Genomic DNA, 576,716 nt, shown 5'->3' with positions numbered 1-576,716 from the left:
GCAGGTGCGGACATATCCTTATTAGCTAGAAAAGAAGGGTTTTTGTTTTAGTTAGTTAGCAAGGTATGAGGAGATGTTTCTTGGCAAGGAGAAACACAGTAACAAGCAAGGAGGCGAGTTCTCATGAAGGAGGAGAAGAATGGGCAAGTACGAATGAAGTAGCAACTTATTGATGTGGGAAAGGTTGTGCCAGTAAACAATTTGTGCTGAAATCATGGAAGATTACTGGAGGCGTACATGTGCCTTACACTAAGTGCAACTAATGTATTTTGCTTTTATGTAGCGAGGGTCAGAGAGACATCTTAGGATTTCATGAGGTATCTACCTCTGCTTCTGCTTTGAGTGGCTTCATGCAACTTGACCCTTGGTTGGAGCCTCTTCTACTAAAGACTCTGACAGCTGACACCTTTTAAATTTTTATTTTTATTCAATGCTATTTACTCTAGGGTTGCCCCATTTAAGAATCATATGATGCAATTTAATTAACAATTATTTTTCCTGAATGCTTGCATCATCGTCATCATCATCATCATTTCATCTTTATTTTGGTTCAAAGAGCCATAAAAGTACACAATATAAACATCTCAGTAAAATACATGACAGATAAAAAGGTACCCAATTTATTAAGGTACATCTCTGTAATAAATTAATATGATAAAAGATCTGTATACAAAAGTAGAGCACAAAATGTATCTCAACAGTACGGGGATTCCAGGTTAGCTGATACACGATTCATTGCAGAAAATATTTTAAAAGATAGAAACAAATTATGAGCATATTGCATCTGTTTCTGCTAAAACACACAAGAGTAGTTCCCTACTAAACAAAGTACAGTACTGCAAAAACCTCAGAAAAGGACTATAAATAGGCTCTGAAAGGGTCCGCGAAGCCGACCATAATGTCTAGCAGTATGTACTGGTTTAGGAATACTCTGGCGTTACCAACATAAATTGCCCAGTACATAAGTAAAAGTATTAAAAAATCAATCGGAGCAGCTGTTGTTTCAGTTAGGATCATCCAAAAGAAGCACATTAACATATATTAACATATAACACAGGATATAGATTGTTGGCAGTCATTCGCAGTTCATCTTTTATGCAGTGTCAATGGGACTGCGAAACAGTAAAACATAATGTGCTCTAAGAATGTTAATATTTCAATCCTCTCTTCCTTTGTATATGGATCATGTCAAGCAAAAATCTGCTGATGCCAAAATACAACTAATCGGGAGCTGTCTGTTTTCAAAATTCTTAGGGGCTCTGAAAATGTCCAAATCCTCAAATCCAGGCACATTGGTTTTATCCATTTCCTTCTTTTTTTCCCTTAAATATTTTTTATTAAAAGATTTTTTGTATAGTTTCTTTTTTGGTGTTACAGCACAATACACAGCAGAATACCTCACAATGTATACATGATATACCTTCTTTTACATTACAGTTACTGCCAAATAAAAACCCCACGTAGGGCGGGAATGCAAAAGAAGAAAGAGCAAAACAAAATAAACAACTCCGAGTAACCATCTGGTAGAGGGGGAGTGAAAATCATCCCTCCTATGGTATGCTATTCAAGCCCCCTTTCCACTGCTTAATGGGTCTCCAGATTTTCTTCCCAAGTATTCTACCCCTTCGACCTTTCCTTGCATAAATGGCATTTTTTAAGTTATAAGCAGCCAGCAACCTGGCTAGCCAAAGGTGAAGGGTAGGAGGCACTTTATCTAGCCAAGTCTTGGCCAAACAGATGCGCAACACCGCCATAGCCATAAATAGAAATTCTTCATGCTGGCCCCCTGCCTCTACATTAACCCCAAGGATGATCAAAGCCATTGAAAGGGTAATCTTAATCCCCAAAGAGGTATCAAGGAACTTCTCAACCGCCCTATGAAGTGTGTACAACTGCGGACAGGTAGCGAAGATGTGGATTATGTCTGCCTCAGTGGAGTCACAGCAAGGGCAAGTAATGCCTGACATGCCCCCACTGGGCTTTTCCCTGCAGGTGTGTAGTACAGGGAATATACCGTCTTTTTGTTTGTTTTGTTTATTGTCCTCATTGCCCAAGTATACCAGATCTTTGGGTCTCAGGTCCCGTCTGGAATGAATAGAAACCACCCAGTCATCTGAATACCGGACGGATCACTCTACGCCTTACTCACCCATCAGTAGCTATTTTGTTACGGCCACTGTGTGCCACCGTTAGAGTATTTGGCAATATGGTATAGAGGCCTAATCATCTGACTTTTATATAATAGATTCAACCCATTTCTAATATGGAATCAATCCAGAAATTATTACGCTTACTTTTAGTGAATCTGTCCAATGCATTTGTATGTTGTATAGAGGCCAACCATTCTATTTTACTTGGGGGTCTCACTTTCACCCAATTTTTACATATTTCCCTATGGGCAAGTAATATATGGAGGAAGATCAGTTTGTTTGTATTTTTTATCTGTGATGTGTAGTTAACAGGAACCCCCAAAAAGATCAACATTTTGCTTACCTGGAGCGTCTCTCCAAGTATAACAGAGATTGTATTACTCACTTTCAACAAAAAGTCCTGTATCATTGGACATTCATAAAACATATGGATATCATCACCTTTCACTTGACCACATTTAGGACATTTTGGCACAGCTCAATTCCCCAATTTGGATAATTTGTATGGCATCCAATAGACCCTGTGGAGACAAAAGAGGTGGTTCGGTCTTAAATTTGCGGGCCGTACTGTGGAGTATAAAATGTTGCAAGATACTTGCCATAATTCTTCAATCTGCTCCCCTGGCAAGCTCTTCTCCCACAGTTCTTTTGGCAGTTTAAAATCATCATCCCTCAATTCCACCAACAGCCAATATCCTTGTGCCACCTCTTTTTTCTGGTTTACTCAAGCCACCAGAAATTATTCCAGTTTGTTGTACTGTCCTGCTCAAGACCCTCAATACGACTCCAACTCAACATTTGGAGATATTTAAATCTTGATAATCGTCCATTCGTCAGTATTTGGGCCTCGGGAATATACCGTCTTGTAATGTTGTGCTTGTAGAGTGGCCGAGCAGAGTATGCTCTATCCCAGATCTAAGGAAACCCGAAACCCCTCCTGAGCGGTGCCTAATTTCTCTGCCCATTTTGCAGCATATTTCCAGAGGTCATCAGGCTTAACTGCAATAAGTTCTGCATAGAACCTATGTATTATACAGTTTCCACTGCCTTCAATAGTATCTAAAATGATATTATGGCCAAACCCTAGAGGTCCACCGTGCTTACTAGAAATAAAGCTCTGTACCTGCAGGTATTTAAAAAAGCTCCTGCTATCTATACCATACTTAGATTGTAATTCAGAGAACTGGAGCACTCCACTGGGGCCCCAAAGATCACCTATTTTCTGAATACCGTGCTACCCCCAGCCCATCATCACTGGGTCCCTGAATAATTCTCCTGGCAGGGAGACGTTTGTTAACATACGAGTATAGTTGTAAAACCTTCCAAGGCCAAACTTCTTTGAGAAAGCTGCCCAGATCTTATACGCCGCTTGTAGTGTCTTAAATTTTGTGCGTTTATAATAGCTGAAGTCTATACAGTTTAGAAAGCAATTCCCTGCTTCAAACCCCATTAGGATAGAATATAGGTTTGTATAACTGAGTCTGCCTCCCGGGCCCCCTACTCCTTCCCCTGCTCCTCCTATTAATCCCCGCATTATTGAAGTGCCGCTGCCCAGTAGTACATTCTGAAGTCTGGGGCCCCCAGCCCCCTCTCTCTCTGGGCAGGGTAATATAACGGTATGCTCTCCTTGTTTTGCCATGGGCCCAGATGAATCTATTCAGGATATATTCTAGTGTGCGGAACCTTTTGGGCTTGAAAAAAAGCGGAATAACCCTAAACAAATAAAGGAATTTAGGCAGTATAATCATCTTTATAAAGTTTGTACGGCCCACTAGTGACAGGTGAAGATTGTGTATCCTTTCAAGATCCGCTTTAACTTTAGTTATTAATGGCTCCATGTTCTGCTCTACTGAGCTGCATTGATCTGATGAGATCCTAATCCCTAAGTATATGCCTGATGATACCACCTTGTCCTCCTCGCAGTATGTGAGAGCGTTCTTGATTATCTGGGTTTTAGCCCTGTTGATCGCATACCCTGGAACTAACCCGACCCCCCGGACCTCTACCTCCACCTCCTTGATAGCATCAGTTGGTGCTGAGGTGATGATGGCAACGTCGTCTGCGTATGCAAAAGTTTTGTACTTCTCTCCATGCATAATGACAGGCGAGATCTTATTGTTGTATTCTAGCCTGCGTAGCAGTGGATCCATCTATAAAGCAAATAGCAAGGGAGAGGAGGGGCACCCATGCCTAGTCCCCCACTTGATCTGCAGCGGGTTGGTGAATCCTCTATTGATTTTCAATTGGGCCGACGGATCCTTATACAAAGCCGGTACAGCCCCTATATATCCTTCGCCTCTACCGCACCACCTCATAACCATCCACAGGTAGTCCCAGGAGACCATGTCAAATGCCTACTCTGCATCTAGTAGGAAGGTGTTGTGTGGTTTCCTTTCCTGGAATGAAACCATGCTGCGTGGGACTGACCAAGCTCTCGATCACCCTACCTAGCATCATAGCCAATATTTTTGAGAATATTTTCGCGTCAGCGTTCATGAGTGTAATAGGCCTGTAGGAGCCAGGGTCCAAATCGGGTTTGCCCTTTTTCAAGATAACTATTATATTGCCCCCTCCCCCCAAGAATTTGGTATCGATATCCCCTGTTGTGCTTGTACCATAGTAGCCTGAATATCCTGGCTTAAGACCCTGCAAAAAACTTTATAAAATACGGCCGGAATCTGATCTGGGCCTGCCGTTCTACCCGAGGGGAGATTTTCCAATGCAGTGGCTGTCTCCTGTAATGTTATAGGGAGATCCAAAACAGCCTTTTCCTCTTCAGGGAGAACCGGATGCAGAACACCTTTTAGATACTCCTGAATGGAAGCTGCTTCACTTGTCTGGGTTTGATCATAAAGTGTCACATAGAAGAGTCTAAAAATCTCCCTTATTTCTCCAGCGTCTGTAACTACAACTCCTTTGTCATCCGAGATCTTCTTTATTTCCCCTGCCGCCTATTTCTGTCTTGTGCAAATTGCATGGATGTGCCCTACTCTCTCACTAAGTTCATAACAACTCTCTCTTTTGATCAAGTAACTAGCAGCTGCTTTACTAGTAATACTCTCGCTTGCCTCTGCTTTGCCTAGTGTGATCCTAAGGAGGATATCCTCCAGGGGCGCCTTCCTTACTATAGCTGCATTCAGCTCCTCCTCTGTCTATGCCAACTTTCTTGTAATTCTTTCGATTCTGTCCTTTTCCTGCTTTTTTTTATGTAGTGTATAGCGTATTGTCTCACCTCGGACCCCAGCTTTAAAAGCGTCCCAGACAACCCCCGGGGAGGCACTATCTCTGTTTATCTCCCAGTACATACCAATCCACACCTTCATATGTTTAACATATTCCTCGTCTTGCAAAAGAGCCCTCTCAAACGTCCAGTTATTTTCTTGAATCACAACTTTTCCCAGTTTAAGCATGAGTATTAAAGGATTGCGGTCGGATACTATTCGAGGTTGTTTTTCTATCCGTGCTCTTGTGACTAGTGAATTTGAAACCAAGAAGTAGTCCAATCTTACAGAGATACTATGGGGTGCTGGGTAAAATGTGCTACGGGTGCCTACAGGGTTAAACCGGGCCCATAAGTCTGATAGTGAGTTATGATTTGCCAGGTTGACTATTGCTTGGCAAGTCCTCTTCTTGCGGCCGGTGTATACCTGCCCAGCCTCTGTGCCTAAACCAGTCAGCCTGTTTATATTAAGGTCACCACAGCATATAATAGGTTCTGACCATAAAGGAAGTTCGGAACCCAGAAACTCGAAAATGTCCGGGTCATCCTCTGTGGACCCATAGACTGATACTAGCGTGAATGTCTCGCCCTTAATACTACACTTGAGAAGTACCCACCTCCCCCACAGATCCTCCTTCTTCCTCTTAACTATAGTGACCCCCCTTTTGGCGTCTACGGCCACCCCTGAGTTTTAGTCCCCTGTTTTGTGCACGCCAGTACTGAAAACCCATCTGCTCCAGGAGATAGCTTTTAGTCCCCTCGATATGCGTCCCTTGCAGACATGCTATATCTAAACACATTGATCTTAGGAGCGCTGCCACTCGCTGCCCTTTATTGCCCTTGTTGAGGCCACAAACATTTATCGACGCAATTCTAATACACATTAGAATATGTCATATTGCTGTCCTGCCTTTCCCGTCCAAACTTTAAAAGAAATATATATGTGTGCTGTGCTGTGCTGTAGTGTGCTGTGAGTACCTCCAATGTAAATACCTTGCGCCCCCCTTGGACCCTCCTCTTCCCGACCCCCTACTCCTCCTGTACCACCCAATGACCGCCCCCCCAGGACCCCCACCTCTCTATCCATTTTCTTCTAATGACAGCATATTCTAGACAAGAAAATGGAATGTGTGCAATGTTTTCTTCAACATTATCAATATTGAAATAGTTGTCTGCTTTTTGTTATATAGGGTAAATCTCTTTATAGGATTTGGACTCATTTTGTTGGTTCTGTATTTCCATATGCTATTGCTGAGGTTGATTTATAGCAACCTCTTAATAAATCTATTATTAAATCTTACTAATCTCAGATTCAGTTGTCGAGTGGATTATTGTGTGACTAGATTGGTTCCACTGAATTGAAATTTAATTGTGATTGTTTCCTCCCTCTTACCTCTCGAGCACCTAAAAAGGCCATCTGGTTGAGTATAGATGTTTCGGTGGGCCCAACCAGTCAACAGTGGATGTACATCAATGTTGATAGGCTCTACAAGACTACTGCCTTTTGTGACCAGGAGAAGGGTCCAAGGTCTGCTAGTCTCCCTGCATGCTAAGGTGACATCAACCATGAGAATCAAGACCACTTGGCGTGGAGCAGAAGCATGTGTCTGCCACCCAAGACCAGAAGACCCTGTGAGGAGGAGGAGAGTGCTTGGAGGCAGATAGGTCCAGTAAGATATTCTGTGGACCCCTGAAGCAGAGTGTGATTTATAATCCTGAGGGGCTGTTTCATCAATTTGGCCATCTGCCTGGGTGTTTCCCAAGTCCAGAACCCTGTATGCCATGGGGGCCACCATGAAATTAAGTGTTTCTACACCAACAGTTCTGCCCCGAGCGTACAGAGCACCAACTTGAATGTCAAAGACCAAGTAACAGCCCAAAACCTTCTGTCGGGATCAGCGGAACTAACAGCATCACTGGAGGAGCTCCATGGATGCCCATCTAACTTGGCGACAGCGACAAAATCACAGCTCTACTCAGGCATATGCTCCAGTCAACCTTGACACTGGACTGCTGAACACTCCTGGGGTCTTCCAAATCGCAAATCTGGCAGGTAAGGGTAAGACTGGTTGCCAGGCCCCAGAGACCTGGAATAACGTGCTCTGACTGATAGCCCTTCAGCACTGGGACACCTTGACTTCTAAAAAGCTACTGTGGGACTTACAAGACTCATACTCACTACTAGTGGTAATCCTGACAGTTTTTTAACTGTGCTTTTTAAGTGAATTTCTTTATTGAGGCTAAATAAAGAACAACCATGTATTTTGGTCAAATTAATCCTGTACAGCGCTCCTATGTCTTTTAGCAAGGTTTTCGCTCACAATTACCAAATGCATCCAGACACACTTTACATACGATATAGACTATAGTTGAATTGCTGGGGTTGGTTTGCAAACAGTATAAGCACAACATGTTCTGTAGTGTGTTCTACAGGACATGAATGGTTTATGTTTCTTTACTACTGCATAAGGGGCATTACGAAGTTCTAGTCCCAAGGAAAACTACGACTTTCACTCACCCCAACAGCATACCTCTGTAGGCAGGCACTAGTCTCTAATTTGATGCAATGCTTTCCAAATGCATTCACTTCCATTTCGGAGTCATGGACCCCAATGTTAGAACATTCAAGAGCAATCTCCATGGCATGGTGCCTTTTTAAGTTTTAAAACTAAAAGTTTAGTATAGTAAATGAGTTACATCCCAAAAACACGGTTTACATCAAATATGTAATGGCGAGGGAGGAAAAAGGGGAGGGGAGGAGGCGTACATAGTTCATGCACATTATAGTTTGATGTGTGTACATAAAAGAAGTAATAATGAATACAGGTAAAATACATTATACAAAAAATAACAGTATGGGGCGTGGCTACTGCGCGGGACGGAATGGCCGCTTAGCGGTGGTGCTTCGCCGCACCCGGATACGCTTTCAGCTGCTGGCGTGCCTACCGTGCCGGTTTTCATTGGACCTTGGCAGCCTTCTGTTTCGGAACATGAGCAGATTCTGGTGAGCCCTTTTTCAACTCTGAGCGCATCGTAATTGTCGCGCTTTCTTCGTCTTTTCCTACAGCATTTTTCTGTCTCAGAGCGCCCGCCATCTTGGAATCGCGAGTCTCTTCAGAAAATGCACCACGCAGCGGCAGGAACTCAGCTGACACTCCGGAGCCTCTATTAACCCCCTAATGGTTTCCTGAACTACTTTTTAAAGTGACACACATAGATTTTCTTTAATTCTGGATACCATTTCTTCTGTTTTATGGCTATCCTGGATTCTGGCCTTGGGGTTTCTTTTTCCTTATACGTTTCCTGTCACCAGGCCTTCTCTGCTCATTTTCTCAAGTGAATAAGCACTGCTCACCTCAAGGATTATCTCCTTTATGTGAATTGTCATGGCTGCATCTCATATTTACCACCACAAGCTTCACATTTAACTTGGATTTTCTTAAAGAGGTATACCGGGGGCATGGCTATGACGACACACAAGATAGCTGCCTGGAGAGGTTCTCCTCCACACTGGACCCGATTAAGGCGCCTTACCAGCATTCACGCATCGAATATTGCACCGAATTTGCGGGACTCATCAATGGGAAGGTGACCAGCACCTGCCATGCTGCCTAACCTCCTCCAGGTCGATTTGTGCCTTATTGAATGACTGCCTATACCGCTACCTCCTGGTTTTTCCTCAGGAATCTTTCTGCTGTACACTTTCTCGCATGGTTTCCTATGTGTGCAGTGATAGCCAACTCAGCGTTTTGTGAACAAGTTTACTTTCTTGAAGTCTTCTTTCTACTGTTATGTACTTACCTTTTGGATTCGTATATGCATATTCACAGATTGACGTACAGCCTCTATTTCTGTGTTTATTACATTGTTCACAACTCTAAATTCAAGCATACGTTCAATATAAAGTAAGTCTATAGGTAAATTGCGCACACCGAAATTTGTCTTTGTACCTTCCACTAGTGTACAAACGACATCCTCCTCAGCCTCAAGTTCTCCTACTGCTGGAATTCAAATTACAGGAGTAACGCCTAACCGTTCTTCTTCAACACAGTCTGCATCTAACAAATCCTCTCCTCCTACTACCTCGACTAAGCACTTGAAACACTATCCTCCTTCTCTTGACAAGTCATCTTCTCCTATCTCTATGGAGTTTATTTTAGAGGAAATGTGTGCGCTACGTCCATTTGCAGAGGAGACTTGCATTCATATGCAACTTTTGAAGGAAAAATGGTCGACAATGGATAATAGACTCACCTCTGTGGAACAACAGGTTATGGAGATACAAACCAACTCTCAATGCATTTCTTCTTTGGAAAAGTCGGTCCTGACCCTTCAGCAACACATTGAGGATTTAAAAAACAGAAATAGGAGGAACAACCTTCGTATTTACGGTTTACCTGAATCCTTGGAGGGTGATGATCCTGTGACTTTTTTCACTTCTTTCCTTCCGAAATTACTGGATATGCCATCTACTACTTCTCTTAGTATCCAAAGAGCCCATAGACTTGGTCCACGCTCATCTGCTTCAAGAAAACCTTATGGAGTCATCAGTCTCTTTTTGAAATTTACAGATCTACTCTCAGTCCTTTCTGCAGCTAGATCTAAGCATCAAGTCTCCTGGCTTAGTCAGAGAGTGTTTCTTTCTCAAGATGTCTCCAATGCCACTGCGATGAGAAGAAAATAATTTCTGAGTCTTTGAGCTCCTTTGAGATATCTCTTGGCGCTTGATACAGCTTGTATCACCCTTGCACCTTCAAAGTCACCTATCAAAATAGAACATGGACTTTTCTAGATCCTGGAGAACTAAGAAATTAATTCATATTCATTCTAATAGTGGCATTGATACCTCTACTCGCTGATTGATTCGTCATTTATATTTGTTGTTTTTCTTGTTTCTTCCTGCAGAATTCCTGTTGGTGTTAAAATTTAACCCGAGAATATTTGTATCTATTGATATGCATGTTTGCTTGATGTATTCATTGTATTGATCTTTCCTAATGTTGTTTTCTTATTATTATTTGTATTCAGATGTTCCTGCATAGGTCCGTGCCCTTTGATCTCTCAACCCGTGTGGCTCCTATCCTTTGGTTTTTTATGTCCTGGGGCGGTTGGATTCCTACTCTTCGAGTGGTCCATCCTGTTGAGTGTCGCCATTACTCCACTTCCCTCTTGTTTGTCCACCTCAGGTATGTTCATTTCAGTCATCCTTTTGGATATGTACTGTCTCTTCTCTTACTTCATCTCTTTCTCCTTTGCAGTCTTCCTTTTCTTTTCTTTCCTTCACCCTTACTCTTCTTTTGATGTTGTTTGTAACATTTCTTTCTGTCAATTTCTTTTCTTCTCTTTTTGGATGTCTATTCATTATACAATTATTTGCATCTCTTGTTCTTATTCATATTACAATAGTTTATATTTAGAGTTGTTACATGGAATGTAAAAGGTTTTATTAATCCCATCTAACAACAAGAAGAATGGAGTTGCCATCCTAATTCATATAAAATTGAAATGTAAAGTTTTATCTCAAGAACATGATGCTGATAGTAGATGGATCTTGACTAAATTGCTTATTAATTCTGTACCTTTAACTGTTTTTAATGTCTACGGTCCCACATAGCCTGATTGTTCTTTTTGGCCTCTAATTACCAACAAATGTATTCAACATAGAGATGATTTGTTTGTCCTAGGTGGAGATTGTAACCAGATTGTTGACCCCTTCCTTGATCGCAAATCCGCAGTTCTTTTCATCCCCCACAAAACACATAAACAGTTTCTTAAAACTATTTTACAATCACGTTTCACTGACTCTTGGAGACCCTCACAACATGACACTTTGGATTATTCTTTCTTTTCTCCTACTCATACATATTTCTCTCATTTGGACTATATTTTAGTTTCTCAATCTCTGTCACAAACTCTATTATCCTATTCTATTGAGCCTATAGGTATTTCGGACCATGCCCCCATTGTAACATACCTTGACTTACTCCCTCCACACCCTAAGCCCTCTCGTTGCCATTTTAATAGTGCACTCCTTACTGACCCCAACTTCTCTTCTTCTTTTCGCTCTTTTGCTAATGATTTCTTTCTTTTTAATTCTAACCCTAGTACTCCTCCTCATATCCTTTGGGACTCCTTTAATGCTACTGCACGGGGATTCATCATCGATTTTGTCTCTAAGAAAAAGAAGCAATATCTTCAGAAGCGCAAACTTTCCCTGGCACATATCAAATCCTTGAAACACAGGTTTTATACTTCTTCCGAAAAATGTATGTCTCCAGATCTTTTGTGTGCAAAATTACAGTTTAACAAACTTACTACTGACAATGCATCCTTCATTCTCCTCCGTAGCAGTGCTCGTTATTATGGTGGTCGTAATAAGTCAGGAAAACTCTTAGCCGATTATCTTAAATCTCGTAAGGAACGCACTCTCATAGATTCTATTTATTATTCCGATAACACTCTCTTATATAAAGATAAAGAAACACTTGACCAATTTCAACTGTTTTATCAACAGCTTTATACTCCAGAGTCCCCTCCCACTCCCTCTCTTATTCAGAATCATTTTGAGAAATTGCCCAGCCCTTCTAATTCCCATCTTAATTTTCCAGATCTTGAACTTGACCTCTCATTACACGAACTATCTGTGGCTTTGACATCTCTTACGAAAGGTAAATCACCTGGTCCTGATGGTTTTCCTGTTGAATTTTATTTAACTCTTCTGCTACCCAGACTTTTTACACTCTCTCAATCATTATATTCCCGTCTCTTTCTTAATGTTTTGAATAAAACCTCATCCGTCGCAATTCCCCTAGCCGCTATTTCTGTTGATGCGGAAAAGGCTTTTGATAGAGTGGATTGGTCTTTTTTGTTTTCTTCTTCACGTTGGCATTGTTTTGGTCCCAGGGCGTGGCTTGAGGCTCGGCGACAATGGCCACACTGTAGTGCAGCTCTGCCCGCCACTTTAAGAAATCCTGAAGGTATCCTTCCCCAGCTTTACGAACTCAGTGCTTTGCAGATGGGACTGCACTCCTGATTAAAGGAGCTATCTAACAAGGTGTGGCTGAGTGGTGACTGAGCCGGAGATCGAATGGCTGCACAGAGCAAGACCGCGGGAGGACACTGGCTAATGGCGGCCCACGTCTGAAGATGGAGGTGACTGCACACACAGCTGGGAGCTCCCGGGTCTCCAGAAGCAAGATCGTCGGTGCGGAAAGCGGCGACAGGCAGTAGGACGCACTTGCAGCGCTGAGAACGGCGGAGGGCATACTTCAAAACGGCTTTGCGGCGACTGTGGTGGACATTGGAATGATTCCGCCGGGCACGTGAACTACAGCAGCGCCCGATTGCAAGCTGAGGAACAGGCCAACGTGCGCCACATTACCTGCAATCAGAGACACTGGAGCCTAAGCTGACGCTCTTTGTGATAGCGAGACACAGCTGGCACACGAGGCAGCACCGGAGACCATTGCCACGCATAAACAGCCCCGGCGCTCCTGGGGGACCTGTAAGTGGCGCATCTGACATAATTACAGGCGGTGTGTGGTGCGGGAGCAGGACGGGACTGCACAGTGCACTACAAAGCACCCTACAACTGTGAGACAGTTAACAACATTCACTGGTGGCCCTGAGGAACTGCCTTTGGAGATTACTGTGTCTCTCATCGCTCTGAAGACCGCATATGCAGAGTAAACATTGCAGCCGCCATTTTGTCTCACTGATGTAATAGCAGGGAGAGAGTCACCCCCCTCTGTGCGATCTCAGCAAAGTGACACCAAACTCGAGAGAGGCCCTATAAATTACGCAGAACAACCCACGGTTGGGACCCTGGCACTCTGGTTGCTGTAAATAACAATCCGGCGCCTCGTGCACAGCGCCGCTGCATACGCTGACTGGACATAGGACGCCATTTTGAACTACGCCGGATTTGGATCACAGGTCGCCTAATGTTAATGCCGCAGCCTGCTCTACAGGTATTGGGGGACATAACATTCTAGGGCAAGCTTAGCCGAATTTTGGGGACTGCTGCATCTGCACAACAGACCTGTGCCAGTAGCTGAGTGCTAAGTGCTGGACCTGGCGCAGAGATTTTTTACAGTGCCCATAGACGGCATAACCTACTGAGGACTGAGTCACGCATCTCTGTGGCCATGGGCAAGCCCGATAAGTTGCAGCCCAAGTTGACATGTGAACTGAGGAAAGGATCTAAGCCTGGCCAAACAGCAGCATCAGACTCGGAACTGGAAGCATCTGAAAGCCCTCCCACGGTCCTTGAGAAATCTCTGGCGGCCATTCAGGTGAGTTTACAGGCCATAGATGGTAAACTAGGATCACTGAAATAATATCGAGGGACAAAATATCGACTTGCCAAAATATCGTGGACAAAATATCGACAGTCAAAATATCGAGTTTGTATCTACAAACAGGTAAGTACAAAAATATCGAGTACAAAATATCGTTAACAATAATATAGATGTAAAAAATATCGACTTTATTAAAAACAGTGTTAAATTAAATTAATATTAAATTTTAATTACTAAAATATACTTAAAACTACTTAAATTAAATTATAATAATTAAATAATAAATGAAAATAATAAAAATAATTTTTTACGATCTTATTTGTTGACCCTGAACCCTAAAAATACCCCTTTACCCAAAAACCCAAAACTGACCCTGAACCCTAAAAATACCCCTTTACCCAAAAACCCAAAACTGACCCTGAACCCTAAAAATACCCCTTTACCCAAAAACTGAAAACTGACCCTGAACCCTAAAAATGCCCCTTTACCCAAAAACTGAAAACTGACCCTGAACCCTAAAAATACCCCTTTACCCAAGAACTGAAAACTGACCCTGAACCCTAAAAATACCCCTTTACCCATGAACTGAAAACTGACCCTGAACCCTAAAAATACCCCTTTACCCTAAAACTGAAAACTGACCCTGAACCCTAAAAATGCCCCTTTACCCAAAAACTGAAAACTGACCCTGAACCCCAAAAATACCCCTTTACCCTAAAACAGAAAACTGACCCTGAACCCTAAAAATGCTCCTTTACCCAAAATTTATCAATATTATTTAATTACCAATTAATTATTAATTAACAATAACAATAAAGTAAATATATTAGAACATTAGCTGTAATTATTTTAATAATTTATATTATTTTTTCCAAATTAATTACTTAAAAATAACACAAAATTATATATATTAAAAATGTACTCTAATTAATGTAATTAACTAATTACAATTAATAATTAACAATTAATTACTAATACAAAATATGTTCAAAATTATATTAATTAATTAACCAATTAATATTAATTAATTATCAATTAATTATTAATTAAAAATATTGACAAACATATATTAATTAATTAATTATTATTAAATTACTTCCCACCCTATTCCCCTATAAACCCACAACCCGCTACAGAATTACATTACGCAATTATTATAAAAACAAAATTCATTTAATAAAATATTTTATAACATTAATACACACTATTCACACATATTATTACATAAAAATACACTATAAAATATTATATATTATTAAAAATTCGATATTTTTGCTATCTATATTTTATACAGTCGATATTACTTCACTTACCTGAAAAACGATATTTTTGTAGTCGATATTATGTCCAGTCTATATTTAAAACTCGATATTATGTCCAGTCGATATTTTGGAGTCGATATTTTGTCTGTACACCGGTAAACTAGAAGCGCTGAACGACAGAATGGACTGATTTTCCAATAAACTTGACAAACAGGCGACGAGGATTGGAGAGGCCGAACAGTGCATATCGGATGCGGAGGAAGGGTTGCAACAGGTGGCAGAGAAAACCACAGACATCACCAAACTACTGGCAGTGATTCAGGCCAAAAATGAGGACATCGAAGCGCGCTCGCACCAGAATAATTTACGCATTTTGGGCCTACCAGAATCCACGAACGTGGGGCGCCTGGAGAAATACGTAGAAGGGATGCTCCGTGACATCTGTGGACAGGACGAACTCTCCCCACTATTTGCAATAGAACATGTGCACAGATCGCTTGCAGCGCACCATCCGTCTGGGGCACCCCCGAGACCCAAAATCGCGCGGCTGTTAAACTTTAGAGATTGTGACACAGTCTCTGTATCACCAGAATGATGGGCTCCATCACTTTCCAGGGTAATGCCCTATCCTTCTAACCGGATTTCACGGCGACCGTAAAGGCGGCTTGCAAGGAATTCCAGGCTGTAAAGAAGATCCTACAGCAAGAACAGATTCCCTATGCGATGCTGTATCCAGCGCGACTGCGAATCGGCACCATGGAACACGGCAAGATATTTACCAACCCCAAGCATGCGATGGACCATGCGTGAACGCTCTGGCGTAAGAAGCAGCACCCACCCACATCCCAGACATCAGACGTTGAGGACTGAACAGTAAGAGGGGTAAAGCGCGACCTTCGCATTGGTCCGTGTAGCCCTGCAAGTGAGGAGGGGATGGGATAGAAACGTTGTATATGCTATGCAGTTGCCATGGGTAGTCTCATCTGCTGTTCTAAACTGTAATATGTGCACGTCGCTGGGGGACACATTAACACTGAGGTGGCACCTTTCCTTGTTATAACTGGGAAGGGCTAGAGCCGTCGCGACCCCCAATGGGTGATCCCCGATGGGACTTGAGCTCACTGTTCTTGAAATTAATAAGGGAGTTACATGAGGGACATGGCTTTAGCGTGTTGGGAACGCTGAAGTGGGTGGGGGTAGGGCTGGGGATGTTTGTTTTTTATGTGCCAAGGTCATATTTTGAGAGGCTCACACTGATACATGATGACGTCAGCTGGAGGTACTCCCAGGATGGCAGAGCGGCTGGGAACCTTAGACTTTCTTATCTGATACATGGCTCGGATTACATATAACTGTGTCACATGGAATGTAAGGGGACGTAATGGGGGAAAAAAATCAGACAGGTACTGGCACAGCTCGATAGGCACCATGTGCACATTGCGCTACTGCAGGAAATGCATCTAACGGGGGCGTCACAGGGCAGAGTGGCAACCCAATGGGCGACATACCGACTGGCTTCATCATACTCCACCTACGCTAGGGGGGTTCTCATACTAGTGAAAAAAGGGGTGGCGTTCACTGCACTACACACTCACACGGAACAGGAAGGTCGATGGTGATGGGGAAGCTGGGTCAGGTATTGATCACAATTGTAAATGTATACGGCCCAGTCACAGATGACACGGCGACCTATTTAAATATGTTCACTGTATTGTGAGACTGGCCTGAAACTGAACTCCTTATAGGTGGGGACCTCAATACGTATCTTGATCCAACCGTTGATAAGTCAAACCCGCAGAGTCCACAATGGTAAAAGTTACTCAATGTGTGAGAGATGGCATGCTAGAATTTGAACTGCTTGACACTTGGCGGCATAGGAACGTGTTGATTTTAGAGGGGACACACATTACACCCGCAACAAAGGGCTGGTCCCACCTGGATTACTGGCTGCTGAGTGAGGGAACACATAACTGGGTCACAGATGTCGGAAACCTTCCCAGAACATTGTCAGATCACGATCCGGTGATTTTAACATTACATATCCCCTATAATCCACATAAACCGTTTACATGGCGGTTTCGCGCTGACTCACTCCTCAATCCTGTATATGCAGACACCATAAAATCCGCCCTAGTGCAATACTTTGAGAATAACGCGGGATCGGTGGACAGCCAGGAAATACTGTGGGAGGCATTTAAGGTCACAATTCGGGGCGCATGCATCAGCACCTCTGCCGGGATACTCTGGGACATACGGGGTCATCTCACCACCATTGAGGCTAAACTGTGGGAGCTGGAAACACAGTATGACCACAGCCCATCGACCGCCCTACTCACAGAGGTGAAGTACCTCTCCCGGAGACACACAGCCCCCCGTTACGGCGAAGGGGGAAGACCAGGGAGAACACTAGCGGGACGCTTACAGAGCAGGGGTTGTCAGACCCCAATCGACAACATCATAGGCGCAGACGGGCAGGCACACTACACTCCCAACGCCATAGTTGAGCAGTTCCGCAATTTTTATTCCACCCTTTACACCTCCGCCGGAAGGATGGATGAACCGGCGATGGATGCATATCTTGATGATATTGCTTGTGCGTGGCTGTCGGATGTGCACCGCAAATAACTTAGCCTCCCGATAGTTGTGGAGGATGTAACAGACGCAATTAAAGCACTACCAAACGGGAAGGCCCTTGGTCCGGATGGACTGACTGCGGAATTTTATAAGGCACATGCTGATATATTAGCTCCCCATCTCCTCCGGATGTACGCTGAGGCATATGAATCGGGTTATCTGCCTCCCACATTGCGCCAGGCAATGATTATTACCCTGTTGAAAAAAGACAAGCCCCCCTGATCATTGCGACTCTTACCGCCCTTTATCCCTTATCAATCTAGACGCCTAAATACTTGCAAAGATCCTCGCCACTAAGTTGCAGCCCCTCATGCCACTCCTTGTACTGCCCGACCAGGCCGGGTTAATTCCGGATCGCTCCACTTCCCTCAATTTGTGCACTATATTAGCCATGCTACATGTATTAAATCCTGATCTCCCTGCAGTCGCGGTCCTGTTGGATGCCGCGAAGGCATTTGATTCAATAGAATGGCAATACATTGTACACATACTCCGTAGAATGGGCTTTCCTTCGGTATTTCTGAGGTGGATTCAGATACTGTACACAGACCCCTCCGCGAGAGTCCGAGTGGGTGGAGACACATCCGAGCATTTTGAAGTGGGCAGAGGCACTCGCCAGGGATGCCCTCTAATTTTCGCCCTTGTCCTAGAGCCGCTGGCTTGTAAAATACGTCAGATACATTGGGCGGCGGCTCTGAATTTTAATAATCGTCCGGTAGGAATTTCGATGTATGCAGACGATATGGTCCTGTACGTGAGTGAGCCAAGCACACACCTCTCCCCCATTCTGCACGAATATGTTAAATTTGGCCTATTCTCCGGTTTACACATTAACTGGGATAAGTCTGTGATCATCCCCCTGACGGAAATAACCACCCCTCCAACAGTCGAATACCCATTGGTTTGGTCGGCAGACCCTGTTAAGTATTTAGGGGTGTGGATACATAGAGAGCCCAAGATTGTGATAACTGAAAATTATGGCGCTGCGTATGTGACATTGGTTGCGCAGATAGACAGATGGCAGTGTCTACCATTGTCACTAGCGGACCGTATCTCCATCATCAAAATGGTGGTATTACCGAAATTCTTGTATCTCTTTTGTAATATTCCGATACCGCTCACCCTCCATTTTTTTAAAACGCTCCAGACACAGCTCTTAAGACTCGTATGGGGCGCCAAGCAGCCTCGCATCAGCTGGAAAACGCTGTCATTAACGTACAACAGAGGGGAATTCAACGTGCCAGACTTTTATGTTTACTATCTGTGTTGTCAGGTACCCTTTGCATGCTATTGGTGTAAGCCACACAGTTCTGTTCCACATGTCGCGGTTGAAGACGGTGATGCCCACCCTATTCCTCTGCACGGCATACTGACGCACACATGCAGACATACCCCCAGGGTAGAGATCAACACACTAGATACCACGGTGCGGGCATGGCAGGCAATTGGTCGTCGGACGAACAAGCTCCCACTTTACGCCCCTGCACTACCCATTGAGGGGCATGCAGCACTGTCAGTTGTGGGGACCGGGGGTCTGTGCGGGCACTAAGGGAAGCTGGCATCACACACATGAGGGACCTATTCCTGGAGGGTACATACTTCACAGAATCCGACACTCCTCTTCCAATTTACTTGCTATAGGTTGCGGCGTTCAATGAAAGAACATTACACGAGTTTCCTAGAGGAACCAAAGACTCTGCCCGCTTTGCAAATGATCATAGTTGCCCCCACGAAGTGCAAACTGGTCACTAAATTATATAAGGCCGTACAAAAAGACACGCTGCGTGGCTCAGACCCCGGTCTGACCCGTTGGAATTTAGCTATGGACACTAATATAACAGAGGAGGAGTGGATGTGCTCGATAATGGGACATTTGTCGTCCAACAGTAACCTTCACATCATCCACATAAAGTTCTTGCATCAAGTTTATCACACTCCTCACAGGCTGTGGAAAATAGGGCTGAGAACGACTGCTATTTGCAAGAGGTGTGGAATGGGAGAGGCGGGCTTTGTCCATGTGGCGTGGGAATGCGCTCGAGTCTTTCAATACTGGGAGAAAGTGATAGCTCTCCTTGTGGCCATGACTGGGTTGTCTCTAGTCAACAGACCTGCCCTATGTCAGCTGGGATATGGTCAAAACCTGAAGGGGATCATTGGGAGATTTGTACAGCTGGCTCTGCTATTTGCAAAGAGGCGCGCCCTGTTTACATGGGACAGTAAACGATATCCAAAAGCAGACTGCTGTCTCAAGGACATGGTATACTGCAGAGACCAATTGAACGCTTATGCTGAAGAACTGCCACGTGCTTCACGCCCTAGAGACATATGGTCGCCATTATGTGAATACCTACTGACCCAGGCTGAAGTTGATTCAGATTGACTGTACGTACCCTGACTAACGTTTGTTGCAGGAGGAATAATTGTGCATGGTAAAAGAGGAAAAGTTGGGATGAGGTGTCTGGGAGGGAGGTAGCTTCCAGCGAGGCACATCGATTTGTAAGTTGATAGATATGATCATAATGATATGTATATCACAATATGCGATATTACTTTTGGCACTGTTTTCTGTTGGTTATTTCTCCAATATTTTGGGTATGGGATGCAAAGCAAGGCGTTGTACTACTGTAACAAGCTATGATGCATGCCTTTTATGTGATGACTTTATGCTCAATAAAACTTTTACAAATAAAAAAATACAAAAAATAATAGTTTTGGTCCCAAAATCATATCCCTTATATCTTTGTTATATTCCTCACCCAAAGCTTCAGTACTTGTGAACGGTCAACAATCCTCATCCTTTACCCTTCAGCGGGGGGTTTGTCAGGGCAGCCGCTTATCCCCACTTCTTTTTGTCCTAGCTCTTGAACCATTTCTAACTTCCATTCGTAACAATAATTCCACATCTGGCTTTCCCTATGGTAATAATCAATTGTAACTTTCAGCATACGCAGATGATATCCTCTTGTTTATCTCCAACACAGAAGTTTCTGTTTCCTCTTTATTATCTGAATTCAATGCATTTTCTCTAGTTACTGGATATAAAATTAATTCAGAAAAGACTGAAATTCTCCCTTTGACCAAGTATTGTCTTCCTCATCTCTTTTCTTCGACTGGCTTTGCTTGGAATAGTTCAACGACTAAATATCTTGGTATTTGTTTCTCCAATTCCATCTCTACTTCAATTAAATTAAATATGTCTGCAGTGTTGTCCCAAATTGATCAATTGTTCTCCTCCTGGATCCCTCTTTTACTTTCCTGGTGTGGTCGATTAGATTCCATTAAAATGATGATTACCCCTATTCTGATTTATATATTTTCTATGTTACCGGTTCATGTTCATAACATCTATTTCAAATTCATTGATTCCTCCCTCTCGCAATTTCTTTGGAAGAATAAAATGCCTAGAATTTCTCTTGCAGCCCTTTGTAAATCTAAGTCTAAAGGTGGAGGTAAATTTCTGAATTTCCCCCTCTACCATAAATCCTTCTCTCTCCGTCAGGCATCCCAATGGCTTTCATTAAATCCTTCCCCTTTCACACCTCTCTGGCTCCTCATCGAACAAACTTTATTGTTGCCCTTTTCTTTTGACAAAGTGCTGTGCCTCTCGTCCAAATCCCCTTATAATTAATTTCTCCTATTTAAATTTACTTCTTCTATTTTAAAGCCTTTGTTTCTTCAGTCTATCAACACGCTTGAATCATTCTTAAATACCCCCTTTTGGTATAACTCCAAGAGAGTTGAGGAGAGTGGAGGAGTGTGGAGGAGTGTGGCTCAATGGTTAGAGTGGTAGACCCTGAAGCAGAGTTCTGGCCTGGGACCAGGGTTCAATTCCCGCCTCGGCGGGTCTTGGGCTCAATTTCCTCGGACCTGAAAATTTTCGCCTCGGTGCCCATTCTAATCATGGGCCCCACGCTGAAACTCTGGGCAATAGCTTGCTTAACCTCCACACCGGCCCCAACAGCACTAGGATGCCTGGCTTCACCCTGGGGGTGCCCAGGAGTGGACACTTCACAGGGAAAGGCAGGAAGGGTTCCACAGCGGTATGAGTAATAGCGCCAGGAAACCGCTTGGTGGCAGTGCACTCTACAAATACCTTGACATTTACATTTACATTATAACTCACTTATACTTTTAAAAAATGGCCCTAATTATTGATCGTTATTAATACCTTGACTGCTACAGCAATTCCCCTCCTGTGCTGGAAATTGTATAATTCAATGGATCATGACGAGCTCAGCTTGTCATGAGCACACGACCAGTGTACTGCATGACGAGCTGAGCTCGTCATGAGCAGCGAAGGGGTTAATCTCTTCCTTCCTCAGTTTCATTTACATCTCAATCTTCTCCTCTTCTTGTAACTCTCTCTACTCTCCTAAAGCTTCTCTTATTTATAATTTGTTTTCCTCTCCTAACCCAGATCGTGCCAAAACCAAACTGGAACTTGCTTGGGCGGTGGATTTTGATTGTGCTTGGTCTGTTGCTGTCTGGAAAAAACTTTGGTCCAGGTCTTTAAAAATCTCTTGTTCTGCTTCTTTAACTCAATCTTTATTTTATCTATATCACAGGCTCTATCTTTCTCCTTTGGATTTATCCTGTTTCATACCTTCTTCTGACTCTAAATGTTGGACTTGTGGTCCTATAAACGCTGATCTTCTACATCTACTCTTCCTCTGCCCTGCTGTGTCTGCTTTTTGGGACAAAGTTTGGTCATACCTTTCCTGCATTTTCACAGTTTCTGTTAAATTCTCAATCACTATTCTTTTCTTTGGTAGCCTTTCTGATTCTTTAGATCTTTCTGCATTCACACGGCCTTTTCGATCTCATGCTGTCCATCACATTCCAACATATTTCTTCCAATTGGAAATCCCTTACAAGCATTTCCATACAGGGTTGGTGGAACACTGTGGGGTCGATTCAATTCGGGAAAAAAAGTCCTTATGATTTTCATCCGGAGCAATCGCCGTACGATTCGTACCCACCTGTCCAATTCGCGTAGTACGATCTGTATTCCGTCAATCCGTCCGAATCGTCGCGATCCGTACGTATTGCAAGGCTGAAACAGTGAACCGTACGACTTGTACACATGCCGTACGACCCGACGAGTACGATCCGGACCGGGGAATGAGGACGCGATTTGTAAGGTCTACGTCAGGTAAGGGTGATTCATACGGAAAAGCACACAATCACTTACACACCGTACGGTGCGTACACCCTATGATCGCAGGGGTACAGTGCGTAACCCTGCGATCATGGGGTGTACGCACCGTACCCCATGATCGCAGTGTGTACGCACCGTAGACACAGCGAACATGGGGTATGGTGCGTACACCCCGAGATCGCGGGGTACGGTGCGTGCACCCCGTGATCGCAGGGGTACGCACCGTACCCCTGCGATCATGGGGTGTATGCACCGTACCCGGGGGGGCCATTCCGTACCTGCTTCGGGGCGAACTCTGCTTTTACGGCTGTTTTCAGCTCCTGTAGTAAAAGGGTCGTACGGTGTGTACCCGACATGAATCGTACTTGCCGGGTCAGAAAAAGCAGCCGTGAACTGTACAGATGTCGCATACAGAGGGTTCCGAGGGAGATTCGTGCGGAGATTCGAGTTGTACGGTCTTTGTACGATTCGTACAGAGTCCTGCTCCTGGTACCAATTGTACTTTGTCGTACATACAGGGGACGTTGCAGGGTATGTTGCAGGGTACGATTTGTACGGGAAAAACGCTCTGAACGGCTATTCGGAGCATTTTTTCCTGATTCGGAATCGACCCCTGTGTGTCACTTTCATAGACTTGATGTTGCCTTTGCATCTTCCTGCAAACCAATACGTAACACTGATCTTTACTGGTTACTCCTACCACATACTTAGACCGACTACAGAAATCTATTCTTGTCAGATCAGAGAACTTTAAACCCCCTTGAAGGACTTGTACTCTCTCATTCCTATTTATTTATTTGTTATCTTTTGCAGACACATTTGTTATATCACTGTTTTATTCTGCATATTTTGTTAGGATTATTTGCACCATTTGCCTATTTGCCGTAATTCTCTTTCAGTATTCATATTTTACAACAATCATTTTCTCCCTTCCTTTCCCTCTCCCCCCTCTCCCCATATCCTCAAAATCCGTATAGAATGCTTTTTATTTTTTTCAATCATTGACATTAGCATTGTTCACTTTCAGAACACTCGTATGTATCTTTATTGTTTTTGCTGATGTTTTTTGCTTACCATGATTGTTCTTCAATAAAGATTTCAAACATTAAAAAAATAACAGTATAAAACATGGAAGGTCAAGGATGTTGAACAATTTCTTGAATATTAGGCGAAGGAGCCTTCAATTCTTTGGCAGATGTGAAGAAAAGATGTAACCGGACTCCATATGGCCTTTCGTTTAAGACAAGTGATAAAGGGTGCATATATGATATATCTAGTCTATGGTTGTGGCAAACTGCGTACCGTTATGCTTTAACTGATAATTGAGTAGTGTTTTCCAATGCTGTGTGATTTTCTGGAAAGGAACCACCAATAACATTCAATGGTACATCCGCCTAATCATTCAAAACTTTCCCCAGAAATATATTAGGAATAGAGAAAGGCACATTTGAACTATAGATGGAGTTAATTTGTTTTCAAACTTGTGACCAAAACTTAGAAATGGAGGGCCACATGAAAAGTAAATGTTTTTGGTCAGCATTCTGTGCTGAACATGTCCAGCAAGAGTATAAATTATCTGAATTGATTTTATGCAAGGATATTTTGGTAAGAAGTAGTCTATTAAAAAAATCAACATTTTGTGTGTGTTGTGTTTGCTGTTCAGGGTGATTTTCTGATTTTTATCCAAATCTGTTCCCGTATCAAGATGGAAAAAGTGACCATTAAGTATTCTTCCTATGATAATGATTATTCAGTATCTGTTTTAGCTCTATTTGTAGAAATGCATTGTAAGTATGAATACATGATGGAGGCTTTTGGATTGTGTGAAGAAGAACACCAGGAGTATTTTGCAAAAGCGGTGTAGAAATGAAGCTGGATTTAAAGGTTTGTATGCTTTAAGGCTAGTATCCTGTAAAAGTTTGAATCATTCAATCAATCAATCAGGGTTTTATATAGCGAGCTACTCAGCCGTGAAGGTCTCAAGGAGATGGGGGGGGGGACAGCTCCAGATCAGTAGAAGAGCCAGGGCTTGAGGTCCTTCCTTAACGTGTGCAGGGTCGGGGAGCATCTGATGTTCATAGGAAGCTCGTTCCAGGTCTTGGCTGCGATGTGGGAGACAGCTCTCCCACCTGTTTTGTTTCTGCAGATGTGGGGGACCTCTGCCAGGGCGAGGTCTGCAGATCGGAGGTTCCATTTGAGTGGGTGGAAGGATAATCTTTTGTTGCGATATTTGAGTCCGATGTTGTTGCGTGATTTGTAGGTGTGGGTGAGGAGTTTTTAGGTGACCCTCATCTCGACAGGGAGCCAGTGGAGGTTTCGTAGGTGTTGGGTCATGTGTTTGTGACTTTGTGTCCGAAGGATGAGTCTGGCTGCGGAGTCTGGATGGTTTGGAGTTTGTGTAGAAGGGTTCTGTTGATACCGGCGTATAAGGCGTTGCGGTAGTTCAGTCTGCTGGTTATAAGTGAGTGGGTGAGGGTTCTTCTACAGTCAGGTGGATCCATTTGAAAATCTTGTGCTGAAATAAGGAAGGAACTCCAAAAAGTGCCTGAACTTGTGAAAAAGAGCTAGGAGATTCCTGATGTAATTGTTGATTTACCCATATTAGCCCCCTCGTCCTTCAATATTTCCAATGTATCGGTCTATTGGTTAGTTGAATTAATTGATTGTACCAAATGGTGAATGATTGTACCAAATGGTGAATTGGAGAAAAGTCTGGATATCTTCAAGGGTGTAGACATTACAGTATCTAGTAATCTACAGATTTGTTTTTAAATTGGGGTGGAAAGCTTTTGAGGATTACATGTAAATGTTAGATATTCTTCAAAGAGACAGGTGATGAGAAGTACCACCCTAAATCAACCCATGATTGGCAATATTCCTTCGAGTATGTGATCCAGTGTGTATATTGCCTCAATAAAAATGCCTTATGATATTTTGAAAAGTCAGGAACATGTACTCCACCTTCGTTTTTTAGAGGTTTCAGCTTTAGTAAGGACATACAAAGACATTTATAACCCCATAAAAAAGAGAAGAGTATAAAGTAGATTTTTGTGTAGAACTTAGGAGGGTTGTGTAATGGAATATTAGAGAAGATATAGAGAATAATAAGTACCAACATCTTGTTGATCATGTCAAGACGAACCCACCATGAGAGATATAAGGGATGCCAGTGATTAGTCAATAAGGTTATTTAAATTATACAATTGTCAATATTTACAGAGATGGATGTTTTAAGAGATGAGTTGAATTAAAGGCCAAGATATTTAACTTGTTGAGGTTTCCAATTGATCCAACAGATCATTAGAGCTGACAGCTACATACAAAAACCGAAGAGTGATCTCATAACCAAATGGAACCTCAAACCCATTACAGGCCACCATAAATGTGGTACTTGTGTGGCCTGCAATAGTGTTGTAGAGGGAGATGAATTTTGCCATAATGGCATCAAATGGAGACACAGTTTGCATACAAACTGTAAGAGTAAAAATGTCATCTACGGGATTCTGTGCGCGTGCAATAGATTGTACATAGGTAAAACATGTCAACAGGTAAATGTCAGGATAACACAGCACCGCTCGAGACTAAAAAAAAAAGTGCAGAATGCCCCAATGGTGGAGCATTTTCTAGCTGCCAGCCACAGAGAAACAGATTTCAAATGGACGGTCCTGGCTGGAATGGATCCACAACATAGATCGCCTAATGTAGAGCAGGCACTTTTGCGCAAAGAGGCGTATCTGATACTCCGTTTTGATACCATCAATACGGGCCTCAATTCAATTAGTGAAATTTCTAGACTTTGAAATTGACTTAACGCCAAATTGACTTCAGGTCCCACAATGCACCATTTTTGGTTTTCAAAATAGCCCATCTGTGATTGGTCATATAACAGTGAGCCTCTCAGAGAGACTGTTGGAACTGTATGCCATTCACTCCATGTGATGGAATGAGGAAGTGGAACACGCTGACACACCAGCAGGTACGTGCTGTCATTAGACTGTAAAACGGAGGAATCAGGCTGCGATTTATCCATTAACTAAATAACCATTGCCCCGCGCGGTTGAAAACTTAAAAATGTTACCGCGCTGTCCTGAAATTGACAAACCAGCAAAGCATCAACGTGCGCGCTCCCATGAGACACATTGATTCAATCTGTTGTAAGCGCCCGGCTCCCCACAAGCCGCGCAACCCACGGACTAGCTAACAAATGCGTCTCTAAACAATTGGCGCTCGCCCTGTTTTTTCTGCAGATACATTCACGGATGCTTATGAAAAATTAAAAAGGGAACCGGCCCACTCCAGGACCCTCCCTGAACAAAGACGATTTGGAAACGACGGCTATATGCCCACCTCCAAAAATAAAATTGCAGCGTTCACCTGATTCCCTCCCGGTCACATATCCAGATAGGAAATAATTGGCAATTTTTTCCTTTACGTTGAGCTGGATAACATTTTCAAACAGAGCAGACACTGACACAAAATCTCGTGTCTTTTAGAAAGCGCACAGACTCGACAAATCCCTTTTTAGCGCTCTGGATGAACTGAACTTACCTCAAGTCCCCTGAGGTACGTTTCATTTTAAAAGTTGTACATATGAGAAGGTATGAGTGGGCTCAGGCGAGCAACTTATAATGAGTATCCACAATTGTTTGTGTTTTCACTAATAGGTTTAAGGAACAGGGGAAAGAATTCATTTGGCCCTGAAGAGAGTTTGTGAAGAAACCCTTCAAACTCGAAACGCGTAGGCGAACAGGATTACGTCCTAAGTTTGGAAATATGAACAAAATGTTTAGGAATCTATAGCCTAAAAAACATTTTTTCCGAGAGGTTATTTGTTTTTATGCAGATTCATTGAAAGACTGCTTTTTGGGCAATAATTGCTTTTTGATGGAATATATGTTTGCTTAATTGCGTATATTGATGTTATTGAAAAAATATCTTGACATCTTTCCCTCCCTTTTGAAATATTTTCACTTTGTTGCAAATTTTTCCTCACCAGTTATATGCTTTCATATTGTTTATGTCTGTGAATTCATGTTTTGTGTTGTTAAAGATTAGCTATCACGACTTTGTTGGCTATTACGTAAATGCCAGTGGTATTTCTCTGTACATGAAAAGTTTTTTTCAAAAAAAAAATAAAAAAATTGATGAATAAAACGGCGTAAATAATCGCCTTGATAAACATATTAAGTTTTGTTTATCTTTTCATCCAAAACTGAATGGTGTAAAATATACCGAAGTGTGGGTTCCTTCCTTTTTCACAAAGTATTTGGGCCCTTACCCCACTTCTGTCCACATGGGCCAAACTCCTTTTTGTTAGACATTTTTGTATTTTAAGCATTTCTCTTTATACTTCCTAGGTGATAACCCCAAATTAAGACATTACACCAATTCACATAATAAAATGCCATCTGCTATAAAAAAATTACCACGAACATATTGGAATAGCTGAGTATAAATGCCTATTATTTGCTCTGCTTTGTTTCAATGGGTGCTAACACCAAAAATGTATGCAGAAACACATGCTGTGCCTAAATTTACAGCAAAAAGACATATTTGCCTTTTGAGTAATTGTGTATAATTTCACGGAATTTTCATATAATTACCCAAAAGCAAATCATGCACATTTCAGAAACTCCTAGACAGTATCCCACACAGTTTGGTGATACTCCCCCCCCCCCACTCCGGTGGAGATGTAGCTGTGCCTAGAATTGGTATTATTATGTTTTCATTTAACGGGGTGCAGAGGAAGTTGAATTTTGGCGTAGTTGGGTGGGATGGAGCAAGAATCATAAACCATGCTCCATTTTGTTGTTTGGTAATCATGAAGAAAAGAAAATCATGTATGCTTATTTTGGTCTGAAAGTGCCCAGACATGCCAGGTCTACATCATGGTGCATCAAACATAAAGAGTGGAATGTGCAACATTTCCAACCTATTTTGTTTAAAAAAGACTCAATTCATATTACAAAAACTGATGCAACTACTTGCAAAGCAGAGAAAAATGTTTGATTTGAGCCTCACTTGTGTGACCGAGCCCAAAGCCCGCGACAGAAAAGGGCCCAAAATGTAACATGGATACTTCAAATTTTCCACTGAAAGCCCACAATTATTTAAGCTTAGGAATTTGTGTTCTAACTTAGCAGGCACTCAGGGAAAGATACCCAACCCATACATTTCTGGAAAGTAGAGAACAAGAGGAGTCCACACTGGTGTGACATGTGCGGCTCTTATCACCAGGTTTTCCTACCCAGAAGACCTTGGAAACCTCAAACTTTGGCTAAAATCACACATTGTTCTCAAATTCTTGTGGGGGAAACTGCTGGAATCTGTGTTCCCTCAAACAATATTGACTACACTTTTGACCTTTTAGGGACTGTATACAACTTTGTAGAAATTGCTAATCCTTCTAAGCAACGTTGATGCTATTTATCCATACAGGGAACCAGTACTTAGCAGCTATACTTTAGGCATCCATCAGGAAATATTACCTACCTGTTATCCATATGACTCTAAACTATTTTTATCAGATTTCTCCCTACAAAGTTTTCCCAGTCTTATCCTCAAGTTGATCAATACCATTCTCACGTTGAATTCTACATAATGCCCCTATCTATTTAGACATCCGCCGAGTTACATCACTCCCTATCTCACTAATAAAAAGGTTTTCCCTTCCCCCCAAAATACTACCAAATAGGTCAACACTAACCCCTAACTAGTCAAATACCTGTAAGGAATAGATAAGCACCATTCTTTTTCTTCTTTTTTCTTATGTTTAATTCTTGAATATTATTTTCATCACTCTCTTATGTATGCTTCTTTTTCAACATCCCTTTATAATGTAACATGAAATGACAACTGTTCGGCATTAATTCCACTAATGTGAATGTAATCATGCCTCACTGGTATCTTTCTGTATGTTAAACAAAATGAACCAATGTTATGCAGTATATCATGAAACCCTATCAAATTACTGGCCCAAATACTCTAGCAAACTGTACTTATCATTATAAACTGTTAAGCATAAAGACATACTTTTAAATATGGTTTATTTATTTTCAGTATCATGATGGAAGTGTCCTGAGGAAGACACCTTCAAAGTGTCGAAACGCGTAGACAGGAAACCATCCCTCCACTACATCACCTTACTGTATAAATAATGCATATCTGTTAATGGACCCGTTTTTATCATGTTTTATCAATATGTCAATGATTTAATTCATGACACTTTTTATGAAATCTATTAAAATGTACTTTTTATGCTAATTCAGTGTTTCATCATTAATCTCGCTCTGTTTGCCATTTGAATTGTGCCAGTCTTTATATTGCTTGCCTGGGTACGTTACTTTACATACACTATTTGCCCTGACCCAGGAACTTTATCCAAATCAGGGGGGTCCTTGTTTTTTCACATATTAACCTATTAAACCCATACATCTTTTATACATTTACTCATACCATTGACAGTTCTTGAAACAGGGAAGAGCAGAACCCCAGGAGGTGCATGCCAGAAGATAGTAATTTTAGCTAGAGATACTTGATCACCATGACAAAGGAAACAGAAAGGCACACATCGATTTGAAGTTTCAATGGATTGGTATGGGTTAATCTAATGTGAATCCAACCAGAGTGGAATCCTAAAAGTGAAAGAAGCCTAAGGGCACAACAAAAAGCATCAAAGGAGCAATAAAGAAAAGGCTGGCGTGAACTAGAAGCAAAAGAAAAAGAATTAGCAACATGCTCAGTAGCCAGTTTCCAGTGTAGGAAGTGAAGCTCTGGCTGCTTTTTTTGCAGAAAGTAAACCCAAGATTAATGCCATATTGGAATGGCTTATTTCAATCCATAGATTTGCTGGTGATAGCCATTATGTTTGTGAGGAAGGCTGTCTTTTCCACCTGCCCTGCAGTCCAGTTCAGCGACGGGCAGTGCTTACTTTGTAAAATAGTAAGTGCAGGTGCTAAACTTTTTGTAGGAGGCCACACCCACTTTCCCAGCTCCACCCACTTCTTATACTGGCTCCACCCACCTGCTATATTGGCTCCACATCCATCCTCAACTGGTACCTCTGAAGACATGCGAGGCAGACAGGCATGCATCCGAACAGAAGGAGGCGGTGGAAGGGACAGTAGATATATTACTTGGCCATTCACAAGGGATATAAATTAAATAGCCCTGGCCCTGTCAAGTAAGTGCCAATGCTTAGCACCGGAAACCAACTGCACAAATTAAGCACTGTTCAAAAATGCCAAAATGCCTGAAGTCTTTCTTTTTTATCTAAGTATACAGCTTGCACTCTCCATAAAGCACTGACCTGTGATCTCTTAATTCATAATGCAGTCATGTTATTCACACCCTCCCCTTTCCCTGCTAGGATCTCTGATACAGGTGCAAGTCAGTGCAAGCACTATATAAAAATATCCAAAGGCAATTAAATTAATAATAATGACCACTAGAAGGGCTGCAACCTCCTTTACCCAGTAAAGCAACGGCTGCCTGGTGTTTATTGTTGTTGGTGTTGCTTGGTCATTGTTATCGCGATTATTTGGGATGGTTGAACAATGAGACAAAGCGTTTTACTTTCAGGTCTGGTTGACTTGATGCTTATAGTAGACATTTGTAGGACAAAGAACTGTCCTTTGTCCTGCACGGCAGGCACTGTTGAAACCAGTGGTCTGGCGTTCTCCTGGATTATGTTCCCGATTTTCTTGATTTCGGGTGATGTAAAACGGGTTCTGTTTTATGATGCAACACCTTCCCCAAAACCCAAAAGGGTTTCACTACGTACTTGGAATTGTAAACACACGTTTAAACTCCAGCTAAAAACTGCATGGAAAGATTCGTATCAAAACACCTAAGGACCATCCATCCACATTTTCCCCTCAACTCTCTGTCCACAACTCTTTTCTGAACTCTCTCATCCCTCCACTTGTCCTCACCATTTCCATACTCCTCGCTGCCAGCACTCATCTCCTTCCTCTATGAGCCTCCCCTCCCTCTGTAGCTCCCCTTTCCCTCCAGTGACAACTCCCAGTTCCGCACCTTATGCCCCCTGTGCCCTATATAAAGGGATCCGGAGCCCGGCAGAACACACACACACACAGCACCCTGGCCCTCACGCCCAGTCTCGCCTCGACGCCAGCTGTGGCGAACCCTGATGCTAGCTGAGCGCACTGTGCACCGACCCCTGCGCCTGGCTGCCCTTGATTACCTGTTGAGATGTCCCCTTTATTACCAGCAGCATTTATGAATCCGTGGGGGGGAGGGGGGGGGGGGGGGGGAGCGGGTTGAAGGCACTAACCTGGAACTCATCACAATCCCCTGTTTTTGTAAATACCAAATTCCAGCATGCAGAAAAAGATTGTTTGGAAGTATGATGTAAGCCATTTCCAACAAATCTGAGAATTTCCAAATAACTATCACTCTGTTAGTACAAAAATAGTTCTAGAGCTTCCATGCCAGACTCAAGTGCTATACATGTATTCAGCCTGGTGAGATTCCATACCAAAGTCTGCAAATACATATTTACATATTGTGCCAAGTCCTCTATGGCTGAATCATTACCTTAAATAATGGGCCTCCCAGGTGGGGAAGAACCCATCATGTGCATTTTGGGAAATATATAAATACATAGATAACATAACGGCGACAATGAACCTTCAGGAAGGAGTATTCATAATCTGATGTTAAACCACATTCCTTCCACTGAGTGAGTTTAGCATTAATGGATGTGGTAATAGATGGCATAGTGTGTCAGTTTTTCTTAACAGCTTCCCTCCTGTAACAGCCTTGGGATTTCACCCATAAAGTCTGACTTATTCAAAGTGACAATCTTTCCATCTTTGTCCGTCTCACCTATGACATTGTTATCATTCTTCTGCAACACCCATCTCCATCTCTTGTATAGATATTCTATCTATGGTGACATTTACTCCCCTTAGAGTGAGGAATTAGGGGTGGGGGAAAGTCAAGTGATTTTACTTTGCAGAATTCAACAGAGTTACGTGGGAGGGGGGTCAGAGGCCGCACTCCTCCGCTCTCCTCGTTATGGGGGGCGATGTGTGTGTGTTTTGACGTTCTGTACCATACAACGTTAGTAAAGAAGGAGTGAAGATTACGCACCTTGTAGAGGTAACATTCAATAGCTATTGCATTACAAAAATGTTAGCATTTTAATTGGAAATATATTATACGAGGAGATGCAATAATAATATTGAAAATACTAGGAACGTCGCAAATACCCTGGTTTCTGTTTATTAGGCTCACAATGGTTAAGTAAAAACTATTCATTAGATCAGTTCAGAGATATTTGCTCACAGTTTACAACACAGAAAAGTACGATATCACAGCCAACATAGTCAGTCCGAAACCCTAGACAAGTTGCATTTATCAAACATACATCCATTTCAATTGCTTGATGTCGCAATTTAACATGACATCACAGCCGTTTAATTGTTCACGGTGGACATGCGTCTGGGGGGTGTCAATGAGTAATCGTAACATTTCAAACCTTTCTGTTAAGTCCTCTTTCACCATTTTATCAGGGAGACAGCCAGGGCTTCCTGGTGCCTGGCAGCAGTGACTGCTAATCTACCAGCAGATTTTGTCTTTAAGGGCCCGCCCAACCCAAGTAAGTGACAATGTTCACATCTCCTTTTTAAGTGTTTTCACCCCTAAAGAGTCGCTCAAGCGTCAAGCCCTCCCCGGGACACCCTCATCTCCAGGTCTGTTGTTGTGCAGCAAGATGTCTGTCAGTCTGCGCCAAGCTGCAGTGCCTCCCCCCATACAGCCGCACTGTCAGGAGCTGCGAAGGGGAGCTAGAGGGCGAGAAACCAAAGGGAACGGAAACAAAAAAACACAAGCACTGGCTAAATCCAATAGATTTGAGATTTCGCCTAACTTAAAAGTGCTTCACTTGCTTCTAATCTTACCGTTACTCAGGGTGGGCCGGGGGACACAGTCTACACACACTGCTGGCTCCACTGAAAACTGCCTTGTGCCTTTGCTTAGTAGGTACGAACGTTACTACAATTAATTTGGCGGCGGCGCCGGCGGCGGCCTTGTGGTGCTCCCCTGCAGTGATTATGCTGGGGCGTGGCAACTGGTGGAGGCAAAGTGAAAGAAATCTGCACGCGCTCCCGCCCAAGGCGCCCAAATACTTAGAATGTCCCGATTCTGAACTTCCGAGGCAGGCTGCCTGCTGGCTGCTGCAGGCAAGTGATTAAGAACTGGGAGTGAGTCGCAACAACACTAAACGCCACTGTGACTCACACTCGGCGGGATACATACGTGTAAAATACACTGTGCGGCTGCACCGAGTACAAAAAGGTACATTTTAAAAAATATTAATGTGGGCGTGCGCAGCAAATGCGTAGACCCGGCCCTGATAATTAAGTGCCGGTGCTAAGCACCGGAAAGCACTGGCACAAATTAAGCACTGGCGACGGGGCATAATATAGAATGGCCAAAATATCGACTCCAAAATTTCGATGGACAAAATATAGAATCCCTATCTACAAACAGGTAAGTACTACAATATCGACTCCAAAGTATAGATTGTTAAAAATCTTGGGGTAGATGTAACAAGAAAGCCTTTTGCGATTCTTTATGTGCGATGTTTTGCGATTCGCAAATATAGATTCGCAACACGCGATGTATATAGGTTTTTTCGAATAAATCTGCGATTTCTGAAAAATCGCAAATTATTCTGTGAATATTTTGCGATTTCTTAAATTGCGAAATTCGCAAATTAAGAAATCCCAAAAACGGGAATCAGCTAATGCATGAACAGGGTGATGACATCACAGTCAGGAGGTGTGGGTGATTACCTGCACCTGTTTGCCTGAGCCACACCCAGTGGCAGTTGGAAGACTGTTTGGGAGCTGAGCAGACCTGTTGTGCTTGTCATGGAGCCTGAAAACACACAGGAGGGATTGTCAGGAGAGAAGAGGAAGAGGAAGCACAAGTTCTCTGAAAAAGAAAAGGAGATTTTAATTGAGGAGATGGCTTGCAACCATGAGTTGCTGTTTGGAAAACAAGCACTGAAAGTGCCGGAGGCACGTAAGAGGAAAATTTGGTTGGACATCCAGCAGAAAGTAAATTCAGTTTGAGTGACAAGACGTACCATCGAGGAGTTGCACAAAAGATGGTATGATATGCGCCTCCGGTCCAAGGAAAAACTAGCAGCAAGATTGAAGGAGTCCAGCAAGACAGGAGGTGGAACATCTACTGCTGAGCAGCCAACTCCACATGAGGAGCTTGTTGAGGCCACTCTCTTGCCTGAGACTGTGAGTGGTGTTGCGCAGATTGACAGCTCTCAGCCTTCACAAACAGCAGAAGGTAAGATGCATGTTTGTTTGTAAGTGAAGTTGTGGGACATGCATGTGCTTTAAGTTAGTACAAGTACACAGTGGGATTTTCTTAAGATCAGGCACACTGAGTCACAGACAGTGAGCAATGCATTATGGGAGTTGTAGTTACATTTCAACATGTCAAAGGCCCGCTCAGGAGGAAGGAGATTTTCAGTCAACGTTTCCACCCTCTGGAATGCCCTCCCCCTTGGTTTACGCGCGGAACCATGTCTCCTGCGCTTCAGAAAACAACTTAAGACTTTCCTCTTCTGTTAATCTTCTCCAGTTCTGCTATTTCTGAGACTGGCTGGTGGCAAAAGCGCAGGGATGCTCTAGGGTAACCGAGCGCTATACAAAAACCGATTTAATAATAATAGTAATAATAATAATTGAAAAAAAGAATGACATTGAGCTTATTAAATGTAGATTGAAATACAGTACAAAATATGTTTTATCAAAGTAGGAACACTTTATTTAGCTCATAAAGTAATCCAGACAACAAACTCATATGTCTCTATCTACATCCACAGCACAGGAAGGACATTCCAGGGAGGAAAGTGATGGCAATCAACCACCTCTTCAAGAGGTTTGTGCTGTTGAAGACAGTATAAGTGATGACATTGAGTCTACTGCCATTGTCAGGAAAATACTTACACATGTGGCCCCTCTGCCTCCTTTTCAAGATGATGACATTGAAGCTGGTGGTGCGAGTGAGGGTGTACAGGAAACAGTTGTTCCTCCAGTAAATGTAGAGCAATCACAGGCACAGAGAAGGTCACGTGCATATACTATGGAAAGGTCAAGGAGCAGCAGAGTTGGACAAGACAACAATCCTAATTTATTTACAGGATTAGAACAGGACATGTTACATTTGCAGCGCCAACAGCACAAGGCCCTACGCTCTATAAACAGGCAGCTGTGCAAATTAAACAAGCATAATGCAGGCATGGGAGATGGGATGAGAGCAATGGATAGACTATGTTTGGCCCTTGAACGCACTGAGGAATCACGCAACAGGGCAGCTCACCGTACCCATGTCAGGATGCAAGGCTACACCAAAGCCATAAACAGATTGTGCACTCTGACTTCAAATTTTACAAGGTGTAGTATTACCATGCAGAGAGAGGTCACTGAGTGCACAAAGAGTGTAGCTAAAGGTTTAGAGAAAGTAACATCTGCTGTTGAACAACTCCAGACAGCAAACTCTGGTGCAAGTGCATATCTTGATTTTGTTACTACTCATTTACCCTTTTATTTTGCAATGAAAATGTAGCTATGCCTGTGCATTAACAGGTCATGTAGCACTACATTAGTAGCCTCAATGTTTGTGAATTAAAAACATTTAATACTGAAACCACTTACATGTTTGGGATTCATTGTCTTACCTAACAGTAATTGCGTGTTATCTCACTACGTCTCTGACGTCCAGCAGCAGCTCCTTCTCCTGCTGTAGCTCTTCTAGGTAGAGGTATTTCATCATCATCAGATGTATCTGAGTCACTCATTTCAATTTCAGTCCCTTTTCTCATGGCCATGTTATCTAGCATGGCACAGCTACTTACAATTTTACAGCACGTTGCAGGATTGTATTGTAAAGCACCACCACTTTTGTGAATGCGACGAAAACGGCTTTTCAAAATTCCAAAAGTCCTTTCAATGACACCACAGGTTGAACGGTGTGCCTTATTATATCTACTTTCATGTACATTTGATGGATTCAAATATGGTGTCTGAATGAAATCACGCACAGCATAGGCACTGTCACCTGCATGATGAGAAAGAAAGAATGAGTGTGTGTTTCCCATCAAAGGAAAATTGTTGTTAGTAAGAATGTGAAATAGTGGTACATTTACCTAGTAGATAACCCTCTCCAAACTGGCCAGCACTCAAACATCTATGTAGTCAACTATGCTGAAAGATATAGGAATCATGAGTGCTCCCTGGGTACTGAGCCACAATATCAGTGATAATGTACTTTGCATTGCACATCATTTGAATGTTGATGGAATGATAACATTTTATATTTCTGTACACATATGCCGTGGCAACTGGTGGAGTGATGGCAATATGGGTTCAATCTATGCAACCAATCACATGTGGAAAACGTGTGATTTGATAAAAATCGAGGTTAGTTTCTTGTATAGCGTGTTGGGTGTTGGAGAGGTAGATGTGATGTTGTAGCCTGTTCATCATTGGATCCAGAAAAACTTTTAAAAAGCATGACAGGGCACTCTGAGACACCCCTCCAACCTCTACAATGACCATTTGAAAAGAACCAGAAGCCAAAAGGTGCAGTGAGCACAATACCTGCACATGCATAGGAATTGATTGGGTCCTGGCTGTTTAATGTTCCAGAAAGTGTTTCAATTCAACAATGAGGTCCAAAATGGTGTGTGGGTCAAGTCTGTTTTTTTCAAAGATGTCCTCTTCTGTCTGCTGGAACAGCGTGATGCACAGTCTGAAGATTCTCTCCTGCCTCTGTCTCCTCTGTGCAAGGGCTCTCAAGTGCCGCCATTTTGGAAGTTAAAATTGCATTGTGGGTTTCTTTTTATACTTTCAAATTGGTTACCACCTGCATGTAGTTGGTGTTAATTGCGATTTCTTAATTTGCGAATTTCATGTTTTCGCAATTTGCGAATTTTTTATACATCTCTTTGCGATTTCTTATTTTGCGATTTCTTGTTTGTGAAATTTGCTAATGTTAAACCATGCCAAATAAGAAATCACAATGAAATTCGCAGATTTTGTACTTTCCAAAAATTAAGTAATCGCTAAAATAGTGATTAATTATTTTGCGATGCTATTTCTTACATACATCTCATATTCCTATTTTTTAGTCGCAAACGCTGTCTTTTTGCGATTCGCAGCGTTTGGGACAAAAAAATAGCTTGATACATCTACCCCCTAAAAATGATATAAGATTCATTAAATATTAAAAACAATTAAATAGGGGGGAGGAGCCAAGATGGCGACGGGAGCGGACGTGTAGTCCCTCGGCTCCTCGGTCCTTCGTCCCTCGCGACGATATCCTGAACTCTATCCTGCCTCTGTGTGCTAGCGAGAGGACGGCAAGCGAGCGCGGCACTGACTGGTGCTTCCCCCGATGTCCCTGCCTGCCTGGATCCCGATATATTACCGAGTGCTTGGCGGAGTCCGTCCCTACCCCCGTGACCGAGACCCAGGATGGGATGCAGATATGGCGGCCGCCGGAGCTACGAGGGGTTGCTGATGCAGAGCGAACCTGGCGTTCTGACTGGCGCTTCTGTTTGCTAATGTATGCGCCTACCCTCACCCCGTTAACTGTGTGCAGGCCGGCCGGGAGTCCTCGCGGAGGCCGCTCCTTTTGAGATCTACAGGTGAGGTGCGCGGCGCTACCCCTGTAATGGCGGACATCCGAACACCGTAGCCTCCCCATAAGCCTGCTACCGCTCCGGCTTGATCCACGTGAGCTATATCACTGATCGCCCACTGCTTGAAGATCTGCTCTGGGACGGCGACCTGAGTCCCTGTTGCTATGCGCTATTCCCCCAATGAGGCTGCTAAGAGGGCTGGACCGGCTGCGCTGACTACCAGCACCGCTTTGGATACGCACTGGACTGTTCTGTGGGGCCCCGGGCACTATACTGACTTTGGAGCCGTGCCTGAGCTCGTGGAGAAGATGAATCCCCCGGCCGCTCTCACTTACAACTCTATCCTCGGAGCACTATACAACCTGAGGACGGACATGCGTGAAGGCTTTCTGTCGCTGGGCAAGAGAATTGATGCCGTCACGCCCGGGGTGGATTTTACACCATTGGTCTTATTTCCTCGCCGGGATGCTCTGCCGGTACTGAGCCTAGACCGGGCTACAATGTTACCTCACGAGTGCCCTATACCTTGGCGCCTTGACAGTGCTGGCGCACGCGTTCTAATGCCTGCTTTTTCCATCAGCGTTACACTGTATCCATCTCTTTCGGAACTCGTAAACTCTGCCTTGACTTTACTACCGCTGGGAATAGCGCCGCAGGCGCAGAATCTGGTTGCTTTGATTGCTCACGCTCTGCTGGCCTTTCTTCAGACTTTTCTCATTTCGCTACACCGGTTGGCACCACTTCGGGACTTTTATGGATCTGGTCGGGAATGGACCCATCCATTTTGTCTTGTAACAACAGCTCCCTGCCAGGAGCGGCCATCTTGTTCCTTTGTTCTCCTAGTGGAGGTTGCCCCACGAGGGCTCCGGCGGGGGAGACATGAACGGTCTGGCCAGGGTTAGCGGACTGCACTTGGTAGATTATGCATTCCTGGCTAACGATATCTCGGACTGAAGCGTTCCTATAAAGTGTACAAATGTGTCTCTATATGATCTATATGACGCTCGTAGCTCACTGCTTTCGCTGATATACGTGTGGGGAAGTGACGGACTGGGTTTGATTGGCGGGTGGGGACTCGGGACGGGCCACCTACTCAGTGCGTCCTGTTGTGATACATGTGGTCTCTCCCTACTTTATTCAGTGCTGTATTGCTATTCCTCTTATTATGTATAGGGTAGTAGATGTGGTATGGCTGGGGTGTCCGGGAGACTTAGTACTTGGTGGGCTCCTCCCCTCCTTTTTCTTCTTTCTTGGGAGTTTCCCTTCTGTGGGTCACTTGGGGCGACAGGCACGTTAGTGGGGAGGGAGGGCCGTAGTCTCTTCAACGTGCAGGGTGGGGGGGTGGGGTCTTTATTTTTTCTTTCCCTTTTTCTGTTCCTATGGCCCTTTCTTCTCTTTCTATCTCTTATTTCTTTTTTCCTTCTTGTCTATCTTGGGTCAGATGGGGGGTTGGGTTTGGTTCTTTCCGGGGCGATTTTTGCGCTTTGCGTCTATGTCTTATTATACGGTTTATTGTTTCTCCGACCAAGATATTGATTTGAATGCATAGCCACTGAATAATTACATCTTTTGCTCTTACTTCCCTTCAATGCGATTGTTTGAGGGCGCTTTTCCTCCCACGAATTCTCCCATGTAATAATGTACTTATTATGTGTCATCGTATCCTTTTATTGCTGCTATACAATGATCCCTCTAATATCCTATTATACCGTGGACAACTTAGAATGTAACTCCTGAGGTGATATACTGACTGGGCGGGCGCTAATTGGGGCGACATGTATTTCTGCGCTTGTGTATCCTTACTGTAATGATTCACGTCAGTATTTTTATAATGATGGTTCATTTCTGGTTATCCCTTTCTGTGGTTCGCCCACCCAGCTACCCGACCTGACCTTAGGGCGATTCGTCAAAATTAGAAAATGAAACCTCTTTATCCTTTTCCTTTGGTCCCTCGCCAGTCCATTGTAGTGTCGTTATTTTTGTCATCTAATTTAGCACGAGGTACCTTGGAAGATTGTATATTGTCATGGCGGCCGGCCCGCAGTGGTTGTAGGCAGACGCTGTGTACTGTGGTTGCGATAAATAAAGGTTTTCAAAAAAAAAAAAAAAAAAAAAAACAATTAAATAAAACATACTTTAAAAAATGTAAAAAAAATCTTAAAATATAAAAATAATAATTGTATTGTAAATAGAAGTAGAGAATTTGTTGGATCGCGGAGGGGTAAAAATTACTATTCCCACTCCAGTGAGTGCAACAGTAGGAAAGCGTTGGATAGCGTAGGGGTAAAAATTATCATTCCCACTCCAGTGAGTGCAACAGTAGGGAAAGCGTTGGATAGGGTAGGGGTAGAAATTACTTTTCCCATTCCAAAGAGTGCAACAGTAGGGAAAGCTTGGGATAGCGGGGGGGTTAAAAATTACTATTCCCACTCCAGTGAGTGCAACCTTAGGGAAAGCGTTGGATAGCATAGGGGTCTAAATGACTATTCTCACTCCAGTGAGTGCAATAGTAGGGAAAGGATTGGATAGCGTAGGGGTAAAAATCACTACTCCCACTCCAGAGATGGCACAGTAGGGAAAGTAATGATTTAATATTAAAATTAAATTAAATTATCAATGCCAATAAAAACATGTTTTTAAAATAATCATCAATTAATTACCAATGAAATCATATTTTTAAAAATGAATTACTAATTATTAAAAATTAATTACCAATTAATAATTAATTATCAATAATTATCAATACATAAAAATAAAAATAATGTTTAACTTCATTACAATTAAATCACTTCCTACCCTATTCCCCTATAAACCCACAACCTGCTCCAAATAAATACAATTAACATAATTATCAATTAATCAATTAATAAAAATTATTTACCAATTAATACAAATTAATAACCAATTAAAAAGTAATTATCAATCAATTAATTGTCAAAACATATAAATACAAATTAATATTTAATGTACTATAAATAAATTACTTCCCACCCTATTCCCCTACAAACCCACAACCCGCTACAGAATTAAATTACGCATAAATAAAATTACATAACATTCATTACTTTAAACAAATTAAACACACATTACAAAATTCATACATAATTTTAATACATATACTACCATACATAACACTAAAAAAAATCTATCTTATGGAAATCGATAGTTTTAATTCGATATAATGGAATTCGATATTTTATACCCTAAATTCGATATTCTGGGCTGTCTATATTTTAGTAATTCGATATTCTGGGCTGTTTATATTTTGATTCGACATTTTGGGCAATCTATATTTTGGAATCGATATTTAGGGTGTTCACCCTGCTGTCCTCGGTCTACCAATCGCAATGAGATTTGGGATGCAACTGCCTCTAATTACCACTCCATTGACCATGCCACTGCTATCTACCCACATCATTTCACATCTTTCCTTATCCTATTGTTCAGCATTTTGTGTGGATGTGTTCCCTGAACCAGATTCCATTTGAGTCCTGGCATACTCACAAATTACTTTTTGCTTCCACATTCAGATACACTTAAAAAGGAATAAATGGATACAAAGTCTGAAATTATTCTGAGTCACAGATATGTAATCTGGGCACATTCCTTAACGTTGGTTTAGCTTGTCTGTGCGATTACTTGCAAGACTCTGGAATTTATTTCTCCTTGACTTTTGACTCCATCCCCACATTATCCATCAGGAAAATCACATCACAGTAATGTCTCCATCAGACTAACTACCATAGGCTTTCCAGCTGGCTTGGCAGTCTATATCACACGATCAAATGTACCCCCAAAGTTCATTGAAACAACTACCGTATTCATGCATGGCAAAAACTAAGTAAATATCATTGCATCCACCTTGTAACCTGCATGCCTGGATTGTATCACTCTTACCCTGTGAAGTTTTTTGTGCCCCTCCTGAGTTGTTCTTTGCTATATAAATACCAACACCACAGTAAAAATTTTAAGAACAAAATATAGTTTTTATGTTGCATTTTCTCAAGTAGCTAAGATGTAATTTATATCTGTTCCGTGTGTTTCATAGTGGTATACCTATTTAATTTGTTTTATTTTACAGACCCTCAATACTGCTGAGTGCATTAGGTTAAAGTCATTTTTATTAAATATGCCATTGTATAGAAGACCATCATGTGAATATCAACATTGAAAATAGCACAATGCTGCTGAACACAGTCTGACAAGAGACAACCTCTGAATAAATCACAGCTATTCAGACATTGCGAATATGAACATAATATCTGAACACATAAACACTATCATCCCAGGTTACGAACTCAGGGTAAAATGACGGGAAGGCAAAGCATCTAAAAAATAATTGTAATTTGGTTATCTTGAAAGGGAAACTGCCATTACAACGCAGCTGTTATCACAGTGGCTTTACCACACATGTGTTACAATGCATAGCCTGTACCACGCATTTTTGAACAATGCATATGCCTTTAACACGCATGCCTATGCAACAAATGAATGTTGGGAATGTATAAATGGTAAGGGCATATGCATTGTACTGGTGGTAAGGGCATATGCGTGGTGGTGAAGGCACAGGATTGGTAAAGGCTATCAGTGAGGAAATGGAGAGACCCCTCCACTTACTCTTTTCGACCTGTGCCGTACCCGAGAAGAGCTGCCTCCTCCTCGTGGTGAGGTAAGGGCGATTGGGCCTGGTGCGGGATGTAATATTTTAGGGCTTTAGACTGGGGTGTTCTGTGGAGGGGCTGGGGGCCAAGGGGAGGTCGTGCTGGGGTATGGCTTCAGAGGACCAGGGCAAGGGTCAGGCAAATCCTTTACCACGCATATGCCTTTAAGATACATGCCTTTACTATAAAATTAGTTTTAAAGGCATGCGTGGTAAAGGCATATTTGTTGTAAATAAAAATGAGTGGTAAAGGTTATGCATTGTAAAAGCATTCACGCTGTAACGCATGCGTGGAAAAGGTATGCGTTGCAACAGAATGAGTTGTTTTGTCACACAATAAATACACTGTAAAGGATAGGACAGCTGAGGACTACCCCACTACTTTTCTCTTGTTTGGGAGCATACTCACTCTTGGAAGAAAGCAATTCCATAGCTGCGGAGGGATTATCAAATATCCCAATTAAAAATTGCAGTTTCCCTGGAAACCGCAGGGAAGTCTGAAGCCCAATGGCAACCAAATCTTTTTTTTTTTACAGGTTATTACTCCTGCTATACATAAGGTTGACAAGGTGAGCTCTGCAAAGATTTGGATCTTGTCCCCATTTACCAAAGAGAACCTTGTCCTTACCGGTAATCTTCATTATTCTTGGGATGGTCCTTCTCACCATAGTTCTTATCTTTCAGCCATCCCACCTCCAACAGGGATCCCATACACTAGCAAGTGGGAAACTGGGAGCAAGCAAAATAAGCTAATAATAGGCCCTCCCATCGGACTCAATTCCTGTTAATAACCAAGCTGGTATGATTGTGACACAGGAAATGTGAGGGAGGGCGGGAACCAATTATGATGAGGAGGATCATCTTCTTGGTAAGACGATCACCTGTTAGTAGCGGATTAAATTAATTACCCCATATATTGCCCTTCTTGTAAAAGTTCTTACTTTTGAGGATGTACAGTAGCTAGTAAAGAAATCACAATTATGTGCTGCCCCAAAACACAATGGGCATCATTAAGATGGTGGACAGACTTTGTCCGCCCGCCATCCTGAAGTGAAAAGGGACCGCCCGCATTAAGTGCGGCGGTCCTGTGGGGGTGAGTAGGATACTCCCGCCACAATGGCAGGAGCATCCTGCATTTTTAACATTGCGGCAGGCGATGTTTTCAGCAGCACCCGCCTCAATGCAAAAAAAATGCATTTTGTGCATTTGCATGCACAAAGTGGCAGGCACCGCGCGGTGCCTGTCATGTTGTGCATGCATGTGCAGGGGGTACCATAAGTACCCTCCTGTCCCCCCCCCCCCAACATCCGGGAGGCCCCCAACTTCAAAATATGCATGCCTTTCCATGGCATCAACACCTCCACGGAAAGGCTGCCTCCCGTCTGCACCCTGATATGGATGGCGGTGTCTAGCAGACACGCCACCATATTAAACCCTTTTCGACCAGGCGGAAAAGCGGCTTATGGTCTTCCTGTCCGCTGCAGGGAAATGGGTGGTGAGCGGGGAAGGATGTAGGGCAAATCCACCCTACATCCTAATGGACCACCATGTATTTAACAATGACTTCATACTTCATTACAGACTTCAAACCTAAAGCACCAAATGTAACTGAATCATTAGAAAATAATTGTTTTCTAAAATGTGAAACAAAGGTATCAGGGTTATCCCATATCACCGCCCTACAAACCTCTTCCAGAGAGACTCCCCCTGTCTCATCACAACACACAGCCATGGTACAAGTTGATCTAGCTAGGATGTTGAATTTAACCTGCTCTCCCTATGAGATATAAGCTTGGCATATAACTTATTTTACCCACCCAAAGATCATAGCCATAAATGCGTTTTTGCCTCCATGGTCAGACCATAAGAGAAAAAATAGGGCTTGAGACTTCCTCAAATCCCTTGATTTCTCCACGTAGCAGTAAGACTCTTCCTACATTAAGCACTTAAGGAATGTTATATACAATTTATTTGAAAAACCAAGAGAATGATTTCCTGTGAAGCAGGAAAACTAGAGGAAACCTTAGGCTTAAATGATGGATCCAATATGAGTAGTACACTTTCAAGAAAGAACTTTAGATAGGGATAGGAAGTAACAAGGGATGTTAATTCTCCTAATCATCTAGCAGTCTTTATGGAAATTGAAAATGTCACGTTAGTTCAAAAACCTATTTTTGTTGGTCTTCTGCTGCTAGGGAAGGGTACCAATGAGGAATCGAGCTATCCATCCTAGAATTTTCAAGTCTAAATGATTTTAAGATTTGGTTGCCGAGGTAAAAATACATTACAAACCACCTGAAGGACACCAACATTATTTAACTGCTGCCCACTGGGTAGCTATGTGTTCCAGGACCGTTTGAATCCTCAGGGTTGGTTCCATGCTCAAATAGTATCCACCTCTAAACCGCCCCAAATCTGCTATCAATAATATGCAGACTAAAGGATGGTTAAGCGAGGGAAAGATGCATAAAGCCAGGAAGGAAAGGATGGGAACAGCGGGGAGGGAGACCTTAGAAGACACAAGAGGGGAGAAGAACAAACAATTACTAACCACTCCTGTATCCTTCTTCTACTCGATAACAAGGTATGTATATATCCACTACCACTAACCTGTAAAGAAAAATACATATGCATTCAACTGGGAGTTGTGTATAAGGTGTCTTCCTACTTCAGGAGGCTGTAACAACAATGAGGGATATCAGATATTGCTTCCTGTACATATTATTACCACCTCAACAATAGGTAATATCACACTACCTGGCTAGTATAGATGAACCCCTTCATTCATACACAACTCCTGTAAAGAAAAGAACAGCAAGTACGGCATGAAGGATTGTCTTAAATAATATGCATTCTGTGATTAATTGTATGTAACAACAGCATACTTTCCATTCGGCATATAATAATCCTGGAGTTACGGCACTCCGCAGCATGAAGGGTTTTATTATGCATTAGCAATGTTTCTTAAGCAATGATGAAACACAAATGCGAAGCCTTTTATATTTCCAAATCCTCAAAGGAAATATGAGACTCCAAGTACCAAGATCACCCTCTTAGCAACACTGGCCTCACAGGAACCAACAAAGAATATTGCTCCCACAACCAATGGAAGCGAGCTTAAACCCCAATGAAGTCTCAAATGAGTGTTAAGTTCCAGAACTGAATAATCCACCACAACAAAGAAAAAACGCCGTCTGTTACAATCACAAACGGACGAGACTCGAAGATCCAAAAGTACTCAGAGTTCGGTGCCGATGGCACCCTTACCAGCAGCCGCACACCAAATCCCAAACCTCCAAACGCCAGCAACACGGAATAATCGGCAGCGTCCTGCCCTGTCTCTGCGAAGTTATGAGCTGCGCTCATGTGACCCGGAAATGATCCGATCACGGCCGCGCATGGCGCTACTGCCTCTGGGAATTGTAGTTTTGTGGCGGGCTGTGCCCTCGTAATGCCTAGTGCCCCCTAACACTATGGTTGAAGGGGATAAACGTATAGAAAACCCTCCCTAACGAAATCAAGGATTGTAAAAGGGTCTCCAGAGACAGAATTGAGAGTGGATTTTTCACACCAAGAAGGAAAATTAGGCCAGTATTTAGCATAGGACTTAAGCATAGAGGCTTTCTTAGACAATCAAATGCCACATGCTATTTCCCTCGAACGGCCTAGATGTTGTAGTCCAACCCTCTCAATTTTCAGGTCATGAGTTTTCATTGACATAATTGCCTGTGAACTAAAACGGGACACTAAAGGGGCTTTCAGTGAAGTGGCAATGGAAGATGGGGATTAGCAGCCAACTGAGATAAGACAGTGGTCTTCTCGGCAAATAGGGAGCTATCTGAATTTCCACAGCATTCTTGCCTCAAATCCTCTGAAGTAGACTCGGCAGGAGGGGAAAAGAAGGGAAGGCATACAGGTGTTCCTGAAGCCAAGGAACTGTTAAGGCATTCCTACCCAATGTTTTCCTGCATGTCAACTGTGACCAGAGGAACAGAATGAGGAAGTTCACCTAGAAAGTCACATATCTAATGTCAGAAACTGAGATGTTAAACAATTAATGAGGGAGGCCTCTAGGTGACACTGCTTGCAGGTTGTCCCTCCCTGGCTCTCAAGTACACGAGATTTGTCTCCGCCCAGGCAAAGATTTTGTTAGCGAGCAAAACCAGAGTCAAAGGCCTGTTTCCTTCTTGTCAGTTTACATAGGACTTGGTGACTCCATTGTCTGTCCACACCACCACAGACTAATTTACCAGAGAGGAAGCAAAGGCTTGAAGGGTTCTTCTAATTACTGATACCTCTCACCAGTTTTAGGAATTCTGACTCTCTGCCAACAGCCATCTGCTCTGAGCCACCATGTCTCCTACTGTGGCTTACTAACCCATTGACTTGCATCTGTAGAAAGAATCTGAGGAAGTGACTGCCATGGAAATTCTCTTCTGAAAATTCTCCAGACATAACCATAACTGTAAGTTTTTGATTATGGAGTTGGAGACTTGAATCTAAGCTTGGCAATTCCCTAAAGTTGGGGACCAATGAGAAAGAAAAAAAGGCACAAGAGGTTTCAGATGATAACATCACCATGTTTCTGCAGTTGTGCATGAGGACATGACTGCTTAGATTTTTGCCACTGATGAGGTGAGTACAACTTCAACTAGAGCAACTCAAGGAGGAGATTCTGCAACTTCAAGCATCTGAACACTGGAAGGAAGGCTGTTGCTCTGACTGTGTACACTGGGGTTCCTAGGAAATGTGTTGGAAGGAGTTGGGATTGTTACTTGCTGAGAAGGGACAACAAGGATTCCAGAGTTGTAAAAACCAGCTTCACATGTTCCTCTTCCTAAGATAAAGAAGATGCAACAATTAGTCAGTTATATATGCCACTATTTTGGGTAATGTTTGAGCAATGTGTTTGGGTTGGGAAGTTTGAGGTTTCCAAGTGCAAAGGTAAAATCTTGATCAGGACTGTCCTGGTGTCCGCATCTGGCCTCTACTTCCAATGCGGTCGGCCTGAAAAATTGACTTCTCCATGGACCCTCACGTTCAAAGCTCACGGACTACCACTCTGAGTGAAAAGCAGCGATTTACAAACTTTTTTGTAAATTTTGTAGTGAAATGCAATGATTTTAGAAAACCTTCCAAAAAATCAGTTGAATACAATTTATTTAATTTGAATATTAGCATCCAGTTAAATATTACAGTGTGTATGGTATTAGATATAGGTTTACTATTAGTAAGGGGGTGAATATTCCATATTTATATAAAATAGTCCTACGGTACCTTCTTTTTATTTAATGGAAATAACTAAACCATTATAATAGCTAAGTGCAAGAAAGTCCTTGTTTTTGTATGGTCACCAACCTAATTTTCTCCACTCTGAAGTGCACTGGGCCCTGCTGGCCAGGGTCCAGTGCATGTTCTCTGACGCCTCAAAGTGTATGTGCACACGACAAACACCATACTTGGCATATTGAACCTACCTATAAATCCCTAGTACTTGGTACAAAGTTCACCCAGGGCTAGTAAGTTAAATGTTACTAGTGAACTAGAGCATTTCTTGTACCACTTCGGCAATGACAAAAAAAAACATAGCTCTAGGTCGGCCACTGCATCCTACTCAGGCAGCTTTTAACAGCCAAACTGACATGGTGAAAAAAAACGTTTGCCTTGTCAAAACCTTCCTATTTAATATTTTATAAGTCACCACTAGGAAAGGCCGTAGAAGCCCATAAAGCAGGTTGCCAAATATTTTTTTAAAAGACATGTTCGCTTTGTATTTGACATGTGCTGATGGTGGAAAATGTAAAGTTAGCATTTTCACTGTAGCAAGACTGACAGTCCCTTTGGCTAACTTAAAGTTACATTAGCCCATTCACAAAATGCTAAGTTCTATTTAAGGGCCTCCAAACATAGTACTCAAAAGTATCAAATTCATTGTTGCGTCCAACCTGACTGCTGATGTCAGAATTAGAGTAACGTTTAAAGCAAAGGTAACTTTAGAAAGTCAAACCTTTCTTGCCCCAAAGTTCTAGTAGCCAAATCTAATCAACTACAGCAGCTGTCGGGGGGCGCTAGAGGGCGCACTAGCTAATGGCCGCACTGTAGTGAGGCTCTGGCCGCCTGGTCAGCACTATCCTGCTTTTCTCCTGAATGCCTGCAGGGTTTTGCCTGAAAATCACAGCGAGTGTGAGCCTGCCTGCCCTGTGGCTCCAGGCCAAATTTGGGGACGATCCGACACTCGGAGCGGAACTTAGCCGACCAAGGACTCTGGTCGGGAAATACTGCGGAGGAGGGGCGGAGCGGGCGCCTGAGCACCGAGCCACGCGAGGCGGGGGCTGTCCACGAGGCAATTAGGCCTCAGGAACGGAGAGGCTTGCCCTGGCGGTGCGGGACCTGCCGGAGATCGGGGACCGGCGGTGGCGGTGAGTCTTCCCCCTCCCCTGACCGCGACTGCGAGTGGTGGTGCTGACCGGCTTTCCTGAGCCCTGCAGGGATTGTAGTTGGTGCCGAGGACTGCCGCCTGAGCTGAGAGGTGATTGTCTGGGACCCCGGCCTCTTACAGCGGATTGCCGGCGGGGCCCCTGTTCTATCTGAGAGATCACTGCTTCTGGAGTCTGGGAGCCGGGGAACTTCTGAAGACCACTAGGGGCCACAGGCTGTGGTCGGTTTACAAGAGCTGCTGCCCGGTGGTGGCGCGCTGGACCTTCCTTCCCCCTCCCCCTCCGCCACCCAGGGCTCCTCGAGTGCAGACCTTGCTCGCTCCTCTCCGGCACGTTGCTGCCCACTACCCACACAGAGTAGCCAGCTGGGGCCACAGTCCCTCTCGTGGGCGATATTGACTGGCTTTGGTCACTGAAGTTGGGACGCATTGAGAAGGGGGTGACGCTCTGCCGCTGCTGACCTGCTCCTTCAGTGGAAGGCATTGCCATTGGCGCGATCACTGCGCAGGGAGGCGCGAATGCACAAAGGATTGGCGAAGGGCAGTGAGCGCCATATTGATCGCCTCTCGCTGGGCGTCTCAGGCCCCTGCAGGCGTAGCACTATGGGGAAGAACGACAATAAACAACCCAAGCTCTCTTTTGAACCTGCCCCCCCCAAGAAGCAGCTACGTGGCGCAAATGGCGCTGGCGCGGCCCACGAACCATCGGGCAATGAGCCCCCCTCCACGTCCATGGCCCCTGAGATGCGAATAATGCTGGAGGAGATGAGGCAGGGCTTCGCCACAATAGTGGACAAGGTGGACCGCCTATCCTCCAGGATGGATGGGGTCGTGCAGAAACTGGAGGTCCATGAAGAACGTCTGACGGAAGCAGAGAGGCGTATTTCTGCCTCGGAGGATTCCTCGGCAACTCACGACGCGCGCCTCTCCAGAATGGACAATATCCTGCGGGTGATAGCGGCGAAGAACGAGGAGTTGGAGGCGAGGAGTAGGCGCAATAACATTCGCGTCACGGGGGTTCCGGAGTCCACCAATACTGGTCGCATGGAGGAATATGTAGAGAGAATCCTAGTTGCTGCAGTGGGCAGGGAGGCCTTCTCTGGTCAATTTATTGTCGAGAGAGCGCATCGATCTCTGGGTCCGGTGCCCAAGCCAGGGGCACAGCCGCGGCCTATCATCGCCCGCTTGCTTAACTACCGCGACCGCGACGCGGCACTACGAGCAGCTCGGATGAATCACAACTTGTCTTGCGATGGTGTGCCCTTTTCAGTGTATCCGGACTTTACGCCTCTGGTGCAGGACCAGCGGAAGAAGTTTATGGACGTAAAGAAAAAGTTAAGAGACATGCAGGTGGATTACGCACTCCTGTACCCGGCGCGCTTAAGGGTGACCCATCAGGGCAAACAATACTTTTTCATAAATCCGCAGCAGGTGGAAGACTACATCAAGAAACTCCGGGCTGCTAGGAGAGACAGACGTAATGCGGAAAATGGAGATGCGGACAGAGACCCAGAGGAGCAAGCTGCAGACTGAAAATGCCTCTTTGTTGCTAGATGGCTGACCTCCCGTTGTTGTGTTAACATTCGGTTTGGATCCTATGGCCTGTTTTAGCCCTTGTTGTCCTGTTCTGGGCTGAGAAACTGAATTGTGCTATCCTCACTGCTTGGACTGGCTGTGGAATGGCGGACAGGTCGTATGCTATACACCAGGGATGTAATTGGTATTGACATGTCCGGAAAACTGAGGATATTTGCGGTGGTGTGAGCAGCGACAGGGGCATGGACGGCTCGATTGCCTTGCCTGGCATCTTCTCCAATTGGGGAGGTTGCCGGGAGTGACGTTAATATGATGGACAGGCACTGACCTGCAGGGGTAATGTATACCAGGCACCACCCCCCCTTTCTCTGACTGTTCCCGTATGTCCTGTGCGGGGCGGGAGGGGAATGTAGGGGTGTATTGGTGTGTACCTCTGATGCCCCCAGAAGGGGATTCCCCACACAGTTTTTCTTTGTTTCTTGAATGCAGGGTTCGGGTTGGAGGGGGGGACTACGGTACTGGCAAGTTTGGGTTGCTTCAGTGGGAGGGGGGAGGACTTGGTGCGAGGGGGTTGGGGTGTTGCATATGGGGGGTAGGGAGGTGTTTGACTGTTGGGAGATGCGTTGTTGAGTCTGGTGGCAGGTTTGCGGGAGATATTCATGGCATGTATGTAGAGTGCGTTGATAGCGAGTGTGTAAGCATTACTGGATGGATGGGACGAATGGTCCGAACAGCAGAAAGATTTGGGTATGGTACGTTCAGATTGGGGGCTGGAGAACCGGCCGTAGGCTTTTTTCAGGAATACGATGATGAGCATGGGTGATGTCACATTGGGTAAGGTTTCGATAATGTCCTGGAATGTTCGAGGCCTTAACGACCCCAGGAAATGCAGAAATGTAATTGCATATTTGGATAGGCATCATGTGCAGATAGCGATGCTTCAGGAAACCCACCTGAACCCACGCAGTGCCACTAAGTTTGCAAGTAGATGGGCAACTGTGAGGGAGTTTTCCTCATATTCCACTTACTCGAGGGGTACTGTTATTCTGGTCCATAAAGCGTTGCATTTCCAAAAACTGGGTGCGAGGGTGGATGCTGAGGGGCGATATGTGATCCTGTGGGGCAGGCTGGGCACTGAGGTGATCATGCTTGTTAATTGTTACGCACCCAATATTGACACACCTGGTTTCTTCCTATCGTTGTGGGGGCATGTGCTGGGGATCGAGGCTACACACATAATCTGGGGGGGGGACTTCAACCTATCACTGAATCCTGGGGTAGATAGATCGGATGGTAGTGTACAGTACAACACGAAAGCTCGAGATACTCTTCATGGTATACTGACAGAGGCTGGCCTATTAGATAGCTGGAGGCACACACACCCAACATCCAGGGAAGGCACGCATTTCACGACGCATGCACGCTCATGGGCGAGGATTGACTACTGCTTTATCTCGCGAGGCCTGGCTGGGGGCGTTGCTCAAGTGAAACATCTACCTCGTACTTATTCAGACCACTGCCCTGTACTGGCTGTGTTGGAGATGCCTGGTTATGCCAGAGTGCGTCCGCCGTGGCGACTCTTCCCCTCTGCCCTACTTGACCCTGTCTTTAAACACGAACTTGGTGAGGAGATAGAAGCTTTCTTCCCTAGAAATAAGGGGTCAGTTGAGAAGGTGGAAACAATTTGGGAAGCCTTTAAAGTGACTGTCAGGGGCGTCACGATTTCTAAGAGCTGTGGTATACTCAGGGACATAGTGCGCACGTTGACTAAACTTGAATTAGAGCTTAAAGCGCTGGAGGCTGAGATGGTTAGGGATCCTCGCCCTGACTTGGCGGAGGAGTTCAGGGCCAAACTCTCGTCCTTTGAGGAGGAAGCTGCCAGAGAGGTGAAGTTCCGTGGCAAGTACTGGACGGCTAGGCGCTACTGTGAGGGTGACCGGCCGGGTAAGGTACTTGCGGCGCTCACGAGACACCAGCGCCATGCCACCCACATATTAGAAATCACTGATAGCGAGGGCAGGTCCTATCAGGATACTGAGGGCATACAGGACACCTTCCTACAGCACTACAGACGGTTATATTCCACACAACAGGAGGGCGAAGTGGAGCTCGGGAACTTCCTGGAAGACATAGCGCTTTGCTGGCTAAGTGACGGTGACAGGGCATTCCTGGGATGCCCTTTCGAACTGGACGAGATCAGAGAAGCGATCATGTCCCTCAGCAATGGTAAGGCTGCGGGGCTAGACGGCCTTCCCGCCGAATTCCACAAGTGCTACATAGAAATCATGGCGCCGGTGCTGAAGGAAGTCTTTGAAGAATCGCTTGAGGTGGGGATACTGCCGGGCTCGATGAGGGAGGTAGCGATAACCTCCCTTCTGAAACCAGGAAAGAATCCGCTTGATACCGACGCCTATAGACCCCTCTCGCTGTTAAATTGCGACGCAAAAATACTTGCTAAGGTGCTGGCGACTAGGCTGTCCCTGCTCATGCATACACTGGTACTTCCGGACCAGTCTGGGTTTGTCCCAGGTCGTGCCACATCGCATAACCTCCGTACCCTGTTTTCCCTTATACCCACCATAGCGCCTGAGCTACCGGTCGCTGCTGTGTTTCTGGACGCCACCAAAGCGTTCGATTCAGTGGAGTGGGGTTATCTCATGACTATCTTAGGCAGGATGGGGTTCCCTCGGATATTCATTGCTTGGGTGAAACTACTCTACACCTCCCCAGTCGCCAGGGTCATCATTAATGGGGTGTTATCTGCCCAAATGCCGATTATGAGAGGGACCAGACAGGGCTGTCCCCTGTCGCCCCTGCTTTTTGCCTTGGCAATTGAACCACTGGCATGCAGGATCCGGCAACTGCATAAGGCCAGCGCCTTCAACTGTAACCAACGGCAGATTGGGATCTCCCTTTATGCAGATGATGTTACACTGTATGTGCGACACCCACAACAGCACCTCAACCCACTTCTGAGAGAATTTATAGTGTTTGGTGGCATATCCGGAGTGCACATTAACTGGCAGAAGTCGCAGTTCTTCCCCCTCACGGCCTCAGTTACCCACTTTCCATTAGACTACCCCTTAGAATGGTGCGATTCGGACCTGCGATACTTGGGCATTGTGATATCGCTCCATAAAGAGGACACGATTCGGCTGAATTATGGAGTGGCTATCTCGCAATTGACTGACAATGGGACCCGCTGGTTGGCCCTTCCGCTTTCCATGGCAGGCAGAGCCTCCCTGATAAAAATGGTCGTCCTTCCGCGATTCCTATACCTATTCCAGAACATTCCCTACTATCCGGGCACCTATTTTTTCAAGAGGCTTCGGACTGAGCTACTTCGCCTCTTTTGGGGTGGCAAGCAGCCACGCCTTAGCTGGACTGTTCTGACACAGCCGTATGAAAGAGGCGGGTTCGATGTGCCTGATCTGGAAGTGTATTACCTCAGTGCTCAGGCGCAGCACGCCTATCACTGGGTTTGCCCCGCCCCCTTTATGCCGCAGGCAGCAGCCGAAGATTGGATAGTGCATCCACTCCCGCTCAGGGGCATGATTATGGGACTGACCAGTGATGTCGAGACACCTGCTACCACTGTCACCTGTACTATTGACTCTTGGAAGAGGGTGACTAAACTACTTGGAGCGCCCATGCTTTATTCCCCAGCGATCCCCCTTGCATACCACCCGAAGCTCTCGCTATTGCTGGAGAATGGGTTTCGTTCCATGTGCAAACGCGTGCACCTTACTACATGGGGTGACTTGTTCCAGGATGGGTTGTTCCGTACCAAAGATCAGATATTTCGGAACGGCCCCCCGACACCGATGGAGGTGTTTTATTATATTCGACTGCGTCAGGGTATGCGGGACATTCTACCTAGCTTCCCAGAGGAGCCGGGGACAGTCCTGCCATTGCATGTGATGCTGGTATCGGATGGCAGGCACTTGGTGTCAAAACTGTATGCTTCTATCCGGGGGCAGCGTCCACCGGCTCTGTCTAGAGCGTGGGTTGATTGGAACACTGAATTACCTGTCGAGCTCACAGACGAGCAGTGGAAGTATTGCTGCTCGGTCACGGCTAACATATCCTCCAGCTGTCGATTGAAAATCATTCATTACAAGTTTATACAGAGGTATTATTACACCCCAGTCAGGAAGCTACGTTTTCACCTATCGGAGGACGACAGGTGTGCACGCTGCCGTGCGGAAGGCGCGGGTTTCCTTCATTTGGCCTGGGAGTGTGGGGCGATACAGACATACTGGGCGCAGGTACATGCTGCGCTCCAGGTCATGATTGCTGGCCCTCTGCCTCTGGACCCGGTGGTGATGTTATTGGGGTATACCAAGGATGTACCCAAAGCGGACCGGAGGTTTGTTGATATCGCGATGCTGCTGGCTAAGAGAAGGATCGCTTGCAGGTGGGGGAGAGGCAGGGCGCCGAAGTTTAAGGAATGGCTGGACGACCTCACGTACTGCCAAGACCAACATGGCATCTATGCGGAATTGCTACCCGCCCGCTGCAGACCCAGTGATTTTTGGTCCCCTTTGCAGGTGTACTGGTTGTCCCAGGCGGCTCACAGTGACTTCTCTGGAGATGAAGGTCTGTTGACTGGCCCATGAGCGAGTGGATGTTGCGTAATACACTCACCATACTACATGTCACGTGGGGGGTGGGATCCTGGCCCCCCCTGCTTATACATTTGCTGTAGGTTTGATGCTGAGGTGACACTGGGTGCTCTGGGACACTTGCATGTCATGTGCTGCTACGTACAGAACACACCTTACTGACCCACCTGATGCCCGTTTACAGAGGTTCGACAGGGGGTAGACATACACAGTGGATCCTGAGACCGTACGTCGGTGGGGATGGCATTTGCATGCTTGAGTGCTGCGCACCCCCGTTATGACACATTGCACTCCTGTTGCCTATACACTGGACGCTTGCTGGGGGGACAGGTGAGGCTACCCTTACTCGACATACTTATGGCACAATGCTCCACACGGTGACGTCACTGGCTGACTGATATGGGATGGGATAGCTGTGGGACAGGGGGGATCAGTGGCACCCTCCATCCTTGATTGGCACTACACATGTATGTGAGGATACTGGCGGCTCCTTGTTCCTTATGTCCGTGATTGTGTAAGGGGTGTGCTCTACTTCGGATCTCCTCACACTGCAGATCACTGGGGAAAGTATCAATGACAAGCCTAAATGGGATGTACTAGCCCATGTACAATAACTGCTGTTCTGCTGAATGTACCATAACTATCATGCTTTATTGAAATGCTATTGCTGTACCTGTCATGTATCTTTGTTGACCGCAACTAATAAAGGTTTTAAAAAAAAAAAAAAAAACTACAGCAGCTGTCACCTGACACAGCCTGCTGCTTTCCTATGAGGAGGGGCGAAGCGCTCTCAGGAACTGGGAACAAATAGACTATTGGTGGGAGTAGGTGTGACCTCCTCCAGTTGGACGGCCAGAGGGCTATGGCCACAGAAAACCCACCTTGAAAGGATCTGTCACATCAGAGAAGCAAATGAAAGTGATGCCTTAGCTTTACCACTTGTTTGTGTAGGCAAATAAGCTGTCATCTTCTCCAGAGGGGGAACACCCATTGCAGAGTCAGTTTTCCCAGGGGGGGGGGGTTGGATAATTAAATTGGACATTCCTCAGGTGTGTGTCCATATCGCTGACCCAGGGAAAAGGGGCTCACCATTTTGGATTTGGGCTGAGAGATGCATTGTGGGATAGCTTAGTGACAATCCTACCTGAAATGATGTCAGTAGAATTGGTAAGTGAAGCCCATTGGCTGGGGAGTTCTCACCCCCCACAATCTTGAAATTGGTATAAAAGTCGCACCTCTTGCTTCCAGTCTCAGAATACTGCTGACAGAAGGACTGCAACTTCTCTAACTGTGGACCTAAGGAAGAAAGGCTACTCCGAGGAAGATTTCACCTGCTTCACCTCCGGAAAGGAAAGAGGACTTCAGAAAGAGAAGGGCTGTTCTTGCAGTCAACTTTCCCCACAGACTTGCAAATTGCAACCCTAAGGCAAAAGCTAATAGTTTTTGGGCACAGAGTCTGAGGCTCATAGACTACTGCTACACACTGGTTTGTGGGTAGCCTTGAATGCCATCAAAAACCTATGCTCTTCACCGGATTACTGGATTTCACATGTCCATCGATACTGAGCCAAACAGTCGCCTCAATCTGCAGAGGAGCCTGCCACACTCATTTTCAACAAGAATAAGAACCAGAAGGTTTCCAAGTGCAAAGGTAAAATCTTGACCAGGACTGTCCTGGAGTCCGCATCCGGCCTTTACTTCCAATGCGGTCGGCCTGAAAATGTGACTTCTCCATGGACCCTCACGTTCAAAGCTCACGGACTACCACTCAGAGTGAAAAGCAGCGATTTACAAACTTTTTTGTGAATTTTGTAGTGTAATGCAATGATTTTAGAAAACCTTCCAAAAAACAAACAGCCTGATTCATCATTCTCCCGTTTTGCGATCCCCTAATAGCGATTCATAGCGAATCGCTATTAAGGACTCGCAAAACGGGATTCATGTAGAAATTGCATAAATAAATGCGATTCCTACATAATCCTTATTTGCGATTAGCAAATTGCTAATCGCAAATAAGGAATAACTCGCCATTCATTCCTATGGGCCAATAGGCCCATAGGAATGAATGGGGAGTATCCCTTATTTGCGATTAGCAATTAGCTAATCGCAAATAAGATAGCGATTTGAAGGGTGCCAGGGGTGTCCAAAGGACACCCTGTAGCACCCCTCAAATGAAATTTTACACAGGTGTTGCACACACACATGTCCAAAGGACATGTGTGTGTGTAACATGCAACTCAGAAAAATGCATTTATAAGCATTTTTCTGAGTTTTCGCAATTTACCATGAGGTCTGACCTCGCAGTAAATTGCGGCCAGAAATTGCGAATTCGCAAAACAAAATTGGATGATGAATTGCATTTAAGGAATCTCAAATAGAGATTCCCTAAATGTAATTCCTCGCAAAATTGCGAGATCGCAATTAGCGATTTTTGCATTTGGGATGATGAATCCCAAATGCAAAAATCGCACTCGCAAAGGGCCAGATTCTCAGAATCTGGCCCTTTGCGAGACGATTTCGGCTTCATGAATAAGGCTGATAGCTCCAGTTCCCTTCATCAGATTTCTGTCATTTTTGTGTCTAGTAAAAGATAAATATATATATACATCTATTTATATAAATTGGGTGTGTTTTTTAATTTATTTTGTCGTGCTTCTTACTTATTGACTATTTTGGAACTGATAAATATTTTACACTTGCTTTCCTTTGATCTAAGCCTGACTTTTCTGTGTCATAGATTTCCAGGATGGAGCTAATGTTCAATTTAAAGAAACCTAACTGGACCTGACAAAAAATAGTGATATTATTACTTGGTGAGACCTCACAACCACCCCAACTCATAATCCACTTTATCATGCTAAGAGATAATGTAATGGCTTGGCTCAGGCACAATTCAATTACGTTTATTTTACATTAATTTCATATAATTAAATGGCAAACAAATGAAATAATGACTAAAAAGAAAAACTAATTCCATATTTTCCATCTCGCGGGGTAGAAACAGAGTTAGTACGGGATAGGTTTATGGTTGTAGTTTTGTTTATCTGCTCCAGATTTTTATGATATGGTAAAGGTCGAATTAAACAAATGATGTTGAGTTCATACTAATTTTAATGTTTCATATAGGCTGGCGAAATGAAGGAAGTGAAGAAGTGCTTAATTTGGGCCTGTAGTTGCAGTTAGTGGCATCAAACTAATTATTGAACATTGGACATTGACTCAGAGCCAAAGTATAAAGGGAGAAAATGAAGGCAGAAGGAGGAAGGAAAACACATGAATCTGTGACAAAGGGAGGAAACAAGGATCGAAAAAGACCGGGAGACAGGAAGTGTAGGGTGGTGGAAGGAAAACGCATAAGTTAATCAAGACTAACCGCAGCATTCAGTAACACAAGCAGCAGGTTTCTGAGGTAATCGTTGAGCCTCTGCACTTAATGTATTTGTATTTTTTTTAGGACTCAAGCACAGTACACAAGGTAAATGTGTAAATGTAATGGTAGAAGACGAAATGACAAGAGAAGTAATTCTATTTATCAGCTTAAGAGTTTTGCTATGCTTTGGAAGCGTATAAATTGTTTCATATTCTAATATTCAATTATGATGTATGCACTATGTATGAAATGGTAAATTTTTAAGAGTACAAATAGACGTCAGAAATGCACTTTATGAAATGTTTATTATCTCCTTGTGGCAAAGGTAATGCAGTGCAAATGAGTGTGGACACAGCACTCATACATGTGAGCACAATTCATGTATGACACATTCATGATAGGAGTGCATTGAATATATAGTGTTCACGTTCAATAATTACATTGGAAGTTAATATTATTTTGTACTCCCTATATAAAAGTCTTATTCTCATTTTCCTGTCACAGGCGATTTGTGATACTTCTATTAGCCTGTAATAAAGAAATGACATAGCCTCTCAAATGTAATAGTGTTGGTGTAGCCATGTATTATAAGGAATAAAGTACCCCCCTGCTGTACATTTTAAGGGTATTGCAAGTAAGCTCTGAATTCCCTGACCTTATAAAGAAACGGCATTTGGCCTTATTGCTCTATCTGGTCAAAGAACCCTTTGGTGGCTCTCAGCATCCTTATAATGCATAGCTCGGTGTGCTTTATCCCAAACATATCCAGGTCAATCATATCGACCTTCACAACTATTACATCTAGTACCAGCCAACCACTTCAACTTCATGGCAAGTACAGTATTATTTGTTTCACCTATACATCATCTACCCATGCCTATTATCTTCTGTTTACATCTATTATAAGAACCGGTGTCTCCCTTGCGATATATTGGTAAGACAATGCAGTGGACACAGTATTACTGAAATGTGAATAACGTGTGTTATATAGCGGGTCACACCTTGGGTCATTTTCCTTCTTTTTATTTGGGCCTATGGCACCCTTGACACACCGCTTAGGACATGGTAGCCTAGTGCACACCTCACAGCAGCCAATTGAATCATCCTGAACTGACATTGCAGTCAATAATAATAAACTTAATTTTGAAGGTTTTCTATGCTACAAAACACGTGTTGGCAAGTGACACGTATTCCTTTCAACGAGTTTGTTTCCTCTGTTTACTTATTTACATCTCATATTCATGAGGATTTATTAGTAGCTTATGTGTTTGCTTCCTGGAGGCGGATCTACAAATCTCCTAGGGATCTAATTTTAACTTTGAAAAGGGCCTGTGCAGATCTCCGGGGGCTGCTTAGACAGCGCAGTCTGATTTTGCCGGATGCGCTCAACACCTCTCATGCCCTGCAAGCAGCAAACTGGGATTACTGATGTATTTGAAATTAAAGAAATTCTTGAAAAGGGAAAGATGCTGTCGGCTATTCTTGATCCACTGTATTCAAACAGCTGTGATGTTTAGAACAAGTAACCCCAAGAACAAAGGGGTCACACAGTCTGCAACTGTCCTTTTGGCCCTGCAAGTCCTGTCTGAACTGACTGAGCTTGTTGGCTGCATCACATCCCAACTCCTCGTGAAATGGCGCCCATGGCAGGGTCACCCCACGCTGTAACAAATGGAGCTTGTGTATGATCCCAGGATGTCAGCTTCAACGACCAAGGGGCATATTATCAAGAACAGGCGATACAATTATCGCCGCATTATCGGCAGGAAACTGCTGCTAAAGCGGCGATAATGGGCTTGATAATATGCCCTTGTGAATTCCCACAGCAGCCCACGTTAACACCAGAACCTGCGCTGCTATGGAAATTCACAAGGACATATTATCAAGCCCATTATCGCCGCTTTAGCTGCAGTTTCCTGCCGATAAAGCGGCGATAATTTTATCGCCTGTTCTTGATAATATGCCCCCAGGTTTCATGTTTTTGTCCAGGTTGCTCTGTCACGTGGCTGCAGTACTGACAGGCACTCGTACTGCAGTCAGATAGAGAAGTTGTGCTTTTCCAAAGGTGTCAAAATCTTCGGCAAGCAATAGGGAAATATTCTGCTTTTTATCCGAAAGAGGGAATGTGTGACATATAGCACATTAGGCTAGTAGTGCTTATTTAGTGTGCGGTAATGCACATCGCAATTGTTCAATAATGTGCTTGGAGAAAGGCAGTGTGCTTAATTGCTAGGTGAATTTCTGGCAAAGCTATCCCTAATTCAAACACGGAGCCATTTGTCCGCACCTTGGGGTTCGTTGTTGAAGCGACAGTGGAATCCTATCCCCATTAAATGAACTTACATTGCTTTTATGCGTCTTTAGGGTGAGTAATGGGTGGTAAGAAAGAAGGAAGAAATGGTGCGTTGTTTCTGGGATGCTGCTTTGTTAGACATTGAAGTGTCAGGAATATCGAGGGTCCTTAATATCGTACACAGACTATCGAGGGACAAAATATCAAAAGATAGGTATGCACACATTTCTTACATTTAACTCCTCGTATATGTACTGTAAGAATTGGCCCTCTCTGCAGGGGCAACCCAAGATATTTTGCCTTCCTTCTCCTATTTTTTCTGAATTCATTTTTGCTGGTTTTAGGACTCTGTGCACTTTGCCACTGCTACATAGTGCAAAAGTGATTCTGTTCTCTTCTAAAAACATATTAGATTGGCTTATATCCAATTAGCATATTTAATTTACTTGTAAATCCCTAGTAAAGTACCACTCTGCTGGACTGCTGTCTTGCTGTGCTGATCTGCTTTCAGCTAACCTCTTGCCTGGGGAAGAAGAACTGGACCTGCAACCACATCTTAAACCCAGGATCCCAGAGTGACTCCAAGGGCTAGTCTGCTGGCCTCCTGATCTGACCCTTAAGGACATGAAAGGGGGTCTAATCAGCTTGTGGATCCAGCTGCGGCATGTTCCTGACCCCCAAGTGGAGCCTCCCAGGTCCTGTACCCTCGAGTGGCTCGCAGGCTCATAAACAAAAGCTTTAGGGCTCTTCGCAAGTGCAAAAAGGCCCATTGTCACTGAGATTGCACCGCTTGCACTGAGAATCAGCACAAGCAGCCTCTATCCAGTCTTTTCATACAGCAAGCATCAATTGCCCGCAGGGGGCGCTAACTTGTGGCACTAGTCTGCCTATATGCAAAGCCCTGCCTACCCCAGGCTCCATACATACCACTGCCCATGGCACTTTCCTTGCTCCCTGCGACCTCCTCCAAAGTGAGCGGGACTCTGCACAAAACCTGAGAAGCTAAAACATCAGCAGGACTTATCTAGGACTGTATCCAACTCATGTACTATTGTGATCTGCCTGAACTTTGGACTTTAATGTGGTCCAGTGCAACCAGATAGCCAAGGTTGGAACTTTGTCCTTCTAGATGCTATTTTAAACTTTATTCTTTAAACATTCATAACTTATTAAATAAATCTCTATTTTTCTAACCTGGTGTAGGAATATTTTTGTGTGGTGTTTTCTCTGTGTACTGTTTAAAGTTTCCGCGCTCTGCGGAGCTCCCTAAGTGCAGAAAACTCTGTTCAACTGTAAGTTGGCGAACGCAAGCTGCTGCTCGGACGAAATTTATACCCGAGTGGCAGGAAGATCAGCTACCCCGCTCATGATCGCCAATGGTAAGTTGGCGAGCATGCGCTGCCACTCGGGTAGAATTTCTGCTCAAGCAGCAGGAACTCTGCAGGGTTTTTTTGTCACTTCACGGTATAATTACGCCCAGGCTTAATTACAAACTCATCAATACCAAATACCATAATGTTAATATTCTACCCATTTGAAAATAATAATGCTAGAAAGCATTTGCCTACATTCCCTAATGCTACTCCAATGCGAGAAGCAGGCCCCATCATACGGAAAACACTATCCAGTGTTGTTCGAGACTCTTGAAAGTAACACATACACACACCTGCCCAACCTCTTCCCAGCACCGCACCTTGTCACCAGGGAGAACTCTGGTTACTATAGTGCAGTAGACATGCAGAACCTTGGCACACAGCTTTCTAAATGCCAGTACAAAACCGTGCAACTAGGCCCTGCCAGGGAAAACGTGGCACAATCAATGAGCTACCTCCTTAGATGGCACCACCAGTGTGGCAGTCGAGCTACATGCCCCTGATATAGGTCTTACCCCATGATACAGGACTTACAGCTAGCTCAATTCAGCCAATCATATATACACCGCTCTGCAGTATGTAAATGATGAGCACAGCGCCTTGACCATGCACAGCAATGTGAAATGCTCTAGGGTCTTAAGGCTAACATCCAGAGCAGCAGAAAACTGGGAGGGAGAAAAGCAAAAAGTAGAGGGAAAGCACCCTAGAAAGGGCCATTTACAACACACACACATGCACACACACACATGCATATTTATTTCAAGATACGTAAATGTGAAGTTAATAATGGTAAATCTATACCTCCTCTGCGTACACTTACTTTTCAATATTTCATTCCTCTATATTTCCCCAGGGCAGCGGCCAAGCTTGCAGGGCTTTAGTGCACAAGGGAAGGCTAGCAGAGTCCAGCCAAATTCATAAAAAAAATTGACATCTACTGCTCCCAACTCCTGTATGGGTATGGCAATTGAAGATCATAAATATCAAACATAAAATATTGTGTGGCCAAAATATTCACGGTAAGAATATTGAGGACAAGAATATTGTGGAGGTAAGTGTGTATATTTAAGCAAAGTTATGACAACTGCGTCTCCAGAGTAAATCACCCCCCCCCCCCGTTCCTGTAAAGGAAGCAGTTTGGAGAGTGTATCTGGAAGATCTCTATTCTGCCAATGTTGATTCAGTGTGGACGCATTCTCCTTCTGTTGCATCCTCTTCTTCTTCTCCAGTATATAGTTCTCCCTCTATGAATGAGATTGTGGGCATTATTAAGGGAATGAGATCTTCTGGGCAATGGGCCCAGCTGAAGTGTCTATTACTATAATTAAACAGGAGCCCTTGCTGTGTGATTCTAATCTTATGCCCCTGTTTGCCCATTAATATCAGCATGGCGTTACACCTCCATCCTCATCTGGAAGCATCTTAATCCAGTTGTATAAAAAAAGGTTGAAGACATCTCCCTGATAACTATCGCCAATGAGCACTACCGGATGTGGTAGGGAAAATATTTGCCAGAAGTATCCAGGAGCACCATACGGGTGGGTTGAAAAGGTAAGAATTCTCCCAATTGAACCAGTGGGTTTTAGAAATAAACAGTGTACACTTAATAACATATGTATGCTGAAACTCATAGCAGAAAAGTATACCTCAATCTGAGGGCTCAATGTTTATGTGGCATTCATAGATTTTTCTACAGCCTTTGACATGGTGGACTATTCGACACTATGGGCAAAACCAAAGAAGTTAGGGTTACCGGATATACTCCTGTCACTAATAATTGCCCTTCTCTCCTTCACATGGTGCCAGCTGTTATTGGGGAGGGAGACTTTCCACTATATTTTTTAAAACTAAAAATGACTTGAAACAGGTTCTCTGCAGGCCCCTTCAATTTTCTCATTGTTAGTCACATACATTTCTGACTGCGTTACATCCTACAAGGGAGATGCGCCCAAGATAGGTTCTCGTCCCTTCTCTTGCTTGGTATATGCACATGACATTGTGAACATGGACCTAATGGCCAAGGACCTTAACAGCAGGTTGTTGTCTTTACAATAGTATTCCATCCTGCATTATTTGAAGGTCAACATGTCAAAAAGCAAGGTAATGATTCTATAAAGTAGAAAGGCTGGGAAGACTAGCAAATTTGTTTGGGGCTTAAGTCAAGAGAAGCTGGAGACTGTAAAGTCATACCCATATTTAGGGAAAAATGTTACAGGTAATACATTGGAAAAACCCATATTTAATTTTGTTCCACTAAGGCCTTGTCGCATGCTAATGGGTTACATGCTTTTTATAATGCAATTGGATGAATCAGTTTACTCAGCTGTTAACTGCTTATAAGAATAACATTCCCTCTGACTCCATTATATGCATTAGAATCTAATGTGTCAAAACTGGAATTCTTCGAGAAAATAGAAGGGCAATTTCTATGCAAATTGTGTAATTTTTTAACTCTTCAGTTTCGACCCCTGCAATGAGGTTGTAATTTGGGTTGGTAAGTTCCTATGTGCAGGGGATTGCCATTGTGATTTAGTGGGTCTATTTATTGCCTCAGAAACAGCAATAAGGACTCCAAGAGGGGTTTCATGAATAGCAAAGTATTTGGCTCAGAGCAGGATAAATAATCCTTTTTTGGGGGATTTTCCCTTGGCCTGGAGCTATTTTCACATGCAGGAAGAAATTCTGTCTTCCCTCACTCCTACACAATTTAAAAGCCATTTAAAAGTCGCAACTAGCTTTGTTAGCTTTCAGAGATTCTATTCATTGTTTACTAAAGAAAAGGCTGGAGGCGAAAACTTCATCTTCCCGCCCTGAGGTAGCTCAGCAGTACCTGACCTGGAATTTGGAACATGGACTTCACAGATTGTGAAACTATTTTCAATGAATTTGTTTCTGCTAAATGAGCTAATGGTAAATTCGTCCTTCTCTGGAAATATGGGGAAAGAGTGTAATCTGTGTAATGGGGGATTCAGGATCTCAATCATGTGTTCTTTGTTTGTCCCACATTGTCTTTTCACCGCCGCCTCCTTTTTAGGCCAATGTTTCAAAAGAATCATATTAAATCAGTAGAGATGGCATGTGAATACCTCCTCCACCCAAAAAATTAATCATTGTTCACAAAAGTGTATATATTTTTTTTAAAGTTTATATGAATTTCTATTGATTTGGGTTTAGGATTGCTTCTATGATGATGCGATCATTTTCACAAATGTGTAAATATTTTAAGGCTATATGTATTTATTTTATATATACCCAGGTTGCTGCTATATAAATGAGAGTAGTTTAAACAAATATTTATATATATATATATATATATATATATATATATATATATATATATATATATATATATATATATATATATATATATATATATATATATATATATATATATATATATATATATATGTCTTCCTTTGCTATTTTGGAAATGTGTGTTTTATTATGGATGTTGTATTTATTGTTTTGTCTTTTTTATGTGGATCTCTTTTGAGTTCCAAATCATAAATACAGAATTGAATGTAGTTGAATACTAAGCTTAACTCCACATATATGTGCCATGGCAATATATAACTTCAGGGTGCATGGATGTGGAGTTAGGAATTGACAATCTCTACTTACCTGTTTGCACTTACCTTGTCAAAATTCTTGTCCTCAATATTTTTGCCACACATTATTTTTAGCCTTGATATTCTGTCAGAAAACCACTGATGCAAAAACAGGCTACGCAGCACCTCATACGAACTTCGCTTCATTGTGCAAATGTGTGTGCATGATTTCTTGCATAGGTTTTCTGCAGGAAATGTATACTTCCAGGACAAACTTTGGTTCTAGACAATTTCTATAACATTCCACATATTAGATGTGAATAGTGCCGCACACATTCAATGTGTGGAAGTTGGGGAGTAGGATATGCTTACTATGGTTACCCCCACTTGTTGCTGGTGTTTCACTGTTTCTCGACTTTAGTCTGGCTGGGGCCCTGCTAACCAGGACCCCAGCCTAGCTGCTGCCTCTCTAAATTGATTGCATGTACTTTAGGTACACTCCAGATTGGTTACTGGGTTACCCTTGTGAGTCCCTAGTATATGGTAACTTAGGTGCCATGGGCATAGGTTCCCCAGAGGCCTACCAGGGACTGAAGCATGTATTATGCCACCACTGGGAACACGTCCAAAATGGCACCACAGGTCGGTTACTGCAGCCTGGGTAAGGTGGTGCATGCACCCCTTACTAAGATATATATCGACCTTTAATCACTAATCACTGACACTTATACATCTATAAGTCACTTCTATGGCAGGCCTTATCAATCCTGAAGGCAGACTGCTTGGTTTTGTGTAAGAGGGTGCCCATGCATGAGCAGGACCCCTCTGCAGCTTTTGGAATCTATTCTCTGAGGCTGTTCTGTGATGTAGCCAGACCATATACTCTTAAGTGCATTATAACCTCGCGGTAAATGCTAACTTTGGAATGGCTGCATCGAAACATGTCGTGTTTGATGTCAAACACTTTGGAATCCTACCCCAACCCGTCCTGGTGGTGGAGGTAGAATTCCACCCTTCTAGAGGGAGAAGACATGTACACACTGGTCTGACCGGTATTAGTTTAAAAGAGCCCCAGCATCACAAAATGGATGCTGCCGCCACAGACACGAGTCTGACTTCCTGCTGCTGGATAAATCTCTGGCAGGGGAGGCCTGGACAATAGGTTTTTTGTCACAGGGAGGTGTAACCACCTTCCCAGACAGGCTTTAGTGTATTGGGGCTGGGTGGGTGCATTCAGTGAATGCTTTTGAGACAGTGCTAGGGGCACACTTGGTGTCCATGTGCACATCCCAGTTCAAAGAGATCTGAGAAGTGTGTGTTGTATCTATGCCTGGCACTCCGTTGGCTTATATTACAAGATGGCCGACCCATTCTGATGATTGTAGGCCTACACCTTGCTCTAGTCCTTTTTCTACCTTCTTTCCCGTAATGTGCATTGTGCAATTAGTCACATGATGACAAACAGCAGAGTCGAATGAATATAAATAATGGCGCGTTTTTACATTCGTTTTGCGTTGTTCTGCGGGTCTGAGCAAGAGATTGAGCTTGTTCGTTGTTTCTCAGGTAAGCGTGAATGGTGTCCTTCAGTTCAGTTAGATACGAGTCGTCTTTACGAACCCCTTTGCAATCGTCCCTAATGTTGGGTTCTCGGTGTTTGTTTATTTTTCCTTACTTGCAGTATGCGACGTATCATGGTTGCAAATCCTAACAGTTCTTAAAGTGAGGACAAGCATTGTATGTTGGCTACAGATTTATAATATTGGGCCCTGAAATAACTGAAGCGGCTCACAAATGTATACCGATAAGGGGAGCTTATCTTATTTCCACTTTCTGCCTTTTTAAGGCGGTATTGGCAATGCAGACTTAGCAATTTATTTAGTTTCTTATTTCAATGATAACAGTTGTGCAGGTTAAGAAACTAAGTCCATTAATTTAATGTTGTACCAGAAATTACAAATCTGGTTGTGATCCGGTGCTTATAAATCTCTAATCCGGAAAAGGGGAACACGTCTTTACATTATTTTGTTTTGCAATTCATTGCTGCTCTTTTTTGTTTAGTGTATTCACCAATATAAGTTAGTTGTTTTAGTTCTCAGTCCCCACATGCCCTTTAATTAATGTATATGTGGCGGTAAGATAAAACATTTTTTACGAGGCCCTTGGATTTAGGAGACCCATTCATCAGACCACTAATTGGAAATAAGGTCTTACAACTGTATATTTGTATGTTACTATTCTCTCGCACTGCTAATTCGCAATTCGACGTTATTCAGACAGACTTTGTTATATTGTACACACACTGTACTGATATTTACTTGTGGCTCACCTAATTGAAGTTGACCACGATTACGTTTTAGGCTGTGGTACATATTTTGGTGAGCGTTCATCATTATATGATGTTATAGCATGCCAAAGAATAATATGTCTAGATGTATGGCCCATTCATTTTTCTTTATTTGATTCTAATTAAATGCCGTCACACTAATGGGGTGTGGCCGTTTCTTGCATATTCTGGATGTTTTGTTGAATTCTCGCTTTGGCAATAGACTTTCTATTTGTACTCACTCTTCGTACTTATGGAGGGTGAGTATATATCTTGATGTATTTACTGGTTGGTATCTGTTATTATTTCAGATCTTCTTTTGTAATCCGTGTATTTAAGGATCTTGTATGAGAACTGAGCTTTACATGATATGATGAGATATGAAGTTACAATTATACTGGCAGATATGTTATTAATTGAAGGATTCCCCCTGACCCAAACAATCTCTTTTTCAATATGACCCGCTTCTATATCTATTTTTCTTACAATATGCTTGTCCTATGACTTACACCTTTGCTCCAATTAGTTCATAAGCATATTATATGTCTCTGAACTTCGATTTTATTTCAGGAATATGATAAATATATTTCTCTTTATGTGTTCATTCTTCCTCTACATGTGTTCTCATGTGTGCTATTGGTTCTATTTGCAGTAGATCTTTAACATCGGAGGTGCTCATGCTTATTCCTCACATGATCTAATTGTCCATGTTCAGACGTTCGTTTTCCCGCTTCATTGATTAACAGAGCAACAGATATTATACAACTCAAATTTTGGTGGGTTATCTCAATTACTAATATGGATGTTATTACAAGTCTTAGTTTTTAGTCATTTTACAGAGTATCAATTTTCTGTCTAAAATAACTGGATTTTGATATAGAGTGTAGATGAATGTTGATATTTGTCAAATTGTATATACTTTCTTACTGTGTTGTCTATTCTCCGTGATAAATAGTACATCTTGTTTTTTCTACCTAGGGATTTGTATATGTTGTATATATTATAATGTCATTCCATATTTCTTAAGGCAATATTTTTGTAAAGTACACATTGTGCTTGTTGTATTATGTTGTGTACATTTTTTATGTAAAAATGTAGAATAACTAGATTGGTAATTTTATCTTGTATTGTATATTTCCAGCCTTGATGAAGTCTCTGTGTGAGACGAAACACGTGTTGGCGATTTACGTGCTGGGAGATCTTTTAAAGAATTTATGAATATGAATAAAGAATGATTTGACGAAATCTGAAGAGGATTTTTTCTATAATTATTGTGGATTGTCTTTGATCCCTGTGTACTTATTCTCCCTATTATATTGCTCTAATGTTGTGTACAGTAGAGACATTTGTCTACTGAGGGTATATTACTTTAGCCAAGACTCAAATATTTTGACTGTAAGGTGTGCTGTAATTAGAGCCTCATTTCTATTTTTCTAGTTTGGTTGCACAGCAGTGTGTTCCTATAGCACCTCGAGGTAGTAGGTGCTTTGAGGCTCTGTAGCACCCAAATTTTATATGAATTTCCAATGAATCACGCTTTCAAATATTTTGTTTAGTATAAAATGATGTCTTATTGAATTGTGCGGACGTTTCCTTGAGAACACTACTGCCTAAATTTTTTGAGATTGCGGTTGCAGGGGCACTCAGCCCCTGCTCTAGTGTGAAACTGGACAAAGGGAAAGGTGTGTAACTACCCCCTCCCTAGTCCCTTCCATAGGTGGGTCCCCAGAGTATGTCCAACACCCTCTCTTAGTATAAGTATAGGACCCCAGTCCTTAGGTCTTCAGATTACACCTGGATGAAACTCTGCAACATATATCCTGGAACTTCAACATTCTATTTTGACTAGAAGACAGAAGAATCTCCCTTGGGGTCAAGGAGTGACTCCCCTGTTCAAACAGGCACCAAGAAGCATCTTGCCAGTCTGCATTTCCAAGGCTGCCACCGGACTCCAAAGCACCTACAACTCAGGCCACACAGCCTTACAGACTTCTCTGAGGCCAACACAAGATCTCTGCAAAACTGAGACCCGCAGCCCTCACGAGTGATGTGGACCAGGAACTCCTGGACATCATGCACATTTGCTAGTGCATCAACTTCCCAAGCTTTTTAGAACTTCTGCATTGGGCTACTTGTAGTCCAAGCCCTGAACACCGTCTGCACTGAAGATTGTGGGCCTACACTCCACGAGTGTTCCATGGGCCTGCTTCTAGCAGTTCTGCTTGAGGCCCCTTTGTGATCCCTGGTCTGTCGACTGGTGGGTCCCCACAAAGGTAACTCTTCTTTCCTTTGGGCTTTTCTCGTTGCTACAGTTATGCCCTGACTCCCCTCCAAATGGTGAGTCCTTTAGACCTTGCTGGTCTGCATCGAAGCCAATCTTTGCTTTCTGCTTGGGTTGCTGTTGCCAAGGCTGGTTGGGTCCCATCTGGATTCTGACACCACAGCACTCGACATCCTTTGTGAGACAACTCAAATCCAGCACCTGGTTGTCGTCGACACCTCCTGGTCCTCGTGGCTGAAGAGTCAAGCTTCACCTTCTAGACCTGTAAGCACCCGACATCGGTGGGCATCTGCTCATCGCCTTCCTGGTTACTGGCTAGTGACCCAGTTCAGTTCAATGAACTTTATTCGGTTAAAAAGCAAATAACAATAAAAGTAACAGACATAAAACAAAATACAATGATTACAGCAGTTACAATAATTACTTCTCATGATTAGTAGTACAGTGAGGTAGGTCGGTAGGGAGTCTAAGATATTTCAATTTGAATTTGTTTCCTAAGTTTAAAAACACTTTTTAAATAATTTAAAATCACAGTAACAGTTAAAATCGTGTCCATTTTCTGTACTTCTAAAAAAGCTGGGCGACATCTGGTTAAATTCATGTTTTTTCAAAAAGGGACTATGATTTTCCTACGTACAGCAGTATAAAATTTGCAGAAGAAAAGGATATGAATATCAGATTGTTGTGACGTACCATCACACAAACAGGTGGGCAAAATATGGTTCCATGAGTTCATGCATGGAAAAGACACTAGTCTAAAAAATATACAGAATCTAAAACGAGTTAAAAGAAAACGATCATAGTTAGTCATGGACAGGGATAAATATGGCTGTACAGTGTTAGTCTCACAGAGGGTAGGAAGGTGAGAGTGTACTGTAGATTTCAGAATTTCCACTCTCTTCCTCTTATCCAGCAGGTGGTCCAGGCAGATAGTTTTTAGTGTCTTCCTGGGAATAGTGTCCATTGAGGTTGGGTCCGAAAAATATGAATGTAGTCCAATCTCGGTCAGAAACTGCTTTACGTAACCCAGCCATTCCATTCTGTCCGCATGGTCCAAACTGAGGGTGTCACGTAGCAGGGCCCGGTTCATAACGCATTCGTTAGTAGTCCATACCCTGTGCCACAATAGGATAGGTTGAATTCTGATAATGTCCGTTATGTAAGGTTGGCCAAGTTCAGCGTGACAATTAAATGTGGCAGCACACTGTGGAACTGCTAGAACTCCCCTCAGAAATGTGTTCTCTACCAGCTGGATTTGATCAACATTTGCATATCCCCACAGACCTGAGCCATACATAGCCACAGACAAGCATGTAGCTTTATAGATGGTTAACATTTCTTTTATCGGCTTCCTGCCCAGTTTTCTAACAAAATTCTGTAAGGCCATGATCGTTTTCATAAATAAAAGAGTTCTAGCCTTAATAGCGCTTGTCCAGGAACCTGACTCATGGAATAAAATGCCCAAATAAGAAAAGGTTGGGGTGTTATCCAGCGGCACATTGTTTAAGAAAATACGCTTCATTAGTTTACCTGGTTTTAGGCCACAATTCATTGTGAAAGTCTTGCTACAGTTTACTAGTAGGTCCAGGTTCAACATAAATTTCTCAAAGCTAACTACTAGTTTTTGCAGAGCGCGAGGAGTGCGTGCCATGAGTACTGCGTCATCCGCATACATGAGTGCAGGGATTTCCCTCCTCCCCACCCTGGGCATATCCCTACACTCCTGCAGCAGGTGACGCTCCAGCCCATTAATATAAAGAAGGAATAAAAAAGGTGCCAATACGCAACCTTGCCGCACTCCGCGACCTACACTAAATTGTCTGGAGAATTCTCCTCCCCTGCCGTAACGAACAGAGGCTGTGGCTCCACTGTAGAGTTCCCTCAAAAAACAAATAATATTATTGTCCACTCCCAAACCTTTCATTATGTCCCACAATTTAGAGTGTGATACACAGTCGAACGCTGAAGAAAGGTCGACAAAAGTAAAATACAAGCGTTCAGATTTTATCCTTATATATTTATGCTGCAAAAGCATTAGGTTTAACCCTTGCTCAATTGTACCAATCCCTTTTTGGAAACCAAATTGCAAATCACTAATAATATCATTTTCCTCTGCCCAGCTTTGGAGTCTTGCCAACACAACGCGTCCTAAAATTTTTACTGAGGAATCAAGAAGGGAGATTGGTCTGTAACAGGCACAGCTGTTCCTATCCCCCTTCTTGTATATCGGGACAATGACTAAGGTGAACCACGATTCTTTCAGACCCAGTGAAAGAGCTGCATTAAAAAGTTGTACTAACATTGGCCCCCAGATTTCAGTATTAGCTTTAAATAGGTCTGCCGGAATCCCATCAGGTCCGGCAGCCTTACCGCATTTAGTAGATCCCAAGGCTAAAAGCACTTCATCAATTGTTGTAACCAGGTTGTAACTCTGTTGGGCATCCAGGCTGGAGTTAAGACCCCCACCATGGATGTCTTCCTGTGCCTTGTAAAGATTTGAAAAATGGTCTACCCATTTGTCTTCATCTATTGCAATCTCGATTCGCGCCGTGTGGGTTTCATAGGGGAAAGGGGTGTTAATTGCTTTCCAAAATGCAGCGGAATCTTTAGATTGCGAGGCCTCACAAAGGGAATCTAATGCCTCCTTATTCAACGTGGTTTTCCTTACTTTCAGGGCCTGAGTATATGTATTCCTACACTCTCTTATTTCATTTTTATCCCTAGGGTATCTGTGTACTGCCTGTTTTAGATTTTTCAAAGCCCGTGTACATGCAGTGTTAAACCAGCTCTTGGGCCCCTTGCCTTTGCGTTTTGCCTCCACCCTTAGGCTACTTTTTATGTTTGCAGCTATTGTTCCAAAGTGCTCAATAATTTGATCGTTAGTGGAGTTGTCACTTAGGCAAATCCTAAAACTATTTGAGCACACCTCCCAGCGTTTCTCGAAAAAGGTTGTGGGGATTACTTTACTCCATTTAAGTGTGTACCCGTTTTGTCTCCCAAGGACAACATCAACCGCTGTCTCTACTAGAGGCGCGGCCGTCGATGGGTCTGGGAACAAATCTGCTACCTTAAGAGATTGTGGAAGGTGGTCACTTATGGGTAATTGGATATTCGTAACCCCCAAGAGTCTATGATTGAGGTTACTGGAGGTAATAATAAAATCAATAGTTGTCGATAAGCCTCTACCAACAAAAGTCGGAACAAAGGGTGTGGGTTCTGGGGCAGATTCATTGGCGAAACCCAAATCAAACATGAATAATAATTCATTAAGTAAGTCCCCCATCAGGGTATGATCAAAATGTGTCAAGTGCATGTCTCTCTCTGTCATTAGGCCACATAGGCCCTGATTCCTTTTAGGACATAATGAACAATTAAAATCCCCCCCCATATGATTATCAGCTCCCTTTCATTTCTGTCTACCTCTAACTGAATTTCATCTTTAAGCTGCTTCATTACAACCAGAATATCATCTCTCGGGACATTGTTATAGAAATTAATAATTAACACCACAGCTCCTTTATAATTCCGTAAAGTTATAATTTGGAAATAACAGGAATTTAAATGGCAGTGAGCTTGTTTAATTTTGAGTTGATTTGAAACAAGCGTTGTCAACCCACCCTTAGCTCTTCCAAAATGACCTCCAACAGCTGGTGTAAAGAAGGTTCTATAGCCACTTACATGGATTGATTCCTGTATCCAAGTTTCTTGCAAGGCCACTATATCCTGACCGTTTATTACTGACTCCCAGGCTGGATTTGTGATTTTTTGCCTAAACCCTGCTATATTCCAAAACAACAGTGCACATAGATCATTCTCTTTCTGGGTCAGGCCTTCTCCTACCTGTTCCCCACCCCTGTTATTGATATCAACTATGGGGGATTGCATCTGTTCCAGGGTATTACTGTTACAGGGTAACAAACTGTCAATGTTAGGGGCCTTTTGGAAGATTGGCTGATCTTGGGGAAGGCCGCTCAAAATCTCAGTACTTTTAAGGGGAACTATCTCCTTAATAGAGGGGTGAAAAACTGGAGGAAGAAACTTATTCCCAACCAGAATTTCTTGAGATGTCTGAGCTTGTTGTCAATCTACCCCGTCCAGACCATTAAAAATCTGGAAACGATTTTGGATAGGTAGATTATACATGGATGGGTGGAACTTTCTGTTATTCCATGGTCTCCCTTGCAGGAGATTGGGCTCGGGATGTGGTGGGTATTGGCTATTTATAGGGGGGTATTGATAATCTGATACCTGGTATCTGGGATAGAGCTCCTCCGACCTTTGCATGTGAATATGGGGGTCCTGAGCATTTACATAAACAGGATAACCCATCAAAGGTGGTGGCCCCATTAAACCGGGCATATCCCATGGTCCCACTTTTCTAAAACCCCGCTGTCGGTGTGATGTTTTCTTAAATAGCTGCCTATTCCAACCCTGTTTGTTATAATCTTTTGATGGTGCATAGGGATAGAAATAGGATAAAAGATGTGTGGAGATGGCATCGCTGCTACTGGCATCGAACCAATCTCCAATGTGCCTCACGGCCCTATAATCCTTAAAATTGATGACTATTACATCACCCCTTCTATCCTTAGGTCTGACTCCCACCCAATGGGCACGCCTTACACTTAGGATTTCTCCATTGATGGATGCAGGCAGCGGTCTGTTGTCTCGGAGCCAGAATGTGACCTTGTTCCGTAAGGCAACGTGATCTTCCCATTTACCTGCAGGTAGTTCTGGGACCCCTGCCATTACAATGACGAAAGGGGCAGAATCTGGGGGTAAGTCTATAGTGTGGCTCGTTTTTTCTAAGGCAGTGGTTGGTGGATTCTTATTTCTCGGATTAGTTGTTAAAGGGTCTTTTCTACCTCCCTGATTTTGAGATCCCCCAGGTTTTTGAGTGAGAGGCATCTCTACAATGAAATCCATGGACACAGTGTGCCATGGGGCCGGAGGGATAGGTATGGGACGTAACAGTCCACTGCTTCGCTGGTGGGTGGCCTTCCCCTGGATACAGATAGGACACCTAGCTATGTATTCTTCAATGTCCTTTCGAAGGGTTTCCCACCAAAAATGTCTTAACGTGGTCTGGTACGTTTTCTGAACTCCCATATGTCCACTCAAAGCCGAGTCATGGGTCCATTGTAATGCTTGATTCCTTAACTCCTTCACAGGAAGGTAGAGTTTTTTCTCTCTGAAGAGTAAACCATCTTTCACGGTTCTTTGCAAAGGTTCTTTGGCTATCCAGGTCTGCATGTCCATGACCGCCGTCTTCTCCTCCACTTCTTTTAGGAATGCTGAAGGACATGTGATTGCCGCGGCTGAAGGCAAAAAGGTCGCCTTATTCAAAATGACAGGCGGATCTTCTGTCTCTGTGATATGTTCCTGCATAACAGATGCAGGTCTTGAAAGGGCATCTGCTTTCCCATTTTGGGGGCCAGGACGATATTTGATCACGAAGTCGTAATCTGAAAAGAACAAAGACCATCGTAGTTGTCTTGGGGTTAATGCCTTTGCACTTTTTAGGAAAAGGAGGTTCCGATGATCTGTGTACATTTCTACAGTGTGTCTGGCTCCTAACAAGTGGTGGCGCCATTCTTCGCATGCCCTCTTGATGGCCAGCAGTTCCTTGTCCGTAATACTGTAGTTGATTTCACTAGGAGTCATTTACCAAGAGAAATATGCCACAGGATGTAGTTGGCCAGTCTCGGGGTGTCTCTGTGATAATATTCCACCTAAGGCGTAGTACGAGGCATCGGTTTCCATTACAAAGGGCTGACTGGCATCGGGATGTCGAAGGATGGGGGCTGTTACAAAGCGGTGTTTCAGGTCTTGAAAGGCCTCGTCAGCTGCCTCCGTCCACCTGAAGGCCACTCCTTTCTTCAGCAGCTGGGTTAAAGGCTGTATAATACCCGAAAAGTTCTTAATGAATCGCCTGTAGAAATTTGCGAATCCCAGGAAACTCTGCAGGGACTTCACCGAAGAAGGAGGTTTCCATTGAAGTATGGCTTGTATTTTCTTTTGATCCATTTGTAGCCCCATAGGACCAATAACATACCCCAGGAATTCTACTTCGGTTGCATGGAAGAAACACTTCTCCAATTTCGCATATAACTCGTGCTGCTGCAATCGTTCCAACACTTCAGTTACATGTTGAACATGGTCTTCACGTGAGGCCGAATAAATCAAAATGTCGTCGATATAAACGATGCACGACACATCGAGTAAACCCCTCAGCACCTCATCCATAAAATATTGAAACGCCGCAGGGGCGTTACACAAGCCGAAGGGCATCACCTGATACTCATAGAGCCCATATTTTGTGCGAAACGCAGTTTTCCACTCATCCCCTCTGCGTACTCTCACTAAGTGATATGCTCCCCGCAGGTCCAATTTGGTAAATATTTTTGCATCCTTCAACTGGTCCAGAAGGACTGGAATGAGAGGTAGGGGATATCTGTTCTTTCTGGTAACTCTATTGAGAGCCCTGTAGTCGATGCAGGTTCGCAATCCCCCCTCCCTCTTCGGGATAAAAAACAGCGGCGAGGAAGCAGGGGATGTAGAAGGACGAATAAAACCTGACTGGAGCATTTTGTGCAGATACTGTTGAAGATAGGTGTTTTCTGCCTCAGTGAGGGCGTATATTCGGCTACAAGGGATATTGGCTCCTGGTTCTAGATCTATGACACAATCGTATTCTCTGTGTGGAGGTAGCTTGCTGGCTTCTTTTTCACTGAAGACATCCCGAAACTTCTGGTAAGCCACAGGGAGAGTTGTGATGGCGTTGACTTCCAAGCTTCTTCCTCCGCTAGCTAGGGCACTGGCAGGCGTTTCTGTGGTACTATCCTCGCACATGTGAAGAATGGAGCAATGCTCTGCACAATACAACGAACTGAGAGAAACGGTTCGATCTGCCCATTTCACAACAGGGTCATGTTTGGTCAGCCAGGGCATTCCTAAGATCATTTTGAACTGGGGAGCATCAATAATATCAAAAGAAATGAACTCATAATGGTTTTGTCCTATTTGCATGACCAACTGTCTCGTATGGTAGCATACCGGCCCTGATGTCAAATCGGATCCATCCACAGCCTTTACAGCTTCGGGGGTTTCTTTTTGGATGCGTGGTACCCCAATACTTGATGCATATTGTTGGTCAATAAAATTGCCCGTAGCTCCTGAATCCAGCATAGCGTGTACCATTACGGGCATCTTTTCTGGCCATTTAATGGTAACACACAGGTTCATGTGCGGTACAGAAGGTTGCATGGTGTTGGCCACGGCATGATAGACCTCTTTTTCTTGGTCTGGGCTCAAACAAGGGGTCTCTGGCTTGCTTGAGCATTCTCGTTTCCCGACAAGGAGAGAGGATAATCTACTGCAGGTACATTTCGTGTGTTTTTTGTCTTGGCTTTGCAGTCTTTGATGAAATGCCCCGGCTTACCACAATACATACAAAGTTTCTGATTGCGTCTCCGGGTTCTTTCTTCTGGACTTAAGGGGCCTCTTACCCCTCCTATTTGCATTGGTTCCGTTGTATCGGGAGTTGTGGCACCCTCTGTCACTGTTTTGGGTTTGGACAAAGGGAATCTCAATTCGTAGCGATGTTTGTCGCCTTTCCGTTCTTGCAATCGGTGATCCAACTGAACTGTGAGGTCAATGAGTTCCTCACATGAGGACGGCATATTTACTACCTGAGCCAGTACATCCTTTAATTCCCCTCTTAACCCTTGATAGAACAAGGAAACTCTTTTGGCCGGAGGCCAGTCAGTCTCGACAACAAGACGATTGAAGTTTGTTATATATGTTAACAAATCCTGTGACCCTTGTTTAAGGGTGATAAGCTCTCTGTCTAAGGATAGCATATGGGCCTTTCGGTCAAACAACTTGCGCATCTCTTCGCAAAACTCATCAAATTTAGCTAGTACTGGATCATTCCTATCAATAAGGGGGAACGACCAGGTGGCTGCGTTGCCGCCTAAGTAAGACAACATGAAGGCGGTCTTGGAATAGTCGTCAGGAAAGACAGCGGGTTTACACATGAAGTGTAATTTGCACTGCCCTAAAAAGGTACCAAATTTTTTAGGATCCCCTAAAAACCTCTCAGGGGGAGCTAGAGGTAACTGCACTGGTTGGATAACTTGTATGGTGGAAGGGCCTTGTGTCCCCTGAGCTAGGAGGGAAGAGGTTTGAGAGGGAGGCTGTAGGGTTGCGGGCCTAATATATGGGGAGCCTTTAGAACTGGAGGGGCTAGTTCTAGTTAAACTTGATAGTTCACCTCGTAACTGACTAACCTCGTTCCTCATTTCCTGATTCTCTCCTCTGAAGGTATCCACTTCCAGTCTCAATGCTGTTAGGGATTCCAACAGGGTAGTCAATACCGTATTGGTATCCATCGCTCAGGCCGTTTTGAATACTTGGGCTTGTCACTCTGTCACACTCCAGTACAGATTGACCCACCTGTAGTTCCAGACACGGCGGGAGCGAGGCAGATGATGGATTCACTCCTCCCTAGGGACGGTACTCCAGGTGAGTGATTCAGATAACACACCACCCAGACTACCTCACCCAGGGAAGGGGAAAAATGGAGAAATAAAATATAAAGGACTGGCAGCCAGAAATCATCTACAGCACAGAAGGACAATGGAACCCTCTCTTCAGGGCTAGGATCTGTGTACCTGCAGAAATACACAAGAAACACTGTAAGTATTCCCTCTTCCTTATTCCTGATCTAGACATATACTATCTGTGTAGTCAAAAACACTTACATAGAAAGGCTGCCACAAACACCCAATCATACCAGGTGTAGCAAAAATAAAGTAATAAAAATAGAACAAAAAATGTCTCATCAGCACTTCAAAGTTTGTGGATTAATTGTCTTAACAGAATGCCTTAAATAACGCAGAGGCATAAACCTCTCCACTGCTGGTGCTTCGAGAGAAGAGAAAATACCTTAATAGGTTCAGAGTCAGTTCTTACAGCAAGCACTAGCCTCCGTAACGTTCTTCACAGAATAATTCCGAAACTGCCTTACAGCAAGGTTGAGGCTTCAAGTAAATAACATAATTCAGGAACCGTTGATCCAGAGAAAAGTCACGGTTTCAATATGAACAAAAAATAAAGAAATCCGAAAGCGTGAGGATTGCTCTCAGCGCGACTCGCACAGCGCGAGTCTTCCAGCTCCAGGACTGAACAGGTCAAAGTTGAAAAATGCCGCGTACGGCGGCCGGCGTCTCCTCTGCCTCACAGCGGGGCTCGCACAACGCGAGTCTTCTTGCTCCAAGGCGGCAACAGGCACGAAGATGAGAGACACCGCGTCCCTTGCAGGCGTCACCGCTGCCTCACAGCGCAGCAGAAACCACGCGGATAAAAGCTGGAAACAAGGTCAGGGACACCGCCCTCCTAATGTTCTTTAGCGATCAAAGCTTGATACTAAATGCACAAGAATTCTCCCGATGGACTCGAAGAAGGCTAACACTCCAGGTGACAAGCCCCGAGTGTATAGGAAGTGAGGTAGTTATAGGTAAGTGAGGGGAAAACACAGGACAGACACAAACAAAGGACACACCACAGGCATTCTGGGACATGAAGTCCAGGTCCATCCTACCTAAACCGTGACAATGAGGCTGAGAGAATATTTATGAATGAAGTATGATATTCTGATTTCCTAAAGGGAGATTCTTTTTTAACATCGTATCATTTGTATGTCCTGTCCCTTTGGTGTGTCGGACTACTCTCTTTTCTACAAGAACCCCGACTGTCATAGATACAAGGCCTAATGTCTTCAGAACCGGTGGGACCACCAGGAACCACCCAAGGTAGTGACACAGGGGACCCACGGGGGACGCGTGCAGTGTCTAAACATAGCTGCAAATCACCATTAACTTCTATGGGGAAAGTGGCGGTTGGAAAATTACACATAAAGGACTCTAAGGAGAGGACTTGGTGCAAACCCCTTTAGAACTAGGAGGTCCTAGATTCAATACCCACGGGAACACCGGAGTATTCGATTTACCTCACCCAGGGAAGCTGGGTGCATATGTGTCTTTTCAAGTCGGGTTTTGTCGTCGATTGCAATGGAGAGCTGTTGCAAAGTGCTGCTGGCGTCCAAGTGGAAAGTGTCCAGTTGGATCCAAGCCTGGATCGGAGATGTGAAGAACCTGAAAGCAGAGGGGTCAGAGTCTGGGTCAGCAGAAGACCCCAGACATACCTTGCTGCCAGACCTCGGATTGTGGGGGCTGCCATATCGAGGAGGGACAGGTCCTTGTGTGCCGTGAACGCTCACCCCCCGCCGCCGCTTTTTACACCGTACTGCGGCCGCTGAGAAGGGGAGAGCGTGAAAGGGCACTACACTTCCCTGCAACCATCGCGGCCGGAAGCCGCACACCTGGGACACGCGCCAGGCGGCGCAGAAATTGACGCAGCACTCCCGGCAGAGCGGGGGTATCAGCAGAAGACCCCAGACATACCTTGCTGCCAGACCTCGGATTGTGGGGGTTGCCATATCGAGGAGGGACAGGTCCTTGTGTGCCGTGAACGCTCACCCCCCGCCGCCGCTTTTTACACCGTACTGCGGCCGCTGAGAAGGGGAGAGCGTGAAAGGGCACTACACTTCCCTGCAACCATCGCGGCCGGAAGCCGCACACCTGGGACACGCGCCAGGCGGCGCAGAAATTGACGCGGCACTCCCGGCAGAGCGGGGGTATCAGCAGAAGACCCCAGACATACCTTGCTGCCAGACCTCGGATTGTGGGGGCTGCCATATCGAGGAGGGACAGGTCCTTGTGTGCCGTGAACGCTCACCCCCCGCCGCCGCTTTTTACACCGTACTGCGGCCGCTGAGAAGGGGAGAGCGTGAAAGGGCACTACACTTCCCTGCAACCATCGCGACCGGAAGCCGCACACCTGGGACACGCGCCAGGCGGCGCAGAAATTGAAACGGCACTCCCGGCAGAGCGGGGGTATCAGCAGAAGACCCCAGACATACCTTGCTGCCAGACCTCGGATTGTGGGGGCTGCCATATCGAGGAGGGACAGGTCCTTGTGTGCCGTGAACGCTCACCCCCCGCCGCCGCTTTTTACACCGTACTGCGGCCGCTGAGAAGGGGAGAGCGTGAAAGGGCACTACACTTCCCTGCAACCATCGCGGCCGGAAGCCGCACACCTGGGACACGCGCCAGGCGGCGCAGAAATCATTAAAAACAAGATCCAAAAATACTGGCATCTAATTGCAGGAGACCCGGATTTGAAGAAGATTATAGGTGACGGACCAAAAATGAGCTATAAAAAACCTACGTCCTTGAAGGATCAATTGGTAAAGAGTCATTTCAAATCCAAAAAAACGGGGGGAACTAATAACTGGTAAACTAACCAACGAAATGGATTTCGAAAATGCAATGTTTGTAAAGCATGTAAAATTGGCCTAAACACAAACACATATGATGAACCGGACGGTAAAAAAACACTCATTGAAGGTCAAATCACCTGCTCCTCCACATATGTAGTCTATGTGATACAGTGTAAATGTGGTTCACGTTACATTGGAAGTACCATTTGTGCCCTGAAAAAACGGATTTTAGAACATATCCGAGCAGTAAAAAACAAAACCTGGCCTATGCGACAGCAAAACACATGATATCATGTCAAAAAGGAAACTGGAAATCAATGTCTTATTACGGCATACACATGGTCAACCTGGGAGAAAGAGGAGGAAACAGACTACGCAAATTAAGACAAATTGAATCCAAATTCATAATCAGATTAAAGACCAAGATGCCGAGAGGGATGAATTTTGATGAGGAGCTTTATGTACACTTGGAATAATGGGAAATAATGACTTAATGCATATGCAGACTGAGATTCGATCATTGCACTGTAGGGTACTATACCCCGATAAATGATGCATGTTTGATTATTGATAATTCGACACCTAGAATAATCCCTACAAGACTTACAACTTTTGTTACAACAGTTAAAGTCGATATATGCTGGGAAAACAATAATGTGAAATGAGAACTGTAATACAATACAAATGGGTACGACACCCAATATTTGAGAAAATGTCTACATATGCATACAATATGAGGCTGTAAAAATGCTCTATGCGCGTAAAGCAGAGCGTGTGTTTCAAAACCTGTAAATATTATAAGTATACGTTGCTATCTGCAATCTGCAAAAGTAATGAGAAATGTAACTTGACCACAAATCCCATAATGCACCATAATTGTTTAAAATGGGATAAATAGTGGACATAGAAAAAAGCTCACTTACCGTGAACAAAGCCTGTGATGGCTGAAACGCGTTGGTCCGAGCTGGAGAAATAAAGTATATGCTGTTTAAACTTATAAACGCTGAGTGCCGCATCCTTGGGGAGAAAATTGTTTTGGGCCCTGATCCGGCCCCTTTGCAGAGCACCCGCAGTTGAGCGCCCGGAACCTGAGGATCGCTTTGGTGGAGAAATATATATATATATATATATATTACCTACTGGCGGTCGCCAGTAGGTAGTTATAGTTAGGATTGTTTTCCATAGGAAATCCTCAACATTCTATTTGGAATAACTTTGGCCCTGGTGGATGAGTGTTTGCGAATTTCTCAAAGAAGATGGCTAGGTCCGCTGCGCTCCTTCCCTGAAAGTTTGGGGGGGATTGGTCAAGTGGGGGCTGAGATATAAGGGGGGTCCCAAAACGTGTTTTCTCCATGTTATTTTCCATAGGACCTTTAGACTCGGCTACAGTTCGAACGGGTGAATGAATTTATAAGAAATTTGCCAAAACTGTAGAGTCTTGTTCGCAGATTACGCTTTTTTTGGAATGATGTAAATCCATTCAGTAGTTGTTGAGAAAATTAAAGTTAAAGCCAATTATATATCTATAGGCGCGCACACGTGCGCGCACCCAAGCGGCTGCGCGTGAGCGGAATTTTTTTTGGCTGCGTGACGTCTGTTAACGTTCGATTCGAAGGAAATCAAGAAGTTTTGTCCGCCATTTTGTCACTGCGAGTAAATATATTGTTCATTTCAAAGCGTTGAAACATGGAAAGGGGAGAAGGTAGAGATTGTCTTGCTGCGTAGTTTTTCTCGGGGTGTGCAGTAAGGCCCTTAAACGCAAAAAGATATAATTTTTCCCCGAAAAAAAATACGGGGTGCGCGCACCCGGTCGCGCACACCTATTTACAAGAGTGTGAAATTGGAGGTAAATCAGAAGTTTGAGTGCTTAGATATAAGGTGGCTCTGAAAAGAGCCCTTGTGTTAATTGAGTGTTTTCTGCATTTATAAGTAAGTACCGATGCAGAGCCTGATGTTGCAGAGGAAGATTCTGTTTCCCTCATTCGTGAAATGAACACCGTCTCTCCTATAGACGTCTTGCATGTGGTATCGCAAGTTGTTGTGGTAAATAGAACCCATGCTATAATCTCTGAGGAACGCAGAAACAGATTTATTTACATGTCTCCTTGCTTTCTCAAATTGTGCACAATGTTGATTGGACCAATTCCATTTCTGTCTTTGGCATATATTGGAATATACCAAGGCTATTGAAACTATTGAATATCCATTTATTTGCATATACAGCTATACACACACTACCATCTTACTTCTAAGGAAACTTACACATACTTACTCTCTGAAACAATCCCTTATAGAAACACATATATAGTTAAAAAGGAACTCTTACAATCTCTCACTCTCACATATACTCACTTATATACATCAATATTCACATATACTAGATTAAAACATATGTAGTTATTGATAAAGACACTAGTGAGACAGTCATTCACTTAATAACACACACATATACACACTCATCCACCCATACAGTCTTGCACATATGTTGTTTTCAAAACATATACAAACAGAGAATCAGTCATTGATGCATCTATGTGCTAAGTCATACCCCCACCAAACCATACAGACACTGATACTGATACTAAAAACAACATCTAATAACCTATATACACACACATATAGGTACTCACAAACCCATGCAGCCACTTATACACAAAGTGAAACAGTAATACATATATTTTACACTTAACAAGCCAGTTAACCAATCAATTTTATTTTTTAAAACATCCATTAAGACACTTACTTAAACATTTATTCTTCCATCGAGCTTTAAATATACATATATAAAACATATTTATTTTTCAGAAAGACACACATTCACTGGATGGTGTCATGAGTGATGTCATGAGTAATGTCACTGACCATGTCATGAGTGATGTAATATGTGACGTCATCAGCAGTGCATTGCAGGCACGCAAGTTATAGTGAGTCCATCTAACTATAACGTGGAATTTCAATGGTTTTATGTCAGTAAAATTTCCAGCTAACTATAACTGGTGTGAAACCTTTGGTTTTTTCAGTGAATTTAATAGGTTTTTTAAATGCTAATTCCTAACTATAACTGGTGTGAAACCTATGGTTTTTTCAGTGAATTTCATAGGTTTTTTAAATGCTAATTCCTAACTATATATAGGGCCTCAAACCTATGTATTTTTTAGTGCATTTCCGAGATTATTTAATAGCAAATGTCTATAGCTAAGAAAGGTAAAAATAAATCCTATATTGTATATTAATATAATACTTTTTTTTTTAAAGTATATCCATATATATATATATATTTTTTTCACCCTGGAGTGCTCCCGGTGCGCTTATCGATGCGCTCACCGGTGAGCGCAATGTTACGCCATGCCCCGGGGCGCGTATCGGGGAGCGTCCCCTTAGCGCTATTGCCGCGAACGAAAACAACATCGTGACGTATCGCGTAGCCGCACCCGGAAGCACCCGAGCGCATACAATCGTGCAACGTAAGCGCCGCCGAGCGCGCACCGGGGTGCGCAGCGTAAGCGCGTCGGGTCATGTGATCTGAAAATAACACTTTTTATTGGTTCAGATCAGTTTTGGTTTCCAAATTATGAAAGCCCGGATCATGTGACCTGAAAATAACACTTTTCATTGGTTCAGAACAGTTTTGTTTTCCAAATGATCAAAGCCCCCACCTTTTTTCCTCATTCTCACTTTGTTATTTGAGTGAGGAAGACCTGCTTTTTCCTAACAGAGATGGCTACAGTCATATCAGCAGCTGGAGCATCTGCCCCACCACCACCACCATCAAAAAGACCACCAGAAGATCACATTGGTGGTCAAGAAGAAGAGCAGGAGGATGATGATGATGAGGAGCAACAGACAAGGGAGTACCTGCCAGAAGATAATCCTCCATACAAACCAAAAGAGCACTTCATATGGGAGTTTTTCAAAATATCAAGGGGATTCAAAAAAGTCAACGCTGCGAAGGTGACTTGTCTGATCCGTGGTGCTGAGCTGTCCAGGGGGAACCCTAACAAAAAATATTCCTTTGGGTATCATACTATGATTCGGCACATGATGCGTTTGCACCCTAACAACTATTCTTCAGCAGAGCTAAGGGACCTCTGCAGTAAGCTACCCCAATCAACATCCAGAGCCTCAACATCCAAAGAACCCACTCCATCGGGTCCAGAGGCAAGGGAGACAGTCCCAAATATACAAACAAAGTTAAAGGATTACAAAATTGTTTGTATATATTGCAACAAAACAATTTGTTACGGTCAGCAAAGCATCACACTAATTAATGTTGCTCTTGATAACCACAAATGCCCGAGGAAACCATAATTTTTCCTGATTTTTTTTGTGCTCCAGTTGAGCCATTTTCAATTCCCTGTTTTTTGTTTCTCCCCAAAGAAAATACAAAAAAAATATAAAACTGTTCAGAAAAGCCAAAAAAAGTTAAAAAAAAATCAAAAAACAATAAAAAAAATATAAAACAACAAAAAGAAGAAAAAAAAACAGTTCTTTTTAGAACTACCTCAAATTTATAAAAAAAAGGCTACATTTTTTTAAAAATCTGTCATTCTTTTTCCCCATGGTATGCTCCCCCTGCGTAAATCGGAAAAAAAAAATGTTTTGCCCCGCGGGGCCCTTTTATAGCCCCCACATCAAACCTAGGGGGTCAGGGGGGGGTCTACTCTGCCCCCTTATGGTCTTTTCCCCCTTTGTTTTTGCCACCTCTTGTGTCTCGATCATACCGAGACACAAGATGGCGGCCGCTCCGGACTGTTTGGAATGTTTACAAACACCAGAGAGCCAATCAGCTTTCCGCGCGCAAACTCGCGTAGTGTGCCCGGTGCGCTCCCCGGTGCGCGTACCGGGGCGCGCTTATAGATGTATATATTTTTTTGAACCTAAATTCCTCAAAATTCACTGGAGCACATATCTTGAGACATAGCAAAGGCACATCGGGCTACCAGTCCCTACAATTTTGCCAAGTTTGGTGGAAATCCATTCAGCCGTTTGGGCTAAAAGTGAGGTCGACCGCCCTATGGAAATTAACATGGGGAAAACATGTTTTGGGACCCCCTTTTATCTCGGCCCCCGCTTGATAAATCCCCCCAAACTTTCAGGGAAGGACCGGGGCGCCGGGAGGCAAATTTGAGGAAATTGTCAGGCAGATTCCTCAACCAGCGCCAAAGTTATTCACAATAGAATGTTGAGATTTTACATTGAAAATAATCCTAACTATAACTACCTACTATATATATATATATATATCTATATATATATATATATATGTACTTATAATATTAGTGAACATTTCTTTTTTTAAACATAGTTTGCAATTTTAAATGTCAATTTCATTTTTTAAAAGGCAATTAGATGGGTCTGGTGGCTCAGTGGACAAATGTGTCCACTGCAGGGCCCTGTGTTCAATTTCATGTCCCTAGGTTCAAATCCCAGCGGGTCCTTTCAGGCTTTCAACCTTCTGAGGTCAATAAAATGAGTACTGTTGGGTAACAATAAACATCGGTTAGTATTGAGGCACCTAAGAGTTATTGTGCGATCTACAAATACTTTAATAAACAAAAAGAATCCAACTGAAGGTCAGAGTGAAGTGTTCAACACTATGGTGTTGGAGCACTTAGTCTTTGATAAAATACCCCTCACACACCAAAAGGCCCCTTGGTGTCATGCTTCATCATTGGGGTCTTTGCACCCCTCTAACGGGAAGCTGTGTGCCCCATCCTGAAGAAGGAGCCCTGTCTCCGAAACATGTCGAAGCACACCTGAGATCCTGTCCATTAACACGACAGATCTGATCTCGCACTGCACTTCTTTTACTAGTACCAGCCGGAGTTAGGAATAAAAAAAATTTCGAGCATACTCACGAGCCAGGTACTTTTTATCCTTTCACCACGTCCCACCACTCACTTATAAATACACCCAAACACATGCACCACATATAGTCAATAACTAAAAAGTGCTCCCGCGTATTCGTAGGTCGTAGCACGCCGCATCCCGTTGGAGGGGTGCGAAGACCCCGATGATGAAGCATGACACCAAGGGGCCTTTTGGTGTGTGAGGGGTATTTTATCAAACACTAAGTGCTCCAACACCATAGTGTTGAACACTTCACTCTGACCTTCAATTGGATTCTTTTTGTTTATGAAAGTAAGTCTGTGGAGTAAGAATCCTTCTCTATTTACTCTGCCTCCTGTTAGACGGACCGGGAGGGTCGGCCGAGAATAAGGGGCGAGGTCTCCGGGGAGAGCCGTCTCCAACGATCGTACAGACGAGTAACTTCCCCCCCACAGATGTACACCACACAAGGATAAGGTTCAACGTTCTTTATAAGTAATTCTTTAAGTACGGTGGAATGGTACAAGGAGGTCTGGACTCAGGGGTCCCCTCGGTTCTAGTCTCTTGATTGGGGAAAAGGGTAGCGGGACAGTCTTGTTACCAATCGAGTAGATGGGATAGCTCACAATCCTCGAGCTCGGCGTTCTAGATGATCGGGCCGCGGCGGAGCCAGCAGGTCCCGGGATGGTTGAAGACCCTCTACATAGTGAGTGATTATAGTGGTTTTCGTGTCACTCACAACGCAGTATGGAGAGATTATCATGTCCATACAGTGCTATGGGGTAAAGATAATGATTCTCAATTCCAGAAAGAGATACTGTATGATTATAGTGATGTTCAAGTTCCCACAGAGATAGTGTGTGATTATTGGGTTTTTCAAGACCCCAAGAGGTAGTTTATGTTTATTGGGATGTTCAAGCCATCACAGAGATAGCGTGGTATTACTGGGATGTCCAAGAACCCACATTGATAATTTGTGGTTACGGGGACGTTCAAGTCCCTACGTAGATAGTGTGTGGTTGTTGTGGTATTCAAAATCTCACATACATGGTGTGTGAAGGTAAACATGTTCAAGTCTCCACATAGATAGTCTGTGAAGATAATTATACTCAAGCATGTTTAAGCTTACGCACAGTGTGTGATGACGGTGTCTATCAAGGACATACTTACAAACTGTGTGGAGATTAGCATGGTTATGGTCATACTTGGATAGTGTGTAAAGATAAGTTTCAAATCCCCACAAAAATAGTGTGTGATTACAACAATGTTAAAACCTCTACATAATGTGTGATAATAGTGGTATTCAAATCCCTCCTGAGAGAGTGTGCGAAAATAATCATGCTCAAGTTCCCATAGTGATAATGTATAACAATAATGTTTGAGTCCCCATGCATTAGTTTGGGAAAATAACCATGTTTAAGTCCCCAGACTGGCAGATTGTAGAGATGATGTGGGGACTAACCTTTCCTAATGTTTTAAAAATATACCAAGAACAGAAACATTTTAAGAAAAAATTAATGATATAGAATCCTGCTTCAAATTTGCATGTATAGTGTTATTTAATCACACACACAAAACCATCTTTGTGGGTACTTGAACATGTGCAACAATCCTTGTGTGGACCTAGTCCATAAAGAACATTTGTGAGTGAATACAGTCATAGACACTTGGCTAAATGTTTACTTTAGCAACTTTATACACAAACATCATCATAATCTATTCATATATGAATTGCCACACATCCTAGTGTTATACCAAAACAAATGATTATGTTAATAATGTGTCAGAAAATATCATATCATGATTACTGAAAGGCATTCACAACTGTTTTAATCACTTGCTTAGTTCACATCTTAAGAGGTAAGGGAACTAACAGATAGAATCAATCAATATAGTCAAAGGGAACCCAGAATTCGATTAGCTGCTTGCATTTTTGTCAAAGTAGCTATTAGACCACAGCTCCCTAGGAAGCATGTCATATTAATGTCTGCATGAGGATAATGTGTGATAATGCCCAGAGAGGTGGTATGTGATCACTGCATTTGGATAGCGTCTGATAATTTACACAGAGGTAGTATGTGATCACAGTAGTACCTTGGTCTCTACAGAGATAATGCCTACATCTGTGACCAAAGTACCACAGAGGAAGAGTAGGAGGATAATTATAGTCCAGTCCCCACACACAGAATTTCAAGATAGTGATGTTCAAGTCCAAGTAGAAATTATTTGTAATGATAAGCAGTTCATAGTCTCACAGAGATCACGTGTGGAGGTAATCCTGTCCAAGTTCCCAGAATGACACTGTTAGTATAATGATATTTAAGTCCCCACAAGGATAGTGTTTGATTATAGCAATAGTCATGTTTCCACATGGATCATGTGTGTATGGTTATTGGCATGTTTTGTCCCCAAAACAATGGTGTATAAAGGTAATCTTGTTGAGGTCCCCGGAGAAATATTGTAAAAAGACAATTTTCATGTCAACAAAGAGATAGTGTGTGAGGATAATCATGATCAAGGTCCAATTAAATTGTCTGGGGACTCTAACATTACCTTTACACAATGAGAATACGAAGATAATTATATCCAAGTCCCCACATAGGTAGTGTTTGATTACAGGAGTGTCAAATCATTACGCAGATAGTGAGTGAAGGAAATCATGGTGAAGTCCACACAAAGATAGTGTGTGATTATGGGGAAATGTATACCCTCGCACACATAATCTTGTTCAGGACCCATTAAAATAGTGTGTAAGGAGAGTGCTTGAATCCCTACATGGAGAATTTCAATATAATGATGTTCAAGCCCAAATAGAGATTCTTTTTAATGATAGTCCCACAGAGATAGTGTGTGAAGGCAATCCTGTTCAACTTCCCTCAATGAGATTGTGTTATTATGGTGCTGTTTAAGTTCCCACAATGTTAGTGTTTGATTATAACAATATTCATGTCCCCACAGAGATCATGTGTGGTTGTTGGGATGTTTAAGTCCCTAAAATGATGGTGTATGAAGATAATTGTGTTCAAGTCCCTAGAGAAATATAGTGAAAAGACAATGTTCATATCAACAAAGAGATAGAGTGTGAAGATAATCATGATCAAGGTTCAATAAAATAGTGTGTAAAAAGAATGTTTAAGTACCCACACAGAGAGTGTGCAAAGATCATGACGGTCAAGTCCAAACAGAGATAGTGTGTGATAATAGGCATGTTCATGTCTCTTCCTAGATGGTGTGTTATTCTAGTAATCTCATAGCCTTTGCAGAGGTGCTATGTGAAGGTAATCCTGTTTAAGTACCCACAAAGATAGTATGTTATTATAGTGATTTTCAAGTCCTAACAAAGACAGTGTTGTATTATAGTGTTATTCAATTCCCCACAGAGATAGTGTGTAAAGATAACCATTGTTCAACTCTCACTGAAATAGTTTGTAATGCCAGTGCTTGAATCCCCATGTGCAGAGTGTGAATATAATGATAAAGTCAAAACAGAGATTGTTTATACTGATAGCAAGGTTCAAATTCCCATAAGGACAGTGACTGAAAATGATCATGTTCAAGTCCCCACAATGAATGTGTCTTACTATAGTGATGTTTAAGCCCCCACTGAGTTAGTGCGTGAATATAGCGATGTTTATGTCCCCAGAGAGATGTGTGGTTATTGGGATGCTCAAGTCCCCAGAAAGATGGTGCATGAAGATAATCTTTTCAAGTCCCCAGCTAAATCATTTGAAAAAACAATGTTCAAGTCTCCACACAGATAGTGTGTAAAGATAATGAAGTTCAAGTTCCCACAGAGATAGTGTGTGAAGATAATCATGGTCAAGGCCCACTGAAATAGTATGTAAAGATAATGTTCAAATTTCCACATGGAGAGCATGGGAAGATAATGAAATTCAAGTTCAAAAAGAGATACTAGGTCATGATAGGCATTTTCAAGTCACCATATAGATTTTGTGGTATTATATGAATCTTATAGCCCTTGCACAGATGTTATGTGAAGGTAATAACGTTCAAGTTCCCTCAAAGATAATGAGTTATTATTGTTATTTTCAAGTCCCCACAGAGATAGTGTGAAAAGATCATTGTGTTCATGTCACCACTGAAATAGTGGGTAAAAACAATGTTCAAGCCTCCACACAGAGAATGTAAAGATAATAATATTTACGTCCAAGCAGAGATTGTGTGCAATGATAGGAATAATCAAGTTCCCATAGAGACCGTGTGCAAAGGTAATCATGTTAAGGTCCTGCAACAATAGTCTTAATATAGTGTCATTCAAGCCCCACTAAGATAGTGTGTGAATATATAGAGATGTTATTGTCCCCATAGAAATAGTGTATGATTATTGGATGTTCAAGTCCCTAGAAAGATGGTGGATGAAGATAATCTTATTCAAGTCCCCAGTGAAAAAGTGTGAAAAGACAATGTTCAAGTCTCCACACAGATAGTGTGTGAAGATAATGAAGTTCAAGTTCCCACAGAGTGGGTGAAGATAATTATGATCATGGCCTACTGAAATAGTTTGTAAAGATATTGTTCAAGTCCCCACATTAAGTATGTGTGAAAATGTTGACTTTCAAGTTCAGGTGGAGATAGTATGTGATAATATGCATATTCAAGTCTCTACCTAAATGGTGTGTGGCTGTAGGAATCGCCTTTGCTCAGATGCTATGTGTAGGTAATCATGTTAAAGTCCCAACAAAGAGTGTGTGTTACTAAAGTGATTATCAAGTTCCGACAAAAATAGTGATTGATTACAGCAATGTTTAAGTTCCCACAGAGACACAGTGTAAATATAATCTTATTCATGCCCCCAATGAAAGAGTATGTAAAGTCAATGTTCAGGTCTCCACATACATAGGTTGTTAAGATAAGGATGTTCACATCCAAACAGAGATTGTGTGTGAATATAGGAATGTTGAAGTGCCCACAGTGGTGGTGAGTGAAGGAAATCATATTCAAATCCCCACAATGATACTCTGTGACAAAGATGATATCAAGTCCCCACCAAGCCGGTGTGTGGTTATAGGGATGTTTAAGACCCCAGAGAGAGTATAGGTCTCCACTGATATCTGGTTTAAAGACAATGTTCAAGTCCCCACTCAACTAATATGGGAAGATAATGATGTTCAAGTCACAATAGAGATAATGTGTGGTTATAGGGATGCTCAAGACCCATTGTGTGTTATAAAGATGTTCAAGTGCCCACAGAGATAGTGTGTAAAGAATCATGTGCATGTCCCCACTGAAATAATGTGTAAAGACAATGTTCAAGTTTCCACACAAACAGGTTGTAAAGATAAGGATGTTTAAGTCCAAAGAGAGATTGTGTGTTACAATCGGCAGATAATGCACCAGATAATAGATTAAGTGGTAAACGCGGCAAATCTATAAATATGTAAAAAATGCTGCAGCCGCATAATGTCATAATCCTAGTGGCCCTGACAATACAGCATACATATACTTTCCCAGACATTGAATGGATCACAGAGTTATGCAACCTTACATGTAGCAGTCCTATTTTAGTACAAAAGGGAGACAAATGTTTTTTACTATTTAGCCTTTCCAATCATAAAGCATGAGGAGGCATCGCCATCGCTCACTAAACCAGTCTGCGGCTGAGCACCTATTCTGATGGCCCACAGACCTAATGGAACACCTCCATTTCAAGATCCAGACCAACCCGTAACCACACCCTCCAAAGCACCCTCATCTACAGATCCCCGGGACACCGCGCTCCTTTCTGACTCCATCACAGACATCATCACGCTGCATGCCATCACCTCCATCAACTTCACGCTACTAGGATACCTCAACTTCCACCTCGATAATCGCTTGGACCCTAACTCCGCAGCCCTCCTGGACAACCTCCACACCGTCAGACTCAAGCAGATCGTACCCGAACCAAAGCACTCAGCTGGGCACATCCTCAATCCCATTTTCACAGCCGGGAACTCCATCACCTTCAGCCACACCTCTGACCTCCCATGGACTTACCACCGCTGTGTTCACTTCACCTTTAAATCCAACATCCCCCGCATATGCCCACATCATCTCCAACGCAGGAACAGGAACATGATCTTCGATGACCAGCTCGCCACTGCCCTCAGCAGCTCTGCTCCCACCACCACAGACAATGACCCCATCACCGTCGACCACATGCTACACAACTGGACAACCAACTTTGCCAACAAACTCCAAAGCCATGACTGACCATGACAACTTCAAAATAGCTCCTGCGTCCCACCACAGGCTCATCAGACTCTCCAGGAAGGAAGCACTTCATAACAGAATCACCACCATTGTTCACAATAGCATGGAACTCTTTGGCATCATCAAAGAGTTCGCTCAACCCAACATCGAGTCCACAGTCATCACTCCCTCCCAGGACCTCTGCGACAGACTCATCCCTTTCTTCCATCACAAAATCAAGATCATCTATGACAACTTTGATGTCAACAACCCCTATGAGGAACCCCCTCCCACTGCTCCCAGCAGCACGCAACATTACTTAACAGCTGGACAGCCCTCGGCATCGAAAACACTCTGAGGATAATGAAGACCACCCACTCCGGGGCCCCCACGGAACCCTACCCCCACATCATCTACTACAAAGTCGCAGACATCATCGCTCCCAAATTTCAACACACCTCCAACCTCTCCTTTGAGACCACCTCGTTCCCAACGGCTGGAAACATGCCGAGATTAAACCTCTCCTGAAAAAACCTTCTGCAGACCCCACCGACCTCGAGAATTTCAGACCAATCTTCCTACTCCCTTACCTGGCCAAAGTCATGGAAAAAGCAGTCAACAGCCAACTCGCTGCCTTAATCGAAGAGAACAATATCCTCAACCCCTCCCAAGCAGGCTTCAGAACTGACTCCAACCACCTGCGTAGTCCCACAGGGATCCTCCATTAGCTCGACCCTGTTCAAAATCCACATGGCCATGCTTGCAGCCATCGTCAGAGCACACGGACTCAACATCACATCATATGCAGATGACACCCAACTCATTCTCTCCCTATCCAACGAACCCAAAACCGCTAAACTCAACTTTCAAGATGGAATGGAAGCCGTCATCAGATGGATGAAGAACAGCTGCCTTCAATTCAACACGAACATCACAGAGATACTCATCATGGGCCCACACCCTGACGCCTGGAACAACACATGGTGGCTCCCTGCCAGTGCCTAATTTTTGCTGGTTCTTAGCACCGGCACTTAATTATCAGGGCCGGGTCTACACGCATTTAGTGAACATCAGTATTGACTTATAATTAGTGGCACAGAGTGTGTGTTGTGCTGCTGTACCATAAGTGCAGCTGTCAGTGATGTGTTACTAGTTAAGAGGTACTGGTTGTGTGATGACTGGTAATGTTGAAGAACTTGTTTCACTTTGTGACTCCGATTCTGTCTTCACGGCGTTCAAGTTCTTCTCAATCAGGCACTGGCGGCCCAGGGGCAGCGTATCAGTGTTGCTGGCCCAGTGGGCGGGACACTGAGTTGGGCAGGGCTTTGCCTGGTCTTCTGCGAGGGTTGGGACTGTGCACACATTCGCTGCTTTTTGCCACGCCCCCCAGCATACCCGCATGCCCGCACCTAACCGCATCGAGTATCATGGTTCAACGCCCGCCGCCGTTTAAAGTAGCGCGACCTGGGCGATGTTGGCCACGTTGAGGTGGACTCGGTGGAATAGACTGGTCTGGACAGTACCTAGGGTCAAGCACCAGGTGAGGCAGGGACTGGTAGGCCTATTCATCGATTCATGAGTCAAAAAAATAAAGCTGCGCAACAGCCTAAGCAGCACAAGGTGAAGCAGGGCCTGGCAGGCGCTGGGGCCTAATGAGTTAATGTCATGAAGCTGCGCGGGCCGCGGCAGCCTAATAGTGACAGAGTCCCGAGTGGAGTGAGTCATGTTGAGCACAGCCACGTGCGACCTCAACGGCCATTGGAAAACTATAAAGGTGCAGCCAAAAAATGCCAGAACACGGGTCAGCCTTAATCACTTTCATTAAGTTCTTCAGTTGTGGTCATGACTAAATCAATAATGCTGTGCAAACATGCGCGTCAAACACACACAAAAACTCTGAGGGTTTTATGCATTCATTTGAAACGGATTGATTGCGGAGTGTACTGGCACCCGTGTGTAGTTCTAGTGTGTTGGTAGGGACATCATTAGTGTGTTCACTAGTTAATGTAGGCAGACGTGCATTTCCTGCTGTGTGCGGTAAGGATGCCACTGTGAGGGTGTTTGTGAAGAGGGTGTGCCCATTAGGGGGTTGCCTGCATGGACCATTTCATCTTGCCATTCAGTGCAGAGCGGTATGCAGAAGGGGTCTTTGGGTTTTTCTTTAAATTGCCTTGTCTACAGTGCAAACATTAACTCTGAAAATCTGAGTTAATGGGTAAGCTGTAGACAGCACAGTGCTGCAACAAAAACAGGCAATTACTGCTCTATGTTAAACTGTGCAGTCGGAAGCAAATTCACTTACTAAGCGACAGGCAATTTTGGGGAAAATAATGTCACATATCCCATATGTGCATGACCTACACGCTGAACAGCATCTGGATATGTCGTGTGCTCAGGAGTGCAGAGATGCCCAAAGAGTACACAGCTGTGTGGACCACTAGTATGTGCAGAGCTGTTCAACAGTATGTGCACAAGTGTGCACTAGCAAATGAAGTATGGAACTGTGCTCTGCCATGCCTGCACAAGGTACAGGCAGGCAGATTTGTTCTGTTGCGGGTGTATCCTGAGATAACACTAAAAGGTGTGTGGAGATGTGTGCCCCCACTGTGCAAGGCAAGCAGCGTGCACATATTTTTTTCACATTGCAATGCATGCGCATTTGCTGCTTTCAGTGCTTTGCCAATTGCCACACCCCAGCATCCCCGCGGACTGCCAGGCTCACTACCACCACCGTCTAACAGTCCGAGTCATCGTGGGGTGGAAGTGGGTGGAGCCAATGGAGGATGTGGGTGGAGACAGGAAAGTGGGTGGTGGCCTCCTATGAAAACATTTGAGCACCGGCACTTCTTTTTTTACAAATTAAGCACTGCCCCCTGCCGTCGGGGACCAACCATGCATGCAACCTCAGGATCATCCTGGACTCGAACTCAAAATTGACCGCCAGGTCATTGCCATCACCTCCTCCTGCTACCACACCCTCTGCCTACTCCGCAAGACTTTCAAGTGGATCCCCCAAACACAGGAAAAAGATCACGCACACCCTCATCAGCAGCATACTCACCCGTAAACTCCAGAAGATCCAGAACACCGGCGCCAGACTAGTCCTCAACCTACCACAGCGTTGCCATGGTAAACATCAGTCACCCCGCATACGTCACCACACTGTTGTTACAACGTCCGTGTTGTAACAATGCAATACCATTACCCCGCAAGTCGTTACAAAGACTTGTGGAGGGGGGAGAAGGTGTTGGATTTAAAATCCAAAACCTTCCCTACTGTCTGCTCAGACTAGAGTTGGAATAGGAAATTATACTATTCCAGCATCCAGCGCCCACCTCCGCAAGTCGTTGTAACAATTTGCGGGGTAATGGAATTGCGTTGTTTCAATGCAGTTGTTGTAATGACCGCGTTATAACATGCAGGGTGAGGGAAAGTGGGAAAAGGAGGCATATTCCACTGATACATCAGCCAATATCTACGGACCCTGCACTAGCTCCCCGTCGAGAAGAGAATGACGTTCAAGCTTCTCAGTCACGCACACAAGGCCCTACTCAACACCGCAACCGCCAACCTGAACCACTGCCTCGTATTACACACACCCCAGTGCTCTCTCTGCTCTGTCCAACTCATCCTCGCAACTGTACCTCGGATCAAGAAAAGCAGAACAGCAGGGGTGCTCCTTTTCCCTCCTCGTGGCCAAGGCATGGAACTCCCTCCCTCTCCACCGCCAACAGGCTACATCGCTCCCCAAGTTCCTAAAGGACCTCAAGACCTGGCTCTTCGATGATACGCAGTGAACTTGTGGGATCTGCGGAACTCCGCCCTGCCCTACTCTCCCTCGGCGCCTTGAGACCCGTTCCAGGTGAGTGGCCTGCACTATACAAACCCCCAAATTGATTGATTGATTGATTAAGTGACATAAAAGTCCACCAAAAGCCATTACTGGACTAGGGCAAAGAAATCGGCCCGGCCACCAAAATAAAGTGGACCCCATCAGCAAATCAGGTAGCTAAAATGTGCAAATTGGGGCCATTTTGGAGGTGTAAAGACACACTGCCAAAGTGTTTTGCAAGGTATGAGATACAGATACTGCATGTATTTGTGCTTTCTGCATGCAACGATTGTGGTAAAACCATACCCTGGCGCACAAACAGAAAATAAACTGCCCGAACACTCACTTATAACAGCAGCCCTTCTGGCACTACCAGATTGCCCAATCAGCCAGTGCGACCCTGTTCTTAGCAGAGACCATCATACTGCACTCTGTGTGACATTCTCCTTCTGCTGCTGTTCTTGCTTTGTTAAGCAAATTATTGGCAGTGAATTTTTCCCTTAAAGTTGTCTAATTTTGTGCGCAATATACATGTGAGACCTTCGCCCCCAAATAACATGGACGTTCAGCCTCAGCCTAAAATATAATTGGAGGTCAGTTTATGAGGATTTATGAGCGGTGTATCCCTTTCACTAAGTGCAAAACCGTGGTACAGCTACAGCCAGGAATGGAGGAACACTTGTTTAGTTACAATGTTACCTCTGGATAGAAATGTTATGTATGTGATATTTTAATATGCGATTCTAACATCATAGTTTTATTGTGCACCTGTAAAACGTCTATGCGAGGACAGACAGCATTTCTGTTTGAAAGCAAAGCCTTAGTTAGCCCTTTCCTGACTGCTAATCCAAACCCCAACCCATGCAGTTTCTCTCTAGAAAGGTGTGTGCATAGGAACATGGGCCATCCCCAATCTGCAACTAACCCACTTCAGGAGCTTCCAGAGCACTGGTCTCCGGTGAGGCTAATGGCCCTCTTGTTATGCATGAAAGTGGAAGGTGCACATCTTTGATGGTCCATCCAGTAACAATGTCTTGAGTCGATAGGCTGGCTTTCAGAGTACGAGTATTGTGAGCACTTGGTAAACCCGATTATGAAGACAAGTTTTAAAGCAACCAAAATGAACTGAATAAAAGCAGCACAGTGTAAATGTATTTATTCACACTTTTTCCTTGTATTGGGTAAGCCATTTTAATTGAGAGGTATAAAGCAGCGCATTAATAAAGCAGTGTTCTTGACGCTTAACTCATATGGTATTAGTTCGATACTAAATTACCAGAAAGTTGTCAATAGTTCAGCAAATAAGTTATTATTAATGCATTTTCTTACAGTTTAGGCAATCTCACCTTCAGGCGCAGGGTCTTAACGGTTCACATAGAGCAGGAATTATTAAACCCTGGAGGTTAACTTAACTTTGCACCTCTTTTATGAATAAGATATTAATTCTAAACAGTGTAAAGGCATCTTGGTGGTTATGTCCCTGTGAATGAATGCACCTGCGAGACTCCTCTGTGTTACCACCATTCACTTCCCAGGATTGAAAATTCTGAGTGATCACTGCTCCTTGAAGCCTTTCATTTGGAGAGAATGCCAGGAAACAGTGCTGCCGTGGGGGATGGGACGTCTGCCCGATTACTTTAGATATGCTAATGCCAGCCTTTGTCCAGGTGTGTGCGCGCGCCCTTGCAGGAGAAGGGCTCTCCAAAGCAGCGGCTGCCTGGTTACCAGCTATGACTTTGGCTTTGTTATGGATAAGTGTTTCCTCCCGTGATAGAAGCGCAGCCACACCTCGGCTCCCTGCTCTCAAACTCACTAACTAACATGAAGAGAAACAGACGATTTCAAACAGAGCCTTGTGTGCGCTCACAAGACACCAGCAAAGCATTCAGTTGTTCTTTTTTCCCCGTAAATCTGTCAATCGTATTAATCACATTTGCGCACTCACTAGATACTCACAGAATGGCAATACACACATGTTTACTTATGCAATATATTTCAAATATTGAATCTAAACACTTGGTAAAAAGACTTTCAACTCTTGCAGTTTTACTCTGTTGCATATTATCCCTCTACGACTTTAAGAGTTAGCATCCTATCATTAATAAATTGTATTTAAACTGGACTTGGGGCGAATGTCTGCTGTTTTTCGTAAAGTTCAGCAGATTCTCAAGTGCGCTTAACATTGTTTCAACAAGGGTCAGCTGGTATCAATTTAGTATTTTTAAATTCTTCACCTTCAGTGTTTAATACTCACTTACTGTTACAAAACGACTTTCATCTAAATAACTAATTCATTCTACTAAAACAAACGAAAAATGGTTTGTATTATATTCCGATTGCATATAGTCAGGGAAAGTTCAGATCTGGCAAGCTAATGTATTCTTAACAAGTGAGATACCTTGAATTATTAATGTGTTTGTCTATTGAACAATATTAATTACAATTGAGTAATTTGTCATATTCAGCTCTGCGTCGATGGTATTAAATCGTAAGTGGATTTATATCATGTTTACTATTTGGAAGAGGCGTTGAGGAACATATCTAGTAGATTCACTGTACAGGGGCATAACACAAGTGCCAGCAGCCACCATGGCACAGAGAAAACCATGCTCTTTTGAGGGGCCCCATCAACTCTTCGGGGTGGGGGCCCTCATTCTTGCCAAGGTCAACAGTATCAACAAGATTTGATAGACCTCTTCATACATTCTGCGGGGAGGGGGGACATCATTTTGCTTTACACAACTGTCAGCCTAGACTTTATTTTCAAGTAACCATTATCTGAAATTGTAATGAAAACCTTGCACACCCCTAAGCAGCCAAAATGAACTTGTGAGATGAAATATCGATGTATGTTGATTTGAACAAGGATCTGGTTCAGTAGATATACAAAATATGATTCATATAAATTTAGCAAATATAAAAATATGTTAACAGGAAGTTTTCCAACCACAACCTCCTAGGCCTAGCTTTAATAAAGGGTTGTGCTGGTGCTAGCGGTGTGCACAGCAGTGGAAACTGTAGCAACAATCTAGCACTATAACCTATTTTGCTCCAGAATTTCAAACTCTCACAACACAATAATCCTTTTATGTCAACCCATAGGTAATATAGTGGAAACTGTAGCAACAATCTAGCACTATAACCTATTTTGCTCCAGAATTTCAAACTCTCACAACACAATAATCCTTTTATGTCAACCCATAGGTAATATAGTGGAAACTGTAGCAACAATCTAGCACTATAACCTATTTTGCTCCAGAATTTCAAACTCTCACAACACAATAATCCTTTTATGTCAACCCATAGGTAATATAGTCTATGGGATATTAGAATATCAATATTAGATTATAGAATATTGCACAATTCATAGGATTTGGTGCAGAGCCTAATCTGACTTTGCCCCCAATAGACTCCAGGCAATGGCAAAGGGTCAAAAAGTATATCATCTAATATAAATACGTGTAGTGTGTGTTTTTTACACTAAAGTACCCATTTTACACAATTGTCCCTTATGCAGTTGTCTACACATTGGAATTTCCACTGAAGTCTTACCTTTGCACATTGCACAAGGCTGAGCGCCATCGTAATATCCAATTTTAGCATTAGCACCTTCAAAGGCATCGGTGGGCGACTGTTTCTAAATCTGGGATGTGCTATTTTCTGTCATTTGGGCAGCACGGCACTCTGTTACATGAAGGGTAGGAAATGTGGATCTTATTGTGCCCAGTTTATATGTGTACAATTTAATGTCTGAAATTAAGGTAAATGTGCTGCAGTAGGGTTTCTGTGGGCTGGGACCTAGTCACAGACATGCTAAACACAAGGCACATTAAACTTTCAGTATAATGTGCTAACATTCAGCCCCAATGGTACTAGACTTACTATTTGAGGCGTCCAAAATAGTAGAAGCATTACAATGTAACAATAGGCATTAATAACTATAGGTTATTTGCAAAAAAAATTGATTCGTTTATATTGCATTGCAGTGCTATGTACCTCGGGGCAGATTTACAAGCCCCGTACACCACTTTTGCACCGCCATTGTGTCACTTCTGTGACACAGCGGCGGCATAAAGCCAGCACCATGCTGCAGGGTATTTACAATGTGAGACATCTAGGGAAATGCGTCACGTTGTAAATCCTGCGCCAAATGAAACCTGCGTCAGGTTTCAAGTGGGCGTTCTGGCGCAGGGGGCGTTCCGGCACAGGAACGCCTCGGAAAAGTGGCTGAGTGAAATCTACAAGATTTCACTCAGTCACTTTTTCGACCCCGCTGCGTCAAAACCTTGCGCCTGCTGAAGCAGGCGTAAGGCTTGACGCACCATGTTAGACATGGGCAGGGTTGGCACAGTGCTGGAGGTGCGTCGCGCCCGCAACACAACTCCTGCACTGCACCAACGTTACAGCAGCAGATGCAACACGCATCTGCATTTCCGTGCGCCATGATGTGCCGCATTGTAAATGCGGTGCATCCATGATGGCGCAAGGATTGAGATGCGTGTCGCAAGTTTCCCGGCGCTCCCTGCTGATTTGCAGGGATGCGCCCGGAAACTTAAATCTGCCCCCTTATTCTTAAACTACAGATCAGGTCAAACAGAAATAGTGAAGTATTCTGGGATTAAAAAGTGATCTAAATTGCTTTTAGAAATGTTTATAAAGCCACCAACAATTTCAGATACAAAAAGCCTTACTTCATTAGTTTCATGTAAATAAAAATGTTGTTTATTAAATAGAGTAAAAACTTATTTGCATGAAAAATATGTGGATAAAGAGCAATGCATGAAGCTTTTCCTTCCAAATGTATGTCCTTTCTGCTGCTAGTGTGTTTCTGGTCAGCAAAGTGTGTTTAAATGCAAAGTGTGTTTAAGCCTGCAGTACCACCTCCTGTCTCTGGGGGCAGAGGGAGCAAAAATATAAACACACTTGATGATACACAGGTCCCCACAAGGCAATTTTTTAGAAAGTTGTAAAAATTGACACAGATTTTCCTAAAGTCATTTTATATCATTTAGAAGACAGTGCCTTGTGGGGACCTGGGTTCAGGTCCCCACAGTGCAATCAAGTCCCCACAGCGTGAGTGTGTTATCACACCCAAGTCCCCACAAGGATAGTAACACAAACCCAGACACACACACACACACACACACACACAAAGGACAATAGCTCAAAGCTATTGCTATCAGCGATCTTTAACCTTTTTTGTGATGGACCCCTCTGTCTTATTTTCTGATGTAATCGTTTATGTGGTATTGGAGCAATAATGTAATGTATGATTTAAGAAAAAGCCTCCTTTTTGCATGATCACCCCTTTGTTTTAGACTGATGATGTTGTTTTTTCTACCCTGTGCCCTGGGACCCCGCCAACCAGGCCGCAGTGCATGTGCCCTGACCCTTCAAAGTTTGTCATTTGACTAAAAATCCTAGTTGGCACATTTAACTTCCCTGTAAGACACTAGTATATGGTACCTAGTGTATCCAGGGCCTGTAGGTTAAATGTCACTAGAGGACGGCAGCACTTATTGTGCTACCACTAAAGTGACCATGTAAAACATGGCTCTAGGCCAGTCACAGTAGTGTTGCATGGCAGTTTTGAAACTGCCATTTCAACCTGTTAAAATCACTCTTTTTGACAGGCCTACACCTTGCTTTTTAATATTTATCTCATGTCTAAGGTAGGACCTAAATAGCCACAGGGCAGGCTGCATGATATTTTAAAACAGTAGGACATATGTGCTTTTGCTATACATGTCCCGCAGGTGAAAAATCTCCAAAGTCTGTTTTTAACTGTGGCAAGGCTAACTCTCCCATAGAAGAGCACTGGTTTACATCATAGCACATTATAACGCATTTGGGAATAGCCACAACTATGGTTCAAGGACTCAAATTAAAAGCAATTTTAAATCCAATCTAATGGTAAAGTCAGACTTTAAATAGCTATTTTTAAAATAGTACTTTTAGAAAGTTGGCATTTTCCTGACTAAAGCCAGTGGTGGCATTTTCAGAGATAATCCCCAATGTTCTTCTGGCAGCCTGCTGTGAGTTGAGAATTGCTTGCAGGGCAGAGAACAACAGGTCTTTGGCTGGGAGGAGATGTGACCTCCTCTTGACAGGGCGGTCTGGGGATGTGCCCACCAGCTGCACCAGCTTCAGCAAGGCACCACATATCACAGGCCAATGTAACTCACACTTAGGCCTGCTATTGTCCAAGGAGCCAGAGTGGCACCAATGCCAGTGGGGGACCTTTTTCATAAGTGGGCTCCAAGGGGAGTTCCTCATTTCCCTGGCCACACCTCGTGCCCAGAGCTCTGGCTAGGGGAAGAAAGGTTCTACGGTGTTGAATTTTGCAGGGCAGTACTCTATAGGCTAGTTTAGGACTAAACCCCTCAAAAAGTGATGTCTAAGTAGGTAGGGTTGCCCCTGGGTACTTTTTACCTATTGTTCAAGGATTCACCCCCACTCACAGGCTAGTGTTAGGTATAAAATTGATACCCCTGGATACATTCCCTAGAACAAAGCTGGACTTGATGAAGGAAGAATGACTGCACCTGCTGATCTCTGACTTCAGAAAGAAAACTGCACCTGCTGTAACATGTGTCCCTAAAATCAACAGAGCGAGCTGGTGTGAGAAAAACGGTTTTATCATCAATTAATTCAGATCATTTTTTTTTTAATTAATAATCCATGAACGCACACAAGGCACATGAAGAAAAAAAAATGAAAGGCAGTCATATTACAATACATTAACCCATATTTTCCATAAAGTCAGATATATACATGATACAGAAATAAATAAGAGGGGGAACAAAACAGTAAAAAAAGTTATTAGGAATATACAATACACAGGAGGTTTATTCATCCATATAAATACCCACTGGACCCCAGATCTTGCAACCTAATTTCTTTTTCCGTCTGCCTTTCAGAGCATATAAACTATCCAACATATTAAACATGCTATCAAATTTAGGTTCCTACATGAGCCAGATTCCAAGACATTGCCCCCAAACCTCTATTGATCAGTCATGGAGTTACTATTTGACACTATAACAGAAGCACTGGTGCTGGGGGTGGGATTCACATTGTTACACTCCGTTTTATTAACCCCCAAAACTTCTGCAACAGCTACAAATAATACATTGTTGCAACTTACTTCTCCCGGTGCTCGTGGTGAAGGCTGATTCACAGGGAGCTCCCCAGCTTACCTTTTAATGGCGGTTTCCTTTTTAATATAGCTGGTACAGTTTGCTCCCTAAGAGGGGTGCTTTGTACCGGCTTCTGCTGGCATGTAGCGCGGTCTCCTCCGCAGCCGGAGCCTCAGGATCTACTCTTAGGCACGAGCCTTGAGCGTCTCGTGCATGTTCCGCTGCGCGTCTCGCATTCTGCCTTCCAGCTCCTTCCACAGGTTGTGTAGGAGCTGCAGCCGCCCCAGCATTAGGCGCCTGCGTAATTCCGGCAGCCGCGGCGGCAGCCCCTCGCGTCTTCATGCCCCTCCCTCTCCCCTTCTGCGCCATTCCTAACAGACTCTCAATTGAGAATGTTGTAACGGGAGCGGATGGAGCCCTGGCGCCGAGCACCCCTACACCATCCAAACCAGTGCGGCTGCAACCGTTTGAAACGCCGCTTCCTCCACTGCTGAGACGCCACCAGGCTATGGCAGCACCGCGCCTCACAGGAGAAGTTCCAATAAACTGAGGCTGGCGAATGTCAACACAGGGTTCATAGAGTAGCCACCAGAGCATTACCACCACGTCCTGTCCTTCCCGGCTGACTATGAGAACAGTAGGTTTAGTGGCGATCACGGGTGACCAACTACACGGGAGCAGCCCACAAGCCTCTCACACAGGCACCGCAGCGGCCGCCCTCTTGCCCCCTAGATCAATTTATTTGTACAGTAAATAATAATATTTAGTCAAAATCACTACAGATTTTAATAATCTATTCGTCAGCATGTCAAAACAAGATAAAATACCACATTAGTGAGGATTGCAAATAAAGGAGAGAAAATACAGTGTGTTCCATAACGAAAACCTCTTATCTAGATTAATCGAGTTTAGGCATAAGAATGGCAATTTCTTCAATTAGCAAACAAAATTGTCAGTCCAGAAACCCAAATGAAGTGGTCTAATCAGAGAAATAGAAATGCATAGGCATGAAGTCTTAGCACTTAAGCAAATGAGATTATCAAAAGCTGAAAAGTATTCTCAGCTTTAAATCAGTTGGCATACCTATTCCATAGGAGAGAGACAGAAAAGGCTCAGATGGGGTCTCTCCTGAAGTAATCCTCCTCTGTTCTAGGAGCACACACTAATATAAATCTGCTAAAATATAATTGCAACAATTGATACATTTCCTGTACCCAATGTCCAATCAATTCTCAGCAACTTCTGGGAGTAGGTAAACTCCCTAGTTTCTCACAACTTCATATTAGACTATGGAATCACATCCTTGAAAGAATACATCATTCACATCTTGCGGTTCAGGCAGTTTTTCCCACGAGTCGCATTTCCTGCCAACTCCTATCCTCTGGGTGAGAACCACACTATCATTTGTCTAATCCATAACAAAGGCCTATTTATTAGCTAAGAGAAGGATTCTGGAAAGTTCAGTATCTGCAGTGGAATAGAAAAACATGTTGTGCAAGACCGCAGTTTCATACGAAAACTGGTCTTCTAACTCTAATGTGTAAAATCATGATAATGTAATATCAGTAGTTAGGCTAACTTAAATCAGTATATCATGTTACTTCATATGTTTGTTTGCAATTCCTAAATTTGAACACTTACTTCGAAATTGCATTCATGATACGTGTGTTATGCAGCAAAAAAAATCACACTTTAAAATTAAATGTGTTTCATTTGGAAAATGAGGAAATTGGCTCTATTAACTACATAGATGAGTGTGAATGACAAAACATTGTTCTTCTACATCATCCATGTTTCAAAAATCCTCATCTTTTTTCTTTTTTTTAACAAATTACAGAGCCAAATCATTTTCCATCAGATTTCTCCATTTTAATATGTAAATCATATAAAACAATATGCAATTTTAGAATTCGAACTATACACACTTTTACACCATTCATGATTCCATTTACGACTTGAAAACCAATATTAAATGTAAAATTCAACCCATCACTTTATCTTACAAGACTACTTTAAGCGTATATATTTTTGAAGTGCTGAAACTAGGGGTTATCCAAGAAGTAGACATTTAGAAGAGTAACACCACATTTGTTATGTTTTGTCATGTCCACTAACAGCTACCTTCCCATCCACTACCTTACCCTGATGGTATACTTTATTTCCAGGTAGGCGAATCCCACCCTTTTGTGAAAGGTACCCACTCTCCAAATATTTCTCTTCTCTTCCAAAAATGTATGTGCCCGTTATTTTCTACAGAAAGGATGCTGATGCTAAGGGTCCCAGTAACGCCTACGTACTCTTTCAACAAGTTTATTAATGCTTTTCAACATGAATGTACTATGTCAGGCCACTACCCGCCTATTCTTTGGCTTGCCAGTTTAATTGGAGAGAGGATGTGACCTAACAGCTAGAGCGGTCGACCTCGGAGCTGGGGATCCGGGTCCGAGTCTCAGCAGGGCCGCTCAACAACCTGTGATTCTGGGCAAATCACTTACAGCTAGATTCATGAAGCATTTTTGCGGGCGCAAACGGTGCGAATCGCAGAATTCGGCCGTTTGCGCCCGCAAAAATGGGATTTGAAATTCATCATTGGGTCATGTACTCGCAATTTGAGAAATCACAAAAAAATGTGACTTTTCAAATTGCGATCACATCCTTAAATGCTCTTCATGACCCAATAAAAAATTGCAAATTCGCTAATTTTTTCCCGCTATTTACCGCGAAGTCAGACTTCGTGGTAAATAGCGAAAACTGAGAAAAATGCACTTTTGTGCATTTTTCTCAGTTGTATGTTACTCACACACATTTCCTTTGGACATGTGTGTGCGCAACATGACTCTACATTTTCATTTCAGGGGTGCTACAGGGTGTCCTTTGGACACCCCTGGCACCCTTGAAATTGCATCCTTATTTGCGATTAGCAAATAGCTAATCGCAAATAAGGAATGATTCCCCATTCATTCCTAAGGGCCTTTAGGCCCATAGGAATGAATGGGGAGTCATTCCTTATTTGCGATTAGCTATTTGCTAATCGCAAATAAGGAATGTGTAGGAATCGCAATTTATTTAGCGATTCCTACATGAATCCCGTTTTGCAAGTCCTTAATAGCGATTCCTTAATAATCGCTATTAAGGACTCGCAAAACGACCCCTTGATGAATCTAGCCTACAAAAAATGAATGTGCCCTTCTGTAACGCAAATGGTTCCCATATAAAGCACTCTGATACCCTCAGGTCTAGTTCACACGATATAAAACTCCAAACAAAATCAAATTAATTGGCGCTATGCAGAAAGAAAACTACTCAACCCAACCCAATGAACAAGACGGTACTCCCAAAGAGAGCATGTCAGCAGTTCTTCTAAAATACAATGTGCAATATCACAGACCATATGCATTTAATAGACAATAACACGTTCTCTGCAAGCCTAAATCACATCAAAGACACCTGATCAATCCCTCATGCAGGGAATATAACAGTATCCTTGAATCACAATTGTGCAATTTAAAAGAACCAGAAACAATCATGTGCCTTCATTTCAAACCATTTTCAATCATTTTCGCTTCTGATTTGTCGAACCACATTGAAACCTTTTAATGCAAATCTAGTCATTTGTAAAACATTAACTTGAATGTGCCCACTGCTGTAGAAGCACGTGCTTTCAGGAAACATTAAACACTCCATTCAAAGCAGAGGATGACACTAAGAATTCATCATCTGTTGCTCCATTTATCAAACTTTATTAACACGGTTCATCAGTCAAATTATAAATATATTCAAATATAACATTGCTTTTAAAAGCCAGTGCTCGGCATCCCAAGACCCTGTTTATTTTGAAACAGGTGTTTTGTTTCTCCATACTCATCCATGTAGAATGCACAGCACACTAAGGAAAATAAATGGGTAAAGAAAACACATTATTCTAACTGCTTTAAGGTATAAAATGACAGCATGAATGGAATCAGGACAATTGTGTTTGCTTGGATTTTCCTGCGTTAAATGTTGTTCCCGACGATTTTTCTGTGAAATAATATTGAAAAACCACACAATTAAAAAGTACACTGCCATTTATGCTGGGACTCTTCACAGAATTTTTATCTGGACTGTGCGTCAGCGATTGCAACGCGGTCCTGACTGCACCTTCAAGCTCTGGCCACATTTATTGTGTTTGCCTTTACAGAACTTATTTAAAACAGAAGGGTCTTTTCTTGCAAAAAAACAAATGTCCCGATGATGGTCTAATGGACTGAAGCCACAAAAACCGAAATGTCGACTTCCTCATCAACTCCAAAGAAATGTATTGTCTTCTAAGTAACTTTTACTCTCTGTTGGAGAATAGTTGCTTTTTGATTATGTTAGGAGCTGATGTATGTTATGAACTGTTTGACTAATTGAATTTTACATCTTTTCATGACATTTTTTGCTGATCTGTTCCTTTTGAATGTACTCTTCTCAATTTTGATATATAAAATATATTCTTTTCTATACAAATAGGATTTCCCATGTGCTTTGTATCATCAATCTACATTCAGTGTTGTTGTCCTTGGGACATTTCAGAGTTTGATTGTGTATGACTTACTCATAAATAGAATCTTATACTCACAAATTTACTAGAAACAAAATCCCTTGTAGACAGTCTTTACCCTTAACTGCTTATTGCCCAAGCCTACAAGGGTATATTGGGTTTCCCAGATTTCTCATTTCTTTAAAGTTAGCCAGGTCCAATATGGAACCCTTCTCATTCATGGGTTCATTGTTCTTTAAAAAATATGACAAAACGTGTTGGAAATTGTGTTGTATGAGCCCTGGTCAAGCAGCAACCACCATTCTAATCATGGTATGAGGAAGGCAAACCCTAAATTAACCTGTACTCACCCTCTTTTAGCTTGACATGTTAGGTTTGAAAATCCCATTCCTGCAATGCACTTGTTTCATGCTATATTAGGTTAGCAGTGGGTGGCTAAATAGATACCATTTGTATTTACGTTGTGCGACTCAATGAGTTATCCCCGTAATGGGCAGGCTTCAGTTAGCGATTATGACTCCATTTTGTGTCAAGTAATCCCTATTAGGCTGCTTAGGCTGTGCCCGAACTAGGCCTCATTATTCAGTATTACTTGCCTCAGCAGAACACTGTACTTCGTTATTATTTTCTCTTCTGTTCAAGGCTGCTTCCTGACTTACTAATGAATAGGCAATTCTGCCCTTGCATAGCTATCCAACTGTGTAGTTCTGCTCCCAAGTTAGGAGACGCTGAGACTCAGCATGGTAACCTTGAATTGCAGATAGCATGTACCCATCTGGCAGGTGGTACCTCATCCTTCTGTACCTCCTTTGTTCATGTTCGGCCCAGGCCGGTAACTTTTCACTGTGGGTGTGGTTGGAAGTTCTTGGAAGAATCATTACCTGTTGCAGACTGTTGGGGGGCCAGTCCCTCAGCAGAGACCTTAGGGTACAGGTGAGATTGGACTCCTCTGCAGAGTATTGCTAATAAAACATGTTAGTATTCCCGACTGTCTGACCGACTCTTCATTCTTGAAAGGCATTGCAGGTGGTTGTAAGGGCCACTTCCTTCAGACATAGAGCAGTTTGGCTAAACTTACAGGCAACGTGAAAAGTATTTGTGCAATATTTTAGACAGTAAAACAGTGACAACACCACACAGAAAGATCCTACACAAGGATAACAAAAATGGAGTACACTTTAATAAATAAAACAAGATGGAAATTACAACAATTCAATTAGTAGAACTGGAGATATAGATTTTTTAATGTTTTCTGTCAAAAATAGCCCCAAAAAGCATTAAGCGCTAATGAGGGATATCTGGTCATGCAGACTGGGAAAAGGTCACAAATTCAGTCCGACCATAACGTAGTCTGGGCAGGCTCTAGGAACCCAGATAGGCCTGCTGAAAAAAACCCATTAAATCCTGTTGGCAGACCATTGCATGGAACCACATCGAAGGGGCAATGCGTTAGTTTTGAGATGAGGCAAGACTGTGGTGCAAGGTCCTGATGCTTTGACGTCGAGGATCTTGTCAGCTGGGTTTGCAATGTGAAGTCTGGTTTCTAGGATGCAAGGTGCAACAGATGTGATTGGTCGGTTCGAATGAGTGAAAAAGCTGTGAGGTAAAGTTTCTGGGTCGTCGTCGGGCCTACAGTTGACAAGGGATGCAAGAAGCCCGAGCCGGGAAAAAACATTGTCAAGTGGAGGTTTCGAAGGCGATGCATCAATCCAGTGGCAATAAGAATCTGCTGCAATTGGTCCAATTCATGCAACAACAGCGATGCATTGGATTGGCTTGGGGATATACAGTCAGCTGAGGAGATGCATTGATTCTGCTCTGGAATGGGTTGCTCAGCAGAGAAGAAACATCAGTTCCACTGGCAAGCACCTTCAGCCTACGTCCAAGAGCTCAAGACTGGGGTGGTACCACTTCAAAGGTCAGATTCACAGATGGCAGAGTACAAGTGCAAGGATTGGAAGCCTATTTTGTCCCCGAGGAGCCCATGTAGTCACTCTGAGTTGTCAGATGCAGGTCCAGTCCTTCGCAACCATACAAGAGGGCAGCAGGCCAGCAGGACAACAGGTCAGCACAGCAAGGCAGGAGTACAGTAAAGTGGCAGTTCTTCAGTAGCACAGCAGTCCTTCTTCCTGGCTGAATATCAACAGGTCCAAATGTCTACTGTCTTGGTGGTGTCTGAGTCCAATATTTATACCCAGGGGTGTCTTTGAAGTGGGGGAGACTTCAAAGGCATCCTTTGAAGTGCACAGATGCCTTGCCCTACCAGCCCAGGTTCCACACTAACTACAGGGGGCCAGTAGCCCTTTGTGTGGGGACAGGACACAGTTTTTTCAGGTGCAAGTAATGCTGGGTTAAGCTCCTCCCTCCCATCCTGTCAAGATAGCCCGCTAAATCACACCTAAGCTCTCTATGCTTGTGGCTGTCCATGTGGAATACACAAAGCCCAACTGTCAACTATACCCAGTCTTTTGACCAGAGACAGCCTGCAGACACCAAATTGCTAAAGCAAGACAATGCCAACTATCTAACAGTTGCAAAAGAAATAATTGATGACCGGATTGCTGGACAATGCAAACATTCACCCCTCGTCACAAGGATCTGGGTTAAATCCATAATTCTTTTGCTCACCACACCACCCCAGTTTGGACCCAGCCATATGCAAATCAGTCTTGACCCTGTTCCTTGTGGGAACAGTCCAGCCCAAACTGCGAAGCTAGGTCCTCCTTGGACCGGAAACAAGCATCCTGGGACCGGTTTCAGTGTATCACCCTTCCTCAGCCATGTCAGCTTGAATTCAGTGGTGTAGTGAGCACTGGAACCACGTCTGAGCATACCCTTCCCACTTAGGGCGACATATGCAAAAGAAACAATTGATGGACGGAATGCTGAACAATGGAAACATTCACCCCCAGTCACAAGGATCTGGGTTAAATGGTCGGTATCGCGTAGGTGTGCTGGTGTGGTCTCGGGCTCACCCCTCGTGTCACACCGGGTAGGCTCATCACGGCAGGCCACCTGGTACAATAAGGGAAGACTTGTGAAAGGTGCATGCTAAACGCTGACCCACCAACAAAACCCTGAAGAAATCACTAAAAACAAAGTGATGAAACATGTCGGTTGACTTTTAATCAGAGTGAACTAACAGCACAGAATAAAGTTTTGAGTTGCCAGTTAGTTTCACTCGTTTTAGCGTGGTATTTTGTTTTTTCACGTATTTGGGCACAACAATATCACACTGGGTTTCCAGCACTCACAACACCTCACGGTTGTTGGACCTATATGCACTTTCTTTATGTTTATTTTTCTCCCAATTTTCTTTAAAAGGTTGACAGTAGTCAATGATGAGAAGTGAGGAATCAGGCGAGTACCAGTCTGATATAATCCTCTCCTTGGTGTTGCTTCCGTGAGACACTGTCAACCTCCCCTCCCCTTTTTTCACGCTCGGATGGGAGGACATACATGTAGTAAGGTGGTGACACTGACATACACACACACATGCTGGCAACATTGCCAGATTGAACATCACAACGTTGTGTAAAACTGTGGATAGAAGCCAAATAATCTCTCTACCACAAGAATAAACCTTTTTTCCACTTGTTTAGCCTTTGAGCTGATGAGGAGCAGGCCATTATTGTAATAGTCATTTGTCCTGAAGCCAGTAGCATCCACTTGCTAAAGGTGCATTTTCATAAAGACAGTTATACTAAATGGTTTAAGTCATGATGTGAGGTATATCTGGATTCTAAGTGATCCAAAATGGTGTTTAAAGTTCACTCAAACTTTGACTTTCCCGTTGCAGAGATTTCTGGACCGATTCACAAAGGTAAATTACACAAAGGAATTTTACTAGTAGTATCCTTATGACGTAGTCTCTGTACTTGTGACTGAAACTCCAAACATAAAAGGATAGGCTTTTGTAAAGATACTCCTCTTAGAATTCTGGTATGAAAGGTTAAAAATAGTAAACAAACCCAAAAGAGTGAGTTTACCTTAATGAATCAAGCCCATCATCTTTAAAACTAGCTCTCAGCAATTTACCACACTTCTGCATGTAAGGCATGTATTGCTTGCTAAAGGAAATGTTCTTTGAATTCTTGCTTGGGGCCATTAATGCAAATATATTGTGTCCAATTAAGTTTTACCCACAAATAACTGAAGCATCACGAAGTGCAGACATTTTACTCCTTCTCTGTCACATTTAAAGATACTCTTCTGGCCATTGAACTAAAATATCATAAGTTCTGAGAAAATGTGAATCAATCAGTATAACTATTACATTTTGGTTGAAACCTGTTTTTTTCTCATCTCCAAACAAACCATGATGAGATTTATTGTTTTTACCCAATTCCTGGGAACTTTATCCCACGGTATTTGATGGGAGGGAGACGTTACACCCCCTGTGCTTCCCCTTAGAATGAATGAAACAGCTGTATGGGAGGTAGAGCTATTACTGGGACGAGCCACAGCCCGTGCACGTAAGAGGGGTGGGGTAGTGGGGCTAGGTCAGTGGGGAATTCGACATACAACCACAAGGGGAAATTAAATAAATAATAAATGTTCCCTTGTCATCGCCTGTAGACACATCACCCCACCCGGTCTCATCGCCCCACCGCTCTTACCTGGATGTGCAGCGGCTGACTGGTAACAATAATTTATACCCTTCACCTCCTGTCCCACTGTTTCTTGGATCATTCCCATTTACATGGCCTTGGACTGCCCAGAGAACGTCTGGTACCATAATATCTTCGTTGCCTGCTCCCCACAACAGGTCTCCCGACCACTTGCTGCAGCTCGTTCTCCCTCACACCTTCTTTGCTCACCTCTGATTGGCCTCCTCTCCTGCTGCCCTCTGCTGCCTTCTGCTGCCTTCTCAGCCCATTTTGTCATCTTCTATCTCCTTTTGGCCTCTTCTGTATTTCTGCCACTTCTCTGTATTTCTTTATTCTGCCACTTCAGCTCGTTCTGCTCTTCTCTCGATTACTACCACGTCTTCCACGTCTGCTCGTCCCTGCCTCCTCTTCAGCTCTGCCTTTCTCCTTTTTTGCCACTTCTGCAAAATGTTGTCTTTTATCTCTATTTCTGACTTTTTCCTGCTGATCCCTTCCCACCTACTTCCCGTTCACTGTTATTTCCCGCCTCTGATCCCTGCTGTTTTCCAATTCCCACCACCCAGTGCCCCAACTTCACACCAGAACCTACCTAATAGAGGCAGCAAAGCAACCCAATTGTGTAGGTCCTCGTTGCCAGCTCCCCACGACAGGTCTCCCGACTCGTTGCCTCCGCTCACTCTCCCTCACACCTGACTTGCCCTCTCTCATTGGGTGTCTCCCTTGTTGCCCTCTGCTGACCTGCTCAGCCCGTTTTGCCATCTTCTACCACCTTTTGACCTCTTCTGTATTTCTGCCACTTCTCTGTATTTTTTTATTCTGCCCTCTCCGCTCATTCAGCATTTCTTTTGATTACTACCACTTCTGCTAATCTTTGTCACCTCTTCCTCTCTGTCTTTCTCCTTTTTTGCCACTTCTGCACATTTTTGCCTTTTTTCCTTGCTTTCTGACTTTTGCTTGCTGCTCCCTTCCCACCTGCTTACCGCTCACTGCTGTTTCCCGCCTGCTGCTCCTCACTGTTTCCAACCTCCCACCACCCAGCGCCCTGCCTTTGCCCCAGAATCTACTTAATGGAGGCAGCAGCATTACCCAATTGAGTAGGTCCTTGCTGCCAGCTCCCCATGACAGGTCTCCAGACCAGTTGCCTCTGCTTGCTCTCCCTCACACCTGGCTTGCCGCCCTCTCATTGACTACCTCCCTTATTGCCCTCCGATGTGCTGCAAAGCCTGTTTTGCCATGTTCTACCTCTTTTTGATCTCTTCTATATTTCTGCCACTTCTCTGTATTTCTTTATTCTGTCATTTCTGCTCATTCTGCCTTTCTCATGATTACTGCAACTTCTGCTCATCTCTGCCTCCTCTTCATCTCTGCCTTTCTCCTTATGTTGTAGTGTAGTTCCTATATTCCCAATAGGCTCTGCGCATTGGAATAATATATTCAGCAGTGTAGACGTAGGACTGAGGTCGACTAGGTCTCTACTGACTATATTAGACTTAAGGTTTGCCAGCTAGCTCAGAGGTCACTAGAAACGTTCTCAAATAAACGAGGAGGAGTTTAACCTCCCTGGATAGACAAGAAGGGATTAGTTTCCGACAACCATATAACATGACAACTTTGCTCCCTCAGAATAAGAGTGTATCTCTAGAGTCGTGTGAAAACAATAGACAGCTATTTCACTCAGTCAAATGTGCGTACTTAGTTTCACCAGAGTGCAGAGAAAAGAGAGACGGGCGTTTTCAATAAAAGGTGTAATTTATTGAGCAGTCTTCTTTCTCATGCAAGAGAAATGAATTGCCATAATTGCAATACTTAATGTAAAGTAAAGTGCGTACAGTAAAAAGAGTATTATGAAATAATACTGTAAAAGCATTGATAGGGTTTCTTAGCCATAAGATACTTTAAAATGGATAAAATATATACATACATATATACATTGACTAATTGTACTCAACTGGTGCTTCTAAATACGCCTACCCCGGTGTACCTGACCTAAACCTAATACGTCGGAAGGAGTAAGTAAGTAGCAGTTTAAGTTAAGTTGGTTTTGCCAATAATCTGACTCAAGAATTCTCTTTAAGGATTTAGTCAGCTCCGTACCTGGGTAATAGAATGCAGAAGGTCTGGTATCTCTCTTTCAGGACTCGATATCCCAGCAGCCCGCAAAGGCAGCTGAGAACACCGGAGCTGGATTTCTCGGCAGGAGAAAAGACACTGTCTCTCTCAGTGGGTCAAGAAGGAGGGGCAGTGTCTGTGGGCTCTCACATCAGCTGGGCTCTCGGGCAAGTAGATAGCTGCTCGGCTCCAAAACCACCACCGTGTGTTTGCTTAAGGCAACGTTGGTATATTTATACCTGAAAGGTGCTGAGTTTGACGTAAGGTTTGGACATAAGACGTCAATAAAGATGTCACTAAGAACTGACTGTTCCTTTAGTGTGGGCAGGAGTTCAATGACAAATCAAAACAAAAGCAAATGGGGATTTCCCAGGTAGCTGGAGGTTTGGTGTGTCGAAAGAACTCGTTGTGCTCTCTAGGAATCTAAGGAAGTAGCTTTGCTGTGCTTTGGACTGCAAGGGCCATTTACTAAATATGGATCTGATTCTTATGTCATTATAGGGATATTATTGATTATAGCCATACAAGGGCATAAAATAGCAATATTGATTAGGTTCCTAGATAAATACACATAACCCACTCCACGATTTAATGTCCATCATTACTAAAACTAAGCAATAGTAAACATTTAAAGGTGCATGTGTATTCCAACCCACCCCAAAATACATATTTTTGCATTTGAAATGGTGTATGCGAAATACACGAAAATGATTATTGGTACTGTACGCTTTTCAAGCAGTGTAATCATTCAGTTAAACATGCTTATATATATTAGCTGAACGATTTTGCGAAAATTACACATGAAATGGCTCTTAATACAGAAAAGAAGGTCGAGACCATTCCATCACATATAAATACAGTTGCTGTAAATGTGCTAGAGGCTGAGGTAATATATTGTCTCTAGAGTTCCTAAAAATAGAAGCTCTGTTCTTTAAGAATAGTTCTACTTTAAGCAGAGTACATGTGCCAGAAAAAGGTCAATATTTTGGAAGTTTTGAAAAAATAATTTAGCTTTCAGGGGAAAAAATAGTTCCAAATGTTTTCAGTAGCTTTTGTTTATCAAAGCTGAAGGCCGAATTCAGAGTTCAGGGGAACGCTGTGTGCTTGTTGCTTAAAAAAGTTATTCTTTCTGTTCAGGGGAGAACATCATTTCAGACAGACTCGCAAAAAATTGGTCTACGACATCAGGTGAAAGTTCGACCAAGTTTAAAAGTGCTGCAACAGTGCATTCGTGAGAATGATTGCTATCATCGATGTCAGGATTAGCAATGCTCACAGAAGGTCGTGCCTGGGTGATGCTGCTCTCATCTCGTACTTCACTGCCACTTAATCGTAGTGGTGAAGTCTCAATGAATGCCGTCATCAGAATGGGTAGCCGCTGGGGACAACACGATGCATGAGCCGATACAGGACTTAGCAAAGTATCTATATCCAATGGTACTGCTGATGGTAGTGTAAGACAGACGTCCAACACGCATTCTTCTCCGCATAGCATACATCGAAGCACAGGTAGGATGCAATTTTGCCAGATAGGTCTGAATGAAAGAAACCAGGTCATATTCAGATCTCTAATCCAAGGACTTTAGTTATGCGGTCCCGATAGCGTACAGCTAGGATTGTTTCTTCCATCGTTGCTGGAGTCTTGCCTGCTACTTGGCTTGCCATATCGGAGCAGAAGGGTCAAAAATAAAATTCCTACTATGAGTCCCAAAAGTAGTGGTAGGCCGCAAAAGACAGAATGGACAAAATTGGGAAAAATGCCCAGAACTGCTTCGAAGGGTGTTAACAGTCCCGAAAAAATTGTCTTAAATATATGTGGGATACCACTGGTATCAGACATATTTAGGATTTGGCTTACCATTTCTACGAAATGCACGGGGCAATTTGTTGATAAAAGGGTATGTATCTCTGTCGTTGTCCTTGCAACCAGAAGATCATACGTTTCTTTTGATGACGTTAAAGGCACGGTTGTCTGTAAAAGAACAGACTTCATTCTGCTTAAAGTATCAATTCGAATAGAAGAGATATTCAAAGAAGGCCAAATCGTCGCCTCCGTATCTGGAGTGCTGTTTGGATACAATACTTGCATACAGCAAGTGACCATGGAACTAACGCTTACGAGATAGGCTTTCCCTGGCACCATGCCACAACAGCTGTGGTCCATTATTAGAATATAGCTCCCGTTAGAAAGCCGTCTAAAGAATGGCTCTATTTGTGTTGCAGGTGTGCCGTGCTGGTGACATGAAAGGTTATTTGAAGTCCCCTCACAGGCCTCATGCACATTAATACCTTGGCACAGAAGTATACCGCTTAGTGATTGTTTACAATTGTTACCACTAAGAAATACATTCTGTTTATTTTCAATATAACATGTGTGTGTGTAAGGCAATTTCCATGATGACTTAATGTACCCTTTACCCAACCTTTCATACTGGCCCGCTGGTATATACTCTTGGCAGTATTTAAATTGGAAAGTTGTTATCGGAATTGTAATAATTCTGTGTATTATCCATTCAATGACAGGTCTTTCTGACATTGTCAATGGTAATCTCTCAAGTTTTTCAATGCTCAGAATCGTATAGTCTGCTCCTTTTTGTGCCAAACTGATTTGTTTATCAGCTCGGCTGGACGTTGCAAAATCTGCGTTCAGGCTACGTGCCATGGTGTTTGATAAACACAACGTCATTATTCTCTATCTTTAACCTCGATATCCCAGCAGCCCGCGAAGGCGGCTGAGAACACCGGAGCTGGAGTTCTCGGCAGGAGAAAAGACAGCGTCTCTCTCAGTGGGTCAAGAAGAAGGGGCAGCGTCCGTGGGCTCTTGCATCAGCTGGGCTCTCGGGCAAGTAGATAGCTGCTCGGCTCCAAAACCACCACTGTGTGTTTGCTTAAGGCAACGTTGGTATATTTATACCTGAAAGGTGCCGAGTTTGACGTAAGGTTTGACGTAAGGTTTGGACATAAGACGTCAATAAAGATGTCACTAAGAACTGACTGTTCCTTTTGTGTTCGCAGGAGTTCAATGACAAATCAAAACAAAAGCAAATGGGGATTTCCCAGGTTCCTGGAGGTTTGGTGTGTCGAAAGAACTCATTGTGCTCTCTAGGAATCTAAGGAAGTTGCTTTGCAGTGCTTTGGACTGCAAGGGCTATTTACTAAATATGGATCTGATTCTTATGCCATTATAGAGATATTATCGATTTTAGCCGTACAAGGGCATAAGATAGCAATATTGATTTAGGTTCCTAGATAAAAACAGAATAATGTTGCCACTTCTGCTAATGTTTGCCTTTTTCTGACTTTTTCTTACACTCCCTTCCCACCCGCATGCTGCTGTATTCCACCTCCAGCTCCCCGCAAATTCCTGCCTTCTGCTACCAAGGACCCTGCCCTTCCCCAGGACTCACATTATGGACCCTGCAGCATCTCTCCATTGATCACGTCCTCATTGCCAGCTCTGCATGACAGGTCTCCCGACCAATTGCCACAGCTTGCTCTCCCTCACACCTCACCTGCAGCCTTCTGATCGACCTCCTCCCCTGATGCCCTCTGCTGCCCTGTTTGGCCTGTTTTGCTTTCTTCCACCTCCTTTTGACCTCTTCAGTATATCTGTCACTTCTACTTGTTCTCCCTTTCTCTTGATTGCTGCCACTTCTGCTTGTTTCTGCCTCTTGTTTATCTCTCCTGTTCTCCTTTTTTCTGCCACTTTTGCACATTTTTCCCAAGATTGCTGCCTTTTTTCTTGCTGCTCCTATCTTGCCCACCACCCAGTGCCCGCCCCTCACCACAGGACCTACTTGATGTAGGCTGCAGTGTGGCTGCGCCTCTGGCACACCAAAGGCAAGCCCACCTGTGCCTGTCCGCACTTGGTCTGCGCCAAGCACCAGGACCTCTGGCCCTTCTGCCATCTGCCGCTATACCTCCAAGGAGCTCCTGGCCCTGGACCCTGATCTTCGGAAAAACAGCTGACACACGTCCTCCCCTCAATCAACCAAAGGACTCTTCAACTACTGCAACTGCCACTTCTCATGCAACACAGGACTGCCAATCCACACTGGATACCAGGCCGCTTCTGCCCATAAGACCACAAACAACTCCTACTACTGCATCCTACTCTGCAACCTCAAGTTCCACATCAGCGAACCCAACAACGTCCACTCCATCACCCTCCAGGAGAACCTGTACAACATTGGCCTCACTCAACTGGTCCCCAAACCCACTCACACAAAGTTGGTCGCAAACTCAATTCCATCTTCACTACTAATGACAGAATCAAATTCAGTCACCTCACAGAACACACCATTGTTCCCTTAACCATCACCATGCATCAGAGCTCCTTTCACTGCAGCTGGAGAAATGTAGCCAAGACACAGTGGGTACAGGACCTCAGTACTACCCAACCTAAAGCATCATCAGACCTTTACCAACCCATTCACAATTTTTATGCATGCATCACCAAATGGCCGACAGCGTTGCTCTTTTGAAACCAGCAAATACCAACAAAACCTCAATACATTGCAGCTGGTACACCCCAGAGCTCAGAAACATCAAGCACAACTGCCACCAACTCAAAAAACAATCGTGCATCACAAGGAACCCTTCTGACGGAGCCGCTAATAAATAAGCCTCAGTAATTCCCACCTACGCATCAAGGAAGCCAAAAAAGCAGCCATTACAGCCTGCATCAAACCAGTTTCCAAACTCACAAAGGAACTCTACAAAATAGTCAAGAAATTCCCCAACCCGACAGTCAAAGAGAACACCATCCACCCCTCCCTACTTTCAAACCAAGATCACCACCATCTACAACAATTTGACCCCAAACCATGGCTCTCAACCTCACCAACAAATGGTCACTAGCCAAATTATCACTACCTGGTCTCCGCTCACCACTCAGACCACCACTACCAGCATGTCTTCCATCCACTCTGGGGTACCCCCTGCCCCCACTGACTCTTCAACCTCAGAATCATCCCAATGAGAACCAAGCTCACCAACATCATCAGCTGCTCCATCTCCACTACAGCCTACCCAGACAATTGGGTACTCACAGATGTCAGACCGCTCCTAAAAAAATGTTCACCGACCCCAGCGATATCAAAAATGTTTGCCCAATTTCCCAGCTCCCCTACCCAGCCAAAGTACTTGAGAGAACCATCAACCAACAATTCAGTGAACACAGTGAACAACTAGAACAAAACCACCTATTTGATGCATCATAATCGGGATTCTGTGCACTGAGACCGCACTGATCGCTGCCATGGATGGCATCAGATCTCTCCTCGACCAGAGAAACAGTTACCATGATCCTCCTCAACCTCTTTGCTGCATTCAATATTGTCTACCACCACACCCTCATCAACAGACTGTACAACATCGTCATACAGCAAAACACCCTCAAGTAGATCTCCTTTTTCCTCCAAAGTCACACTCTGAGCATACAGCTCGCTCCCTTCACTTTCGAACCATAAGCATTGTACCCCAAGGTTCTTCCCTCAGCCCCACCTATTTAAAACCTATAAGACCCCACTCGCAGACGTAGTCAGATCTCACAGACTCAATATATTCTCCCATGCAGATGGCATTCAACTAATACTCTTGCTCACCGAGGACCCCTCCAATGCCAAAAACAACTTCCGCCATGCTGTGACCAATGTTTTTGAGAACAGTGGTCCTTGGGCGAACTATACAAAGAACAGATAGCATTTAGACCTTGATGGGTACTATAGATTTTCAATGTCCAGCCGGACAAAGAGTTTTAATAAGCAATGTGAAGAAGAAAATGTATACATAAAAAGCGACACATGTGATGAACAGGACACAATCCTGCATCCAACATGGGAAAAGAATTACAGAAAAAACATACAATGCAAACGACATAGAGGGCTTTTCAGGCAACAAATACAGCTGTGGTTGCTTGGTGTGGTCATAGAGTCAAGCAAGCTAACCATCAACAGTTACCACAATTTCTATGGATTTCAAACAGAAGTAGTACTGATTTTTGTCAACAATGTTTCTATCCCAAGCTCTCATAATATAAGGATCATCATCAGGACTATATAAAATAAAGTGCCTGGTGAAAAAAATAATGCCTGTGGGGGAGGAAATTTAAAGGGAAAACAAAGTAGTCCGTCAAGACTAACATTCAATGAGAACACTTAACCTATCCAAGCTACAGCAAGGACATGCATTTAGTTATGCACAGTGAATAGTGGAACTATGTGAGTGACTTGATATAAAGATAGCACACACATGAGAAGGATTGATGAGTTAAACGATAAAGGGTGGGCATGCGTTTGTGATCCGGACGCATGTCTAGTTGTGAGGAATGCGCAGTGAGTGTGCATTCCTGTGCATTTTTTTTTAAAAAGGGAGAAAAGAATAATTACCAGGTAAATTGGTAACGGTGTCAGTTGGAAAGGCCCGCGGTAGTGAGGGGGGCAGAAAAATACGTGGGGGGTGTTGTCTATGCAGAGTGAAGTCTAATCAGAGCAGTCGTCGAGCTGTCAGCAATAAATAACTTGCGGTGGCATAGGATTAACGTTGGATAGTCAGTGCACGCGATTGGGATGAAAAAATCATGAACATACCTCAAGGGACCAAAATTGGTAATGGAAGCTGCAGGGAGTGAAAGACTGATGCTACAGGAAAAGGATAACAAAGAATTGAGCAAGACTGTCAGTAAACACAATCTAGGGCTCAGATTGTCTTAGAACGGGGGAGACCACGGAGGTTGTAGTAATTACCTGATGCTTGCGTTGTGGGTCTAAACCTTGGCGCGATGCTGTCATTGGTAGAGACAACGATTTCTACTCCATTGGATAGTGGTAGTGGTTCTAGGAGCATGTGCGTGTGAAGGCAACTTGCGCCATGCGGCTGGGGATAGAGGAAGGGAGGGTAGGGGTCAACTGGGAAGATGGTGATGGAGGGGTGTTGCAACATTAAGCAGAGGTATTTTGCTTACCTAAAATAGCCTTACGCAGTATTGCGTGTGGTACTCTCGCACGGTGGCAGGAACTACCGGCATGACTGACCGGGTTGCTTTTTATGGGCGTGGTGTGGCTGTCATCCTAGGTGAGTATAGGGATAGAAGGTGAAGAAAGACTACCTCCGCGGGGACGTTAGCCCGGACTACAATCACTAGGTGCATAATTGTGAAGAATTCAAGGTTGGTAAAGATGATTACGGAAAAAAGTGTACAACTGGTGGGTTAAAAAGTGTGATAAATATGCGATAAAAACATTGATTAGCATGGTCACATTTTCACCGTAGTTGAAGCAATTCGCCATTAATACAGTAACAGCCGGCGGTGTGTCTAGAGCAATTGGCATTCGTACGGCTAATTTACATTATTTAAACCTTGCAACTGGGATTTAGAGCAGCGTCAACCTTAGTGGTACAAATACAGTCTAGATTTGTGAAACATTACCATCATTCAAGAGGAAGTCACACCGGGAGTGTCGTCTGAGGCACTCAAAAGGTGTCCGAGCAATTCATTTGCAACAGATATATACAGTATTCATTACCAACAATTGTGTGTGCCATTGAGCAAGAGGATCACATCAATTACATTCCTTAAGACATGCTCTTTAAATAGCTCACAACAGTGTCTGTGGGGTGTTTACATTACGTGAGTGCTTTATAGTAGCGTTGCCCAGTCTTCATTCCTGTTCAGGCCATTCCTGATTGTATTGAAGGTGATTATGGACTTGAGTTCCTCTCTGTTCAGGGGTTGGGTCATATTTCCCCCTCTTTGCGGGAGTTTCAGTACTTTCAAGATTGTCCATCTGATATCATCTTTATTGTGGTTTGCCAGGGTAAAATGTTCAACTAGTGGTGCATTCAATGTCTTGCACCTGACTCTGCTTCTGTGCTGACTGATCCTAGTGTTTATCTTCTGGGTTGCCTGTCCAATGTATAATGTCAAACATGGACACTGAATCAGATAAATCACATTGGAGTGTAACAGTTTGAAAATTAACGACAATTTACTGTTAAATTATTGAAAGTGAAGGATTTGCCTTCCAAAGTAAATTCGCTAACAATGCAACAACCACATTTAGCATGCCCAATCACTGGAGACAAACCCCACAGAGAGTCAAGTGTAGTGGATGGATTAGGTGCTAGGAGTGCCCCCTCACAAGATGATCTTTGAGATTCCGGCTTTTGTGAAACGCAAATAAGGGGCGCTCAATGTTTAGGCTGCCTGCATTGAGTATTGGCCAGTGTTGGAGTATGGTCTTACGTATGGTATTTGAAATTGGTAAAAATGTGGTTACACATGCAATTCTCCCTGTGTCTTTCTTGAGATTAGGGCTCAGCAAAGTTTCTCGAGGGAAGTACCATGCTCTTTTGGCTGCGTTCCTGACAATTTGTTTGGGGTAACCACGGTCCTTAAGCTTGGTAGACAGAGTGTTTGCCTCTCTGAAGTAGTCTTCCTTATTGGAACAGTTACAACATATTCTTAGAAATTGTGAGTATGGGAATGAGTCTCTAAGTGCTCTAGGGTGATTACTTGAGTAGCTCATTAGAGTGTTCCGCTCTGTGGGTTTTCTATAGAGCCGGTTTAGCAATTCCCCGTCTGAGTGAAAAATGGTCGGATCCAGGAAGGCAATAGCTGATTTGTTAGTTTCAACAGAGACAATAGTCCAAGGATTCCAGGCCTATATCTTTTTCACAGTTTTTATGGAGGCGAGGGAATTATACTCAAAGTTCTGGACCTTATGAGCTTCAAAGTTTCAAAGTTTGAGGTAAGTATGAGTACATGTTCCTTTTTCTGTAGGTGTATTATTCAAGGCTAAGTCCTTTTCTCTTAGTTGCAAAGCACCATTCAAAAGCAAGAGATTCATTCCATTTTCATTACAATCTTCAAAGAATTCATTTATTGATTCAATATTGAGCACAGACAGCTGACAAGTGTTTCGCCATGTGTGGCGAGCGACGCCAGGGCTTTCTCAAGGCTGCAAACAAAAGTACAGTGTATTTTGTCAAGATTTCTCTGTATTCAAAGAACAATTGAGTAATGGTGGTAATGGTAAAGGTGAGTCCAGCACAGTTGTTATTCAACCAGTGGAGAAACTGGTGTACGCAATCAGTGCTGTCTTTCCAGATGATGAATATATCATCTATATACCTGCGCCAAAGGGAAATACCTGAAAAAAAGGGGTTGCAAGTGGTCTGAATAGAGGATGTTTCTAGGGAGTCCATGAATAGAATGGCTAGATTTTGAGCAATAATAGTGCCCATTGTAGCCAACTGGATGAAAGACAACTGCCTCAAAATCAATTCCAACAAGACAGAAGTACTGACCTTCGAGAATAGCATCCCCGTTTGGGACCACAGTTGGTGGCTAGCAAAACTAGGACCAACACCTACAGACCATGCACGCAACCTAGGCATCATCTTCAAGAGCAAACTGATCATAAAACCACAAGTCAATGCAGTTGCACCCTCCTGCTTCCACACCCTTTGCTTGCTCTGCAGAATCTTCAGATGGATGCCAATCAACACCAGAAAATCCATCCCCCAGGCCCTCTTCACCTGCTGCCTTGACTATGGCAATGCTTTGTATTTAGGCATCTACTCCTAGCTCCTCAAAAGACTTGAGACCATACAGAATGCAGCAGCCAGGCTCATCCTGGACCTCCCCAAACAGACCCGCATCACCCCCCACCTCAGAAACCTCCACTGGCTCTCCATCCAAACCAAATGACAGTTCAAGACCCTCATGCAAGCCTGCAAAGCTCTACACAATCAAGGTCCATCCTACATTAACCATTGAATTAACTTCCATCTAACCACAAGGCAACTGCCCTCCTCCTCTCTTGCCCTCTCACATACCCCCTGCATCCATTGCACCCGCAGCAAAGGATGCTCCTTCTCCTACATCGCTCCTAAGATCTGGAACGAGCTGCCCCTCCACGTCCGAACAGCACTCTCCTTGGCAGACTTCAGAAAAAACTCAAGACCTGTATTTCCGACAGAGACATGGGGCAGTTAGCGCCCAGATACCCCTAGAGGTGACAACACTATGCTATACAAATGCTAAATGATTGGTTGATTGATTACATCTCTCTGAACAGAGGAGAGGTTTTAAAGGATAAGTCCTACTAAGGACTTTTTTTATATATCCCCACTATCACCTTCCTTATCAAGGGTCTGGCATACAATCCCTATGATCGATTGTCTTTACCAGTACATCTCCAGTTTCTCTTCCCTTATTTCATGTTGAACATGGATAATTATGAGAACTTCTTTATTTGCCACAGTTGTGTTAGATTGGAATGTCTGCTGACCCCTGTTGCTTCTGTAAAGAGTTTGTTAGTTCTTGTCCTAAGGTGTGTTTTCTCTAACAAGTACATGTCTGCACTTCTCTACATTTTCACCCTATTTACATCATTGACATAATCTTCAGATTATCCTTTACAGATTTCAAAATTCATGGCCCACCACGTGACATTTTTCTATAGATTTCCACACTCACCAACTTAATGTCCTCATTCCCTCCTTCCCTTTTTGAAGATGGAAAACTTGTGCCAAGTAGGTTTTGCTCCTCTCCCTTTCCCTTACAATCATTGTTGAATATTGTTTATTCACAGTTTTGGGTTAAAATATTCACTTTGCTTGCTGACGTCCCTCCATTATTAAATGTAACCACCTGCCACTGTCTCAAGAGATGTTGCAATCTGTTTATTCTCTCAAGCGATCAGCAACAGTCTCTCTTTTTCTAATCTAGTCAGTCTGATGAGAATTCACTAGTAAAGAAATGTTTAGGTTAAATAATTAGCTGAGCAGTAATGTGATAAATACATTGCCCTGCAAAGTCGAGCTATCTACCAGAGGTTGATGAGTATCATTAAAGACCTGATTTGGAAGTGAATGGGGTGCAGAGTAAGAGGACAGTTGGAAAAAATTGGAGGCTGTCGCATTTTCACACCTGTTGTATATACGCCTCGCCAGTGTGAATGCAATGGTGATGGCAGTTTTCCCAATAGCAAAGCTTCCACCGACTTTGCCATCTAGAGAACGTTCTCCAGTGGGAATGGTTTTGGTGGAACAGTTGTGTTTAGGCAGTTCTACTGAAGCCATTCCTATTTCGATGTGTCTCGTCCGGGTCTGCACTTAAGGCCACAGTGGACCCTGACAGTTTTGGCCATACATGTCTCAAATGTCTCCCATTTATTAAAATAAAACTCCTAGCATGTGAGTTTAATTGATGATTGCCTCAAGGGTGGGCAAATGGGGTGGTGTCTGTCGCAGAAAGTAGTGCTGAAAGGTTGTGTGGACCTGATGTGAATATTTTCTCACAAAGAGGCTCCGGCAATGGCTATGAGAGCCAATTGAGGACAGAAAGCTGCTGCCACGTCAGCAAATTCTCAATGCAGCATGATAGCTTCAGATGGGTGGTGGAAACAGCGCCTCTGCAGGACCAGCAATATCAGTCCTGGTCAGGTGAGCGGATAACTGAGGCCCTCAATCTTATGGGTTTAGAAGAATTAGAACTAAGTTTCATTGCATACATGCAATGTGGGTAATTATTATTTAACAATGTGTACTTTGCTGGGATGCTCTATGTAACATTGCAACAAATCCATCAGATGTATGTACATTTGCATAAAGGGGTGGAGGTATCTAGTAGTTTATACTTGTTCTACACCAGGTCAATCTATGTTTTAATGATAAGAGTGTTTCAGAGACTAGATAAAGTAAAGGATAAAAAAGCTAAAAATGGGAATGTCTTCAAAGTATTTTACTCCATACTACATATGTTACTACATTGGGTCACCAAGTATCATTCCTTGAACTCTCCTGTAAGCACAGCAATCTACTTTCTTAGATTGTTCATCTCTAATTCAATTACCTTCAGTGGTCTGTGGACAGTTACGAGGCTGAAACTAGTTCACAGCAGTGGGAAAAAGAGTTTACTATCAGCAAAAGAGGTGGTTTAGCATTCCTTAGAAGATAAGAAACCATACGGCTAGATTAGATCATCTCAGCTGACAGTATATTTATTGTAGTCTGAAAAGACATCAGGTGTTTACTCATTATTAGAGAAGTCACCTTAGATTGGAGGAATTACAACAGTCTGTAAGGAATTATTTCCAAAATAAATGGAAGTTACCTGTGCCCAGTGCTGTAAGATCTCTCTTCCTTTCATATATGAGGGTTTGCCTGTGTCAACTGGTCCTTCTGATCTAATGCATTCCTGTTTACTGGCTGACGCATGGCATTGATTGGCTGTGATGGAGTTCTGATATCATTTTCAGGCATGAGTGATTGAGGCTACTAACAGGTATGAGGTTTCGAATGAATTTGAATTGAATAACCCTCAGGTCATGCCCTTTGTCAATCCCAAAAAAAGTACAAAACATACAAGGAATTTAGCAAGTCTGCATCATACGCTGCCTCCTTGACGCACTGGGTCTAGCAAAAAAGGTGTTGCTGGGAGTATGGCATAAAGAGGTTGTATTACTGGATTGCTGTTTTTTTCTGTTTTCCTAGCTAAGCTTACAGACAGCATCAAGCAGGGCTAGGTCCTCCAGTGTGAGTGCAATCACCTTGATATCATCAGTTTTGTACATTAATTTCCCAGAACAGATGTCCAAATGGCCACATCTGTTCATGTGTAAAATGCCAGCGCCTTTCATGACTGCACTTGTGACAGTAAATTGAGTAGAAAATGAGGGCAGAGTGGTCTACAGATTTAGATTCTTTGCTTGCCTTCTTTTGGTTTTACGTGTTACCAACATTGCCTTCTTGGATTCCATTACTATATCTTTTGTGGTTGGGACATTCTGAGTAGCAGCCTCTTCCTAGACACTCTGGACCCCATTCATAAAGGTCTGGTATACTTTTGAGTAAGTTTACACTTTGTAGTAAGTTAACTACTTTTGATGTTCACAAACCTTGAGTGTAAATATACCACAAAAGTGTAAGTTATATGTCTCCATCCCCTTTGTAATGCAATTGGTTTATTTTTGTGTGGAAGGGTGGAGTACCTCCAAAAACCCTTCCCTGCCCTTCCCTAAACCCCTCTTACTACCTCCTAATCTCATCTTCTTCAGTAGTAAGTCTGTCCCTTTTCCTACCTGTTCCCCTGTGTCCCTCCCACACATACTACTAAAGTCTAAATTTACATGTGCGGAGACTCTACCATTGGGGCAGAAAACTCTGCACATGTAAGTATAGGCAAAGCATACGCTTTGCTGCATGTTTTGCAGTAGGTTTGTCATACAATGTGTTGTACTACAAAAAGTAGTACAGAGTGCAGTTTGCGAATCTGACTCTCCAAGTCTCTGTCATATACCACACGAAGTTATAATGTGTTGATGCAGAATTTAGACTAGACAAACTCTTTGCCTATTTAATATTTTTCAATTCCTCTTGTTGCAAGACATTTGCATCAAATGTGGTGCCTTCCGTGCAAGACACCAGATGTTGATAAACGTGGATAAACAGATTAAACATCTGGATTTGGCTATGGGAATAGCAGCGGTTGTGTAATATTCAGCTTTTATTATGTGAGGTGCTTAGAAGGAAGGTTTGAGGATCTCATCTCTTTTCCGGTAACCTGAGCAGGAAGACTCGGGAAAAATAGCTTTTAGCCATACACACAAGCCAAGTTGCACTACCTGGCCTTTGCTAACTCACCCATGCCATGTTCGCTTACCTTTGCCCTCCAGGCATCTTTTCAGGGGCTCTCACAACACCCAGTTGTCTGTGATTGGCAGTCATATATCAGCATTCAGCAGTCAGCATTTACAAGGTCACTGTAGTAGCAGGATGCTGGCAGCTGGGTATACGCTGCAGGAGCATTAAAACATGCCAAGGCAGCTCTACTTGTCCCCTGCCCAGTGGCTCTAAACTCTTAGCAGATGTACCCACTGTCCCTGCTACGGACACATGGCAACAACTTGCAAAGCCTCTGATTCATTCACTGGTAACAATACGTAAGTCCCGGCAAAGTGGGATTGTGGTACTGCTGTGAGTGAGCCGTACAGACCCACCACACCAGAAGCCAGCAAGAACTGGAGCTTTCAAGTAGATTGAGTACCTTGGAAACACACTCAGAGCCACAACGGTGAAGTAAAGAACTAGCTAGATGCAGTGCTTAATTTGAACTGGTGCTTTCAAGTAGATGGGGTACCTTGGAAAAATACTGAAAGCCACAAAGCTCCAGTAAAGTACCAGCTAGATGGGAAAAAACACTCCACTGTCCCACTCTTTTCCTTACATTTCTGAATCTTTGTCAGTAGAATTGTGAGTGGGAACAGACTCATTTACATTGTCATTGTTAGATAAAAGGTACAATCTCCCAAGAAGAAAAAACAACCCAGAGCATGTTAAGATCTATCAATGACTTCTTATCTTTTACCACCTCAGCGGGATGAGTTTGATTCGCAGTACAACAATACTATGTTAATTATTATCACGGAGCGCACAAGGCTGTGGAGCTCTTCACAGCGTATGCCCGCATTATGAGCGGAATTACACGCCTCAATAATTTGTGGTTTTCATAATAGCTCTCTCAGAATATCCCTGCAGTCACATCAGTAGGACGCCAGATATTTATTCCAGAATTATGAAACATTTCTAAGTGTCGTTGGTTTCCTCCATGAAACATTCACGGCACAGCAGCGGAAGACGCGGGTTATTTTTCTTCAGGACACAGGCACAGTTAATCTCTTTCTACCGCAGCTAGAAAAATAGGTGTGAATGCGGCCGGTTTCCCCTGCAGTATTTACTTCTCGGCTTTGCGCCCCTTCTGGGACCCGGCGCGCTTCACATTATTCGGCAGACACGAGCTTCGTGGTCGGAGAGCGTCATTATAAAGCGCCCGGGCCGTTGATGGTCGCCTGCTACACGTTTACTCGAAAGCACACAATAGATTTTTCTTACGTACGTGAACGCGCACGGCCCTTAAAACTGTGTGCCTTTCAGGAAAGCTTCTCAAAGGCTTCAAAAGGGATGGGTACCTGGGGAGTAAAGGGTAACACAACAATCAGATATTACAATTTAATGAGCTCTATTGTGACACTATAATTTGTCTCAGCACATTTTCCCGTCGAGTCCAGAAGCAATATGCAGATGAGTCTTCTTGTGACTCGCTCTGCTGCAGGGACTTCGGCGCTGATGAAACGATGCGGCTGATAATGGAGCTGAGGAAACGGAGGAGTCGTTGGCCTTGGGGTCTGCGCACTTTTGTGAATATTTCAAGGGGGAGGTTTGTGTTGAAAGTCATGTGTTCTGCTCTGTGTGGACGGCCTGTATGCGAAAGCCGGGCTCTTTTAAAGGGAGCTGTTGCTACCAGTGCTTAACATATATAGAAAAAGATAATACAATACAAAATATGTAAAAATATGCGCTGAGGTAAAAGATTTTCTTAGAGCCCAGCCCACTGCTAATGCTACGGAATGTAAATGTAAATTTTTTTGTACTTGTATAGCGCACAGCTACCCGCAGTGGGCTTCCCGGCGCTTGTACGAATACCGCAAGGGAACCCTTCCTGGCTTTCCTTGTGAAGTGTCCACTCCTGGGCAACCCCATGGTGCAGACCAGGCATCCCTCGCGTTGTGGGGGCCATTGTGGAGACTAAGCAAGCTATTGCCAAGAGTTGCAGCGTAGGACCCATGATCAGAATAGGCACTGAGGCGAGAATATCCGGTCAGGGGAATTAATGAGCCCGAGACCCGCCGGGGCAGAAATCGAACCCTGGTCCCTGGTCAGAGCTCTGCATCGAGGTCTGCCTGCTCTAACCATTGAGCCACACTTCTCCACAGCCAAGGTCAATGAATACCAGTGCTGCCTACACTCCACCCCATGACACCTCATGCTTTTTCTTCCCCCTCCCTGCATTCCCTGTTTCTCTATTTCACTCTGACATGTTCTTTTATATCTGCTTTTTCCCTTTGTCGCTTTTTTCCTATCTTTATGTTCCTACTCATTTCTCTCTTTTCTACCTTTTGCATACTTGCTCTGAGAAGAAAAGTAATGAGTGCCTAACACCCACAACCAGCTCCACAGGTTAGGCACCAGTGACTCCAGATGTGTTACGCTTTGGTGCGCCCGTGATTATGTAGCAAGGTTTTATTGGCAAACTATTCTGGGCCTATATCACAAAATCATTTGCACACGTAAGCCAACTTTACATGAGTCGTCAGATTATCCCATGAACTGATAACACAGCTGAATGTAAAAAATCTACCTTATAGGTGAATATTCCATTCTCGTATGTTTGAACTAGCAGCAGGGAATTGTGAGGTCCAATAGTAGTGTCCTCAGATTAGGCAGTGTAAATATGAAGAACACTCAAAATGTTGTAACACCGTGGGCAGTCATAACATTTGCAACTTCTTTTTCCAAATTCATTGTCCTTCCCTATTTCAAGTAGTAATAATTGAGGAGGGGCCTACTTTATTTTAGGTGAAAGGGGAATTGATTGCTTCAAATGGAGTAATGTTTTTCATCTGAAAGAAATATGGATAAGGGGGTAACATATCCCACCCGAGAACCAAACTTAATTCTTTAATTGCTATGGTGCTCAGTTTCTAAATCGCAGATGAAAGGCTACTATTGAGACACGTATGTATCCATGATCTATTGTAATTAACTCTTAACTCTCAAGACCTTTTTTCTAAAAAGCAGCATATTTTATTTATGCAATGAAAAGTAGGTATTTTGTGAGCTTTTATCCAGAGGTAGAGGACCCAATTGTTTTAACTTGAGTCTTTCATCACTCTGTCATGGGGTCTGCAATACTGCAAAGTCCTTACATGAGGACAGTAGTGGTTCCTTCTGTAGGGTGGATCAGCGTTGCTCTGTTTTCTGCAAACGGGCCCATTCCTGCTGATTGGCAGCAGGGATGACTTGCCTAAAGGTAAAAGTGTGCATGTGGGATTGGCGGTCACTAGTGCGAGGGACAGCCTGACATGCGTACTTCAGACCACAACAATCCGCGCTGTTTTAAACAGCCGGGCGGATTGCAAACACAGGCCCCCAGTCTCAAAATCAGCACTGGGTTAGCCTGCTTCAACCAAACCCTGACACTTCTCTCATGCTAATTACTATTTAAAAACCACATGAGAGCAACTCAAGGATCAGTTAGGCTTGTAGGTCTTGCCATTTCCACTACATCCTGTGATTGTGGTTTAATCATTACATGCCTAAAAAATAAAAATGAATGTGACTTTGCATTATGTAACTGATGCTAATATGAAACGCTCCAACACCTTCTGGTCAATTTCACGCTATAAATATAAAATAATGTGATCCCAATGCAACACAAGTATCTGGTATGGGTTTTCATCTTGCACTGTGATTTTTGAATGGCTTATAACTAATGCTAACAACAGCTACCTTCAACTCCCGGTGTCAGTGAAACTAGTGTCTGAAACTGTCGAATAAAAAAAATATGAAAAAAGCTTTAGTACTCTAGTTTGGCTTGCACCTCTGCGGCAAAGCTGTGCGTTTGCTGGACAACATAATCGCCAGGATTGTGCCAGACTGATTCCATGCACACCCTCAAGGTAAGTCAACTTGCATCCCTGCTGGCCCACAGTGCACCATCTGGACCTCTAACCTTACAGGGTAACAAATGTGTATGCAACCTCAGAACATTGCAATCCTGATCTCCCAAGGAAATTGTGCTGACAAATCTAGAACCCTTTCATTGGGACTCACATGCATACCTAAAGAAATACAAAAGAAGTGCTCAGCAAGAAGTTTCAACATTTGTTGAAGCATTGTTATTCTTGTATAAAATTCATGCACTGCGATAATCAGTGGAATGAAATAGAAATCATAATTTGCATGATGAAAGCAGTGAAAAAGATAAATGATTCCATCATTGTGCTATAACAATGAGTGTATACGGGCATACAAGTACTGTGTATAATGTACTTCTACATATCACACCCTAACCTAGTCTTGTCTAGGGTGGGTGATCTGCCAAATTTCCTTCTGGATGGGCTGACTACCCCTATTACCTATGGGTTAGTGTCATCAGGCGGTCCGTCTTCATGTAGAGCACACTATGAGTATGGGGAATCTGGGGATCCGTATTCTCCAGTGCAAGAATTAAAGCTCTGAATTCTGCCAGCCGCGCTGTGCAATCACCTAGTGAATGAGTGTAAGTCTTTTTAGGGTGGAATTCACCATCCTGCATTCTACCCTTATTAACAGTGATGCACACGGCTGAGGATTAGTGTTTTGTCTCTAGAGCAGCCTGTGCAGAGCCATCAGTATAGATGATGTAATCCTTCTCAAGAGGCATGACTTCATTAGGCAGAGGTTATTCATTTTCGTACTGCAAGTATTCTTTGGTTTGTAGTGTAGAGTCAAATCTGTAGCCTACATCTGTAGCATTGAGAGAGCTGGTCCACTGTATCCATTGCAGATGTAAAGCATTAGCGTTAGGAACTCTGCCTCCACAGATGTCCTTCTGGAAGAATAGTTGCCGGTGAATGTGTTTGATATCCAATGCCCCCAAATCCTATCAGGTGGAGATGGCATATAAGGTCCGCGCTGCCTGCTGGTGTTGGGAGCACCACCATACCCAGTGGTGGCACGGATGTTATACTTGAGAATGGAGACAATATTATACACTGTGTCAAAGAGCATGGACCTTGGGATTGAGCTAATTCAGGAGGGTCAGCCACACCGAGGAAGTACAGGCACTTGAGAGTCTGTGCTACAAGTAGAGCCGAGAAGGTGTTGGATGGTCACCCATTCTCTCAATAGGCACTGCATTTGAGGTTGAACCTAGAGATGGATGTCTGAATGTAAAGAGTTTAAATGTAGGGACACTATAGAAGTGCCCCAAACCATGGCACAATCGCTGCTGCATCTGCAGACTTCTTAATCCATTATCATCCATTAAATAATCTTTAATCCATCTTTTAATTACTTCACTTATGTTTAACCATTCTCAATCCACATGGGGCACTTCTATAGTGTCCCTACGTTGAAACTTGATGTATCACATGCCACTGGGGCTGGGCACGTCACCAATGAGCACGCTTTGTGAAGCTCACGATGAACAGGAAGAATTTGATGTGATTAAGGTGTGCAACCCATTTCCAAAATGATGTTTCAATTAACTGGCTCCACCGGGTTAGCACCCATGTAAAATTGGGAAACAAGGAACTTTCTTAGAGGAAGCAACGCGCCACGTGCAAGGCGGAACAACATATTTCACCCAGCAAGTTTATTTTTAGAAGCGTCAGAAGTCATCTGGCATTGAATCATTAAACATGGGATGTTCAAGGAGTTTAGGACAGCACCCGAGGTTACGAATTATTCAAAGATGTACTGATAATATTTATACGTGCACATTAGAGATGTTAACTGTTAGGATGCATTATGGGGGTTGAAGTACTGGAGCCTCTTTGGTCGGACCGCAGCTGGTGAAGTGTTGATTACGTTGCGTTAATGGGAGGTCTCACCTGGTAGGAGGGGTGGAAAGTGTGTTTAAATGTCAGGCGTTAAGAATGTCGAAGGATTCAGTTCTTGCAGACTAGTGAGGAGGACGGATTTTGTTTAGCAGGTACATGACAAGTGGGGTGAATAAATAGAAAGAAGTTAGTTTGAGACGTTTGGTTAAAGAAGTTGTGACGAATTATAACTGAGACCCGGAATACTTGAGCAGGCGGGTTGCGTTTTAAAATAAAGATTGATGACCTAATGAGCACGTTTAGTGTATGAGCTGATACTTGAAAAGTAAGGGTGGGTATCACATCTCTGCTAGCAGACGGGGGGGAAGTTGTTGGAGGGAGTGAAGTAAGGAAAACAAAAGGACAGTTATGTCCCTAAAGGGAGGGGGGAATTGACATGATGGAAGTCTAATGAGTGTATAAACCACACTGTGACTGCATAGGAATATAAATTAATATTAGCCAGAATTTAACCAATGTATACATATGTATCAATGATGGTAAACACTAACAGGTCTCTAATTAGTGCACAGTGAGTCACAAAAATGTATTATCGTGGCTTTTTACAAATTAGATTTTACAATTACGTGATTGTGAATATAACGGCGCATTGTATATTGATGCTTGTTTAATTGATTTTGCAGTTACCCCTGACGAAGGGCCCGTGGAGGCCCGAAATGCATTGGGTTTTTTAATAAACTGCTTTTGATGAAATATGCTCTAGTACGTATTCTTGATTGAAGAGGTTCGGATGGCTCATCACGAATATGAGAAATACATGAAAATTGGCATTTCGTTGCATGTGGATTGAGAATGGTTAAACATAAGTGAAGTAATTAAAAGATGGATTAAAGATGATTTAATGGATGACAATGGATTAAGAAGTCTGCAGATGCAGCAGCGATTGTGCCATGGTTTGGGGCACTTCTATAGTGTCCCTACGTTGAAACTTGATGTATCACATGCCACTGGGGCTGGGCACGTCACCAATGAGCACGCTTTGTGAAGCTCACGATGAACAGGAAGAATTTGATGTGATTAAGGTGTGCAACCCATTTCCAAAACGATGAATGTAAAGAGAACAGAATGGTCATGTGTCAAACTCAGATCATGCTACTTGGGAAAAAATAGAGGACTCAGGTGGCCACTTGATTTTAGAAATCCAAGGGTTTTGTCTTGAGGCACTCATTTGATAGCAGACCAGATGCTGGGACCATGTTTGTTCAGCCTTAACTTGGGAGCAGTACCTGGCAGGGAAGAAATTGCAATCTGTGTCCTTTTTTCTGCACTGGACTATGTGGTGGCACTCGGAGAGCTACTTATGCTACAATGGTAAATTTTATTTGCTGCATGCTTCACTGTATTACTATTTGACACAGTATTCAGTTGTTTAGTAGGGTTTGGGGCAGAGAGGAAGGTCACGAAACCTCTACCGATTGTGTCGGACATTGCACACTCAGTACACATATTCATGGAATTACACATACCTTTGGTGTATACAGTTGGGCCAAAATGCAGGGACAGCTTCAAGAGGAATATGGGTACCCTGGAGGTGCAGACTATCATTATATTCCACATACAATAGTTGCTAATATTTAACCTGGAATGCCCGGGGCTTGGGATCCACAGCAAAGTTAGTTGGGGTCTTTTCATATATTAAATGCCAACCAATACTTTTGACCTGCATCCAAGAAACCCATCTAATAAAGCTACAACCTAAGAAACTCAGACATTGTTAGCAAGGTCAATTGGTGGGCACCTCTTTCTCAGCCAATTCAAGGGGTGTGCTGGTGTGGGTGGCTCCTGAACTCCCATACAAAATCACTAATTTGAGAATTGATAAAGATGGCAGGTATTGGGGAGGGCACACTCAAGGTGCTTGATGTATTGTCGGTGAGTATATATACCCCTAATGTGAATCCACCACAAATCCTGTTGTCTTTATATGATACCCTATCAGATGTGATAGAGAGGATTTGGGTCTTGGAAGATTATTATAACATGGTGCAAGATGTTGACTTTGATAGGTCCCTGCCACCTTTGGTGTCCAGCATGCTCTCTGGCATCAGAGGGGATCACTGCGTTGCATGATGGTGTATTAGGGAGATTTCAAGGGACATATACACAGATGCATGCAAATATTGTTATTATTCATGATTACATCAAATTCAGACCAGATTAGACATGTTCTTTATCAAACATAGGATGGAATTATCAGTGTTGCAGGTTGAGTATCTGAGTAAAATGTTTTCTGAACACAGTCTTCTCAGGATGTGTGTGGACATGGGTGATGCCAGGCCAGTGTTTCTGACATGGAAGTTGAGGGTGGAGGCCCTATGAGATGTTAATTTAGGACAAGATTGTTGAGCACATTGGCTGTTCATTTCAGGAGAATGAAGGAACAGTGGGCGATTGTACCTCCCAGTGTGAGGCATTTATGGTGGTAATGAGAGGGATGTGCCTTAAAAATACACATGGGTTGAGATGGAATAGAACTGCCAACTAGTCAGTCTTAAATCATAAATTCGAGAGCTTGAGACTTGGGAGGGGAGTCCGTTATCCAGCAACACGTATTTCTAGATTTGACAAGGAGAAAGGATACCAAGCACTTCCGGTGGGATTGGAAAATGATTAAACTAGGAATTTGTAGACAGGAAAATTGCAAACCAATATAAATGAGATAAGGTCACCCTCATATTTCCTTGTAGACACACATCTAGATAGTAATGACACTTGAGAAACTTATTATACAGTACTGTTTGCAGCTCAGCAGAGAATGACCCAACTGACTCGCACAGGTATGTGGCAAACATTGGGCTGCTGGTGCATTTGCTGATGATAGTGACACTTTAGATACCCCCATCTTAGTGGAGGAAGCAAAATCGGTGATAGATTAGCGAGTTAATGGGAAAATAATGGGTACAGATGGATTACCATCTGATTTGTATGGCATATATAAGAACAACTAGCCCTAAACTTCTTACAGTGAGTGAACATGCACTGTCCAAAGGCCCCCTTCTGGAGTCCACATGAATGACCATGATTGTTGTTCTTTCTAATGTAATATGAGACCCTTTGGGTGTTAAATCCTACAGACCCCTCTTGCTACTTAATACTGAGTATTAGATGGTAGAGAAATGTATATAATTTACTGTTGATGCAACTCAATATAAATATGTTTAAGAAAAGATATTAAGGAAGTTTTTGGAGGGTAGACTGCGCCCATGTATTATCAATCTGGTATTTCCCGATAAATGTGGGTTTATTCAGGGCCCGAGTCCCACCAAAACCTATCTCTTTTAGGCTCTTGTAAAGACAAACTACACATATCTTCATTTGACCATGGCATCTCCATATATAAAGAAATCTGTTGATACCGTGGAATGGCCTTAACTGTTTTAAGTGAGTTGAAGGCTTTGCCTGGGATATCCTGTCATTATTTGCTATCTGACCACTATGAAAACTCTTTGGCCTGGGAGTGTACAGGGAGAGTATTTTCACCACCCATGCCGGTTCGAAGGGGTACGTTGTTGTTCACATTAACAATGGAGCCTCTAACTTTTGCGAGGAGAGAGATCAGCAATGGGGAGTATCTAGATTTCCACAAAGTTCATATGATTTAATTATATGTGGGTGATGCCTTAATATACTTAAAGAGAACATGGGTGGAGTTTACCAGCGGTCATGGCATTCTTGACACATTTGGATTCTACTTGGTCCTGGAAATGAACTGGGCAAAATCATGCCTCTTCCTGGTCTTCCTAGTAGATGGCTCTCAGTCTCCTGCTTCAGAAGATTCCTCTCTGGTGTGGAAAACTAATATGTTTTGCTATTTGTTGATACAAATATACCACACAAATACTGCCCTCATTGCTCATCTACTTCTTTGTAGCCATAGCAGAAACAGGTAAGAGACAGTTCTTTAAAGAGCTGGATTGTATCCTTATTGATTTGATCTGGGTGACCAAGAGGAAGCACCAGGTTCTAACGAAGATGATTTTACCCCTTGAAGCAGGTGGCTATGGTGCAACAAAAATCGAAGTGTATTACTGCGCAGCACAGTTGTTGTGGTAAGTGAGGTGGCTTATACAGCTTATGCACTGAGAATCTCAAACATTACTGACTCCCTCCTTGGCCTGCCCAGGCAACATGTGATTGCTTCCATAAATATACATCAAAATGAGGTGGCAAAGCAAAATACTCAGCCACAACACCTTTATGAACTATGTCTCACCTATTTATTTATTTTATATTTATTTTGTGTTTTCTATAGCATGAACATGACTCTGCGTAGTATATCAGTGTGCTTTACAGTTGCATTTCCACAAACAAAACCTTTTATGTTACCAAGTCATCAGTTATTGTACAATGACTAGATCTAAACATTAAACATAAAATACATATATACAAACCCACAACGGGTTAATGAACGTTGAGAGGTAGCAAGAAAACTGTCATGACAGGTCTGTAGACAATAGCTATACTGTTGAAAATTAAGGGAGATATTTCCTCATATAGAACGATTTTGCTTCCTTTTTAAATGCCGCGATGGATGGGATTCTTCTAATGTTAGGGGGGAGAGCGTTCCAGATTCTAGAAGCTACTCCGGAGAACGCTCGGTCATAAGTTCTTTTCTTACAAAAGCAAGCAGGTTTCAGTGGTAGGTCTGCGTGGCTCCTGGAAAACCGACACCCTCCTGATAGAGTGAGTTTCTGGGCTAGGTAACCTGGTGTTTTGTAATGTATCGCTTTGTGAGTGATACAAGCCAACTTGAATTGAATTCTTGCTTAGAAGGGTAACCAGTTGAGTGCTTTCAAATGAGAGGAGATATGGTCGAATTTTTTTGATTTAGATATTAGTCTTGTGGCTGCTTTAAGACAAGCTTTCAGTGGGGCTGTTGAGATCTTGGGGAGCCCAGCCAGAGTTGTGCAACCATACTCTATCCTTGATATGACCAGAGCCTGAACTGCTGTTTTGAATTCTTTCTTATTTAAGAATGGTTTTAGTTTTCTAAGGTAGCTTAATTGGAAACAGGCATTTTTTGCCATTGTATTGATATGTGCTAATATGTTCATATTTTTGTCCAGAATAATTCCCAAAGATTTAGTAGAGTCAACAATGTTCGGAGTACACTTAAGAGCCGTGATTAAGTTGGTCCATTCTACTATATTTGATTTTCTTTTCTGGGGCTTAATCAGCAGGAATTCGGTTTCCTGAGGGTTTAGCTTCAAGTGGTTGATGGTTAGCCATTGGAGGGTTCTCATTAGTGCCTGGTTCATGGTATTTATCTCCTCTGTCGATTTGACTTTGATATACAGCTGAGTGTCATCTGCGTACATGTGGAAAGAAATGTCTGCTTTTTGTAATATATCCGTGAGTGGTTCCACGTATAGAATAAATAACGCCAGAGATAGTGTTCACCCTTGCGGAACTCCGATTGTATTTCTGGTTGGACCTGACAAAGCTTGGTTGACTATGAATTTTTGTGTTCTGTTCTCAAGAAAGGAACTAAACCACTTTAGGACTGTTCCCTCTAGCCCCGTTCTGTTTTTCATGCGATCCAGTATTTTAGCATGGTTTACCGTGTCGAAAGCCGACCAAAGGTCCAGCAGGATTAGGAGACATGTTTCGTTGTGGTCGAGGGCAAGTAAAGCGTCATCCATGATGTGCAGAATTGCTGTTTCTGTGCTATGGTTTGGTCTGAATCCTGATTGGAAGTCATTTAACAGATATGAATTCCGAAATGTGAAGGCTCAATTATTGTTGCACACATTTTTGCAGTACTTTGGCTAGCATGGGAATGTTTGTTACTGGTCTGAAATTGTTGGGATCAGAGGGGTTCTCTGTTGGTTTATTTTAAGAGTGGAATGACTTGTCCAGTTTTTAGGCAGACCAGTATTTGGCCTTGCCCAACTAAGCATTGACAGGATTAGCAAATGGTTCATAGAAGACCAACACTTTGCAGGTAAAGGATTGTTATAGTGATTGTTAGGTTTATTGGTCGACATGATCTTTGCAATGTCTAGTTCACTGACCGTCGTAAATCCTGACCATTGAGCATTGTTTTTTGGTTTTTCTAGTTCTAGTTAAAACTGTTGTTCATCTAAATTACCCTTATTGCTTTCAATGTCTTCTGCTGCTTTTTTGAGCTCCCCCTCCAGTGAATGTGCTTTGTTTGTAAAGAAAGAGGAGTAATCTTCACTATTTACGATTGTTTTTGTAGCGGCTGTGCCGATTTGGCAGATTTATTGGATTGTTCTTTTAGTAGATCGAATAGTTTCCTTGGTCTGTTTATATCATTATCCAGTTCTTTCCTGAAAAAGTATTTTTTTGATTTTAGAATGCTTTTATTATAGGCTTTCCTGGAATGTCCCAGTTGGGTTAAGTGGGGCGATGAAGGGTATTGTCGCCATTTACGCTCTGAAAGTCTCAGTGACTGTCTTTCTTCATTAAGGGCACTAATAAACCATGGGGTTTTGTCTTTGTCAGTGATCCTTTTGAGTTTTAAAGGTGGCTTTGTGCTCCATAATGCTTGACATTGTCTTGTTACAGTGCTTCATGAGGTCACTGACGTCAACCATGCTCTTAGGTGCTTGCAATTATATTTCACAGCGAGCTGCTATGTTATCTATTTTGATTCCTCTAGTGTCACAAGTCAATTTTTTGGGCTTAATCGAGTGTGAGGATGATTTGTTTTTTATGAAGGGAATTTCAAAGGTAATTATGTGGTGATCAGACCAATCACAGGGGGTGATTACAATTTTATTGATCGCTTTTTGGTTAGCTATGATCCAATCTAAAGTCGAACCTTTGGAGTGAGTAGGTAGATGACATCCTTGGACCAGCAAATGATCTTCTAGGAAAGCTTTGAAAAGGGTGATCTTACTGTCAATATGATCCTCCCAATGAAGATTGAAGTCTCCTAAGAAAATATCATTAGACTGCAGATTAGAGTTGGCAGTGATTTTATGGACTTAATGGCGCTGACCATTATATACGACCATCAATCGTGGGGGGAACACAGGTATTAGTACAGTTGCGGAGCTATGTCACGAGGGTACACTGGTCACATTTGCAGAATTGTAGGAAGACACAAACATACCAGTGGGTCAGCTGCACTGACTAGAGCTGCCAAATATACATGGGAGATAGAAGGGTTAGAGCTACATAGTACCATACTGCTCACTAAACTGTTAACAAATAGGAAATGTCTACACGCAGAATAAGTCCCTCAGCTATCTATTGCACCTGTATTTTATGTGGATATGTCTCCCTTGAAAATTCGCTGGGCAAAATGCATGGGAAAAGGTCTCACTGATACTGAATGTGGAAAAATTGTGGCATACCCAAAGATTTTTACTAAAAACCAATTGTTCAAGTACGCACGGATTAATTATGTAAATCAAACATACCTGTCCCCAAAGGGTATTGCAACAATGTACCCTGGAGTGCAGACCCACTTCTTCAAATGCCAATGACTATAAGAAGATTTTTATCACATGGTCTGTGAGTGTATAGAAATTAAAACTTTTTGGATGTAGATTTCTATGCAGAATGGCAGAATAATGTAAATAAATCTGTTACTACTGATAAAGAAAACAAAATCTAAGTGAGTGTTGCTCACACCGAGTTGTAAAATAATTGCCAGTAGAACTGACTGTGTAAACATTAAAGTATTACATTAGAATGGCTTTGGGCTTATTTCTGTCAATTTCTATAAGGAAATCACTCGTTTTCAGTGGTTGAATTTCTTTTTTGTTGATGTGTTATCTCCCCACAAATGTGAGAACTCTGGAGGGCTTTTTATATCCTTCCAGGCAATTATGACACTAATTTGGGACCTAGTTAAAGTGACATGGTTACTGATTGCCCCAGGTGTGGGGTGGTGGATGCGGACCTACCTCACATGATATGGAACTGCCCAAAATTAGAGGGGTTCTGGACCAAAATAGGAGATATATTGTCGGATTTAACAGCTACATCAGCATGGGACACAGCGGAAAGCTGCCTTTTAGGACTACACCCCCACCCGAAAAACCCGAAAACACAGTACAGATTTGCTGATATTGCCATACTATTGGCAAAGCGGGCTATCATCATGCAGTGGAAATCTTCCTTTCCTCCCCAGATACCCACGTGGCATACAGAGCTGGTCCAGTGGGGAGTGGCGGAGAGTGCCACCCTCTGACAGGAGGAACAAAGGGGGAAGCACAAAATACCCATTTCTATGAAGTGGGACCAAATGCTGGAATCACTAAAGGCTATGGACTTGATAGAACCTGACCGATCCCAAGCTTTGTAGGATATTCCCCCAACATAATACGGAACCCGCCCACTTCCATCTAGAAGTATATTAGCATCCCAGGAATCCATCCATCATATATGCATCAAGTATAATGATAACATCTGTAGGAGTACTGCACAGAGCACCATAAGCCTAACCGGGGGGGGTCAGGGGGTGGGGGGCATGTTATCACAAGTTGGGGTACAGGAAGGGGATTTGAAAATGTATGCAGTACTGTAAATCTTTCATTATTACGGCTGCATACGGTTGGTATATACATGTGAAACAGGGTCTACAGTAGTCAGCCATACTAATGACAACATAGAGAATGCATGTATCTGTGATACACTGCTGGCCTACTTAATATTATACTGCTAAATGCCTAATACCAATTGTAAACGTAAGAATGATATGATTGCATGTGTTGACTATAATTATAAAATCAATAAAATTGTGTTTAAAAAATAAATGACATAGTTACGGATGATTTTCAAAGCCGTAGGGAGTTTGATACCTTATTTTTCCCACAAATCGACAGACAAGGTTAGCTCTTATAAGAAGTGGAAACAACATGGAACCTTCATCATGCTGATATTTTTAGTTGTCTTCAGCCCTTATTTATTCCTTTTAGAGTGAGAGGTTGCTTATACATGATTGATTATACATTTATCTCTTGTGAACTACTAGTATTCCTCTAGTCTGTTACTGAATCCCTTTTTGGTGATCATAGCCTGTTAACATTGGTTCTGTACTTGTCTTACTTGGCTAGCTAAATCTTCTCCAGATTTATTTCTGGCTATGGAATTTTTAAAGATGACAACACTAGATTATATTAGAGTATGGTAGATCCTGATCCCATTTGAGAACAATTGCTAAAGGCCACTTATCACTATTTTAAAATGTGCCCACGTATCTCCATCCGTTAGAGGAAACGGGTATACCCAATGGAAGTCACGTTTCTTCATGGCCCCCATACCTGTGGTCAATCCTTTTTAAAATAATACTTCGAAGGTACTAGAAGCCTGGTGTATAAAGCCATTTTGAAGTCCCAACGCCTGCAATTTGTAAAATCACAGGGTTTGCGATCACAAAATGGCTTTTTTAAATATACAAAACCCATTTTGTGATTGGGTAACATGTTAGTGACTGGGTTTTAAAAGGCACATGAAATCCCTATTTGGAAGGGGAGTGTTTAGAACATCCCTTCCAAATAATGATTCGTTATGGTATGTTTCATTATTTTGCGACTATAATCAGGGCACAAAACATTAAAAAATGACATACTCAGGGTAGAGGTATTAATAAATTGGCAAAAAGAAAAAAGTTATTTTGGGGCCTCTTCCCATTTTTGTATAAAAATTGTTTTTCGGACAGTGCACAGTGATCCAATTTACCACAGTCAACTTTTGAACACACAAGAACAAATAAACTATAATATTTAAATACAGCCCTTTATCTGGTAAGGAAAATAGGCTGCATTTTCTAAAATAAAGTATATTGGATAAGGATCACAGACATGGTGGTCTGCTGACCCCCCGTAGGCCACTCATAGTGAGTCACAATTTGAAACCTATCACATGAATATTGATAAGATAGGTCAACTTTCGATAATGGGGCAAGTATGAGTAGGCTCGATTATATACTGGTAAAATTAGAATTTTGGTCTTTTGTTAATGATATGGAGGTTCTGGCTCGTCCAGAGAGCGACCACAACCCCCTTTCACTAGGACTTAGGCTACCAGGTGCTGGGGTTATACCCGAGGAACCATTCTGTGCAACGTCTGACGTCGTTTTAAGTAACAACAGAAGACGGGTTAAATGGTCGAGGGTTATTGCGACCCCTCTTTAATCAAAAATATAGAAGAAACGGTTGCAAATACTCTAGGTGCTATGGCTGCAAATCCCCTGCCTCTGGTGAATAGCTCGCAGATTATTGATCTTCACGAACAATGCTTTGTGGGATTGAAAACTCTGCTAACTAGGCCCTTAAGGGCAAAACAAAATGACCATCATAAAAGGTGGTACACTCAGAGTTGTAGAGAAGCTCATAGCGACCTAATTAAGGCTGTTAAATTAAGGGATAGCACTGAAATTAAAAAAGCAAGGTTTCTATATAAAAATAATGTATGGGCAGCGAAGAAAGAATGGGAAGATGGTTATTGGTTAGAGCTCCTCTTGGCATGTTATTCTTCCAATCAGAACAAGTTCTGGGAGACAGTTAAGTGGGGCAGAAGTTCTGAATCTCAAAGGCCTGAGAACTATGTCTCTCAAGAGGATTGGGTGAGTTTTTTCTCCACGCAATTTAAAGACACAAGAATTACTATAGAAAATCAGCAGGAGTATTTGGGGGCCTCTCACACTAATGGTGGAGTTGAATTTATATTCTCTCCAACAGACGTAAGAAATGCCCTAGCTGATGTACAGTCGGGAAAAGCACCCGGCTTAGATGCGATCCCCGCAGATCTTTTTAAATTAAATCCCGATATTTGGGTCCCGTATATCACAGTGTTGGCCAACGCAATTGCAGGTGGGGCCAGGGTCCCCGACTCCTGGAAAGGGGCTGAGATTTTACCTGTGTTCAAAAAGGGTGACCGGTCTTCCCCAGGAAACTATCGACCTATTAGTCTGATAGACTCATTGCAAAAAATCTTTTCACTGATGGTACTTGCACGAATCCAAGGGTGGATGGAGATGGAAGAAATACTGTCCCCCATGCAAGCTGGTTTTAGACAGGCAACCAGTACTTTAAATCAGGTCTTCAGGCTAAACATGCTGTATTGGAAGGTGGTAACCCTGGGAGGAGGGGCCATTTATGCCGCATTTGTGGACTTGAAGTCGGCATTCGACTTGGTCCCGAGAGAGAAGCTGTGGGACTCCCTTAGACAGATGGGCCTCCCCCATGAACTTTTGAATGTAGTGATAAGATTGCATGACGCCAACTATGCCAAAGTGAGGTGGGGCGGACAGGGTCAGGCGACCAAAAGGTTCCCGGTCACACGTGGGGTGCGACAGGGTTGTGTGTTGGCCCGACCCTCTTCCTCCTATTTTTAAATCAGGTGGTGGGGTTCTTTTCCAACATACATACTGATGCGCCATCATTGGGTGGGTCGAAATATCCAATGCTAATCTTTGCTGATGATACCCTGCTCCTTTCAAAATCCCGTAGTGGGCTGCAAACAGCATTAAACACGTTTGCAGAATTCTGCAGGGTAAACGACCTACAGATCAATGTAGATAAAACTAAATTCATGGTTTTTAGCAATAAAAAAACAATTAGAAGTAACGTTAGCTTGGATGGTGTATCGATAGAACAGGTAAACGTAATGACCTATCCGGGTGTGACCCTGGACCACCAGTTAAGTTGGGCCCCCCAGATTGAGGCTCTAACACTTAAGTTCTCACGTTTGACGGGTAGTTTACTGCAGGAGCAGAAGAAGTCTTTGACGAAACGAGTTGCCCCGGTACTGAAAATTTATGAGGCAAAGATAAACGCAGCAACATTGTATGGTGCGGATATCTGGGGTTTTAAGAATCTATCCCCCCAGGTCATATCTCAAAATAAATTTTTGCGTAATTTGGTTGGCCTTCCCCAATCAACACCTACCAAACCGTTGTTGTTAGACCTTGGGTGTAAACCACTAAATGAGATGGCCAGGTTTCTCCGGTGGCATTCTGGCGTCGGATCTGGACAACTCCAGAACTTAGCCTCTTTGCCAAGGAGTTAGATGAGGTCAAAACACTGTGGGGAGCGTCCAAAATCCCATGGCTAAAGGAAGTAAAGTTAATTTTGCGAGAGATGGGCCTTGAGCAGCTGTGGATAAATCCGATGATGTCCGTCTTTCCATCAAAACAAGACTTTAAAGACCTATTTTGGGCCTCAGTTAAGTTGATCGCAGTAAACCAATCAGAGCAGATTAACTTAACTGGAAAGTTTTTATCCTATAAACTGTCACCCTTCCTAGAGCCATATTGGGATGTGATTTGTAAAAATTTGGATCGCAAACTTTATCATCAATTTCGTGTCGGAACACTTCCGATTAACTCCTTTAAGGCAAAATGGAATACCAACTGTAACACCTGTTGTCCTTGGTGCCCAGATCAACTTGAGAGTATTGGTCATTTCTTTTTTGTATGTCCTGCCTATCGCTCGCCTCGACTTAAGTGGCTCCAACCTGTTTGAAGGAGGCTAGATTGTAAGGGGCACTTGGCCGCCCTGAGTTCCCTTAGTATTAACCAGTCTGAGTTTGTGGTGGTTGGTGTTGCCAAGTTTTTGGGAAGGGCATGGATTATCCGTAGCAGACACCCAAATATCCTATCTTGATTTTAAGAACGCTTTTCAAATCTAGATGTTTTAATGAGAGTGTCTGATGACCACTTTTTACGGGAAGTTATTATTAATTAACTGTTTAATACTTTTTTAACAATTTAACAATTGTCTAACAGTGTTTTCCCCTTTTTCTTAAAAATCATAGTAATGTTTTTATGTCTTTTATGAATTTTATTTCGAAATGAAGACTTACTGAAACTTATAAGATAGGTCAGGTTGCAACCAATACGTTTTTTTTTACCCAGGGTAGAGGAGTCATCCCTCACATCATTTAAAAACAGTCAATAGGAAAAATAATCCTGGGAATTTTCTTCATCTTTCAGTACTAACAAGAAATGTCAAGCTTTTATGAGCATTGTCAATAGCTCTTTTTCCAAAAATATAATTGTACAAAAAGTATACATCGCAGCCAACAAACATCTTTTACTTAAGAAGACATTAATGATCCTGAGTGTTTTTTGGAAAGTGCTTAGTTTATACTTGGAGATCTAACTTACGTCCGAGAATGGAAAATCTAAAATAAACAATCGAGACACTATACGCCTGCTTTTTAATATCTGAAAGAATTTGTAACTGCTGAGCTAGAAGTGCTGCATTCTTAAAATGGATATGGCTGATATTTTCAGTTTCATGTCCTAATCCTCAATTGGTTTTGTGCAACTGATCACTTCTGTGCACAGATTGATGAAACACATTACCAAATAAATCCATCAGGAAGCAAACAAAAAAATAGGCCAATTCCACAGGATCCTCGCATTTCCCCGCACCAACAGCATTGTGGCATTTTATAGAGTCCCGCAAACAAATTTACAGAAGAAATGCTCTCGAACGGATAAATCACCAGAGCCAAAGAATTAATTTCCACATGCAATAACATTATCATCCATGACAGAACTCTCTGGGCCCACCATCCAATGGGAGCTGAACGTTGTAAAAAGATGTGTGAGATGTGCAGGCACATACATTATGCTGACAGATTACCGTCCCCACAAAGCAGAACACATTTGGGAAAGTGCACGGGTCATTTACATGGCGATAAGCCAACGTGGTGTATTTTATCTACTAGAAGGAATACTCGAATGCATATTATAAAAGGAGAATAATCCATCCTGGAAACATTATAAATCACCACTGAAGCAATATTCCTGACCTCAGTGCTGGAACACCTGTGGGACAACATTTCCTCGAATTAGAACTCCTTTCCTTGCAGGTATATTGTGGCGCCTCATCCTTAAATAAAAAGTGCTGTCACATGCAGCCAATATGAATACAACCTGTTGTCCTAAAAATCCTGGCGAGCGGTAAATCTCTGTGCATGTAATGTGCAGTACACAGAACACTTTTATTCATGGGCTACATCGCCATTCACACAGATGTTTCTAAATAATGTGAAGTTGTTTACTACCACTCACTGTTAACAGAATTAAAATTCTAAAACAAAAAAAAAATGTTTTAGCCAGTACAGCTGGTTTGAATTTTTTTGAGCAGTGCTCATTTTGGTTTCTTGTCCGGTCTGTGAGGGGACAAGTACACATGGGCTACGACAAAGAAGATATTTGGCTTTGCTGGGACTTTTGAGTTTGAAGGAAAAATTGCATGCATGTATCTGCAAATCAGCCACCTCCTCCAGTCATCCTTTAGGAACCGCAAAGTATTTGGGGGCAGATTTACTACTTCTGGCGCATCTCTGCTAATCAGCAGGGATGCGCCAGAAGAGTTGCGATGCATCTGCCCACCCGTGCGCCACCACTGATGTGCCGCATATTCAATGCGGCACACCATGGCGCACGGATGGGCAGATGCGTGTCGCATCCCCGTCGGAAAGGCAGTGCATTGCTGAGTTGCGTCGCAAGCGTGATGCAGCTCCAGCATTGCTCAGGGGTGCCCTATCCCTAACATGCTGCATCAATCCTTATGCCTGCTTCAAGCAGGCACAGGGTTTTGACGCAGCATGGCCTTAAAAGTGACTGAGTGAAATCTTGTAGATTTCACTCAGCCACTTTTAGGAGGCGTTCCTGCGCCGGAACGTCTACATGTGGCGCAGGGCTTTACAACGGTGGCGTAAAAGAGGCGCAAGGGGCTTGTAAATCTTGCCCTAGGTACCTTGTGGTAGAAAGAACCTGCCACAGTAGCAATACATAGTAAATCACTCAATGAATGGACCGAGTAGTGGGCTGTCCGTAAGCGGTTGTGTGATCTGCTTCTCTAGGATTTTGGCTCAAATATGTATACTTCACGTTAGGGGGATAACGTTTACTGGGTCAAAACCTTACTCCTCAAAAAGTTATACAAATTTCAATCATATACTGAAGTATTCAATCTCACGTTCCGGTATGCACACTAAAAATGCATTTTTAATGCCATAAAATATTTCGTTTCATGTTGTATCAAAAAGAGCAAATGAAATGGGAAGAAAATATTTCAAATGTGAGTAACACATTATCTACAATATTTGCCTATTAACTCAATTTATTTTCATTTTAAATGTGTATATTTCATTTAGTCAATGGAAAACTTCAGATTTTATTATGAAATTCGACCACGTATATTAAAATATGCTATATATATGAAAAATGTGGAATTTCATAATAGCCAGAATATTACCCCCTGCAAAATTTTGTTCCTCGTTTTATAACTTTTGGAAAACTAAATTGAAACCGTCCATTCCTTCAAATGTCTCTATTTGTTGAAAAGGATTTTGTGAATTTGGTGTTTTTGACCATGTATGAGAAGATATAGAGTACCAGTAGAAAGAAGTCACCGATTCATCAACTGTATTTTCCAGTACGTACAGTAGTACTACAATAGTGCAACCGTGGAAGCAAATTCCACAACTGATTGATTTCTGTTTCAATTAATTCTAGAGAGAAGTAAATGCAGGGGTTGTACTGTGTTTATTATGAATACGTTGGAATGGGTGGGCCTAGCACTTTAAAATGCATAAGGCGCAGAGCATTTTTATCACATTCTCTCTTCCCCTGCTTGGGCACCGAGGAGCTTCAGATGCAACCATCAGTTTTTAATTTAATTGTACCAAATAACTTTCGCCAGGAGTCTTGCTTGCGCTTTTAAAATGTATTCTTTTCTGTTCAAGTTCTTCTTGGAGAGGACAGTTTCCAACTGCATTAAAATGAAGTCCATTTTCTTAGGCTGTTTACATTTTCCTTAAGCCTTTATTTTTGATGTAGGTCGTAATACAGAGTTATTTATTACATGAAGAAAGTTGTATTTACATGTAATGTGCTTTCTGTTTTACTATTGGTAAATAATACGTAACTTTTAACACAAAGCACAGTGACTGTACAGTTTCTCATTTGGTTAAAACGCATGACTCCTCCTTGGTCCTTTACAGTGCAGGCTCCATGTTAGTCTGCTCCATTTATGAGGCAGTGCGTCATTTTTACGTCGCCGGTGCATCATTTTTTGTGACACACCAGCAGCGTAAAAAATGTGCCTTGTTGCACCATATTTACAAAGTGACGCGTCTAGGTAAATGCGTCACTTTGTAAACCCCTACGCTACATTATACCTGCGCCAGGGATAATGTGTGCAGGGGGCGTTCTGATGCAAGAAAGGGTCATAGAAGTGATGCAGTGAAATCTATAAGATTTCACTGCTCCACTTCTAGGGCACAAATGCGTCAATTTCTTACGCCTGCCTCACATCAGGCGTAAGATTGACGCAGGCCCTTTCACATGGTGCTTGCCCCATGTGAAAGGACACATTGCTGGAGTTGTGTCACTTTTGTGACACACTCCTCAATGCGTCACTTTTGCGCCATACAGATACGTCTGAAATACTGACGTATCTGTAACTCCTTGCGCAATGATGCGTCATACTGTAAATATGACGCATCATTGGTGTCGCAAGGTGGGTGCAATGTAAAGAGACGCATCTCTGTTTTCACACAGCGATGCGTCACTTTTCATAAATGAGGCCCCATGTTTTTTGGCTCCTGCTAACTGAGCAGTCTTTAAGGAAATTGCTCTTTAAACATTATTTACTTTATCCTATTCTGTATTCGGTTCGAGCTATTGACTAAATTCGGGCTCAGCTTCCACTGTCAATTCCAATTGACATTGTATTTGCACTTTGAGCCTTTTTGAATTGATTAACTAGCCATTATTTTTTTGCTTTCTGTATTGATTGTTCTTTTTAAATAAACCTTCATGATTTGTACTTTGAACCTTGTCTTGTGTGGATTTTGCTGTTTGGATTTCCCTACTTGATTACTCTGGAATTACATGGATTTCTGTTTGGGCTCTCATCTTTAAAGACTCACAAATAGCCTGATCCAGCAATCAGTTCTTTAATCAAATCCAAAAATCTAAGGCTAGAGAAATATGCCCTCTCTAAATATTTTGTAAGTATACCACATTGTAGTAAATGTAGAAGGGACAGAGGGAGTGGTAGGGAATTGGGCAATAATTTCTGAAACATGGATGAAGTTAACGGAAATGGAATTAGGAGATTGAGAAGGACATGTTAATACAACACATTTATCCACAGAAGAGTCAATCAATCGAAATCCACAAAATGTGCTTATGAATTAACAAGATATCTAAAAGCAGGTATAAAGGCCTTGGACTAAGTCTAATATCACCCATGGCCAACCACTGGTACTGCAGCACATCTCCATGCCTTCAGCCCACTTTTCATGTGAGTAGCTGCAAGTAGCTCATGCAACAACAAATATTCTAGCCTCAACCTGGCCTATGTTTTAGAAATAGCAAGCACACTGCTCACGTCAATCACAATATTGGTGGTGAAGGAGCAGGTACAGGATTTGATGTAGCGAGGGCTAGAGGACAAAAAATACAAAGGGAGTGGGATGGAAGATCAAAGGTTTTAAAAATTATAATATGCAGTTTTTTGTTTATTTTGTGTACTTTCAGTACTCATCACCATAAAGTATTGGCAGAACTGGCTGAGTTATTTTTATGGTTGAACTACAAACTGTGAACAATATAAATACATTTGTTACATCTTCAAACTATGCACTTGTGTTACTTATGACTGAATGTGGTATACAGTGTTTTCATTGGTTTTGGTTATGTTTTTTCTGCATGTCATTTCCTATGCTGCTGTATTATTTCTGAACTATGGGTGCTTGATAGTGGTAGGTGGGTCTTCATCCTCAGTGGCATCATTGTCTGGATCTGATGATAGGCCTTCTCCTGTTGCAATGTTATGTAGGAAAGAGTATCAGGCAGCAATTTTGCAGATGTCCACCTTTTGCAGAGATCCACCATTTTTGTGCTGGCACATGTTTTCTTTCAGTTAAATTGGTCAAACGTATAGTCAAACTATTGGCTGTGTTTTTTATGATCAATGTTGGACCTTTTTTCCCTTTGTCACAAGGAATTTAGTAGAGTGCTAGAAGCCAAGGCTGAATGCCATCTGCACAGTTTTGTACAGGTCAATTAATTACAAATCAAGAAACTATGGAATGTTTTTATAGAGAATGTTTAGAAGTACAGAGATTTAATGTACAACGCACATCTCCAAACTCTCCACTTGCCACATGGTAATATATGGCACAATGTTGCTACATGTATAAATCATTGGTTCAGCCAGGGTCTTCTGCTACAAGGCCTGTGATTAGGCATTCTGAAATTCATTTCACATTTATGTTGAGACAATACTAGCTTTATGGTTTCTAGGGTTATAGTTTCTATATCGGTATTCAATGTGTGTTGTTGGACATACTAATACAAGGGCTCCTTCACCAAAATCAATAACATTTGGGAAGAGTGCCACGATTGAAAATCTCTGCACAGAGTCCTGCATTTTCAAGTGTGAATTCGGGAAGGTAGTGTAAACATAGATTATGATAATAGGGCGTCGAGGCAAATCTAAAAACACAGGGCATTGCACTTTGTAAAATTGCGTCTGCTACTAAGACCATATCTTGGTAACTCGCTGAGGCCAGGATGTGTGAGAAGCAGGTGAATCGCATGTAAACAGGAGCTACCTGACCACATCTGGCGCCTCTAGCCACACTTGGCCTTACTTCTTCAATTAACTCCAAGAACGACCATCTGCTCAACTTGTACTTCCCATTTATTTTTCAGTATGTTAAAACGTGTGACATGCTGCCTCTATACTCTCTCCTATCTCCTCCTGCAGTCTCTTCACCATGACGTAGAGGACTGCCATTCTGAAAAACTGGGCTTTATTCAATGTCTCCTTTTATATTTTGTACTTGGAAATCATCTACTTCCACTTGATGGTAAATTGCCTGTGCAAAATGCACATTGTGTAACTATGGGGCCGATTAAGATGGCGGACGGATTCTCCCCGCTGGCCTGGCGGTAGCCACCGCCGGCCCGGCGGGGGCAATCCGTCCGCCATCCTCACTGAAATGCCCCCCGCCACATTAGGATGGCTGGGGGGTCCGCCGCGGACAGGAAGACCGTCCGCCTCTTTTCGGCCAGTCCCCTTTGTGACCTGCAGAAAAAGTGCGTACATATGGTGGCGGTGTCTGTGAGACACCGCCAACCATATTACGATGCCTGCGGTCCTATGCCTTTCCACGGTGGCATTGCCGCTGTGGAAAGGCATACGGTCTGTGCTTTGGGGGGCCGTTGCGGGCCCCCAGGGTGAAGGGGGGTGGGGGGTGCCCCCTGTGTTTCAAAGTACAACATGGCAGGCACCACGCAGTGCCTGTCATGTTGTGCTTTGAAACGGACAACATGCATTTTAAGCATTGCGGCGGGCGGTGTTTTCAGCACCGCCCGCCGCAATGTTAAAAATGCGGGATGCACCCGCCACTGTGGCGGGTGCATCCTAATTCGACACACGGGACCTCCACCCTTATGGCGGACGGTCCCTTCCCACGACAGGATGGCGGACGGGCAAAGTCTGTCTGCCACCCTAATCGGCCCCTATGTGTTAATTATGAATGATGTGCACATAGTATTACCAAATTTCTGTTCGCAGCAGCGGCCAATCCTTATGGGCAGAGGGGCCATGCTCCTACTATTTTCCAGGCAAGAAGAGTGTCTATCTGGCTGAATAAAGGTCAGCCTGACAGATAGTCATTTTGTTTGGGTCAGGCGGACAGAAGCTAGACATGCGCTAAAAGCACATGCTTCTGGCTGCCTTAGCTGCACTTTTCCAGGCTGAGGATTTCACAGCCCTGTGGCTGTCACCTCCTCACCCTGGAAAAGGGTGTCTTGAGACTATCCCCCTTGTGTCAAGGTTAAGTAAGTACATTTGTATTATTTGCACAGTTGCTTAAACCAAGTGCAAAACAGCCAATATGCAATTTAAAAGATAGATATGAAGGATGAAGGGGTGTCAATCGTTGCCTCAGACCTATATGCTTCAGTTGTAAGCCCTGAAGTGCCCAGGGCAGAGTGGCAAGAGTAGCAATCAGTTAAATCTTGTTGACAAGTGATGGACTATTGCCTTCCCTTATTGGCCTGATAACCAGACATCAGGCCAGTATTCCTACTCATTACAATGTGTAAGTTGAATTGGCTATCCCCAATTAGCAAGTACTGACTTACTTATTAGTTCCTAGTATATGGTACCCAGGGTACCAGGGGCATGTGAGACAGAGTGTCCACCCAGCACTGGAGCACTGATTGTGCCACCCTGAGTATGTCAAAAGTACAAAATGACTCCCAGCCTGCCAGTGCAGATTGAAATGGCAGTGTGACACAACTAGTTTGACGTTATCATTAAAACCAATATCAAAGCCACCCCCCCCTAACATTATATGTAAGCCTCCCCTAAGGAAAGACTATAGATCCATATGGCATATTGTTAAGTAGGACATATAGACATGTATGTCTTAACAGCAATCCCCCAAATTGTTGTTTTGCTGAGAGAAAGTTAGTAGCCCCATTAGCTAACATAGGGTTGAAGGGTGGCACCCCAGCCTGGCTAACCTCAGAATGGGACTACCTAAGGGGGTTAACCTGATGTCCAGGTCAAATGCAAGGATATTTTAAAAGTTAGGTAACTTTTAGAAAGTTGTCTCTCTGTGCCCCAGTGGTCCAGTGACCTTACATAGGGTAGGACCTACAGACAGCTTTCTGCCCACCTAGGGAGTGGTGATAATGACCCCCAGGCTTAGGATCAAATACTGCATGCCGCCGGGAAAGGTGTCATCTCTCCTTTGCAGGAAGTCACTTTCAGTGTTAGCCCAAAAGGCAAACTTCAGAGGAGAAGCCGGCTTTGCTGGGAAAATTGTGATAGATTCCCAAATAGCTGCCCATTGTTCAGGCAGGCAAGTTGGAGACAGGGACAGAGGGAAGATTTATTTATTTATATATTTATTAAGGAGTTTTATATTGCGCTGGCCAGACCCGAAGGTATCGGAGTGCTTTGCAATATTCGTAATGTGGAATTCACACAATCTATCAGTAGTAAACATATTGGCTCTTGGCGCTTTGGAAGTCCCAGTGCACTGTACAACATTAGAGCGAATCACTGACAAAATATCGACTACCACTATATCGAGGTACAAAAATATTGTGCCAAAAATATCAAAGTCAAGAATATCGACATCCTATCTACATCATGGTAAGTACATAAATATCAGTAACAAATATCTATGTCTAAAATATCGTTAAAAATATCGTTTTTTTTTAAATATTAAAAAAATTATGTAAAATAAAGTAAATAATACATGTAATTAAAAGTAGCATAGGTAAAAATATTTACATTTAAAAAAAAAATCATAACTAATATAACATTTTTCAAAATAAATTAAACATATACAAATACAATATAATATACATACTTTACCTGGATTGTTGATAACGAGATACTATCCACCTATCAAGCAGGATTTCGCTCCCATGTCAGCACTATAGACCAAGTCTTTAGATTTATGATGTTATATTGGAACACAGTGATCTTAGCTGTGGGCACCCTTTATGCAGCATTTATAGATCTTAAGTCTGCATTTGACTTAGTGCCCCGTAATAAACTCTGGGATACTCTTAATAAAGCTGGGATGCCAGCAGAGATCCTTTCATTCATCATTAAATTGCACGACTCTACTTATGCCAGAGTAAGGTGGGGTCAACAAGGGGAGACAACAGAATGTTTTTTGGTTAACAAGGGAGTGCAGCAGGGGTGTGTTTTAGCCCCTACCCTCTTTTCCTTGTTTATGAATAATGTGGTATCTTATTACTCTGATTATCCCACGGACGCTCCGACTCTTGCTGGTTCGAGGGTTCCGCTATTGATGTATGCAGACGATACTTTAATATTGTCAAAAACTCAAGTTGTTCAGCAAGTAGCCCTCGTCCAATTTATTCTGTTCTGCGATGACCACGAACTAATAGTTAATGTTGCCAAGACTAAATGTATGGTTTTGCACAAAAGTAAATCAGTGAAAGCAAGAGTAGTAATGAATAATGTCCCCCTCGAACAAACTGATTCTTTTACCTATGCCGGGGTCACCTTGGGCAGGAGAATGAATTGGAAGCACAGATGGATCTGTTGGTGGTAAAACACAACCAACTAGCGGGGGCTCTCCTGAAAGAACACCGACGATCCCTAACCAAACCAGTGCCCCCGGCCATGGCTGTTTATCAAGGAAAGGTTAGAGCCTCAATAATCTATGGAGCAGAACTCTGGGGGTTCGAAAATGTATCTTTTTTAGTCCAAGCTCAGAACAAGTTCCTGAGGGCATTGACTGGTCTCCCGATGTCAACATCTTTAGGGCCATTACTGATGGACCTTGGATGTATTTCATTTGAAGAAGTGGGGTTTAGACCTCTTGCCTATTGGCGACGGCTTTGGATCAACCAGGAGTTGGCAGATTATGCGCAGGCACTTAAGAAAATTAGAGAGGCTGATAGCCCAACAAGATTACATGGTTGCACAAGATTAAGATGGCTCTCTTAAGTATGGGCCTGCCCCACTTATGGCAGAACCTAGAAGGGAACTTGTTTCCCTCAAAAGTGGAATATAAAGCCTTATACAGGGAGATGATCTGGCAGAAATCCTTTTCCCAGGTGAACAGAGATTCCCTAACAGACCTCTTTCTGTGCCATAAAATTTAGCATAGTATGGGAACATCCTGGGACATCATAACCAGTTCTGGAGACAGGAAGCTCTACCACCAATTTAGAGTGGGAGGCCTCCTTATAAAAACATTTACTAAAAACTGGGGGTCTGTCTAAGACTCACGTTGTCATTCCTGTTTAAGTGGGGAAAAGATTCTGTCGCATATCCTTTTCGTCTGCCCTGCATACAAGGCGCCTCGCAAAAAATGGCTCAAGACAGTTTGCGCCAAAATGGGAACAAGATCATCCCAAATGGCTGTGCATATTATAAAATCTGATACCAGCGAAGTCGTAGTGGTGGCTATGGCAAAGTTCTGGAGCTGGAATTGGGCCATTAGAAGGATCAGGATGCAGGGTACCACGTAACCATGTAATTATGCATTTATGTAATCATCTTAAATTGTATTTTCCATTTTGTAACAGTTTGGCGTTCCTTTACTTTATGTTATAAATAAGTTAATATGTCCCTATTTCCTGAGAAACCCGAGTTGTGCTTAGTGGTGGATCTATTTTTTGGTCTTGATCCTATTTACCCTTGATGATAGAAATTTTTGCATGTATTGTGATAAGATTTGAAAATGAAATCTACTGATTTTATACTTGATATTTTATATGTTTTGTCAGCCAATTTGTTTTTTTAAATGTCTTTTTGTACATGTGTCTTTTATGATTGTTTATAATCGAATAAAGACTGATTGAATGAATATATACTTACTTAATAATATTCGTAAATAATTATTTTAATAACTTAGACATTATTAAAAACATTTGATAAATGATAAATATGTATACACTCATACAAAATTAATATAAATAAAAATATAAAAAATATATATAGCAAATTAAAAAAATACAATATTTTTAATCTTTTTACAATAAATTATACGCAACATTAACTAACACAATGCAGAAAAATATTGGATAGCAAAGGGAATAAAATTACTATTCCAACTCCAGAGAGTACAACAGTAGGGAAAGTGTTGGATAGCATAGGAGTAAAAATTGCTATTCCCACTCCGGTGAGTGCAACAGTAGGGAAAGTGTCAGATAGCGTAGGGGTAAAAATTACTAATCCGACTCCAAAGAGTGGAACAGTAGGGAAAGAGTTTGATAGCGTAGGGGTAAAAATTAATATATCCACTCCACAAAGTGCAACAGTAGGGTAAGTGTTGGATAGCAAAAAGGTAACAATTACTTTTCCCATTCCAGTGAGTGCAAAAGTAAGGTAAGTTTTGGATAGCGTAGGGTAAAAAGTTACTATTCCCACTCCAGTGAGTGCAAAAGTAGGGAAAGTGTTGGATAGCGTAGGGATAAAAATAACTATTCCCACTCCAGTAAGTGCAACAGTAGGGAAAGTGTTGGATAACGTACAGGTTAAAAAAAACATACTGATCAATTATTTTATTTTAAATTAAATATTGAATTAATAATAAATTAACAATAAATAATTATAAATACCAATAAAATAAAATAAATGATTACTTTAAGAACATTAAATTACTTCCCACCCTATTCCCCAATAAACTCAGAACCGGCTCCTCATAAAAATTAACACCATTAATATAATTACCAATTAAGCAGGTAATAACAATTAATTACCAATTAATAATTAATTATAATATAGCGTAGAGGTAAAAATTACTATTCCCACTCCAATGAGTGCAACAGTAGGGAAAGTGTTGGATAGAGTAGGGCTAAAAATTATTATTCCAACTCCAGAGAGTGCAACAGTAGGGAAAGTGTTGGATAGCATAGGGGTAAAAATTGCTATTCCCACTCCGGTGAATGCAACAGTAGGGAAAGTTTTAGATAGCGTAGAGGTAAAAAATACTATTCCCACTCCACAGAGTGCAACAGTAGGGAAAGTGTTGGATAGCGTTGGGGCAACAATTACTAATCCAACTCCAGATAGTGGAACAGTAGGGAAAGAGTTTGATAGCATAGGGGTAAAAATTAATATTTCCACTCCACAGAGTGCAACAGTAGGGAAAGCTTTGGATAGCAAAAGGGTTACAATTACTTTTCCCATTCCAGTGAGTGCAAAAGTAAGGAAATTGTTGGGTAGCATAGGGTAAAACTTTCTATTCCCACTCAAGTGAGTGCAAAAGTTGGAAAAGTATTGGATAGCGTAGGTGTAACAATTACTATTCCCACTCCGGTGAGTGCAAAAGTAGGGAGAGTGTTGGTTAGCGTAGGGGTAAAAATTACTATTCCCGCTGCAGTAAGTGCCGCAGTAGGGAAAGTGTTGGATAACGTACCGTTTAAAAATAACATACTGATCAATTTTTTTAAATTAAATAATGAATTATTAATACATTAACAATAAATTAATTATAAATACCAATAAAATAAAATAAATAATTAATTTAAGAACATTAAATTACTTCCCACCCTATTCCCCAATAAACTCAGAACCGGCTCCTCATAAAAATTAACACCATTAATATAATTGCCAATTAATCAGGTAATAACAATTAATTACCAATTAATAATTAATTATAATATAGCGTAGAGGTAAAAATTACTATTCCCACTCCAGTGAGTGCAACAGTAGGGAAAGTGTTGGATAGAGTAGGGCTAAAAATTATTATTCTAACTCCAGAGAGTGCAACAGTAGGGAAAGTGTTGGATAGCCTAGGGATAAAAATTACTATTTTAACTCCAGAGAGTGCAACAGTAGGGAAAGTGTTGGATAGCATAGGGGTAAAAATTGCTATTCCCACTCCGGTGAGTGCAACAATAGGGAAAGTGTTAGATAACGTAGTGGTAAAAATTACTATTCCCACTCCACAGAGTGCAACGGTAGTGAAAGTGTTTGATAGCGTAGGGGCAAAAATTACTAATCCAACTCCAGATAGTGGAACAGTAGGGAAAGAGTTTGATAGCGTAGGGGTAAAAATGTATATTCCCACTCCACAGAGTGCAACAGTAGGAAAGTTTTGGATAGCGAAAGGGTTACAATTGCTTTTCCCATTCCAGTGAGTGCAAAAGTAAGGAAAGTGTTGGATAGCGTAGGGTAAAACTTACTATTCCCACTCAAGTGAGTGCAAAAGTAAGGAAAGTGTTGGATAGCGTAGGGTAAAACTTACTATTCCCACTCAAGTGAGTGCAAAAGTAGGGAAAGTATTGGATAGCGTAGGGGTAGAAAATTACTATTCCCACTCCAGTGAGTGCAAAAGTAGGGAAAGTGTTGGATAGCGTAGGGGTAAAAATTACTATTCCCACTCCAGTAAGTGCAACAGTAGGGAAAGTGTTGGATAACGTACAGGTTAAAAATAACATACTGATCAATTATTTTTTTTTAATTAAATAATGAATTAATAATACATTAACAATAAATTCATTATGAATACCAATAAAATAAAATAAATAATTAATTTAAGAACATTAACTTACTTCCCACCCTATTCCCCAATAAACGCAGAACCCGCTCCTCATAAAAATTAACACCATTAATATAATTACCAATTAATCAAGTAATAACAATTCATTACCAATAATAATTAATTATAATATAGCGTAGGGGTAAAAATTACTATTCTCACTCCAGTGAGTGCAACAGTAGGGAAAGTGTTGGATAGAGTAGGGCAAAACATTCATATTACCACTCCAGAGAGCAACAGTAAGGAAAGTGTTGGATAGCATAGGGGTAAAAACTACTATTCCCACTCCAGAGAGTGCAACAGTGGGTAAAGTGTTGATAGCAAAAGGGTTAAATGACTATCCCACTCCAGTGGGTGAAACAGTAGGGAAAGTGTTGGATAGTGTAGGGGTAAAAATTACTATTCCAACTTCAGAGAGTGCAATAGTAGGTAAAGAGTTGATAGCGAAAGGGTTAACATTAGTATTCCCACTCCAGTGAGTGCAACAGTAGGGAAAGTGTTGGATAGTGTAGGGGTAAAAAGTACTATTTCCACTCTAGTGAGTGCAACAGTAGGGAAAGTGTTGGATAGCATAGGGGTAAAAATTACTATTTCCACTCCAGAGAGTGCAACAGTAGGGAAAGTGTTTGATAGTGTATGGGATTAACATTACTTTTCCCACTTCAGAGAGTACAACTGTAGAGAAAGTGTTGGATAGCATAGGGGTAAAAATGTATATTCCCACTCCACCCCGTGCAACAGTAGGGCAAGTATTGGATAATGAAAGGGCTGAAATTACTATTCCCAATCCAGTGAGTGCAAGAGTAGCGAAAGTGTTGGGTAGCGAAGGGTTAAAATTACTATTACCACTCCAGTGAGTGCAAAAGTAGGGAAAGTATTAGATAGCGTAGTGGTAAAAATTACTATACCCACTCCAGTGAGTGCAAAAGTAGAGAAAGTGTTGGATAGCGTAGAGGTAAAAATTACTATTCCCACTACACGAGACCAACAGTAGGGAAAGTGTTGGATAGCGTACTGGCAAAAATTACTAATCCAACTCCAGATAGTGGAACAGTAGGGAAAGAGTTTGATAGCATAGGGGTAAAAATTAATATTCCCACTCCACAGAGTGCAACAGTAGGGAAAGCTTTGGATAGCAAAGGGTTACAATTACTTTTCCCATTCCAGTGAGTGCAAAAGTAAGGAAAGTGTTGGGTAGCGTAGGGTAAAACTTACTATTCCCACTCAAGTGAGTGCAAAAGTAGGAAAAGTATTGGATAGCGTAGGGGTAACAATTACTATTCCCACTCCAGTGAGTGCAAAAGTAGGGAAAGTGTTGGTTAGCGTAGGGGTAAAAATTACTATTCCCACTCCAGTAAGTGCAACAGTAGGGAAAGTGTTGGATAACGCACCGTTTAAAAATAACATACTGATCAATTTTTTTTTTTATTAAATAATAAATTAATAATACATTAACAATAAATTAATTATAAATACCAATAAAATAAAATAAATAATTAATTTAAGAACATTAAATTACTTCCCACCCTATTCCCCAATAAACTCAGAAGCGGCTCCTCATAAAAATTAACACCATTAATATAATTACCAATTAATCAGGAAATAACAATTAATTACCAATTAATAATTCATTATAATATAGCGTAGAGGTAAAAATCACTATTCCCAATCCAGTGAGTGCAACAGTAGGGAAAGTGTTGGATAGAGTAGGGCTAAAAATTATTATTCCAACTTCAAAGAGTGCAACAGTAGGGAAATGTTGGATAGCGTAGGGATAAAAATTACTATTCCAACTCCAGAGAGTGCAACAGTAGGGAAAGTGTTGGATAGCATATGGGTAAAAATTGCTATTCCCACTCAAGTGAGTGCAAAAGTAGGGAAAGTATTGGATAGCGTAGGGGTAAAAATTACTATTCCCACTCCAGTGAGTGCAAAAGTAGGGAAAGTGTTGGATAGTGTAGGGGTAAAAATTACTATTCCCACTCCAGTAAGTGCAACAGTAGGGAAAGTGTTGGATAGAGTAGGGCTAAAAATTAATATTCCAACTCCAGAGAGTGCAACAGTAGGGAAAGTGTTGGATAGCGTAGGGATAAAAACTTACTATTCCAACTCCAGAGAGTGCAACAGTAGGGAAAGTGTTGGATAGCATAGGGGTAAAAATTGCTATTCACACTCCGGTGAGTGCAACAATAGGGAAAGTGTTAGATAGCGTAGAGGTAAAAATTACTATTCCCACTCCACAGAGTGCAACAGTCAGGAAAGTGTTGGATAGCGTAGGGGCAAAAATTACTAATCCAACTCCAGATAGTGGAACAGTAGGGAAAAAATTTGATAGCGTAAGGGTAAAAATGTATATTCCCACTCCACAGAGTGCAACAGTAAGGAAAGTTTTGGATAGCGAAAGGGTTACAATTACTTTTCCCATTCCAGTGAGTGCAAAAGTAAGGAAAGTGTTGGATAGCGTAGGGTAAAACTTACTATTCCCACTCAAGTGAGTGCAAAAGTACGGAAAGTATTGGATGGCGTAGGGGTAAAAATTACTATTCCCACTCCAGTGAGTGCAAAAGTAGGGAAAGTGTTGGATAGCATAGGGGTAAAAATTACTATTCCCACTCCAGAAAGTGCAACAGTAGGAAAAGTGTTGGATAACGTACAGGTTAAAAATACCATACTGATCAATTATTTAAAAAAAAAATTAAATAATGAATTATTAATACATTAACAATACATTAATTATAAATACCAATAAAATAAAATAATTAATTTAAGAACATTAAATTACTTCCCACCCTATTCCCCAATAAACGCAGAACCCGCTCCTCATAAAAATTAACACCATTAATATAATTACCAATTAATCAAGTAATAACAATTCATTACCAATAATAATTAATTATAATATAGCGTAGGGGTAAAAATTACTATTCCCACTCCAGTGAGTGCAACAGTAGGGAAAGTGTTGGATAGAGGAGGGCAAAACATTTATATTACCACTCCAGAGAGTGCAACAGTAAGGAAATTGTTGGATAGCATAGGGGTAAAAACTACTATTCCCACTCCAGAGAGTGCAACAGTAGGTAAAGTGTTGATAGCAAAAGGGTTAAATGACTATTCCCACTACAGTGGGTGAAACAGTAGGGAAAGTGTTGGATAGTGTAGGGGTAATATTTACTATTCCATCCTCAGAGAGTGCAACAGTAGGTAAAGAGTTGATAGCGAAAGGGTTAACATTAGTATTCCCACTCCAGTGAGTGCAACAGTAGGGAAAGTGTTGGATAGTGTAGGGGTAAAAAATACTATTTCCACTCCAGTGAGTGCAACAGTAGGGAAAGTGTTGGATAGCATAGGGGTAAAAATTACTATTTCCACTCCAGAGAGTGCAACAGTAGGGAAAGTGTTTGATAGTGTATGGGATTAACATTACTTTTCCCACTCCAGAGATTACAACTGTAGAGAAAGTGTTGGATAGCATAGGGGTAAAAATGTATATTCCCACTCCACAGAGTGCAACAGTAGGCCAAGTGTTGGATAGTGAAAGGGCTGAAATTACTATCCCCACTCCAGTGAGTGCAAGAGTAGCGAAAGTGTTGGGTAGCGAAGGGTTAAAATTACTATTCCCACTCCAGTGAGGGCAAAAGTAGGGAAAGTATTGGATAGCGTAGTGGTAAAAATTACTATACCCACTCTAGTGAGTGCAAAAGTAGGGAAAGTGTTGGATAGCGTAGAGGTAAAAATTACTATTCCCACTCCAGTAAGTGCAACAGTAGGGAAAGTGTTGGATAACGTACAGGTTAAAAATAACATACTGATCAATTTAAAAAAAAAATAATGAAATAATAATAAGTTAACAATAAATTAGTTATAAATACCAATAAAATATATTAACTAATTACTTTAAGAACATTAAATTACTTCCCACCCTATTCCCCAATAATCTCAGAACCCGCTCCTCATAAAAATTAATACAATTAATATAATTACCAATTAATAACAAATCATTACCAATTGATAATTAATTAACAATATATATGACCAATACAAATAAATAATAATTAATAAACATTATTACCAACTAATATTTAATAACAATAAATTAATTATCAATACTAATAAATATTAATTATTAATGACTTAATTATAATCAATTACTTCCCACCCTATTCCTCTATAAACACACAACTTGCTCCTAAACTAAATGTACACAATTAATATATTTCTCAATTAATAAAATAATAAAAATGAATTACCAATTAATAACTAATAATCAAAAAATTAATTATCAATACCTAAAAATAAAAATAATTAATTAATTTATAATAATTCATTTACTTCCCACCCTATTTCCCTATAAACCCACAACCTCTCCAATAAAAAGTGAACACAAATAATATAATTATGAATTAATCAAGTAATAACAATTAATGACCAATTAATTACCAATCAATCATCAATCCCAATAAATACAATCTTATTATCACTTAATTACAATTAAATTACTTCCCACTAAAAATTATGATTTAATTTACTATTAGAAAATTATTCCCCACCCTATTCCCCTATAAACCCACAACCCGCTACGGTACTATTGCGCAAAATTTACTTTAAAAAAAATTACCTTCAAACCTTTAATACATATATTAAAAAAAATACAAAACATAACAAAACATAAAATACATACTAAAATACATGACACTAACATAAACATCGATATTAGTAACATCGATATTTTTGCTATCGATATTACTAACTTCGATATTAATAAAAACTATATTTCTTACCTTCAGGTCGGTATTCTGGTCACCAATATTCTTGATGTAGATATTCTGTCCCTACGATATTAAAAAACTCAATATTTTTGGAGGTCGAAATAAAACACTCGATATAATGTCTGTGCACCCTTTAGAGCAAGGAAGACATATAATATCCTGGTAGTGTACACGTTGACTTGGACCGAACCTCCGTCAGGGAGGGGTGGATAGTGAGAGAGGTCGGGGAGGTGGAGGAGGTAGAAGTCTTAATGTCAAAGTATCTGTGTGCTGCAACGTACAGGCTTGTGTGCCTCACGGACAGCTATTGATTCCGGGGAGAACGGTTCTGGAAGAGGTCTTTAAGCTGCCTTTTGAATTTTAAAAAGGATGGGGTAGTCCTGATATGAACTGGGATGGAGTTCTATGTTTTAGGCGCATTTCCAGCGAAGGACCGGGCTGCGTTTTTTTGTTTTCGTATTTTTGGAGGGATGAGGAGTACAGTAAAGGAACTCCTGAGGTTCCTTGTCTGACCGGCCTTTTTGAGTTTGGAGGCCATGTAGGCGGGTTTCCCTGTGTGCAGGGCTTTGTGCGTAAGGAACGCAATTCTGAAGGTGGCATGCATTTCGACAGGGAGCCATTTTAGCTCTCTGAGTGCGAGCGAGATGTGTTCATATTTCTTTACTCCGGCGACCATTCTGGCTGCTGCATTGAGAACTGTTCTGATGGGTGTTAAGTGGGATTTTTCTGTACCCGTGAGGGCTGCATTCCCATAGTCGATTCTAGACAGAACCAGGGATTGAGTAACTTTTTTGAGGTCTTTGGGCGGGATGTAAGGTTTTATTTTGTTGAGTTGAGGAAGGCGCTCTTTGCGATGTTCTTGATGTGTTTGGCCTTGTCTAGTTTTGGGTCCAGGGTGATTACCAGCGATTTTACAGAGTCAGCCAGGGGGATATTGCTGTTGAGAGCTTCAATAGCTTTTACTCATTCTACGATTTGGCGGGTTTCCTCTTTGTTAGAAATTAGGAGGATTTCCATTTTGTCTTGGTTGAGTTTGAGGTCATTTGTTGCTAGTCAGTGTTGGACTTCTCTTAGAGTGTCATTGAATCTCTGAATGTAATCAATGGAGGAGGTTTCAAGATAGATCTGAGTGTCGTCTGCGTATAAGTGGAAGGGGATTTTTTTTAGTATGGTGGTAAGGGGTTCCATGTAGATGTTGAAAAGTTGCGGGAGAAACACTGATCCTTGGGGGACGCCTCCGCTGACGGGGTATAGATCGGACGAGAAGGGTATTGATTTTTGTTCCTTTGGTGTGGTTCTGGAGGGAGGAGGGAGGAGGGAGGAGGGAGGAGGAGACCACTTCTTCTGCTACTACCGTTTCTTGAAGTACCTTAATGAGTAGATTATGGTCAACTATGTCGAAGGCTGCTGATAAGTCTTGGACTATGAGTAAGCAGCATTGGTCCGTATTGAGTGATTTGTGGATATCAACTATGACATTAAGGATTGCCCCGATTAGTGGGGGTCTAGAAGGTTGATGCTGTCCATGTGTTGGGTCAGTTGTCAGAGACCACACCTTTCCAGGATTTTGGCTACAAGAGGGATATTGGAGATGGGTCTGAGGTTGTTCAGATCATTAGTGTCTAGGGCTGTTTGTTCGATAATGGCGTGACTTGTCCAACTTTGAGGCAGTCTGGTATGATCCCTGTTCTCAGGGAGCTGTTAATGAGCTTGTTCCAGAGCGGGACAATGGAGACTTTGAACTTTTTGGCTAGTTGGGCAAGTATAGGATCCAGGGCATGAGATGATGGTTTGGAGGTGGAGATCAGTTTGACTATCTCAGCTTCAGGGTTGGGGTTGAAGGCTTTCCACAGTATTGGGGGGTGCTTGGGTGCGATATCGTCTGTCCCGGGGGATGGGATACTGTAGGAGGGACTATGGTTGTCGTCCAGGGAAAGCTAAATATTGGTGATTTTGTCATTGAAGAATTTGGCGAAGTTGTCGCACAGGTCTTTGGAGGCCAGAACTGGGGATGCAGGAGGCTTGGAAGTTTGTTGCCTAATGAGGAGTTCTTTGGGCCTGGTTTTTTGCAGTGTATAGAGCATTGCAAAAAAAGGAATTTATTTTATTCTTGATATGTTTCTTGTATTTCTGGAAGACCAGCGCCCAAACCGACCCCAGGTAGCAACACCTCTATGGTGGGCTACTGATCTCCTTACATCCAAGGAAGCTTCCTGACATCTTGGGAGTGGCCAGAATGGTGCACTCTAGGAATGCCAGATACCACAAATTACTGGAAATTCATCACCCAAAGGGAGAAGACTTGGTAGCTCATTGGCTAGTGACCATGTGGTTTCCTCAAGGGACTCTAGTAGGATAAATAGGGCACCCTGGACCCTCAGATCATGTAAATTTCAAACGAACAAAGCAAGGCACAGGGTCAGACTGATTTGCATATGGCCATGTCTGAACTGGGGTGGCGAAGTGAGCTAAAGAATGATGATGGATTAAACCCAGATCTGTTGCCTGGGGGTGAGTACTTGCAATGTTCAACACTCCATCCATAATCCCCTTTGGTTTTGCTTTGTTCGCCCTAAGTTGGCAGGGTATGCCCAGACGTGGGTCCCTTGCTTACTTTGCCACTGGATTCAAGCTAGCTTGGCTGATGACGGCTGGTTAGCCAGAAACCAGTACCAGGATGCTTGTTTCTGGTCCAGGGAAGGCATGGCTTGGCAGTTCGGGCTGGGCTGTTTCCAGGAGGCACAGGGTCAAACTGATTTGCCTATGTTCATGTTTGAACTGGGGTGGCAGAGTGAGTTAAAGAATGACGATGGATTTAACCCAGATCAGTTGACTGAAGAAGGGGTGTCCTGCTTTCCATGGAATTGCACAAAGAGTGACAGCACTGTCTTCTGGACTGCACCTGCTGCACTTTGGTCTAGTGAAGTTTTGGCTGAGCCTATGGCACCTAGCCTGAGGAAAGTTTTGGTTTCCAGCCCCAGACCAAAGCAGAGACTCAAAGGATGAGTCTGCTGATCTCCTGAAAGCAACTCCATGGACAAAAGACCTTTAGAAGGCCTAACCACCAAAGTGCTCACAACCAGAGAAGATTTGCTGTTTGCTGCTGCTGGGAGCATTGAGAGACCGATCTTTGATCGCCAACAGTTGCACCTAAGTCTGCTAGACCTGGGAGTGTCATCAAAGTCTGGATTAATCTCTCTAGAGGGACAGTAGCCCCCAATAAAGGATTTTGCACCAACCATTGTACCCAAAGACCTTAAGCCCAGCTTCTGCTGACCAGCAACCCCCGTAAAGCGGACTTGGTGATACCCCACCCTCTCTGGCCAAAGTCACCTCACATCACCTATGACCCGAGGAACCACCAAAAAGGCGCCACCATCGAGTACAGTACAGCTCGAGCATCCATACGCATCTTTTCATCCTGTACCCCTAGCATCAGGACCACTACATTATCTTCTATGGTGGTCGTGCTGTAAAGGCTGCAATTCACCTGGCCTTTTTTGCAAGTTTATCCCCATCCTTTTTGCATTTTGCTTCCTATTTTTCTGACCCTGGTTTTGTTGGCTTTACGACTCTGGGCACTTTACCCCTGCTAATCAATGCTAAAGTGCATATGCTCTCTGTGTAAATTGAAATTTGGATTGCTTAGCCATGATTGGCATATTTGATTTACTAATACGTCCCTAGTAAATAGCACTGTGTGTGCCCAGGGTCAATAAATCAAATGCTACTAGAGGGCCTGCAACACGGTTATACCACCCACTTGACTATCCCTGTAAACTTGTCTCAGGCTGGCCATTGCAATGTCTGTGAGGCCGTTTGAAACTGCCATGTTGACCTGGGAAGTGCACACACTTGCCAGGCCCAAACCTTCCCATTTACAAGGCACCCTTAAGGTAGACCCAAGTTACCTGTACTGGTAATTTTTACATGTCCTGAATGTGAAATACTGCCAATTTTGTTTTTCACTATTAAAAGGACTAGTGCATTGGAGTTGCCTTGTAACCTTTTTCAAGTATCTTTAAGTTGAGAACAGCTAGAGATTTGAAGTTTGGGCTCCCTGAGCCCAGGATTTAAAAATACATCTTTTAGTGAAGGTGGTTTTTAAATTGTATGTTTGAAAATGCCACTTTTACAGTCAAAATGTTCTTGTTTTACCATTCTGTGCCTCTGCCTGCCTGTGTAATCAACATCTGGTTTAGGATGACAGGGGCCTGTTTGTGCATTCCCTCTAGACAGTCGTACAAAAGGGAGATGAGGTGTGTCCTGCATATCCTAATGATCCATCACCAAGCTGATGGAACTTTCTGAGCTAGAGTGGTGGGAGGAGTTGTCACTGACACCTGAATAGGGCTGTGTCTGCCTTTCATAATCCGTTCTCCAACACTGTAATCTACCTGGACCAGGGAGGACATAACTAGTTCTACTAAACAAAAGAGACTTTCTTTGAAGCCTGCATACTTCAAAGTCTAAAAGGAGTATAAGTAGTGGGGCTCTGACCCTAGAACTTTAGAACACGTCTGGACAGAGGACCAAGAAGAATAGCGAAAGAACTGTCAGGAGTACTTCCCCTCTGCTGTGTGTGGGTTTGCTGGATTGGCCTGTAGTTGCTGCTTCTGCAGTGAAGGAAATGGACTTTGCTGTTTTGATCCTGCTTTCCAAGTTTCTCCAAGGGCTTGTGTGTGCTTGCCTACTTTTAAGAAATCTCAGGGACACAAAATAATTCATCTACAGCACCTGGACTCCATTACTGAGAGTCTTGATCCTGCCAAGTGGCTCCAATCCCAGTCTGGGCCCTGGATCTGTTTGCTGAGCTGTAACAGCGAAGAAAAGCATTCCTGACGCCATCACCGATGCCACTGCCTGTACTGACACCATGGTTCCCGCAAACAGCGTGAGCGCAGCACCAACCTCAACGACACTGCAGCCCTGTTCTCCCTGACGACTTTGCATCTCGCTGAGCTCGACATTGCTGCTTGCACCGTGGCCATGGATGCATTATTGCCCTCACATTGACAGCACTGCAACATTGTCTTAACCTATGATGACGCCTAAGCGCCATCACTAATGCTCCTGTCTGTACCACAGCTTAGGACTCTGCCTCGCTGCACCGCCCTAGACAACACCACAGCCTTGGGCTACTTCCAACAGCACCATCAACTCTGATGCCTTCGCTCCCCACCACTACCATGCGCTGCCTGCACTAAGCCATGGACTCCCCATTGTGAAGCTCATGATGCACCGCCTATGACAACACCACAGCCCCAGCATTGCCGACGTCAGCACTCCTGACTTTGTTCTCTTCGATCTGCAACGTGTGTGACTCCGAGGTCTCATCGACTTCTCCACAACCTGCAGCACCTATGCTAGCAACGCCGTGATGCCTTACTGCTGCACTTCACTGCAAGGCCTCTTCAATTTCCAAGGTACTATGTGCAGGTCTTCCCCGATGGCGTACCCGGCCCTTGACTCCATTGAGGTCGGACTGGCCTGTCAGTTATGGTGGTTACGATGCCATGTTAGCCGTAGTTGGCACTATTGACTTCAAGGAACTGTATTTTTGCTTTATTCTTAGAATTTCATATCTTTGGCTGTGTATGTTAGAGCTTTGTGGTTTTGGTCTTGTTTTGATTAAATATTTGCTAACTAGTGTGGTGTCCATCTTGTAGTGTTTTCACTGTGTCACTGTGTGGGTTTGGTACACATTCTTTACACATTGCCCCTGAGATAATCCTGACTGCTGATGTCAAGCTAACAAGGGGGTGAGCAGAGGTTATATTAGGTGTGTTATCCCCATACTCTGACTAGAAGGGTCCCTACTTGGACAGGGTGCAAACCACTGCCAACTAGAGACCCCCATTTCTAAGAGCGGTTGAAATTAAAAGTGATAACATCTTTGAAAAATTATATCTATAGGACTGTACAGTTGATTTTGCTCTTCTTGCACTCTATTTTTAGAAATTGGTTTTGTGTTTCTTTCGTATTTTGTGCCATTTTTTTATTTTGCTGTTTGGTAATGTTAAATGCTTTACACTAAGTTCCTTTATTTAAGCCTTGATGCTTGAAAGACTTTGCTACCCATGATTGAGCTTAAGGTTGTTCAAACAAGACTGACTGGATGAAATAAAGGTTTTTGCAAGCTTATTCCAGCCGTATCAAATATTATGCCTAGACATTTGTGGCCTAGCGGTGGGATCCAGAACTGTGTTTAGCTGTTCCAGACAATTAATGAGTAAGCAGCTACTGAGAGAACCTGCTCTTGTACAGCCTGATACTTCAGAACATGAGATAGGGGCAAAGTTGTCTCAGGTAATTTTTCAATCTGAAACATGGCTATTCTCCTCACTCTAAATAAAGTGGGGGCTATGAGTTGGTGGATGAATATCTGCCATGTTTATGACAGAATATTTAATCCTCCAAACCGTAAATGAGGCCCTAAATCAATGAAATATCATAATAGCATTATACTGTGCCTCTGGGGGGTGGATGTTGATTTCTGTCAGTTCCTCTCAAGATTATGTAACCTCTGTTTTATGAGTCCAACTAAGCAATGCACTGTAATTTCTCCCAATGCGTCAAATACAGAGTAAACATGGAAATGAGGCCAGTGGTTCAAATGGGTGAAGGAGGCTGGGATAAGAGAGAAACCAGAGACACTGGGCTTCACTATGCTGACTCATCCTTTCTGCAGTGCAATCAAGTCTGTGGGACAAGTAGTGAATATTTGAAGGCAAAGATATTTTTTTTAACTTGTCATAAACGATCTACACCTCACTGTCACCGTGAATAAATATACCTCACCAATCTCTCTGTGTGACCAACTCTCCGCAGTTTGATTTTGAACAAGTAATTCCTGAAACTGAACACAAAAACTACACCCTTAAAACACATTTTCACAGACACTTCGCCCTCTGACTAGATTAATCACCTCCTTGTTTTAGCAATTCGTATTAACGACTAGAAGGCTATGTACTGACCATTATATAGAGTTGACTTAAGAATCCTTTCTGTTATATCACAGGTTAATCCTTAAGATAATACAATAAACCGACACTCTTAGAAGAGTTTATATTAAATGTTCAAATCGTTCCAAATGCATTTCTGCCATACAATACAACTTGATGTTGTATGAGCTCCTTAAAATAGGGTTGGATTATTTGACTGCTGTGTTGGCCGTGCAATATTCAGTCTATTAGTTGGCTCGCTTCTTCTAAATTAAAGTCATGGGTGCTACTTTTGGTTTGATGGTGGATATCCTCTAAAGTAGTAAAGTAGCACAGTAAAGCAGTAACATGAATATATATGGTACTTCATATTATATTCAGTCATCTCTTTCTTGTCCTGAATGTTCTACTGCAAGGCCCCCTCCCACCACATATAGAAAGAGTTTAAGGTGGTGCAGATATTAAAAATATAAAACAGCTTTTGTGGCTCATAGAAAGGCAGGGGAAGACTAAAAAGGGAATGATAACATTTACTAAACTTTTTTGGCTTGTGTGTATAGTATCCCTTTTTTAAGTGCTGCCTTTTTTAGAGCATTGGCATGTACCATTGCAGAATTGTAGACTGAAGATGGCTTTACTACAGCTTAAGTTCAAGCTAAGTCTGCATTAACAGATCTGTGGAGGATGCAGGGTGCAGGATCCAGCCTGATTCGCTCTAGACATTTTGAGCAAGGAAACTTATTAGGAAGTTGTGTGCCTTAAAATTACTGAGATGATGTACAATATGTTTTAGTGAGCAGTATACCTTTTCTTGGTTCAATATTGAGAGATTTGGAAAAGCAACATAAAACAAATGCTTACCAACAGGAAAATCAAGATCATTAACACCCAGTAAGCACTACACATGAAATCCTTGCTCCTTCAAACATTCTCTAACTGTTCTCTTCTAGATTGCCAATGTTTCTTTCGCCAGTCTTATATTCCTGTTCCTGTTCATAGACATCAGTAGGCCACTTGTGAAATATGACTCAGCAAATATTAACAATAATTGATACCAATATTTGTCATAAGTGAACACATTGATTTCACACCTCAAAATGGGTTGGATCATCAGTTTGAAATTCTGGCAAACTGGCTATAATAAATCTGGGGCTAAAGAATCCAGAGATATCAGAAATGTTTTTGTGTAACAGGCTCCTCGTAGCTATAAACAGGAGGAAAGCATTGAAATATGTGTTTCTGGTGGACTATGATTGTACATGGATAAGGGGCTGTCTCTATAACAAGTCAAACAGCTCTCTTGCGCAATTGAGGTCAGCCATTTTATTGAGTGAAAAAATTACAGATGAAATTGAGCCCAGCTGAGTGTACCAGGAAGGGTGTATTTAATGCCCTGCTTTCTTTGGTATGTGTTTCCAACTAATATGAAAAGCCCCTGCAGTTCCCCCATTACTTGCTAAAACAATTGATGAGGGGTCTTAACAGATGAGTTAGCTGTTTTTATTTTTGATCTAGCTTCCAATCATTGGTGACGGGGTTTGAAAATGTTTCTATTATAATGTTGTCCTGGGTCTGCTTTTAACTGGTAGTTCTCTTTCCCGTCGTAGTATTTAATGTCTGGCTGTCATACTTTCTGCAGATAAAGCTGTTAAAGAATATCATACCTTTCATTCTGTCAGATTCTTGCTCCTGGATAAGGTGGTCTGCTTGTTATTTCACTTCAGCTACAGAATTGCCAACTAGCGAGGACTTCAAAGGATCTTTTTTCCAAGTTACAGCACCTACAAAACATGGTGATCTGACTGGTTTGTGGACCGTAGAGATATGTTCATGTCTCAAGGGCCCAGACTGCCCGCACCTGGGACCCTCTAGACCTAATTCAAATAATTATGTTTTTTTTACTAAAAGGGTCCATCCTTTCTCTCCCTATTTTCAAACCTTACATTTGCGCCAGTCTCTTTTTTGCACTCTGGTGGAGATGTGTGGTGCAGTGGCAGGGGCAGGTGATGTCGGAGCACAGGGTTCACGGTTCAATCCCCAGCTCTGGCGGCAGCTCAGCTCAGTACCATGAGACTGGGCAATAGCTCGCTTAATTTCCACGACAGCGCCTTGAGACCCGTAAGGGTGAGTAGTTTGGCTTTACAAATACGGATTTGCATTTTTTAAATTTACATTTACACTCTGTTGCTTTCCTCATGATACAAATGTCTCATTTTAAAGATGTGGGTCTAAAGATTTTTTAGTGTTTTACCATTTTGCCAGATTACTGTTCAAAGATCAAAGTTCAAATCATCTTTATTCGGATTACAAAAATCCATAAAAGCACAGTAAAATAGCAAAATACAACAAAGTGATAAAATCCATATAAAAAATAGGTTAGACAGTTCATAATAATACGTCATAAGCAATTCATCAATTGATTTAGCAAGGTTTTTCATACAGGATTTAAAAAAAAGAAAAAATGTCAGGGATTGGACATCATTTTACGGGCTCGGTTGGCAATTTTCAAGAAAGTGCTAGTGCGCAAAAAGTAATTCTTCATTATTTAAAAGAAAGCAGCATCTGATAAGCTTTGTCAAGGGAAACAGGTCTTTGCTTTTTAAAAAATGGGGTTAAAAGCCACTTCACGTATTTTAAATATTGATTACAGAGAAATAAAAAATGCAAATCAGTTTGAACACTCACCCCATCACAAGGGCATGGTGTATGATCAAGGTTAGGCTGATAGCCAAAAGGGAAACATAACAAAAATTTTACAGTGCCCGCTCTCAAACAGAATACAATGCTCTTTTCCCAATAAGTCATAGGCAAAGTAAGATATATTGGTAAGGGGTGCCTATACAATTCTATGCTCATGTAACATAATACGGAGGATTTCTTTGATTCCATAGTAATCCTTCCTGTGCTATATAATGTGTAGAGTGTGTTTTTTAACAAATTTTTATAGACTGTATTGGCTGTACTCGCGTTTAAAAAGAGGCTACCTTTGATAATACTGCAGAGACTCTGATAGACCCCCGAGAGCCAAGGGATATCCATTCCTCTCTCACATTTAACACAGTCGCCTATAATTTCTCTAGATAAAGACACGTATTGGTTCCTCCAAACTGATAACCAAAAAAGAGCAGGGCGAGCATTGATAAAATCGTTAATAATATTTAGGTTAAGTTCCCTATGGTAGATATATTGGGGAGTAGAAATTGGGACACCCAGCAGCTTTCTACAAAACCTGTTTTCTTCCTCCTGGATGCAGTGGCTATTAGCAATGCCCCAGATCTCTGCCCCATACGTAGCATTGCAATTTAAAATTTCTGAAAATGGCTAAAATAGCACCTGTTTTTTTTGGCCGGGGGAGACTAAGGATGGAATTGATGGCCTTTGAGAACTTGCTCCTGGAGTGAGCCAATTGCTCAGTCCATGAGCCGTTCGCAGCAAAGACCATCCCAAGATAGGGAAAAGTGCCAGTAGACATCATTTTATCATTGCCTACGGATATAGAATGCAGCTGGCGCTTTCTAACCCCGCACGACATGATAAAAGATTTTTTTAAATTAGCACGTAAATCCAGACTGTCCATGTAATGAACAAAAGTCTTAACTAAGACACGCAAGGAATTTGCAGGGCGGCCTATAAGGACCGCATCATCTGCGTATAATAATACTGGTAATAATGTACAATTAATTATGGGGACATCTGGGGACAACGGTTTCAGGGAATTGCTCAGTCCATTAATATAGATAAAAAGCAGGGGTGCCAAGATGCACCCCTGTCTAACTTCCCTACCCACCCTGATAGCTCTTGAGACCTCACCCCCTCTGCCGATCCTAACCTGGCCTTAAGATCTTTGTGAAGATGTGTCAAAAAATGTACCAATGTCTCATCTGGTCCGTAGGCCAATAAAATGGGCCAGAGCTTGGACCTAATAACTAAGTCAAAAGCAGATGTTAGGTCCATAAAGGCCAAATAAACTGAGGAGGATCGGGCGATAGTATATTTACCAATGACCAGGTTAAGGTTTAGGCACTGTTCAATGGTCCCGACCTTGCTACGAAAACCCAATTGGCATGGCTCTAAAATTCAGCTTTCTTCTGACCATTTTAGGATCCTATTGCATAAAACTCTGCCCAGTATCTTTAGGGTATTGTCGAGCAGGGAAATAGGCCTGTAATTAATAGGTTCAGATCTGTCCCCTTTTTTAAAAATTGGGACAATAGTACTCATGGCCCAGGTGCTCGGCAGCGGGCATAGGGTAGATTATTAAAAACATTCAAAAGAAGTGGGCCACTTTACAAAAGACGAGGTCCTCACCGCAGTTCATTCTCTACAGTCGGGTAAGGCTATGGGACCTAACGGGATCCCTATTGAACTGTACAAGCGCATGTCTGATCTAACAGTCCCACATCTTCATGCAATGTTTCTAGATAGTCTGAGTAAGGGGGAACTGCCACAGGATCAGCGAATAGCTACCATAATTGCAATACCGAAACCTGGCAAACCCCGGACGAATGTACGTCTTACCGTCCGATCTCCTTACTTAACACGAAAGCCAAGATCTTGGCAAAAATGATTGCCAACCGACTAACTCTGCATCTTGAAACACTGATCCATCCGGACCAATCCGGGTTTATGCCCAATAGAAACACTGCTCTTAATTTGCGATGGGTCCACGCGGTGATGGCACAGATACCAAGTCTCCCAGAGCCTGCGGTTATTCTATCCCTGGATGCCCGAATGGCATTTAACATGGTGGAATGGCCCTATTTATTTGTGGTCCTTCGGCATCTTGGCTTTGGACCCAAATTTTGTGCATGGGTGAATTTACTTTATACTAAACCATTGGCGCATGTAGTGGCTAACTGCCATATTTCCAGTAATTTTCCGCTGGGTCGCGGCATGCGTCAGGGGTGCCCTTTATCACCCTTGCTTTTTGCTTTGATTCTAAAACCGTTGGCAGCCTGGATCCGGTGGGACCCCATGCTTAAGGAGCTAAGTTGGACTGCGACATGGGAGGACCGCATATCACTGTACGCGGATGATATCCTTTTATATCTGACCCTACCCAGACGCTCGATCATAGTGCTCCTTAACATTTGCGAAATTTTTGGGCGGGTCTCAGGGTATAATATTAACGGGTCCAAGTCTGTTTTATTCGTCCTCAAAGGCCCTCCGCTGCAACTCCCGGTGGATTGTCCATTGAAAATTACAGAGGAACCCTTTAAATATTTAGGGATCTGGGTGACACCTAATCAAGATGCCTTTTTCTGCAGTAATTTGGCGCCCCCTTTTGAACGTTTCCGTACTGATATACAACAATGGCATACCTTGCCCATGACCCTTCTGGGTAAAGCGGCTTTATATAAAATGATGACATTGCCTCAACTGCTCTATGTCTTCGAAAATACCCCATTTCCTGTCCCCCCAAACTACTTCAGATCAATTGTCGCACTAGTCTCGGGTCTCCTCTGGGGAGATAAACCGGCACGAATATCCCGGCATAAATTAGTTAGGAGCTGGTATGATGGCGGAATTGCTCTCCCAGATATTCAATTATACTATTGGTCGGCCAAGGTGAAGATCATAAACCAGTGGCTGCATGCCCCCCAGACGGAGCCAGTGTTTAAGGCAGATAGGTACAACCTGGGCGACGGTGGTGTGCTTGCTGCACTCTATGATAAAAGAGGCCTTGATTGGCCCAACGGCGCACACAGTTAATTTATGGTATGTGGCTCAGGCCCGCCTTAAATTTAAAGACACTATTACACAAATGAACCACTTTGGTCGTTGCATCGCTTGGGCCGATTATGCAACAGTAAAGGCTTTGGAGCATGGGATTTGATCGGAATTTCAACAGTGGGAGACCTTTGGAAACGAGATGCCGTCTTAACATTCAAGCAACTTATGACGCAATGTGATTTGGCGCCCACAGAATGGTTTAGGTATCTGCAAGTACATCACACCCTGGGGTCACTTATCCAACCTGGTGACAACATACCTGAATCTACCCCATTAGAAGACAGGCTTCTAACGGAACACATGCCCAAAAAGGCGACCTTGTTCCTCTATCGTAAACTCATCAATAATCTACCAGACCCAACTTTGAAGCTGAAGGACACCTGGACTAAAGAGGTGGGAGAGTTTGATGAGTCCGATTGACAGACTGCACTTTCATCCCCCCGGGAGGTAGCTATACCGTCCAGACTTAGACTTGTACAGTTGAAAATACTACACCGTGTGTACTACACTAGGGTTACCCTACACGCGATTGGGAGAGCTGCGCACAAATACTGTCTACGAAGGTGTGGGGAGGAAGGGACGTTCTTCCACTCCATCTGGGAATGCCCTCAAGTAGTCGAGTATTGGGCCAAGGTTATGAGGACTATGTAACAAGTGGTAAAGGACTCGGTAGTTCCGGAACCACAGTGTTGCCTACTAAACATCTAGGAAACCAATGATCTAACTCACTCCACACAGGATTGGATGACATTAGGTATAATGTATGCCAAAAGAAACATAGCCAAATTCTGGGATCTCCAGTGGTACCAGCGGTCAAGGATTGGTGTTCCGATCTCGATTTTGCAATGTTAGCGGAGAGAACAGTATACCTGAACCGGAAATGTCCACGAAAATGTGTCAGACTTTGGGGTGTGTGGATTGAATACAGGGGGTATCTGTGCGAACCACCGATGCTGGACAGCGAGGGTGACTCTGAGTAAAGATGAAGTGGAGGTGGAGGACTTTTGCAATGTGCAGGATGTACCTAACTGTAATAAGTGTATCTATTCCTATCATGTGTATTTGTAACTGAATACTTTGTTTGCCGCTCTCTACGTATGCACACTGTGATTAATTTTTGCCCTGTATTTGTTCTGTAAAATAAAAAAAATTGTTAAAGAAAAAAAAAAAGAAGCGGGCCCAGAAATCTGGTTTCCATTTAATTAGATTTATGGGCCGGGAGCCTTATTACCAAGGTCTCTTCAATTGCCTCTTCCACCTCTGCCAAAATAATTTGCAGGCTAGATAATTGGCCAGGTTCATACTGATCTGATCCTTGTGAGGGAGTGGCAACAATTTTAGAGAAAGGCCTCTCCCACGAGTTGCTCGAAATGGTACAACTATTAGGTGGTAGTAGCTGACCCATAGTGGACCAGAATATATTGCTCTTTTTTGTACCGGCTGACTCAGATAAGGCTTCCCAACGATTATTGAGGAGGGCACCCTTCCGTTCACTTATCGCTGTATTGTACCTCCACCTAGCTATTCTCACATCTGCAGGGCACCTTTGATTAGATGTTAAGGCCTTACGTAATTTCCTGTTGGCCTCCGAGCACTCATGGTTGAACCACCTCGGATCTTCTTCTACCTGGCAAGTTGGTACTGACAGAAGGGTTTTGATTGCCAAACAAAGTTTGGTAAAATCCTCAATCACCCTTGAGTGTGGTTCGTCAATCGATAAACATGAGGTTATTAGGTGTGTATGCCCCTCTGCTAATGTCTTAAACAATTTGCCACTATCAACACCCCTCCATTTTAATCTTCGGTTATCAGTTGAGGGTAATATATCCCTTGCCCACATTCATTAATGTACACGGGGCGCGATGCTAATCTCAAGACTATTTTAAAGGTGTTAGGATCCCCATAGTCTGTAGCACTAACCTCAGCAGCCAGTAAACGGTCTGCGAGTCAAGGGAAGACAAAAATAAAACCAATAATTGAGGAGCATTCCTTCCTCTAAAAGTGGGTTCTTGATGATTTATAACAGATGAAGCAGATGAAATACCCGCAAAATCCATGACGTTAATAAGGATGTGTTGGCTCAGGAGAGTATCCAGCTCCGTGCCCCTGCGTTGAGCAGGGTCCGTGGATGGTATGTCCATACCATACACTTTAGGTGGGAGTTTAGCAATGAAATCTCCACCTAAAAAGGATCCCAGTAGCCCCATCTAAGCCTTGCTGTCTGTCTAAATTAAAGATATGGTTAAAAAGCTCAAAAGAAATTCTATTTGGAATAATATAAACATCATTGTTATAAAAATTATTCAAATAAAAGGGAACTCTCCTTTTGTATCTCAATATTTGAATGTTACAGCTGTTAGTAGGTATAACCTTGATGCTCCCTCCAGAGGATATACTGATCCCAATGAACAAACCCCCAGAAGCACGACCAAATTTAGGCTTGGGTGCAGTTAAACTAAAGCAGTAAAAACCTTCTATGTGTAATTCATGTGTAGCCCATGTTTCCAGGAGCATTACTACATCTTCGTCAGATATAACACACAGCCAGTTTTCATCGTCTAACCTTGGCTCTAGACCTGCTACGTTCCAACTCAAGCGGTACAAAAGGGGTTGGTGATGGACGGAGCATCTGAATCAATCAAACACTCACACCCAGTCAAAAGATCTGGGTTTAATCCATCACCGTTCTTTAGCCCACTCTGCCACCCCAGTTCAGACATGGCTATATGCAAATCAGTCTGACCCTGTGCCTCATGGGAACAGTCCAGCCCGAACTGCCAAGCCATGTATTCCCTGGACCGGAAACGTTCCAACTCAAGACATTCAAGTCAGTGTCAACTTGCTCTTATTAGGGATTTCCATGATGTCAGTCATGTCAGAGGGAACTAGTGATACAAGTCCTATAAAATTCCCTACCTGTTTTAATTAATTGGTTAGTACCGGTGTTTGGGTATTCTTTAATTGCTGAACATCCGACTGCTCCATATAGACGTGTAGGGTGTAGTGTAGTAATCAGGGTTCCCAAGGCCTACATGCTCCGAAGATAACCCACTTACATTCAAGAACTGTTGGCACGGAAACTGTAAAAGTCAAAGAACAAGTTTATTAAGACCCCATGGGGTGGTGGTACACTCATACAGCACCCTTCGGTAATGCAAGAGGTATCACACCGAACATCGGTGTGACCCTTTCTTTTATATGATTCTACAGGTAATAAAATGTACACGCGGCACAAAGTTGCCGAGCATTATGTACATATAAGGGCATATTTTGGAATACTGCCAGCTCATTGGAGGGTTTCAAACCCACTGGTCAGTTTGCGGCACATTCCTAAGGAGTGACTGGTCAGTGTGACACTGCGCATGTGTGAGCTTGACCAATACTAAAAATAGCCTGTTGCTGGGCAGACTCGAGTGGTCAATGGAACGGACAAAGGACTAAAGGGCACGCCGGCCACGAGGCCACTCATGATTTAAGATGGCCGCCAACACATACAAAATGGCGTTTCTACGTATAGCTAATTTAAGCGGGAATCGTGTAGCAAAGCTAAGCGCTAACCCAGCCATCGTCAAAATACGACAGACGACCCGTTTAGCGTTTAGCTGAAGCTACCTCATAGTGGACATAATCAGGGTGTTCATCTTCTATATCAATTAGCATTATTTGTGTTACTTCTTTATGAAGCATCATTTTATCATGAGCAAGAGCTCGTCTCGATGATACACAAACTGACAAGCACATAGAACAAAAAACTGGGCCACACTGGATACATAAGCAAATGGAAAACATAATTCCCACAATAACACATAGAATCGTTAACAGTTTCCATCCCCACGTGGTGAGTATTGACCAGAACCATCCTGACAGAGTCCAAGTACCATTATCTGGATGTATTTCAGCCGCTATCTTATGTAGTTTAGTGATAGCATCATATACAGATGGTGAATTATCAGGTATGTAGACGCAACAGCTACTTCCGATGATTCTACATGCCCCCCCACGGTCAGCTAACACTACATCCAGAACCATCCGGTTCTGAAGCGCAACAATTCTAGAAATCTGTACTTCTTCAGTGATATTTTCGAGTGCAATTGCAGTATCATTAGCCACAGCCTCAACAACACGAGTAAGTCGTCGGATCTTTCGACTGTTCAAAGCTGCCCCAACGAAAGAGAACAAACCCAAATTAAAGTCCACATATTGTTGCAAGGTAGTGTCCGTTTGATCAATATCGTCCAAGACAAGGGAGCGTTTATCACGATTTAAAACAAAGTCGTGATAGAGGATGTAGTTGTTGTGATACATTGGTGGGGCAATGAATACAGGCGGCAATACAAAAGACACATAGCAAGTGCCTGACCATCCCAATGGAAGCTGATGATAACCCTTCGTTCCACAGATGAAGTAAGTATTTCGGGAGGTAACAAACGATATACCAGTAGGACTATCAAACGTAAGTGTGGTGTTACATTCACTTTTCCCAACAGAAATTACACCTTTATTACGTATACATAGGTCTGCTTTGGTAGCGATAACATTGATAACATGTGCATTCGATACATTGACATTTCGCTGGTTGCTATACATTCGTGAAGCAGACACATTGTCAGGGCGGTACTCCTCATATTCAAATCGAGTACCCTCAGCTTGTGGATACCCATCCCGATCATGATGACACAATTTATTCAAACGAAAAAGCACTCCCCCTTTTGTGGGCCATCTCAAAGTAAAGAGGAGAGTATAAAATGCATTACAGGATCCATTATGTGAAAACGGGAGAGGGATGAGTGGAGTACCCCCTTTCTTCTGATGCCCAGGCAACATCCCACACACCCAGCAATTTGAAGTGTTTGTCATATTGTGTGTATGATGTAGGATCTGAATGAAACTATTGTTCAGATAAGTCTGTCGGTGCCGTTCTTCATGATAAGGCAGGGTGAAATGGAAATGTTCAGATGGAGCCGGGGTAGTCGGCAGCAAATGTTCACGTGCAGGTACCACAAGTTCGACTACCCAGGCTATTACCGCAATCACTACAATAGTCAGGACAAAGAGAATGGCACCCAAGAGTCTCTTATCTCGTGCTGCTGATAATGCCATAGTTCTGAAAACCTTTGCAGAGTCTCAAATAGTTCAAATTGGTCACAAAGTGTCACATACACATGCGTGTATACCTAAAAGAAGAAAAATGTGGTGCTGAACTCCGAGGTAGCCGTTGTTTTCTTCTCCGGGCCAAGACGGGTGTCGCTACACTGGCAGAACTGATCCCCCCCCTTGGAATTCCCGGTTTCCGTTTCACAAACCTGGAGCGGTAACCAACCAGTCATTAAAAATACAAAAATCTTCTTATCGAGGACGCAAGTTGTAGCGCTCTCGTTCGGCAACAGCTTGGTCCGGGAAGGCTCCCTCAACTTCGGCCGATGTCACAGCTGGGCTCTTTTCTTTCTCCAAGATCTCTTTGTAGTCGGTCAGCACAGTAGGAGTCACCAGATCCGGAGAGACACGGCGGCAGTGTGTCGAATGCACCCACCGCTTCCTGTTGGTCACTCGTACAGCGGTTCGGGTTGCAAGAAGGACCTGTTCGGGGCCCTTCCACCTGGGCTCCAAACTGCTTGCTCTCTCAAACGACCGAATCATAACGTGGTCCCCGGGACGGAGATCATGGCCCTCTCCAGTAGAGTTGTCAGGGAGCGCTTCTCGAACCTGTTGATGAATAGAGAGTAAATCATTTGTTAATCGTGCCAAATAATCATTCATCATAACACAAGGCACATCATGTATTAGTCGCGGCTTAGGCACCCCCCAAATGTTCATGGGGCGCCCAAACACCACCTCATAAGGCGTAAGGCCAGTTCGTGAATGGGGTACTGATCTAAGAGAGAGTAGCGCTAGCGGCAAAGCATCTGGCCACTTCAACGATGTAGACGCCACAATTTTGGCCAGTTTAAGTTTCAACGTAGCATTGTACCGCTCGACCAGGCCTGCTGACTGAGGGTGGAATACAGCGTGGAACTTCTGCTGAATTCCTAACCCCTTCAGTACATATTCCACTATCTTTCCAACAAAATGAGGCCCATTATCGCTCCACAGAAATTTACAAACTCCAAAGCGAGGAAAGAATTCCTTAAGCAACACCTTAGCTGTTGTCAAAGCCGTATTGTCTTTCGTGGGGAAGGCCTCAATCCATTTGCTAAAGGCACATACCACCACTAGGACGTACTTCAGGTTGTTGCAGCGCTCGAGTTGGATGTAATCCATTTGGAGTACCTCGAATGGCGCAGAAGGTGGAACGAACCCTTCTTTCGGAGTATGGGTCCCCTTTCCAGGATTGTGTTGTAAACAAACCAGGCCAGTCTGCACTACTCTCTTCGCAGTATTAGCAATCTCAGGGTGTTCCCAAACTCGTGTTAAGAGCCGGGTAATTGCAAGAGCTCCGACATGCACCAGTCCATGTGTCATCTGGACCATTGCCTGCAAATAAGCCGCAGGCAATTTCCACTTCTCCATGTCTTTGCTTCTCCAACAACCCTCGTCATCTAGTACCCCATCTGCTGCCCATGCCGCAAGTTCAGATTCAGTAGCTGATTTTTGAATATCCAATATTTCTGCTCTAGCATCACTCCATCGCTCAGCCTGTGATTGTATCACGTACATGGGGGAGCTAGTTCGGGACATAGCTGTTTGTCTTGCTATACTGTCTGCAAAGGCATTTCCTTGACCCACTTTATCCGTGATCTTTTTGTGGGCACTGCATTTTACTATCGCTACTTTCTTTGGGCCTAGCAGCGCATTTAGGAGATCACGCACTAGTTCTCCGTGCATAATGTGCTCTCCGTGAGATGTCAAAAACCCACGTTCTCTCCAGAGTAGCCCGAAGTCATGTGCCACTCCGAAGGCGTACCGGCTGTCCGTGTATATGTTCACACATAAACCAGCACTCAGTTCGCAGGCTCTTGTTAAGGCTATCAGCTCTGCTGCCTGAGCCGACTTTTGTGGTATCCTAGCTGTTTCTACCACTGTCTTAAGTGTCGTGATCGCATAGGCTGCGGAAGTCGTACAATCTGGCAGCCTTAAACACGATCCATCAACCCACAGTTCCCCATCCACATCTGGAAGGGGGACATCCTGTAAGTCGACACGACCCTTTGTCTGTTCCTCGGTCAGGAAAACACAATCATGATGTTTTTCTTCCTGACCCTCCTCGGCCGGATAGGGCAATAAAGTGGCAGGGTTCAAAGTAGCGCATCTTTTCAGTGTAATATGTGGCGCCAAAAGTGTCAGCTCATATCCTGTTAGCCGTGCACTCGTGAGGTATTGGGTCTTTGTTTGGTTTAGCAGGGCATCTACTGCGTGAGGAACTAATACCAACAGTTTGTGTGATAACACTATTCCCTCACTCTGTCGTATGGCCACTGCTGTTGCTGCTACCGCTCGAAAACACCCAGGCAACCCTCGTGCTACAGGATCCAGAATGGCAGAGAAGTATGCACATGGTCTCTGCTTATCCCCGTGTAATTGCACTAACACTGACAACGCGCACCCATCATTCTCATGCACGTACAATGTGAAAAGTTTCGTGTAGTCTGGTGTGCCTAACACGGGTGCGGAACAAAGGGCCTGCCTCAACTGTTCAAAAGCCTTCTGACATTCATCTGTCCACTCAAGGGGCATTGGTGTGGCTTTGGACAGTAACGCCAGCAACGGTTTTATGATATGTGAAAACCCCATAATCCATTGTCTGCAGAAGGACGTCAACCCTATGAAGGCACGCACATCTCTCTGCGTGCGGGGGACTGGTGTGTCTAAAATTGCTTGAATTCGATCAGATGTTAATGCACGCCCCTCCTTAGACAACAGATGACCGAGGTAGGTCACCTGAGGTCTACAGTATTGAAGCTTTTTCTTCGAAACCTTATGATTGTTCTGTGCCAAAAAGGAAAGCAACGCAAGTGTACTCTGTTCACATTGTGCATAAGAGTCAGCAGCAAGCAGAAGGTCATCCACGTACTGGATGAGAGCAACGCCAGACTGCAATTTAAAAGAATCCAATGCTAGGGCTTTCAGTATATCCTTGGGGAACACGACAAAATCTATACGATTTATTATTTAGCGTAAAGCCAAACAGGTATCTGCTATCAGGATGAACAGGGATGGAAAAGAACGCATTCTTTAAATCAATTACACTAAACGTGGTGGCCGTTGGTGGGACCAAAGTAAGCAAGGTCATAATATCGGACACCACCGGGTATTGGGGAATGACAATTTTGTTGATCTCTCGCAAATCAATAATAAAGCGATAGACTTTGCCGTCAGTATCTCTCTTAAGGATCGGAAGAATAGGGCTGTTGCAAACATTATAAGGGACCTCCTCCACCACCTCTGCAGAAATCAAATCCTGAACAATATCTGTCAATGCAATTTCGCCTTCTCTCGAAATCTTATATTGTGGCACTCGTGGTAGAGGGGCCCCCTCCTTAACAGTAATATGTATCGGTGGAATACGCATCTCTCCCACATCCGTATCTGAGGTCGCCCATAGCGTATGCGGTAGAGAGGCCAAAGCTGAAATATCTGAGATAGCGTAAAACCGGTCGGGGTCAGGATAATTATCATTCAGGATAACCCGCACTCCCTCAGGAGCGCAACGTATTGTTGCTCGAAAATATTTAAGCAAGTCAATACCCAGGATATTGTCTGGAGTATGGGGTGATAACAAGAATTGACCAAAACTAAAATATTTGTCAAGACTAACCCTGGGCGGAGTTCGCGGAGTGGGGCTTCGCGGAGCTACGCGAAGTGGGCGAGAAACTACGCCCACCTCCGCACTCCGCGTAGCCCCACTCCGCAAACACCACTGGCCGCCAGCCCCGCCACCCGCCTCCCTCCCGCCCTCCCTAAATACTTTGAAATAAAAGAATCAAATATTTTAAAAAGCACTTACCTTGCCGCCGCTGCCCGCCGCGTCCCCGGGGCTCGCTATCTTTCGTCTTCCGTCTTCTATACTAATGCGCATGCGCGGGCGGCCGCGCATGCGCATTTTCTCTTGAAAATGCGCATGCGCGGCCGCCCGCGCACGCGCATTATTAAAGCGGACGGAAGATAGTGAGCCCCGGGGACGCGGCGGGCAGCGGCGGCAAGGTAAGTGCTTTTTAAATTATTTCGTTCCTTTATTTCAAAGTATTTAGGGAGGGCGGGAGGGAGGCGGGTGGCGGCCAGCTACGCTCCGTCTGCGGAGCGTGCGTAGTGCCGCCTGGCTCCGCCAGCTCCGCAAAATGCGGAGTAGGCGGCACTACGCACACTCCGCAGACGGAGCGTAGCTGGCCGCCCACCCCTAGTCAAGACATAGTGCAAGGGGCTTGGACAATGGGCTGGGGGAGGGTGTGCCATCAAACCCTACACATGTAATCATTTCGCCAGACAGGGGAGCCCTCGGAACCAAGTTTTTCGACAAAGCGCTATGTGTAGCTCCTGTGTCAACTAGAAATTGATCAGTAGAACCCAGAATACCCGCTGTTACATATGGACCCTGCTGATCTACCGGCACTTCAACTGATTCCTTACCCCATCCTACGCAGTCCTATGCATGCACATAATCCTGGTGTTCCACATTCTCTCCCTCCGAAATCTGATATTGATTCCGCCTATCAAACATATTTCGTTCATCCTGGCCACGGCCCCTCTCCTCAACCTTTCCACGATCACCACCGCCACCTCTCGCTCCCGTATAACCTCCTCTCGACCTTCCGCCCCCTCGACCACGCTGATTACGCTGCTCACGAAGTACCGGACAATCTTCGGCCCAATGCCCAAACTCCTTACAATAAGCACACTGATCCTCCGCTATGTCCGTACGACCATACGACGTATTTCTTCCACCCCGTCTACCTCTATCATTCCCTCTACCCTGTGTTCCCCGAACCTGCGCCAACATCACCTTCGTTTTCAATTCCTTCGCCTTTTTCTCTACACTTTCTTTAGCCTCCAATTCCTGCCGCTCATAGTACTGAGCCATAGTTAACAAAGACGCTGGGGTCGCCGTGGCCCAGGAACTTTCACTCGACTTCAATCTTTTTGCAATCTCCGGTAGGAGATTAGCCACATACTTATCTACAAACAAATGCCGACCCGTATCGTCTGTCAAAGATTGACCACTGTAATCATGAAATGCCTCCTCAAAGTGTGTAAAGAAATCTGAGACCGTTTCATCGGGTTTCTGTTTGCACGACGTCAACATAGTCCAATCAATCTTTTTAGAGGGAACAAGCGTCTTTAATTTAGTCAGAATAGCTGCCGGGAGATCTAGAATTAACTGACAAGGCTTACATGCTGGTTCCCTGTCTAAATCTGCAGCATTAATTTCTTTCCATGTGCCCCCCAATGTCGTTTCATCATTATTTTTACGAATTTGCCTCCACATATCAGGTGGTAAAATTAGCCCAAAAAACATATCTATATCCACAAGGGTCATCACACAAGACGAAATAGCCCCTTCCACCCCTTCATAAAATGCCGCCGGGTTTTTTCGAAGGTCAGGCAAAGAGTTTTTCAATGCCATAACATCTGCTCTATTCCAAGGCGTATATACCCAGTTATATACAAAATACCCTTTCGCATCCTTCGATGATTTATCATCATCTGTACCTTCCCCTTTAGGTGGAACATACAAAGGCGCGGCTTCACGCATAGGCATAACATGCAATGCAAAACTCTTATCTGGACCCCGGAGAGAACACTCCTTAATCTGCCCATTATTTTCCGATTCGGACTCCTTTTGCCTCCTTTTCCGCTCCTCCCGCAATCCAGTTGTCTCGTCTCGCAGCTGGATCAGTTGCTTGAATAGGTCGTCAACATCTGCAAGATCAAATACACCTTTAACCAAATTCTCACGATACACTGACAACGATTTAGGTTCTAACGTGTCTGAAAGTTCACGATACGCGGCAACCACTTCATCCGCCAAACTAGACAGAAAATACATTAATTCAAGATCTGACCACGCCCTCTTCTCCACAAGCAACTGATCCTGAGAAACACATTTCTTATTCACTTTACGAGCCCAACTACGTAAATGCGCGGACCTCTCCGTGGTAAACCTGAGAGCAGTTATACCCTTCTTTTCCGTCTTATCCTACCCATCATCACCCGAATCTTCAGCTGGAGCCGTTGGCGAAACATACGGAGGCGGTGACCGATCTAGCAATGAAAAATCATCAATTTCATTATTAAGGACAGGATAAAGCGGTCGACGAATAGGGAACTGACCCGTCGTTTGTAATTTATGTTCCCGTTCCTCCCTCTCTCTTTTCTCCTGAGCCTCTTTTTCCTCAAGCTGTAAAGCCTTATCCCGAGCAGCCTTGCGCTGCTCTTTGTCCGCCAAGGCAACTTCACGTTTCATTCGCTCACGCACCGCTTTCTCCCACATTCGCACACAATCAAACATGTTTTGTCTAGACCTGCGTTGAAACAAACATTGCTCTACAAACTGTACTTTACGTAAATCGAACGACCCATGTAGAGGCCATTGCAATTCAGGATCGGCCTTTGTGTACTTATGCCATAATTTACTATACATAATAGGGGGAAGGCCATGTTTAATATACATCTCGCGATTTGGCGTTCCCTCTGGGGGAGCCGGCTGTGATTCCGCTAACCTAATTGTGGTACCATTTCCAAGACAACACATCCCTCGAAGTGTGCTAAAAACAGGCATGTTCAAAAAGTATCACGAAAGCGTGACACCGTATAAAAAGGCACTTACAGTACTTCACACAAATGTGCCGCTCAAAGGGAAAAAACAAAGTTAGAGAAACACCTCCAACTGCCTGCCTATGTGAAGTGCACTACACATATAAGTTCAAAGTTCACAAATTCACAAATGTTAGCTAACTCAAATCAAAGTCATAGGTCATAATTCGGCAAGTGTCCAAGGACTACCTTACCGATCACAAATCTTACCCAAATTCTCAAAGGTCCAGATTCCAACTGCCAAGGTCTTGTAAGCCAAATCAGCCAAACGGCACTTTCTCAGCAACGCAGACACTCGAAAACTCAGTCGGAGACCGGCGCCACCTGGAAGGTCAGATCGGAAGGGAAGGAAGAAACACCGTGGCAGCCAAGACTCGGGTCACTCGTGGCAGCGCGCATCCATGGCGAGTTTCCAAGCCCTCGTCACGACCTCTCCTTCGGGCATCCGAGTCGCCGATGAGTCCCTTCGTGGTCGCCAATTTGTAGTAATCAGGGTTCCCAAGGCCTACATGCTCCGAAGATAACCCACTTACATTCAAGAACTGTTGGCACGGAAACTGTAAAAGTCAAAGAACAAGTTTATTAAGACCCCATGGGGTGGTGGTACACTCATACAGCACTCTTCGGTAATGCAAGAGGTATCACACCGAACATCGGTGTGACCCTTTCTTTTATATGATTCTACAGGTAATAAAACGTACACGCGGCACAAAGTTGCAGAGCATTATGTACATATAAGGGCATATTTTGGAATACTGCCAGCTCATTGGAGGGTTTCAAACCCACTGGTCAGTTTGCGGCACATTCCTAAGGAGTGACTGGTCAGTGTGAAACTGCGCATGTGTGAGCTTGACCAATACTAAAAATAGCCTGTTGCTGGGCAGACTCGAGTGGTCAATGGAACGGACAAAGGACTAAAGGGCACGCCGGCCACGAGGCCGCTCATGATTTAAGATGGCCGCCAACACATACAAAATGGCGTTTCTACGTATAGCTAATTTAAGCGGGAATCGTGTAGCAAAGCTAAGCGCTAACCCAGCCATCGTCAAAATACGACAGTAGGGCCTGATATATTCTCTGCCATGATCTCAAGACATTCAGAGACATCAACCAACCTAGGTGGTTGTCAATCTTGGGCATTTAGGTTGGAAAGAGCCTGAAACCTGTTGCTTCCCAGTGGGAAAACATGAGCATTTATAGCAAAAGTGTTTTGGGGTTTGTAAAAATAACCCTGCAGAAGTGCGCTAATGCTAGTATTTAGTGTAAAAGATTGCTCTTGAGCGCTTAATAATCGACGGACAATTTGGGGTTTACGAAAGTTAATAACAATACAATTGCCGCAAATGTTTGTAGGCGAAGGGCCAACCCACCCTAGTCGTCTGACCATGAGGATTTCATTCATATCTGAAGCATGAAATCTTTTATGTTTACCAATAAATCTAGAGATTTGTTACGTAGATCTACCCAGGACTCCCTCCGATCCCCAGTAAGCATGGGGACGCCAGCTAGAACCAACATGTATGGGCAGGCGTTTGGGGGTAGACTCAAAACATCATCGTTGAGTCTCATACAGTTGGTTTTAATGTGATTAATGGCCGTTGTGCCCCTACTTGGGTTAATTACCTCGGGCCAGGGATAGTACCAGGAGATGGATGCCTAGAATAACTATTACCTGGATTTGTGATATTGACATCAGGGGCTCGGGGTATATTTTGTGTCATCCTTGGGTCAAGATTAGACTGTTGAACAGGAGGGTTAGTACGATCTACACATGCACTACATAAATTAAACGCTATGGGATTATTATGCAAAGCAGGTTTTGGGAATAGCATATTAGGCCTATGATGTGTAAGGGTCGGTGCTGGCAAGCTACCACTCCCCACATTATCAGTTGTGCAATTCTCTTTAGTACTACTGAGATTGTCCATGATAGAATCCATCCTTTGAAGCCTTCCCCATAGTAGGTCAAAATTCTTATCAATCACCTCCTTGAGTTGGGATAAAGTGGATACCAGAATTTTCTCAACAACATTTCCAAACATGGTTTCCACAGTGGTGTTTACATCAATTATATTCTCATGTTGATTTGGAATATTATCAGTCTTCGTGCCCTTAGATTCCAAATTAGCGTTAAAAGAGGTTACTACAAAATCAGCTGGGGAGTTGGTGGTGACACGGCGCTTAGCCCATGATGTTTTCTGAATGCCCCAAGGTTGCTTCCGTTTGTTGGTTGAAGCTTTCGTCTTAGCATTCCCACTGGCTTTGGCCACCTGCGCTCTAGTATTGATACGAGGCGCTGTTGTAGCAGTCGTAACAGATATGTCCTGGGTTGGAGAGACAAGCTATGAAGATTCTGGGTGGCTCACAATAACCTTTTCATGGACTGCATGGGATGTACCGGTTGGGTTAGGGTCATACAATGGCATGCAAAATTGTAACAGTGCCGGGTCCAGAGACAAGCGACGTTCAGCAATCTGAATTTCATGGGTCAGCAGAGATTCTGCCCTCAGAATAAAACCATCTAAGGTTCCCGCAACTCCTTTCTTCTTATTCATATTGAGATACCAACTACACTGACCAAGTCCCCACATAGAAAATGGGAGATAGGGCAGAGTAGGATTAATTGCAGGCCACAAATAATAATCACTTTCACAGTACCTTAATTTCCTTAGAACGGATGGTCAGCCTCAGGGGGGTGGCCTCCTCTGGTCTCGGATGGGCACATACTGGCCCGCCCTTGGCCCGGGCTTCACCCGTGCATGTCCTGCGATGCAGGAGGTCTCTCGTCCTTTTAAGCACCTCCTGGCACGTTCTGGCTCCGTCGGCTGCAGTCGGGCCGCTAGGGCACCTGGGGATGTGGTCTTCTTCTCCTGTCGCCCCCGTGAATGCAGGTTAGCAGCGGACGCTCTCCTTTGCCCCCACAGATCAGCACACAGCAGGAACACAACTATCCCGGTAAAAGCAGTGAGCTCCAGATTACTGACAATTTAGGATGAAATTAGAGACATATTGGGGAGAGTAGGATCGGCTATCCTATGGTCACCCCAATTTTTGCTTTTTGCTTCACTGGTTTTCGACTTAATGTGGCTGTGGGCCTGCTAATCCGACCCACAGCCTGCTGTTCTCTGTCTAAATTCACATACATGTACTATAGGTACATAACCCAATTTGAACTGGACTCCTTGTCAGCCCCTGTACCATGCACTATAGGTGCTCAGGGCATAGGTGCCACCAAGGCCTAGCAGGGGCTGCAGCATAGCTTTTGCCACCCCTGGCTGGTTCTTAAATTGACACAACTGGCTGATCACTCAGCTGGGGCAAGTTGGTGTAATCACCTCTTGCTTAGATATAGTATAACTATATCTAAACCTATATCTGGACACATATAAACCTATAAGTATCTCCTATGGAAGGCCTTATCGATCCTGGAGGCAGAGTGCATGGTTTAACGTGAGATGGAGCTCGAGCATTAGCTGAGCCTGACTGCAGCTGTCGGGAACAACTCCCTAAGCTGTTCCGGGATAATGCCATACCATATACTATTAAGTGCATTATAATCCATTGCGGTTATATGTTAACTTTGGTTTGGCTTTATCAAAACATGTTGTGTAAGGTGTCATATGATTTGGAATACTATCCCCTCGACAGTCCTGTCGATGGGGATAGCATTCCACCCCTCTAGAGGGAGAAGACATGTTACTTTACTGAAACGCAGTTGATTTTAAAAGAGCCTCAGCATCACAAAATGGACGCTTCTGCCACAGACACGAGTCTGACCTCCTGCTGCTGACCGAAACTCAGCCAAGGAGGCCTGGACAAAGGTTTTCCTGTCGCGGGGAGGTGTCACACCACCCCAGACAGGAGATAGTGGATTGTAGCAGGGAGGTTTGAAAGAAACCAGACAGTGCCTGGGGCGCACAAGGTTTCCCCTTGCATAATCCGGTCAAACCGGTTCTGGGGCACACCAGCCCCAGTCCCAGCGTAACCCTGGATAAAGGGAAAGGGGTGTAACCACCCCCTTCCTGGGTCCCACCCATAGGAGGGGACCTAGCAGGTAATCCAGCCCCCTAGATTGGTATAAGAATGGGAGCAGTGCCAACGCACTCAGATTATCCTGACTGAAACTTATGAAATGAAACTCTGGACCCTTCGACATCCTACTCGACGTAGAAGACTGAAGAATCTCCCTTGTGGTCAAGGAGTGACCACCCTGTGCAAACAGGCACCATCCAGCACCTCAATGTTTGCTTTGTTGCAGTTCCTGCCGGAACTCGAGCAACACAGTTCAACAAGACCAAGCGTGCCTCCCTCCAACAGCCCGATCCACAGTCCCTGCAGAGCTGAGACCCATGGAGGTGACCGGAAGCGCGGGGCCCACCATCTTGGAAAGACCACAAGACGCTGACCGTGCAGCCCACGAGTGACCCTCGAAGCTGTGCATTGGGGTCTGAGAAGCCCCAGCCCTGAGCCTCTCTTGCACCAAAGCTCACCCCTTTACACTCACCGAGTGCTGCGTGGGGCCCTTCTGCATCTTTTGGCTCAACGTGTTGGCCCGGTCACTTGCCTGTTGGCTTGTGGCCCTTGTGCCGATGAACCTTGAAATCTAACTTGTGAATCTGGTTGCTCCAGACTTGCACTCGCTCCTCTGAAAAGGAGCACCCGCTATGACCCTCCTGGTTTGAGTATTAAGCCATCTTTGAGTCCTGCGTGGGTTGCGCTTGCCAAGGGTTGTTTGCTCCAATCCGGAAGCTGACACCGCCAACAGCGAGAGCCTTTGTAGGACAGCTCGTGTTCCATTCCTGGACATCCTCGGTGCCCCAGAGTCCACGTGGCAGCGGAAAGAAGCTTCCCATCAGTGACCTGAAAGCGCCCAACATTGCCTGGTTCCGTCCTGGTTCCACCCTGATCACTCCTAAGTGACCCAGACTCTGTCCCCTCTGCTTTCAGATCATCTTTAAGTTCGATCCACCCTTGGATCACACCGGACACTTCTCGTCTCGACGCCTGCAGCATTTTCAGCTCCAAGCATTAGCAACCTGCGTGACAAAACCCAACACTATTTCGCACCTGTGCACCTGCTTCCTGTGGGTGAGGTAATTCAGCAACACCGGTGTTCCCACACTGGTACACACCTCTAGTGTATGTGTCTTAAGTTTCGTCCTTCTAGGTAGAGCGGAAGTATTCTTAAACTATAACTTTATAACTTTTATGCACCATTGACATTGCATTGGTGCATGTGTGTGCTTTAAGCGCTGCACCCGAATCCCGCGGGCTTTTCCCGACTTCAGCATTGCTAGTCCCGACTGCTCCCAGCGATTCCCTAGGCCCTGGGTCTAACCACTGTTTGATTGGTATCTCTTATGCCACTTTTTTAATATATGGTTTGCATGGCCACTGGGCCTCATCCATAATTGTGCAACTTTCATATGTTTAACTGTGCTTTTGTTTAAACGCTTGTTCCTCTGCACTCTTAAAGAGTACAGAGGATTATTTTAGAAATAAATACATATCATTTTATATATAACTTGTGTGGTCTCCTTTCATTTGATATTACAGGATTGTGATTGGTAAAACAGCTTACTTAACACGACCTCTTGAGTTAAGCATTTAAGGCTGCTTAGTCCATGCTACCATTAGGATAGCTTGTCTATAAGGTTGACTTACAACCAGACACCATAAGGGATTGTTTGGACTGATACAAGGTGGTTCCAGAATTGGAAACATCATATATCAGGCCAACTTCTCACAATGGTGTGCAGTGGTGCGGATTTGAGCTTGCTGTTGTTTTACCATTGCAATCTTTTTATCAAATTGAAAGATCACATCAAGTACCTTAGGAACATATAAACAAATGCTTAGCATATTTAAGTTCTACTGAACTTAGTAGTTGTAGATCAAAAGGATTAGCACACCCTGCCTACAACTCACTAGCAAGGTACAGTAGGAAAACACTTAGTGTAGGTAAGTGCACCACTTACACCTCACTAGCAGTCATGTCTGGCACAGGTGATGCTTCCAGCTCTCTACCTGCGGTGGTTGACCTTACCAAGGCACCCTCCAGCTATGACAAACTTAGCCATAAAGACGTGAGTGCCTTATGCATTGCAAGAGGGCTAAAAAGGGGTCACAACCCCACCATTCCTTCCCTGATAGCCATCCTGGAAAAGGATGACTTAGATAAGGCGAGTGCAGTTCCTTAGATACAGGAGATGGAGTGAACCCCCCTGAGAATGAGGACACCCCAGAGGTGGAAGAGGAGGAAGAAGAAGAGGAGGAAGAAGCTGACTCAGAAGAGGATGAGTCAGGTCAGAATCAGAGGGGTAATCAGGTACTAGTTGGCAGGCTTAACCAGACCAACTTGGACCTACATGGGAATGGAGAGGGCCAGCACCTCCCCAGATCCTCTAACATCATTCCCTTGGGTAATAGAAGAGTGAGATCCCCTTCCAGGGACTCTCATATTTCTATTGCCTCAAGGGAATCTCAAAGGGGAATGACTTCCCCCCAGAGGAAAGAGCATAGGGCCAGGATGCGGGCTGTCCAACTTCAGATAGAGAGGGAAGAGATAGCCTTGTTTCAAGCTAAACTTGCTTTAGCAAGAGGACAAAAGTTGTGTGGATTAGATTCCAGTGGTGGCAGCAATATTCCTAGAGAGAAAGACAGGGCCTATGATAATAGAAACCTGACAAAAATTGTGTGCCCCTACACGGAAGGGGATGACATCCACAAATGGATGACTGCTCTGGAGAGAGCCTGCATGGTACAGCAGGTTCCTCAAGATCAGTGGGCTGCAATTTTATGGTACTCCTTTTCTGAGAAAGGGAGGGATAGGCTCCTCACAGTTAGACCTGAGGATGCCAAAACTACTCTGTCCTGAAGAGTGCTCTTATTGAAGGGTTTGGCCTAACCACTGAGCAATACAGGTTGTTGTTCAGATATACCCAAAAAGCACAGACTCAGGACTGGACTGATTTTGTTGATTGTGCCACTAAGGCTCTGGAGGGTTGGCTGCAGGGAAGTAAAGTCTCAGACTATATAGGATTGTACAATCTTATAATGAGAGAGCAGATCCTTAATAACTGTCAGAACCAGCTGTTGCATCTATACCTTATTGACTCTGATCTGACCTCTCCCCAAGAATTGGGAAAGATTGTGGACAAATGGGTCAGAACAAGGATTAAGCAGAAACCCCAGAACCATGGTGGTGACCAGAAGAAAACAGACCAGAAGGGTGGGGATAAGAAAGATAAAGAAAAAGACCAGAAGTCTTCTTCAGGCCCACAAAATTCTAATAAGGAGAGTGGTTCCCAAAATGATAACAAAAAGAAGACGAATGATGGCCCAAAGATACCTTGGAGCAATACCTGTAAGTCCATTTCCCATTGGGGAAGTGAATGCACCAAGAAAAATCCAGTCCCTACCACGGCAGCTCTCAAAGCACCTGCACCCCCTAGTACAGTCAGCAGTGGTTGTACACAACCAAAGGGTATAGTAGGGTTAACCCTGGGTACTGAGATTGAGTCTGGCCTAGTCAGAATCCCTACTCAGGCAGTTCTGCTCTATGATGTGGACATATCCATGCACCCTACTGTGAGTCCCAGTAACCTGGAAAAGTATAGGCAGACGCCTTTGATTAATGAGAAACTGGCTCAGGTCTACAGGGACTCTTGTGCCAGTGTCACTATGGTGACACCTAACTTTGTGGACCCTGGACAGATTGTACTAGGTGAGAATTACCTAGTGACCAATGCAAGCAATGCCACTACTACACATAGTGTGGCTGTTGTGAACTTCTCCTGCGGAGGGGTAAATGGCCTAAAGAAAGTTGTTGTGAGTGCAGACCTCCCAGTAGACTGTCTGTTAGGCAATGATCTGGAAAACTCAGTTTGGTCAGAAGTGGAGTACAGGACTCATGCAGAAATGCTAGGGATTTCAGCACATGTCCTTGCAGTGACAAGGACTCAGGCCAAGAAGTGCCTTCCCGAACCTGTGGTGGATCTTGGAACAATAGACCAACCACAACCCAAGAAGAAGAGCAAGAGGGTTAAGGCTGTGCCTTCCCACTTGCCCCAGGTTGAGGATCAGACTTCACAGGAAGCTGATTCTGCAGTCCAAGAGGAGACTGCCTCTGATGAGCTTGAACCTGATCAGGTTGAGTTTCTGGGGACAGGGGGACCCTCAAGAGCAGACCTGGGGCCGGCCCAGTTAGATTGCCCTTCCCTTGAACCCCTCAGACAGCAAGCTGCTGCTGAGGCTGCAGGGAATGCTCAAGGTACCCATAGACTGTATTGGGATGATGGGCTCCTTTATTCAGAGGCTACAGACCCCAAGCCTGGTGCCACCAGGAGGTTGGCCATACCTTTGAAGTTTAGGGGCTTCCTTCTTACCTTGGCCCATGATATTCCCCTTGCAGGACACTTAGGCCAGAACAAGACTTGGGACAGGCTTGTCCCTCACTTTCACTGGCCTCATATGTCAGAAAATGTCAAGGAATTTTGTCGCTCCTGTGTCACTTGCCAAGCCAGTGGTAAGTCAGGTGGCACAACAAAGGCCCCCCTAATACCACTACCTGTGGTGGGGGTACCCTTTGAAAGAGTTGGAATAGATATTGTGGGTCCCATGGATCCTCAAACAGCATCTGGGCACAGATGTATACTGGTGGTAGTGGATCATGCCACCAGGTATCCAGAGGCAATTCCCCTGAGGACCACAACAGTACCTGTTGTGGCAAAGGCCCTTCTTGCAGTTTTCTCAAGAGTGGGTTTTCCAAAGGAGGTTCTTTCAGACAGAGGTACCAACTTCATGTCTGTATACTTAAAGGCAATGTGGAAGGAGTGTGGAGTAAACTACAAGTTTACCACACCCTATCACCCCCAGTGCAATGGGCTTGTTGAAAGGTTCAACAAGACCCTCAAGGGAATGATAAAAGGATTACCAGAGAAGCTTAGGCGGAAATGGGACACCCTTTTACCCTGCTTGCTCTTTGCTTACAGAGAGGTCCCACAGAAGGGGGTTGGCTACAGCCCTTTTGAACTTTTGTTTGGCCACCCTGTGAGGGGTCCACTATGTTTGGTGAAGGAAGGATGGGAGTTACCTCTCAAAAAGCCTAAGCTAGATGTTGTGGACTATGTACTTGGTCTCCGCTCCCGGATGGCTGAATACATGGAGAGAGCATCCAAAAACCTGGAGGCCAGTCAAGAAGTACAGAAAGCTTGGCATGACCAACAGGCTGTTCTGGTTGAGTTCCAGTCAGGGCAGAAGGTGTGGGTGTTGGAGCCAGTGGCCCCAGCAGCACTCCAGGACACATGGACTGGACCCTCCCCTATTGTTGAGAAAACAGGAGAAGTCACCTATGTGGTTGACTTTGGAATCCCTAGGAGCCCCCACAGGGTGCGCCATGTAAATCGTATGAAAGCATTTGTTGACAGGGAGGACATGAGCCTGCTCATGGCCACAGATGGGGAACAGGAGGAATAGAGTGACCTTCTCCCAGACCTGATTTCCCAGAACCCTGATGATGGTTCAGTTGATGGAGTAGCCTTGGCAGGCAGCCTCACTGAGCAGCAACAGGTGGACTGCAGACAGGTGTTGCAGGTCCACAGGCATATGTTTTCACTCACACCCAGTCAAACTAACTGGTGCACCCATGAGGTGGACACTGGTGACAGTCTGCCTGTGAAGAATAAAATCTACAGGCAACCTGACCATGTCAGGGATTGGATAAAGGCTGAGGTGCAAAAGATGCTTGAGCTTGGAGTGATTGAGCCATCAGAGAGCCCATGGGCCAGCCCAGTAGTCCTTGTGCCAAAACCTCATACCAAAGATGGAAAGAGAGAAATGAGGTTTTGTGTGGACTACAGAGGTCTCAATGCTGTCACTAGGACAGATGCACTTCCCTTTCCAAGAGCAGATGAGCTCATTGATAAATTGGCTTCTGCCAAGTTTCTGAGCACATTTGATTTGACAGCTGGCTACTGGCAGATCGGGTTAGCTGAAGAGTCAAAAGCCAAAACAGCATTCTCTACCCCTAGTGGACATTATCAGTTTGTGGTAATGCCCTTTGGTTTGAAGAATGCACCTGCCACCTTCCAAAGGTTGGTGAATCAAGTCCTTGCTGGGTTGGATGACTTTTGTGCACCATATCTAGATGATATTGCTGTCTTTAGCTCCACCTGGGAGGATCACCTGATCCACCTGAAGAAGGTTCTGGAGGCCCTGCAAAAGGCAGGCCTGACTATCAAGGCTACCAAGTGCCAGATAGGGCAGAGCAAGGTTGTGTACCTGGGCCACCTAGTAGGTGGGGGTCAGGTTCAACCATTGGAGAGCAAGATCCAGACCATACAGGACTGGGCTCCTCCAACTACGCAGACGCAAGTCAGAGCCTTCTTGAGCCTGACTGGGTATTACAGAAAGTTTGTGAAGAACTATGGGTCCATTGTGACACCATTAAATGACTTGACATCCAAGAAGATGCCAAAAAAGGTTCAGTGGACAGTTAGCTGTCAAAAGGCATTTGATGACCTGAAGAAGGCCATGTGCTCCGCACCTATCCTGAAGAGTCCTGACTACTCCAAACAGTTCATTGTACAGACAGATGCTTCTGAGTTGGGGGTGGGAGCTGTGCTTTCACAACTTAATATAGATGGTCATGACCAGCCCATTGCTTTTATTAGCAGAAGGCTGACCCCCAGGGAGAAACGTTGGTCAGCTATTGAGAGGGAGGCCTTTGCTGTGGTTTGGGCCCTGAAGAAGTTGAGGCCATACTTGTTTGGAACTCACTTCCTAATTCAGAAAGACCATAAGCCCCTCGTGTGGCTAAATCAGATGAAGGGTGAAAACCCCAAACTACTCAGGTCGTCCATTTCCCTACAGGGGATGGACTTTACAGTGGAGCACCACCCCGGGACTGACCATGGTAATGCAGATGGTCTCTCCAGGTACTTCCACTTAGAACATGAAGACTTATCTGGTCAAGGTTAAGTTTAATGTCCCTGCGTTTGGGGGGGGGGTTGTGTGGGAGAGTAGGGTCTGCTATCCTATGGTCACCCCAATGTTTGCTTTTTGCTTCACTGGTTTTCGACTTAATGTGGCTGTGGGCCTGCTAATCAGACCCACAGCCTGCTGTTCTCTCTCTAAATTTACATACATGTACTATAGGTACATAACCCAATTGGAATTGGACTCCTTGTCAGCCCCTGTACCATGCACTATAGGGGCTGGTGCCACCAAGGTGCCACCAAGGCCTAGCAGGGGCTGCAGCATAGCTTTTGCCACCCCTGGCTGGTTCTTAAATTGACACAACTGACTGATCACTCAGCTGGGGCAAGTTGGTGTAATCACCTCTTGCTTAGATATAGTATACCTATTTCTAAACCTATATCTGGACACATGTAAACCTATGAGTCACTCCTATGGAAGGCCTTATCGATCCTGGAGGCAGAGTGCATGGTTTAACGTGAGATGGAGCTCGAGCATGAGCTGAGCCTGTCTGCAGCTGTCGGGAACAACTCCCAAAGCTGTTCCGGGATAATGCCATACCATATACTATTAAGTGCATTTTAATCCATCGCGGTTATATGTTAACTTTGGTTTGGCTTTATCAAAACATGTCGTGTAAGGTGTCATACAATTTGGAATACTATCCCCTCGACAGTCCTGTCGACATGGATAGCATTCCACCCCTCTAGAGGGAGAAGACATGTTACTTTACTGAAACGCGGTTGATTTTAAAAGAGCCTCAGCATCACAAAATGGACGCTTCTGCCACAGACACGAGTCTGACCTCCTGCTGCTGACCGAAACTCAGCCGAGGAGGCCTGGACAAAGGCTTTCCTGTCGCGGGGAGGTGTCACACCACCCCAGAAAGGAGATAGTGAATTGTAGCAGGGAGGTTTGAAAGAAACCAGACAGTGCCTGGGGCGTACAAGGCTTCCCCTTGCATAATCCGGTCAAACCGGTTCTGCGGCACACCAGCCCCAGTCCCAGCGAGACCCTGGACAAAGGGAAAGGGGTGTAACCACCCCCTTCCTGGGTCCCACCCATAGGAGGGGACCTTGCCGGTAGTCAAGCCCCCTAGATTGGTATAAGAATAGGAGCAGTGCCAACGCACTCAGATTATCCTGACTGAAACTTATGAAACGAAACTCTGGACCCTTCGACATCCTACTCGACGTAGAAGACTGAAGAATCTCCCTTGTGGTCAAGGAGTGCCCACCCTGTGCAAACAGGCACCATCCAGCACCACGACGTTTGCTTTGTTGCAATTCCCACCAAAAACTAAAGCAACAGAGTTCGACAAGACCAAGCGTGCCTGCCTTCCAACAGCCCGATCCAAAGTCCCTGCAGAGCTGAGACCTGTGGATGTGACCGGAAGCGTGGGGCCCGCCATCTTGGAAAGACCACGAGACGCTGACCGTGCAGCCCACGAGTAACCCTTGAAGCTGTGCATTGGGGTCTGGGAAGCCCTAGCCCTGAGCCTCTCTTGCACCGAAGCTCACCCCTCTACACTCACCGAGTGCTGCGTGGGGCCCTTCTGCATCTTTTGGCTCAATGCGTTGGCCCGGTCACTTGCCCGTTGGCTTGTGGCCCCTGTGCTGACGAACCTTGAAATCTAACTTGTGAATCTGGTTGCTCCAGACTTGCACTCGCTCCTCTGAAAAGGAGCACCTGCTCTGACCCTCCTGGTCTGAGTATTAAGCCATCTTTGAGTCCTGCGTGGGTTGCGCTTGCTAAGGGTTGTTTGCTCCAATCCGGAAGCTGACACCGCCGACAGCGAGAGCCTTTGTGGAACAGCTTATGATCCACTCCTGGACATCCTTGGTGCCCCAGAGTCCACGTGGCAGCGGAGAGAAGCATCCAGTCAGCGACCTGAAAGCGCCCAACATTACCTGGTTCCGTCATGGTTCCACCCTGGTCACTCCTAAGTGACCCAGACTCTGTCCCCTCTGCTTTCAGATCACCTTTAACTTCGATCCACCCTTGGATCACACCGGACACTTCTCGTCTTGACGCCTGCAGCATCTTCAGCTCCAAGCTCCAGCAACCTGCGTGACAAAACCCGACACTAATTTGCACCTGTGCACCAGCTTCCTGTGGGTGAGGTAACTCAGCAACGCCAGTGTTCCCACACTGGTACACACCTCTAGTGTATGTGTCTTAAGTTTCATCCTTCTAGGTTGAGCGGAAGTATTCTTAAACTATAGCTTCATAACTTTTACGCACCATTGACATTGCATTGGTGCATGTGTGTGCTTTAAGCGCTGCACCCGAATCCCGCGGGCTTTTCCCGACTTCAGCATTGCTAGTCCCGACTGCTCCCAGCGATTCCCTAGGCCCTAGGCCTAACCACTGTTCGATTGGTATCTCTTATACCACTTTTTTAATATATGGTTTGCGTGGCCACTGGGCCTCATCCATAATTGTGCAACTTTCATATGTTTAACTGTGCTTTTGTTTAAACGCTTGTGCCTCTGCACTCTTAAAGAGTACAGAGGAGTATTTTAGAAATAAATACATATATTTTTATATATAACTTGTGTGGTGTCCTTTCATTTGATATTACAGGATTGTGATTGGTAAAACAGCTCGCTTAACACGACCTCTTGAGTTAAGCCTTTAAGGCTGCTTAGTCCATGCTACCATTAGGATAGCTTGTCTATAAGGTTGACGTACAACCAGACACCATAAGGGATTGTTTGGACTGATAGAAGGTGGTTCCAGTATTGGAAACATCATATATCAGGCCAACTTCTCACACATATCTACTCCGTTATTCTCATTGCTTGGTTCCCTTTCTTGTTCGCTTTCTGACATCAACTGCTTTGTGGATAATCTGTTCAATGGATGCATGTATCTACCAGTAGGTTTTATCAGAACAGATATTGTACAAGCGTCTGCTTTATTGTTCAAAGTTATTCTAATATAACTGAAATGGACTAACTTCATGCTTTATTTAGGTGGCAAAAGAGATGTCAGTATTTTGCTAGCAGATGAGAATAAATCAAACTTGAAAAAGATGCTCAAGAAATCGACTAGCAATAGTAACTTTGTTAAGGATTTAATTATGGTTTAAAATATTTCAAGACTGTTTTGATGGAGCAAGGATTTGAACGTAATGCGACTTGCTTGTATTCAGTCTTCTCGACATAACGATAATGTACTAATCAACATGTTTGTCCGATTAATTTTGCATTACATGACTTCTAAGTGAAGCTTACATATGTGCTTTTACTAACGATAATCAGCTTACATTAATATGGCCGCTGCTACGCGGGATTTCTTATTGCGCATGCGTCTGTCATACTCATGTGTCATGACGTACTTTCTGCTTTTTGGTGGGAATCTTTTGCTTCTGCACATTAGAACTAAGATGGCTGCGCTGTTACAGCGTGCATGAAGCTTGCCCTGCTGCTTTTGCTAAGCTGTTCGTTCTGCTTAATTCTAATGCAATACTCAAATATTAAGTAATGGGAATAGAGTAGTGATAAGTGGTATACAGAACATTCATGTATTCTTTGTTCTAAAACTGTTTGTCTTTTATTTTTTACATGTAACATTTAGGGCCTGATGATACCCCACTGCACCCATTTTGAACATGCGCACAAGATTCCAAAAGCTCAAGAGTCACTGGCATTGAATGGAAGCCAAGTCCAAAACTTGCGAGAAGATGTGCCTGGGAGTGTGACCTCTCAACCCCAGGAGATGAAGTTGGACTGTACAATACTGAACGCTATTGTTACAGATTGATACATTCATTGCCGGGTGGAATAAAGTGCATGGGAAAATAAATGTATGGGTAGGAACGTTAATTTTAATATTATCAAGAAAAGTTTAATTTTGGTATGGTGTGATGACCTCTCCTCTCTTCGTGCCCAATCAAAATTGGGGATCCTTACACTTTTATCATTGGGGGGTGGTACACTGACCTGGAAAATAGTATAACTAGGGTAGGCTTAGCTAGTTAATTTGTCTGACTTGTCCGAATAGCTGACCTGTCACTGACCCAACGCACTCAATAGGTGATCGGGGGCAAAGGTGCTGGAGGAGCCCTCTGTCAGAAAGTTCAAAACCCAGATCGGGGTTTCAGAGCTGAAGTGCTGGCGAAGCACTTTGTCAGAGAGATCGATAACTCTTACCGGGTTCTGGCTGTTAGCTGCAGAGAGGGAGTAACGCAGGCATTGCAACTTTAACTGCTGGTGCTGGTCTTAGCCTGTGGTGGTCCTGTCCTGATCCAATTTGGCTTTACCTGTCCTGATTCTGATCTGCACCTGCTTGCCTTTATGGTGCCTGCACTTTTGGGGTTGGTTCTGTCCTTTTAAAGTGACCCGTGACCAGGGTTAGTTCTTCACGCCATATTAGGTAAATATTCAATGTGGGTATGTCATTGTACTGTTTCCTTCTCTCTTCCCACCCTAATGTCAAATGCGTAAAGTTTGCTTTATAAGATCTCTGCATATTTTCATTCTAATCATTATTTTCTTGATTGAAAACATTTCTGAGGTTTAATATTTGGATTAAGACTTTTAAGAAATTTAGATAAAGAGTTTAAACCTTTCTCGAGTTTGTTGTTATTATATGAGTGCAAATGTTATTATTTTACCTATTATTCTCACTCCTTTTGATCCCATAGGACTTTAGGTACCGATGACAAGGATTGGTAAGTCAACGGTATAGGTCCTAATTGAAATTTATAAATCACTGATGAGAGTAAGTGCACAGGTTACCTGATTAAAACTCATGTTAAGTTGTGTTGTTTTATGGGCCCAGGTGAGTATGGTAAAATGAGTCGGGCGACCTGCGCGCTCTATCAGTATTTCTTTTGGTAGCAGATTTATGTATGTATGTATGTATTGCATTCTTATATAGCGCAACACTGTCACCCACAGGGTATCCTGGCGCTTTGACTGAACATGGCTGACACACACTCACAAGGATCACACTACTATTGGAAATAGATAGGTCTTCAAATTTCTCTTAAAGGATGGAAATTCGCCCTAAGGGTAGGGTTTAGTTAAGATAGGTAGGTCGTTTTAGTTAGCTGGTTAATCAAAAATATTTTTGCATATTTGAAATTGTATTATTGATTGTATTGATTTTATGTATTAACAAAATTTGTTCGTACCTGTTTAATGTTTTGTCTGGAATCCCCGGGGGCAGAATAGCAGGTGGTAAAAGGGAAGCCACACTGCAGTGAGGTCACTTACCTGTAGGAAATAGGTGCATGGTTAGGTAAAACCGGAAACACTATTTAGGTATTTTCAGTATAAATGTGTGATTAAATGATAGCAAAGAGTTCACTAGCAACATTTTTGTGTGATATCATCTAGAAAGGGTCACACGGAAGGAGTAGCAGGTTCCTCTGAGCTTGATTGATAGCAAAGGGGTTCGCTGATGAAACTTTGGCCTTAGTATTTCTCAGTCCTTTTACTTCCTGTAGGTTCTTCTAAAGTTTTTACAGGATATATTCCTTCCACTAAAATGGACTGTCTCCATTGTTTCATTTGTTGGTCTCTTGTCTATTTTGGAAATCGAGGATAAAACCTACTCCAATTCCTGTTACTCCTAGGTCTATCGCGCTCAAAAGCCTCAGTTACCCATTCCTCTAATGCCTCATACCGCGTTAATCTAGGTCTGGGATCTAATTCATTAATGCGAGTTCTCAAATTGCACAAAACTCTTCCATTAAAAGTTTTTAAATGTCTTTTGAAAGCTTTAGATGGATTATTTGACATTGGGGCTCTGCAATCCCTCGGGGGCACACCTTGCTGCTCGCGCTTACCCATCCAGGGGGCAAATCTTCCTGCACAGCTACCCTCTGATGCCGCAAACCAACACCAGCGGCAGCGAGGGGGGAAAAACTCCATTTCCCAGATGCCCTAGCGGCACAACACCGGATTTCCGCCCAAGAAGGCGTAACAAAAGGACACCAACCCGGGGAAGCGGGGGGCTCTGCAATCACTCGGGGGCACACCTTGCTGCTCGCGCTTACCCGTCCAGGGGGCCAATCTTCCTGCACAGCTACCCTCCGACGCCGCAAACCAACACCAGCGGCCGCGAGGGGGGAAAAATCTCCATTTCCCAGACGCCCTAGCGGCACAACACCGGATTTCCGCCCAAGGAGGCGCAACAAAAGGACACCAGCCCCGGGGAAGCGGGGGGCTTTGCAATCACTCTGGGGCACACCTTGCTGCTCGCGCTTACCCATCCAGGGGGCCAATCTTCCTGCACAGCTACCCTCCGACGCCGCAAACCAACACCAGCGGCCGTGAGGGGGGAAAAACTCCATTTCCCAGACGCCCTAGCGGCGCATCACCGGATTTCCGCCCAAGGAGGCGCAACAAAAGAACACCAGACCCCGCATCGCGGGATCGCGCGCGGATCGGCGCCCAGGGCTAAGCCCGGGCAAAGGGCGGGGCCTCTGTGGCCCTCCGTGGACTGAAGATGTCGGGACGGGCCCCCTCCCTTGACCCTACTGTGAGAGGAGGTAGAGGGATTCTAATTACTAATAGGCTATTTTTGTGGTTTGATTAATCCTACTCTAATAATGTCACACAAGGGGAGAACAAACATTGCTTTTGAGAAGGGCCCGTGCCAAGGGCCACAAGAGCACCACATGATTAGTACCAGCACACTGCCTACTGTTCATGAGACTATAACTCTACTTGCCACTCTTTAATCAGTATGCAATCTCCCTTACAAACTCCAGCAAGAGTGCAAAACCTGTCTTTGTGGGACAAATTAAACATCCTATGCAATACCAAGTACGCCGTAGTGGAATCACCTTCTCCTGTTAAAGGCACCAGCTCCTCAAGTACTAACAGCAGTTTACGGGATCCTCCCTTTTCACCTAAGAAAGACAATATCCAAGATCTAGCCCTCCCTTGGCCTTTACCCACTAAAAGGAAGCATTACGAGGGCAATCCCGAAGGAATCATTCCAAATTACAAAAACTATCCGTAAGTCCTACATTACCTGCCAACAACCTCCCTACCACCATGGAGTCTGCAGACAAATCAGACGATACAATACTCTACCCCCAGTTGACTCTACTGACCCAGATCGAGCATCTTGTCAAAGCCATCATTTCTCCACTAGTTGAAAAAATCAATTCCTTAGGGGAAAGGCTCTCAGGACTAGAGAATACAATCATGACCATTCTGACACCTATCAATAATATGGTAACATCTAACCGCTCCCAGCCACTTACAACCATGGAAACATCTAAGCCGACTCCTAAACGTATAAACGCCCAACTCACATAACAATCACTCAAAATCCCAGCCCCAATTGCACCCAAAGCCCTCTCAAAACTGCTCCATCAAGGTTCACAGGGGTTAGAACAGAATCAAACAAACCACCTCGTATACACCTTCCTCCAGAAGCCGTGCCATATGTGTCCGTTGTTTCAGGTGTACCAGCACTTGCCACCAGGAAAGCCGAAAGACAGCAGAACCTATTAAATAAGGTCATATTCTGGTTGGGGAAACATAGACCCCTACCACCGGACCAAGATGGTGGAATCCTGAGCGTTAGAAGGGTGGGCTGGCTGGGCTCATTACCAAAAAACATTCCCGGGGACTTGGTACTGGTTAAATTCACGAACCGGAACATTGTCCCGTACCTAAGATCTTGCCCGCCCCAAGAAGGAGATGGCCCTATATGCACTTGGGATCTACTTGATTTTTATCCATGCACGCCAAACATCCCCCTGCTTAGACCAACAGTAGAGCATCACCATCCGCTGGGAAGGGGGGTTTGTGTATCTAGTGGCATTAGTTTATCCGCTCCCAATAGATTCGAACCATTATACAACTGTCATAACTTTTGAGTGCTTTATGTATTACCACAGTCGATAGTGATAAACTGTATGAATAACATGTCTTATTATGGAACCCTGAGGTTGGGCATATGTCCTTTTAACTGGTAGTCATATTGTCATTGTATGTATGTATTCATTTTAAGACTGTTTTTATATGTACGCTTTTATGATTTTAAAACAAAATCGAATAAAGCATTATCGAATCGAATCAACATTGTTATTCCTATAGATTTGTGTACAGAATGTAAAATTGCTATTGATTGGCCTAGTGATGAGTACCCTAGAGACCCAAAGACAGGAGCACCTTCTGATGATGTTATGAAGAAATACAACCAGGTAATACTCTACCTCAAAGGGAAGGTGCCTGCAAAAGAAACTGATTGGACTAGAATAGATGGAACCACTCAGAATAAAGATGAATCTGTGCATGCATATTATGAACGCCTGTTACAAGTATTCAAACAGTATAGTGGTTCAGATAATATCGATATGAAAGACATGACGCATTTCATCTATCGGTTTGTGTCAGGATTAAGAACAGATATTAAACAATGAATTAAAGATCGTAAAATTTGCTGGCAGGCCAAACCGATTGATGAAACCCTTAAATATGCAAAATATTGTGAAGATGAACTCGACAATAAACGAAAAGAATTAAAGGAAAAAGTAATGTGGGCACAAGTGAAATTAGCAGAGCAACAGGAGCTTCAATTGAGCCAAATAAACAATAACCAGACTCAAGGTGATGGCAATGGGCATAAGCCAAGGGGAAAATTCAATAGAGAAGAAGCCAAAAAGAAGTTTCCTTGTCACGGGTGGGGCAAGTTGGGGCACTGGAGGAACGAGTGTAAGGCTGTGCAAAATAACAGTGTCCAAACTAATGATTAGAATCCACAGACGCAGAATGAGGTGCCACGGAAGCCACAGCAGCAGGTAATACAAAACCAGTTACCTCTTGCACCTATGCCAAATTTTAGGAGCAAAGCAAACCAGAGTGTGGATACCACAAATTGGGAGGGAACTGAAAGGAGAGACACAGTAACATCACAATTTCTTTTGAGTGATACTTTTCTCAGTGAGGACACATACTGACAGTGCCTGGGAGGGGAGGACTAGGAGTGCGTACTTTGCGCCTCCTTGCCGGTAGATCAGTCCCGTCCATACATTGAAGGAAAGGTTGAAGGAAATTATGTCACCTTTCTATTGAACACTGGTGCTACCTGTTCTACTGTGAGAACAGCAGACATTCCAAACCTACCCCTCTCGGCAGAAGCGATCCAAGTAGTGGGCGTTTCCAATAAACAAATTAGTACCCCAGTTACAGAACCAATGGAAGTTAGAATAGGCAATTTTAAAGAAATGCACAGATTTGTTGTGTGTGATTCAAGTCCAGTAAACCTGTTAGGCAGAGACTTGTTGAGCAAAATGAATTGCACCATCTTTTGCCCCCCAAGTGGTGTTGAAATTCAAACCCCAGACGAAGACGGAGTTTATAAATTAATGTTAGCAAAACAGGAAACTGAAAATAAAACATTTAGCATAGAAGATATACCAAAAGAGTTACAAGACACTGTAAAACCTAATGTGTGGGATTTTACTGGAAAAGATGTAGGTTTAATGGCAAATGTCAATCTGATAAAAGTGACAGTGAAGGAAGGTGCAGTTTACCCAAATATTCGACAGTACAAAATGAGCCCAGAGATAAAAGCAGGTGTTGCAGCAGAAATAAAGCGTTTGGTTGAAACAGGCATTTTACAAGCAATAATGAGCAGTCTGTGTAATTCGCCCATAATTGGCATAAAAAAAATTAATGGCAAGTACAGGGCCGTACAGGACCTGAGAAGAGTCAATAACATTGCTGTCCAGTTGTGCCAAATCCTGCAGTGATTCTGTATCAGATACCATTGGAGGCTGGATGGTTTACGTGATAGATTTGTGTCACGCATTTTTCTCGATTCCATTGCACCCAGATCGTAAATTTCCTTTTTCTTTTGAATTTGACAGTCATGTCTACGTCTGGAACCACGTTCCTCAGTGGGTATACGGAGAGTCCATCAATTTTTATTTTTTTTCAGAACACATTTTATTTAGTTGACAACTGGCATATAGGACACTGTCCCTCAGAACACCGAAGGACCAGTGAGCAAATATCAAGACATTGCATACATTTCAGTTCATCAACTTTTTGGAAGTGAAACAGTCCTCCCAACCCCCACCCCCTACCCCCACCCCAGGTCCAACCCCCCTCCCTTCACAGTGTCTACAGAGTCCAAGAGCAAAAGAAAAAAAAACAGATCATGTTACTACCAGTGGGTACTCCCATTCACCCGGGCTCAACTGAGAATTGTTCGGCATCAACGTCCTGTTGCACAGGCGGGTCCAACCATAGCCCCCTGTAGTCCGCCCATCGCCTCCATATCTTAAAATGTTTCCGGGGGCAGCCCCTGGCCTTAAACAATGGACGCTCCAACCCCATGCAAAAATCCAACCCCCTCTTCCACACTTCCAACAAAGGGGGCCTGGGGTCCTTCCAGGCTCGAGCAATGTCTCTTTTGGCCTCAGTGAGGCCTAGGACCAGTAGGTGACGCTTATAGATGTTTCCTCCAACTCATTCCATGATATGCAACAGGTCCCAGCCCAGCACCTCTGACAGGCAATTCCACACTCCCACCCAGAATCTTGACAATTTTTCGCATGCCCATACAGTATGGATAAACGTGCCCACCGCTCTCTCGCACCTCAAACACTCAGGGGAGGCAATCAATCCAGCTCTCCACAACCGGTCCCTGGTGTAGTAAGCCCTGTGTAAATATTTGAATTGGATGAAACGTAAGCGCACTGCTATTGCTGCTCCTCTCTGGGCTTCTAGGGCCTCCCGCCAGTCCTCTTCCTCGAACTCCCCGATGTCACTCTCCCACACTGTACGCAATTTGTCTAATGGAGAGGAGCAATGAGTGACCAACGTTTGGTATATGTTGGATATTTTCTTACCTTCTAGTTCCCCCATGAACACCTTAGCCTCTAGAGGGCTAAATTCAGGCAGCGAGTCCAGACCCACTAGGGAGGGGGACAGGGCGTGTCGCAGCTGCAAATACCTAAAAAACTGGGTTCGGGCATGGCATATTCCTCACTCAATGCCTGGAACGATTTAAGTGTCGTGCCTTTCATCACATGCCCCAACGTGGAGATGCCGATGGCATCCCAACCCCGAAACCCCTCCAAGGACGCCAGGGCTGGCAATTGTCCATTCTGCCACAGCGGAATCTCTCTCGTCAGTTTGTTCCACCACCCCATACGGCGCAGAGCTCCCCGCCACACTTGGAAGACCACCTGGGTAACCAAGGGAATCTTCTTCCTAATGGGAGCGGAATATAAGATGGTGTGCAGCGAATTCGGGTCCATTATATAGCGCTCGAGGGCATAGGCCGGGTTGCCCCGGTCTCCGTACCACCAGTCGTTGAGTACCAGCAGGTGAGACGCTTGATAATAAGACAAAATATCTGAGGTGGTTAGACCTCCGCAATATGTAGATAAGAAGCAAGTACGAAGGGCCACCCTCGCAGCGCCACCGGCCCAGAGAAACTGGCTTAACGCCGAGTTCACTTGACGAAACCACTGCGGCGCAATAGGGTATGGAAAGTTTTGCAGCTGATACAGGAGGCGCGGGAGGGCCACCATCTTGAAAATTACCGATCGACCATAGATGTTCAGGGGCATTCTGGACCATGTCTTAATATCCGATCGTACGCGGTCCCAAATAGGAACCACGTTGCGCGCCCATGCCACTCCCGGGACATCAGTCAGGAAAACACAGAGATACTTTATACCGCCAGCCACCTCCTGCAGCGCAGACGCCCAGGGCCCCCTCCCCGTGTGCCCCCCCAACACCCACAATGTAGATTTCCACACATTCAAGTGTAGGCCTGATACTTCCCTAAAGATTCGCATTATTTCCAGAACTCTAGGCCCTGACCTGTCTATGTCCGTAAGAAAGAAGAGGACGACGTCAGCATAGAGTGCGATGCAATCCGGTGGACCGGACTCACACTCGAGCCCTCGCAACTGCGCGTCCATCCGCACCCAAGCCGCAAGCGGCTCCATGGCCACTGCAAATAAGTAGGGTGATAGGGGACAGCCCTGCCTGGTGCCCCTGCCGATGGAGAAAGGATCCGACATCACCCCCGCCACTCTCACCGACGCCGTCAGATATGAGTAAAGTAAGTACAGATAGGAGAGGAACCGAGGCCCAAGATTGAGGCGGGAAAGAAGCGCTAGGAGATAGACCCAGCTAAGAGAGTCAAAGGCTCTGTCTATGTCGGCCAGTAAAAGTGCCGCCGGGATTCCTGTGGCCCGGGCCGCCTCTGTCACTACCTGGGCCCGACGAATGTTGTGTCTCGTCGCCCTGTGGGGCATAAGTCCTGCCTGATCAGGATGAACTAGATCCGTTATGTAGGGGAGAAGGCGATTGGCCAGGGCTTTCGCCAGGAGTTTCGCCTCGTAATTTAGGAGCAAAATCGGTCTATATGAGGAATAAAGTTTGGGGGGCCTCCCGGGTTTACAGAAAACCACAATTTCGGCGTGTCGCCAGTCTGCCGGAAGGCGTCCTCGCTCCCTGGCTCCCTCTAATGCCTTCCTATACCGCACCCCCAATTGGAGATGGAAGGTTTTCAAAAACTCACATGGGAAACCATTAGGTCCCGGGGCCTTTCCGGTGTTAAGCTCCCCTAGCGCCGTACCCAGCTCCTCCGGTGATAATGGGAGGTCCAGCCGATCTCGACCCTCATCTGGGAGCGCGCGAGGCGGGAGGCCGGCCAAGAATTTGTCAACATCCTCCACGGGGAGAACATCCTGAGGGGCATAAAGGGCCGCATAATACTGTGCGAAGCTGGCTGCTTTATCCTCTGGGGTCGTCACCGGATCCCCCCGCTCGTCGCGGAGCCCCGGTAAGGACTGCACATGGAAGGTATTTTGGCAGAGTCTGTAAAGCATGGAACAAGACTTATCCCCCCACTGATAGATACGACTCTGCATGGCTAACCACAATTGGCGCGCCTCGTCCAGCAACAGGAAAGAATAGGATTGCTGTGCTAACAGCAGCAGTCCCACAGCCTCAGTCGTGTCCCCAGTGTTGCTCTCCCCCTCCAACTCTAGAATTCGCCCCGCCGCTTCCTCTATGGCCTGTCTATGGGTCCTACGGGCTCTCGCACACCATGCGATATTGACTCCCCAGATCATGGGTTTTAGAGCCTCCCACAGGGTGGCGGAGTCCATGTCGGGCCCATCATTGTCCTCCCAATAATGAGAGATGGCCTCCCGAATGTGCGACTGATAGTCTTCTTGTTGTAAGTGCCACGCAGACAGGCGCCACCGAAAGGGCTGTCGCTTCCTGTCAAGGTTTAAGTTCAACGTCACAGGGGAATGATCGGAAAGACCACGTGGAAGAATAGACGTGGAATACACTCTCCCTGTGCAGGGGGAAGGGATGAACAGGTAGTCCAACCTACAAAAGGACCGGTGCACCGCGGACACGTAGGAGTATTCGCGACCCAGAGTATGTTGGTTCCTCCACGAGTCAATCCATCCCATTCCCTGCACCATGCCGCTCAGTTTCGTGGAGGTGTCAGCTGGGGGCCCCCCACCGGGCCTGTATCGATCCAACCGTCCATCCATCACATCGTTCCAGTCACCACCCACAACCGCCAGAACGTTCGGGATATCTGCCCACACCGCAAACAACTTTTCAATGAGTACCTCTTGTAATGGGGGCGGGGCATACACACTACCAAACAGCATCTGTTCGTCTCCAACCATACCATTTACAAACACATATCGACCATGGGCATCAATCCATTGTGTCTCATTTACATAGGGAAGTCTACGATGCACGAGGACTGCTACACCTCGAGAACCCCTCACAAAGCCCGCGTGGAACACCTGTTGGTAACCATATCTCTGTAAACTGAGGGTTTTAGTGCCCTGGAGGTGCGTCTCCTGCAGGAGGAGCACGTCTGCCCTTTCCTTTTTCCCCAGTTGTAAAACCGCACCACGTTTAATTTTATCCAGCATTCCCCAGACGTTCCAGCTCACCACTCTCAGCAACGCCTGCGGGCTGCCCGTTCCCCGGACGTCAGCCATGATCAATAGGTGGGATAAGCAAGATCCTGGGCATCCGGAGCACCACATATACACATAATAGCAGTCGAGCTCGTACAGACACTGTGATCAAAAAAACATCCCCCCAACTGCCCCCTGCCCCCCCTCCCCTGGTCCCACCCAACTGCCTCCGCAACACTCCCCCCCTCCCAACCCCCACTCCCAACAGTCCACAAAACCACCCCCTCTCCCCCCCACCCCATACCTCAGCAACATTGAAGTACCTGTCACGGTTTAGATCGTCACCGGCCCCCAATGGGAGGGCCGAGAACCACTATCCCAATGGATCCCCCAAAAAAAGGGAAAAACACTACCCACTCAGTACAAACTACCCCCCCACTAACTACCCTTTCGAACGAAGGGCTCATGGCCGCCCTTTCTAAGTCGTCCCCAACCCGCAATGTTACTTGTTCAGCTGGAGAACCAAGTGGCGATCTACAGCAGTCGTCCTTGTTCAGGAGAGGTGGAGACCCCATAGCAGGTTTGAGTCCGAAGTCCTGCACACCCCTTAGAGGCTATGATGTCGGATTTTGGGAGTCCGCAGCCTCGGCAGCGTCCGCAGCGTCGTTTTCAGGGGGAGGATTCTTCTTTGTGCTGGACCTCCAATTGCTCCTACTTCATGACCACCGAGGGGTCCGAGGAGGCCCCGCTGCTGAGGATGAGTCCGAGTCCAGACCTGGGGGAGTGTTCACTCTGATCCGGACAGTCTCATCTGTCCATGCAAAGACTTCCTCCGGAGTATTGAAGAATTGGGTCTTGGATGTGGAAGACCACCCGCAGGCGGGCCGGGTACAGCAGGGCGTACTGGATGTTCAGGCCCCGCAATCGAGCCTTAGCTTCAGTGAAGGATTGGCGCTGCTGCTGTACCAACCTGGTGTAATCTGGGAATATAAGGATTTTATGGTTTTCATACTGCAGGGGCTCCTTCAAGTGCGCTTGCCTCAAGATCGTGTCGCGGTCGTGATAGTTAAGTAGTTTGGCGATCACAGGTCTGGGGCGAGCTCCCGGCGGTGGTTTTTGAGTCAGCGCTCGGTGTGCGCGTTCTATAACAAAGCAACGCGAAAGGGCGTCCGGAGGGAGCCACCCTTCTAGCCAGTGTGTCAGGAAGGCCTCCATCCACCATCACCACCACCACCACATCCACCACCACCACCAAATCCACCATCACATCCACCACCACATCCACCACCACCGCATCCACCACCACCACCACACCCACCACCACTACATCCACCACCACATCCACTACAACCACCACTACCACCACCACTGCATCCACCACCACCACCGCATCCACCATCACCACATCCACCGCATCCACCACCACCACATCCACCGCATCCACCACCACATCCACCATCACCACCACCACATCCACCACCACCACCACATCCACCATCACCATTGCATCCACCATCACCACATCCACCGCATCCACCACCACCACATCCACCAGATCCACCACATCCACCACCACATCCACCATCACCACCACATCCACCATCACATCCACCACCACCACCACATCCACCATCACCTCCACATCCACCATGACATCCACGACCACATCCACCACAACACTCCAGTCACCAAATTACAGCCAGGGCACCGTTACCGGTTCAGATTGCCAAATCATCTGGTTAGGGCGTCTTAGGGTCAGGGAGACACAGGATTTTCGCCGGATAAGTGATCGGCGGGACGGAGCTCGCTTAGGCTGCGTCCGCCATGTTCGCCGCCGTAGCCACGCCCCCGAGTCCATCAATTTTTAATCAGATTTTGAAAAAGTGCCTTGAGTCTTTGGCGCTGCCCGGACAGTCAGCCCTGGTCCAGTATATAGACGACCTATTGGTGGCGTCTAAAACTCGAAATGACTGTGTTGTTGACACCATTGCCTTACTGAATCATTTAGGTGAAGGAGGGCATACAGTGTCACCTGAGAAATTACAGTTTTGCACCACATCAGTGAAATATCTGGGGCACCAGATAGAAAGAGGTATCAGAAAGGTTACCTCAGAAAGAATCAGAATAATCAAAAACATGAATTTATCTCAAACTCAGAAAGAGATCAGAATGTTTCTTGGAGTTGTAGGTTACTGCAGGCAATGGATTGTGGTATTTGCAGTCCTAGCAAAACCATTGATACAAATGACAAAGAAAAGAGCAAAAGACCCAGTGGAATGGGATGATGAAAGCATGACTGCTTTCTTGAAACTAAGAGAATGTCTGTGTACAGCTCCAGCATTAGGGATGCCTGACTATTCAAAAGATTTTGCACTATTCTGTGACACACAAGATAATTGTGCACTTTCCGTTTTGACCCAAACTCACGGTCTGATGAGACGTCCTATGGCATATTTTTCTTCCACACTGGACCCAGTGGCATCTGCATTGCCAGGATGCCTGAAATCAGTAACTGCAGCTTGCATGAGCATTGAGCAAAGTGAGTCCATTGTTATGGGACATCAAGTGACAGTGTATGTTCCACACGCAGTTGTGATTTTGTTAACAAGGACCAAGACTCAGTACCTCACTCCTAGTCGGCTGACTAAGTACGAGCGAATTATTGTAGGTGCAGGAAATGTAACCATTGCCAGATGTAATTTTCTGAACCCAGCAACACTGCTACCTGATTCACACTTTGCAGAAGTGAAGGGAGAAGTCGAACATGATTGTATCGACCTGAACGAATACAGTACAAAACAACGTCCTGACATAAGAGAGGAGCCATTAATTGATTCTGAATATGAGCTATTTGTAGATGGCTCTTGTATGAGACATGAGGAAGGAGGTTTGAGTGCTGCCTATGCAGTGTGCACATTGGGGGGTTCAGTTGAAGCATCCTATTTACACGGAGTCAAGTCTGCACATTTAGCCGAATTGATTGCATTCACAAAAGCCTGCAAATTTGGGGAAAATGGGAAAGTAACCATTTACATTGATAGCCAGTGTGGTTACAGGGTTGTGCAAGACTATGGCCAATTATGGATGCAAAGGGAGTTTCTGACTTCTTCAGATCCTCCTAATAAAAATGGTCATTACATAAAAGATTTTCTTGAAGCAATCCAATTGCCAAAAGTAGTGGCTGTGGTCAAGTGTGCTACTCACCAATCTGGAAATGACAAAGTGACAGCTGGTAACTTATATGCTGACCAGTTACTCCACCATTGCGCCAAATTTGGAATGGCTGTAAACAAGAAAATTGTAGAAGGTGGAAACAGCTGCCAACCTATATTGCTTGAAGGTGTGAAAACGTGGGAGGAAGTGAGAGATTTGCAAAATGAAGCAAAACTGAAAGAAAAAGAAGAGTGGAGAAAAATAGGTTGTCAGAGAAGGGTCTGACACCAGACTGTATGCTTGCTCTATGGCTAGGATGTTTCATGGAGATTCCCATTTAGGACGAGATGCCATGATCAGGTTGTTCAGACAGAGTTGGTTTAATGTGAGGTTCAGGAATGTAGCAGAGAGTCTTTGCAAAAGGTGTCTAGTTTGTCAACAAATAAATCCTGGGAAGAAAACTGTAGTGTTACCAGGAAAGATTGGGAAGGCAGAAGGTCCCTTCATACGAATACAGATTGATTTCATTCAGTTACCCCTTTGTCAAGGACTAAAATACATTCTCGTCATTGTCTGCCTATTTTCAAAATGGGTGGAAGCTTACCCCACACGAAGGAATGATAGCATCACTGTAGCCAAACTCCAACTCAGAGAACTCATACCTAGGTTCTGTTTTCCAGTAACAATTGAATCAGACCGAGGCTGTCATTTTAATAATGAAATAATTGGCCTAATTTGTGATGCATTCAACGTTAAGCAAAAGCTGCACTGTGCATACCACCCAGAGGCTTCTGGAGTGGTAGAACAACTGAATGGCACAATCAAGTCAAGATTGGGAAAGATGTATGAATCTACCCGATTACAGTGGCCAGATGCTTTACCTCTTGTTCTGATGGGACTCAGAAGTATTCCAGACTGGAACACAGGCTTGAGTCCTCATGAAATACTAATGGGAAGAGCAATGAGGCAAGCATGGGTGCGAGGACTAAAGCTGATAAATATATCTGATGATTTAGTACTGGAGTACTACAAAGAACTAGCTGACCAAGTGCATTCTATCTCTCACCAGGTTGGGGAAGATGCTGTCCCCAGACAAGCAACTCCGTCACATGACCTGAACCCAGGTGATTGTGTAGTGTTAAAGAAACACACTCGAAAATTTTGACTTGCACCGAGGTGGGGAAAACCACGACAAGTAATTTTGGTTACCACCACAGCTGTAAATTGCGAAGGAGTTCTACACTGGATCCATGCCAGTCACACAAAAAGAGTGATTGAACCTGATGAAACTGAAGCTGAAGGTTGTGCAGCTGAGGGGTCTCAAGATGTTGATCCTGAAGTAGCTGAAGAGGAACAACCAAGCACCAGTAAAGATAATTGGATTCCAGTAGTTGACATACCTGCAGAATACGTGAGAACCAGAAGTCAAACTTATCTAGACAGTCAGAGTGATAGTGAGGATGAGATAGGTCTAGAGGAACGTACTCAGATTACAGGCGGAAGCTCAGGCAGAAGAAAATCAAGGGTTCGAAGAGCTTGAGCTGGACCAGATAGGAGTAGAAAAATGTGTTCAGGAAGAAGAAGGTGAATCAAATCAAAGTAAAATTCAGCAAACTCCTGAACAAGGCCAGATTAGTAACCAGGCAGAAGAGAAAGAAATAAGACCTGGACCTAGTCAGATAGAGAGGGATACAGAAGACAGCATTGAAATAGATGTGTCACAACTGAATGAAAATAAGAGAGCACTGGGAGAAGGCCAGAGCACAGTGCCAGCTAAAAGACTCAGAAAAGGAGACAAGTGGCCATGGTTTGTCAAAAGATTGAGATTTCGTCGGAAGACTATAAATGATGAACCAGAACAAGTAAATGAAATGACAAGTCAAACTGAACAATCTACAGTACAACCAAGAAGGAGAAGTCCACGACTGTGAGGAAATAGAAATTTTACGTGGCCAATGTGTCCCCTGCATGTACCCACGTTCACCCATGCACTTTCCCTCTCAGGCCTGTAATAATCTGCATTTCCGTCCAACATTAGTATGTCAGTTACCAAGCCTTCCATGAAAGAAACGTTAATTCTGCACTGAAGCCTATGTTGCCAATGTATTTGCATGGTGCATGTTTAAAAGTCAAGATGAACCCGTTTTGTGGCTCAGCCGAGCCAGGACCCGAATTCAGGCTCCAAGCCTCCCAGACACTCTGAAAGCTGCAGTTTAGCTATGTATCCCTGACCTCTCGCATACTTTCTGCTCAGCCGAGAGGGGCCCAGTCCGGCCTGCCAAGACAGTATTTTGCTTACAGTTATCTGCTCTGCTCCACAGAAACACATTCCTGCTTAGTGAAGAAGGTAAACATAACCCGCCTGCAGAAGATAGGGCCTAGCCTTTCTGTCTCCATTTAAGTGATTTACAGAGCTCGCATCCATAGAAGGCCCATGGCCCCCACGCAATGCAAAAAGAAATATATGCACACACTGGCATTTAGGGATGAGCAACCTTTGCTCGAGCGACTTTTACTTCAGACCATACATCCTCCAAACTCAAGATATCAGATAATACCAGACGTGCAGGTCGTCCTGACACTCAAGGCTTCTCTACTAGAACGAAAGTCAGCTCCCCCCAGCTTCCCCCAGTTACACGTCAATGCCACGTCATGACCAAGTGGCGCACACAAGTAGGGTAAAGGTTCCAGCTGACCACGCAGACCCCCTCCATGTATCCACCCATCTATGACACACCTATGACTCCTCAAGTGAACGCCCAAGTGTACGCCTTCTTACACGCCCTTTTACACACCCATGTGCTCTTATCTCTCTTTCTCTTGCTCCGCCTGGAGCGCTCCGCCTTCTCTATGCAAGTTAATGTATGTTTAACATATAAATAATGTACTCTGTGAATAAAGTTCAGATGACGATCCTTCCTGAACCTTAGTGGTGATGGAACCCGATTCTCCCTTAACTCGAGTTACTGAAATAAAGCCCTTTTGAATCGGACACCACGGACTCTGCCTCTCATTATATGTATGACCTTTTGTTTAAGTATAGAAATTCCGACAGGGTAAATATTTTATTTACCACATAATCTGGCGCCCGATAGGTGCAAGTCCCCTTCCCCACGCGCCGGCGATGTAGGTCCAGCCCTTGACTTCAAAGTGTACACGCCAGCGGGACTTCCTGCTTACTCCCTCAGGCCCACGGAGGAGACGAACTGCGACCAGGCATCCAAACGAGGCAGTGAGGATTGCGGATCATCCCAACCAGAGCCCTAGTCGTGAGAGAGCAAGGTCCGAGGTATCCCGAGGCCCACCTGTTCCGAGGCGCATGCGCAGCAGCAGCAGCACCGCAGTCACGCAGTATCGAGTTTCCGAGGCCTTCAAGTTCTGCTTCCCGGTGAGTACCGTTATTGGGAACACATAAAGACGGGTTCATTTATTTGAGCTCGTTAAAGACGTGTCTGGTCACACAGGCACGGTAAAGACGGGTCCATTTCAGTGGGCACGGTAAAGATGCGTCTCTTTATGAGACCGGTATGGTTGTACTGTATTGCAGTGCATAAAGTTAACGGTTTTCAAGTTCATGTTTTTCCCCATGGATCAGTCAAACTGTATCTGTTTTGGTGTTTTAGTGTTGTAGTGTGAATGGTTGTTTCAGTCAGTCTATTTTAGTGTATTGTGTTGTTCATTACGTTCGTTCAAACATGCCACTATTTTCGAAATTACGTCAGATAGGGACCAGGAAAGGGATACTCGAAGAGTCAGTTCCCGTCCCGCCTAGAGACACACCTGGTCATTTTATGTACCAGAAACACGGGCTAGATGCCATATTGTTTTTAGACTTGTGGGTAGATTACACGAAGGATTTAGAGGAGAAGTACAGATGGCCTGCTTCAGGAACATGGGATTCTGAATGCATTATGAAAGTAGAGGAAGCGCTATGGAAAAGGAAAGTAAGACCGTCCCAGAAAGATGCCATTGAGTTATGGCGTAAAGAAGCGCATAGGAGAGCAGAAAAAGAATTCCACCAAGCAGAGAGAAGTAAACAGGCAGCGGAAAAAGCCAAAGAAAAAGAACTGCGGGAGGAGGGGGAACGGGTCAAAGCAGAACAGGCCGATAGAGAAAGAAATGCCCTCGTTGCAGGTATTTATCCCGTCCTCTCAGAAGAACTAGCTAATGTGACCCCTTCAGAAAAATCCCGTAGGTCACATACGCCACCACCAGTACCCTTTAGAGTACGTAGACAGAAGCCAACAGCCTCTGAGGCTTTTATTTCCTCATACCTAGAGGAGCCCGCACCAGACTATGTAAATGCAGAATTCCCTCCGGCCCCATCACAGGATCAGCTCCTACAGCTTCAGCTTCCGCAGGCTTCTTTTCCGCAGGTCGTAAAAGACAACGTAGGTGCCGGGGCAGTGGGAGGGGGGCCACGGATAACGCCACGAACAGCGCCAATGACACGAACACCGCTGGGGCTAGGGCCACCACGAACGCCACAAATGACATCAACACCATTTAAGTATGTAGGTGTAACGATCCCACGTTGTATATACGATCCAGTACCAGGAGAGGGTGCAATGCTCGTGTATTCACTAAGATTAAGACATGCCGTCGATTATTTGATCACATTACCAGGCATGAAAGAACACCTAGATAAAATATACGATTTCATTAGAACTGGTAAGGGACCCGAGAGTATAGAAGATGCCATGGAACAAAGAAAGGTGGATGTTAAGAATATGATTTTACGTTTTTTGATTAACTGTCTGATCAGGGAACAAGATCAACCAGACAGAGAGGTAAAGAAAGTTTTGACGGATTGGAGTGACAACATAGCTGCCGGTAAGCATGATAGACAGGAACAGACAGAATGTATGTACAAGAAAATACGAAAGGCGATTATAGAAATACACAAGGAAGAGTCTGACGGGCAGTATGAGTCATCGACGGAAGAGGTTGAGCCAGAAACGGAGGAGAAGGATAAAATAAATTACGTAGGCAAGGCGCGACAGTTTGACAGGCCCAAGTGTCTCGACTACCGTAAACAGGGACATTCTATAAAAGAAAGATATTCCCTTGAAAATCTATTCCAAGCTACTGAAAAAGCACTGAAACGACGGGTAGAGTGCGAGATACCCCACACCCCACACGAACAGGAATTAGTCCGGTCAGCCGTCCAATGGGCGTCTAATTCTAACATATATAACAGTGATGTAGTGGCCCAGACCTTTTTGAGCCTTCCGCCGAACGAACAGCGTTTGGCTGGTATTTACATGGTTCAACATTTGATAACGTTGTATGAGAGTCAATATTCTGATCCCGGTCCCTTGTATAAATTACTGGACGATATACTTCTAGAAAGGTGGACAGACCTAGGTACTGAATTAATTAATGTCATTCTGGACCAACGACATAAGTACTTGACTTCTCTGACCACATGCATGATTCCCGCCCCACACCATGACAGAAAGAACTTACACATAGACAGACAGAACCCCCTACGAGAGGTACATCCCGTTAAAAATACAGGGGGTAAGATTCAACGAGTATATGTTTACACACCCTTGACGAAATTAGAAATACTGGAAATGAAAAAGATGCTGCCCTGCCATGATAAAGACCCAGGGGGGTTTCACCGTGAATTAAAAGACATTCTCCGCATAGGGGATTACACGTACGCTGACATTATTAAGTTATTGAAAGTACTGTTGCCTGCTGGTATTTACGAAAAGCTTAAAGAAAAAGACTGGGAGGTGGGAGAGAAAAAGTTAAGTTGGGCAGAATTGGAAGCAGAGGATAAAGACCGGCACCCTGGTGTTGGTCTAGGGGACAAAGCTAAAGCACTACCTGAACTCCTAATACAGGTTCTGCCGAGACTATTGGTTACTAAAAAGGAAGATTGGGATGCTATTTCAGCCTGTAAACAGAAACAAGACGAGGACACAAGTGGTTTTTATTCTAGATTCGAGAAATGTTTTTCTATCAATAGTGGCCTTAAGCCAAGTAGCGAATCATATCCACATCTTTTTGTGAGCAAATTAATAGAGAATTCCTTACCCCCGATCAAGAATAGAGTACTGAAGGTTGAGAGTACTTGGCAAGCAAATAGCCCTTCCCAAATGTTGCAAATGTTACAATATCACCAGAACAGAATTAGAGAGGAACAGGATCATGAGAAGAGACGCATGAAAGATACGAAAATGAAAGTGCTGGTTGCACAATCGGTACCTGCTAATGCGAATAAAAAGGGCACGACACCTGTTAAAGGGAACTGTAATTATTGCAAGCAACCAGGTCACTATGTAAATGAATGTGCTGTCCTGAAACACAATATAGCTACAGGCAAGACAAAAGAACGACCGCATCCTCCTAGACAGAATAGCACCCCACAGAACCCGCAACAGACAGTAGCGACTTTTCCACCCCCACCACCACCTGCCACGCAACAGGCCACACAGCAAATGTACCAGTACACACAGTCGGATTACCCAGAATACCAACAGTTCTCATGAAACAGCCTAGAGAGGGAAGTTGGCTTGCCCCTTATTGAGGTTCCTGTAGATCAAGAGGGTCCCTATGTGCATAGTCGTGTATTGGGAAAAGACAGAAAATTTCTGATTGACACAGGGGCGAGCAGAACTACCATCAGCCTTGACGAGGTTCCAGGGGCACCCCTCTCCGGCTCACAGAATGTTTCCCTGGGATTTTCAGGAAAGCCTATTGTTAACGAAGTGTCGAAACCAGTCTCCCTAGGGGTCGGTCCATTGTCACGTACCACAGACTTGTTACTTACTAAGTCATGTCCAGAAAATTTGCTTGGTATAAAGACATTGAAAGAACTAGGAGCAGTTATATGTTGTTCTCCGGAAGGAGTACGACTGTTCTTACGTGATTTTAAAGGACATTATGTGTTGAAAGATTTTGACCACAGACTCCAGAATGTACCACAGCACTTATGGGCACAAGGTCCGACTGATGTAGGTTACATGCACATTACACCACACCGTGTCACTCTCAAAACAGGAATAGTACTGCCACGTATCCGACAATACAAGTTACCACCTGATGCAGTAGTAGCCTTACTGAAAATTGTTGACGAACTCATTGCACAAGGGGTGGTAGTAGAGACTGATTCGAATGTATGTAATTCACCTGTCATCCCTATCCTTAAACGAACAGACCCTAATGCACCATTAGTCTACAGACTAGTGGTTGACCTTCGAGAACTGAACAAATGTATAGTTCCTCAATACCCAGTGGTCCCAGATATTTCTTCATTACTGACTGCTATTGATTCTGAGGCAATGTTCTTTACTGTAATTGACCTGAAGAACGCCTTTTTCAGTGTCCCAATTCATCCAGAGAGCCAATATCTCTTCGGATTCAGTTTAAATGGACGCAGCTTTAAATTTACGAGAGCTCCTCAAGGTTTTACAGAGAGTCCTAGCATTTACAGCCAAGCATTAAAGAGACAACTGGACAGTATTCATATGCCTGCTAACACTGCACTGCTCCAGTATGTAGACGATATCCTAATCACAGCACGATCAGAACCAGACTGCGAACATGCATTACTGACAGTTTTACACTTTCTGGCAGACAAGGGGCACAAAGTGTCCCCTTCGAAGTTGCAATTCTGTGCACAGCAAGTGGTGTACCTTGGACACTTGCTGTCCAAGAGGGGTAGACAGCTGACACAAGAACGTATTCAGTTAAAAGGAAGTACGGGCCTTCATTGGCCTCACTTCTTACTGCAGACAATGGATTCCCCAGTATGCCTATCTAGCCAAACCACTCATACAGTTGACAACACAGGAGGCAGCGTCTTCGACTGTCCTCCCTTGGACACAAGAACATACCCTGGCATTTGAAGAATTGAAAAGAGCCTTATGTCAAGCACCAGTTTTAGCGACTCCTTGTTACAGCAAGCCTTTTACGCTTTTTGTCACTGAACGAGATGGGACAGCATTATCTGTCCTCACACAAGATCAAGCAGGAAAACACAAGCCTTGTGCTTATTTTTCTAGTACACTGGATCCAGTGGCCCAGGCTCTGCCTGCGTGCCTGAAATCAGTTGCAGCAACAGCCCTAGCTATAAGACAGAGTGACCCCATAGTGTTAGGACACCCCCTGACAGTACAGGTTCCACATGCAGTGGAAGTTCTCTTGAACAGGACACAGACACAGCACTTGACTGTAGCGAGACTGACAGGATATGAACTGACGTTATTTCAGCCACACATAGAGATCAGACGATGTAATATTCTCAACCCTGCTACACTCTTGCCCTCAAGCACAGTAGACACTGCACCACATGACTGAGTGGAAGTGATTAATACAGTGACGAAACCAAGACAAGACCTGACAGACATTGCACTGCCAGACCCTGACCTGACACTTTATGTAGATGGTTCATGCATGAGAACAAGCACAGGAGAGTTAGTGGCTGCATATGTCGTGACCACTGATACTGAAGTCATAGAGACACAAAGAATAGACACACTGTCAGCACAAGCAGCAGAGCTCATCGCTCTGACACAAGCCTGCATAAGAGCCAAGAACTTGAAAGTGAACATATATACAGATTCACAGTATGCCTTCGGGGTTGTTCATGACTTCGGAGTGTTATGGAGGGAGAGAGGTTTCCTGACCTCTCATGGGGCCAAAATACAGCATGGTCCCCTTATTCAGGCTCTCTTAGAAGCAATACATTTGCCTACAGCCATAGCTGTGCTGAAATGCAAAGCACACACGAAAGTTACAGACACCATTTCCCAGGGTAACGACCGGGCAGACCGAACAGCTAAACTTACAGCCCAGACACCAACAGACACGACAAAGACAGAGGTACCATTACTGACAAACAGCATGACAGTCAGGGATCCTTCACAAGATGTACTCGACATACAGACACATGCCACTCCAGACGAAATAAAGAAATGGACTGAACAAGGAGGGGTCCAGAGTGACCAAGGTTGGATGACTAAAGACAAAGCTACATGGTTTCTCCCAGACTCTATGGTACAAGTCATCATAAACACCGCACATAGTCCAGCACACTTAGGAGAAAAGGCAATGCTAGACAGCTTACAGAATATCTGGTTTAACAAGCACCTACAAGCAGCAGCGAAACAGAAAGTACGTACCTGTATGATTTGTTGCCAGTTCAATCCAGGCAAAGGCATTCCGGTGGAACAAGGCGGATTTCATCCTCCTGACCATCCTTTTGAAGTCCTCCAGATGGATTATATCCAGATGGACAGATGTAGAGGTTACAAGTATGTCCTAGTAGTTGTATGTGCACTATCTAGATGGACAGAAGCATACCCGGTCCCAGATTAAACTGCTGTGACCACCGCCAGGCAATTGGTACGAGAGTTTTTCCCACGGTACGGATTGCCCCGTGTCGTATACTCAGACAACGGTCAGCCCTTTTCCTCTGAATTAATGAAACAAGTGTCCCTTCTGTTAGGATATCAATGGAAGTTTCATTGTGTACGACACCCAGAAGCCGCTGGACTCGTCGAGCGCCATAACCAGACACTTAAGACGAAATTAGCGAAAGTCTGTGCAGAAAAATGCGTGGATTGGATGGTAGCCTTGCCGGTTGCCCTCTTTTACATGCGTATGGTAGCTTATTCCAGAACAGGCCTATCTCCTTACGAAGTGGTTTTTGGTAGACCACCGAATATGTGGGGTACGCCTATGCCTAGGAAAATTACTGATGTTGACAGTAACATGCTGACAGATTACCTGGCTTCCTTGATGTCTGCACTACTCTCTTGTCGTTCACAGGTTGCCGCCGCCTTCCCCGACAACACCCAAGTCAAAGAGCATACCATCATCCCTGGTGACCTTGTCTACATTCGGAACTTTGATCGATCAAGCCCCCTTGAGCCGCGCTGGAAAACACCGAAGTTAGTTCTGCTTACCACAAGGACTGCCGTCAAGGTCGAAGGACGCAAAGGCTGGATTCACGCCCAGCATTGTAAGAAATTCTTTGGAGATTCCGGAACTTTGATAAAGTCTAAAGACTGTCCCGATAATACTGACTCAAAGCCCCCTTTGCTAGAAAAGACTCCGCAACAGGAATATAGGTCTAAGTTACGATCTAGTAAGTCAGACAGCGTTTAATTGTTTAAGTCCACTAGGTGGTGAATCGGTTAGACAGGTTCCTGACATGTATAAGATCGTAGACCAGAATAGTAGAAAGAGAGAAATGAAAGAAAAGTACTGCAAGATATTACGCAGTAGATGTATAGTAACTCTGATTTGTATGTTTCTTCTGAGCATCACTATAATATGTATCAGCTTGGCACTACATGTTTCCTTTCCTCCTATTGCCTCACGTATACACTCTTCCTTCAATAACACTGTAGAGCACACATTTAGTGATCTGCCATCCCATGAACTGTCATATCGACTAGCCCTGCGCAACAATACTTTTATTCGAATGTTACACCATTCTCATCAGACCAGCAATGTAACAAATTGCTGGGTATGTGGCCGACTCCCACTCTATCAGAAAACGAAGGGAGTTCTGCCCCTTTTTCCTTTTCCGTTCTCACACAATGGTTCATGCGGAGCATGGTTTGCTTTAATGTCATCACTAGACAGAAAGTCCGCAGTTTCCCAGGGCGATTGGATATGGGGAGATTTGAATAAAGTAATGAATGAGGCATGTTTTCCAGACGAAGACGGTCTTCCCCAAAGGAAAGGGACCGATCTAGAAAATGAAGTGTACGAACAAGGAAATGCTTCCCTTAACTTTATGATTCTGAATGTCCAGTCCGAGAAAAATACAGGTCCACCGTTCATATCAGTCCTACCAGTAAAAGGTGAATTGTGCGTTAGAAAGAAAGGCTTAGTACATTTAGGACACAGTGATTGTAATACTGTAGTCGAGTTCAATGATAAAGGAAAGTCTACTTTTAAAGCTTCCCGCCATTCCTATTTCATTTGCGGTCACACAGCCTATGTACGTCTGCCCTTAGACTGGGGTGGGACATGTTATATGGCGTTCCTGCTGCCACCCGTCTTTCTAGCCCCATCCCATTATCATCGAGATTCACGACTAGTACATGTCAGACACAGGAGGGAGACCGATTCCCCAGTGATTGATCAGACTGAGACAGCTTGGGAGCAATATACAGATTTCAATAAAGAATTCTTTTTCTTCATAGGTCCCGTCCAAAATAGTAAACTAATACGCAGGTTAACAAGAACTCTAGAAGCAGTAGTGAATGAGACTGCATCTGCTCTGGCGAACTTGACAGAGGAGCAGTCTGCCATGAGACTTGTTGTTCTTCAGAACCGCCTTGTTCTTGACGTCATCCTGGCAGATAGGGGCGGGGCTTGTAGAGTGATCGGCTCCAGTTGTTGCGTGTTTATTCCTAATAACGCGCCATCCGTGTATGCAGCAATAACAAGACTCCACAAGATAGCTCACGAGATACATCAAAACCCAGGCACATGGACTTGGTCCGGTTGGCTCTGGAGTGTAATATCAGCATGGGGATGGAAAGTGTTGTCGTTCCTAGGAATGATACTGCTTATGATATTCGGTTGCTGTCTCTGTCTGCAATGTGGCCCGGCGATTTGCGGCTTGTGTGCCACTGCCTGTATTCCCCATCCACGTATACAAAAGAAGAAAGACGAACAAATGATGCTGTATGATCAGATATACGGTCTCATGAATATAGATGTGTCCTGAAGGGCACAGTAGGGGACAAGGAGGGAATGAGGAAATAGAAATTTTACGTGGCCAATGTGTCCCCTGCATGTACCCACGTTCACCCATGCACTTTCCCTCTCAGGCCTGTAATAATCTGCATTTCCGTCCAACATTAGTATGTCAGTTACCAAGCCTTCCATGAAAGAAACGTTAATTCTGCACTGAGGCCTATGTTGCCAATGTATTTGCATGGTGCACGTTTAAAAGTCGAGATGAACCCGTTTTGTGGTTCAGCCGAGCCAGGACCCGAATTCAGGCTCCAAGCCTCCCAGACACTCTGAAAGCTGCAGTTTAGCTATGTATCCCTGACCTCTCGCATACTTTCTGCTCAGCCGAGAGGGGCCCAGTCCGGCCTGCCAAGACAGTATTTTGCTTACAGTTATCTGCTCTGCTCCACAGAAACACATTCCTGCTTAGTGAAGAAGGTAAACATAACCCGCCTGCAGAAGATAGGGCCAAGCCTTTCTGTCTCCATTTAAGTGATTTACAGAGCTCGCATCCATAGAAGGCCCATGGCCCCCACGCAATGCAAAAAGAAATATATGCACACACTGGCATTTAGGGATGAGCAACCTTTGCTCGAGCGACTTTTACTTCAGACCATACATCCTCCAAACTCAAGATATCAGATAATACCAGAAGTGCAGGTCGTCCTGACACTCAAGGCTTCTCTACTAGAACGAAAGTCAGCTCCCCCCAGCTTCCCCCAGTTACACGTCAATGCCACGTCATGACCAAGTGGCGCACACAAGTAGGGTAAAGGTTCCGGCTGACCACGCAGACCCCCTCCATGTATCCACCCATCTATGACACACCTATGACTCCTCAAGTGAACGCCCACGTGTACGCCTTCTTACACACCCTTTTACACACCCATGTGCTCTTATCTCTCTTTCTCTTGCTCCGCCTGGAGCGCTCCGCCTTCTCTATGCAAGTTAATGTATGTTTAACGTATAAATAATGTACTCTGTGAATAAAGTTCAGATGACGATCCTTCCTGAACCTTAGTGGTGATGGAACCCGATTCTCCCTTAACTCGAGTTACTGAAATAAAGCCCTTTTGAATCGGACACCACGGACTCTGCCTCTCGTTATATGTATGACCTTTTGTTTAAGTATAGAAATTCCGACAGGGTAAATATTTTATTTACCACAACTGGAAAGGCTGAATAACAAATTCCGAGGCCCTGAATGGACTTACATCGTCCTTGAAGATTTCAAAAACTTAGAAATAAGTGACAAAAGTGATGACGAATTAGTTGTTGATCAAACTGACGGAGAAGTGAACCCACTTGAAAAATTTCACAGGTTAAAAGACTGTGTAAAAGCTACAAAGAGGGATTGAATCTCCTTGGTCAGAAATGGCTGATCATAATGTTAATGGAAGACTGAAAAGAAGCTGTTTGAAAACATGCTGTGAAATATGCACATGTAGTATAGTGATAGTACTCATAGTATGGTTAGGACTGACAATAGCTATTCTTCACATAATGAGTAGAGACATGACGAATAATACTAATGAGCTACAAACGATAGATACACCTAGAAGGATAGATACACAAGAGAAAGCACTTGGCATGAAACAACAGAGGGTAGATTTAGAGGCATCAGATGAGGAAGGATTACATTGTACTATAAATAAAAACAGAACTCATTTAAATGTATTTGCAAACCTATTAGTACACTATGTAGAAACTATGGAAATAGAAGATTGTTATGTTTGTATGAAGTTACCTACTTCGGTGACTTACCACCATTTACCGCTTTCATATGGTATTTGGACGCTCCCGGTGCAGGATTTCACCATGAGGTGGTCCAAATCTGGTGCCCCCTTGCGTTCGTGCCCAGGCTGTGCAGCACCAAAGGAGACTGTGGCCCACCTATTCTTTGCCTGTCCCGCCTACAAAGTGGCCCGGAAAATCTGGCTGAAACCTGTATGTAGGGAGCTGGGGTTGAGGTGTCATAGTCTGGCATTACGTGTACTCTCCACCGATTCATCATCCACTGTCATGATATGCGGGGTTGCAAAATTTTTGGGTAGCGTTTGGCTAACGCGCTCACGGTTACTGAAGTTGCATTCTAGGTTACCAACGGATTGATGTATGTAACTGAAGATACCCTCACTTAATTTAGTGACTGTGGAGCACTCTTCATCTCAGGACATATTTTTATGCTGTTATATTTTTATTGTTTTAGCGGGGGAATTGAATATTTATTGTGCATATGTACTCTTTTATGGTGAACAATTTTGCCGAATAAAGATAAAAAAAAAAAAGAATAATTTGACATGCTTATTACAAGAAAAAGAGAACATATTTTTAAATATGGTTGAGAAAAGGAGAGAGAATTTCCAAAGAAAGGCAAATGATAAGAATCATAAAATTACTAAATGTGCTGAAAATATAGGCTTCACCCCAAATGGCAAGACTCATGCTGCTATGTTGCTGGATTTCGAAAAGAAGGGGAAACTCTGTCTCCACAGGGAAAGAACCAGTTATTATAACAATATATTCATTGGTTCCAGTGAATGTGAACACAATTATAAGGTAATTGGGGTTTCGAAGATGGAACTGAACCTGTGTTTCCGGGAATTTATTTTATATGCAGAAACAAAGCTTAGTACAAACTGCCAGATCATTGGTATCGGAGCTGTTATTTTGGAATAGTCTTCCCAAAGATATATCATGTAAATAAAATCACTGGAAACAATGAAGAAACTAATGGATTAATACACAGCAAAAGAGCTAGTTTTTGAGAAATAGTAGGTGATATATTTAGTGCATTGATACCTACAGTGGGAGTGGCTCTGGATACACAAAGAATTTGCAAATTGTCAACAGTAGTGGATCAGTTATGAACTGATACTGCAGGAGAGTTTTTAATGGTCATTACCGAATTGGTTGCGATCAGATCAATGGTTTTACAAAATCGACTTGCTCTTGATACATTATAAGCAAAAGAGGACGGAGTCTGTAGAATGTTGAAGGCGCAACATTGTTGCACTTACATACCTGACAAATGTGTTGAAATTAAAAGGTATGTTAGAAATATTACTAATTTGGAAAAAGAGCTTAAACCACTAGAGGTTGATAGTGCATGAAAGAGACTTACTGATGGTCTCTCCTCTATAAGTAGTTGGCTTTCTAATATAGGAAAAAGTTTTGTAGGTAGAATACTGATGCCAATGGTGGGAATACACCTACTGATTTTAGGGATAATAATTTGTTGCAAATGTCGGAAGCACAAAAAGACATATACAGTAAATAAGAGAGGGAAAAAGAGAAATATTGATGAGCTTGAATTAGAAGAGTTGAATGGAAATATATATAAGAAAGTGAAAAACCTTCACACAAACAATGAAAAGAAACAAAATAGAAAGTTTGAAGAAATTGAGCTGGTTGAAATGTGAAAAGTTGGCATCTGTTTCATTAATTGGTGATGATTTAAAATATCATCAAAGAGGGGATTAAATGAAATTTATAAATCACTGATGAGAGTTAGTGCACAGGTTACCTGATTAAAACTCACGATAAGTTGTGTTGTTTTTTGGGCCCAGGTGAGTATGGTAAAATGAGTCGGGTATCAGTTTCTTTTATAAATGTGGTATGAAAAGATGATCACTTCCAACCATGCATTGAGTGTTTTTATAACAGTGTTCCCGCTCCCATCATCGTACTCGTCAAGGGGGCTGCAGGGGCTCACTGGACCGCGGGCCTGTCGCTTGCTTTACACTTCTCTGTTGGTCTGCCTGTAGCTCCTTTCGCGGCGGACAGCTCGACCGCGACAGGTCCGACGTGTTGCACCGACAGTGAGTGAGGGAGGGAGGAGCGGGTGCGGCGTTGCGACGCAGTGTGCAGGCGTGAGTAGGTGCGAGCGATGCCTGAGCTGGGCTGAGCGCTGAGACAACAGCACCCCACTGCCTCCGCCTGCGCCACTGCGAGCCTACTCCACTGTAACCCGCAAGACTGGAAAGGGGCTAGGTCTGAGGCCCAAGGTGCCGTAGAGTGCTGCTGCCTGCTGGCCGCTGTGAGCGCTGCCTAAGCGCTGTGAAAACAACACCGCCAAGCAGGGGAGGGGAGCCTGTCATTTTGGCCTCTTGGCAATCTCCAGGATCGGACTGCGGACTGCGCAACCAAACCACACCTAAAGAGGTAGGGGGCTCGTTTGTTCATATATAGTTTCCTACTTTCTGGGTTATTGGGTTAATGGATCGATGGTCCGTGGGGCAAGGTGGAAAACTACACACCCATAGCCGACAGCAGTCATGAGAGATCAGGAGAGTTCACGATTAAACTGGGATTAGACTGGGACTTTGGGGCTTTGGACAACACACCCCTCAGGTTCTGTGGGTTCGTATATACTTCAATCCGCCCTCACTGTAGTGCTGCCCCCTGACAGCAGCTGCTCCTTGCTCTGCTTAACCTGTCGTGTGGATTATCACGCGGTAGGGCACCAGAGCCTTAAAGGGAGTAGACAGGCTTGGGAGCGCACATGGTGTTGTGCGGACAGAGAAGCTTGGCATCTTCAGGCTCGAGACATGTGTGTGTAAGAGGGGAGTATCAGGACTGTGCTGGAGTGCTCTAACGAACCAACTAGCAGACACAAGGAACAAATCAATACTACAACCAAAAGCACTGTCCGAGACATGAGATCAGGAAAAGTAAGGACTGTGGGAACAGCAACTAAACGCACTAAAAGATTGCAGCTATCGAGTGTAGCAAAAAAATTAAAATAAACGCACCCGGTCAGAACCAATCTCTTATATCCCTGATTGTGCGGATGTTCGAGAAATCTGGTAAAATACCGGACAAATTTCAATTTTTTAAGGATCCCGCGGGCGGTATGATGTCAATGACAATGGAAACAAATAAGGATAAACTACAAACTCCCATGAAACCTATTAATACTAATACTGAAGCCCTAAATCTGTCACAAAACAACAAACAAATGAAAGATTTGGACCAAATAGAACAAAACTGGAGTGAAAACGAATCTGTGGACTTAGAAATACAAACTGGGGCCCAACAGCCATGGATAACTCAGGAAGAACCCTCAAAAGATATGAGAAATTGCTATATAGCAACGACAAAAGATACTAATATGTCTGTAACGACTAACCTGGATGCCACTACCACAAACAAGTTGTTGTCGCAATCTATGGAATCTAATCAACAAGACTGCCAAGATAGGACTGAGCAAGCAGGGCAAACAACTCAAAGGATCCCTTTTGAAGTCAAAGTTGAGATAAATAAAAAGTTGGGCACAAGCTCCGAGGGAACTGAAATATACCCCGATCATCATCGGGAGCCCCAAAGGAGCGCTCAGACGAGCAACACACTCAAGGAAACGGCTGACATAACTGGCAATACTGTCGATACCAGGGAAGAATTTATAGACTCCGGGGGAGCTGAGCAACCCAAGTACGAAACTGCCCAAATAACAGAAATAGGAGTTAAACAACAGGATGTAGTCAAACCCTGGGATATCTTCTACCAAACATCAACCCTTACGTTAGAAGCCCTTCACTATCAATCAAATAAAATGGACATACAATTGACCTTTTAAAAATGATGGCAATTAATGTGGCTGGAATTGACAACAAACTGGCCCAATTAAATGATCTGATAATCAGAGCACAAAGAGAAAATGAAAAAACAACCTCTGACTGCATTTATGTGCCTATCATGGATAAGCTATCAGCCCTACCTGCAGTATTAACAAGCATCATAGAAGACGCTAAAAGAACCATCCATCACAGTAAGGATAATTCTAAAACGAACATCGCCAGTATGATGGGAATGGAAAAAATTACACCTGGGGTTGGTACTGACAACCCTAAACCCACAGAACCACAACAGCTTATAAGACAACCTGATGATATAGTTAGCCTACCAATTTCCCAGGCAAAAGATCCTTTGGAAAATGAAATCATGTGTGAAACTATGTGTAAAGTCTCCAAAAATGTCCAAAATCTTAATGACACTGAGTCAGATGGTTTCTCTATGATGACAAAACGCCAAAAGAAAAAACTCTGCAAAGCAAGAAAAAACGAGAAACCGAAGCTGAATATCACAAGTAACCCAGCCAAGGATCTCAAATTACCTAGCTCAGGATCTAACAACTTCTTCCCTATTTTCGGAAAAAAAACACTAAATGACCGAATTTCAATAAAATCCGATAAAATAAAGGAATCACAAATCCCGGTATGGGAAGAAAATAGAGTAGTGGAAGTACAAGTAATAAACAGTACGCCAGAGAGTTTGCAAATGGTACCTAACCAAGATGAAAACCAAAATAAAGAAGAAAGAGAGCAAATTACTTATAATTCTGATAAAACGAATGGAATCATCTCTATCAAAGCGACGGAAACAATGATTCCCCATCTCAAGGCTGGTACGAAGGAAGATACAAAAAAATACAGCGTCCTGATAGTGAGGAGGGCAGAAAGTAGCCCTGAAATAACACCCGAACGAGACTATTTGCAGATTAAAAGCATGGATGGGAATAAAACAGTAAGCTATACAACGAAACAAATTGAGAAAAATGAGGCCGCAAATCGACACAGTCCTAAAATTAGTGAGAAACTTAAATTTACACCAGAATTCCGCTCTAGAGGTAGACACGACATTCTTAATCGAGGGAATTTACTGCGACTTTTTAAATTCATACCCTCACTTAATAACATTGTAAGTAATGACATTAAATCTGTTCACTTTATGGAGGATGACCAGAGTAGCCGGACCCCAACCTTAATCTCATTATCATCAATATCCATAGCTGGACAGATAATGAAGGAGCAAAAGATATTTAAAACCTGGGGCATAATACTCACCAAACAAGTCCCAGAGGTTTACCCTACCCCTTAAATAGAAGTTGATACTTCACTGAAACAAAAAAAGGTAGGGACAAAGACTGTATCAGTCTTAAAAAATGCACTTGGCAGATCACCAGAAAAAAAATGAATGTCCCACCTTGCAAAAAGCGGTAGAAAGAAACACAGAAATAAATGAAAAATGGATCAACTTGGCACGCCATATTAATAAGACACAATGATAAGGTAGTCAATTACAAATAGGAGCTAATATGAAAAAACACAGAAACAATAAGTCTATGTTTATGGAACATTAATGGTTTGAGGGGGAAAATTCACAACGCACATATAGACTCTATAGTGGGAAACCCAGACATCGTAGTGTTGCAGGAAACATGGGAACCTAACCCATTTATGCTACATGGTTATGCTGGCTACTATGAAAACGCAAAAAAAGAGCAAAGGTTCGGGCGAGCCAGTGGGGGGCAGGCAATATTAATTTCTAATGCGTTGCACATTGACCATGAGCAAGTGGAGATTGATGATTCGACCATTCTGATAGTTAAACTTAGCTACAAAATAAACAATCAAAACCCTAGAACACTATATTTGATTACTGTTTATATACTGCCCACTAACAAGAGTAGGGAGACAACCTGTGGAACGCTGAATAATGTATTAATTGATAGAATGCTCGAGGACCCGATAGCAGATTTTCTGATTACCGGGGATTTCAACCTCAATTTATTGTCATCACACTTAAGAGATGAAGCCACGCAACTTCAAAACCATCAATGGCTAATACCTGAGCAGGATCTAGGGATTGATAATAACTCCAATAAAAATAAAACGGGTCAGAAATTCGTAAAGGATATGGAAGCTATGGGTCTTCGAAAACTTAATGGTAGAGTAAAAACGGATGTTCCACCAAGATACAGTTATTTTGGGCACAAGACAAAATCCAGTATTGACTACACCATGACAACCCTATATATGTTCCATAACATCACCTCATACCAACTAATGAAAGTAAACGAGAGTGATCATGCCCAGCAGTCAATACTAATGGATATTGGAATAACTATGAAAAAGACCTTCCAAACGGTCCAAGGGCATTCTGGTACTATTAACTATAAAAAACTGATCTGGAACATTGGTAACAAAGATGTAATGAATGAGCGAGTGGAAAAGATCTTGGAAAAATGCTTGAAAGACTCTACAACAAAAACAGCAATTGAACAATGGGAAAATCTAACTGGGATGTTGACTACTACACAAGGGCAAACAAAAACAAAAAAGTTTAAATATGGGAATGACCCGAAGAAGGAAAACAAAGCAAATTTAAACCTCCCGCATACAATAAGATCACTGAAGAAAGAACGAAATAGGATTATCAGACTAAGGAAAAAAACGGATGTAAAAACAGAAAATCTTGGAAATCTAAAGTTATTAAACCAGAATTTGAAGAAATTATTATGGGGCGAGAAAAACAAAGCGAAACAAGCTATTTGGGCAAAAATATTCCATGCCAGTAAACAGAAGAACTCAAGAGACTTTTGGTACATTATCAATGGCCTTGCTAGACCCAACAAGCAAGCAGTCTCATCACCCTTAACTGAGCAGGAATGGGTCAAGTTCCTGAGGAGACATTTGAATCAAGGTTCTATACACACTTCTTCACTGGAAATGCAACAGGGGCGTAAATCTGACAATGAGAATGACTTTACTTATCAAGATAGTGATACAGATATGCAATTCCCCATAGAAAAAGAAGAGCTAATTAAACTTATAAAACATCAGAAGAATGGCGCTCCGGGACCAAATGGGATTCCGTTTGCGCTCTTGAAAGAAAATCCAGATCTATGGGCAACAATCCTAGAGAAGTTGTACTTAGTAGTCGTGCTGACAGGAAGGGAACCCAAGTCATGGCGTGGATCCCTAATAACCCCAATCTTTAAAAAAGGAAATTGGGCACTGCCGGAAAATTACAGGTTGATAACATTGCAAGACTCTGATGCCAAGCTATTTGCTAGAATAATACTAACTAAACTAACTGACTGGGTGACGGAAGAAAAAAGAATGCCTTTAAACCAAACAGGCTTTGTTCAAGGATTAGGAACTACTACTGATATACTGGTTCTCGCCTTATTTATGAACAAATCGCTTAGATTAAAGCAACCCTTATATCTTTGCTTTATAGATTTTAAATTGCCATTCGACTGCGTCAACTGAAAATTACTCTGGGAAAAACTAGAAAAAATGAGAATTCCGGTTCTACTACTTAAGCTAATTTGCCTCCTATACTCAGAGACATGGGTGAGGGTGAGGATGGGTGACGGGCAAACACTATCTTCTGAGATCCCAGCAAATGAAGGTTTGAAGCAGGGCTGCGTTTTAGCCCCCCTTGTTTTTAATTTGTTTCTTGCTGACCTATCAGGAATATTGGACAAAGAAAACGCACATCCGCCGAAACTAGCGGACAAATGGCTCACAAGTTTGATGCATGCGGACGACGTCATACTTATGAGCCACACAAGAGTGGGCCTTCAGCGCTTAATGAGAAGGACCTATACCTACTCAAAAGAGAATGGAATGGTTATAAACGAGACCAAAACTAAGATTATGGTAGTTGCTAAAAAAGCAAATGGTTCATGGATAAAATTGAGCTTGAACAAGTAGAGGTCTATAAATGCCTAGGCATATTATTCGATGCAAAGGGCAATTACCATCTACAAAAAGCTGACGCTCAAAGGAAAGCAAACACATCAACTGCTGCATTTAGAACTGTGCAGAAGTCTCTTCCCAGCCTGACCTATGGTCCTCTCCTGAGCATATGGAAAGGGAAGACCACTCGGTCCCCCCGAAAGTATGGATGGGTGCCCCGATCCCCCCGGGAAACCATTTTTGGGCGGGGGCGTGGTTCGGCTGGTATGCCCAAAGCGGCGTAGCCGGAGCACGGCCTTCCCGCCCAGAAGGGGTTGTCCTAGACACCCGCCCAGAAGACCACGCCCAGGGGGCGTACTTGAGGAGGGTCCCCGCCCTCCCGCAGACGGATAAATAGAGCGGGAATCCAAAGAAGCGTCCTCTTGTTCCAGTGCTCTGAAGGCTGCACCACTCGTTGCTCGTGAGCCCTCGACGGAACAAGCGGCAATTTTGAGAACTGGTAATCTTTGTTCTTTCTTTTTCAGCTTCAGTCGTGTGAAGGATCTAGGACCTTGTCGAGCAACTCGAACGGAATAAACAAAGCCATGGCTGGCAAAAAAGCGGGAAAGAGCTCCGAGTTGGAGAAGATACTGCGCACTTTGTCGAACCGAATGGCGGTCATGGACAGAAAACTGGGTAAAGTAGATTTGATCGGTCGGGGCTTGGCAGAGGTAAAAAAGCAGATAGCAGCCCAGAACAACCTCGCTGGCCGTCCTAAGAAGGTGATAGGTCCGGCCTTGCCGGGAGTCGTCCCTGAGTGTAGGGGGAGGCGTATTAAGAAGAGGGCAATTTCCGGGGAGGGCCCGGTCCCGGAGGTACCCCCAGCAGCCCCCGTAGCACCGGTGGACACCCCGGTACCAAGTCCAGACGTTGGTTTGCCGATCCCTGTTGTAATAACTCCGGTTGATGATGATCAGATGCCCCCAGAACTGGCCCTTCAGTTAGCTGCAGTATTGCCCTGGCTTAAGAAGAAATCAGGGGGGGCTGTGGCTGCGGGGGATCCGGCCGAGGAAGCCAGATTAATAATCGAGCAGTTACGGCAGGCAAGAGAAGCCGGGACGGCGAATGTTCCTTCTATTCCCCTACAGGTCGCACCGGGAATGACAACAGTTGGCCGAGAAAAGACAACAGACACGGCGGTTGAACCCGGTAAGAACCCATTGCCAATGGTGGGGGAGAGTTCAGTGCCTTCGAGGCGCGAAAGGGTGGCCCAGCACATCCCAGCGGCCACGAAGGAAATGATATGGGGGGATAAATATTTATTATTATTTATTATTAAAGGGGTTTGTAAAGCGCCTGGTGACGCCTCCCGGCGTGTCCCCATATGTTAATATGTTTTCATTATTAACCGACCATCGTGAGATAGAGTACGCAAAGACCCAGAAAGATTTATGGCACCCCAGCGTGTGGCGGGCCAAGATGGCTGAATTTAGGGTCGACGAGACCGTAGCGAACTGGGTGAAGGCCTTCTCTATATTTACGGCAGTAATGGGGGAACGTAAACCTGAAGTGTTGCCCGATCTTTCCTGTTGCCAGAACAGGATCATGGATTTTTATAACATGTACGGGGGAATGAGTGGAAAGGTTATGATGTGCACTTTCGAAAGTCAAAAGAGTTTGATGTCACTTTGACATGGGATTGCCTCGACACAGTATCGTGGCACAAACAGCTCTTGCCTGGATCGGCAGGTACGTCCTCGCCGGGCGTGAGCGGGTCTGGGACAGTTCAACAAAGGCCGACGCAGCCCTTTCGAGCAAGCGCCGGTGGGGAATCACAGCCCAAGACCGGCGGAAAGGGGGCAAGCGCGGGGTTTGTTGGGGCTTCAACAGAGGTAACTGTAACAGGCCCCAGGGAACATGTAGGTTCCGGCATGCTTGTGCGGGCTGTGGGAACTCCTCACACCCGGAAAGCAGCTGTAGGTCCAAGAATGGTGGTTCGGGAGGAAAGGGGGGATCCAAGCAGGATTGAAGTGATGCTTGGAAGGCAATCGTCTTCACCCATTGATGTCATGGCTTTGACCCCCTGGCTGAACAGATACCCTGATCATGTATCCGCCGGGATTTTGAGGAATGGTTTCCTATATGGCTTCAACATCCCGGCGGGGAATTTTCGGGGGAGCCCCTTTTGTAAAAATCAGCAATCCGTTCAGCACAACCCGGCAGTGGCGGCCGAGAAAATTACCAAAGAGGTCAGCTTGGGGCGGCTAGCAGGACCTTTTCAATGCCCGCCAGTGGCGGATTTCGTGTGTTCACCTCTAGGTGTGGTTCCGAAGAAAGACCCAGGGGAGTATAGACTCATTCACAATCTGTCGGCCCCGAGGGGCGCCTCGGTGAATGAAGCCATTGACCCGGATGTCTGTTCAGTTCGGTATGCATCGTTTGACGATGCCGTTGCCCTACTGAATCACCTGGGCCCCGGTGCTCTGTTGGCGAAATCAGACATCGAATCAGCATTCAGGTTGCTCCCGGTACGCCCGCGGGACCAGCGCTTGCTAGGATTTACGTTCCAGGGGAAGTATTACATGGATAGATGCATGCCCATGGGCTGCTCAATTTCTTGTGCTTATTTTGAGATGTTCAGCTGTTTTTTAGAATGGGCATTCACCGAGGCCACAGGGCATAGACAAGTGATGCACTATTTAGACGATTTCCTGTTCATAGGACCGGCCGGCACTGCGGAATGTGCACAGGCACTGCAGGACTTCTGCATTCTCATGCAGGAATATGGAGTCCACTTAGCAACAGGTAAGACAGTGGGGCCATCTACTTCACTGGAGTTTCTGGGGATTGAGCTCGATTCAGTGGAGGGATGCTTCCGTCTGCCAATGGAGAAAGTGGCCAAGTTCAGGGCTTCCTTGATACAATGCCTGGGCAAAGAAAAAGTGACCCTCCACCAGTTACAACAAACAGTGGGTCAGCTTAACTTTGCCTTGAGAGTGATACCGATGGCTCGCCCCTTCTCACGCTCCATTGCACAAGCGATGGTCGGCCTCAAGGAGGGACACCACCGCACGAGACTGTCGGCAGAAGTTCACCAGGATTTGCGCATCTGGTTAGCATTCCTGGCGGACTTCAACGGTCGAGTGGCGTGGAACACGCCCCCAGCATCATCTGACGAACTGGGTTTGTGGACTGACTCGGCTGGGAGCGTGGGATTTGGCGCCATCTTTGGTAACCAATGGTCGGCACAAGTATGGACGACATGGTGGCACTCCAGTGGCCTGACAGGTAACATTGGGTTCTTGGAGCTGTTTCCCATTTGGGTGGCTCTGTTGGCATGGCCAGACGATTTTAGGGACCGCTCAGTAGTGTTCTGGTCGGACAATATGACAGTGGTCGAGTGCATTAATCAGCAGGCAGCACGCTGCAAGTGGATCTTGAGACTGTTGAAAGAAATTGTTTTACGTTGCATGAGATTGAATGTACAGTTCAGGGCAAAACATGTGCCAGGTGTACTGAATAATGCAGCTGATGCACTCTCTCGTTCACACATGCAGGCTTTCAGGGGCTATCTACCCACAGCAGATCTAGTGGCGGCACCGTTCCCCGATGCACTATGGCTGATCGGTGCCACGGATTACAAGACCTCGTGGATGCCAGCTTAGCGCCCAGGACGAGGAAGGCTTATGAGGGAGCGTTTTGTTCTTACTGCACCTTTTTAGGCCCGGCAGGGAGACAGAGCTGGGGGCAGGAGGAATCCTTCATGGGGTTCTTGGTAGCGCTACATAGAGAAGGCCGATCAGCCGCAACTGTCAACAGACATAGGGCGGCCATATCATTCATGGCACAGCTCCACGGCATAAGGGACCCGACGGGTTCCTTTTTGGTCAGGAAGGCGCTCCGCGGCTGGCAACGCCTGGAGAGTCGCAGACAAGATACGAGGCGCCCGATTGGTTTAGAGAGATTGTCTCGGCTTTTAGCAAAGCTGGATGAGACATGCTCCTCCCCTTCCGAAGCAGTTCTGTTCCGGGCAGCTTTCGCCTTGGCATTTCATGGGGCCATGCGGGTAAGCGAACTCGTGGCGAGGAACAAGAAAGATATGGTGGGAGGCTTATGCAGGGATCACATACAAATACGGGGTGATTCGATGCTAATCTCGATAGTCAGGTCCAAGACAGACCAGGAAGCTATGGGGAATAGTGTTGTTGTGCAGCGCGCTCGAGGGAGCCCCACTTGTCTGATAAAGTTTTTAGAGGAATACTTGGCACAGAGGCCGACAACATGGGGAGGGAGCCTGCTTAGGCACAAGGATGGCACCCCTCTGACAAGATTTCAGTTTCAGAGGGTGCTAGCACTTTCAATCGCTGCGGCGGGCATGGACCCGTGCGATTTTGGGACCCACTCATTCAGAATAGGGGCTGCTACTGAGGCTACGGCCCGGGGTCTGGGTGCGGATGAAGTGAAACAGCTAGGCCGTTGGTCCTCGAACTGCTTCAAGAGGTATGTGCGATTGACATGTTGTAAAAGACTGGTGAAATGCACTCACGCTCGTTGTCTTTTGTTTGAATTACAGTTTCGCAAGCCTGTGACGCGGGGCGGAATTTGGGATCAACCCATCACCAGGGTCCAGCGGTCGAGGATCACCAACTGGAGAGCAAGTGGTATGGGTCGTGGGCCACTCATACGTGAGGCACGCCGGGGACGTATTCATGGCAGGTGACGCGACTCACGCATCTGGGGAATACGGGTTCAGAGTGACCTTCCATGGGAAGGGAGGCCTCTGTTTTGACCGATTTCAATCGTTTGTGGAGGGTCTCTTAGGGCGGCAAAGGTCACCGCCATCTATAATCATAGTACACTTGGGGGGAAATGACTTGGTGAGACTGGGAAGACGAGTGTTAGTGGAACACATTTTGTCGGCAGTCAGCTGGTTGGCTAAGAAGCTCCCGGGGTGCACAATCGCCTGGTCCCACATGATCCCCAGGAGAGTTTGGCGGGGGGTTTCTCTGTGTCAGCGTTGAACCACTCGGTAAAGAAGGTCAACAAAAAAAATTGGGAAATTGTTTCGCTCCGCGCATTTGCATAGCATTCCCCATGGGTGTATTCGGGGTGATCACTTCTATTTGAATGATGGGGTTCACCTGTCCAGGGCGGGGAATGATTTACTCATAGGAGACTTCATAGCATGTCTAAGGGGATTGAGGGGGCATGATCTTTAGGAGGTATGGGGGGGGCGGATAGTCGGTCAACTATCCGGCCTGTGGCGGTGAGGTCATGATCGGTGAGCAGTAATTTCAAGGTCCCTAGGGGGGGCGCCACCCAGAATGGATGGGAGCGCCCGGGGGAGGCGGCCATTGGCCCCTTCCACGGGGAGTCAGCACCCACTACAGATGGGTCGCCTAGGGGGAGACGGCCATAGGCCCCTCCCAGGGTAGAGACAGCTAGATGCCCCTCCTACGAATTTCCCGGGGGCCGGATATCCGCTCCGGCGGAAGAGAGTGTAGGAAAGGGGGGGAGTCCACGCTGTCCTTCTTACAGATACCTCACACGGGAACTCGGACGACCTTTAAGATGGTGTCGAGTGAAAGGGGGCCCCCACGACAAGGAAAGTTACAGTTGGCAACGAGGGTAAAGTCCTCTGCGCATGCGCCACTCACACCGTGAGGGCGGGAGTTTAGTAGTAGGGATCTGACACCGGTTAATACCTTGCCGTTGGCCCTTAATGCTAGGGTGTACAATTTTAATTTAGAGTGTATGCATTGGCAGGATGCTAGACTCGGCTAGGAAACCTTTGTATTAGAGATCTTTTAAGGTTAGCCAAAGAACATGTCTTCATCCAAATGTAATGAAAGTAAAATTGTACATAATTCATGAAACGTTTTAATTTAATGTTTTACATTTTGTTTCATATTTTATTAAATACGGCCGGGGGGGTAACTCCCCCCCGCCTTCCAAAAGCTCTAACCTGTGTCTGTCTCCTCCCATTGGGGAATTGGTGTTGGGAGGGGGTGGCGGGCATCCCGGCCATATGGAAAGGGAAGACCACTCGGTTCCCCCGAACGTATGGATGGGTGCCCCGATCCCCCCGGGAAACCATTTTTGGGTGGGGGGCGTGGTTCGGCTGGTATGCCCAAAGCGGCGTAGCCGGAGCACGGCCTTCCCGCCCAGAAGGGGTTGTCCTAGACACCTGCCCAGAAGACCGCGCCCAGGGGGCCTACTTGAGGAGGGTCCCCGCCCTCCCGCAGACGGATAAATAGAGCGGGAATCCAAAGAAGCGTCCTCTTGTTCCAGTGCTCTGAAGGCTGCACCACTCGTTGCTCGTGAGCCCTCGACGGAACAAGCGGCAATTTTGACCCACCCACCAGCCCCTCTTGCAATGTCTTTTTGAATAAAGTAATTGTTGATGTTATCTGAATGTATTAAAGAGATGCAGTCAAGGTTTTTCAGCATTGATACATGCCTTGGATTGTGTATAGGCCTTTTTTCCTTTGTAGAGAAGTAAAGGAGTGTATAGATAATAAAATTGTCTTGTGCTTTAGGACTTTTTTTCCCTTTTTAGAAATGAGAATTTAATGAATCATCAAGCTGTCTCAGATTAGGCGTAATTTTCTTTCCTTAGTAGGTAAAGCAACTGTCGTATTTATGTTTTGGTCGGGCGGTAAGGTCATGATCGGTGAGCAGTAATTTCAAGGTCCCTAGGGGGGGCGCCACCCAGAATGGATGGGAGCGCCCGGGGGGAGGCGGCCATTGGCCCCTCCCACGGGGAGGCAGCACCCACTACAGATGGGCCGCCTAGGGGGAGACGGCCATAGGCCCCTCCCAGGGTGGAGACGGCTAGATGCCCCTCCTACGAATTTCCCGGGGGCCGGATATCCGCTCCGGCGGAAGAGAGTGTGGGAAAGGGGGGGAGTCCACGCTGTCCTTCTTACAGATACCTCACACGGGAACTCGGACGACCTTTAAGATGGCGTCGAGTGAAAGGGGGCCCCCACGACAAGGGAAGTTACAGTTTGCAACGAGGGTAAAGTCCTCTGCGCATGCGCCACTCACACCGTGAGGGCGGGAGTTTAGTAGTAGGGATCTGACACCGGTTGAGACCTTGCCATTGGCCCTTAATGCTAGGGTGTACAATTTTAATTTAGAGTGTATGCATTGGCAGGATGCTAGACTCGGCTAGGAAACCTTTGAATTAGAGATCTGTTAAGGTTAGCCAAAGAACATGTCTTCATCCAAATGTAATGAAAGTAAAATTGTACATAATTCATGAAACGTTTTAATTTAATGTTTTAAATTTTGTTTCATATTTTAATAAATACGGCCGGGGGGTAACTCCCCCCCGCCTTCCAAAAGCTCTAACCTGTGTCTGTCTCATCCCATTGGGGAATTGGTGTTGGGAGGGGGTGGAGGGCATCCCGGCCATATGGGAGTGAAGCTTTAATGGGTAATGATAGTGATACTTTGAACAAAATTATAACCAGAGTATACAGAGCGCTTTTCCATCTCCCAGTGAACGCTTCCCCAGTGCAAGTAAGGTTGGAGTTTGGCCTAACAAACCAACATTTTGCAAGGCAAGGCCACTTTATTAAAGTCTGGAACCAAATAAAACGTGACCACCAAAATGAGATATTGTTGCTTCTATGGAGAGAAATAAAGAAGGACACTAACTCTAGTGCAGCTCTTTACCTTAGAGATACGATTAATGAATTTGGGGTTATGTCTATATGGGAAACAAACATAATCAAGTCTTCATTTAAGAAAATCATTAATAAAACTGCAGACCACCTATCCATTCTAAAGGATAAGGCTACCCTTACCAAGAGAAAACATGCCTGGACGGTGCTAAATGGCTATAAAAAGAAAGAGATACAACAATATCTGAATACCCCGTGGATGGAAAAAAATAAGCAGGTGCTCATTAAAGCGAGATTTGGATCCTTTCCAGGGCTATGTCATCTTCCCCCATGGGAATTTCAAGAAACCCAAACGAAATGTACACTATGTAACAGGGGTGAAGAAGAGATTCAACATCTTCTGTGTACCTGCCCTGTACTCCTGCAAGGGAGAAAAACATTGCTTAAGGTTCCTCTCAAGTCACGCGGCATACGGACATGCAGGCAGGCAGTGATTAAGTGTATGGACTCAAACGATATTGTTCTAAACGCATCCTTTGTAAAGTTCCCACTGCTGGTTAAAAGGAAACTCGGAGACGTAATTATTGCAAATACTTAATTGTCTGTAAAGGCCTCGCAATGACAATTTTATGTGATTTTATGCTGTAACATATATTTTTAAATTTGCTTTTAGATGTGTAATGTTGTAAGATTTTAAATAATCATCACAATAAAATACTTTGTACTTTGTACTTTGTACAGTCAGGCTTAACTTATGTGTAAAGTATTTTTGCAGCACCCAAACAGTAATAAACTGAAAACACAACACAAGAGCAATCCCAACCAGTTAAAAAAATAGAGTAAATGTCAATAAATGAAATTACATCAAGATGACAACAATCTTATCAGCAGAACCGGATAAATACATTTTTAAAGTTTCAGGTGAAGATAGCGCCACGATGCTCAAAACACCACTCACGGTTATCTGGTAACACTAGACTGAGTGAAAGCCAAAAGTTCAGGCTAAGAGCAATGGAGCGTGAGTCTGATACAGTTACCAGGTTAGTCCTGCTGAAGTGTTACCTTCTAAAGTATAAAACAAAGGGGGCTTTCTTTCTTCGGCGGAGGCCACGCGGAAGAGGATGTTGGTGCCAGGAGCATGCCGAGCATTGTGGATGGTCATTGCTGTAATACGAAGAGGTGGTTGTCACTGGAGGTTGGTGATGATCATGGACTCACAAAGATTAGGAAGGAGGTATTTGCACAGCTGAAGGTGATCTGAGTTACAACAGGTAACGATGTATAGCGTGCAACCAGGGGTGAACGCTGTCTGCGCCGGTCAGCGTGTATTCAAAGACTAATACAAGGCTACCCCCGATGAGAGGTAGACTGCCCAGTGCACTGCATGAAAATGACACGAAGATCTAAAGATTTGAAGCATGCTTCACATGTAAGTTCAACCCACAAGGTTTAATGATTCTGGTTGTCACTGGAGGTTGGTGATGATCATGGATTGTCAATATAGGTGTGATGTGGAAGTCTTGCATTGCTGGTCGCCGTGGACTGTTGTGGTCGGCATGAAGAGCAGATCCCACTAGAGCTTTGTGTTGTTGCTTGTTGCGGGTCATCCATTTTTGCCATCACAAGGAGCACAAAACATCTGTAACTTCACCTTTTCTTCAGGAAAAGTTCTAACTAATGCCATCCAAGTGTCGAGGACCTGGGGGGCACCTCTTGCACTACAGAAGGACAAATGTAAGCAGATCAATTACAGCTTTTTTTGAAAAGTTAGAAATAGGCCAAACATAAATATTTTTGTTGAATCTTTTAAACTTGAGAAATATTAAATGGTGATGAAGTACGATTGCTACTTCCTCTTATATTGGCAGTTAGATTTAAAGTCTCTTTGAAGTAGGAGAAATTTGACTGTCCGGGACTGTGCTTGATTGACACGATGACTCGATTTACTGAGAAGTAACTCACATGAAAATCTCTTTCTGGTCATAAATAGATTCACACACGCTTTATATAGAGGAGCAGAGAAGCACGCTGAACGGGTCCCAAAAGAAATGAAATGATATGCAAAAAGAAATTGAATAAAAAATAACAGAAGGAGACTCATGTAGAGTAAACCCTGTCTGATTGTTTCAATTCACTCAGATGTGGTTCAGTCTTATGTAGGCATTAAAAATGTGAGGTCCACAAAGTGAATGGTACGAAAATGTAAAGAAAAACATATTTGTCCGTGGTGAAACTTCATTTTTTTTCGCTGACTCCCGGATGTCTGTAATCGTCACATCCATCAAAGGGAAAACATATGGGTGTCGAACGAGGGACGGTCATAAGTAATTTACAGATGTAAAACTAGCACTGATCACTGGTCTGCGGATTGTAGATGCATTAGTAGCTCATGATTGTGTGCTTAATGACTTGTCAGTGGTGACATTAATGCAAATGTTCAATGGGCATTAAATAATTCACTGCGGATACATCAACGAGGTAATGGTCGAGAAGTTATCCACCTAAATATGTGGCAATAATGAGCAAACCATGGAAATAGAACCGAATGGGCAATAAATTGTATGATTATGCAAATGATCCATGTTGTATTTAGTCCTAAATCCATTTAAATACGGTGTGGTATCTGATAAAATATAGAAATAAACAACGTTGCAGAAATGTCCATATAATGTACCATGAAAGTGCATTAGGTGAACATTGTGGAGCATGAACACACCTAGCGAAGAAATATGTTGTGTCACTTAATGTCTTCCTTTAAAAGTTTTCATGTGCATGATAATATACGTAATACCTCGTAAAGGAAGAAGTTAAAATTGGAAGCTTGAAACGAATTTGGAAAAGTGTCTGTACACATGTTGGTGTCTGATATTCCATATTTTCAATTACCCCTATGCACAAAGTCCACATTGTTTGCAGTCAGTAACAAATACAGAACATTCATTTTTTTCTTACAGATCTTTTCTGTGATTCAATGAATGAATGGTTTGTGGAATATATTCCTTTTATTTTTTTTAATATTCGATTATTTGCTAAATTTGTATTTTAGCCCTTGTTACAGTGGCGGCTGAGCGTCTCCCACTGAACAAAATAAAATGATAATAACATATCATTAATAACATTTTAGTTTTCCAATTGCAGTTAGTGGCTCTTGGGCGGGGCACAGATAGCCAGAGCAAGGAGACGAGTGGCCGGCTGGCCAAACAGTCCTACACACTTTGCATCTTCCCTACCAGGCTTGCTTTACATGGCAAGGTGAGGCACATGTGAAGCCTCCTAGTCCCCGTCTGAGTGCCGAACTACAGCGCCCGGGCCAATCACAATGCTGCATTACAACGTTGTGATTGGCTCAGGGGAACCTGGGTGCCCGGGTGCTTCCTGCTGCCGGCTGGGAGTGCAGGAGGACAGAGTAGTGGCGGCAGCCGGCATTAAAGGTAAGTAGTCGGTAGCAGCCGCTATTGCCTTCTTATGGAATTTTGACCCCTTCCAGTGTATTTACTATGATGTATCCATGTACGAATTTATATATGGAATTCAATTCTTTATGCTTTATTTATATTTTAACAGGTAACCCACGATAAAAACTGTGACAAGCAAACGTTGCAAAAAGGAATGATAGGGGAGGCACTTTCCATCATTGTGATTGACAGTACTCTCACAAGATGGAGAACTGACAAAAAAAAGAAAGACGTAAGCAAGAGTAGCTCGATCTGCCCCCTGGAAACTCAATGAAAAGTGAGCTGGAGTTGCAAGAATTCACCAACTGTGTTTATGAGCAGCCACTGAGTTAGTTTTAGTGGCTGATTTGTGTTTGGCACAAGTTAACCCACGCTTAAATTGTATAATTGTTAAAGTGCAGGAATCGAGGTTTTCCTTAGGAGCATGCCACTGGTGCTGCGGAATGAATGCCGTGTTGCCGATTGCCAAGGATATCTTTTCTTGAATCCAACTCAAGCCTCCTTCTTCCAGTAATCTACATTGTTTTCTCCCTGTGTCATGGTTTCCTATGTTTCTCTTCTTCCTTCTGGGCCTCATTTACGAGGCCCCCAGCAGCACTTTTGCGCCACCAGAACGTCACTTTTTGGACGCTTCGGTGGTGCAAGGTGCCACAGCATCTTTACAAGGCCACGTAAAGACACTTTACATGGCTTTTCATGGCCTTGTAAATGTATGCCCCCTTTGTGCAGAACACTGCATGATAGGGGCATTCCATGAGTGTTGCTGTGGGTGTTCCCACGCAACACCATGGAATGTGAAGCATCGTAAACCTAGGAATGCGTCAGATTCCTATGCCTCCCCAGGGGGAGCATAGGAGTGTGCAACAAGGAGAAATACTTTATTTCTCCTCACTTTTCCTCTTTCTATCCTCCAAGAAAGAGGAAAATGCCAACTATTATTGTTTTTGAGCAGGAAGATGTCGCTTCCTGAAAAAAAACAATCATCTGCACAATGCAGGCACCCTTGCAACATGACTCAAGGGTGTCTGTGTTGGTGCACGGCTGCTGCTTGTGCACCAGCACGGGGGAGAAGGACAGTACTGCGCCATAGCTTGTCGATAAGGCGCATCCCTGCCCTTTTCTTTGGACGCATGGCAGCACAGCAGGTAGACCTGCTGCACTGCCATGTGTCAAAAATGTGTAAATGAGGCCCTCTTTCTTTTTGACTTCACATTTTTTGCTCTTGGTCAGTCTGGTGATGGAAATTTAGGGGCATATTATCAAGAGCAGCGTTAAAAATTATCGCTGGTTTAGCGTCGGAAAACTGCAGCCAGATCGGTGATAATGGGCTTGATAATATGCCCATGAGAATTCCAATAGAAGTCTATGTTCTGGTGTGAACATGGGCTTCTATAGGAATTTCCAGGGTATATTATGAAGCCCATTATTGCCGCTTTAGCTGCAGTTTTCTGCTGCTAAACCAGCAATAAATGTAACGCTGTCCTTGATAATATGCCCCTTAGTCCTTGCTTCCCAAAACGAGCGCTGCTTTCTGCCACCTGCTACCACCTTCACAAATTAAGCATTGTATTTAATATTTTAGTGCAATTGTGTGCCCTGGAGCAGAGGTTCCCACAATACCAAGTCGAGTAACAATATCCTGGAAAATAATCTATAGACATCAGAGTGGCTGAAGCTCATGAGCCCCAGGTGCGACAGAGAGGAAAACACATATTTGCAGTAATGTGAGAATATTTTTATCGGTGTATTGCCTCTTCATTGGACATAGTGAGTTGATTTCTTGAGCACAGGAGAGGTAAAAAACAGAACTGTCAACTTAAATAATCAATATCTTTGGATTCAGAGTAATTTCTTTTAGTGGTGGTACAAAATACCAGAGTGCCACAACGAATTTGTGGATGAAAGATGATGGCAGAAGTAGAATTGTGATGAAATGAGGAGTACTGCTGAAGCTCTGATGAACTTTTAGGGTTTTGATAAGTGATGGCCCAAATGATCCACATTGTTAGTTTTCCAAGGTGTGTTTAGAAAGTACAGTTGATTTTGATTTTGAAATTGGAAGTGCGCATTACAAAATACAAATTCAGGGGTACCATGTCTGTGACTCTTCAGGGCGATGGTCTGGTGATAATTCAACTCGTGCTCATCTCATCTGTAAGAGTGAATCCGAGCCTCGGATTCACTCTTACCGACGAGATGAGCACGAGGGGAGTTCTGCTTGTACAGGCTCTTCTATGGTCACGGACGCACCCGCCCGCCTGACTACCTCTCACGTGACGAAGTTACCATTATTTTACCCGCACTCCGGGTTGGAATTATCACTGGACCATCGCCCTGAAGAGTCACAGGCATTGACCTGTTGACGAAACACGTGTTGGCTGGCATTTGTCTTTTTTATCAACATCCTCACATATATAAAAAAACCTTCAAGGAGAATCTCCGGTGCCGACCACATTAACTACCTATTACTGTATATACTGTTGATATTTATATGTGTGCCCAGATTTTTGTTTATCGTGCTGAGGGATGGGCTTTTAGCTCCTCACTCATTTAGGGTTTTTTGAGTCTTCCCCTATCCTGGAGGCACCATACATTTAATGATATCCACCACCTAGTCATCTCTACTAGCTACCTGCCTGAGCGCCACTCGCCTGCTACCCCAAACCCTCCACAGTAGCCATTGAACACTCTCAGAGGAACCCTCATCTACAGACCCCCTAGACCCCGACAACAGTTCAGCGACTCCATCACCGACTTTGTCAGCACACTCGCCCTCGCCTCCATGGACTACATCCACCTCGGGGACCTGAACTTCCACCTTGAGAACAACAACACCCACTCCACCACCCTCATCGCCTTGATACCTTCGGGTTATTGTTCTGCGCAATACAAATTATTTTTCAATTCAATTCAATTCCTCATCGACAACCTAGCCAACCTCGGACTCAGACAAATCGTCACAACACCCACCCCGCCGGTCACATGCTTGACCCCATCTTCTCCACAAGCCCCCATGTCTCCTTCAACCACACCACCGAACTCTACTGGACTGACCATCGCTGCATCCACTTCACCTTCAAGAAACCCACCACGTACCATGGCACCCAACAGATGCCTTGCCACTGTTGGAGCAAACTCACTGAAGACTAGCTAACCACCACCCTTGCCCAGAGCCCACCCGCCGACCCCACCAACCTCGACACCTCAGACAGTGTATCAACATCTGCGCCAACACCCTCGCCCCGAACAAGAAACCCTCCAACAGTCACAACAACAAGAAAGCCAGTTGGTTCACTGAAGACCTCCAGGCCTCCAAGCAAACCTGCCAAAAGCTGGAGAAGATCTGGCTCCGTGAATGAACACCGGACTGCCACACAGCCCACAAGAATGCCACCCGTAGACACCATCACCTCATCAGATCCGCCAAAAGGGCCTCTTTAAAGACCACCTAGACAACAACGCACATAACAGCAAAGAGCTCTTCAACATTGGGAAGGAACTCTCCAACCCCAGCTCCAACATCAACAACGTCCTACCCTCGCAAGACCTGTGCGACTCGCTGGCCACCTTCTTCCACTGCAAGATCGCAGACATCTAGGACAGCTTCAACGCTATGACCGCCCGACTCCCACTGAGACCTTTGCCTCCACGACCACCATCTGCACTAACCACCTGCTCTCCTGGACCAACATCAACAATGACGACACTATCAAGATCATGAATACCATCCACTCCGGATCTCCGTCAGACCCATGCCCAGACCACATCCTCAGCAAAGCCAGCACAGCCATCGCACCCTATCTACGTAAAGCCATCAACACATCCTTTGAGACAGCAGCCTTCCCGGAGAGCTGGAAGCATGCCGAGATCAACACCTTACTAAAGAAACCGAAGGCGGACCCCAAGGACCTCAAAACCCTCCGGCCCATCTCCCTGCTCCCTTTCCCAGCAAATGTCTTAGAGAAGACCGTCAATGAACAACTAACCCGCTACCTTGAGGAGAACAGCATCCAGGACCCTTCCCAGTCCGGGTTCCGCAGCAACCACAGCATTGAGACTGCCCTCATCGCTGCCACCAATGACATCAAATCCCTGCTGGACAAAGGAAAAACAGCGGCCCTCATCCTCCTGGACCTGTCAGCCGCATTTGACAGGGTCTGCCACCACACACTACGAACACGCCTCCACAGCGCCAGGATCCAAGAGAAGGCCCTGGACTGGACCACCTCCTTCCTCTCCGGCAGAAAACAGACCGTCCGTTTCCCCCTTCGACTCCGAAGCCACCAAGATCATCTGCGGCGAACCCCAAGGCTCATCCCTCAGACTAACTCTGTTTAACATGTACATGGCACCTCTCGCTCACGTCACCCGTTGGCATGACCTCAACATCATCTCCTACACCAATGACACCCAGCTAATCCTCTCCCTCACCAAGGACCCTCACACCGCCAAAGCCAACCTTCACGAAGGAATGAAGGGCGTCGCTGAATGGATGAGGAACAGCCGACTGAAGCTGAACTCGGCAAGATGGAGGTCCTCATCCTCAGATCCACCCCTTCGGCCTGGGATGACTCCTGGTGGTTGACTGCACTGGGAACCGCCACAACACCCACCGATCAAGCACGCAACCTAGGGGTCATTCTCGACTCCACCCTCTCCATGACTAAACAGGTCAACGCCGTCTCCTCCTCCTCCTTCAACACCCTCCACATGCTCCACAGGATCTACAAGTGTATCCCCACTGAAACGAGGAAAACGGTCACCCAGGCCCTCGTCAGCAGCAGGTTGAACTACAGAAACACCCTCCATGCAGGAGCCTCGGCCAAACTCCTGAGATGGCTCTAACGCATCCAGAACGCCTCTGCACGCCTGATCTTCAACATGCCTCACCACAACCACAACACACCCCACCTGAGAGAACTAGACTGGCTCCCATTCAACAAGAGGATAACCTTCATGCTCCTCACCCACGTACTCTAGGTACTCCACAACACCGGACCAACATACCTCAACAAATGACTCAGCTTCTACACCCCCACCCGCCAGCTCCACTCGGCCGACCTTGCCTTCGCCACAGTCCCCCGCTTCTGAAGAGCGACCTCCGATGGCAGATCGTTCTCCCACCTCGTTGCCAAGACCTGGAACACCCTCCCCATCCACCTACGGCAGTCCCAATACCTACGGACCTTCAGAAAACTCCTCAAGACCTGGCTTTTCAAGCAGCAGCCGCATTCCCCACCCCAGCGCCTTGAGACCCTCATGGGTGAGTAGTGCACTTTACAAATTATATGATTGATTGATTGATTGAGTACTAGCAATTTCAAATATTGGTTGTTCAAAGTGAATTGCACGCCAAGTGCTAAAGGTTCCATCCTTCCTGGTATTTTTCAATTCATGATGCCTCTGCGTTTTCAATCCTCAATTTTGCAATGCTTTTCTTCATGTATTTCTCCCTGAAGCTACCTAATAGAGCTTTACAGAGTGATGGCATCACTGGACCAAATTGCTAGGCTCATGCGCTATGCCCGAAAGGAATCCAGTGGCAGAGTAGGCTTCTAATTAAGAAAGAAAATAACACTGGTTCTAAATTATTATGCAGAATAATGTGCAACTCCTAATGAAATAACGTATTTAGAATGCATACAACTGTAAAATGTTTACTTACTCACACTAGACCTTAATAATGGCTAAAGCAATGTTGCTTGAAAAACAAGCTTGAATAGAAAATGCTGAATGCATATAAAAAGTTTGCTTTTTGACCACACCACGAACTTTTGGATTAATGAACAAATAGGTTGCTTGTGTAGTTTCACATTTTTTAGCAGAATGTGTCCACATATATAATGATCCTTGCTACATATAACTAAATTTGCATATTAATTTGCTAATGAATGCTTGAAGTAAGCATTGAATTGAAAAGTTTAAAATGTGAAGTTGACTATCAAACCTATTTATTTACTCCCTTCAGGATGATCCTGCAGGAATGTTTTCTTTTATTAAATAGATGTTTTGATTCTAACATAGTTTTCTGGTTAGAAGCTGATTTTAGGAAATGTAATACCATCATCCATATGTGAGAAAACAAGCCTAAAGGAAACACACTCCATATGAAAGCATAGTTGATAACATATTATAGAGAGTGCAACATATCATCTAAGGACTTTTCTAATCATGAGAGAAGATGAGGAGTGATCCTGTTCTTATGAGAGCATTGAACGCTGACTGGCCGACGGAAAGATGAAATATTTATAATTGTGTATGTTCCTAGAGTATGTTAACATTCCTTTTTAACACTCTCTTTGGATCATTACTAGGGGGTTGGCCATACAATTTGCCCCCAAAGACATGCAGTGTCCCAGATCAAGTCAAGCCTTCCCTGCGCCTTTCCGGAGGTTCATTCTCTGGACAATACAGCAACCGAATTCCGTTATAACAGTAATTGTTCACCCTGGCCTAAAAGGAAGAGAGAAACCAAACAACCTCCTAAAGCAAGGGGCACAACAGGACATTCAAACCCATCCATAAACCAGCCAAGTGCTAATTCTTTGGGATCAGTGAATTTTTCTGCCACGGATTGGTCTGATGTGATTGATAAATTTAAGTACGCAATCCTGCTTAGTATAGCCCCCTTGATGGAACGCTTATCTGCCTTGGAGTCAGTTATAATCAAACTGACTGATGAGGTTGACCCACTTAAAGATTCCAAATTCAATTTCTTCTTTGGGAGGAAGGACTATTGGGCCTGATTTGCTCAATATGTATGGGCAACCTACTGTTTCCAGAGGTCAAGTTGTAGATGGAAGGAGCATTTGTGACCCCAATCCACCCCAGCCATCCCAGTTGCTTTCCCTGCCTTTGGCTCCCTTAGTTTTGTTTGCAGTAAGGAAGTTTTCAGAAGAGGGTTGTTCCCGTAGGTCTTGTTTGGACCAACTAACATCTGGGGAATTGGTGGGCTGGAAGATAAAGCCAGATGCACGGCTCCATTGTCTAACTTTACCTCTGTACTGTTGCCCTTATGTAGCTATCTTGCCAGGGGTTCCAAGTATTAACACAAACACTATCAAAACTACTGACGAACCTGAAAACAAAGTATGCCATTTGTTGACAAATAATGCAAATTTTGACTGTAAAGTTTCTGATGACATTTTGTTTGTGAGAAGGGAAGGGTGGGTTGGTCCTATGTCAAAATCACTAGGGGGATTGTGTTGTGATTAATTGTAGGTCACCCGTGTTGGTCAAGTGTCTATTTTTTTTAATTTTGGCTCTTTGCCCACTAAGGAAATACAGATTATTATTCTTCCACTTGGCTTTTTCTACCCTATTTTACAGCCCCATTCCCCTTTAAGGGCTAGTATGAATTGTCGTACCTCTAGGCAACTTGCTATTTTCTCTGAACAAATAACTATTCCTGTGAGTAACAGATTCAATCCCTGTTGTGCTTTGGACCAAAATGATTGACTACAGGACATTTTTCCTTGTACATTTAGTTTTAGCCTTCCCTGCCTAGACATTGGTTATCATAATAATCTTCTTGTTGAGTCTACTGCTGAGTCTACACTTCTAAGTGTTCCAGAGCACTCTTTAAAAATTTTAAGTTGAAACATAGTGAGGTTTGGGGATAAGCAGGTGGACCCTGAATGACAGAATTGTATTTCTGATTTTGGTATCATTTTGCTTCAGGAGAACTGGCCTCTTTATCCGGTTGGTGTGGATGGTTATGAAAGTTTTTGTGTGGCAGCAATTCCCTCCCCTGGACATAGGCCACAAGGGGGACTAATTAACTTGGTTCAATTTTCAGAAAATCTTAGGGTATTTTCAATTTCCTTTAAACATAGAGGAGTCCAGATTCTTTGGGTGCCCATCTCTAAAGATTTAATTTTTTGGGGGGCAAATTTCTACAACTCGACTAGCGACTCTGGGTATCAGATTGAGGCACTTTTTGAAGTAGTGTCACAACTAGAGACTAGATCATATGCCCATTTCCAATTTTTTACTATTATAATAGTTGGGGATTTAATGCTAATTTAGTTCAAAAATCCATAGATGGTAACCCTTTTGTGTTAGAGAACCTAGGGGCATATTATCACGAAACAGGGTAGAAATTATCGCTGCTTTAGCGGCAGGAAACTGCTGCTAAAGTTGCGATAATGGGCTTGATAATATGCTCTTGTGAATTCCCATTGAAGCCCATGTTCTGGTGTGAACATGGGCTTCTATTGGAATTCTCAAGGGCATATTATCAAGCCCATTATCGCTGTTTTAGCAGCAGTTTCCTGCAGCTAAAGCAGCAATAATTTTAATGCAGTTCTTGATAATATGCCCCTAGTGACTGGATATTATGTGTCTGACCGGAAAGGACGTAAACTATCAGAGGAGCTTGGACATGCCGGTTTAATAAATGTAATGCCTGTGGGCCCTAGTTTGTCAAGGGAACTCCCTACTTTCGTGGGTTCGGGTAAAGAGACCATCATTGATTATATCTTTTGTTCAAGATCTCTTGATCATAATGTCAGCCCAGTGGTGGTTTATGAAACTAACTTTAGTGACCACAACCCAACAGAAACTGTACTCAGAGTAAATGTTGGTCCTGCTGAAAATGCTGACCCAGGTTTGACGGGCCTAACTACAAAAGACAGTCGTTTGAGGGTAAAGTGGCATAACCTCCCAAAGCCTAAAGTGATTAAATCTGTAGTTAACCTTAATATTGCTTTTATTGTGGAGCCCCTGTTATCTTTGGAAACATTACCTGCCCTAATTGTGGATGCATTTAACCAGCTTAAAGAGTCTACCGTAAATATCGTAAAGGATATGGTGAGTGACGCAGAGGTTGAAAGACAAAGCCTGTAGGTTGGCTGGAAACGGGGAACATCCATAACAATGCTGCCATTACCACGCGCCTTTTACAGCGCAAGTCGTTACCACGACTTGCGCTGGAGGGTGCTGTAGACTAAGGAATAGTAGATTTACTATTCCAACACCTTCCCTACTGTACGTAGGCTGGAGTTGGAATAGTAAATCTTACTATTCCTAAGTCCAGCACCCTACAGCGCAAGTCGTGGTAACGACTTGCGTTGTAAAAGATGCGTTGTGATGTAAGGCGATCTAAAATATCGAGTTGTAACGTCATACAACCGCGGGAAACCAGTTGCGAGAGGCCCTCAACATTATACCCCACAACCAGGATAATATTAAGGATGCCAGGAGGGTGTTTAAAACAGCCTTGGGGAGGCAGAAGGCTGAACTTAAGGAAGCATCTTGGGATCGGCTAGTGTTCACTGGTTGCTCCAGATATTCAAGGTTTTTTTTTGCAGTGGCTGATGTGGCTGCCAAGATGATATAGGCTCTACTATCTCCCCTGCCCTTTGAGCAGCTCACTACCGTAAGGTATACGCTTTGAACAAAGAACTCACCATTTTTCAGGATGATGCTGATAAATTGTACCCACTAAAGATCTGGTTTGAATATGAGGAGGTTTATGAGTCCATCATGGGTAGCCCGTCTAACAAAGCACCTGGACCAGAAGGAATACCCATGGATCAATATAAACCTGAACCACATCTCTGAGCTACAGTCCTGACTAATGTTCCTAATGCTGTGACCAATCTTCTTCTACTGCTGACTTGGAAATCTGCCACCATAGTTCCAGTGTTTAAGAAGGGGTTTGGGCAGGATCCTACCTGCTATAGACCAAACTCCCTGCAAAGTTCAGTGGTAAAGGTGGTTGGGAGTATTGTCCATCAGCGAGTGGAAGCTTGGGCCCAGGCAAATAATAGCATCTGCCCTGTTCAATATGGATTTAGGGAAGGGATGGGTACTCTGGAGCAGTGCCTGAACCTTAACCTTATTATAGGGAGTGTATGTTGTGGCGAAGGAGGGGGTCTATATTTCTTGTTTTTATGGACCTCAGTAGCGCCTTCGACCAGGTGATTAGGTCAAAGCTGTGGGACATCCTTAAGGATTTGGGATTGCCAGCCCAGCGGATCGTTTTTCTTAGAGCTTTACATGCGGACGGAAATGCCTGCGTCAGATACGGCACAGAGGGGGAGACAACTGAATCTTTTAGTCTCCCACGGGGGGTTAGGCAGGGATGTGTGTTAGCTCCAATATTTTTTTTATTATATATTAATAACCTGAATAATTATTTGAGTGTAAATAGGGTTGACCTGCCTAGGGTAAAGTCTGCCAGCATGCCTACCCTGCCAAATGCCAATGATGCCGTGCTGATGGCCCGAACGGCAAACAGGTTAAAACATCTGCTCGGTAATTTGTGGAGTTCATGGATGATCTGGTCCTAGATACAAACAGCTCAAAAGAAAAGTTAGAACATGACCTATTGATATGAAAGTGCAGAAAATCACTGGGGTTTCCACCTTTCCCGATTTGGGGGTATCATCTGACCATAAGAAGAACTGGCTTTCTTGTATCTCCTGCCGTTGCTCCCAATTCACACAAACTGCTGTGCCTTGTCTAGATTCTGAATATCGGTGGGGCATAAACCCATCTTGCCCCTGCTGCAAATCTACAGAATGAAATGTCTCCCAGGCCTGATATACGGTGCAGCCATTTGGGGATACCGTAGGTGTTGGTCGATTCAGCTTGAAGAGGACCGATTCTGTAAAAGACTGCTGGGCTGGGTCCAAACAGCTTCTTACTTGCAATCCATAAGGAATTGGATTTGAATTATGAGGAGGATCAGGTTAAACTGGCTCCACTGTTACTTTGGATATCTGTTTGGGTAGATGGAAGACTGGGGTTTAACAGGAGTGTGATTGAGGATTGCATGGAATGCACGTATGGTCATAAGATACAGTGGATTATTTATCTAAAATCCATTGCCCGTTCCCTAGATTGCATGGATATTTTTAGCCGGCCGAGTGTGACCGTGGTCTCTTTAAGGAACACATTTTAAATAAGTTTAAAGCTGACAGGGAAGCCTGGGTGCTGGAGAAAAAAACTCCCAACAGATTCTATTTACTGCTGAAATCTGATATTGGGGTTGAACCTTATCTCAAAGCAGTTAAACATCCCAGGGACGGATCTTTGCATACTAAATTTAGTTTGGGTTCTATACATACAATGATCTGTTTCCCCCAGGCCCATTCAATCCCCATGCTCTTTTAACCTGCCCTTGGGATAGTAGCTCACTCCAGACCTTGATACACCTGGTCTTATTCTGTTAATATTAGGAATTCTTACACAGAAGGTATTTATTACCAGTTTTAAAAGCCAGGGGTTCTACTTAGTTTCGACCTGCCTTTTTATATTTACAGTTACTATCGGATCAGGAGGTGATGTTGGCGGTTATTGGATTTTTAAAAGGTGCCTTATACTTATTTATTTATTTATTTTCGACATTTGTAAAGCGCACTGTTACCGTACGGTGTCCTGGCGCTGTCTAGATAGCTCCTATAGCTAGGCCTCAAAATTAGTTTACAAACAGCCACGTTTTTAGGTTTCTGCGAAAGGTCATCAAATCGAGAGACAATCGTAGTGCCACCGGGAGGGCATTCCAGGCAACCGCCGCCCCTCGGCTGAAACTTCTTCCCCCCAACACACTTTCCTAGTGCGTGGGATCTTAATCTGTCCCAGAGTGGCTGACCTAAGAAGTCTGCCAGGTCTGTACCAGTGAAAATATTGCCTTAGGAATGCTGGACCTATTCCATGGACTGCCTTGAATACAATACACATGCTTTTGAATAAAATCCGCTTCCGCACTGGAAGCCAGTGCAGCTTCACAAGTTCGTGTGAGATAGGTGCACACTTCGGCAAGCCTGTGAGGAGGCGTGCTGCTGCGTTCTGTATTATATGTAGCTTATTAAATACTCCTTGCTGGGCTTCGAGGAGTAGACTGTTACAGTAATCTAGTCGTGTAAGCACCATGGCCGTCACCACAGTTTTTTTACAGTCAACTGGAAGAAACGGGAGAACCTTCCGCTGGATTTTCAGTGTCCAATGAATAGATGAGGCTAAGGCATTTACCTGCGGTCTGAACAAGAGTCTATCATCTATCGTGACCCCCAGGTTCTTAACCTTACTGACCGGGATGGGGAGAGTCCCCATCTCTTCCGGCCACCACCTCGGGTTCCAGAAGTTGACCGTGGAGCCGAACAATATCACTTCGGTTTTGGCCGAATTAAGCTTTAAGCAATTCCTGGCCATCCAGGTGCTTACCACAGTCATGCATTCCTGGAACTTACCGGCCACGTCATCCTCTCTCCCTGGTAGCAGAGACACCACTATTTGTGTGTCGTCTGCGTAAGATGTTAATTCGAACCCATAGAAGCGGATGACCGGGGCCAGGGAGGAGACATAGACATTAAACAGGGTCGGGCTAAGCGAGGACCCCTGAGGGACCCCGCAAGGTGGTTGAAAAGGTTTGTACTCAAAGTCGCCCAACGCAACCACCTGGACCCTGTTGGTCAAGTAAGATCTCAAAATGTCTAAGGATTTCCCCTGTACCCCGCGTTCTTCTAACCGGTCCACCAAGATGGTATGGTGGACCGTATCAAAGGCCGCCAACAGGTCCAGCATAACCAAGGCCGCCCGACCCCCTGAGTCCATCACCTTCCTGATCTCTTCCGTTGATTTGATCAGGGCTGACTCCGTACTGTGGCCAGGTTTAAACCCATGTTGTGAGATGTCTAGCCTTTGAGTCGTTCCTAGGTATGCACTAAGCTGGATGTTCATGATTCTTTCTATGATTTTAGCTGGCAATGGCAGTCTTGCCATCGGCGGATAGTTGTTTGGGTCAGTAATATCTAAGTTGGGCTTCTTTAATAGGGGTTTGACAGAGGCCCGCTTCCAGCTCGATGGAAAATCTCCTATCTCAAATAGCTGGTTAAATAATACTGCTAGAGTATCGGCTATGGGGGCTGCTGCCTGTTTTGCTACAGTTGCCGGGCAGGGGTCATGAGGTGAACCTGATTTTATGCTCAGCAGGCGCCTCTTGATCTCTTCTCCCTTAACTGGGGCAAAAGCAAGCAGTTTGATTCCCTGTGAGTCCGCAGTTGGGCTCCTAGACCTAGATTCCTGCAGTATCCGTAGCACCTGAGCTTCCAAGGATACAAAAATCCTTCCAACCTTGTTTGTAAAAAATTGAGCCACGTTTTCAAAGAGTTCCTGGCTAGGTGGCGTAGCTGCTGCCTTGGGCATGGCTAGACTTGCAACCGTGTAGAAAAGTTCATTAGGGGAATTTTTTGCCCCGAGGATACAGTCCGTAAAGTAGGATTGTTTGAGTTGTCTTATCTTCTCTTTGTAAATTCCCTGACTAGCTCTATATTTCTTTTTTCCGGCCTCACTGTAGTTTTTACGCCAGGCTCGTTCTAGTTTTTTGCACTCTAGCTTGAGCTCCCTGAGTTCCTCTGAATACCAGGGGGCTGACGGAATCATGCGGGAGGGATGCCAACTTTTTGGTGCGGCCAGGATGGTACAGGCCTGATTGATCCAGTTATCAAAGGCTAATGCAGCTTCATCTGCCCCTGGGGGCAAAGAGACCTTAGAGGCCACCAACAACTCCTCCAGGGTAGTCCCCTCTATTTTATTCCAGGCTCTAATCATCCTAGCTTCCTTCTTGTTCTGTCTCACCCTTTGTGATATCATGCCTAATATACAAAACCGAACCACAGCATGGTCTGACCAGGCTACGGGCTCCCAATGAGTACATTTTTATTCTGGATAATTTGTAAAAATCCCGTCCAGGGTATGGCCGGCCATATGGGTTGGACCTGCGACCACCTGTATTAGCCCTAACCCTTCCATTAAACCTTTCAGTGCCGCTGTGTTGCTGTCTTGAATAATTTCCAGATGGAATTTAAAATCTCCCAGGACTGTATAAGCCTTTGCACACAGTGCTTCTTCTAGGAAGCTGGCTGCTGCACCCAGGAACAATGTCTTGGTTCCGGGTGGTCTGTATATCAGACAGCCCTTAAATGATTGATGGTCCGCTAGAACTAAATTAAATGCTAAAGCCTTGCATGAATCTAATGATTGCGGGCGGAAGCTACCTTTGATCGAGGGGTGATAAATGACTGTGAGACCGCCCCCTCTTCTCTTTGGCCTGTCTAGTGTGTAGATAAGGTATTCTGCTGGAGTCGCTTTCACAAGATCCGGACCAGAGGCAGAATCCGTCCATGTCTCCGTTACAAACGCTATTTTGATTTCGTTGTCTTGAATCAGCTCGGCAATCTCTAGACTATGCTTGACCAATGATCTTGCATTGATCAGGAGACAGTCAATCTCGCTCTTCATGGTCTCCCCACTAATCCTGATGCGCGGGGTCATTGCCCGAGACGGGCACATAAGAGTATCTGGAATGTGTTTGTGACATACATGACAGGTATGAGGGCCTCCTTGTGTGCTGCCATCCAGGCACAGTGCTTTACAACCTGTCTTTCTCTTCCCCGCATTCAGACCCAGGAGTATGTTACGCCCATAAACCTTGCGTGGGGATCTGCCTGAGGTAAAACGGCCAGGGATCGTGGCTCTAGGCGCGGGACCGATGCGGACGGGTGCAGACGGGCTTGCCTTTGGCGCACCGCCGGCGCGCCACCGGCGCGCCTGCTGCACGGACGCGCCAACCCTGCTTTTAAAATGGTGTTGGGAAAAAGCCTAGAGTGCTCACCTTGGCCCAAACCAAAATGGCGGCCGTCCAGGCGAGCGCTGGATGAAGATCCCTCCCTTCAATGCCTCTGATGTACGTGAGACACGGCCCCAAGCTATGCGCTTCAATGTTATAATTAGCGGTGAGGTAAATTCATTAAAAATACAATATTCAGCGAAAAAGTTAAAAGGTTTAAAAATCGGCAGTTCAGTTCCCTGATACCCAGAATCCTTGTTAGTGTAATAAACGCAGTAGCAGCAATGAGATTAGCAAAGGTTGTAACCTGCTCCCGGCTCACGCCTCAGGAGCTATCAGGGCTGCGCATTTTTACTGGAATAAAATAATGTGTGCCTGATAAATAATGCTGACTAGGTTAGGCTGGGTTGCAGAATGTTACAGAAATGTTATAATGTTTTTAGTAATGAATTGTACAGTAATATGTCTAATACGGGTTTTTAAGGTTTAAATGTGGATTTTATGTATATGTTTTTATCTTTTATGATTATGATATATATAATTGAATAAAGATAAATTGAATGGAACACTGTCTTTTGCCCAATTTCCCATTTACCAAGACCTAGACTTTATTGCATAGAGACTCTACTGAGGTTCTTGAACTACTCTTAATAAGAAGTTCCTCCTTTGATACTTTTGATCTATTTGAACTTATTTAAATACTAAAGCTTTATGATTATTCTCACCCTCTTGATTTAGAGCTCCTTATGGGTTCTGACTAGCTCCATTTTCTACCCAATTCTTAGAATTGTGATTCATTCCATTGTGGAACTCGTTTTGATGCAATATTTTTACTGAATTGATTAACCATTATTGATTTTAAATTTCTGTCATATATTGATGGTTGATATTAATCTGAATTTAAATTGTGGTTTTTAATAAAGAGTATCTGTTAAAGGGTTTAATTAATAAAACCCTTCAAACATTTAACTACTCTCGATATTGACTGCAATCTTTAGAATAGTTATTGCAATTATCATCGACAAAATGTTTTAACCCTTCTCTTCTCAAAAACAACAGTAAATATTTATTTCAAGAGGTGACAATGCGGCCGGGGTTAGCCCTGTTGATGGTAAATCGTGTCTTTTAATCCCTGTTCCTGCTTTAACCCCTTAAGTGCTGCTGACGGCCAATGGTCGTCAGCAGCGCTACCTCCCCAGTGCTGCGCACGACCATTGAACGTCCATTCAGCACTATTTCTAATGGACAGCGCAGCAATGGGGAGAAATGTTTACACGCAGCTAAGGTGTTAACACCAGCATGCCATCTTTAAAAAAAAGAATACAGAAAGGTTGTTTACAACATTTTCTTCAACCCTCCACCCTGGCACTTTGTTTCTTGAGCAAATACATGATTTAAGGGATGATGGACAAAGTACAGAATTGTGAAGAGTTTTGGGAAATTTGCACGTCTATGTACTTATCATGATTATTGACTTGAGAAAAAGGTTTACAACAACATATGAAACCACACATTTTCAGTTCATTCACCAGCTAGCTCAAAAATATTATCTCAGTAAACTGGAAAATTGTCCACATTTCTGTTGCATTGACCTCAGCTTGTGACCTCAACAAGTAATTATGACCTCTGTATGATCAATCTCAGCTGCAGACAACATTAACTGTCCCTGACCAGACCTACTGTTTCCAAAACCAATACCCATACGTTTGACTTCGGGTCAGCTCAGCCCTTTCTTAATATTGAAGGGCTTTGTTATCTATCTCAGTTTTCTCCTTTTATTTCAATGGTTTTCCTTCCTCTTATTTTGTTTGTCCCATCCAGGAACATATTGGTCCTTTGTTGTGCTTGGTTTATTTGCATCTTTCAAATGATGACATTGATTGCATTCAGGGAACTATATTTGTTTTCCTTTATTCAGTCCATGGGAGCTCAAGTATTTTCTTGTCTTTCTCCAGTGTGTTGCTACCAATTTCACTTTGTCCCACCCCTCTCTCTCTGTGTTGCTTAACCTCCCTCCACCCTCACATTGGTTGTTAGTTTCCCTACTCATCCAATCCTAGGGGCATATTATCAAGACCGTGTTAAAATTATCGCAGTTTTATCTGCAGGAAACTGCCGATAAAACGGCGATGATGGGCTTCATAATACGCCCTTGTTAATTCCCATAAAAGCCCATGTTCTGGTGTTTTTTGTTTTTTTTGAAAAAAATGTATTGAACCATGTTCTGGTGTTAACATGGGCTTCTATGGGAATTAACAAGGGTGTATTATCAAGCCCATTATTACCGTTTTCTTTTCGTCAGTTTCCTGCCGATAAAACGGCGATAATTTTAACACCAGTCCTTGATAATACGCCCCTTAGTTAGGAGGACTGGTGTTCGATATCAAATACATTTGTGCACACAAACCAACCCACTTTCCAAACTACACTTAGGCCAAGGGATACCCATCCTCTTACACCTGTATTCAGTGTAGGAACAATGATTGGTATGACAAGTCAGAATTGACCTATACTATCACTTGCCCACCAGCTATCACTGTATGTTTTCACTTCTCTAACTCCATTCCCATCCTCTCCTACTTGAACTTCAGGCTTTGGCCATTGACTGTTGTTTGTGGAAAAGAATATGCTCAGTATTTCAGTACATTTTGACAATACTCTGGGTACTACTTAATGCTGAATATAATCAGTTGATCTTGCTGCATGTGTTTAGCAATCTATGGAATCGCAAGCCATCAATTTTAAATCCCTAAAAGTATTTTCCTTGAATTTCATCTTTAGGCATGCAGTGAAAGAATCCTAAAACCATAGCTAGTACTTTAGCATAAATAGCATCTAGGGACTTCTGACAAGACATCAACTGTATGAGCATACAATATCTCACCTCATGACCGCCACTAAAGAGATGGGATATCTTCTTTGGTCACCTAGACCCAACTGAAGAGGATTGCTTTTACTGAGATACATAACGTGATAATTTCCTGATCATACAACCCCAGAAAAAGAGTTCCAGAAAGAATTGATAATCAGACTTTTTTTCTGACCTAGAATGATCATTGACTGTTGTTTGGAGAAATTAAAATGCCCATTCTCCCAAAAACTTGTTGACAATACTTTAGGAACTACTTATCCCCGAAAATACTTTGTTACTGTCTTTTCTAAAGTCTAGTACATTGTGGCATTGCCAGCCACCAAACCCTAGGCCCCCACAGTTATTTCGTTGAATTTCCTTGAACATCAAGCATAAGAAGTGGTCAATCTCCAAATCACACACCTTGCTCTACTACTAGTAATGCACCTTTCAGCTAAAGAGTCTGAGTCTTAGAAACTGAAATAAATTGTGCAGAGCAAGTCATAGACATCCCAGTGGTAGCTCACTAGGGCTTCTGTAGTGAGCGCACTAGTCTATGCACGTCACGTAGGACGTGACGTGCGGCGGCCATCTTGGAGGCGGTGCGCGCACATCGCATAGCGCGCCTGAGACCGACAGAGACGGCAGCGCTGGCCGGCGCTCTTCAGATAAGCCTGTAATTTGTTCAATAAACCCATGGTATTTCAAGCAATTAGAGCCAGCGTTATTATTGAAATAAGTAACATTACAGTGGCGACGAGGACGGGAGGTGCCCAGCAAGCTGCACTAGAAAAAAAAAAAAAACGGACTGGAAAACGAACCCACCACGTGGGCAGAAGAAGGGAGAACAGCACTCCAGTCCACCCAGATCCGGTAGGAGATCCATCCTGCACAGCATAGCCACCCAGAGCAGCGCACACGGGACCTGTAGAACGCACAGAAGGTACAGCAGATCTGAAGAGCGTGGCAGAGCCATACCTACACAGACAGGCGGCGAAGAGGTTGGGAAAGAGACACAGACACCCCATATCAGCCAGATTAAGCGCGCAAATTCCCAAATGATCGCGTCAGGGAGGAACAGAGCTGGCTACCAAAGAGGAGGAAGTGGGGACTAGCACGGAGAGTCCCCAGGCGCAAAACAGCACAGTAATAAAGGACAGCACCCCAGGTAGCCCCAACAGCAAAGAAGACAAAGCAATTGTAACCAGGGAAGTGAAAATGAGCACACCAGCAGGGTATGCAATTGCACCAGTACAATTCCTACCGAAACGAGGGGACCCACTGATGAAGTGGGAGGACTGGAAGGAATATATATCGACAACTTCATAGGGGTCCTGGAGGATGAGAATGAGGAAAAATTCACCCCACAAAGGAAGAAACGCATACTGTTACTCAACTTGGGACCGGAGGGACTCAGGATTTACAAGAGCTTGGTGCCCAAGCAGAGAGAAAGTACCGATGTTGACGTGTATGCCCACACCGTCGAAGATCTGGATGAACGTTATCGACCCACGGTCTGCGTGTCAGTTGACAGATTCAATTTCCAGCAGAGGAAACAACGGGCTGGAGAGTCCATAGAAGAATATGTAGCGGCCTTGAGGAAGCTGGCGACCACGTGCAAGTATGCACTTTGGGAAGAGGAGTTTATCAAGGATCAGATAGTAATGCACACTACTAGCACGAACGTGCAGGACAAGTTATGGGCAAGTGGGGACACCCCACTCAAAGACTTAATGGTCATCGTCAAAAGAGCAGAGCTCGCACGGAGGTGCGCCGACGCGACCAAGAAAGACATGGCAACCCCAACCATGGTGAACAGGATACAGGAGGAGGAACATCGCAGAGACCAGAGATACAAGAACCCAGTACCCAAGGGAGCCAACAGATGGCAGGGCAATTCCGGACCACAAGGAAAGCAAGCAAGTAGCGACAGCAAGAAAACGTGCTATAGGTGCGGAAGTTGGTCCCACGAGGCACACGACAGAAGATGTCCGGCGTTCCGGGCCAAGTGCCTGCACTGTGGCATCATGGCCACTATGAGAAAGTGCGTCAGAAGAAGTTATCCAAGGGCGTAGTGAAATGTGTTGACCAAGGCGAAGAGGATCAGGAAGGGGTTGCAGAGGAAGATGTGGTCACCGTCCTATGCATATATGACCAGATATTATGCGTGGAAGGGAAGAGGACAACCAAACCCGTACTGGAAATGACGATGGGCGGTATTACCATCAGCGTTGTGGCAGACACAGGCTCCCCCTACACAATAGTTCAACGGGCTGTGTGGGACGAAACGTTCAGACCAAAGTTAGGCCCAGAGTTGGAGAGACTAGACATTCGACCAGTCACGTACAACGGCGATCGCATCCCAATGGTGGGATTCCGACGCTTGAGGTTTGAATTCAGAGGCCGTTCAGCGTCTTGCAAGCTGTACATAGCAGAGAGGGGACCCTCCGTCTTGGGTTGGCTAAACCAGGGCAATCTAGGAATCAAATTGGACCCAGGAGGGAAGGAACAAATACTACTCACGGAACCGGAAGTGTGGCCCGATCTGAATAAATGGAAGGAGAGCTACCCAAAAGTGTTCGGGGGCACAGTAGGAAGAATGGAGAAATTCCAACACAAGATCGTGCTCAAGGAAGGTGCCATCCCTGTAGCCCACAAGGTGAGGAACGTACCCATAGCGGTAAGAGAGGCAGTCCAGACAGAACTCCAAGATTTGGAGAGAAAGGGAATAATTGAACCAATCACCTGCGCCGAATGGCTCGCGCCCCTAGTGGTAGTCATGAAGCCCAATGGGAAGGTCAGGCTTTGTGTGGACTTGAGAGAACTGAACAAGAACATTGTCGTAGAGAAATTTCCCCTCCCAAGGATCGAGGAAATGCTGGCAAAGACCAGGGGAATAAGGTGGTACTCCACAATTGACTTGACCTCTGCCTACCACCAAATAGTACTACATCCGGACAGCAAAAGTCTTACATCCTTCATCACCCCGTTCGGGTGCTACCAGGTCTGCCGAATGCCGTTTGGGCTGGCCTCGGCTGCCGCAGTGTTTCAGAAAATGATGCACCAGCTGTTCAGAGACATTAAAGACGTCCAGTATTTCCAGGACGACATTCTGGTGATGGGACGTGACTACTGGACCACGATCAGAAGCTCGGAAGGGTGTTACAGACATTGGAACGCAAAGGCCTCACAGCAGAGTGGACAAAGTGCCGATTGGGCCTAGAGTCGGTAACGTATCTGGGCCATGAGATAGGAGTGCGGGGCATCACACCTAAGGCGGAAAATGTGAAAGCATTCGCAGAAGCGCCGCCCCCCAAGAACAAGGAAGAGGTCAGGTCGTTCTTGGGGATGGCGGAGTACTACAGCAAGTTTGTGGTACACTTTGCCTCGAAGACTCATCATATGAGATTGCTGACCAGGGAGAGCACCGCGTTCCAGTGGACACCAGAAACTCAAACCGAGTTCGAAACAATCAAGAAGGATGTCACAGGAGCCGTACCGCTCAAAGGATATGACCCACAGGGCGCCACGGTGCTCACGACCGACGCCAGTGACAAGGGCCTGGGTGCTGTACTCATGCAGGATCGTGGACGAGGAGAAATGGAGACGATCAGCTTTGCATCCCGGGCATTGACAGATACTGGGAGCAAATACAGTGTGATCGAAAAGGAGATGCTGGCGGTGGTATGGGCCATGACAAGATTCCGTCAATTCCTATGGGGTACCCGATTCCTACTCAAGACAGATCATAAGCCGTTGGTAAAAGTATTAACATTGAGTGGACATGCCAGTGCCACTCCCAGGATATCCAAAATGACTCTGAAACTGCTTGAGTTCATGTACGATGTGGAGTACATTCCCGGAAATCGGAACCAAGTAGCCGACTACTTGAGCAGAGCAGCTGCCATGGAGCCAGGGGAGGAAGACCCTGCAGGCAAAGGGGAATTGGTAGCTCTCGTGGAAGACAAGGAGAAATTAATCAGCCACCAGGAGTGGACAGAGGCATACGCGGAGGACAGCAATATGAAGGAAGTGAAGAGACACATCGTACAAGGCTGGCCAGACAAAAGACACGTGAGGGAATGTATGAAACCATACTATGAAGTAAGGGAAGAACTGTCGGTAGGAGACAAAGGGGTGTTCACTTACAGAGGAGACAAGGTGATCCCCCCAAGGAACCTCATCACCAAGCTATTGGACATGCTACATGAGGGCCACTTAGGCATAGGGAAACTGAAATTAAGGACCAAACAAAACTACTGGTGGCCAGGCATGGACATGAGGGCGGAAAGGCACGTCAGAGAGTGTCCGCAGTGCCAAGGCGCGGACAAGACACTCAAACCCCTGCGTCCAGCGTTAGGAAGGTTCGACCCCCCATCGAACCCGTGGGAAGAACTGTCTATTGACATATTAGGACCGGTCCTAGACGACCAAGGCACGCAGAAGTATGTTTGTGTCCTCATGGATCGATACTCCAAATGGCCGGAGTTAAGGGTGGATGAAACCATGGACACAGAGAACATCTTAAAGTTTCTGTCAGAGACCTTTACAAGGGAAGGAATCCCCAAGTCCATTCTGAGTGATAATGGCCCCCAGTTCAGGTCGGAAAAATGGAACACATTTATGCAAAGGAACGGCATCACCATCAAACACACGGCGATTTACCATCCTGCCGGAAATGGCTTAGTGGAGCGATTTAATAGGGTAGTGATGGGAGCCATACAAGCAGCGATCTCCAACAACAAAAACTGGGAGAAAGCGCTAGAGAACATGGTGTGGGCCTACAGGATCACGCCCACTGGCACAGGGTACAGCCCGTTCCAGATATTGAGAGGGCGTGAACCCTTCACGCATGATAACAGGATTTGGAAGGAGAAAGTCATCACCAGTGAATGGTCCCCCGCAGTAGTGCGGGCCAACCTGGAAAGGGCACAAACCATCTACACCAATCATTACAACAAACGAAGGAATGTTAAAGGAACTAATCTGGAGAAGGGAGAGTGGGTAAGAGTCAAATTAGCCACTCTACAGAAGAAAGGAGACAGTAAATATAGCAAACCTATGCAAGTCAAGGAGGTGTACGACCGAGCGGCCCTGCTGAGTGATGGAAACGTGTGGTCCCAGGACCGCATGGCCAGGTGCAATAAGGTATTGCGATGGGGGCACACCGGAACGGAATGGGAGGACATTGAGGTTTCGAATACAGAGAAGGGACAATGTGTAAGTGAGCAGCAAGGTGGAGCAAGTGAGGAAACGGAACGAGAGGATGAAGAAGGAGCGAGCGGGAGTCAAGGGGCCTACATGGACTGGCCGGAAAGAAGAATGGAGGAGAACGTGGTAGCGAAGGAAAGAATGGAAGGTACCGAGACGCAGAGCCAAGGGGCCCCGGAGAACCCCATCAGGATGACAAGGAGTGGAAGGCCGGTGGTAAGGCCCTCCAGATTTCGAGATTTCGAGTTGGACAATGAACTGTAAGTGACTCTTCAATGTTTGGGAAAAAGGGGAGATATGTAGTGAGCGTACTAGTCTATGCACGTCACGTAGGACTTGACGTGCGGCGGCCATCTTGGAGGCGGTGCGCGCGTATCGCATAGCGCGCCTGAGACCGGCAGAGATGGCAGCGCCGGCCGGCGCTCTTCAGATAAGCCTGTAATTTGTTCAATAAACCCATGGTATTTCAACCAATTAGAGCCAGCGTTATTATTGAAATAAGTAACATTACAGCTTCTCCCCTCAACTCATTCCTGAACTCATTAATTACCTGAGTATCCTCATCCTACAATTTTTGCGTAAGAAAAAAACAATTGTTTTTTTAAGAGTAACATTGTGTCATCAGCAGTCGGCAGCTTCACTGGGTCCTTTGCATATGTGCCAGGTTGTGACTGTACTGTTCAGCTGCACACATTCACAATACATAACTGACATGCTGCATTTGATAGTCTTCCGTTGAGAACAGTTCCTCTTCTTGTGTCAGGCTGTTTGTGTAGCCGTGGACAAACTTGGAAAACACTGAGTCCAAGCAATGCAGAAGAGGACTTCACCATGTCAATATTGGGCATCCCTTCAGCTGCAAATGTTCCATAGCTTTCCCTACCCACACTTCTTTATCCTGCCTCTAAACTCTTAAAGGGCTTATCCAGCACAGCCCTTCTGGTAAAATATGAATCTGATTCAGCCCTTGGTCCTAAACATTTTCATTGTTATTAAGCACATCACCATGAAATATGTTGTGTGGGGACTCATGATGAGTCACATCCACTGGTGGGAATTGGAACATTGGCAGTCACGGTGTGGTAGCAGGAAAGTGGCGGAGTAACAAGGGATAAAGTCATGAAGAACTAAATTTGGCAATTAAAGTACACTTTTTTTTAATCTCTCAAAGAAATTGGCAACAACTTAAAATGTGACAGAATATCTGTTTTGGTTTGTGTAACTGGAAACAAACAGGCTACAATTTAAAATAACTAACAGTCTTGAAATTTCTAGTGATTAATAACCGTAAAATAACTCAGGGATTTAATGTACTTACTGGAAAGAGCTGTGTGTTGTTCCCCTACAATATTTGACACTCCATATAGTTGAGGGTTTAAGTCCCTGCTGCAAAGTCCAATGTGTGGCATGCTAATAACAGATTTGGATTGTTTGTAGGTAGCACACTGGGTTACTGCTTTTGTGATAGAGTACCTTCAGGATTTCATACATTATAACATGCTACTAAAGCACAGTGAGCTATGAACCTGCATCCAGGTGCTACATCCAAACTGCAAGGCATACCTTCAGAATCATATTGTTTTTTTTCCGATCTTTAATTATTCTATGGTTGATAATTAGGAGTTCTTTTGGGTGATAAAAAAGTATTTTTAGTACAAAAAACCCCAACGGCTGCATTACGTTTTCCATCCTGACTTTGTGTTTCTCCAGACCAAGCACTCTTAACATACAATATCTATAGTGTGGATGATATGTGACTACACCTTGTAACCCTCATCTCCAGTACATTGTCTCTTACACTTGTATGATTCACTCTTTCCGCATAAAATCTGTTTGATGTAAAACACTCGAACACTCTACTTTGGAATGAGTAGTGCTATAAAATAAATGTAATACAAAATAAATAAGAAGGGGCCAGATGTACAAAGATAGGAATAGTGATTTCTGAAATTGCAATTTCTAATGTATGAAACTCTTTTGCGTTGCATTAGGGATTCCAAGTGTCACAAATATATCTACATCATGAATGTTAATGAGGTAAGTCGTAATCTGTGACCCATTAACAATTGCAGCCATCACAGGGATATTTTCTGCTGAGGTCAGCAGACCAACATGTATGTGATTGCTTTTTACGAAAACAGTCTTTTTTAAAAAAAATATAGCCTGGTTTCCTTAAAGGAAAATGGGATGTGTTTAAAAAGAAAAAGATTCAACTTTAAAGGTTTATTTTTTGAAGGACCACTGTCTGCTCCTAAAAAAATATTTTTTCAAAATTCTCAAAGCGGAAGGGGTCCCAAGACGACCCCTTCCCATTTGTGAATGGGTTACCACAACTTTTAAAATGGTGGCTAAGTATTACTGTTATGCGATAGGAATTAGTTCGCAAAACAATAATACATATCGTTCAGCTTTGGTATTTAAAAGGAACACCCAAAGCACGCCTTTTCCAAATACCAAATTGCAAATGCATATTACCGAATCACATTTTGCATATTAGAAAAAGCATTTTACCTGTAGCAAATGGCCTGATTGACAGAATCAGGCCCCATGCAACCAGAAAATGCTTTGTACATTGGATGCTAAGTGCTATACACATGATTATTAGTGTAATTACTCATACAGACAGATATGTGCAACATTCGTACAGTGTATGTGTATCTCTTACATACAGAGTTTAATCACAGTCATAAGCCACCCTCCAAATCATAGTTTATCTAATGCATTTGTGAAGTGACAACAAGCTGAGTGCTTTTCCTTCCCTTCATGTCACTGTAATCGTGGTGCTAGGATCAAGCTAGCTCAAAGCAATGATTAGACTCTAACAGAAGGAGGACTGATGGTCCTTTAAGTAAGGCCTTTGTATTGGGTCCAGCTGGAACAGAAAATAAGGACCCACTTCACCCTTTGCAGACTGCTGCTCAAAATCAAAGCAACCAAAATGTGGGTGCTGGGGACTGTGTTATGGTGTGTGAAAATTACACAGGGACAAAGTGAGCATGTTTTATTGAGGCCCGGCCCAGATACAGCTCAATAATAGCTGCTGGATTTGTGATTCGCTGGAGTCACTTAATTTCCTGCACTGTGTGCATAATTACGCCACGAATGTTAAAACACATACCTCAACTCCCCTAACATGAGCAGCATTAACTGTTTGGGCAACCAGTGCTTCAGGATATGTGTGATGCATCTACACTGTATGTATTAGAAGCGATGAGTGACGTGTTAAACTTGCATGCTTTAAAATATCTTGCCTAAATCCTCCATGTCTTTGCATGGTATGTCATTGTGGAAGGGGAACGCCACTCACTTCAACCGGGCGGCGCCAGAAAGGGGATACCATGACCACTAACCCTCCTGCGTCTCTGACGACCAGGAATCCTTATCTCTTTTTCTCCCTACAGGAACCCGATCAGGAGACTGGACAGAGCCCCTACCCGGAGGCGGAGAACCCAGTGCACCGAGAACCCGGAAGTGCCGAACCGGAAGCAGCCTGCCGGGAACCCGGAAGTCCCGCCCCATACCACGGGCCGAGAAGTAGAAAAGCCAGCGACGAAGAGAGGAGAGCGTTCCAGATAGCCGACTCATGGCAGGAGACAGCGCGTAGTGAACCAGTGAAGGAGAGTAGACGGGGTGAGAGGATCGAAGACGAAGAGTTGGAGGACGTCTGGACCGAGGAGTGGTGGAGTCCTCTGGAGGTGGCTCGAGAGCGGCCGTAACTCGCTGGAGAGTTACGGCGGGGCACGTGAGTACCTTGTTACCGTCTCCGTGTCCCCTTGTAAATAATTGTAAATACTTGTATAGCAGTAGAACGCACTGATAGATCACCCTTGCACTGTATATAGATTTAGTAGAGTCACTGCACCTATAACTTGTACCATAGTCCTTACACCCCGGCCACTCACGAGAGCACGCCTCTTCTACCCCGTCCCACATCTCTTCCCTTCCGTCTAACCCTTCCCGTCCATTCCCCTCCTCACGGTCACCTCTGTCCCCTCACGACCCTGGTGCTGGTACTGGAACTCCAGAAGTCCGAGCTGGAAAGGACTAAACCCCTGCCTCTCTGTTTCCCTCCGAGGTTACTCCGACGCCTCCCCGGAAGACCTGAAGATGTCCGGAAGATCCATCGGCCGGCGGACACCTGGGAACAGACTACGGCTTCACACATTGCACTCTGTACTTAATCCGTTTGTCACTCAGAGCAATAAAAACAGCTACCATAGCCAAGTATATACGGTCTCCACGCCTGTTATTCCGGTCCGCACCAACCCCCAGTCCACACTTGGTGTCAGAAGTGGGATCCGGAAGCATGGAGGCCGCCGTGAAGCAACTCGCAGAAAGCCAGGAACTCCTCGGAAAGATGATGGAGCGCTTTCTCAAAACGGCTGAGGACGATCGAGGCAAACTACATGATGTCCTGAAAGACCAGGGCTCCGCACAAGACCGAGCCCTTGGAAAGCTAGTCGACGTCATGGGTCAACACAGGCCAGCGACTGCTTTACCCTCTGTGGTTTTACAAAAATACGTTCCGGGAGAAGACCCGGACTTCTTTTTTACGAACCTCGAGTGCCTGGCTCAGGCGGCTGCTTGGCCAGTTGATCGCTGGAGCCACTACCTGGGGCCTCTGCTGACGGGAGAACTACAGGCGGCATTTCAACAGGCCAATATACAAGGGCAGACCCCGTATCAGGACATCAAAACCTGTATCCTCGAGAGGCTCGGGATTGACGACGAGACCTACAGAGTACGACTGCGGCAGGCCCGTGAAGGACCTCAAGAAACTCCCCGGGCATTGTCATTCCGCATCCAAGACCTAACCAACCGCTGGTTGAAGCCTGCCACGGCCACCAAAGATGAGATCCTGTCCAAGATCTACTTGGAACAATTCCTAGCCTCCCTACACCCGCCACACAGAAATGGGTCCGTCAACACTCCCGACTCACTCTAGACACTGCTGTCGAGATCGCAAGTGCCTTCAGTCGTGCTCAAGACTAGAAGTCATCCTCGAACCCCGAGGCCGGTGGTTCCCCGGAAACCTTAACCTGTCCCCTTGTTTCCGTTTCCAGTGACCCCAAGACCAAGTCTTCCCGGTCCGCAGTGCTACCACTGTGGAGGACACGGACATATAGCCCGGTTCTGTCCCTAGAAGGAGGAACCTATGGAGGTTGGACTGGCTAGGAACTATGTGTGTCTCACCACAGATGCCAGTCCTCCTCCTTTCCGGTGTCCGGTGAAGATTGATGGACACCCTATGATGGCCCTAGCCGATTCCAGTTGCCGACAAAGCGTATTAAGGCCACAGGAAATGCCCAGACAAATGGCGCCTATGACTGGCACAGTAGATATCCAATGTGTACACGTTGATACTAAGAGATACCCAACCACACGTGTACAGGTAAAATACACCTCAGGGGAAAGAAGCCCCCTTACTGTCGGCCTGGTACCCAACCTGCCGGAAGAGGTTATCCTGGGTAGCGATTATAATGGGCTGCCCCGTTTGTTACATGACGCTACAAACTCCTTGGAAAGATGGTGGTCCGAGGCTCCCTTTTCCCGAAACCCTCCTCCCGTGGAACCAACAAACAAAGTCCAGAAGACAAGAGGGCAAAAGAAGAAAGAAAAAAGGACACACACCACAGCCTATCCTGTTCAGGTGGACCAACATCCATGGGAAACCGATCGGGAGTTCCGTGCGGCCCAACAAGAGGACCCAGTACTACAAGACGCCTGGGGGCGGGCCCTGGAAAACGAGGATCCCTTGCACGTATGTCCTTATTTCTTTAAACGGAACGGTCTGTTGTATAGGAAAGGCGGACCCCAACAAGACCCTCAGCTACTCGTTCCTGGTCCCTTTCGCGAGAAAGTACTGTTCCTGGCCCATAGCCATTTGTTAGGGGGTCATTTCGGGAACGACAAAACAGGACAAACAATATTGGACAAGTTCTACTGGCCTGGGGTACACAAACAAGTGAGCCAATACTGCAAAGAATGTCCTATATGTCAGAAGAACAGTCGGTACCGACCCCCAAGGGCACCCCTTCAGCCACTCCCTCTTATTGATGTCCCTTTCAGTAGGGTTGGGATGGACCTGATAGGCCCCATGTTACCCTCAAAGAGTGGATGTCGGTATGCTCTTGTTCTGGTGGATTATGCCACCCGGTTTCCTGAGGCCATTCCGTTAAAACACCCAACCACGCAGAACATAGCGAGAGCCCTTGTAACCATCTTCACCCGGGTGGGTTTTCCCTGGGAGATATTGACGGACCAGGGCACCCCGTTTGTTTCTTCTCTTATGCGCCAGGTGTGTTCCCAACTGGGCATTAAACAAATTAGGACCTCTGCCTACCACCCCCAGACCGACGGACTTGTGGAGCGGTATAACGCTACCCTGAAGACCACCCTCAAGAAGTTGTTGGGTCTAGAAAGCCGTCGCTGGGAGGAAATGCTACCTTTGGCTCTGTTCGCTATTCGTTGTAAGGTCCAGAGCAGTACCGGGTATTCTCCCTATGAACTCCTCTATGGGAGGGCCCCTAGAACACTCCTGGATATGGCCTGTGAGGCTTGGGAGGCCGAGCCTGATCGTACCCGGCCTCTGCCTGAATATGTTGCCAACCTCAAGACTCACCTGGGTCAAATCAGGGAAATAGTGAGGCAAAATCTGTTGACCGCCCAGGCTACCCAGAAACGCCAATACGACCGAGGAGCCAAGCCCAGAACCTTCGTTCCCGGAGACCTGGTACTGCTTCTCCTACCCTCTTCAGACCACAAGCTTTTAGGACAGTGGCAAGGGCTGTATCCAGTAACGAGACAGGTGACCCCTGTCACATATGAAATCGAATTGGACCACACACGCAACCAGAGACAAATATACCACGTCAATCTTCTAAAGAAGTGGGAGGGCCCCCAACCAGTATTATCCAGCGTGACAGACCCAGGGACCCCACTCTTTGAAGAATGTGTGGACCCCGAACTACCCACGAACAAACGACAAGACCTCAGGACTGTCTTGTCACCCTTGCAGACAGTATTTTCCACTCTACCTGGGCACACCACGGTCATCGAACATGCAATACATACAGATCCCGGAAAGATCGTGAGACAACGCCCCTATCGGATCCCAGAAGCACGCCGGAAAGTCATTCAAGAGGAGACCAAACAAATGTTACAAATGGGCATCATAGAGCCATCGATCAGTTGCTGGAACTCGCCCATCATTCTTGTCCCCAAACCCGATGGCTCCACAAGATTTTGTATTGACTTTCGCCAAGTCAATAAAGTCTCGAGTTTTGACACTTATCCATTGCCAAGAGTTGACGAGATGATAGAACGCATCGGACGAGCCCGCTACATTAGCACGCTGGATCTCTGCAAGGGATACTGGCAGATCCCCCTGAAGAGGGAAGATAAAAAGAAAACAGCGTTTTTCACACCCAACGGCCTATTCCAATTTAGAGTCATGCCCTTCGGGCTCCATGGGGCCCCAGCGACTTTTCAACGGACCATGAACATAGTCCTGCAACCTCATGCCCAATACGCAGGAACTTACCTTGACGATATAGTCATTTATAGCAATGACTGGCCAGAGCACCTGTCCCACCTGAAACGAGTAATCACCTCTCTGGGAGAATACGGGTTCACTATTAACCCCGCTAAAACCACTCTAGCTGCGCAGTCTGTAAAATACCTAGGGTATCTCCTTGGGGAGGGTGTCATCCGACCTCAAGACAACAAAATAAAGGCCACCCAGTCGATTCCATTCCCCCAAACCAAAAAGGACCTCCGTGCCTTCCTTGGACTCTTAGCGTATTATCGGAGGTTCATCCCCAATTTTTCTCAAATTGCGGTACCCTTGACAGATCTCCTAAAGAAAAACACTCGAACAGAGACCATGTTGCAACATCCCTCTCCGCAGATGTGGAAGGCCTTTCAGGACCTCAAGCACTCACTAGTGTCAGAGCCAGTTCTGATCAGCCCCGATTATACACAGCCCTTCATCCTGCAAACAGATGCCTCAGAGCAGGGATTGGGAGCAATCCTCTCCCAAAAAGACCAGGCAGGAATTGAGAGGCCTATCCTATACCTCAGCAGGAAACTCTTCCCTCGTGAAATGAATTATGCGGTAGTCGAAAAAGAAGCCCTAGCCATAAAATGGGCCGTAGAGAGCCTGCGTTATTATCTAGAGGGGCGGGAGTTTCTTCTGTACACGGATCACGCTCCCCTAGAATGGATGGCACGTAATCGGGGTCATAATGATAGGGGGCTTCGGTGGTCTCTCTCCCTGCAGCCCTATAGATTCCAAACCTTACATAGGAAGGGGGTTGAGCAGGGCAACGCAGACTATCTGTCTCGATATCCCCCACCGGCCTCCCCCACAAGAAAGACAGCTAGGGAAAGGGGATGTGGAAGGGGAATGCCACTCACCCCATCCAGGCGGCGCCAGAGAGGGGATACCATGACCACTAACCCTCCTGCGTCTCTGACGACCAGGAATCCTTCTCTCTTTTTCTCCCTACAGGAACCCGATCAGGTGACTGGACAGAGCCCCTACCCGGAGAACCCAGAGCACCGAGAACCCGGAAGTGCCGAACCGGAAGCAGCCTGCCGGGAACCCGGAAGTCCCGCCCCATACCACAGGCCGAGAAGTAGAAAAGCCAGCGACGAAGAGAGGAGAGCGTTCCAGATAGCCGACTCGTGGCAGGAGACAGCGCGTAGTGAACCAGTGAAGGAGAGTAGACGGGGTGAGAGGATCGAAGACGAAGAGTTGGAGGACGTCTGGACCGAGGAGTGGTGGAGTCCTCTGGAGGTGGCTGGAGAGCGGCCGTAACTCGCTGGAGAGTTACGGCGGGGCACGTGAGTACCTTGTTACCGTCTCCGTGTCCCCTTGTAAATAATTGTAAATACTTGTATAGCAGTAGAACGCACTGATAGATCACCCTTGCACTGTATATAGATTTAGTATTTTTATTATTTATTTTTGGAGTTTTCTATAGCGCTGGCCAGACCCGAGGGTATCGGAGCGCTTTACAATCGAGCTGGAGGGAACGGTTGCATAATAATATATCAAGGAAAAGAGATTCATGTAAGATCAAGGATTAACATAGTTAATTGGCGCCTGAGGGGCGAGTTTGAGGTAGTGGGTTAGAGGTAGTCATAGTTGCTGGGTGAGCTGCTGAGGTAGAGTTCGGGAATGCCCGGTTGAGGTAGAGGATTTTGAGGAGTCTCTTGAAGTCTTGAAATGAAGTCGTAGTCCTGATGTCAACTGGGATGGAGTTCCAGATTTTTGGGGCGTTGCCGGCAAACGAGCGTGTTGCGGTTTTTTGTTTCCGGGTTTTCATGGGGATGAGTAGTAGGGTGTTCGAGCTTCTGAGGTTTCTGGACTGGCCCGCCTTCCTGAGCTTGGAGCCTAGGTATTCCGGTTTCCCTGTTTGCAAGGCTTTGTGTGTCAGACAAGCTGTTCTGAAGCTGGCGCGCATTTCCATTGGGAGCCATTTTAAGTCTTTGAGTGCTGGGGAAATGTGGTCGAATTTCTTTGCCCCTGAGACTATTCTGGCGGCTGCATTGAGGGTTGTTTTCATTGGCGCTAGGTGTGATAGGGCTGTGCCTGTTAAGGTTGCGATCCCATAGTCCAGTCTGGATAGCACCAAAGATTGGGTGGCTATTTGGAGATCCCTCTGCGGGATGTGAGGTTTGATTTTGTTGAGGAGTTTCAGATTAAGGAAGGCGCTCTTTGTGGAGTTCTTGATGTGGTTCGTCATTGAAAGTTTATGGTCAAGGGTGATTCCGAGAGACTTTACTGAGTTAGTCAGAGTGAGATTCCCACTGAGAGCGTCGATAGCTTTCATCCATTCTGTGATTTGGGGGTTGTCGTCCTTGTTGGAGATGAGGAGAAGTTCTGTTTTTCCTTGATTGAGTTTAAGATGGTTTTTCCCTAGCCAGGCTTGGATTTCTTTGAGCGTGTTATTGAGCTTTAGAATGTCTTTGAAGGAGGTGGTTTCTATGTAGATCTGTTTGTCATCTGCATAAAGATGGAAGGGGATGTTTGCTTTCTTCAGTATGATGGTGAGGGGTACCATGTATATGTTGAACAGTTGCGGGGAGAGAACGGATCCTTGGGGAACCCCTCTGGTGACGGGGAGGGGGTCGGATGTGAAGGTTTTTATTTTGACTCTTTGGAAGCTGTTCTGGAGGAAGGAGTCAAACCATTGCAGGACCATATCGTTTGCACCTACTCTTTCCTTGAGGGACTTGATGAGGAGCTTGTGGTCAACCGTGTCGAATGCCGCTGACAGGTCGAGGAGAATGAGTAGGCAGCACTGGTCTGCGTCAAGGGAGTTGCGTATGTCGTCTACTATGTTCAGGATTGCGGTTTCAGTACTATATCCTTTTCTGAAGCCAGATTGATTATGGTCCAGGAGGTTGATGTTATCAAGCTGGTTGTTGAGTTGGCGTAGGACACATTTTTCTAGGATTTTTGCTAGAAAAGGCAGACTTGAGACTGGTCTGAAGTTGTTGAGGTCGTTGGGGTCTAAGCCTGGTTTCTTCAGGAGGGGAGTCACCTGGCCGACTTTGAGGCAGTCCGGGATGGTGCCAGTCTTTAGGGAGCTGTTGATGATTTCACACCAGAGTGGCGCGAGAGTGCGTTTGAGGTCTTTGGCCATTTTGGAGGGGATGGGATCGAGGTTGTGGGAAGAGGGTTTGGAGGATGAGATTAGATTGAGGATCTCGGCTTCATGGACAAGGTCGAAGGAAGACCAGGTGTTAGCGTTGGGGTCCGTGGAGGTGGTTTCTGTAGTTGTTGGAATGATGCTGGTAGACAAGGGAGGGCTGGTGTCTAGTGATAGTTTGATCCTGGCTATTTTATCGTTGAAGAAGGTGACAAAGTTGTCACATAGAGTTTTGGAGGGCTGTGCAAGGGCAATTGTTGGCTTGGATGTTTTTTTTTTGATGATGTCAAAGAGTTCTCTGGGTCTATTTTTAGCCTTGTCCAGCGCATTGCAGAAGAAGTTTGTTTTTTTGTTGTTGATACTGTTTTTGTACCTTCTTCGTACTTCCCTGAGTTCCCTGCGATGGATGGTGGAGGGGTTCTTTCTCCAGTGTCGCTCTGTGGCTCTGAGCAGTCTCCTCTCCTTATTGATGTCCTTGTTAAACCAAGTTCTTGATGGTATATTCCTTTGCTTTTTCCGTTTAAGGGGTGCCAGTTGGTTTAGGATGTTGGACGTGGTCGTGTTGTAGTGTGAGGTGAGTTCGGTAGCTGATAGTCCTTCTTTGGAGATTGGTAGGGCGGAGGCTATTCTTTCTTCTAGTTCTGAGATGTTAATTTGTGAAAGGTTTCTGGACCATGTGGGGGGGGTTTCGGTGGGGGGGCAAGACTGGATCCCTTGGGAAAGTTGAAATAGGATTAGGTGGTGGTCCGACCAGTCTACCGGGAGGATGTGGTCGATGGAGATTGCATCATGGCGGGCGATGATGGCGTCTAGGATCGCCCCTTTGTAGTGGGTCTCTTCTGTGCAGTGTTGGGAAGGTTGTTGGAGTGCAGACGATCGTTTAGGGATTTAATAGTGGCATTGTTCTCATTGTTCCAATGTAGATTAAGATCCCCCAGAATGAGGGTGTTGGACTCTTTGAGAGAACAGTTGGCGATCAGGTTTGAAAGTTGCTCCGTGAATGTGGCGTTGTTACCTGGGGGATGATATAGTAGGTGGCATTGTGTTAAATGGTTGTCGCTGGTTTTGATGTTAGTTGTCTGGCATTCAAAGGAGTTGTAGTCAAAAGCGTTAGCTTCAGCCACCGAGAGGGCGTTCTTGTGGATGATTGCCACGCCTCCACCTTTTTTCTGGTTCTTTCTATCTTTGTTGATGATGGAGTAGCCTGGTGGGACAAGCATATCTAGGGTAGGTGTTGAAGAATCATTGAGCCATGTCTCCGTGATGAATGCTATGTCTGTGTTGTGGTTGAGGATGGTCTCTGCTAGCTCTGTGGAGTGTTTAGTGGCCGATCTGCAGTTTATGAGCAGGCAGTTGGTCCCGGGGGGGTCTTTTTTTGTAGGTTCGGTGGGAATGGTGATGAGGGAGATCGGGGGTCTAGGGGGTCTGCGTGGGGGATTATCGTTTCTTAGACTGGTAATTACCTGAATAGAGGACTGGGAGGGTCGTGTGGTGAGGTTGGTGTAAGAGGCAGCCGATTCGGGTGTGGGCCGGGTAGGGATGTTGTTGTAAGAGGCAGCCGTTTCGAGCGCCTCTTCCCAGGTCATGGCTTTCTCCGCTCTGTTCGGTCTCCCGGCCACGGGCAGGGTGGGAGGTTGTGTGTTGGGGTGGAGATGTGGGTTAGTTTGGTTGGGAGGGGTGAAGGTGTGGGGGGGTATCGGTGGGGGGGGGGGGTGAGGGCTGGTTCTTGGGGTTTGGGATGTGTCCAATCGAGAGGTTGGTGAGGATGAGGTTTAGGCTTTGAATTATGGTGTCTATTTGGTTTTCGATGCGGGTGAGGCGGCAGTGTGGGCCTTCTTATTGCGTTTGGGGGCTGTTTTGATTGTGTTGTGTTTTAGGGTTGATCTGGGTGTCTGATAGGGCTTGAGGGATTGCTTGGGTCGTGGTATGGGGAGGTAGAGAGTGGAGTTTGGGGGGTGGAGGGCGATTTCTCTTGAGGGAGAGAAGGGGTTGGGTGTGGGAGGGCTTGGTGGTAGCCGTCTTGTCATCTGGGTCGTGCGGGGGGGTGGGCCGTCTCTGGAGTGCTTCAGGAGAGTGGACTGTGGAGATGGATGATGATGTGGCCTTGCTTATTGGGGGGTTGTGGATGGATGAGGGATGTATAGGGGAGCCTGTACTCCTTGTGGGTGGTGTAGGGGTGTTGATCATCGTATAGGGGTGGTGGTCTTGGGGGGCGTCCGGTGTGACAGAGTTTGCTAGTAGGGAGGGGAATAATCGGTCAAAGGCCTCCAGGTTGGCGTTATTGGCTTGAATCAGGACTGTGCCATTGGAGTAAATGGTTACTGAGGTGATCCCACGATTGGGTGAGAGGTTCGGGGTGTAGAGGGAGAGCTTGCAGCTATGGATCGTCTTGGTAGTTTTGGTTATTAGGCGATTTTCACTCAGGTTTGAGATCCAATAGCCTGGTCTGACTGTGTGAAAGATGAGGTCCATCTTTAGTTGGCCTTTTGAGGGGCAGTGGTATATATCTACGAAGAGGGATTCGGGGAATTGCCTGATGAATTTGTGTTTAAGGGATTTTCTTGCCTTGTGCGAGAGGTTTGCTGGGGGGGTGATGGAAAAGGAGTTGGGTCCATGACGTTTTATGAGGGGGGATGATAGGGGGTTGGAGTTGATAGTCATGGTGTGAGGCGTTGTGGGGGGCGATAGGCTGGGGAGGCCACTACTCTCTAGGTGGGGAGGTAGGTTGTCTGTAATCAGAATGTGTGTTAGTGGCTGGGAGGAGGGGGGGAAGTGAACTGGCTGGGGAGGCCACTAGTCTCTAGGTGGGGAGGTTGGTTGTCTGTAATCAGAGTGTGTGTTAGTGGTTGGGAGGAGGGGATTGGGAGGTGAACTAGGGGCCAGATGGTGCGGGAGGGAACTAGGGGCCAGAGGGTGCTGTGACTTAGTAAGGGGGAAATGATAGGGAGCGATCGGGACCTGTGAGCTCGCTCCTAGAGTCACTGCACCTATAACTTGTACCATAGTCCTTACACCCGGCCACTCACGAAAGCACGCCTCTTCTACCCCTTCCCACATCTCTTCCCTTCCATCTAACCCTTCCCGTCCATTCCCCTCCTCACGGTCACCTCTGTCCCCTCACGACCCTGGTGCTGGTACTGGTACTCCAGAAGTCCGAGCTGGAAAGGACTAAACCCCTGCCTCTCTGTTTCCCTACGAGGTTACTCCGACGCCTCCCCGGAAGCCCTGAAGACGTCCGGAAGTTCCATCGGCCGGCGGACACCTGGGAACAGACTAAGGCTTCACACATTGCACTCTGTACTTAATCCGTTTGTCACTCAGAGCAATAAAAACAGCTACCATAGCCAAGTATATACGGCCTCCACGCCTGTTATTCCGGTCCGCACCAACCCCCAGTCCACAGTCATTTGCTCACATTGTACATTTGAGGGTATATGTGGTGTGCTCACACTGCATATTTAGGAGATGTGTATGTGCACATCTCCTGCAATATGCAGTATGAGCACACAACATGTGTTTAAAATATGCAGGGCTCTTTCATTTTCCCCATTGATATGCTGGGTTAAAAATCACAGGTAAGTCCATCAACATGTAGTAAAAGCTTATCATGCATTTGATCGTGAAAGGGACAGTGTATGCATATGACATATCTTGCACTGTAAAGTGCAGTGAAGTGTGATCACTTTTGCACATACTTACTCAGATGTTTTTTTACTGAGTTCAGTCTAAGGATAGTGCGTACGTCAGAGTGCAGTTTCGATGACTCGTGTAGGCGCAATGAACTTAGGGCCTGCCAGATATCGTATCTGCCATGTTTTAAGCCTGGGCAGAGTTTGGGGAGTTCTGCCACAGGGAACTCCGCGAAGTGGGAAAAAAAATTCCGCCAACCTATACGTAGTTCTGGGAGTGGCAGAGTGTGTTACCTTGCGCCGTTCGAATATTAGCGTGAGACAAAGAAACATACATGAGTAAATCAGCGTATAGGAAGTGTTACATAAAACAATGAGCATCACAAGATTAAGGAATCACAGGTTATCCATACTAATAAGCAGTATATTTGAAGAGTGTTTGGCCCAGAGAAGCAAAAGCTCAGGATTTAAAACATACCACAGTGTTTGGGGCTCCTTTACTAATAGGAATGTATTTCTAACCAAACGAACCACTTTAGGCAAAATTCGGATTAGGAAAGCCTGGGGGAAAACGTAATGGTTTAACCTATACCATGCAGATTGGATGGTCTTTGATGACAGTATGCAGGTCACTGTGCTGTGTTAAGATTGTAACTTATGAACTGCATGTAACAAATGGATCTCTGAGACAAATGCGGTAACCCACTGAGGTCGCCACATAAATTACCGTTCTGTGATCTGCATGATAAATATTCTTAACAGAAGACATATTATCTCTCAGTGCTACTTTATGATGATCACAACTGCCACACGATAAAGCTCCACACTCTCTCTAATGGGAACATTAACCAGTAGAGTTACCTTTACATTTTAAAGGTTGCCTGAAAACTGCTGGACACAAACAAGTACTGTCCTTTTAAACCCATACATTATTTCTAAACACATTGCCCCCAAGCTTAGCTCCAGGTGCAAGTGCACCAGTTGCAGTGCCCTAAAGACGGCTCTGCCCCTACCCCCAGTGCTCAAATTGATCTGGTGTTTTCCAGGGTTCAGCCCTGGCATTTATTTGTCAACACCCACACTTATGACAGCTATCTGCCCAATTTACAGATGAGCATTGTTTATTAATTCAATATACATAAAAAATGGCTAATACCCTCCTCTCAAAATAATTCTTATAGCTTTAGGGGCCTGAAATATTCTGGATTCTCACACTAGTAGGAGTGTGGTGGTTAGTAGTTGTGTTGGTACTGTCATTGGCAGAGATCTCAGGGGCAATGGGTAGTGAAAGTTGCAGAGGGCACTTATTTTCTTTTAACAAATTAAGCACTGGCTACCCTCAAACTGTTTTATGGAATGCTGGGCCCATTCTGTTCTCTACCTCATACCTTGGTCAGTGTCAAGTCAAGAAATACTTTATTCGGTTCAATTACAAAAAACATAAAAGTACAAGAACACATAAAAACGGTCCATAGGTCATTAGGCAGCATAAAGACATAGAAATACAATATAAAAAGGGAGGGAGTACCCATTAAAATATGCAGCACATGATGCCAAGATTTAAAAACAACAATGTATACATCATTCTGTAATTAAAAAGAGCAACATGAAGAAATTTAAGACTTGATTCAAGTTACAATGGTCAATATTTACAGTAAATCATCTAGGACCAGTTAATCTTTTTACTGAGTCTCACCGCTATGGTTAAAAATTTAGCTACATTGTAAATTTCCCATATATCTGCTAATAGTTGAAGATGCAATAAAGCTGGCTTAACTTGCCTAAACCCTTTCCCCTTTAACAAGGGTATAATAAACTTTTTCCTGATATCCTTAAAGTAATCACAAAAAAACAAAAAGTGAACAGTATCCATGATCGAACAGCCGTCACATTTGCACAAATCTAGATCAAGTGGCTTGGTCCAGCCAGGGCGGCCTGAAATTAACAGATGGATTTTATCCAATCAGAACTTGGTTAAAAGATACCTATGATTTGAGTTGTCAACAACTTTTAGGTAGAGTTCCAGATCATGTCCAGAGGAAACAATGTTATGTTATGTTATGTTATTATAGGTCTTCAATAGCGCGCGGCTACTCCAACAATCAGTTGGTGAGTCCTAACAGAGGGCTTCAACAGCTCCAAGCCTTCTCTGTCCATCCCTCGGTTCAACAAAAAAGTGTTTTTAACCCACTTCAGATCGCCTTTCACCAAGTTAGATGGTTTATTGAACAATTCAGGCTGACCCAACTTTACACACATTTGTTGTACATATTTCAACCAAGGGATTTTGTCCCAATGATCTAGCATTAGGCAGTCCTTAAAAATTTCGTGATTCACTTCAAGTTCCAGATTAAGCCAAACTGATATCCATTTTAATAGGGGGGCCATGGCGATTCGATCCTCCAGATAGTCCACGCCACATTCCTGATGGACTATGAAGCTGCCCGTGGATCTTGGCAGGGAAAGAATCATTTTAAGGAAGTTATCTTCCGTTACCTGAAGCGATTTAACTGGCCTGAAACCCCACAGGTCTGCGCCATACATGGCGATGGCAATACATTTAGCAGCATATACCTTTAAAACTGCCTCCAGGGGTTTCACCCCTAATTTACGTGAGAAGCCCAGCACCGCAGAGATAGAGCGTGCCAGGACCTTTTTTTTCTCCAGCATTTGGGGGTGCCATGTGGAACAATCATCAAAAACAAACCCCAAGTAGGGAAATCTGGAGACTCTTGTCAACTTGTGTCCATTACAATGCAGTGTCATTACATTTTTCTTGGCCTTCCCTTTCTGGCCCACCACCATAACATGGGATTTACCATAGTTAACACTTAAGTCAAGATTTATCAATCAATCAATCAATCAGGAGTTTGTTAAAGCGCGACTACTCACCCGTAAGGGTCTCAAGGCGCTAGGGGTGGGGGAGGTGCAGGTTCCATTCCATCAAGGAGGGGGTCTGTCGAAGAGCCAGGTTTTGAGGTTTCTTGCGAAGATGGGGAGCAATGTTGTCTGTCTGAGGTGGAGCGGAAGGGCGTTCCATGCTTTGGCCGCGAGGAAGGAAAAGGAGCGGCCTCCCGATCTGGTCTTTCTGGTGCGGGGGACCACGGCGTAGGAAAGCTGGGCTGATCGTAGGGTCCTTTGGGGTGCGTGGAATTTGAGTCGGCTGTTCAGGTATGCTGGTCCGGTGCCGTGGAGGGCCTTGTGTGCGTGGGTGAGTATCTTAAAGGTGATTCGCGCCTCGACGGGGAGCCAGTGGAGTGTGCGCAGGTGCTGGGAGATGTGGCAGTGTTTTGGCCGGTTGAGGACCAGTCTTGCGGAGGCGTTCTGGATGTTCTGTAGCTTGCGGATGAGGTTTTTGTTTATTCCGGCGTAGAGTGCCTTGCCGTAGTCGAGTCTGCTGGTGACCAGGGCGTGAGTGACTGTCTTTCGGTGTTCGAGGGGGATCCATTTGAAGGTCTTACGAAGGAGGCGGAGGGTGTGGAAGCAGGAAGATGAGACAGAGTTGATCTGGCGGTCCATTTTGAGCTCGGAGTCCAGGATGATTACCAGGTTGCGTGCTTGGCCTGTGGGGGTTGGCGGGTTTCCGAGGGCGGTGGGCCACCAGGTGTCGCTCCAGGCGTTGGGGTTTGGGCCCATGATGAGTACTTCTGTTTTGTTGGTGTTTAGTTGAAGGCAGCTGTTTTTCATCCATTTGGCGACGGCTTCCATGCCTTCTCGAAAGTTGCGTCTGGCGGTGTTGGGCTCGTAGGATAGGGAGAGGATGAGCTGGGTGTCGTCTGCATATGACACGATGTTGAGTCCGTAGGTTCTGACGATGGGGGCAAGTGGAGCCATGTAGACGTTGAAGAGCGTCGGGCTGAGGGAGGAGCCCTGGGGGACTCTGCAGGTGATCGGTGTGGGATCCGAGAGGAAAGGGGGGAGTCTGACCCGCTGCGTCCTGCCGGAGAGGAAGGAGCAGATCCAGTCGAGGGCCTTGTTCTGGATTCCTGCATCATAAAAGGAGTTCAACAGGCTTTGAAGACCCACTGCAGTTCTAGCTAGGAGAGCAGCGTAGTCCGCATATAATAATGCGGGCAATAGGTACTTCCCTGCCCTCGGGATTTCCTTACACGCTGCACCCAAAACTCCACCCAGATCGTTTATATATAGTGTAAAAAGCAGGGGAGCAAGAATGCATCCCTGCCTTACACCATTGGTGATGCTGATTTTACCCGTGCAGTTACCTTTTCTATCATATCGTACCGTGGCTGTAAGGTCCCTATGGAGGTCTGCTAAGAAATACACAATATTTGGGTCTATTCCAATACTGAGAAGCTGTCCCCACAACTTGGATCTGTTTACTCGATCAAATGCCGAGGACAGATCCATGAAGGCAATATACAGGGATCCTTGCTTCGCTATTGTGTACTTCCCAATAAGCAATTGTAAATTCAGACTTTGGTCGATGGTACTACGCCCCTTTCTAAAACCGTACTGTAGAGGAGAGAGGGTATTAGTCCCCTCTAACCATTCAGTAAGTTTGCATAGGACCACTCTCCCTAAGACCTTTACTGCGGAATCGATAAGAGATATAGGGTGGTAACTGCCAGGGTCACCCCTGTCCCCTTTTTTATAGATAGGGACGATCACCGACTGGGTCCATGTCTCTGGGACTCCTGTTTTTGAAATTCTGTTAAAAACATTTGCTAAAACTTTGGACCAAAATGAAATATCAACTTTAAAAAGGTCAGAGGGAACACCATCCGGCCTGGGAGCCTTATTACTAGTCATTTTATCAATGGCCACGGCCACCTCACCCTCGTCCACAGTTAGAATATAAGGCAATCGGGAAAGGTGGTCAAGCCCTCTGCCCCCAAAATCTCCTGTTCGTAAACAGACTTAAAGTGCGAGTGCCATTTATCTTCTTGAATTCCACAATCCAGTTCATTATTACTAGAGTCAGCAAAATAAGGTTGGTTGACCACGGCCCAAAACTTGGCGCTACTTTTCAACACATCAATTGATGTCAACTCAGCTCAGGCGTCCTCTCTAATCTCACGCCGCCTTCTTTCAACGACTGTCTTATATTCTTTCCTAAGAGTAGCCACGAGCAATATATCTACTGGTTTGGATTTAAGGGCCACTTTAAGTTTATGATTGGCCGCAGAACAATTCTTATCAAACCAGCCTTCCTTCCCTTGTGCTTTGCCTTTACCCTGACGAGTCAGGTTGGAGACAATGTCGAGGCAGACCATTCTGTACGCCTCCAAAACTTCACTGTCCCCCGCCTGATCATCCATACAAAGCTTTAGTTCCTCCCAGCTACTATTGCAGAGATTACAAAAGAACTCCTCTGGAATTATCTTGCACCCCTTAATTCTACGTGCTTGGTCAGTCAGCCGCATATCGCATTTGTCCACCAAATGCGATCTGCTTTCCTTGGTAACAATTATATTTTTCACCCTTAATACAACTGGGTTATGGTCGCTAAAATGGGACCGCACGACTGAATAACTAGTAATATGGCTTCCACAACTACTACTTAAAAAAATATAATCAATTACAGACCCGCTACCATGTCCTGTAAATGTGGGAATACCATTGGGTAGCATTAGCCCATTTTTCGCCAGCAAGGTTTCCAGGAAAATGCCCTGGTCTGAGTGTTCGAAATTAATATTTTCCTCATCCGGAGGACCAAATAGAGCGTTGGAAGGACATTTGTCCTGACAGCCATGGACATTAAAATCCCCCATTAATATGGTGGTGCATTCAAACTCTGATGACTCTTTAAAGTTAGACAAAAAAGAATTTAACATCATCAAGTTACTAACTGGATGGTCCCTGTCAAAGGAATTATAAAAGTTCACTACCAGCACATTATGGAAATCCCTGTGGGTAATTTGGACCGCGAGACAATAGGGACAGTCAGTAACTATTTCCGTGTATGTGCCCGGGATTTTAGCGGATATCAGAGTAACCAGGCCCCCTCTTGCTCGCCCCACGTAGAACTAACAGCTGGTAAAAAAAAGTGGTGAAACCATCAACTGTAAGTGTGTTTTGTGTATCCCAGGTTTCCTGTATGGCTATTATATCCATAGTGCCCATAAAATCCCTCCAGAAGGGGTCATCCACTTTACTCTTGAGACCAGCAATGTTCCATGTTGCCAAAATTATCTCCCCCCTTCCCAATGCTTTATCCGTTTTTTCGAACGGTGAGGCCCCTCCTTCGGCACCCTGATCAGTAATTAAAGTTTGGTCGGTGTTTGGCTCCTGCACAACCTGAGTACTATTTTCATTTTGTAATGGGATAGGGAGAATATTTTGCATCTGACTGAGTGGTGAGCCCTGTTTTTGTCAATCAACCCACTCCAAATTTGACAAACACTCATAACGATTAACCATTGGGATGTTAAAATGGTTTTCATACCCATTTGCAGTCTGGTGGTAATAGTGTGGGTGGCCATTCTGTAACCCTGTAGCAAACCCACCTTGAATAGGTCTACCTATTCTTCTCTTGACCAAGTTCCAGTCATCGTCACTGCCCTCATCCCACCCATACGGTTGCATCTCCCAAGGGGAATTAAACCTCTGTCTAGCTTTTTGTTCATGTGGACCCCTTAACCAGCTCCATCTTTTGCCCACTTGATTCACAGGTAGGTAGAAATTAGAGAGAGGCCTGGCAGTGACAGTACTCGCTTGATAGCGAGAGGTTCCTCTGCAGATGTGTTCTACCACCTGTGGGTTCTCGAAGGTTACCACGATACAATCCCCTTGTAAGTTTTTTCTATTCCCGCCCACCCATGGGGTTCTCTCCAACATTAAGATGTTGCTGGGGATATTCTGCGGTAGGGGATGATTTTTTGATAGCCAGTGGCACACTTTATTTTTCAATGCCTGGAAGGATTCTACATCAGATGGTGAAATTTCCGTAATCCCAGTCAAAATTACTACATAAGGGCAGGCATCAGGAGGGAGATGGATATTTCTTCGGGCCTCTACCTTATCTCTTGGGGCCGAGTCCAGATTTGGAGTCAAAGGTGTAGGGTCTTTAAATTTAACTTGGGGAGTTGTCTTGGGCTTAGCTGGATTCTGTGTTTGTTTAGGGTTAGGCGTCTTAGCTTTTACACCTCCTGGGTTTGAGATATTTCTAGGGTTCTTTGGCACAATATTTTTGGCCAGGGTGACACTTTTATCAGCCAAAGGTAGCTTGTTTACTGTGGTCACCGCATGGGAGGCCTTATTATTCAAGCTGAAACTAGGGGCACTTATATCCTTGTGGATATTTTTCAATACTGTTTCTAGACAGCGTAGCCTAACCTCTATAGGTTCAAGGAGGGCCTTTAACATTTCAAAAATATTATTATTCGTCATGCTTATCCCATTTCCATCCTGGTTAATATTGGCCAAATTATTTTCTTCACCACTTAGTTCCAAAATTTCCTCCAAACTACTGTCTACAATAGTATCATCCGGGAGGCTTAATGGTAGGCCAACATTCACCGGATGTGCCCCCCCTGTATCATTAACACATACTGCCAAATCCCTGCTCACGGTCACCGGATCTGGGGTGGTTGTATCCTGGTTGTGGGTAGTTTTTACTTTCCTCCCTTTGTGAGTGGTTGATTTATTGGCCTTTTGTTTAGGAATTGCTCCCTCTTTCAACCCCCTTTGATTTATATCACTGGCCATGGGTAGGTTATCCATCACATCGCTAACCATACTACCCTCCATCAACAAAATGGGGTTAGGGGTGGCCTCCAGACCCTGTTGGGAACTTGGTACATCATAATCCCCAGCGTTATCTACTCTGGCAAGGGTATTAGGGCAGGTCACGGTGTTAGGCGTACGTGCCTGAGCAATAAGGCCTAAGGAGGATCTCTTAGCCATAGCTAAATCTTGGGACACCCTTCTGTCCATTAAAATGATCCCTTCATCAATTAAGGCATGAGTACGAACAATGAAATCGTCAAGGGTGCCAGTCAACTTTTTCGCTCCCCCAGCAGCCATGCTTCTAGTCTCTCGACAATTCATAACAGACATTACTACTACTCACCAATATAGCAGTTAGATATGTCAACACTATATTAACAAGCCCTAGTCATTTGAAATTAAACAGCAATAAGAGAAGCATTCAGAGTACACCCCTATTAGTTTGGATATAAATATATATAGGGGACAAAAAGGCTTACAGTTCTGGTGTCCAATTGTCAATGGGTTGGTAGAAATCGAGCAGGGTGTGTGGCCCAGGCCAGGCTCCTCAGGCCTCTGAGGGCCACAGAGGGCCCGCCCTTTGCCCGGGCTTCGCCCCGCGCTTGGTCCCGCTCGCGTCCCGCTACGCGGAGGGGGTGTTGGAGTTTTATGCGCCTCCGGGCGCCTGTTGCGTCATCACTGGGAGCGCCCCCGCAAAGGCTCCTGGGGGTTGAAGTCCCCCCACTCGGCAGCCGCTCTGATGGAGGAAGGCGGGGGCGGGGGGGACTCGGCTCCTACTGCTGGTGTCTTTCTGGTCTCGTTCCCGGGTCCTGGCAGCACGGACACAGTGGCAAGAAATACGTGTGGCAGGTTTAAAATGTTCCGTTTGGGCTCCCACAGCGCTCCGGGAGCGCTGCTGTTTTATGCGCCTCCGGGAGCCTGTTGCGTCGTCACTGGGAGCGCCCCCGCAAAGGCTCCTGGGGGTTGAAGTCCCCCCGCTCGGCGGCCGCTCTGATGGAGGAAGGCGGCGGCAGGGGGGACCCGGCTCCTACTGCTGGTGTCTTTCTGGTCTCGTTCCCAGGTTCTGGCAGCACAGACACAGTGGCAAGAAATACGTGTGGCAGGTTTAAAATGTTCCATTTGGGCTCCCACAGCGCTCCGGGGGCGCTGCTGTTTTATGCGCCTCCGGGCACCTGTTGTGTCGTCACTGGGAACGCCCCTGCAAAGGCTCCTGGGGAGTGAAGTCCCCCCGCTCGGCGGCCGCTCTGATGGAGGAAGGCGGCGGCGGAGGGGACTCGGCTCCTACTGCTGGTGTCTTTCTGGTCTCGTTCCCGGGTCCTGGCAGCACGGACACAGTGGCAAGAAATATGTGTGGCAGGTTTAAAGTGTTCCGTTTGGGCTCCCACAGCGCTCCGGGGGCGCTGCTGTTTTATGCGCCTCCGGGCGCCTGTTGCGTCGTCACTGGGAGCGCCCCCGCAAAGGCTCCTGGGGATTGAAGTCCCCCCGCTCAGCGGCCGCTCTGATGGAGAAAGGCGGCGGCGGGGGGGACTCGGCTCCTACTGCTGGTGTCTTTCTGGTCTCGTTCCCGGGTCCTGGCAGCACGGACACAGTGGCAAGAAATACGTGTGGCAGGTTTAAAATGTTCTGTGTGGGCTCCCACAGCGCTCCGGGGGCGCTGCTGTTTTATGCGCCTCCGGGCACCTGTTGCGTCGTCACTGGGAGCGCCCCCGCAAAGGCTCCTGGGGGTTGAAGTCCCCCCGCTCAGCGGCCGCTCTGATCGAGGAAGGCGGCGGCGGGGAGGACTCGGCTCCTACTGCTGGTGTATTTCTGGTCTCGTTCCCGGGTCCTGGCAGCATGGACACAGTGGCAAGAAATACATGTGGCAGGTTTAAAATGTTCCGTGATATATTAAATGGTTGCACCTCAGACCACGATCATGGTCATCTTTGAAAATGTGGACCTTGTCTTCTTGCCTTGTCTTGCCTCGGAAAAAATGTCTTGGTCAATCATCCATTTTTCGTCCATAAAACAATACCAGTAACTCAGCATTAGAGCACTTTAATACATTAATGTTTTCTAAATCAGTTTAGTGCACTGATGCCTGTCTTCAAGGAATTGCTTCACAGATACAAACCTTGAAGTAGGAGGACACACCTTTCAAACAAGACCAGAATTGGATTTCCCCAGTTTCAGTATGAAGGGAATCAAATCTTTCATTAAAGGAAATTATGCTTTTATAATATGCAAATCCCTTTAGTACTGTCATCCCAGCAGCAATAAATAAGTGCTATGACATCGCTGGGGTGCATCCATAAAAGGCACCAGTTCCCTAGAGGAAGCCTTTTTTATTGTGGGATGACATGAACAAAATAGCCTATCAGGCCGAGATGGGAGGTGGAAAGGCAGACATGGACTAGTTTTTAATTTGGTAGGGCAGAGTGTGTTCACTTATGGATTCTGTGTCCTTTTTAGTACGGAATGCGAGGCTTCACTCCTTAAGGCATTGCCGTTGAGGGTATGCCAAGCTACAGGTTCTCGCAGTTTTCGAGTAGGGTTCTATGCCTAGCTGTGCTTCAAAGGGTCTTCTTCACTGTAGGAGTCAGACAAAAAAACACTCGAATTATAATGGAGATTATAGCGAGGGCATAGAGCAAATGTAGGCCCAGGGCTTCTGTGACCCTTTCCAATTAATAGGATAGAATTATTGCACTATATGATGGAAGGAGTCTACTGCAAAATGCTCTTGGTAATTTTGGGTGCATTGGCTATTGAGTGGCAACACTACTAATTTACTAAAAGTCTCAAATAACCTTTAAAAAAAGTGCATTAGAACTTTGAATTAAATTGTATTCCCTATAAATACATACATTGTCATTTTTTTCAACTTATTTGCTTTCGATTGTGGATTGGTCGTCAATTTCATTTGAATAAGAGAAAATGTGAAGACCCATTCCAATAACACCGTAGGTTATTAGGACTGCCAAATGCAGGGAACGAACCAGCCATTTAAACTCCGAACCATCCACTTAGAGCTTTGAACAAAATACTATAATAAGAACTAAAGCCATAAACACATTTTTCTGTGCCACAGAATCAAAACCAGTGAGTGGCCTGACTAGATGCCGAGTACCTCTCGGTCTTCTTTACCTCTGATTACCTTCATCGCACATTACGAATGCTCACATCTGGTACGAACGTTTAAAGTATTTAGATGACGTGTCTCCAACGTCTCTCAACCAGCCGCGTTCCCGGCAGATAAGAGTGCTGGGGCTGGTTGGGGGTACGGGGGGCGGGGGGATTTCGACAGACGACAACTAGGGAAAAATAATTATTTATTTAGTTTTCTCTCATGGTTTTCTGTCGAATCCCTCTCTAACACGGCTTCACCTCTCTTACCTGCAAAGGCCGCTCCTGCTCTCAAACCCACTGCCTAATGTGTGCGGGTCAGTTTTTGCTTGGAGCAACACATGAGGGAGACAGGTCATTCCATAATTCTGTAAAGAAACCATATCTTTGGTTCCAGGCCCAGACAGTGGTATGGGACTTCAGTCATGTCATATGACGTTAGTGATGACACCGTCACGTGGTAGGTGCTCTAGGCTACAGACTAAGGTGAATAGTTACGTGAACTGATGCATCGGCATCTATGCGTCAGATTTCTTGCACCTGCCACAAATGGCCTAACAGTGCCATTGATGCATTGTATTTACAATACAGTGCTCCATGGCATAAGGATTCATAATCCAGCTGAAATTCTGGCACATCTTTAGGCGCTAAAGAGATGCATTGCTGAAGTTGGTCGTAAGACTGACGCAACTCCAGCAATGTGTCAAACAAAGAGGCGAGTCCCATGTTAAAAGCCCTGAATCAATTCTTATGCCTGTTTGAGAAGGTGTGGGGATTTTGATGCAGTCAATTTACAGAGTGAAGCAGTACATTTCACTGCATTAGTTCAATGTGACATTTAACATGGGAATGCCTACCCTACCTACATTGTATCTGGTGCAGGTACACTTCCGGGCCGTGGTGTTGACGAATTCAGGTCCCGAGTGGGTAGTCGTCAGCGGTAATAAACGCGACGGGAAGCTTTCCCTCCACCGCATTTTGCCCATGAGGAGAGTTTGTCTTCCTCTAAAAGTACTGACCCCAGCGACTGGCTGCCTGGGTCACAACCGGCTCTAAGCCGCCATTATTTTTGGAACAATTTTCCTAATATTTTAAATCCTTTTTCACACAACATTCCTCACGGTTGGGTGCACCTTAGTGTGTGCATACCACCGGAGGATCACTGTCCTTTGGTCCTGACGAAAGCTGAGCGACTTGGGCTCACCAATAGCAGAAACATGTCGACCAGTTTTTTTCACCCAGTGGACTAGGTGTCTTTAATTATTGAGACCTTCCCTAAGTTTCCACTTAAAATTGTTTTTAACCAGTGCTAGTTGGACCTTGAATAAAATAGTTTACTGTCACAACTACGCACTTTTTAATTTGCACTCACATAGCACTTTTTGGTTTCTTCCTGTTGGCACCCTCAACACTCACAACAACCAGCTCTGCTGCAAAACAGGCGTTGTAGCACACTGGAAAGACGCTAGGTCTTTCCAGTGGGAACCCAGTGATGAAGCATGTCACCACTAGGTGGTGAGTGAGGGTTCTTACAAAACCTTTCTTTGGTTCTCCTTCACCTTCTGTCTACCCTTTTCATCACGCCTAATAATTCCTCTTAAGTGTGGTTTGTTCTATCACTCTCCAGTTGTTTTTGTACTCTTACAAACTGACGCATTGGTCCTAATGCATCAGTTTGTAAATATGAAGCAGCGTGGAACACTAATTGTGCCACCACTGCAGTGGCACTAGCTTCGGGTAAATATTCTCCCAAGTGGCAGAGAGCCTCTCTCAGTTCTTTCTGTCACTGGCCTGCAGACTCCTAAAAAGATACCTCTAGTGGTTGATCAAATTTGCCTTGATGAGGTAGGCCATGAATAGTTTGGTCCTAGCATGCAGAATGAAAGGAACCTATACCTCCCTCCCCTGGTGCCATGCATATCGATCCAGCCAGCCCTGTCTGAGCCCAGAATTCACTGTCTGTCACCAAGTTTCGAAAGCTAAGTGCTTCTCTTCATTGCAACATGTGTTTTTTTGTAGTAACTGCCCCAGCCCTCACTTGGTAAAGCAGGCAGCACCAGGGATGTGACAGTCTGGTTCAAGATCTGTGCTGTGACAGATTACAGACATGGTGCATTGTGGGTTGAGTCACACAGCTGGATCATTGCCACTGTATGTGGGGAGATCTAAAGCAACAGCTTATATACTTAGTATTTCAGTGCATGTAAGTGTGCACTTGTGAGTGTGTGTGCATGTGTACACGGTAATGAGTCTGTACTTTGGTGCATGTAGACCTTGAGATATGTGGTTATTGAGATATGGGGCTCCATGTTGGCTCCTTCAGGCCTAATTGTCAGCACAACTCATGACATAATGGAGATTCTTGGAAACAATGTTGGTGTTCCCTTGCATGCTGGTGGCACAGTCATGGCAAAATGGGCAATCTTTGCAGCCTTTTGGCACAATGGTGGCACATACTTGACATACGGGGCATCCTCAGGTACAATTTGGGGATCCCAGGTACAATGGTGGCGCAGCATTGACACAGTGGACATTATTATCAATCTTCTGGCTATTGAAAAAGAATAGTGAGCCAATCCTGAGAACCTGGCCATGGTTGGCTAAACAGTTATCCATTTAGACATTTTGAGTTACATGATAGAATATCATATAAAACAATATTGACTCAGCAAATATAATCAAAATAATATAGATTACAAAAATCACAGCATCCTATACAAAACAAAAGAAACACAAATATCGATAACAAAAATCTAGCAGACAAAATCATAAAAAAGTAACAATATTGAACACATACCTGTCAAACACAAAATATTGTCTGCTATTCTAATATATACATGATATAGAAAATAATGAAACACACAGTATCAACTACAATAATATCACAAAAACTAAACAAAAGATCAAATCCACCCATAGAGCCAATCGTACTGCCACTCACTCACCCACATAATCACTGAAACACGCACTAACTCACCAATGCAGTCACTCACACAGCATCTCTCTCACCCACACAGCTACTCAGACACCCACTTATAGACACATACAGCCACTTACACACCCATACGCACAAGAATACAGTCACACAGAAACTCACATAATAAATGTTAGAAGTAGTATCACTCAGTAGTCGTGCACCAATATAAAAGTTTAACTTTTGTAGTAGGTTAGTATATATGTTTAACCCCCATAAACCCCTAAAAATACTTACACTCACTTGATGATGTCATCAATGATGTTATTTGAGATGTCATCGGTGATGTCACTGACCATGTCCTGAGTGATGTAATATTTGAAGTTATAATCAGTGCATTGCTGGAGTGTAAATTATAGTTATCTCAGGTGCAGAATTTCACTGGAAATGAAATAAAGATTTCTAAAGCGCACTACTACCCATTGGTGTCTAGGCGCTGGCTCCCAGAGGGTGGACCAGGGTAAGGATAAAGCCAGATGTCAGAGGAAGGACATAAAAAAATAATGAGCAGTGCTGGTCTAATAATTTAAAACACATGTTTTAAGACCCTTACAAAAGATAGATACATTTTTAAAGGTTTTTAGTTTCAGAGGGTTTTAGCACCGAGGCAGCCTTATTAGCGGTCACAGACTCAATAAGACAAATTCATGATGCAGGAGGGTCCACAATACATATTCTCCTTTCCTCTCCGCAGCATTCGATATTATCTCTCATCGACTGCTTATGGAGAGGTTACGAGAGTGCAGTATTGAGGATGGAGCACTGGAATGGCTCAACATTTTTTATCGGACAGAGGACAAACGATCACCGTGGGTCAGTTTAGATCTAAAAAAATGTTGCTGGATAAGGGAGTGCTGCAGGGATCTTGCCTGAGCCCCGCACTCTTCAATGTGTATATGGTTCCTTTGGCCAAGATTGCCCAATATTTCGGGTTCGAGATAGTATCATATGCCGATGATACCCAGTTGATATTCCCAATTGGTTTTAAACTAACTGACGAGAGATTGCGCCTTTCAGCTGGAATGCTTGCCATTTCAAAATGGATGACACAATGCTGTCTCCAACTTAATCCTGAAAAAAAACGAGCTTATGATCCTCGTGAAAGCCACTAACATCTGTTTGGCTGACTGGTGGCCATCCCAGTTGGGTGTGGCCCCCAGTCCTACCTCCTCAGTAAAAAGCCTTGGAATACAATTGGACTACAAACTGACTACGAAAGACAATATTAAGAATATCACTGCCTCCTGTTACTACAGCCTTCGCCTTTTACGCAGAATACTCCCCTACCTGCCATTAGAACATCGTAAAACAGTGGTCCAGGCGATGGTCATGAGTCACCTTGATTACAGGAACGCCCTATTGGCAGAAGTGGGTGATACCATGTTAGCCAAACTTCAGGTCATCCAAAACACCGCAGCGAGGATGGTCCTAAACCACCCGGGGTCCCCATCTTTGCCTTTGCTCAGAGAGCTTAATTGGTTTTCAGTAAAAAAAAATAGCTTTTTTTAAGACCTGTTGCCTCACTTTTAAAGTTCTTAACGGAAATGGCCCAGGCTACCTACAAAATAAACTTTGCAAACAGGTGTCTGGCCGAAATCTTAGGTCAAATTCCTTGGCCCTCTTGAAGACACCCCGCATCCGTCGTAGTCGCGTTGGCGGTAGAGCCTTCTCATATATAGCTTCCAAGTATTGGAATTCTCTCCCAGAGGCCTTACATAAATCCACCTCCTACCTGGTCTTTAGAAAGCAACTTAAAACGTAGCTTTCTGGAATTCTGTTCTTTTGGGATATCTTTGTTGGGTAAGCACTGAGATGCCCCAGGGTGAGTCATGCGCTATACAAGAGACCACTAACATAACATAACATAATAGAGGCATCAAATTCCAGAGTTTGGCAGTAGCCACTGCAAAGCTCTTGCCTCCCCAGGTGGCTCTTTCAAATTTAGGTGCAACCAGATTGGCCTGGGAAGAGGAACTTAAAGTCCTAGAAGGGATGTACTGTTGAAAGAGCTGTTTGATGGATTCTGGACCCTCAAGATGAAGGGCTTAAAGAATATGCACAAAGATTTGAATATTACCCGCTTACTCACCGGTAGCCGGTTGTGTTCGATTTTAGATTCCGTATGCATTTCCTGATTCATGCCCTTATATAGATACAATTCTCGTTGCCCTTATATAAGCATAGAAATCCAGTCCTTATTTATGCATAGCCCATGCTGCCCAAATGCAGGCATGGCTACTTCCATCCGTTCATCGATGTCACAATGATTTCTTGGAAAACCAGACTCTTAAGCCGTTAGGGGTTTCCCGTTGCTTGAATATTGATTTCTCCAAGAACTCAGTTATTATGCTTGAACATCTATTCCTTAGGGTTTCATTCATGATGTTCATATGCCCCACTTTATGTCAAAGCTGGCATTCCTAAACACCTTCAAGGTATAAATATACCTTCACTTGCTATAGCAAAGCACAGTGTGATTCGGTGCAGTTCGACTACCTACTTGCACGACTCAGCTCGCTACAGCAAGTGCCGAAGGAAGCCAACTCTCCAGTTGACACACTGATCAGAAGCTGTCATCCTCTGTTGAGAAATCCAGCACCAGTGTTTCTGACTCCCCTTGCAGGGGTTGGGAAATTGAGTCCGTGAAAGAGATACCAACCTCTCTCATTCTAAGGTTTGGAGCTGATTAGAACCTAGAGAAACCTTTGGCAATTCTTGGCAAAACTAAACCTATGCTCAAGACAAATACTTACTTCTTCCCTCGTAGTAGACCTAGGTTAGGTACACAGGGTAGGCATATTTTAGAAGCACCAGTTGAGTATTTCAGACTGTGTTATTTATGTATGTATTTTTATATGTCATAGCACCAGACAATGCTATTACAGTATTATTTTATATTACTGTTTATGCTGTACGCATTATACTTTGCATTCTGCCTAACACTTGTAGCAGCTCACCTCTCTTACATGAGAAAGAAGACTGTTCAATAAACCCCTTTTTATTAAAATGCCCTTCTCTTTATTTCTGTGCAAACTCTGTAGAAACGAAGCATGTACGATTGACTAGGTAAAATAGTTATCTATTGTTCACATGGCTCTGAAGATATGTTTCGATTCTTGCGGAAACAAATTTTTCATGTTGATGCAGTTGTCAGAAAGGAATCCCTTCTTGTTTACTCGAGAAAGTTTCTAGTGACCTCTGCGCTAGCTGGCACACACAATTAAGTTTAGTATACTTAATAGGGACAAACTGACCTCAGTCCTATGTCAAATCTTTAGTGTATGTTAATCCAATGCGCACAGCCTATTGAGAATATAGGAACTACACTACATGCCGCCCAACGGTTTGGTAAGGCACTAATTTAACGTTAGACACAGGAGCAACTCAGTCATGCTTTCTCAGAGACCCCCTTTTTCGTAATACTCCAATAGACGTCTGGAGTGGGTAAAGGGATAATATCCACCATAGCTGAGTAGGACGAAAAATCCTATGTATTAGCTTTTTGGTTTGTTCAACGTTGAAGGATACAGTGTTCCAAAATATTGTGCACCTTATCTTTGTTTCCTTGAAACTTGCAATGCAATTTTCATTAAACAATGTTGAATAACGGCAACAACACCGAGAACGGTGGAGCTGCGGCTGATCCAGCAGCTTTTTACCTAACAGGTTTTCAAGAAACCGATGAGGATGCTATATCCATTCCTCTAAACTTAAGGAAAGCCATCACGATAAAACTTATAAAACATGGCCTAACATCAAGAGGTGGTAGGGCAGTTTTTGTGATAGAGGCACATGAATATCACCAGACAGAGGTATTCTATCCATGGATAGTCTTCCCAGAAGCAAATCCAATAACACATGTGTTCCACTTCTACAAAGAAGATGATCCACAAGAGGAATATATTCCATTTGAGGATATTGAAATTCCACTCACGTACCAGGAGCATGAGTTTAAAGGCGCCCTAAAACATTTAAATCACATTACCAGGCTCGGTCCACTAGGTAGACCAGGAGCAATATGGTCTGCCTTAGCCGCCTACACACCTGACCCTGACATTGAAGCAATGTCGGATGATGAATTACTTAGTAATATACAAAATGTAATAGAATAATACAGTTAAAGGTATTTTCTAAAAACACTACTACGCCTTCTACAAAGAAGTGGGAAAACACCGAACAAACTTCTAAAGAGAAGCGTTCTCATTCCAGAGGTAGGTCTCCTCAAAAGCAGCTCTGAAAGGTGGTATAGCCTCAGGAATAGGGATAATTTGAGAAAACCTGATAGATATCAAGATACTGATACACGTTCCTCTCGTACCTTTCAGACTTTGTCACAGAAATCCGAAAGAAGAGGACGATCGGAAAACAAGGATGAACGCGTGAGGTCCAAAGATGATCATCACGTTCAGAAAATCAAGATACCTCAATTCACCAAAAAGAAGGCAGCAGGTCTAAAAATCAGACATGCTGAGGATCTTGAGGACACAACTCAAGAACGGAGAATGGGCTCAGACAATGTTGTCTCACATAAGAAAGGGGAGAGGGTCAAACCACTACTCTACCACCTCGAACCTCCAGAAGTCTACATAATACTCACATAAAGGGGTGGAGAGGAAACAACCACAAGTAAGGATGAAAACAAGCAGTGGCACAATTATGTGTTTTGAAAAACTGACCTCACTCACACACAAATGTGTGTGACATGTTTCATCATCGGGTCTGCTTACAAAACGCCCTGGCGTAGCCACGCACAGGGCAGAGCATAGGGAGGGGGAACACAAAACACAAAGATAGAAACAAATTCACGAGTGACAAACAGTGTTCACAACAGAAAGTGTTAGCCCAAGACTGGGTACAGTGATAGAACAAAGTGCAGTCAAGCTAGTGAAGTTAAAACTGGCTCATGGATACCTGGCATACCTTTATTCATAGGTTCCAAGGTCAGGATTAAAAATTGAATGAAGGATGGTAGTGTTAAGGGAGGAAATCAGGATCCTGTAACACCCCTCCTTAAATTGCTAAAGTCAACATGTTTTGACCAAATAGTGCCCCTATTCAAGAGGTCACGTCGGTCTTTTTCAGGACGTCTATCCGTCCCACTCTCTCAAAACCCCCTTAACTTAGTCAGGCACTAAAGAGGTAATAGGTGATGAAATTGATCTGGCCCATGTGGAGGGAATTCCGCCAACACAGAATCTACATACCGCAGAGTGATAAACATAATTCTAGAAACCTGACCCAAACAGATATCATAACAATATTAAAATGTTGAATAAACGTACCCTCCAATCACGTATAGTTTCCTTACATTGAAACATACTCTAATGCCTCCATAGGCATCTGACTAATTAATTAGTATACCCCCTTTCCACATTGTGGTTCCAAATATTAAAAAATAGACGTGTTTCCTTATTCTCATTACTGCTACTAGAGTTGTTTATATGTAACTTCAGCTGGCATACATAGTGTCAGGCATGCGCCTGTTTCATAGTATATGTTCAAATCCAACGACAGAAGTGACATACCAGCCCCAGGTCACCATATACTAAAACTCACGAGTTTATTGCGAGATTAAACTCGAAATGGCGTCAGGCGGGAGGGGCTCTAAGGAACACAACCTATGTTCAAAAGCAAAAGATGAAGAGTAGGGAAAACGTGTAAAAATGCACATACACAAGGAATATGACTGCGCATTTGTCTCTTCTACCGGGTGTCCCACCGGTGCATCCAGCATGCCCCTTCACTATGATAAAAAGGACATGCCCTCTAATATTAGCCCCCATAGTGAACCCTGCACCTCGGGAAACATATCTGCCTCATTATTAAAAAAAAAGCGGAGTTTCTAAATCAGCCAACTCAGGCGCACATATTTCCACCTAAATCTTATGCTCCGATCTAGCCACCAAAACAAACAGGATGATGGGCGGAATGTTGCACAATGGCAAACATTCACCCCCAGTCACAGATCTGGGTTTAATCCATCTTTATTTTGCTCACCAAGCCACCCCAGTTCAGACATAGCCATATGCAAATCAGTCTTGACCCTGTGCCTCATGGGAACAGTCCAGCCGAAACTGCCAAGCCATGTCTTTCCTGGACCGGAATCAAGCATCCTAGGACCAGTTTCTGGCTATCAGCCGTCTTCTGCCAGGATAGCTTGACTCCAGTGGCTTAGTGAGCAAGGGACCCATGTCTGGGCATACCCTTCCCATATAGGGTGAACAGCAAAACAAACAAGATGATGGACGGAATGTTGCACAATGGCAAAACATTCACCCCCAGTCACAGATCTGGGTTTAATCCATCTTTATTTTGCTCACCAAGCCACCCCAGTTCAGACATAGCCTTATACAAATCAGCCTTGACCCTGTGCCTCATGGGAACAGTCCAGCCGAAACTGCCAAGCCATGCCTTCCCTGGACCGGAATCAAGCATCCTATGACCAGTTTCTGGCTATCAGCCGTCTTCAGACATGATAGCTTGACTCCAGTGGCTTAGTGAGCAAGGGACCCACGTTTGGGCATACCTTTCCCACATAGGGTTAACAACAAAACAAATAAGATGATGGACGGAATATTGCACAATGGCAAAACATTCACCACCAGTCACAGATCTGGGTTTAATACATCTTTATTTTGCTCTCCAAGCCACCCCAGTTCTAGGACCGGTTTCTGGCTATCAGCCGTCTTCATTGAAAAAAAGGTTTGCACCGGGCTCAGTGCACAATCAAGACACATAAGGCACTCATATATTTGGACCACAACACATATATATATTCAATAAACAAATATATATATTAAAAAATATTTTATCTTTTTATTATTTTACTGCATTTGTTACTTCATCAGCAACATATTTGATCCAAAATCACAAGAATTACTTACATAAATAATGATCAAAGGAACGTATACATTCGAAAGAGATAATTCATTGATACATAAAATTCATATGAGACATATTATCCAACCACCAGAAAAAGTTCATTAGTACATATATATCAAAATCAACCTTTATAAAACACTAATAGATAAAATGTGATATGTCCCCACCCTATGATAAGGAAAAAAACAAGTGAGGGGAGACAAAAACCTGGAACAAAATACCCCTAAAGGATTAAGTTGACCCGTCACACATGTAAAAAACATCTGTGTATAATCTTGAAAGCACTGGTTGCAGTTGTAAAAGACCAACGCGTTTCAGAAGAAGCATATACTTCATACCAGTGGTTTAACTGTTCAAGTTTCATTATGTTTGTATGTGGAGTCGGTTGCGGACCCAACTAAGGAAAAAGATGGATACTTCGGTAATTCGTCAAATTATGACCTGTTCAAGTTTAATTATGTTTGTATGTGGAGCCGGTTGCGAACCCAACTAAGGAAAAATATGGATACTTCGGTAATTCGTCAAAATATGACCTTTTTAATATGCTTTATGTTTGTCGCTTATTTTCCATATCGATGTTAGAAAAAGATTATATGTAGAAATAATCAGAGCCAGTGTCTATATTCCATAAATAATTCCAAGCAGGGATTAGTCCCACTCCGTGCGATCCAAGTCTTATTCAAGACGACCGCCACATTAGTTGCTTGCTTGTATTTTGAGGCTACAGTTCGTTAATCGATCTCTATTGATTTTGCTTTATCAAAATAACCTCCTTGAGGGTTTCTTCCAACCCAAATGTCACGTGACTAATCAAGACTGCAATATGATAACGATCTCTATTAATTCAACTCATGTTTCACAGAGCCTCATTCCGGTACGGTAACTCTTTCCTTTTTTCCAATTAAGTTATTTCCTGAGAGGGTTTTATCCAATTATACAGGGGCCCCTTCTCTTTTCCAAATAAAATATCAGCTGTCTTCAGCCAGGGTAGCTTGACTTCAGTGGCTTAGTGAGTTTGGGCTGGACTGTTCCCATGAGGCACAGGGTCAATACTGATTTGCATATGGCCATGTCTGAACTGGGGTGGTGTGGAGTGCAAAAAAACAATGGATATAGGCCCAGATCTCTGTACTGGGGTGAATGTATGACACTGTTCTGCATTCTGTCCATCAACTGTTGTATTTACATTTGTCACCCCGAGTGGGACGGGTATGCTTAGACATGAGTCCCGTGCTCTCCACACCACTGGGGTCAAGCTATCTTGGCTGATGATGGCTGTTAGCCGGAAACTGCTCCTAGGATGCTTGATTCTGGTCTTGGAAAGATGTGGATTAGCAGTTCGGGCTGGAATGTTCCCATGAGGCACAGGGTCAAGACTGATTTGCATATGGCCGTGTCTGAACTGGGGTGGTGTGGAGTGCAAAACAACGATGGATTTAGGCCCAGATCTCTGTACTGGGGTGAATGTATGACATTGTTCTGCATTCTGTCCATCAACTGTTCTTTTTGCATTTGTCACCCCGAGTGGAACGGGTATGCTTAGATGTGTGTCCCGTGCTCTCCACACCACTGGAGTCAAGCTATCCTGGCTGATGACAGCTGATAGTCAGAAACCGGTCCTAGGGTGCATGATTCCGGTCCAGGAAAGACGTGGCTTAGCAGTTCGGGCTGGACTGTTCCCATGAGGCACAGGGTCAAGACTGATTTGCATATGGCCATGTCTGAACTGGGGTGGTGTGGAGTGCAAAAAAACGATGGATTTAGGCCCAGATCTCTGTACTGGGGTGAATGTATGACATTGTTCTGCATTCTGTCCATCAACTGTTGTTTTTGCATTTGTCACCCCGAGTGGGACGGGTATGCTCAGTCGTGAGTCCCGTTCTCTCCACACCACTGGAGTAAAGCTATCCTGGCTGATGACGGTTGATCGCCAGAAACCGGTCCTAGGATGCTTGATTCCGGCCCAGGAAAGACGTGGCTTAGCATTTCGGGCTGGACTGTTCCCATGAGGCAAAGGGTCAAGACTGATTTGCATATGGCCATGTCTGAACTGGGGTGGTGTGGAGTGCAAAAAAACGATGGATTTAGGCCCAGATCTCTGTACTGGGGTGAATGTATGACATTGTTCTGCATTCTGTCTATCAACTGTTGTTTTTGCATTTGTAACCCCGAGTGGGACGGGTATGCTCAGTCATGAGTCCTGTGCTCTCCACACCACTGGAGTCAAGCTATCCTGGCTGATGACGGCTGATAGCCAGAAACCGGTCCTAGGATGCTTGATTCCGGTCCAGGAAAGACGGGGCTTAGCAGTTCGGGCTAGACTGTTCCCATGAGGCAAAGGGTCAAGACTGATTTGCATATGGCCATGTCTGAACTGGGGTGGTGTGGAGTGCAAAAAAACGATGAATTTAGGCCCAGATTTCTGTACAGGGGTGAATATATGACATTGTTCTACATTCTGTCCATCAGCTGTTGTTTTTGCATTTGTCGCCCCGAGTGGGACGGGTATGCTCAGACTTGAGTCCCGTGCTCTCCACACCACTGGAGTCAAGCTATCCTGGCTGATGACGGCTGATAGCCAGACACCGGTCCTAGGATTCTTGATTTCAGTCCAGGAAAGACGTGGCTTAGCAGTTCGGGATGGACTGTTCTCATGAGGCACAGGGTCAAGACTGATTTGCATATGGCCATGTCTGAATTGGGGTGGTGTGGAGTGCAAAAAAACGATGGATTTAGGCCCAGATCTCTGTACTGGGGTGAATGTATGACATTATTCTGCTTTCTGTCCATCAACTGTTGTTTTTGCACCGATCTAGCAACCGGCACCTCTTGTGACCTTTCCATTGGCGCTGAGCAAGTGGATGAGGGGCCCCAGCATACTCGTTTTAGCCCCGATCCATAGGCGTAATTGTAAAGAAAAGAAACGATAAACCCCGCACTCAAACTACCACACAGACGTCTTACTGCTCCGGTGAAGCCTCCGGCATCTCTCATGCCCGTTCCAGTGACGCCGCGAGCATAAAAGGGGAGTGTCAGCGTTTCCATTGAAAGCCCTGGACCCAGCAGCAGCTCGTCTGATTGCCGTCGCAGGCACGTCTACGTAACGGCGAGCCTGCGCAGCAGCAAAGCTCTTCGCAGGACACATGGGAAATGTAGTCCCGAAGTATACCTCAACTCGGCGTTTTTAGTCTCGGATACAGTAGCCATGTATACACGATAACTATGTGAGGAAGTACGCTGGCCCCCACAATAATTACTCCACAAATAGCTCATCCAATCATTCCAAATAGCTGTTAAAATGAGCTTGTATCTAAATGACTGTAGCGCTTTGCGTAACCATAACATTAATATTGGAAACATGGGAGAAATAATCACGCAGCCCCTCCAGCACCACAATCTCAGTATTGGCAAACAAAGTAGGGCTATCATCATTTCAGCAGAAAAACAACAAGTAGCTGCTTCAACCGTTCCTATGGTTATTGAAAAGTACATGCTCCCAAATAACGGTTGCGCTGGACGCAGTAGTGCCATTTATAATGGAATCATGGAATATGCAGTTCTGCAGGTCCGTCCAGCATCTCTATATCCATATTGGCATCAAAAATAGCGCTATAGTCAAATCTGCAGGCAGAATATGTGACACAGCATGCTAGACCCTATTGAATACGCACAGCATACCCATGCAAACCAACCTACAATATCCTTATCTTGATCTTGATCCTCCCTCAGTGTACACACACAGGTGGCAGATGCTCTACTCCAGTTACGTGCTTAAAGTGTAAGAGGCCCTTCTTATTAGCTGACATGTATTATGGGTGATAGTAGTAAATATGCTTGGGTGACCGAATCCCTAGCAATATCAAGGGGAGCGCATTATATATGTATGTGTTAAACCACCAAGTGCGTATAGGGGGAGAATTATAAATAGTATCTTGTTGTTTGGATTGAGCATGTACATAAAGCAACCCTATGATTCTATCAAAGCCCAGCTCACCTGAGTTTCTGTTCAGTTCTGATGGAGGTTGAAGACAGTCCGACCCCACCCTGAAACTGTTTGTTCCAGTACACTAGTTTTTTTATTTTTTTTATCCTCATTTTGCGAAGCTTATGTATAAGGAGTTTCGGGAGACCATTGTTCCAACGTTTTGTGCCATCACTGTCCCATGATAAGCTTTTGGTCGGGGAGTATCCCTTTGGATTTTGTTTCCGAACAGGTTTCTCCTTTTCCTTTATCATCTCCAATAATTCTGTTTTGGTAGTGGGGGAGCTAGCCTTCCTGGCTACTCTGCAGAAATTATTTCCGCCTGAATTATTGTTATCGCTTTAATCATTGGATTTGATTTCCAAGACCATACTGAAGGTGTAAATGAGTGGTTTAGATGTACTGTGCCCAGATTGCCCAGAATTCTGATTTCTTGTTAGCTTTCCCTTTCCTATCTAATTTGTTAGTTTTTATGACAGAGTTTAGCCAATTTGTGTGTGTAGGAGGAGCTGATTTGATCCAGTTTATGCAGATCTCTCTCCTAGCTAGTAATATCATCACAAACAAAAGTTTTTCTTGTTTTTTGGTCAGTTTCCTCGTTCCTATATCATTAGTGAGGTGTATCCCAAAAATAATTAAAATAGTACTTACTTCGATTTGGGTTCCCAATACCATGTTTATCGTCTTACCAGCTTCATGCCAGAAGGAGGAGAGTGGGGGGCATTTCTGAAACATGTGGATATCATCCGCCTTCTACATTCCACATTTTGGGCAAGATTTTGTAGATGCTCCTTTGAAGTTTGATAGTTTTTTGGGAGTCCAGTATGCCCTATGGACTGTGAACAGGTGATTCCTTTTCAGGGTGGCTGGTTTTATAGTAGCCCAGCATTTTTCTAAAGATTGTTGCCAGATAGATTGTAGGTCTAGTCCCGGCATTTCTTTCTTCCATATTGTTTCAGGGACTATACAATCTTCTTAACCGGCCATTATGAAAGCCCAATACCATCTGGATATTTCGTTTTTTATTGGTGTGGCTTTGATCATTTCCCTCTCTAGATCTTCGTTACCCGTTTTAGTTTCTGTTAGGGATTTGGCCCAGCTGGACAGCTGGTAGTATTTAAATTTTGATAAGGTTGAGTTGGTGATTGAGGATATTTGGTCCCATGTAATTATACAATTTTCAACCAGTAGTTGTCCCCAGCATTCAATTCTTGCTGCTTTTAGTGGTAAGGACAGTGAGTCATTTAAACAGTCTGGTGTGCCTGGAGAGTCCCAGATTGGAGCCAAGGGGCTGTAATATGATATCTTTACTGTGTTCCTGATTTGGTACCATAATTTTGCGGCGTTGAGTATAATCTTTAGTTTTATTTTTTTGAAGAATTTTGGGTAGCCAAACTTAAACAGGAAGTGGTCTAGTTTGCCGTCATACACTGTAGAAAAAATGGATAGGAAAGGTATTTTCCTAATAAGGGTCTCATGTTCTTAAATTGGAAAGCCCTAGAGTATTCGAATACGTCTGGGCAGGCAATGCCTCCATGCTCTTTCTTCCTCCTTAGTTTATTCCAAGAAATTCTAGCACACTAGTTTTAAAACAGTGCACTAAGAACCAGAAGTTCAAGGGAAGGGGGAAGTGGATAAAATAAAAAAAGAGCGACAACACAGTTCTTGCGTTTCCACTGTAGAAGAACTGCTAAAATCTGCGGCCCTCTCTGTGTAGAAACTGGTGCCCAATGAAACATAAACAAAGAACAGATAAGTGCAACCTATCCCTAAATGTGTTCCTGACTAAACCTTAATCTTATTAGAAATTCTCTTCTAAAAGTACCTCTTGGATCCTGGTCTCAAGCTTCCAGGTTTGGAATGTGTTACTGTTCTGGGATGTGCTTTCTATTACTGTAAAACTTCAGTAAAATCAAACAAATATCATTATCAGAATTACCAACGTCTAACATTCACCTTAATATAACTAAAGCCTAAATTCTTAATAGCAAACTCACTTTTCACACATTTCCAGACTTTTTATAAAACAAATACTGTACTTTTACATCAAAATATAGCAGGTAATTTGTGCAAGTCCTTGATTTACTGTTTGACTTGCTGTCAATGGTTTCCTCTGTTCGATTCTTAAAAAAGTTCCATGTAAAACAATGTTTATTTCACAAAGTTCCACAAAGTATTCTTGTAATAAAGGGTTTGAACCACAAAGTTCGTGGGAGATATCTTGTTCCAAATTGTCTTTACATGAATCCAAAAATCGCTGATAAAGTTCTTTCAGGTAATAAATGGTTTTACACTTAATTGTTGCTGAAAAGGGATACTGATTAGTCTAACCTTGACCTCTTTCTTTTTTGCAGGTTGATTGCAGTGGACAGAAGAGGCTGAGGCAAGAAGTAGCCGGAAACCAGAAGAGAGAAGAGCCAGAAGCTACGCCCGTTGAAGTCAATGAAGGTCTGGAGAGAGCAGGAGTGCCACCGCCGAAGGATCTGTTCTCAGGTAAGTGGGAGGTAGACGAGCACAAGCACTGGGTGAGGCTCAGGGGCTGCCTTTTATAGACAGGGCTGGGTGTGGTTCGAAGTGCTGGGTGTGGTTCGAAGAGCTGGGTGTGGTTCAAAGAACTGGGTGTGGTTCTCACAAGCAGGTGTGCAGAGCTTCATTTATTATGCTAATGAGTTGAAGTAACACATGGCCTACGGAGGAGTGTTCTAAATAAGCCTTGGTAAAAGCAAGGTCCAATGTTTTCTAAATAAGCCTTGGTAAAAGCAAGGTCCAATGTGAAAACAAGACAGCAATGTCCAAACTTGTGAATACATTGAGCAACATGCACAGAAGTCTTAGGGAGGGGCTGAGATAACAAGAAAGGCTTTCATTGGTATGTTTAAAGAGAGCTTTTACAGAGACCACTAGTGCAATGAGAGGGGACATGCTCTTTGCTGTGCACACCCCTATCAGTCGCCCCCCTAAAAGGCCCTCCTACTGGACGGGGTTTCCCTGGATTTTTTAGATAAAACTGTCTAATCAACCGTGGGGCATGTACATTGGACGCTGGTTCCCATGAATTCTAAATTTCGTCATATCCTTTCCATTCTACTAAATAAAACAGACGTCCATTAATTCTTTTTGCGTCTTTTATGCTTTTCACTTCATATTCTAGATTTCCCTTAATTGGTATGGGCGGAGGTGGTGGTTTGGGTCGGGTATTTGGGTTGTACGACTTAAGCAAGGACACATGGAATGTAGCATGTACTGGGTATTCTTTTGGTAAGTCCAATTTTACTGTTACCGTGTTTACTATGGCAGTTATACTAAAGAGTCCAATGAATCGCGGTTGCAGCTTTCGGGATCCCTCTATATTTAGGTTCTTTGTGGAGAGCCATACTTTGTCACCGATTTTATACATTGGAGCCTCATATCTGTGTTTGTCTGCTTGTCTTTTCATGCTTTCTTTGTACTTTAATAAATGTTTCATGGCCTTGTCTTGTATGTCACCTAATCTTGTTAGTCTATCTGTTACTGTAGGCAACAGGGAATCTTCTAATAAAATGGGTATAGCTCTCGCATGATACCCCTGCATGAAATAGAATGGGGAGCAAAGCAGAGCTGCATGCTCAGTAATATTATAAACAAACTCCGCTACAGGGAGAGCTTCCAACCATTCACTAGAATAATCAGCCAATAAACAACGTAGCATTTGAAGTAAGGTTTGGTTCAGTCGTTCAGTTTGTCCATCTGTTTCTGGATGGAAAGCAGTGGATAATGCCACATCTATTTTAATTTTTTCGCATAATTTTTTCCAAAATCTAAAAACTGATTTTGTTAGATTTAACAGCGGTGTTTGATACCATCTCTCACAAAATATTGATTAACAGAATGAGAGATATAGGTATAACTGATGTGGCCTTGACTTGGATAATCTCTTTTCTGTCAGATAGATCCCAAACTACCGACTTTGGTCCCTTTCTTTCCAAGGAAAAAAAGTAACATCTGGAGTTCCTCAAGGCTCTATTTTGAGCCCCTTATTGTTTAACGTTTATATGATCCCTCTTATCTCTTTAATTGAGTCATACAGCATTCTTGTCACATCATATGCTGATGACACTCAATTGATTGTACCCCTAGATAAGAATTCCACTGAGGCCGAACAGAATCTAAAGAACTGCCTGACGGATGTTTTTCATAGGATGGAAAACAACCATCTAAAATGCAATGCTAATAAGACTGAGATCGTGCCGTTGGGGAAAAATGTCCACTTCTGCCCAGGCAAATGGTGGCAAGAGGACTCCCCTGCTCCGCCCCACTCAGTGGAATCAGCCAGAAATCTGGGAGTCTTATTTGACTCTGCACTCTCCTTTGACCAGCATGTGAGAAATGTGGGACGAAGTTGCTTTAGTATTATCAAATCTTTAAAGAAATTCTTTGATTTCCTCCCCACGGACTCAAGAAAGGCGGTGGCAGTGGCCCTTATACTCTCCCGCTTAGATTATTGTTACGGCCTGACGGCCGGGGCAAAAAAGGCCACGCTAAAAAAATTGCAGAGTGTACAACATGCCGCGGATAGACTGCTATTGAAATTACCGAGGAAATCGTCTGCATTGGCTGCACTCAAGCGACTGCACTGGTTACCTCTGCACAAAAGGATTTTATTTAAAATCCTGGTGATTGCCTTTCGAGCCCTTAACAACACTGGCCAGAGGTACCTCTCTAAGCGGTATACCCGCTATAACCCCTCTAGAAAGTTGAGGTCATCGGGTGGTAATCTGATGAATATCCCCAGATTCCACTACAAAACCAAAGGGGGTAAGACCTTGACTGTCTTGGCCTCCAAGGCTTGGAACGCCATGCCCATTGATCTCAGACTCTTGGACCAAGAGTACGTTTTCAGGAAACAATTAAAGACTTGGATTTTTAATTTACCGGATGCCCTGGTTATGGCTGCCATTTAATCAAATTTTCCCAATTGTACTGCACACTTTTTCTGCGCCAGGATGCTCCTTTCGGAGCGACAGTTGCGCTCTACAAATACCCATTAGAATTACAATTACAACTGGCTACCTCAGTCTGACACCACTTAACTTCCATCCAAACGCATAATTTCTCTTATAAAAATATCTGCAAATTCTGCCGCAGTTGGCAATTTCCATAATGGTACAAAATGTGCAATTTTAGACAAAATATCCACTGTCATTAATACTGTTGTGAAGGATTTTACTGGTGGTAAACCTACAATAAAGTCTACACTCACAGTGTGCCAAGGTTGTTTGGGTGATGGCATTGGTATTAACAAACCGTCAGGGGCCTTATGAGAAGATTTATGTCTTGCACAAACTGGACAGGTAGTGACAAATTGCTTAATGTCCTTACTCATATTGTCCCACCAAAAGTGTTTTCGCACATTTTCCAGGGTTTTTACCCAGCCAGGATGACCTGCCAACGGTGAGGCGTGATGCCAAATTCTCACCTGTGTTTGTATTCTGTGGTGGGCACTAACAGCTTGTTGTCGTGATACAATAAACCTCGTTGTATTGAGTTATGGGAATCCTTTAACCAATCTTGAGGTGCCATTTGCATGTGTGCATTATATAGATCTGTGATGAAATCCTTCTGTTGTACTGGTGCCAAAGGTTTTTGGGTAGGAATAATGGGTTCTCTTATTTTGTCTTCTTTCATGTCTGAGGTATGTCCGTATCCAGATAACACATGAGATTGAATTTGATGTGCATCTGGTCTATAGGTTATAACGAAGTCAAATGTACTAAAAAAATTTAACCAGCGCATCTGATGTGGAGTTAATGCTTTTAGTGATCCAAAGAACTGTAGGTTCTTATTGTCAGAAAAGATGGTAACAGGGTACTTGGCTCCCATTAAATGGTGCCTCCATTCAGGCACCATTTAATGATAGCTAATAGTTCTCTTTCAGCCACAGTGTAATTTTGTTCAGCTGTTAATACATTTTTGGAATAGAAGGCTATAGGATGTAATTGGCCATCTACTGCATCTCGTTGAGAGAGAACTCTTCCTAAAGCTACTTGTGAAGCATCCGCTTCAACAAAAAATGGCAAGTCAGGATCAGGATGTTTCAGAATTGGGGCTGAAGTGAACTTTTGTTTCAGGAGTTGAAAGGCGTGAGCCGCCTCATCAAACCAAAGAAATCGTTGCCCTTTCTGCAACAAGGTGGTTATTGGGGCCGCAATGTCTGCAAAATGAGAAATAAACCTCCTATAAAAATTGGCGAAACCCAGAAATTTCTGAACATCCTTCACATATGATGGTTCTGGTCAATCAGTAAGAGCACTAATTTTCTTTTCATTCATAATTAGTCCTTGAGGTGACAGGCAGTATCCAAAAAAGTCCACTTTGCTGACATTAAAAGTAAATTTTTCTAATTTAACAAAGAGATGATTTTCTTTTAACTTTGATAATACTGCACGAACATGTTGGGTATGTTCTTCCGGGTTCTAAGAGTAAATGAGGATGTCGTCTATGTATACTATGACACAAACGTCCAGGAATTCGTGTAGGACCTCATTTTTAAAGAATTGAAAGGCTGCAGGGGCATTACACAACCCAAAGGGCATTACTGGGTACTCAAATAGACCAAACTTTGTCTTGAAAGCTGTCTTCCACTCATCCCCTTCTTTTATTCGGACCAGAAGGTAAGCTCCCAGCAGATCTAGTTTAGTGTATACAGTAGAATGTCTTAATTGATCCAACAACACAGGTATTAGAGGAAGAGGATATTTATTTTTTATTGTAGCCTTATTTAGTCCTCTATAGTCGATACACGCGCACAGAGAGTTATCCGGCTTCGGGATAAAAAAAGTGGAGATGACACCGGAGATGTGGAATGTCGGATGAACCCAGACTGTAGTAGGTCATCTAGGTAGGTTCTTAAATATTTGGTCTCTTCGTCAGTCAAAGCATATACTCTGTTATTAGGTAAAGGGGCCCCTGGGATTAGATCTATCCGGCAGTCATATGACCGATGTGGGGGTAACACACTAGCCTTCACTGGATCAAAAACGTCTTTAAAGTCAGAATATTCAGGAGGGAGACTTGGTTTGTCTTGTGTAACGCTAGCACGGTGTATTACTTAGCTCTGTTCTGTACCTGCTTCTTGATAGCAATTAGTTCTACAGAATGAGGAATCCAAAGTACCTGTTCTGTTCACCCAATCAATTTTTGGGTTATGAGTTGTTACCCAGGGTACCCCGAGAATCAAGCCAAAATTAGGGGTATCTATCAGATCAAAGCTAAACATCTCTGTGTGCCCGTTTTGACAGACCATGACAAGGGGACTTGTTTGTTTTGTCATTAACCCAGAGGTCAATTCTGACCCATCCACTGCACATACTGATTCTGGACAAGCCTTTAAGCAAATAGGAAGACCTAATGTGTTAGCTAACTTGTTATCCACACAATTTCCTGTTGCTCCTGAGTCCAGTAGGACAGGGAGAGAATGTCTAACTTGGGTAGTAACAATTAAAAAGATCTGAATTATGAAATGTCTAGGTATGTGCAGTACCATGAAGGCTGCAGAATTAGAGGTTTGAATAAGATGTTTTCTCTAACAAGTAACCTCCCCCCTTGTCGAAATAAATCGTTAACCGACTCAGTTGAGGAGATAGAGGAAACAGTACCCTTTCGTGATGTTTTAGGTTTTACTGGACATTTTCTGGCAAAATGTCCTGCCTTGCCACAATATAAACATAATTGAAGTTTTCTCCTTCTTTCTTTTTCCTCTGACGTGAGTGGACCTCTGAGTGTCCCTATTTGCATAGGCTCAGGTTCAGGGAGTTTATTATCTGTGTCTTTCTTCTCATGTCTAATAAAAGCTAGCCGTGATTCCAGTTTGGATTTATCTCCCTTTCGTTCTCCTAGTCTTTGTTCCAATTTCACGATTAAATCTACAAAGTCAGAATAGTCTTCTGGCAAATCAGCGATATGAGCCAGCGCGTCTTTTAACTTGTCTCTCAAACCTTTGTAAAAAAGAGAGACACGCTTTTCTTCTGGCCAACGTGTCTCGGTGAGTAAACGATTAAAGCTAGTGAGATAGGTCAATAAATCCTTGTTACCTTGTTTAAGATTTAAAAGCTCATTATCACTTGCCTTCATAAAAGTGTGTTTTGCAAAAAGGCTGGTCATAGTTCGTTTAAATTGATTCCAATTATGGAGGATGGGATCATCTCTATCCACTAAAGGAATTGACCAATTGGCTGCTGTACCACCCAAATAAGACAAGACGAATGCCACTTTCGTAGCATCAGTAGGGAACTGTTGTGGTTTACAAACGAAGTGTAATTGACATTGATTGATAAAAACAGGGAATTTGTTACTATCTCCATGAAAACGTTCAGGTGCTGCTAAAGGCACAGCATTAGGAACATTAACAGTAACCTCAACCTGGGGTGGGGGGGATTTGCATGTTTTGCCAACGCCCCTGTCTCTGAGGCGGTTTTAAACAAAGGCATAAAAGCTGTGTTCCACTGAGATTCCCTTGGTTTATACCTGCTTAAATCCTGTTTTAAAAAGGTGTTTCCAAACTTTAATTTCTCTATTTCTTCTTGCATATGTTGCAAGATGCCAGACACTGATTCATTATGGGCCAAGTCCTCGTTTAGGGCCTGCGCCATATCTGTGGCGTCAATGCCCTCTGTTTCTTCCCCGGCATTCATCGTCCAACAGAACTGAATATTTTAAAGGCTTGTGCTTCTGTCAAAGCCCAGCTCACCTGAGTTTCTGTTCAGTTCTGATAAAGGTTGAAGACTGTCCGACCCCACCCTGAAACTGCTTGTTCCAGCACACTAGTTTTAAAACGGTGCACTAAGAACCAGAAGCTCAAGGGAAAGGGGGAAGTGGATAAAATAAAAAAAGAGAGACAACACCGTTCTTGGGTTTCCACTGTAGAAAAACTGCTAAAATCTGCGGCCTTATCTGACTTCTGTAGAAACTGGTGCCTAATGAAACATAAACAAAGAACAGATAAGTGCAACCTATCCCTAAATGTGTTACTGACTAAACCTTAATCTTATTAGAAATTCTCTTCTAAAAGTAGCTCTTGGATCCTGGTCTCAAGCTTCCAGGTTTGGAATGTGTTACTGTTCTGGGATGTGCTTTCTATTACTGTAAAACTTCAGTAAAATCAAACAAATATCATTATCAGAATTACCAACGCTTAACATTCACCTTAATATAACTAAAACCTAAATTCTTAATAGCAAACTCACTTTTCACACATTTCCAGACTTTTTATAAAACAAATACTGTACTTTTACATCAAAATACAGCAGGTAATTTGTGCAAGTTATTGATTTACTGTTTTCCTTGCTGTAAATGGTTTCCTCTGTTCTATTCTTAAATAAGTTCCATGTAAAAAAATGTTTATTTCACAAAGTTCCACAAAGAATTCTTGTAGCAAATGGTTTGAACTACAAAGTTTGTGGGAGATATCTTGTTCTAAATTGTGTTTACATGAATCCAGAAATCGCCGATAAAGTTCTTTCAGTTAATAAAAGGTTTTGCACTTACTTGTTGCTGAAAAGTCTAACCTTGACCTTTTTCTCTTCTGCAGGTCGATTGCAGTGGACAGAAGAGGGGCTGAGGCAAGAAGTAGCCGGAAACCAGTAGAAGGAAGAGCCAGAAGCCGCGCCCGTTGAAGTTAATGAAGGTCTGGAGAGAACAGGAGTGCCAGCGCCGAAGGATCTGTTCTCAGGTAAGTGGGAGGTAGACGAGCACAAGCACTGGGTGAGGCTCAGGGGCTGCCTTTTATAGACAGGGCTGGGTGTGGTTCGAAGAGCTGGGTGTGGTTTGAAGAACTGGGTGTGGTTCTCACAAGCAGGTGTGCAGAGCTTCAGTTATTATGCTAATGAGTTGAAGTAACACATGGCCTAGGGAAGAGTGTTCTAAATAAGCCTTGGTAAAAGCAAGGTCCAATGTTTTCTAAATAAGCCTTGGTAAAAGCAAGGTCCAATATGCAAACAAGACAGCAATGTCCAAACTTGTGAATACATTGAGCAACATACTCAGAAGTCTTAGGGAGGGGCTGAGATACCAAGAAAGGCTTTCAGTAGTATGTTTAAAGACAGCTGTTACAGAGACCACTAGTGCAATGAGAGGGGACATGCTCTTTGCTGTACACAAACCCTAACAGATTCACGTCATCTACTGAGAGCTTGCCAGGGTATGTATGACTTTTAAGGTGGAATACCCATTTCTGTTCACGCAGAAAAAGGGCTCTGCTGTCATCTGTTGCCTGCATCCCCATGTGTGGTTTTTCGATGACCGTCCACCTCAAGTCCTCTGAGGTGTGACCCGCCTCGATGAAATGTAACGTTAGATTCGTATTAGATCTGCCACATCTAATCGTGCTGCGATGTTCAGTTATGCGGGTCCTCACCTTTCTGCTGGTCATCCCCACATATTGTTTAGCACATGGGCACGTGATGAAGTAGATCACACCCTGTGTATTACAATTGGTGTGTCCTCTTTGTTCCCTTGGAGAGGGTAGACCCAGGTCAATACACTTGGTGTTAGTAGTGAGAAGCACACACTGCAAGATCTGCATGTAAAATGACCGACAACAGGTGGTAGACCAGTGATAGTGGCCCTTCCCCCCAATGTTCGTTGTATCCTGGGTCTGGTGTGGATCAGTAAATCCTTGAGGTTCTGGTTGCATCTGAATGAAAACAATGGTTTTTCCATCACCAAACTGCCAGAATTAGGAATCTTCCAATTCTTAAGTACTGTTCGTCTTATTTTTTGGGAGGATCTATTAAATGTCGATACAAACACGGGTTTGTTAACTTCTGTTCTTCTTGTTTTTGTCAATAAAGAATCCCGGGGGACTTTTGATGCTCTCTTCTTAGCATGTTTGATCATCCTAGTTGGATAACCCCTTTCAAAAAGTTTTTTTGATAGCAGGAATGCCTCTTCTGTGAAATCGCTACGTTCTGAACAATTACGTAGTATGCGGAAGAACTGCCCTACAGGTAAATTCTCCCTCATCAACCTAGGATGAAAGCTATTGAAAGCTAATAGAGCATTCTGGTCTGTGGGCTTATGATACACTTTGGTGTGTAGTAAGCACCCTCTAGGTGCAATAACCAAATCCAAAAAAGGGAGGCTAGTCTTAGTTGTAGTAGAAGTAAAGTGCAACAAAGGATTAATACCATTCAGCCAATCCAAAAAAGAGTACACTGATGGTTGGTCCCCTTTCCATATGACTAAGACGTCATCAATGTAGCGACGCCACAGCCTCAATTGAGGTATCCACGGGCAAGCGTTATCGTAGATGACTGAGTGCTCAAAGGCACCGACATATAGACCTGCCATAGACAATGTTGGACAGCGCAGCAGAAGTCACCATAGCTCGCCAGAACCTGAAGGATCTTCTGTAGACAGTGGACTTGTAGAATTTATTCAAGTTGATACCAGGGTTAGTTCTCCACATAAGATATACGAAATAACACTCCGGATGGAGGGAGACATACCAAGAAAAGTGAGAGCACTCTTTTGGGAGCGACTTTCTAAGGGTTATGACATTCTTCTTGCTGAACAAGACTGGCCACGAGAATTTGTCAGGGAGTGCCCACATGGTGAAGACATCATTATGCCAGCCTTCTCCAACCACATTCTATTCATTTAAAATATACTTATGCCAGGAAATGGGTAGTAGCCCAAGCTCCTGCATTATACAAAAATCATATAGGATGGGATGAGAATTCCCCTCACCATACAATCCAGTGAAAAAAGCAACCAACCGCACAGAGGCAGTATCCACTTAGGAAAGAAGCTAAAAAACAGGTCATGAAGATCTTAGATCAACTTGAATACTAGGGTGTGATTGAAAGATGCACCTCATCAATAAATAAGCCTTTGTTTCCTGTCTCCAAACCAGACAATACATATTGTCTAGTATTGGATTACAGACATTTACACTCTTGTTGCAAAACATGTACAGTGCAAAATGCACACAGTACAGCATTAATGAATAACATTGTGCGTAAAAAATATAAAACCACATTAGATATTTCTAACAGTTTCTTTTGTCAAAACATTGCCCCAGAAAGTAGGTATTTGACCACTTTCCCAATTATGGCGACACAGCGTCACTTCTGTTGTCTCCCACAGGGATTCAAGAATAGTCCTGGGTTATTCTCAGCAAGGGTAACAGAGTTACTACAGATGTATGATGACGAGCCGTTGTCCTATGTCGATGACATCTATCTGATAGACGATGACTTGGATAGGCACTTGAACAGGGTGAACACCATTATACTGGGGTTCGCCTCTGAAGGGTACAAATTAAATTTTAAGATATCAAGAATTGCCCATCTCACCATCCTTTTTCTAGGAAATAAATTATCGAGTTAAGGCAAAAGCCTGGCAGCAAATTTTCTAGAGAAATGTGCGCTGCTCCAACCTCAAAAAATGCTGAAAAACTTACAATTGATTCTAGGTTTCCTGAATTTCAGAAGAACTTACATTCTAAACTACGCAGAAAGGATTAAACCTCTCTATGAATTAATCAAACCTGATTTTAAAACAGTAAATTGGACACAAAAGCGCACAAAAATTTAGCATTCATTGCAAACAGTCATGTGAGGAACTAAACATTTGCAAACCCGCGTAAACTTACGCAACTTAGTGATCCGACTCATTCCAGGACAATGCGGATTCACGTACTTAACTTTTAACGAAGGTGAAAAAGTAACTGCAGCTTACAAATCACACTTGTACACACAAGCAGAAATGAAATTCACTTCTACAGAAAAATTCTGACAGCTGTTCAAACTGCTGTAGCAAAAGAGAGAGCCCTCGCAAAGGGTAAGCGCATTATGGTTGTTACACCTGTACCTCCCTTGGAGACAGTGTCGAAAGCGAGCATTCCTAACGCTAAAGCTTTCCATCCATGATGGATAAAATGGGTTAATTCTCTTTCTGCAACTGATGTTGAATACATTTTTGACCCTTATTTGAAACACAAGCCTTTTTACAATACGAACAAGAATGTACTCTGCCTACTGAAATTCTACCTCTAGAACAGTATGAATGTATAATTTATACTGACGGATCAGCTCATCCCGCTATGAGGGGGTAAAAAAGCCTATAGTGCGGCGTGAGCGATTGTTCAAGGTCGTTGGCACAATAAAAAATTTCCACCAATGGTCACTAAAACTCAATCTCTAGGAGATTGTACAGCTCAGCGAACTGAACTACAAGCATTCAAGATGGCATTTGAGAATACTGATTACGAATTCCCCACACTAATAGTGTGTGATTCATATTATTGTGTTCAATCTTACAATAAATACTTGAAGAACTGGCTTCAAAACGGTTACAAAGATGCAAAAGGTGGCACAATCAAGCATAAAATGCTTTGGGAACAAGTAGTTCAGTTACGACAAGGACTACAAAACACTCAAGTGATACACACGCTGAGTCATCAATGTGATGGCGTTCACGTTGAAGGGAATTCATTGGCTGATGAAGCTGTGAAGGCAGCTGTGGAAATGGCTTCAGTAGCTACAATCATTGATTCAAAAACTAAAATAGACAGCGTAATAATGCTAGCTGTCAATACTTCTAGCAAAGACTGTGGTAAAACATTACCTAAAGGGTTTCCACGCAAATACGCGTATATAACTGATGCGAACAATGTTCAGTTTGCTTGAATTCCTGGAGTGGGGGATTGTGATTTCAAACATGGAACATAGATTAGGACTAATCTTAGCAGCACATGAACGGCTCGCCTATGCTCATGCAGGTGTTTCCGCCACAGTGTCATTATTAAAACAGAGATACTGGTGGCCACGCATGAGGAAACAAAACAGAAACTATGTTTTGGAATGTGAAATGTGCCAAAAGATGAAAGTCTCTAAGGTGAAACGTCCTGCGCAGACGTCCTTGTTAATTTCAGATAAACCATTTGTTTGCGTTTAGCGGGACCACTGCGGTCCCTTACAGAGGGATGGTAACTATAAATATATCATGGTCACAGTGAACTCTTTTTCAAGGTTCATTTGGATATCGTCTCAGCGCTCTGCAGACACTTGAACTGTTATAAAAGATTTGCATGTCTTTATCGGCACATACGTAGTTGGCACTCTACATTCTGACCAATGTCCTGCGTTTAGCTCTTGAGCTTACAAGGAGGCCTTGGCCAAATTGGGTGTTGCATTGCAGTACTCTAGTCCATTCCATCCTGAGGGAAATTCGGTTGTGGAGAGAAAAAACCGGGACATAAAGCAATCTATAACAGATAGGGTATTAGGTTTGGGTGACGGGTGGGTCAAACATCTAATAAGTGTCCAACGTAGTCTTAACAACTTGCCAAGAAGTTCTCTAGGGGGTATCACTCTATATGAGGTCTTTTTTGAGACTGGGATGCTGGTTGTGGACCTTGATTATCAGACATCAGTGGTGGACCAAGAAGATTTTGATATCAAAGATCGTTTGGCTGTTTTACAGGACGTAAAAGAGCTAAGAACGAAACAAAGCAACATGCTCCTGAAACCTACCACCACTGAGGAAAAACCGACCATCCCAGCAAGGCCTGTCTGGATCCCAAAGCTTAGTGATCTAGTCAGAGAAAAGATCACGGACTAGAAGGAATTTGGGCCTTCTTACAGAGAACCAGTACCTGTCCTAGCAGTCCACTGATCAAGAACAGTATTACTGCCACCCCTTGCTGCTAAAAAGGAGAACAGATTTGTGTCAATCGACCAGGTCAAACCGCATCATGTGGCCGATAATAAGCAGTAGGCCAAGTGGACTCCTCTAATGTAGCTGATGCCCTGCTCTAGCTACAATCCAAGAGGTTCAAACTGAGAGACTCTTCACCTTTGAGGAATCTGTAGTGCGAAATAAAGGACTAAGCAACAAAGCTATGGAATTTGTACCTCTTGAGACCCAAATAACAGTTTGTCAAGAAACACTTGTCTACAATGAAGTAGCATCTGACTACACAAATGTAACAAGTGATCCTGAGGTTCCAGCGATTTCAACGAATCCTGATGCAATCCCAACAATTGAAAGTACTGCCTCTGGCTATTTCATTAACTATGATACGTTTTCCGAGGATCCCAGCGAGCCTGAAACGACGCCAGTAAAAAGAACTTTGAAAGATCAAGCAACAGACCTTTTTCATCACCTGGAAAAGACTTATCTGGTTTCACCATGGATTGAACTTTGGATTGTGTTGGGTATATTTTTTCTTCTACTTTGGTTGACTCTGGTAATAACTTTGGGAATACTGATAAATGGAAGATATGTCAAAATGGACACAGCAAGTACGAATGTCAACTTACTCCTCAAGCCAAACAAATCATCACATAGTGAACAAAAAGACTTGTCATCAGTGAACATCACAGCCGTTCCTATACCTGGTGGTGGACAAAATGGATTATGACATTTTTGGCCCGTTGGAGCTGTTGAAGATTCCACACTTATTCAAGATATCATTAAGTGACTTTGTTTAATCCAGTACCTTTTCTGATGATTGGGACTTCGCGACTGTTAATAATATGATGTCAGACCTAGAAATGTCTGCAGTATTTACAAATCATGAATACTTAGAAGGTTCATCAGACTATGAACAAATGTATTGTTATAATTATTATGGTTATCATTTCACAAATCTGCAAATCCTAGAAAAATATTAATGTATAACCAATGGGAACAGTGTCCTACGCCATCAAAGGGTAGCTCAAAAACATTTGCTATGAAATTCCCGTACTTTTCAGGGTTCAATGTATCCAATGCTGAATCATTTTACTTTAAAAATGTAAACAAAACAGGCATAAAAGGTATTTTGACAAATACCAAACAAATGTGTTCTGCAGCCTTTTGCACCCAACTGTCTAAACTAGGTTTTGACTTTTGGAAAGACAACATTGAAACAAAAACTGTCTGGGGTAAGAAAGATTGGCAGGTGTAGGGGATAGAAGCTATGTTTAGAGCCTGTATCATCCCTGAGCAAATTATGTTTTTGAATGACACTGTCCAACAGACTTCTTGTATTGGGTTAACCAAGATCAAAGACATGAACTGTCCGTCTATACCTAAAACCTAAACCTGTTTGCGGTAACACTTCAGAAGGGGAGGTCGACGACATACTATTTTGCATCACAACAGAACAGATCTAGATTGGAATAAACGGTTAACCTGTCCCACAGACACAAACAACTGTCAAGATAGATTCCTGAACAAAACACAGGGTTTCACATTCAATAGGCCAGACCCAAGATATGTTCAAGAACAGCATCCTGGAATAGTAACAACATACACTGTAGGGAAGCTCTGCCTTGATTGGCTACATAGATCTACACTTAAGGATGTAAAGCAACACTTATCTTTACTTAAAGATGGCGCAGATCTTAGGGAATTCTTGCTAGCACCAAGAACACCATGTCATAAACGTTTTATATATGCGGGTATCTATGCTGCCTATAATGAAGCATGGAAGATTACGCAAGCAGAGACCGCAGAAAGAATACGAGAAATTGATTGTATTAATTTAGAGAAAATGCTCTCTGTGGTCCAAGATATATTCATTGGACAGCATAGTGTCTTCTGCCATAGACATCATGGAACAGGACTTGGTCATGCTGCAACATGGTCAGTATTTACAACAAGGGGTGGTGAGGGACAGAGTCTCTGAATTAAGCAGAAAGCTCTCACCCAGTCAAGAGATCAGGGCTAGATCCAACACCGTTTTTTAGCTCACTGCACCATCCCAGTTTCAGAACCTGGCTGTATGCAAATTAGTCTGTTCCTGTCCCAGTGCATGATGGGAACAGGGCAAACCAAACTACAAAAGCCAATTCTTACACTGGGAAGGAAACAAGCTCCCGGGGACCGGTTTCTGGCATTACAGCCGTCTTCGGCCCGGTTTGCTTGAATCCTGATGGTGCAAAATGCTCTCTGTGGTCCAAGATATATTCATTGGACAGCATAGTGTCTTCTGCCATAGACATCATGGAACAGGACTTGGTCATGCTGCAACATGGTCAGTGGCAACTACGTTCTATCATGCTATTCGGCTGGACGTTGCAAAACCTTTGTTCAGGCTATGTGCCTTGGTGTTTAATCAATACTACGTCCCTGTTTTCAGAATTCAATCTCACTGATAAACTAATCAAATTGGCACAAAGGGTTGCAGACTATACGGTCCTGAGCATTGAAAAACTGAAAAGATTGCCATTTACAGTAGCAGAAAAAACAGCTATTGAATGGATAATACATGGAACAATCACTCTGCCTGTTACAATTTTCCTTAGTATTGCCTAAAACACATACCATCAGGTACATATGAAAGGTTGGGTAAAGAATACATCAAGACATCCTAGGAATTACCATATACACACAGAGCTTGGATTGGGGGACGTGAAGTGTTTATTAGCGGGAAAAACTATGAAAACGTACTAAGCGATTCTTTCCTTTGTCAGGGTATAAACTTATACAGGGCCTGCAATGGTTCCTCTAACAATTTATCCTGCCACCTGCAAGGTTCACCAGCTGCAGTGATTGATACAATTTGTGTACAACTATCGAATGGGAGTTACCTCATGTTAAATGATCATGGCTGCTGTGGCATGTTGCCAGGCTTACCATATCTGGTAACTGTGTCAGCCAGGGTCACTTGCTGTATGCAAGTATTGTTTCCTAAAACCAAGACAGACAAGGAGTAGCCTTTATGGCCTTCACTGAACATCTCTTCTATACGAATTAATACTTTAAGCAGAATGAAAGCCATTCTTTTGCAAAAAACTGTGCCACTGACCTCGGCCAAAGAAACCTATGATCTACAAGTCGCAAGGAATTCTGCCGTGATACATGTCCTCTTAATTACAAACTGCCCTATACATATCTCAGAAATGTTAAGTTGTCTCTTAAAAATGTCTGATACGAGCGGTATTGTAGATGTATTTAAGGCCGTATTTTCTGGACTGTTAGCACCTTTTGAAGCAGTCCTAGGAATATTTCCAAACTTCGTGCACTCTGTGTTTGGCGAGCTACCCCTCCCACTAGGAATCGTTGCAGCGATACTATTTTTGCTCCTTCTGCTGCAATATGTCTAGCCAATTCACCAGCGACACCCAGTTCTCCATGAAGACCACTCTACTGGCGATGAAGTGTCGTGAGTGAATCGTCCAAATTTTGGGACTACCTCATCTACGAGAATTAAATACCACATGGTTTCTAACATTCAAGCCAATTTGGCAAGATAGCATCTTACCTATTCTACGCTGCCTACTATGCGGAGAAGAATGCGTGTTAGACACATGTCTCATACTCCCATCAGTCATGCCAACTGATGTTGATACTTTGCTTGAACCGGTAACGGCCCATGCTCTGTGTTGTCACCAGCGGCTACCAATTCTGATGACGGCATTCATTGAGATCTCACAGATGCAAATTGCAACTGTTGAACTACGAGACAAAACTGGCGCACAGGTACCATCCATTACGAACATTGGTAATGCGACCACTGATGACGGCGATGCTTCACATCTATGTGCGGTTGGTCTTCTAAACGAGGTAATCCAACTTTCACCAACAATGGTAGACACATTTTTGTCAACAGACTTAGAGGATTTCATGTTTTCTACTAGACTTAACACTGACTTTTGAATTTGGCACACAGTGTTCTGGAGACTTTGCATTTGACCTTCTATTTGATTATTCTTTTTTTCCACATTTGTATTTTTCATTTTTTGGCACAAGTAATCTGCTCAAAGTAGAGCTATTCATAGAGAACAAGAATTCTTTGAGTACCTCCAGAGACAATATTTGGCCATGTTCACATACATTATGTAAATCTGACATGAAATGGTTTCAGCACTTTTTCTTCTGTATTTACGAGCCATTTCATAAATGTATATTTTCATGATTCATTCAATTAGCTTTTCAAATGTCAACTATATGCTTAGAATGAAACATTGCTTTAAATGCGTTCAGCACCAATGCTCGTTTGTGTACAACCAGTGCCAATGCATTTTTATGTATTTTGGGTGGGTTTTAAACACTTGTTGTATAGATAGTTTTTTAGATATGTTTATACATGTTTAGAACTTAGTATTTAGTAAGAGTTGTACATAGGAAAGTGGAGTGGGTGTTTGATTTTAGATTCCGTATAAATTTCCCGACTCATGCCCTTCTATAGGTACAATTCGCGTTCCCTTATATAGGCATAGTAATCCAGTTCTTATTTAGGCATAGCCCATGCTGCCGAAATACAGGCGTTGTTACTTCCATCCGTTCATCTATGTCACAACGATTTCTTGGAAAACCAGACTCTTAAGCCGTTAGGCACTTCCCCTGGCTTGAATATTGATTTCTCCAAGAACTCAGTTATTATGCTTGAACATCTTTTCCTTAGGGGTTCATTCATGACGTTCATATGCCCGACTTTACATCAAAGCTGGCATTCCTAAACACCTTCAAGGTATAAATATACCTTCACTTGCTATAGCAAAGCACGGTGTGGTTCAGTGCAGTTCAACTTCCTACTTGCACGACGCAGATCGCTACAGCAAGTGCCGAAGGAAGCCAACTCTCTAGCTGACGCACTGATTAGAAGCTGTCATCCTCTGCCGAGAAATCCAGCTCCAGTTTTTCTGACTCCCCTTTGGGGGGATGGGAAATTGAGTCCGTGAAAGAGATACCAACCTCTCTCATTCTAAGGTATGGAGCTGATGACAACCTATGGAAACCTTTGGCAATTCTTGGCAAAACTAAACCTATGCTAAAGACAAACACTTACTTCTTCCCTCGTAGTAGACCTAGGTTAGGTACACTGGGGTAGGCGTATTTTAGAAGCACCAGTTGAGTATTTTAACCTGTGTTATTTATGTATGTATTTTTATATGTCATAGCAACAGACAATGCTATTACAGTATTATTTTATATTACTGTTTACGCTGTACGCATTATACTTTGCATTCTGTCTAACGATTGTAGCAGTTCACTTCTCTTGCATGAGAAAGAAGACTGTTCAATAAACCCCTTTTTATTGAAATGCCTGTCTCTCTATTTCTGTGCAAACTCTGTGGTAATGAAGCATGCACGATTGACTGAGTAAAATAGTTATCTATTGTTTCCACCTCTCTGAAGATATCTTTCGATTCTTGGGGAAACAAAGTTGTCATGTTTATGCGGTTGTCAGAAATGAATCCCTTCTTGTTTACTCGAGAAAGTTTCTATTGACCTCTGAGCTAGCTGGCACACACAATTAAGTTTAGTATACTCGATAGAGACATGCTGACCCCAGTCATATGTCAAATCTATAGTGTATATTATTCCAATACGCAGAGCCTATTGGGAATATAGGAACTACACTACAAGCCAATGAAGTGAGGGGAAAAATTTGGAGACCGATTGATGTTTTGGTTTTCCTAGAAGCAATCTAGCAGCTGCATTTTAAACCATTTGGAGCTTGACCAGAGCTTTCTTATGGGCAGACAGAAAAAGCCCATTGCAATAATTGTTTTTAGATAAGACCAGTGCAGTGATAACTGCTTTGCCTAGGTCCAAAGGGATGAAGGGGAAAACCTTCCTAAGTGATTTGAACATAAAGAAACATGAAGAGGTGATGGCATTAGAGTGTCCCACAAAGGAAAGTTTTTCATAAAATTGCACTCCCAGATTTTGCACTTTGGGAACCGGAGTTGGGGGCACACCCATTTCCTGAGGCCACCAGTTAGGGGACTAAAATGATGGGCGATTGCCAAAAAGTAACACCTCAGTTTTGTCTGAGTTCGATTTCAGACAATTGTTGAACATCCAATGACCGATCTGTAACATGCAGTTGTGAAAACATTCTGCAGTGCTGTCTGGATTTTCTGTGACCAACTGTACAAGGGGGTGAGGGGCTGTGCCCTGCGGTGGTTTCGCTCCTTTCTTGAGGACAGACAGCAGGCTGTGGCCCTCCCCCCTTTTGAAACTGCGTTCTCTTCAGTAACACACAGGGTTCCTCAAGGCTCGGCAATCAGCCCTATCTTGTTTAATCTTTATTAAAAACCTCTGGTCTCCCTGATTAATTCATATAAGATTAATACAATTCATTATGTGGATGACACTCAACTGATACTCTCCTTTGAGGGGGTGGATTCAATATCGGTTGGGACCTTCCATGAGTGTTTTCGGGATGTTGCTGGCTGGCTGCATGTTAATTCTCTGCAATTTAACGCTGGCAAAACTGAACTGCTCCTCTATGCAGGGAGCAGTATTCCACACCCTTTTCTGGTTAATCTCTGGCCCCCTGAAATAGCCACTAAGGTTTCCCCTGTTAAAACAGTGCATAACCTAGGGGTTATGCTGGACAACAAGTTGACTATCGAGGCCCAGGTTGCAAAAACTGTATCCTCCTGCTTTGCCCTGATTAGGTCCCTTCGTAGGATTATGCACTTCTTCCTTCCTCTGCTCGGGCTCTGGTGGCCAGATGCACTATCCTGAGTAGACTCGATTATTGTAACACTCGAGTCTCCCAGTTTTCTGCTTGATAGGTTTCAAAGAGTCCAGTCAGCAGCGGCCAGAATGGCCTTGGGATGGCCTAGAAGAACGTCAGCCCCCGCGGCCTTGGCCGAACTTCAGTGGCCTCCCCTCAGGCAGAGAATATGATTTAAGTCACTCTGCCTTGTTTTTAAGGCCCTTCACGGGCTTGGACCCAGATCGCTGCAGGCTAAATTTACCTGGTACTTCCCCGCCAGGGTGCTGCGCTCCTCGTCAGCCCGTCTAGTGAGAGTCCCTAATTTAAAAAAAATCAGGGCAGGGGGGAGATCTTTCAGGGTGGCTGCGGCAAAGCTTTGGAACAGCCTACCTTGGGAGATTAGGCAACTAGATGAACTTCTCCCATTCAGAAAATCTGTGAAGACCTGGTTGTTCCCTAGGATTTGAGTATTGTTCTACAGCTGTCCTTCGGTCATGTTCATGGAGCTCCAGCGCCAGGATGCCTGCTAGGCGACAGTGCGCTTTACAAGCTTTATAAATAAATAAAATAAAATAAAATAAATGTGGGTGTCTTCAGCATATGAGACAACTGAGAAACCAAAGCTTTTACTCAGTGAGGCCAAAGGAGTAACGTACGGATTAAAAAGAGTGGGACTGAATGCCGATCCTTGAAGAACCCCACAGGGTAGAGTAAAAGATGTAGACCTGTGACCATTACATTCCACAAACTGTGTTCTATCTGTGAGGAAGGATCTGTGGAGCTTGAGATCTGTACCTCTGACTCCTATCTCAAACAGACGATTGATAAGAAGTTTGTGGCTAACAGTATCGAACACTGCCAAATGATCTAATGGAATTTGGGCAGAGTTCCCTCCCTTATCTAAAGTTGTTCTGACATATTCAGAGGCTGTAATCAGAGCTGTCTCTGTGCTGTGTTGGCTTCTGAAGTCAAACTGGGAGGAGTCTAGTAATTTATGTTCCTGGATGAATAGGGAAAGCCCAGTGTTCATGGCTTTTTCTATCATCTTGGCTGGAAAAGAAAGTCGAGAAGTTGGCCTATAATTGTTGGGATTATCAGCATTCAGGTATTTTTTTTTAAAGAGGAAGAGTTGATGCTATTCAAATTTTCCATCTTTTGGTGAAGTAGCCAAGATGGAGCATTCAATTTAAAATCACTAAAAGGTGTCCAGGAACTTTGGCAGAGGTTAATTGCAAAACTCTAGGTGGACAAGGATCAAATAGCAACCCTGATTTGATTTGATAAAACAAATCTGTTGCATGACCAATTGTAAGGGGAGAGAAGGCCGAAAGAGTGGTAATCATAGACAGAAATTGCTGTGATAATTCAGCTTTTAAGTTGTTAGCTTCACTGGTATCAGTCCCTAATTTGGACCCATTGGAAGCCCCTGACTGTGGGTTGTCAGTTGAGCAAGTCCCCTCCGAACTTAGGGTAGTGGTTAAATCATCAAAGATAATCTCTACCTTGTCTTTAAAGAACGTAGCAAGCTTGTTACAGATGGAGGCATCCGCATTAGAATTTCTAGCTGGTAAAGGATTGCTTACTTTGACCACTGTGGAAAAAAAGTTCTTTGGGAGTGTTCATTGCTGAATAATTTCATTTATGAAAAAGTCGGATTTAGATTTAGTCAGATGTTTTTTATATAGTAGTAGTTCTGCTTTGTAGAGACCTTTGTCCTCTATACTATAATTGCACCCCCACTTTCTCTCTAGCCTTCTACATGATTGTTTGGCCAGTCTCAGCTCTTCATTGAACCAGGGTTCAGATGGTAAAGTTCTATTGATATTTCCCCGGTTGGCCGCAGCTAAATTAAAAATGGAATCGCTTATCCATTGATGGTAATCATCAGTTGCTAAATCAAAATCAGGAGGAACTGGTTTATTGGATTGAGTTAGGGCCCTCGTCAGTTGGCCTTCAGATATTAGGTGCCATAGTCAATAGCTGGAAGTAGGTGGATTCAGGGGCTCCTCAAGGCTTTGGCCCACTAATTTCACTTGGAACATCACTGCCTTATGGTCTGACCATGTTAGCAGTGGAGAGGAATTAGCCAGAATAAAAGGGCAGTCTGAAAAAATGACATCAAGGGGGTGGTCACCAGAATGCGTGGGATCAGAAACTAATTGAGACAAACCAAAAAGTGATAGTGAAGTTATAAGATCACAAGTATCTGGTTTTGTATGAGTGAAATCTGAGCCTAACTATAAAGTGTCTGTAGCCTTTGGTTTTTTCAGTGAATTTCTACTTTTTTTAAAACTCTATTTCCTCACTATAGTTCCCCTGTAGCCTTTGTTTTTTTAGTGCATATATATATATGTGACATTTGGTATCTTTCTCAACAGTAGGAGCCGACTCCAATGATGTTTCAGAATATTTAATTAGCGCAAGCGACAACGTGTTTCAGCTGACACGGCGGCCTTGTTCACACAGTTGGCCTGCCTATCACTGGCCTTATCATTGTGGAGGTCAGACTGCCAAAAAGGAAAGACTACCTGTTTTCACTCATTTTATGGGTACTGTCTTCCTTTACGAGTTTACATTCACTCACTGTTACCTTGTACATTCTGACATCATGTTGTTCATACTGTATGCCAATTGTGATTTTAGCATTTTAAGGTGTGCTGTGCAAAATAAATCTTTAAAACATTTTTTGTGTTTTTCATTGATTGTGAATTAGACTCCACATGTCTAAAGTAAAAGTGACAAGTGTAAAATTAATATCATGATACGGTGCACATTTCAGTTGCCCTAATAATGCATAACATTCAAAATTACAGGCCAGTGCCGGATTACTCAGTTCATCACAACAACTCTAGTTATGGCAAGTGCTAGTTAATACCAACAGCAGTTTTTAGACCCTCGGAGGTAGGGCATATCTATTAGAGATCAATTTCAAATACCTCAGTGCAACTGTTTTCTTATCTTTTGGACAAGAAATTTAGACTGAAAGTTAAATTCCAAATGACAATTAGGGTTCACATCTAAGGCATAAGTGGAATTCTTCATCACAGTTAAGCCCATTTGGTGTTTCACTGTCCAGACTAAAAATATGTCTTGTTTCAAGCTCCCGGAATTTTCTTACTCAATCACCACCCCTCTTACTTGCTGGGACTGCATCTATCACAAAGTATTTAATTCGTGTAGGATCTTTATGATGTACTGTTTTGCAGTGTCGAGATACAGGGTATGTTCTATCTGCATTAGTAATGTCCCTCATATGCTGTAGAATCCTTTTATGGACTTGCAATGTGCCACTTCCCATATACAGCAAGTCACAAATATAAGACAGTACATAAATTGCAAATTCGGTCTTGCAGTTACAGGCCCTCCTGATTTTCACCTCTCTGCCACAAAAGGGGGTAGAGTAAGATGTAGTGTTTTGCCCTATACTAGAAGCTCTGCACCTGCTACACTTCTAAAAGCCAGGTGCAGGCTTCAACCAACCTTGGTCACGTTCCATTCCAGGGCTAAATTTGACAATGGCATCTCTTAGGGATGGAGCTCTACGGAACGTAATGGGTAGTTGTCTAGGCAATATTTTCCCTGTCACTGGATCTGTTTTCAAAATATGGAAGTTTTTGTTGACAAAATCCCTGAACTTTTTATTCTGGGTGTTGTATGTGGTGAGAAAACGCATTTGTGGTTCTATCTCTTTCTTCCTGGATTCCTTTTTGGAAAATAGAATTACCTCACGGTTCTTCCTATTTGCTGCCTGCCTTGCTACCTCCAGCCTTGTCTTCCCATAGCCCCACTCATAGAATCTCTGACTCATGTCCTCTTGGCATTTGGTTAGGTCATTAGGTGAGCTATAATTTCTGTTGTCTCGTAGAATTTTAACATACAGTATACTCTGTTTTGTATGGGCTGGATGAACGCTAGACGTGTGCAGTGTTGTATTGCCTGCTGTTGCCTTTCTGTAAAGTTAGGTTTCATGTTTCCCTGCCTTCACATATGTCTCCACATCCAGGACCATTACACTTCTTTTGCTGATGGTGTGTGCAAATTTTAAATTTACATTGTTGTTTTTAAGATGACTGACAAACTGTTCTGTGGATTAAATTGTTCCTCTCCAGATCACAAATAAATCATCTATGAATCTGGCTCACAATATAATGTGATTCTCCCCTGCCTGTGCATGTTCCCTGTGGAACACCTGTTCCTCCCACCAGCCTACATGTAAACATGCATTACTGGGGGTGAAACAGGTGCTCATCGTAGTCCCCCATTTCTGCTGGTACAATACACCTTCAAATAGAAAGAAGTTATCTTCTAGGCACCTTTTTGTTATTGCCAACAACATCTGTGTATGCTTCCATAAGCTGACTGGTCTGTCACTTAGGAAGAATTCCATGGCTCTAAAACCATCGTTGTGCCCAATGCTAGTAAACAAAGTTAATATATATCAAGTGAAATTAGCATAAAGTCCTGTTCCATTGGTATATCACATATCATTTTCAAAAAGTCACTACTGTCCCTTACATATGATGGTAACTTTGCTACATAAGAATTCAAAAAGTATTCAATGTACTTTGATGTATTCTCCATCATACTTCCATTGGCCCACATTATTTGTCGTCTAGGGGGACAATTGAAATTTTTGTGCACCTTTGGAATGTGGTACAGCACAGAGTTTTTGGTGAATCATTCTTTAGATATCCGAATTCATCAAGTGAGAGTAGATCCCCCTTCATCCCTTGTTCAAGTTCCAAGGTGTACTCAGCATGAGCTTTAGAAAATGTTTCTTGTTTGCATTTCCTTTAACACTCTCTCTGATTCATTTGAATGTGGGCTCCCTGCAAGTACATACACATTGGCCAAAGGACAACATTGCCCCATTTATCAGAGTTCCGTACAACTACTTGCTTGTTCTTATTGACATATATAGCATTCATTGAAAAAATCAGAGGTTACAGGGACGTCATAACTAAGCTCACATTTCACTTCTACAAAACCAGAGAAATCCAGCTGTTAGGGTTAGCTGAGCAACTATAACTTATGCCCCCGCCGTGCACTGCTTATGACCTCACATATTACATCGCTCATGACATGGTCAGTTACATCGCTGATTACATTACTGATGACATTGCAAAAAACATCACTGAAGACTTCATCCAGGAATTGTGAGTGTTCTCTAAAGGTTACTGGGTTTTAAACATATATACAAAGGTAAGTGGCTATGTGAGTGTCTGCATGGGTGAGTGAATGTGTGTGTCAGTGGTGTATAGAAGAGTGAGTTGGTATCTGAGAGACTGTATATATGAATGAGTGGGTGTGTGAGTTTTTGTATGGGAGAGTGAGTGGGTGTGTCACTGGATGTATGAGTAAGTGAGTGGCTGTGTGAGTATTTGTATTGGTAAGTGAGTGGATATGTAAGTGACTATGATGGTGAATGTGAGTTTGAATGAGTGGCTGTATGCGTGAGTGTGCTGGTGTGTCAGTGCTGTAAATGGTGAACGAGAGGGTGCCTGAGTGGCTGAATGGGTGAATGAGTAGGTACGTAACTGCCTGTATGGGTGAGTGAACGGGTACATGAGTGGGTGTATGTATGCATGAATGGTGTGTAAGTGGGTGTATGGGTGAGTGAGTGGGTGTGTGAGTGGCTGTACGGGTGTGTGAATGGGTGTGTGATTGGCTGTATCACTGAATAGGTGAGTATAAGAGAGGTTGTATGGAAGAATATATGCTTGTCTCAGTGACTGTATACGTGAGTGAGTACATGTATTAGTATATGTATGAGTAAGTGAGTGCGGTGTGAGTAGCTATGGGTGAGTGAGTCGCTTTGTGAGTGACTAGGGGTGAATGAGTAGGTGTGTGAGTAGCTGTATGGGTGACTGAGTCAGTGTCTCAATAGCTGTTTGGTTGTATGAGAGGGTGTGTAAATGGCTGTATTGGTCACTGAGTAGGTGCATGAGTAGGAGTATATGTGAGTTAGTGGTTATATTAGGGGCTGTATGAGTGAGTTGATGTGTGAGTGGCTCTATGGCTCTTTGGATCAGTGAGTAGGTGTGCAAGTGTTCAACTGGGGCTGTGAATGGGTATGTCAGTGGATGTGAGGGAGTGGGTATGAGATATATGGGGGTGTAAATGGGTGTGTAAGTGGTTCTGTGGATGATGACATCAGTGATATAATTTGAGATGTCATCAGTGATGTTATTCAAGATGTCATCAGTGATGTCACTGTCCAGCTCAGCTCATAAGAACTGCTGAATTTCACTGGTTTTGTACGAGGGAAATCTGAGCCTAGCTATAACATCCCTGGACCCATTGTTTTTTATCAGTGAATTACTAAGTTTTTTTAAATTCTATTTTCCGAGCTATAACATCCCTGTAACATTTTCAGTGTATTTCTAAGGTTTTTCAAAACCTATTTCCTAACTATAATGTCCCTGTATCCTTTGGTTTTTTAAGTGACTTTCTATGGACTTTAAACTGGTCGTCACATTTGCAGAGTGGTGGAGAAAGAGGGTGGACCTCCAACCAGCTCTCAGGAATCCTGCTGTAAGGGACTTACTGGAGGTAACAGGAGGGCTTCTTGGCCCCTAAGGTCCATCAACATCCTAGAGGAATTCTTCCCTCAACTAGTACTGCACCACAAGGCACGTTTGCAGAAAGGTGGATAAAAGGGGCATAGCCTTCAATGTCCTCATAGCAATCATGCTCTGTGGAATTTTCTGGCGGTAACAGGAGGGGTAGTTTGCCCCAAAGGACCCACTGGAGCCAAGAAAATTTTATTCCACAACCAGCAATGCACCAGGAGGCATGTTTGCAGAGTGGTGAAGAAAGGGGCATGTCCTCTCACAACCTCTCAGCATTCCCACTGTGAGGTACCTACTGGAAGTAACAGGAGGGGTGGTGGACCCCCCAAGGACACTCAGCTGCCAAAGGGCTTTCATCGCCGAACCAATAGTGCACCAGTAGGCATGTTTGCAGAGTGGTGGAGAAAGGGCGTGGGACCTCCGGTGACTTGTCAGTCTACTTTTTAAAATTATTTATTGATATGGGGAGGGGGCAGGATGGCTGCCCTTCCCTGGGCTGATATGAGTCACAGGAATCCCGTCCCCCAGGGTGACACCTTTTTGAATGGGGAGGAGGGCTGGGGGATCCCTTCCTGGGGTCCATCCTTTAAAGAAAAACATTTATAAAATTAAAGGGAGGGAGGCTGAGTGGCCCCCTCCAAGGTCGATTGTAACACTGTAGATTCTATCCCCCTTGACCTGGTGCTTTAATTAAATTAGTTTTTAATTATAAAATCAGGGGGGAGGTCCCCTCTCCCTGGGCAGATTTCAGCCCAGGGGACCCCTTCCATGGGACATGGCCTCTATTGTGGGTGGCCTGGTCCCACCCAGGGTACCCACTCACCAGGGATGGAGACCATGGGGGGGACCTGAGGGCCTGATCTGTCTCTGCCGGCTCCCCACTCCCTGAGGAAACTGGCATTGCTTTTACAGAGCAGGAGCTGCTTAACATGAAGCTCCCTCTCTATGTAGGTAATTGTGCTCCACTTCTAGCAGGCAAAAGCATTCCTAATGTTCTCGCTTGCTAGAAGCGGGGCACAGTATCCTACGGCCTGGCAGGAGAGGAAAACCTCCTGCCAAGCCATAGCAAACAGCTATGTCCTGGGGTGGGCACCCTGGGACATAGCAGGAGCCGGCAGTGGAGGTTGGAGGTCCCCATGGTCATCTATGGCTCGAGGAGAAGGGGCCGCAGAGCACCCTTACTTTATTAGAATTTGACCCAAGGAAGTGGTGATCCCTAGGGATGTGGGAGTCTGTTCAGCCCCCATTAAATTTGAGAACCGCCCCCCCCCCAACTTATTCCTGTCAAAGCCCTGTATAGGTGGCAGCCCTGAGGGCTGCGGGTGGTCTAGGTGACCGGCATTTGTTTTTTTTTAAAAGCACCTGGGAGGTGGCAATTCCTGGGGCTGGGGGGGCTGAGAGGTCCCCCATTTAAAAGCAAACATATAAACCCTGTGGAGGTGGTAGTCCCCTCACATTCATTCACAAAGAAACCCCGGGCAGATGGTGGTCCCCAAGGCAATATTAAGCCCCAGGAAGGGGGGCACCTTTGCCTCTCCTCCCTTATAAAAAACTCCCCTTGGACCTAGCTCAGTCTGGGGCCAATAATAAGCACCAGAGCCTGTGATTCATTTTTGGCATGTTCTGCTGACCCTGCCAAATCTTTTTTTTAAAATGCTTTTTTTTACTTTATGGGGTACCTGTGGGACCTTCCAAGAGGCTTAGGGGTCAGGGTAGTTGTACCCTGCGCTCTTTTCTTTTTTTAACATTTTGTCTAGGACTCAGCTCAAGCAGAGTCCCAAGATGGCTGCCAACACTTCCTGGTTTGCAGTGTCGGCAGCCAATCAGATCTCAGCAAGAGATCGGGAGGGGTCACAGATCCTCAGCGTCCCTATATATACGTTTCAAAATTTCCTTAAATTACTCTGCACCTACTGAACGGATTTACACCAATTGTTTAAAAGTGCGCTTTCTGGACCAACAGCTACATTTCTGCCAAATTTGGTTTAGTTCCACTCAGCAGTTCGGGCTGTAGCCATGTCTAAAGTTCCTTTGGAAATTAAAATATGGGATATTTAAGGACTCCTCTTTTTCTCAGCCCCTGCTTTATGGATCACCCTCAAACGTTCAAGGCAGAAGCTGAAGTGAGCCTTGAACTAGTTTTGAAAATCTCCTAAAGATTCATCAAACAATGCCAAATATATTGGCAAATGAAAAAATGCTCTTCTTATGAAAATGTCATCCTAAGTATAACTCCCTAGGTAGAGGGGTGAGGGTGGGACCCTTACTAGCCATTGTATATTGAGCAGAAAATGTGTTGATTGGTTACTTGTCCTGGATATTGGTATGTATGAAAGAAAATACGAAACCTGAAACACATTAAGCAAGGGACAGTAGCGGGTGTGCCGTGTTAGTATACAAGATATAATATCCATTATGGGGTGATAGTTTCCAAATTATGAAACATTAACAGTGGTCTTGTATTTAAGGAAAGTGATGTGTTCAGATAGAGACAATCGAGGAAAATCATACATTTTGGTATCATTTATATTTTGAGGAAGATGGGAAAACATTGAATCGTGAAAAGAATGGAAAAAAGTTTTCTGACATCAGTGACCATGAAAATGCGGCAGTGGGGGCATCACAAAGAATATATACATCAGCATGTATTTTATCGTAAAGGAAATGCCCTGATAAACAGGTTATATTCATGTTGAAATACATTGAAGTCCCAAACAGAAATAAGGTGTTAAGTATGATTACATGATGGGCATGGGAATCTGGTTCGAGGGTCCAGTCTGGTTCAGGAGAATAAATTAATAATATTTCAATTAGCCAGTGGAATACAAGGTTCGCATATCTGTAAGTACCTGTTATATACTTGAGGACTCTAAAGTCTGTGTCAAGGTTCAATTCTCCCTGTCCCTATGGTGTGGAGGTGTCCATAGTTAAAAGGGAGTTTGACAAAACTCGTCCGCGTGCAGCTAGGAGATGTACTAAGCGTGGGGGCTAAAAGACAACAGGTGTCTCCCGGGGGCGCTGCAGTAATCTATAGGTGGCGCAGCTGCGAGTTAACAGTGACAAGGTTCTAAGTTGGGTTCAATCCCCAGGGCTGGCACGTATGTTGTGTCCCGAGGTGCCCAACCCTGGGACATAGACGTTTCTCTGCCTGCATTTACACGGGTAGGGAAACCTGTGTTTCCTGTTGCTTGGCAGGAGCAATTTTAAAACTCCTGACAAGCAGGAGCAACACTAGCTCCGTTTCCAGCAGGTGGGAGCTTGAAAAAGGCTCCCGCCCGCTGGGCACAAACTTTACATCTGTTTCCCTGCCTGCAGTGATATAGGCAGGGAAACGGATGAAAACATTGCTCCTGACTGCAGGAAGCAGCAAACTTTCAGCACCTCCCTGTGGGTGGGAGCATAGCTGGATCCTCTGGGACAGGGCAAGTTGGCTCCCCACATGGCTCATAACGAAAGGTTGGTGGTTGCCCTGAATGGGCACCTGGCACCATCCCTTTGTTGGCCGTTACATTGGGATGGGATCTTTGGGGCCACAATCAGCTCAAGAAGTATGGCCACATGCTCCACTCCTCCTTAAATATGTTGACATACCCCAGGGAATGGGATCCTGGGCCCAAAAGCAGCAGGGGGTCCCGTACCCCCTTCTTTCCAGACACAACCTGAACCCAGAGATGGGGTCCCTGGGGCCAGAATTAGCCTGTGGGGGGAAGGCCACATGCCTCCCTTCAAATATATGGCCAGAACCCCCAGGGATTTGGTCAAAAGTTATAGTTAGAGTTATCTCAACTAACTTTCATTCATGCCCTAAGGTAACTATAACTTGTGCCCTTGCCATGTGCTTCTAATTACCCTAGATATTACATCACGCATGATATCTTCTTTGACTTCATTGACAATATCACTGTGCATAACGTGGGCGTGAGATATAGTTACCCTAGAGCAAGCGTTATAGTTACTTGTGATAACTCTAACTATAACTAGTGAAACTATAATTATAACTAGTGAATTTCAGTTTTTTTAGAGTTTGAAACTGAACATTTCAACCTACTATAATGTTATATTAACCTTTGTTTTTTCAGTGAATATATATGGGTATATGTGTGTGCGTATGTGTGTATATGCTTTCTTAAAATGGTCACATACTTATTCATATTTAAATATTTTAAGCAAACAATACTATTTTGCAATTAAAGGATTTTGGACAGATTGTCAAGTGTGGGATGTTTATTTTGGTGGTGGGGCGCAAGAGGAGACAAGGAAAAGAAGAGCAGGGTCACAGGCCACATTTGCCCCCCCCCCCCCCCCCCTTTCTCCCAAAGACGCCAGTGATTTAGAGCTGGATGCAGCAGGAAACTTGGAAGAATGTTGTTGTGCCCATTTCTTTAGTGTTCTTTCATTGTTACAAACATATTTTTTTGATTCATCTCACAGCTCTCTGCTCCAGAGTGCAATGGTTCTTGAAATTAGGGGGTCAGGAGGTGTTGCAGCACTCCCATACAATTTGAAAGTTCAGATAAAAGGTGCTCCATCAAACTTTTATTTCTACTTGATGTTTTTGTCACATATTTGAAGCACCCCGTTCTAAAAAAAGTATTAATCACCAATGCTGGAGTGCTGTTGTTGCCTGGAGGAGGTGTTTCCATTGCATACAGCAGGTAGTTTTCATCTTTATGAAATATCTTTGTTTTTTTTGGCATGACTGCCAAAGGGATTGGTTGTGGGCAGGTAACAGATTGCGTGCTGTTTCTGTTCTTTCCAAGACTAATTGATTGCTGGGCCGATCTGAAGGTATATTCTTGGTGTGTGTGGTATCCTGCATTTGTGTTCACAGGCATTCACAGAGGATTGAAGTTATAGCCCGATGGAACTATCTATTAACTTATTGCGATTGACGTGGTGTGCTTTAATAGGCATGTCACTTCAAGCTACCCTCCTCTAGTAAGACAGTTGTGGCAGTTGCAAGGATTTCCTTTGCGATGCTTGCAGGAGAAAATCCTTGATTTTCACTTACTAAAAGTAAGATATAAACTGAGAACAGACTATTGTACATCTGTGTACATTTTTTAATAAAGGTGATTTTACAGTTAGGGTGTCATGAGATTCCCTGATTGTTTTATACATTAAAAATTAAGCTTTGTCCCACTTGGAACTTTTGGTGTCAAAATTAACAACTTTAGCAGAAGCACAAAGATGGTGTTTTCTGCTTTGAGGGAACTTTCACTTGCTTCAGCTTTGGAGCTTGCACTGCTGGAAGACTTTGAGCTTCAAAATGAAGTCTAAGGCCCTTGTTGACGGTTTGGTGAATGGGGCACTCTGTCACAAATGTGTTGGATACCCTTTCCCTCGTATTACAAGTGCCACAGGTTATAATGCACTTGTATTATGGTACACTAGATAGCAGACATGTTTGTCAAGCAGAATCCTGTCCTCCAAACTCTAAATGAGATGCTAAGTCCCTAGGAAAAAGTCAGACAGTGGGACCTTGTTGTCTTATCTGATCTCCACTACATCACAGTCAACCTGGAAATATGCCGTGGTCATAGTCAACTTTTAAATGAACATTGATATTGGCGGTTTACTTTTTGTAGGTGCTATGTCCCTAAAAAAGTTAACAATCCTACGTCCAAATCCCCTTGTTCAATACTGATTGTTTTGGTGTTTGTTGCATATTCATTTCTTCTCTATTACTTATAAATTGATTTGGGAATTTGAATTAATTTTTTTCTTGACTTTAAAATTCTTAATACTTCTTCAATTTAACACATTTCTCTGAGGACATGCCATGGGGCTGTGCCACAGCTCCCAGTGAGACTGAGCACAGTTTCACTGAGAGCTATGTTGGAACATGCCCAAGGTGTGATAATTAAGTTTGTGAGGGCATACCCTTTTCAAATTAATAACTCAACTCTTGGTAACCAGCAAGTTAATTATTCTCAACTGTCTGTAGTCCAAAGCCTTTGAACTTTTCCTCGACCTAACATATATCAGGAAAATGAGAGTCCCTTCTTTCATTTGTTTTTGAAAGTTGATATTTTTGTATTTATTCTTCCTGAGAAACCCCCATGGTACATTTTAATTTTATTTTCTTAAATAAACCCAACATAGCTCAAATCCAATGTAGAATTGGGCAATGGAGTGCCTTTCAATAAACTAGGCATTACCCAAGAAGTGAAATATCACAGTGAGATATAACTAATATGGAAAAACACCCAATCAAAAAAGGCAAGAAAAAAACAAATGGTTAGGCCCTCACCCTCCAGACTCATTCACTAGGATGCAACTAGGCCACCACTATAAGAGAAACAGTAACTTCAGAACCATAACGTCTAGTTGTTACTGATCTAGAAATCTGTGTTACTGTGTATCCTTTTTGTTTCTTCCTAACCTTTGTAAGGTATTACCATGACATTGTTCTGTTCAACTATTTGGAACTAGCACAAATATTTCACTGATAAATTAAAGTAAAATAGAATGATATGGGTACAACATTGATGGTCAGAATTGATCCCTTATTAGAGGTTTGATATTGTGTCTCAGCAATTTCTCAACCCCATGTCCATCCAATGCTGATAAAATACGTGATGCCTGTTTTAGTCTAGAGTTGTGATTGGCTTCTGGAAGGAGGAACAAGTTGCTGGTCAGGTTTCATCAGATATGTACTCTCAGCAGTTAAATCAACTTGTATTAGTCCATTTGTAACCTATGTGGTTTGACATGTATCATCCTAACTGATTCATATTATCATTGCCCAATAAATTAAGGGTCTGAATACGATGGTGGTGAGCCCACCACCAACAGGCTGTCCGTGGTGGGTTCACCGCCATCGTGAGGCCACTTCCCGCCATATTATAATGGCGGATGGGTCTGTGGCAGTCAGCAACTCCGACTGCCATGCATCCAATGGGCTCCTTCAGCCCGCCTGTGCTGCGGAGGCCAGTGTATTCCCATATATGGTGGTGGTGCCAACCAGGCAGCGCCATTGCGATTACGATGCTCCATGTCCACCAGCTTTCCATGGCGGTTCACCTGCCATGGAAAGGCTGGCGGGGATGGACTTTGAGGGCCCGTAGCGGGACCCCCTTTAACCCGGGCACTTCAGTTCAGGGTTTGGGGGTACCTAATGTGCCCCCAGCATTTCCCTGCACCATGTGGCAGGCACAGCATGGTGCCTGCCACGTGGTGTAGGGAAATGTCAAAAGTGCATTTTAACGTTGCGGCGGGTGCTGCAGCCAGCAGCATCTGCCACAATGTAAAGTATCAAGCAGAACACAGTGCCCACACCACAATTACTCAATACGTATTTTGAAGGCTAAGAAACCAATTTATTGTCGCTTCCCTAGACCACATTACTTTGTGTTCATTATTTTATACCTTTTTCAAGTTTTCAAAAAATTCATAGCAGGAAAAGTCAATGAATTCAAATATTTACAAGGCTAATTAAACTTTCTACAAACATTAAAAGACAAACATTATTTACACATTAAAAAACATTTTGACATCCTTTTGATAAAATATCATGGCCAGACAGGGATGCCTTATTCTTTTATTGAGAGAAAGAAGACCCCATCAGTATAGAGCAGTGGCTAAAGCAGCAGGATGGTGATAGTGATACTCCTTTTTCCTTGAAAATAAGAAAACGAAGGAAGATTCAACCTCAATGGTTACGCTGCCAAAATTGATCCCGCCGTAATTCGGCAGTTCTAAAAGAATAAGACATCCCTGTCTGGCCACGATATTTATCAAAAGACCCCTCTCGAAGTCCTCCACTGAACAGTTTTGATACAAGATACATACAGCCCTGATGACAGACCAGTGACTTTACGCCTGGTCTAGAAACGCGTCGGCAGTGTTGTTTGGGAGTTAAAAACCATCATTGTAAAAAACTCTAGGACCGGCTGGTCCAGTATTTAGAAAACTCATAAGTCATTGAGTTGCCTATATTTTTCCTCCCAATTCTAGTTTCTCTTATTTGTCATTTGTAATAATTGTTGTTTGTGATGAAACCATTATAATTTTTTTGTAATTTTGCTGTAAATGCTTGATGTCAAAATGTTTTCTAATGTGTAAATAATGTTTGTCTTTTAATGTTTGTAGAAAGTTTAATTAGCCTTGTAAATATTTGAATTGATTGTCTTTTCCTGCTATATATTTTTTGAAAACTTGAAAAAGGTATAAAATAATGAACACAAAGTAATGTGGTCTAGGCAAGCGACAATAAATTGGTTTCTTACCCTTCAAAATACGTATTGAGTAATTGTGGTGTGGGCACTGTGTGCTGCTTGTTAATTATATAGGGTCTAGCCCCCACCACGTAAAGGACCTAACCCCTGTTGTTCACAACAATGTCAAGTATGGCACCACGCCGTGGTGTCTGCAGCATCATAATACAACCTGTATGACCGCTGCCTTGTAGGCCGGCGGTCCCACTCCCCGAGACGATGGCAGACAGACTGAAGTCAGCCCCCAACTTCTCTCCATGAAGATACCTGCTTTAAAAAAATGATTCCATGTAACATCAAAGCTCGTTTCGCTACAAATACCAATTTCTACAGTCTAGAGTCTGGAGCTTGCCTTGGTTTGGAGATTGATCTTCCTAACATAGATGATTCTTCAGTAAATATGCATTTAAGACTGGCTGCCGTCATAACCGTTTGATATTCCGTGTATATTTGTAGGTCCTTTTGACCTGGCCTTACGCTTATGCATTCATTACAAGTTTTGAGTTAATGGGTGCACATTTCCCAGTCGAATCTGCTACCTGCAGGCAGGAATTTTTCATTCTTTATATAAAGCACAGATGTTGTTTCAATGTGCAACGTCACAGTGCAAACACTTTCATGATAGATTAAACAAGGGTAGAAGGAAGTTAGTTTTCAAGCAACATTTATTTGTACACCACACCTTGAGAATACATGCTCTGCTAAGTCTGCAGTGAAGAGAAAAATGTAACACCTCAAAAAGCATTGCCACGTTCTGACATTTCTGGTCGCTGTTGATGGAACTGGTTCAGAAATCACCTTCGCAAGTTAACATACCATATGCTTCTGTGTAAAAAACTGTTATTCGGTTTTATCTGCAAAGCGCAGATGTTCCCGATAAATGCAAGTATTCTGAGATTCTGCGTCAGTTCCCTTTAAAATATGCCTTGATTATGAAAATACCTGGGTTAGCGGCATCTTCTTCTGTGCTTTTGACTAATAATGTTGAAAAGTACAGTAGGTCAGCACAGATTTATTTTGAGCCATGAAATCCTTTTATTTAGTTATAATAGAGCGGCCGCGATTACTTCTGCAATCATGTTTGCCTACATTCAGGGGCACCATAATTACTGTTTCTTCTGCAAAACAGCACACTTGCATTTCTTCGGCGTGCAGCTGGATTAGGGGAAAGTGCAACGTCACCATTTTCTGTGAATATTTAAACAGTTGTATTTTCGTGTCCTTCTTTTGGACTGCCTATCTTTGTCTTTTGTAAATGACTTATTTTGGGCAGAAATCAAAAATCATTTTCATGGTTTCTTATGTTAACATTCCCAATTGCCAAAACATTCCAATTTATGGCCCTGGACGAAACACTTAGCGGCCAATTTGAAAAGGTGTTAATGGGTAGTACTACAAGAGAACTATTTTATGAACTTACATGCCTTCGTGAAGCTGCCATTAAACTTCCAACTCGCTATTGCTAAAAGTGCAAAGGGGGTATAATCCTTTCTGTCTGTACTATTTGGACATGAAGATTCCCTGAATATTTTCATTTTATTCCCATTTTAGATGTTTTGAGTCAATTCAAAAAGGTGTGTTCGGAGTACGTAAGAAGTACTAATGTAGTACTCTTTTATGTACTCTTACATTGCATTTTAATTCAACTGCTATATCTATTTGAAAGCAGTGCTTAACTTGTAAAAGAGTAAGGGCTCCATTAGGATGTCGGGCGAATTTCCTCCGCCAGGGTAGCGGTGGCCACCGCCACCCTGGCGGAGGCAATCCGCCCGACATCCTTCCCTGCATTCCCCCCCGCCATATTACGATGGCGGAGGGGACCGCAGCGGTGGGAAACACCGCCCACCTGTTTTCCGCCCCGGTCGCCTTGCGGCCGGGGCGGAAAAGGGATACCATGGTGGCGGTGTCTATCAGACTCCCCGCCATATTAGTATAGGCATTTTTCAATGCCTGTCCGTGGTGGCAATGCCGCCACGGAAAGGCATGCGGTGTTCACTCTGGGGGGCCCCTGTGGGCCCCCAGAGTGACAGCCAAAGGGGGGTGGCACACGGGGGGGTACCTGTGGTACCCCCCCCGCATTTGCATAATCGCAGCAGCAGGCACCGCGAGGTGCCTGCCGCTTCGATAATGCAAATGCGTGCATTTGTTATTAACATTGTGGCGGAATTGAGGAATGCGCCCACCACTGTGGCGGGCGCATCCTAATGCCAATGTCGGGACCCCCGCCCTTTAGGCGGGCGGTCCCGATTTGCGATGGGATGACGGGCGGGCAAAGTCCGCCCGTCATCCTAATGGAGCCCTAAGTGTCAGCGCCTAGCGTTATGCTCAGAAGTGCGGAACCGGGGCTAATAACTATCAGCTGCTGAATACTAAGGTTGCCTAGCAGGGCATAAGTCCTAAAAAAAGAAGTGGGGAGACTAACCTAGTTAAGCAGTTTGCAAGTGACATCACGATGCATGAAATCACGTCGCGTGACATCATGTTGCATGACATCACAGTGCGTGACATCACAGCATGTGACATCACGGTGTATGACATCACATGAGGCAGCACAGTAATTAACATCACCGGAAGGGGCATCACAAGGCATGACTTTACCGGAAGTGGCATCACAAGAAGTGCATCAGATCTTAAGCCTTCACATTTATGTTTAGCAGGTCTAACGTGTACTTTTGAGCGCATTGTGAGGATAATAGCAATAATAGCACAGTGAGCTATGGAAGATGATATGTGACTTCTACACCTTGTGATCATCCAGTTTTATGTAACGCATCTTGTACATTCATTTACAAGCGTGTATAATTTATTGTATATGTAATATGCACGTCTGATGTAAAGCGCTCTGACACCCTGCATTGGGATGAGTAGGGCTATACAAGAAAAAATAGTGGTACTTAAACTATCTCAACGCTTCCTCAGGGGAAGTAAGCTCTATATAAATGCAATTTGTTATGTGTAAAAACTGAGAAAGACCAACAGATCTGACATTCTTACAGTGCATGCATATCTCCTAAACAGGGCCTTAACAAAGTGAACATCTGCCTTTCTTAAGCATGTGTGAAGTGCTAAAAAGGTGTGAGCTTTTTTTAAGCCTCTGCTGCATTTGCATCTAGGTGTTAGGTTCCTGACTGCTCCATGCCAAGAGACTCTAACAAAACGAGGCCTGATGACCTCTTATGTTCAGTGTTTGATATGGGCCCAGCAGGTGTCTAAAAAAATAAAGTCTTGTCCAAGCTGCACATTGTTGCTTCTTGCAGATGGAAAGCAGACAACGTGGAGGCACTGCTGAAAGTGTCCTGGCAGTTGGAAATTACACGGGCCGAGTTCAGCACATTATTCAGTGGGGTCCTACTCCTGGCAAGGTGGACAGCGTTCACCCTGTGTAAATATGTTCCCCCGACTTGTTTTCTGCTGCCTAGTCTTAAATCCACCTATGCCTCTATAATCCTCTACCAGGCACCCCCTTGCCCTGTATCTCATTCTTGGCATGTTGTTACTTTCTCCCTTTGTGACAGATTTCTATCTTTCCGCTTTTTTGTTTTCATTCTTCCTCTTGTAAAGGCCTGATGTGAAAAAACAATTGCCGGTCTACCCCTCCCACCACAACTAGCAAAACTTAACCACTGTATGAAAGGTAAGTGTGGTATCTGTGAACTTAGGATAATAGAATGTTTTACATGTCATTAAGAATGTCATATGGAATGATGAGGACAGAAGATGTGAGGAAAGCTGAAAGAGGGTTGTATTTGATCCTCTTCTGTTAATAAAATACTTACATTCATCATGTCTCTTTGCTGACAACTTTCTTGGTTCATGATCCTACACTGGCGACGGGACAGGTTGAGGAAGATCTCAACAGCACCCTGCTCGAGGAGACTATAGACATTTTGACGAGCTTCACTAGGTCTTGAGAGCTGCGGTTGGTCTTTTTCTACTCCCTTAATGACTGGTGAGGACAGATTGACTTTGTTTTGAAACTTGCTTGTATGCTGATCTTACTAGCAGGGTGGCCTACTTGTGAAATTAACAGCTGATTAACCATAACGTTAACAGCTGACTTGCTGGGTTATGCGCATGCTCACAGCAGTTTACCAATGACTGGCACAGCACATGCCTGACTGCATTGACAGGCCGCTTGAAATTGAATTTCCTGGTGTGTGGAATGCACAAGTGACACAGCGCGTACCTGACCATACAGACACACCACATAATTTGAGCGCTCCTGACCAGACAAAAAAGCTGTATGTCATTTAATCTCCTGAAGTGTGGAGTGTGCACACTTCAACTGCCTATTCTCGATACTCTCAGTGCAGGGTTGAACTTTTACTCATTCTAGTGATCTTAGACAGTCCTGAGTGATCGCTAGCAGTGATCAGTGTTCTCACTGACCATGTCATGAATGATATAATATGTGAGGTCATCAGCAGTGCATTGCGCGGGCGCGAGTTATAGTTAACTCAACTAACTATAACAGCGGAATTTCTATCGTTTTGTATGAGTGAAATGCCCAACTAACCATAATTTCCCTGAAACCTATAGTTTTTTTCTGTGACTTTCTAAGGTTTTTTTAAATGCTAATTCCTAACTATAACCTTTCTGCAACCTATGTTTTTTTCAGTGAATTTCAAAGGTTTTTTAAATGCTAATTTCTAATTATAATGTTCATTAAACATATCTTTTTTCTGTGTTTTTCAATTATCATCCCATTCTTAACCTGGTGAAAACTGCAAATCTCACCACTATTCCATCAATACCTTCCGCCAACAAAATCGCCACAAACAAGAGCCACAACTAACGCTAATGATATACAATGTAGACGCTCCCAGGCAAAAAACACACTTACCAGTAACAAATTAACATCAACCTTTAATTGGTGTAAGGAGTTCGACTATCTACTCCATGAATTAGACCCAACTCACAGCCACATCTAAAGACCAACACATGATAGAGCTCCTGATCATGCAGCTCCAACACCCACCAAGACCACAACACTGAGGTTCACCACCACCGGACCACCCCCCCACTACCACTGAGGCAGCGCAAAACAGGTCAACGACCTTCCCAAAATACCATGGCCCCTCAGCCGCACAATAGTTGAATGTTGGGAGATGTGGCAACCAACTATATATGAAGAAGGAAAGTCACCCATCAATAATAATGCACACAATTCCAAGTGTAACGCTGATGTGCTGCACAGACCTCATTATGCAAACCACAAACCTCTCCATGTGGAGATATACTATTGATACTTGTCGTGTAGTGCACAGTGGACGCAACCATGTTACCTCAGGCAGTGAGGAAGATCTTGGTCATGTAGCTGTGTTGTACCCCCCTGCAAGCGGAAGCAGAGTTGGCTGATCCAACATACGCCACTCCAGCATAGGAGTGTGTACAAATAGGCCAGGCCCTGGGTGTGGTTCACTTGTGGGAAGACCAACGAGTCTGCCAGAGCGGCGGCCCTCACCCTGGCACATGGCTGCCACCATGAACACGGGCCTCCTCCACGCAAGCCCCCTGCGAACCCAGCGCCACAGCACCACAGACTTATGTCTGTACCGACTACTGCCTTCGATTTACACCGCAGACAGCAGGGTTCACAACTTGAATTTATTATTTGCTCAGGAATTGTACTGCTCGGATTTTGTCAAGAAGAAGTGACAAAAAGCATTCCTTGATGTCTATGCTAACTACTGCCTTTGATCTACACTGCGGACAGCAGAGTACACAATTCATATGCAGTGGCGATTGCAGATTATGTAGTCCAGTTCGCAAGACACGTTGCTCCCAAAGTGGCCCGCCGGGATCACGCATCATCGCAGGATGCTCCCACGTTGTGTGCTTCAGGTGCTACTAACTCCCTGCACCATAATTCATATCCACGTAGCCTTACCAAGGCAAGACATTGCTCCCAGTGTGGCCCGCCGGGACCAAGTATCATCGCAGGGTGCGCACACGCTGAGTCCTCCAGGTGTCACTACTTGTTCAGCTCAACTCAATGCCACATGGCTGTGCGCCCATCCTGACTGCTGCCTGCGCCCTACACTGGAGTTACAGGGTTCACAATTCACGATTAGTAGCAACACAAATTGTGTAAGAGACTATAATGGGTTAAGAAGACCAAATGCTCCCAATCTGTGCAGCTCAAGTCAACGTCACCTGCCTGTGAGCCTTGGCTGACCGCTGCCTCAGTCTACACTGTTGAAGACCGGCGACACATGGTACCAACTAACCCTGTTCAACGCAAGCCGATACCACATGTGTAACTGGTTCCTAAGTCCTAAATGGCAGCGACCCCAACTTCATGGCAGCGACCACAGCATCAGACTCCCTTCAATCAGTGAAGGATATTTGCATATGGAAGGCCAGCGACATGTGGTGCCACTGAACCTGTACTACACAGGCCGGTGGGGCCACCAACGTATGCACATGGCTATGGGCCCTTGCTCACCGCTACCTGTGACGTACACTAATCATCAGCTAACATGGTGCCACTAACCGTCTTCAACACAAGTCCTGTGTCCTGAATAGCAGTGACCCCCAACTCCGTAAGACTACTACAGCAGCAGACTCCCTACAATCAGTGAGGCATCTTGCCATATGGAATGCTGGACACACTTGATGCCACTTACTCTGTTCAATACAAGCCAATCCCACAGGTGTAACTATGTCCTGAGTCCTAAATGGCTGTGACCCCAAGTTCGTGGCAGTGACCACAGCACCAGATTCCCTTTAATCAGTGAGGCATATTTCCATATGCAACGGCGGCAACACTTTGTGTTACTTTGTTCAACACAAGCCGATCCCACATGTGTAACTGTGTCCTGGGTTCTGAATCGCACTGACCCCAAGTCCGTGGCAGCTACCACAGCACCACACTCCCTTCGATCAGTGAAGCATATTTCAATATGCAAGGCCGGCGACACGTAGGCCGACTAACCCTCTTTCACACAAGCTGATCCCACATGTGAAATGTGTCCTGAGTCCTGAATTGCAGCAACCCCAGCTTTGTGGCAGCAACCATGCACCTCTCTCCCTTCGATTAGTGAGGAGTATTTACAGATAGAATTCTGACGACATGTGGTGCCACTGAACCTCATCCACATGACTCAGTCCAGTAGGCAACACACATTACTCCGAGTGATGCCGTCCACACCAAGCAGCATCACAGGCTCATACAGTCTCAATGTTTTTAGTGTCACTAACCCTATTTAACACAAGCCGATCCCACATGTGTAACTGTGTCCTGAGTCCTGAATGGTAGTGACCCCAACTTTGTGGCAGTGACCACAGCACTTCACTCCCTTTGATTATTGAGGAGTATTTACATATTGAAGTCTGCAGACAAATGGTACCATTGAACCTGCACTACGCAGGCCGGTGGGGCCACCAACATATGCACATGCCTGTGGGCCCTTCTTCATCACTACCTCTGGCCTACACTACGGTCAGCAGGCCTCACAATTCAGATACAGTCCCGATTCCACATGACGCAGTGCAATAGGCAACGCACATTACTCCCAGTGAGGCCGTCCACACCAAGCGCTATCACAGGCTCATAGAGTCTCAATGCTTCTGGTGTCACTAACCCTATTTAACACAAACCAATCCCACATGTGTGACAGTGTCCTGAGTCCTGAACGGCAGTGACCCCAACATCCAGGCCTTGACCACAGCACCAGACTCCCTTCAGTCTTATTTGTTGTTCTTTTCTTTAAATACATTTTTTATATGTAAATCTATACATGACTAAGATTCTTCTTTCTCCAACCACACAGGGACACTTCGGGGCCCAAGGAGGTTGTTGGGGGTATGTTGGTAATGTGGGGAGAGGGAGCGTCAAAGGGGAATTACTCACAGAAATAACTCAGATATCTTTTCACAAATGCCTCAGACAGATGGCAGCTGACGGACTAAATCACAAAATCTTTTTTTAATACTTATATAGTGTGAGTAATGAACAGTTCGGACCCAGGCTCGCAGAAGGACAGCTGTGGCCCATCTGCTCGACTCCCACCCACAGTACTATGAGCCGTCTGCGTCATTGTGTCTATCCCTGCCCTGTTCCGTCATATGCCACGCCACTCCAATTGCATTCCAACGTTGGCCCCACATAGCTACCTGTCGCAGGCGTACTCTCTGTTGGTGTGCAAGTCAGTGGTCTAATTCTCAACATCTCACAGCCACTCCCTGAGGGCAGGTTTGCACACACACCACACCCATCCGGCACATGCGGCACATGCCATGTGACCACACAAATATAATAGATCGACAACATCACATCCTTTATTGCTGGTGCTGATTAGCTGGCGAATGCTCCATGTGTCTCAACCATAAAGAGTCCATGAAAAGTTGCGCAGTAGGTTAGTCGCATCCTCAGCTGTATGGCCGTCAGCGGCCTACCATTCCCTTGGCATGGACTTCATATGAATAGGGTTAGTGCCACCCAAACTCATGTGGCCATCAGGAGCCTACCACGACGTGGCACAAACTTGAGTTCCACAGGCTTCAGTGGCACCAAACCCTGAGGAGGTCTCCGCCATTGATGACTCAGGACTCAGCAACATGTGTGAGATCTGCCGGGCCGGGAGAAGCTTAAGTGGTCTCCACCATTCAGGACTCAGCGACATCTGCCACATCTGCGGACCAGCTAATGTGGTCTCCGCCATTCAGGACTCAGGACTCAGCAACATCTATAAGATCCGCACAGAATCTGATGTGGTGTCTGCCATTCAGGACTCAGAACTCAGCAACACATCTGAGATCGGTCGGGTTTTGACGGGCACTTGCAGTCCGCCCACTACTACACACTCCGCCAACACCAGGTAATTATTTGCTCATGGATGCACAGAGGCGACAGTCACTCTCTCTTTCTCTCTCTCTCTCTCTCTCTCTCCCTTTCTCTCTCTCTCTCTGTCTCTCTCTCATTTCCCACTTTTCTCTCTGTCTCTCTCACTCTCTTCATTCCTTTCCTTCTATCACTCTCTCCCGTCTCCCTTCCTCACTCCCTTTCTTTCCTTCACTCTCTTTTTCTCTCTGGCTTGTTTATCCTTCTCTGTTTCTCTCTCTCAGTCCTTTGATATGCGTATTACACACATCCTTATTTTGTGCTTTATTTTTCAGGTTCTGTCGTCGACATCCATGGTCCCCACAGGAGTCTTCCACCTTGTATTTTCTATTACGTTTGTTAAATGTTGCTTATTGGTTTATTTTTATATATATATATATTAATAAAAAAATTAGATTTAAAAAATAGTTTATGGTTTATAAAAAAATAAAGTTTGACAAAAAAAATTATTAACATTTTCAGTTGTTTTCTTAACTGCTGTGTGAGTCTTTCTTGTTCTTATTACTGTTATTTGCTGGTATCCACCATGGTGTTAAACTTTGGAGCACTTATCAAGGAAATACTGGTGATCTCTGCAGTTTGCACCAACTTCTGAATACTGTGTTAGATTCATCTCAACTTTAGTTGCATTAAAGTGCTGATAATGAAATGCAGAGTAGCCGTTCCCGTGCAAAAATAAACAAGGTGCACCTTTGCGATTTATTCTAAATACTAAAATCCTGTATTGAATTGCACTGAGGTAGTACCTGAACTTACAGTGTACACACAAAATCAATGAAGAAATCTCATTGTATTTATATTGATTAGGAATAGAGCGTCAGGTGCTGGATCGTGACGGAATACACTGCTTCGTTCATATATTGTTCTGCACATGCAAAAATGACATCACATCTTTCACAACTGCAATACGAAATGTAATTCCGGCGATAACCCACGTTACAACCAGGAATTGTACACCTGCTTTCTGCTGGTGTTAAGCAGGATGACTACCTGCAGCATGAAAGGAAACACAGCCAAGAGACACACCAGAACACCCACAGGTGCCATAGAGTCAATCAGCACGATACAGGGATACCCACAAGGGCCAAAAGACTTATCACAACAACCCCAGGACCACCAACGCCCCCAAACCCGCATCTGAGCAAGTGTGTCCATGTGGTCATTGTGTTAGTATGATAGGCACAGTGTGCTGTCTTCAGCAGACGTTACCATGTCACCTCAGTGCTGGCAGTGACCCTGGACATGTAGCTATGCATGCATCCTCCTGCAATCACAACACACGTGTGCTGGTCCGGCGTACACTGGTCAGCTCAGGGGTGTGCCTATCTGGCAAGGGAAACGGGGTGTCTCAGACATGTCTGTTTGCAGGAAGTGCGGTAAGTGTGTCTCATTGTTCTGATGTGGCCTGCCACAAGGGCCGCAGCAGATGATGTTCTAAAGTGCCATTCACCACCACAAAACGGCACTCTCAAGGTGTAGTTTAAATGCCGCAGGACATGCTGGAATAGGCATTACAATGCTGTGCCGTACGAGTGGACAGGATACAACAGCGCACCGTACAAAAGTGTGGTGGCTCATGGGAGGGAGGAGCAGCTGTAACACACAGTGAACCCGCCCATGTGCCATGTGCTGGGCATCTCATCCATGATGACCATAGTCGCAAACATTCCACAACACCCCTGTATGAATGCGGCGTGGTTTTCACTTCTCTGCTCGTTCAGTGGTGTGATGTTGCCGGGTTGTGTGACTTATGCTCCTTGTTGGTGTGTTTCATTTTGGCCATTGTTTGTCTATACTTGTGCTGTACTTGATTGTACATGTGTGCATTGTCCCCCCGTCCCCCACTCCCTGCTTCTTCCTCTTCCTATTGTTTTTATAATTGTGCTCCTCCATACATAAATACATGTAAAGAACAAATTAGAATACTTCCTTGATTCTTTTAGGTTTCAATAGTTCTCTTTTTAATTTTCCATTTAAATAGTTTTTTTCATATTCAACGACATATCGAAGTCAGCAGTGCAATATTCTATCAACACACTTTCTAGAACATACTACAACACATGCAGGTTAAAAGTTCATCAATTTTTTTAAACCTAACAATATTTTTTTCTAAAATTTTTTCGAACATTTAACGGCATGTGCTGGTTAAAAGTTCACAATAGTTTTAAGTTCGAACAGTGCCTTTCAAATGCAAGTAGCAGGTGTGGTTGAGCGGAGCAATTTTTATCCTATAATATGTACTCCACGTTCAAACTTGTTTCTCTTAACCAATCACAAAGATGCTTTTCCACAAAACGAATGTGCACCCTACTTTTAAAAAACAATGCTTTTCATCTCCCAATCAGGTATCATTTTGTATGTGAAAAAAAACTAGTTCCCCATCTTTAAATATATCTCTTATTCTATGAAGGAACTACTTGAGCTACAGACATCTTTCCATACCTTCCAGCCATACCTTCAAAATGCTAGTGTGAATCGTAGGACATAGCTATGTTTTCTGGTGCAAGAGTTATGCAGAACAGAGACTTATTGACTTAGACCTAGGTTTACAAAATGTGGACATTAAATGGTTTCCACAGAGAGGATTTAAGTGGCACCAATTGTTGCCTTTGGTTAAAACCTCTTTGCATCTCCAACACACTGACCTCATGATTGTGCACTGTGGTGGAAACAACCTAGACACATTGACTGGGGTAGGTTTGGAAATGCTTATGAAGGACACCTTTGGACAACTGATGTTACTTTTGCCTCAAACTGTCTTTGTATATTCTAATATATGCCAAAGACAGAAGTGGAAATGGTCAAAACAATTTTGTCCTCAGATTGAAAAATCTAGGAAGAAAGTCAACAAAACTGTGTCTGCATACCTCAGAGACCACAAAATGGGGTCCATCTACAACAACAACATACATTTTGATATGGCTGATATCTACAGAATTGATGGAGTACACGTCACAGATGAGGTAAATCGAGTTTTCCTGAATAACTTGAAGCTGTACATCCGCACTTATATGTAGCTTCAACTAATGAACACAAGGGCTCTTTCTAGAGCCACCATATAACTTACAACTTAGGCCCGCTATTTTAGGGCCAGGTAACGGCAACTCCCGGACCCTCATCAAAATGTATTCTCCACACAGCTGTGGCACAGCGGCCACACCATCTCACTTTGCAGCACAGAGCTCTCGCTTTGTTCACCGACTCTTAGTTTGCGTTTTACAAATACCGTTTTGATTTATCTTCGCACTCCCTATACAACACCACTTAAGCACCATATACAAGTTGGACAGGTGTGGCACAGCACCCAGCGCACATGACTTCACAGCATAGCACCCACAGTTGAGGCTCACGGTTTCATCCCTGAGTCCAGCAGCAACTCATTTTAACAGCATGACACTCTAAGCAATACCTCACTTAAGAACCATATCCCACATTTCAGACCGATAGGGGTCAGTAGTTCAGTGACTTTACCCCAAGTCCGTCAGCAGCTCAGTTTAGGCCCCCAGTGCCATCAGACCTGTAGGAGTGAGTAGTTTGACTTCACAAATACCAAATTGATTTGATACGCGCAAATTTACCTTTGCACTCCCTGTATAACACCCCTAAGCACCATACATAAGTTACAATGTTCGAAACAAAAGTTCATCTGGGTAGGTATAACTACATGCTGACACTGCTTCAACAGATGTGGCACAGTGGCCAGAGCTCATGACTTTACAGCATATGACACACAGTTTTGACTCACGCTTTCATCCCCGAGTCCACCAGCAGCTCAGCTTAGCACAATGAGACTCTAGACAGTACCTCAAAAATTTTCCGTACCCCAGGACTTTCAGACCAGTAAGGGTCAGTAGTTCTTCCTAGTAGGTATAAACACATGCTGACACTACTTCCACAGGTGTAGTGCAGCAGCATGACACATAACTTCACAGCATAGGACACACAATTTGGGCTCACAATTTTTAATCCCAGAGTCCGGCACCAGCTCCCCTTAGCAGCATCAGACTCTAGGCAATACCTCACTTAATTTCCGCAGCCCAGCACTTTTGGACCAGAAGGTATGAGTAGTTAGCTTTGCACCCACTGTATAGTACACCCTAAACACCCAATATAGCTTACAGTGCTCATACCCTCCTCTTTCCAACTTTTTTCACCCTTTTTTCCCCTTACTCGCTTCAACGGAATCACAAAATGGCAGCCAACACTTTCTAGTTGCACGTGACTCTAGACAATACCTCACATATTTTCCGTACCCCAGGACTTTCAGACCAGTAAGGATCAGTAGTTCATCCTAGTAGGTATAAATACATGCTGACACTACTTCCACAGCTGTAGTGCAGTGGTCAGGGCACAAGACTTCACAGCATAAGACAGACAGTTTGGGCTCACACTTTAATTCCCGAGGCCCGCACCAGCTCATCTTAGCAGCCTCCCACTCTTGGCAATACCTCACTTAATTTCCGTAGCCTACCACTTTCACATCGGTAAGGGTGAATACTTTGCTTCACACCCCCTCTATAGCACACACTAAACACCCCACAGAGGTTACAGTGCTCCTAATCTCCTCTTTCGCACTTTTTTGCCCTTTTCTCCCCTTACTTGCTTCAACGGAATTACAAAATGGCGGCCAACACTTCCTAGTTGCAACCGCTCGCACCACTCACATCCAATCAGAAGCAAGCTCACGCTCATAACGCCTCAGCCAATCAGATGGCAGAATTCCCAAATATCGATATATGTAAATATTGATATTTCTCAAAAACGACTGAACGGATTTACACCAAATAAAAAAAGCGTGCTTTCTAGACTAAGACCCTTCTCCGTGCCAAATTGGGGTAATTCTGTTCACCCATTTGACCTGTAGCCCTGTCTAAAGTTTCCTATGGAAATTAACATGGAGAAAACATGTTTTGGGACCCCCCTTTTATCTCGGCCCCTTGACAAATCACCTCAAACTAACTTTCAACATAGGAGCTGATATGAACAAAGAATTTGTTTTTAAAATTTCATGAAGATTCATCAAACAACGCCAAAGTTGTAAGCAAAACAAAAGATGCTCTTCCTATGGAAACTTGGCCCTAACTATAACTACCTACTGGTGACCGCCTTACATGCATACATTCTTACATATATATAACACCAAAGAATACCAAGGAGAGAGAAGGTAAAACTGAAGAAGACTCCAAACCCTTCTTAAAATGTCAAAAATACAGTGAAATTAATATTAATAAAAAAAACACTGGAGCAGAATACCAATATTAAAGTGTGTGTAACACTGCCCTGAACACACAAAATGCCAAGTATAGTCTCCAAATGATGTGTGTGTTATCGTACAAATGAACAGCTCACACCGACTGAAGAAAGGTGCAGTGGAGGACCTTCTAGACAACTGTGACAAAACAAGATTCAGAATGCTTGAATTTCAATATATATTGGTCGACTGCGCGATATCCACGCCAGCACGGACCCTGCATCCATTTTATCAGAAACTCGAGCATTCAGCAGATCAGCAAGTTTTTATTTAAACTCGAAGTTCGTCACTCTATTATGACGATTTGAAAAGTTCGGCACATTTATGCTCACCTTCTCCCTTTAAAAAAAAAAGATTTTAACCAATTAAAGAAAACCTGGAAGAGAAGTTTCTTCCTTCGGTTCCCTTATTAAAATCGCTGTCCATTTCCTAAAAAAATGAGATCACTTTATCACATCTAAAGGTATGGGTGGCAACTCCTAACAAAGGCACTTACAGTGCCCGAAACGTGCGTTGAAGAATTTATCTCTGCCACTCATCATTATTGTTGTTTTTTAATTATAATACAATCTTTTGAAATATGGATCTATTGATGAAATCAAATAATGTCTTTTTAACAGATTGTTAATGTATATGTGTTTTATTTGATTAAACATTGTTGTTTTTATTTTACCCCTTGAACTCGTTTCTTATACGACATCTGTAATTTTATAAAAAACATAGGCAGAGCACAGCAGACAATCAAATAAAAAGCTGATTGAGCCCAACCAGCAAACTTATTTAATGCAGGAATGTCATAAAGTGTATTCTGTTCAGCAATCAATCTTCTTAAATTACAACATGGGTACAGGTACAGCCGACACGTGTTTCGTCACCACAAAATTATTTTTCCCACTTTTTCAAGGCTGTTAACAGAAAATCATATAAAAATGCCATTAGTCATTTTATACCCATCAGTAAATGGAGAGATATGGTTACTTTATTTTTTACATTTTAAAACCTTTTTTGTTTATTTAAGAGGAATAAAGTAATTACTTATGTCAACTAAACTCACGTGCACTCTCAACAAGTCAATAACTGTTTTGAGTTTAGCTAAATCCCCTTTGTTTGATTTTTTCTTTATTCCGCTTAAATAATGGAGAAATGGTGCGATCGCCGATACCTTCCCTGCTGCTGCCGCCGCGGCTCTTACCCCGGAAGAGGAAATTAACTATCCCGAACGCTCTCCGGCATTCTCTCTGAGCGTTTGCAGCCGCTGCCCAGACCCCGGGGAAACTGTAGTCCTCTCGTGATTTGTGAAGCCTTTGTGGTTTTGTAAGAAAGAGGGAAAGTCTCGCATCTCCTGACGAGTCTGGGGGTCTAGTGTTAATAGAGACAGCGGTTTGTCTCTCAGCCTTTCGGAGCTACACGCGGTCTCAGCCGGCGAACCACAGACGGTAGGTTTCTTTCTTTTCTTGTCTGTTGTGGTGTAGCTACGACATCGTCGCAGCTGCGGTGTTGTGCTGGGTCAGATTAGGTATAGAGCCTGTCAGCTAGCGGGAGCTCCCGATCTGACCTTCTAGCCGGCCGCCATCTTCCTCCTTTCTAAAGGTTACAGATATTTCAAAATGAGGCCACTCAGACTTGTTAATGCTGGAATATGATAGAAACTATAGTTTTAGGTCATATAAAAAAAAGTGACTGAAGAATTCATTTAACCTGTGTGTGACGTGCAAGGCAAAAATCTTAATAATGTCTTACTCCTCTTTAAAATATCACCTTTAAAAATTAAAATTCACAAGTTACAACCCCATACAGCTGTGGATTTTAGTCTAGTGATTTCCAGTCCTAACTATGGTGTTTCTTTAAACCATTTCATCAGGGGACATCAATATACTCTTCAGTTTATGTTATATTATGTTATGTTGCATTGTGCTCCACTATGCTATGATAAGCTATGCTATGTAATGTAGCTCCCTTTCTTCTTGGCTTTTTGTCTTTTACCCAGTTATATATATTTTGAGATTTGTGCAGTAGGTGTACAAACTCACTAAACTACTACTGAATACTAATTAATAGCAAATTGACAACTCGTTCAGAGCCAACTCCTTGTCTCCTATACTGATGGAGTAAGCACCTGAACTTATGAACCACATACATCTCAGAAAGCTCTCTTTATCTTATTAAAGGGAACTATGTTAATATAAAGTCAGGATTATAATGCTTACAAACCCAAAACGTTTGTAGGAAATGCGAAGAATAAAAACAAATGAGCACTTCTCTACTATGTTCTTTGGGAAAATTAGCAAAACTCCTTGTCAATCAAGCCATAAGTTACCAGTTGTATTAAAAATAAATACTCAATATCACAAACCCAAGACCAGGTACAACATGTAAAACGCAAAAACAATTAAAATACACTAACGTTTCTCTTTCAGAGTCATTGAGGGGATGGAGGTTTATCTTTTGAGAGCAGGTGGCATGTCAACTTAGCTTTACACTTTCATTATGTTGGCAATTGGATTACTGGGTGAGGGGGTGAAGCCCCACTCAAGCAAAAGCCACAATCTATGTCAGGGTGAAACGCAAGCAAAACTCTCATTAACCTGTGAATAAACCTCTGATAGTTTGGTACACAGATAAGATAGTTTCTTTGCATAGTTAAATAATTAATTAAAATCATTGCAACAATATACATCAATAAAAGCATGGCCGAAAAAGTACAGAAGAGAATAGTTAAATTATAATAACAGTTCGGGATGTCCCTATTGTATAATCGGTACTAGTCAATATAAGGGAGAGTCAAATGTGTCACTCTGGGAGTTGGTCTTCTGGGGTACCATTGAACTCATCCTTTGGACCATTTACGGTACTACTCGATAATTTCAGTTCCTTCAAAGTTTTGAAGTGGGCCTCAGCTGTTTCAAGAAATTTAACCATTCGGCAGCTCCGTTGGATGTCATCCCCTTTGAAGCAGGCTAGCACAGCTTGCCTGCAGGTCCGTATCTTGCGGAAGTTAAAAGGTGGACGCAGAAAGACGCGTTGATCATGGATGAGCTCGGTACAGGTAGTGGTCAAATAGTTTGAGACAAACAAGTCAGGCTCAACTTATAGGCTAGGTGTAAATTATTTATGCAGCATGGCAAACGGTAATAATCTGAAAACACAACACAAGAAAAATCTCACACCAATTTAGAAAAATAGAGTTACATTAAATAAAGTATTTGACACCAAAACAACAAAATATCCTTTCAGTAGAACCAGAAATATGCAATTGTAATGATTTCATGTAAGTAAAGCACCTAAATGCACGAAGTGCCACTCATCGTTCTCTAGACATGTGAGACTGGTGAAAGTCACAGGTTCAGGCTTACCATGAAGGACCAGGGGCCAGGTTGCTTCAGCTGCAAGAGTTACCCTCAAATTCAAGCGCAAAGTATTCCGTTCACTGTGGAAGGGGCTGCGAGGAGCAGGGAGAGCATCGCGGATGGCCGTCAAAGTAGCTTGAAGAGCAGGATGGGCAACAAGAACAGTTGTCACTGTAGCACGAAGATCCTGTTTGGCATCACGAACGGTCATGGCTGGAGGTCTGCATTAGTGGCCACCAAGATCTGTTGATGCTGTAGTTCAAAGTGCAGATTTTGCATTGCTGGGCATTGCTGACAGTTGCTATGGCACGTAGAGTCTAATTCACAGGAACTTTTTATTGGTGGGTTGTGCTGGCAGCAAGATATTGTTGTAAACTGGACCATTCATGAACAGCCCAAAACTTCAGTGGTGCTCAACTGAGACCACAACAATGGTCCAGAACCTGGGAGATACCACTTGGGACTCAGGACCTCAATCCAGCGGAGGCAAGCATGGCTCAGACAGGTTCAGTTGTAGGTCCGGGCAGTGGGTCAACTGGGAAATGGGGAGCCTCTAGAGCCTGTTATGTGCCAATTGCTCAGAACAGAAGGTCATTTCATCCTGGAATGAAGGGTGCGGGTCCAGTATTCCATCTCAGCAAGCAAGGCAACAGGCAGCAGAGCAACAGAGAAGCAGGGCCGCAGAGTGGCAGTCCTTCTGGCAGCAAAGCAACATAGCGGTCCTTCTTCTGTAGTATGCACAGGTCTAGAGTGCAAGGAAGAGTTGAGTCTGAGAGTCCAATATTAACACCCTGCGCCCACTTTGAAGTAGGGAAAGCTTCTAGAGAATTCCCTTTGAAGTCCTTGGAGTTTCCTGCCTGCCCTGCCCTGGCTCCAAGCTGGCTGCATGAACAACCAAGTGGTGACATGTCCATTGTGTAAAAGCAAGGCACAGCCTATTCAGTTGTAAGTTGGCTGTGTCCAGCTTCCCCCCCATACTGCCAGTTGATAGCCCATCCAGACACACCTAATCCCTCTATGCTGTCGCTGTCTGGAAGGAATAAACAGAGTCCGACTGTCAAATACATCCAGTCATGTGACCTAGGAACAGGCAGCAGGCACCAAATAGTTAGCGCAGGAAAATGGCCATTTTTTAAAGACACATTTTCAAAACTGTAGCTTAAAATCAAACTTAACACATTGTTACATATTTCTCAGACACCGGACATGAAATAAATATCTATTCCCAATCAAAAATTTGCATTTATTAAATGTAATAAGGAAACCCAACGCTGTCCTATGGGAGAGGTTGCCTTGCATTAAAGAAAAATGAATGTAAGAGTTTTTCACTACAAAGATATGTAAAACTTAAAAGTACATGCTTCAACTTTTTGAAATACACTCCAACCTCCGTATGGTTCAGGGCCTACCCTAGGGGTGGTTTACATGTGTTAAAAAGGAATGTTTAGGTTTGCCATAGGGTTTATTTTGCCAGGTTGAAATGGATGTTTATAGCTTTACACAAAGTTAGCAGTGACAGGCTGAGATATGTTTAAAAGGGTGCTTAAGTGAGTGGCACAATGGGTGCTGCAGGCCTACTAGTAGCATTTATTTTAGAGGACCGGAGTACAAGTAGTACCACTTTACTTGGGACTTATAAGTAAATTAAATATGCCAATTGGGTGTACACCAATTTGACCATGCTTAAAGAAGAGAGCACAAGCACTTTACCACTGGTTAGCATTGATATAATGCACAGGGTCTTAGGCCAACAAAAAAGAGATGAGCAAATAATGAAGGAGTAAGCAAAACAAAAGTCAGGGGGAAGACCATCCTAAGGCTGAAAGGTCTAAAACTTTGCCATTGGCATTGGAATATACCAACTCTGGAAAAGGTTTTGCTCAGTGAGGGTTCAGCTGCGGTAGGACACCGCCAGAGGAAGTTTTATTTTCTTTGGGCGTTTATGATTTTCTATTGCACAACAATCAGTTTTGAAAGCACCAGCCTCTCTCTACAAATGGGGTGGGTGGGGAGGTTCTGGAGAGGAGCAGGCCTGAGTTATTCTAAGTGACATTATCATGCCACACAAAGCTACAGTAGTTCTATTGGAAGCACAATATTTATGTTTGTAGTCTTATTCCCACAACCATATTTCTTATGGTGTTTTTAATTATTAAAAAAAAAACCAATGTATTATTTATGTATGTTAATTCTCTTGGCATCATATTTATAAAGGATATGACTTATGCCTTGGCTCAATTTTGTTAAGGATAACAAGATTTGGCTGTCCATATACAATGTCCTGGAGTGAGATTACCTTCCAGAGTAAAATGTTTGTCATGGGTTGGTAACTTTTTTTACTGTTAGGGGAATATGCTAAGGCTAGTGCTCAAAACTGACTATTAGAAAACTTCTGAGCTCGTAATCGAATCAACCTTTTCAAACTGATCATCAAAAGTGTCCTTGTTGTGGTCGATTGTTGTCTAAAAGACGATTATTGGGGTAAACTCTTTGTCTAAATTGAATTGAGATGCATCAAAGTGCTTAGTCTAAAGGAGACAAATAAGAGACAGGATAATACCCAGTTTGAAAGCTAACTATTTAAAGCTGGTCTGAAGACATTGGCTTTTAACTGCTAACTCCTTCCTTTTGTTAGGGTAAATCAAATTTCCTAGGAGGATATTACACAGTAAGTGACCTGTTCGGTGAACTGAATCTTCAAATCCCACTAATGGCTCTGTTTTGCCTAATAAGATTTAAAATCGTGTTTTTATTTCTGTGGATACAGGCACGTTTATATTTCTCTCAGGTCTACCTGATGTTAATAGCTTGTTAAATTGTTGAATTACCTGCAGCCAGAACACTCTTTAATACTAACACATGGGGTGCCTAATGATCAATTCAGTGCGAGTAGCAGTGGATGTGAAGGATTAGCATGTATACTATGTATTTAGCACTGAAGTTGAAAGATGAACAGTGCATCTGCTAAGGAACAAGAATTGGCGAAATCAACAGTTCTTCCACATGCCACCAGGGTAAAGAACTACTAGTTTTGCCAGTGTTTTTTTCCAGATGGCTTCTGTGCGTTCAAACACATAACAGCCATCTTAAAATACTTTCCCCTAATGCAAAAAGGAAAAATTGCAAGATATCTGCTTAGCATACATTTGCATGTATTGTATCTATTATGAAGTTGCATTAAGAAAAATTATTCAAATATGACTGCCATGTATGTGCAGATATATACGTATGCAAGGGAGCTGGAGGGCAAGGGGATGCAGGGAGTGGGTTAACTTTAAAAAAAGATAGTGGGGTGGAAATAGAGTATTATGGTGAAATGGAGAGAAAATACTCCCCCACCCACACTGTAATGTAAGGGACCGACATCAGCGGTGGAAGGATACAACTAACCCAACCAAAATACAGTTAGACAAAAATATTCTTTGGGTGGGACAAGATTAGGGAGGAAAACTATTCAATCAAGAGCAGGGAACTGAGTTAGAAATCCATTGATTAATAAGAACGCTGGAGACCCACAGCCAACAAATGAAGCTGTATAAAGGTGAGACCTTAAAAAACTTGCTTTTCATATGAAATTCATGATTTGAAAATCTAATAAAAGAAAAACAGCTGAGGTAAAAGAAAAGTAATCTTGAAGATTGTCCGCTTGAATTCACAATTTGAATCACAATTTGAAAAATGACTGAAACAATGAGACTTGTGTGGTGTTTGACACATTAAATAAAGAAGCAGGAAACTTGAAGAGCAGGTACGTGGATATTTATTAACCTCACCCACGAAGATCCGTCAACAACTGACTTCCAGAGAAGTCCACATTCTAAGTCAGAATCTCTTAATGAGATTCCATGAGTTAAAGGCATATGACATTTTATAACACATTAGCAAGTTATCACACATCTCCCTTTCTAACAAGATAAAAAAAACTAAATAAGAAAATTAAACATAGTCCTTTAGGTATAAAGGAGGTCTACGTACTCTCTGACCCAACCTAGAAGAAGAAGGCAAACTTGAAGACAATGGAGGAGAGTAACGGGAATTGCCTGAATTACCTCCAACAGGATGGGCACTTTCAACAGCAGGCAACCTTGAATCAACCAGAACCACACGACTGTTATTCCAAATCCTTCCATCATCTGTTTTGACAGCATTTCTGAAGATTTTAACTACAGAGCGAACTTCAGTGAACTTCGACCAAGACCTACACCCAACAGGAGCTCTGATGCGAACAAGATCACCAACTTTGAACTTATGAAACAAAACAGACTTTCTGCGATCAAAATATTCCTTCCTAGAAACTTGTTTGTCTAATTCTCTACACCTCCATTCACCAATACTGTTATCAACCAAACCTTTATTCAGCTTCATCCAACCAGGACACCACAACGTATTGGGAACTCTCCCCTTAAACAATTCAAAAGGAGATCTTCCAGTGGTCGAATGAGGAGCCATCCGGTAACTGTTAATTCTATCTTTAAGAGAGATCTTCCAATCCAACCCAGATGACCTGGCCAACTGAATCGCTTCTTTAAGAGTCTTATTAACTCTTTCAACCGCACCATTTGACTCAGGATGATACAAGGAACATCTCTTATGAGTTACACCACACATCTTTAAATAATCTTCAAATAGCTTTGAGCAAAACTGAGGTCCATTATCTGAAAGTAAACTGTTAGGAAAACTTTCTTTTAAAAAAATACCATCCAAGAATTTGATGACAGCATCTGAGGTTATGTCCCTCACAGCAGAAACCTCAATCCATCTTGAATATAAGTCTATTAAGACAATCAAGTATGGAGTATCAGAAACCCCAGACAAAGGACCAACAATGTCAATTGCAACCTCATCCCAAGGATGATTGGGTAAAATCCTCTTTACCATGGGCATTTGTCTAGTCTTCAAGATTTTGTCGCTAGCACAACATTCAGGGCAATCTCTCACCATTCTCTCTATTTCCAGATCCATCCCAGGCCACCAAAACTGCAAACGAAGAATTTCTTTAGTCTTAACGATGCCAAAATGACCACAATGAGCATTGGATAACAATTTTTTTCTGATACCAACAGGTGGAATTAATTTTGTCCCACGAGTAAGAAGACCATCATCAGTAATAGAAAGTTCATCTGAAACTAACAACCATGGTTTTTCTAATCGAGTATGACTTTTTAAAGCAGAAATAAGTTTGGAAATGTCTTCGTCCTTCTCCAACTCAGTCTTCCATTCACACTCCTCAACTGCCCCCTCAGTAACTTCACATACTCTGATACTGTCATCTGTACTGTCATCTGTATCAAAAATATCTTCTTCATAAACATTATCCACAGCAACTAGCCTAGACAAGCAATCTGCTGACTTATTGGCTACACCAGGAATGTAATCAACTTCAAAATCAAATTCTTGTAATGAAATAATCCATTTCCTAATTCTTGATGAAATGGTATCTAGACCTTTCTTTAAAAAAACCTCTTTTAGGGGTTTATGATCTGATAAAACATCCCATCCTCGTCGCCAATTTAATGTGGTGTTTGACACATTAAATAAAGAAGCAGGAAACTTGAAGAGCAGGTACGTGGATATTTATTAACCTCACCCACGAAGATCCGTCAACAACTGACTTCCAGAGAAGTCCACATTCTAAGTCAGAATCTCTTAATGAGATTCCATGAGTTAAAGGCATATGACATTTTATAACACATTAGCAAGTTATCACAACTTGCTGTTTCATACATGCAGAATTTTACCTAAGAAAACAAATATATATTGTCAATACATTGTTGCCTCTGGTGTGGAGCGAAGTGTGGTTACCTTGCCCTTGGAGGTATGCTGGTAATGCATTCTTGGATATGAAGTTTGGGATAAGGCAGGACTACTTCATGAGTAAGTCACAAAAAAACCTTTGTGAATCACAACCATATTATTGACCGGAGAATAACTCCCATTTGTAGAAACAAATGCTAGCAATTCTTTTCTGGGTTGAAATAATGTTACCAAATGACAGCTTATGGCTTTACTTGCAGCCCACAACTGACCTCACAAATGCTAGGTTCTAAATTGGGAAGCTCCTCCAAGACTAATGGGTAAATAACAATGGGAGACATTGGAGTGGTTTCTAGTACAAATGCTGTGAAAAAGAGTAGAGGTGATTAGAGCAAGAATGTGATGGTTTTGAGTGCCATGAATATTCTGATCGTTATCTCTAGCGCTTGGGGTAGGCACTCCAGGATCCAAAGTAGCGCTTATGAGCAAGGCAAAGTAGAAACGCAATTCCAGTGAGGCGTGACCTTCATAAGAACAAAAGGTCTGGCCATCCTCCATATCAGATAAGTCATAATGGTGAGTCATAACAGTCTCATGGACTCGAATTTGCCAACTAGTTAATGGACTGGCTGTTTGTACCTTTCCCTATAATCTTGTGTTACTGTCCCTGACCATGCAAAGCCTGACTGACACCTTGCAGCACCTAACCAACAAACTGCATCTCATGAACATGCTGGCGTCCTTAGGCAGGTCTGCATGTTCTAGTCCGCAGCCTGGGAAGCAAAGTGCTCCTTGAACTTGTCACAATCCCTAACTGTGCCATCTATGTTTATAATGGAACATGATAATGGGTGTCCACCTCTAGAGACTTAACTCATCCCTAAAGTTTCAACAAAGAGAGTGGATCTTCATGCCACTGTTGTTGCAGCACATCCACAAACTCACTTTGATGGTGTTGTGAGTTGTGTGATTTTACTCACTTTTGGTGGTTACTCGAGGTTTGATTGCTTGGCACTATGTATGTGGCAGTTAACTTATCTAGAACTGCCATCCTTAAGGCTGTCAACATGAGGGTTACTTAGGCATAAATGGTGTTTTGTTGGTAAGATGTTTAAAGGCTGGCTGCTTCGTGGCTGGCTGTCCGGTGTGCCAAGTGTTCCATAGATACAAGTTGTTCACTAGTTGTAGACTATCTGGGTGAAGGCCACTCACCGAGGTGCTGTTGTGCTCATCCTCTGGTCCCACACCTTCATTTGTGTCATCTTTCAAAGAGCAGTGCGTCGTGACCATATGTTTAGAAACATGCATCGGTTGTATTGATATGTAGACTGTCTTATCTGGGTGCTATAGCTGTGTAAGGTCGGTAAACATCCCCCTGGACCCTCCCACAACCGTATTGTTCATGTATTGATATAGCCATTTTTTGCCACTGTGAGTGCTGGTTATGCATGACAACCACAGTTATTCTCAGTATCTTTATCTTCACCAAAACCATACTTTTCACCTGTTTGGCGACTACATTCATTTCTCCCATGGCCAAGGCATGAGGACTGGAGCATAGCACCCCCTGTTCAACTCTGTCAAGATACTTCTAGCTGGCAAGACTTATTAGAAGACTCTTAAGGTCACGCCACATCAGAACAATACTCCCGGCATTCCACCTTAGAGGTACAACGATGTTAACTCTGTATGTAAAGGACTAAAAATCTTGGTCAATGCACTTAAATGAGAGGAAACCACAAGTCAGATAGAATGTCATGTAGACCTCATAGGAGAGGATCAGTCTGCACTGCATGTCCCAATAAATGTATAATTCTTGTGGCTATGTCGCATGTTCCTATGGGCACTGGCATGTTCCCGTTCAGAAACAGGCCTTCAGGCTTCAATAGAAGTGAAAATAAGAGGGGCACCAAACAGTTCATTGGGTGGTACCAACCTGTACTCCAGGAGTGGCTGGAGGGACTGGCTTTAAAATCTAGGGCACAAACAGCATTTCATGTCGAGCGTAGGCGTATGACCTCTTGTATATTTTAGTATACATATATCTCTGTGGGCCAAATACCATTACTTACTTCTAATTTGTTTGTTTCAATGTCCTTTAAAAATCCTTGCTTACTAGTGGCCAGTCCTGCCTCTTTGTTCCTCCCTTTTCCTACAAGGAGCAGGGTCTTAGTACAATACCATTACGCTTTGTTCTATCGATCTGCTCATGGGGGACTATTTTATTATGTTTTCAACCTCATTTTCCCCCGTGGGTGCTCAGACTTAGCAGCTTACATTATATTTCAGCATTCTCCCTTCTAGTTCCTTCCAGTTGGCTGGCATTCTTTTGTATGCTTCCCGGAATCAGCTACCTGGCTGGCTAGGAATGCAAGCAATTAATTATGCCTCCTTTAATATCCTCCAGAAACAGGGACAAAACATTGCAGAAGCAGTTCTGGGCCACACAAGGCTATAAATACCATTGACTGCCTCTTTAACGGGTCCCTTGAAACCACGATGGGTCTCTTCATCTCATTCTGTCTACATTCCCACTCTTTTGGAAGTCTCTGGTTCTGTCAGTCACCGTGTTTCTGTTTACTTTTTCTCGAATGTCTTGGTTTCTGTTCCCTTTCTTGTAGCCCATGAAATGGTCATGGGTAAATAAATGTGTGCTCTTATACATAACAAAATATTCTAACCTGATCCTTGAGATTACCTCACTCATTCAAAGGGTGCGATGAAAACACGCTCAATGAGTCCCTCACGTGCCCATGTGCTGTCTCCATGGTAACACTGTTGTCTGACAAGCAGCTACTTGAATGCAGGCCCTGCTGTTTGGGAAGGTTAAGTCATCCGGTGCTGTATTCGGGTGGCTGCACACTCCTGAAGTGCTCGGCTGAGTCACCTGAACCATTAGCAGTTTTTCAGTTGCATTTTTAAGTATAGAACAGTGCTAACGTTTCTAATTATGTAGCTAAATATAAGGCTGAATTCGCATCTTCAAGTTTTCGTGCAGTTATATCTATTTTTATTTTTATTTATTTTAAGTGTTTTATATAGAGCTCGCTAGACCCGGAGGTATCAGAGCGCTTTACATGAGGTTACACAAAATTACAAAATTACATCAGTTACAATTTACATCAGTTGCTAGACAAACATTGCAAGAGTATAGAAGAGGAGATAAGTAAGATGTAGAGGGAGGGGGGGTAAGGGTAATGGGGTAGGAGGGAGATACAGCAAAGAGACAAAGGAAAGTCTGCCCAAAGTCCGGCTGGGTAGGTGACGGTCGAGGGGGAAGTCCCAAAACCCATCTCCTCTATAAGTAGCTCCACCGGGCATTGGCCAAATAGCTAGGTCTCAATGGGAAAACATTTAAAGAACATAGTGGACGAAATAAATGGAGCGTAGAGGGATAGTGGGGTAGGGTAAAGGAGTAGGAGGGAGCATATGACAAAGAGATGCAGGAAAATCTGCTCAACTTCCAGCTGGGTAGGTGACGGTCGAAGGGGAAAGTCCACAGCCCATCTCCTCTTTAGCTACCAGGTAGCTCCACTGGGCATCGGACAGAAAACTAGGTCTCCAGGGTCAGGGGTAAGGCCACAGATTCAATGTCCGGATGCGGGAAAGGGCAATGTCAAGTTAAATATCCCATAGTAGGAGCACAACGTGGAATGGACCACTGTGGCAGCCATCTTGGGGTCTGGCAAGGGGTTCTGACCATGGTGTTAACAACCAGCCGGTCTCCATTTTTTCTTTTGCCTAACAAGGAGGGGGGAGTTGTTGTGCAGAGGAGCAGTTTGAGGGCAGAGCCAGTGTCCGCTTGTCTCCCGAGGTGAGCATTTCTGAGTAATAGTTGCTAGGGGAGAGACAGCCGCCATTTTAGGATCAGGCGGGACGCCTCAGGTGTCTTACTCGGTTGATCTTAAAGCTGATCGTGGTCTTCCCTAGAGGTCAGAGCTGTTGCTGCCATTATCATCCACACTGTGGCCACTATGCTGTAGGTGCCAAAGGGGGACTCCCTTGGGGTGTCGCCCTCCCTGATCCCTGGCGACAATCTGGCCCCATCACATGCTCTAATAATTAAAAATCATTACAAATTATTTCTGCAAATGAGCAATAAGTAGGCACAAAAGAGAAGAGCAGCCCAACTACAGAAAAATGTCCAGTCTTTGTGTAATGTTTTGAAATACCTCCTGTGTGTTCAGGGTGACATTTTTGTGTTCCCGCAGAGATCCTACTGTATCGTGTGGAAACAAATACAATACATTTTTCGGTTACAGTTTTTGCTCCTCTAAATATTGCATTTTTCAGTGGCTGTGTTAGATTTAATACTTAGTTTAACTGAGTTACACTGCATAGAAATCATATTTGCATGATATATATATGAATATTTTAACTGTTGGAAGTATACATCTTTCGCTAATGAAGCACTTTAAGAAAAATCTGTTATTATTTTGGATGTACGTTTGTGTATACAAAGGTATTTGGCAATGATGTTGATTGTAAAGTGTGTGTATGTGTGTCTGCCCTTCATTGCACTTCAAGTCTAGGTGCATGATGTAGGTAATGTTTACCCCTGCTCATCTGTGCTTAAAAAAACACTTCTGGGAAAGGGTTAAAGCTTTTAGGCGAGGCACGTTTTTTGTTCTGGAACATAGTCTTTGTTATATTTGTCTATTGGCACTGTTTGTATTTATTCAATAATCTCACACTGACATTACATTTTTTACTGTTCTCAGACATGAATAATTTGCTGGTGAGCAACATGAAAATCTGGTAATTATGTAACCTTGCTATAATATGTGCTACTGTTTTACTATCAAAAATAATAAAAATTGGTTTGAAAAAAATATATTTATTTGGAAAGTAGCAGATGTCTGGTAGATGATGACTTCCCTGTAGCAGGCTTTGTTTCCATGGTACTTGGACAGTGCATATGTACTCACACCTTAAGTCTGGGGGCATGGTCACAGCAGGCTTGCGTATCTTTGTTGTTCGTTTGTCTTTTTTTGGGGGTAGATGACCGGTGCCTGCGACTTGACAGCTTTTCTGTAACACACTTTTTGTTTTGTTTGGTGTCAGTTATTCTTATATGCTCATCCATTCAGCAATGGCCCTGGACCTTATAGTAATTATACTTTGAGGTTCCACAGCTGTGCTATGACTGTAATGGTGTATATTTCTCACCCCAGTATTTTTCCCACACCGATCTAGTCTGTGTGAGAATCCGCCCTCTGTGCTTGTCTTGTACCATTTTTGTTTGTCCTGTAGAGGTGCTGACAAACATGCCTAGATTTGTTGGAGACAAGCTTGCCTCCCTCTCACTCTCCAGAAGCAGAAGGCCAAGAAACCAATATGGCTGCAACACTGAGGGTGTGAAGAAAAATGCTGTTAGCTGGTTAGGAGACCAAATCCAAGCGAAGAATAGTTATAGCATCATGTAGCACTACGGGACCATAAAGATGGAGACAATATGTATTCCCGATGCCCAGGCCAAATTTGGATAAGAGATCAGATTAATCGTCTTTTTTTAAGTCAAGCCTGGGCAGCGCATGCGCTGCTCTGCGAGCCAAGTTGTATTATCGTATGGACTTGAAGCTCTGCCCATTCTCCACCCATATTTTTCATTGGCTTGCGTCATTGTCCTTTGTAAATGCTGGCTTCTGATTCGTTAATAGGCTGGTTAGTACCGCCTTGTCTTCATTTGTAACCTTCCATGAGGACTGGCCCTTTTACTTCTTTTGTTACACTGTGTGTCTTATTTAGTCTGTAAGCACTATTTACTTGAATGAGTTTCTCCTACTTCAGGCAAGATATGCTTTCCTCCAACATTCAGTGCGCCATGTGCGCTTTCCCTTTCTAAGCAGCCCGGGACAATGGCGGGCGCTTCTTTGAAATTAAATTGGTCTTGCATTTACAAAAATTAGAACTATTGGCATTGTAAATAACAATGACTTTTATTTATGTGTTAATTATCAAAACAGATAAATAAAAGGCATTTTCATTTACAAAGCCAATAACTTAAACTCTTGCAAATGCAAGACCTATTGCATTGACTTGTTGTTAAGTGTTACCGGAATTATCTACTCCCTCTTCACTACTGGGTCTGCAGAGTGTGTGCCGTACATGCATGGTGCCACTGTGCAAAAGGGTGGTAAAACTGCCCTGTGGAATATTCAACAATGTTTACACTTCTACTCATCTTTCAATAAAGGCTACATGACGCAGTTTCACCGCAAGGAGCACCTGCAATGTCTAACATCAAGTTCGAAATGAGGCAGATGGAAGGCAACTTTTACCTCAGAGCCTCATTATCTCAAATATTCATGATTATAAAAATAGAATGAAAGTCTATGTTCGTAAAATTCTCGCCGTTACTAATAGTGGCTATATTTTTCCCCCTCGCTCTTGTTTCTTCTGAAACGGAAGTGTTCATTAACTTGGCTTATTTCAATGCCATATCAAAGATGAACATGGTTGGCTGCCCCACATTTCTGTGTTTCCATTTCTGCACAGATGGAGCACGCGGTTGCCAAGGTATTCCTTTAACAGACGCTTCTTTCACTACCGCAGTCTTATTACAGTTGCCCATAATTTTAAGAGAACCTTCTGGAAGCCTTATTTTTTCCAGGCTGGTTATTAAAGTGTCTAGCCACCTTTACCAGGGGGATGCAAAATTACAATAAAATGACTGCTGAAAGCAAAGCGAATCGCATTTGACTACATGTGTATGCTGATTACAGCCTGTTTTCCATTTGCCTAAATGACTTATCCCAGAGTGCAGCGCTCATGTAGATTGTTTAGGGAAACAGATGACATATGCCGCAGTACTAAACAAGCTGAAGCTCAGCCAGGGTAAAGACAGAAGGTGTTTGTTTACTTATAAGGGAAGCAGATTTTTATGAAATGACACAGTAAGGAAGAAGGATGGGATAATGATTCTCTATTCTATACCCAGTGGCCTATGAATAACAGCAATTTACAACCCAATTAAGGCAAAAGATTAATAATGTCTGACACAGGATTCCCATGTTACACAAGGTGCACAAAATACCACAATTGATTTTTGAAGTGACAGTGATGGTGGCTTATCTGCTCATATAAAAAAAGCCGGCAATTGAAAAAAACAAAACTAAATTCAGAAAGCAATCAGAACGAACTTCAAAGGGTAAATAGCTGTTTTGCTAAAAATATCGCTGAATATTTTCCACGGTAAATTAATTTGCATAAATTCTAGCAAGTGGTGTTTTTTTTTATTAGAATTATTATGGATTATTGAATTTATGTACCTAGTTGGTAACGTTGATATCAAGTGATAAGGAGTTAACCTAAAAACATAATTATGCATCTCCTCTTTATATGTCATTGAACATATCAATACCAAGTATCAAATGCTAATTATTAATACACCTGTAGTAACAAACATTAATGCTTTCGTGATACAATATATTGTAATAAGAAAAACTATTGTAAAATGGGGCTTGGGTAATGAACAGAGGTGTGCTTCTATATTCCCCCTGGCTTACGGGAGACCATTTACATCATGCTGCCTGCCTTCTGTCAGGATGCCCGTCTACACATATGAACACACATTTTCATTTGGCTAAAATATTTACCGCGATTGGGCTTATTTTTGGTCTTGAAAACAGCTCAATTCTCTCTAATTTTCAGTTTGAAACTTTGCCTGAGGATTCAGAGAAAACTGCCGGCACCAGAGTTTTTGACCAGGGATTGTAATTGCTTAGATGCTGTGGAAGTCAGAAACTCCAAAGGCATATCAGTCAGGGCCGGACTGACAGTTGTACCTTTCTGGCATTTTCCCAGAGACTTGCAAGATAGGAATCCTATTTTCAGTTTTCATTCTTTTGCCACTGCTGATTTTTGTTTCAAGTTGTATCCTTGTACTTGGATGTACCATCAAGACTGTCCAATAGTTAAGGCCGGGAAATGGAAGCCTTAGGTGAGTTTCTGAATGAATATCAGGGCAATAATGAGGCTGTGCTGCTATGTTTCCTGCTCTTTGGTAAGATCAAAGTGCCCCCCCCCTGGGGAAGCAGATGTTACCCTGACCCATTCAGTTATCTTCTATTGATCCTTTAGATCGCAAACCTCTCTAAGCAGAAACCAGTGAGGTGTCCACCAGTCTTCTTCTATTTGAGATAGGATGGTGCCACATGCTGTAAAATAAGCCCTCAGATGCACAAGATACAATATTTTTCTAGCGTCAAAGCAATTAAAGACAGATCAAAACAATGTCTGTCCTACCACATCTCAACTACCTCTTGGATAGAACAGGCGGCAACAAAAACTGCTCACATCCAAGCCATGACCTGCCAAACTCTGCCAGACTAGAGAACATTTGAAAGATCTGGATATCATGGGAGAAAGGATTGTTGACAAACATCTGACTGAGGACCTGCCAACCACTTGTGACCCTGTTAAAACCACAAGAGATATCCTTGAATAGCATCCGTTGGTTCTGTGGCTGACAAATGAAGAACTTTATAATGGATTTAGTGACGATAAACTCAGTTTCAGGGCACTTGCTCAAGAGTCTGAAGATAAGGATAATCCCCGCTATATGGTGAAGATGCTTGTAGTGGTACTGGAAAATGAAATTTTAGCCAAGAAGCTCAATTGAAAAGGCCTAACAGTGTGCAACTCTCCGTCAAGGCCTAAAGACATACTAGCTGAGCTCCATCATTAACATTTAGATCAAAGGGTTTGTAGGGCACCCATGAAGACAAGGACGTAAATTACAAGGCCCTCCCGTTCTCATGCTTTAAAGATGCCCCATCAGCATCCCCTAAATGCAGAAAGGAAATTAATATAAGTTTACTGCCACCACGTCTTTCATTACAAAGGATTAAATTGTTATTTATATAAAACATGGTAAATGTTTCAGAGATGTTTTAGTTAACAATGTTGATCATTATATGTTATCAAAATGAGATGAAAGTGAAAAGAGTACTGTTTGCATTACCCCTACATCTAAAAGTTGGAGCAACTTGTCCATCTGGAATGCAAGACCAGAAAAGACTGTATTTACAGTTGAATTTTGAGCACTGGGTCATTTTATTTCCGACCTTTGGATTAAAGACAAGGTGGTAATCAGTTTTATCAAATTATTGATTGAAAACCTTCTCAAATGCTTTAAGAAAGTTTTTCCCCAAATTAATAACTAGGAAATGTGTGTGCTCCTGTCAGAATTTGGAGAGACACTAGAAACAGAAAGAGCACTAATTTGTGGTGCCCAGAAATGACATGTTCAGTTTGGTACTCCAAGTCTTTCAGGTGTTTAAATGATGCCATAGAGTGAGCATATTCCCCCAAAAATTGGCCACTGCAAGGACTCCCAGTTACACCCATGTTTAACAATCATTGTTCTAACTGTGTTTCTGCAGAGAAAGAGAAAATGCATTGCTGATTTTCTGCATGTTCCTACTTCCATGGGATAGGAGCTGCAATAAGACACTTTAAGTGATATTTGTCAACCATTTACAATTATATAATACATATGATGACCTCAACTCAAGGTGAAGTATGAAGACATGGCAGGACTCCTTGGTCTAGAGCAAGGGAAGGCGTGGTGTGTTTTTTCTTTACAGTCCAAGCCTAGGTCTAGCTTCCTATGCAGAAAACCAGAGTACAGATTAAAATTCTTTTTTTTAAAGTTTGAGTTTATTGAAGTATAAAGAAGCAAAGACAGAAAATGAAGAAACAGTCATACTTTATAAAAAACAAGAAATCTCTCTTACAGAAAAGTATATAAGGTTGATGAAACAATACATGGAAACGTATTAAATAATAATGTTACTAAAAAAGAAGTAATGAGGTCATAACCTGCAAAATAAGACACATAGATGATATGAAAAATATAAAATGCAGTTAAGTAAATGAAATCATGGTGGTTTTTGAACTTCATCAGTTCGAACTTGGTGGGATTGTATCAACTCTGGATAAATACTCAGTGAGGGGAAGCCATAAAAGATCACGTTTGATTGCAAGGGAAATGGGGGAGACATCATTAGTATCTAGACGGTGGTTAAAACATACTGCATTCCACCAAGCACGAAATGAAACATCATTAGCTTGTTTCCAATGAGAGGTAATGTGATGTAAGGCAATAGCTATGAAATGGTCAATTAATTTATAGCTGTGTGAGGAATTAGCAAAAATAGGGGAAAGAGAACCTAGAAAAATGTTATCAATGGAAAAAGGGAACTGGAAATTGAAAATCTTTTTAAACTGGGACCAAACCAATTGCCAAAAACGTAAAATGGGAGGACAATCGAACAACATATGTTTCAAATCAGCTGAGGAGCAGGGACAGGACCAACAAGTGGAAGGAGTGTCTGGGGAAAAAGATGACAATAGTAATGGAGTAAATAATGTACGATTATAAACGAAAAATAGGGTTTGAGTAGTGTTAGCAGCCGTGGAGGTACTATGGAGTTTTGACCAAATTTTATCCCATAAAGTTAAAGACCAAATCTGAGAAAAATCATTTTCCCAAGCCAACTCAAACTTGGATTTGATTCGATCAGTAGAATATTGAATTGATTTATAGAGAAAAGAAGCAGAGGGTGAGTGATCAAGCGCAACAGACACAGGAAGATAGGCAATCGGAATAGAATTCGTAGCAGGGAGTGAATGTAGATATTGGGTAAGAGAGGGAAGAAGTGATAGATATTGTGAACGAGAGGAGGAGGGTAAGGAGAATTGCTTCTGGAGCTCCTGAAAGGGAAGTGGTTGATTGCCCGAGAGAAGTTGAGAGATCCATTTTAGGCCAAGAGAGTGCCAAGTTCTCCAATATAAAGAGCGATTACGAATTTTGAGGTGTTTATTATGCCAAATAGGTTGGACATGAGGTTGGACATGAGTGGAGGAAGCAGATGGGTAAAAGGATGGTAAGTATGGTTGAAGAAGAGAACAAGAACGAGAAATGATGGGGGAGCGAAGAGACGTCACATTAGAAGAGAAGGAGAGAACCTCGCTAAATTCAAAAGGATGAAGGAAGGAAGATTCTAATTTAAGCCAAAGAGGAGGATAAAAAGGGAGGGCAGAAGAAAGCCATCGGAAAGCTTGCTTTAATGAGAAAGCGTTATGATAAGATTTGAAATTAGGAAATTTAACCCCTCCTAGTGATTTATCCTTTTTCAAGGCAGTAAGAGCTATTCGAGATTTTTTACCCTTCCACAAAAACTTCAGCAGGATAGAGTCTAGCGACTTGAAGTAATAGTCTGGAATGTGAATGGGAATCATTGAGATGAGGTAGAGCACCAGAGGTGCCAACATCATTTATTTGTCGAGACGGCCCCACCATGAAAGGAAAAGAGGGTTCCATCGGACAATTGCTGCATTGAGTTTTGCAGAAAGTGAATCGAAATTAAACTTAAGAGTATCTGACAGACGTGGAGCAAACCAAACACCCAGGTATTTAATCTTAGAAGGTTGCCAAGAGAATCCAGAAGCATCAAATAGATGCTTTTGACAAAGAGGATTTAGGGGTAAAATTTCACATTTATCAATATTAAGACGGTAACCAGAAACATTAGAAAAAGAGGCAACTTGATTTAAAAAGAAAGGTAAGGTGGATTGTGGATCAGAACAGTATAACAAAATATCATCAGCATAAACTGATAATTTAACTTGTTGTTGTGAGCCAAAATGAAAACCAGAAATGTTGTCATCAAGTTTGATCTTTGTCAAACAGGGTTCTAAAGCTAAAACAAACAAAAGAGGGGATAAAGGGCAACCTTGACGTACGCCCCTTTGAAGGGGAAAATAATCCGAAGTTATACCATTTGCAAAAATTGATGCATGAGGGCTAGAATAAAGTAAAGAAATAAGAGAAATAAATTTAGGTGAGAAACCAATCCAACGAAGAGCTTGAAACATGAAGTCCCATCCTATTCTATCAAATGCCTTTTCGGCGTCAAGGGAAATGGCAGCTAAAGGATAGGAAAGTGAGGGAGCCTTACTTAAAATATCAAAGAAAACACGGGAATTATCCAAAGAAAGTCGGCCCTTAACGAAACCTGATTGTTCTGGGCCAATAATGTCCGGTAAAAGGGGGTCCAATCTGAGAGCTAAAATTTTGGCGAAAATCTTATAGTCTGTATTGACAAGGGAGATGGGGCGAAAATTTTTACACAGGGTATGGTCTTTGTCTGGTTTGGGAATTAGACAAATTAATGCTTCTTGAAAGGTCCCCCGAGAAGATCTAGATTCGACAAAAGATTGAAATAACAGAAGCAGTTTAGGAAGGAGAAGAGAGGAAAAGTGATTGTAAAATTCGATAGTGAAACCGTCAGGTCCAGGCGCCTTACCGCGACGAAGCACAGAGACGGCGTGTGAAATTTCAGAGAGGGTGACATCCAAATCGAGTGTGTGAAAAACAACATGAGAAGAAAGAGGGGGAGGAATGTTTTGAAAATAAGTAAGAAGATCAGTGGGATCAGGACGGGATTCAGGAGTGTATAAGTTTTGATAGAAAGAAACAAATTCATGTAATATATCATCATCTTTAAACAGAGATACTCCAGCTGGGCCTTGGACAGATTCAATCTTTGTCCTTTCTTTCCGTAGTTTAAGGTAGTTGGCTAGTAACTTTCCCATCAGATTAAAATTCTAATACTGTATCATTAGAATGAGACCACCTAGAAAAATAATTAAACAACTATTTGTAACAGTTATTAAAACCCAATTAAATAGTAAAGTCAGATTTTTAATTTAAGTTGAGGAAATGTAACTTGTTTTACCTGTTTCCAGCCTGGCTTTCCTGGAGGGTTATTTGCACTAGCTCTCCAGCTGTAGCCCAGGCAGTGACTAGCCTTAAATAGGTGTGAAAAAGGCGTCAAATGCTTCCCAGAATCAAAAAATGGATTGAGCTGAATGGACAAAGAGACTCCTCTGAACTCCGCTCTTTTGACAATACAATACAGAATTCTGCTTGACAGGTCTCTTGAGACACATGTTACATTGGGGCACATTTGAAAGCGAGAGAACAGGATGCCAATATAATTGTTGTGGATCTATGGTCTGGTTGCTGAAGGACCCTGCATTTGTCCTATCAGACATTTTGGTCTCTGGTTTTTGTTTTCTGAGTAGTGTGTCTGCATCAAACTGGATTTTAATATTAGATTTGGGAGGACACTGCAATTACTATGCCACACTTACCACATACACCATAAGGCCTTAGAACCCAAGTTGAGTGTGACAAAGGATTTTAGCCATATTGGATTTGCCATGACACATTGCATTTTGTACCAGTTTTTAGTAAGGCAAACAAGAAATACTGCAATAAAAGATAAGTCAAGGCCTGGGAACCTTCACCCCATTGGTCAGGGAATGCCCAGGTGTTAACCCCGAAGTGATTCTAGGCATGAATGTAGCACCTCCAGGCATCAAATTTAGTGCACATTCTGGACATATGGTATATTAGCAGAGGACTGAACTTTCCAACTGTGACCTAAGATGAGGAACACTGAAGGACCAGGCCTGATCTCTCTTGTTCTAAGGCCAAAGAAGTGAACTGCAAGGGTCAGTTGACTGCCCTCCAGTGAGGCTATAGGTAGGCAACAAGCTGCAAGAGGCTTTTCCTGAATACCCAGCTGACCAAAGGCAATTGGACCTGGACTGCTCCATACTGGTGGCCTCATCCTAATCCTGACCCTGTGAGTCTCGAAGGGCATCCCTGATGTCCTGGGTGCCTTAGAAGTGCACTTTGTGGTCGACTGTGATTTCTAACACTAGGGAGTTCATTAGCATGCCGTGCCGATCGCCTGCCAAAACACCCCTGGCACATTAGCATGGCGGGGGATACCGCTTCGGACGGAAAGACCGTCCGTTGCTTTTCCGCCAGGAGGCAATCGTCACAATTGCCTACGGGGTGGAAAAGGCCTGCAATACGCTGGCAGTGCCTTGCAAGCACCGACATCCATATTATGATGTTGGCGGTTTAATGCCTTTCCATGGCGGAAGCTCCGCCATGAAAAAGCATGCAGTGCTTACTTTGGGGACCAGTTGGATGCCCCGGGGGGTGGGGGGTTGCACTTGGGGGGTTCCCATGTTACCCACCTACATTGGCATACACAAGGTGGCAGGCCCAGCGCGGTGCCTGTCACGTTGTGTATGCCAATGCACAACATGCATTTACAACATTGTGGCGGGTGCTGTTCACAGCACCACCCACCACAATGTTGTATATGCGGGATGGGACCGCTACGGTGGTGGTCGCATCCTAATTGGTGGTGCGGAACCGCCACAGCACTGGTGGCTGGTCCCAGCACTGCAGTCCGCCCGCCATCCTAATGGACCCCTAAGTCATTGACTGGGATGAACCTGGTTGATGTATCCGACCTGTGCTGCAATACATCTAGGTCCCAGTCTATTAACCCCATAGACTATCATTGGCATCTAGAGCTTTTAGCTGGTATTTTCTACCGAAAAGTTATAAATCATATCCCCTTATTGGATTTTTGTCACTTTGATGCTTTTAAAAAAGAAATGTAATCAGTTTTTTTAATTAGCTGTGGGACTTTTATTATTTGACTTTATTAGGGTTTCTGTAATGCATAAATACTTTATACATTGCCATAAGTTGAACCTATCTGTTATGTGTCATAGCTACCAGGGGGACAAACTCAGGTTGATTTGGTGATTGGAGGGTTCACCCTGACAAGGGTTGTAATTATTCCTTGATTTGGGAGTCGCCCACCTCAAATATTAATACAATTTCTTACATTACATTTGTTTTACACTGCCTTCGTGACTCCACCCCCTTCTTTATTTGAAGCATTGATGATCACTAACACAGGGTGCAAGCATATGTGAAAGTTAAATGTGGGTCCCTATCTCTAGGGTGGCAATGTTACTATAAAGACTGTTCAAGCAAACACAACCCACAGTTCTGATCAGTATTGATTGACCCAAGGAGGACAGACATAATCTCCCTTTGAGCCTGAATCATTACTGACGAGCAGAAATGTGTAACACCTCCTCATCTGGAACTAATCGCAGAAAAACTGAAGTCAGCCTTACTGATAAGTAATATCAGAAGAGGGATTGGCTAGAGAGAGGAAAATATCCTTCAAACCCTTAGTAGGTGAACTGTTTTTTATTTATCATACCTGCCTTGATACCAATAGGATATTGAGGCAGAGTTTCTCAATATTCTTGGGGGCAAGAAAAAACATACGGAGACTGTTTTTCAGTAATAGTGCATGATGATACACAGAAAGGCATGTAATGCCATGTCTTTCTCAAGGGTATAGACTAACAGGTGCACATAATCTTCTACAAAACAAGTAAAAGGAGTAGGATATTGATATATGGGGCCAACTGTTGGAAACCTCCAACAGAAATGATAGTAGAAATTTCTATAGGAAGATAGTTACACATGGGTTAAGAAAATCCAGTGCATGCCTAGAGGGATGATTTTTACATAGTTCATCACTTTATTCTACAAATTCATTTTTTGCATTAGGTCTGGAGGATGTAACTGGTATCCCCAATGAAGGCTAAGCTATGATATGACATGTGCCGCTGTTGACCCTTTCCTTTAGACAAAGCCAATAAATCCATTAACAAACATATAAAGGATTAGGAAAGTTCCAGCACTGGACATGATTCTGTCAGAGAGTACGTGCTTCTTGACCTGGTGCAAAAATCATCTCAGTACACAAAAAGGGTTGCAAAAAGCACCCCATCAGACTTAGACTGATTAGCCTAATAGAAAATATTCAGAAAATATTTGGGCATAGCGTTCTAAATCATATTGAGAAATGGATTACATCTAATATGATTTTATCTCTTGTAGATCAAGTTTCTAGATTATACCTCCTAATTCAAATGTACGTAAAGCTAACAAAATACTTTTACTTCATTTTCATGGCTTTAAAATTCGCTTTTGACACTATTACTCTTGATCAGTTGTGGTACGCCTTAGTAAATCTTGGCATTTGTTTAGATATGTTTAGATTTGCTTAAAATTCTGTTGCGTCTCCACTCTCCACAAAGAAAACCTTCCCAAAGATAGGTGGGGTTCCAAAGGAAATGCATTCCCTGTAAAGCAGGGAGTTGTATTAGAGCTGTGTCTTAGCACCAACCTTCCTTACTTTATTATTTAATAGTATGGTTTGACGGCTCAAGGACTTTATTGATGACGCACCTACTTGGGGTCCAAAAGATTTTTTCTCTTTTGTTTTCAGACGATGCATTACTACTTTAACATACATTTACAAATATACTGTAATACCCCAGGATTCTTGATCAAGCAAACTTAATTCATGGTGTTTAATCCCCACAAGAAATGTTGGTGAAAAATGAATCTCAGTAATGAAGCACTATATACTGTTTATATGTTCCACTATCTGGATGCCAGATTATGTTCCAATTGGAAGTGGAATAGCAAAGCGCATACCAGAAACATTGTCATTGAACACAGATGTAGGGCCTTTAGTGGTTTTGCTAAAAAACTTGAAGGTTGAGCTGACTTTCCAGCAATTGTGGCCTGTAAAGCCCAGGCACTAACAGCAGCCTGTTATAGGAGTGAGACTCAGGGATATGGTAAAGTATAAACATTGAGTAAGACTGAAAATAAATGTTTCAAAAACTTGGTCTCCCTCAAAAACCATTTTAAGCCTTCAATAAAAGTTAGATGGTAATGGAAAATTCTATACTTATCTGGAGGAAATGTACGAGAGTTTGCTATGAGAGTTCATCAATCATACGGTTTGAATAGTGGAAACAATTCTTCAGAGTATTCTCCACTAGAAATTAAAGGTTTTTTTATTGTCACATACTAATTCAGGACCCGAGTATCTAGATCAATTTTCCAATATGAGGTGTATCAAATCATCTGAGGTCATGCCCTTGCAGTACTACCTTCAACCCCCTTTCACCAGCCACTGTGATTACACCACAAAAGCCATTACACTCAACAAATGGCCATCAGATAAGCCAAAGAGTGGTCAAATTAGAGTAACATCGAGGGAAGGACCTTGGCATCTAGAGCCCATCTTGGAGGAATACTTTAAAACCTAGATGGAGGGCTGAAACAGCATACCTGTGTACCAACAAGAAGTTGACAGCAGATCTTTTCTGATAAGCCTACACTTAATCTCATCTCACACAGCACATCAATGAGTATGATCAAATGTGGGCTTGCCATCTTTGATTAAAATTTAACTGCCTGATTATTCTAACAAATTATTATTTTTTGGTTCCAGTCTGCAAGGCACAAAACACTACTTTACAAAACACCTAAATAAGTAAATTGCGCACAACAGCCTAGCTCAAAAAAATCCTTCCACTTGATGGTACTCCCTAAATCCACAAAGTCTCAACTGCAAAACTGCTCTTTCTTTTTCCTTTCTCATTGGAGCAAGTTTAGATTAAGTAGCATGCACTCTGATTGGCTATGCACACATTCACATATACAAACCAATGAAAGAGATGTGGAAAAATGTTCCCTTTGTGTACACTCCTGATGCAGATGGGCTAATTGTCAAGATGCCATCAAGAACATTCTTGAGAATTTGCTGCTCACACTGTATTTGATTTGTTTTGAATTTGTTATGCGTGTAAATACCTGAAGGTGTCCTGGCACTGCAGATTCACTGCCTCTTAGTTGTGAAGGCTAGTTGCTAAAAGCCAGCTTTAATCTATTTTCCAAATAAAATGTGATTAGAGATGAGTTGAATCTCTACAAGCAGTGATTTCTAAGTGCAGTCTGCGAAATCAGAAAAGGATTTTCCACCTTGCTTAGAAAGTCTAATTTTGGGTATTGACATCAGAGCTTTAGTTAAAGAGTGAAAAGACCGAGAATGCTAGTATCTGGAAAATGACTTTTTAAGGTAGGTAGGACTGCAGGTTTTAAGAGCTCAATGGTTGAATTAAAGGGATTTAACCTTGATGTGCTGTTGTATCGGGAGCCAATGTAATGCATGAAGATGGCCAGACATGGAAATGCTGAGAAGCCGTCTGGCAGAGGCATTTTGTATGAAATGAAGTCTACGTTACAATAAGAGGGGAAATCAAAGTTAAGAGAGTTACCATAACCCGTACGAGACTGGTTTAGAACCTGGATGATGATTCTCTGATGGCAGCCAGAAAATTCTTTTCTGAAGAGTGTGCAGCAATAGAGAGTAATATAATGTATGTGGATGCCACGTTGGATATGTGTTTGGAAAAAGAGAGTTCATCAAAAAGCCCAAGAAGCTACTGTTTGACTGAAAGGAGGAATTCAGTATTTTCCCCTGTTAACTAGGTCGCCACTCTGGACATAAAATGCCAGAAATTAGATTGGGAGAAAGTCACCTCATTGCAAATTAAGATGACTAAATGTGTGCCATCAGAGGACTTTAAAACGTAATGGTCGAACCAGCTCATCTAAAGGACACGTGTTACTATTAAGAAGAATAGGCCTGAAGGAGGATCATTGAGGTACATTACACTGGATTTGGCATTCTAATGAGAGAAAAGGAAGATATGAAACTCAGTTGGTTCATGATTAACCATATCAAATGCAGAAGAAAAGTCACCGAGGACCACAGCCACAGATCCACCATGGTCTAAAATGTTTCTACGGCTATCTGTAACAGTTACTAAGACAGGTAAGGATTGGGATGATAATTGGCTTTACTAGTTAATTGTTTTTTTGGAGGTAGAGGTCAAGAGGGGAACCCGAATTGGCTAGATTCTTCATAGGATGTTGTATATCTATAAAGAGAATCCCCTTGGTAGTGTGAATGTTAGCAGTCTTTTAGTATAATTAAAAATCTGCGACAATTCAGAGAATATTTCAATTACTTTATAGGTGACCTATTGTGCCGAGTCATTACATAAAGATTAATTAAAGTATAATGAGCTGAATTATTAACTATGGAGAACATTTTGGAAGAAAAGTCATTAGCTTTGGCAGCTCTAAATTGGTCTTTGTAGTTGAGAACGACTTTTTGATAACCTAATTTTGATTTTGGCCTATTTGAGATTCTCCAATTGGCCTCTTATTTCTTGCATATTGTTTTGGATAGTCTTAAAATGTCAAAATACAAAGGTTCACTTGTCTGTGACCTTTGTCCCAATGGGAACATTAGATCTCTTTTGTGTGCCTACACCCCCATTAGAACGCTTCGTTCATCTTCAAAGAATAGGCTGGTAGTCCCTAGGTTTGCTAAGGTTAGATGGGGAGGTAGAGCCTTTTCCACCTTGGCTCCCAAACTGTGGAACTCCCTTCCCCTTGAGCTTACCAGTCAATCCTCCTTGGCAATTTTCAAAAAACTTCTCAAGACCTGGTTTTTTTCTCAAGCATATTCGATTCTTGCTCTCCCAATGGCCTTTTGGTCTAGTTATCTGGAGTCTGGACTTTCCATGTCTGTCCGTATTGCGCCTTGATGCCCCTTGGGGCTAAGTGTTGCGCGGTATAAAAACGCCATTCATTCATTCATTCATTCAAGTGCAGATGCCACCCAAGCATTGAATTAGTGGCATCTAATTCAATATGTTGAAGAGATTTCCAGGTGTTCAGTTCCAGTGTGTGCTTTAAGTTGTGTTATTTGACCTTGGTCCAGGGGGGAGTGTAGATAGTATGGGATTGGAATGATGGACAGATCCTGAACAGAAAGTGAATTTCAAAGGATGCCACTACATGATTGGTCCTGATGAAAGGAAAGTGTGACTTTACTGTAGCAAGGTCATGTTAGTACATAATGTATCTACAATGTTTCCGGCTCAATAGGTGGTCAGGTTGACTTTCTGGGTGAGACCCAGTGTCTCCAGGGAGCCTATGAGGTACATTGAATCAGAATTAAGGGACTTATAAAGGTAATAATTCAGGTCACCTGAGAGAAAATAGTTTGTTTCTTTTGAAATGTAAGGCTCAAGGCATAGAGTAATAAACTGAGTGAAGTCCAAGGATTGCATCTTTCATCCCACATTCGAAAACTAAGACAATAGTATATATTTATGCTCACCAAGGAGGGCAAAAGAGTAATCAACTGCAACAAAAATATTTTATTTTAGAAGGACAACAATTTTCTCGGTCTTAGATGTCATTTGTTTATCCAAGAAGCAGAGTCTATGATGAAGCTGTCAGCACTGGGATCTCACTTTTATGGCTAGCTGCATCCCTTACAGCTGCCTTTCTTACAGCAGTGCCATACACATTTTTCAAGTTCTGTGTGGAGGATCTACTCAGTCTGATGACTTGATGTCTCTAGTCATTGACTCATTTGGATTAAACCTATGAGTCTGCCTTGGTTCTGAAATGTGCCAAATGCAAGAGATTAAGACACGCTAAGAGACTCCCAATGAGAACCCAGCATATTATAAGATGTTTTGGCAGACTACAATGGCTAATGCAGAGGAACAAAAAAACACTGGGATAAACCGACTGGGCTTGATTCGTAAAGATTTTTGCTATTTACATAGATGTATTTTGAAAGTAGCTTATTTATGACTGTGGAGTTTCTGTACATAAAAAGATAGGAAAGTCCTACTTTTTATGTTTTATTGCTAGTAAAATACCTTTGTGAATAGCAAACAAATTTACACAAAAGCTGAGTCAACCTTTGTGATTCAGGCCCAATCCATCTTGTTGAAATATATAGCTAAATCTATAGAAAAGAATTGTCGCTCTTAGCTAGCCCTGATGTAATGAAAAATCTGGATTCTATGTCAGGACTGGAGGCGAGGATTATGCTGTTCTTTCTCCACTTTATTGAATAGCAGCCATTCAAATTTAAGTAAAACAAACTACTATTTTCATGAAACATTGGGAATAAACAAACGAAAATGATAGAGTGTCCATGGATAGAGAGTCCCCTTTCCTCTGCACCAATGACAGGGCTCCGAGGTTATGGTAGTCCTTTGTTACTGTCCATTCTCCTCTTTCTTCGCTGCTTGCAGCCAGATAAGTTCGATTTTTTCCTTTACTCTCAGTGTTATGACTCATTGTGTGATTTTTCATTGACTGGTAATTGTGGATCGTTGCCTGGTTTCATTAGAACATTCCCTTGCATTTCATTACACATTTCCCTGTGTTTGGTGCCGTTTTTCTCCGGTTTGCGCTGTATTTGATTGGCACCTCACGAAGCGCTGGTCGCGCGCCGTGCATTCATTGCCGATGCACGCCCGGCCTCGACTTGGCCGTTTTATGTCTATGTTCTGTTTTGTTCTGCACGTTTCTTTATCCTTTCAGCGTTATCTTCCGCGAGTCAGCCGCCACTCAGCTGACTCACGCCCAGCCGTGGGAGGGTTCGGGCTTCCTAATGGCCGCGTGTTGTGGTACAGGCTCGTGGTTTCACCTCCCGCCACTAGAGGGTGCCCTTGTGCATCTGCCGGCCGTTAGTGACCACAGCCCGCAACTGTCTCAGGGCGGAGTGCCCCCGGCCCCCTCTGGAGAGGAAAGTAGCTGCCAACCCCGAAATCGACTGCTGCATGGCAATGTTCCTTCAAAGGTTCGTCAAGGACACTAAGAGAGGTATTGACATGTCTTGGCGGGCTTGCCAAGACAAGCTCCTAGACACCCTCGGACCAATAACCAAAATCCTTGACATGGCAGAGGAGGCTAAACTGTCCCTGATTTCCCCCTAGCACCTCTCCTCCTGGGCCCAGTGTGTCGTGGTATTCTTAGGAAAAGCCAACTGCGCTATCTCCACAGAACGGCGCAGGTCCTTAATGAAGACCCCAAAAGTAGACCCCCTTAAAGCAGACCCCAAACTTGGGTACCTGGCTGATTCTGAGGCGGGCTCCATTGCCCAGGGCAGCCTCTTTGGAGAGCCCTTTATCAAGGAAATAGGGAGCTTTGTAAACCCCTTTATGTCTTTTGACAAGGCACAGTCGTCTATCAGAAAGGTGTTTCATCCTCAGGTTTTCCGAGGGGCCGGACAAAGCAGGGGCCGCTCGTCCGCCTGTCCTAACCAGCACAGAGGACAAGGCTCCAATCATGGACAGTAGCAAGATCCGGCCAGATTCTGCAACTTCTATCCAATGAGAGGACGTTGGGGCAAGAACAGAGGTAGCTGAGGCGGTGGCGCCTCAAGCTCTTCCAGTGAGTGTTCTCGCTTCTTCCCTTCTAAAAGTGAGGGCTGTCTGGCGTGTTTTTTCTAGTCCTAGATTTCCATCACTGGGGACGCCTGGGTTCTACAAACCATCCAGGGGTTTCACATTGGGTTTCACAGGGAACCTTTACAGCCTGTCCCTCCACGCCCTCTCTCCTTTTCACCTGCAGACGCTGCTTTGGTCAACCAGGAGGTCCTCTCTCTGCTGGACAAAGGAGTGATCGTGGAGACCCTAACCCACCCCAGAGCTTTCATCAGCAACCTCTTCCTGGTGGACAAGACAGATGGTGGCCAATGGCCCGTCATCAACTTGAGTGAGTTCAACAAATGGCTGGTATACCGCCACTTCAAGATGGAGGGAATCCATCTCCTTCGCAACCTTCTCCGACCCAACGATTGGATGGCGCGCCTCGACCTCAAGGATGCCTATAATACGATTCCCATTTTCCCTCCACACTGGAGGTTCTTGCAGTTTCTTTGGCGGAACAAGGTCTAAGAGTTCACTACTCTTCCATTTGGCCATTCCTCCACCCCTTGGTGTTTCACCAAGGTTCTCCGGCTAGTGATAGAGTGTCTGCGAGCAACCGGTATGAGACTCATTGTATACCTGGACTATATTCTTCTGATGGCTCAGTGCCCCATCACTCTAGCTCATCAGCTTCAGTCGGCATTACACTTTCTTCAGAGCCTGGGCTTCATGATCAATGAGGTGAAATCCACTCTCGTCCCAGCCCAGAGGGTCATTTTTCTTGGTTTCTTGATTGACTCCGTAGAGTCTACTCTCAGTCTTCTGTCTTGCAAGATGGCGAAAGTTTGTCACAAGATCAGGAGAGTTTTCTCTCAGTCCCAGCTCTCCCTCAGACAACTAGCCCGGATTGTAGGTCTCCTATCAGCCTCGATCCAGGCTATCGTCCCAGGCCCGCTCCATTACAGAGCCCTCCAGCACCTCAAGGCAAGCCCTCTATGCAGAGAGCTCTTTTACTCACAGAAAGTGACCCTCTCGGTGGGCGCCAGGGAGGAACTCCTGTGGTCGCTCACTAAAATGGAGGCCTGGAATGGGCGTTCAATCTTCGGTTCTGCACCAGATATCATTATTGAATCAAACGCCAGCAGATTTGGCTCGGACGCTAGGTGTGGTGACTTCACCACAGGAGAAGTTTGGTCTCCGCAGGAAGAGAAGTTACATATCAACTGTCTGGAGGTTTTGGAGGGATCATTTGCGATCCAATGTTGGACCAAGGATTCAATCTGATCCTGCGTCCTCCTCAAGATGGACAACATGTCGGCGGTCTGATACATCAACCATCTAGGGGGCACGCAATCGAGGGCACTCTCGGGCCTGGCAGCGAAGTTCTGGCAATGCTGCCTGGTTCATCATATTTCCGTTATGGCAGTGTACCTTCCAGGACAGGGCAATCAAGTAGCAGATTTTCACTCTCGCCACTTTCACGACGTGAGCCTTTGGAAACTGCACTCTGGAGTCTTTGCAGATCTCCAGAACATCTGGGGTCTGTTTTTGGTGCATCGACTTGCTTCCCACCTAGACCACCAGCTTCCCCGGTTCTTCAGCTGGAGACCGGATCCCCTGGCAGCACGGACAGACGTGTTCCTTCAGGATTAGCGGGGTGAAGCAGGCGATGCCTTTTCAACCTTTTGCCATGCTAACGAGAGTCTCGGCCCAAATTCAATGTCAGAGAGCGGACGTGGTGCTGCTATCGTCAAGTTGGAGGTCTCAAATGTGGTTTCCGGTTGGTCTGGAACTTTCTTGGGATTCTCCAATCCCTCTCCCCCGCTATCCAACTCTCCTTCTCGGTCCGGACAAAGCTCCTCACCCGCTAATCCCACAAGGCTCCCTGGCCCTGATGGCGTGGTGGATTACAGGGGATGATGGGCGGTCCCAGGCCTTTCGGGAGCGACTGACATTTCATGTCCAAGGCCTGGGCCGATAGTACTGTCAAGCGGTATCGTTCCACCTGGCGACGGTGGTACCGTTGGTGTGTGCCCTGGAGTCTCAATCTCGTGGCAGAAGATGTGACTTTCATTCTGAATTTTTTAGCCGTCCTGGCGGAGGAAGGCCTAGCTTATAGAACCATTATTACCTTCCGTTCTGCCATTTCAGCGGGTCATACCATGGTGGATGGATCTCCCGTGGGTGAACATCCCTTGGTTTGCCACCTTCTTTGGGGCATTCGCCTCTCCCTCCCCCCGAGCCTCGTTATTCACAGCTCTGGGATGTTAATCAGGTTTAGTTTGAATTTGTTTTTGTCCTGGCAGCCGAACAGATACCTCTCTAGGAAAGAGCTTTCAGTGAAATTGGCCATGCTTCTTTGCCTTATATCCCGCAGACGGGTTTCCAATGTTAGAGTCCTGGACATTTCGGGCAGGATATTCTCCTCTACGGGTGTTACCATCACAATTCAAAGGCATACAAAATGTGGGATGATGTCCATCTCTTATCCTGCTTTTCAAGATTCTTCGAAGTTATGCATGGTATCTTGCCTTGAGGCGTGCAAGGAAATGTTGGAGGAGTTCCGCCCTCCAGGAGAGCGACAATTACTTATTGCGCTCAGGAAACCACATAAGGTGGTGTCTTCCCCGACTATTGCCCGTTGGGTAAGGTGGGTAATGCAGGAAGCTGGCTTTGACCTTCTGGCCTTCGGCGCACATTCTACCAGAGGGGCAATGGCCTCCAAAGCATTCACACTGGGAGTACATCTGGAAGACATTCTGAATGCAGCGGACTGGTCTTACGACTCCACCTTTAAGCGGTTTTATTTTAAGCTAGTGGTTGACTTGGCTCACTTGGGAGTGAGCAAGCTTTAAACAAGCTTAATCCTCGTTATCGTAACAGAGAGTTTCAATTCTATTAAGGACCCGGAGGCGAGGATTATCCCACCCAGGGTACAAGGTTTTCTTTAGTACCTTCCCACCCTCGTACTGGGGTCAGTAAGATGTTTCACGACCTTGTCTGCATTATGGTTGAAATTTCGTATACAACTGTTCTGTGCTATTCCCCTACAGGCTAAACCTTAGCCACTGCTATCGCTTACACTCTACCTTACTTTTACAGGCGAGTCTGGTAAACAAGATTCATGATGCCTCCTGGCTGGCTGACCTTCAGCGACGAAAGAGGGGAATGGACAGTAACTTCCATCACCTCGAAGCCCTCTGATTGGTACAGAGGAAAGGGGACTCTGTATCTACGGACACTCTATAATTTTTCTTTGTTTATTCCCAATGTCTTATGGGAATAGTAGTTTGTTTTACTTAACTTTGAATGGCTGCTATTCAATAAAGTGGAGAAAGAGTGGCATAATTCTCGACTCCAAGTCCTTAATAAAATTGAAACTTTCTGTTACGATAGCTAGGAAATTTTTCATTCCTACACAGTGTGTTCCAACTGGTACAAAGGTAAGGGGTATGCACTCGAAAGGGACTGGCATTCTTTGTCACGTGTCACACACACACTCATTCAGTGATGAGACAGGTGTAAAAGTATGCTTCCCCATGGAAAAATGAAGAGAGTGTGTGTGGTGTACACTGGGTTAATGAATACTCAAATAAAACAATCCAGTCATTTGCATTTTACATATGCTTAACATTATTAAAATGCTTAGGGTATTTTCAGGCTGTACTGAATGGTTAGGCTGACATGTCAGGAATGTTTTTAAGCACCAGTTTCCTGTGGTGTGAAATGTCTTTCTGTACTAAACAAAAGTTTTAGCTGGACAAAGGTAATGCTTTTACTGCTTTCTTAGTTATGACCAATTATTTAAAACACTTTGACATTTTCAGTGAATATTTCTGAACTGTAAAAGGTGTTAATTTTGGAAATGTTTTTTCCACAGAAAATATAAATCCCGCGTCAACACACATAGAAATGTAGAACTTGTATACATTAAGAACTGAAAAACATTTCCAAAGAAGCGGTTTTGCACGTTAAATGTAGAATTTAATGTAGTGCATCATATTTATGTTAAAATCTTCAAATCCCATTAGAGAAGTTCTCATTCAGCTAAATGGCTGTTACCTAAAGAGTTCATTGTAAAATGCCCCCCATACATCTGGGCATTTTGTAGTACATCAAGTAGTACTTCTGTGGTAGTCTTTGACGCTCTCTTCTACGCTTTTCCGAAAGTCCCCACCCCCAGAGAATGTCTAAAATGGAATAAAACAGTCATATTCAGGAAATATTGATTAGTATAAATAGAAAGGACTATGACCTCTTTGCACTTTTACTAAAAGGGAGCTGGGCTGATTTACAGAGGCATTTATGAGTACATGGATTTGCCCTGTAGTTCTAAAATCCATTGTTGTTTAATATGAAAATCTAACAAGCAAGTTTTTTTACATGAAAGTTTTCACAAGGAAATTTTGCATTGAATTTTTGTACATGGAGGTTTTACATAGAACCTTTTTTACATGTAGGTTTGACATGGAAATGTTTACACGGAAAACAATGAAACAGGGAGCAAACAGGGAAGATATTGCACAATTCTTTTTATATGTCAATCCGAACAGGTGACTTAGGAACTGATATGCAAAAGCCCTTTGGCGGTTGCAAGCCCTGTGATTAGCAAAATTATAATGTTTGCAACTGCTAAAGTGCTTTTTCTATGCAACTTGAAAATGCACTTCTTCTTGCAAAATGAGTGTTGCCATCAATTACAGTAAGGAAGGGCTATGAAAAAGGAGTCCCCTACTAATGGCAGGTCACAATGGCATTTATTATTGATTTGGGACCATAATTGATGTTACAAACAGTTGTAAATCAAACATCAGTTACCGCGAAGGAGAAGGAAACTGATTTGGAAAAAGGAATGTAACTCTTTCAGACATTCCCTTTAAGTAATTGTGCGGCAACCTCCGGTCGGGTGAAGTAGAAAGTGGTCCTGGAGAACACTACCTGTCGTGAACATGTTTTCCCAAATAGAAAACGTCTTCACACGGCCTGCTTAAAAAAAGTGTTTTTGGGGAAGGTAAAAAAAAAAAACATGATTTACAACCCACGAAACAGGAGACTAACACAAAGGGGCCGATTCCGATCCGGTAAAAAAATCCGCCATACGATTCGTATTTGTAGCCGAATCCGTACGAATGGGAAACTACCGTCCGACCTGCGTAGTACGATTCATTTCCGCCGATTGCCGTATGAATTTCAGAGAACCGTACGAACCACAGTCGAAGACCCGTACAAATTAGCATTGGAAATCCAACCGTACGATTTGTAAACATGCCGTACAACCACACTAGTACGATCCGGTTCGGAAAGCCTGTACGCGATTCGTACGGGCCAAAGTAGTCGCGCATGAAGAATGATTTGTATGGAATTTATCGCCTCACAGCAAGCAGCATCAACACATACCACCCGTGTACCCCTCGATGAAGCGTACGTGACCCCCCCACCCGCCAACTGCCCGTACAAGTCACCTGCATGCACAAATACGACATGCACACCCCCCCTCAAGCGACCGCGAACCCCCCACCCGCCAACGGTCACCCGCACGCACAAGTACGACACGCACACACCCCGATCAAGCCTACGCGAACCCCCCCACACCCCCAACGGCCCGAACAAGTCACCCTCATGCACAAGTATGACACGCACACACTCCGATCAAGCCTGTGCAAACCCCCCCACACCCCCAATGGCCCGTACAAGTCACACGCACGCACAAATACGACACGCACACCCCCCTCAAGGGACAGCGACCCCCCAAGCCACCAATGGCCCGTACAAGTCACCCGCACGCACAAATATGACACGCACACCCCAATCAAGCCTACGCGAACTCCCCCACACCCCCAACGGCCCGTACAAGTCACCCGCACGCACAAGTATGACACGCACACACTTGATCAAGCCTACGTGAACCCCCCCCACCCCCAACAGCCCGTACAAGTCACCCACACGCACAAATATGACATGCACACCCTCCCTCAAGCGACCGCAAACCCCCCCACCCGCCAACTTTTCATGTTGCTGACACACTTTTTGGAGATGCATCATTTTGTGACACAGTAAGGCAGTGTAGCAAGCAAACGAGCACAAAAAACCTGTTTCCATCCCTCTGTTGCCCTCCTCCCTCTGTCTGTCTCCCTCCCTCTGTCTGTCTCCCTCTGTCTGTCACCCTCTGTCTCACTCCCTCTGTCTCCCTCCCTCTGTCTCCCTCCCTCCCTCTGACTCCCTCCATCCCTGTCGCTCTCTCTCTCTGTCTCCCTCTCCCTATGTCTCCCTCTCCCTATGTCTCCCTCTCTCTGTCTCCTTACCTCGGTCTCTCTCCCTCTGTCTGTCTCCCTCTGTCTGTCTCCCTCTCCTTCCCTCTGTCTCCCCCTGACTCCCTCCCTCTCTCTCACTCTGCCTTCCTCACTCTGTCTCTGTCTGTCTCCTCCCGCTCCCTCCCTCTGTCTCCCACTCTCTCTCCCTCTCCATCTCTATGCCTCTCTGTCTCTCTGCCTGTCTCAGTCTCTGCCTCTATCTGCCTGTCTGTCCCTGTCTCCCTCACTCTCTCTCCCTCTGTCTTCCTCCCTCTCTCTCCCTCTGTCTCCCTCCCTCTTGCCTGTCTCCCTCTTGGCAGTCTCCCTCTTGTCTGTCTCGCTCTTGTCTGCCTCCCTCCCTCTGTCTAACTCCCTCTGTCTCCCTCTATCTGTCTCCCGCCTCGGTCTGTTGCCCTCCCTCTGTCTCCGTTTCTCTGTCTCTGTTTCTCTGTCTCCGTCCCTCTGTCTCCCTCCCTCTGTCACCATCCTCCCTCTGTATCCCTCCCTCAGTTTTCCTCCCTCTGTCACCTCACCCCACCTTCCTGGGCACACACACAGTTGCACCCGAGCACTGCACAGGTCTTATAAAGACCATAGAGCAGAGTGTCTAGGGATGTCTCCAAATTACCAGCAGTCATGTACTAAGTGCCTGCGACACACCCACCATTTGCAGGCGACACAGTACTGTGTCAGGACACACAGTTTGGAAAGCTCTGTAGTAGACAATGGGCCCTGGTGTAGGCAGCACAAGTCTCTCCTGTGATCATTGCAAACACAAACACCAGGACAACTTCAGTCATCCTGTGCTGGAACCCACAACCGCGATCATGACAACATGCTTCATGAGGGCACAGCCAAACGACGAAGGATGGACGCTTGCAAATCACACTCAAACTACTAGCATGGCCTGTCACACACACCCCTTACAGAAACGTATCCCCTGGGGACAGGCAATGGAGTGCAACACTGTCACAATTGTCATGTACCACAACTAAACACTCATTCATATGAATACGCATACAACTTTAACATGCACAGTGCAGATGCTCCAGTCCATTGTGCCTTTCACACAATGCACTTGCCCCATCTTATAAATGTTGTGGATGCACTTAAGTACCAACATGGACATGGGTATTGACAAGGTGATGCGTCTTGGAGAAGTTCCACGTTCTAAAGCCATGATCTAGAAGTGGGTGTACAGGTCCAGGGGGGTTGGCATTGGTTGGCCATCACGGAACATCAATACCTATCCAAAGTAGATTAATTTAACCTTCAAAATTCTGCTCCGTCTCTTACATGAACATGCTGCATCTACACTCTGTGCATCCTTGACGCAGGCATAAGTATTGACACTAAATCCTGAATGTTGAGTGAAACAGAGCACTGCTGTATATGTGTTGTGCCGGCAAGACAGGACACAGCAATGGCTGTGTCAGTCATTGTCAAGAGAATGGAAGAAGGAAAATACCCCTGAGTACATGTCAATTTGCTACCACTACATACATACACAACTGAACAATGACAACAATGTAAAGCTGGTGGAACTGTGATGCTGATAATGGATAACAAATTAAGATGTTTCTTGATAGTGCATTAACAGTGCCTGTCTCTCACACACACAGAGCAACGAGTGGAAACCACCCCCAACCAGGGGGGAGAAGGATCCCAGTCCCAGGCTCAGTAGGACCCTGACCCCACCGACAGCGAAACCTCTCAACGCACTGTGGATGACCCCAACCAACCTGGCCCCTCTGGATCCCAAACCCCTGCAGCAACTGTACCAGCTACATCTGTGCCAACCACGGGACCCATTCCCACCACATCCCATCAGACAAAATGAGGGACATCCTTTGGCGGGCACCCTTGAGGTGGCAGACAACATCCACCCTGCCAGCACTCGGGGGTCCCGTTGATCGGATGTGCCCACAAGCGCAGGCCGTGCTTGTGTTGGTCAGGGTGGTGGGAGTGGTGCAAGGCGGAGGCGAGATTCTGGCCAGTCAGCTGCAGGGCCCGGTATGACTGAACTGAGTATCATCCTGGAGGCATACCGGCGGGACACCAGGGAGGTAAGCCAGGTGGAGAAGGCCCTCAATGAGGTGAAACAACAGCAGGCTGAGCAACATGCCAGGCAAGAGCAACATTATGGACGGGTGGAGGCAACACTGGCTGAGCTCTTGACGGTGCATCGGGATATGAGCCAATCACTACATCAGATTGCTGGCAACATGCAGCACCCTCCCTGTGCCACCAGCCCAGAAACATCAAGGCAAAGTGCAACAACAGCCACAGGGCGGGAGGAGGAGGAGGAGGAGGAACTGTCTGATGTAGCGTCCCATGCATCGTCCATGCCTGCACGTAAGGGTCCCCCAAGGAAGAAGGGTCGTCCACGGCTAAGACGTTGAGAGGGAGTGGGGCATGCACAACTCCCAGGACACCTGACCTGGCATATTTCCCTTGGGTGCAACAGCATCACCTATTAGACTCTCCTACATGGACTTGTTGGTCACAGTCTGCCCAATTATGCCAAGCACTGTGGCCTGGACTCTGTTGACTCAAACTGTAAGGCATCTCATCTCCAGCAGTGAACTTTGGATTCCCCCCTTTCTGTACAGCACCTACTCACGTTTCCTGCACAAGATCACCTAATAAATATAAGAAACATCATACGCATTTGTGTAGTTATCTTGTACCCACAGTATAAAAATTATGTGTGTGCAAATGTATGAAATGCAAGAGTATTTAACAAACTGCAGCCATCCACACACTTGGATCTGAGTCCCGGTGAGGACACACATAGGTCACAATATTCTAACAACTAGATACATGGATGGAAATACACACCTGTGATGGTTAGTAAATGCTGGAGGGAGGTTTGGCTCACAAAACTGCAATTACAGACAGGCACAGGAGAGTCACTTGGAGGTATATAGATCAGGGTTAAAAAGCTAGGAGTCCACGTAGGGAGTACCTACATCTGTGTCCTTAGGTATGTGAACTATCATTAGCATGGTGTTGTATTGTGGATGTGATGAATAGCACACAGGCCAAGGGTGGCAGGACAGACTGTGGGCAATGGGCTGTTGCACTCTACACAAGCTCGCCTGATTACGTGACCTCCCCCTATGGAGCTACAAGTACAAAACTCCTGTGATGGGTGCAACGCATCCAGAACACCTAGCCATGTCTGACAATTATCTTCACCAGAACGGCCACATCACATCACACCCAAGAGACGTGGTTATGGTGTGTGTCCCCGGTGGCTACTTGACTGACCGTGACGGCTATGTTGAAGTGGTGTGACAAGGTTGTGTACTGCCACGTTACTGTAAGGAAGGCGAGGTGTGCTGCTGTGGTGTTGACAAGGTAACACTGTACAATATTGTGCTTATGGAAGGTGTGTGTGTGCTGTACGAGGCACATGACCAGGTGGTATGTAGACACACTGTCATGTGGCTCAGCATAGTCTTGCCAGTATGAGTTGCACACACAGGCATAGAAGCTGTTATGGGTGAGTTTGAGGTATCGTGATACCAGGTGGATGATTGTCTGGTGTTCTCTGTGTGTAGGGTGGCTGGAGCATGCTCTACAAATGGATGGAAGGAGGGGTATCCTGTAGGCGTGTGTGGCCCTGGATCTGGTTAGTCTGCGCTGCATTGTGGCTGTGTATGCAGCAGCAGGAATGAGTGAAGACATGATGGCAGAAGGGGTGTGACAACTTGCAAAACAAGCACATACCACAAGGGCATTGGCAAGCCACAAACTGACATGTGTATGTGAATGCAGGAGTGTCTGCTTCCCTCAGGGTCACTGCAAATAAAATGGCACAGTAATCACCAAAGATCACGGTCACAGGATCAGGCCCCTTAGGGACAAGTGGGGCACAGGACACACAGCGGCAGCAGGTGTAGTCTACAGGTAGTGTGTTCCAAGCTAAACAGCAGCTACACAGCCATCTACCTCACACACAATATAGTACTTTTGCCTTAACCAACACCATGCATGTTGTCACTGTACACGTAAACACCTATCAACAATGACCTTACTTTAGGCCATATAGAATACATGCACATTAAAAGGACATGGGCGTTGACATCAAGGAGGCACAATATTCTGTGTGAATCACACGTCATGCACAACATGATGATTTACCTTGGGAGGCCGTGGAGCATAATCAAACATACATGGCATTGGCTAGAAGACAAAAGAAGTCAATAAATGTAAGTGCAGCAGAAAGATTTGCTACAAGACTGCCAGGGACTGACCGTACCTTTCTTCATCAGAGTGGTGTGATGCTCAAAGGGTTCCACCTCCAAATAGCCCCTTGGTCTAAGTACAAATGACAGACACAAAAGGGTGATCAGGCGAGGGAAGGAGAGGATGGGAACTGCTGGGAGGGAGACCTGAAACAGAGGCAAACAAGCATTAGGAGTACCTTCTCATGTCACTGACACTACAAATACCTCATGAGATACACTGTGCCAGTCACACCTGTGAAGTGTAACGACTGTAGCCAATTTGAGATCACTGATTATCCTATCACATAAGATCAGATGCTGTAACACGGACACATAAATCCTAGGACAGTCTGTTACCTATTTAAGTCTTGTGTAACGCTCACAAGTCTGCTACTATGCAATGAGATCTATGTGGACAAAAACTAATTCACAGTGTATGATGAGGTGTACCCTACAAAAAATTAAAATATATGGAAGTGCTATTTACGCGAAGTGCAAAATCTGTATTTGTTTATGTGTGCCCGTAAGGGCCATGAAGGCAACTTGACATCACCCACAACAGCTGTAAGCATCACATATGATGAGGAAGCTAATGACCTAAATGCAATGAAGGCACTCTGTAGCCAGTCTATTGCTCTAGCAACTGCGCCTCACTATGCTCAACATGACAAGCACGTTGAAAATAAGTCAACATCAAGTAATGAGGAGCCAAGCCACATAAAGAACCCTACCATCGTACAGAAATGCTGCACGGGACAAGAGAATCATGTGAATGACCGCATTCCACTGGTGCAACAGAATAATTTACATATGCATCATCCCACCATTGTGATGTCTTCAGCAAAACATACATGGCATCATGTGAATGAAAACAGAACTTCTACTCACTGTGAAGGCTGGCGTAGCAGTATTCTCAACCTGCACTGAGGTAATGACATGACAGTGACATGACATACTGCAACCAGGGGCAATGCATCCATGCAAACAGAATCACAGGACAGTTGTCTTAACATGTGGAACATACACTGGGCCACACCTACACAACATGGTTTTTTGGTAAACAAACTGGACTGGCCCACAAGGTTGAGGTGATGATCCAGACACATTCTAATGCACACAATGGGGCTGCAATCCCCCACAGAGTCTGTGGTTGTGACCTCCAACACAATGTCAAACCATGGTATATGCAATGTTTCAGTGTCAATGTCTACACACATTGATGCATTCACCAGAGTCTAAAACTACAACAGATGACTGTCAGATGGGGTGACTATCCTGTCATGGGAGTGGGCCTACATGTAATAAGAAAGATGATGTTGTTGCATGTACGCATGGTCTAACAACATGCGCATGAACATGTACCACACAATTGAAACCATACCAACGCTAAACAGCCTCATATGAGTCCTTACCCAAACTGACTTTTCCACATGTCCATGCATGCTCCGTTGATTCGGCTGACGTTGCAATCATAATGAGCAATAGCAGGCTGACCAAGATGACACCAACGGACAACAGGCAGGGCGAGCTGGGGATGAGAGGCACACAAGGGGTCAAGTTCCGTATAATGTAATTCTGACATTGTCATGTTGAATAGCCTGATGTTGTAGTATACTTGTACATTCCATGTACAGACATAGCACGTATGTGTGTTGCATTACATCTGCACCTGTGTGACACTGCACAACAAACATCAAAGTGACATTGCATACAGTCAGCTGCATACACAGCATGCTACCCATGCAACTCTATAGTACATGTTAGACCAAAATGCACCTATGACTCACCATTATGAAAAGAAGTTGCGGATGAGGTGACTCCGGATATCATCTTCAACCTCCTCGTCACTTGCATCCTAAGCAAGGCCTTCATCCTCAACGGGCAGATGTTCCAGCTCATCAGGATCAAGGATGAATGGCCCAACCTTCTCCACTGCCATGTTGTGTAGCATGCAGCACACCATGAAGATGTTACACACCTTGAGTGGGGTGTATTGGAGGGCTCTGCCTGTCTTGTCCAGGCACCTGAACTGGCTCTTCAGGAGTCCAAATGTTTGCTCGATCACCCGCCTGGTCTTCCCATGAGCATTGTTGTACCGCTGGTCTGCAGCTGTCCTGGGGTTGCGTAGCGGAGTCATTAGCCATGGCATGTTTGGATATCCTGCGTCTCCTGCAAATTGACATCATGGAAATGAGTGTGTAATATGATGCAGTTCATGAAGTAATGTCATACTGACATACATGGCTAACAGATTTTACCCACCAACAAGACATGCCCGATGGTTGTGCAGCTGCAGCATCATCTGTGGTACCCTGCTATGCCTCATGATGAATGCATTGTGGCACAATTCTGGAAAATGTGCACAAACATGTGAGATAAGCATGTTGGCAAGACACACCACCAGGGCATTTATCGAGTGGTAATGTATCCTGTTGCGGTACGCTTGCTCCTGAGCCTGTGGTGGCCCCAGAGTAACATGTGTACCATCAATTGCACCAATTACATGTGGCATGCGTCCCAGGGCATAGAATTCCCCCTTGACATCTGTCAACTGTTCTGGAGTAGGGAATGTAATGAATTCATCAATGTGCAGCAACATAGCAGCCAATACATCACTTAGTACCCGGCTAAACATGGTTTGTGACATCCCTCCCCCATCAGCTAAGGTAAATTGGAACGTACCTGTGGCAAAGAAATCTAGGGCTGCCATCACCTTTACCTTGGGTGTCAGTGCAGTTGGATACCTGTGTCGTGGTTGCAGATGTGGTTCCAGCCTGTCTGTCAGGTCCTGAATCAACTGTTGCGTGAAGCGGTAACGCCGTATGCAATCACGTTCCGTCATGGCATCCAAGTCTGGCAACGACCTTGGCAGAGGGGGTGCCCTGCAAAACATATTTAGGAGAAAATGTGTACAACTGTCAGACAAAGACAATTACAATGTACATGGCACAAGCAACACTGCTTCAACAATTCTATACAATTTTGAGTGTGGCGTGGGTTACACACTGAGGAAACATGTGCCAGCTGGCAGCCACTCCTCCATGAAAAGTAAAAGACCTGTGGTCTGTGGAATGGATATGACGTGCTTACAAATGATCTGATGGGAAGGTCTGAGTGAGCAGGACAATGAATCACAGTAGTGACACACGTCACATGAATTGCATTAGGAGGTTGTCTGCACACCCAGACCACTGACAGCAATGCAGACACCCACATCACATGTGCCATCATTTACACAGATCTGACATATTCTTATTGCGGTGTGATATTTCCAAAACTAATACATGGACATCATCAGACAGCAGAAATGTTTGATTTGTGTCAAATGGTCTATGATGCCATCACACATATGAGCGGTTCATTTGCACAAGTGGCATGGTGTGCGTACATGTGAAACCCTGTCATCACGGCAAGGACCCATCATAGATGCTCCTACAGCAGATATACTTAACAGTATGAACAAGTTACTTACCTTTTGTAACGAAATATCTGTAAGAAATAGTAGTTAGTACCATATTCCTACCTTGGAATACATACCCCAGCAAGACCAAGCCCTGTGGTGGGTCTTCAAACCAATATTCACACCAGAAAGTCCTGGAGGACGGAACGGTCAAAGAAGACATCCCTCCGGACTTGGCTGTCCAGGCAGTAGTGTCTTGCAAACGTGTGTATCGAGGCCCATGTAGCTATCTGACAAATGTCCTGCAAGGGGACTCCCCAACCTAGAGCAGTAGTAGCCACCGTGGCCCGAGTGGAATGGGCCCTCAGGCCAACAGGAGGCTCCTTCTTTAGCAAGGGGTACCAAGCCTTCATACACAAGACAACCCACAGAGAGATGGTCTGCTTGTGTACCGGACTTCCCTTTTCAGCGCCCATGTAACCAACTAAAAGTTGTTCATCCACCCTGAACTGGCGTGTGCGATCCCGATAGTATGAGAGCGCATGTTTTGGGTACAGATGGTGTAGCTGCTCTATCTCCTTTGAGGGATGCGTAGGCGGAAATAAGGTGGACAAGGTGAAAGATTACCCGATGTGGAAGTCCGTGTCAAACTTGTGCTGGAAATAGGGTATTGTCCGCAACCCAAACTTGTCCGGATGGACTGAAAGGTCAGGAGGTTATGGAGAAAGAGTAGAGCTCACTCACTCTCCTGGAAGAGGTGATGGCAAACAGGAAAGCGGTCTTCTGAGTAAGAAGGCAGAGAGGAAAATTGTGAAGTCGCTCAAAGGGAGCACACATCAGCTATGTAAGAACCAGGTTCAAGTCCCACTGAGACATCACATACGGAACATGTGGAAATGTGTGTCTAAAGCCTTTCAGAAAACAAGTCACAATCGGGGACTAGAACAAAGAAGGTTGATAAGGCAGCCTTAGTAAGGCTGAAAGGGAAGGAACGTAGCCCTTGATAGTGCCCAGAGCAAAGCCCAGCTGGGCATGAGAAAGAAGGAAGAGATGAAATTCATGAAGAGGTGCAGAAAGAGGGTCCAGAGCCTTCGGTGTGCACCATGCCACAAATCTGGTCCACCTGCAGGCGTATACCGACTTTGTGGAGGGACGCCTGGCAGCATGGATGATATTACAGACTTCCGGATGAAAGGCAAATGGCCTCTACCGTCGACGCTCAATCTCCATGCATGGAGGTGGAGACTGTACAGGTACGGGTGGAGGACCTTCCCCTGCTGCTGCGACATAAGGTCCTCCAGAAGAGGCAGACGAACCGGGGGATCAACTGACATAATGATAAACTCGGGATACCAGTACCTACACGAACATCCGTGGTGCGGTGGTAAGGCCAAAGGGGAGCAGGGAAAAGTGAAATTGCTTGTGGCCTAACGTGAACCGCAGGTAGCGCCGGTGGGCCGGCAGCACGGGGATGTGGAAATTACCATCCTGCAAGTCCAACGCTACTACTACAGTCTCTTTGGTCCAGGGCAGGGAGGACCTGAGCCACTGTCGGCATTTTGAGCTTCTCCTTCCAGAGGAAGCCATTGACGGTCCTTGTGTCCAAGATAGGGCGTAGGCCCCCTTTGGCATTCCTGGGTAGCAGTAAGTAGTGGGAGTAGCAACCACACCCTATTTCTAGCCCAGGAATGGACACGATGGCCCCCTTGGCCAAGAGAGCTGTAACTTCTGCATGCTGAAGTTGCAAATGATCCCCCGATACGCGTTGGTATTGCGGTGGCATGGCTTGAGGGGTCGCCTCAAGGTGGAGGGAATAGCCCCTTGGGACGATTTGCAGCACCCACCTGTCCAATGTGACAGTGCACCAGTGGTGGAGGTGATGGTGAACCCTGCCCCCCACTGGCGTCACATGGCCCTGAAAGCACAGACTAGGAGGGTTTGTAGGCAGATGTTGCGGGGGAAGGTGAGGACTGACCTCGCTGTTGTCCCCGACCGTCGCAATGGCGGTTACCACTGCCGCCACCGCGTTGGATGTTAGTCAGCGTTACGTGGCTGACAGCACATGTGTGTGTGCCACTTCCTTGGCCACAAAATGAGCAAAAGGTACCAGTCTGCTGGTTTTGGGCCGACAGGCCCATGGACCTGGCCGTAGCCCTGGAGTCCTAAATGTGCTCAAGCGCATGGTGTGCCTTGTTGCCAAAAAGGCAACGGACATCAAACGGCATGTCCATGAGTGTATTCTGGACATCGGCAAAAAATTGAGGGGACTTCAACCAGGCTTTGCAACAAATCGCCTCTGTGGTTGCCATTGGTCTGCCCAGTGAGTCGGTGCTATCCAGCCCACACCGGATCGAATACTGTGCCGCAGCTCGGCCTTCTACAAGGGCTTGGCCAAGTTTTGCCCGTACCTACAACGGGCACTCTGGCAGCATTTCCGCAATCGTGTCCCACAGAGAGTGTGTGTAGCGGACAAAGAGGCATGTGATGTTGCAAGACCGCAGTCCCAGACTCAGGGAGGATGACACCATCTTGCCGTACTGCTCATACCTCTTGGATACTCTGTCTGGCGGAGCAAACGGGAATGCGGTCTGTGAATTGGAGGCCTGGATGCCCAGGCTCTCTGGGGTGGGGTGGGAGGACAGGAAACATGGGTCGTCCGGGGACGGGTGTGGGCGTCTGGCCATGTGCCTATCTGCAGCCAAACCTGCAGCGGGCCTGGACCTAGTGGCCAAAATAGCGTCAGTCAATGCCTCATGAAACGGCTGCAGAGGCTCAGCCGAGCTAGACTGCAGTTTAAGGACCTCAGTGAGGAGGTTGGTCCTCACGGCCGCAACGGGAAGATGAAGGGGCAAGGCTTTGGCCGCCCGCTTCAACACCACACTGTAGGTTGCCCCCTCCTCCGAAAACACGGTTGGATTTGAGACATAACCAGTGTCTGGCAAGGTGTCCAGACCACTCGCATCCCCCAGTCCACCTGTTCAGTCATCTTGGGACTGACACTCCCATGTCAGAGGGTCTTCAGACCCCTCCCAAAACTCCTTATCACCCATTCCCTGATAATCAGGGTTGTCAAAAGATGTGCCCAGCTCGTTGAAGTTAAACTCCCCATGCGGCATCAAAAGCGGCGTTCAGCAGCACCGTTCCCACGCCGTAGCCGTATAGAGTGTGGTATCGGGGACTGCACCACCCAAGGACGGCGCCAAGGGTGACACCTGGGGGACTGTTGCCGGTGAGATAGTGAGGTCAACCGCGAGGACCAGGATCAAGAATTGGATCCAGTGTGGCCCAGCGGCGCCGGGCTGAAAGCGCCGGCGGCGTCTGAGCCAAAGCACCAGACGAAGTCGGGGCAGAAGCACCAGACCCGCTAGGGCCCCCAGACGTGTCCGCTGGGACCAAAGCCGCGGCGTAGCCCATCGGAGGAGTGAGGGACATCATGGCTATGAGGATGCGCTCTAACTCCTCCTGCGTCGAATGCTGCCCAGGGACCGGAGGTCTTGAGGCAGGCTACGACGCCCGCAACTCTGACGGAGCCGCGTGGGCACCCAAATCCCCTGCCGCATTGCACGTGCATCATGGGGAGTGGGAAGAGCGATGACGTCTCTTTGACTTCTTGTGGTTACCTGACGACTTTGCCCCAAAGGAGTGATGTCAACTCCCAGAGCCATGATGGCTCAAACCCCATGCCCGGTCCCTCGACCTCCATCCAGACCATGACCTCCTGCGGTGCAGGGCCAACTGCTGGAGTCCGAGCCGCTTGCGGGACCACTCCTGCCTAGCTTCCAAAGTCAGGGCCCGGCAGTCGGAGCAGCTCTTGTTGTCGTGGTTGACGTCGAGACAGTGGAGGCACCGACGGTGAGGGTCAATCACCGACATCAGTCGGTCGCGATCCTCACAGGCTTGAAAACGGCCATCCCTATTAGCATCGTCCAGAGTCGATGACTCAAGTAAAATGATCAAAAGGGATCGTACAAAGTTTTGAAACAGAATGACTAAGGTAACACTTATACGGGAACTGCGCTGCTGGTGTGAAAAAAAGAGGACCTGACGTCAGCACGTGGAGGCGGGTCTAAGTACTCAGACAACGTCATCATGGCGCACACAACGTCGACAGCACACGCGAAGCCGCAGACGACGCCTACCGAGGCACAAGGGTACTGCTAAGCACAAATTGGCAGATCCAGTCTGACGCTTGGGGATATTCTAAGGTGAGGAATATAATACTGACCTGTTTCTTTCATATGCAAACTGCATGCACAATGTCGCACATGGCACACACATGACGTGGTCACACAGGATCATGCTGTGCGTCAATTAAACATCTGTGACGGTGGGCATGTTGCTGTCATCATTTGACAGTTCCTTGTACTGAATGGTATGGCCATTCCAGTGTTGATGTCCATCACAATTTGTTGAAGACGTTACTCAGGTGAGAAGTGTTGAATGTATGTGAAACACATGTGCACCATGATTAATGACATGTCTCAACAGCTCTTCACACATCAACTGAGCCACACGATCACAGTTCCTGTGCTTCTTCACTGTCTGCCACACCTAGGGCCTGCTGATGTAAGGATGCCATGCTGATGTATTCATCCACATCGTCAACATGAGCCTAGACTACATTCCTGCCATGTGATTTCCTGGGGTCACTCTCCCAATGGTGACATGAAGGAGGTCAAGAACGCAGCCTACACAAGCATTTACTTGAGCATGTCTAACGCACTGTAGCCCAAGTGAACGTGCATGTGTACGGGACGTTTCCCTATTGAATTGTAGCCATACGCGAGCAGTGCGTACCCCAATGGTACGTGCGTGTGTACGCCTCGTTTCCCTATTGCATTGTAGCCATACGCGAGAACAGCGTACCCCAATGGTACGTGCGTGTGTACGCCTCATTTCCCTATTGCATTGTACCCATATGCGAGCATAGCGTACCCCAATGGTACGTGCGTGTGTACGCCTCGTTTCCCTATTGCATTGTAGCCATACGCGAGCAGAGCATACCCCAATGGTACGTGTGTGTGTCCGGGTCGTTTCACTGTTGCATTGTAGACATACGCGAGCAGAGCGTACCCCAATGGTAAGTGCGTGTGTACGCCTCGTTTCCCTATTGCATTGTAGCCATACGCGAGCAGAGCGTACCCCAATGGTACGTGCGTGTGTACAGGTCATTTCACTACTGCATTATAGACATACGCGAGCAGAGCGTACCCCAATGGTACGTGCGTGTGTACAGGTCGTTTCACTATTGCATTATAGACATACGCGAGCAGAGCGTACCCCAATGGTATGTGCGTGTGTACGCCTTGTTTCCCTATTGCATTGTAGCCATACGTGAGCACAGCGTACCCCAATGGTACGTGCGTGTGTACGGGTCGTTTCACCATTGAATGAGTTGCATTTGCGACGGCAATCGCACCGTACTTGTGTGGGGCTTCAAAAAAATACAAAGGAAAAATCTAGGGGAACAGTGGAATGATTAGAATGCAGCCAGGTTGTCATGGATACAGAGATTTCGAGTGTCCTACAGGTATTCTGGAAAATTCAGTTGGGCAAAAGTATACAATGTTGCAAAAGTTGTTGTTCAGCTCTGGCTCAATTTTCAAACCATGCATATGTGTGTCATGGCCTTATGTGTGATGGGATTCGATGAAACATAGGATGCAAACTGTTGTGGCCTATCACACACTACTCCTTGGACTCACAGACCCTCTGCAGCACAGATATAAGGCAGCATGTGGCTGTGGGAGGGCAGTTGCCTGCACAACATTGGAGTGGAAAACACAGCTGCTGTCTCTGTATCCTCTGGACCCTGATTAGCTGAGCATGGAGAGGGCACCTGAATTCAGTGATGGTGAGAACAAGGCCCTGCTGGATGCCCTCCTGCCTAACTACAGCAAGCTGTATGGGAGACCAGAGGAGCAGGTGAGTGATGTGTGCACTACCTTGGAGTGTGCACCTGTTGTGTGTGTGACACTACAGCCATTGTGTATGTATAGTTGAGAGATGCTATGTTGTTGGGAGTGAGTGCCGGTGTGTGCATTGTTGTCTGAAGAGGGTTATTTGTTGTAGTGGGGTGTGTGACAGCATGTCACGTGCTGCAGTGCACCCTGATGTAGCATATATTGCTCAGTGAGTGCCATGCTCAAAGAGTGGTTTGCACCCCTTATGTCATCTGTGGCCTTTCAATGGCATGTAGTGCATTTATGTTTGCTCACAGGCCACATACTCCTGGACAATGATGCAAGTGTGTTGAGCATCCTATGCCCTGTTGTCCTCAAGTATTTTGTGCAAATGTGTGTCTTTGGGACATGGCCAGGTGTACTGATGTTCGTGACAGGTATCTGCCTATGAGAAGGGTGACATCTGGCTGAACATCGCCAGGGCTGTCAGGAGTGAGGGGGGGGGCCTCGCAGGACTCTCAGAAACATCAAGAAGAGGTGCCAGGACATCCGGTGCTGGACCCGTCGCACCGCCAGGGTACAGCTGAAGCTGGAGGCTCCAAGCTGGCATGGCGGCACCCGCCACCTTACCCCCTACATGCCCTGGGTCCTGGAAGAGGTGTTCCCAGACCTCTATATGTAGTTGCAGGAGAGACAGCAGCAAGAAGGGGGTAGGTACATGTCTATTTGTTGTCATGTGTGTCACATGCTACCTGCAGTGCTCCGAGGCATGCTAACACTCCCACAGTTGGAGTGGTGTTGTCAGACAGGCACTTAATGCATTGGCATGAGAATGGCCAAGTTTCAGCAGATGCTTGTTTACATGCCTTGCCCTACTCAACATTTGCCCAGCGCTTTGACAACACATTTTCTTTCACAGGTACTCCTAAGGTGCAATGTCTTAGTATGCATATTCCTTAGCACATCATCATGTTGGAGGGAGGTCTGTGACACCTGTTGGTACCTTACATGTAGCACCACATGTGCACTGTGTTTGCCTTTATTCATATTTTTGCACTGATCAGGAGTCTCAACATGTGTTTTCTTGTAGTGGTGGTAATGGATGAATATTCTGATCGCCTTCTAGTGGAGTTTTTGAGCCGTTAGTGGAATATGCAGTTGTGCCCTCAGGACACGACGGATAAAAGTGTATGGGAGGATGTTTGTCTAGTACGAGCTAAAGTTGTTCTATAACGATGACAGTAAGCACATTTGCATTTCAATGAGAGTCTCATTCTCCCCCCTTCTTCTGCTCATTTTAATTTTTCCCCAGATATAACTCTTTAAAAAATTGTTTTGAAGGTGAGTGAATTGGATGTGTGAGATACATTTATTTACAATGAATCAGATGTGAGTGACATGCTTACGGTGTGTTTTCTCTGGTCTATAGTGGTTCGTGTCCAGTGTCTTCACAGCACTTTTTCAACAAAGGGACAATACACCATGCTAATAAGGTAGGGTAGTGGGGTGCCGACAGGTGGTGCCTAATGGTAGTAATTAATTATACTGTAGAAAGCTGTGTGTTAAGTTAGTGTGTCTTTTGTGTTTTGTAGAGATTGTTGGTCCTGAGGAGAACCCCGCAATAGGGGGTTCGAAACGCGTCGACCCGGTTTGGTGCCTATTGTCGTTTTTCAATTGGAATACCAAGGGAATTCTTGGACTTTGAGGACTTAGTTCTGTGTTCCAAAGGACTGTTAAAATAAAAATTGTGAATTCAAAAAACTTAATACCATCTCTATGGATAGATAATGTATAGTTGACAATAGGACCAAAAAAGTTTTTCGTTTTGATGGATGAAAGTAGTATGATTGTGTTGGCATGAATGTAAGTTGGATGTGTTGTAAATTTGTAAATGCAGTGTTTACTGATATTTTGTAATGAAAAATTGTAATGTTTATATGTACAGTTATTTGAATATACACAAAATGTTGAACCATTGAGAAACTAAGAATCTTCTACTAGTGACAAAATGAAACAATAAACTAGTGATGGAAATTAAAAACGGACCGGTATGTTCTATTCATAAAGGTCAGTCTAAATATAATTGAGTGACGTGCAGTACTGGCAAATGTGTTGTTTTTGTTGATTAGGCTCAGCCTTGCTGTGTCAGAGCCATGACCCTGTGTCGTTTTCGCTGGACACTGCTGGGCACTGCTGGGGGTCTTGGCCACACACACCCTATGCTGCTGGGTACTGCTGGGCACTGGTGGGGGTCTGAGCCACACACACCCTATGCTGCTGGGCACTGGTGGGGGTTTTAGCCACACACACACGCTAATGCTGGGCTTTGCTGGGCACTGGTGGGGGTCTTAGCCACACACACCCGATGCTGCTGGGCACTGCTGGGTGTGTTTTCTACACATCACTTAGACTCACACTGACATTGCTGACGTATGTCCCACACGTCTCACTGTTACACAGGTGATATGCGGTACCGTACTGTACCCCGAGGTCGATGACATATGTGCAGCACGTCTCACTGTTACACAGGTGATATGCGGTACCGTACCGCACCCGAGGTCGATGACGTAGGTGTGGCACGTCTCACTATTACACTGGTGATATGCGGTAGCGTACCGTACCCCGAGGTCGATGACGTAGGTGCGGCACGTCTCACTGTTACATTGGTGATGTGCAGTAGCGTACCATACCCAGAGGTAGATGACGTAGGTGCTGCACGTCTCACTATTACACTGGTGATATGTGGTGGCATACCGTACCCCGAGGTCGTTGACGTAGGTGCGTCACGTCTCACTATTACACTGGTGATATGCGGTAGCGTACCGTACCCAGAGGTCGATGACGTAGGTGCGGCACGTCTCAATATTACACTGGTGATGGGCGGTAGCATACCGTACCCCGAGGTCGATGACGTAGGTGCGGCATGTCTCACTATTACACTGGTGATATGCGGTAGCGTACCGTACCCCGAAGTCGGTGCCATATGTCCTGGACGTCTCACTATTACACAGGTGATATGTGGTAGTGTGTGGCGCAAAAGACATTACAGGCGTGCAATGGAGATGTGCACGTGTGGCACCACGTACAGGTATGTTGGACTTTGTTGTACTCACTGTCTGTCCCGTCGTCGGTTTCTATGTACGAGGTGGTGGGCGTACAGGACTGGGATGACACGGACGATGGGGTTAATGTCTTGTTCGTCGCGTACCGGGGTGCGGGTCGGCCCGGACTCTGCTTTTACTGCAGTTTTTGACTCTCGTGCCAAAAGAGCCGTGCTGAGTGTCTTCAACAGGAATCATACTTCCTGGTACGGATGACGCGGTTTATTTACGTTCGAACGTAGCGTGAAACGTCAGCCGAATGCCATTTGTATGGACTTTTGATTTGTACAGAGTTTGTTACGAGTCGTAAGGAGTGACGCTTTGGATTGGAATCGTACTTGCAGAATCACACGGAGACGTGTACGAGTACGATTCGTACGGAGATAAATGCTCCGTGCGGACATTCGAAGCGCTTGTTCACAGATTGGAATTGGCCCCAAAGTGTTGCATAGTGAAAAACAAAGAACAGAAACGCGTCTAAATAATGTTCATAAACGAGCAAATTAATTGGAAAATGGGATAGAAATCACTCTGCAGACAGGGAAGTCTACTAACCAAGGAAGTATTCTAGGATTCATTTATTCATGGCTCTCTATTCTCCTCAGAGGTGATGGCTGCTACCACTTTAAAACATGTGATTACATCTCCAATCAATCCAACAAGCAGGAAACATGAGGAAACACAAAATAAATGCAGGCAGACAAAATGTCCACTCTACCTCGACACTGCGCTATTTATGCAGAGGTATAAAAGCCTGCATCAAGGAATATGCTCACCCTATGAAAGCACAGGCGCACATCAGGGCTATCTAGGGCACTGCAACATGGTCATCTGTAAAACCTACTGATCCAGGAGGACAATGCACAACTCCTGCGATAGCCAATCCGAAACTACCCCAGCATAGAGTGGCCAAGCAAAAATGGTTACAGAAGTGCCCTTGGAATTCTGCTCCGCAGTAGAGGGTGGAACAAGCAGAGGCTGCATCACTGACCCATTCAGAGACTATTAATAGAGACTCCTACAATGCATTAATATAATGCAGGTCGGGACATTGCCTTCTTAATCGCGCTCATGCCATTGAATCTTCCTACTGATTCAAACTCGAAAGACACACTCACTCAAAACACAGGCACTCATTATAGCCTGAACGTGAAGGGCAAGAATTAAAGATTTACATGCAGTTGACACAGCACTGCTAAAAGAAACATGAAAAGAAAGTTAAGCAGATTTCAAGTGGTGGGAGGGTGAATACTAGCAATCACCCTGCACATTATGCACGTGCACATCACCCAGTTAGCATGAAACACAGCCTAAATAAGTCAGAGAACGGACCATCCAACAGGGTGGGTAATGTTTGTGTCCTCATCATCACAGTGAAGTGGATCACATGCCTCAATTACCAGATGACCCACATTCACCTTTTCTATGTGAGATGTGGGCTCAAAATACAGCTGGTGCATTTTGTCAGCACTATGTCTATCTGCCATACGCTGCCCTCATACTGTGGTGCAGTTCCTTGCATATCATGCTTATTTTTCAGTGAGTTGCTCAAGCAGTTCATGCTATCTACATCAGAGGTAGTTGTTTTACTTCAAATTTGGGCACTTCATTAGAGTTTGCCATTGTAGTTTGTAATTAGTTTTATGCCTCCTGCAAAACACTCAGGCTAGGCTCTATGCTTCAAAATGTTTAAAAAAAACAGCTTTGCTTTCTACCTTGCTTCATAAATAACTCAAGAAAGAAATGCTGACATCAGCATGAAAACTGATTGAAAGTTGACCTTTCCAAGACTCTGCCTTTTGATGAGAAGCTTCACATAACTCAGAAAAATGTTTCTGATGAATAATATTTTCAAATGTTATCAATAAATTCAATGTTGGCGATTAATCGCATAATAATGCAATGCTCAGGTAGAAATGTTGACCTTTTAACATATTTTTCCTCAATTTTAATGGAAGATGTGCACTTACACTTCCATTTTGCATGTTCATGTTTAAAGTTGACATCCTTTTTGACGATGACTTTTAGCATGCATTTGCTTGTGCGCTCGTATGGAATACTGTATTAAGAAAGGGTTTGCTAACAAAAACATTTCTTTATAGGCACATGATCATCCTAGAACAGCTCTGAGTGCGTAAAATCAACAATGACATCTAGACCAAAGCTTAGGCACAGAACTAATGGGTCCAGCTTTAATATATATAAACTGCACCAAGTCTCTGTTCGGCAGAGGGATCGCTGACAGAATATCGACAGTCAAAATATCGACTTACCAAAATATCGAGGTAAAAACAGAAAATGCCAGAATATCGACTTCCTATCTACAAACAGGTAAGTACAAAAATATCTACTCAAAATATCGAATTTTTTAAATATCTTAAAAGTAATTTAAAACAAATATAGTAATAAATATAATTAATTTAAAGATATTTAAAATACTTAAATAAACTTAAAATTAATAAATATGATTGTAACTTTAAAAAAAAACATATATGCATATATATATATATATGAGTGATGTCACTGACCATGTCATGAGTGATGTAATATGTGACGTCATCAGCAGTGCATTGCAGGCGCGCAAGTTATAGTGAGTCCAACTAACTATAACGTGGGAATTTCAATGGTTTTATGTCAGTAACATTTCCAGCTAACTATAACTGATGTGAAACCTATGGTTTTTTTAGTGAATGTAATAGGTTTTTTAAATGCTAATTCCTAACTATTACTGGTGTGAAACCTATGGTTTTTTCAGTGAATTTCAAATGTTTTTTAAATGCTAATTCCTAACTATAACTGGTGTGAAACCTATGGTTTTTTTCAGTGAATTTCAAAGGTTTTTTTATGCTAATTCCTAACTATATAAGACCTGAAAGCCCACCAGGAATCTCCAGTATGCGCCAGGGGACTGCATTGCAGAGAGGTGTAATGAATCTACAACCCTTTTTACACCTCTCTGCAACGCAGCCCCCGTGCATGTTTGAAGAGGGGGAACTAATTCCCCTTGCATACTGGGGGCCCCTGGGAGCCAATTAGCCCACCTGGAACCTCCAGTATGCGCCAGGGGCTACATTGCAGAGGTGTAATGAGACTATGCCCCTTGTTGCATCTCTCTGCAACGCAGCCCACTGCCGCGTTTGCAGAGGGGGAACTAATTCCCCTTGCATACTGGGGGTCCCTGGGGTCAACTAGTCCACCAGGAGCCTCCAGTATGCGCGAGGGTGCTGCATTGCAGAGAAGTGTAATGAGGCCACACCCTTGTTACACCTCTCTGCAATGCAGGCCATTGGCGCGTTTGCAGAGGGTGGACTAATTCCTCTTGCATACTGGGGGTCCCTGGATCATATCTGCCCAAACACCGATATTCCGAACGATTGTAAATTACTTTTCTTGAGAAACATTTGGATTTGGATTATCATGTCCTGTACTTTGGAATTTTTGAAAGACTGACTTTGAGGATGCTATAAATTACTCAAGTCTGCCCGAATTGTGTGGGTAAAATTGATACCTAGTCACTTTGAATAAGAATAAACTTATGTCTCGTCTAACATTTGGAAGAAATATCTAGTTATATGACAACTGGATACCGACATAACTTGAAGGAAATAAGAACGCCCTGAAGAAGTTCTGTTGTACAGAACGAAACGTTTCGGCTGACTGTGGTACATAAACTTAAGGAAAATAAAAGCATTTGAATATACACCAAGATTCAGCGCTTCAATAAGGACTCTAAGTGATATGATTTGATTGGACTCATTGTGAAAGTGGTGCTGTGCCAAACTTTGGAATATTCTCCACTACTCTCTACTACTTACTCTCTTCTACTCCACTACTCTCAAATACTCACTGTCTACTACTCATTCTCTACTACTCTACTACTCTCTACTACTCTCTCTCTACTACTCACTCCCTACTACTCGCTACTCACTACTCCCTACTACTCACTATCTACTACTCTCTACTACTGACTCTCTACTACTCTCTCTCTACTACTCACTCTTTACTACTCACTACTACTCTCTACTACTCACTCTCTACTTCTCACTCTCTACTACTCTCTACTACTCACTCTCTACTACTCTCCCTCTACTACACACTCTCTACTACTCTCTACTACTCACTCTCTACTACTCTCTCTCTACTAGTCTCTACTACTCACTCTACTACTCACTCTCTACTACTCACTACTATTCTCTCTGCTACTCATTCTCTACTACTCTCTACTACTCACTCTCTACTACTCACTCTCTACTACTCACTCTTTACTACTCTCTACTACTCACTCTCTACTGCTCTCTACTACTCACTCTACTACTTACTCTCTACTACTCTCTACTACTCACTCTCTACTACTCTCTACTACTCACTCTACTATTCACTCTACTACTCTCTACTACTCACTCTCTGCTACTCTCTCTACTGCTCTCTACTACTCTCTACTACTCACTCTCTACTCTCTATTACTCACTCTCTACTCTCTACCTCTCTACCTCTCTCTTCTTCTCTCTCTACTAATCTCTACCTCTCTACCGCTACCTCTCTACCTCTCTACCTCTACACCTCTACCTCTCTACCTCTCTCTACACGCACACATATACACATATATGCATATATATATATATGCATATGCATTTATATATGTATGTGTTTCTATAAAAAAAACAACAAAACATTTTTTTTTAAACAGCTACTTTTAAAACTGTCATTTCTTTTTCCCCATTGTACGCTCCCCGGTACACGCACCGGTGCGCGTACCGGGCGCTCCCCCGCGAAAATAAAAAAAATATATATTTTTTTGCCCCGCGGGGCCCTTTTATGACTTCCACATCAAACCTAGGGGGTCAATGGGGGGTCTACTCTGCCCCCTTATGGTCATTTCCCTCTTTGTTTTGGCCACCTCTCGTGTCTCGATCCTACCGAGACACAAGATGGCGGCCGCTCCGGACTGTTTAGAATGTTTACAGACACCCCAGAGCCAATCAGCTTTCGGCGCGCAAGTCGCGTGACGCGCCAGGTGCGCGTACCGGTGAGCGCACCGGAGCGCGGCTCTAGATATATATATTTTTTTGAACCCAAATTACTCAAAATCCACTGGAGCACATATCTTGAGACATAGCAAAGGCACATCGGGCTACCAGTCCCTACAATTTTGCCAAGTTTGGTGGAAATCCATTCAGCCGTTCGGGATAAAAGTGAAATCGACCGCCCTATGAAAATTAACATGGGGGAAACGCGTTTTGGGACCCCCCTTTTATCTCGGCCCCCGCTTGATGAATCCCCCCCAAACTTTCTGGGAAGGACCGGAACGCCGCGAGGCCATTTTGAGGAAATTGTGAGGCAGATTCGTCAACCGGGGCCAAAGTTATTCCAAATAGAATTTTGAGATTTAACATTGAAAAAAATTCTAACTATAACTACCTACTGGCGACCGCCAGTAGGTAATATATATATATATATATATTCCAAGGAGATAGAGCCCCACTCTGACTTCCATGCAAAACACGACACTGGAATATGTCTGAGACAGCATTTATTTTACTCAAGTCCTGACCGGTTTCGGCGTTTGCCACGCCTTGCTCACAGGTGAGTAACATCATTTCCAAGTGGTCACGAGGTCGTAGGTGTTACTACACACCCCAGCATGCATCATTGTTGCTCAACAATGTCCCAGCAACAATCCAAATAAAACTGCATAAACGTTCCTTATTTCCTAGCATGTGCACTTTCATGCTGCCTGTATCCTTGATAAGAGTCTGCAATGCGGAGCTTGCAAGAGGAGAGACTCCCCTGTTCCCTTTCTCTTTGCTGCGCTGTCCGTACCTGTGGCAATGCATCAGTTGGTGCGCAAGAGCGTGTCATGCCCCCTCAATAGAGTACAACACACAATCCTCCGTTTTATCGGGGGCCACCGACTCTGCAGGGCGGGCTCAAAAGTGACAGGAACGGAGATCCTGCCGGTTAAAAGTTCCAAGGAGATAGAGCCCCACTCCGACTTCCATGCAAAACACGACACTGGAATATGTCTGAGACAGCATTTATTTTACTCAAGTCCTGACCGGTTTCGGCGTTTGCCACGCCTTGCTCACAGGTGAGTAACATCATTTCCAAGTGGTCACGAGGTCGTAGGTGTTACTACACACCCCAGCATGCATCATTGTTGCTCAACAATGTCCCAGCAACAATCCAAATAAAACTGCATAAACGTTCCTTATTTCCTAGCATGTGCACTTTCATGCTGCCTGTATCCTTGATAAGAGTCTGCAATGCGGAGCTTGCAAGAGGAGAGACTCCCCTGTTCCCTTTCTCTTTGCTGCGCTGTCCGTACCTGTGGCAATGCATCCGTTGGTGCGCAAGAGCGTGTCATGCCCCCTCAATAGAGTACAACACACAATCCTCCATTTTATCGGGGGCCACCGACTCTGCAGGGTGGGCTCAAAAGTGACAGGAACGGAGATCCTGCCGGTTAAAAGTTCCAAGGAGATAGAGCCCCACTCCGACTTCCATGCAAAACACGACACTGGAATATGTCTGAGACAGCATTTATTTTACTCAAGTCCTGACCGGTTTCGGCGTTTGCCACGCCTTGCTCACAGGTGAGTAACATCATTTCCAAGTGGTCACGAGGTCGTAGGTGTTACTACACACCCCAGCATGCATCATTGTTGCTCAACAATGTCCCAGCAACAATCCAAATAAAACTGCATAAACGTTCCTTATTTCCTAGCATGTGCACTTTCATGCTGCCTGTATCCTTGAAAAGAGTCTGCAATGCGGAGCTTGCAAGAGGAGAGACTCCCCTGTTCCCTTTCTCTTTGCTGCGCTGTCCGTACCTGTGGCAATGCATCAGTTGGTGCGCAAGAGCGTGTCATGCCCCCTCAATAGAGTACAACACACAATCCTCCGTTTTATCGGGGGCCACCGACTCTGCAGGGCGGGCTCAAAAGTGACAGGAACGGAGATCCTGCCGGTTAAAAGTTCCAAGGAGATAGAGCCCCACTCCGACTTCCATGCAAAACACGACACTGGAATATGTCTGAGACAGCATTTATTTTACTCAAGTCCTGACCGGTTTCGGAGTTTGCCACGCCTTGCTCACAGGTGAGTAACATAATTTCCAAGTGGTCACGAGGTCGTAGGTGTTACTACACACCCCAGCATGCATCATTGTTGCTCAACAATGTCCCAGCAACAATCCAAATAAAACTGCATAAACGTTCCTTATTTCCTAGCATGTGCACTTTCATGCTGCCTGTATCTTTGATAAGAGTCTGCAATGCGGAGCTTGCAAGAGGAGAGACTCCCCTGTTCCCTTTCTCTTTGCTGTGCTGTCCGTACCTGTGGCAATGCATCAGTTGGTGCGCAAGAGCATGTCATCGTATATTGCCTCACCTGTCCCTGTGATAAGAGATATATTGGTAGTACTAAGAACCCAACCAAAAAGCGCATATTGGAACATATGCGGGCAATCTCTAATAAGGACCCCCACCTACCCCGTCGCGAGACATTTTGAATGATACCATCAAAGCAATAGGGATCTATTGCAATTTTACTGTATTGACGGGGTGGACAAACATGAAAGAGGTGGAGACAGGTTGAGGAAACTCAGAGCCAAAGAATCCCGCTATATCATAGAGCTCCAAAGCATGAGTCCGGCCGGACTTAATAATGACGTGGAGCTTTTGACACACCTGGACTAACTCTATAAAGGCTGTGTTACATTAACATAGATATAGCATAAAAGTGTGATAAGAGGGTGTTTAGTTAATATGAGAAAAATATACATCTACATACAGTAACATGACATTGTGTAGCGGTAGCATGGACCAGAAGGCTAGTGTCATATCCACCAAAGCAGCTTTGTGGCTTGTGTTGTCGGAGTTTACATGTTTCAGGCAGCAAACACTACAACTACCAGCATGCTAAGGGGCTGATACCTGGAGGAGTGAGGCGGTTCTTACATAAGCACCTCCCTTACAGCAGGAAGGTGCTTGTCAATTAACCCAGTACGTTTTGGCTGTGGCGGATGGTGTTCCCTGCCGGATTTCAGCAAGAAGAACGAAGCCTTTGCATTTTTGAACTTTGAAGCCTGTTTAATTCTTATCTTGGAAGCCGTGGAAAAACCTCGTGAATTCAGTATTTGTGCCGACCGGAGTGCGGGCTCGCCTCCGGCGTCTATTGTCATTTGAAAACTTGTTTGCCTAATTAACTATACAAGCGGTGCCTCGTACATGCGTTTTGCTGATATACGGAAAACCTGCGGAAGGAAAAGTAAAGCAGAGAGCACGACTGGCAAAGAAGTTACGCTCTATTTTTTGTTTCTTTATTCAAACCTTGTTTTCTAGCAGGAAGAGTGTTGTGTGGAATTCCGTAAATCAAGAGACTGTTTCTTCACATTGTGAAACGGCGTGGAAGAGAGCTAGCGCTGGGAACAGTGAATTACGTGGTGGGATCATCCCGGAACTGTTTCCCATATAGATTCATTTTTCTTGCTACTCTGCGTGAGACATTTGTTTGGACTTGCACGGATTACGGAGGTTACCCATTCATTTTTCTGTGGATTATTCATGGAATTCTGTGACAATGTGTTTTCACAAACAAGCCTATGTATTTGATTCCTGTTTTGGAGGTGTGACACTAGAATGTGGGAACCCCGATAGAATCCTTATATCCAGTGGCCATAGTTGGAAGGATCCACAGACAACCACCCTGTCTTTATGCTTTTCTCCACGTCCCCTTTTCCTATCTGGGCACTTCTCCTCACAGAGAGTTTCTACCTTCACTGTGGGGGTCGTGTTTAGGTCCGACTGGGGGGTTAGCTTCCTACATCGTTCCTGCTGGGCGTCTGATAAGGTTAGTGGCGATAACTGTGCTTGCGCTGCTGCCAGTCTTGACAGATTGACAAGCCTAAGTATACTCGCCAGCCCGAACGATGGACACTGAGACTGTGTTGTCCTCATTGGTGGAGAGCATGGCTGCCTTGCAGCAGGAGGTACACACTTCTAGAGAGGAGAATCAGGTTCTTTATAAGGAGATGGGTACCTTGCGTAGGGAGGTAGCCGGGTTATCACGGAAGGGTATAGGGGGGAATCCCTATATAAAACCTGCTACATTACCCCCTCCTGTTTCCTCTACACACACTCCTTCTCTGGGAGCGGAAGGGGGTGGATACTTTACTCCTCAATCTGTTGATCCTCCTTCTACCTCTGCTCCAGTAGACCCTGTGCATACCGTACATGTTGTACAAAAAATGGGTATTCCTTTGGCCCCTCCTGAGCGTTTTTATGGGGACCCTAGGAAGTTCGAGACCTTTTTAAATCAGTGTAGGTTACACTTCCTCTGCAAACCTGGGGTGTTTCAAGATGAACCCGCCAAGACAGCCTTTATGATGTCCTATATGGGTGGTAATGCCGCCAGCTGGACCATTCCTTTGCTGGAGAGAAACGACCCAGTGTTGCACAGCTTTTCAGATTTTTGTATTGAGCTACGAAAATTATTCGACAGAAAATCCCACATGCTGACCCTTGACAGAGAACTGCTGACATTGCGTCAAGGCTCTCAGGATCTATTGTCGTATATTACTTCCTTCAATCGGCTTGTGGTTGAAACAGATTGGCCTCCTGCAAAACGGATATCTTTGTTTTATCAAGGTTTACGAGGAGAACTGAAGGATGTCCTTGCCCAAGTTGTTCAACTACCTGACTCCTGTGAAGAACTTATAGATTTAACAGTGCAGTTGGACCATCGTCTTCTAGAGAGAAAAGGAGACAGAAGCAAAGGAGAGAATCGTCCTTTCTATCCTCGCTTCAGGAGTCCGATTGAGGAACGCCCTAAAGCGACGGATGGCATAGAACCTATGCAGATTGGAGGCATACGTGGTCCCCTTTCACAGGAGGAGAAAGATAAGAGACGACGTTTGAAACAATGCCTCTATTGTGGCAAGGGTGGACATTTCATAAAGGAATGTCGAGCCAGGAACGCATTGTCTGGGAGATCTTTTGTACCTCGAGTTCCGGCCCTAAGCCAGGCAGAGAAACCGACGGAAAACTAGAGAACCCAAATCAGGAGGAGGTCTCTGTCTTCGGTTATATGAATCAAACGATCTCACCCTTCCTTGCCAATACTTTGCATCCGGCCGTAGCCCACATGAATATCAAGGTCCTTTTATGGGTTACAGCGCACAATGCCTTGGATATTGATGCCTTGGTGGATTCTGGAGCCACCGGAAATTATATAGACCAGGAGTATGCCATGAGAATCGGAATCGCCTGCGAGAAGAAAGAAAAGCCGGAGCTCGTAAAGGCAGTTGATGGTACCGTCCTGTCTTCAGGTCCTGTGGCATATCATACCTGTTCCATGTTAATGCAGATTAATCAAAACCATCATGAATATATTCAATTTGACATCATTGATGCACCCCAATTTCGTCTAATTTTGGGCATGCCATGGTTGACGCTTCATAATCCCTTCATCAGTTGGGCTGCGCGTACTATTACCCTGTCGTCCGACTATTGTAAGGAACATTGTGTTCAAGAAGTCTCTCCTGGTAATGCTCCTGTTATGACTCCTTCAGTATGTTTAGCGACAACCTGTGTGCAGGAAAGATTCTGTTGTGCTGTGGTTCTTCCGGAGGAATACAACGATTATTTACCAGTGTTTGACAAACAGCAGGCTACCAACTTGCCACCACATCGGTCATACGACTGCCGAATTGACTTGATGCCAGGGGCTGATATCCCTTGTAGCCGAGTGTATGCTATGACCGAGAAGGAAACAAAATACCTACAGACATACATAGAGGATAACCTTGCAACTGGCTTCATTAGACATTCCACCTCACCAGCTTCTTCCCCTATGTTTTTCATTCCGAAGAAGGATTGTGCCGAATTAAGACCCTGTATCGATTATAGGGCTATTAATCGTGTTACCATCAAGAATCGCTACCCTCTCCCCTTGATTCCGGTACTCATGGACCAATTGAAAGGAGCTCGTTTTTTCACTAAACTTGATCTTCGTGGAGCATACCATTTGGTCCGAGTACAACGAGGGGATGAGTGGAAGACGGCATTCCGGACTAAATTCGGATTGTTTGAATACCGGGTGATGCCGTTTGGACTGTGTAACGCCCCTGCGGCATTTCAGTTCTTTATGGATGAAGTATTGCGGGGGTGCTTGGAATCCTACTGTGTCGTCTATATAGACGATATTTTGATTTATTCTCCTACCTTGGGCGAACATGTTACCCATGTGAAATCTGTACTGGACAGACTACAACAGTATTCGCTCTATGCTAAATTAGAGAAATGTCTATTCCATGTGCAAGAAGTCAGTTTTCTTGGCTATGTGATCAATGCTCAAGGATTCCAAATGGACACGAGCAAAGTGGATGTGATCACGAATTGGGAAACTCCTCGGAATGTTAAGGCAGTGCAAAGTTTTCTTGGCTTTGCGAATTATTATCGGAGGTTTATTAAGGATTTTTCTAAAATCATACATCACATCTCCAGTTTGTTGAGGAAAAACACCCCTTTTGTCTGGAGTTCCGAGGCTGCTGAGTCCTTCCAGTTCCTGAAACAGCAATTTGTCCAGGCCCCCATCCTTCGTCATCCGCAACCTCAGTTGCCGTACATTCTGGAAACTGATGCCTCTCAATATGCTGTGGGAGGTGTGTTGTCACAGCGACATCCAGTAACAGGCCAAATCCATCCAGTTGCCTATTTCTCGAAGAAGTTAACACCATGTGAAATAAATTATTCCATCACAGACAAAGAACTTCTTGCCATCAAAAGAGCATGCGAGACATGGCGTCACTATCTCTTGGGTGCTGAGCATACGGTGGAAATTTATACGGATCATCGGAATTTATTATTCCTGAAGACTGCCAAGGCACTCACTCCCAGACAACTAAGATGGACATTGTTCTTTTCCGATTTTGATTTTATAATCAAGTACAAACCTGGACCACAAAATGGGAAGGCGGATGCACTATCCCGTGTGGGAGAAGCGGGTACTCCTGAGGAGAATGAGAGGGTTGAACCCCCTTTTATCTTGACGGAAAAGGACGATCCACCTTCAGCCATAGCATTGTTGTCGTCGCATTCCTTTTTGGGGGAGGTAAAGATTGCCTTAGGACACGTTGATGTGCTGGAATGGATTCAGGAAGATCCAGAACATCGGATACAAAAAGATGATCTTGCTTATCATAACACTGCCTTGTATGTGCCAACGGAAGCCCTGCAACATCAAGTACTCGCCTGGACCCATGATTCCATGTTGGGAGGGCACCTTGGAATGTATAAGACAATTGTGAGCGTCGAACGTTCCTTTTGGTTGCCCCGGTTGCGAGAGGATGTTCGCAATTATGTTAGGAATTGTTCTGTTTGTACACAAGGAAAGGCGCTTCATACTAGACCTGCAGGCCTTCTTCGACCCCTGCCTATTCCTCCCTTACCCTGGCATATGCTTTCCATGGACTTCATAGTCGAGATGCCACCTTGTGATGGAATGACTGTCATCCTGGTTATCGTGGATCATTTGACAAAGATGGGCCATTTTATACCTTTGGCCGGTTTGCCTACCTCTGTGGAACTAGCTGGCGTATTTCTCCAACATATCATACGAGCTCATGGTATACCTTGTGTCCTGATAACAGATAGAGAAACTCAATTCACGTCTCATTTTTGGAAAGCTCTGTGCAAATCCCTGAACATCGATTCCCGACTGTCCACCAGTTATCATCCTCAAACGGATGGTAAAACTGAACGCCTAAATCAAACCTTGGAACAATATCTGCGATGCTTTACTCTACAAAATCAGTTGGATCGGACTACGTTGTTATGGACTGCAGAATTTGCCTACAATAATGCTGTGCACACTACCTTGGGTTGTTCTCCTTTTTTTTGCCTTCATGGTCATCACCCCAACATGCTTCCTTTTGACTGGCCTGTTCATTCCCCTTTGCCTAGTATCACCGAACATCATGCACATCTTAGAGCAGTGTTGATAGCAGCAAAAGCTAGTTTGGGGGAGGCCCAGTCAGCCCAGAAGCGTTGTGCGGATAAGCGACGTACTGTAGGTCCAGATCTTAAAGTGGGAGATAGAGTATGGCTCTCCACCAAACATCTACACATCAAGGGGAATTCCAGACTTATACCTAAGTACGTGGGTCCTTACAGTGTAGAGAAGGTTGTAAATCCTGTGGCAGTGAGACTTACCCTTCCCGAGGCATGGCGTATCCATCCTGTATTTCATGTTTCCTTCCTTCAGCCTTGTCTGCCTGGTACTAGACTTTCAGAGAAACCCTTGCCTATTGAGGTGGATGGTGTGGAGGAATATGAAGTACAGTCCATACTAGATTCCCGATTGGTCAGAGGTAGGGTTCAGTATTTGGTGGAATGGGTGGGCTATGGTCCTGAAGATAGGTCATGGGAACCTGTGGGTAACATGAACTGTCCTGAGTTGATTGACCAATTCCATGCCCTGTATCCGGGGAGGCCAGGTCGACCGTCGGGTCAGCGGTCCTCGAGAGGGGGTTCTGTAGCGGTAGCATGGACCAGAAGGCTAGTGTCATATCCACCAAAGCAGCTTTGTAGCTTGTGTTGTCGGAGTTTACATGTTTCAGGCAGCAAACACTACAACTACCAGCATGCTAAGGGGCTGATACCTGGAGGAGTGAGGCGGTTCTTACATAAGCACCTCCCTTACAGCAGGAAGGTGCTTCTCAATTAACCCAGTACGTTTTGGCTGTGGCGGATGGTGTTCCCCGCCGGATTTCAGCAAGAAGAACGAAGCCTTTGCATTTTTGAACTTTGAAGCCTGTTTAATTCATATCTTGGAAGCCGTGGAAAAACCTCGTGAATTCAGTATTTGTGCCGACCGGAGTGCGGGCTCGCCTCCGGCGTCTATTGTCATTTGAAAACTTGTTTGCCTAATTAACTATACAAGCGGTGCCTCGTAGATGCGTTTTGCTGATATACGGAAAACCTGCGGAAGGAAAAGTAAAGCAGAGAGCACGACTGGCAAAGAAGTTACGCTCTATTTTTTGTTTCTTTATTCAAACCTTGTTTTCTAGCAGGAAGAGTGTTGTGTGGAATTCCGTAAATCAAGAGACTGTTTCTTCACGTTGAGAAACGGCGTGGAAGAGTAGCTAGCGCTGGGAACAGTGAATTACGTGGTGGGATCATCCCGGAACTGTTTCCCATATAGATTCATTTTTCTTGCTACTCTGCGTGAGACATTTGTTTGGACTTGCACGGATTACGGAGGTTACCCATTCATTTTTCTGTGGATTATTCATGGACTCTGTGACAACGTGTTTTCACAAACAAGCCTATGTATTTGATTCCTGTTTTGGAGGTGTGACACTAGAATGTGGGAACCCCGATAGAATCCTTATATCCAGTGGCCTTAGTTGGAAGGATCCACAGACAACCACCCTGTCTTTATGCTTTTCTCCACGTCCCCTTTTCCTATCTGGGCACTTCTCCTCACAGAGAGTTTCTACCTTCACTGTGGGGGTCGTGTTTAGGTCGGACTGGGGGGTTAGCTTCCTACATCGTTCCTGCTGGGCGTCTGATAAGGTTAGTGGCGATAACTGTGCTTGCGCTGCTGCCAGTCTTGACACATTGTAACACCCTTTTACTCCTCTGAATCTTTCTATATGTCACTGCTACTCTACATGAAATAAGAACTGTTGTAATATCTATAGTAGCATACCTCATTGGACATACACACATATATATTTATGAATTACTAGCCCATTCAGGGCACAATTCTGTCACCACAGCAGGTTGAGTAACATATTGATATTGTCATCAATTTTGGGAACATTTACTTTATCTTGTTTATCTGCTGAGGTTTTGAAAAAATGTACAACAGGTAACTAGTATGGCAGGTAATTAATTGCCATCGCACAAATGAAATACTTGTTCATTGGGAATGTGTTTAAATCGTTAATTCGATTAATTGTGAATATTTATGATTGATTTATTTTGAGCACTTGCACTTTCAGAATGTAAAGAATATTATTGCATTTTTTACCCGTTATAAGATGGCCGCCACTAAACTGATATCTATGTGGTTGGCAAAATGTCCATCTTCTGTTTTCATGGCTATGGAAGCGAAGGGAGGGTTTAAAATGGTTGTTGCACAAATGGGTAATCGACATTGAAAAAGCCGCGAGGCGAAACGCGTCTGTCGATACGGAGGGGAGAGGACTTTAAGCACCGAATAAAGCATCTTTAGCTTTACACTACAACTCCGTGTGTGCCTCTTAATCTACTAGCTAGCCATTCCTGCTCGCTAAGTGAAAAAAAAAATATATATATACATATTATTAACAAAACATATACAATATTTTTTCCATAGGATAGTGAGAGGGTTACATTTACTATTCACACTCCAGAGAGTGCAACAGTAGGGAAAGCGTTGGATAGCGTAGGGGTAAAAATTACTATTTCCACTCCAGAGGGCGCAACAGTAGAGATAGCGTTGGATAGCGTAAGGTTAAAAATTACTATTCCCACTCCAGGGAGCGCAACAGTAGGGAAAGCGTTGGATAGCGTAGGGGTACAAATTACTATTCCCACTCCAGTGAGTGCAACAGTAGGGAAAGCGTTGGATAGCGTAGGGGTAAAAATTACTATTCCCACTCCAGTGAGTGCAATAGTAGGGAAAGTAAATAATTCATATATAAATATAAATAACATAAATTTTAATACCAATTACAAAATAATTAAAATATTTTACAATTTTATAAAATATTTTAATTATTCAATTAAAATTAAAAATTAAAATTAACTAATAATATAAATTACCTACTAATACTAATTATTTACCAATTACCAATAAATTAATTTACAATATAAAAATAAAAAAAATTAGACACAAAAAATTTTTAAAAATGTAATTACTTACAAATAAATTACTTCCCACCCTATTTCCCTATAAACCCACAACCCGCTACAGAAAATAAATTACTAAAATTAACATATTTATCAATTAATCAATTAAAATTAATTACCAATCATATTTTAATTAACTACCAATTAATAATTAATTAACAATTAATTCTAAATAAATACCAATAAATAAAATAACATATTTAATTAATTATAATTAAATTAATTCCCACCCTATTCCCCTATAAACCCATAACCTGCTAAAGAAAATACATTACTAAAATTAACATATTCATCAATTAATCAATTAAAATTAATTACCAATTATATTTTAATTATTTACCAATTAATATTTATTTAACAATTATTCTAAATAAATACCAATAAATAAAATAACATATTTAAATAATTATCATTAAATTACTTCCCACCCTATTCTCCTATAAAGCCACAACCCACTACAGAAAATAAATTACTAAAATTAACATATTCATCAAATAATCATTTAAAATTAATTACCAATTATAATTAACAAATAATTCTAAATAAATAAAAAAACATATGTAATTAATTATAATTAAATTACTTCCCACCCTATTCCCCTATAAACCCACAACCCGCTACAGAATTATATCACACAAAAATTAAAAATTAATATTAACTTACCTTAAATTCGAGATTTTTGTTGTCTATATTCTGTCTAGTCGATATTATGTCCATTCTATATTTTTGATTCGATATTATGTCAATTCTATTCGATATTAAAATGTTCTAGTCGATATTTTGGTAGTTTATATTATGTCTAGTCGATATTATGTCTATTCTATATTTTTTACTCAATATTATGTCTAGTCGATAATAAAAACTCAATATTTTGAGTTTATACCTCAGCGGAGGATCATTTTGATCGATTGTCATGGTCACTCCATCCCTGAAAAGTAGCCAAGCTGAATCTGATCACTATCGCTAGAAGAACAGGGGTCCTTTCTGGACCAGACGGGCTACCAAATGACACACGTATACAGGCCAATGGGGAGTTAGACCACTCAAAGGCATCTGGCTGTATAGCCACCCTAAACTCTGTAGGATAGGCAGTGCTAGGTAGGAATAAATCATATAAAATCATATAATCATTTATAATGGTTGAATTATTTATCTTCTCCAACATTTTTGTAAAGATGGTTACTATGCTTTGTTGTCCTCTACTAATCATTGCAACACACATATTTTACACAAGAATCCAATTGCCCCCATAAAAGTTTGAAATGCAAATTTGTGTGCACCCTGTAAGGGTTAGGGGTCCAAATGGTGCACTGTGAGCAAGCCAGGAACTAGGTCAACATATATGACGGTATGAGTGGACATTGTCCTCCATAGTGCGTGTTCCTAGAGTAGGGAAATACTTTTTCCGGATAACTTTATCCCCTTTGGTGCTGTTATCCAGACGCCATACCTGCTTGTGAGGCTGAATGCTGAAGATTTAATGCTGAAAGCAGAAAGCTGATTTGTCACCTTTTGAACTTATTGCTGATTGCGGATTGCTACTGATATTGGATGATTATTCCTGCTTTATTCGCCTGAAGCTTTACTGGGTCTCATCATGATCCTCTCTTTACAGGAAGAACTGCTGACATTTAATACTTGAATTTGAGCTTTATGCCCAATCTTACTCTGCCTCTTGAACTTGGACTCTTTTCGGGTTCTTTCGCCCTAATCTTAGAATAGGGAGTCTTTCCTTTATGGAAAGCGCTTGATGCTTTGTTATATAAAAATAATTTTGATCTAATCATACTTTTATTATCAATTCTGTTATTTGACTGAGAGATTGAACTACTAGAATAAAGAAAAGGATATTTTGTCAAACCTTAACTGAAAATAAAACCTTTAAAACAAATTCAAACTCTCATTATTGATTAAACTTAAAATTTAGATTGTGATTATAACTTATGTGATGACTTGCTTCTCATTCTCATTAATGGCGGCCAAGATCCGTTGCATAAGCTCTTAGGGGTGGAGGAACAGAAAAGAAGAAACTCGATCAGGAAAAAGGTATGGAGGAACATCCCTATGCCATTACAACGAATGTCTGACATAATATCGACAGACAGAATATCGATATGCAAAAATATCGGAGCAAAAATATCGAAAGCAAAAATATCGGAATCCTATCTTCATTAAGGTAAGTACAAAAATATCGAAAAAATAATATCGTAGTACAAAAATATCGGAATCAAAAATATCGTTTTTTTAAATATATTAATAATAATGTAAAAATAATATTAAAATACATATAATTTACAACTATTAAATACAAATATTAAAACAAAATTAAAACTAATACATATACATTTAAAATAAACTAAACACTTAATAATTTAATGTATTTTAATTTTTTTCATGTAATTTATTTGATTTAATGTAATATTTTTTTGTTTTTACCCTGTACGCCTGTACCCCAAAAACCCCAAACTGACCCTGAACCCTAAAAATATCCCTGTACCCCAAAAACCCAAAACTGACCCTAAACCCTAAAAATACCCCTTTACCCAAAAACTGAAAACTGACCCTGAACCCTAAAAATACCCCTTTACCCAAAAACTAAAAACTGACCCTAAACCCTAAAAATACCCCTTTACCCAAAAACTGAAAACTGACCCTGAACCCTAAAAATACCTCTTTACCAATGAACTGAAAACTGACCCAGAACCCTAAAAATACCCCTTTACCCAAAAACTGAAAACTGACCCAGAACCCTAAAACTACCCCTTTACCCAAAAACTGAAAACTGACCCAGAACCCTAAAAATACCCCTTTACCCAAAAACTTAAAACTGACCCTGAACCCTAAAAATACCCCTTTACCCATGAACTGAAAACTGACCCTGAACCCTAAAAATACCCCTTTACCCAAAAACTGAAAACTGACCCTGAACCCTAAAAATACCCCTTTACCCAAAAACTGAAAACTGACCCTGAACCCTAAAAATACTCCTTTACCCAAAATTAATTAATATTATTTAATTACCAATTAATTATTAATTAACAATAACAATAAAGTAAATATATTAGCACATTTGCTGTAATTAATTTAATTTAATAATTAATAATATTTTTCCCAATTAATTAATTAAGCATAACAATAAATTATATATAAAAAAATTACTATAATTAATGTAATTAAATAATTAATATTAATTAATTTCCAACTAATTAATAATTATAAATATGTAAAAAATTATATTAATTAATTAACGAATTAATAGAAATTAATTACCAAATAATTATTAATTAAAACATGTAGAAACATATATCAATTAATCAATTATTATTAAATTACTTCCCACCCTATTCCCCTATAAACCCATAACCCGCTACAGAACATATTTATCAATTAATCAATTAATTAAAAATAATTAAAAATTATTTCTCAATTAATTAATTAATAATTCCTACTAATTAATAATTAATTTAACATAATTAAATTACTTCCCACCCTATTCCCCTATAAACCCACAACCCGCTACAGTAGTAAAAGACAATATTTAATTAAATTACATTAAAAATAAATAATAAAACATACTAAATACAATATAATATACACTAAATTTATTTAAAAATTGATATTAGTAACATCGAAGTTATTAATTTCGATATTATTGACATCGATATTTACAACTTCGATATTACTGATATCATACCAATATCGATATTAAGACTGTCGATATTACTTACCTTCGATATTTTGTCCCATCGATATTTTTGTATATCGATATTTAAAAATCGATATTTTGTCTGTGTACCATCCCGACCACATGCTTTGCATAATTGCTATGTTCTATGCATGGTTGCAGGCATATTTTTGTCCTGATAAGGGAGAGGGAGTTGGGGAATTAGCTACAAATTTATAATCTGTTGACTTACAATATCTTGCTGCTAATATGCTAGGGAGTGTGGGCGGTTTTGGAGACCTAGGAAGTTGGACCTGGTGGTGTGATATAGGCTATAAACTATCATGACCACAGGCCCTCTAACAGGTTTACCCACAAACAACATCATCACCTGACTTAATTATTTTTAATTAATTGATTAATTGATAAATATGTTCTGTAGCGGGTTATGGGTTTATAGGGGAATAGGGTGGGAAGTAATTTAATAATAATTAATTAATTGATATATGTTTCTACATATTTTAATTAATAATTAATTTGTAATTAATTTCTATTAATTCGTTAATTAATTAATATAATTTTTTACATATTTATAATTATTAATTAGTTGGTAATTCATTAATATTAATTATTTAATTACATTAATTATAGTAATTTTTGTTATATATAATTTATTGTTATTCTTAATTAATTAATTGGGAAAATATTATTAATTATTAAATTAAATTAATTACAGCAAATGTGCTAATATATTTACTTTATTGTTATTGTTAATTAATAATTAATTGGTAATTAAATAATATTAATTCATTTTGGGTAAAGGAGTATTTTTAGGGTTCAGGGTCAGTTTTCAGTTCATGGGTAAAGGGGTATTTTTAGGGTTCAGGGTCAGTTTTCAGTTTTTGGGTAAAGGGGTATTTTTAGGGTTCAGGGTCAGTTTTCAGTTTTTGGGTAAAGGGGTATTTTTAGGGTTCTGGGTCAGTTTTCAGTTTTTGGGTAAAGGGGTATTTTTAGGGTTCTGGGTCAGTTTTCAGTTTTTGGGTAAAGGGGTATTTTTAGGGTTTAGAGTCAGTTTTCAGTTTTTGGGTAAAGGGGTATTTTTAGGGTTCAGGGTCAGTTTTCAGTTTTTGGGTAAAGGGGTATTTTTAGGGTTTAGGGTCAGTTTTGGGTTTTTGGGGTACAGGGATATTTTTAGGGTTCAGGGTCAGTTTTGGGTTTTTGGGTACAGGCGTACAGGGTAAAAACAAAAAAATATTACATTAAATCAAATAAATTACATGAAAAAAATTAAAATTACATTAAATTATTAAGTGTTTTATTTATTTTAAATGTATATGTATTAGTTTTAATTTTGTTTTAATATTTTTATTTAATAGTTGTAAAATTATATGTATTTTAATATTATTTTTACATTATTATTAATATATTTAAAAAAACAATATTTTTGATTCCGATATTTTTGTACAACGATATTATTTTTTCGATATTTTTGTACTTACCTTAATGAAGATAGGATTCCGATATTTTTGCTTTCGATATTTTTGCTCCGATATTTTTGCATATCGATATTCTGTCTGTCGATATTATGTCAGACATTCGGTCGGGATACAGGGTGGACTCTCAATGAAGTGACAATGGCAAATTGACAGTACATTTAGATCAGGCTCTCAGCCAGTTGTGATGTGTGCCCACTCACGTGCTTGATGAAGGGTCTCAACTCTCACTGACCCTGTCAACTGGGAAGACCGCCTGCAAGAGGGCAAATTACTGTAATATAAGTTGTATCACATGGTCTGCTGTCATCGGGGTAAGTTTGGACTTGGATGGAGATCTGCTGGGGTGATCCCAAGGCAAGGGCAAGGTCTGGGTTGAGGAACATAGCAGGCTGGATGCAAGCCAACCTACTTAAAGTTAATGGTGAAAAGACTGAGGTGCTGATTCTGGGTAAGAACAAAGACCTGTGGGGACCCCAATACTGGCCACCTGAAATGGGTGCTCTGCCCCAGCCTTATCATCAGGTCCGGAATTTAGGTGTCATAGTTGTTGACCAGTTATCAATGAAGCAACAAGGGGTAAAAGTGACCTCAACTTGCTTCACTATCCTCAAATTGGTCAAGAAAATCCTTAGGATGCTGCCTTTTTCCACTCAACGAACCGTGGTCCTGGCTCTTGTCACCTCTAGACTAGACTACAGCAAGGTTCTGTATCTAGAAGTCAATAAGGACGTGTTACGTAAACTGCAGATTGGGCAGAATGTTGTGGCTAGGCTACTTTGCAAGGTTCCTAAAACAGTGTCCATCTCAGGCTGCCTTTGGGACCTTCATTAGCTCAGGGTTGAGATCGCATTAAATTCAAAGCCCTGAACTATATGTTCAAAATCAAATTTGGTAAGACACCCCAATATCTGAATGCCTTAGTTCACCCTTAATTCCCACCACGTCCTCTATGTTCCACCACTCAGGCTAAATGCACGGTTCCTAGGACCAGATTTTTGCGAATGGGTGAGCGGTCCTTCTCTTGTCTAGGTCCCTCTTTGTGGAACTCCCTCCCTATGTCACTTCGGACTGAAACTATATATAAGAATTTTTGTAAGTGTCTAAAAACCTTATTGTTTAATATGTAGAGCACTTTCTTTTCTCCTTCTGTTCCTGTCAGGCGGCACCGGGAAACCCTTAGGTAACTATGCACCTTATAAGATTAAAATAATATAACATAACATAACCCCTTTGGACTCCAGCCATTCCCAAGTGTCTGCCGGTGTCCTGAATAAGAGGACAGGGTCCGTGCCCATTATTCGCCTATGACTCATAGCTTAGCCATAAACATCAAAGAGTATTTAAATCCCAGCTGTCGTAACTTTCTTTTAGTCAGCAGGAGGGATCCTCTAAGACTCTGCACTTCCACTGTATAATCCGGATGCATTTTCAACAAACAATTTTTGATCCGCCAGGGCCCCTTAGTTCTTGCAACTTGGGGGATTTGGTCTCAGACTCGAAAACTGAAGAGGCGAGCCACCAGTGGTTGAGGTGGGGAGCCCGGGGAAGAGGTGCTGCAGGGGACTATATGAGCTTTTTCTACAGAGAAGAAAGTGGACTTTTACCTCCTAGGACTGCAAGGCGGCACCGAGAAACCCTTGGGTAGCTATGCGCCTTATGAGATTAAAATAATATAACATAACATAACCCCTTTGGACTACAGCCATTCCCAAGTGTTGCCGGTGTCCTGAAGAAGAGCGCAGTGTTCATGTCCATTACTCGTCCATGACTCCTAGCTTGGCCAGAAACTTCAAAGAGTATTTAAATTCCAGCTGTCATAGTTTTCTTTTAGTCGGCAGGAAGGATCCTCTGAGTTTCTGTACTTCCACTGTATAATCTGTATACATTTTCAACAAATGATTTTTGATGCGCCGGGTCCCTTAGTTCTTGCAACTTGGGGAATTTGGTCTCAGACTTGCAAACTTAAGAGGCGAGCCACCAGTAGTTGAGGTGGGGAGCCCGGGGACGAGGTGCTGCAGGGGACTATATGAGCTTTTTCTACAGAGAAGAAAGTGAACCTTTTACCTCCTAGAACTGCAAGGAATAGCCACTCCTCCAGGAAGAATTGCATTTTGGACCCTCTGTCCCCTCTGGCAGCCCCACCAAGCAAATGTTATTTCAGTGTGACTACTTTTTGCATAATCTTTCTGTGGGACTGTATCTCATCCTGGTCTGCTCACAGTAGATCAATGTTGATTACAAGTGCTTAAAGCTTGGGTTTCAAGGAGATTTTCACATCCCTAATAGGTTGGAGCAGTTCATCAAAGTGTACTCCTTGTGCCTGTGCCACAGGTGGCCCATTAGTTTTCTGCCAGGTCTGGGGTGGATGGTGGGAATACCTCCCCTCATCCATGTTGCCCCTTGGGGTGCCGGTGGTTCACCGTTGTCATGCTGCACTGGTTTGGGAGGATCAAAGGAGGACAGCACCGATCCAAGGGTAGCAGCTCCCAGTAAGTCCGAGAGACCAGAGAGGAAGACATCATGCACGAGGCACAGTCCTGTGGGCCATGGGCCCTTAGCAGCCCAGTGACACATCATATCTGTGAGTGGTGTGCTGCCTACATATGCCCGATGTTAGGGAGGATAAATGGGCCCACCTTGCCGGTCCCTCCCCTTGCCGCTAGCAGCCCTGTGACCCAGAAGTGGCCCTACTGAGAACATACAGATGCGTCGTAGGCACCACACAGGATCACCTCACTGCATGGATAGGACGGGACCTACCTATAGTGACCTCCATTGCGACAGATAGGGATCGTGAAGGGGGCCATTGCCACTTGTCAGTGGGGGTCAGCACCCTGATTTGTGGCAAGTGAGTGGTGGAGGCCTTTATGAAGTACCAAATAAGTTACTCTGTGGTGGGGTCTGGGGTATCCTGCCACAGTCTCCATCATCAATGTCTGGAGGGAGAGGCAGTGCTGGAGACATGCAACCACCCCATGAGACCACCATCCAACTATCGTTAAATTGCCCCCTACTTGTTGACTGGGGGTAAGTCTCAGTCCAGCAATCACCAGTCAGGCTGCCCTGTTGCAGCAAGTGCAGCTCACCAACTCGACATCCCAGTCATGTGTCTGATGGGCAAAGTGTTATGTAGGAGGCTGCTGGTCCAAGTCCAGGCAGGCGGCAGTCCCCCTGTAGGCAGCTCCGGGCCAGGAGCACCCACAGCCTATCCTATGACCCTCCAAGGCAATCTGATGCGACAGAGGAGTTGTGGCAGAAGCAGGTTGGAATCGGCAGTTGGTCAACTTAGCAGTAGGCTGCGGTCCCAGCGTCATGCGGGAATCAGCCAGCCGATACCCCATCCCTTGCTGGTATTTTGTGTCAGCGGAGCCAGTAGCTGTCTTTGTCATGACCCGCATAGGGGGAGAAATGACACGTCTGGTGGGCTTGCAGAGTGGAGCTACCTCACTCTGTGCCTGGCCCGGTCACCATCTTGGCCATGCCCTCCAGAACCTGTGTCTATTATGTGAGACTGTCTCTGTACACAGTTTCTGATTTGGAGCTGTGCCACCATTCAATTGTATGTTTACTGATGATCTCTCTAAAATTTACACCTGTATGCCTACCCAGCTTCCCTCTTGATGCCGCACATAAAGAGGGCACTCACATCCATACCGTTAAATGGAAATACTTTTATTTATTTATTTTGTATTTATTTAGTTAGGAAGTTTCCTATAGCGCTGCAAGACCTGAGGGTAACAGAGCGCTTTACAGTAAGAGAAAAGCATATAATCAACAGAGGCATGACATGTGAAAGGTATTAGCAATCAATGAGTGACAAAGTGAGAGGTGCATAGTTGTAATGCAGAACTTCTTTGGTTACAAGATTCAGTGCGGTTGCATATTTCAGGGGTTGCTGTCTGTTCCGAGTTATCCACAACCAAGGGAACGGATAAGGAACAGGGATTTGAGTTGACTTTTGAATTCCACAAAGGACGGTATGGTTCTGATGTGCGGGGGGATGGAGTTCCACATTTTGGGGGCGAAATATTAACAGGCTAGTTAACCACATGGCTGCTAGGCGTTTTCCCGTTCTGCGCTAAGAAATATAAAACACCATAAATCATGACGAGCTGGCCTTGTCATCCGCGCAGGGCAGGTAAGCGCCATGACGAGCCCAGCTCGTCATTAGCTTCGAAGGGGTTAAGTTGTAACACTGGTGAGACATATCTTTACTTGCCCTTAAAAAACACAAGGACAAATCTATAGGTTTTTTCTTACTTAAATACTCTAACATTTATAACATGCAACTCAAAGATCAGGATGTCCACTTCTGCGCCTACAATATTAGTCTGAGTGGACTAAAATGTCTTATTCCGACCACTAACTTTGCACTCCTGGTTATTGTTCTACTCACTGCAAAGTGCTTCAACGCCTCATCAGGGGTAGTAAGCATTATATAAATGCAATATTGATTCAATTGAATCTTGCAAATGACCGTTGTGAGCAAATGGTTTGCTTTGCCAATGTTCTACTCTCTGTCAAGTGCGTCCACGCCTCATAGGGGTATTAAGCGCTATGTAAATGCAATTACTATTCAATTCAAGTCAATCTAGCAAATGCAAGCTTTGTTTACTCTACAGCTCTTGCAAATGCAAGCTGTTTACTCTACAGCTCTTGTTTATCCAGCTGTTCCTGGTTTTCTTTCACGTATGACCCCAGCTGGAGCCCGCACATAAATCAATATTGCCGCATAATTTGTAAATGATTTAAAAATAGTGTTCAGCCCACTTAACAATATATATGTGCTAAAAGTGAACAATAAAATTCATTCTGGCAACTACTTGCTGGTGTTGGAACTGGAGGAATGACAGCACAACAGTTCTCTAAGAAGTGTCTAAATAAGCCTTATGTAAGTTACAAAGGGTACTTACTGCCAGGTGTGGCCAGTACAGGTAAGAGCAGGGGAGGGGGGGGGGGGGAGTTGACATACGACAATATAGGGATAATAAAACAAAGAAATAAATAAAACCACTCACCTTGCTCTTGCCTCATCCCCAACATGGCCCTACCCCTTCGTATGTCATGCCGACTTCCTGCTCTGCCCCGCCACACCGTCCAACCACTCTTACCTGTACTGGCCGCACCTGCTTACAGCAGGTCTTGAACTGAATCCATTGACAAGTCTGAGCACTCCACCTATTCTTCCTTTGGTTTTTATACGTATTTTTAGACGGATAAATCATCTATTCTGGAAACTCAGCATTCTGAACCCCTCGATGACGTATTTCACATCTTCAGAAAAGGACACCAATCTACTCACAGGCACTGCACTGTAATCTTTATCTCTACTGCGCTCTATTGATGAGAGACTTAAAGTGAAACTCCATTCCGATGTTCTTAAAAGGAAAAGCATAAAGTACATACTAGCAATTCAACTGCCCAGCTTTTTATTTCTTTTGTCAGTTAGGAGTGCAAAAAGCACGTTGAAGGACCCTTAATCACAGGACATATTACTACTGCCTGTGATCCTTCTCAGATCAAGGTTAACAGAATATCAGGAAGTAAGAGGGTCTAATGCACAAGGGAAACTGAAGCCTTTTGCCCAATTGACCTTTATAGGTTGATAATAAAATACTTATGTCCTGATTCACAAAAGCCATTTGAACAAGAAAGTTTAAGTTATAAGTGCAGATGGCTTGACCTACGAGCGCAAATTCGATTTTGCAGCTCACACATTGCAATGTTACATTTCGCTCTTACAGTAATTAGCAATACCCCAGTATAGTGTAATATCATGCGCAAATGACTGGTCACTCACAAATGTGGGCTATAGACCCTGGAATGTCTGAGAATACTAGCTGATAACTTCTCCACAAACATTGTCCACCCCGGAACCACATTCGCAGAGGCACACCTGACAAGGGCAGGAGACAATCCATCTCGCCACTGGGAAACATTATTTCATGTGAACGCCAAAAAGGTGCAGTTGCCCTAACGCAAAGGCATTTTTACCATGAGCAAATGTAGACTGTGTCCAAATATACATGTGCACGTGCCTTTATATTCACAACATTGGTAGTTCCCAAACCTTTTCCAGATGGCATGGAAACCTGTAATTATGCATCATGCCCGAGTGCACATAAAAAGCCGTCAGATGCGCAGATACGCCCAGCGGACGTGTTGCCAGCGTGCCAAGAGACACCCCCTAAGGCGTCCGAATGGTGCCAGGGGCCAGGCCCCGTGCTTGATTTGCTGCGGCCCCTTGTGCAACACCCCTATGGAGCTTAGAAATGTGTATATTACTACGCCACGTGACTTCGTCGAAGTTTTGAACCCTGTGCGAGATATTCTCAGTTGTGGTATGTGTGGATGTACCCTTCAGACTCTAGCGGAACCTAACTCCATGGGGAAAATATATCACATGCCTCTCAGGTGGCAGAGTTCTGTTCTGTAAACTGTTGCTCTTTACTTAGGATGACCAGACGTCCCTGTTTTCACAGGACGGTCCCCGTTTTTGGAGAAGTGTCCCCGTGTCCCGAGACTTTTCTCCAAGTGACTCAAACGTCCCCGTTTTCAAACAGTGTCCCAGTTAAACACTGAAATGTCCCTGTTTTTCATTGTTCCGTTGGGCATGCGCGCACATGCTCTCTTTGCATTGGCGTTTGCGAGCCTGTAATGTTTTATTGATTTTTGGCAAACATATGCTATAGTCCTTAAAAGTGTAAATGTAATAAGAAGTAGTAATGCTGCTCTGTAAAGGAGAGGGGTGCCAATAATAGACCTTGGATTTGTTGCCTGTAATGCTTCATCTCGGTCTGTGGAGGGAGCTGTCATTGTAGTCCTTTTTCTATGTCTATGATAGCTGTCAAATAATCCTACTTTTATGTCGATAGTTACTGCAAACCGTAGTCCTACTTCTATGTCTATCACCTGTCCCCGTTTTTTGTTTTGAGAAACTGGTCACCCTATCTTTACTTAAACATAACATAGACCTTTGTTACTTCCTGACAGACTGCTCATCGGAGGCCATTTTCTGATCTGGAAACATGGCTGTCAGAAGACTCAGCTCTCGACGTTCTTATGGCCATTCCTCCGGGATATGCCGTTGTTAGGCTTGACAGGTCTTTGCACAGGGGAGTGGGGTTTCAATTATTTTTAACCAGTCTGTCAGCTGCACTTTTTGGGAGATTGCAATAGCAGGTAGTGAGACTGCTTTCTTCTCCCTAGCACTGTCAATCAACCTCACTTTAGCGGATTCTTACTCTACCGCCCCCAGGGGTCGGTCTTCATTGCCTCTTTATCTGTCATCCTTTTGGCCTACCTTCTTAGATACTCAAACCTTTTAGTGGTGGGAGACCTTAACTTCCATGTTGAGGACGCTGAATGCTGGGCAGCAGCTGCTCTCGTGGTTGATCTTGAAGCTCTCCAACTAATACAACTAGTCTTTGCCCCCACTCATAGGGTGGGTCATATTTTGAACCCCATTTTTTTCCAACTTAAGAAACTTGGTGGTAGATCCCCCATTCCACTCCTATGGTCTGATCACTTTGCGGTACTTTTTCAGATTCTTACATACATATCACTTCCTTTTCCATCTCTGGTCAGACAACCAAGACTTGGAAATGGGCTAAGATGACCACCTCCATGTTTATTCAAGATTTGGAGGCGACACCCTATACTTCCAAGTGGTAGAGAGGATTAAGGGTGCACTGTATCACATTGCACCATAGGTTATCCTACTATTAGAAGAATGAAGCCTTCAGAGGAATGGTTCAATGAGGAGCTAGCTGTCCAGAACAAAAAACTGAAAGCATCTACAACGCATCTGGCAGAAAAACTTCGACCTCATTGACAAGGCCAATTATTGTGCCTCCCTGAAGGATTACCACAGACATATCAGGACTTCTATGCAAGACAAATCTAAATGCTACAGAACTCCTCCCGGAACTCTTCTCAATAATAAAATCACTCTCCTCTCTTGATCGCATCTGAGGATCATGACATCTTTGCGCAATGTCTGGTTTGAATCTTCGGTGGATAGTGATGCACTCTTGAGTCTCAAATCTAGGACAATGGTGGAACTTCTCCCAATATTGACATCTGTGAAATCAGGGGCCCCTTCCGACCCTGCTTCTCCAGCCATTCTGGAGCAAGGTTTGACCATCATAGTTCCGGTGCTATGTAATCTCCTTAACAGCTCTTTTAAGGAGGCTTGGGTCCCTCAATCTTAGAAACATTCCATCATAGTTCCTCTGCTAAAGAATCCACTACTTGACCCCAGCAAGCCAGAGAACTTTAGACCCATCTCATTGCTCCCTTTTGTTCCTACGGTGGCAGAAAAATACATGAGCCAACATCTATCCTCCTTTATTGAAGGAACGGATCTTCTTCATACGACCAAATCTGGCTTTCGCCCTCAATATAGTAGAGTCAGCACTACTGCTTGCCTCTGAATCCATCCATCATGTTATCGACAGAGGAGACCCTACAACACTGCTCTTGTTGGACCTCAGCATGGACTTTGACACTGTGTCCTGCAGCATTCTTCTTGAACTGCGGTGGTGCAGTGGAATTGGTGGAAAGGCTCTGCTGTGGTTGTTCTCCTTCTTACAGAACCACACCTTTCAGGTGGCACAAAAACTGTTTTCTTTGAAGGTTCTCTCACTGCAGCAGGGGGTGCCCCAGGGTTCTTCTCTGAGCCAGACGTTATTCAATTAGTCTAGGTATCTCTTAGCTGTTATAATCGAGCGTTAAGGCTTTAACACTGTGTCTTATGCGGATGATATGCAGATGATAATTACTGTATCCCAGGTCACGGCCAATACTGCAGTTCTGTTTAGATCTTGCCAGATGGAGGTGACTGAATGGATGAGCCCCAGCTGTCTTAGGATAAATGCTGGGAAGACTGAATTCCTCATCTTTGACAAGCAGCCTTCAATTTGGTCATCGTCTGGTGCCCTGAATCCCTTGACTTCTCTTCCTGTGCCAAAATTTCAAGTAAAAATTCTAGGTATTTAGCTTGACTCAACATCATATGACAGCCAAATCACAAGCCTCTGCTTCTGGGTGCTTAAAACCTTGAAAACAATCCTTGATTTTCTGCCAGAGGCAGCCAGGAAGATTGTGGTTCTGTCTCTGATCATATCAAGACTGGATTACTGCAATGTTTTATATCTGGTGGTCTCTCAGTCATAGATCAAGGGGAGACACTGTTCCAAGAGTAGGGTGTATCACCCACTCATCAAGTAGGGAGAGAAGGAGTGAGAGAAAGAGATAAGAAAGCAGAAAAAGAGAGAGAGAGAGGCAGAAGTGCATCCCCGGTCTCAAGGAACTAGTCCCCAAGGGGAGGGTAAGGTCTTGCCTCTTTTGTTAGCGCTCACACTTCCCAAAGGGAGTCATCTTTCATCACTGGGCTTCTCTTGTCGGGCCGACGCTGCAATGCCCGACGGGACCATTAATGAAAGGGTCACGTTTACGGAGATCTTTTAAGAGAAGAGCTGACAGGTGAATGCGGGTTTGCGGGCTAGGAACTGGGGTGGAGGGAGTGGAGTACCTGCTGTGAAGGTAAGAAAAATATTAAAATACCTAAGGGTATCCACTGGGAGACTTTTAACAGCGTGGTACCCTTGGTAGGATAAAAAAACACACAGGTTGGTGGGTTACTATAGGGTTTAATGTGCCCAAGTAACTACTAAAAGGTCGACATGTTTCACATCTCGTATGTCCCCTGTAGGATCGGTGGCGTATCTTCAGGACCTAAACTAAGGTGAATGGTGCACGTGAAAGGTGGGGTTTCAAAGAAGAAGGTAACCCGCTAGGAGTAAAGGGACTAAATGTATAAACATATGGCCACTATCTGTGCTCTGATGGTTGAACCTCGATGCGTAGATTATCCTACATAAAAGAAGTACCTGGAGAGGGGATGACAAAAAAAGGAAGGGAGAGAGGGGAGATAGAAACTATCAAACGAATACGTTGGCACAGGTGAACATGCTAGCTGATAGTTAGTACACAGTGGAAGTGTGTACATCACAAAGGAAGAGCAACAGTACACCACATAGGTCAAACAATTTGACAGAGAGTGACCACGTAAAGTTACCTAAGAGCCCAGAGGTAATATTGAGTCCTGCATGCAGCCCTAAGACACCCAGTGGAACGTGGGGGTGGGGCGTGACCAGCAATGTCACGCACCACTGTCCCCGCACAGTCTCACTCGGGTCAGTGCTACCGCTAGGACGCAACCATAACCATGAGGGGATGTTTCAAAGATGCCACAGCGGTCTCAGTGGTGGGGTAGAGAACGCCCCGGGGTGTATAGGAGGACTCCACCGGGTGCGTGCGGCACCAGACACCTTGACACCAGCAAGCGCCACACTAGGAGCGATACTCAAATAATGATAGAGGCTCTTCATACACACAATGGTGAACGGATGTGCTTACCCTACCCAGGGGGGAACAGTGTCCCTTGGCTAGTTCCAGCTGATGTACTGCAGCCCGGTATCTGCAGAAGGTGGAGGAGAAGGTAGGGGGAGGGAGACATAATCGTGGATAACATCAGACGTGAAAACCACCAAGGAAATGTGACAAAACCTTCACTCATAACACGTTTCAATGCCCACCCAGGTGGGGCATTTTACTTATGGTTGCTTTAGGTGCCGGTATTGAAGCACCTACCCTACATCAGTGGCTGCCTGTCCGTGTGTGTTCTGGGACCCTACTGCTATTTCTACATAAAGCGTGAGGCATAGAAGGCGGTTCCTGCTTCCTGTCTGGATTACGTGCAGTATGTGTTCGCCAGAGTGGTGGATGGGTGCGCATGCCTGGTGAGCTGTGTTGCTGCCTACGCATGCGATCTGCAGTGCGGGCGGTGTTAATGGTACGTGCATGCGCGGCAAACACAATCCCCATTCACAGTGTTCCCTGGGGTGCATTGTAATGCCTCTGGGTGACAGATGCCAGCGTTATCTGTGTGGTATGCCTGCTAGTGGAGAGTGCAAAGAGCCTGAAAAGATCTTAAAAAATGGTAGAACTCTTATCTCTTAAAACTGGAAATCGCATGTGTCAAGGGTGGCATGTAGATTGCCCCGATCTACTATCTTGTGCATGTAATGGTTAGGTGTGACAATGTCCTGAATCCTCCTTGTTGCTTTTCAAATGTAAGACACACTGACACAAACCAAATGGACTAATGCTGAGCAGGTGGCAGACCAGTTACCCACAATGCTAGACAGAGGAGGTCCCAAGGGAATCCTTGGTGATCCACGTCTGTGAACTCCCAAATGGTGGTATATGACTCAAAGGGCCAGATGCAGGTAGCCTAATACCGGTCGGTAACGGCCGAAAATCGGTAATTTCGGCCGTTACCGACCGGTATCCATGAAATGAGATGTAGGAGCATATTATTTACCGAATCGGAAAACATGAGTCTGTAAAATTCCGACTCTGTAAATATGAGTCTGTATAATTCCGACTCGGTAAATATGAGTCGGTATTTTTACCGAGGCGGAATATACCGAATTCATATTTACCGATTTCTTATTTTCCGAATCGGTAAATTAGAAACGGTAAAAAATGGTCATGGAGATGTAGGAAAGCTAAAAAATACTGAATTCACGGAAAATCGGTATTTATGAGTCGGTATTTACCATGGATTGAATGCAGGTGGTAACCAGGTGAAGGCCATAAAAAGAGTCCCAAAATGCACCTGTGGGACCATAATGGTGGCTTTCTACATCATTGCAAGGCGGCAAAGACTACAGGCAGCAGAAGAGAGAGAATGGCAAAGGGAGGAACAAGTGTACAGGTAGAGGATAACACTGTTCCAACTGACAGAGCCTGAAATACTCCAGAAGTACAGGCTACATCCCCAAACCATCCAGGACTTGATCAGGGACCTACACCCACTCCTGGAGCACCCAACACCCAGGGCCCACACCATCCCACCCCATGTGCAGGTGCTGTATAGCTTACACCTGCTTGCCTCCGGGAGCTACCCGTGTGTGGAGTGTGATAGCTGCAGTGGGTGGTGTGTCCCAGAGCTGCCTGTCCCGCTTCTTCAGGAGGTTCCTTGACGCCATGATGCAGAGGATGGAGAATTACATTTCAATCCCTGATACACCAGCGGAACTAGCAAAAACCAAGACTGACTTCTATCACCTGGCACACTTCCCTCACGTGATAGGCTGCATTGATGGCACCCACATACCACTCTGTCCACCTGCAGCCACAGAACACATATACAGAAACCGCAAGTCAACGCACTCCATCAACGTACAGGTCATATGCAACGCAGGGAACATCATCACAGACATCATTGCGAAGTTCCCTGGAAGTACCCATGATTCGTACATATTCCAGAATAGTGGAATATACACACGCCTACTTGCCGGAGAATTTGGAAACGGATACCTGCTAGGTAAATGACATTGACACACCATGACACTCACAGCAGATCACTGTATCATGTACATGCAATTAATGTCATTCTTTCTCCCCCCTACGTGACAGTACATATGCCCTTCGGTCCTTTGTGCTCACGCCCTACCTCAACCCATCCACCAGGAGTGAAAGGCGGTACAATGTGGCTCACAGATCTACACGCAACGTTGTGGAGCGCACATTTGGACTCCTAAAGAGCAGGTTTCGCTGCCTCCACAAGAGTGGAGGAGCACGCCAGTACACCCCAATCCTGAGCTGCGAAATCATTGCGACCTGTGCAATGTTACACAATCTCGCCACCAAGGAAGGCACAGAGGTGGAGATCATGAGGACATTGATGATGACACAGAACTGGCAGAGCCCCATGGTACAGTAGCAGCAGCAGCTACAGATGGGAGACTGAGACGGGCAGAGGTCTCACAGCAATATTTCTGAGTGAGTAATGAGACACAGACAGGCAAAGTTCATGACGTACGTATTTTAATTTTCACTACGCAAGTGCAATGATAGCATACATTGGTTACACGATATATAAATGTCCATGACTGTGTTGACATGGTTAACACCACCGTGACCTGTACCTTGGGTGGAGGGCATAGTCAATGTTTACGGCCACGGACCACAGGGTGGGACTGCTGTGGCTGTGTGTCAATGTTCTCGGTGTGGCCGGTCTCAGTTGCATGACGCCTGCCGCTCCTACGCACTTCATGTACAGGAGTGCTTGCGCCACTCCTGCTGGTGGACTCCTCACTTTCCACCACATATGTGTCGCCTCGAGTGGCAGTCTGTTGTGCGAGCATGAGCTCCATTGCAGAGGTCACTCTGGCCATTCCCACTGATAAATTGGTGCAGCACTGCACAATGGCATCCTGCATCGCCACTGACCGTATGCACAGCACGGTGGTAGCAGTAGAAAATCTGTTCAGGGCTTTTGTCTGCTGCCGCACATCGACACGAGCCTTGCGTCTCTCCAAATGGTCCCTGTCCAACTTGTCGCACAGGACATTCATGACCTGTGTCATGTCGGAAATGCCAGATGCCATTGACTGCATGCTCTTGGATATGTCTCCAATGCCCTTGCCTATTTCATCAAGCTGGTTGTGCGTGCCTGCCTCTGAACCCCCATCATTGCTCTCGCCTGCAGGCGCTGCACTTTGACCATGGTGGCTTCCAGTCTGCAGAAGACCCCCTGATCCTGACGCACATCATCTGCCTCCCGTGGCCTTCGTCCTCGGACACTGGCCCGCACAGCTCTGGGAGTGGGCAGCTGCTCAGTGTTGGCTGAATCCTGAGGGTTGATGGCCATGTCATCCTCCTCCTCCTCCTCAGATGTTTCCAGAATGCGGTGAGGGGGCACATCAAGGCACCTTGCCCTTTCCAGCACTGGGGATGGAGTTGTGGGAGTGGGGGAATATGCAGCCGCTCCTGACTCCTGACTCCCAAATAAAAGAGGGGACTGTGGCTGTGGTGGTAATGGCTCCTCAGGTAACTTGGCTGCCTGCTCTTTGTCCTTCCCTCCGTGTAATGTGCTGGGTCCAGCTTCTTCCCTCCTCTTCTCCCTATCCTTTGCTGTGCTGTGTATTGACTCTCCTGTGGACAGACATGGAAATTGTGTCAGTGGAGTGGTTCACCTGTGTCTCCTGATTAAACACACTACTATAGCACATTTGCCTGTCTCTCATTTGCCTATGCCAGTAGTCTGTTGCTTCCCTTGCTGCATGGCATGCTCACTGCTTAGAGGTATCTACCCATGACTACATTTCCTATGATGCATGATGCATTGCAGGACATTGGTAAAACCTGTTCTGGAGTATGATGTAGGCACACACAGTGTGTGAGGGGAATAGGTAAATGGGTTAATGACAATGTACTTGCATCTTACCTTGTTTCTTTGCAGCTCTTGCAGAGCTGTCAGCGTCCCGGATGCCGTGGATGGATTCAGGCTCAAGGGTGGATTCCAACAGCTCCTCTATGTCGGTGAGTCGTGGGGCTTGGTTTCTTCCTCCCCCTGTTGCAGCACATTCCTTGCGGTGGGCAGCTAGTTTCTTCTTGGTGATGATGCGGATATCATACCACCGTTTTCTCAAATCGTCTATTTCACGGTGGGTGACACCAATGGCATTTACCTTGCCTTGTATGTCAATCCAGGTGGTGCGCTTGATGGACTCAGCTACATGCAGTGATTGCTTCCCAAATATCTTGCTGTAATGTCTGACAACCTCTGCAACATGCACCTGCAGTTCTTCAGGGCTAAACTTCAGCTTCATTTTGCGCTCAGCAGCATCCCTCTGTGCATCCTGACTCTCCATGGTGCTGTACAGGTTAGCTCAGGGAAGCCTGCTCCTCAGTCTGTCCTCCTGCTCTCCTGACTGTTGGTTTCGGCACCTGCATGGGCGTGGCCAGTCCCAGGTACTGGGGAGGGGTGCTTGATTCTAATTGGTTGATTCCCCAGTGCCTTTGGGATTGGGTGTGGTTGGAGTTCCTGATTGGTTCACAGGCTTACATGTTTGTCAGTTTCAAATTTCCGAATCGGTATTTACCGAATTGGTATTTACCGAATCGGTAACTACTGGTTCAGTAATACCCATTCATTCCAATGGGCCAAGGGCCCGTTGGAATGGATGGGTTTTACCGATTCCGATTTTACCGAGTCGGTATATGCCGATTCGGTAACTACCGATTTCAGATACCAAGTGATTCCGATTCGGTAATTTTTACCGATTTTTTATCTACATCTCATTTTCCGATTCTGAAATACCGATTCGGGATGACTCGGTATTTTAGAATTGGTAAATTACATTTACCTACATCTGGCCCAAAGTGTCCCAAATCAGAAAAGAGAGGGAGTCTAGTGACTTGGAGTTCTTATACCCATGGTATTTTGTCATTCAACCCTCTGGTATGAGTGTGAAGGCGGAATACACAACGTTGTTCTTGGCGTAACAGTGCCCGCAGAGTCCTGGATGACCTCAATTCCAGCACTGTCCATGTTAGTTGATCTTGGTTATGTCCAGCCTCCAGAAAGTGTTTGGTCAATTTAGTGGCTGACCTGCGGCATCTAATGGTACTTCTGTGTTTGCTTATATGTGTTTTCATCGGACGTGATGTCATGCTGATGTACTCAAGGCTACATGGGCAAGAGATCAGGTAAACACAGTTTCTGGTGTTGCAGTTGGAGTGCCCCCGCTGTTCCCAGGTGAAGCCATCCAGAGTTAGTTTCTTTGTATGTGTAGTCGTTGAGCATGCCACGCACTGCCCACACGGGTAGTGACCTGACACTGCTGGGAGATTCCATAGCGTGGTCTCTTGTTTGTTCTTCGTCTTGGTCATGGGACGTGTATTGATCAAGGTGTCTCATAGGTTGTTTGCTTGTTTAAATGCAAAGCGTGGAAGTTCCATGTACAGGGAGTCTGCATTAAGTGTTCTCCAATTCCACTTGATAATGTTTTTGAGTTTGTTGGATAGGGGTGTGAAGGTGGTGACGCATGTGATTGAATTACTCGTCTCCTTATCCCTGGGTTAAAGGAGGGCCTGTCTGTAGGCATTTCTTGCTCATTTTTTAGCCCTCTCTATTACCCTCCTAGGGTATTGTCTGTCCCTGAGGTCACCCTCAAGGTGTCCGGCCTCGATGTCGAAGTCCTGGATAGTTGTACAATTTCATTGTATCCTGAGGAACTGGCCTTACGGGAGGTTCCTGCGTAGGGCCTTAGGGTGGTGGCTTGTGAAGTTCAGCAGGCAGTGGCAGTCGGTTTCTTTCTTGTACAGTGTGGTTCTGAGTTCGCCTTCGCCAGGAAGGGGATAGATGTTTCGCTCATTTTCCAGTGAACCTGAGGTGTTGGATAAGTCCATTGATCCATTCCAGGAACGTTGTGCAGGTGGTCCTGTTGCCTTTCCAGAGATTCAGGATATCGTCTATGTACCGCTTCCGCATTATAAGGTTGTCTTTGTAGGGGTTCTCATCTGAGTAGATGTATCTGGCCTCAAATGATGCCTTGTACAGACCCGCCAGACTCGGCGCAAAAGTGCTGCCTGTACTGGTCTCTTGTATTTGATGGTAGATTGAACTCTTGTACATAAAAAAGTTTTCTTTTGGGGCAATGTTGATCAGATCAATGATGAAAGACGCTGGGGTGTTGGATTGGAGGTCAGTTTCCTTCAGAATAGACCCTACTACCGCAATGGTTGCATCCCAGAGATATTTGTATAGAGTGCCTCCACATCCAGGGTGAGTAGTAGGTTGATGGGTTCAGTGTTGTCCTCATTAATTTCCTCAATGAGGTCTCTCAGTCATGACGTATGAGACTTCAACGCATGAAGAATGCGGCAGCATGACTGCTGATAAACCTGCACAGATGCTCCCCTACAGCCCTTGCCCTTGAAAAGTTGCACTGGCTTAACTTGAAAGAAAGGGTATCCTTCAAAGCCGTGTGCTATTGTCATAGAAATCTCAATAGCAAAGGCCCTAGATATCTGCATCATTTAGTTACATCTTATTCCCAAAGAAGAGAATTGAGATTTGCCATAGCGTCATTTGCTTGCATTCCCAGCATTAAAACAACTTGCATTGGAGGATGTGGCTTTGGCTTTCTGGCAGCAAAGACATGGACCTCTCTTCCTTTCTCACTTAGGCAGGAAACAACTGATCCAGCTTCCCAAAAGAAGCTAAAAACCAGTTTTTTTATATCTGTATAGTACCTAAGGATTCATTTGGTCTTTGGGAGTAAACCTGCAGTGCTGGGACACTTCAGTCAAAGTAACAACGTGCTTTATAATTTACGTTATTAATACCTTTCCAATATGGTAATGATGCTGTGCAAGTGCCCATACATGGTGGGCTTTGGATGGACATATCTGGTAATGAATTCAGTCAGGTGTATTTAAGATGTGATATGGTTTCATAACAACTGGATATTTGCTGTGTTTCAGTGATCTTTATTTGCACATTGCAGAGACTTTGGGGGTTAGTCAGAAGCTGGTGAGCAACCCAGCTGACAATTTTGCCATTCCCCTTCCCAATTTAGAGATGCTTAACTGACAGAAAGCCTTGCCAGTGAGGTTCATCCACCATTGGACCTATCTAGGTGTAGGGCAACTGTCACTGGACTGCTGTGCCCGGGGTAGCCATAGGAGAGGAGGAGGACTCAGGCAGGGTACTAAGACAATGGCCTTGCCTTACCCACCTCCTTGAGTGGCAGGGGCATTGCCATTTTTTATTTATTTCTGCAGTATAACAAACTTCCCACTTTAAATTATCTACAGCCTTCAGTTAAGCTGTTACACTGCTGTGTGCACCAAAACCATAGAGATAAACACCAGGATTGTCTATACACTAGGCAGTCATTCACTAGTGGGAGAGGAGAAGACCTCTGCTGACCTAGAAGGTTAGCAGGTTATCCACCAATCCATAAATAAGTGTTGTCTTTAGGCTTTTTGCGAAACACTGTGTCAGGGGTTGCTTTTACTCATTTCAGGTTGGCTTGAGTTGGTATTTTACCATTTCAAAGCTGTAATACTGTGGCTGGAGTGATAAATGGCTTTTGCCATTTTACAGCTCAGCAAGGACAGCACTGTGTTAGTCCTATGCTTAAAGACTGCTGTAGAAATGGCAAAAGACTTTGTCCTTTTCTATCTCGGCATGGATGGCACTGTGTTAATCCTATGCTTAAAGACTTTGATAGAAAAACAGACATTTGAGGTGAGCAGATCTAGAGTGTCGCTTGTGTTGAGAGTGCGCTAACAGGAGCTGCTTTCCACCTAAACTTGAGAACTAACCAGAGTGCTCTCCTTCTTTTTATGCATATATATATATATTCACTGAAAAAAACATGGGTTTCACACCAGTTATAGCTAGGAATTAGTATTTAAAAAACCTATTAAATTAATTGAAAAAACCATAGGTTTCACACCAGTTATAGTTAGCTAGAAATTTTACTGACATAAAACCATAGAAATTCCAATGTTATAGTTAGTTGGACTCACTATAACAAGCGCGCCTGCAATGCACTGCTGATGACGTCACATATTACATCACTCATGACATTGTCAGTGACATCACTCATGACATCACTGATGACACCAGCCAGTGAATGTGTGTCTTTCTGAAAAATTCATATGTTTTATATTTGTATTTGTAAAGGTTAATGGAAGAATAAATGGTTAAATAAGTGTGTAAATGGATGTTTTAAAAAAAATGATTGGTTAACTGCCTTATTAAGTGTATTTTATTGAAAACATATATCAGCGAGTAACATTTAAATATTGAAATATATGTATCAGTGTTTCACTTTGTGTATAAGTAGCTGCATGGGTTGGTGACTAACTCACTATTTGTATGTGTTTTGAAGACAGCATATGTGCAGGACTGTATGGGTGGATGAGTGTGTATATGTGTGTGTTAGTGAGTGAATGACTGTCTCACTATTGTCTTTTTTAATAACGACATATATTTTAATCTAGTGTATGTGAGTTTTGATGTATATAAGTGAGTATATGTGAGAGTAAGAGATTGTAAGAGTTCCTGTTTAAATAAGTATGTGTTTCTATAAGTGATTGCTTAAGAGAGTAAGTATGTGTAAGTTTCCTTAGAAGTAAGGAGGTAGTGTGTGTATAGTTTTATATGCAAATAAATGGATGTTCAATAATTTATTTGCATGTGTGAGTATGAGTGAGAGTAACTTTTGGATAACTGTCGGTGTATAACAGGATGTATGGATGTATCACTACATATGATGAGTGAGTATATGTATGAGTGACGATATAGAACTGTTGATGAATGAGTGGATGTGTATATAGATGGTGGAATTACTGAATTGGTTGTTGTAACTGGTATGGGTATCTCCATTTTTTTCAAAATGTTAGTTTCTATTTTTGAATATGTGTTTCAAGGGTTACATTACACTAAAAGGAGGTCTGTCACTCTGTCACAAGGATGGTGCCATAAGTGATGTCATGAGTGATGTCACTGATGATGTCATGAGTGATGTAATATGTGACGTCATCAGCAGTGCATTGCAGGCGCGCTTGTTATAGTGGGTCCAACTAACTATTACGTTGGTATTTCTATGGTTTTATGTCAGTATAATTTCCATCTAACTATAACTGATGTGAAACCTATGGTTTTTTCAGTGAATTTAATAGTTTTATATATATATATATATATATATATATATATATATATATATATATATATATATATATACACACACACATTTATTTGCAATATTATTACATTATTTAAAGCATTCAGAAATTATAACATAAATTGAATGTATTCGTTTAATAATAGTTTTTTAAAATATATCTGTGTAAATATATACATTAATATATGTGTGTTTAACTTTTTTCAAATAAGTTTAATTGGTATATTTTTTAAATATACAGTAAGTCTATTTTATTTCTATTGAATTAATGTTCCTATTTAATATATTTAATATTTAAATGAATATATATATTTATAAAATGATATTTAATACAATAGTATTGATAAAAACAATATTTTTCCCCAATGTATTTGTGCTTACCATGATAAGTATAGGATGACAATATTTTTTACAACAATATTTTGGTCAAGATATTTTGGAAGGGCAGCATTTTGAGAGGGGATATTTTGTTAAAGAACCCATGCACTGGGGATGGATTTACTTCAGCCTTTCACAAGAATAAATCTTCAACCAAGTCCATGGTGGGATTGATTCATAGAGAAATTTGCGAATATCCACAAACAAGCATATTTTGGATGGTTCTAAACTTTCCACAGTATTTACACACTTGAATGCCTGCTTCTTTGCTCATGGGAGAATATATGCTCTTAAAAGAAATTATGGAAGCTTACATTTCTGTTACTGATTGGGTTTCTGATTGGAAGAGGTATGCATCCTGCAAAGCGGGAACAACAATCCTAGTCAGGGTAAGTCAGAGTCACACCATAAATTATCCTGTGTGCACCCTCTAGTAGCTTGTAACAGAGATGTCAGGCTTAACTTGAGAGGCAATGTGTAAAGTATTTGTGCAACATTTCAAACAGTAACAAAGTGAAAACACTACAAAAGACGCCATACCAGTTAATAAATATAGTCTATATTTTTATGAACAAAACAAGATTAAACTGACAAAAATCCAATAAGTGTAATCAATAGTTTTTTATTTTTAAGGAATAAACTGATTTGTAGAGCTTAAAAGCATAAAACGCAACCCAGTCCTATCTGGATACCCAGGACCTGTTCAAATCCATACATTCTAGCCATCTGCAATGGAGCTACCAACCTTTAGTTGCACAAATGCCGAGGCACAATAAGAAGTTCAATACAGTGCAGCTGGCTATTAGCCAGTCAAGTAGATAAGAAGTCCATAAAACAGTCTTGATTTTTCTTATGTATCCTTTATTCCGCATGTGGTCCTGAAGTAAACGACGTTTACTTCAGGACCACGCGAGATGAGACTGCCTACTTTTTTACGTTTATCAAGACGTCCAACCATTTACGGAACGTGTAGGGAGAGAGGATTACTTTGACTCTCTAGACTACAGGTGTCACGCAATTAACGCAGTTGGTACACATTTACCATGGACTTAGAACTCGTAAGTATACAATTGCTCTCTTTCGAGTTCGGCCTTGAGAAAGTTTGTTCAGACAAAACGCATGTTGGCTGCCTGTTTTGAATGATATGACAATCGTACGTGATATGGATTAAAGGATACATAAGAAAAATCAAGACTGTTTTATGGACGTCTTATCTACTTGAGTGGCTAATAGCCAGCTGCACTCTATTGCACTTCTTTTTGTGCCTCAGCATTTGTGCAACTCATTGTTAAACCTCAAGAGGGATGCTCCATCTTGGGTGTTGATTCAGCCTCCTATGAGCAGAGGAAGGCTATATGCTTGGAAAGCACTACAGTTTACTCACATTTAGAGGAATTACTTCCCGACGGACAAAAGGGGTGAATGTGCATGTGTTAAATGGCATTTCTGCTTTGTTGCACTTTTGTATGTTGATTCTGAGCTACCAACCTTTGGCCTGCTGAAAATGCACCTTAAATGAATTGAGGAAAATGTGAGGAGCTGTTGTGGAGATGTGTTGACGTTCATCCTTATGATGGAGTTGATGCATCTGTTCCAAGCTTGGCTAAGTTGAGAATGTGTCTTAAATAGAAGAGATGTGCTGAGTATCTGACTAAGCAATGTACTTGATCTTTGCAGCTGCAGCAATGTGTCATCGTCAATGGGGATGCTCCTGTTCAGAGTCGCGCAAATTAGGAGATCCGTCCAGCAGTCGACAAAAAGAGGTACTCGATCTTCGTTGGTGCACTGATGTGTTAGCATCGATGGATATCTGCCAGTTCCCAGCAGCACAATGGTTGAAGCAGTAGTTTATACCCACTTCCAAGGAACCATGTCTCAGTTGGCACCACATGGCATGGCAAGCCATGCAGCAAGCAAAGTCTAGGTGCTGTTGAAGGATGAGTTGAAGTCTTTGATGTCCCTGATACTTAGAACATTGGGAAAGCCGGCAAGCCCTTGGAGTCACTCTGGGTTCAAGTGAGATGGGTCCAGTTCTTCTTAGTCATGGCAGCAGTATCAGGCAGTAGGACAGCAGAGGAGAAAAGCACTTCTTCCAGAGAAGCAGACCAGCAGAGTGGCAGTTCTTTAGTTCTTAACAGATCCACTAGTGCATGATAGTGGAAGGGTCAGCAGTCCAGTTCTTATACCCAGTTGTGCCTTTGAATGAGTGGTGACTTCAAAGAAGGGTCTTTGAGGTGCCTAGAGGTCCTCCATCCCGCTCTGTTTCTAGACTCACCACAGGAGGGTATGCAGCGCTTCGTGTGTGGACAGAGCACATCCTATTCAGGTGTAGCAGCAACTACTCTGCTCATCATGCCCAGGATGACCCATCAGGTTGTCAATGCCCACTTAGTCACACCTAAGCTTCTTTTGTGTGTGGCTGTCTAGAGGGAATGCACAAAGTCCAGCTGTCACCCACCCCAGACATGTATTGGAGACAGGCTGCAGGCAAATAGGGCTATGTACAGTTAAATGCCATCTATCTAAAAGTAAAAAGAACAGATGATGGACATAATGCTGAACAATGCAAACATTCACACAATGTCACTGATCTGGGTTTAATCTATCTTTTTTTTCTCACCATGCTACCCAGTTTGGACTCAGTCATCTGCAAATCAGTATTGACTCTGCTTCTCATGTGAACAGTCCAGTAAGAACGGTCAGGCCAAGTCTTATTGGACAGAACAAAAGCATCCTGGGACTAGTTTCGGGGTATCACCCTCATCAGCCAGTATAGCTTGAATCCAGTGACACAGTAAGCATGGGACCCAGTATGCCTGTTTCTGGTCCAGAGAGGACCTGGCTTGGCAGGTCATGTTGGCCCATCTAATGCTGAGCAGGGACTAGACTGATTTGCCTATGATTGGGTTCAAACTGGGGTGGCATGGTGAGCGAAAGAACAATGGATTTAACCCATATCTGTTGACTGGTGGTGAATGTTTGATTTGTTCAGCATTCCATCCATCATTTGTTTATGCAGTATTTTTCACCCAAAGTGGGATAGGTATGACCAGACGGGGGTCCCTTGCTTGCTGTGCCACTGGATTAAAGCTAGTCTGGCTGATGAGGGGTGAAACCCCCAAACCAGTCCCAGGTTGCCTTTTTTCAGTCTAGGGAGGAGTTGGATTAGCAGTTTGAGCTGGGCTGTTCCCATGAAGACCAGAGTCAAGAATGATTTGCATATGGCTAGGTCCAAAGGGGGTTGTTTGGTGAGCAAAAGAACAACACATTTAACTCACATCTCTTGACTGGGGTATATGTTTGATTTATTCAGCATTCCATCCATCATTTGTCTGGGCAGCATTTTTCACCCTAAGTGGGATGTGTATGGCTAGACGAGGGTCCCTTGCTCGAGATACCACTAGATTCAAGCTAGCCTGGCTGATGAGGGATGATACCCCGAAACGGGTCACAAGATGCTTGTTTCCAGTCCAGGGAGGACCTTACTTGGCAGTTTGGGCTGGACTGTTCCCAGGAGGAGCAGGATCAAGAATGATTTGCATTCGGATAGAACCAAACTGGAGCGGCATAGTGAGAAAAAGAAAAATGGAATTAACCAAAATCTTTTGACTGGGGGAGAATGCTTGATTTGTTCAGCATTCCTTCGATCTTTGTTTGCACAGTGTCTATCTAAAAGTGGAATTTTTAAAAGGGTAATGATAAATTGGACTTTACCAGTAAATTGGATTTAGAATTTCTATTCCAGTGACATGAAACATGACAGATCTACTCCTTCACAATCAGGAATTACAGATTATAAAGTGTAATAAGGAATCCCTAATGTTAACCTATGAGAGGAGTAGGCTTCAAAGTAGTAGAAAATGAATGTGGGTGTTTTTTTACAACTATGATATATAAAACTTAAATGTACATGTCCTACCTTTTGATTACATAGCACCCTGCTGTATGCGCTACCATGGCGGGCTTACTGCCATGAAAAGGCTTGGGGTGGGGAAACTTGAAATATACTTGGTGGACCGCAGCAGTTTGGTCTTGCATATTGAATACCACTGTCTGCTGCGCCATGGGCAGGGAACAGAGGTTCCTTGGCACAGCCAGCAGAACGGTGGCAGTCCAAATAGACGCCTCGGAATACGGCAGCCACAGGATCGCCTCTGCTGTGCCACTGCAACTCTGGTGGTGAAAGACCGCCAGACTCTTAATCAGACCCTAATTTCTTTATTTACTGCACTATGATTGTTAACAGTAGTCCTCCTCCTCTTTATGTTTCATAGTGTCATTGCACCTCAGAGGAAATAATTTTTGTGATCCAACTTTTAGATATGTCCATGGTAATTGTTTGTAATGTGCCCCAAACCCATGTCCATAATTATATTTAAAATTTCTTTTGCATCTTTAATATTATTTTGAATTGTGTTCCTATCTGTGTTTATTTTTTCATTTTCCATCTAAATAAAAATTGCTTCCATTTCATGAGCCATTGTCTAAAATCCATATGATCCTCATACTTTCTTTGGTGTTGATAGGAAATACATACGTGCTTTGGTGCCTTAAACCTATTTAGGTCAATTTTGCTTTCCCATAGATGACTTCTGTGATTTAGTTGACAAGGAACTGAAATCAGATTCTAAAATCCTTGCTTTAGTTTAAACTGTCATATACATGCTGATTTGCCTTAATATTTTTCAGCTGTGCAAGTCAAATATTTCCAAAGATTTTCCCGAGTATCAAAACAGTACTCACATTTACATTTAAAAATCTAACTGGATTTTCATCGTTCAACGTTGATGTTTTGAAAGATGTATTACACAGCCCTTACATTCTATTACGAGTTCTGGTACCCTTGAGTTCCACGTAGCCTTATATTATTGTGACTTGAGTTATTTTTTGAGGAGTTTAACTTGGTACAGTAATATTTCCTTTTTCGCCTTTTTATTTTCATACTGCTGTTTCTATTCCACTTCACAAATGCTCTCTCCTTGTCTGATCTTCGCTGATTTTTAATATGTACTGACTTATTAGAGTATTGTGGCTGTCCAGTCAGTGGAGCAATGATATGATGGAAGACCACCCGTAATATTTAGAGAATTCTTCAAAGCAGGTGCAGATGTTTGTGTCTTTAGCAGAGTCGCAATTTTGGTGACTCAGCACAAGGCACTGACTGTTTGCTTAGTGGGTGTCATGCTTAATGTGAGTGCTCAGCCAAACGCTATGCTTTTCAAAAGCAATCTCAGAAAGCAGACTTTTCATTTGGAAAACAAATGTTCCTCATTTGCTGGGAGTTTGCTCTAAGCATGTGGGGTTTTTTTTTCCTATTTGGATTTTACTGCTGCTTCTAAACAGAAACAATGTACGAATGACTGAGGTACATTGACAGATGATCCAACGTCACATGGGTACTTGATCAGTCAAAGATTTATGGTGGTGCAGCCAACTTAGGCTCCAGCATCAGAATGATGGCACTATCCCTCAACTCTGGAATAGGAACTGTGAGTTTTGCAGATGGGACCTCTGCCACTTTTTGGGTGGATGTTCTGAATTCACCAAACTCTAAAGGAGCCTCTTTATTAATTACTCTGCACTAGTATAGCTTTCACAAATCCCTTGCTGATCTAACATTTTTAAATAATGTTTCATGATTTTAATTAGCTTTAACATTTGGAAAGATTAGGACTTTAGCTTGGATTTTCATAATCATTTATTTGTAAAGTAATTTCTGTGACTATCATCTTATTGAACTATTGCCGAGCCCTTTTTAAGATGACAGCTCCTGCTTATGGAATTGTTATTTTGAACATTTCATGTAAATGAAACCAGCATTAGCATTACTGGTGTTGGTTTCATCAGCACTATTATATTCAGAGCTCAATAGAAACATTTCTCATCCTGAATAATTATGCTCAAATACATAATATTACCTCTGGAATCCAAGAACATTGCTTAGCTCAGTTGCTCTATGAGCTGGATGCTGGCAATGACAAAAAACACAATTGTCTAATTCTCACTACATTTCTCTTTGTTGAATTACTTCATTTCTCCTTGGCGAATCTATTTTATGTTCAACTTTTGTGTCTACTTCAAATAGAATCTAAATATATTGAGGTAATGAAAATGTGCAGTGTGTTGCTAAACACTGAGTAGCTGTGTTGTCTCCAGGATGATGAATGGATTTTGCCTGGAGAGCCAGATTCAATAATATGCATCCTAGACATTGTGTAGGAAAACTCACACAGACTTCTTAAAGGGTGTCTTTTGTTGAAAACATGACCAGAACGGTAGTCTTTGCCACTCCTGACACGGACTACACAATGCAATCAAAGTAGTATCTATCTTTCCTCACTAGTCTCCCTGCATTGACCCATTCCTTAGCCCACATAGTCAAGAGAGTAATTCGTCTGGAAGAAACATACTTCATGGACGTGATCAAATTTATTTCCACCTTCTGGTTCATGATAGGTTGCATTTTGGGACCATTTATGTATGCCACATTGGAAACTGTGTGTCATTTTCGTAGGCTATTAACATTAACCCATATGTTATAAAGTGACTTTACAAGAGGCATAAATACTCATTTAAGAGCCCAGGGCAGACATATGGCCAATGAGGGACATCATTTGCCAAAGGAAAGTTTAGAAAAAATATTGGACAAAAAATATTGGATGGACAAAATATCTTGTCAAGAAAATTGAGGACAAAAATATTGTGAAGGCAAGTTTCTATAGGTAAACAATGTTTTACTATACATAACTACACATATATATACAATGACAATATATGTATCTTCAAGGTATGTAGATGTGGAGGTAAGAAGAGTAAATCTATACTTACATATTTGTACTTACCTTTCTTCCTATTTTTGCCCCTGGTATTTCAACAGAGGTTTTTCTCTCTGCTAAAGAATAAGGTATCGCTCAAAAGAAGGTGATTTGAGTTAATAATTATTAAAAATGAAGCACAATTTCGAATGATAATATGCCTAATTTCTTCTTCGTATATTGAAGATGTTAAGGTCCGAGAACCCAACCACGAAAACATAATAAAGACATTGATGCTGTGTAGTGGGTACTATGATCAAGCACACCTCTCTGGATTTTTGATTCTCCTTATATATTTCTTATCAACTTGATTTAAGTTTCTCATTATCTTGTTTAATCTATAGGTTTGATACACAGCTACCCTGTGTCATATTAAAGTTCCTTGCCATTATCATACTTATATCCACCATATATCCATATATTTCGACCAAAAATAATATTTATCTTTATTCCTAAAATGTTAATCCAGAATGTTTTATGAAAACTTTTTTGAGACTGCCTGGGTGTAATTAAAAATAAAATTGATACATTTTGATTACATAGAACATAAACTTTTCCACTTGCTTTTGTAGAATACATTTCCATTTTAAATCAGAATGTTCAACCAGTTGACATGCAATGCAAACATTAGTTTGGTCACAGTCATAGATTTTAGGTAGTTGAGAATTGTCTCAAGGTTAATAGAAGCACTGCCAGAAACTCAGTTAAGTTCAAATAATTAAATGCATTAAGTGTATTCAATAGAAAACACAAAGTAAATGCTAAAAAAAGTTATAGCATTTTAAATGTCAATAAGATACATTTACAGTATCTGGCGAATATAGAACATTGTAAAAAGTTCCATAGTTATGTTCCATAAACAGTGGGTTTAAATTTGGGTTACTAAGGTGAACCTCATGTTGAACTTGGTAAGAACAAAAATGTCAATGTTGAACTGGAGATAATAACTACCTGATGTTCTGCTCAGATAAATTAGTTGCATATCATCCATGTATGTCAGTATTAAAAGTAGAAAGCAAAACAACGAATAGATCCAGATTAATCTATATATTTTACTTATTTCCTTGCCCTCCCTGCACCCTTCCCCATTCTGGCAATGTTTGTTGTCAGCAATAGTATACTTGATTACTTCATGAGTATAAAATAAACCCATTGTTTGCTTGAATTAGGAGCTTAGATATTCTTAAACCAATGGCGGTTCACCTCAGTTGGAGGTATGAGGGCAGAGAGCAATTTTTTGGGGTGAGATGGGGATGGTGCAGTATAATTTAATAAAAGTAAAAAACATACCTAAATATTATTGCTAACTTTGCTCAGAAGAAATGAATGTTTGAATGTTTGTTAATTAAAGACCCAGAAACTCCCTTAAAGACACTGTTAAAGTGATATTATGGCTGTAATGCAAAATCACATAAATACTTAACTTCTTCAGTTTTGCTAAGTGAACAACTTGAGTCATGCTCCACTATTTTGTGCTAATGACCTGACACATGACATCAAATATATCTCAAATGAAATTATTTATTACATCACTAATGACATCTCAAACTACATTATTGAAGCCATCACTGTTAGTATCACACATGACATCTTCAATGAGCAAGGTTGAGGAGGGTGAAGGTGTGGCCAAAAACCTCAAATGAAGCACCACCCCCAAATAGCGTGATCACTTTGTTAATAAAATCACTCACACTTTTGAAGGATATTGAAATAAAAAACTGAGGTAGCTGGCTCTTGCTACTTCAAAATCACATGTACACAGTTTTTGGGCACAGGGCTGGGTGCACAGTGTGGTACATAGATTGGATAAAGGTCACAAATAGGAGATAGATAGATAGATAGATAGATAGATAGATAGATAGATAGATAGATAGATAGATAGATAGATAGATAGATAGATAGATAGATAGATTGATAGATAGATAGATAGATAGATAGATAGATAGATAGATAGATAGATAGATAGATAGATAGATAGATAGATAGATAGATAGATAATGTGTTACCATACTATTCTGTCCATATTACACAATGTTATTTTTACCACACATCTGGACCAACTAATCTGCATGTGCCGATTTTAACTGCTTCTCTCCTACAATGCTGTTAATATAGCTATTCAATAAATGTGGAACGCCTGTTACCACATTATTGGTTCTTGTTACAAAAATTGTTCTCTGTAATTTCTCCTTCCTGTTTTAAATAAAGCCCTCTCTCTCGTACCTGTTGGTGCTTTGTGGAATCTCAGAGCATTAACACCATCGATGCTAGTGTTATTTTCCTCCTGTGCTGAGTTATGTTGATTCCCATTGTTCATGACGAGCTCAGCTCGTCATGAGTGTATGGAGGTGTACACCATGACGAGCTGAGCTCGTCATGAGCGTCGAAGGAGTTAACTAGATAGATAGATAGATAGATAGATAGATTGATAGATAGATAGATAGATAGATAGATAGATAGATAGATAGATAGATAGATAGATAGATAGATAGATAGATAGGTAGATAGATAGATAGATAGATAGATAGATAGATAGATAGATAGATAGATAGATAGATAGATAGATAGATAGATAGATAGATAGATAGATAGATAGATAGCAGAACAGGATTGTATCACTTCCTAAAGAAAAGTACTTTAACCCTCTTGCGGCAAAGAATGTCACAAAAATGAAATGTCACCAAACTTAATGACATGGAGTACAGCACACAAACTCAATATAATATGAAAAATCAACATACTATTGTTCGCGTTTGTTAAACTATCTATCTCTTTGGTAAGAATGATTGAACTGGTGGAATATACAAACTAATACCTATTGGCAAATTGTATAGCACACCCTGGAAACTGAACTGTTTCTTGACATTTATGTGTAGCTGTTATCATTCAACACAATTAAACTCCATAAATAAAATGAATCAATTAAACACTTTATTTGGTTAAACCTTGTTGTAGAAAATTGGGTTTATTAATGAGGGGGTGAAGACAGTTCTCAGGCAACAACCACAATCCCGGACAGGATGAACTACAACTGTCACTAAATTATCCTGTGCTTAAACCTCTGGTAGCTTGGCACAAAAGCAGTCAGTCTTCATTTAGAGGTAATGTATAAATACATTTTGCAGCACTCAAACAGTAATAAAAGTGAAAACACAACACAAGAAAAAATCCACACCAATTTAGAACAATAGAGGAAATCTTAATAAATAACCTGAGACTGAAAAGACAAAAATCCAATCAGTAGAACCAGAGATATGCAATTTTAAAGTTTCAAGCAAGTATGGTGCTTAAAGCACAAAGCCCCACTCATGGTTATTGGGGAGTGCTAGCCCAGGTGAATGTCACAAGTTCAGGCTGACCATGATGGAGGCCTGGCTGGGTACTGTGAGCAGGTTAATCCCACTAAAAAGGTTACCTTCTCAAAATCTGGCAGTAAAGTTCCAGTAGAGGGAGGACACAATGAGCAAGGGGGGTGTGGTGGATGGCTGTTGCTAGAGCACAAAGATCCAGTCAGGTGTCATGGATGGTTGTTACTGGAGATTCATGTTGGCAGTCACCAAGGGCTGTTGCTGCTGTAGCTCAAAGTGCAGATTTCACATTGCCGGTCATCGCTGATAGTAGCTATAGCGAGAACAGTTGGGTTCACCCAAGCTTTAGGTTGGCGTCCATCATGGGCAGGAGAGTCCCAGCATGAACGGGCATGTTTCCAGTCACAAAGACCCCAAAACGTAAGGATTTCTCCTCTGTTTCTAGAGGAGTGCACTCCGATGCCAGCCAAATGTCCAGGACCCCGGGAGGCACTCTTCAGGATCAGGGACTCACTCTCAAAGAGGCCGCTCGGTCTCAGGCAATTCCAGTTACAGGTCCAGGCAGGCCCAGTTTCAGTGGGTCCGGTGGACAGTTTCAGGAAAGTCTCTGGAGCTTGCTGCGTCCCTGTAGTTCAGAACAGGAGGCCAGCTACCCTTGGAGCCAATCTCCAGAGAAAAGCACAAATTCTGATATTTTTGCTCGTGTTAAGTGCAGTTTTGTAGGTCGCTCTAGGTAAAACTACCTGAGCTTCACACCTGGCTTGCCTGAACAAATGCAGTCTCCTGTTCGCTGTTGAGCTAGTAGAATCAATCCGCCTCAAGACAGTCGGCTTAGTCCCTCCAGTCAGTAGCTTCTTGATAGAATCTCCCTCACTTACAAAGCTTGCTGTCTCAGTGGAATGAGGTCGCTTTCCCTGCAGATGAAGAGCCAGGTGGCCTTCGCTGATGCCATGTTTCATCTGTTAATTTCTTCACCGGTCTGTGCATGAATTCAGGTTACTCCTCTTCCCTTTTTATCATTTGCCTTTTCATGATGAAGACCGGCTTTCAAGGGTCCAATTGGCCTCTTTCCCCAAGCTTTGGGTCAGAATGTCGACAATCCTAATTTTCTCAGCCTGGACTGAATATACTATCCAAAGAGAGGCAATATTGACACAAGCAATAGCCTCTATGCTATTATTATTATTGCATTTCTTATATAGCGCCAGAATCGACCCCCGAAGGGGTATCTCCGCGCTTGCCTTGGGAACCCGTCCTGGTTTTTCCCTGTGAGATAGCCCCTACAGGGCATCCCCAAGGTGAAAGCCAGGCATCCCGCCGCGGGTGGGCCGTTGTGGAGATTAAGCAAGCTTAATGCCCAGAGTTGCATAGTGTGAACCCATGATTAGGTCAGGCACCGAAGCGAGAATTGTCGAGTCCGTGGACATTTGAGCTCAACACCCTGCCGCGTCGGGAATCGAACCCTGGTCCCGGGTCTGACCTCTGCTTCAGGGTCTGCCTGCTCTAACCAGTGAGCCACACTTCTCCACTATGGGCGTAAACTTAGCTGCTCGATATGACATGTGACAGGATTATTGTAGTATGCTATGTTTACTGCTGATTTTAATTGAATTGTTTATGTTGTGATTCTGCCTTCTTCTACCGAATGTCTGACATAATATCGACAGACAAAATATCGAAATACAAAAATATCGGCACAAAAATATCGAAATCAAAAATATCGGAGTCATATTTTCATAAAGGTAAGTACAAAAATATCGAAAAATTAATATCGTAGTACAAAAATATCGAAATTAAAAATATCGTTTTTTTAAATGTATTAATAATAATGTAAAAATAATTTTAAAATACATATAATTTTACAAATATTAAATACAAATATTAAAACAAAATTAAAACTAATACATATACATTTAAAATAAATAAAACACTTAATAATTTAAAGTATTTTTTTTTTTATTTCATTTAATTGATTTAATGTAAATTTATTTTATTTTTACCCTGTACGCCTGTACCCCAAAAACCCAAAACTGACCCTGAACCCTAAAAATATCCCTGTACCCCAAAAACCCAAAACTGACCCTGAACCCTAAAAATATCCCTGTACCCCAAAAACCCAAAACTGACCCTGAACCCTAAAAATACCCCTTTACCCAAAAACTGAAAACTGACCCCCAACCCAAAAAATACCCCTTTACCCAAGAACTGAAAACTGACCCTGAACCCAAAAAATACCCCTTTACCCAAGAACTGAAAACTGACCCTGAACCCTAAAAATACCCCTTTACCCAAAAACTGAAAACTGACCCTGAACCCTAAAAATACCCCTTTACCCAAAAACTGAAAACTGACCCTGAACCCTAAAAATATCCCTTTACCCAAGAACTGAAAACTGACCCTGAACCCTAAAAATACCCCTTTACCCAAAAACTGAAAACTGACCCTGAACCCTAAAAATACCCCTTTACCCAAAAACTGAAAACTGACCCTGAACCCTAAAAATACTCCTTTACCCAAAATTAAATAATATTATTTAATTACCAATTAATTATTAATGAACAATAACAATAAAGTAAATATATTAGCACATTAGCTGTAATTAATTTAATTTCATAATTAATATTATTTTTTCCCAATTAATTAATTAAGAATAACAAAAAATTATATATAAAAAAATTACTCTAATTAATGTAATTAACTAATTAATATTAATTAATTACCAACTAATTAATAATTAAAAATATGTACAAAATTATATTAAATAATTAACTAATTAATATAAATAATTACCAATTAATTATTAATTAAAATATTTACAAACATATATTAATTAATTAATTATTATTAAATTACTTCCCACCCTATTCCCCTATAAACCCATAACCCGCTACAGAACATATTCATCAATTAATCAATTAATTAAAATTAATTAAAAATAATTCTCAATCAATTAATTAATAATTCCTACTAATTAATAATTAATTTAACATAATTAAATTACTTCCCACCCTATTCCCCTATAAACCCACAACCCGCTACAGTACAAAAAGACACTATTTAATTAAATTACATTAAAAATAAATAATAAAACATAATAAATACAATATAATATACACTAAATTTATTTAAAAATTGATATTAGTAACATCGAAATTATTTATTTCGATATTAGTGTCATCGATATTTAAAACTTCGATATTACTGATATCATACTAATATCGATATTAAGACTGTCGATATTACTTACCTTCTATATTTTGTCCCATCGATATTTAAACTTCGATATAATTGTATATCGAAATTTAAAACTCGATATTTTGTCTGTGTTTCCTCCTACCACCTAGACACGAGCACTTTTTCTGAGCACCTTGTTGCACATAATGGAGCAACCATTATATGTAAATAATGTATTTATACTGTTAATTTTAATTACAATTTGAATTGTTAGCATTCAATTGTGTTTCTTTGTCTGATGTATTTTTTGTGTACTCTTCCTCTTTCGGAAAAGATATTTACCTCTTTCCTTGGGATTTCCTGTGCAGAATCAAGATATGTTAATTAATTTGGTTATCTCATGTTTTTATAGCGTCCTCTAGGACCATTTTGTTGCCTGTATGGCATTGTACCCAGGTCCTTCGGCTGTGTGGGTTGCCCCATTATTTGTAAAGGTAAACATGATACAAGGCCAATGTGTCCCTGTAGCCAACCAAATAAGGAAACCCAGAAAAATGTATAGAGCTGTCGCACAACCCATTTGACCATATTACCTGCCAAAAATGAAGGTGGATGACAAAACGAGAGAACTCACTATGTATGGAACATGCTGGGCTTACAATTCATGAATCAGGAAAAGGTTAATTAAAGCAATATGAACAGGTGGAGTGGGTTTTAAAAATGTTATGGGGAAAAGACACATACTACAACCTGAGCAGAGTTTTATTCGAGAAGCAACAACCAAAACCAACAGTTAAAATATTTTTAACAGTTTTGTAGTATCATTATCCTAAACCATAAGCAATAAAACACTTGACAACTTAAGTTTAGAAATAAGTGGTTATTTCTCGACGAATCAATCTGAATGAAATTTTATTACCTTGAGCTCTAAGGCACCAAAGGTAAACAACAGTATTTGCTGTACCACTTTGTTCTGTGTCACAAAGGGGAGTTCGAGTGATACTGCATTTAAGATCTGTGTTATGACACTGCAAGGCACAGTTTTTTCACCAGTCTTTGAGAGACAAGATTAGCATATTCCACTCTTCAATGTCCATGTTTTTAGGTATGGCTTCACAGCAGCATTGGACTGGTCCTGGCTCCAAACTTAAAAAGGCCCTATTAGTGAACTAGATAGTTAAAAAAGCAGCCCTTGTTTGAAAAATTGGGGCAGGTTTGAACTTGTTAAGTAACGCTGTATGTGTTTTGCAAGGGATGCAAGACTGCATGAATTTGACCTTCCAGCTGGCAAGGTCTGTGATAATATCAGGGAAATCAAAAGTAAAGCCAGACCTCCAGGCCATAAAAGAGGCCCACAAACAGTCAAAACATGGCCATCACACAGACTGTCATGCCAGCCCTTTGGGCACTTCCAGATCAAATCAAATCATCAGATAGCCTACATAATGCATTATACCCCTGCGTCACACTAGCTGCAAGAAGTGTTGTTACTCAGGGCCTGCTTTAAATCTCAGTGCACAGATGACACTGTCACAAAGGTAACCAATATCCCGACCAGTGAAATATAAATCCCATAGGATACAACAGAATTTATATATTTATATATTGTCTGTTGTATATTTTTTGTGATGGAGTAACTCATCCGCCAAGAGCTAAACCAGACCCTCATTCTCTAACATGAGCACTCAGTGGAATTTGGCTCCACTCTTAGGACTGTCACTCTCTACTACCATTCTTCCTTCTGTTGGAATGTGTTAGGGACAAGTTTACATTTGAAAAATGCGCTCGTAATGCTGCTTGTTACATTCAATTACTTTTTCTCAGCATTGGCAAAGCCAATAGGGCAGGCTTTAACGTGTTATACTGCATTTGTCCATGCCAACGCTTACATATGTTGGAATTTCTATGTCAGGAATACTGGCTTTATCAATGCTTGTTTTGCTTTGGCAGACTGTTGCCCACTCTAACCACTGAAACTACCCCCCACTGTCTGACTGCAGAGCACACTTCATTTTATTAAAATAAAACTCTCTAACAGCTATAATGGGCAATGCTAACGTGATACATGCTAAGGACTAAAAATAGATGAATGAATGAAAAACCACAGAATAGCCTGTAGAATTTAGTTACACAGGATATCCGGGTAATAGAAACCTGCAAGGAAAGTTTTGCAGGATATGATTCGTCACTTGACAGATCAGTTTAATGAACCATCTGTGTAGCAAGTGACCCCTCCACAAACCCATTCTAAAGTTTAATAAAACAGCTAATATTTTCCATTCTGTTTTTTTTTTTTTGTTCTTTTCATTTTATACTATACTGTTGGGATCAGTAGCAGATGAAAATGACTCCATTTCCACGGAATTAGAAATATTGCTTACCACTGCTGAATAGAAATCTATTTAACACAACTTGGAAAGGAACCCAAATCAAAGGTCACTCTTTGGTGACCTTTTAGACACCGCACCATTACAAATATGCTGGGGCACCAGCCTCTGATTTTAATTCAATGTATTCACTCAAGCATTTACTCCTTGAAATGATCACTTCTTACTAAGATTAGCTGTTCAGTATTCCTCAATCTCCTGCAAGGAACATCGTCAAAATGACCTTTTCTTCTTTTAAACAGTATAAAATGATGTTTTCGTAGACTCTAGGCAGCACTCGGGGGACAATCATTTAATGCACTGGATATTGCTTTCAAAGTGTTCTAATTGCCTAAATTAATAATGCCTTTTTTTCTCGGGCTCCTATAAGGAAAAATGAATTTGAATTACCCTCTGAAGAAAAGATTCACTGGATATTTTATTCTGATTACTTTCTACATTTATTACAAAAGAGGAAAGTTTGCAAGGTCACCCCTGGCTCAAGAATTGTTTGTAAAAGAGAAGGGAAAATATGTTGTTAACAACTGTAAAAAAGAATATCTTCTTTCTGTAGAGCCTTAGGTTCAGTTTGTTTACTATTAAGTAGAAATAAAAATAAACCCATCTGGGAATAAAAATAAACCCATCTGGGTAAGACTTTATGACGAGACACCCATACAAAGTGTAAAGAATGTCTTTTATTCAAAATCATTACCATGACTTATTTTTTCCGTAGAATTTTAATCTCCATTTTAAACGTTTTTACTTGTCTCTGCGGAGAAATACTTTCTGCTTTCCATTTTTAGAAGGACGACTATCAATGAATATAATTCTACTGGAAGAAATAAAGTGGTCAGACTTGCAGGCGTTAACGCCTTGTGAACAAGCAGAACATATGAAGAAGGCCCTGAATGGTAGTAGCAAACACCATGTCCTTTGAAGCCCACAGTCAAACATTTAGCACTGTATTATTGCAAATAAAGCATCATGCGTCTCATTCATGTTCCACAAACATTTTCTCTGTTTTTTATTGGTGAAAGGGTTTGGGTCTTCAAAAGACCCCATGCATAACAAGACGTGCACTGCTAATCCAGAGCTCATTCATTCTGGAGCGGGAATACCGCTAAAACCTATGCAGATAAAGAAAGCTCCTCTTCCCATGCCTATACTCTGATTCCTAAGGCAATTGAACATCTGAGTGTCCACCAACCATGAAGATGCAGTCTTTTAGAGCGTCTTCCTCATGGGCTCTTTGAAGGGATATGGCTAGACCCAGAAGACTGAGCTCCTCAGTCACTTTGATAATGTAGTCACTATGAGCACCAGCCCATGCCCTGTGTGAAGATATCCTGCCTTTTTCTAAAGGTTTGACAGAGGTGCACTGAACCAAGCCTGTGTGTCTTGGGTCACACTGACACTGTTTGCCCATGCTCACCTTGCACCTTGGACATTGAGGGAGTTCTTAGTACCTATCTGTTTTTTCACATGTATGCATGGTACATTTATTTTTGAGACATTTTGAATTCTGTGAGACAATGGCCTTTTACACTGTTCACCCCCATTTTTTGCCCCCACATTTTGACTATTAGGTACAGGTGTAATGACTCTGTGACAAACCCAGCACCTTTTTCCAGCACAAAATCAGGAGCATCTACGACAACTTCAACGAAGACAACCAACAAACTGAAGCTTCACTAACCACCCCGACACCCTGAAGCCAGCGGTCGACAAGTGAACAGCCCTCACCACCGATGACACACTGAAGCCACTCCGGGGCCCCCATGGACCCCTGCCCCCACCACATTTTTAATAGAGCCGCTGACACCATCGCACACATGCTCTGCCACATCATCAACCGCTCCATGGCAACTGCCTCATTCCCTGACGACTGGAAACACGCTGAGATCACCCCCTCCTGAAGAAACCCTCGGTGGACCCCATCAAACACAAACATTGACCTCAAAAACTACAGACCCATCTCCCTGCTCCCTTTCCAAGCGAAAGTCATTGAGAAAGCCATCAACAACAACCAACTCGCCACATTAATCGAAGAGTACAACATCCTCGACTCCTCCCAATCCGGCTTCAGGAATAAAGACAGTACGGAAACCAATCTCCTTGCCACAACAAACGATATCCGCACCCTACTGGACAAAGGAGAAAGAGCAGCCCTCATCCTCCTCAACCTCTCAGCAGCTTTCAACACAGTCTCTCACCGCACTCTAATATGCAGACTCCTTGACGCAGGGATCCAAGACAAGGCCCTCAACTGGATCCGCTCCTTCTTCTCGGGCAGAATGCAGCGAGCCAGACTCACCCCTTTCCTCTCGGACCCTACACCTACCACCTGCGGAGCCCCCAGGTGTCCTCCCTCAGCCCTACGCTCTTCAATGTCTACATGGCTCCGCTCGTCCCCATCGTCAGGCTCTATACCCCCTCGCGAGACCTACAGTCAGCCAATCTTGGCCTGATTTGTATCCCAAGGTTTAGACGGGCCAGATGGGGGGGCCACTCACTCTCTAGCTGTGCAGCCCAACTAACTGCCGGTGGTCTTGAGATTTCAGCCGAATCTCTCATCTTTCAGGAAAACCCTGAAATCCTGGCTGTTTAATTCAGAGTAGCTTTCAGTTTATCATTCCGCTCCGCTTACACAGACCAGCGCCAAGACACCTCAACATTCGAGAGCTTAATAAGTATTTTTAACATTTTAACAGTGTTACATTCCAAATGGAACTACTAAATATGGTACTTCAAGGTATCAAATGAATTATTGCATTAAACCCGACTTATAGTTCAAGGGGAATTCAATGTAACCTTTTCACAAATGGCAACATTAAACAATTGATATTTTGTTGCCCAAAGTTTCCAGTAGCCCTTTACCGTGGCACACAACCTGCTGTATGCGAAACAGCCTTCTGCCCTATTGGGGAGAGATGTGAACAACTTTAGTAAGGGAAATAAAGGATCTGTTGAGGGAAGAAGCATGACCAACTCCTGACAGGATGGCCAGAGTGAATTTGAGCCCAAATGGCTCGCTTCAAAAGGGGAGCCGCCATTGAATGACAAATGGTAGTCACACTTGGAAAGGGCTGCTCTTTTATTCTAGCACAAAGGGTGTCATCTCAGGAGGAGAGGGAGAAGCTGTTGTTAAATCATTTTATCATAGGGGAGTGTTGCCCCACGTAGCCGGACCTGTGGGTTGGGCTAGGGAGCTCCACAGACTGGGAAAAGGGTTACGCCATGTTGGGAGCAGGCAGAATGCTGCATTCTTGGATAGCTAGATGGCACACTTTGCAGGGAGTAGTCAACAAGCAATAGGAAACCTGTTAGCCCATTGGCTAGTTAGTCACCACTTCTCCCTAGACTCATAGTGGCCACAAGTGGTGAGACACACACCTCAGAGCATATCTGTACTGGAGAGAGGACTGAGAAATGACTGCCCTGCTGTTCCGTGGACCCAGCAAAGAGAGGTTGCACCAAACAGTGGACTTCAACTGTTGCACCTTGGACTAGCAATAAAAGGACTGTGCCTATGGTTTCCCACTTGTGGAAAAGTTAAGTCCGAGCCTCACACAGAGAAGAATCAGTTAGCTGACTCCCCGTTACAGCCAAAGGGCCATTAAAGCTGAGAGTCTTGCACCCTTCAGAGCGCAGCACTAAAAAGCCGGACAGCCGCTGGATGCCAAACTGCAGCCTGGGAGACCGAGTCTTGACTCTCAAAAGGTGTACTTTAGTCTGCTGGACCTGAGTGCTGCTCGCTCATCCAGCACAGAAAGGTTACTGCAAATTAAAGGGAACCTCTAGTTTGGCTATAACCGGATGATAGTAGACAAGCACCTACTGGTTTTGTGCTGGAGTTTGAAGGCGCTTTGTGGGACATTGATCCCTTAGGCAAAGTCCTCGCCCTTGCTCGTGGACCAAGGGATGGGCAAAGGAAGACCCCCGACAACAGCTCAGCATCCTTGAGTAGCTTAAGCAACTTGCATCCCTTGATCTATACCACTTCATTGACTTCTATGACAGTTAACTCATAGAACCAGGAACTGGACTGGAGACTGCTTAAATCCAGAGGCAACTGGACCTGCCTAGTCCATGTGACTGGCTCGCTATCTGAGTAGGACCCCACAAGTGTGCCCTCAAATTCGTTTTCGGGTGGTGTGGCTTGATGAGCGAAGATGGCCACTGCCTGAAGTGGCTCCGCAACTGGACCTTCTAATTCCCTCCGAAATCCGAAACAAATCTTTATGAAACTTGTGGCAGAGGACAAAGAGAGATAGCGGAGAGGAGAGAGCAGCTGCGGAGGGCTTCAAGAGGCAGCTTTGGTCCGCCTGATGGGGCAACGGGATAGCAGTCTGTTCTCCCAACCGAAGCCCCGGCCTCAATTTTCGGAGGAGCGGCGGGCTCCAATGACAGAGCCAGGTGAAAGGAGGTGAAGAGCAGTGAGGACGGCTAGGTAGATCCCCCTGGAGTGAACCAAGCAATCCTAAGAGAACCAATCATGGAGCGGGCACTCGAGGGGCCTCCACAGGCTGGAGTGGACAGAAATGATCTGACGGTGAGTGAGAGCAGGCCAGGGCTAAAAACTTACCGGAGGTGGCGAGGTGCGGTTCCAGGAAATAGGGTACCTAATCATTTAGGTGGGACCACTACCAGCGAAGAGGCAGCAGTACGAGACCACAGTGCCACCAGAGATGTGCAACCTGACAGAAGGAGAGACAGGGTCAACAGATGCCCAAATGATTGTGATGTGGTGCTGAAGCTCTTCCCCGCTAATACAACGTAGCCTTAAGGATAACCCCCAGCCATAACACAGCCCTAAAATGACGAGCCTCTGGCGAGAAGAGATTAAGAGACGAAAGATAAGCAAAGGCCCCTGTGGTAAAAAGAGGCCAGAACTGTACATGAAGGGACAACCTGATAAGCCGCAGTGATTACCTAGGTGACCCCTGGCTGGTGGCAGCGGGTCCCTCGGTGATCATGCAGATTCGAACTGCAAACTTAATAGAGGGCGCACCAAACCATGACAGGGGGGGAAATATGAAGGCCTCTCACCAGATAAAACTGGAAAAATTCACGCTCCTGAAAGGCGCGGAGGCCCAGTAAGCTCCCCATGAACGTCCGCCCCCTGACTACGAGACAACCACAGGCGGGACTCCCTTCTCCTTCAGCGACATCATGGCCGCTATTCAATGGGTGCGGACAGCTCTGAAGAACCAACTGGACTCGACAGAAGTGTCGCTGATTCAAGCAGACTTGCATAATATGGGAGCGAGGGTAAAAGAAGTTGAAAACACCACCAAAACTTTACTACAAGATATTTCAACTCTCAAGGCCCAAAATAAAGAAATGCAAGCACTCAACTCCAGCCTGGAGGCCAACCTGGAAGATCAAGAAGGGCGTTGCGGCGCAACAATGTCCGAAATTCTTGGGATCCCAGAATGCGCAAAAGGGCAGACACCTGATCTAATTGTTGAGAATCTAATCCAACAGCAGCTCCACTCAAAGGGACTATCAAAATTATTTTCCTTGGAAAGGACTCATCAGGTACCGGGTGGGTGACACAAGCCAGAGGCACCACCCCATCATAGCAGGTCTTTTTAATTATAGAGACCGGGATGTGATACTTCAAAATGCTCGTACAGCCCTACTAGTTTTATTAAAAAACATGCAGATTAGCTTTTTCCTACACTTTACCGTAAAACCCAGGCATTAAGATGTAGCTTCATTGCAGTAAAGAAAGCACTCAGAGACAAAGGAGTGAAGTACTCTATACTTTGTCCCGGTGTGTGTATGGGTGGAATGGGAAGGGAAGGCTTGTTTTTTTACTACACCGAAGGCTCTCTGGGCATCGCTTGATGGCTGGAGGACAGCGGAATGCTCTGGGGCAAGGGTCCAAAGTGGAAGATTCAGAGTAACAGCGAAGGTGCCAGGAGCCCACTCAACAGAGAAGGTGCACTTGGGGAAGGAAGCATGATCCGGGTGGAGCGTGGTCTTTAAGACATATATTGGATGGAGGAGGCCAGGGGTGTTGTACCCAAGGTGGCACTGATAGATCTGCAACTACCATGGTCTTGGCCGGATCGGCTTCTAAGAACTGTGGCAGAAATATAGGAAGACTTAACGTCCAGTGGGCTCTCAACTGGGTATGGGTATCGCACTATGGCTGCACGCGGTCCGTCCTCTGTGCTGAAGGATAAAACTAAGTCACCTGGGAGGAGGGAGAGAAAGGAAGAGTTAGTAGGCAGGCACACATTACCTATGTTTGTTAAGTTGGGACAGGTCGACAACCACTCTGCTGAGTTGGGACTGAAGGAACTGGGGCTGCATCTAGCTGGGATGCAGGGTGGGAGGTGGTTCATGGCTGGGTAGGGAGAGAGAGTTTTCAGAATGTTATAGCATGTTGGCTATTGTTTCTTTCATGTCTGATAGGATGAGCAGAGAGCATATTTGAACAAGACCTGAGCATAGCAGTTCACACTGACACCTTGGTAGGGACTCACGAGGGTTCAGATCTGGTAGGGACACAATGCGCAGCCAAAACAGCGATAATATGAACTGCCACATGATAGGGCAATCGTCCGAGGATCTTAAATTAATGACCTGGAAGGGTAATTGGTGAAAAAATAAGTTATTTTCAAGTTACCTGTAGCTAACCCTAACTGTGAGTCATAGTAGATTATAAAGATTTATTGCATTCAGGAAAAAGCAGTGATTTATTGTTTCTTTAAAAGTTAATATCTCTGGGACACTCAGGTGGCTTTTTAATCACTGAGGTGCATATTTTAGGATACAATTCAAACTACTTTTTATAAAATGGTGTTGGGATTTTATTTTGTTGCATGCTCTTCTTATTCAAATGTTTTTGTACTTCCTAATGCTTTATACTTGTTCCTTTGATAAAAACCTGACTGTTCTGAGGCACAGTTACCTAGGTAATTGAGCTCAGATTTTTCAAACAAACCTGATTGAAGCTGATATGGAATTGTGACTTTATTAAATGGTGAGGTTCGCACAAAAACACCATATAATAAATCATTCTATCATGCCCCTATGAACTATGTAATTACTTGTCCATAACTCCACACCCCCCTGCCCCTGAACTTGGCATACCTGTCAGGAGTTAACACTTGAATATCCAAGGGATGATACACTCACTGTACAAAAGTGTCTCCCATCTCTACCTCCTCCATGTTCCAAATTGTAACTTCAATTGTGAGCTCATCCAAACAATTCTAGTCTACTTAAATTGTATTTTCTCTTTTCCATTGAAGATGGCCTTAACCGAATTACCTGTCTCCCTTCCCATTCCCATTTATGTCACAATGTAGTTGCCATACCATTTTGAGTTAAAAGACTTTTTTAAGCCCTAATATGTCTATTGCAATTAATCTGTAGATCTCTTATTTTTCTTCCTTTCAGTCCTCTGCCTTGTGCTAATAAAGTGCATTCAGCCAATTCCCTTATTTTATTTATTTGAATGTTATATAGTACTAGCAGCCCGCCCCGGCGTTGCCCGAGGCAGAAAGGGGCTGGAGGCAGCATTTTAGGCTTCTGTGCACTCCCGCCCGGGACCCCGCCCACCCCGACATTGCCCAGACCGCCTCCCGCCCGCCTCCCTCCCGCCTCGCCTTTGCCTTACCTGAGCCGCCGCCGCTCCTCCCCGCGCTCCGGACTTTACCGCCACTCCTCTTTTAGGCTTCAGTGCACTCCCGCCCGATCCTCGCCCACCCCGACATTGCCCAGACCGCCTCCCGCCTCCCGCCCGCCTCCCGCCTCGACTTTGCCTTACCTGAGCCACCGCTCCTCCCCGCGCTACAGACTTCACCGCCACTCCTCGCCGCTCGTCACCGCTCCTTCACCGCCACTCCTCGCCGCTCGTTACCGATCCTCCCCGCCTGTCGTCATCACGCACGTCTAGGTCTCGGTCAGCGCTACGTCGCGGCCGGCGCTAGTTTTAGGGGACTACTTTGTTTTTAAATTTTAATTTTTTAATTTAGGTTTTATTTTTATTTTATGTCGCCTATGTCCATCTACATACCCTGAGGATTCCAACAATGTATTGGGTGTGTGGATTGGCGCTGTGGTTCCAGAGTTTACCTTGCCAAAAGGTTTCTGTTCTCTCTTTATAATAGTAGTATAGATGACCTATACTTGGTGTCAGAGTGCTTCACATGAGAACAGATAGATACAGAGGCATTTATTTGTGATTAATTTGGTATCGGTGCATTACAATTTCAAGTTACAACTTTACAGTTTGTACAATTACTTTAAAAAAAAATCTATTTCTTTGAGGCAGTTTTTGGAATAGGATTCCCAGCCATTTCTTATAATTCCATAGCCTTCATAAAGCAAAGCCTGGCAAAAGAACCACATTGGATAGGGGTTAAAGTATGTTGCACTAAAAGCAGTGGGCCATATTTTCTATATTTTGATGCATGGCAGTGCAGCAAGCCTTCCAGCTGTACTGCCGTGCCCAAAAATAAAAGGGCAGGAATGCACCTTATCTACAAGATATGGCGCATTCCTGTCCTTCTTCCCTGTGCCAGCGCACCAACTGCAGCCGCCCATCAATGCAGACACCATTGCATCATGTTGCAAGGGTGCGTACATTGTGGGGATGATGTTTTTTTTGTGCAGGAAGAGTAGTAAGGTAAATAAGGGTACCCCAATTCTAGAACCTGGGATGATATAATGTTTTAGAGGTTAATGGTTACTATGTGACCTGTTCTGATTTAGACCTATTGTTCTAAATTCTTGCACAACTCTTGCGTCTTTCTTGGACCAATTTGGTGACATAGTAACCATTGTCCTCTAAAACACTTTGTGCAGGAAGAGGCACCTTCCTGAACACAAAACAATCATTGATGGCATTTTTCTCTTTTATGCATGCTGCAGAGGAAAAAACAAGGAAAAATAAATAAAGTATTTCTCCTCGTTGCACCACTCCTAAGTCTCCCTTGGGGAGGCATAGAATTCTGATGCATTCCCAGCTTTACAAAAATTGTAAAACTGTGAATGTGTCAGTTTCCATGGATGTTGTGTGGGAATATGCACAACAACACCCATGGAACGCCCCTTTCACGCAGAGTAATGCACAAAAGTGGCCCATATTTACAAGTCCATGAAAAGTCATGCAGGGTAACTTTACGTGGTCTGGTAAATTGGCCAAGCCCATTGCGCTGCTTGTGCAGCAATAAAAGCGGCGCATTGTTGGCCCAATGGGCTTGTAAATGAGGTCCTGCAGGCAAGAGTTGTCAGTACATTTTGTTTGCCCCTTCGCCAGGTGAAGCGTTTTTAAATATCCCTTACACCCCCTGCAGTGAGACTACTCCGTTGAGGCACCCCCTTTCCACAGCGTCGCTCTAGCGAGGAGCAGGGAAGCTTTGAACTCCTCTTTGGCAGCCATTTTAGATTGGGCAGGCTCGCCGGAGAGCTCGGCGCCCCTCCCGCCCTCCCTGGGTATTTAACAGGACTAATTTCGGGCTCGTGTGATTAACCATTGCTATTTCCCTCTGAGGCGGAAGCCGGAGGTTTACTGTGCTCTCTTGCACCTTTTGCGCTAAAAACAAGTGATTTTCTAATTGTTTCATAATACTTTTAAACACTGTACCATATTTTACTGTGAGCGTTTTTAAATATCCCTGACACCCCCTGCAGTGAGACTACTCCGTTGAGGCACCCCCTTTCCACAGCGTCGCTCTAGCGAGGAGCAGGGAAGCTTTGAACTCCTCTTTGGCAGCCATTTTAGAATGGGCAGGCTCGCCGGAGAGCTCGGCGCCCCTCCCACCCTCCTCCCGCCCCGCCTAAAGTATGTATAAAAACAACAACATTGCCCGTCCGCGCAGCGGGCGGGCGCAGCGGGCGCGCCGGCGGCGCGCCGGAGGCGCGCCAGAGGCAAGCCCGTCTGCGCCCGTCCGCGCTAAGGACGGGCTGGACGGGGGGACCTATAGGTCGAATACTGTGGGCCATGGAATATTGAAATATTCCTTATGGGATATGCTACGTCTGCGACCCAAAACGGCTCCTTGCTTTCACTGCCTCACTCCAGAAGACCTCATCGTGTCCAAGGGATGCGGGTGCTTCTTGACAGACTCGGTCGATATGATTCCCGCTCTGTCCGTCACTCCTCGGAAGTCCTGCACACCGGTCTCTCCTAGTGAACTGGGTATAGAATGCCTGCTCCTTAATGCGCGCTCACTTATTAAAAACAATATCATTTTTAAGGAGCTGATCTTGGAGAAGAATCCGATCTGGGCTTTTATTACGGAAACATGGGCTAAGGACTCCTCTGGTCCGGACCTCATTGAAGCAGTCCCTGATGGGTACTGTCTGACTCGGCAGGATAGAGTCGGCCGGGTCGGTGGCGGCCTAGCCATCCTGCATAGGGACAACTTTCAATGTCATACCACACTGTTATCTGACCCCAAGGATGCTACTCAGGTGGTCTACTTCTCATTACATGAGTCCCATGTCTCCCCATTTAACGGGATTTTGGTCTATCGTCCGCCCGGTTCTAGAGCGGACTTTAGTCTAAAATTGCTTCAACTCCTGGAACCCTACTTTGGTCGGGAGAATCTGACTATTTTGGGTGATTTTAATTTTCATTTGGAACTATTGGAATCACATGACACCTCCGTGCTGCTGGAAGCTCTGACAGCATGTGGATTCACTCAACTGGTGAAAGGACCCACCCATCGAGCTGGTCATACGCTCGATGGCATTTTCTCTAATGACCTGAGACTCTCAGTTATGGTTCCTTTCTCCCTCTCTTGGTCAGACCACTTGGCTGTGCCTTTCAAAGTGGCCCTCCCTAGTCAGGAAAGTGTCAGGAAAGTCCCAAGTACTTTTGAAGTACGTAGGAACTTCAAAAAGATCGTTGAACACTCTTTTGACCCTTGGATTTCTAGTCTGTCTTCTATTCGGAAGATGGATCCTTCCTCAGCAGTGCCACATTATGATAACATTCTGAAAGAGGCCTTGGACGAACTGGCGCCGGCTCGGTCCTGCTATTCAGCAAGGAAAAGACCATCAGCTCCTTGGTTCTCTGAACAACTCAGACTCCTTAGGCAGGAAGTAAGGAAACAGGAGCGTCGATGGCATGCCAGTTGGGATCTCAAAGACAGGGAAGCTCACAAAACCCTGCTCAAGAGATATAAATTGGAAGTTATCAGGACCAAGCAAGATTATTTTGTGGCCCTGACTTCCTCCCTTTCATCTCCCAAAGAGCTCTTCAGGATCGTGGACTCTATCACATCTCTTCAGGTCCCAGATCCTGTTGTTCCATCTCAGGAGCTCTGTAATGACATCGCTCGCTTCTTCCAGTCCAAAATAGCGGACATTTACACTGCCCTGGAGTCTCAGAGGCTTTCTACGGCAGAGCCATCAGCTACCGTAGTCCCTGATGTCCCATCGGCAGAGTCTCCCGTGGCCGGTTATCTGGAATCCTTCCCCCCGCTCTCCCTACAAGATCTCGACAAGCGGCTTGATAAAACCAAGTCAGGGTCTCCACTAGATGCTTGCCCTCTTAAGATCTTGAAGCAGTGTAGGGGATCTCTTCTACCCCCTCTACTTGAGATCATGAATGGGGCCATGAGGGAGGGTGTCTTTCCGCAGCAGTGGAAAAATGCTGTGGTTAAACCCCTTCTTAAGAAACCCTCCCTCGATCCTGGGGTCTTAAAAAACTTCCGCCCCATCTCACTGCTTCCGGCCCCTGCAAAGATGCTCGAGTCCCATCTTAACGAGCATCTAGCGGCCTTTGTGGAGAACTCAGGCTGCCTTGACCCTTCCCAGCATGGCTTCAGGAGGGAACATAGCACCGAGTCCGCCCTCACCCTGGTTCTCGATTCCATCCGCATGAGTGTGGATGAGGGTCGGACATCCCTCCTGATCCTTCTGGACCTCACAGCTGCCTTCGATACCCTATCTCCCCAGGTCTTAACATCTCGACTGGGCGAGATTGGGGTTCGGGGGGCAGCCCTGAGTCTGCTCTCTTCCTTTCTCGATCATAGGGAGCAGAGGGTAATGTTGGGAACATTTCTATCTCCATCCCTGTCTGTGCAATGCGGGGTCCCTCAAGGGTCGGCGCTTAGTCCCACCCTTTTTAACATCTATGTGACCCCCCTTGCCAGACTCATTAGATCTTTTGGGATGGAGGTAGTCTCCTACGCGGACGACACACAGATCCTCGTGTCTCTCTCCCAGTCAATTGAGCTGACCGCCTCCAGATTTAGATCCTGTATGGAGGCCGTCGGCCAGTGGATGATATACAATTCACTCAAATTGAATGGGGAGAAGACCGAGGTGATGGTGTTCGGTGGAAGGGAAGATATCTGGTCCATGGAGTGGTGGCCCGACTCGCTTGGTCTGTGCCCCAAACCTACTTCTTCAGCCAAAAACCTTGGGGTGATGATTGACCCCACCCTGGACATGCGCCAGCAAGTCAACAGGACGGTATCGACCTGTTGGGGCATAATTCATGTTCTCAGGAAAATAAGGAACTATCTTTCCCAGCCGGCAAGAAGACAACTTGCTGTCGCCCTTTTGGGATCGCGCCTGGACTACTGCAATGCGCTGTATGCTGGACTGAATAAGAGTCAGATGCAGCGCTTGCAGGTAGTACAGAATGCGGCAGCTAGATTTGTCCTTGATCTTCCCCGTCGCTCTTCGGCTACGCTGGCCAGGAAGCAGTTGCATTGGCTTCCGATTAAGGAGCGGATTGTCTTCAAGTCCATGTGTATGGTCTATAAAGCCTTGGCCAAAAGCAGCCCCACAGGGATCAGAGCCATCCTGACATACTACAACCCTGGCAGGAGCCTCCGCTCCTCCAATCACTCTTTCCTCCACATCCCCCGTACTCGGAAAGCCAGATGGGGTGGTAAGGCTTTCTCCCTCCTGGCCCCTAAATGGTGGAACGATCTTCCATTAGAACTTAGGTCCCTCCCCTCCCTCCAAACTTTCAGAGCAACCCTTAAAACTCGCCTCTTTGTTCAAGCGTACATGTAAGTGCATTACTGCCCGCTTTTTGATCTTTTTTGCTAGGCGCCTTGACACCTTCGGGTTTTAGTTTGCGCGGTATAAGTTGCAAAAAAAAAATAAAAAAAAAAAAGCTGCCTTTTGTCATTAACTGCTACCAGTCCTACCGATGCTCACCTGCCACCCATATTGTCAGGGAAAGGTGGTGTAATAAGGTGACCAATAGAGAGACATTCGGCTGACAGGACGTTTATTCTTCAATTTTTCCAAAGTTTTCCTTTATGATCTCTCAGATTACACTTTTTATGCGTTTTCTCCTATTTTCAGTTGAACATACTTTCTAAAAGCCAAATTACACTAAGTGTAATTATGCAACCCATAGCAGTCATCTATTTGTGGCCCTCACTAATGTAGTAAAAGTCTTGGCATTGCAGCACTACAAAAATTGGACTTGGTACCTGAGGCATGACATTTTAAAAACGTCTGTGTCTAAAACAATGAGGAGGCGAATTTTTGTATTCAAATACAATTGAATAATACTGGCTTCCAATGTTTCCCATCATCTCACTCTAATATCTGGCTCCTAGAGTATTGAAACCTACACTTATATAAATGGATGAGATAAGAAGTTCGTCAGTCTGTCATAAATTCTCTCTAGAAATATCACCAAAACTTAAGGTTGATGCTCCGATTCAAATTTTACTTGTAATTCTCATTATGTACACCAGGAAGGAAACCGAAGTGTAATGCTTCACCATTGGGTCCGGATCCTCCTTATCCGAGGCTCCAAGTTTTAGATGCAATCACTGGCCTGCTGCTTGCAAGAAGTTTCCAGACACAACTATGCTCACTTACCGTATGAGGCCCTGACAATGCTTAGTTTGGGTCCCACGAATGCTATGTGTGAGTTACCTGACAGTGTCATACCCCTACACTTAACAGTGCAGTGTGTAATGGGTTTGACCCTACTATAGTGCTTTCCACTTACTGATAGATTAGGGCTATACGCTGCTCCAGAGGAATGCAATGGATCCTACAGGGCCATTGAGGCCTAGAAACATGTCTACCCAACTGAGATTCTAATGATTATCATGTTCAGAGAGTACTGCTGTTTTTTTAACCTTACCATCAAACCCAATTATTGAATAAGTTACTATTTTGGGAGTTTCAGAGGTAAATGTAACACTTTATCTTTCACATTGGCACAATCTTCAATAACCCAAGTACTCTGCACAGAAGAGACCATCTTGCAGTAGGGAAGTGTAACGGACCTCCAGATCATGTTGAACTACAGATTAAAAAAAAAATCTCTGTAAAGAGCTCTGCGAAGGATGCCTGTTGAGTATTGTATCCAACACCTGATGAGAAGCAGACCCAATGATGTGCTTGCCACTTTGATGGGTGAGGGTCGCTGTATCCTAATACTTTCCTTAATTTGGGCTATCCGAAAATATTTTCCTTGTCCTAGTCTACATAAACAGACTTACAAGTGAACCTTGAATTGGAACATCATATCTTGGTTTCGTTCTTGAAACATATTGTAATTTGATCCTATTCTAGATGTGTGATATAAATGTCTGCATTTCATCTCCTGCCAAGAAATATCACTGCTCAATGTTTCTGTGATCACAATATTTGTAATGACTACATTTTGTAGACTCATCTTAAGCAGTGACATTTTCTTTGGCAGTGTTGGAGGAATGACAAAGATCCTCAAGAAATTGATCAGGGGATGGCTGGGGTTGGACTAGACGTCTGCTTGATGGCCTAAAGCACCTCAAAGGTAAGATAGAGAGTTCTCCCTGGTAAACTATGGTAGATGATGGCCTGACACCCAACTTGTCAACCAGTTCAGACAGTTTTTCATGATTCAAACATTGAAAGAAGAATCTGTTTGTGTATTTATTTCTGTAAGTAGGTACTGGTTTTTCTGTCTAAAAGGCCTGAGTATGACATATCAAAAGAAATGAACCGAATATAGGTAAGGAAATGGTTGGGAGGAAGGAGAGGATGGACTCCAGGCTACCAAAAGGTATGATGTTAGAGAAATCCGTGGAAAAACAGGGTCTTGGATGAGTTATGTTTTATATCTTTGCATCCTAACTAGAACATATTTGAATTGATCAGGTCTGGAACGTAAGATGTCTCATCTGCCCAGAGCATTCTGAACACCTCATCCCATGACTGGAGATTTATTGAATGCAAGGGGGCAAGTGGAACCTCATAATTCAACATGCTAGTTTGCTTGTATGTGTTCATTCTCCCTCTCATGGTAAAATCTGTCATCATCTGGCCGATAGTCTAATTCGTTATTCTTGGTGTGAAGAAGAGAAATTATGGTTTTATCAAACTAATAATTTTCACTTATTTGAAATTAGGTTGAAAAGGGAACTAGAGACTCTAAGGTTACAGCTATTCTGTATAAGGTAGCACCTGCCCACTATAAGTATACCTAGCATGGTGAAAGCATGTGCAAGTATTGAAACTGTTGGGATAAGTAAGTGCACTAAGGACCTGGAAAAAGTAGCAAATCTTAAACTCAATTTAGAATAGCCAAAGGTAGCATACCACCTGCTAATGGTAGGTAGTCCTAAAGGGAAGGCTTCAAGTGAGTCATTGTAGGAAGGTGACTACCTGACTATGGTTACCCCAGATTTTTTGCCTTGTGTTTAGCTGGTTTTCGACTTAGTTGGCCTGGTTCCCTGCTAATCAAGGCCCCAGGCTATCTGCTCTCTCTGTAAAATGGATTCCATGTACCCTAGGTGCATAACTAATTTGGCTTGGGTCACCTTAGCCCCTATACAGAACACTATAGGTGCCCAGGGCATAGGTGCATCCAAGGCCTACCAGGGGCTGCAGCATATCTTTTGCCACCCTTGGCTGGCTATCCAAAATTGACACAACTGGCTGATCACTCAGCTGGGGCAAGGTGGTGTAATCACCCCTTGGAGTGGTGTGGCTCACTGGTTAGAGGCGGCAGACCCGGAAGCAGAGAACGGCCTGGGACCAGGGTTCAATTCTGAACGCGGCAGGGTCGTGGACCAGGGTCAGCGGACTCGATAATTCTCGCCTAGGTGCCTACTCTAACCAGGGATCAGACTCGGCAACTCTGGGCATTAGCTTGCCTAATCTCTACAACGGCCCCCCACATTCGCCGTGGATGCCTGGTTTCACCTTGGAGATACCCAGTAGGGACCATCTCACAGGGATAGCCAGGACGGGTTCCCCAGCGGTCTACAGCGCCACGATGCCTCAGGGCAGCAGTGCTCTTTACAAGACACATACATTTACATTTACATTTACATTTAGATAGAGTATGCCTATATCTAAACCTATCTGGACACATATAAACCTATCAGCCACTCCTATGGCAAGCCTTAACAATCCTGGAGGCAGAGTGCGTGGTTTTATGTGAGATGGTGCTCTAGCATGAGCTGAGCCTGTCTGCAGCTGTCGGGACCAATTCCCTAAGCTGTTCCGGGATAATGCCATACCATATACTATTAAGTGCATTATAATCCTCGCGGGTATATGTTAACTTTGGCTTGGCTTTATCAAAACATGTCGTGTAAGGTGTCATACAATTTGGAATACTACCCCCTCGCCAGTCCTGGTGACGGGGGTAGCATTCCACCCCTCTAGAGGGAGACGATATGTTACTTTGCTAAAACGCAGTAGTTGATTTTAAAAGAGCCTCAGATCCACAAAATGGATGCTTCTGCCACAAACCCAAGTCTGACCTCCTGCTGCTGACCGAAACTCAGCAGAGGAGGCCTGGACAAAGGCTTTCCTGTCGCAGGGAGGTGTTACACCACCACAGACAGGAGATAGTGGATTGTAGCAGGGAGGTTTGAAAGAAACCAGACACTGCCTGGGGAGCACAAGGCTGCCCCTTGCATAATCCAGCCAAACCGGTTCTGGGGCACACCAGCCCCTGTCCCAGTGCGGCCTGGATCAAAGGAAAGGGGTGTATCCACCCCTTCCTGGGTCCCACCCATAGGAGGGGACCTAGCAGGTAATCCAGACCCCTAGATTGGTATAAGAATGGGAACAGTGCCAACGCACTTAGATTATCCTGATGAAACATTTGAAATGAAACTCTGGACACTTCGACATCCTACTCAACGTAGAAGACTGAAGAATCTCCCTTGTGGTCAAGGAGTGACCACCCTGTGCAAACAGGCACCATCCAGCACCTCGACGTCTGCTTTGTTGCAGTTCCAGCCAGAACTCGAGCAACAGAGATCAATGAGATTAAGCTTGCCTGTCTTCTTACAGCCCGATCCACAGTCCCTGCAGAGCTGAGACCCATAGAGGCGACCGAAAACGTGGGGCATGCCATCTTGAAAAGACCACGAGGCGCTGACCGTGCAGCCCATGAGTGACCCTCAAAGCTGTACACCGGGGTTTGAGAAGCCCCAACCCTGAGCCACTTTTGCACCGAAGCTCACCCCTCTACACTCAACGAGTGCTGCGTGGGGCCCTTCTGCTTTATTTGGCTCAACGCATTGGCTCAGTCACATGCCAGCTGGCTTGTGTCCCCTGTGCCGGCGAAAACCTAAATACGACTTGCGATTCTGGTTGCTCCAGACTTGCACCTGCTCTTCTGAAAAGGAGCACCCGCTCTGACCCTCCTGGTCCGAGTGAGAAGCAATCTTCTAGTCCTGCGTGGATTGCTCTAGCCAAGTGTTGTTTGCTCCGATCTTGAAGCAGACAGCGCCAACGGTGAGAACTTGTGTGGGATAGCTTGTGACCCGCTCCTGGATGTCGCAGATGCCCCAGAGCCCACGTGGCAGCGGAGAGAAGCTCCTTGACAACCACCTGATTGCGCCCGACATTGCCTGGTTCCGTCCTGGTTTCATCCTGGTCACTGCTGAGTGACCCAGACTCTGTCCCCTCTGCTTTCAGGTACTTTTCTACTCTGATCCACCCCTTGGATCACACCGGACACTTCTCCTTCACATCGCCTGCAGCATCTTCAGCTTCAAGCACCAACAACCTGCGTGACGAAACCCGACGCCACTTGGACCCTATGCACCCGCTTCCTGTGGGTGAGGTAACGCAGCAACGCCAGTGTTCCCACACTGGTACACACCTCTAGGGTCTGTGTTTAAAGTTTTGTCCTTCTAGGTTCAGCGGAAGTATCCTTAAACTCTATTTGTGTAACTTTTACGCACCATTGACTTTGCATTGGTGCATGCGTGTGCTTTAAGCGCTGCACCCGAATCCCGTGGGCTTTTCCCGACTTCAGCATTGCTTGTCCTGACTGCTCCCAGCAATTCCCTAGGCCCTAGGCCTAACCACTGTTCGATTGGTATCTCTTATACCACTTTCCTAATATATGGTTTGAGTGGCCACCCGCCCTCATCCATAATTGTGCAACTTTCATATGTTATACTGTGCTTTTGATTTAACGCTTGTGCCCCTTTGCTCATAAAGAGTACTGGGGATTATTTTAAAAATAAACACATATATTTTTATAATATATACTTGTGTGGTGTCCTTTCATTTGATATTACAGGATTGTGATTGGTAAAACAGCTCACTTAACACGACCTCTTGAGTTTAGCCTTTAAGGCTGCTTAGTCTATTCTACCATTAAGATAGCTTGTCTATAAGGTTGACTTACAACCAGACACCACAAGGGATTGTTTGGACTGATACAAGGTGGTTCCAGAATTGGAAACATCATATATCAGGCCAACTTCTCACAGTCATGAATCCCAGATTAGGATTCAAGAGGTTTCCCAGGAGAAGCTAGAACACCAGATAACATTTATGAAGACCAGACTTAGACAGTTGTCCTCAACCACTCCATCTCCGGCATGCCTTTTTGCCCTTGTCAGGAAAGAGTGCAAGAAAGATAATAGTGAGGTATGCTAGATATTTTAAACCTATTACCACTGTGGAATGAGATGGTGCACTAAAAAGAGCACAAGCTGGCATGCAAGCAGATGAGGTAGGGCATGAAAGAGCAGTGCCGGAAGACAGATCACAGATGGGTGGAGCGGAGCCAGGTCCAGGAAGTGCAAATGAAGAAAGCAATGCAAATAGAAGTTGGCCCTACAACATTGTGTCTACTGTCTCTTGGTAGGTCGTCGTTAGTACCATTCCAATATAAGGCTAGCACTCAGAGCAGTCAGGTGCTTAGATATAACAATACTTATGGCACTTTTTGACAGTGGACATAAGGACAAGAAGAAGGGTGCAGGGAGGCAGGGCTTACAGGAGGACACATTCCAAAAGTGGGACTGAGGAAGTTGAGGACCCCACCCAGATGATGCAACTACCATTGCATCCGAAAATATTGAAGGGAGTATTTCAGGCCATTATGAAATGTCATGTGTATAGACATAGACCACCAATTCTTCAGGATTATGCCTTTGGAGTTCAGGGACCAACTGATAATGAAAGACAATTAGCCACATCAGATCCCTAGAGAACAAGCTGCTTTGAAAACAGCCAGAGATGCCCTTGTTAATGTGGTAATAGAGATATGCTAAATCAAAATAGGTTGGACAAATATTAACATTATCAACATTTTTAAACCAAATAAAAGGGAACTGTCTACTGGTTGCCTCGATTGCTTCAAAATATATATTCGAAGGATATTCTAGTTTTCAATATGCCTCCTTGATTGACTCAGTGGCCATGGGGTCTACCAATGTTTTGGGACTACTAACTAAAAGTCTGCATTAATTATGTCTTGTATGTGTAGATATGGATATATTTATGGTACAGTTAATAAAAACTCACAATTTTAAAAACTTCCATTGTTAAAAAAAGTTTAAGCCATATTTACATTTATAGTGTAAATAAAAGAAGGTGATTACACTCTATAAGATCATAAAAGTCTCAATTTTGTTTTGGTATAGACCGTTTATAAAATTGTAAGGTCAATGTGCCCCGTTTTTCCTGGCATGGTTGCCACCTGGCAAGTGACTAGGCGGGCTGTGCGATTGAGGTGCTGCTGATTTAGGTGAGCCATGTGGCTATCTCATGAATCTTCTAGCCACTATATCAAAATTTTTTGTTAGTCTATAGTTTAACTGAATATCTTTGGGATTAAAGCACAGCATCACAGCCTGCCTACAACTAGTTATGCCCTTTTGGTTCCATACAACTCGAAATAAGGAACGCCTTATGTCCATCAGATTTGGGCTGATGCAGATTATATGTAATAAGTCCTCTTTCCCTGCTCTGCAAAGTCGGCAAAGATGTTCTTCTCCTTCCCTTTTCCAAGGTGCCAGGTGGGGTAATATTGGTAGGATGCCGAGGCGCAAGTTTAAACATTTATTTTTTGTCATCTGTGTAAGGCCCATTTTCAGGTATTCCTGCTGCTTCAGCGCATTATAGTCTTTCAGCACTGTCCATCCATGAGCCCTCTTGGAAGGGTTCCTTTGTCATCTATAGATGATATCATATTGGTTACTTTTGTTACCACTTTTTTAAAACTTTTGATGTCTGTGGATGACTCCCAGAGATTTTTTAGTCCCAAGATCTCCAATGATTCTTTTAGGTACTCCCTAGGGGGTGAGTTCAGTCCAGAGTTGGGCGTTTAAAGATCCTTGCTCAGCGCCTCTGATTTTTCGCCAGCTTTTTATATAGGCACCTCTTCTCTCCACCCTTTGTCTATGTAGACCGAATTCAAGGCGGATTTGAGCAGGCAAGACGTAATTAGGCAGATGGAAAATTGCTCTGTATGATCGACTGATAGTTTTGTCTAGAGCTGTGGCGTCTTTCCCTTGCATGGGTTCGCTGCCGTATGTGAGCATGGGCTGTAAATGTGCTCTAATCACCTGTAGAAGGGGGTCCAGTGACCGGTCGGGGAGAACTTTCTTCAAGGACTTTATTGAAAGATAGAATGTTGTGCCCTTCCAATGGATAGCCTCTAGTTGGTGTTTAAACAAACTTCTACTGTCTAAGAGTATGCCTAAGTATTTGTAAGAGGCTACGTGGTCTAGCCTCTGTCCGTCCAGGAACCATGAAAGTTTCTTTGTTTTTTTATAGTTCACTGACATGACTTTTGATTTAAATTGATCTTTAATGCATTATTTATTGAGAATTTGTTGGTGGTGTCCTGGAGATGTTGAAGTCCAATGGGGATCGACTAATTAGGACCAGGTTGTCTGCATATAAGAGGTTTGAAAGCGAGATGTCGCCCAGCCGCGGAGCATGCGATTTGGTTTTCTCCAATTCACCAAGGGGATCTGTGAGAAAAAGGTTAAACAGCATGGGGGCTAGTACGCATTGTATGTGTAGGATGGCAAATCAAAGGCTTGGCAGAATTTTTGCTGTGGTCACTCACTATTTAGCAAAGAGAGAAAGCATCTGCGCAAATCAAATTAATGTCTATCCAAATGCAATGCTTACAGCAAGCATGGGCAAAGGGTCAGGATGGAATGGAACTGAGAGGTGGCAGGAGGAGGAGTTGAGGAAGGCAGTAGGCTGGTTTGTCCCACCCAATTACTTATTTTATTTCTGACCTAGTTAGCTCTCTGAAGAAGGGACTGTGGATAGTGTTTGCGTTTTTGGTGTTGTTGCAGTATCAGTGTGCTAAGGCATTCCCAAACGAGCATTTGTACACTATGCACATTTGTTCTTGTTTGGTGTCCTATGAAGGAAAGTAAACAGAAATTGTCTAGGGATTCCAGTGAATGCTCCTGGAAACGTGCAGTTTAGGCCCTACATATACAATACTATACCTTCCACATTATTTCTAATTGTGTGAGCTGCATCTATTGAGGTCTGCAGTAGTGAGCATGCTCCCCAGGATCACTACGACAAACAAAATGGGTACACCTCTCGATATCCCCAACTCTGCGTACCATAAAGACACTGAATTTTAGGACGATCAAGTGAGAGAAAAGGGTGTGGGAAAAGATTCAAGAACAGAGAGGAAGGAGACCTTCAAGAAAACAAAGAAGATTATTATCTTAATTGCCTTGCTTTACTGAGAGGCTGTATCTAACATCAACAGTGTGATATTACCTAACACTACGCAGTCCAATTCATCAGTACGATAGTAGACCTTCTGCGCAGCATGTCTCCTAATTATTCAGCCTCAATGGATACATGGCGATAGGGAAGTATTACTAAAAAGACAAAGAAGATATGAATTTATTCACCATACAGGCTCTTCCAATGACACAAGACTTCTGTCATACATACAAAGACTGCGACACATACCAGAAAAACTAAAACTGTATATCATCAACCATAGCGCCAGCATAGGTACTCAGTCAAACTTTCAATCTTCTGGTTCATAAAGTCACAAGTTTTCTTCTTTGGATAGTTTTGGCTGATAACTGACTAAAGCTTTTTAGATGAACAAGCAAATGTTTTTTTCCTTTTCCTTCAGGAAAGAAATATTATTCCCAATATTCAGTGTCATAGAAGGAACAACCAATTCACCCAGGAGAAATGCCTTCTTAGCACATGGATTCCAGGGGTTAACCCCTCCCAAAGTCTAGTAGTAAGGATAGAGCCATATACATGAATTTTAGTGTGTCCTCAGACGTTTACTTAGCATGGAAAAATAACAGGCTGGGGTGTGGCTAGGCTGCGTAGCACGATGGCCGCAAGCTAGAGCTGCTCCATCCTACCTGACTCCCTCACGACTATCTGCCACATGAATCTGCCCCTGAGGGGAGAATTAACTGTTGGAAGGTGCACCGACCCCAGTGCCTAAAGAATTGAGACGAGGAACTTCCACAGCCAGAGTTGGCCTACATTGGCGCTCAAGCCGGGCCCTGGAGTGAACGCGGAAGCAAAGGGTGCAGCAGCACATCGCGGCATGGGTCTGGCATGAGCCTGCGGTCTTGGCCCGTACCTTCGAGAGTGACGACATTGGAATCAAAGAAATACAAGCAGAGGAACAGTGCCAAGCCAGAGGCTGCAGAGAGGCACAGGGCATGCGACCAGCAGTAGATCCCCGGCAGAGGTGGGGTCGGACCGCGAGAGGTATTCCTGTACTGCAACACTGCAGTACTGCATCGAAGTGTCACGATGCTGAGGGGGAAGTGCAACTGCAGGGGTGGAAGATCGTGGTGAGGCAGAAACCCCCATGCAGCAATTCTGTCCAGGTTCCGGCAGTACTTACCCAGCATACTGGCAATGCTCCGTGCCAAAATGAGCCTGCAACTGCAGTAACTCCATGTCAGGCACGTAGGGAGTAAGAGAGAGCCCCATAAGTGGCTTAGAACTGAGTGCTGTCGGGCACAGGCGGCAGAGTTAGACTCAGACTGTACATGCCACGAGCAGGTGGCAGCCCCCTCTGCAACGTAGGCAGCAGTGGCAGGAGCTCTGTGGGCACCATCAAGGGAGAGGTAGTAGCAGCAGCTGTGGGTGGAAATTTTTGTGGATGTTGGGAGCGGCCTTCCTGTCTATCAAGCCCATCGGGAGCAATTTTGTTGGAGGGCTGCTATCTACATTTCATCCCCCGCCCCACAACATTGCAACACTTGAGGGGCTGGAACCCATACGGAGATACACTCCCTATCATTCACAGCTAGGGGAGAGCTGACCTCACGAAAATCAACGAAAAGGTCAAACAAATAGAGATTACAATGGCAAGCTTGGTGGATGACACCTCCCACCTACAAACCGAAGTTTCAGAACTGCAAACTTTTTGAAAATTCGCTGAAAGTAAGCTAGATGATTATGAGGATCGTCGCAGGAGGAACAATGTAAGCATTCTGGGAGTGCCGGAGAGAGCAGAAGGGCAAATGCCATACAGTATCATTGAAGACCTTATCCTTAACCATCTGCAACCCAAAGGCCTGGGACAGTTTTTTGTAATTGAAAGGGCACATAGAGTTCCTGGGGGATGACCGAAACCAGGGCCACCCCCGTACGATATTGGCTTGGGTACGCAACTTCCGTGACAGGGACGTGATACTCCAAAACTCCAGGGTAGCCCTGCTGCTCCGTTACAAAAATTCTGAGACCACCTTCTTCCCCGACTTCACGCAAGCAGTACAGAAACAGAGGCAATCTTTTCTTGCTATCAAAAAGATGCTCAGAGAAAAAGGTGTGAAGTACGCAATGCTGTAACCCGCTCAGCCTGGGGTGGAAGCAGACAGAAAAGCCTGGTTCTTTTATTATCCAGAGTCAGCTGTCGAGTGGTTGAAGCATGGGACAGGAGCGGAGAAAAAAAATCTTCACGGACATAGTGGCCGGTCAGACAACTAATCGTGAGGGCAAGCCCACCCTAAGGAACTGTAGGAACTCTCCCCCCCCATTGTCTGGTGTTCACATCTGCAACAGGAACAGGTGTCTAGGAACAATGACAGACTCTGGCTGTTTGGGGTCAGCTTACATTGTAAAGGGGTAGTGATCCTGTGATTCGGCCCATCTCGGGGTGTATCTCCTTTGTGGAAGTAAAGGGAGGGACGGGGGAGGAAGCACCACATCCCCCACATTTCTACTTTTAGTTCATTCGTTGGGCCACAGGCACTCTAATAGTTCTATAAATGGGAGGTTTCAAGCCCAGAGTGCAGGGAATAAGGGAGGGGCGTTGTTGGGTTGGGGGTTCAGAAATGTTGTATGTTATTATTGAATCGACAGGACAAATGTGCATCTATCAAGAGGATTCCATGACTTACACAGAGTCTAATGAGTACACAATGGGACAAAAGTGTTAAAATATTGAGTTGGAATGTTAGTGGTCAAACGCTGCATAGTCCTACAATATATCAGAAGACAAGCCCCAGACGTTATCCTGCTGCAGGAAACACACCTGGTGGGTAACTCCTGTAAGGCATTAAAAAGGTGGGGCTACAAGTTGGTGGCTCATGCAGGCTTCACTACCGGCTCCAGGGGAGTAGGTATAATGTTTAGAAACTCCTTTCCCCTCTCAGTATCTCTACATGGTCGAATGGGAAAGGAGCACACTAACGCTCATGTCGGTCTATGTGCCACCTGGCCTTCAGAGCGGTGCATTTAAGGATCTAAGCTCAATACTAATCTCGCTTCCGGAGTGTCTTCTGGTGGTGGGAGGTGACTTCAATTCAGTGGTTTCAGGCTCCTTAGACCGACACCCACCAAGGGAGCTTGGGGCCTCATATCAATGCTTCCTGACCTTATGGAGGCCTTAGGGCCACTGGATTTATGGATAACTTATCACCCAGATAGTATCCAGCACACTTTTCATTCAGGGGGGCATCACAGTCTTTCCCGTAAAGACTATCTCTTAGTCCCGGCATCCCAGATGGCAAATATCCAAGAAATTAAACACAGGGTGAGGGGTATCTCCGACCATTCCCCGGTGTGAGCACAAATAGTTCTGGGACAAAGGAGGGTGGGGAGAATTGCTCCCATAAATCTGTGGTATCTCCGAGACCCAGAAGTCCAAAAAGCACTACTCCAAGCATTTGACCACTACTTCCGAGATAACAAAGGGTCGGTTAAATCCACCCAGTTCCTGTGGGAGGCATTTAAATCAGTGATACAGGGGCAAACACGGTCACTGATAGCAGGGACATGAAAAGAGAGATTAAAAGAGCTAGTGGAAGCAGAAAATGAGGTCCTCCGGCTGGAAGAAGACTTAGAGGTAGAGGTTACTCATGAGAAACTGCATATGTTACAGCTCAAAAGAGATGACTATAAAACGTTGGCCACAGACAGGGCTAAAACACTTGGAAAGAAAAACAGGGCACAATATATGACCTGCGGGACAAAGCAGAGAAGCTAATTGCTTGGCTTGACTGGAAAGAGTTGGCTAGTATGCTGTGACCAGAACTGATAGATAAAGATGGCAGGTCCATGACTGACCCTCAAGCAATTGTGAATCAGTTTGCTGCACACTATAGTGAAGTCTACTGAGAAAGCACACCATATACTGAAGAAGACTCCTAGTCGCTAATCAAGGACATAGGGCTTCCCACGCTGTCTGCAGAAGACCAAAGTTTACTAGAGAGTGACTTTACAAACGACAAAGTAGTGCACACTATCAGGAATCTCCAATCAGGCAATGCCCTATGTCCTAACAGCCTACCTAGAGTTAGGAAAGGTCTATAGCAAAGTGACAGACATTGATTTGATAATACAATTTACGGTTTTTTGTAAATAAAAACCTAGAATGAAACAGTATATTAAGTCCACTTGTGTACAGAAACCAATGAGCAAAATAATTTCTGATAGAGCTTTATTGTTTATTATTGTTGACTATTTTTCTTTTGTTTTGTACTGTTTATTTGTATATATAGTTTTTATAAGTGATTATGTGTTTAAATTTTATATAGTCTTAAATTAAAAAATACAAAAGAGAAAATACAAAATCAATAGACATGAAACATATATACAGTGATGAAGGCAAAGTGGTAGACACCACTACGCGCGTTTCGGCTCTTGAGCCTTCTTCAGGTGACCGTCTATTGTTAGAGTTTCAAAGAGTCCAGGACTCACAGTTAGGTGTGGCGTGGATATAAAAGGTCAGTCGGTAAAAGCGGCTTCTTAAGATCTTGAGATGTGGAACGATGTAGTCCTATAGCTTGTCATATGATGTTATGACATCAGAGAAAAGGTGGTGGTAGAACAGTATAGTGGAGGTAGCTTAAATTCAGATCGTTATTTGTGTTGACATTTGTTGCTCAAGAGCCGAAACGCGCGTAGTGGTGTCTACAGCTTTGCCTTCATCACTGTGTATATGTTTCATGTCTATTGATTTTGTATTTTCTCTTTTGTATTTTTTAATTTAAGACTATATAAAATTTAAACACATAATCACTTATAAAAACTATATATACAAAAAAACAGTAGAAAACAAAAGAAAAATAGTCAACAATAATAAACAATAAAGCTCTATCAGAAATTATTTTGCTCATTGGTTTCTGTACACAAGTGGACTTAATATACTGTTTCATTCTAGGTTTTTATTTACAAAAAACCGTACATTGTATTATCAAATCAATGTCTGTCACTTTGCTATAGACCTTTCCTAACTCTGTTTCTTCCCTATGTATAGCAAGTGCTACTATATTATATAGGGGTCCCCTTTTTCCAAATACTAACAGCCTACCTATTAAGCTGTGCAAACTCAAACCAGACAAACTAGCTCTGCCTTTGCGTGCCATGTTTGAGGAGAAAAGGGAGCTGGGGATACTCCCACTGGCCCAAAGGATAGCTACATTGATCACTATCCATTAGGAGGGTAAACCAGAGACTACCTGCACCCCCTACAGGTCGATCTCCCTACAAAATGCAGAACCTAAAATTCTAGGCAAACTCCTGGTGAACTACCTGGTCAAAGTAATCAGCGGGCTGGTTCACCCTGACCAATCAGGCTTCATGCCACACCAAAACACTGCACTTAACCTACTTAGAGTGCATGGTGTTCTTGGGAGAATAGCCACGATCCAGGAGGCAGGGATAATTATTTCATTAGAAGCGACCATTGCTTTTGGCACCATTGAATGGCCATACCTTTTTGCAGTCCTCGTGAAGATAGGGATTGGACCGAGCTTCATCCAGTGGGTCAGACTCCTCTATTCGGAACCCCTGGCTCAGATTGTAATCAACAATAAAAAATCTGAAGTGTTCAAATTGAATCGGGGTACTTGCCAGTGGTGTCCTCTTTCTACCCTCCTCTTTGCCCTTGCACTGGAACCGCTGGCTGCATGGATTCGTAGGGATCCAGTGATACATGGACTGCGCTGGTCCTCAGACTGGGAGGACCACATCTCATTATATAAGGATGACATTCTGCTGTTCTTAGCCTCCCCAAAAGCATCACTCATAAGTGTCCGGGATATCTTCGCAATATTTGGTAGATGCTCTGGGTTCTCCATTAACTGGATTAAATTTCTCCTATACATCCTCAGCGGTACTCCGCCCACCCCACCGCAGGGCTGCCCTGTAGAAATCACCACAGTCTGCTTCAAATATCCAGGTATCTTTGTCACCTGAGACCAGAAACTCTGATTTGATCGCAATCTGCTTCCACCATTGCAAAGGTTGAATCGAGAAATAGCAAGACGGAAAGCGCTTCCGCTCTCGCTGCTGGGCAAAGCGGCTCTTTTCATAATGATGTCTCTGCCCAGCTTTCTTTATGCATTGCAGAACTCCCCGGACCCAGTTCCGAATCCTATTTCAGAGAAACTGAGGGCCTGCAGGTAGATCTGTTGTGGGACGGGAAACCCTGTATAGCATTGGCCAAACTTACTCTAAATTGGTACAATGGAGGCATAAGTATCCCAAATATCAAGAAGTACTACTGGGCAGCCCACCTCGTGCCCATCAATCATGGTACCTACGGCCGCCCAGACGATCCCGGATATGCCATGGATAGGTGACTCCTGCCGGAAGGGAATTACAACAGGGCATTATACTCAAAACCCCAGCGATACCCCCTAATGGGGCCGACTAAACACTCAGTCCAGATCTGGCACTCTGTGAATAAAAGTCTGGGATGGGAACAAAAACTCTCATTGGCAACTCTCCTTTGGGATGCTGAGAACCCAGGCAGTTTGTGGAAGTCGAAAGGGTTCGATAAATGGGATCTAATTGGGATCTCAAAAAATGGAGACTTGTGGGTGAAAGGCGACAAGCCAATGTTTGTCTACCTGCAGCAAGAACACAAGCTTGCTAACTCAGAGTACTTCAGATACTTACAGGTCTGCCACGCATTAAAAGGTGCACCTGTCAAAAGGTTGCTCTTCCCCAGAATCCTCACCACTTGAAGACAGGCTGCAGGATGGTTACCTGCCAGAGAAAGCCATATCCCTGGCATACAAGAAACTGATCAACAACATGGCGGACCCTCTACGGCAAACAAGAGAGAGGTGGGAAAGGGATTGTATTGAATTAGATGACGAAGAGTGGCAGGAGGCAGTAGCCTCCTCAAGGGAAGTGGCAATCTGGTTAGTCGATGTGAGACGACCAGGACTGCACGCGGAAGGAAGTTATCCTCTAATGGAAGGCTACATTCGCCCGTTATTAGAAACGCCCGACTCCACTCTTATTGAGACCACTAAACATAATCGGCAGTGACGTATATAATTGGAAGTTTATTAATCTGCCAGCTGGAGTCGCTAGCTTACCGCGTGCATCAAAAAAACGAAGTGAATGCTCGATGTAATCTGATTATAGGGATCTACAGCCACCAAAACCATCTACCCAAAATATTCAAGAGGCGGATCCTAAAACAGGAAGAACTGTTAAGATTATAGCTACTGTCCTAACTATCACATTGGTCATCACATTGGTCATGTCCCTCATCCTAGTGACTGCGAACTATTGTCAGATGCAGATTTATTTGCAAGATGTCGATAAGGAGACTAGAAACATGATTGACTCATTCCAAATACATATTTCTTCATTTTCTTCAGAAGGAGATCTTGCTGGTTTCCAAATTCTGGGGCATCTTTCAACGTTTCAAACTGCTGTACACATGTTGAAGGCAAAGCAGGAAACAGCCAGCAGAGACCAATCATTGCTACAAGGCTTAAAAAAGATCGTCTCCCTGCCTGAAAACACGTGGCGTTGGAACAACAACAATCTGTATTATTTCTCAAAGCAAACGGGGAACTGGAATGAATCGGAAACATTCTGTCGGAGCTACAATGCGCATCTCTCATCAGTTTTAACAGCCGAAGAGCAGGCTTCATTCAGGAGTGGTCTCCACCTATTAGCCGTGACCATGATAAGGGTTCACAGGTTCTACTCCACCCTGATTGAGATAAGAGGGTAATTTTTAAACTCACTAAATCACGTGCACTTTACATATTCTTTACTTGATGGTCCTGACGAAGCGCTAACGACCTCTTGGCAACGGAAGCGTGAAACATGTTGACCTTGACAATTGACACCTAGGCATAATAGGCCTCTTGCGTCAATAATTTTTAGCAGTATTGACTGCCAAGGGTATATTTTTCAACATATCGCTGCATGTTTAACCTTGTTTCTATTTTAATATATCACACTGGCACAAATTCCCTTTACCCTCCTCTTGACTCATAACCCGCACACCTGCATGCATCATCCGGCATTCCTCCAAAAGATCTCCGATAAAGTGACCCTTCTTGGGACCCGTAGGGAATTGCAGCGCCGGCCCTACGAGGAGCAAACGCCCGATGATGAAGCATGACACTCTTCGGGGTGTGTGAGGGCAACAGAGGAAACACAATGTCTTTCCCCTTATAATTTTGGGTCCTTCACACCTAGGAATCCCCTTTTCTCTTTTTCCTTTCTTTTTCTTCCATTTTTTTAAGTATGGGTGACTTTTTGCACCACGATGCATGGGTGACTTTTTGCACCCTGGCACAGGAACTTTGTCCTCTTTTGGATAAATAAAAAAAGTGGCAATCTCCGCCAGACTGAGGTTACTGCAACTTAAAATCCTTCACAGAATATACCTCACTGGGCCCTGTCTGGTTCGCATTGGGAGGGTGGAGGGCGTAGATTGCAGACAACAATGTGGCTGGGAAGGCAGGTTTATGAACATAATATGGGAGTGCGATTGCATTCTGCCCTACTGGCGCAAAATACACTATATCCTTAGTGAAGTGCTAACGCTTGCCCTCCACCCTGAAGCAAAGAGATGCATTCTGAACGTATGGGAGCCGACAGACCTGAATACTAAGTGTAAGCATTGGGTCACCCTGGGTCTAATGCTAGTGAAGAGAAACATCGCACAATTGTGGGGAGCTACACAACTGCCAGAATAGAGGCCTGGAAAGCTAACTGAGATTTGTGTATGTTCAGGGAAAAGATGGTGTATGTAGTGCTGGCTGCCCCAAAAAGTGGTCCCAGATTTGGAAACCTTAGAACATCTTTTGAGGGAATATCTGTAACCCCACACACAGTTTTATTACTGATGATTCACCCTCGCCATGAATAATGTAATTCCATTGGATTTTATCAATAAAATCATACAAGTACAGTAAAAACAGTAATATAGCAATAGATAAAAACCACAATGATAAAAAGCAAGGCTATAGCATAATCATTTCATCAAACATCATAACTCCGCAATCTACCTGACGACTAGCTTTATAAACCCCCACAAGAAACGTTGGCAGATTGTAACAAACTGTATGTGAATCTAGAAGAATAAAACTGCTTGCCTGATAAATCCCATGAGTTAAAAATATGGTTTTAAAAACTTGCGTTGAAGATGTGCATACAAAGGACAAATCATATCAATGTGCAAAGTGTTGCGTTTAAAAGGCAGGTTGCAAGTACATAAAGGGGGCTCAGCATACTTATACTATATTCCATCAAAATACAACAGCTAGTGAAACAAACCTAATCTGAAAAAGGTAAAAAGAAGATGGTCAAAGATAGGCATGTCATAGAATAAACATGGCTCATTCCCAGGCATTGTTTTAACCCTAATACAATTGTAAACTAAGGGCGTGGTCAAGGACTTTGTGTCTCTCTCGCTGTCGATCTACGGAGATAAGTCTCCTTGAGCCACACATTATCCTATTTGGTAATGGTGGCAGGATTAAAGTATATTTGGGGTCTACGGAGGTGCATGAGGGTCTCTCAAATATATATCAGCCACGGAATTTCAGATACACGATCCAATTTCATGCAATCTAATATAATTAATCTGTTCAAACTTAACACATCCTTTAACCAGACAATACACCAAAGCGAGAGAGGGCACAACAAAATGTAATCTATGATGTACGGCAGACCCAATCCTCATGAAGAATTCCAGTAGGAATGTAATGTTCCAAACCCAAACGCCCTCAGAGAAAAGTATTCTTTGCAATCCCCAGAGGTTCAATATTGACATAACATCAAATTTGGCTGCCATTCTTTTAATTCAGAATACTGTACATGATAAGAAGATAATTCGCTGGACGAATATCTCCTGCAAAGGATAAGGAGGCAATATACCCCTTATGATACACTGAAAGACTCTTTTTGTGTCCAAGAAGTATTGGGAAACATTTGTACAATTGTCCTGATGAAGGCGGTTATATAATAACTATACCGCCGAAACGCGTCGATGCTCAAGGAGCGAATTTGGAATAAGAAACTAAGGAAAATTCAAAATAACTGTTTTTTTTTAGTTTAGTCCTTTTTCCTGTAGCTCCTTTTTTATTGGAATGTTGATTTTATTTATTATTGTTTCGTCCTGTATGTGTTTCCCAATTTTTAACAAAATATAATGTATGTTAATAAATTGTCCAAAGACTTAATTTTACCATAGTGTTTTCACGTGTATTGAATTTCTCACTATTCTCATTGCTTCCTTGTTACTTTTTGATATTGGTGAGTTTATTGTTTGCCTGTAAGAACTTATGTATTTATGTTAATTCGCCCAAAGGGAATTAATTTTTGACTTGCCTCATGGGAACAGTCCAGCCCAAACTGCCAAGCCATGCCTTCCCTGGACCGGAAACAAGCTTCCTAGGACCGGTTTCTGGCATTCCAGCCGTCTTCAGCCAGGCTTGCTTGAATCCAGTGGCAAAGTGAGCAAGGGACTCACGCCTGATCATACCCTGCCAACTTATGGCGAACAAAGCGGTACAAAAGGAGGTGGTGATGAACGGAGCATTCGAACCAATCAAACACTCACACCCAGTCAACAGATCTGGGTTTAATCCATCACCGTTCTTTAGCCCACTCTGCCACCCCAGTTCAGACATGGCCATATGCAAATCAGTCTGACCCTGTGCCTCATGGGAACAGTCCAGCCGGAACTGCCAAGCCATGCCTTCCCTGGACCGGAAACAAGCTTCCTAGGACCGGTTTCTGGCATTCCAGCCGTCTTGAGCCAGGCTTGCTTGAATCCAGTGGCAAAGTGAGCAAGGGTCTCACGTCTGAGCATACCCTGCCACACCCTTCCCTGCCCTGTAACAAAAACGGCCACCAGGGGCCCAAAACCGGCCCCAACCCATGCGGCGCACCGGGGGATTGCCCGATGCCAGCTTTGGCCAGTCCGGCCCTGTCTGTAATTAGGTACTTTGACAAATGTGGAAGCACCCTTAATATACTCATACCATGCTAGACAGCTGCTTCTCATTACCGTGCATGGAATTATGGAATATGTAGTTCTGTACCCTTTATATTTATAAATGAAAAAATTAAAGGATTGCATTCAGTGTTCAATGTACTTATCTACAGCAATCAAGATACCCTCGCGCAGCTTTTCAATATGGGCATTACTGTACACCTGGTTTTTGGATCCCAAAAGGCGCCTAGGCGTTGCGAGTTCTGACAGGATCAGAAGATTAGATGTGTTTCGGGTAAATTTGTGAAGCTGCTAATATAGCTCAGCGACCTAAACACTTATAGGCCTACTTAAGAGCGAAGTTGCGTCGCTCTTGCACCACAAAATTCCTAAATGAGATTTATGAAGCCACGCAAGGCCACTTTGTGAGGCCCTGACTGACTCCATAGAATCTGGAGTAAAGCATGCACTGCGTTGCCTTACTCTTCAGGAGGGAGGCACTCCATGGGCGGTGCGTGGGTGTTTCCATGCAACTCCCATGGTTTTTTACGTATTCCCAGATTGCCAGAATTAATAAACTTGGGAATGCGCCAGAAGAAACGCCTTCCCAGGGAGGAGTTATACGGCGCAATATCTTTATTTCTCCTCTTTACTTCCTCATTCTATGTGTGCTGAATTCTGCAGCACACATTGAAAGAGGAATTTGTTTCTACTGATTGTTTTTGGGCAAGAAGGTCTACCCTTCCTGCGTAAAACGCAGGCACCCTTGTTCCATGGTGCACGGTTGTTTGCGTTGGATCTAGGCTACCAAAAGGGCGCCAGCATAGGGAGGGCACATCCATGCCATTTCTCTGTAACGCAGTGCAACACTGCAAGGTGACTTGCTGCGTTGCAATGTGTGACAAATTCGTAAAAAGGCCACGTACTGTTGAGTATTAGAATTCTGATAGGTCTTAACTTTTCATCCGCCGAATTCAATTAATTGCATTTAATTGAGAGGGGAGTAATACTAACACTGGTTTCCTATAGTGGCGTGATATTGTAAAGCATTTGAAAAAGCTATTTAATAGTCATATTAGTAATACTACTATGTAAGTACCATCTCCTTGTTAGCAGATGGAGAAGCAAAAAGCATGTGGTCTTGAGCTCTCCAGATACCAAAGCAGCTGGTGCCTGAGTTTTGTTAAGTTATTTTTTATAGAACTTGTCCTAAAAAATGACAATTAACCGCTTGCCAAATGAGTGGGAAAGTTGGGAAAGAAAGAGTGGAAAGGTTTAAATCGACTATGTGAATGTTTTAAAGTAGAAAATGCAACTGAGAAGGAGCATAGCTGAAATGAAATGCAGCTAAAAAGGCCTTTCTGTACGCTCAGACATTTCAGAGTTGACGCTGAGAAAAGGGTTGACATTACATTTGTGCGAAACAGTATTCTGGAGAGTATTGAACGTGAGAAATATGTCCTGCTATGAAATCTAACCAGGCGAGTTCGTTTATTTTGTGACCTGCAAAAACAACTTACTTTTCGTGTGGAAATGTTCTTGACAAGTATAAATCCAGGTCACGGTTCTTTTTCACTCCCGGTGTGTTGCTGATAGGGAGGTTTGGGATTGTATTAGAGCTGGCTGTCAGACGGGCTCTGGCAGGACACTGTTCAAGATCAGAGTTACCATATTGTGGATAATGATAGTGCTTCGACTCAGTGTGGACGCGGATATTGAAGAGATGTTGCTCTATGGTGGCCTCATACAACGGGAGATGAGCTGCAGCCTGTCTGAGAAACAAGCATCCACCGACTGCACAATGAGCAACCAATATGCTGGTTCAGCCTTTCTGAATTATGGGCACAACATAATGACTCTGCGGTCAAGAGTGGTCAAGCCCTGAGAGTTCCTATCAGGGAGAAAGTGCAAAGCATAATATTCAAACTGAAGGTTAACAAGTAGGCGGAGAACCAAAGTGACAGAAAAAACGGTATCTTACATCATGGCTGCAGAGATTTTACACTGCCTTCCATATATATGAAGATTTTACGTACCTTATATTTCTTAACATGGGTGGTAATGGCATAGGTTGTAAAGGCATGCGCGGTAAAGACATCTGCATAGTAAAGGCTGCGTGGAAAAAGCAAGCGTTGAAAGGCAAGCGTGGTAAAGGCATGCGTTGCAATGTCATACATTCATCCTTTTTAAAATTTTTATTTTTTAAATGTATTTATTGAGTAGCTTGAAGAAGTAGTACACAGAGCCCCACAAATTGGGCACAGCAATACCAACATAGCATATTTCGAAGCAAGCCATTTTTGTTGCCCAACATTAAAAACTCAGAACACCCCCCCACCCCTCTCAGCACTTTAGGTGATATTACATCGTACAATTGTCGGATCCGAAGCATTGGAACCCACATGAGTGATAGCTGGTAAAGGTAGTCCCAAGTCTGATAATCCCTGGCCAGACACAAGAAAAAACCAGTACACATGAAGAGATATACTCTACAAATCAGGGTGGCTCAGAAAATACATTGTCAGTGAGGCCCAAAAATCTTTGGGCTGTGAGGCCTTAGGCAACTCTTCCTCATGGGCCTCCAGCTGTTCCCTACAGTAAACAAAGTCACGGATCAATTTCCTCAAAGTGGGTATGGGTTTTGCGCCCCAACATTGCGCTACAGCACGTTTAGCCAACAGAGTTGAAACAGTGACCACTTGCCTATTGCAAGGCTTATGATACTTCATGCTACCCAGCAGGCATTCCTCCGGTACACTTCGCATGCGCTCCATCACAATATCTGAAAGTACGCATATAACCCTGGCCCAGAATGCAGCTATCCCTGCGCACTGCCATGCTAGGTGCAAAAAATCAGCGTCAGCTTGCCCGCACCGCACACAACAAGCGGTGTCATGCAGACCAAATCTCCGCTATTGCACTGGAGTATAGTATAACTGGTGCAAAAATGTAAAGTGGATTATACGAAGATTGTAGTTCGCTATAAGACACCCAATTAAGTCACAGCAGAATTTCCAGTGATCTAGCGACAATGTGAACCCCAGCGTGGCATTCCATTTAAGATATGAAGGGTGTTCCCCTGGCTCCCTCTCTCGCAGAGACGCACCATATAGCTTAGTAATCAGGCCCTTACACTCTTTCCGAGCCAGCACTGCCTGTAGTGCTCGCAGTGTTTGTGGTTTAGTTGGATAGTTAGGGTAGATGGCTCTGACTGCTTGCTGCACTCTCACGTATGTAAATCCCAACATCAATCCATGATTCCGACCCACCTGTACATCTTGAACCAAGTGGAATTGGCCCTGTTTATACAGGTCACCCATCTGTGCAACCCCGACAGTCTCCAGCTCACGTAGAGCAGATCGCTCCTGTGCTGCAGAGATATCTGGATGGGCAGCTGGGTAGTCCAGCTGTACCCTCTTGGCAAGTGCCTGCCAGGCCCATGCAGTACACTGGGTAGAATTAAAAAGAGGCTCTCTTGGACCTAATAGGATTACAACAGGTCATTCATTCCCACTCAAGTCTTATAAATTCAAACAAGTCTTCAAGGATCTCACATAAACCCAAAATATGGGCCCCAACAAACAACTAATTACAAGCACATTGGTGAACATCTCAGTAAGTATAAAAAAAATAAAATTTTATCGAAAAGATAATTTTGAAAAACATAAAAATACAATGATATGATACAAGGTCACAGTTAAAAATTACAAATACAGTGCACAAGAGACAGTGCACAAGAGACAGTAACGTATGTGAAGGACAGTCAAATCATCATATAATGGTTATTTCATAAGAATAAGTCTATTACAAAGAAATCCAACAGTAGATATTGTGATTGGATATGGAACGTTCAGTGAATATAACCTAAATGAACAAAAAGGGTACAATGCACAGGGTTAATTTCTATTCTAGGGCCCCCACCCCAACCAGAAAGTGCTGCCTTCACTAGCAGCATTAGGAATGCCATGTCAGACTCAATTGCCACATGAGGCTGAAACTGTTGCAGAAAGACCAATAATGGGCAAACTGTGCCTTTGCGCAAAAATAATATAATCACATATCGGGTGCCTCAAACCCTCCTGGGTCAAATGGCTGCACAAGAACATTCCAACTGCATCTGGGCTTCTTCCCCCCATAGAAATGCAATAGGGCCGACTGTAGCATCATAAACAGAGAGATGTTCAGACAAATGGGAATATTCACAAACAGATATAGCAATTTGGGTAGTATAGACATTTTCGTCACTGCAATGCGATCGGCAAGCGGCAGGGGCAGCCAGGCCCATTTTCCACCCTATCTGTGATCTGTGTAACAACTCAGCCATAATTCAAAGAAATTACTTGATCAAGATTCCTATGACACCATATTCCCTGGTATTTCACTGTGTCCTGGGTCCAAGTCAGATGGAAGTCCAGCTCAACCTCACATGTGCCAGCTGTCAGCTGGAACACCACTGATTTAGCCCAATTAATTCCCAATCCGGAGTATCCCTCGAATTTAACATATTCACAGAGTAATTCCGGCAGGTAGGTTGCAGGCTCGCGAACATATAGTGGCATGTCATCGGCATACAACGAGACCACAAGTGCTCGCTGCCTGAAGCACAGGGCAGCCTATGAATGCCACTTGTGCAATTTCCAAGCCAGAGGCTCCAGTGCCAATGCAAAAGCATCGGCGACAGGGGGCAACCCTGCCGAGTGCCCCTGCCTATAGGTAAAGCTGAGGACACCCAGCTGTTAACACACACTCCAGCCATGGGCTCAGTGTACAGCACCCTAACTCATTTAAGAAAGAATGGTGGAAGGGAGGCCCATTCTTGCTAAGACAGTGAACACTGAAGGGAATCAAATGCATTTGCTACATCAAACAGCACCTTATTGCCTGGAAATTTGGGTCAAAATAATGTAAGGTGGTGAAGACCGTGCACAGGTTGGGCGTGGTTGAACTAGTGGGCACAAACCCTGACTGGTCAGGGAGTACCAGTAAGGAGACGAGCGGCTGCAGCCTGAGAGCAATCATCTTTCCTAAAATCTTGGCATCGATATTGATAATCAAAAGAGGCCTATAGGAGTCATAACGATTAGCAGCCTTCTCAGGCTTCAAAAGCATAACTAAGAGGGTCTCCTACAAGGTAGGGGGAGCCGTCCAGCGTCATAAGCCTCTGCATAAACCTCTAGGAGCCTGGGGGCCAGAAAATCCACGTAGGCCTTAGAAAATTTGCTGGGGAGCCCATCCAGCCCCGCAACTTTACATGTAGGGAGGGACATGATAGCAAGCTTTACATCCTCTACGTCGAATGGTTGTGTAAGATATTCCCTATGATCCAAAAATAGCCAACCAAGAGCAACGTCATCAAGATAGGAGTGTATGTCTGCTGTGTGCATCGTGGTCTTGTTTTCATAGAGTCTAGTATAGAAATTGAGTATGGCTTCGCTGATCATGGGTGTGGTGTAGTGGGATGCCCCCTCATCATCAAGCATCTCTGTGATATATTCCTGACTTCATGGAGCCACCAGCCTTTGTGCCAGCAAGCGGCTGGGCCTGCCCTCTCACCATAATATCTAGCCGTGCATCATCTTGGTCTATGAGCCAACTCTTGATCCACCGTGTCATTATGTTCAGGCACTAGCTCCCGCATCGCAGCCAACATCGCTGGGGAAGGGTCCTTCTGGTAAGCTTGCTCTAGAGTAGATATTTCTGCAGCTAATTTATGAATCCTACGCCGTAAATCTCTCAGCACACCCGCCTGCGTCCCATGCATACTCCCCTGATGGTCACCTTGAATGCCTCCCAACGAACTCCTGCACTGTCGACAGAGACCTCATTCACTCAAAAATAATTTCAAATGGCCTCCCCAATGGTATGCTTAAAAACGGAGTCAACGAAGCTGGCTGCAGCCACCATGCAAACGGAGGTCTCTCGCATACGGGCACAGGAGAATGATTCGAAAGAGTTCTAGCCAAGTGACTATCCCTGACCGCCCATGTGCACGCAACTTCAGTGGCAGGCCGAATATCCAGTTGGGAACACGTCCCATGCACAGAGAAGACAAAGGTACTCTCACATACCCCAGGATGCTGCAAGCGTCAGACATCACGCAACTCTCCTCCCTCCAGCAGTCCCAGCAATACCTCTGATGCCTGCTTAGGCCCCACCATCCCACTTCCCAAACAATCCATAGCCAGATCTAGACAGACATTAAAGTCGCCACCCACGAGTATCTCCACAGTAGGAAACCCCGAATTGTGGCACCATACATCCACAAAGAGGGCCGGATCATCAATATTTGGTCCATAGACATTCACCAAAAGTACACTCACTCTACCTAACTGGCCATGCACCAGTACCACTCGGCCCTGATCATCCGTTTCAGCTCGAAGAACAGTAAATAGGAACCCACGTTTAACCAGGAACATCACTCCACATAAATAGGTAGAATAAGAGGACGCTACCCGCACCCCCGCCCAAAGTGCACCTACATTTTTCTCAGAGAGTTTGGTGAAATGCGTCTCTTGTAAAAAAGCTATCTGGACGTCCATCCTATCCAACTAGGCCAATACAGATTGATTTTTTTATGAGTGTTCAGGCCATGAACATTCCACGTTAAGAACTTTACCACTCATTAAGTAAATGTTGCATTACAAACTCCCCAGGTGGATAAATCAGAACATGTGCCCACAATCACAGTAAGAAAGATGGATGCAACCATACTGTAGAACAAGAGTGCCCTCAACCCTCACCCCCAGCCCCCCACCCAATTCAGTGTCCCCAACTCGCTCAACCCATCACAACCCTGTCTAACCCAACCCAACCAAAGAGAAAAAACAGACAAATATAGATGGGGGTACTCCCATTTGTGGGGAATCAGAGTGCATCTAGCCTCCCATCGAGTAGGAGGTGGCTGAGCAGATCTAGTAACTGTGCCTGTTACAGTGACTTACAACCTCCCTAGCCTCCAGAGCGAAATGAGCGCATCCAGGTAAGGAGGCACGAAGCTTTCAACCTGAAAGAAAACAGTTAGGAACAATAGCATTTCACAGTTTGGAGAGTGTCAGCATAGATACATTATAAAATGAGCAGCAATCAGGAGACTGTTGCACACCCCTACTGTTCCCCAGTTTCCGACTGCGACTGGGATACACACCCTCTCGAGGGCAGCCTTGGGGTTGGTGAAAACTTTTGAGTCCCCATCAGAGCCTATACGCAGGCGAGCAGGATATAACATTGCATAGGGGACCCTTTCCGATTGTAAGAACTTTTTCACAGCACCAAACTTCCTCCATGCAGCCTGTACAGCAACAGTAAAATCAGGGAGGAACGAAAGTGAGCTGCCCTGGTGTACAATATTGCCCTTGTCCCTGGCCATATCCGCAAAATAGCATCCCGGTCCCTGTAATTTAACAGTCGAGCACTGATCGGGTGGGGTGGAGCGCCCAGGACTGGCCTCGCCGCCAGGGAGCAGTGCGCCGACTCGATGATGAACATGGCAGATAGTTGCTCAGTGCCAAAGATGTCTTTTATCAAATTTTCCACGAATGTCTCCATATTACCCACATTTGTGGATTCCGGCACGCCCGTAATACGTATATTATTCTGCTGGGAACAGGCCTGCAAGTCCTCATTCTTGCCTTGAATAAGAGCCAGGACCTTCTTCTTGTTAGGCGTCTTCCCAGAAACATCACTCAACCCATCTTCAGTCACAGACACTCGCTGTTCGACCTCTCCCATGTGGGTATTCTGCTTCTCACGCTGCCCCGACATATGATCTAGGCAATGATTTAGAGCCACCATCATTACCTCTATAGATTGGAGGCTATGTTGCATGGCCAACAGCATTGCTTCGAGAGTAGGGGGCTCCTCACTATGAGAACCGCATCTAAATCTGAGGCCGCCCTTTGCGGAGGTTTTGAGGATTTACACACCTCAAATGTGAGGCGAGGTTGGGACTTGTCAGTTCTCCCCATGTTGTCCGCTGCAAGATCCAGGCTTAGCCCACAGGTAAAGGATGAGAAAAAGGACGCCACCAGAGTTGCGCAACTCAGGCCCAGGGATCAGTTCATACAAGGTACTGGCAGCAATCCGACCTGTGGGCCCACTGGTCCGCAATTTAAAAAAATCCCCACAAACCACCTGCCCACCTCACCAGGTATACTAGGAAGAAGATATCACCATCACAGCACCAGGGAACTTCAGTGGCACGCCAGCTCAAAGGGTACGTGCCACAGGACCTCAGCAATATTCACCGCAACAAGCACAGCAAAGCCCCCAGATAGGGCCCTCTGCAATCTGAAGGGTGCAGAGATATGCATGTCACTAGAAGTGAGCAGAAACCGTAATCCAGTAAGCCGAGACACAGTGAGGCCAAGGCGCCACCAGCCTCAGTAATAGCAGTGTAACGCAAAGTCACCAGTTCACTACACCTCTCAAGTTTCAGCCCCCCAGCCAAAGGATAGTCTTTGTTAAATTGTGGTCTTGTGTTTCTTCGCTTATTTGTTGTTTAGGTTGTTTTATAAAATCGGGAAACACACAGAGGGAGAGACTCCAGCAGTGCAATTTGGCGAAAAGGCCGTGGCAGCTTGCGGCAGGGTATTCGCAGGAAGCCAGCTACCCACCAATGAGTACAAGTCTGTGAAAACCGACACAGTGTAAGTGCCGAAATCTACAACCCAGGCCAGGTGTCAGTTGAGCCCCGATGGTGCCAATGTGCTGGTGTACAATTAAGGACGATGCCTCTCAAGCCGCTGCACCGCTGAGCCACAATTCGCCTCGGCCCAGGCCACCTGCGCGTACCGTGTCCCAGCAACGGCTCACGGGCCGCGGCCCATACCCAGGCCTGCACTAGCCTCCACAGCTACCGGCCCGGGCCGGACCACACCCCACTCACCACTGCTAGCGTTCGGCGCCACAAGGATGCTGCTGTGCTTCTCCGCAGCTTGTACCGAGCTAGGCAGGTCCAACGGGCATACGTCTCGTGGGCGCTCGGCCGAGGATCCTCTTCCGGCAGCCGGGACCCGGGTCCCATCAGCAATCCAGCAACCTATGGAACAGCAACCAGCGAGCGTGGACAGTGCGCCGCTATATAGTCCGGCTCCACAATTAGCAGGGCAGTCCCCTCCGGGCACAAGTGGCACTAGCAGCTGCAGGCGAGCTCAGTCTTCAGAAACTCGCGGACGTCGCCATTTTGTAGATAGGCCGCAGGGACCAAACACACCCTGTTTGCAGTCGTTTTGCCTATCTGCAGCAACCAAATCTGCCTCCTATCCAGGCAGAATATGTCAGAGGTGAGGAACGCTCGACATCAGCACATAGATGCAGTGTAGACAGGCGGATAATTGGCGGATAAGGGCTCAGCCGGGCAGAGCCTAACTAGGGTGCGCCCATCTTGCCGTGCGCCCTCTAGCGCCCCCAAACATTCATCCTTGAAGGCCCTGACCAAGGGAAGAGGAAATTTGACTATTTACATTAAATGTAACATTTAGCACACAAATAAACAGTTTCCTAGCAGCAAAAAACAATCAAATGTGACCAGGTCAGTATGCACGAAAACATTTGTATTTGGCAGAGTTAAACTAGGGTTTCCGTATATCCTTGTTACATTGCCTTCATTTTATCACCTGACAACTAGATCACCTCAAATCCATCACAGAGCAGGCTGAAGTCTAGGACATCTAGACTTTTAATACAGTACGAAACAGATTTGTCTTGGGTCAGTCAGAATATAGGTGAAGTCTCCAATTAGCAACATTTCCTGAACTATGATTTGGCAGTTAAGATCATACTGAGGATATCAGCCAGAAAAGTGAATTTGTCACTGGAAAGCTAGTATATCAGATGTAGGATGAGGGGGCATTTTTGTTTGTGTATTACACAACTTGAATAATAAGTAGGACATTTTGGCTATCCACAAGCAGGTCAGCGCTGTGAACTGTATTAATGCATTCTCTTCCCTCAGTTTACCTGATTTCGTTTAGCATATTAAAGCAATGTAGTAAAACATAATCAACGATGGTAACAGATTTGTTTTTGAACAATGTCTTGGTGAGGCCTACTATGGGCTAATAGTTTTTACCTATTAACTCTTTGCATCGGAAGAATGTTTTAGGGCTGTGTGAATGCTTTTTCTCTTTCTAAGTGTGTCTCAGAATGCAGTGCACATACAAAGAGGAAAAAAGGAGAAATAAGCATATTTCTCTTCTCCTATTCATTTTATTTTAGTTAAAAACCATATAAAACATAGTCACATCAACAATACAATGTTGTTTCTTCATACAGAGATACAAAATTTCCATGGTACGAATCATGTTATTTACAGGCTTATAGTATCTATATCATATTTCTCCTAGTTATGCCTCCCCTGTGGAGGGGTAGCATTTTGATGTAGTCCCAGGTGTACCGCTAATGGAAAATCAGGGAATGTACCAAAATCCATGGGTGGATGCGTGTGAACACTCTTAGTACACGCATGGAAAGCCACCCTGGGGCAAAGGATTGCAAGGCAGTGTCTTGCACTGCCTTATATTGCTCCACATTTGCCAAGCCACGCAGGACCATGCAAGGGGACCTTGCGTGGATTGGTTATTGCTATTCTAGGTTTTATGTCACCCTTGCGCCACACATACATTGTGCAAGAGTGATGCAAAACCATGATAAATATGCCCCTTAGGGTCACTCCTTTAATTAAATTCCTTTGGGGTGCTGCTGCACTCTTTGAGATGTTGTTGGTACCCCTACCATCCTGGGCCACTAGAGCCCTGTGACTGAAGGCCTAACACAAGCCCTGCAGGGCAATATGGGTGCTCCTTTGCGGGGATCTTGCATGACAAATGAGCATCCTCAACCTCAATTATGTTGATGCTCTGCTCAGCCTTGTGCCACATGGTGTGCCTTTTTCTGTATGTTTATCTTGGGGAGCCTGGTCCCACTCAGGCACCCCATGAGTCTCCTTTGTTGAGGGCAGCACTGTGAGCCCACCCCTGGCTGCTCCAGCAAGTCTCCTCACGTGAGCAGCACTTCTCCAGGGAGCCACAGGAGCTCTTTTCCTGACTGCTACTGCAGATTGAGAGTGTATTCTCGTGATGACTGCCAGCTCTCATGGGGAGCAGTGCAGGCCCACCTCAGCATGGGGGGGGGGGTCTACAGCAGCACTCCCCCTGTCCCGGGAGATATCAGGCCCCAATTTAGGATCTCAGACACCTCCATTTCTTCATGGGAGCATGTCGCCTCCCCGCCCACCTTTTGGCGGCAGGGGGCCAGAAGTGGGGGGGGCCCCATAACAAAATCCATCCATCTGGGGGTTTGGGTTCTAGACGATCTAAGCTCTTAAGGGAAACATTTACAGTTCACTCATTGGGGCAACTCAGGGGCCCTGGCCCAATTGGAGTGTTTGACGCTCTCAGGAAGTGGAGCTTCATGTGCTGCAGGCCTTGCTAGGGGTAGTCAAATATCAAATCTGTCTCCTGTCACTATCACCAGCCCTATTAAGCTGGTCTGTAGATTGTGTGCTTATTTCATACCTGGTGATGAGTCCTTTCCACCTGGGACACTTTCCTCTGGCCTCCAAGGTGGTGAATTCTGCAGAGACCCGGGGAGGCCCTCCTCCCCCCGCAGGTTACCACCTGCATCTCATCCCTGGTGGCCAGTGGTAGGCCTTAAGTTTGTATCATTGTCGCTGTCTGTCTGTCTTTCCCTGTACTGCCCATACTGTCTTCTGGTGTCTGTGACCGCTATTGCCTGTCTCCCCCCTGTGCCTGCATTCTTATCTGTGCCCATTTTTCTTGCCTTCTGTTCCCCCTCCCTGCCCCTGATTTGTGTCTGTTTTCTTGCCTTCTGTTCCCCTGATTTGTGCCCGTTTTATGCCTTCTGTTCCCCTGATTTGTGCCCATTTTCTGCCTTCTGTTCCCCTGATTTGTGCCCATTTTCTTGCCTTCTGTTCCCCCTTACTGCCCCTGATTGTGCCCAATTGCCTTCGGTGCCCTCGCCGCTCCCGTTCCCGCTGCACGTCCCCTGTGGCCCCCCACCCTCAAAGCCCATTCACTGCCTCTGCCTCCCGCCTCCCGCCTTCCGCCTCCCAGCTGCTCCTCCCTCCCACATCCCCATATATGGCGGCCGCTGTGTGGCTGAGCCGCTAGCACACTGAAGGCGCACCTAGGGCAAGCCCGTCCATGCCCGGACTGTGCCCAGCGCCAGAACTTCTGGTCCCTGCACCTACCACGACGACCACCACCGCTACGAGGCCCGCACACTCCACGCTCTCAACCCCGGACGGACCACACCTGCATCAAGGCCGCCCCAAAACGCACACACGGTCCCTTCACCTGCCGGAACTGCAGGTACACCAGCCTCAGAGTCGCCGCACTGCCCTCCATGAAAGACCTCAACCACCTCCGATGCATCGTACTGAACACCCGCTCCACACGCAAACATGCCGTCTAGCTCTGGGACCTGCTCGACACATCAACCCCGCACGTCTCCTTCCTGACAGAGAAGTGGATGAACGACTATTCCGCACCTGACACCGCCATAGCCATCCCAGACGGCTACAAGATCACCCGCAGAAGCCGCACCAACGGAGTCGGAGGAGGAATCGCAATCATTCACAAGAACTGCATCAGGGTCTCGACCAGCACAGACAACACTTTCAGCACCGCTGAACACATGCACTTCCAGATACACACAAACCCCAACTCCACCCTCAGAGGCACCCTCATCTACAGACCCCCTGGACCCCGACCCCAATTCAGCTTCTCCATCGCTGACTTCATCAGCACGCACGCCCTGACCTCCACCGACTACATCCTCCTCGGAGACCTGAACTTTCACCCTGAGAACAACAACAACAGCAACTCGACAAGCCTGATCGATAACCTCACCAACCTCGGACTGAGGCAATTCATCACAACACCTACCCACTCTGCCAGCCACACGCTAGACCCCATCTTCTGCGCTTGCCCCCACGTCTCCTTCAGCCACACCACCAAACTCCTCTGGACCGATCACCGCTGCTTCCACTTCTCCTTCCAGAAACCCACCTCACACCACCGCACCCAACAGGTCCCTCGCCGCTGCTGGAGAAAAATCAGCGAAGACCAAGTGCACGCAAACCTTGCTCTCAGCCCACTCACAGAACGCTCCAACACCGACGACGCTGCCCACAGCCTCAGACGCTGGATCAATGACTGTGCCAACACCCTCGCCCCAGTGAAGAAACCCCCCAACCAAGACACCAGCAAGAGGGCCAGCTGGTTCACCCCTAACTCCTAGCCTCCAAGGGAGCCTGCCAGAAACTAGAGAAGAAATGGCACAGCGAACAGACTCCGGACAGCCACGCAACCCACAAGGATGTCACCCACAACCACCATCACCTCATCAGGAATGCCTTCAACTTTGATGATGTGATAACAATAAAAATTGTTTGACGAAAAAAATCAGGACTGCCTTCAAAGACTGCCTCGACAACAGCGCACACAACAGCAAGGAGCTCCTCAACATTGTGAAAGAACTCTCCAACCCCAGCTCCAACACCAACAACATTTCGCCGTCGCAAGCCCTGTGCGACTCCCTTGCCACTGTTTCTATGTAAGATAGCAGACATCCACAACAGCTTCATCACCCAGACAGCTCCAACAGACAGCAACACAACAGACTCTCCACACACCATCGACCATGAACCCCTGCTAGCCTGGGCCACTGTGAGCATCGATAATACCATCAAGACCATGAGCATAATCCACTCTGGCTCCCCGTCAGACCCATTCCAGCACCACATCTTCAACAAAGCCAGCAGCTCTATCGCACCCTACCTGTGCAACGCCATCAAACGCTCCCTCAAGACTGCGACCTTCCCATAGAGCTGGTAACCCGCCGAGATCAACGCCCTACTCAAAAAACCCAAGGCGGACCCTAGAAACCTTAAGGACATCCGGCCCATCTCCCTGCTCCCGTCCCCAGCCAAGGTCATCGAGAAGATCGTCAATAGACAGCTAACCCGATACCTCAAAGAAAGCAGAGTCAGAGTTCCGCAGCAACCACAGCACCGACACCGCCCTCATTGCCGTCACCGACGACATCCGGACCCTGCTGGACAACGGTGAGACCACAGCCCTCATCCTCCTGGACCTCTCCGCTGCCTTAAACACCTTCTTCCACCACACACTACGCGCACGCCTCCACGCCGTAGGGATGTGAGACAAAGCCCTGGAATGGACCAACTCCTTGCTCTCCGGCAGAACCCAGAGCGTCCCCCTCCCCCATTCCGATCCGGAGCCTCCGTGATCATCTACGGTGTAGCCCAGGGATCCTCCCTCAACCCGACACTGTTCAACATTCACATGGCCCCGCTCACACACGTCGCCTGACAGCACGACCTCAACATAATCTCCTACGCCGACGACACTCAACCAAGGACCCCATCACTGCCAAAGCCAACCTCCACAAAGGAATGAAGGTCATCGCCGACTGGATGAAGATCAGCTGACTGAAGCTGAACACAGACAAAGTGGAGGTCCTCATCCTCGGCTCCAACCCTTTAGCCTGGGACGACTCCTGGTGGCCGACAGCACATGGGGCCAGCCCCAACACCTACCGACCATGCACCCAACCTGGGAATCATCCTCCACTCAATGCTCTCAATGACCAAGCAAGTCAATGCCATCTCCTCCTCCTGCTTCAACACCCTCCTCATGCTCCTCAAGATCTCCAGGTGGATCCTGACAGATACAAGAAGAACAGTCACCCAGGCCCTCGTCAGCAGCAGACTCGCCTACGAAAAAGCCCTCTACGCGGGAGCCCCGACCCCGACCAAGCTTATCAAATGACTGCAATGCATCCAAAACGTCTCAGCACGACTGATATTTGACATACCATGCCACGGCCACATCACCCCCACCTGAGAAACCTGCACTGGCTGCCCGTCAAAAAGAAGATATCCTTCAAGTTCCTCATCCATACACACTAGGCACTCCACAAGACTGGCCCAGGGAAGAGGCCTGTGTTATATTCTAAATGTTTCTGCATGTTTCTTTAAATTATTAAATGTTACACATGTTTATGCTTAAATGTTTGCTTAAATGTTCCACTGCAGTGTGTTACTATGGTTCATGGAGTTCTTTGTTCCATGGGGCAGCTGTTACTGAGATTTCCTCTTGAAGAATCGTTGTACTGTGTTTTTCTCTTCCAATAAATCACATTTTTTAAATGTATTATCTTTTTTGGAATTCAATTCAACAGCCTGTTGGGCCTGCTGCTGGGTTGGTTGAGAGTATGGTTGCATGTGTTTTAATCAAAGTGCGCTCTTTAATCCAGAACATGCTTTAAGACATGGCACTTGTGCCAACTCTTGATCTGGATTGCCTTTTTGTCACAGAAACTTGAGCACAGGAAGACTGTCGCCTGGATCTGTTTGAGGTGGTCCCGACTGGATGTACTATTGTTAGACTGAATATCCTCTCTCGAATGTGTGGGGGAGCTGGCCATTATTTTCACTGACTCTCCATATTGCACACCCAATCTCTTGTTGACTCACCCTCAGTGTGAATGTGAGGGAGCCCTATTTTATTTGAAAGCTATGAGGGCGTTACTTTTTCCGATCTTCTTGTCTATCTGGTTCACGTGCAGGCTAATCTAAGCATTCTTGGGGACTCTCATTTTCACTTAGAGTCCACTGTTGCTCGAGAGTCCTCTGCCTTTGATTTTATGTCCAGCATGGGCTAAACACAGATAATTCACCCTCCCACAGATGTGGCAGGACAGACGCTAGATAGAAGTTTTAGCAATTCCAATGGAATCAGGCTTAAGGATTTTATCCCACATAGCTGGTCTGACAAGTAGGTGTTAGCCTTTTCAGTTGCCCTCCCACTCCGGCACTGAACCGCCCATGCCTCCCAAGTGGCCTAATTTAAGGAAGAACTGGAAAAAGGACTTGTGCGCCAACCGGATGAAGCACATAATGCAACTCCTTATTACTGTGACCTTGACTCGGGTCAACCTGCTGTGGATTTTCTTAGCTGAATTTACTCAGCATTAGAGACGTTTGGTCATCTGAAATCACACACCTTTTAGAAGTAAACCTACAGCTCCCTGGATCTCAGAGCAGCTTTCAAAGCTGAGGAGGATTTTTTTGCAGGCAGAAACACAAATGGTGCATAACTATAGACCCAGAAGAAAAAAGCCAATAAAAAAGCTATTTTCTAAGCCAAACCTATATTTTTTAATCAGAAAATCAGATCATCGGAAAGTTCCACTGAGGAGCTTCATAAAATCATCAACACCTTAGCCAATCCACCATTTCCATAAACTCTGAGTACCTATCAAGTGTTCCACAAGGTTTTAACGATTCAGAAAAGGGGGTGGTGATGGACAGAGTATCTGAATTAAACAGAACACTCATACCCAGTCAACAGATCAGGGCTTGATCCATCACCGTTTTTTAGCTCACTGCACCATCCCAGCTCAGAACCTGGCTATACCCCCTTTTCTGAATCGTTTTTGGCCACTATAGGTGTGGCAGGGTATACTCAGACATGAGTCCCTTTCTCACTGCACCATCAGGATTCAAGCAAGCTGGGCCGAAGACGGCTGAAATGGCAGAAACCGGTCCCCGGTAGCTTGTCTCCTTTCTGGTGAAGAATTGGCTTGGTAGTTTAGTCTGCCCTGTTCCCATGATGCACTGGGCCAGGGACAGACTGATTTGCATATAGCCAGGTTCTGAGCTGGGATGGTGCAGTGAGATAAATAACGGTGATGGATCAAGCCCTGATCTTTGGACTGGGTAAGAGTGGTCTGCTTAATTCAGACACTCTGTTCATCACCACCCCCTTTTCTGAATCGTTTTTGGCCACTATAGGTGTGGCAGGGTATACTCAGACATGAGTCCCTTTCTCACTGCACCATCAGGATTCAAGCAAGCCGGGCCGAAGACGGCTGAAATGCCAGAAACCGGTCCCCGGTAGCTTGTCTCCTTTCTGGTGAAGAATTGGCTTGGTAGTTTAGTCTGCCCTGTTCCCATGATGCACTGGGCCAAAGACAGACTGATTTTCATATAGCCAGGTTCTGAGCTAGGATGGTGCAGTGAGATAAATAACGGTGATGGATCAAGCCCTGATCTTTGGACTGGGTAAGAGTGGTCTGCTTAATTCAGACACTCTGTTCATCACCACCCCCTTTTCTGAACCACGAGGTTTTAGCCACTTTCTTTAGAGGAACAAAATGTAATTTCATCTCTCAGTTTTATCGTTCGTGTGATCAGGATACCGCAAGCACTGCCCCCGTTTGTCCTTCAGTAGAGATCCAGGAGGTGTATTCCTATAAACATGTGATACCTGACACAGAGCTTAATCCGAATGGATTTTTTTTATAGCAGCCATCAACCTCTTCACTATTTCATTAGGTTGTGGCCAAAGTGGGGTAAATTTTGTCATGTACCTCTCCGATATACTCAAGGAATGTGTGAAACTCATTCCCATTAAAAGGTGGACTATTGTCTGTCTACATTAATTTAGGTATACCCCATGTGGATAAGCTGTCATCTAGAACATGAAGTACCACAGACGCAGAAGTGGATGACACCATTTTTACAATTGGAAATCTAGAATATTCATCAACTACGACTAACAAATATTGTCAAGAATCTAATGGTCCATAAAATATCCCACACTAATTTAGACCACACAGCATCTGGAAGTTTAGACATGTGTAGCTCCTCAACAATCCTTTCTCTTGTAGTCCATTTGCATAGGTTGCAGGCCTGTACAACCTCTTCAACTTGACTGTTAAGTCTTGGAAACTATACCTTTCACACACAATTCATTTTGTTGATGATATACCTCTATAACTTTCATGAGCCAAACCAATTACAATTTTCTGCAATGCATGCAGGCTAGCTATTCTGTTATCTTTTAGATAGGGTTATTGATTGTTCAGTTTGTACATTTCTAAACACAAGTATGTCCCTTTTATTTTTGCCAGGTCGTAAATGTGTCATAGAAATTATGTGCTTCCCTTTGTTTGAATTTATTATCTGTCTCACTACAAGAGTAGTATCATTGGTAGAATAATGAATTAACTTCCATCTGCAATTGTTTCAGGAATCATCGATTTGACTATAAAATGCACATATTTTTCAACTTCATTACCTTCTTCATGTTAATTGGGTGTCTGGACAAGCAATCTGCTGGATAATATTCCTTTCCTCATTGTGAGTGATTTAAAAAATATAATCCATTAACCTCATACCCCATCTTTCAATGTGAAGAGGTCTCTTTGCTTTTCGATTTCGATGATCTGTGACTATTACAAAAGGTTTTGATAGTTCAGCGCTAAAGCCTTTGCAATTCCATGCTGAGTGCTTCAGGCTCCTCACTTAGCCCTACTCTCTTCAACCTGTAAGTTTCCTTATTGGTATCATTGATTAGATCCTTTGGTTTCCAAGTGCTGTCTCATGCAGACGATGGCCAAATTATTGTATCGCTCATGGATGATGTTCCACCGTGGCAGTCAGGTTCAAGAAATGTGTTTCAAGAATTAGCAGTTGGATGGGAGACAACTATCTCAAACTTAATGCAGAAAAAACAGAGGTGCGGATATTTGGAGCACAGCAATCTACCTCGTCTGTGATCTGGTGGCCAGAGTCCAGTGGTAATCTACCAGCCTCTGTAAAGTGTGCTAAGAACCTGGGGGTCATCTTTGAAAATACTTTGTCATTTGATAAGCAGGTGAATCGCACAGCTAGCACGTGCTACAATTTTATCATAGCATTCTGCAGTACACATAGAAAGAGTACAATGACTCAAAGGGTTGTGCTTGTGCAGGAAGGTACCTATTCCTGCACAAAAACAACCCTACTCATAATTCAGGCACCATTGTACCTTGTACCATGCTGCAAGTGTGCCTGTGTTGGCGCTAGGCAGCACCCAGTGTGCCAATGCAGGAAGAGAGCATAAACGCATCATATCATAGTATATATGGAACATTTCTGCTCACTCCCTGTCATACAACGCAGCAAGCTGTCTTGCTGCTTTGTGTTGTGTAACTTTTTAGTAAACCTACCCCTTGCTACATAACCACCTCAAAAAACCAGGCATGGAGTATTAGCGCAAAGATCTGGGGATCACACAGAATCCCTCTATGGACAATGTGATATGATTTATCTGGAGTTTCCATCACCCCCTCATTTGCTCATTAGAGTCTTTTTATGATCTTGAGCTTTCCTTTGCTGACTGCTGTATCCCTTTGACCCCTTTGCCAGCTATTAACCATTTCTTTCTGACTTCAGTCATTTGAGTTTCTCAAACCCTTAATGCCATCCTTCACAGACCACACTCATTTTCACCCATCCACCTTTAAACTCCACTCCCAAGTTGTTTACTCATGCCCTCAGATCCACTATTAGACTACTGTGTAAGCATCTGACCATGTCTTCTACACTCAGAGGTCAATGTGTAACAGTCCTGGCATTTTATTCACTTTGCATGCACTGGTTTTCAACAAATACTTACTAGTTATTTACATGGGCTGAAGAAATGGGGGTTTCAATGAGTTGGCAGTATAAGAATCGCAAACAAGAACCATTTACAAAAGGGATATCCTAATAATTTTGACCTAGTCTCACTTGGGTGTCCTCCTGATCCTGATCTTCCTATGCCAATTCAAGGTCCTCCTGTGTGTTTAGACATCGATCCTCCTCCTGCTTCTTTTTCAAATCCTCCTTTTCTGGGTTGTTTTGTTTCTTCTGATCCTCACCCTCGGCCTGGTCTAACTAGTTCTTGTCACGCTGGTGTTGGCTTTCAGATTCTGGGGTTGCTGGTCAGAATCCTTCCTGACCATGGTCTTCCTGGCTCAGCTCCAGGCTCATCCTTGTAGTAACAACCACAGTTGATGGACAGAATGCAGAACAATGTCATACATTCACCCCAGTACAGAGATCTGGGCCTAAATCCATCGTTTTATTGCACTCCACACCACCCCAGTTCAGACATGGCCATATGCAAATCAGTCTGACCCTGTGCCTCATGGGAAAAGTCCAGCCCGAACTGCCAAGCCATGCCTTCCCTGAACCGGAAACAAGCTTCCAAGGACCGGTTTTTGGCATTTCAGCCATCTTCTGCCCTGCTTGCTTGAATCCAGTGGTGTGGAGAGCATGGGACTCACGTCTGAGCATACCCATCCAACTCAGGGTGATAAATGCAAAACCCAGAATTGATGGACAGAATGCAGAAAAATGTCATACATTCACCCTAGTACAGAGATCTGGGCCTAAATCCATCGTTTTTTTTGCACTCCACACCACCCCAGTTCAGACATGGCCATATGCAAATCAGTCTGACCCTGTGCCTCATGGGAACAGTCCAGCCCGAACTGCCAAGCCATGCCTTCCCTGGACCGGAAACAAGCTTCCGAGGACCGGTTTCTGGCATTTCAGCCATCTTCAGCCCAGCTTGCTTGAATCTAGTGGTGTAGAGAGCATGGGACTCACGTCTGAGCATACCCATCCCACTTGGGGTGACAAATGCAAAAACCACAGTTGATGGACAGAATGCAGAACAATGTCATACATTCACCCCAGTACAGAGATCTGGGCCTAAATCCATCGTTTTTTTGCACTCCACACCTCCCCAGTTCAGACATGGCCATATGCAAATCAGCCTGACCCTGTGCCTCATGGGAACAGTCCAGCCCGAACTGCCAAGCAATGCCTTCCCTGGACTGGAAACAAGCTTCCGAGGACTGGTTTCTGGCATTTCAGCCGTCTTCCGCCCGGCTTGCTTGAATCCAGTGGTGTGGAGAGCATGGGACTCACGTCTGAGCATACCCATCTCACTCGGGGTGACAAATGCAAAAACCACAGTTGATGGACAGAATGCAGAACAATGTCATACATTCACACCAGTACAGAGATCGGGGCTTAAATCCATCGTTTTTTTGCAGTTTACACCACCCCAATTAAGACATGGCCATATGCAAATCAGTCTGACCCTATGCCTCATGGGAGCAGTCCAGCCCGAACTGCCAAGCCATGCCTTCCCTGGACCGGAAACAAGCTTCCGAGGACCAGTTTCTGGCATTTCAGCCGTCTTCAGCCCGGTTTGCTTGAATCCAGTGGTGTGGAGAGCATGGGACTCACGTCTGAGCATACCCATCCCACTCGGGGTGACAAATGCAAAAAACACAGTTGATGGACAGAATGCAGAACAATGCCATACATGCACCCCAGTACAGAGATCTGGGCCTAAATCCATCGTTTTATTGCACTCCACACCACCCCAGTTCAGACATGGCCATATGCAAATCAGTCTGACCCTGTGCCTCATGGGAAAAGTCCAGCCCGAACTGCCAAGCCATGCCTTCCCTGAACCGGAAACAAGCTTCCGAGGACCGGTTTTTGGCATTTCAGCCGTCTTCTGCCCTGCTTGCTTGAATCCAGTGGTGTGGAGAGCATGGGACTCACGTCTGAGCATACCCATCCAACTCAGGGTGATAAATGCAAAACCCAGAATTGATGGACAGAATGCAGAAAAATGTCATACATTCACCCTAGTACAGAGATCTGGGCCTAAATCCATCGTTTTTTTGCACTCCACACCACCCCAGTTCAGACATGGCCATATGCAAATCAGTCTGACCCTGTGCCTCATGGGAACAGTCCAGCCCGAACTGCCAAGCCATGCCTTCCCTGGACCGGAAACAAGCTTCCGAGGACCGGTTTCTGGCATTTCAGCCATCTTCAGCCCAGCTTGCTTGAATCCAGTGGTGTAGAGAGCATGGGACTCACGTCTGAGCATACCCATCCCACTTGGGGTGACAAATGCAAAAACCACAGTTGATGGACAGAATGCAGAACAATGTCATACATTCACCCCAGTACAGAGATCTGGGCCTAAATCCATCGTTTTTTTGCACTCCACACCACTCCAGTTCAGACATGGCCATGTGCAAATCAGTCTGACCCTGTGCCTCATGGGAACAGTCCAGCCCGAACTGCCAAGCCATGCCTTCCCTGGACCGGAAACAAGCTTCCGAGGATCGGTTTCTGGCATTACAGCCATCTTCAGCCCAGCTTGCTTGAATCCAGTGGTGTAGAGAGCATGGGACTCACGTCTGAGCATACCCATCCCACTCGGGGTGACAAATGCAAAAAACACAGTTGATGGACAGAATGCAGAACAATGTCATACATGCACCCCAGTACAGAGATCTGGGCCTAAATCCACTTTTTTTTGCACTCCACACCACCCCAGTTCAGACATGGCCATATGCAAATCAGTCTGACACTGTGCCTCATGGGAACAGTCCAGCCCGAACTGCCAAGCTATGCCTTCCCTGGACCGGAAACAAGCTTCCGAGGACCGGTTCCTTGTAGTAGCCCTTCCTGGACCTCCTGAAACTGGCAATACTGATCCACACTCTGATCCTGCTGGTCTGCTGGGTCCTTATCCACATAGCCCTGTTGTCCTAGTTTTCATAGGGCTGCCACTCCTAGTCTTCCTCATTTGGGTAATCCTGATTCTCTTTGCCCAGGTTCTTGTCCTTATGGTCCACCTGACACTGTCTCCACTGGTCCTGGTCATCCTTATTGGGTCCTCTTGGACTGGACTTGGTCAGTTTGGTCCAAGTATGGTCCCTTTGTTCTTCATGGCTTTTATTGTCCTGGCTCCCCTGATCCTCGCCAGCCTGGCCCTAATACTCCAGTTCTAGTGTTCCTGTTCCATTCGGAAGTTTGGGTTCTGGTACCTTGGTTCTGACCTCTCTTGTCCTAATTGCTCTGTTCCTCTTCCTGCTTATTGTGATAGTTCTAGTACACACAATCCTCCCCATCTGGTTGCTGTTCTTAATGGCTCTAGTCCATCTACTCTACTCCTGACCAGACTAGTTCTCCGGGTCCTCCTCCAACATGTCTTGATATTCTTGGTTCTGGTCATACTGCTCATTGTCATCTTGGACTTATTTATCTACTTTTTCCTGATCTACTTGTTCAGGTCATCCTATTCTTTGCTGTTGGTAGCCTTCCAACTTGTTTATCATTGCTCCTGTCAGCCAGGGCTTCCTTGTCTTAATCCTCTTTTTCCTCCTCAACCTGGTTTTGCTTGTCCTGGTATGGTGGGTCCTGATACAATAGACCTTTGTGAATTGAGATTCCTTTTCCTCTTGGTTGTGGTGCTAATGGTCTTCAATGCCCTGGTCCTTTTAGCTCTTGTCCAGTTGCCTCTGGTTGCTTGGCCAGTTCCTCTTTATTCTTCAGGTCCAGTTTGCCTAGTTTTCCTCACTCTCACTCTGGCAATGGCCTTCCTACTCCTGGTTCTCACAGTCCATGCCCGCTTCCTGGTTTTGTGCTCACTAGACTTGGTCCTTTTGTTTCTGTTCCTCCTACATTGGGTCTTTGTATAGATAATCTTCTTGGCTCTGGTCCTTTGTTCCATCCTGTCCTTTAAGGCCCCTTCTCCTAGCTCTTTCTTTCTTTCCTTCCTGATCTTCCTTACCCTCATTTAATGTGGTCCTTCTCATCCTTCTCACCCTGCTCATTTGATTCCAGGTTCATCAGTTCCTTAACCTGCTGGCCACCTCGGTCTACCTGGCCTCTTATGTCCTGGCCCTTCTTAGGCCATTCCCTCTTAGCTCTTGTCTTGCTGCTTGGATCATCCTTATCCTTCTGTCCCTTTTCCACCCAATGGTCTGGGTCCTCTTCATCCTGGTTCTTTTTATTTGTGTCCTGTCCTGCTCCTCCAGGACATCTGGGTCCAGTCCTCTTACAGCCAGATTCATCAAGCTGAAATCGGCTCGCAAAGGGCCAGATTCTCAGAATCTGGCCCTTTGCGAGCGCTATTTTTGCATTTGGGATTCATCATCCCAAATGCAAAAATCACAATTATAGAAATCGCTAAATTGCGAAAAATCCCATTTAAGGAATCTCAATTAGAGATTCCTTAAATGCTATTCATGAACCTTTTTAAAATTGCAAATTCGCAATATGGGGCCGCTATTTACCGCGAAGTGTAACTTCGTGATAAATAGCGAAAACTTAGAAAAATGCACTTTAGTGCATTTTTCTAAGTTGTATGTTACACACACACATGTCCTTTGGACATGTGTGTGCGCAACACCAGTGTACATTTGCATTTCAGGGGTGCTACAGGGTGTCCTTTGGACACCTTGGCACCCTTGAAATCGCTTCCTTATTTGCGATTCGGTAATTACTAATGGCAAATAAGGAATAAATGGGAAAGCCATTCCTTATTTGCGATTAGCAATTACTGAATCGCAAATAAGGAAGCAGTAAAAATCGCAAAAAATATTGCGATTTCTACATGCATCCCTTTTTGCGAGTCTTAAATAGCGATTCCTTAAAAATTGCTATTAAGTACTCGCAAAACGGCACTTTGATGAATCTGGGGGTTAGTCTTCCTGTCTATCCTCTAGTTGGTACTCCGGGCCCTAGTTCTATGGTCATGGCCCCCAGGCATTCCTAGGCTTTTTCCTGGTTGTATTGGTGCTGATCCTGCTAATCCTACTAGCTTTGATCCTTGTCCTCCTGGCTCTGGTCTTCCTGATCTTCTTAGAACTGATCTCCTCGTATTTCTTACTTATTCCGGCCCCCGGCCTATTGCCCTTATCTTCCTGGATCTTGTCCTGATTCTCTTGGCCATGGTCTTCCTGCTGATTATTCTTGTGCTGCTACACAAACTCATCATGATCCTCCTTTATCTGGTCAGCCTGGGCATCCTCTTACCCATCTGCCTGGCCATTTTGTTCCTAGCCCTGTTGCATGGACTTCCAGGCTGTGATTATTCTGATGTCCCTAATCCTCCTTTTCCTTCTCACCCTGGCCCTCATGCTCCTGGTACTCAACATCCTAATCCTCTTTGCCCTGATCTTCCTAGTCCCTTTAGTTATTTTCTTCCTTATCCTCTTGGAGATTTTCCTTCTGACTCAGACTGCCGGTGGAAACTGGTCTCAGCAACGTGGCATACTTCGCCAAGGTCATGCTATTGTTGATTTTCATAGTCCTTGTTTTTCTTGAGATTCTGTGCCCATTGTCCCTGATCTTCTAAACCCTCTTCCTTATAATTTTAGTTTTTGTTGATCTTCTTCTCCTGGATCTGACTAATCTGTTTTCTTAGTCTTGATCTCTTTGATCCTGGTTGTTCTGGTCCTTCTTGTCCTATTGTGCTTGGCATCATAAACCTTGCCTTTTGGCCATTATGGCTCTTCCTAATGTTCCCAGTCGTGGCCCATCTGGCCCTGTGCCTTTGTGGTCCTCTTGGTCCTACTAAACTTACCCGGTTCTCCTCCCAATCACCCTCCTTGCCCTGATACTGCATGCCCTGATTCATCTTGCATCTTGTGTCCTGGTACTCTTAGTCTTTATCCTTCTGGTTTGGATTCTCCTTGATCTCCTGGATCCTGTACTGTAGCCACTGATCAAGGTCCTGGTTATCCAGGTTCTCCTTGTTCAAGTCCTACGGAGCCTAGTCATTTTGGTCCTGTTCCTTCTGCCCTCGCCTGTCCATTCTAAACCATCTTCCAGATGCTGGTTGGCCTTCTTACCTCAGATTCATCTCACCCTGGCCCTGCTACTTGTAATGATTGCTCTGCTTGGTAATCCAATCCCTGGTCCCCTCTGTACCTATCTTCATGATACTTTTAGGCCTGTTTCTGGGGCTCCTAGTCATGATCCTTTTAGATAACCTAGTCCTCTTGCTCTAGTCTTCCGGGTGCCATAACACAATTATGTTTAAAACATTACACATAACCAAACTTTCGGTTGTGCTGGGTGCACGGGATAGGGGTGGGCTATTTTAACGCTAATGACTCATTGATTTTGCAGAGGAATCATGACACTGAAACCCCTAGTGCTGTTTTTTCATTGCCCTGTTCCTCATCGTCTATTTGTTCCTGGTCCACTCTGGCATCAGCAATCCTGGTCCTCATATATTAGATTTCCCTGGGCCTGATTCCTTTTGTCCTAATCCTTGTGACTATGGTCGTCTTAGCCCCATTAGTGATCCACCACTTGGCCCTTATTCTCCTAATCTTCATCCTCCTCCTCCGACTGCTTCCTTCCCTAGTGCTCCCTCCACAATGACTTTAGTCAGGTACAGCCTCCAAACAAGTCACACAGATTTGTATTTTTTTTCTCTTCCAGATTTGTTTTGCTGAGTCAACTCTGTCAAGTACAGAACAGAGGGCCCAGTAGAGACAGGACCTTACACTGATTAACATCTTAAAAATCAAAACTAACATTCTCAAGATGCATTGTGCAGGGAATAAAATGTCTCTGCGGCTGAAGGGGCCACTCCTGACATGGGACCAATAAGCATCAATGCCCTAAACCTACAACGCTGGGTAAATAGTAAGAATAAATGTGTTTCTTCATAGGTCGCAGAGTGAATTACCCAGATGCAATAATTACCGGACTCCTGCTTTCACTTCCCCATTTCATTGAAACACCATTTACAGTGTCTCACTCAATGTACCTCCTGCAAGTGGCCAATAGGGCTGTGCCCCCAAACACCAGGTGCCTACTAAACATATCCCTGCTTCTGTTTGTTGCTGCTGTTTGACTGCTACTGTGTTGCCAAGTTTGAAATACTAAGCAGACACAATTTCCCTTAAACAGGAGCCTAAAGCTACCAGAAGGCCTTTCACAAGAAGCTTAAAACAAGCCCAGCCCTAAAAAAAAAATAACAGAAGCATTAGGAACATTAAAAAAGCATTCTCACAAGTAAATAACATGCTTTAAAACCATATATTCTTTGCTGTAGCAAAATATTCCCTGACTGAAACTCAAAACAACAGTGTGCTATTTCCTGAAGCTTATGTTTGTTTTCTGCATATATTATTTGAATATTAAAACAACATAAATGTTTTTATTCAAAATTGATCCTATTTTTTTATCTGTAAACAACTTAGCTTAATTCATGCACTTAAACTTTGTACAAATTATTGCACATTTGTATATGCACTTATTTATAAATGCTTCATGCAAGCTGCATCCCCATTCTAAGAGGGCCACGGTAGCGTCTTCCCTAGCAGGCAACAGACCATGCTACACGTGGAGCTCCTGTTTGCACAACTTTATTCTTCCGAATTCAGCCTGTAACTGAATGCACTAAATCACAAACTTCATTAACCACACCTTGTCACCCCCATTATAATACGTAATACTTGTTAGGAGTCTGTTGAGGACCACAAGAAGATAGATCTTATTAAAGCGAGCATCCCTAGCCCTGATCCGGGACGTGACATAGGTAGCCCCCCAATTAACCCCCTTTCACTGTTAAATTTTCCCCCGGTTACCACTGATAAGTTCCCCTCGCTCCTTTGTAGAGTCCGCTCCGGCTCTCCCTTAGACAGTTGCCCAGCTCATGTTGCTCGGAAGGTCTTTCTCGACTTTCCTGAGGTCCCCCTCGCCTTGCTTAACAACTCTCTCAGCCAGGGTATGGTTCCCAGCCCCTTCAAATCGGCTATTGTCACACCTATTTTGAAAAAACCAGGAACAAACCCGACCACCCTCAGTAACTTTCGGCCGATATCCCTTCTTCCATTTCTGGGCAAACTGCTGGAGGCCCATGTCTCCAGCTGTCTTGGCTCATTCATCGAAAACTCTGGGTATCTGGACCAGCACCAGGCAGGATTCAGACCTCAGCACTCCACCGAGTCAGTTATGGTAGCAGTCCATGATAAACTCAGGAAGGGAGCGAACCGGAACATCTCCCAGGCCTTGGTGCCTCTTGATTTGTCGGCGGCACTCGATACCGTTGATCATTCCATCCTTATTCAGTGGATCGAGAACGCCGGCATCAGGGGCACCCCGCTCAGGTGGCTTACCTCATTTTTGAAAGACCGCAAGCAAGCAGTTCGTCTTAGCTCTTTCATGTCCGAGGCGAAGGACCTGACTTGTGAGGTCCCCCAGGGCTCTTCCCTTTCCCCCCTATTATTTAATCTTTATATCCTTCCGCTGAATGCTAAACTTAGGGAGAAACCAGGGGTCATTTTCAAATATGCAGATGACATGCAGCTCATCTTCAATATTGACTCCTCCCCTTCCTCAATAGAGAACTTTCAGAGCACAATGGTGTTCATCAGCAGCTCGATGAATGCTAATCAGCTTAAATTCAATCCAGACAAGACTAAGTTGGTGCTCACTGGTCCTCCAAACAATCCATGGAATCCCAGCTTCTGGCCGCACTCGCTGGGCGGAGCCCCCTGTCCAGCGATCTTGGTTAAGAGTCTTGGAGTTACCATCAGTAATGATCTGTCTATGAGACACCAAATCAAATCTGTGATGTCGGCTTGCTTTTTCCATCTGCGCTGCATCAGGAAGATCAGCAGATTTCTTACCCATGACGCCTTGGTTCACATTGTACTGGGCTTAGTAGGGTCCCGCATTGACTATGTGAATTCCCTTTACATCGGGATCCCCCTCTACCGGTCCCACCAACTTCAACTCGCCCAAAACCAGGCTGCCAGACTGATCTTCCGGCAGCCTAAGTCTTGTTCTGTGAAACCGCTTCTGAAAAGCCTACACTGGCTCCCAGTAGTTCAGCGCAGTCTCTTCAAAGTTGGCTGCACCACGTACCTAGTCCTCATCAATCAAGGTCCATCCTTCATTGGTGCCCTGCTCCATCGATATACTCCCTCCCGAACACTTCGGTCGGCTGGACTCAATCTCCTCTCCATCTACACGTTCAAGCGTAAAAGGCTTGGAGGCCTAAGATTTGCCTCACAAGCCCCTCGCCTGTGGAACTCTCTTCCACCCGACCTACACCACATTACCTCCTACCAGGTGTTCAGGAGAGCTCTGAAGAAGTGGCTGTTTGCATTTGATTAAAATTTTCCTGCTCTGTTGTCAGTGTCAGTTATTCTCAAAGCGCCAAGAAGCCGCTGGTGTACGTGCTGTATAAATGTCTTTTTCATTCATCCACCACTAGAGTCCTCATAAACAAAAAAAACACTGCACACAACATTTCCCCCTTTGTTAAATAAAAAGTACGAAAAAAAAAAATATATATATATATATATATATATATATATATATATATATATATATATATATATATATATATATATATATATATATATATATATATATATATATATATATATCTATATATATATATAGTTATAGTTAGGACCTAGTTTCCATAGGAAATCCACAACATTCTATTTGGAATAACTTTGGCACCAGTGGGCGAATCTTCACAAATTTCTCCAAGAAAATGGCCTGCTTGGTTCCGCTCCTTCCCTGAATGTTTGGGGGTAATTCATCAAGCGGGGGCTGAGAAAAAAGGGGGGTCCCAAACGTGTTTTCCCCATGCAATTTTTCATAGGGACCTTTAGCCAGGGCTACAGCCTGAACGGCTGAACGGAATTACACGAAATATGGCAGAGAGGTAGAGTTCAGTTTGCAGATTGTGCTTTTTGTTCAATGGTGTAAATCCGTTCTGTAGTTTCTGAGTAAAATCATAGCGATATCTAGAAACGCAGTGCAGCACGCATACGGAAATCCGTTCAATTACGAGCGCGAGCTGCATGCTGATTGGCTGTAAACTGTCTGTCAACACTAGAAACCAGGAAGTGCTGGCGGCCATCTTGTGCGGCGGTAGAACCGAGTCACAATAAAACAGTGAAAAAAGGGAAGGGGCCAGGCTAGAAACATTCTGAACCTCTAGGCTTGCTCAGGGGGCCGTACATGGATGTTTAGGCTACATTTTTTTTGTTTTAAATAAAAATTGGTGCAGTATTTGTACGCGGTGGAAAAGGTGAAGAAAAACTAGAAGTCCGTTTTATTCATTAGGTCCTGGGGGGCAAATTGCGGGGGTAATTTATTTTGCATAATGGAGGTTTGTAAGGTGCCCCGAGCACTGGGGAATGGCACTCCTCTGGTTTTATTTTGAAGTATGAGGGGGGGAATACGGTACAACTCCCCGCAGTCTCGGGTTGCGGCACCCCTCGGTCTTTAAAAAAAAATGTTTTGAGCTCTCTCTCTCTCCCTACCCCCGTACATGTCGCGGGGAACGCCACCTTTCTAGGGCAGTAATATGTAAAATGACCTTCCAGCTCCAGGTACCTGCATTGTCTGGAGTTTTTTTATTAATGTTGGGAGGGTGGGTTTGATAATACCTCCTTGTTAATTCCCATAGAATCGCATGTTCTGGTGTAAACATGGGCCTCTATGGGAAATAACAAGGCAGTATTATCAAGCTCATTATCCCCATTTTGTCGGCAGTTTCCTGCCAATAAAATGGCAATATTTATAACACTGGTCCTTGATAAGATGCAAATAAGTTTACTGGTAAAAAAAAAGAACACTGGGCCATATTATCAACAAAAGGCGATACATTATTGCCCCTTTTATCGGCAGGAAACTGCTGATAAAGCGGCGACAATGGGCTTGATAATATGCCCTTGTGAATAACCATAGCAGTCCAGGTTAACATCAGAACATGGGCTGCGATGGGAATTTACAAGAGCCTATTATCAAGCCCATTACCGCCGCTTTATCGGCAGTTTACTGCTGATAAAAGCGGCTATATTGTATCGCCTTTTGTTGATAATATGCCCCTTCATTTCTATTATAGTATGTAAAACTTTCCTTTTTTTGTGTGTAGCAGTTGTACTCTCTACGCATGCGCAGCCTCGTTTCGAAGTCCACGTCTTTTTCTTTTTCTTGAAGTTTAACAAGCAAATATTTCTTTATTTCAGGAAGTAAATTTGTCGCTTTCTTTTTCCGGGTCGTGTGTGTCATCCGCTGCTGGACTTTTGTAATATATTAATAATCATATTTTTTCTATATTTATTTGAGAGGTAGTGTCAAGGCGCCAAACGTTGATTACGTACTCCATCCACCGCCATTTTAGTTGTTCTTCACCGTTATTTTTATTATATCTGTTACTTAGAACTCAGTACTTCTCTCTCTCTCTCCACGTACACGTCGCCGGGAACGCCACCTTTCTAGGGCAGTAATATGTCAAATGACCTTCCAGCTCCAGGTAATTGTCGAGAGTTTTTTATTAACGTTGTGAGGGTGGGCTTGATAATACGTCCTTGTTAATTCCCATAGAAGCGCATGTTCTGGTGTTAACATGGGCTTCTATGGGAAATAACAAGGCCATATTATCAAGCTCATTATCTCCGTTTTATCGGCATTTTCCTGCCAATAAAAAGTCGATAATTTTAACACCGGTCCTTGATAATATACACCTAAATTTCCTGGTAACAAAAAAAAAAGTCAACAAAAGGCGATACATTATTGCCGCTTTTATCGTCAGGAAACTGCCGATAAAGGAGCAATAATGGGCTTGATAATATGCCCTTGTGAATAACCATAGCAGCCCAGGTTAACATCAGAACATGGGCTGCTATGGTAATTTACAAGGGCCTATTATCAAGCCCATTACCACCACTTTATCAGCAGTTTCCTGCCGATAAAAGCGGCTATAATGTATTGCCTTTTGTTGATAATATGCCCCTACATTTCTATTATAGTATGTAAAACTTTCCTTTTTTTGTGTAGCAGTTGTACTCTCTACGCATGCGCAGCCTCGTTTCGAATTCCACGTCTTATTCTTTTTCTTGAAGTTCAACAAGCAAACCTTTCTTTATTTCAGGTAGTAAATTTGTCGCTTTCTATTTCCGGGTCGTGTGTGTCATCCGCTGCTGTATTTTTGTAATATATTAATAATCATATTTTTTCTAAATTTATTTGAAAGGTGGTGTCAAGACACCAAACGTTGATTACATACTCCGTCCACCGCCATTTTAGTAGTTCTTCACCCTTATTTTTATTATATCTGTTACTTAGAACTCAGTAGTTTTCAATCCTAGTCTTGAATATCTTACTATAGTATTTCAACATTATTTTTGTTGTGGACCATCATACCCCTCCCTGCACAAAATAAAAGAAGTATGTAGTTTTTTTAATTAACATTTATTAAATCAATAAATATAAATGAAACTGAATTATAACTATTATAGAAGGAACTAAAAAAATAACTTTAACAACAAACAATATTATAAACAAATTGTTAATTGGACTCCAAAAGATGTCCGATTGGTAATCTGCAAAACAAAAAAGAAAATTAGAGTTTAGAATTATGTAGATGTGAGTAAATGTGTGCCTCGTACAATTTCAGTTCTGTTATACTGCTGCATTCAAGTGGTGTCTATATGGAAGTGGCTACTGCGTTACTGACGCCCGTTATGCTGACTTATTTCTAATGTATTGCTATGAAGGCTTTGTAGATCTAGGCTTCTGTTCTTACCGTTGTATAAACCTTGCGGCCAAACATTTTAGACAGTTGATTCCACAACTTCACTTGGGCTGTTTTTCTACACGTCGAAGCGGACAGCAGTGGGAACAAGTCTAAAATGGCGTACAACACGTGCGCTCCATCTTTTTTATACATAGGGTCACGTGTGTAGTGACGGATGCGCTGAATGGGTGTGGTGTGGGTGTATACCAGCCATGAGGGAGTGTGTGTGTCGATCTGACAACTAGACCTGCAACTAAGAAATCACTACAATGGAAGTTTGGGCCTTGTACATTTGTTGTGTTTTCCTGGTAGCGTAAGAGTGGCCTTCTTTTTTCTATGTGATGTTATAGAGTCACCATGTATGTGACCTACTTTGTGACCCATTTTATTGTACAATGCATTTGAAAAATTAGTTGTGGTAGGGTGTTTTTTAAATTAAATTGTGTACTCTGGTTACGAGTTTGTTGAGTCTAGAAGTGTATATTTTTTTTCTATCTTGTATTCTATCATAATTGTGCTGACTTTTCTGCGTTAGCGTGAAATAGTATATTATTTTATAAAATGTATAGCAAACTGTTGAAATCATGTTTGAAATTAGAATGGAAGCATGTAAGCTGCTCTCTGTGAGGAATAGCAATGCCGGCTCCTGCAGGAAGCGGGGAGCCAGCTGGGATCGCGGAGGCCTTGCGGCTGTTCCCACAGTCCGCAAAGTTAGATTTGAGCCCCGGGGGATGGGGTCCTCGGGAATCCACACTGTAAGCATCTTGAAGAGACGCCTGGATGCACTGTGAAGGTCTCTGTAAATGGGTGGCAATTTGAAAAGTGAGATTTTTTCTAAAATGGTGGATAACATGCAGTTTTGAACAAAGAAAAGGATTGATTAGTTGTTCTAGAACATTCTGCACTAAGTTACGATGAATGTTTCTGTGTTTTAAAAGGCTGATTTTTATTAGTTAAGAATAAGTGTTAGCAAAGAACGTTACATAAAATAAGCTGGTATATTCTCAAGTGAAGCATTCTTGGTGTTTTAATTTGCAACAATGTATGATGAACTTTTCACCTGTGTGCTGAGTTAGGTGTTCCCTGAAGTGTTTCTATGAAGTGTTTCTATGGTAACTGGCAGATTGTGGAATGGAGGAAGGGTTGAAAGTTTTGTCAGTTGGAAAGGGTGAAAAAGTTCAAGCAATATACATGTGTTTCGTTTTGAATGTAATGTGAGAATAAATGTGATTTTATATTTATTTGTATACGTGTGTAGATTGAGTGTGTAGTTTGATCGGAAAGGTTTGCTATTTGCTATAGGACTTCCTGATCCCGTAGGACTGCTTAGGGGGATTTACAATGATGTCCAAGTTCAAAATCTTTGATGGCCTTTGTTGAGCCTTTGGTGGCCCTTGGGAGCACCGTCTCCGAGGGTCGGATCCTGTAGTGGTATAGGGTGGTATAGGGTGCCTATTCGAGCGAGTCTGCTGTTTGCTATGGTTAGGCGAGAGTTCTCTTTGAATTAGGAAAGCAGATTGTTTTTCGTCTGAGAGAGCAGCAGGCCCGGCTCCAGGAATTTGGGTGGGCCAAGGGCGCATTCGGGTGGGCACTGTGGGCCCAATTTGTTGCTTTCGGAGGTAGCATACAAGCCCTAGATTACAACATATGTACTTGCAAACAGGTAGCTTGAGACAACGGATTGCTTCTGTGTGTACCCAGAGCATGTGGAGAGTTATTTGAAAGTAAGACCAATGTGTGGACCTAACTGCAAACCCTCGAATTCTAGCTGGCCAGGCAGTAAGAGCAATGCCTGGACCTAACTGCAAACCCTCGAATTCCAGCTCCCTGGCTTCAACACAAGTACTTTAATGCTAAGCATATTATGAAGCATTCAAGATTAAGGAAGTCCCTATTACTACACAAAAGTCTTGACACCATTGCACTAGAAAGGCTGTCAATTTAATCGTTGCAATTTGCCCAACACTGGTTTCTCTGCACAAATGTAACTTTTATTTTCTTGTTATTTTTTTGCAAAGTGCTTTCATAGATAAAAATTCTTGAAAAACAGTAACACATTTGAAAAAAGAGAAATGAGTATTTTTGAAAACTGCCAGCAGCATTCACACCGACCATTTCAAAACTGCCAGTTCCAGTCAGAGGTAATCTTCTATTGTTCTTTGAAAACTCCCTTACAAACTCATGCATACATAGGTTTGCCGTGAGCTCTTTCTCATTTGGCAAAATAGTCAAGTTCTGTTTCCAATCACGATTCATTGTGCTTCGGAAAGGTGTGCGGACGAGGGATAGGTTTGAAAAGGAGCTCTCACAGGCTGCGGTTGAAAGCCGTATAACCAGCGCAGATACATACATTTCATGAAGTGCTGGGAAAGCTTCAGCATAATCACGTACCAGTGCACAAATGGTGGCAACATCTGCACCATCTGGGACTTTCTTTTGTAACAATGGTTTTGAAACAGTTAGTTCTGCTGCAAGAGTGTCAAGACCCGCTCACCTGCACATCGAAAGTACTTCTGTTGGGAAGCTGAAGACAGTTCGAACCCACCCTTGCACCCCTCGATCCTACTTCACTGAAATAAACAGTGTGCAGAAACGAGAGATTCAAGGGAAGGGGGAAGTGGAGAAAATAATAAAAGAGAGAGACAAACACAGCTCCTCCTGTAGTGGATACCAATGATGACTGCAGTTGAACTGTAAGATGACTGTACTCAGACTGTGACCTCACTCTATAAAACACAAATAAACAAGAGCGAATAATTAGACCCTCTTCTTACTATTGGAGTTTTGTATTTACACACTGATATTCAAACATACATATCTAAATACCTCTTTACTCTGGTTCTTTAGCTCACCAGAGCTATGGACTTGATCAAGAAATAAACTTCTTCCATTAAAGAAAGGACAAAACCTTATTAACATTCAAGTTATGCACCAAATCCTTGCAACTTATTTATTTGACTGATCATCTTTTAAGAACCTAAAACTGAATACTCACTGATCAATCAGCCTTTTCAATTGTCCGTATTGATTCTGCTCACTTTATCCATACATTGCTCATACTTAAATGATGAAGTGAATGGTATTTTCTTGACCAATACAAATGCCAAAAAAAAAAAGGAATAAGTGTTTCCTTTGAAAGTCTTTGTGACACCTTTCAACTGGATGCGATATGTAAATGAATCGGCTGTTATCCGGAATTTCAAAATGTCTTATTTAGCCAGTCATGCCTTTTATCATGGTCCAATCAAGGTTTAGTAACTTGGTTTGACAGTGTCCTTCATGTACATGAAAATTGCACTTACTTGTATTTTCTTAATGTCCCTTTGCGCGATTATCTTACTGTCTTTTTTCTTTGTTGCAGGAGGACCGATTCTTGCGGGGGACCGGAAGGCTGGAATCACCGGAAGACGGTAGCGCCGTGGAAGATATGTGGAGGTGGACCATGGTGTTGAAGCAGGAAGATCCGGTGCCCGCTGAAGCCAAGATGAGAGGAGCGGAAACACCAGGAGCGGAGCGCTGGAGCAGGACGACGCAGGATCCACAGGTAAGCTAGTACTTTCCGACGAGCACAAGCCGGTAGCACAATGCCGAGGAGCCTTTTATAGGCGAGGTCGGACGGGGCTCTCACGTGCTGCACGTTGAGGCAGAGACAGTTCAGAAACGTGCAGAGCTAATTTATATATAGTTCCAGGATGTGCTTCAGCACCTGCAAAAAAATCTGGAAGCGGAATGAATAAGCCTTGACAAAACCAACACTACTCTGCATAAAAAACATAAGATATACAGATCTTTCTGCCACAGCCCTTTGTATGCCCATCCTCATGTTAACATTGAAAATAACGAGCAGACAATAACGAGCAAATACCTTGCAAAAACACTAATGCTATGTAAAAATAATGATTTACGCTAAAGTAAACGCTGACACATAGGACTTGCTCTTTGCATAGAGCAAACCCTTACAAAGAGTCACTTAAGGTTTGAGCCAGATGCGTGGATCAGCTCAAGGTCCTCTTTGATCCTCGTGCTCCAAAACAAGCCTAGCTTTTATTTGGCTTCTGCCTGCTGCCCAGGCTGTGATGTCATATGACAAGTATGAAAGGTAAAGCATTAATCTGTAATGCAAAACAGGAGAGTGAGACACTGATCTATTGAGTGAATTGCCAAATGTGAAACTACAAAACCTGGGATCAATCCTGGCTTCCATGCTTGACCCAATTGTGTGATCTGAGCCAAATCTTTATTTCCAACAGCCTCTTTTATTCATCATCACATAAGAGTGCAACTTCAAATACATGTGTTGTAGCTGTGCACCATAGAAAACACTGTTTCTGTTTAATTAAGTATAGTATAATAATGCTTATTCTGCACTAAGAATCTAAGCCACAAGTAGGTCCCACATAACAGCTGGCCTTTTAGTTCAGATTTGATTAATACAGAAATGGCACTGGAGGTAAGAATCCTAGTTGATGTGCACCGAGTGAACTGTGAGTGAGGTTTAACAATTGAGTATTTAAAAGTTCAAAAAAGTAGGGCAATAATCAGCTTGGAGGCAGTTTTCAAGACGGCAAAGCAGGAGTACTACAACTCACCATTTAAATGTAATGTAAAGGACTTTAGTGATTATTAGTGCAGAAATAGCATGGCTGCAAATCAGGACTAAGATGCATTGTAAGAGCTCAAGAATCTAGAAGTGCAGGAGCTTTATTTTCTGAGTACTTATTTGCCCCAGAGAAGTGTAATACTCTCTATTCAGAGTAACTATTTGCTCCTGAGAACGTGCAGTAATCTCTTTCCGGAGAACCTATTTGCTCCTTAGATGTGCTGGTACTCTCTATGCAGAGATCCTATTTCCTTCATAGAAGTGATGTTACCCCTCTGGAAAATCTCTTCAACATTTAAGAAAGGACTTTTTTAATATTGAAGAGATTTCAGAGGCGGTATGCTGTACAATTTACAGTGCAATCTTTCAGTTCTCGGCTTGTTGCTAGGGTCTTTGAACCAAACCAAACAGATAGCTCAGCTGCCTTGGCTCTTCCTGTTAATTTGTTGTCCCACCCACCCCTAGAGATGGGCCAATATATCTAGCAAGGCCTACTTCAGGGCCCTTCTTTATCTCTCCTTAGTTTTACAAGGCCCAGTAAAATGCATTGTTTTGCAAATCTTTCTAATCGTTAACACTCTGAAAAAGTGTTTTGTTCCCCATGTAAGGTCCCTTTCATGGGAAGAGGAGGTTTCAGAGGTGGGAGTATCAGACAAGTAACACTACTCAGCCTCCCTCGTTGCCAGCCTACAGAGAGAATCTCTCTTCATTAATACATCCACCTGACCCACACTCTGCAGCACACTTCCCTCAAGGCCCGATTATCAATTTTCTACCATACTTCTACCATGCACCTTATCTCACAGCTAACCTTGGTCCCCAGCCCCATATCAGCCACCACCCGGCTTCATTTTCCTTATTAAAAATAAATCTTTTACAGATATTTATCAAGTTTATGTGTGTATATCTTTGTTGCTTGTAATGAGACATTTTTGCTTTATTGGTACTTATAAGTAAGTGCTTATCCATAGTCTAAATTTGTTGAGGAGCAGTGTTTTATACAGTGCTGAACTTTTGACCTCTGTTGACAGTTGACTTTTGCACGATCTAATGGGGGTAGGGTGGAAAGTTATGTCAGTTGGAAAGGTTTGGAATGTTAAATCAATAGAAATGTGTGTTTGGTTTTCAATTAATGTGTGCAGGATTTTAATTGGTTATTTATATGTAAGTATGTATGTGTAAAATGAGAGGGGAAAATGTTCCATTTGACGGTTCGGCTGCAAACACGGAATTAGAGAGATTCTGTACAAGAATATCCACTGTGTGAGTGGTATTCTTCTAAATCTACGTATCAATTTGAAAGGTGAGTTGATAAGTTGTATGGGGTGTGTGCGGTGCAACTTTGTACATTAAGGAATTATGGGGTATATCAAGACAGACGATAATATTATTGCTGCTTTATGAATAGAAAACTGCAGATAAAGCGTCGATAACGTTATCGCCTGTCTTGATAATATGCCCCTATATTCGTCCGTTGTTAAATGTTTTATAGTAGTTAATGTGTTTTGCTATGAAGCATGCTGTTATGTTTTTTTGTTTCATATCAGTTTGTGCTTCTCTGTACATTAAGGGATTATGGGCCACATTATCAATAAAGGGCGATACATTATCGCCGCTTTTATCGGCAGGAAACTGCCGGTAAAGCGGTGATAATGGTCTTGATAATATGTGCTTGCTGAATTGCCATAGAAGCCCAGGTTAACACTAGAACCTGGGCTGCTATGGGAATTTACAAGGGGCTATTATCAAGACCATAATCACCGCTTTAGCGGCAGTTTCCTGCCGATAAAAGCGACGATAATGTATTGCCCCTTACTAACAATATGGCACTGATGGGCATATTATCAAGCACAGTGTTAAAATTATCGACGTTTTATCGGCAGGAAACTGCCGATAAAACTGTGAAAATGATCTTGATAATACGCCCTTGTTAATTCCCATAGAAGCCCATGTTCTGGTGTTGACATGGACTTCTATGGGAATTAACAAGGGCGTATTATCAAGGCCAGACGCGGCCCGTGGAGGGAGTTGCGGTGGGACAGGCGGGGAGGGGAAAGGACAAGGTGGGGGGAGATAAACAACGCAATCTGGATGATTGTAGTTAATTAAACAATTAAATTAATAAAACAAATTTTGGGCCATATTATCAACAACATAAGGCAATACATTATCGCCGGTTTTATCGGCTGGAAACTGTCAATAAAGCGGCGATAATGGCCTTGCTATTATGCCCTTGTGAATTTCCATTTCCATTTCCATAGCAGCCCAGGTTAACACCAAAACCTGGGCTGCTATGGGAATTTACAAGGGCCTATTATCAAGCCCATTATCGTCGCTTTATCATCAGTTTCCTGCCGATAAAACCGGCGATAATGTGTCGCCTTATGTTGTTGATAATATGCCTCTTCGTTCCGTGCCCTGCATTGCATTTTTCGATGCAGGGCGCGCTACGAAATTCGGGGCATATTATCAAGGAACGGTGTTAAAATTATCACCGTTTTATCGTATTCGTAGCGTATGCTGAGAATGATTAGCAGTAGAAACTATGGTGCGATCTCTCTCTCTCTGTCAAATCAGAGCACAGGGTGCGCTATGAGAATAGTTAGAAGTGGTCACTTATTGGATATCCGATTCAGCTGTGTGGCTTATTGTGAGACTTTAGCAGGCATTGCTTACATGATACGGTAACTGAGCGTGTGCTTTGCTATAAAAAAGTTGTGTTTAGTCCTCTGTATGGGAAGCTGGATGTTTCCATCTGGCCGTCGATTCCGACCTTGAAGAAGAGTCAACCAAATGGGCCATATAAGAGCGCTATTGTCTCAAAAAGAGGTCGCTCTTACATCTGCTAGAGAAACACTTGTCCTTCATGTAGTAAACACCCGCACAGAAGTGTATGCTTTATTAAATACAGACGTGCCCCGGAATTTTAGGGAGTTAATTTAGACTATCTTTAATGCGTCCTCGAGTAGGGGGCAAGCTTACTTTTTTAAAGTTATAAACATCGGCCTTGTGACTTCTGTAGAAACTATATTTGGTGTGTGTCTTGTCAGTGTTTTTTTATTCCATTTTTACAGCATCTTTGGTGAATTGTGCTTATTGCTCACATTAGTTGCCGGTGTGCTTGTATTAATTTGTTTTCTTAAATATGGATGCACATTTTGCAGCTGACGACAATATTTCTCGGTTGTTGCTGGTCCGTAACCGAATGCTTAGTTAATATGGAACTCTGCCTCTTGCAACGTTGAGTGCAGTTTATGGATAATCGTTTCGATTTTCCTTTTTCACATGCGTTCAACCTGTCTTCCGGCAGCAAAACTCACCTGGACAGCACGCCACACGCAGCCTTCGCCCCTGGGTCTGGAACGCTGTAGGTCTCGCCGCCATCACCACTCTGACGCGGCTGGAGACTACAGCTCCCAGCGGGCTTTGCGTGGACTTCCTGTTTCCCGCAGTCCTCGCGCCCGGAGGCGCTACAAAGGTGGGAGAACCCCTCGGTGGAGCGGGGGTTACCGGCAGCAAAACTCACCTGGACAGCACGCCACACGCAGCCTTTGATGGAGTTGGGATTCGCGTGCAAGCGCCCTGCTCTCATACAAAACCCTTGCATAAATCGTATAATCATATTAACACCATTGTTCGTCGTTCATAAAGTGTTTTTCCCAACACGCGGGTGTCCCCAGGATGCTTGCTTGTTTGTCTTTTCTCGTACTAACGAAGCTTGCACTAAAACCGGCTGCTTCGCTGAAATTCAGTCTGCGCATGCGTCGGTCATACTCATGTGATGTGACGCACTCGCATTCTGGAGGGATTCTGTGCACATGCGCAATGTTGCAAACATGGCCGCTTGTCTCTCACCACGCTCTCCGCTTGCTACTGCTGCTGTAGCCTATCTGTCTTTTCGCACTAAAACATTAATGCTATAGTCATTATAAAATAAGGGTTGGTTAGAATTTTATCATGGTATACAGTGTGATCATTTTATATATGATTTTAATTTGTTCTCGCTTACTTTTCATGTACCGCGTTTTTGTGGGCTGGGGCATACATGAGCGACGCCATGCTGAGGCTCCTCTGAACCCTGTCAGCTGACCAGGGAAAGTCCTAACTGCGCAGAAGCTAAATCTAGCCAGCTGGCTCCTGAAGCACAATGCGCCTGGGAACATCGCTGGGAATACGGAGTCTTACCTTGGAAAAAGAAATACTGTTGCTACCTATTGTGAACTGTCTTACACTGCTGTATTCCATGCATGGGAACGTGAACCCGGGGGGCGGGTGTGCAAAATTGCATATTAAGTATGAGAAAGCAGAATTCTAGGAGGTGGTAATGACCGCACCACCTCTCCTGACCAATCATAATATGGGAAACTGTCACTTGCAACATTAGTGGGTGGTCTGAGGGTCCCCAAAACAGTATAATTGCCCTAGTTTAGCTTAGGAAAATTGTCCGACTTGTCCGAGTAGCAGACCTGTCACTGACCCTACGATCTCAATAGGTGCTCAATTTGAAAGTGCTGCGGAGCACTCTGTCCATACTTTCCACAAACTCCTAAGGGGTGGAAAATCCTAAGTGCTGGCGAAGCACTTTGCTGGGAAATTCGAAAATCCAATCGGGGTTTCTGGCGGATTACTTGCAGAAAGGGGTAACGCTGGCGTTGCTTCTGAAGCTGTGGGTGTTGGTCGTACCTTGGTGAGCCCAGTCCTGATCCCAAAGCCTGAGGGGTATCCTGTCCTTATTGTTCGTGAGCTGTACCTGCTCGCATTCTGGTATTCCGTCCTGAGGGTCCTTGTCCCCGTCCTTCCAACTGACCCGTGGCCAGGGTTAGTCTCCAGTCTGAATTAGGTAATTATTAATCCGTGGGTTTGCGTCTCTCTCTCTCTCTCTCTCTCTCTCTCTCTCTCTCTCTCTCTCTCTCCATTTTCCTAAATAAAGCCCTCTTGCCTGTGATATTGCCCTATCACCGTGAATGTAACGTATATGCAATTGTTTGATTAGAATTGTTCCTCTTCTCTCCCTACCTTTAGAGAATTGTCAAATTGTTATGCTTCATTAGTATGTTCCAATTTTTCCCCTTCCTTTAGCTGGTTGCAGTGATTTTAGTAAGATAGTTTAGTGCATTTAGGTTAAGTACATGTTCTAGGTCCCATCCTTCGTCCTAGGTCTCTAGTATAAAGTTGCAGTGACTAATTCTGTTCTAATAATTCCCACCTTAGTCATCCCATATACTCGAATGGTTTTAGCATTTATCTATAGTTACGTTATTGTTATGATTTTATTAGTTGACGCTTTATTCTGCTTATCACTTATTGCCTTGTCATTGCCCTTTTAAACTTATATAAAGTTTTGAACTACCCTCAGGTGTCTGTGGTCATTTTACAGAAATTGTGGATAAGTATGGTAATGATTATAAAGAGTATTTGATCTAGACCTGTCTGCTCTTTTCCCTGCTAAGCTCCAGATCTGTCGTAGGAATTGTGCCTGTGGTAAGTCAGGTACATGGTAAGCAGAGGTGAAACCAAACCTTAATTGCTCATAGCAGCGTGCAGGAGGTGAAACAAAGTAATCAGCACCCGGTTCACCCGAATTGTTAGTGGGGTATTGAAAAATTTGCACGCCAGGGCCCAGTGCGTGTGGAGAAATTGGTAACCTTGGTGACCCGGGTGGACTGCGCGCTCTATCAGTAATTTTCTGGCAGCCAGAGGATGGTTTGGACTAGTTAGATTAGGTAGACAGGATAAATCATAAACAAACCGTAAAAATAAAATGTGCTGCTGATTTTCTATTGTATTGAGTCAAATGTTTTGAAATGTTTAAGGAGTCTTTGTAAATGTATATGATTTTTTTGCATTGCTGCTATAAAAGTTATACTAACCGAAAAATTGTTTGTGAATGTTCAGTGTAGTCCGAATCCCCGGGGAAGTATTTTAGCTAACGGTGAGCAGAATCCGGTTAGCTGTTGAAGTCACTAGGTTTGAGACATTAGTGCAGGGTTGAGGATAACTGGAAGCACTAATTAGGACCTTTTTGTTTTATAGACTGAATGATAGCTACGAGTCCTTTATAAAACTTTCATTGCGATATCACCTAGTAAGGGTCGCATACGGGAGGAGTAGTAGGGTCTCCGAGGCTTGTCTGGTAAGTAAGATAGTTCGCTGGTGAAATCCTGGCTCAGTACATATCCCCGACTAAGGTGGAAGAGTCAGAAGAATAACGGGTTCTATGTTACTAGTGTGAAGGGACAGGCAAAGAAGTCTATCCAGAGTGAATGAGAAGTAGACAGAAGTGGTTTACTTGTAGCGAGAGAAAGTTTTTCTATCTTTTTAGAACACTCAGACATAGTGGCAAACGTTGCGTGTTGTTAAATAAACTCTGTATTCGCACTTTAGGGAGAGTAAAAAGTTTCCGTTACCTTGTGAAGGAGGGAGTCAGTCGGAGAGCTGCTCTGACGTCACTCCGTGCCGCGCTGGTATTGGTCAAAACAGCGGGTGTGTAGCGGAGCTGAATTTGTAAAGGAGGGGTGAGTGCTGAAGCGTGAGACTCTGTCTTGCGAAAAGGCCGCGCACCCATTGGACGAGGAGATTTGTAAACTCTGACCTGATTGGGTAGTGTGAAAAATAAGTCGCGCTAGCATTGGAAGCACAAAGGTAAACAAAATTAATCAAGCCGAGTTAGAAGAGAGTCTGGAGAGGTGCATGTGGTATCCAGATTTCATACCGAATCCAAAGCACGTAGGATTTTATAAGGATCAGCTTATACGAGGTAGACCGCACATGATGTATGGAGTAAAGAGGAAAATGTCTCTTTCCGATAAAATTAAGAATTTTTTCAAGTCCGACAAGCCCATTAGAACGAGGGAAGGCGTGCTCATTCCCCCGCCAAATACCCCTGCTTCGTTCATGTTGTTTGATAAAGGGTATCACACTTGTGTCTGGTTAGAAAATTGGGCAAAGTATACTGCCGAGGACGGAGTCCTAGCATTTCCAGTTGAAGGTACATTTAATGGTCGGATCCTGTTTAACCTAAGGACCCGCATGAATGAATTACACCCTAGACCCAGGTTGACACAGTACGAAGCCCTGGAGGAATGGGAAATTGAGGCTGCAGAGCGAGACAAACCCCGGATGGATAAGGGAGTGAGTAAATGGTATCCGAGGGTTCAAGCGCAGACTAAAGAGCAGAAGATGAAACAGTGGAGGCAATCTATGTTGACTGAAGGATTATTTCCCATGATGGGGGTATTAGAAGAAAAAGGAGGTAAATGTAAAGAAAAGACCCATCACCTAATGCCCGTAGGGGACTCCGAAGATGAGCACCTGGAAGATTTGTTAATGAAAAATCCACCTCCCTATGTTGCAGAGTCAGAGCCTGTACATTCCCCAAATCCTTTTTCAAAGTATCCCAGATGTAGGAGGGATAGTGATACAGATGGAACGGGTACAGACAGTAAAACCAGTGACGGGGATGGGTTTTGCAGACCTAAGTCCACGGTCCCAAACTATCAGCCGTTCGGAGAAGGTCCACCTCGATTGGTCACTCCGACTGCCCCGAGTATTTATCCGTCCTTAGTACCACAGGTATTGCATGACAATTCTGCCGAAAAAGCATTGCGGGAAAAAGAGAAAGAAGCCCTGGCTAGACAGCGGGAAGATTTAGTTCGAACCATTGCCCAGATACATCCCCATCCTGATTCTCTGACTATTCCAGTAACTATTGGCCCAGCTATTCCACTGTATAGAAATGACCTGACTAGTCCCCATCCTCCTGTTAACACCCCAGTGTTGCCCACTCCTAGTGTCCCTTCCTCGAAGAAAGAAGTATTCATAGATGAGGACCAGGAAAGTGAATGTGAGTCTGTGGTGCTGATGGATTTGCCCATTAGAGAACCTAGGACTAGCACAGCAGGGGCAAGAAGTCAGCCTAGAATAAGAGAGGTGTTGATTGAAGGCGCAACTGGGATTAGGAGTGCTACTGTAGTAACCCCAGAAGAATTAGACAGATGGTCAAAGGAGCTAGAGAAGGAGACTACTCCCCAACCCAAAGCATTAGAGATATATAAATTGAGAATAGAAATAGAAGAAATGATGGCTGGAAATGTAGGAGTTGAACGCCTAAGCTCGTACAATGAAGAAGAATTACTGTTTATCAGCAAAAATCTTACCCGGAGTGCTAGGTTGCTCCATGAAAGGATAATGGATACAGCCACAGAAATGGGAATTGATGTCAGTCGCTCTAAAATTCTTCAGAAACCCTACAGAGTAGACTTTTCAGACAAGGATTTAGAAAGCCTGAATGTGATGGGGAAACAGACCCAAGTAAAAGAGTTGTTGAAGCTCCTGCAAAAGTGGGGAGAGGTGGGAAAATGGAGAACCCGGTGGGCTAAGAAAAAGGAAGACTGCAGGGCTAAGTCTCAGGCTTCAGAATTCGTGTTAAAGGAAGTAACACCAGCAGAAAAATTGTGTCCCATGAGAGAGGTCCCGGGAGGGAAATATGTCCATGTCCCTTGGTCCCGACAGGATATTGTGTCATTTACAAATGACTTCCCGAAATTACGGGAAAAGCCTGTTGATTGGTACAGACAGGTAGAACGCTTCATAAAGGTTCAGAAGTGTCTGCTGAAAGACCTGGATGGGTTTTTCGACATTGTGGTCCCTGTAGATCTGTGGACCGACTGTAAAATCGAAATCGATTGGCCCAGTGAGGAATTCCCTAGAGATGAGAAAACCGGAGCTCCCTCACCTGATGTAATGAGAAAATATGACCAGGTCATACAGTACCTTAAGAAAAAGGTGCCAGCAAAGGAGACAGATTGGACCCGAATAGATAGAACCACACAGGAACGTGATGAAACGGTGCATTCATTTTATGAAAGGTTATTGCAGGTATTTAAAACTTACAGTGGTATTGATAACGTAGACATGAAAGATATGACCCATTTCAGCTACAGATTCGTGCTAGGATTAAGGCCTGAAATCTCACAATGGATCCGAGATAATAAAATCAGTTGGCAGGGAAAGCCCATAGATGATGTCCTGAAATATGCTAAGTACTGCGAAGATGAAATCGAAAATAAAAGGAAAGCCCTCAAGGAAAAGGTCATGTGGGCACAGGTAAAATTAGCTGAACAACAAGAAAAACAGTTAAGTCAATTGACCTCTGGTAACAATGCTCAGAATGCCACTGCTGGGGGAGGAGGGAAGCCCCGCACTAAAATGAGTAGGGAAGAGGCCATGAAGAAATTTCCGTGCCATGGGTGCGGCCAGATGGGGCATTGGCGAGACGAGTGTCCACACCTGCAGGCCGGTAATGCCCCTGTAAATGGTTTAAATCCACAGGTGCCGAAAGAGGGGACGAGAAAGAACCAGCAACAGGTAAAATTGCCTCCAGTACCTCGCGCTCCAAGACAGAATTTTAAGAATCAGGGTCAGCAGAATGAGAGGGCGGAAGTATGGGAAGTCGAGAGTGAAAGAAACGCAGTCATTCCACAGTATTTGTTAAATGATACCTTCCTCTGTGAAGATCAAGATTGACGGGGCCTGAGAGGGGAGGATGAGGAGTGCGTGCTTGGCGCCTCCTTACCGGTAGACCAGACTGGACCATACATTGAAGGAAAGGTTGAAGGAAAAGATGTCACCTTTCTGTTGGACACTGGTGCTACCAGATCTACTGTAAGAACAGTGGATGTTCCTAACCTACCCCTCTCGGGAGAAGCGATCCAAGTAGTGGGCGTTTCAAATCAAATAATAAGTACTCCAGTAACTGAACCAATGGAAATTTCTATAGGAAATTTCAAGGAAATGCACAGATTTGTGGTCTGTGATTCCAGTCCTGTAAACCTGCTAGGACGTGATTTGTTGTGCAAGATGCGTTGTACCATTTTCTGCACACCAAATGGCGTCGAAATTCAGACCCCCGATGAAGATGGCCTGTACAAACTGATGTTAGTCAGACAAGACGCTGATATCAAACCTTTGACAATTGAGGATTTACCTGAAGAACTACAGTTAAGAGTAGTTCCGGAAGTATGGGATTTCACAGGAAAAGATGTAGGCTTAATGGCAAATGTGGACCCAGTTAAAATAGCAATAAAAACAAATGCCATATACCCGAAAACTAGACAGTACAAAATGAAGCAGAAGTAAAAGCAGGAGTGGCGACTGAAATTACCAGGCTGCTCGAAGCAGAAATAATAGAGGAAGTGATGAGCAGTCCCTGTAATTCACCAATCATTGGGATCAAAAATCCTAGTGGAAAGTACCGGGTGGTGCAAGATTTGCGCAAGGTAAACCAAATTGTTGTGCCTTGCTGTCCTGTTGTGCCCAACCCTGCAGTGATTCTATATCAGATTCCATGGAATGCAGAATGGTTCACTGTCATCGACCTGTGCCATGCGTTCTTTTCCATCCCATTGCACCCAGAAAGCAAATTCCTTTTCAGTTTTGAATTTGACAGCCATATCTATGTCTGGAATCGTGTCCCCCAGGGGTACACCGAAAGTCCATCGATTTTCAATCAGATACTAAAAAAGTGCCAAGAGAGTCTGTTTTAGTGCAGTACATAGATGACCTATTGGTGGCGTCTAAAACCCAGACTGACTGTGTCACAGACACAATTGCCTTGCTGAATCACTTAGGAAAGGGAGGACATAAAGTGTCGCCTGACGAGTTACAATTCTGTAAAAACTCAGTGAAGTATCTGGGGCACCAGATAGAAAAAGGAATCAGGAAAGTCACTTCCGAAAGAATTAAAATAATTAAAGCAATGGAACTGCCCAGAACTCAGAAAGAAGTGAGAATGTTCTTGGGAGTCGTGGGTTACTGCAGACAGTGGATTGTAGGATTTGCAGCTCTAGCAAGACCACTGATAAAAATGACAAAGAAAGGAGTAGAAGACCCCGTCAGCTGGGACAACGAAAGCATGAATGCTTGGGTAACTTTGAGAAACTGTCTATGTACCGCTCCTGCATTGGGTATGCCTGACTACACCAAGCCTTTTGAACTATTCTGTGACACAAGAGAGAATTGTGCTCTTTCAGTCCTGACCCAGGAGCACGGGCTGGTTAGAAGGCCAGTGGCCTATTTTTCAGCCACTCTAGATCCGGTGGCCGCTGGATTACCGGGATGCTTGAAGGCAGTTGCTGCTACTTGCGTCAGCCTGGAACAGAGTGAGAACATTGTCATGGGACATCACGTCACTGTATATGTTCCTCATTCTGTTGTAATCCTACTGACCAGAACGAAGACCCAGTACCTCACGCCTAGTCGGCTGACTAGGTATGAGAGGATTTTAATTGGCGCCGAAAATATAACTATTTCTCGGTGCAACGTCTTGAACCCTGCAACCCTGTTACCGGTCCCTCTGGATGTAGAAATCGAAGAGGGAGGGGAACATAATTGCATCGATTTGACTGAGTACAGTACAAAGCCCCGTCCGGATATCCGTGAAATAGCATTACTTGATGGGGATAAAACAATGTTCGTGGATGGCTCGTGCTTAAGACATGAAAGTGGGAGTCTGAGTGCTGCCTATGCTGTGGTTACATTGACTGAAACAATAGAAGCATCCTACCTGAGCGAGGTGAAATCTGCACAAGTGGCGGAGCTCATCGCGTTAACTCGAGCATGTAAGAGGGGAAAGAACAAAAGAATTACTGTTTATACAGACAGTCAGTACTGTTTCGGGGTTGTTCATGACTTCGGCCAATTATGGCTGCAAAGAGAATTCATGACTTCCTCAGGCACTCCTATCAGAAACGGAAAGGTGGTGCATAACTTACTGGAAGCTATTCAATTGCCCAAAGAATTGGCTGTGGTCAAGTGTGCGGCTCACAAATCTGGAAATGATGATGTGACTGCCGGTAATAGGTACGCTGACCAAATTGCACAATTTTGTGCCCGACACCAGATGTCACTCCAAATTGCCTTGTGGAGTGGAACCAGCTGCCAACTTATGTTGTTTGAGAATGTGTCAACGTGGGAAGAATTGAAAGAGTTGCAACAGGCTACAGATAGGAAAGAGAAAGGAAAATGGGCAGCAGAAGGATGCAAATTGAGAGATGATGGTGTGGTGGTAAACTCGACTGGTGTGCCTGTACTGCCTGATAGCTTGATTGACCCCATGATCAGAATGATACATGAACCAACACATATGGGAAGAGACGCAATGTGTCGGGTGTTTGACAAGGTGTTCTGTAATTCAAGGTTCAGGAACCAGGCAGAAAGGCTTTGCCAGAGGTGCCTAGTGTGTCAGAAATTCAATGCAGGAAAGAAGACTGTAGTAGAGCAGAGTACTATTGGAAAGGCAGTAGGTCCCTTTGTTAGAATGCAGGCAGACTTCGTAACCATGCCCAAATGCAAAGGATATAGATATATCCTAGTCATAGTTTGTCTGTTCTCCAGGTGGGTGGAGGCTTACCCAGCAAAGAAAAATGATGCCCTAACTACAGCCAAGCTATTACTCAGGGAGTTGATACCTAGGTATGGGATCCCAGAGACCATCGAAACGGACCAAGGTGGGCATTTTGCCAACGATGTCCTAGAAGAACTCTGTAAAGCATTCAAAATGAAGCAAAGACTGCATTGTGCCTACCGTCCAGAGGCTTCTGGGGTAGTGGAACAAATAAATGGCACCCTGAAATCCAGATTGGGAAAAATGTGTGATTCCACAAAGATGAACTGGATAGAGGCTTTACCCCTTGTGCTGATGAGTCTGAGGAGTATCCCGAACAGAAAAACTGGCCTAAGTCCCCATGAAGTGTTGATGGGAAGAGTGATGCGACAGGCATGGGTACCCGGACACAAACTGCTAAGCATTTCTGATGATATGGTATTAGAATACTGCAAGCAGCTGGGTGACCAAATGCGTTCTCTCTCTCAGCAGATTGGAGAGACAGAAGACGAGTGGCCAAAGACTCCAGCACATAAACTGCAACCAGGAGATTGGGTGGCGTTAAAGAAACACACCCGGAGCAGTTGCCTGAAGCCAAGGTGGGGAAAGCCACGACAAGTGATCCTCGTCACTACTACTGCTGTAAAGTGTGCTGGTGTACCGAAGTGGATCCACGCCAGCCACACGAAGCGGGTATCTGGAGAAAACGCGACTGGAGCTGAAGGCAGTGCAGCGGAAGAAGCTTCTGAGGAAGAGAGTCCGGAGCTAGCTGACATCGAACTGCCGAGCACAAGTCGAGACGTTGAATGGTATCCCGCCGACGACCAGGTTCATGATCCAATACGAACCAGGAAATATTCCTACTTAGACAGCGAGTGGGATAGTCCAGGTGAGCTAGAAATAGAAGAAGAAGGTCAGGTCAACGAGAATCACATCACACCTGATCAGGAAGTAGGCCAAGTAGGGTCAGACAAGGACATCGAGAACTCTCCTGAGACTCCAGAAAGTGGAGAGGGACAGTTAGAAACTAGAGCTGACGTTCATGCAGAAGAAAGCGAAGAGATCGAAGAGCATGAACAGGAACAGATAGAACTAGATCAAAGTGCTCAGACAACGGAAACAACAGTAACCAAAAATAAAAAGAAAGTGCGATTTGAATCTGAGCAGGGTCAGAATAGGGACCAGGCAGAAGAAATAGATGAAAGACCTGGAAATAGTCAGACAGGCAGGAAAACAGAGGTGCCACAACAAAAAGTAAAGAGAATGCACGAAGAAGGGCAAGTTTCCTCAACTACTGGGAGGAAAGGAGGCAGAAGTACACCCCGATACGTCAAGAGACTAAGGCTCAGACTAAAGACAGTCGAAGAAAACGATAAAGACCGAAAAAGGGCTGAAAGTGAAAGAAAGGCAGCCCAAGGCAAATCGCTAAGAAAGAGCGACAGGCTAAAGAAACAGAATCGACTGTATCGGAGCCCTGAATGGACTTACTTTGTGTTGGAAGAAATAGACGAACCACACCACAGTGGCAACAGTGACGAAGAGTCCATTGCTGATCAGAGTTCTGACGAAGACCCTCCTTGAGAGAGCCCTGAAGTGAGCCTTGGGTGCGGAGAAACGAAGAGGGGTAGCGAAAGCCACCTGTAAGCTAAAAATGTCTGATCCGAGTGTCTCTGGGAGATCCCGGTGTGGGTGTCTCAAAACCTGTTGTAAGATATGCTTGTGTAGTATAGCCATGCTAATAGTAATGTGGATAGGACTAACAGTTTTTCTACCTTTTATGATAAGTAAAAATCCTAACTTGTCCCCCACTGAACCCGAAACAGTAGACGTAGGAGATGTACAGACTGCAGAAACACCACGAAGCTTAGAAAGACGCGACAGCCAAATCAGACTGACACACACACGACCTAATCTAGAAGCATCAGATGAGGACGGACTACATTTTCACAAAATGAAAAACAGGACACATTTGAATGTTTTTGCTAACTTGTTAGTGCATTACGTAGAGGCTATGGAAATAGAGGACTGTTATGTCTGCATGAAGCTACCTACCTCAGTGGCTGAAGGCGTGACATACCACCATCTACCTTTAACATATGGAATCTCCTGTAGTATATTAGCTAGCTTGTTCTATAGAAGCACATTACAGTATTATTATTCAAATGATGACGTAGTATTTTCTGAACTTCCAATTAGAGGACACTTGAACCGTGTACATACTACAAGTGACGTGACCCGTTATATGGGAGAATATTTTCTGACTATAGGTAACATAGATTTAGATGAAGCAAGACAATCTAACCTGACCTGTTCTCTGCAAGAGCAGGAAAAGATGTTTATAAAGATGGCAGACAGAAGGAGAGAAAAGTTTCAGAAGAAAGCAAATGACGAAAAGGATAGAGTCCCTAGGTGGGCTGAGCACATGGATAACACCTCGCAAAGCGAAGCTAGTCCTGCCTTGTTGCTGGATTTTGAACGAAAGGGGAAACTTTGTATCCATAGGGAAAAGACAGAGTACTATAACAATGTATTCATCGGTTCCAGAGAGTGTGAACATAATTACAAGGTAATTGGGGGTTGGGGTTTCAAAAATGGGTCAGAACCTGTGTTTCCCGGAATATATTATATATGTGGGAACAAGGCTTATTTCAAATTGCCGGATCACTGGTATGGAAGCTGCTACTTTGGCATTGTTTTCCCGAAAATATACCATGTGAATAATGCAGCTGGAAGCGATGAAGATACTAATGGCTTAGTGCGTAGTAGACGTGAAAGTGTAGGCGAAATTATAGGTGATATTTTTAGTGCACTGATACCTGGAATGGGGGTAGTTCTGAACACCCATAGAATCTGCAAATTGTCTACAGTAGTGGACCGGTTATCAACGGACACTGCTGCCGGATTCCTGATGGTCAATACTGAAATGGTTGCGATCAGATCAATGGTTTTACAAAACCGTCTTGCCCTTGACACCCTATTAGCAAAAGAGGGCGGAGTCTGTAGAATGCTGAAAGCGCAACATTGTTGCACTTACATTCCCGATAAAAGTATCGAATTAAAACAATATGTGAAGAACATAACTAATTTGGAAAAAGAACTCAAACCATTGGAGGTTGACAGTGCCTGGACGAGACTGACTGGAGGTCTCTCCTCTATAGGTAGTTGGTTTACTAACCTAGGTAGAAGTCTTTTGTGGAAAATACTGATGCCAATAGTTGTAATAGGTCTAGCTGTATTGATCATTTTTATCTGCTGCAAATGCCAGAAATGTAAAAAGAAATATACTGTAAATAAGAGGGGGGTAAAAAGAAATATTGATGATTTAGAATTGGAGGAATTAAAGAGTGAAATTTACAAGAAGGTGAAAAATCACCACTCTCATAGAGAAGCTGCAAGGAAACTAAACGATAAATTTGTTGAGATCCAGATGAGTGATATGGATGAATGAAAAAAGTTGGCATCTGTTTCCTTCTATGTGGTGATGATAGTAAATATCATCAAAGAGGGGATTGATGGAGTTGGGATTCGCGTGCAAGCGCCCTGCTCTCATACAAAACCCTTGCATAAATCGTATAATCATATTAACACCATTGTTCGTCGTTCATAAAGTGTTTTTCCCAACACGCGGGTGTCCCCAGGATGCTTGCTTGTTTGTCTTTTCTCGTACTAACGAAGCTTGCACTAAAACCGGCTGCTTCGCTGAAATTCAGTCTGCGCATGCGTCGGTCATACTCATGTGATGTGACGCACTCGCATTCTGGAGGGATTCTGTGCACATGCGCAATGTTGCAAACATGGCCGCTTGTCTCTCACCACGCTCTCCGCTTGCTACTGCTGCTGTAGCCTATCTGTCTTTTCGCACTAAAACATTAATGCTATAGTCATTATAAAATAAGGGTTGGTTAGAATTTTATCATGGTATACAGTGTGATCATTTTATATATGATTTTAATTTGTTCTCGCTTACTTTTCATGTACCGCGTTTTTGTGGGCTGGGGCATACATGAGCGACGCCATGCTGAGGCTCCTCTGAACCCTGTCAGCTGACCAGGGAAAGTCCTAACTGCGCAGAAGCTAAATCTAGCCAGCTGGCTCCTGAAGCACAATGCGCCTGGGAACATCGCTGGGAATACGGAGTCTTACCTTGGAAAAAGAAATACTGTTGCTACCTATTGTGAACTGTCTTACACTGCTGTATTCCATGCATGGGAACGTGAACCCGGGGGGCGGGTGTGCAAAATTGCATATTAAGTATGAGAAAGCAGAATTCTAGGAGGTGGTAATGACCGCACCACCTCTCCTGACCAATCATAATATGGGAAACTGTCACTTGCAACATTAGTGGGTGGTCTGAGGGTCCCCAAAACAGTATAATTGCCCTAGTTTAGCTTAGGAAAATTGTCCGACTTGTCCGAGTAGCAGACCTGTCACTGACCCTACGATCTCAATAGGTGCTCAATTTGAAAGTGCTGCGGAGCACTCTGTCCATACTTTCCACAAACTCCTAAGGGGTGGAAAATCCTAAGTGCTGGCGAAGCACTTTGCTGGGAAATTCGAAAATCCAATCGGGGTTTCTGGCGGATTACTTGCAGAAAGGGGTAACGCTGGCGTTGCTTCTGAAGCTGTGGGTGTTGGTCGTACCTTGGTGAGCCCAGTCCTGATCCCAAAGCCTCAGGGGTATCCTGTCCTTATTGTCCGTGAGCTGTACCTGCTCGCATTCTGGTATTCCGTCCTGAGGGTCCTTGTCCCCGTCCTTCCAACTGACCCGTGGCCAGGGTTAGTCTCCAATCTGAATTAGGTAATTATTAATCCGTGGGTTTGCGTCTCTCTCTCTCTCTCTCTCTCTCTCTCTCTCTCTCTCTCTCTCTCTCTCTCCATTTTCCTAAATAAAGCCCTCTTGCCTGTGATATTGCCCTATCACCGTGAATGTAACGTATATGCAATTGTTTGATTAGAATTGTTCCTCTTCTCTCCCTACCTTTAGAGAATTGTCAAATTGTTATGCTTCATTAGTATGTTCCAATTTTTCCCCTTCCTTTAGCTGGTTGCAGTGATTTTAGTAAGATAGTTTAGTGCATTTAGGTTAAGTACATGTTCTAGGTCCCATCCTTCGTCCTAGGTCTCTAGTATAAAGTTGCAGTGACTAATTCTGTTCTAATAATTCCCACCTTAGTCATCCCATATACTCGAATGGTTTTAGCATTTATCTATAGTTACGTTATTGTTATGATTTTATTAGTTGACGCTTTATTCTGCTTATCACTTATTGCCTTGTCATTGCCCTTTTAAACTTATATAAAGTTTTGAACTACCCTCAGGTGTCTGTGGTCATTTTACAGAAATTGTGGATAAGTATGGTAATGATTATAAAGAGTATTTGATCTAGACCTGTCTGCTCTTTTCCCTGCTAAGCTCCAGATCTGTCGTAGGAATTGTGCCTGTGGTAAGTCAGGTACATGGTAAGCAGAGGTGAAACCAAACCTTAATTGCTCATAGCAGCGTGCAGGAGGTGAAACAAAGTAATCAGCACCCGGTTCACCCGAATTGTTAGTGGGGTATTGAAAAATTTGCACGCCAGGGCCCAGTGCGTGTGGAGAAATTGGTAACCTTGGTGACCCGGGTGGACTGCGCGCTCTATCACCTTCGCCCCTGGGTCTGGAACGCTGTAGGTCTCGCCGCCATCACCACTCTGACGCGGCTGGAGACTACAGCTCCCAGCAGGCTTTGCGTGGACTTCCTGTTTCCCGCAGTCCTCGCGCCCGGAGGCGCTACAAAGGCGGGAGAACCCCTCGGTGGAGCGGGGGTTACCGGCAGCAAAACTCACCTGGACAGCACGCCACACGCAGCCTTCGCCCCTGGGTCTGGAACGCTGTAGTTCTCGCCGCCATCACCACTCTGACGCGGCTGGAGACTACAGCTCCCAGCGGGCTTTGCGTGGACTTCCTGTTTCCCGCAGTCCTCGCGCCCGGAGGCGCTACAAAGGCGGGAGAACCCCTCGGTGGAGCGGGGGTTACCGGCAGCAAAACTCACCTGGACAGCACGCCACACGCAGCCTTCGCCCCTGGGTCTGGAACGCTGTAGGTCTCGCCGCCATCACCACTCTGACGCGGCTGGAGACTACAGCTCCCAGCGGGCTTTGCGTGGACTTCCTGTTTCCCGCAGTTCTCGCGCCCGGAGGCGCTACAAAGGCGGGAGAACCCCTCGGTGGAGCGGGGGTTACCGGCAGCAAAACTCACCTGGACAGCACGCCACACGCAGCCTTCGCCCCTGGGTCTGGAACGCTGTAGGTCTCGCCGCCATCACCACTCTGACGCGGCTGGAGACTACAGCTCCCAGCGGGCTTTGCGTGGACTTCCTGTTTCCCGCAGTCCTCGCGCCCGGAGGCGCTACAAAGGCGGGAGAACTCCTCCGCATCGCGGGACGCGCGCGGGCGACGCCGGGCGGGCTGTCTGTGGCCGTCAGTGGTCAGCAGTGGTCGGGCGGGCCACCCCCCTAACGTTCTTCTCAAAGGTGAGCTCCTGAACTGGAGAATAAAATGGGCGATTGTACGGCTACCAGCAACAATACTGATGTATTAACCCAGGGTGTTGATATCTCCGTCTCCCTCATTACATCCTTTGAGACACTGATAGAAACTGCATTTATTGAGATTGTGGAGACTGAGAGGAGGTTTTCCATGGGTTCACTTACCACCAACAACAAATTGAGTGTAACAAGTAGCACAAGCTGTACAAATGGAAATACACATTTAACCCCTGAAGTCATCGTGGTTAAGCCATCACATCCTCCTGTTAATGTGCCCATTGTTCTGGATGACGAAAATACCGTCACTTATATAGCACCAGATCCCGCCCCTTCAATACCAGTTGTTGTTATTTCAAAGCCGGTACTGACTTCAACACCTCCAGTACCCCCTTCGATTGAAATTGTTCCTACTATTACAATAGTTTCCCAGGACGACGCTATTACCCTGGACAGTATGGAATCTAGTAGCAATACACATGGAGGGGAAAAACGCAAAAGAGGCTTCACTAAGCAAAGTGCTAACAAAAGGAAACAACCTCTAATCCACAAGAATCAGCCCACACCCCAAAGTTTGTGGAATAAACAAAAATCTTCGGGGACACAAATTGTTCTTATAGAGGATAAAGATTTAGCGGACATGGACAGTACCTCTGCCGCAACCACCACTCACTCTAGTGGGAACTCTAATACTATATGGACCCAAACAACGTTAATGGGAGATAATTATAATCTTTCAAGACAGAATGGGAACCTTATAGAAACTATAGTGGATACTATTTTTAACCGACTAGAAAAGCAAATGATCAACCAGTTTAATAATGTTTTTAAAAGACTTGATAGATGGTTAAAAATGGAGAAATAAAAAGGAAGGGGTCTGTCATCCTGGACCAAATCAGAGCCGACCGCCTCTTAAAAGAATTGGAATCTGCAAACAAGACACTGTCATTAAAAAAACAGGAAACTACTACCTTCTCGGGTGGGGCTTTGAGTAACCCTGGAACATTACCCCCGCCTACTGCACCATCTATAAGTCAACCCCGATCAACCAATGGAGGGTCAAATTTGTCAAAACCCAATTTACCCACTAAACCGACCCCCATACCTGCTCCCAGAAAAACTACCACCCCCATTACTACCAATAACACTGCTTCCAACCGCAATAATGGCCCTATCCAACCCACAACAGCACCAAGACCAACCGCTGCGAACAACAATAAGGGTATTGGCCAACAAGGGACAAGCAAGCCTTTTAAACATCAAGGTCCTGCTCTACATTTGCCACCGGATGCCTGTCCTTTTGTCTTGGTCCTTGCAGGTGTACCACCGTTGAGGGAGGACCAGGGGGAATCATGGGTGCAATTGCGAAATAAATGCATAGACTGGCTGACAAAGCACAAAGGCGTTGGATATGATATTTCAAGAGAGATTCTATCGGCCCGCAGGGTGTCGTGGGTTGGGCCCTTACTCAAAGACAAGGAAGGTGATTGCATAGTCCTTAATTTTAAAAATCCAGGGACTGTAAGAAACCTCCTTAATAGAAATAGTAATTGTTCTGCTATTTCCACAGTAGCAACTATGTTACCTTTGAGTTATTTCTACAGACAAATGGCAACACAACCCAGGCCATCTTTCATGCAATTCCAACCACCATCAATGCATTTCCAACCATCACCTATGCACTTTCAGCCACCGCCTATGCAATTCCAACCTGCGCCATTCCCATTGCAGATGTTCAATAGATTTGCACCTTTGTCGGATTTGGATATGCAAGATTGACCACCTCTGACTAACTCAGTCGAATCATCTCCGACACCAATTTCCGAACCCCAGGTTGTCCCACAACCTCTGTCTCGGACTGTTATGCGTCAAAAACCCCTGATTCACAGACAATCGTCCCTGGATCCCGAACTATCTTTGGTTAGCTGGAATATAGCAGGACTAAATTCCAAATTGAAAATTAAAGAATGGTTAAACTGGGTCGACAATAACTGTGACATATTGTTGCTACAAGAAACATGGTGCACAACGACACCAACAATGGAGGGTTTTTGTTGTTACAACCTAAAGGCTTCCCCCTCTCACATGGGTCGGCCCAGTGGGGGTCTTTCTATCTGGTCCAAAATAAAACCCGGGGTGCAAACCAAATTGATCCCTACACCGGGTAACTGTTTTATGGCTATGAAGTACACTAACAGAATGAAATTATGCATCATCAATTTTTATAATAATGATTTTGTTACCCGTCCAAATGATAATTTTATATCACTGTTTAATTTTGTTGATGAAATTGTGGAAGGGCAGAAGTACGGGCCCTTTGATGGCATTTGTATTGGAGGGGACTTTAATGCCCATATGTATCGCTATAGCCCAATATGCAAAAACAGTGAGGAGCTGAAAAACCATCTAGCCTCCCGCGACCTAGTAAATGTAATGGAAACTGCAGGTTCTAGTGCAAATCATATAACAACACCTACTTTTATAGGTCAGGGCTGTGCCTCCACGATAGATTACATATTCACATGCCCAACATTAAGCGACATAATTTTAAAAGCAGAAGTCATCTGTTCCGCTTACAGTGACCACTATCCGCTTAAAATATATTTACATAATCCACAGATCATTAAGGGTGCAGCAAGACTAGAGATTGGGGCACAAAATCTGGCATTATCTACCGATAGATTAAGACTAATATGGAAAGGAGTGGACAATAAAGACATCCTAGCCAGAGTAATTAAAAAACACCCTGAGACAGTAGAGATCTGCCTGTCATACATGAGTCCTGGTAGCGATGTGGTTGATGCCTTTGGCAAACTATGTGGGGCCATTAAAAGAGAATCCTCCAAACCAGCTAGGCAGATTACATCTCATGGTCCCCGCTGGTTTGATTCTTCCTGCTCTAAGGCCAATAGAGACCTGAGGGTTGCCCTAAAAACTAACCCAAGGGATGCTCCACTAGTGAGAGATTTAAGATCAAAATACAAAATCGCCCTACGCACTAGATCCGAAGCCTTAGTGATTAATCACTGGGAATCTCTCACGCGCACTGCCACACTAAAGGACACGACAGGCTTTTGGAGAGAAGTTAAGTCCCTAAGATCTTTTGGTTCTAACATCAAACCAATTAACTGTAATATAGCGGGTGAGGCGTGGGTAGAGCATTTTTCTCAAATTTATGCTATATCAGCCACTCCCCTAGATATTGTCCCACTACCCAATAGTGCTGAACCTCTGACCTTTTCATTATTGGAGGTCGAGGATGCCATAATAGATAGTGCCAGCAATAAAGCCCCCGGCCCGGACGGTCTTTCTATTGACCAGATTAAATCTGAAATTAATTTTTGGGCCCCTTTATTATGCAACCTTTGTAATAACCTAGCTGACAGCTCAATCCCCGAATCCTTGTCGAACAGTGTCATCGTACCGATATTCAAAAAAGGTGACAGGTCGGACCCCGCCTGTTACCGCCCGATCTCACTGATCGATAACACGCTAAAGGTCCTTGGAAGGGTAATCTTTAAACGGATAAGGAATTGGGCTGAAGATAACAATGTCCTTCATTGTAGTCAACTGGGATTTAGAAGCCAAATAGGCACTGTTGAACAATGTCTAAATTTGAATTTGATCATGGCCAAATACACCATTGTTAAAAAATCCCCTCTTTATTTAGGTTTCATGGATCTGAGTTCCGCATTTGATTTTGTTAATCGTTCTAGGTTGTGGTCACTTTTGCTTGATTATGGTTTGGATGACTCACTGGTGTATTTTCTTTCCTATTTACATAGGGACTTGAAAGCAAGAGTACCAATCAATAATGATGGTGATCTATCCAATGATATTTTTATTAGCAGAGGAGTCAGACAGGGCTCCGTACTTGCCCCACTGCTTTTTATTTTATATATTAACGGGTTGAGTAGCACTTTGAGTAAGATTTCTAAGGATGTCCCAATTATAAACGGTTCCCCCATTACTACCTTACTTTATGCGGACGACGCAGTATTAATGGGGCGTACCCCGAACGCTTTACGCATTTTAATCTCAGGGTTTGTTGCCTTTATGTCCGACCTCGGTTTAAATACCAATTTTAAAAAATCTTTTATCATGAATTGCGGACCAAAAAAGTACAACATTACATCAATTAAATCCGGCGACAATATTTTAAAATGCACTAGCACTTTCCCCTATTTAGGGCTGTTATTCTCCAACTCAGGGTCATGGCAGCCACATGCTGCCTATGCGAGAAATAAAATTGGCAAGTCAATCAATTCAATTTTATCTCTCCGGCAACCCAAAATGGCTGATGTCGTTACCCCCCTACTTAACATCTATCGCACCCAATGTCAGCCAACCGGGACATATGGAGCAGAAGTGTGGGGCTATTGTAACAGCACGGCTCTCCAGTCAGAGGAAAATCGTTTTTGCAGGAGGGTGCTGGGGGGAGTCCTCTGTGCCTCTACATTTATTTGTCACAATGAATTGAGGCTGCCATACATTGTTGATTTTATTAGGTCTAGGCCTGCGCTTTTCTGGATCAAAATATGGTTAAATCTAGCAGCATCCTTAACGCGCAGCATTATATCTGATTGTTTGTTAAGCGATAGATTCCATCACATACCCTGGATAAATGCAGTCAAGAATAGCCTGCAGAGCGTGGGTCAAGGTTCTTTATTTAGCCACCCTAATTCTATTGTACCCGCTCATAAGAATAGTATTAAACGGGCATTGTTTGACTCGTATAAAGAGGAACGAATGAGAACTGAGTCTATTAAACCTGCTGTTATTAGATATCTGCGTATTATTGATTCAGGCAGTGACAACTTGAATAATGTTTTCAGATACCTCTCAATCCCAATAGGAAGACGGAATCGGAGCCTTTTATTCAGGTTTCGGGATGGAAGCATAGTTAATTTGCTCAGCTTCCCCCTTGGCTATAACAAAAAACTAGGAGAGCTTGATTGTCCCTGCTCTCAGGGCGGAAAACAAGGTTTATTGCATTATCTCTTCTTTTGTGGCCATTATAAATTGTATATCTGCCAATATCTAAGGCCGATTCTTCGCAAATACAACCTTAGAGATTGTAATCTTGCAATAAAATTTCTTCAAATGCTGCACATAGATGAAGTTATATATACTGTAAGCTGCTTCATAAAAGTTTGTGTGAGATCAAGGGCAAGTATGGAACATGGATAAACAACATAACAGTACTATGTCATCTTATGCACCTTTTGCACTTTAACACTCTGTTACAAACTGTTTACAGATTTAATTGTACATGTGTTTTGTTATAACGACCGTTTCAGGAATATATAAATTGAATTCTGTGACTAGGCTTACTAATAGATTATTGTTTCTCCATTCACTATGTAATCTGCACTTTAAACTATGTACACTGCACTTTACGATATATATGCTGCTCAAACCCAACTAGATAATCAGTTTTTAATCTTTATGCTGCTCAAACCCAACTGGATAATCAGTTTTTAATCTTTATACATGTTTTTTAATCTGTTTTTAAATGTACTTTCATTCTGTATGTACTTTTATGGATGTACGAAAATCCGAATAAAGATCATTTGAATTTGAATTGAATTGAATCTGTCTTCCATTGCCTGAGCTGTGATTTCGACTTGGCCCTGGATTTGTGTCTCTGCAGTACGGTGTCTCCCAACCGGATTATGATCAGTTGATGAGCCCCTTAGTTGCTCATGAATTGCTCTGTTCTGGCGGTGGGATTATGGCCTTAGCAGCGACACATGGAATAATGGGACGTTGGAGTGTTTTTGCAGCGGCGCATGACTTCTTGGCACGCAGTTACATTGGAGATGATCCGAGTTTTCCTCAGATGGTGATATAGGCTCTGGTGGTTGAGGAACATGTATGTTCATTCCCACTATTGATTTGGATGGCTGAAATGTTTTCAGATGAGAACAATGACTTCCTGTTGGAGGCTGGTGCTACATATTGTGCTTACACGCTGGTGGAATAAGACTGTTTGATTTTTTCACTTTGTGTATAAGTGGCTGCATGGGTTGGTGAGTAGCTACATGTGTGTGTATATGGGTTATTAGATGTTTTTTTAGTATCAGTATGAGTGTCTGTATGGTTTGGTGGAGGTATTACTTAGCACATAGATGCATCAATGACTAACTCACTGTTTGGAAGATGGCATATGTGCAGGACTGTATGGATGGATGAGTGTGTATATGTGTGTGTTAGTGAGTGAATGACTGTCTCACTAGTGTCTTTATCAGTAACTACATATGTTTTAATCTAGTATATGTGAGTATTGATGTATATAAGTGAGTATATGTGAGAGTGAGAGATTGTAAGAGTTCCTGTTTAAATAAGTATGTGTTTCTATAAGTGATTGTTTAAGAGAGTAAGTATGTGTACGTTTCCTTAGAAGTAAGGTGGTAGTGTGTGTATAGCTGTATATGCAAATAAATGGATGTTCAATAGTTTATTTGCATGTGTGAGTATGTGTGTGAGCAACTTTTGGAAGACTGTCGATGTGTTACAGGATGTATAGGTGTATCACTACATATGATGAGTGAGTATATGTATGAGCGACTACATAGAACTGTTGGTGAATTAGTGGATGTGTATATAAATGGTGGAATTACTGAATTGGTTGTTGTAACTGGTATGGGTATCTCCTTTTTTTTGAAAATGTTAGTTTCTATTTTTGAATATGTGTTTCAAGGGTTACAGTGAAAGGAGGTCTGTCACAAGGATGGTGTCATCAGTGATGTCATGAGTGATGTCACTGACCATGTCATAAGTGATGTAATATGTGACGTCATCAGTAGTGCATTACACGCGCAAGTTATAGTGAGTCCAACTAACTATAACGTGGAATTTCAATGGTTTTATGTCAGTAAAATTTCCAGCTAACTATAACTGGTGTGAAACCTATGTTTTTTTCAGTGAATTTAATAGGTTTTTTAAATGCTAATTCCTAACTATAACTGGTGTGAAACCTATGGTTTTTCAGTGAATTTCATAGGTTTTTTAAATGCTAATTCCTAACTATAACTGGTGTGAAACCTATGTTTTTCAGTGAATTTAATAGGTTTTTAAAATGCTAATTCCTAACTATATATAAGGCCCCAAACCTATATTTTTTCTTTGAATTTCAAAATTTTGTTAATAGCAAATGTCTATAGCTATAAAATGTAATATTTTGGAAAAAGAATGAATCCTATATTTTATTTGAATTTAAAAAAAAAAATGTATGTCTTTTTATTTAAATTTTTTTTTTTTACCCTGGAGCGCTCCCGTGGCGCGCCCCGGTGAGCGCCCCAGAAAGCGTAGTCTTTTTAAGCACCCCAGGGCGCGCTCCGGAGAGCGTCCCGTTAGGGCTATTGCCGCGAACGAAAACATCATCGTGATGTATCGGTAGCCGCCTCCACGTGATACGCACGCGTAAGCGCACCCGGAAGCACTCCAGCGAATACGATCGCGCAACGTAAACATGTGACGCGCTTACGCGACACACCCGGGGGCGCGCCGCGTATGCGAGTCGGTCATGTGACCTAAAAATAACACTTTTTATTGGTGCAGAACAGTTTTGGTTTCATAATGATGAAATCCCTGGTCTTGTGACCTGAAAATAACACTTCTCATTGGTTCCGGCCTTTTTTTTTTCCAAATGATGAAAGACCCCACCTTTTTTCCTTATTCTGACTTTGTCCTTTGACTTAGGAAGACCTGTTTGTCAATCTTTCAAGTATATTTTGTACTTTGAAATCGCTTCAATAGCAGCAGCAGCTGGAGCATCTGCACCACCACCATCCCCACAACCACCAAAAGGACAACCACAAGATTTCATCGGTGGTCAACAAGAGGAGGAGGAGGAGGAGGAGGAGGAGGAGGAGGAGGGGAGGAGAAGATGGCTGCAAGAACACAATACCCCATACCAGCCAAAACCACACATCGTATGGGAGTTTTTTTCGATCCCAGAGGGAAAGAAAAAAGTAAATGCGGCCAAGGTGACTTGCCTAATCTGTGGCGTGGAACTTTCCAGGGTAAACCCTAATATGAAATACTCTTTCGGAAACAACACCATGATTCGCCACATGCAGCGCAGGCATCCAATCAACTATTCTGCTGCAGAGATGAGGGAACTGGCCAGTAACCTTCCCCAATCTTCAAGCTCCACCTCCCAAAGAAATCAACCCACTCCAACGGGACCAGAGACAAGGGAGACGATCCCTTTCATTCAGCCACGGTTTGCGGATTTCCGTATAACATGCATACATTGTGGTAAGATCATCTCCTATGGTGAACTGAGCATAAAGCTCATCGTCCTTGCTGGGGACAACCACAAATGCCCCAAAAAACCCTAATTTTTTCTTATTTTTTTTTCTGCTCCAGTTGAGCCATTTACAATTCCCTGTTTTTTCGTTTATCCCCATAAAAATACCAAAAAAATATAAAATAGTTCATAAAAGCCAAAAAAAGTACAAAATGTTCAAAAAACACAAAAAAAATATAAAACAACAAAAAGAAGAAAAAAAACTGTTCTTTTTAGAACTACCTCCAATTTACAAAAAAAGGCTATATTTTTTAATAACTCTGTCATTCTTCTTTCCCCATGGGCCGCTCCCCGGTCCGCTACCCGGTACGCGTACCGGGCGCTCCCCCCGCGCAAATAAAAAAAAAATATATATATATTTTGCACCGCGGGGCCCTTTTATAGCCCCCACATCAAACCTAGGGGGTCAGGGGGGTCTACCCTGCCCCTTTATGGTCAATCCCCCCTTTGTTTTTGCCACCTCTTGTGTCTCGATCCTACCGAGACACAAGATGGCGGCCGCTCCAGACTGTTTCGAATGTTTAAAGACACCCGAGAGCCAATCAGATTTCCGTGCGCACTTCGCGTGTCGCGCCCCCGCTGCGCTGCCCGGTGCGCGTACCAGGGTGTGGCCATAGATATATATATTTTTCTGAACCTAAATTACTCAAAATCCACTGGAGCACATATCTTGAGACATAGCAAAGGCACATCGGGCTACCAGTCCCTACAATTTTGCCAAGTTTGGTGGAAATCCATTCAGCTGTTTGGGCTAAAAGTGAGGCCAACCGCCCTATGGAAATTAACAAGGGGAAAACACGTTTTGGGACCCCCTTTTATCTCAGCCCCCGCTTGACGAATCCCCCCCACATTTTCAGGGAAGGAGCTGAGCGGGCCACGATTCGCAAAGATTCGTCCACCGGCGCCTAAGTTATTCCCAATAGAATGTTGCGGATTTCCTATGGAAAGTAGATCCTAACTATAACTACCTACTGGCAACCGCCAGTAGGTAATATATTTATAGTTAGGAGTTAGCATTTGAAAAACCTTTAAAATTCACTGAAAAAAACATAGGTTTCAGGCACGTTATAGTTAGGAATTAGCATTTAAAAAACCTTAGAAATTCACTGAAAAAAACATAGATTTCATGCACGTTATAGTTAGGAATTAGCATTTAAAAAACCTTAGAAATGCAATGAAAAAACCATAGGTTTCAGCCACGTTATAGTTAGGAATTAGCATTTAAAAAACCTTAGAAATTCACTGAAAAAAACATAGGTTTCACCCATGTTATAGTTAGCTGGACATTTCTCTCATACAAAACCATTGAAATTCCTCCGTTATAGTTAGTTCAGCTAACTATAACTCGCGCGCCCGCAATGCACTGCTGATGACGTCACATTTTACATCACTCATGACATGGTCAGTGACATCACTCATGTCTTTTGGATATATAGCGGCCCCTGCTCTGGTCGCGTGGACGCCCCACCACACATCATGCGGGTCCAAATTGCCGTAGGAAGTCAAGCGCTGTTGGAGCGGTGTGACCAGCTGGCAGAACACGAACAGTGTGGGGCATCTACAATGTGAGTAAACAGTCCCTACTAAAGGATTTTGAACTTTTTAAAGACATTAGCAGGCACATATCATGGATTAAAAACTTCATTGACCATGATGCACTTACTTGACACGACCTTGGGGGCGGGAATACTTAAAGCGCTGCAAATACGGCGTCACTAATTGTGCCTGTTGTCAGAGAGCCAAGCCAGTGATCAAGGGCAAATGTGCCTTAAATACGCATGGCTGGAGGTTGGCAAGACGATTCACGCTGTTGAAGACAATGCTGTATGTCCTGCAGTTCCCCAGCAATAAATGAATATGAAACACACCATGTTAGTCACGGGCTAGTATTAGTAAGCAGTCCCAGAGTTAATTAGCTTGCACCTGTGTTCAAGTGATGCCTGCCCCAGTGGGTGTGTGTTCGCAGGCACTGCCTGCTGGTCTTTGTAGTGCTAGAATCTTGAAACTCCAGTGAGTGGCTCGTGGGGTGCAAAGTAAACGAAAATAATAAAAATCAGTGGGTTGAAAACAAAAGTCTTGGACTTGGAAGGCTGCTGAGTGACGCCCATATTTATTCTTCTGTGGCCTTCCAAAATGCTGGCGTGTTCAGGCACCAGCGGAAATCCGCAGCGCGGCGGGGATTCATTCGCGACCGGGCTCGGCCGCTTTACATTCTGACTCTACGTCAGCCCATTAGAATGAAGCCACATAGCCACAGATTAACTTCCAGCAATTTAATCAGGTTACGAGCAACAGCCTGCAAGCCAAAACGATGTCCTCTTAGAATCAAACGCCCGACGCGTTTCGTGCTTCGTGCGCACTTGGTCACGGGCTAGTATTAGTAAGCTGTCCCAGAGTCAATTAGCTAGCACCTGTGTTCAAGTAATGCCTGCCCCAGTGGGCGTGTCCGCAGGCACTGCCTCCTGGTCTTTGTAGTGCTAGAATCTTGAAACTCCAGTGAGTGGCTCGTGGGGTGTAGGTTGTTATATTTAGGACCTAGTTACCATAGGAAAATGGCAAAATTCTATTCCCAATAACTTGGGCACTGATTACTGAATCTTCACGATTTTCTTAAACAAATTCTTTGTTGATATCAGCTCCTATGTTGAAAGTTTGGGGGTGATTCGTCAAAGAGGGGCCGAGAAAAAAGGGGAGTCCCAAATTGTGTTTTCTCCGTGCTAATTTACATAGGAAACTTTAGACAAGGATACAGGTCGAACGGGTGAACGGAATTACTTAAAATTGGCAGGAAGAAGGGTCTTGGTCCAGAAAGCACGCTTTTGTTTATTTGGTGTAAATCCGTTCAGTAGTTTTTGAGAAATATCGAAATTTACAAAGATCCATATTTGGGGATTCTGCCCTCTGATTGGCTGAGGCGTTACGAGCACGAGCTTGCTGCTTATTGGCTGCAAGCGGGCGAGCGGTTGCAACTAGGAAGTGTTGGCCACTGTTTTTTGGTTCAGTTGAAGCGAGTAAGGGGAAAAAGGGCAGAAAAAAGTGGGAAAGAGGAGGGTAGGAGCACTGTGAGGTCTGTAGGGTAGTTAGGGCATACTGTAGAGGGAGTGTGAAGCGAAGTATTTACCCCTACTGGTGTAAAAATGCTGTTTTGCTCACTGTGAGATGGTGCGGAAGTGAGTGGCCAGTGAACCCGGTGATGAAAGTGTGTGCCTCAACTGTGAGCTAGGTGCTCTGTAGCATCCTGGCAGAAGCAAAGTATTTACCCTTACCTGTGTGAAAGTGCTGTTTTGCCTAGAGTGAAATGGTGTTGAGGTGAGGTATCGGTAAAGTCGGGGATGAAAGCGTGTGCTTAAACTGTGAGCTGAGTGCTGTAAACTGATGTGCTGTGGGCGCTGTAGCACACTGGCCAAAGTGAAGTATTTAATCCTACCGGTGTGAAAATGCTATTTTGCCTACTGTGAGATGGTGGTGAGGTGAGGTGTTGGTACACCTGGGGATGGAAGCGTATGCATAAACTGTGTGCTGAGTGGTCTGGAGCATACTGGCAGAACCAAAGTATTTACCATTACCGGTGTGAAAGTGCTGTTTTATCTAGAGTGAGATGGTGCAGAGGTGAGGTACCGTTAAACTCGGGATGAAACCATTGCCTAAACTGTGAGCTGCTGTTAACTGATATGCTCTGGGTGGTGTAGCATACTGGCAGTTGTAGTATATGTGTGCAGGTGTTGTTAGTAAGCGTTTAAAGTATAGTGGGAGTGGGAAGCAAAGTACTCACTGGTACCGGTCTGAAGACTCGGGATGAAACTGTGAGTATAAGTCGTGAGTTTATTGCTGTAAAGTGATGTGCTGTGGGTGCTGTAGTATACTGGCCGCTGTATCATGCCTGTAGTAGTGTTAGTGTGCCTTTATACTATACAGGGAGTGGGAAGCAGACTACTCACCACTACCGGTCTATAGACTCGATTTAAGTGTTTTAGGAAGCAGGAATAAAGAAATAATTGTGAAGAATATAATGTAGAAGGTTTCAATGCCACAGAAGTGAATTGGTGAAATTAGGTGTTCCTAAGAAATTGGTTGTGTGTAATGAAGGCATGGCGTTTGCAAATTGAATAGAAAGTGTCTTTATTTAAGTGCCATAGTTGGACCCACTGGTGCAAGAGCTAGGGCATCCAGCTGATGCAAAGTTGAACCACTTCTGCTGTATTCAAACATAAGATCCTGCATCAGAGAATTGCATATTACATGTTACAGTTGCATGTGACATAAACAATAGCTATTACACTTGAATGACTCTACATTCTATAAGGAAAATAAAGGTAGGATACCATTACCACATGTATCCTTTAAGAAAAGAAAGAAATAAAAAAGAAATTGCAAAATGTAATCATCAAACTTTTTAGGTACCTTGGCAGTGCTTTTCTGTAACACAAAATTATCAACAGTAGAATAGTAAGCAATCTGTTGGACAATAGATTCAATGCACTGCATGTCAGAATTGGTACTAGTTCTACCCACATTGGAACGTAGCGGATGAATACAGACATTGCGCTTCTGAGAAGCACATTCGGTACCTTTGTAGTCAAACCATACATTATTGTCTTCAGCTGTTTCAAAAAAACATTCTTGTGTAGAGAGCTAAGGCATTGAGCTGAGACAAACTCCAACCGCTTCTGCTGTAATCAAATCAAAGCTCCTGCATCAGTGAATTGCACATTATATGTTACAGTTCTATGTGTCCTACACAATAGCTATTCAGCATGGATGAATACTCTGTATAATAAAAATAAAGGTAGTTTACGATTAAAACACTGTGCCAACCAGTTCCTAAACAAAGTCGTCTTTTTTCATTTTTATTGTGAGGTTCTGAGCAGAGGATGACTTTGAGTAAATTTGTGTGAAAGGGCTTTGTGAATAACAGTGAGGCAGAGAGGCGTGTGCACAAAAAAAAGACGTGGTTTCAAAATGGGTGTCAGGTTTAGGCTAATTCGCGTATTTGCATAGGCCATACATCACTGATTCCCCTTTAAAGTGGAGACGTAAGGGGCAATAATGAAGATACATTTCAAATGTCTGAGTCTACTCAGAAAGTTGTTATATGAAAGTAGTAGGATTGAAGTGTATTATAAAAAATGTTATGGAAAAAGTAAAAAAAGATTGAAAAAACCATTCAAGATTAACTTGAGATTCTTTCAAGTCTTGGAGATTCAGTCCCGAAGTTCTTCAGTGGCTTGAGATGCGTAATGTTCCAAGAGGCTATTGTTGCCATCATCTGAGAAAAGCGAATTGATCCAATTCATATCCTCAAAGGTACAGTAATGTTCCTCGAATGTTGGAGTGGCAATTTGAATTGGCAGGCAATTTGCGATGTTGTGAAAGGTTGCAGGTTGCAGGAGATTTTTCGTGGCTGCGCAGAAATCCCATTCCGCTGCAATTTCTTATTGCATTGCATTTGATATTTCTCCACTGCCAGAACAATCACGTTCATGGTTTTCAAGATAATGCATTACCTGCTAGATATCGGTAGCGATTGTTGAGATGTTGGCAAGGTATACATCCCTTTGCCAGTCAAATGGGCAAGTTTTGCAATCCAAGGATGGTTGTACGCATATTGCATTAGTGTAGATAGATGTTATGTTGTAGCTAGCTCCGATAATAGATAGAGGCAGGTAGCCAAAAAGTTTTTCAGTTTTTCTACAGAATTGATGTAGCTTGGCTTAGAGGTGTATTCTGTCGGACATAGTTGTTACCACAGAGAGTGTAGCCTTTCTAGAAGTAGAATTAGTAGTAGGATGACTGCAAAGTGAGCGAGAATTATGGGAACTG

The 576,716-nt window shown here is 44.0% G+C and overlaps 1 protein-coding gene across 1 annotated transcript; it reads left to right on the top strand.

Moving 5' to 3' along the window:
* Window positions 1-503,001: 503,001 nt before the first annotated feature.
* On the top strand, window positions 503,002-503,613 carry LOC147674041 (uncharacterized; the record flags this gene model as incomplete). The annotated part of the gene is made up of 1 exon (XM_086945555.1): window positions 503,002-503,613. A coding segment is annotated over one exon (612 nt), but the record flags the coding sequence as incomplete, so codon positions are not given.
* Between the last annotated feature and the right edge of the window lie 73,103 nt (window positions 503,614-576,716).

The sequence above is a fragment of the Lissotriton vulgaris genome, chromosome 12 (genome assembly GCF_964263255.1).
Source record: "Lissotriton vulgaris chromosome 12, aLisVul1.2, whole genome shotgun sequence".
Lineage (NCBI taxonomy): Eukaryota > Metazoa > Chordata > Amphibia > Caudata > Salamandridae > Lissotriton > Lissotriton vulgaris.
Note: the sequence above shows the minus strand (reverse complement) of the source record. Positions and strands in the feature narration are given on the sequence as shown.